At 47.3% G+C, this 555,648-nt stretch overlaps 8 protein-coding genes across 18 annotated transcripts; 5 read left to right on the top strand and 3 right to left on the bottom strand.

Annotated features, from left to right (window-relative positions):
* Positions 1-2,989: 2,989 nt before the first annotated feature.
* Positions 2,990-17,676, bottom strand: SLC22A4 (solute carrier family 22 member 4). Its single transcript, XM_065734868.1, has 10 exons — positions 17,284-17,676; positions 13,027-13,130; positions 12,044-12,198; positions 10,282-10,453; positions 9,278-9,404; positions 7,415-7,515; positions 6,303-6,517; positions 5,482-5,664; positions 4,536-4,671; positions 2,990-3,661 (listed from the first exon to the last, which is right to left on the bottom strand). Exons 1-10 carry the CDS (start codon positions 17,674-17,676, stop codon positions 3,586-3,588), a joined length of 1,662 nt encoding a protein of 553 aa, XP_065590940.1. The 3' UTR covers positions 2,990-3,585.
* Positions 17,677-22,899: 5,223 nt separating this feature from the next.
* PDLIM4 (PDZ and LIM domain 4) lies at positions 22,900-51,214 on the bottom strand. The gene is made up of 7 exons (XM_065734845.1): positions 51,048-51,214; positions 41,134-41,285; positions 35,559-35,643; positions 27,898-28,073; positions 26,023-26,180; positions 23,915-24,035; positions 22,900-23,398 (listed from the first exon to the last, which is right to left on the bottom strand). The coding sequence occupies exons 1-7, from the start codon at positions 51,138-51,140 to the stop codon at positions 23,194-23,196; spliced, it is 990 nt and encodes a 329-aa protein (XP_065590917.1). The 5' UTR covers positions 51,141-51,214; the 3' UTR covers positions 22,900-23,193.
* A 21,895-nt stretch (positions 51,215-73,109) lies between these two features.
* P4HA2 (prolyl 4-hydroxylase subunit alpha 2) lies at positions 73,110-95,634 on the top strand. 2 transcript variants are annotated; one of them, XM_065734871.1, is made up of 17 exons: positions 73,110-73,122; positions 73,611-73,700; positions 77,932-78,028; positions 79,075-79,171; positions 80,690-80,841; positions 81,540-81,677; positions 82,825-83,064; positions 84,713-84,909; positions 85,644-85,820; positions 88,581-88,651; positions 88,890-88,989; positions 89,531-89,584; positions 91,901-91,960; positions 92,029-92,094; positions 94,035-94,103; positions 94,464-94,560; positions 95,392-95,634. In XM_065734871.1, the coding sequence occupies exons 3-17, from the start codon at positions 77,950-77,952 to the stop codon at positions 95,460-95,462; spliced, it is 1,668 nt and encodes a 555-aa protein (XP_065590943.1). In that variant the 5' UTR covers positions 73,110-73,122; positions 73,611-73,700; positions 77,932-77,949; the 3' UTR covers positions 95,463-95,634. The 2 variants fall into 2 exon arrangements, with proteins under 2 accessions (XP_065590943.1, XP_065590941.1); XM_065734869.1 differs by lacking the exons at positions 73,110-73,122; positions 92,029-92,094.
* Positions 95,635-100,540: 4,906 nt separating this feature from the next.
* ACSL6 (acyl-CoA synthetase long chain family member 6) lies at positions 100,541-170,514 on the top strand. Its single transcript, XM_065734843.1, has 22 exons — positions 100,541-100,586; positions 133,413-133,522; positions 151,635-151,855; positions 152,935-153,049; positions 153,834-153,898; positions 154,115-154,216; positions 154,327-154,426; positions 154,787-154,965; positions 155,396-155,428; positions 156,547-156,598; positions 159,446-159,519; positions 161,662-161,739; positions 163,415-163,549; positions 163,814-163,948; positions 165,184-165,279; positions 166,148-166,220; positions 166,370-166,458; positions 167,018-167,134; positions 167,366-167,509; positions 167,811-167,912; positions 168,237-168,308; positions 169,700-170,514. Exons 2-22 carry the CDS (start codon positions 133,426-133,428, stop codon positions 169,838-169,840), a joined length of 2,220 nt encoding a protein of 739 aa, XP_065590915.1. The 5' UTR covers positions 100,541-100,586; positions 133,413-133,425; the 3' UTR covers positions 169,841-170,514.
* Positions 170,515-171,593: 1,079 nt separating this feature from the next.
* MEIKIN (meiotic kinetochore factor) lies at positions 171,594-181,379 on the top strand. Its single transcript, XM_065735023.1, has 13 exons — positions 171,594-171,624; positions 173,638-174,181; positions 174,324-174,464; positions 174,655-174,733; positions 175,030-175,090; positions 175,626-175,772; positions 176,203-176,322; positions 176,548-176,587; positions 177,472-177,530; positions 178,174-178,268; positions 178,576-178,755; positions 180,088-180,211; positions 181,284-181,379. Exons 1-13 carry the CDS (start codon positions 171,594-171,596, stop codon positions 181,328-181,330), a joined length of 1,668 nt encoding a protein of 555 aa, XP_065591095.1. The 3' UTR covers positions 181,331-181,379.
* A 4,226-nt stretch (positions 181,380-185,605) lies between these two features.
* FNIP1 (folliculin interacting protein 1) lies at positions 185,606-240,435 on the top strand. 4 transcript variants are annotated; one of them, XM_065734856.1, is made up of 18 exons: positions 185,606-185,754; positions 209,054-209,180; positions 217,484-217,627; positions 221,177-221,277; positions 221,532-221,606; positions 221,803-221,894; positions 224,181-224,264; positions 225,171-225,242; positions 226,042-226,177; positions 226,682-226,883; positions 227,558-227,643; positions 232,858-233,004; positions 234,431-234,600; positions 235,903-237,316; positions 237,688-237,856; positions 238,866-239,063; positions 239,458-239,573; positions 240,299-240,435. In XM_065734856.1, exons 1-18 carry the CDS (start codon positions 185,666-185,668, stop codon positions 240,375-240,377), a joined length of 3,501 nt encoding a protein of 1,166 aa, XP_065590928.1. In that variant the 5' UTR covers positions 185,606-185,665; the 3' UTR covers positions 240,378-240,435. The 4 variants fall into 4 exon arrangements, with proteins under 4 accessions (XP_065590928.1, XP_065590932.1, XP_065590930.1 ...); XM_065734858.1 differs by lacking the exon at positions 185,606-185,754 and adding an exon at positions 202,523-202,688; XM_065734859.1 differs by lacking the exon at positions 185,606-185,754 and adding an exon at positions 206,394-206,417.
* An 8,772-nt stretch (positions 240,436-249,207) lies between these two features.
* On the top strand, positions 249,208-346,437 carry RAPGEF6 (Rap guanine nucleotide exchange factor 6). 7 transcript variants are annotated; one of them, XM_065734848.1, is made up of 31 exons: positions 249,208-249,291; positions 265,841-265,911; positions 266,496-266,552; positions 267,045-267,128; positions 274,505-274,574; positions 279,127-279,270; positions 304,607-304,738; positions 310,677-310,860; positions 311,698-311,834; positions 312,762-312,920; positions 313,411-313,563; positions 314,029-314,193; positions 315,378-315,485; positions 315,837-316,040; positions 316,769-316,877; positions 318,817-319,060; positions 319,385-319,542; positions 320,604-320,618; positions 322,073-322,313; positions 323,394-323,777; positions 325,769-325,980; positions 326,821-326,944; positions 328,881-328,904; positions 331,245-331,465; positions 333,115-333,300; positions 333,805-333,939; positions 335,314-335,427; positions 338,303-338,522; positions 340,397-340,908; positions 344,530-344,841; positions 346,350-346,437. In XM_065734848.1, the coding sequence occupies exons 1-31, from the start codon at positions 249,223-249,225 to the stop codon at positions 346,373-346,375; spliced, it is 4,974 nt and encodes a 1,657-aa protein (XP_065590920.1). In that variant the 5' UTR covers positions 249,208-249,222; the 3' UTR covers positions 346,376-346,437. The 7 variants fall into 7 exon arrangements, with proteins under 7 accessions (XP_065590920.1, XP_065590921.1, XP_065590922.1 ...); XM_065734849.1 differs by lacking the exon at positions 320,604-320,618; XM_065734850.1 differs by lacking the exon at positions 328,881-328,904.
* Positions 346,438-394,759: 48,322 nt separating this feature from the next.
* On the bottom strand, positions 394,760-554,835 carry FSTL4 (follistatin like 4). Its single transcript, XM_065735022.1, has 14 exons — positions 554,659-554,835; positions 553,911-553,944; positions 509,181-509,429; positions 476,599-476,789; positions 473,204-473,324; positions 427,154-427,320; positions 417,132-417,252; positions 410,562-410,723; positions 409,836-409,970; positions 404,290-404,408; positions 401,965-402,114; positions 401,247-401,354; positions 399,209-399,318; positions 394,760-396,223 (listed from the first exon to the last, which is right to left on the bottom strand). Exons 1-14 carry the CDS (start codon positions 554,833-554,835, stop codon positions 395,524-395,526), a joined length of 2,544 nt encoding a protein of 847 aa, XP_065591094.1. The 3' UTR covers positions 394,760-395,523.
* Between the last annotated feature and the right edge of the window lie 813 nt (positions 554,836-555,648).

Genomic DNA, 555,648 nt, shown 5'->3' with positions numbered 1-555,648 from the left:
AAACAGACTCAGGGTGGGAAAGAATGAATATAATTTATTGCCTACTGCTATCCGAGGAGATCACTGAGAATTAAAAGCGAAATATAGACATCTCTTGCAGCTGCAGGGATGCAGAGTGATACGGAGTTCCTTCTGAGCGCGAAGAACTTTGCTATGAGGATGGCAGAGCCGTGGCACGAGCGGTCCGGAGGGGTGGGAGAGTCTCCTCTGGGTGTACCCAAACATGCCTGGATGTTTTCCTGTGCAACTGCAGCAGGGAACGTGTTTCAGCAGGGAGTTGGGACTGGATGATGTCCAGAAGTCCATTCCAACCCCTGCAGTTCCATGATTCTGGCTCCTGCTCAGCCTAATGCTGGCCAGGGCCTCGGGGCTGTGCTGGCAAGGGATGAAGGAGGAGCCCCTGGGGCACTGGAGGTGGCAGGCAATGGAGGGAAGCCTTGAGCCTCTGGGCAGTGGGCCTGCTTCTTTCCAGGAAGCCAAAGTGATGCCATAGTCGAGGCCAGGTTCATAGTGCAAAACCAAACTGTCACCATAGCCGAGGCCAGGTCTAAGGTGCAAGGCCCAAATGTTGCCACAGTCAAAGCCAGGTGCGTGGTGCAAAGCTGAAATGTTGCCATGGCCAATGTGTGATGATGGTGCAAGGCCAAATTCTTGTCATGGTCAGTGCCTGATGATGGTGCGTGGCTGAAATGCTGCTATGATTGAGTCCAGGTTGCTCACGGGGAGCTGGGAAGAGCAGCATGCTTCTTGGGTGGCAGAGTTTATTTTAGGCTTTTATTTTCATAACACACGCCACGTTCATTTTTAATTATTTCTTTAAACATCTTTGCACGAAGTGTTAAATTTAGGAGACTTTATTCTTCAACTACAATCCACACAGAAAATAGGTTAAACAATGCTAGTGTATGTTTTATTCCAGTCAAGACAGGAGTTACGAGGTGACAATGACTACAGTTATATATGTGCTTGAAGATATCCAATAAGCCACTGTCAGGTCTTACCAACAATAAGAGGTTATACAGAGAGACCTGGGTAAATGTGACAGAGGAGAGTTGAGGCACGGTGCGATCAGTGGGAGCCATCGAGTTGTGCTTCCCTCCCATCTTCAGGTCAGAGCTGCCCATGCACCTCCCAGCTGAGATGAGCACACAGGTCCCACTGAACCCCATCGAGCACCTGACACTGAAAACTCTGAAGACTGCAGTGAAAGGCTTCGGTTGCTCACCAGAAATGCATTTATTTTCTGCCAACAGCTACTAAGCCGATTCTTCAGCGTCACAATTAAAAACATAGTAGCTTGCTGGAAACTGGCACTCCTGCCCTTCGGATTCATCCCTGCCTGATTTGCTCTTTGAGTTTCTCCAGAAATCTCTGTTCTATCCTGGGAAGGATACGGTCAGAGGACAGAAACCCTCCTCGCCAATGCTCCATCAGCTGAAGCAATCTCATTTTCTCATTCTGACTGTGCTCAGGCACACTGAGTCCTCATGACAACATCACATTCTTGTCAACAGTGCATTTCACTCTTGCAGGTTTTGTTTTCTTTTTTAATCTGCCATTAAAAATACCAGAACATGACACTAGCTTTAGGTCTAGGGTAAAATGAGACCAGTTAAAACAAGGTATTTAAAAACCCACAATCCTCTTCCGTATCAAAAAATGAAATCTAGTTTTAAGATACAACAAAGTTCGAGAATATAAAAATATTTACCTTTCAGAAATGCCTAAGCCTACAACCACATAAAATAAGTATGAACTTAATATAAAAATCCTCATAAAAATACAGGCTGTCTATGCTCAACCAAGTCCTCCAACCTGCCCTACACCAATAGAAAGGTTTTGTTCAGAAATCTAAATAGTTATTTGATAGAGGAACCTTGCAATGAGCAAAATAGAGAATTAAATACTGCAGGCATGAAAGAAATTCCAGTTTGAAAAGAGATGAGAACGTGGGGGCCATCAGCCTTATGGCACATTACATCTGTGGCAAAAAGCATGACTGCAGAAAGTTAATATTAAGGGAAGTAATATTTCCACATCCCAAATTGCAGCTTGAGATGATTGCACAAGTTCCTTGCATTTAAATGTTATAAACCTTAATTGTTGTGCTTGAACTTACAGGGAGATCCTCACTGCTGTGCCAAATGCCAGCACAAGATGAATTGCTGCAAACTCTCACATTAACAGATGAGACCGTGTGCTTTTGTTGGCCCTGAGAATGTGAATCACCACTTTTTATAGAAGGTAAAAATCAGCCCACCCAGCCCGAGGGACTTCACGTGGACAAGAAGTCCACACACAACCAATAAATAGAAAAGTAAAAGGCATTGAACTTTTTTTTCTCCCCCAACTATGCAGCATTCATAAAACAGTAGTAGCATGAATCTAAGCTCTGCTACATTTATCTTTTCCTCTCATCTAGCTTTGCTGAAGTTTTAAAAATGCACATACCACCTGTAGGACCTGAAAATAAAATGCTGGCTTTGTTGGCATTTTTTTTTTTGCTTTGGAAAAAATAAAAAATAAAAAGTATGGTCCCAAATTAGCCCTTTTCAGTTCTTGATAGCTACACATGAAAGTCTCCCACACAGAACGTCAGATTTTTGCAAGTATTGAATGACCTTTACATTTGTAAATGGTACAAAGGTTTTAGCAGAGGCTTTCAAAACGGAGGTGTTTTCTCTGAAGGTGTAGCACAATGTAGTGTATATTCAAAGGAGAAATGAAATGCTTTGGAAAAGAACCACAGAAAGATATAGAAGTTGCTTATGTCAGTAGACCACAAGAAGCCCAAAAGCTAAAACTGCAGAGCATGTTTGAACAGGATCACTTATTTGCTAAAGCCTGTTTCTTTTGAAAGGGAACATGGCCCTCAGAAGGAGATCAGCAGGCTGTAATCCTGGCTCAGTCCTTAACCCCAACACTTGGTAAGCCCAGTGGCTTCAGAAGGCTCAGAATTCATGAAGCATCAGCTTTTTTTCCCATCAGAAGTGGATGCCAGGTCCTGGGAAACAAGCAACAAGCCACTCCAACGCCTTGTTTGGAAGACTCTTTCAGCGAAGCCTGCATATGCTTTTTGCTACAACTAAACTTGGAGATCACTTAGTTATCAGGCTTTGGTTATGGAGTTCAGATGAGACTGGGATCTTCCCTTTAGGGATGTGTGAAGTGTTCAAAGGGACACCCAGCTCCCCTTCCTCCACTCAGCACGCACAGTGAGAGAAAACCACCACCATCACCACTGGCACCTTCTTTTTCTCTTAGCAGCTTTCACTGAGTACAAGGCTGAGTGCAGTCACTGCTGTGTTATTACTCAAGTCATGTTTAGCACATACAGACCTCTGTTTCTCGACAGGGACTGGATCTGCTGACACACTCCAGGAATCAGAACACTGAATTACAAACTAAGAGCCCTATGGGAGCAGACAACATCCATTCAGAAAATAGGTACGTGGGTACAGGAGCACAAGGGACAAAAACTGCAGTGCTGCAGCATTGGCTGTTGGGTTTTGTTCGTTTTCCTGTGGCAGAAAATGCATTTTGAGGTCTTGCTCTTCCAGCCCCTCTGAGAATGCACGTCCTTCTTCACAACGGTGTTATAAGAGTTTCAGGACTCTCCTTTGAATTCCTAATGCTGGTGGTTTGCTGCCCATTTCTGAAACTGAAAGCAAGTAAAAGACTGAGAAGGCAGAGAACATTTTACAGAGTGAGAGCAGACACTGACCCCTCCTAACAGCACTGCTAAAATAACCATGTTACACTACTAATATGAACACTGGAAATAAAAGCAGGTCTTCTCTACAGCATGCCCTTCTGGATGGAAGGAACAGTGCAGGAAACAACATTTCAAATATAACTCAGTGCTTGTAATTCAGTTACTTCATTCGTGCAAGAAGCCTGCAAAGGGAATCTGGACATCAACTGCAGAGTTAAAGTGATGTCAGATATATGAGAAGTCCATAGCTGGGAAAAAAGAGCAGTGTGCTCTTACCAGGGAACCTGGCCTGAGGAATCTGCTTACCCTGAAAGTACAATGGCAGCTCCTTTACCAACCAGGCATCAGCTACGGGCAATTCCACGGGTGGTTGTTTTTTGTTTGGTTGGTTTTGCCCTGTAAGGGCAAATTCTGCTCACTCTCTCTCACAAAGCTGACTAGTGTCTATGCAGTTGCACTTTAGCTAATTCAGTTTCCTCCTGCACTAATTTCCCACACACTGTAGTGGCTAGCAAGCACTTTTTCCACTGTGTCAGCACTATGATGTATGATACAGATTTCAGAGGGCATATTTTCTTAGGGCACCCAAAACAGCACCTGGAGGGGGTCAGCTTCTGTTTCTGAGTGCACACCTTCAAGCACATCGGTGCCCAGGTTCAGAGCTGTCTGTAGGATCAACAACAACAGATCTAAAGGGCACTCTGAAAGCTCTGATGTTTTGCAGTGGATTTAATGAAACATCTGCTCACTGGAAAAAGAGACTACATACAAAGAAGTCCTGAATTCTTGTGAAGACTGGGATGAACGAAGGCCGACTTACCATTTCACCTTCAGCATCTGTTCAAAGCTCTCAGGCAGGGTATTGCCATAGCTCTCAGGCAGAAACAGGGTGAGGATCCCTATCAACACAGTCAGGCTTCCCATGATGATATACGGTAGGTATCTGTCGTAGGCACCTGGCAGAACACAGGACAGCAGAACATCAATTACAGGGCCACCTTCAATGAAACCACGAAGTTTACGTTTCAGATATCACTGGAATGCAGAATTGACTTGGAATAATGCAGCGAGTAGGCCAAATTGAGACCAATGGGCCATTAGTGGGGGGAATGCTTACATTATTCCAGCTGGAAGTGGAGGAAGCATCACTGCAGGGAGTGGCTCTGACATCAGTCAGTGCTCAGATCCTGATTTAGGACATGGAAGCAGCGGCCCCTGCCATCAGCCTGCTGCCAGTGCACCAGGGTTGAGACACAGCAGGACTTCCACCACAGTATCACAGAACTTAAGAGGTCTTTCAGTAAAGGGGTTAGCTAGGGATTAAAGCGAGGCAGACCAAGTACCAAACTGGACTTGACAGCTTTATTTTGTAGCTGGGATGTAGCAGCGTGCTTTCTAATGTGAGAAATAAACTAGGATTAAAATGAAGGCCTCTGGGTATTTCACATCCAGAGCCAAAGTTTGTGATTTGATCTCTGTGCTCATGAGCTGGACAAACTGCAAGGGCCTGACTGAGCTGTAGCAGATTTCTGGAGCTCACCAGTTTATCCTAAAACCTCCCAACATTTAGAAAACTATTCTGATGACTGCAACGAGAGTTTTTAAAGACAGCCTATGGGAACCCATGAGAAAGTATAGCAATAAAAGCTTAATCCTGTCTACATTTGTTACTGCTACTTCAGCTGCAACGCAGACTGAAGACCAGAAGCTCAGGTAACATTTCTGGGCAGCGATGCAACTCAAGGCAAGAGTGCAAGATATCTCACCCAGGTAAACAAAGTAGGGAGCAATGATGCTGCCCAGCCTGGAAGCTGTGGACGTAGCTCCGACTGCCATGTTTCTGACCAGCGTTGGGTACAGCTCCACATCGTAGACATAAAGCATTGAAAACGCAGCTGTGATGCCAAATTTTCCAAGCATCACCAGGCAAACAGAGAGGACATTGAGATCTGGAGGAGAAAGATAAAAATCAAGAGGAATAAACAACACTCTTTGCTCGTGGCTTGCACTTGTTTTACCCTCTGTGGACCCTATTGCTGTTTGTTTGTTTGATGTTTCTTTTCCTTTAAGAGTTTTTGTTCTATTTTGCTCCTAATCCTGCAGCCTCTCAGTCCCACTTGGCCACACACTCTGTGCTGAGCACACTGCAGAGGGCACAGGTTATTGTGTACTTCTGTTTTTGCTTTTCAGACGGTGAAAAGGCATTTTGGAAATGAAACAGAATTCCAGTAACGAAGCACAGGTGTAAATCCATCCCTATTTTGCAAAACTCTGTGGAGATTTCCACACAGCGAAGTCTGTGAGGCTCTTGGGATGGTTTCAGCCTCTCTGCACAGCCAAATAAATCACACTACACTTTTGGCTGGTTCCCCTGGCCTATGAAAAGCTCGGAAATCTGACACAATATCTGAGAGCAGTGTGTGACTCAGCATATGTGTACACACTAAACCAAAAAATACCACAACTAACAGTCATCAGCATAAATTGGACCTGAGATCCCAAATTTGGTCCCAGTTTCCAGTAGTTTCACAGAACTGCTAGAAGCATTAAATGTAGTGATGCTTAATTGCTGTATTGGATCTCCTACCTGTAGGAACCAGCTTAATGAAGAGGATGACACCTCCCCCCAAAAACAAGGTGCTGGATATGGAGTAGCGGCGGGGCAGGGAGCGCAGGAGCAGCCAGGCGATGACGTACGCTGGGACTTCGATGACCGCCGAGAGGAAGCAGTTGATGTAGGCATCACCGTGCAAGTTTGGAGTGTTGAGGGAAATGCCAAAGTAACCAACGGAAGTGAAAAACCTGAGAAAAGCAATAACACCAAATGATTCCCGAAGCACCGTGCCCTGAACACCTCCGGCGTTGCCTCAGAGGTTGCTACAAAAATCGGATGTCGCAAAGCGTCACCACGGACATCGTGGCTCAGCCATCCCAGTGGCAGCCCCAACTTTCTAACTCTGCTGTTCCTTCCAGTGACCACACACTCACAGCAGCTTGCAGACCTCGATTACTCTGTCCTTCCTCCGCAGAAGGCACGAGGCTTTGTGGAAGCCACTCACAAAGGCTTTTCCCTGCAGTGGGCTCATGAACAGCACAATGACACAAGACTAGGAAGCCTCCTGTGCCAACACTGTTGGGCTCTCCCACCCTCAGCAGTCTGCACACATCTGACTTTGATCTTCACAACAAAGCTGGACCGTCAGGTTTCAGACCTACCCCCCTGTAGCATACCAACCGTGCAGGCCAGGTACCTCCTGTTAGGAAATAGATACAGAAAGGGGCCACAGTTTGCCTGTAATGCACTACTCGGTCCTCACTCCTTGTGGTTGCCCAGGCAGGGACCAGGACCTCACAGACAGGAACAACACAAGCACTGGCCTTGGTTTTGGTGCTCTTTATACTACTGAGATGCTGCCTCTGCTTTGAGTCGTTTCTCTTCAATGAGAGGCTACAGAGATGGGACCTTCTTAAAAAAGATTACATACACGGGCTGTTACAAAGAGTTTCCTAGCTGTTTTACACTGAGTTGAGGCTACACCTCCACACTTATGTGCTAATGCAGCACAGGTGCAGGGGCCATCGAGGGCCATGTGTGGGCAGGCTCCAAGGCTGAAACTCATTATCTAAACCTGCGACACGTGCCCTCAAATCAGAGACTGTTCTATTGCCTGGGTACTTTAGGAATACACATTTCCTTACCACAAAAGTAATGACATAATAGTAATAGTTGCAATGTTTCGGGTTCGAAATAGGTCCAGAAGGATAGCCTTCTGCTGCTGCTGAGGCTTCGAATCCTGCATCTGAAGGAAAAAGGAGAACAAAACCAAAAAAATTCCCACACACCTCAGAGCACAACAACCTTTGCATACCAATAGCCTGGGCAGTAGGAAGTTAACACTGCACTGGGATAAGGGGTGAGCCCAAGTCCTTAATGGAGCTGGTCTCTGCACCAGCAGCACTCCGTGGTGGCTTTTGAGTTTTTGGGTAAAGAAAGAAAAAAGGGCAGCACTTGGGATAGCTGCACTGTGCACACAGATTAGCTGATCAGAAAGGCTCATTAATGCTTCCTCAAGGATCTAACAGCACAGTCCTTCCAGGAGCAACCTCACGAGTGAAGGCGTTTCTCTGTGCACGCGCACTCAGCTCTCTTCTGCTCATCTTCCAAAAGGATGGGAGACAAATGCACACCACCACCCAGTCCAGCTGCCTGCTGCCAGCAGGGGATGGAGACTGACACTGGGTCTCAGTGCAGAGGCAGGGGTGAGCCATCCAGCACCCTGCTGGGACACGGAGCAGCCCAAGCAGGGGTCAGTGCCAGCAGCCAGGTTTCCTCCCAGCCCCAGAGCAAAGGTGAACCGCCCTGACCCTCCTATGGGGCTCCAAAGATTTTCCTTTCCTAGGAAGGGGTGATGGTTTCTGAGGAGCATCTTCACAGTAGCGTTAGAACAGTACTTCAGTGGGAGGCTCCAAGTGCAGGCAGCATCTTCAGGCTGCTGTGGACGGGCTCTTGGGATGTGAGGTTCCCACAAAGTGAGTACAGCTGAGCTATCCCCAAAATGCACAGTGATGAGCTGCACTCAGAGCCTGAAAGGTCACATCCAGAATGAAGGACAACTGAGAAGTGAGGATAATGCTTCCATGGTGCACACAGCTCCCCACAGATGGAACATGCACCTCAATTTACAGCACCACAGATGTTTGGAAAAGAGCTCTTCAGCAGCTCAGCCAAAATCGAAGCACAACAAATCGGTGCTGCCACCCAGAGGGGCAGTGTGCAGCTTTTCGCTCCGAGTATCACCAGGGATGTGTGATGTTTTGCTCTTGCTGTACCAGGAGATGTCAGGAGACACAATGCAGGTGCTCGTGAGATGCAGAGATTCAGACCCAGCACAGAGCCACGGTCACCATCAGCTTGGCCTGGGTTCTTTCTGAGTCTTCAGGAGCTCCAAAGTGGGACAAAGCTCCTGTAGGGAGGCAGGCACGAAACCCAGCTGTGTCACAGCTGTGAGCAGTCCCTTGGCTTTCTCCTTTTAATCAATAAACATTAAATACAATAAAAAAAAAAAAAAAAAAGAACAACAGGCCTGCAGAAGAGCTTAATGCGATTCAGTGCTTTCACTCTAGTCACATGCTTTAAGTGCAGCTCCAGCACTCTCTGCTCTGTGCAGCTGGAGCATCCCCTGGGCTGCGCCAACCCTGCATACGTGGACCTGGACTTAGTGCTCAGGCACAGCCCAGTGAAGGGCCATAGTTAAAATGCAAACAGCTGACACTGCCCCAAGCTGGAATGGGGTCAAACTTGTCCTCCTCAGGCCTCCTCGGTGCCCCCAGGGTGAAGCAAGCTGGCTCACCCTTGCTGTGAAAACCACAACCAACTTCTGCTGAAAAACAGTTTTACTGTAACATGCAAACCAAGAAGTGAGCCCTGTGGCTGCTCATCTCACATCTGCTGCCCCAAAACTTACCTGAGGCCAGCAGCCCTGCCTGGGTGCTGCAGCTGGAAGCCAGCTCTGCTCTGCCAGCTTACAACAAGCCAAAAGTGACAGGATGCATGACACGTACCTCCGCCGTGTCAAAAAGCACGGCTGGGGCCGGGGTGTTGTTTATTTTTGCAGCCTTTCGGATAATGACTTCTGCTTCTTTATATCTTCCCTGGGAGATCAGCCACCGAGGGGACTCAGGAATGATCCTGCAATGAGGTTCAGAACAAACGACTCAACGCTTTTCACCGAAGGGAGGAGTTATTAAAACCACATGGGTGCTCTGTATGAGCGATGCTCTCATTTACAGTCAGCAGAGAAGCACACAGACAATGCAACCCATCCCACCGGGACCAGGGGAGGACTCGGGCACGTGGGACGTGCGTGTCCTCGTGCTGAAGCAGAAGAGTGGGCACTTCTCCCCGGGGGCTGCTTTCATTCACTGCTGTCCCCCTGCAAGCTGCAGTCACTGCACAGGCAGCACGGTTGAGCAAAATTACTCTCAGGAAACTGCATAGAGTGTGGGAATGCTTTGAACGTGCAGAGGGTGCATTTAAAAGCTCTGTGTCGTAGGAATGCTATGTGCAAAGCCTCACAGCTGCACCACAAATCTGATGCAGGATCAGGTCTCACCTTTCCTTAAGGAAACCCTCTGACCTTTCCACCCCAAGCCGTTCCATGATTCTATAATCCCTTCACCAAGCTCCCCAAGGGGCTAACCCGTGTCCTGGCTTTGGGTGCCACGTGATTTCCACCACCACCACATTTGCACCCATGGCAACCTTCTGCATGCTTTGATGGAGATTCCCACCAAATTGCAAAGCAGGACTCTGAAGCTATCCATGCCTTAGGGACATACTTCGCATGCCTCACAGTGCCAATCCCATAGCAGTGTGGAAGGCTTGCATACGAAACCAAGCACCCCATCAAGCAGCGCTTTGGGACAGAGCGAAATGCAACTGTGGTGCAACTCCGAGATATTTCAAGTTAAATGAGTGCAGTAACCCTCAGAAGTGGACCACATGGCACAGGGTGAGAAAAAGTCCAAGAGAAGAGGAGGAGGTGCCCAGGACACCCTGCACTCACCACCAGAGCGGGACGCAGAGCAGCCCCGGGAGGGTGAGCGCCAGCAGCAGCATCCGCCAATCTCTGATGAAGTAAGCAAACAGGGGCAGCAACATGTAGCCAATTGCAAAAAATATGCAAACTCCTAACGTAGAGAATATAATACGAACTGATTTGCCAAGAATTTCTGTTCCTGTTTAAAACAAGGGAGGTTGGATTAGCATTTTAACTCTTTCTTCTCGATCGTGACTATATACTTTACTGCATTTACAAAGAGATAAGCTGAACAGTGTTAGGAAGTAACAGTTCATCTTATTTGACACTTGAGTGGACACTGCCAGGGAATAACAGCGTGGTTCCTGTGTTACTGCCATCAGTGCTCGCTGATCTAACCAAGGGCTCAGAGCCCCGCGGATCACAAAGCCCTCCTCTACTGCAAATTAACAGAGAAACAGCTGGCAGTGCCTTTTAATGAAGTCTTCCTGTTAACATCTCCCAGAGTTTAAATGAGTTGGGAACAGAAATAAAGGCAGTCACGTGGAAATGAAACGTGAAGGCACTGTGCTTTGCTCCAGGCAGATGGGAACTATGCAGCCCCAGCAGCAGCCAGAGATGCACATGAAAGTGAATGGACTGAGCAGAGAGCACCCAAATTGCCTTTGTTAATCTCATATGTAAAATACAGAGTTCCACAGCCCTGGGCAGGCTGCGGGAGCTAATGCTGGGGGGCTCAGCCCCCTTCCCAGAGCTTTCTCCCCTTGGGTTTGGGGTTTCCCAGCTGGTAGGTTCCCAACCCCCCCCACCTCCCCCCATCTCCATGCCAGTGGGGCCTCCCGCAGCACAATTGGTTTGGGGTTAACAATTCACTTGTAAATTGGTCTGTGGGTGGGGACCTGCGCTGCTTTATCTCCGGGAACAGAAGGCTGCAGCACATTGTGGCTGCAGGGTATGGAATGCAAGGACGGGGCCTCCTGATAGCACTCCTGTCCTGCAGTCAGCATCACCGCTGTGCCAGCAGATGGCAAGAGCTGTGTGCCACAGCCTGGGGCCAGTGCAACCCCTAGCAATGAAAACTGGGGGTGTTGCAAACCTTCCCAAGAGGTGCCCAAGGCCATGGATGGCTCCTGGGCAGTCGGAGCTGGTGGGTAGGGTTGGGGGGAGGGCTGTAAGGTCCCTTCCAACACAACCATTCTGTGATTCTATGATAAACGTTATGTGAAAATAGAGTTTGTAGCGCTACCAAGCCAATATGAGCTGACAAACTTCCAGCTGCAATTCTCTTCCCCCCCTCCTCTGCCCTCATTCTCCTCACCAGGAAATAGCAGCACGCCTTCACAAACTGGCCTTGTTTTACAGCCTGACACCTGAACACGGACATTTTGAACACAGCCTTACAGCTCTGCTGCTCAGCACTGAGGTGTGCGGACCCCTCTGTTACAGGGGCTGGGCAGGGAGGAGCCCAAAATGCTGCCACTGTCAGCCCTGCTCCTGCTGATAGCAGCCCTGAGCCTCCCTCCAACTCTTCCCCTAATCGGGGTGGTTGTGTTGACGTTTGCCTCACCCACCTTTTTCTCTAAGCCTGCAGAAAGTACAGGCTCTAACTAAATACCTGAAGAGATTCCTTAGGGCATTCAGGAATTAAAAAAAAAAAAAACCCTTACTGGCCTAAATTAGGAACTGTACCAACAAGGATTTAGCACAGTCTCTAATTAAGTGCAGATTGAAAAGAAAAAAAAAATAGTACATTAAGCAAGCACTTAATCTAATGCAGATCAATTCCTACCCAGTATGAAGGCCACCACGTAGTTGGAGATCTGTCCCATGCCCACGATGAGGAAGAGCACTGTGAACATCTCCCAGCTGGTGGAGAAGATCTGCAGGAAGCTGAAGCCAGTCTGCACAGCCATTGTCAAGAAGAGGATGCTCTTCCTGCCGAACCTGGGGAAGGGCAAAGACGTGGTTGGAAAAACAGGATCTAGCTGTGGTGCAGGGCTACACAGAAACATGCAGGGGAGCATCCAACCTCAGGTGACACAGCTTAGCTGAAGGTCGGTCATGAATTTGGTTTATTTCCATGAGAACTGAAAGATGCAAAATTTCCAAATAAGAAAATAATTTAAGAGCAGAAACTTCAGGGATCCATTAGACAAGGACTAGGGGGACCAGACCATGGCATGTAAGTGAGAAACACACTAAATTGCAAGCAATGCAGATCAAAGGTAGGAAATGATGGAGCTCAGGATGATGCTGAGATAACTGCACAATGCCAGTTGTATTTTTTTTGTATTTTTTATGCCTACATACATGGATGGCATCATGTCTCTGCTGTTCATTTACAGACTGTCCTCTTAGTTTCCTCTGGGATACACTGACATCATTTCCAACAAACCTTTCCATCCAACCAACCATCCCATCTAACAAATACACAGAGCTTCTGTTCAAACAGTGGAAGAGATCAGCGTGTGACAATGAATGAGATCTTCTCAGCCACCAGAAAGCAATGGACAAAGCAGCAGTGTGGGGAGACAGCAAACACCACCCCATCAACCTGCAAAGCTGCTGCTGAGATCGGCTGTTAGCATCCAGGTGCACCCAAGTTCCAGCAATCTTAGGCAAAAACATACTGAACTTCTTTAGAAGCTAAAGCAGATTTTGACTGAAATGTGGAGAACTGGGGGTTAAGCTCCCTTATGGGCCCTACAGCCCCCAGCTGGGGCCGTTCCTGGACTGTGCCCTGCTCTGAGCAGTGCTGGTGGGTGGCATTACCTGTCTGAGAGCTGCCCCGAGATGAAGGAGCCAATGAGGACGCCCACGAAGAACAGGGAGGTGGTCAGTGGCACTTTCCAGTCGTCATCACACACCAGGTTCCACTGCAAGAGAAGGGCCCACAGCTCAGCCTCTGCCCCACAAGCAGAGGAACCTTTGCTTCCTGGGAATGCACCCATTTCCATATAATTTGGATGAATTTCCCCATCCCCAGTGCTGGGACACTGAGGTCCCTGCTGTCCGTGCCCATGAGGATACCCACCTGCATCCAGATCTGTGTCATAGAACCATGGATTTATTATGCTTGGAAAAGACCTCTAAGATCACCAAGTCCACCCCCAGCCCATCCCCACCGTGCCCTCTAACCACGTCCTGGGTTCGACAGAATATATGCAACAGCATGAACAGAACAATTTTCTCACACAGATGGTTTTGCACGTTCCCTTTCCCCCCCACCCCATAGCCTGCAGGTGCTCATCGCTCACTCTCACAGCTGGGAGGAAGTTTGGGACAGGAGCCAGCATGGAAACTTCCACCCAGCACCCACACAGAGCTTAAAAAATCCCACAAGTGTGCCATGAGTGCAGCAGGGCTCACTGATATCCCAGCCAGCAGCCCCGGTCAGGGCACACCTATGGGGTAAAGGAGAACTTCAAACGGGTCCGGAGCAGATTAGACAAATGTACCATGAAGGTAGGCTGATCAGCCCCAAATCAAAGTACAGCATAATTACAGTAATTAGCAGGGACATTGCCTCTGCCAGGACTTGTCCATCGGAGCAGAACCAGGGTGTGTGCCTCAAACCCTTCAAGCTGATTAGTACCCAGATGAAAGCATCTTGTCTGCTGGAAGAGAGGGGTGGGTAGGCACCAGCCAGGTCTGGGTACTCATCTGTGATTATCTTAATTGTACTTGATAAGATGGAGGGGAAGGGTAGGCCAGCAGGGCTCTGACACTTGCAGGGATCATAGAATCCTGGAATATCCTGAGCTGGAAGGGACCCATAGAGATCATGGGCTCCAACTCCTGAAATGTAGGAGTAGGGATGCTGCTCTTGGGAAGTGTACACTGGGATCTGTGGCACTTGTCAAAGGGAGTGGAGATTTCTGTAAACCTGGTAGAAATCAAGCCCTGTATAAAAAAAACAAACAGGTAAAACAAAACAAAACAAAGTAAAACTCAGCTTCGGGAAACAAGACATTAAAAGTAGGAGATTCTTCAGAAAAGAAAGTGAAATAAAGGCAAAAGAATGACAGCAGGAGGGCTGCCCCTGTGTGCTGTGAGATTGGGCTCCCTGGGTCTCTACCCTGGGCCTCCGTGCTGAGTCCTCCTGTGATCTCCAAGCACCAAAATTTCCAAGAGTTCCTGCAGGATGTTCCTAGAGAAGCCAAGGACATGAAACAAGGGAGAAGGTTTCCAAGTTGCCATGTCCTGACTTGCCTGACTTTGTGCAATCAGCAAATAGCACGGTGCCAGAATGTGCAGCTGACACACAGCATTACTCAGGACATGAAAACATGACACCCAACAAATAAATGGGGTTGGGGCAGCCGTCCCCAGTGACCCTGACCCACTCTGGCTGCAAGCTTGCATTGGATGACAGGGTGCTGCTTTGGGGGCACCAGGAGGCTTCCCAACAGCCCTGCTGGGGGAACCTCACCCCATGGGCTGGAAATGAAGCCCCATGATTAACATTTGTCACTATTTAATCATAGAAACACTCAGTTTGGAAAAGACCTCTCAGATCCCCAAGCCAACCCATCCCACCATGTCCACTGACCAGTTCCCCCAGTGGCACATCCCACATCTCTGAACACCCCCAGGGACAGTGACTCCCCCACTCCCTGGGCAGGCTGTGCTGATGCCTGACAGCTCTTTCAGAGAGGAAGATAACAATTTTTCCCTAATATCCAGCCTGAACCTGCCCTGGTGCAACACGGGGGCATCAACTCTTGTCCTAAAAGGCCAGCATCCCAGTGCCCACTTCTGCACTGCTGGGTGTGAGCTGAGGAGGGGTCAGTGCTTCCAAAATGCCCACACCAAGCTGAAGGCACTGCACTGATCCCATGTCCCCCTGGTGCCTAACATCTCCCAGCAGCTGTCCCATGGCACACTCACTACACAGACAGCAGGGATTAACAATGGGGTCAAAGCCCCTAACATCTGCAGGACAGGGTATGCAGCAGCTGGTGGTGGGCTGGGATTTCTTTCTAAAGGAACTCCCCACATTTGACAACCAGAAAACACACAAACACAACCAAACCCATGGCCCCAGCACAGCTGGGGCTGCTGAGTGGATGGGGTGCCTGCACCCAGCAACCCATAGCTGCCACCCACAGCCATGGTGTCCAAACGGCCTCTGCTGGATTAATCATCCATTAACCAGCAAATAAGTAATACTGTAATGTCCCTGGTCAAGTGCACTGCAGAGCAAAGTTCAGGTAAGCTTCCAAGCTTTTACCACCAGAAATAAGAGCTGGTCATGATCACACCCACATTATCACACTGTCGTGCCAGCCCCGTTATTTCCTTTTACCCCACTGCTCTGAATACATTCACTTCTCTGTCCTCTCTGTTTTCAGACTAACCCCTATGACTGAGCCTGGGATGCTCTGCCCCCAGGGATTTGCACACTGCCAGACAGCCCCAGCACGGAGCTGGCATCCCCCAGCCTGCTCCTTTCCAGCAGCAGTAACAGGATTTGATGCAACTCAGTGAATCGAACACAGCCTCCAGCATTTCATCCTGTGCCATCCAGTTCTGTTCCTCCACTGGGGATGGCTTTGCAGGGAGCCAGCCTCGTGGTGTGCCCAGGCTTGGCTTTGTGAACACGGACAAAACTACTGGGCACAAAACCCAGCATCACAAGTTTAACCAAACTGCTGCTCCTTTTCACGGTTTCATCACTGCTTGCTCTCCTCGTTTCAAAACTGAACCCAAAATCTTTCCCACATGTTCACGCTGTTCTGAACGCAACAAGAATCCTTCTCCATCTGACCTACAGATGGGAACCCAGCACTTGGTTTCCACTGAAACTGAGCGTGCTCTGGCCCCTCGGGTGGGCCCCAGGTCCCCATGGCAAACCCCACAGTGAGCACTGGGGACTGAGCACACCAGGGGCTGCCGTCCCCTCCCCATGTCCTGCTACCACTTTCCCCTCCCACACACATCATTGCCCCCACGCCTCTGTGTGCTCCTGGTACGACCTTTCCCCACCATGCAGTGGCTTTTGGTGGCAGATGGCCCTGCTGAGTCATCTGGGCTGCAGCCGTTGCCAACCACTGCTGCCCACACCCCGAGCACGTGCCATGGGCTGCACAAGTGGGATGTGACCCTGTGGCACCAGCAGGGTTAATGCTGGCACCACTGAGAGCGACCAGGGCAGGATCCAGATCTCCACAGCTGTGAAGAAATACAGCCCGAGCCCAAGACTGCAACAGCCTCAGTCTGTGTGGGATGCTCTGTCCCCTCCCCGGCAGCTTGGAGCCATTCTGGCTGGGGACACTGTGTGTCACTGCCCGTCCTGGGGCACGTGGGGGCACTGGCTGCCAAACGCCAGTGTGGGCTGAGCCCGTTATTGCCTCTGATACAACACCAACGAGCACAGCAGTCCCGCAGCTTCTGGGGCATCGCCCTGTGCTCTGTCACAGCTCATCACCAGCAGAGGCAGAGAGCCCATACAAACCAAAACCCCAGAAGTGCTCCTGTGACTGTCACTGCCCACGTCCCCATGTCCCTGCACAGATGATGCCATTGTGCAGGATTAAAATCGAGTCGGGCAGCGCGGCCACAGGCTCACAGCTCAGAGCCACCTCCCCACCGGGTCAGCGCCCACGGGGCTCCCAGCCACCAAAGCCCCACGCTCCGTGTCCCTTGGCAGAGGTGGCATCCTCGTGCCAGGAAATGAATCAATGGGAATTTGCCAGGACGAGCAGCGTGCCAGCTCGGAGAAAGCAGCAGGAGGAAACAGAAGGAAGAAATCATCATGCTTCTATTTTCAGCCTCCCAACACAGAAAATCCCTCTCCTAACAAACCGAGCCGGCGCTCGAGCTGAAAACACGCAGCGATAACACGGACCGCCGCAGAGCTCCGGCTCACCTCCCCCAGAGCATCACCTCTGCCCTTCCCTCGGGCATCCAACACATTCCCACAGGAATTCGCCCTTCGGGACCCGGTGTGGGGGGGACCGCTCCCTCTGTGCCCCCCACCCCGGGGGCAACGCCGCCCCTCCGGGGGCGCGCACCGCTCCACCTCACCTCGCTGACGATGGTGGAGCGGTACACGTCGCGGCTGTACTCCCAGCCGTCCAGGCACGGCTCCTGCTCCAGCTCCTCCAGCCGCACGTCGGAGCCGGGCCGCAGCCCCAGCGCCGAGAGGTTGGCGAGCACGTCCAGGCGGTAGCGGTGGCAGCGGCTCGGCTCCGCGTGTCCGCCGCGCGGCTCCAGCGGGATGCTGGCGTTCCGCCACTCGTCGCTCAGGTTGGCTCCGGGCGGCACGGCGCAGCGGTGCTCGGGGATACCGGCCAGAAACACGGCCGACATCCCGTTGAAGCCGTTGGGGACGATGCTGGCGCTGAGTAGGAAGAAAACGACGCGCTGGAAGCGGCCCCACTCGCCCAGGAAGGCGGTCACCTCCTCGTAGTCCCGCATGGCGATGCGTGGATTTCCGCGCCTCTGCGCGCCCCATGCGGAGCGGCTCCGCCCCGGTCCGGCCCCGTGGGGCGGTGCGTCCCGCTGCGGGGATCCGCTCCACCGCCTTCCGAAGCGCTGCGGGAGCCCCGAGCAGTGCCCCGGGGCCGGGAGCGGCCGCACCGTAACGCCCCGAGCGCGGTGCGGAGCTTCGGGAGCGGCGATGCGGGGCGGGCAGAGTTCAGCGCAGGAATAAGCAGGTCGCTCTGAAAGTATTGCCGCCTATTTATTCGCGCGGTCCACCTTTCCCTGTTTGGTCTCAGAAACATTCAGCGAGCGTCGATGAATTTCAGCGCGTGGGAAGAATCGGCCCCTTACTGCCGTATCGCCAACATCCACCTCCGATGTTGGGAAGCGACGTAATTAAAGAACGGGAGGCATTACTTTCGGAGCAGGCTCCCCCCCCCCGTGGCCAGCTGGGGGATGACGGAGGCAGATCCGGCGGAGCCGTGGGCAGCGCAGGGCTGGAGGCAGCGGGACCTTGGCCTGGAGCATCCTCATCCCCGCTGAGATGCGGGAGGAGCAGCTCGGTGGGCAGAGCCCTCCTATGCAGCCGCGGTGGGAAAACAGCCGCCGTCAGCCGCAGCTTCGGGCGCTGCATGTGCTCACAGCCCCCGGGAGCTGTCATCCCCTGCAGCACGATGTTCATCTCCCAGCGGTGCTCCCAAAACGCGACACACGAGGTCAGCAGTGTCTGCTCGGAGGGTTCCTGCAGCAGCTCCGGCCCGGGGAGAGCAGCGCTCTGCTCCAGTTCCTATCTGCTGCTGCACAGCACGCGATGCTGCAGCAGGACCTGCAGATAGCTGCGAGGCCGTGCAGGAAATCTGAGCAACGCTGTCATCATCTCCTGAAATAACTCACGGGGCTCTCGGAAACACGGCAGCGTTTGAAATGCGCTCAGCACTCGAAGTGTTTCACAACGCTGCTCTGTGCCTTCCCTGGGTGACACATAAGCATCCATGCACTGTGCCGGGCAGCTCTGAGAGCCCTGGTTGGGGGCGGTCCTCTTATCGCTGCTGGGGGAAAAGCAGGGCTGTGATGTAGGCAGGGGGAAGGCAGCAGGAGGATGCAGCTCCTGGCTGCAGTGCTCTCCCACGGAGCGTGGGCTGCTTGCTGCTCCACGAGTTTCTGGGGGGCTGGGAGCTGCTGCAAGGGGGCAAGAGGGTGGCACAGAAAGTGCTGCAGCAAGCAGCAAGCCCCCCAGCTGGGCATGGCCTGCATCCTGAGAACAACGTGCAGGGTAACGCAGCTCGGTGAGGTGGCATCACAGAAGCAGTGACAACCAGAGGTGGAGGCACCAAAATCAGCAGTGCCTGGGCAGGAGAAGCAGATGGCAGCATTGATCTGGGCCAGGCAGAGAGACCAACCCCCCCCCCTCTCCCCCCCCCCCCGCCGATTAAATCCGGATTAAATCCGCTCCTCCCTTGGCCGGGTTGCTGTCCCCCGCAGTGCGATGCTGTTGTAACCCATGAGCCACACACCCCACCCTCAGTGCTTCAAATTCTCACAGCAAATCTTTTCCCCTGATCCTGTCCGAGCCGGGCGGTATTCTGCTTTCCATCACTAGGTGGTGCGGGAGGGGCACCGCGAGGAGCGGAGCCGCGTTCAGCTCCACGCGAGACGCCCGCCCCACGCACCGTGCCCCCTTCGGTCCTCACTTCCCCCCCGCCGCCGACCTCCCACGCGTGCTCGGGACCGAAGAGCCGGGGATTTTCCCTATAATAATAGAAGCAAGGAGATGTTCCCGTTCAGAACCCCAAGAGCCTGAAGCGCTCCTGAGCACCGCACGGCTCCAGCACCGCCCGGAGCAGCTCTGTCTGTTTTACGGTGCGTGTAGGGAAGATCCGTTTCCTAAGACATTACAATAACCTCTGACACCCGAGAGAGCGAGGAGGGAACGCGTTTTCCAGCACCTCTTCAGCGGAGCATCCCCTCCTCCAGCTCCGGCACTTCCACCCCAGCGCAAATGGAACAGCTGAGGTTTTTTTGTTCCGGTCCCTGGGGCGACGAGGGCGAAGTTAAACAACTCCAAACAAAAGCAGCAGAACAAAAAAGGGGGGAGGGGGGGGAAGGGGGGGGGTGCGGCGGTGGAAACCGCGCCGGCTAAGTAGGAAACTTCGCTGATGATACATGGAAAAAGTTCAACAATTAGAACTTCAACCAGTTTGGCTCCCGCCCCACCTCGCCGGGTTAATAAATGGCACCCTTCGTCCCCTTTGATCTCTGCAGGAGGTGTTTCCAGAGCGAGGAGGAGCCCAGGGAGTGCCCAACCCAGGACATGGGGTGCTGGGGGTACAGTGCTGATGTGGGGGGGGGTGAGGAGATGAGCTGGGGGCACAGTGCTGCTGGGCACAGCCCTACCTGTGGTCTGCACACGCGTTCTGGGGAGGACAGGAAAGCAGGGGCTGCAGGAGTCATAAACACATTCGTTGTTTGAATTTGTGCACTGATGAGACAAGGGTTACGTGCCCAGGCTGCAGAAGGGGGCTGGGAGATTCTGTACCACGCACAGGTCTGCAGAAGCTTTGGCTTTTTGTTTAAATCCTTAAGACACATTCAACCAACCATTTCCATACACGATTACTTTCCGAATAAAACCTTTTTGATGAACTATCTGCGGGGGCACTCCCACCACCTCCCACGTTCCCCCATCCTGAACTGAGCAGTGATGGTGCTGTGGAAATCCAGCGACATAAGCGATCAGCCCTCTGTTATCTGCTTGCAAAAGCCAGCAGACCTCTCTCACCCTCCTGGCATTCACCTGGACGTGGAACAGCCCTGCTGAGCCCTTAATTCCCTAATTACACACGCGTGCAGGAAGCACTAAATGTGCTCATGAGATTTAATCCGTAACCGTTAGACATTCTTGTTCTGTTTCTTGGAAATGACAGCACTCTTTCCCCAACTCCTGGCAACAACAGAACATTTTGGGAACGTCCCTTCCCACGGCTGCTCTCCCTCCTGCCCACACCAAGCCCCGGGCGGGTGGATCTGTCCCAGCACCAAAGGGGCTGACTCCCAAACAAAGAACAAAAAGCAAAGGCAGCACCCCCAGCGAACCTGGGACACGAATGGATGCACAACAGAGAGGCACAGCTCTCACGTTTCCTTAGGGCTCGCAGGGCAGCAATGAACGGATTTGGGGTAAGAAAACCCTCTCTGTGCCACTTTATGTCTCAGGTTTGCATTTAGAGCACGACACGGCAGCAGCACGGCTGGGGACACCCTCGATGGGATCACGTGCAAGAAACCTGAGGGACAGATCGAGGGGAAAGCAATTATGGTGAGGCAGAAAACCAACAAGACTGTTTTATTTCGTATTTCATACAAACCATGTCATCCTGCAAACGTTTTACAGCGTTAAATAGAGGGAGCAGGTGGGGCTGGTGAGGTCAGGCCCTGCAGCAGCCCCGGGCAGCTTTGTCACAGCGCTTTGCTGCGAGGTGGCTCCGTCTTTCTGCTCCTCAGGAGGATCCAAGGTGTTGATGCCACGTAGGAATGAGCATCACCAGAGAACGGTGTGAGAAACATCGCTTCCGAATTAAGGAAAGGTGAAGGGGAAGCCTGGGGCTGCTCTGCCCGCAGCATTGCTTCTGCACTTTGAGCTCGTGGATTTTTACCCTGTGCTGTGGGGTGAGGAGCTGCTCCGGGGAGCACAGCTCCTGCAGTGATGTGGGAGAGCCCTACCAGGCTGTCAGACCCCAGGCTGGGTAAAGCGTGACCTTCCAAACAGAGCAGTAAAGGAAACAGAAGTGTGAGCAGTGCTCACAGTGAAAGCACAGAATGAACACAGCATTTCCCACCCCAGAAGCACTGCTGCCAGCACGGGAACAAGCGAGGTTAACAAGGGAAGTCAGAGCAAATGCTGCTGCTGATTGCAAACTAATGAGCTCCAAGCAGAGGCCCACAAACAAGAGGTGATAACACTTCATACCTGATTAGCCTTAGTCTCCTAATCATTTACAGCTGTCCCAAGTATTCCCATTCAGCTGGCCCAACCTATTGAGCAAGGCTATGCAGATCCAAGCCAACCCGGGCTCAGCTGGCTGATAACACTGCCACGCATTCCCTGTACTTCAACAACAAAAAATGCAGATGGCAGAAGGAGCAGGGACGGACATCCCGGTGTCAGCTCCCTACAGCCACGTGGCAGTGCCCCATCTCCAACCCTGTCTGTGGAAGGGAGCAGACATTTCTCTAACCCCAGCATCCCACTTCTGGTTTTCTGGCCCCCAGAGGTGGTGTTTTCCCCCTACTCCTGTTTCCAGGGCTGTTCCTGCACCAAGGGCTGTCACAGCACTGCTGGATCTCACAGACCCCAGAGGTTGGACAGTGTCCCCCCAGCAGTGCCTGCCCCATGGGGTCATCGCCTGGAAGCTCATCACAGCACGGTCCTGCTGCCCCTTATGTGGGGACACAGTAATGCAGAGGAAATGCACTTTGCTTTTACAGAAGGAACCTTCTTATTTATAAAGCACGGAAAGCAGAAAGGTGTTTCCAGACAGCCCTGGTGGTGCCAACCACGCAGCTTCCATCACTGTGGTGGCATCTGGCAGCGGGGTGTCTGAACTGCACCTCTCTCTTCCAGTCATGAATGTGGAAAACATTTCTCCAACCTAACAGCATCCCAAGAGCCTCAATGATCTCCCCTTTAAGTAAAGCCCACAGAAAGCCCTGCCACAAATCACATCTGCTCGCTTGGGCCTGGGGGCCAAGCAGCTCCCGCGTCCCCTCTTGATCTCAAGGGCAGTTTTGCAACCCCCTCCCCAGCTGGCAGGTCAGGGCAGGGGGCAGCAGCAGCCTGGGGGAGGTCTGCAAAAAACCCAGCAAAAGGTCAAAGCAAGGACAGAAGCAGAGCATCTCGTGGTGGGGAGCAAAGGAGACTGGGGTGCAGGAGGGCAGCTGGGCAGGCTCCCACTGCCTCAGCATCCTTTCGATATGCTACTGGGCAGCCAGGATAGAGCAACCGATTGGGGAAGGCAGGAGCAAGCCTTGCTGGGTGCTTGGTGTGCAAAGGCACAGAGTGGTCACCAGTGGGTGGGAGACTGAAGCTGTGATACAGGAGTCAGCTCTTTGTAGGTAAAGTGCCTTATTTTTTTTTGAGCTTTCCTTCCTTTCTTCCTTTTTTTTTTTTTTTAGATGATAGTTGGGGGAGGGAAGGAATACTGGTTTTACAGGAAAAAAAACCAAACAACTAGGGAATGAATCAATACGTATGCAGATCCTGGATAAGGTTAAGGCACAGACTAATAACCCAGCGCAGCAACCCCCCCCCCCAAAAAAAAAAAAGTGTCAAAGAGAAGGGAAAAACCTGTTCATATGCTTTCAACACCATCCCCTGGAGATCCCAAGTGTAAACGGATTTATCTACAGAAAGGCATTTTAGTTGGGCTGCAGTAATCGGGGTTGATTACAGCCACTCTGCGAAGCCAGCGGCGTGCGTGCGGGTGGGCGAGCGCCGTCTGAGCCCCTCCTCCTCTACACCAGTTCAACTTTAGCGTTCGGATAAACAGCCACCACGTCATAGCCCTCGGGGGGCTTAACCCTCTCCTTGGCGTGTGTCTCGCAGTACAGCTGCTCCTCGATGAAGAAATAGCCCCTCTGCTTCAGGTTGAGGCCGCAGTCGTCGCACATGAAGCACTCGGGGTGGTAGAGCTTGTCGCGGGCTTTGACGATGGTTCCCCTGGGGATGGGGACAGAGTGGGGTCAGTGGGGATGCAGCCAGCAGAAAGGGCCCCACCCTGGATTCTCCCCGTGCTGTGCTAGGAGCTGCAGAGCTGCAGGCATGTGCAGGAAAACTGCGACTTGTCAGCCTGCCTTCAGCAGAATGCAAACTGCAGCACAACGAGGAAAAACGCCAGCGTTCTGCGAAATGTGACTCAGCGTCCGTCTGCCCGAGAGCCATTCCTCAACGTAGGAACAAAAATAACCCACACATCTCATCTGCTCGACCCTGACTGTGCTCCTCCCTCACTGAGGCAGCCACGGAGTGCCAGAGCCCTGATGCTAGAACTGCTCAGTGCACCATCCGCACTTTGCATCAAGATTCCCTTAAAAGGGGCAGTCCCCACTGTCCTCCCCAACTCCAGCTTCAGACACCAACCCCCCCACCAAAAAAACCCCACAACTCAACAGCAAAAAGGGACTCAAGGAGTCTGCCACAGCTTCTAACTCTGCCCCTGGCTGCAGCTGCACTTACACGATCCCATTGCCACATCTCGTGCACTCGGGGAGCATCTGCAGTCCGGACATGGCAGCGCCGAGCTTCGGTCCGGGAGGTTTGATGCTCCGGGGGTTGCTCAATCTGTCAAGTTTTTCACCTGCCAAGAGTTTCAGACAAACACAGATTGAGGACTCACTCTCTTCTTTATTTCTGTTGTTGTGAAGGAGCCGGAGGAGTTATTTTTCCCCTCCTGCCACAACTCGCTGGTAAGGAAGCGAAGAGCCAACACACAGTGAGACCAGCGACCTGCAAAGCCACACGTCTGGGTGTGCAGGTGGGCACAGACAGCACGGACCCTCTGCTCTGCTCATCCTAGCAGCCCCTCCATCCCCACTGGGACAGCACCAACTCAATGTGCAGATGGATTCAGTCATTATTTAGGCCATGCCATCTGGTGAAGCAAGAAAAAGAGAAACGGTAAAAATCTCTGGAAGGAAAGTTCTTCCCCACCAATATTTTGGGTGGTTTGTGTCACCCCTGAGCACTCGGGTTATCTGCTGTTTGTTTAAAATAGAGGAGGGGGGGGGAAGTAAATTTCAGAACAAAACAGGCCCTTTGGAGAGGAATACAGCACGATGGACCCCTTCCTCAACCCCCAGGCACAGCCTTGGTGCCATCACTTTGTGTCTCAGCCCCTGGCTGGAGAGCCCCAGCACAGCAGATCCAAGGCACAGCAGCCTGGCACCAAGTACTGTGTTTCTATGATGTGTTTAGGCTTAAGGAAAAGGGAATGGGCTGGAAGAGGTAAAACAACCCCAGAGCAGCACTGCTGCGGATCTGAACTTTGCTCTGGCATTGCAGAGCTCTGTGCCAGGAGGGATGCTCGTCACTCAGGCACCTGTAACTGCAGGTCCCTTACACAACCATGGGGCTGCTGGTGGGCATACAGCCCCCGTGCATCGGAGGGAAAAAAAAACACTGCTGGCAGAGCACCAAGAGGTGACTTCACACCTCTTTCGCACCTTCTGCGGCGATTTCACCACAGAAAAAACACCCAAAGCTTCAATTTTGTTCCATTTCCCCACACAAGAATGAGAGGAAGAGGAGTAGAGTTATGAGCTGGGATTCTCCCAGTTGCTTCCGATTTGCTTCCTCCTGGCGAGGAGAGGGGGAGAGGTGCCTGCTGAGCTCTGCTCCCCCCTGCCCCCCTGGGCCACCACGTTCACAGCTGCTCCTGCTGCATGCTTTGCAGGTGGTGGTGACATCCCCAACACCCAGAAGTCACCCGCAGCCGTGCTCCTTGTGAAGCACGACGCTGCATCTCCCCGGTCAAAGCACATCCTTCTCTCCTTTCAAACTGAAGCCCGACTTCCTACGACTCCTGCAGCTTCATAATGAGATTTGCAGCAGTTGGTATTTTCCCATAAAACCTAAGTTCCTGGATTCACATGATTAGAGTAAGAGGCTCTTGGAAGGAAACGAGAAGAAGCTTTTAGCCCCAGTGATTGCAAAGAGAAGCCTGAAAGCTTGAACATGAAAGCCTCAAACGACTTAAGGTTGAAAGGCAAATAAAAAGAAGCTGAAATGTATCTTCTGGGGATCTTATTTTTTAACGCACAGAGCTGGCAATGACCCGAGTTAACGAAGCAGACAGGAAGCTGGGATTGAGCCGAGAGTGGGCCAGAAGCTCCTGATCTCTATTCCTGCCCAGGACCATCCACATCCTTATGTAAATGACATTTATTGAAAAAAGCATTTGATCCTCCGTCGGTGATCGTACTCAACTGCTTTCAACCCCTATGTTGTGTCAGCCACGACACATTGGTACCAGCAATCTCAGGAACACAGCTGCCACGAAGACAGATGCTCTCTGCAAATCTGCAGACCACTGTGCACTACCACAGTGGTAGCTGAGCTGCAGGCAGTGTGCAGCAGAGCAGCAGGAGCAGCCCAGCCTGACAGCATGCAGAAACACCCTGCAGCTCCTGCCTGGGCCCTTCACTGCCCCCAGCACCTGAACCTCAGAAGGGAAAAGGAAAGTGGTGAAGCCAGCAACTGCATCCTGGTGGGTGCAGGGCCATGAAGGGGGACACAGAGGGGCAGAAGGGAGGTGACAGCCACGATGCTATTGGCAAACCTCGTACCGTTCTCCCCAGCCTCCAGCATGCCCTGCAGGTAGCGGAAGGACCCCGACTGCTTGGGCTCCGAGGCAGGCCTCTCGTAATCCTGGAGCATCTTGTAGACATCTGACTCCACATCAATCCCGTTTCTGTTCCGTGGGAGGGACTTTAAGGGGTCGGTGCTATGTGAAAAACAAAGACATACTCAGATGAGATATACACAGCAATCGTCAGCTCATCAGGGATGTACCTGGATGGAATCCAGTTTCGCACAGATGCAGCAGAACACCTCTCTTCCCTGTAATCTAGGCCTGAAGGCATGCCCATCCCAACACAGTGCTCTTCCAACTGGGATCAGCTTGTTTCCTGTTTGTTCCCTGTTGTGCAAGGCAGCCAGGGCAGGATCAGCTACCAGATGCCTTCAGGAGAGAGGGCAGCTGCTCACCAACACAGCTCACTTCTCTACTGCACGTGGAATTTATTGGGAGGTGGAGAGGGGAAGAAAAAGGATAAAACAATGCATTTAATTAATTACGTAGGGCTAAGGGAATCCACCCACCCCACAACAGCCTGCAGGGACAGGTCCTTGGTGGCAGGCATGGAAGGGACTGCTGTCCCCACCACAGTCCCTCTGGGTCAGTGCTGTTTGGTGGCTCTGAGTTAGCACGTCCACGTGGGGTATGACAAACAAAGAGCAACGTAAAGCACTAGGGCAGGACGGCTGGGAAGCATCCCTTCAAGAAAAGGATGCTTTGTGTACATGTGTAAGCGTCCTGCTGAGTAGAGATGAGCTCAAGTGTTCTTGTGCTTTGCTGGCGCCTGAGAGTGTACAAAAGCTCTGCGAGAAGAGGCTTTTTCCTTCCTGAGAGCCAAGCACACCAAGGTTGGCACAACCCCCATAAAACAGCGCTGCACCCGGCCCCAAACACAGCCCACTTCACACAGACACTCAGAAAACCCACACACTGTTAATCACAACAGGGTGTGACATGGAGCCATCCAGCCTGAGCACATGCACTTCTGCCCCAGGTCTGCTCAAACACCAGCAGAGCCCAGCTCCAGCCTCGTGGCTCATAAATAACATCAGGTTTTGTTACTGGGATTTTTATGTGTGGTGCTCCCCTTGCTCTCTGTATTTATTACAGACATTACTGTCATGCAGAATGTTTTGCCAGGCTGGGGAGCATAAATCACCACCAGCACAAGGTGTGTGAAAGCACAGCAGCCTGCAGCCCAGCTTGCCTCTGCCTCAGCTCGACCCACCCAGGCTGCTCTTGGTGACATAAAAGCTTTTTCTTCCCTTTATTTATTAGGTTATTTGTTTGGTGTCCTCCCAGACACCTGCACTGAGCACACTGTACGCTTATAAACATCGCATTTCACTGGGTTTTGTTTTCTCTGAGCAATCCCAGTGCCCATTTCAAGGGTTGGCTGCTGAGCTCGTGGAGGTTAAAACCCACTGATCCTGTCTGAATGTGTGCCCTGAAGAACCAGGATTGCAACGTATGCAGTACTCCCTGGCACCAGCTCCAGGCTGGGGGGTACACTGTTGGCAACAGAGGGGTCTTACATGGACCTGGAATAGCAGAGTGCTTGGCCAGCTCAGAGATATGATCAAAATGGTCCTTGTATTCACACAAGGGTTCTGAGGCTCCTGCAAACCCACACCAGTGCTGCTCAGAACCTGGCATCTGCCAAGCCCTGCTTTCCCTCCCACCTCCGCATGATGAATGATGCAGGAACCAAACCCAGCACCCCCAGTGCTGCGAGGAGCTCCGGGAGCACCACTCCAGTCCTCAGCAGGACGCAAGCAGAGAGCTGTCAGTGTCTGCACCGCGGGCAAGAGCTTGCAGCAGGAAACCAAAGTCCCTTTGCAGGCCAACACCCCACGCATCATACCTTTGGGAAGGAGCAATGTGCAGCCCACTGAGCTGCAGGGGCAAGGCTGCATCAGCACTGCTGGCGTGCGTCCGGGTGGGCTGGGTGTGCTGCAGGCTCAGTGCTGTCCTGCTGTCCACCGGGCTCCCACCTGCAGCGTGGGGCATCGGCCACTTGCCCGCTGCAGGGCCGTTGTCCTGCAAGGTGAGAAAAAGCAGAAAAATAGCAGGAGGTTTATCACCCTTGATGTGAATGCAACACTGCCACGCGAAACCGCAGCAGCTGTGCTTTGTGTACACTGCAGGAGTTAGAGGTTTGCACCAGGAGAAGGAAAACAGCCTGAAATTAGATCTTGCTGAAGCTACGCAGCCTTTCCTGGTCTCTAATTGCAAACCTGCCTGTTTCTCCAGACCTGGCCGTGGCTGAGCGTCCTCCATTTACTCTCCTGTGCAAATGCATTTGTTATTTGTGCAGAAGAAGGGCTGTGAGGCTGCTCCAGTCCCCGTGGCTGCTCCTGCAGCACTCAATGCCTTCCTGCTGCTTCCCCCAGCAAAGCACTGCTCCGCAGACACGCGGCGTGACCCGAAGCTGAGGTCTTGGGTTTTTCCTCTTCAATTCCCACACTTTTGCCTACTTGCAGCTATTTCCATCCACACGAGTCAGAAACATGCCCGTGGTGAGGAAAGAAACAGGCGCTTCTGCAGGCAGCCATGCTCTCTTTAATATGTTTCCACTGATCCCAGGGTAGATGTGCAGCGCTGCTGCCCAGCTCCACGAGAGCACTGCCCACATCTGCAGCATGGCAACGTGCAGGCAAAGCCAAGCACAGAGGAAATTACCTGCAAACAACCAGCAAAGCACACGGCACGGGCTGTAACACAAAGCTTACTTCTGACTAAAACCATCCAGTGCACGCTAATGGAAAACAAATGTCTGTCATTGGTGCAGAGGAGAAAATACCGGCACTTCCAAGCGTAGTAAAAATGAACAGTGAACTGAAATAAAAACCAGATCCTGCCAGAAAAACATTTTGCAAATCCAATCCTTCAGCCCTCCTCAGGCAAAACCCCATTGATGAAAACAGGGCTTCTGTAAGAGCTGTGGGACGGGGCCCTCACCTTTCCCTGTGCCCCCAGGTGTGTGACTGCAGCCCCACGTGCCAGCACCATGCAGCACGCGTGCGCACGTGGGAAAACAGTTTTCAATCTGACTGCTCCAAATTAGGTATCAAAAAGGGAATTCCTCCACCAGAAATGACATTTTTAACTGTTCCCTAATTCCTGCTTTAAAAAGTAACACTGCAACCAGGCTGCAGGTTTCCAGTTCCTTGATTTCCATCACTATTTGGAGGGAAAGAAAGAAATATGCTTTCAACTGTGATATGGGGAGGAAAACATGGATTGGAAGGGATTCCCAAACCCCTCATCAGGCCCATCAGGGAGAGGGACCCCTGCTGACCTCCCCCCCAGCTCTGTGCAGATTTGATGAGCCAAACTGGCATGGGGGTGCAGCTGAAGGGAAACACACAGAAAGCATTTTCTATTTCTATTTCTCTATGCGCACACAGGGCTTTGTCTTCATTCTTTCTCTTTGTTTCTCTGCTGCAATCTTTCCTCTTGCATGAAAAACCATTCCCTGGATCCAGTTCAGTCTCCCTTTTTCCATCACAAAGGCTGGTTCAGTTTTCCCATGAGACCAGCACAAGGCTTTACATCATGCACAGCGCTCGTGCCTTCGTTCTCAGAAACCTAGAACCAGATGGATTTCTTTCCAGTTCTCAAAATTCAAGATCACAAAATTTCTTCCCCCTTTGGGACCTAATTTGCTTCTCTCGGCTGGCTTTTTTTTCCTGCTTTTTATGGCCTCTCTTAAATTAAGTAGGGTTTGCAATCCCGTTCAGAGAGCTGGCCTGCTCAGCTTCACCGAGGAGAGCTCCTGCAGCCTGCAGAGCAGAGACGTGCAAGCTGCTTTCTCACGCTTGCCTTTGAGGAGCATCCATCACCAAGTGGGGCTGAGCTGACACACAGCATCTGGGGCTCCTGGAGCTCAGGTTGAGTGGCTCAGAGCTTCACAGCTCCTGCCAAACGCTGCTTAGTCAATTAACAGGCAGCTCCACCCAAACCCCTGCATTGGGTTTGTGTTGGAAACGGGAACAGACCTTCCACTTCCCTAATGAAAGCCGTTTCTTTTGCACAAATTGCTGGCACAAAGGCATGTTCTCAGCCCTGACAGTGGACAGTGACCTGTCCATCCATGCATGGTGGCAGCAGGAAGGCTTTCCCCTCACGCAGGTGATGCTCAGCTCCAGCAGCTCCCTGCAGCAGCACAGGGACCACATGTGAGAAAGACAATATGTACACAAATATTCTGTGGCTTCACTATTTCCAGGCAGACTCTGGGTACAGAGCAGGCTCTGCTTTGCTGGCTCATGAAAGCTGTGCTGCAGACTCCACTAGTGCAGCTGAATTGGGACTTCCACCCCCAGGCTTTAAGTCAAATCCACAACGGCAAGAGAAGATTCAGAAATTAAACACTTCTGTCAAGCTAATCCCAGCTAGAATACGTGTTCCCATAACTAGAAAAAACGTGCAGCCAACCAGGAATTTTGGAAGGGTTTAGAGAATTTGTCTCAGTCTCTCTCCCTCTTTGGAAGAGTTTATATCATGTTTTGTAACCAACTTTTTTAGGGTCAACAAAAAGCATACGTCAAGGCAGCTGAAACAGCACGCTCAGCAGGAATAACACCGAGATCCAGAACTGGAAGACTTTAAATGACAGATTTAAAGCCAAGCCCTTCCCTTGGTGAGCAGAGCTGCCTCCACCGTGCTGTGCAGCACTGCAGCAGGCACTGCCCGCAGCCCTCAGGCATTCACTGCACCAGTGCTGCTTCTGACGTTGGGTGAACTTGCATTTCCGTCCCGATAAAGGCTTCAGGCACAGCACTGCAGAACAAAAGATGCAATAACGTTGTGGCCCAAAGCGTTTAAAGTGCTTTCAGCTAGACTCTCAAAAGCGCAGGAGCACAGACCGAAGGATGAACCTCACCTTACAGGGCCTAAAACCAAAACATCAATGTGAGAGGCACCTCGAGGGACTGGGGCACATCCAGGGCTTACAGCCACGGGACAGCACCAACCATGCCTTGCTCTGTACAATGTTTATTTTCCTAAGGCAAAGTGTGTGTGTGTGTGTGGGGGGGGATGGTTCTGGTGCCCTTATAAACACCCGGCAGCAGACCTAAACAGAGCTGAAGGTCACCGACAGCTCAGCTCAACTGACAGCAGCTCCCTGATGTACTTCAGACTTGCTGCCTTCCTAAAAGCAGGACAGCAGCAGCGTGCTGCCAAAACGCTGAGTTAGCACAGGCACATCACTCACAGAGCACTGCTCAGCACCGGGGTCACCTCGCACAGGTCCCACTGTGTCACTCACATCCCTTCTGCAGCCACAGCTGTGGAGCCAGCTGCTCCCTGAGCTGCCATCGCTGAGCTCAGATGTGCCCCAGGGACACAGACAGCATTCGTCTGCCCTGACCTCTGCTCTACACAGCTAAATGATGGGTACCGTGGGGGAGAAGAGGGCAGAAGTCTCTCTCTGCAGAGCCAGGGTCAGGTTTGTACTGAATTAGGTGCAGAGCTGCAGCTGTGCCCAAAGGTGGTCCAGTGCTGGGGAAAGCCAGCTGCAACCACGGGGATGGTGACACTGCATGGGTGTGCAGTAGCTCACCCCCCAGGACTGAAATTCAGCTGCTGCACAGAACTGCAACACAGACATCACTTCTGCTCTACCCCCAGCTTTCCAATAGCAAGCACAGCACTTTGTATCTGATAAAGTGGTTCAGAAGTCCTGGAAATCTTATTAGCACACCAAGGAGGCACAGAGCGGACAGCACTGCACTCATCTTAATGCAAAGAACAGATGAATGCTATGGCATGCCCCAGGAATGGATCGAGCCTCCTGTTTTGGCCCGTGCCACGCAGCCACTTCTCTCCACGTGGTCCAAGTCATCCCTGTGCGAGCAGTGGGGCAGGAGGGGGCTGCTGGGACATGAGGGCATGGACCCCCCCATGGCACGAACACTTTAATAGCTCCCCTACAGAGATCTGCCACGCTGCTGGCATGGCTGTGTGCTGCTCTGCAAACCAGTGGGGGTCAGCCTCACTGAGCACAGCCGAGCTCAGCTCAGAAGATCGACAGATAAGGACACAGTTTGCTGAAGCTGGATGAACGGAGAATGTGAGTTATTTCATGGGATGGACCTCAGCTATGCTGCCAAGTCTCTACTTCAGTGCAAACCTCAGCTCCCCCCGCCCTGCAGACACCAGCCCAACAGCAAAGCCCTCTGTCTGACCACCCAGGACACATCCCACATCCCTCACAGCTCGGGATGCCGAGGGCAGCACTCTGCAATGACAGCCCCCTCCACGAGGACTCAGTTCTGCCTATTTCTGTACCACGTTCTGAAATCTCTGCTGAACCTCTGCAAGCTATGAGAAAAAACACTGCCATAAAGCACCCACTGCATTTCTTAAAGCTATTGCAGCATGGAGCAGAGCTGAGGAGAGCCCCACCATCTGACACCGGCGTCAGTCTGCAAACACAAAACCTCTCTGTACAGCAGCCTTGATTTGTGCATGAGGAGGAATTACACCAACACCCAAACGAACCCCATCCTCCTCCCTGTGCAGGAGTGGGGGATCAGAAGCAAAAGCAGCAGAGAGGAACAGTGGAACATTTCCTCCCAGCACCAAACAAAGTGGGATTACAGCAGCCCCAACAGCAGCCATGTGATGGGTAATTGCACGGATGGGGAAGTTCCTAAATCATCCACAAGTGATGGCTGGGGATTTCTTAACGTCCAGAATTGTTCAGAGGGGTGGGAGGCACCGAGCCCTTTCTGAAGGAGTGCTCTCAGGAGACAAGCCACTCCGGGATGTAAGATGAGGCATTATTATTATTAATAATTATAATAAAATTTAAAAAGTGCTTTTGGGATAAGTTAGGAAAATATTCCAGCTCTGTGCTTACACATGTTCTGCAGCAGTAGCACACAGCACTCATCTGACCAAGGGATGATCTCTGCCCATGAGCAAAGCACCATGGAGCTGCATGGCTAATGGTGGGGGGGCACAGGGTCCCCACCCCCAGGAGCAAGCACTGCTCTGGAAGCACACAGAGCCCCTCAGCACTTTGTCCCCAAGGGGACCCAGCTCCCCCACGGCCTCTTAGAAACCCACAGCAACGGAAAAAGTTACCCAAGAACGGCAAGAATGATCAAAATGTGTTTCCATTTATCTGGCCTGCTGCAGCACAGAGGGCATGTTTTTAATATCAGCGGTGCGAGGGTGTGTTTGAGCAGCAGACAGAGGAGGGCTTTGTAGGGGCAGAGCTGCTTCGTTAACACTGCCATGGGGAAGCAGGACAGGTGGGGACTGCTCCTCCTGGCTCCAAAATGCTTCCAGGCAAAGCCCTGGGGGCACAGCCCTCCTGTGGAGAAGTCCGAGGGCATTCATTTGCTTTCAAACCACTCAAACCACAGAACAAACCCCACAGGCACACAGCGACTTGCTGGGCAACCCCTTCACCTGGTAAATCAGAACCCCAAACTTCAGTGGTGTGTGAACCCAACACATTCAAAGCACTCTGCCCCTCGGCGTGAGCCTCCTAAAACCATTCCAAGCATAACCCCAAACCTACTGCAAACGATTGCAATTTGAGAGCAGAATTCCAGGGGAAATTATTTACTTTCTAACCCTGCATCTTTGTTCAGATGCTAAGACACACACCTTAAGGTCTCACACTGAAACCAAGCTATTACTTGACACCAAGCCTCTTATTGCCTGCAATCTAGTGAGTGCCGTCGCAGCAGGGATGGATCTGATGTCACATAGGGCCAAAAGCCCACACTCCCATTGGACCATGGCAAGCTCTGCCATGCTCCCAGAGCTTGGCCATCCCCGGCACTCAACAACCCACGGGACTCCTGTGACAATGCCAAGCTCATAATTCCTGCAGAAAAGAGATCCCCAGCATGCAGAGGCCCTGACTCAAGAGACCGTTTGGTGAGAAGAAATGGGAAATGAGCTGCTGCCCACCAGGCTGCACGGAGCCCCTGGGATGAGCATGCCATTGAAGGCAGCAAGAATAGCAGTGCACTCTCTGAACCCTCTCCATCACGTTCCCAGGCCTTTCCTGGTGCCCTGCCACAGATGTGTTTAGGTTAGCCACTGATTGCTCCAGATTTAGACATTGTTTGTGTAGGTTTGGAGTCAAGGAAATCCCTCCCTACCCCCTTCATGACACTTTGTGTTAACTGTCTAATTTTTTAAAAAGATCCATATGTAGCACATATTAATAGTAGGAATCAAACCCAATCTGCATTAAATGTCAGAAATGTTGTATCTGGCAGTGCAACCACTGCACATTTGTTCTTTATTTAACATTATTCATAGGGTTTTTGGGCACATCAAAGTCTATTAAGAAGGCCTGTCAGAAAAGAGATTGCTGTAATGGATTAATGAAGCACGCACGGCCAGAACTCAACGCCAAGGCTCCAGCTGGTCCCCGTGCTGCAGGGGGGACGAGCAGGGTCCCTTCCACAGGGACACGGCCACCACTCCGCAGCTCAAGCAAACACCTTCATCCCCATCTGCTGCCCCTTCTCACCTCGCACAAAAGCAATGTTTTGGCAGATCAGCTGCAACGGCCACTGCATCAACGGCTGTGAATGCGGTGATCTCGGTGGCCACGTGGAGGATCCATCCCCCCCACAGTGAGCTCATCGTTGGGTAACTTCCAGTGCTGTCAGGGCAAGGCAAATGCTACCCCCCACAGCATCACACCACGTTAGCTGCTTCGTTATTCACCCTGGAGCCCACTCAGGATGCTTGGTTGCTAGAGTGAGCAGCAGAGCCAAGCCAGCAGCATCTGCTCCCAGGGTATTTGCGAGCACTGGAGGAGGGCTCCTACAGAACAGCCTCCAACACAAACCACCTTCGGACAGAGAGGAACCATACGAGTGGTATTCAAGAAGTCATCATCAACACGAGAACATGGCTATGGCCACACAGCACGCTCAGCTAGGTGGGATGCCAAGCAGGAACAGCAAAGCAGCCTTCCTTTGCCTCTTAAGGAGAACCAGAGTCACCTGTGAATTTGCTAAGGAGCTGTTGGGCAGGAGATGGGTGCAGGACGAGGTCAGTTCAGCCCATCACCTCCCAGCTGCTGCTGCAGGCAGCTGTGCCATCACCTTGCAGACGCAGGACCAGGATGCACAGGGTGCACAGAAAGATCGAGGGAGAGAGACGAGGATAGGGGGAGAACAGCTGAAAGACAGAAAAGGAGGAGAAAGGAGTGAGACAGGAAGAGAGGAGACCACCAGGCAAACCCCAAAACACTACCCCTTAAGCAGATCACCACCATCACAGGGTTAGGAGGACACGGTGAACTTAGGGAAGAGAAGAGGGAGGCAGGTACAGCAGGAAGCAGTTTGGGAGGGCATCACAAGCTGGGGACCACAAGCTCCATCCCTGAACCCCAGCCTTGTTGCTCCGGGCAGGCACCAGCTACTCTCTTGTCCTGGTTTCTGCCCCATCCCCACACTGCCATTTCAGCCCACAGACCCAGCAGGACACTTTCCCAGACCCAGCACACCCAGGACAGTCGTCCTGCTGCTCCCCTACCTGTGGTTCAGGCTCGATATTGATGCGGTAAGCTTGTGCCTTCCCATCCTCCAGAATGGGTGGTGTCCAGCTCCTCCCTTCAGTTCTGTAACAGGAAATCAGGTAAATTCAGCTTAGACTTAAAATTTGAGACAAAGAGACTTCCAAAAATAGAGACAGACCCAAGAACACATACGTACAACGTGGCAGAAACCGTACACCAGAACACAGCAGGGACAACAGCTGCTTCCCAGTGACAAAGCACACACAGCCCTGCATGAGCCATCTTGTCCCTTTCAGCACAATCTCCATGGAAAGCCCTGAAATGCAGTTTTCATCGACCTGCATCCCTCCAGCACTGCCACACCAGGCAGCACACAGCTTGGCAGCCTGCATCATTCAGGAACCAAATGTGGAGCAGATAACTTTGGTTCCATGAAGACACCACCATACAATGCCCATATACTGTTGTCTGAACAGACAAAGCCTGCTCTGCTGCTTCCCATCCTTGCTGGGGATGAGGAGTGAGATGAGGAGCCCAGTACACAACACAGATTGCTGTGCTTAACCTCACTGCCTGTGTGCACACCACTTAATGCGAGCTCTCTTGCTCCTGCAGGCACCAACCGCTCTCTGCAGCCCAGTGCCCTTCCTTGGACTCCGACCCCGAGTTCAGTTTGGGTTTAATTATCTGCAGGGTCCAAGTGTGGAAAAAGAAGGTGCATAACTTTAACCCACGAATCTGTGATGAGGAGTGCTGGCAGAGAACCCTGAAGCTCAGCCTCACCATCACTGCTTTTTCAACAGGAATGAGCTTGCTCTTTTTTCCCAGTTAGATGTCTTGTTCTGATATGCTCTCTCTACTACAATTACTTGATTTTAAGCTCAGTCCTTTCTGCCTAAATTGGTCTCCCAGACTGCTGTTTGCTGGGACAGAGGAAGCCGACCTTCCTGGGAATGGCAGCGATCCCAGCGATCACCATCATGTGCTGCTGCATGTATTGCTTCCACACTCAGAATCAGAATTCCACATTCAGAATCTCATCTGGAGGCCCAGAACAATGAGAGCTCCTAATTGCATTGGCAGAGACCTCATTACAGTTTCCGTGCTCTCCCCCCACGCTCTGCATCAGCCCAACACTGGCTCGCTCCGCTGCCGAGGAGCGGGCGGTTCTGACTCTCCTGTTTGCACAGCTCTGCAGCCCGCATGCCAAACACGGTTTATATACAAAAAACAATCCCCAAAGACTTTGATTTGCCAGTAAATAAGAAGTGTGATCCACAGAGCTGTTCTGCTTCCAGGAGATAGGAGCGATAAGCAGCAGCACATCCGCTCTGCACCAGCACTGCCAGGATGGGGCCCCCACCCAATGCCCACCCAACTCGGAGTGCAGCTAAAAGCACACTTCCCAAAGCTGTGGGTCTGCATGCTCAGTGACAGAGGTGGTCAGAGTGCAGGCACCCAGGTAGAAACCTGGCCATAGCTGGTGCTCTTAATGATGAAAACTCCAAAGCTTTGGCATCACTCCTCTGGAGCAACCAGAAGCTTCCCACGTACACAAGACACAGCCTCCAGCAATGGCCGGAACAACCCCAGACTGACCTCAGCAGCAGCTTCCAGTTGAGCTGCTTTGAAATTAAATCGATATGGCACAACTCTGGTTCTATCCGACATCTTCAAAGACTTCCTGACAAGCAGAAGGGACTGGGGGAGCAGCCAGCCCTACCCAAGAGAGATCAATGTCTACCGAAGCGTTGGCAGCATTCCTGCTCAGAGATTTCCCCTTCCCCAGGGGAACTGGAGTGAACCCAAAGCAGCATTCCTAGCACCGGGGAGTCCCACTGGGGGCTATGGGGTCAGCAGGGCCACCCCGAGGCACTCACCCTATGCTGCCAACAGCACGGCACTGCACTTGGGCACAGCAAAAGCTGATCACGCTCTGCAACACAATGGCTGAGAGCTCAGACACCTCACTCACGTGTCCCAAGTTGTTTAATTTACAGCTCAAAGATGGGAAAAGCGTTTTCAGATGCGTTGCAGGGGATTAAAGGCAGCTACGTGGAAATCATTACTCCGCATTAACAACGCTCTGCTCTGTTTTGATGGCTGCTAGGACAATCCTAAGGAAAATAACTCAGCTGGGGCCTTCAACACGGGGCTGCGTGGGAAACAGACTCATTAACAAGGCAAACCTAAAAAAAAAAAGAAATAAAGCAAGCTGCAGACACCTCTCATCCCACAGTCTGTTTCCTAAAAGACACCGGGTCATTTTCAAATAATTACTCAAAAAATATTACCGAAATGTTTTTGCACCTGGTAACAATCCCGACTCCTGCTCTCAGTACTGACAGAGCTGCTCCCACACTGCAAGAACCCCCACGTCCCATCAGTGCTCCTTCTGCAGCCCCTTCCACGCTCACGTGCAGTTCTCAGTGGTACAGCCCAGGATGTGCCACCCCCCTCCATGGCTGCATCACTATGATCCACCTCAGTCTGCTCAGTCCCTCCGTGCAGCAGCAGCTTCAGGTTCTGCCCATCTCTCACCGTTAAGGTCTCAGCTGCAGAGGTGACTCCTGCTGCCTGCACGGCCATTGCCCTGCTAGGAGGGAATGCTCACAATGCTGAAGCTCACCGTGGGGCTGCAGGGTGCAGGATCAGCCCCTGCCACACCAGCAGCTCACGGCTGTGGGGCTGCTGCTGCCTTCTCTCCCCCGGCTCCAGCTGCTCCCCTGAGCCAGGCTCTGCAATGCTGCTGGTTTTCCCCTCCGTTTGTCCTCGCACGGCTCCGGAGGGGAAGCTGTGATTCAGTTTTCCAGTTGTTCTCAAGTTTCCAGGAGGGGCACATCACGCACTGGAACACTTCCACCTGCCAGCAGCGTGGCTCAGGCTGACAGAGCATCCAAAAATACGTGTGCAGAGACAGAGGGACTCCAGAAAGTCAGCAATGTACGGGGCCAGGCAGACTCCATTGCTGGGCTTCCTCCCCCAGGGAGTCATCTTCCAGAGAATCCCCATCCTGAGAGGATCGGGACTGAGCAGACCCCATGCTGCAGCCTCACACGGGTTTCAGCAAAGCACAGCTCCAAAAGAGCTCTGTGGCTGCTTTCACTCGAAGCATAACCTCATCTGAAGAAGTCTTCCCTAACAACCGCAGCTGCACCAGAACCACAAGAGATGCTGATGTTTGAAGGAACAGGCGAGGCTTTCTTTAGAAGCAGTAAGAAAGCTACACAGCACTATGTGAAGGAGTCAAGCTGCACTGCTGTGCCAGTTAGCTCAGGGCCAGAGCACACAGCATGCACCAACCCGAGGGCTGACAGCCCTCCAGGAGGAGGAGGAGATGGGTGATGAGGAAAAAAAAATAAATAACTTCAATAAGCACCCCTGAGAATCCAGATGCAACTTTTCAGCTTGCACTTACTCTGTTTTCACAGCTTCTCACTGCTGCTCAGAGGAGACACTGAGCGCCCCAGCACACAGCCACGCTGCTCCCAGCACTGCTTCCCATCACGGTGCCACGAAATTGCAAGCTTGCCTTCGGTCAGAAGCACTCTGGCTTCTTCCAGACTGAATGCAGAGGCAGCCCCTGCCATGCTGCCAGGCAAGAGAGCCAAACCCACTGTAAGGTCTCTAATGACAGACTGTGCTAAGGAAGAGGCCTATGTCCATTTGCAGCTCATCCACACCATCACACCTCACTGGTGCCAGTCCCTATCACAACAGAAAACCCATTTCAGTTGTTCCCTGCCAAGCACAGGGAGCAAACACGGTCTGCACTGCATGGGGAAGCTTTACACCCCAGTGGTTCATCCTGCACACAAACCACCACTCATTCTGGCTCTTTATTTGCTCATCCATCCGCATGGCTGAGAGCCTTTACCAGGTGAGCCCGAGAAATGATAACCCACATCTCTCACTGCATTCAAATGGCTCCATGCACCCAGTGCACCCAGTGCCCAGGTGGGTCTGGTTGCTGCCAGGACACCCAGGTCTGTATGCCTGCCTCACTGGAAGGCCAACAATCCTTCCTGGCTTTTCCCATACAGTTTTCACCCGCTCTGACCTTTCTCCTGCCCCTGTTTTACAGCCACAAAGTTTGGGCAGCGATGCAGCCCGCAGCTTACAGATTAAAAAAAAAAAAGGTTATAAAATCGGATGATTTCACTCCTGCACTTGAGTCACATCTGGCAGAGCCCCGTTCCAGGCACGATGGAGTTTCCAGCTCCAGCATGCACGTCGTGGAGCAATGGGAGCTTTGCTGGGCACGAGGCGTGCGATGGCCACTGGCACAGCCACACACCTGGCTGGGTGGATGGAAAGAAGTCTTCAAGCTGCTGTGATGTCAAAAGTTCCCTTTCACTATTCAGCAAAGTTTTATCTTCTGCATATAAACATGTACATATAAGTACTGAATAACTTCAGCATTACAGGACAACGCTGGACATACTGTCACGTTTGTAGGCAGGGAGTGGAGTTAGATGAGCTTTAAGGTCCCTTCCAATCTAAGCCACTCTGTGTCTCCATGAACAAAGAAAAACCAACTGATGCCAATGGTTAAAAAGGGGCCAAAAAACAGGACTTGGTAGTAGTCCCTGAAAACTTCTCCTGGTGAAAGCAGGACAACCCTTCCTCTGCCAGGAGAAATCCCCCCCTGCATTAAGGGTCCTTTCTTTCATTTTTCTCCCCCTTTTTTTCCTAAAGCAGAGGTCACATAACCTCCACGGCATGGCTGGGCTTGGTGGCCCCTGCAGCCTTCAGGCATGGCAGGTGCCTCTGTCCCAGGACCCCCCAGGAACAAAGCCACGTTTGTGCTTCACAGCAGCACTCCCCACGCACCAAGCAAGGTGGCTGCACCATGCTCTGGGACCCAGCTACCAGCCAGAAGCCACATATTTCCTAAGGGAAGCATAAACACTCAGTGACAGCTCTTCATAGCAGGAAATGCCTTTTTAATCTGAAGTGGATAATTAGGACAAATTTATTTAAATCTATTAAGAGATAGCAGCCGTTTATGAGCCTTATAAGGAACACTCCTTTTGACCAGATCATATATGACTTGCATCAAGAGCCTTTAGCTAAAGGATTATCTTCAAGGGAAAGCAAAGAAACCAAAACAAACCTTCATTTCGATTTGAAATATTAAGAAACAAAAATGCCACACATGGTTGGCAGCACCTCCCAGTGTACATTCATGGAACATTAGGAAAACAGTGGGTAGAGCCAACAAAATGCAGGAGGCTTCTCCCAAATGGGGTTTTGGCTCCAGTGCTGCCCCTGCTCAGGTCTATAGGAGCTGCATGACCCTATAGGAGGTCTGTAGGGTCTGACCCAGCTCATCCTGCAGGAACCTGGCAAGGTGCTGAGTGAGAATCCAGACTCACTCATTTATCAGAGCTTCTTCAAGAACAGCTTCGTCTCAATGTGTCCAAAACCACAGAATGACTGCACTGGGATGAATCCAGAACCAAATCCCATGGCAAGCCTGCTCTGGGGCTTGCTGCAAGCCTTCTGCAGAAGCATCAACCAAACAGGAGCACAAAGAGCAAAGCACCAGTGTGGTAATGCTGCCAAGGACCTGTAATGTGCTGTCCCCACCTGCTCACAGAGAGCAGCAGCTGCTCCATGCATGCCTTGATCTTGTTCTGTGCCTCCAGGTGTGTCATGGCTTCTGTGCTCTCCCCGTTAATGGCCAGAATGATGTCTCCTGGGCACAGGTTGGCCAGGGCTGCTTTACTTCCAGGGTTAATCTAGGCAAGAAGAGAGAAAAGGTGTGTTTAAAAGAATGTTTGATTTAAAGAAATAAACCTTTACTGCAGTAACAGTTTCCTCAACGTGCTGGAGAAGACTCGTGTGTTCTGCTAAGCCAACAGCACTCAGGTCCCAGCTGGGGTTGTGCTGCACAGAGGTACTGTCAGGTCCTGGCTCTCACCCCACAGAGCTCCCATCAGCCCCAGCATGTCCAGGTCCCCTCTAAACACTGCAATGCCCTCCTCCACCAAAGCATCACAGAACATCCTGAGTTGGAAGGCACCCATAAGGACCATCGAGTCTAACTCCTTCAGGCCTTAAAACATGCTTTCAGAATCAGTCCCTAGAAGCACATAAAAACTTCAGAGAAAGATGTAATTTAAGGGTGAGTGCAGTCACCCTAATTGCTTCCTGCTGGGATGCTGCATTTCACATCAGATTTTCCTGACCGTTGTTCCAAGGATCTGCCACGCTGTAGCTCTGCATGGTACATCCCACAGCCCACCCCACCCCACAGCTGATGGGTAGGAATGTTGAAACCTTACACAATGTCCAACTCTTATTTTCAGAGGATAACCCAAACCTGGAGGTGTACAGGGAGCTCTGAACACCCCGTGCAGCTGAGGGGAGCAGACAGAAGTGCTGAACCTTTTGTCACGCTGTCAGAGCAGATCAGCACTCACCCCTTGCTCTTCAATAGTTCCAGCTGCCTCCAAACAAACCTGCCCAGCCACCTCCTGCCTGCCTCTGACTCAACCAGAGCAAACAAAGGGAGGCACTTCTCACCACAGCACATATCAGCTGCAGAGCTATGACATGGGGCGCTTAAACCCCAGGGAGAGAGAGATATACATAATTTTTTCCCTGGAATTAATTTGCCTAGCTGTTTTTCTTTGAACCCACAGAACAAACGATGGCCTTCCCCCAGCATCAGCCTCCTCCTGCAGCCAAGGGGAGCTGCCAGCCCTGCCCCACGCCGGGCAGGAGCCCAGGGAGCACCTCCTGGCACACACCTCTGCACAGTGACATGCTGGCACATGCTTCCCCTGATGCTGGCCACCCAGCCCTGTGCTGACAGCCCAACCCAACACCACTGTGCCTTGCTCTCATCTGTTCTCCATGTCTGATGCATTTCTCCCCTCGAACTGATCTTAACCAGATCGTAGCTTCCTTGGAGAAAAGCAGCTCGTAGATGGGGCTCTTAGCTGTTTCCTATTTTTAGTTCCTGGTTTACTTCAGATTATTTTGGCAGCATCTTCATATTAGCATGTTATGCTATCCATGGGGATGGCTGAGGGCTGGAAATGGAGCTGAGCTCCAAGAACACATTAGTTTGAGATACAGCACCAGGGTCACAGTCTGGGAACCAGCACAGGAACACGTGGCAGGTCCAGAGCTCACATCTGTCAGCAAAGAGTGCTTGAGATGCTCCAAGTTCTCCCAACTGCAGCTGTGTGACACCATCAGCACCAAAGGTGCTGGAGCAAAGCAAACCAGGCAGTGCCACTGTGTTGTTCTGAGGGCAGAGCCAGGCCTTGGCACAGCCCTACCTGCTCCCTGTGGATCCACACAGCCTCCTGCAAGCCAGGAGGACAAGGGCACAGCATCATGTGTAATAAGCTTTGCAGGAACACATGTTTGTAACCTCCAGGTTACCACGTGGAAGTGAGCAAGCGACGGGAAGGAGCAGAGGGATGCAGGTCAGCTCAAACCAGAATGCTCTGAGGACTTCAGAAGCCTCGTTTCCTTCCCATGTCAGCTGCCACCAAACCACCACTGGGAACCCACCTCCACAAACAGGGACAGGGCTTCCCTTCCAGCCATGATCCCCACACTCTGCACTCTGGGGCTACAGCCATACAATCTGTGGGGCACTGGAAACCCATGGCAGAGGCGGGGGATGGGAGCAGCAGGGATCTGCTAACGTGGACACCCATCTGTGCCTCTGTTCAAAGAGGGCTCTGCTCCACTGCAAACAGTGCAAGCGACATGAACGAAGCGTTCACCAATTTCAGAGTAACTGGATACACCATGAAGTCCCAAACACTGCAAAACAGATCTGCTCTGAGTCAGCGGGGCTCTGTGCTCTCAGGAGGGGCCTCCAACCAGAGGAGCTGATTCTGGAGAATGGGAAGTGTTTCTGAAAACCAGCAACAAGGCTTGTTTGTTTGGGAGGTGCCCGGCAGTGCCAAGAACGAGCTGCTGCAGAGTACCCCCCCAACTCCTCCCAGCACACACAGCCCTGCAGCTCCATCCGTGCCCACACCTCAATGCGTGGCATTCCCCGAGCTCCTCCAGAGCCCAGCCCTGACAGGAGACAACAACATTCTGCATTTTAACCCCTCCGCAGGAGTAAGTGATCGGTTCTTTGTTTCCCTCTCAATCAGCAGAAGACACTAGCAGAAACAAAACAAGGGGAGGTGTGCACAGCTAAGTGCACTGTGACGTGGGGTGCAGGAGCACAGCAAGCAGCCCCACGCTCACAGAGCACTGCATTCACCAGGAGAGCCTTGGTACACTTGGCAACCACTGCAGCAAAGAACCACAACCTGCTTTTCAACACCCACCTTCCTTAAAAGCATTTTCTTCCTAATTCCCTCACTTGTGGCACAGCTGTACATCCCACCCCATGCTTCAAACAGCACTGCACATCAGCATTGGTGCCCATCTCCATCCTTCTGTATCATCCCTGCAGGAAAAGCAAACCCCCAGAGCAGCACATGCCCACACATCACCCTCCTCCCCGTGCTCTGCCCCTGCAGGAAACACAGCTGTGTGCTGCCAGGGACACAGGGACTGGGAGGACCAGGAGCACAGCCTACAGCACTGGACCTACACAGAGCAACTTCTGCCAAGCCCCCCACCAGTCAGCCATCCCTGCTGAACCACAACCCAAACATCTGAGGTTCTTTATTTTTTTTTTTAAACAAGCATTTTCCAGTTGTTTTCCCAGCACCTCCTCCAAGAACCCCCCCAGCACTGCTCCCCACTGAGGACATCGGTCCTCCAGGCCATGTTAGGAACAACCCAGCAGCCAAGGGGATGCTCTGGAGCAGGTCTGGGAAAAGTCCCAAACCCTGCAGTGCCTCTCAGCCGACCGCCAGGGCCCCGCTGTGATTTACCAAGTGCTGCATCTGACTTGGGGCCAAGGAAACAGCACACACTGAGGCCAGTGTTCCACTAAGCCAGCTGGTGCTGGGAGCTGTGCTATCTAGCTTGGTAAGCTGTATTATTTGCACTGAGTTGACTCTTGAAACACACATGCCACGATTCCATCAGTCCCTGAGCACAACCCCACACAAGCTGTCAGTGCAGAGCCAACCCCCAGGAGGAAGCACCCCATGGGCAGCCAGGGACCAACCCTGGCACCACAGTCCCACCCAGCAACGGTTCTGCACAGGATTGCTCCAGAACCAGGCCCACACCACTAGCTGGAAGAATGAATCATGGAAACATTAAGGTTGGGAAAGACCATTAAGATCTTCTTAACGCTTAAGCAAAAGCTTTATTGGTCACATTAACAAGGTACGTTAGCAGACTGACACATGAAAAGCTACAGCAACCAAACACAACTCATCCCATCAATTAATGACATTGCTAATGGGTTAAGATGCACAGTCCCACACAAACCTATGCAGACCACACCACTTGCCTGTGACACACTACCTTTGATTTAAGACCAACAAGTCGGGGGAAAATTTCTGCTCTGCAAGCATGATCAAAAGCCCAATTAAAGCTTTGGAGAGCCTGATTAAAGCCTTGGAGTGCCTTTGGTGTGACAAAGTTCTCAGCTTCTACACAAAGCAGACTTGTTGTGCTTGCAGGAGGCACGCTGCATGGCCAGGGCTGCTCGGACAGCAGCATCTGAGCACAGGAAGAAGGGAGGTTTGGCAGCCAGCTAACAGAGAGAGATCCCCACATCCTTCGACCATTCTTTGCAGGGACGCTCCTCAGCATTTCAAAGTGCTGTGCTTTGAGCCAACGCACACGTCTTGTCAATCCAATTGCATTTCTCTATTCGCTTCATAGGAAAGCCCCAGCTTCTCATACCATCTCTGGGAATTCTGAGGGTTCTTTGGAGAATCCCACGGGCACACTGCAGGGGACATCTGAGCTGCCTGCTGCACTGCCCTCAAAGCATGGGTGCCCCCAGCACACCCTCCTGGTGCCATCAGGAGAGCAGCAGCAGTACCATCAAGCAGAAGGCACTCAGCACCAGCAGCTTACACCCAGCTGGAGAGCACACGCCTGAAGTCCCAGCCTGGTGAAAGCAACATGCCATCATCCCCACGCCGCTGCCACACCACTAACTCCCCCCTGCTTTATTTGTGCACGTAGATATTCCACAGGATTTGGCCTCTGTGCTGGAAGCACTACGTGTGCTGAAGGCTTCCAGACACCATCCTGTGCCCTACAGAGGATGACAGCTCCCAGGGTCAGTACTTCTGCAGAAGTACACAGGGTTTAATGGGTGTGAACGTGAGCTCTGAGGTTTTGCTGCTCTGGTTGACAAGAAGGAAGAAGGGGCTCCAAAGGCATCTCCGTGATGTTTGGAAAACTTATAGACAGAAACACCGTCACATCTTGCATCTCTGCCACTGCTCCAAGGACCTGACATGTCCTCCTTGCACTTGGGGTTGTGTGCAAGCACTGAAGTTGAAACCAAACATCTCAGCCCTTATCTGCCAGGCTTACTGCACACACAGTGCTCACAGCTGTGCACAAACCCATCACACTCACAGTGCTCACTGGTGCCCCACCACAGTCCCCACCCACAGCAAATCACAGCACGCACCTCCTGTTAACAAGTTTGCTTTGGCTGTGTTATCAGCCCCACTCGGCTGGAGAGAGCTGCTGCCCTCCTTCACACTCCAGCATCCGTGGTCACAGGGGACTTACAGCACACAGATAACTCCACCAAGTGTTTGGGTGGCCCTTCAGCTCCTACAGGGAAGGGGACAAACTCTCTAACAGATCGTGACAGGACAAAGAGAAGTGGTTACAGAACGAAAAAGGGGAGATGTAGGTTGAGTATAAGGAAGATGTTTGCTACACTAAAGGCAGGGAGGCACAGGCTGCATGGAGAGGCAGTGGTCCCCATCCCTGCAGACAGCACAGGTCAGGCTGGGGGGGCTCTGAGCACTGAGCTGTGGGTGCCTCTGCTCACTGCAGGGAGTGGGACCAGATGGCCTTCAAAGTTCCCTTTCAACCCAACCCAAGTTATGATTCTAAGCTTAACCAACACCTATTGTGCTATAGAGCAACAAAAAGTTTAAGACCAAACCAAACACCCCAGCTATTTCCCCTGCACGCTGCCCACACCAGCAGGAGCACCCCGATACCTCACTTTATTCTACTTCATCCTTGTATCAAGCAGGTTACACCCATGCGCCTCTCACAAGCAGCTCTGCCTGCCTGTCCCAACAGGCAATCTTTCAATCTCTGAAATGAAGGTGATGTCAATTTTCTAACAGCAGAAAAGGAGCCCTTTCTGCTTTGCTCGACCTGGCGGAGGCCCGAAGCATTCTCAGGGTTGTGCTGCATTTGTTTTGCTACACCCGCACCAAGGTCAGCCCGGGTATGAATAGATCTCTGTGAATCATTCTTTCCGCCTGGTTTCCCACTTGGGATTATCAGTGTGCTTGATTAGGGTAATTAGCAGTAGCTTTCCTTCCAACACGTAATACCACTGCTGTCTCCTGCACCAGCACTCGCTCTGCATCCAGGTATTAAATGAAGCCCCCGTGCCCCTTCAGCAGCAAACATCTCTGTAACACTTCTGTGAGCGCTCATCTTCAGTCCACATTCAGTGTTCAGTACTGAACAGCACAGATGCCCCATTGAGCCCTTACAGCCATCACTGTGAAACCGATGATGGCAAAAGAACAAGCAAAAATGAATTCTTTCCATTAAAAACATCGTTCCCATTTGAATCATGTTGGAACAAACAGGAATGTGAAACAAATGGAGACACAGCTCTTTCACAGGGACAGCGAGGCTACAGGCCAGCAGTGTGTCTTGCTTTAGGACCTCTATCAGAGCACCTGAGAGCACACAACAAAGTGGATCATTTCCATTTAACGATCAGATACACACCATTTGTGTATGAAGCTAAGAAACAGCTTTATGGTCTAACAGCTGAGCAAAGGGAAAGCTGCATTTCCTTTGTTGGCTTCCCCAGCTTGGCTTCCCCAGAACATGGGTGCCTGAGGGATGAGCAGCCCTGACCCACTCTGGCACCCTACAGAACACCCCATAAGTCACCAGCTCGGTGTGCAGGAGCACAGCACAGGGGGAGCAAACATAACAGCACTTACAGGAATTCCTCCACAGGCAGGATCCCTCCCCGAGTCCCCCCAGCCTGCAACAGAACTGCTACTTGCTCAAATAGAACAGTTCCTTATGTTGAAAAGCCAACCCAATCTTGCCAAACAATGCCCGGATAATGGATTGCAGACTCATTATTTCTTGTCCTCCTCGTGTTACAGTCCCACACCCGTAGCTGAGAACGCATGTTCAGGCCAACAAGTAACTGATGTTGGGGACAGCAGGTAAAAGATAAAGTGCATCTTTTTTTTAAAATGTCATTAAATAACTCTTTAATGAAAATAAAAAACCTTCCATTTAATAATACTGGATTCGGTCCATTTGTCAATATCTGCTCGGCCAAGCAGTTATGACTAACAGCAGTGCTTGGCATCAGCAGAGCTGGGCAGGAGGTGACGCCAGCTGCTGCAGGAGCTCCACAGGCAAGTTCAGGCCATTAAATACATTCTAGTTACACTAATGACTGATTATCTTCTACTCCCAACAAGGGGCAGACCAGCTGCAATCCCACACAGAGCCACAGCAGTGACTGATGTGGCTAAGGGCACAGCACTGTGTCAGTTGTCCCGTGTCCCAGTGGGGCTCAGGAAGCCTTCAGGTACCCGCACGGAGCTGCAGCAGCCCCTGGCACAGCACATCTCATTGTCAACCTCCCCAGCCAAAAAACAGCAGCTGACAGCTACCAGAAAATTAACCAAGTTCCAAACCCACTTTCCATCAAGTCATTAAGCAGACTCTAAGCAGATGCTCTGGGTCATTTCCCTCTCCCTGTAGAAGGAGGAACCTTTAATTACACAATGCACTACGCCCAGCTCCAGCTTCCTGTAACTGGCACAAAGCAAAGTGGGGCTCCCTCCCTAACACACAACCCAGCTGCAGCCCCCACCCAGCCCCATGCTGCACTGCACCAGCAGCCCCACACCACTTCCCCCTAAGCCCACCTATCACTGCTTGCATTTCCTTATCTCTAAGGCTGAAGAACATCATGCTCCAGCTCAAGATCTGGTGCTCAGCATCAGCTGTTCTGTACGCAATGCCCATTTGTCATTCTCAAAGCACAGAGGGAAGAGAACTGCTTTCAAATAGATCATGGATCAATTTAATGAGCTTATTGGGAACAGCTGCAAGCAATGGGCTCAGCACCACCAGCTGCACCTGTGCACACACAGCCACGGAGGGAGCAAATGGGTAAAGCAAGCCCTGGTAACTCATTCAAACCCCATTCCAAACCAGGGTTGTATGACATCACTGTTTTCTGCCTACGTTTCCTTCATGTTCATCCTCCTCTGCTGGTACTGCCCATGGCTTAGCTCCTGTGCTGCAGCAGAATCCACTCGGAGCATCATTTCCTTATTGCTCCACCTTCTGCCCCCCCCCCCACCAATTTAATACGTCTGCTCTCAGAGCAACTCTCAGGTGGGTTTGGGAAGGGCTCTCCAGGAGGGCAGATGGAGATAAACTGCTTCCCACAACAGTCTAGCAAAGACCAGAGAAGGCAACCCATGAGCAAACAAGATTTCTCAACCCCCCCCCCCCTCACCCCCCTCCCAGGGAATTCATGTTTCACAATGAGTAGGAGTAGGATTAGAAAGGGGCAGACAGCCTCTGGCACCAAGACCTGGCTGTGGGTGGCTTTCTGACATCTCAAACCCCTAAGCAGAGCCCCTGAGCTCCCAGTGTAACCCAGCAGCACGCAGCCAGGCACCCAGCACCCCGCTCCTCCTCCTGCAGGAGGGCTGCAGGCAGACGATGCTCACAGCAAGACGCAGGAGCCCCAGGGTCTGCTCCCTCCTCCCACCGGGATTTCTGCCTTTTACAGTCTCTGTTTGTAATTTAATGACATTTTAATACAAAATAAATAAGAGAGCACTTGGAAGGAGGAGGAAGCCAGCCAAGAGCCTCAACAATGGGCTGCGGTGAGAGGCTCCCTCCCATGCTTTTGTCTGCAGCCCTCCCCTGCCCAGGTGGGGGGGGATCAGGGGGCACAGCCTCAGTTTGAGCCAACAGAGGGACCTAATTGCTGCTTGGGCAATTAGTTTAATTACCTCATGGGTGATTCTGGGAAGGAAGGAGCACGGCAGCACACCTGCTCCATGCACAGCTCCCAGAGCCGCCCCAGCCACTGCTCCCACAGCAGAGGGCACCCAGCAGCTTGCACACACCAGCTCCTCCTTTGCTGCACCCTTTTTGGGCATTATTTCCCACGCCAGCAAGGACTGTTTATGGTGGGAACAGAGCCCAGCACGGGGGCTGCATTATCCCCAGTACCCACCATCATGCCCTCCATCATCCCAGGAGCATCACCTTGCCAGGGGCAGCACCAGGAGCTGGATGGGAGGGAGGAGAGCTTGATACATAACCTCAGCACTGCTCTGAGACACCCTCCTCTGAGCAGAGGGGGACCCGTCCCAACGAACGCTGTCCTCACACCTCCAGAGGTCCCAAATCTCATCCCCACACCGCCTTGCTGTGCAGAAGCAGACTTTGCTTTCTCTTGTTGAACATTAAGCCAAACTTTTTCAAAGCAACAGCAAAGCAGCTCCCTCCTCTGCCTCAAGATGTTCTATATCACAGCAGAAACATTTGCGTGGACACCCAGAGGCGATGGTGCCCCCTGCACAGCCCAGGGGGAAAAGAAGGTATCCCATCACCTCCTTCCCATTCACCCCCTCCCCCTCGAGCTCCCCCACATCCATCCCTCACCCAACGAGGGGCACCAGAACAAAAGCAGTCACTGGGAGCCGTGCAATAGGCACCTCTGAGCTCCAACGCAAACCAACAGATTTTAAGAGGTGCTTTCTTCCCTAATTCGTTCTTTACAGCTCAGGGTAAATGTTTTCCATTTTCTGTCATGGCTTTGGCGGGCGAAGAAAGAGATGGCAAACAGCTTTTATGTGTTAGGACAACAGTTTTACAATCCAGCTGCTCCCAAAGCCTCTCAATGCTCTCAGTGTTTGCCGAGCTGCCCCCAGCCCACGGGTACCCCTAACTCAGAGGGAGAGCTGAGCAGCATCGGGCACCGCTCCCATCGGGGCACGGGCAGGGAGCACCCCCAGCCACCCACGCCCTGCGTGGGGCTCAGCTCACTCTCCCTCCACACGGAGCCCACTGTGGGCTCACCGAGGTGTTTTTAAGAAGCTTCCAGAACGCATCTTTAAGCTGTCACGCAGCACTACGAGGACACTTCGGACTACCAAAGCGCACAGACGCAACAGCCACACATAGGACCCCACCCCGACCCACCAGTGCCCCCCATCCCCCCCCCAGAAGACCCCCCAGACCCACTTCGGGGAACGAGCCCGAGCTCCCTGCCAGCTTCAAACCCAATCTTTAGGGATTAAGGACCACGAAAGGGTCCGAGCAGCATCCGAGCCGAAACCGACGGACGCTGACCCGAGAGGGAAGGATGGAGGCAGCCCCCCCGCCCCGCTCACCCTGGAGATGGTCAGCGGCGTGCTGAAGTCCTTACCGCCCACCAGGCGGAAACCCCACGGCGAGGGACCACGCAGGGCCACCGAGTGCGGCATGGCGAGGCTGGGGCTCCGTGCCCGACGCTCCGCTCCGCTCCCACCCGCCGTCGCCGCATCCACTTAAAGCGGCTCCGAGGCCCCGAGGCCGGCCCTGCCGTGGGGCGGGCCGGGGGGGCGGGCCCGGGCGGAGGAGCGGGGGGGGGGGGGGTGCGGGGCCGGGCGGGGGCCGGCGGGGAGCGGGGCGGCTGCGGAGCGCGTCCCCTCGGGGGGAGGCTGAGCCACATCTCCGCCTTGGGTGGCCCAGCGGGGTCCCTTATCCTGTGCTATAAAGCTGGTGGGACCCCCATAGGGGAGCAAAGCAACTTGTGCCTGCTGGTAAGGGAGCGTGGGGTGGGGGCCCCGTAGCTCTAGGTGGCACTGAGCATCCCTGAAGCCAATTGTGTGGCCGCAGCCAACGCAAATGTCTGCTGCATCCTCAGGGGTGCAAGGCAGGTGATGTGATATTTCAGTGAAATAAGAGGCTTTAGTGGTTGGTCCTCACCACCAGCATCTTGGAGAAGATAGAAACTCCAAACAGAATAATCCACTGGACTCAAGCAGCCTGGGAAACTGTGCCAACCCAGCGTTGCTGTGGCCAGGAAAGGGTCTTGGGCAGCCAGGGCAGCGTTGTGCCCCCACAGCTGTACAGTGGCAACGGGGCTGTCACCCAATGAACTGCATCCCTGAAATTACACTGGGATGCCCGAAGGATGCTTGTACCATAGGGGGTGTTGGGTGGCACAGTGTTGGATAGGACAACAACGGGTGGCATGGCGTTGGGTGGGACACAGTTGGGTGGCCCAGTGTTGGGTGTCAGCCTGAAGGCACAGTGGGCAAAGTTCTAACCTGGGCTGCGGTGGAAGCAGAGGTGTGAGCAGGAACCTGGAAATGCTGGAGCTTGGGAAACACTGCTCTGCCTGGGTAGGGCTGGGCCGGAATCTGTGACTTCCAAACGGGGCTGAACAAAGGAGGCATTGTTGGAAAGGTCCAGTACTGTGAAGTCGCTTCGTGTTGCCCGGTTTCTGTGACTTTGATTTATGTGCTATTCGCTGCAAAATGTTTTTGTGTGCATTCGCTCGTGCCACAGGAGGGTTTGTCTGAGGCTGCCATGCCCGGGCAGAGCAGGATGCTTTGGCCTGGGCTGGGTGGGAGCTGCAGCCTCGTGGTTTGGTGCAGAGCGTGGCTGTTCTGAGCCCAAAACACAGCGAGCTTTGTTCCTCTGGGCAGGAGCAGACCTCCAGCAGGAGAGCAGAGGTGCAGAGCAAGCAGCGGCACTTCACCCATCCTCTGTGTCCCACACCGGCACAGGCTGCAGAGCTCCCTTTTGTCTGTGCAGCAGTGATGAATCATCCCTCATTCCTGGGTGATATCACCGCTCACGCAGCCGCCCGGCCTGAGCTTTCCCCCTTACATTGGAAAACCCTCCCGGCCGGGAGCTGACACCGTGTGCGGGGCTGGAGGAGCGGCTCCTACAGTCCTGCGGGGGAAAACTCCCTTCTGCCGGGCAACAGAGTGTGCTGGGATGCAGGGACAGGGCTTGGGTCCCAGGGTGGCTTCTGAGTGCAGCCCGGCACTGCTGGGTTTTCAGAGTCATTTGTTGGCACGGGAAACAGATGATGAAAACACCAAAATCCCCACTATTAAAGCATTCCTTTCAGAAATCGGGTGGGAAAAGTTGCTGACTTGGGGACGTTTTCTCTTTGAGGCCTTTCATGTGCCCAGCCCAGGCTGCCCCTCACCTAACTTGAATGTTAACCCACGTCAAACACAATGGGAATCTGCCACATCAGTTTAAACTTGTGGGTGTGCTCCTTCCAAATTAAATCACATTCCAAAATGCATTAAACCGAGCTGAAGTAGAGCCAGTTTTACTCTGAATAAAAGGATCTGCAGTTGAATTCCTCCTACTGGAACGTGTCCACGTGTGGACCAGCCCTTGGGTCGCAGCACTGCATCAGGAATTAATTCTGGACCTCTCTATCCCCAGCTTTCCTTCCATGTTTTAGGGAAGGAGGACATCAGCAGCAGAACCCCATCTCCCCACTGCTCCATTCCCCACAGTTTCTCTCACACCTCTTTGCTTTCTCTGAGCAAAGCCAACACAATTCTGCAGCCTGAGGAGGGCCCAATTGCACTCTCATTCTGGTGAAGAGGACTCAGTGACTGCTACAATTATTATTTTATCTCTGATAACTCAGTGACTTCAAGTCATTTCAAAAAATTAGTCGTACTCTGTGTATGGTTAACAGAATGAATAATACCAAATAGCATTGTATCTGGGGTATTTTACAGATGGTGTAGTTAGAAGACAATCGTGATGGAAAAGAGACAATCAAAATAAAGGAAAATGCTCATCCGTGTCCTACACTCACAGTAGGAAACTGCAAAGGAGCAATCTCCAGAAAGAGGTCCTTCCCCAGTGCTAGTCAGCCCTTAAATGGGGTCTGGGCGAAGTGGAGCCGGACTCCACCCCTTCTGGTCACACAGGTGCATTGCCTTCACCTGTGCTCTCACAGCTGACTCAGTGCTCACCTCGGGTGATCAATCAGTGGTTCAGGCCGTGATTCAACAGTTCCCATACATACTCCTGGAATAGAAACCACCAGGATCACCAGGAGGTGGTATGAATCTTGCTGTGGAAGCAAGCCCCGACCCTGAGCTGAGCATGAAACTCTCCAGCAAGCTCTGACAAAGACCACGCATTGCTCAAAGGGCAGCCGTGTTCATGAATTCAATCTCATCTCTCCACTCACCCTACTTTTTTTCTTCCCCGTGTTTGGCACACTGTTTATTTCCAGTACTTTTCCACCCTGGAGCCTTATCACCTCTTTGTTTCTTTTTCAAGCGCTTCATTCGGGCTCTCCTTTGCCACCGGTGTCCCTCTGTTTCCTTCCTTTGTGATCGCAGATCTGCGGATATCCAGCTTTGTGTTCCATGTGCCCCCTCCTGCACCCAGCAGAGGCCCCGTGCTTATCTGGGAGGGCTGATAATGACCCTCCCATAACACCTCTGAACGTCTGCCCACACGAGGGTGATTTTAAAGATGCCCAGAGCCTGACAGTTCAGATTACCTCCTTCTGGGCATGAGCTGTGCTCCTCGGGGTGCTGGCAGGAAGCTGAGGGCTGCCTTGAGCCCTTTCTAGTGGGAGGCTGGGGCTGATGATGGATGCAGACATAAAATCCTCTGATATTTTTGCAATTTGATCTGTGGGTTATGAATGTGTTCTTCTCCCTGGGCCGTGTGCAGCTTAACCTGACAAGATGCTCAGCATTTCTGCTCTGCTCCTGGCAAGCACATCTTGTGTCTGCAGATGGCTTCCTGGCTGCTGCACGGCACTTCTCACGTCCCTAACACAGAATTATTGTCCTGCAGGATCTCCAAACTGTTTTTCCCAGCATGAATGCTGACCCCTGTAGTACCTGTAGCTCCATCTTCTACTTTCTAGCTGCAATACGTTTAATTGCACAGTTAGTTATACAACAAGAGCACATGCATGGATACAAGAAGACCTGTAGCAGGGAGTGTGCTGGGAACTGCACTTGTCCACCAGCCATGCCAGTGTACCCTATGCCAAGGACACCTTTGGGCACATGATTGACACATTAGCAGTGTGTGCAAAGGTGCCAGGGTTGTGTCAGGAGCCTGCAGGGCTCTCCCACACCAGTCGTGCTGTGGTGCATAAATGTGGAGAGTATTGCATCTCTACAGGTGGGGAATGAGCCCGAAGGAGTCCTCCTGTTGTGTGCTGCAAAATGCAGCTCCCCACACTGCTCACTTAACAAGATCTGATGTGATGAAAAGTTCATTTTAATGGGACATTCATCAAGCTCAGAAAAACTTCCTTCAGCTTTATTTGCCTGGAGGTTCCGGATGAATGACTTGTCTCAAAGAGCTTCTGTTGTGCTTCCATCTGATGTAGCCCATGTAAAATTCCAAGCTCCTGTTAATGTTATCACCTGAGAATTGAAATACTTCTACTGTTAAGGTGGGGAAAATATTTTTACAGCCTTTGTGTTTCAGCTCGTGGTGGTAATGCCAGGCATGGGATCTGTAGTTTTCTGTCTGTGCTGGAAATATTTTGAATTAATGGACTCCACGGTCTTTTCCAGCCTTAATGATTCTGTGATTCTATTTACATGTTTCACAGGATGCAATTTTTACTCCTTATAAGCACCTTTAAATGAAGGAGGGACTCTAAAGCAGCTCCTTGGCTGCCGAGTGGAGCAATCAGTTCCATCCCTTCAGATCATTTTAAATCAGTTTAGTGCCAAATTCGGACATTTGATCGCAGCTTTAAGCATCAAACTGTACACTCACTCTTGGGCTGGCTTACAAGCGGGCTTTGCCCTTAAAATCCATGAGTTGGGAGTGCTCATTGGAGGTTCTGACATGGACTGTCCCTCTCTCATTTGGGATTGGAAGTGGTCCCTAAAGCGATGCTGACTGCATACACTCACAGCCCTTGTGGGAGGAGAGCTCTGTTCAAAGCTGCGTGGTGTGTGTGCAGCTGGGCTTGGATTTGCCCTCCCAGCAGTCAGCATTTCTCAGAGTATAACCTTTCATGCATTCATCACTCATACTTGATGGTTTCATCTTTATCTCCCATTCCCCAGCCTAAATTAACACCTTCTGGTGCCTTTCTGACCCTACGGGACCTTCTCCATGTTCATGTACAACAAATTCTGCGGGGTTTCGGTTTATTTCTTTTCTTAATAATTAAAAACATCCAAAATATCCAAAAAAACAACATCCTGTGAAAACATTTAATTTTGAAGCCCATTATTTGGATGAATTCCAGGCAAATCTCAGCCCCATGGCAGATCCGACGGCGGGCTTGAAGAGGATTACTTAATTTATGGGCTTTGCAGAATCTCTCAGATCTGAGCTATTATTTCAGCTTTTGAAAGTTTCTTGGCCAGTGCCCAAGTGTTGGAAGCTGTCACTCGGAATTCTGCTCAATTCTTTTGTTTGTCCAAATCATTTATCTAAAAGTTTATCTCACAGATCGAGGCATCCCATGGAGAAAAACCAAGCTGTGATAGACATCGTCAGAGTGATGGAAGAAATCGAGCTGGGCCGGCAGAATTCCTGTCTGGGAGCTGTGGGCAGGGGGGGGCTGCAGCTTTGTATGGTTACTGCAAAGAGAAGTGCAAGGAGCTGAGCATGGTTGTGCTGTGCTGTGCTGTGCATGGCTACTCGTGGCTACACATGGCTGTTCATGGCTATGCATGGTTGTACACGGATGTATATGGCTGTTCATGGCTGTTCATGTCTTCCCATGGCTGTGCTGTGCAGTGCATGGCTGCTGCCATGGATGCTGCCAGACACCACCACAGCGTGGGCAGATCCACGGTGCAAATCTTTGGCCTTTTCAGATGTGTTCAGAAGATAAAAAGCAGTAGGGCCTGGCAGATGCAAAGTGCACTTTCTTCTTAAGCCACAGCGACTGCTAACAAAAGAACATTTACACGCTGTCCTCGTCCTGGCTCAGCAGACCACCAGTCACCCACTGGAGATTCACGTGGATGGGTCTTTGCATGCAGGACAGATCCCAGCCCAGAAACCTGCAGCTGAAGCAGGAGATGAGGCCCCAAATGGACCCCATCAATGGGAGTGCGATGCTCAGCTGTGTCAGAGCACAGCACGGCCCGTTCCCCACCAAGGGCAGCCCCAGGGACGAGGACAAGGCAGCTTTTCAAGGCTGATGGGAAGCTCACAGTGTTCCATTGTACGTTTTCAAAGCAGGGCACAATCCTTTTTGGATGAAAGGACCTCCAGCCCCAATCTGCCCTGTGACCGAGAGCCGCAGTCGGGAACGCCACGGGAAGCGCAGGCGTAAGGCTGTGGGCAGAAGATGAGATTACAGTGATGTGCTGCTGTGTAGGGCCAGTTGTTCCCCTTACGGGATTAAACTGATTGATTTCCTGTCGGAAGCAGCTCCTGGAAGAACAGAGTCAGAGCCCCACGTGGAACGAGCCAGTTCCTGAGCAAACCCTGCACCTCTCTGCTTCGTCCTCGTGAAATCACCGCAGACGTCGGCTGCCTGGGTGCTCTGCAGACAGACTACACACATCATTGTCATCATCAGTATTTCACAGGGTAGAAAGCAAAGCCATTGCAGCTAGTCAGCAGCGTAGGTTTTAAGCCTTTCTTTGGGATTTTGGCATTCATCATCCTACCCCTGGCCTTTGTTGATAGCAGTGCTTCCTTTTTTGGGTGTCGTGCAGCTACAGAATGCAGGGAACTGGAGGAAAGTAACCTGAAAGTTCCCAATCCATGCAGGTCAAGAAGAGTTTGCCCTTTATCACTCAGAGATAAGTTCAGCAAATGCACTGTTTTTGGAAGGCTGAGTTCCTCACACGCTGACTATAAACCTCAGGAATCACTGAGGTTTCTGTAGGTGGATTTCCCAGAATCTGTACTATTCAATCCAGAATATTCCACAGACTTGACCTGGTCGGGACAGAGGGAAGAGGGGTGTGCTCAGGAGTGGGGTAAAGACATGTGGTCACTGTACCAGGACTGGGGGTGTACACAGGATGCACCCCAACACCAAACACCACACCGAGGCCTTTCCCCTGCACTCAGGCTCTTTTTCATCTCTTACAGAAATAATGTGCAGAGGAATCCTCTATGTCTTGTCTTGTATTTCTCTCTTAATATTCCCTACCTTGGTGTATGTGAGATCACAGGAAAATGTAACAGCCCACATTTGGAGCCCTGAACGCAGGCGGTAGCTTTGCTGAGTGGGCAAAAAATAGAAGTGATCGCCAGTGTTTGGATTCTAGCACATAAGCACAGATTCATAAATGCCTGCAGGAATGTAACACATCAGCCTCCTTCACAGCCGCATCCTGTTCCCTTTGTTCCCATTCTGCTCCTGCAGCGACTGTTGCCACAACACCATCCATCACTGCTGGCCCAGCTGCCAGCAGCCCTGCCTGCTGCCTCCGGCCCGGGTCCCCTCCCTACAAGAGCAGCATTGGGGTGTAGGTGCCCGTCCCTTGCAGCCTTGAGGGTGAAGAGTTTGTCCCCTTTGGTTCATCCCTCCTCATACCTGCTCGGCGGGTTGGCTGCAGCCAGACGAGATGAGTTTGAACAGGTTTGGTCATGGCCATCCTTACCCAGGGCTCTGAGCAGGGCAGACATCCCTGCCTGCTCCCTGCCCCTGGCAGCACTAAGGTCTGCTCACACACAGGGAGCTGATGGGCTGCAGGCTCTGAGCCCTGATCCCTTCTGAGCACACCCCGTGGAGAAACTCATCCTGCATGAATGGTAACCTAATTTCCTCTTTCCCCTCATTCCAAGCATGCAGTTACTAAGACCTGGAAAAGCTGAGCCTGAAACCAGCATTTAAAGTGTGTTGAAGGATTTGTCAGTACTAGGAGAAGTCTGACCAAGGGGCTGCCTCTGCTGGGCCGGGGCTCTGCTCTGCTTGCATCTGGGCACCTCAGTTGGGCCGAGGGTTGCGTGGCATCATTTGGAGTAGAATTTGCCTTCAGAGTTTAAACAAAATGAAGGATAGTTAGGATCCTGTACAAAGCCACTTCTATCAGGATGGAAAGCTCTGATGGACTGGGACGCAGGGATGCCCACAGGAGCTCTCCCAGCAGTGTTAATGACAGCAGGCAAATGTCACAAGCACTCTTTAAGCATTTGTCTGCTTCAAGCACAGTATGACATTATGGTAACAAATGTATAGCTGATCTTTCATTTATTCTTAGGAAAACAAGCCCCATCTGCTTCTCAAGCTAAGGCAGCTAATGGCCTTTAACAAACATTATCTCCAAAATTGTCCTCACCAACACAACAGCAGTGCTCCAAGCAGATGGGTAATGCTGTGGCACCTAATGGTGAATAGCCAGCAGCAAACCAAGCGGGCAGCTGTGCTGGAGACCCCATCCTTCTGCCCCACCTGAACCCTCCTATGGGTTCAGCCAAAGTGGATCTGTCTGAAATCCCACAGGACAGAGGGCTTGTGGCTGCCCCGTGGTTGGCACCAAGACCTGTTTGGATAGAGCCCCAGTGAGCAGGAGCAGCTGAGGTCTCTGCTCAGAGGAGGCTATTTCATCTTTAAAAGGCATCGTACAAAGTAGCATTTGTTTGCCAAAGAATATGGAATTTTTATGGATGTGTAGGAATGCAAGGTGAGGTGTTACAAGATCTAACAAAGCCTGGCAGATCTGGGGGCTCATAAAATGAGAAGGAAGGAGGGATTGTTCAGAACTTTCCATTTGGCCATGGCTCGTTGAAGACTTAATATGTTTTTCTGGTTGGCTGTAAGCCATGGCGGTGCTCTGAAGCTCTCTTATTTTTTTCCCAGCAGCACTGATGTTGACCCATGGCTGAGCCTGCTGTTCCCATGCCATGGGGGCATCACCTGGGCTCTCCTCAGGAGGAGCTCGCAAGGCCTGTGTTGCACCATGTTCCTGAGACCCATAGAAAATCGTTCTGGTTGGAATAGACCTGTAGGATCCCCAAGTCCAACCCGCCCCACTGTACCCACTGACCCCCAGTGCCACATCCCTCCATTCAGGAACACCGTCAGGGTCAGTGGCTCCCCCAGCCCCTGTGCAGCCTGTGCTGGTGCCTGTCTGTTCCTTAAGAGAAGAAATTCTCCCTGATATCCAACCTGAACGTGACCTGGCACAGTGTGAGGCCATCACCTCTCATCCTGCCACTGTCACCTGGATGAGGATACTGACCCCCATCTCACCGAGACCTCCTTCCAGGGATCTGTGGAGAGCCATAAGCTCTGCCCTGAGCCTCCTCTTCCCAAACCCAACAATTCCACTTTTCAAACAGCCGGGGTCACAGCCGAGGGAGCGAGCACACAAATACTTGGCGCAGGTCGATGTTTGCTGTTCTGTTTTCATGGACGCGGAGTCAATCGTGCCGGTTCACAATGCCCCGGGAGAACCACGAATAGTTTAAACATGTGCTGGAGGAAGCTTTCTGCTTTATGGATCCCCCGGTATTTTAATGTGTTGTGCGTTTGCAGAGTTTCTGAAATAGGTGTCATATTGTTCTCTTAAGAGCTTGAAACAATAATTCCGGACAGGAGAATTATTCTTTGCGGGGAAAGTGAAGTGCTGGGTTCGTGCTCAGGGCAGCCCTTGGCTAAAGGATGGAATAAATTGGGGCAGTTTTTGGGTTTCTTGCATGGCATTGGCACAGTGGTTTTGGTTTACAGCGAGGAGGACTCCTGGAATGCCCCATGCAGGGACGAGATCCAGCTCACAACAGGTACCAGGGGAAAATCACCCCGTATTCCTCATCCTGCAAGGGATTTGACAAAGGAAATGGTGGAAGCCACTCGCTGATCTTGGCAAAAAACCATGGACAGTGCTGTCAGGAAAATATTCTTCACCGCACGAGCGAGGCGGCTCGCTGGGCCTTGTCTCTGTTTCTGAGATGGTGAAGACAGAACCCATGAGTAAGAGGCCATTACGGCCGGTGTCCAACGGAATATTTACAGCACTCAGGGAAGCACACTTTGTCTTTCTTTTTGGACAAGCAGTTGTGGTATTTTTAGTCCTGGACAGAGCTTTCTTGTCCTGAATGATGTAAGGTTCCTGTTAGCTCATCAGGTTGGGTCACGCACTGTAAGATGTTAAAGGAGAGAAAACTGCTGGCTCTGTTGGGTCCGAGCAGCATCAGGAAGGGATGTGGGAGCCGAGTGCATGGCAGAGCCTGGCCAGGTTCAGCAGAACTCCTGCTAACTATTTCCATGTAAGGAGCTATTTTATTGCAGACAGAGCTTCACGGCTGCTTCATCTGAGACGACATATGTGATGGCCTAAACAAATACTGAAAGCCACAGATTACACCCGGGTGGCAAGTTTGTTGTTTGAGTTTTTCTGACGGCCTTTTTTTGTGTGTGATCCTCCTAGAGGCGGCTGCTCAGAGAGGCTGCATCCTTGGCTGGGGTCAGTCTGAGCTGGGTTCAAGCCCAATAATCTCTGCTGCCTCGTGCCAGCTAACAGTCTGCCTCATATATTTTCATGTTCTTGTGCTGAGAAAACTCATATAACTTCGGTTGCAGTGCTGATATTCACGGAAAACAGAGGCCTTGACAAAGCTGGAGCGTTGCTGGAAGTGGTAAGGAAATGCTGTAATTGTGCAGGGCTGTGCGTTGCATAACTGCTATGAAGGGTTTTCAAGAGGGGCTTTCCGCCTCCTGTTTTTTCTCCCTTGGGCAGTCCAATCGCTGTCCCCTAAAGCTTTCCATGTCAGAAACTCCGAGCCATTTCCTTTGGATGTCCATTTGTGGCGTGTCCGTTTATGAAGAGCCCTGGTTCCATTCCATCGCCCTTCCCAACCGCTTCCTCCAAATTCCCCAGGATGTGTCCCCAGGAAGCAGCAGGTGATGGCCTCCAGCCCTCCCCACACCTCGGGCTCCCCACACCCCCCCAGCAGGGAGGGTTGCAGCCCCTGTGCACAGATGCCCACCTCCTCCAGGCAGACCTGCAGGGGACAGGTCACACACGTTCATTTGGGGCGGTAGAAAAGGCCGTGTGATGTCCCAGCCGTGGCACAGCGGTGACCCGTGCCCACCGACGGTGATGTGGGCAGGGAGGGAGGAGCCTGGGGCCGATGGATGTCTGCTGGAGGGGCCCTACAGTACTGAGTGTTGGCTCTGACCCAAGGAACATCAGCCCCTTTGTCAGTGTGGCTTTTTGGGTTGGGCCACAAACAGGAATGGATTGCTTGTGAAATTTCCCAGGTATTCACTTTGTAGTCACTGAATTCGGAATCTATCTGGCAGCTAACGGAACAGGGATGTTTCTGAGCACAATGCAGCTCATGCTTTTGTTTTGCTCTCCATAGCCCAGCATTCTGTGACATATAAAACCACCCCATTTGTTTTTCATTGCCTGTGAGTAAATTCCCCTACAAGACCACCGCAGTGCAGATATTACATGCAAGCCAGCCCTGCTCCCAGCCACGTCTCCTGGCCCCAGCGACTTTCATCTCAGATCTTTGGTCCCCAGCTCAGCTCCCTGTGCTGGGAATGAAGTCATCACTCCTCGAAGGGCTCAGCAACACGATGCTGTTAAAGATGTGCCAGCATTTTTCACAAGCCTTCAGTTCCCACCAGTGTTAGTGGAGTGATGCCTTGTGCCTTGCCTAGTCAGGGCCCTAAATGGAGTTCACTTCAGGGTAATGCTGAGGAAACCTGTTGTTTTCTAATTGTGGAAGGAATCATATATTCCACTTGCTGTGACTTCCAAGAGAAAAAGCTGTAAGGTTTTCTAAGCTTTAGGTTTTCTGCTTTTTTGCCCTAGGGCAGGGTGTTCACAAAGAGCTTTGCTGAGAAAAGAGCATGCAGGCCGACTGCCACCACTAATGTGAAACTAGTGTCAGTAAATGTGCGAGCAGAGAAACATGATGGTCCCACTAAGAAAATCTGTTCCCACTCTTAGGGTGAGATGTATCTGCTGGGATTCTTTCATTAAACTCAGATGATCGTGGTTTATTTGAGTTGGACCAATGAAGACACAGTCGTGGCTGAATTCAGGGCAGCAGTGAAGCTCGGCCTCTGATTGTTTCAGATAAATGTTTTATTAAAGTGAACTCCTCTTCTGCTTTGGAGAATCAGCTCTCCCTTCCCACAGTTCTCAAGGAAGCAGAATGCAGAGCCGCTGGAGTCCAACAGATTTGCAATTAGTGCCATGAATGTGTGATGCTTCTGGATGTTCTGCAACCAGTTTTTATGGCCACTCGTTTATAAATCAGCTTGCAGAGCTCAGATCTGTGGCATAGGGTGCCTGGTGAGTACAGGCTGCCCTGTGCTCGGCACCAACCCAGCCCCATTCCCCCATCTTGCTGCTGGGGGAGCCATGCAAGCACAAAAACCTCCCACGGACAGCCTCTTTGTTTTGGAGTCTGGTTCCCAAATAAACCTCAGTATTCTCTGCTGTTAGTTCATTTGGACTCTCCACAAAGACACTGTGTTTTGGAGAAATGTGTTAAAAATATCTCTTTTATTTTTAAAAGTGTCTCCGAGGTTTGTACGCATTTGCTCTTTATTCATTCCTTGAGCCCAAGCTGCAATTTTTTACCCTTTTTCTGTCTGACCGTAGCCAAAAAAGCCATTACAAAGCTTGGCCTGCAGCTCTTCGTGAGTCAGTGTCTGGTTTTACAGCAGAGCACAAGCTGGAGGTAGCAGTGGGGCTGTTTACATCGGATCCCATTAATTAACTGCTGAAGGTATGCTTTGGGTTTACATCACCTCATTGTTATGGGGCTGTGCTCATCCTGGCTAAACACGGTTTATTTCAGCTGCTGCCCTCTCCTTCCTTTCCAGCTGTTCAGCTCCAGGAGCCCACACTGCTGTGCCACAGTGTGAAATTCGGGTGTTTTAGCCAGAAAACCCCAACTGCTGTCCCAGACTTCACACTGGTTGCAGCTGGGAGAGCAATTCCAGGAGGAAGGAGGGAGCAGTGCTGGGCACGCTGCCCGAAAGCTGCATACCAGCACATGGGGCAGCTCCTGTGCCACCCTCTGTGCATCTCAGTGCCCTGCTGGGTTGGCCATGTGGCTGCAGCCCTCTGCAAGCATCGCTCTGCTGCCACAGAACAGCTGAGCTTCCAGCCCCGTGTACTGATGGGCTCACTGCTAATTACTTATTTGGAGAAATCAATGGTGATGCTTCAGTAGGGAATTTATTTGTAACCAGCAAAACCATCACAAGTGTTGGGCTTTCCAAGCGCAGCAGTATTCCTGGTCTCCGAGGAGGACAGCAGATGTGAGCAGGGCCTGGAAGCCCTCCTGATAATTCAGTGTAATAATGGTGTTAGAGAGGGACACATCGCTAATTGGGTTGTGAATGAAACAAATTGCACAGCCACTGCATTACCACGAATGCTTAGAACCAGTGAAAACAGATTGCCCTGGAAGGAAACCAGTCATTGTATCAAAATGACCATAACATCAGCACGTATTTATTGCCAAGTATGTTGGCTTTCGGTTGATTTGACAAAATACAGCCTCAGCTGCTCTCTGCAGCTGGCACAGCGTCAGGAGGCCGTGCAAAACAGGGGCTTCTGTCCCCCTGGGTGTTTGGAAAGGAGGTGAAAAAAAGAAAAGGCAACGTGGGGTATTTTTACAGTCACGTCTTAATTGCACAAGCACGGGCTTTGATGGATTCGGTGTGATTTTTATTTCCTCTCTCCAAAGAGGGAATATTTTCGGGGGGAGGTTGCTCCTAAAGCCTCTCCCCCATCCCTCCCCATGACCTCTGCCTTACCCCGGCTGGGGATGACAGATGTGCTCAGGGGAGGGAGGTGTAAAGGAGAAATGACTCATGCAGCACGGAACCCCCAGGAAAAAAGCACGGTGAATGGAAAGAGGTGTTGGGGCAGCAGCCACGTCTGTGCCACGCGCTGCCTGGGCTGACTTAGAAATCAGTACTGTGGAGGGATGCAGCAGAAGCACTGTGCTTTGGTGCAGGCACTGTTGGCACCTGTGTGGGGGTGACCAGCTGTCCCCATGGCAGTGGGGGCTGGAAATTCCTTCAGGCAGAGGCAGTGCCGAAGTTCAGCTGCGGCTGTAGGATGCCCCTTGGGGGCAGAGGCACGGAGCAAACAACCAATGGTAGCTTTGCTTGGACAATTGCACTTCTTGGCACGCTATGCAAGATCTGAAGTTCAAAATTAGACCTTTCCCCCTTGTGCTTTTGATTAGTCTGTCTCCATTAAGGAGCAGAGGTGGCATTCAAGTGCCATCTTGAGCTCAGGATCTCAGTGTGTACATCAGTTTTCCTGTCTTCATTTTGGGAAGAGAGTCGGGGATGTGCCATGTACTCAAAGGTGTGCCACGGATGTGCCATGTACCAACCCATCCACGAGGGCTCCCTTGGAGCACAGAGCAGCTCGGGCTGCACAGCCCACCCTGTGGGAGCTGTTTGGAGGACCTGGGATGCCATCAACGACCTGGCTGAAAGCAGAGCTGTGAGCAGCATTGCCACCATCCTGTAGCCCCGTTTCACACCCTTTAGCCTCATCGGTTTCTGTGGTATTCCCATCTCTGTGTGCTCTGACATCTGCCAGCTCAGTCTGGGCTGGCTTAGGGCTGTGGCACTAACAGGAGAAACACTGTGAGCTCTGCCCATCTGCCTCAGCGTGGGGTCAGGCCGTTCCCATCACTGCTGGATTTCCCAACAGCCGAAGGTTCCTCTGCTGCTCCGCTCGGCCTGAGCTGTCCTGCACACACGCCAGCATCCCTCAGTGCTCACATGGCCTCTGTTCCCGGGCAGGGAGTAATTGCATGATCCTATGGAAAATACCAATAATGTTGTTGAGTTTGGTTGCCATGGGAACAGGAGCTCGGAGCAGAAGTGCAGCGGCAGACTGTGCTGCGTAGGATGCACGGCCCTATCCTCAAACAATGACATAGCAGAAGAGTGAGGCATGAAAGGCTCAGAGCTGCTGAGGGCTGAGCTTCCTTTCCTTGTGACCTTTAACTATAAACTGTCCCTCTTGTGATCATCTCATAATAAAATCTTACATTCTATGTGGTTTTTCATACACTCATGTTAATAAGTGGGACAAGGCATTCCCTCCTCTCTCTCTTTATGTGACTTCAGCAAGAAATGAAAGACTCTATTCACCTTGAGCTCACATAAATATCTGATGCTAACATGCAAATGCACGAGACCCTCTCTATCCTCTACCCAAATGTTGGAAAGACATTTCCATCTTTCAGTCTTATCATTTGGTCACTGTTCTCCAGAAATGAGTGAGATCCCAAGAGGAAGGAAACACTTCTGTGGGTGGTGAGCACATCTTCAGTTCTCATGGATGTGTGGGAAGGAAGCACAGCCCACATGTGTCCTGCAGGAGCCCTGGGGCAGGTGCTGAGCAGGGACGGCTTCCCAGTGCTTCTGGCAGAGCAGAACCTGCTCCCACCCCAAATTGCTCTGTCCCCAAAGTCCTCCTCACCAGCATCTCTCGGGACCAGCTTGTGCTCAGGTATGGGTAGGTTGGTGTCATTATCCTACAGCCATAGAATCATAAAGTTGGAAAAGAGCACCAAGATTATCAAGTCCAAATGCCAACCCAAGACCACAGTGCTCGCTAAACATGTCCCTAAATTAATCAGAACCAAGCCACGTGCTTTGGCTCTACAGAAAGGCCACGGTATGGAGCCAACTCCAAGCATTTCTTTGTTGGGAGTTCTACTCGTGCAGAAAAAAAAGGCAGGTGGGTGCAAGGCATGGATTCTCCAACTTGGCCACCACCCCATGTCAAGGCACAGAAAATACGTGAGAGGTGGGCCCCTGGAAAGCCCCGTGGTGAGCCACTGCGTATTTGCTCCATGGGAGCCACTGGGGATTTGGTCCTGGGCGGGTGTAGGACATGTACATCTGTGCAGCATCACCTGGCTGAGCAGCCAAGTGTCCCAGCAGGGGGGGGGGGGGGGGATAACAAGCTGTGTTAATGCCAAGAAACTCCTCCTGCAAGGCACAGTGGAGCAGTGATGCTGAGCCTCCTACCCCATGAGGGAGTCCCATGGAGCATCCCAAGCATCCTCACCCATGGGGCCTTCACCAACGTCACAGTGCCTGGCCACTGGCTGCAGCTGCCTCAGAAGTGCTTTAAAACATCTTTATGGGAGGGTGCATTCAACGTGCTGCACTGCTGCAGGAAGCAGAGATCATGTCTGCTCAGGGCTGGCTGAGCTCCTGCTGTGTGCTTAGAGTGCTAATTGCCTCTCTGCTCATTGCAGGGGTGGGGAAAGGGGGGGTTGTCAGAGTTCTGGTTTCACTCTCTCTTTCTGGGAGGGTTTCAGCCCCTGCCAAGTATCTCTAAGACGACACAAAGAAATAGCCATGGTATGTCTCAGCCACTTCTCCACCCGACAGAGCTGGTGATGCAGCTCCTGGCTGGCCAAGAGAAAAGCTGCTGATGCTGAATTGCCACTCACCCCATTTCCCACCCAGAAAGCAGCAATGCCAATTGAAGTAAAATTAACATAGAAGCAGCTTCTCCCAGGCCACACACACTCTGTAGGTCGCTGGGAAGGGCCATTGGGCAGCTCGTGCCCCACTGCTCCTGTTTCCTGGCCTCGCGGGGGACGCGGTGACAAAGGCTGCATTTAGCACCGCACTGTGGTGGCAGCTCGCGAGACCTGGCACTGCTCTGCTCGAGCTGGAGGTTCAGGGGCTGTCACAGCTCCTGCCTTTCAGAGCCAGCATTTGCACAGGCAGCAGGGCAGGGGCAATGGGAGCAGATTTCCTTTCCAGCTGAATCACATCAACCCAAAGTAATTGTGAGGATCAGGAGAGAAACCTGGAATTCCCCATCCCAGGATGAGCCCCCCAGCTCTGTGTCACCACCAGGTGTGTTTGGGTGTGTTTGCTGTCTCCAAGGCTAAGGTCAGGGTCCTCAGGTTTTGCAGAACATAAATCCATTCTTTTGCTTTAAGAGAAAAAAGAGCACATCCTCAATACACAAATCCCCATTGTTTTCCATCTGGGTTGCAATGGAAGCATTAAATCTGCTTTCTGACTTTCGTGCCAGTTGCTTTGTTCATAAACGAAATATGTACAGTACAAGTTGGCATCGTGTTAAAAAATAATAATAATACACGTGATGCACAGTGAAATACATTTCTTGCATGTGGAGCCACAGCATGGTAGGCAAAACATGAATTTATGTTTAATTGTGAGGTGAGGTAACGCGTAGTCGCACATTACCCAGTTCTGTTTCCTTGGCTAACGCAGACTTTTCCCTCGGGCGATAATCATTTCGCCACAGCCACGCTGAGCCAACACGGCTACCGGAGGGAGAAGGGTTTGCTCCGAGCATCCCCGGCACTGCAGCTCGGGCCGGGCTCGGGCTGCTCCCTCCCGGCCGCCGCGAGAACCGCAGCCGCTCTCCCGGCCCTTTCTCCGCTCCTTTTGCAGTGAGATTATCGTAGGATCCCAGCCCCTATTGAGTTGGAAGGGATCTTTAAAGATCGGGTCCGACTCGTCGCAATGAACGGGGACATCCGCAGCTGGGTTTGGTTGGAGCATCCCTCGCTGAGCCGAGCCGGGTGCTGCGGGGCAGGGAATTAGCGGGGAGAGGACCGAGCTCGTGTAACACGCGTTGAGAGAGTCAGAGGACGAGGAAAGAGGGGGGGGGAAAGGAGGGGGTGGGCACAGGGGCGTGCAGGGTCCTGCAGCAGCAGGGATGTGCTTTTGGTAACCACGGCTACGGCGTGAGGACCCAGCTCGGTGTGAGCCTGGCCCTGCCCCTGGGGTGCAGACCGATGCCAGGTCACCGAGGCATACCCAGCGTGGAGCTGACAGAGCAGTTGGAACAGTATTTAATCCTTCACCACAACCCCACCCCTCCCCCCAAAAGATAATAATAAAAAAAAAAATATATATATATATATAAAAGAAAACAAGGGGTGTTTTGCCCCCTTGGGAGGGGGCAAAAAGGATTCTTAAAGGAGAGGTGGAAAATGCAAAGCCTTCCACGCTGGGCACCTGGTGGTATTTGCAGCAGGCACAACAATTTCCCTTCTTAAATAAACTCAGTGTAAACAGTAGCTTTGCCCGGGGTGGTTCCCTTCGTATTTGGCTCCTCAAAATCAGTGTGAGGGCCCACAGTGTCAGCATCCGGCCCCAGCTAATTAAAAATAGCTTTGTCTCTTGGAGCTTTGCTGATTAGAGCAGAGCTGCTCTCCTGAGCTCAGGAGGGTTGCACTGTTTGCACTTGCTGAACATTCCCTGCAGGCCAAAGTTGTTTTCCTGGTGATGTCTTTTCTGTCACATCCACGCATGTAACACAAGCCAAGCTCTGCAGGCTAGAAATTGAAGATTATTTTAATGATATTTTAATATGTTTCATAAATTAGAAGAGACAAAAAAACATTTTCCTTTTCTTTCACTTTTCCATCCAGCTGCAGAGAAAGCAAAAAAGCCAAGGGGCGTTTAAAATTTGCACCCCAGGCATTGTTATTAATGGTTTAATATAAAACTACGGTTTGATTTCACATGTTTTCAAACAGATTCATTTTCTGCATTAACCGCAGAACTTTGAATCTTCATTAGCCATAATGACTCAGTTCACTAATTGCTAAGTAGAGCTGAAATAAGTATATATATGGAGAGAAGCAGACTGGGAAATATAAACATGCAGTTGTACCACCCTGGTTACATCAGGAATTGTGAGATTTCCTGTAAAGAAACCTCCAATCTGCTCAGATGTTCAGGATTAAATTTCTTGCAGTCGCAGCTTGCATCCTTTGCCTGTCCTTTACCTCTTTCTTCCGTTCTTCTTTTAATTGGGGATTTTGTAACATGAAGGAAGAACACACCCCATCCTGATTTAAGATCTTGGGTTTATTCCCTTCAAATGAGGAGCTGAACAGTGCTTCCAGCACACAGTGCACCCTGCAGCCGCTGTGGGAGCAGACCTGGGCTCCTGGAGCTGCAGCATGGGTGTATACAGAAGACATGCTTCCTCCCTCCAGCAGAAGGGAAAGGAGCTCACTGCTTTATTTAGTGCCTCTATGCCAATGTTCACGCCCAGGCATTCATTGTTTACTTATGCTGAGCATACAGTGCACACTCTGTGCTGCTCCTGCTGCCTGGGAAGGAATAAAGATCTACTGTTCCAGCCAGCCAAATATTTTTCAAATCCAGTGACGTGCCAAAAAGGATTTCTGGGGCTCCTGGAGTTACTGCACCACTGCATTTTGCTGGGCAGATGCCACTGCTCTGGGAAGGCCAGCACTGCTGCAGCACAGAACAGGAACTCAGAAGGAGCCGATGAACTGTCTGACCATCTGACTGGTTCAAGATGTTACTGTTTTTTTTATCTTTTCATGGCTAATTAGTGGCTTTTCATCCACTAATTAGTGGCCTCGATAGAATAAAGATTGAGTTTTTCTTTTTTTTTTTTTCCATGGTCTTGAAATGACTTTTCCCCGCATTTCTTAGCTACATCTTTCCCTAAACCTAAAAGGAATGATGTGACCGACTGGCCTTTCCTATTTCTGGATTTGATTTATGCTTCAGTCTGCGAAGGAATGACTCAGAGCCATTCCACATTGGCCTCGTGCGAGGGCTGTGTGCAGGGAGGAAGGTCTGCCTCCTCCCCTGTGCTCCCTCCTGGATTTTATGCTGTGTCAAAACGTCCTTCTCTCGTGCAAAGCCCTCCATTCATCTCTCACAGGTTGCTTTCTGGGCTCTGGCTGCGTGGTTCAGCTGTGTTCCACCAAGGCTTTTTTGATTTCCAGCTGTTAGCAGTGACACTGCTGCCATGCACTGAACATACAGCTCTGACAGGTGATGCTCAGTAGCTGAGCTTCCCAGGATCCAAGTGCATCCCTCCTCGCCCTCACCTCAGGGTACAGTGATGGAGGTGGAAGATGCCTGTCCCAGGCTGAGCCCTGCTGCAGCCATCAGCAGCTCCTTCTGGCTCTGACTGCTGCCAGGACTCTCCCTTGGTGCAGGCAGGGAGCGTGGGGTGATTCACCTTCCTGCTGGGCAGGCATAGCAGAGAGCTTGCTCATCTGGAGGGAGGTGAGCTTTGATTAAGAAGCAGAGAACGTGGATGTGATATAGAAAACGTGTCACCCTGAGTGGTGCTTCCCCTGCATGTGTGTGATGGGGGCTGTGCTCCTGGTGGCTTTGCAGCGCTCTCAGCCTCCTTCAGTGCATGCCAGCAGATTTAGGAGCAGTGTATCCAGGACATCATTTGCAAAGCTGCCTCACTCCCCACCTCACCAATGCTCAGTGAGAGCTTCCGTTTGCATCCCTACATCCCCTAGTACTTCTGGGGGACGGTTTGGAAAATATAATTAAAATATGGGCAGCATCACTTCAAATAACATCAGGAGGATTGGATATGGCTTTTCCCTTCCCTGTAGTCAGACACTTTGAATTCTCTGCGGGTGCACTTTCATACGAGCTGCTCAGGCAACTGCTGGTAATTCCTATGTGTTCAGTAGTTGAAATGACCCTGTAAACGTGCAGCTGGGCACGGCTCAGAGCACTGCCAGACCAGCCCTGACTGCACCATAATTACGTGGAGCAGGAATTCGAGCTGTCGGGTTCCTCCCCGTGCTCCTCATCTCCCCGTGAATCCAGTTTCAGCCTCCCACCTGGCACAGGGACAGCTGGAGCTGCTGCTTGCTATGACAGCCCTTTTCCATTGGAGCGTTTATCTCACATTCGTTCTCATCTGGCTTATCTGCAGCAGAATGAAAGGAACAAAGCCCAACTTTTCACTTCCAGTGGTCGCACGTTGGCATCCCCAAATCAGTGCGATCCTGAATAGCGCTGCGTGCTCAGCACTGAGCAGTGTGAGGGGGAGGAGGATCCTGCTGCAGGTTTGGCTGCTCAAGGAGCAGCAGCTGGGGTGCAGCCAATGTCTCTGTGCTCCACCAGAGGACAATGCCTGAGTGCTGACCTCTCCGTGTTTGGCACACTGTGGGTTTGCTCAAGACGCGTAGTGCAGCACCATACAGAGACATCTGAGCTGCGCTGTGCATCACTTGGAGAGTAAATTGCAGTATTTGTGATATCAGGGTGGTCGTGTCCTGCAGCTCAGCCTTTTTCCTGCGTCTCAGGCTTCTGTTCTTGCTCCTCCAGGATCCAAAGTCATTTATTTATTTTTTTCATTCATAAAAAAAACAACAAGGGAAGTGCAACGGGCACGTAGCTGAATGTAGGAGAAGTGTACAAGGCCTTTTTACATGTGTACTTTTTAAAGTACTGTTTCAGACAGAAATCCGAGCAGCACCGAGGTCAGAAAGAGTTCTGTTACCCAGACACATCCCTGCCTCCTCCGGTCTGACTCAGTGCATTGATTTATGGGAAATACTACACTGCACGATGTAAGTACTCAGAGATAATTTTAATATTTCCTCTGCTAAGGCCTCAGACAGAAAGCCTCGTAACATGAGAGACAAGGGGGCATCCAAAAATACTTGTGTGTGCATTTGGCAGCCAAGCTCTCTGCAGAAGGATTTTTGATTCCAGGCTTAGGAAAAGCAATCAAAGCTCGGGCAAGAAATGCAGTTCTGGTCTTAAATCAGATCTCCATGGCACAGCTCCCCAGGTGCCAGTGCGGCTGTGCTGATGGGAGATCAGCCCGGGCTGCTGCAGATAGACACTAAAAATCACCTGGGGTCCTGTGCTGTCTCCCTCCCTCGGCTGGTGGCAGACCTCAGCCCCGGCCCAGGCACAAAGGAGCTGTTTTTAACCTGACACACGTCCTGCTCCCAGCCGTGGGCACTCTGCGAGCTCAGCATTTTCCTGTGAAAGGATTTCAAAGCAAATACAGCCAAAGCAAAAATGGTACTTTACAGGAATAGCTCAGCACAGGATGTGGAACTGCTCTGGAGTCAAGGCTCTTTGTGCCAATGCTACATCCAGTTGTCTGCGCACACAGTCAGGACTGAGCAGCTGGTTATCCACAAGAGAAAAGCCAGACCCCTGTGCTCCCCCTACAAACACTCTTTCAGTCCTTCACAGACTGCGTCTGCCACTGAGAGCAAATTCAGGGTCCTGGTAGGAGTCACCTCCCCAGACCTCAGCGACGGAGGGGTGAATCCGGGCAGCAAAACGCTGCGCGTCCGCGGCGTCTTTTGAGGTCTGAGTTCCTGATCCTAGATGTCACTCAGAAGGAGCAGCACTGCTAAGGACGGCAGTGGCTCTCCGAGGGCGACCCGCCGGGCCCCGCTGCCCCGGGGCCGAGCGCAGAGCGGCGCCTCCACTCGCGGTATTACGGCGCGGGCGGGGCGGGGGGCGCGGCCCGGAGAGCGGCGGCGGCTCAAGAGCAGCGGGACCGGGGGTGGGGAGGAGGGGGACCGGGGAGCGCCGAGAGGGGGCTGCGGTGAGCCGGGGTGAGGGGGGGTGGGAGCCGGGGTTGTAGGGTGCGGGGTGCCGGTGCCGGGCTGCTCTCGCAGCGCTCCCTCTGCCGCCGGCACGGCACGGCACGGCACGGCACGGCGCATCGCGGCGGGGCTGGAAAGAGCCAGAACGGCTCGCCCGTCCATAGGCGGCTGTCCCTTGTCGCTGCCCGGGGCTGGTTGCGCTGGCCGTGCTCTCGCCGAGGTTGGCCGTGCAGGCTGCTGCTGCTCGGAGCCGCGTCTCTGCGGGGGCTCTTTTCTCTCCTGTTCTGCTCTCGGCTCCTTTCGCTTTTCAGCTGGGGTTTCTTTCCGAGAGGAAATCCCTGCCCGTCGGCCGGCAGGAGCGGGTGTGCGCCGAGCGGTGGCGGAGACCGTCTGATCTCCGTCGGAGTCACTGAGGTTGGAAAGGCCTCTGGGATTCCCACTCTGGCTGCCGGCCTTCCCCTAGGGGCACGTGTTAGGTGTGGGGTGCAGAGAGCTTCTCCATCGCCTGGGGGTGAGAGGCAGCGTGCAGGCCGTGCTGGGGGTCCTCTGGCTCTGTGCTGGCTGCTCTCAGACAGCATCTCCCCCGGGTTGGCGTTCCCAGAAGATAAGCGTGTAGTAAAACCTCCTGTCCTTTGACTTTGCAGTGCTTCGTGAAGCGGCTCTGGGAGATCACGCAGTCATCTTCTCCAGGCGGGTGCTGCAGCTTGCTGGCCTCAAGGACACTGGGAATACAGGTATGTTGTTTATAGCAAAACTAATAACTGCTACTCTGATTTCTCAGGATGCTACCTGGGAACCGTCTATTGCGAGACGAGGATCTTGTTTGTGCTACAACGTATTGAGATACACGCTTCAATGTAGCTCCGTGCAGGAAGTACGAGCCCCGAACGCAGCCGTGCATCCCAGGCTGTAACAGCAGGGGGAGCGAGATTTACTGCTCTATATGAGCTTCTCGTTCTAGGTTTAAATCAAGAATCGAGTCTGTTTATAATATCCATGCTGTGCATACTGGCAAGCTTTCAAAGAAACAAGCTGTAAACATAGAGATCTTTCCTCTGACTGGGCCTGATTTTTGTGTATGGCTCTGTGTGTGTGTGTGTGAGAGAGGAGGAGGAATGCTGGGTGTGTCAGGAGCCATGTTCCAGGGGGATCTGAGATTCTGCCCCACATCTGAGCTTGATTTGGTTGCTGTTATTAGTTGAAAGGAGTACCTTGCTGACCACAGACATGCCATTAAAAAAAATCTTTCTGAATGGGAACATATGGAAAGCAATCTTAAGCATCATGATGTACTAAGATCTTTGAGCTTTGCACATAGCAAACTGCAGTCTGGATTTTAATGCTAAAAAACATATTGCAGTGGGAGAAGTGTGTGCTGTTGTCCTGCTCATATGTTCAGCGACAGCATTGGGTTTGGCTTCAGCTGCATTGCGTACACTGAGGTTGCATCCCCTGCAGAGTAAGGTGCAGGCAGATTTGCTGCACTCTAGGTTGGTGTGAATTGCCTTCTACAATGCTGAAGAAATATTTTTGCTGTACTTTAAAAGTGGAAGCTGATCCAAATACTTAAGGTTCTGGGGGTAGTGCGTGTAAGGGTAACACAAGCCATTTTACACTTGAAAAATACATGCAGTTTTGCATGGGCATACTGTCAGTGCGTGCAGATGAACAGCTTTTCCTCTTTTCCTTTTGGCTTGCTGTGAAAAGTACAAGGAAATCATGTTGTATTATTTGTTAGGCAATTATAATTGTTTTCAGATGCACATTAAGCCCTTTGGCAAGAAAGGTGGTGATGTAGGCATAGGCTGCTTTGAGCAGAAAACTCAGAGTGTGGTGAAGGAGGGAACTGGGAAGCAGTTATTTGGTAATCCTTGAGAGAGAAAAGAACTTGCTTGTGAGGAGTCATGTAACATTGGAAGGAAGCAATGCCTTCTCTCCCCCCCATTGTGACTGGGAGCTATCTGTTTGAGGAAGGTATGGTGTCAGTAATCCTGATGTGAGGTTCAAATTGTGTCTGGGTGGGACCCTGATAAGCACTTGATTTCTTACTTGTGTCAGCGGAGTGGTTGGCTATTGGAGTACCTGACTGCATCTGGATTTTGGCCATGTTTCCTTACTATTTAATCATTTCAATTAGCTTCAGAGCTGCCATCACGTGCCACGGATCTGCTGGCTGTGGGACTTGCTGCCGTGAGCTGGATGCTTTCATGGTGCTTTTCTTACAGCAGTATTAAGAGAAGTTCTTTACAGCAGTCCTGAATGGTTTTACAATTCAGTCCATCCTCCAGCTTTAAGTATTTAAGGAATCCAGCAGGTTTTTGTTTATACTGCTGTGTTTAAATATGATTAGCCTTGTATGTAGCCATCAAGACTAATGGCAAGGTGTTGACCACTTCTGAAGCTACTTCTCTTGTAGAGAGTGACAGGGATGGAGCACTTCTTGCTGTGTGTGCAGGTAACAGAAGCTGGGTGTAAAGCACTGGCATGTGGGGAACGCTGGCTCATCCAGGAGTCCAGCCTCAAATTGCTGTTTGAAGATGCTCTGTTGTTTAGAGCTTGGCATGTGGACCTCAGCTGTACGCTCACCAAGAACCCAAGGTGGCTTTGGAATAGTGACTTGCTTGTTATGCTGCCCCATGATAGGTTAAATTTAGATGCAGTGGGGAAGCTGTATTTGAGCAGTGGTTTTTCAGGTCCCTTTAATGGCAAAGGCAAGCACAGAAAGAAGAATCTGGCTGTGACCCTGATTTGTGGGTGAAAAACTGATAACCCCAGTAGGTGTGCGAAGAACTTCTGTAAGTTGGGTCCCTGTTCTTGTATCTTCTTGAGAATTTTTAGCATGTTTAATAAAGAACTCAGTCTAACTTGTGGAGAAAAATTCCATCCTGGTCTATTTGGTCTAGAAGAACTTTTTCCTGTGGCCAGTGCTCACTCCAGCCTGACAGTACTCTTTCCAGTGGGAGCAATGATTCATTGAGGGCTTACACTCAGAAGTGTTTATACAATATCCACTTGGTTGGCTTTTTGCACTGCTGGCTGGGTACCTTTAAGGGGAGGAAAGGAGCGAAGCACAAAACGTTGCTATATGTGGAGTAGTTCAGCTCTAAGTGTCCCTGGAGTGGCTGCTGGTTGCAGTGTGAGCAGTCCCATAGGATGGGCAGTGGTGCATGTGCTCATCTCCAGGAAGCATAATCCTTTAAAGTATCTGTGCTTCTGACACAGCATGTGCTGCCTGCTCTCAGATCCTGCGTGACCCCTGCGTGGTTTTTTTTTTTTAACTTAGGCTGAACTGAGCCTAGTGAACCTGTATGAGTCCTCTGAAGTTGCAGAGCAAAGTTGCTGCTCTCACTGGAATGAAAGGAAATCCTAAATTCACCTGTCTGGATAATAGACATGCCATGCTGAATATGCTGCTGGAGAAAGCCAGGAGTGCAGGCAGTACTTGTCCTACAGGTCTCTTACCTATAAAGTTCAGGCATTTCTGTGCAGTTGAGTTCTTCCATCCTCTAAGCAAGGCAGACTGGCTTTACTAGTGCCTTGGGTTCTGGTTTTTGAGGTGGGAGGTGCTCGTGCCCCTTCTGGCTCTGTCCCATGTTAGCAGATGGCCTGGCTGTAGTGGGGGGGGAGGCCATGCACGTGTGTGTATGCACATGCACTTGTGCTCTCCAAGACTGTGGTTATGACATCATTCTTAGTCTCCTGTAATTCATGATTTCTTGCTGGTTTTCTGAATAACAGCTGTGAAAAGAATGCATACAAACAGTTTGAAAGTCCTGTGGCCAGGTGTCTGCTGCTTCAAGCAAGGGCTGGTTTGTGTTTACTGAGAGTCTCTGTTTATTGACTCAAGAAAATCTGAGTAGGATGGCAGAGCTGTTAAAGATACGCTGTAAAGACAAGCTGCTAGCTGTAGCAAGTGTTCTTCTTGGCAGATATCCTGAGCCATGAGTGAACATGGTGGGGAGGTGCGGGGAGAAAGCAAAGTTGTGTTGTTTGGACTGGAAAGCTCCCTCGTAATTGTTTTGCCAGGCTTTGTGTAGTGTGTGTCCAAAAAAGCACTCTGTGAGACAAGAACAGACCTTGCAGATGGACAGTTCTGGCTGAAGGTATCCAAACTGATGTACTTCCCAAGTGCTCTCAAGTCACTGTGCTTTCTGCTATATCACTTATAGTGGCTTTTAGTGTTGGCAGACCTCTGCATGGTACTGTTCATTCAGCTTTGCTTGGTTCTCACGTTACCCATGTGCTAGTGCTGAACAAGCTTAGACAAATCGTTTGGGAATACGTGGTTTGCAGGGGGAGTGAGAAACAGCATTGTGAGAAGTCTTCTGCGTTCCCTGTGCTGAGACACTCTTTTCCTGCTTAGTCATGTTCACAAATGGTTGTGGTAAATATTTCTGATGTCTCGTTTTGACTTTTAAGGCAATCAGAAGAATGTAGGAGATCTTGCAATGTAGTAATGCATAGCAGAGTTGTAAGTCATGTTCTCAGTGGTGGTGGTATTGTTGGTGTGCTTGTTTTTTGCATCTGTGCCCAAGGAGCTTGAATTAAGGGCTAGGACTCCTATCATACTACACTGTTGAAAAGTGAAGAAAGGAAAGGCACCATCTACCTGCCCCTCCTATCCTCTTCCCTTTGTTGTGGCGTAGGGATGCTGGTAGAGCTCCTCTGGTGGCTGTTCTGCTCGCTGAGCAGTGGCCTTGGAAGTCCAAAAGTCATAAGGGCTGTGCCCAGAGGCCATAGTGTTGGGATGATGTATTTTGAATGAGCAGAGTTGGAAATTTTCACTTCAAACTTTTCCAGCGTTTGCTGCCACTTTTGCTCTACAGAATGTGTGATTTATTTGGCTTTCTTGCTATTTGTACTTCTTGACTGTTTTATATAACCGTTTCCTAGCATGTCTGTGTGTCTGGCTACTTGATTGAGGCTTTATTGCTGCTGGAAGATGATGCCACTTTTATTTTCCAGGTTTGAGCTTTCTAGAAGATGAAGCCCTGGCTGCGGGTGGTGCTCTTCAGTGTTCTCTTGATCTGGCGTGCAGAGGCAGAGTTCTTCACTTCAATAGGTATGGAAAGAACCAATACACAGTGTTACAATGCAACCAATGTGACTGCCAGAACTGGGACTTGACAAATGACTCCTAGGACTGTCCTTGTACAGCCCTATCAACACCAGCTTCATCAGGGAGAGCAGCTCTTTGACATCCTTGGTGCTGTTTTGCATGCAGGTTTTGCATCACTGGAAGCACTGAATTTATCAGCCAGAACAAAGCAGTGGTGTTTGGAGCACGTATTCACTATGCTCCAAAGCTGACTAAATAGTGTTTACCTACACAGCTGTTATTTGGTTGTCTTTTTCCCTAAGCTGAGCAGCAAAGTTACCACCTTCTCTTTCCATTTGCCCATTTCTGGACCTTTCTTATCTCTAGGAAAAGAACATCCTGCTGCCTCCTTTCTGATTAATTATGCCTCACTTATAATTACTTTGGAACGCTGAAGCTAAAGCTGTTGCTGTGTAAATCTGTTGGGTCTTTCAGTGCTGGCCTTTGAAAAGCAGCGTTTGTCACAATACTTCAGATGGATATGCTAGCAATTCTCTCTAATGCTGAGCAGGGGAGGCTTTGTCAGTCTATAAACATCAGCCTGAAGTTCCTCCTTAATGCTAGGTTGTGTTTCCACAGATACCAGTATTAAAAAGCTGTAATTTTAAATGAATCAAATGGTGGAGTAGTAGCTGACTGGTGTGACCTCATTCCTGGCCACATGCTGAGCAGATGTTAGGGCATCTGGATCTCTTGTTGCTTTCACTCCGTAGCTTCATTAGTGTCAGACTTTTATTTTTGTTGCCTGACATATAATGACAATAATTTGGAGTAATTTGGAGATGGTTAAAAAGTGACAATGAAGCTATGTGAACAATCGAAGTTCAGATTTTAAAAGCCAGAAGCATTTATATGCCAGACCTGTATGTGTAATAGTCTGAAAGCGTACCAGCTCCAAGTGCACACTTTTATTTTGTCTGTTCTTAGAGGGGCTGCAGCATCTGAGCTCTTCTGTGTTGCTGGGGAACTCCTCATAGGCTGCAATTAACACTTGCTCATTCTGTTTTCAGGTCAAATGACAGATCTGATTTATGCAGAGAAGGACTTGGTACAGTCTTTAAAAGAATACATCCGGGCAGAAGAGACCAAGCTGTCTCAGATTAAAAGGTAGGGAAGAGGGGCAACAAAATGCATAACCTGTTGGGCTTGGTTACAGCACGCCTTCCTCTCCTGGTTAGCACTTCCCCAATAAATATGATGAGGGTATAAGTAGTGCTCCCAAGGAGAAGATGCTGATGTCAAACAGGAGCCCTGTCTGTGTGAGTTAAATGCCTGTGGGTGTGCTGCTCTGGGCTGCCTGCTGCAAGCAGTGCACAGCTCATCTTATCCTGGTGCCTCAGCTCAGTCAGAGGCTCCTGCTGACAACACACTTCTTTGGAAGGCTGATAATACTTACCTAGCTAAAGGTAATACCTAACAGGGCATGACACCAGAATGGTCTGAGGTCTGGGTCTGCAGGAGCTGTGTGCCTGTAGCTGGAGCCATGCTTTCCAAGGACTGTCTGAACTCCAGATGGTATCTGGCAGATTGAACTCCCTTTGGGATCGTTGGGTGGGGATAGGGTTATGAAACAGTGAAATGATCCAAATTCCTCGTCACTTCTGTACACACAAATATTTCTTTCTTGAAAAGTTGCCCTTTTGAAGTAAAACCACCCCCTGTTCCAGTATGTTCGAAGAGAATGAGTTTGATCTGTGTAATGTTTTGAAAGCAACCCAAAACATTTGCACATTTGAATGAATCAGGTTTTCGGCTGACTTGTATTTTTCTGTACTGGTAAGCAAGAGTACGTTTCAGCTGTCGTGCCACTTGAGCTCTAGTGCCTGAGGGATGAGCTCTGTAACAGAGATGATGGATTTCATCATTTGAGTAAGGTGGTATTTCTCATGATTGCTTTCTGTGTATAAAGGTGTTTGATTCAAAGTGCTGCTGTGAATAGAAGGTAAAACTTCCTATCACTATTTGGCAAAATAAATACTGTGGATGCAGTGCAAGCTGGGTTTTTTTATTTAAAATTGGTGAATATGAAACGTTTCTTAATGTGTTATTAACCTGATTTCTCTGCAGAGGGTACTCATTTGTTGCAACACTGTGATGCATGGAATAATCCAGGCAGCCTGGCAAAATGTGCCTGTATTAAACTGCCTATGGCCATAGTTCATTCATGGCTCAGTGAGTTTGGGGTTAGACTCAAAGGGGTTTTCTAATGTTTGGTTATTAGCTTATCTCAGCACAGTTTTTCTTCTGAGTACTGGAGGGAGGCTGGCCAAATGCTTGTTGTAAGGGATAGTATGAATTTGTACTTATTTTTTACTGAGATAAATGGTCTTTTTATGGTTTTCTGGAGTGCAATATAATGAAAACTGATGGCTAAGACTCGCTGCAGGAGAGATGAATGCCTGAGATTTAAATTAATAGGCAAGGGAATCTCTTTGAGAAGAGAATATTGTGTTTAAAAATAAATAAATCAACAGACTTTTATCCCTGTGAAGTTGAAAGCCTCACAGCTGGTTATGATAGTGAGAGCAGCAATAAGTTGGTTGTAGCTATGTAATTAGGATGACTTCAGAAGGAAGACGTGCTCAGAAACTGTTCTCAGACTGAAGCATACAATTCTCCTTCCAGCTGGGCTGAAAAAATGGATGTGCTGACGAGCAAATCCACGTCAGATCCGGAGGGGTACCTGGCACACCCTGTGAATGCATATAAGCTGGTGAAGAGGTTGAATACTGATTGGCTCGAGTTGGAAAACCTGGTTCTTCAGGATACAACAAATGGTAAAGAGTTGCAGGGAAGGTGTTGGTGGGAGGTCCCCTTCCAGCACAGTTGCTTCTCCTCATGTTCTGGAAGCTGCAGACTCAGCTGTGGCTTAAATACTATTGCCTGTTTGAAGCCTAAACTAATGACTGGCCTCTTGCTTACTGGTTGCTGAAGTGGGCAAAACTTGCTGCTTAAATGGGGCAGTCAAGACTCAAAGCTGTTGCCATTCATAAGTGCATTACACCTGGTTTGCTTGTGTAGTTTGCAGCAGAGGGGAAAAAAAGGATGTACTGAAGTGGCCAGCAGTTATCGGCTGTTTTGTCTTGTCTTGAGTTATATATTCCCCTGTGTAGCAGCTTGTTCATCTTCTCAATCTGCTTTCTCTGTAAGCAGTCATTATGACCATGCTGATCAGTAGATGAGAATCAAAATGAGATCTGTACTGAACTGGTGAAGGAATTTTTGTCATTGTGTGTCAGTCATTATGTGGTGCAAGTAAATGTATTGATGGTAATTTCTCTTGTCATTTGTCTATTAACTCTGTTTCTTGTAATGGGACAGAAAGCAATGTTTGTATAAATGAAGTGCCTAGTGAGAGGCTTTAAATCTAGTTAATTTAGATCTTAGAGTTTAAAAACAGACATTTCTCCTGCATTAATCTGGAACTGAACTTATTCAAACCATATAAGTAACATCTTCTCCTTTTAATACGAAGGCTTTATCACAAATCTCACAATTCAGCGTCAGTTTTTTCCGACTGAAGAAGATGAGACAGGAGCTGCCAAGGCTCTGATGCGCCTGCAGGACACGTACAAACTGGATCCTGAAACACTCTCTCGAGGGAACTTACCAGGCAAGTGCACTATGGTCTCATCTGCTTTAAAGAGAAGCAAACAGTAATACCTCAAACTCTCCAAAAGTCCCTTTGGAGTGGAAATGAGGAACTGTGGTTCTGAAGTTGTGTGGCTCAAGCAGTAGGGGTTGCATTTGCTTTAACATTTTGAGAATGGCCTTGAGGTTTTTCCCATCCAAGCTGGGGAGCCACGATCTTGAGTGACCAGCTCAAGTAGCAAGGTTTTTATTTCTATTAATTTAAAGGGAAATGTGTTGGGTTTTTTTTTTGTAGTCTCAGTACCAGAACTTCAAAACTGTTCTTGTGCTGTGTAGGCAAATGACATGGTTGTTTCTCTGAGAGCTTATGAGCCGAGTAAAGGAGATGCTCCCTAATTCACTGCTCTGATGGCTTTTTGCAGAGTGTGGCTTTCTTGTGCTCATGTTCTTTATCTGTGGAATGAAGGCTAACAGTATTTGCCACAGTTATTTTCAGGACTAGATTAATATACTGTGATACATCATTGCTCTCTCAGGAGTCCTGATGAGTATTAATAAGAGGTGTGCTAGCAACCATGACCTGCTTCAGTAACAGTGCTTATAAATTACCTTAGACTTTGTTAGAGTGTGGGTAGTTGAGGTTATGAAATAGTGACCTACATTTAACTAAAGCTTACAGTGAACTTAAAGTGAAGTCATATCTGTGCACCTGATCTGCAGCAGCTGGAAATCTGTACACAATGGAACCTAGTTCATCTAAATAACAATCAGCTTCCTTATGCAAAATATGTACCTCAAGAGCAGACGGGACTGCGTGGCATATAGCAGTGATCTGATCATCCAACAGTGCTACCTTAATTTCTGTAAGTCTGCTAAACTTCTAGCCCATTCAGCCTTTGTCTACAGCAGAAGGCAGAACAGCTTAACAATAATTTGTTAAAGCTTTTCTTGGTTTCCAAACAGATGAATGCTACAGTGATGACTGAATGTAGTCTTCAACTCCTGAAGGTGATCAGTTTAGTATGGAACTTAAAACATTATCCATATGTTCTTTAAAAGATGGGTTTTTGATGATGAATTTGTATATTTACTGGTATTTCTCAATGTGCCTCCATATATTTCAGGATGCTTCTGTGCAGATTGCTTAAAGATTTTTTTTTTGTTATTAGGAACAAAATATAGATCGTCTTTGACAGTGAGTGACTGCTTTGGTATGGGCAAGACTGCTTACAACGATGGTGACTATTATCACACAGTACTCTGGATGGAGCAAGCCTTAAAACAGCACGATGAGGGGGAGGATACTACAGTCAGCAAAGTGGAGATCCTAGATTATCTCAGCTATGCTGTCTTCCAGTTTGGGGACTTGCACAGAGCCATGGAGCTTACAAGGCGCCTGATATCTCTTGGTAAGAGCAGAAGACCCACTGTCCTAGTGCTAGGAAGCATTGCCAGCTACAGCCAAGAACAGCTGTGGCCCAACTTATGAGTGAGCTAACTGGATTTCCTGCTGGAGGACTTGTAAATAAATATAGGTTATGGAGAAAAGCCTACTTGTGCATGGAACATCTTCAGCAAGGCATCCTATAGTCCATGCTTTTATTACCTGGATCCTAAGAGTCTATGTGACCACTGTACTTATATCTTCTGTTGTGCTGTGATGTCTGGTGATTGTTAATGCCTGGATTTAAGGATCCCAGTAGAGATTGAGGCTACTGTGGGCTCAGGCAGAGTATTACCTCTTCTGTCAAATTCCACTGACTTTCTAATGCTCCTTTATATTTTTCTGTGCAGATGCTCTCTGATATTAACTTCTTTGCCTGAGATCTTAGTGTACTTTTCTGAATAGTCAGACCACATAGGAATTTCCTGAGACCTGGGTTTATCTGTGGTCTGTTCCTGGGTTTCTTTTGAGTAAGCCAATAGGCATGTCTTTAAATACAGCTCTGCTTGCTGGTTGTGTTGGGAAGGTTTATCCTCTCCAATTAACATCTTCTGACTGAAATATCCAAGTGGTTTTTAAATCAGCTGTGGTTCTTAATCTAGATGCTGGCATCCTGAGGGTGAGTAGAGCTGTCTTACTAGCAGGGAGGAGAGTGGGAAAGATCAGTAGCTTTTGCAGACATTGAAATTCCTAGATTAAAGTTTACAAGATTCCTAGATTAAAGTTTACAAGAATGACTGTACTGAATCTAGGTCCCTCCAATAATGTGTAGCACTGATAGCACAGTTCAAATCCTTATCAGCACCAAGCAGTGGAACAGACTTGGCAGTCCCTTGTGGGAGCAGTAGTGTCCTCTACTCTGGGCTGTTATCTAGACAATATTAGCCTGTGCTCTAAGGGATGGTTACTAACCCAGTGACCATCTGGGTTGGTTAAATAAGAGGCACAATGAGCTTGGGAAGGTCAAAAGCAGAAAAAGTGCTGTATGTTCTAGCATCCAGAAACAGTGGAGAACTGGGACTTGTTCCTTCTATTGTAGTTGCCGTAGCATAACTAAGCTATTTAAAGCTATCCATTGATGGTATTTAATAGTTCATATTAACAGCAGCAGTCACTAGTGATAGTCTAATGCGTTTCAGAATACCTCTGTTATAGGCATGAATGAACTTCTTAAGGATTAACTTCTGAGCTTCCAGGTGTTAGAGTAAGTGCTTGAGACTGGAGTTTGTGGCTGGGGCTCCACTGTGATATTTGTGCTCTGCAGATGACAGGTACGGTGAAGAAGGGTGCTGCAAGTAGACTAGCTTGGTCTCTTGTGGTCTGCTTCTCCTGGGTGGAGCTAGGCAGACAATACTTGAAGTACAGGAGGGCTGTGGTGCCCAAAACATTTTTGCTCACTCAGAATTGCATGTTTTGTGATAGATCCTTTCAGAAACTGCTGCAGAAGAATGCCTAGCTTCCCTTTGCAAAGACAAACAGGAGCCAGCGTGTTTGGTTGCTTGGTGGTGCTCTAAGGAGAGAATTATTGCTGAATCTTGATGTGAAGGCCTCCTTGTATTAATGAATCCTGAGATTGTATAAGTTACTATTTGTTTCCTCTTTCCCCAATGAAGACAGTACTCATGAGAGAGCAGGCAGTAATCTGAGGTACTTTGAGAAGCTGCTGGAGAAGGAGAGAGAGAAGCCATCAAACAAGACAGTGGCAACAACAGAACCAGTGGTGCAAAGTGGTGCCTATGAGAGACCTCTTGACTACTTGCCAGAGCGTGACATCTATGAGGCCCTCTGTAGAGGTGAAGGGGTGAAAATGGTAAGAGAAAGGCAGAGCTTTTCTGCCTGCACTGTCCTTGTGTAAGGATGGTCAAGTTTGCTGATGTTAAGCTGTTCAAGAAAAACTAAGTGGAATTGCCCCATCTGAGACTTGCACTTATGTCTCAGCCTCTGTCTTAACGTGTCAATCTTGTACAGAACAGCTCTCAACTTGTTCTTAAAGGTTGTTGAATCGAGTCTCCTGGCATTTTGTCTCTTCAGTCATTTCAATTGCTGGCTGTATTGATACTGTAGGAGGCTTTTTCCACTGAGAACTAGTTATGCTTGGCCACTATTACAGAATCACCCTTTTGAGCATCTTGATGGGCCCTTCTGGGGTGACCATGCTGCCCTGCCAGGATCTGGTACTTCAAATATTTTTAGTGGAGGAAGAAATCAGTTTAATTTCAACTATGAAGAAAAAAGATAAGAACCAGATGCTTTTTTTTAACAGCTGAATTTTGTATATTTATTGAATCTGTTGAATTTATAGTCTCAATAGGGTTTAACTCTGAGAGATTAGTGTTTCAGATCTTCTTAGTGGCATCTTGAGTAGCATGTGTTTATTCACAGTAAATATCAAGGTCATTGCTGCTTAACTCTGATGCTAGCTGTGGGCTGACAGCTTTTGCTACTGCTTGTGAAATAAGACATGCTTTTTTTTTTCTTGCTTTTTTTTAAGTTTGTGAATAGTGGTTGAGTAAACAACACATTTTACTTGGTGCCTTGTTTCAGACACCTCGGAGGCAGAAAAGGCTGTTCTGCAGATACCACGATGGAAACAGAAACCCCCATCTGCTCATAGCACCCTTTAAAGAAGAAGATGAGTGGGATAGCCCTCATATTGTACGCTACTATGATGTCATGTCTGATGAAGAAATTGAGAAAATTAAACAACTGGCAAAGCCAAGGGTAAGTTTCCCTTCATCTCACTGAATGCTAATTGGATGCTTTAATTTATGAGTGGAGACTAGGCAAATGATTTGAGAGAATCTGATTTCACACGTGGATAATACACAGCAACTGTGAAACTAAGGGGAGCAGTTTCAAAACTGCCTAAGGTCCTAAAAAAGTGATGGAGGGACCCTAAAGCCCAGGCTCCTGAAGGTGTCTGTGCAATGTTGCACTTAACTGTGTGAAATTCCTCAGTAAATAAGGACTGGACCTGGAAAGGTATACAACTTCTTGGCTTACAGTGGTAGATGCTCAGTATACCTTCAGGAGCTTCTTGGTGTGAGACTGAACTGAATTGCAGTACCTTTAAGTTATGATGCGAGTCCACACAATTAAGGAATAACTCTGCAAAGCTAGTGGGTTTTTACCTGACTTCCCAAGTGGTGCAGTTACCAATCTGTTTCCATCCTGGCCATGTGAGATCAGCAGTTGATGTTCCATTTTATGTGATTGTAAGATCTCACAGAAAAGTAAAACTGCACTCTTGTAGCTCCTGCTAACAACTGTGGTGATTTAAAAAAAAATCCAGTCAAGGATTGCCTTTATGCATTTCTAAATGTGAACATAAGTAGGTATTTATGTTTACATGTCTTGAGAAACTGATACTTCTTCAGGCACCCAGAATTATTTGTTATTCTGGACTTCTCAGTATCAGCTAGATGTGAGAGTGCTGGCACAATGCTTCCCTCTCAAAGAGAACTAAGCTCTATAAGCAGACTTCTCCTATTATGTCATACTGTAAAATTTCAGGAGCTTCAGATAGATTTAATGATAAATTCTTTCGAAGTCTCTATTTTGTGAAATCAAGCACCCTCTAAGTGAGGCAGATATTAGTTCTTCGGTTTTACAACTTTAGCTCAAAGCTTTAATAATGGAAAATATTAAGACTTGCTAAGTTTTGCTTATGTTCTTCATATCTTCTGCCTATGCAGCTGTAGGATTAGGATCAGTCTCTGCAACAGGAGGTAAATAGTGTTGTCTTTAGACTTTAAAAGCAACCATTTTCCTGTAACTTATTACTCAAAGATGTCCAACTTTTCTGTAGGAAGAGTAGCTTTGAGTCCCACAGTACTACTGAAATAATGGGAAATGAAAACCCTGTGAAGAGATGGTTATTAATGTAGCTTAATTTCAGTCAGAGAGCTTTAGTTAGTAATTGGGGAAGTTTTCAGACAAACTCTGAAGCACTGTGTTAGTTTTGGGCTCAAAGATTAATATTTCCTTGTATTTGCAAGGAACTTCTACTTCTGGGCCTAATCACTTAATGTTATCTACAGTTTATGCTTGCCAGTATTTCTTTTTTTGTAGAGAAACAACATCTGCATGTGATACTCAAGTTGGTTTTCATTATTGTTTTGCAAAACGCAATTGCTTTGACTCCAGTTCCAAGAAGTAGTTCCAACTTTACAGGCAGTATATCAGAGCTGACTGTCAGCTGTTCAGCCCTGGAGAGGGTCACCAAAACTCTTAACTTTGGTGTGGAGGCCTGAAAAGGCAAAGATATGCCACTAGATCCAAATGCAAAGGGCAGAAATCAAGCAGGCATGCACAAGCTTAAGTAGCAGTGTAATAAAATGCTTGGAAAGCTAAACCAAGTATCCCCCAAAGCTGTTTCCTTTCACAGTGAAGAACAACACTGTCAGCCTGCTTATTCTGATGTGATTTACACCGGAGAAATCTGGAGCAGAATAACTGAGTCAGAATTCTGAGCACACATGCCAAGAACTCTTGTTACAGGGTTATAGATGAGTGTAAAACTGGCTGGAGGCTTATTTGAGGAAAAAAATGGAGGAAATGGCTCCTACTGCGAAGAAAATGCAAATAAAAAGGTCTTCTGGGGTCTATAATTAAGGGGAAGGAAGAAGGCATGATTTTAAGTGTTTGTGGTTTTCAGGAGTTAAATTTAAATGTGGTCTGACTTTGCAGTCAGACAAATGAGTGTCCCAGTTCTTGTTCTCAGCTGCAAGTATGAAACCCAAGCAGTCTGTTCAGCCAGCAGCAGGCCACTGCTTCCCTGCCACAGCGAGTCTGGTCAGGTCTGCAAAGTTCCAGACTCCTCCTATATACTGTTCATAGTGATGTGGCCTAACAGTGATGTTATTATCTGTGCAGAATGCATAGATAAGCTGTTATAAAAGTGTCACTGAGAGCAGATGTTCCAGACGTTTTCCAATTGGGGAAATCTAAGTGTGGTAATGTTGAGTCTTGTTGTTGGGACAAGTGGATTTGCCTGCCCTGTAATTTGTAATTCGTTTTGCAAATGTTTTCATCTCTCTTTTAATATGAGTGAGTTTTTCCTCAGTCCATATGAGGAGAGGGCTGATTAAATTTGTGGAGCATCCAGCAATTCTTTCTGCCAAGAACATCAGCTTCATATGTTCACTTTTGTGGTTGTTCCATCGTGTTAATATGGACTCCAGCTGTGTAAGTCTTTTTTTAAAGGTACTTCAGTAAGCAGTCCTTCTGGATTTAATGAATATAATGACTCTTGCAGTCAGATTACTTTTTCTAGAATCAGCTGCAGGTGATGGATTGCATTTGAAATTATGCATGTTCCAGTTTCAGGCAAAACAGTACAAGCTCTAGGTTGGAGTTCAGCTTTCATCCTATGATATGTTGGAAGTCGATAATGCAGTTGCTGATTTAAGTTAGGGTGAAAGCCTTTTTTTTTTAACCTGTAGCTGATGTTTCTTCCTGTCTGGAATTTTTTTGGCACAGCTGGCACGAGCCACAGTACGTGATCCCAAAACCGGTGTCCTTACAGTGGCTAGCTACAGGGTATCAAAAAGGTAAGTGCAGAGAAGAGTTCAGCCTCGAGTTTTCTGTGCTTAATAGCTCTCATGTGCTACTTCCAGCTGAGAACTAGAAATGCTTTGCATGCAACAAAAGCTTGCACAACAGATGCATGGTAAATGGATCATCTGTGGAGCCTGAGGCAGAAGAAATCCTCTTTTGGGGAGCTGGTGGTTGGGGCTTTGTGTTCTGAAATAATGCTTCAATGTTTCCCACCCCCTTCTCTTGCTCTAGTTCGTGGTTGGAGGAAGATGATGATCCTGTTGTGGCAAAGGTGAATCAACGAATGCAGCAGATCACGGGGCTAACAGTGAAAACAGCAGAGCTGTTGCAGGTTGGTGTGCTTTCCTCTGACTGGGATGAGGTCTGATAGCTATAGCTCTTTAATGGGATGGTATTTATCCAGAAACAAGTATTGGTGTTGCTCCTAACCAGATCCTCCTAGACGCTGTGTTAACTGGGCACATGGGTTCCTGGTGGGGTAAGGTCATGAGCAGTAGCATCTCCTAGATCAGGCACATACTAGAGAAATACCCATGCTCAGATTCTGCCTCTTCAGAGGAGGGAATGGTATAGTAACTGTTGCTGTGGATTCATGTTTATGGGGTTGATGTAGTGATATGTGAAGAGTGCTGCTGTTAAGAAACATCAGTACTGAGAAATTCTCAGTGAAACCCTTAAACTGAAAGGGAAGGAACACTTAGTGCTTATCTTGCTCATTACTGACAATCTGAAGAAAAATGAGTTAGTTCTGATGTAGATAAAAATCTTGCTGCAGAGCACCATCTCTCAAAGGATGTTTTGGCTCTTTGAGAGTTATCTTATGCAGCAGTCATTTGCAATTCACTGTTTTGCTTTGTTCTTCTATTCTGTAGGTTGCTAATTATGGAATGGGAGGACAGTATGAGCCACACTTCGATTTTTCTAGGGTAAGATTACTTTTCCAATTACTCCTTGGGTGTGGAGTGAGGGTTGGAACAGATTATTTTGGGAACTGTTGAAACCCTTATTGAAATATCTTTCCTATTAGAGCATTCCAGTGTATAGCCCATTTGTGTGGAATGGTTTATGACCTCTGGAAAGCTATCACTCCTTTCTCTGGTGCTGGGAGTTCAAGAGACCAATGAACAAAATCAGACAGTCAGATATCTTTGTGCCTTTGGTTCCTTCTGCAGTGTGGAGATATTGTGATGCAGTCATACTGCTCTTATATGTACTCCTTCTGTTACTGTATTAGGAACCTTCTCCCTGGATGGAGATTGAATTGTTCCCTGGGGGTTTATAAACTTAGCAAGGTTGTCAGAGTCCTCTTTTGGTTATTTTAAAGTACTTTGGCTGAGCAGGAGATGTCCATCCAAAAGAGCAGAATTATGGAAGTCTTCATAGCAGAATTGTGTCTTCTGGTAGAACCTTAAAAACTGTGTGACTGCAGCTGTAGGGGGTCAGTAGGGTTTGTCACCTCTCTCCAGGATGCCAGTGATGTGGTGAAAGCAGGGGTATGTACCACTGGCACTTGTTGTATCTATACCAGGCACTAGAGGGCTCTACCTGGCAAGCATCAGCTCAGGTTAGCTGTGAGGGGTAAGACGAACTCTTCATTGCAAATGTAAGGCAGTTTTGGAACAGAAATCATACTGAGAGTTGTGAGGAATAGTTGCTACAAGTACAGAATCCATCTGTGATGCTTTGGTTTCAGTTAGAATCAAATCTTCAGTTGAATCCATCTTAATTCGAACTGTTCAGGTGTTTTTTTTACCTGAAAGGAGTGGACTGCTGCTGCCAGAGGGTAACCCAAGAACTGAGTACAGAATTGAAGGGACCCTATTTGATGCTGTTCATAAATATGAAGTTAAAAAAAACAATCTTAATCCTCAACACCGTGGAAGCTCCTATTTGTTAGCTTTGGCCTGCTGAGAGGATTTTTCTGTGAACTTTAAGACTGCTTTGTTTCCAGACTCAAGTCAGGGCTCTTAAATTTTCTTCAAAGCCTTTGAACTCAAGGACCTCAGATATCAATTTGGTTGTTATGGTCTTTACTTTTTGGATTAAGCAGCTGGGATGGAGCTCCATTTGGAACACAACCTTGGCTGCAGTCATCAGTTAAAGCAAGAAAATGGGGGAGTTTGCTGCGGGCCTGGACTGGTCTGCCAGGCTCTGTGCGTCACAGATTCCAGTACTGGAATCCAGAGACGTTGCTCTCTCACTGATCAGCCTCATGGCTTTTTGTTCCCTAACAGCTCTTAAATTGGGAAGCTTTAGTGCTTAAAAATTTCAGCTTTCAAATTGAATTGGGTACTCAAAAGTTACAGAAGAATTTTATATGCTGAAGTTCAGAAATGTGTGGCTGGACCCGAGTTTGGCAGAGGTGGCGGTAACAGGGGAGCTCCAATCTGTGCTTCCATGCTGGATGTTAAATTGAATTTGCATGTACTGGTACAGGGAGTTGTAGTTAGTATAAATCCATTTCAGGAAAGATGTCTTATTTTGTTTAAATTTTCATTTTACAACATTTTAGAGACAGGAGATGATGAAGAGCAAGGGAAACTAATGCTGGTTTCTGCATTGAGTGCTGAAGATTATTTTTGTATTAATACATCTTAACGTCACTTGGCTGAAACTCGTTGCTGACAATTAGCGATGCAAATAAACCTCTAATTGCATTTTCTGAAGGGCAGAGATGCACTGGGCTTTTGGGTGTCTTCTGCTTCTAAACTGGCACCAAATTGATCTCATACTTCAACAAATGAAACTCTCAACACTCGATCTTGATGTGCTCCTTAATTCTAGATAGATAACTGCTGGACATAATGTACTGTTTTTCTGATTTGTTGCTTCTAGAAATAAATGGATTTTCTTATGATGCTTCTTTCAGAATCGCCATGCATTGAGAATTTGATATCTTATCTAAATGCTGTTCAAGCAGAATTTTTCATAACCTCAGTATTTCAGAACAGTGTCCAGTACATAACAGCCTGCTGATAGCTTTACTTAAATACCACGTGTGTGGGCCCTGAAAGCATTGCTTCTGTTTTAATGTCCTGAGAATTACTTGCGTGCTACTTTTCCTTATAGCACCTGAGTGCAATGTGCATGCATTTATGCACTGCGGCTGCAATTTGTGATGGCTTCAGTGCTGCCTGGTCAATCCCCTTTTAATTCCAGCTCTTTAAGTTGAGCAGGGCCGTGTATGTAACTCTAGTGTGAGCCCGTTCGGAATGTGAGGTTAAAGTTGTTGTCTGTTGCAGCGACCCTTTGACAGCACACTCAAATCGGAAGGAAATAGGCTAGCGACGTTTCTTAACTATGTAAGTACCTTTGTTTGTCTGCTGTCTGTGAGCTTGAAGTTTGCAGTTATTCTCATTTAATTTTATAGAAAGATGAGCCAGATGCTTTCAAGCGGTTAGGGACTGGAAATCGTGTGGCCACTTTTTTAAACTATGTAAGTATGATGATCCTTTATGAATTGAGTGTAACTTAGTGATGTTTTGTTTGCAGTGGGTGCAGTTGTTTGTAGAGGTTTCTTGGTGTTTGGAAGGAGAGCCTTCACAACTCCTGCAGCATCAGGTGCTGTCCTGTTTGAGTTTGGATGTTCTTTAACCCCATTTTTTTCCTTTCTGCCCACTCTGTTATGAAATCTTACTCCGTTTGCTGGGAGAGGAGTTTGGCCTATTTCTTTAAGGTGTGTACATGGGGTACTCCTCATGATGATTGGTTTGAGCACTTAATGTGAGGCAGAAATGTTGTTCCACTGCTCTGACAGCACTTGATGGTGCAGTGTTGGTCTCCGTTGTAACTGCTGGGAGCTGGAATTGCTCTGGAATAACTGTCACTTCAGCAAATGGGAGACATGGTCCACATCCCCAACAACTGGGGAATGGTTATAAAGGCAGAACTGAGGAGATTCATTAGCTTCGTCCTTATGCAGCCTGTAGACCATGTGCACTGAATCTTAATTGGTGATCAACTTAATTGCACAGTAGTAGCCTACTGTTATTGCAGTCTTGTTCTGGCAACACTTGATCAACATATACTTAACTGTATTGGGAATTACAATCACCTAGTCTGCTACGTCTGCCCTGAGTGGTATAACTTCAAATCTCAAAGGTGAGGAAATGGTTATGGCTGAGCTATTGCTGTGTGTGCAAAGCGCATCTCAGAACAGAACCTAAATCTCTCAACTCTGGCAAGAAGTCTGAGACTGCCAGTAGGCTTTAATTCAAAGCACCTCAAGATTTCTTGCTTCTCAGGCTTCTGGACAAACCTTGATTCTTATAGTGAATAATATTAATCTTATTCTCTGCTATATGTTTGTGGTCTAAGGTGATCACTCTTTGTATGTCCCATGTAGAGGATATCAAGTACTTACTGATGTCTCTACTACAGAATGGTTTGCTGTTAAGATGTAGACGTTAACTTGCAAAGTTGCATGCCCAAGCTTTCTAATTGTAAGGGGCAAAACACTGTGCTCCTATGGCATCTTGTGCCCTTTTATTGTAGGTACCAAGCAGGAGGACACCAGAGTGGTAATAACATCTGCTTTACTCAGAAACCTGAGTTGCAATGTGGGGGACATGGGGATTGTATTCACGATTGTTTATGCTCTGTGGGACCTGGATATAACTGATTTGTTTCTTTCTGTTAATACCTGATCAAGAACTTACTGAGATCAGTGATGATATTGCCTAGTTTAATGGAAGTGTTTCCAGGGACTTTGGGTTTTGAGTCACATCTGTAGAGCTCACAGTGAATCCATCATTGCTAATGAATTTGCTAGGGTTAAGTTCATTCCAGTGCAGAATGATAAAGTACAGAGATGTAAACATTTCTTAAGAACCTTAAGCACTGGAAGTAGCATAGAGATATTGGGAAACAGCAAAGAAATTGTGCAGAAAGGTGAGGTTTTCTGATTGTATACCTTTTTTGAAGTGGTTGACCAAGATGCTGAACTACGTGATGAAAATGAGTTCCAGGGACATGGTTTCACTTTGAGGAAATGTGGTTTAACAGACACTTATGATTCAATTAGAGAAAAAAAAAATGAAATTCTTGAGACTACTTACTCTGAAGTCTTCTCCCTTGTTCTGGAGTACTAGCTTACTAATGCTGCAGGTACTCAATTTTTTCATGTATAAATTGATAATGTTTACTTGTAGATCAGCACTTCATCAAGGTTGTACATGAATGAAAGCCTTCAGCTGAAGTAACAGCCTTCTATAACCAGCTTAGCAATTCATGCTGGTTGAAATCAATCTCTTCTTTGTTACTGTGAGTCACAGAGGTGTGAGTTGTGCTAGGACAAGGGGCACTTGAGCTTGTGGGACTGTATGTTCATAAGGTGTTGTAAATGATTGGTATTACTTTCTCACTTTGTTTCATCAGATGAGTGATGTAGAAGCTGGAGGAGCTACAGTTTTCCCAGATTTTGGGGCAGCCATATGGCCCAAGAAGGTAAAGTCATTTTGTGTGTAGCTGCTTCTCCTCTCCTCTATCCTTTTACTGGCTTTTCCTGTTAGCCGTGCTTCTGTTTCAGTCAGTTAATGTGCCCATGCAGCTTACTTGTTTCTTATGGTTTATAATGGGAATGGTCTCAGTGTCGAGTTGTTCTTAAGTAAATCTCGTTTTCTCTGAAAACTGAATTAGATTTGAGAGTAAGCCATCTTTTCCACGTGTTGCTATTTGTGACCTATGCGGAAGTGTTTCATAGCACCTTGCAATTAGGTTCCTGGGCATTATCCCTTTTCCTCTTGACTATAACATAAATACATTGGCTAGGTTCTGGCTAATCCAGATCTGATATCTTTTCTGCAGGGAACAGCAGTGTTTTGGTACAATCTCTTCAGAAGTGGCGAGGGTGACTATAGAACAAGGCATGCAGCTTGTCCAGTGCTAGTAGGGTGTAAATGGGGTAAGTAAAACTCCTTTAGGAACAAAGCCTTTTGTGTATACAAAGATGGTGGTATACTGATGCATTTAATAACCTGAGTATTGCCATTCTAACTACTGGAGTCACTTGGCAATAACAAAAACTTGTGTTATTGATATGTAAGCAGCTGCATTGTTCAGCTGTGTCTTCTCTAGAGAGAGCTTTTGTGGCCATAACATTGCAAAGCATGTAAGAATGGGCTTATGCAGTATGATATCATAGGACACCCATCAAATAGTTGGGCTTGGAAGGAAACTTCAAGATCACCTGGATGTTCTCAGGTTTTTGCCTATACCACCATCCCCTTTCGGTATCCCAAGAACATTTTCCTGATTGTTATCTGATCAGATGGGTGCTGCTGTGCTTCCTGGAGGCAGGCAAACCTAAATTCCATGGCTCATCAGAGAGAAATTCTCCCTTTTGCCTTGAATGTCATTAGTCTGTCAGCAATACACTACTTCCTACTTTAGCTGCCTGGTCACTGGGAAATTATCTGCTGAGAGTAGTTTGTCTCCTGTCATCCATTTCTGAACCCACCTCCCACAGCATCCATGGTGCTCTGCTTATTCTGACTCTATTATTGAATCATCCATGGGGCACAGTGACCTGCAATGACACCAGATCCAAAATATGCTGCCTTGCTGCTGTTGGCCTACTGTGTGATTGGGAATCTTCCTGGCCCTGTGAATCTTTCTGCTTCCCATTGGGTGCGTGGAGAAGTATTAGACTTCAATGGAAACAGGAGTCTGGGTTGCAGTGCTATACACAGTCTGGGTGTGTGGTGGTAACTAATTCCATGTCTTTGTTCCACAGTTTCAAACAAATGGTTTCATGAAAGAGGAAATGAATTCTTAAGACGCTGTGGGCGCACAGAGGTTGACTGAAGTCCGGCCTGCTGCAGACCTTTGTTTCTTTGCCTCCTTTTCTACTGTTTGTTCTTCCAGTTCATTTCTAAGAAATGATCCATCTTTTTTTTCCCCCCCCAAGAGTCCTGGCACTTGTCACTAAAATGACAAATGTTACTCCTGTGAGTGAAAGTAAATGGCTTTGTATACATCTTGGGCCTTGGTTGCTGTTGTCTCCACTTTCCCCCCACCCCTGCCATCATCATTTCACTGGTCTTCCACCCTCCATATTCTCTTTAGTAATGGTGCAGATGATGCTGTGGGTGATCCAGAATGCTCGAGTGCCTGGTCTTTGTGCCTTTTGTACCTCAGAAGTTTTAGGTGTTAAATATTTCTTCAAACCAAAGGTTTTAAGTTTTGTGTACATGTTAATTTTATTGTATTTCTATGGATCATGAGTTTTGAAATAAATGTTCTTTCAAAAATTGTGTCCATGATGGATATCAGCACTGGATTTAGGGAACTGTGGGCCTTTATTTTTCTCATTTTTCTGGGGTTCTGTTGCTTTATCTTTATACCCTTTCTTCTAGTTAATGTCACCCAAAACCATGTGGTGTTTTTTTTAAAGGTTAGAGCATGACACAACTCCTGCAGCTTCTCCTGAAGTTGGGAAGATTAATTTGTGAACTACACTGTCAGGGCAGGCAGACTGCATGCTAGGAGCCAGTGGGTGATGTGATCTTGGTATGCCTGGCTGGTGTTACCTTGTCAGAGGCTTTCAGGAAAACCTGATGCCTTTTCCAAGAAGTCTTGATGATCTTTGATTGTAAGAGTAGCTGTCATTGATGTAACACTGTCTGCATTTTTCCCTGTGGGACTGCTTGGTCTGTCAGCTGTTACTAGTCTGTCTCATGTGTTGGGATATTAAGTGGAAGACACTCCAATTACGCTGAGACTTTCAGTCCTCAAGTCGAACTTAATGAACACTGAGTTCCTGTGCACGACATACAGTGGAAAAAGTACAAAGACTGAATGAGCTTGGAAAGGTAGCACTTAAAGCAGCTCTCAGGAAGGCTCAGAGGCAGTGTACCTGCCTCTCAGCCACCTAGGCCATCCCCTTTACCTCTTTACTCAGTGAAGTCTAGCAACTCCATCTGCAGGGCACAGTTTAGCAGTTGCTGCCTAATCTCACAGCACAGCTTTGCTTGCCATGAATGTTGTGGCTTTTGGCAGGCTGCTCAGAATATTTCATTTCTGACCTCTGCTTTTTCCTAGTAAAATCTCTCAGCGCAGTGTAAACTTGGGAAATGAGGAGCTTTGCTTTATGAAGCATTCAGTGTATGACTGCCTTGCAGATGTGAAGAAGTGATGCTGAGCCAAACCCCCAATTTCTAGTTGGACCACTTTGATTCTGTGGGGAGGAAAAAGAATCTACTTAGGCTTTCTGTCAACGTATCATGTTGACAGATGAAGTTCACATCAGACCTCCAGCCAAAAACCTGTACATCCTCCTGAAATTGTGTTGTTGGCTTGGAAATGCCATTGTTAGCAGAGTTATATCGCATTGAACCTTTAAAGCTGATTTTTGCTTGCTTGTTTTCTCTAGGAAAAAGCCCTTTTTTTTTTTTTCTTTTCAGTTGTCCTCCAGCTTGATTGAGACCATCCCTGAAGTAGAACAGAGTAAGTGTGGATGTGGAGCTGCTTGAATGCTAGAAGTTCTTGTGCTGTACGTAAGATATGCTTACTGCTAATCTGAGCTGAAGCATAATGCTTATTTTAGGGAGAGTAGCACATGACTCATGGGCATTCCATAACGTCCCAGACATGTTTGTGCAGTTTGTCAGATTATATTCCCTGTTCTGTCTTGTATTGTTCTCTAGGCTGAACAGAATATTATAGTAAGACTAAAATTGAGCTCACATGGCGGATTTTAGACTTAGGTTGGTTCCAGCATAAGAATCCTTCCTTCATCCAGGGATGGGCAACTTCTTTAATGCATCACAGTATGACAGCTGCTTAAAAGTTTGGTTTGGAGTGAGATGATGTCTTCTGACGCACTGCTGACTCTGCTTTATTTTGTGGGGTTTAAGTACTCAGCGTGGATATTTATGCTTTGGGATCTTTCAGAGCTCTTCAGGCTCTGTCTGTTACTCACTTATGTGGCCTCTTAGGTACTGATGAAAGCAGATACCACGTGAATTGTCATGGAGAAATGGTCCCTTATCACAGCTTTTGTACTCATAAGAAGAGCAGCCATACCCAGTAAGAACCTGTGGTTTCTTCACCCCTGGGCTCAGCACAGCAGTGTGGATGTACGGTGTGTGGCCGAGCAATGCTGCAGCGCTCCATGTGGGTTAGGAAATCACCTAAAGCATAGGAGTTCAGCTCTGTAGACTCAATGAAGGACATTATCTTCAGTGTTAGAAGCTGCTTCCTTCTGGTTACAGTGGAAAAGCATCTCCTATCTAATCACCTGAGAGGGGAAAACTGACATCTGGCTTCAAGTGTAGAGAGCAGTGTCTGGAGAGAGGGTTTAGCTGTGATGAAGGCCATGCGAGCAAGGCTGCCGACCTCTTCCTCTCAGTGAGAGCACAGTCCTGGTGTTCTGCTGGGGGGAGGATGAGTGTCACACAGGTGGGCTGTGTACCTCAGCAGGGCTGCAGATCCCTAACGGAGGAGGAGGATGGTCTTTGCTCCCCACGATGGCTGGCTGCAGGGGAGCTGCTCCCCACCTCGTGGGGCTGGGCAGGGCCATGGGGCTGCTGCTCTGTGCCTTCCTTTGAGCACAGCAGCCACAGTGCAGGGGCAGAGCCGCTCCTCACAGAGATGTCTCCTGGGCCCTCCCGCCGTGATCAGGTTCCTCACTGCCTGCCTTCACTTTCACCTCAGCTCTTGAATGAGAAGAAATGAACAGAAGACTTCCGACGGGCAATGCGTGAACTCATGTGCCCTGCTAGCACCCGCAGTCAGAGTCTGTCACTTCCTCAGAAGTGTTAATTTTTTACGTTTTCACGCTGCCCAGCATCGCTCTTTCTCCACCTCTAATACACTGCGGGTTCTCAGCAGTACAGCGGCTGTGAGAGGCAGGAGCAGTGCTGTCCCTGGGATCCACATTTGCAGGGCATGCTGCTTGTGGGCTGCCCCTCCTGGGCGGCCTTTTCTGCTCACAGACCCCATCTGCTTCGTGCTCGCTCACTGTGTGCGATGTTTTTCACCTCATCGAGTTTTGCTTTCCATCCCTGGGGCCGGGGAGGGCACAGCAGGAGACTGGGGCTCCTGGAGAGGAGCCTTTGCTCCCTCCTGGCTTCATATATCCCTTCCCAGGGCAACTCTGCAGTGCCTGTTGAGTGGCAGCTGTGAGTGGAGAGCTCTGCGCAGGCCGCACGGCTGCAGCTGGTTTGTGTGCTCTGCTCTATGTGATAACCTGGGTTTTCTTGGTAAGCAGCACGATGTACTCGCAGGAAGTGGGAACCAGTGAGCAGTGTTGGGTTGTGAAGCCTTGAGAGCTTGGGTGCACCTCATCTTAGAGGCAAACAGCAGCGAGGGGCTCTTCTTGCATTATTTAATGTGGTCTCTTCCTTTAGGGCCAGTTCTCTGCAGGCTCTTTCCAGTGTTGTGCTGTGCTATTTCTACTGCACCTGTCTTACATTTGAAGACAGGCACTTGAGTTAATACTGGGCACCAAAAAAAAATGCCACAAATATGCTCTCACCCCAAAAAGAAACAAAGCCAATAGACTCCACACACTGCAGCCAGAAAGTGCACTAAAGCATTGCTTGCTGCAAGCACAGGGGCTGCAGGGATGTGCTCAGTTTGCCACGTGTGAGCCAACACCGCCTGAAAGCAGCAGCATCCAATTTGAAATCCACTGAGAGAAAGTGAAAACAAATTCTTCCTTCCTGAAGCCTTGCACGTGAGTGATTCTCACCCCTTCGGAGCAGTGGTCACTGTGCTGCTGCCCCTTGGGGTGAAGGCGTTGCCACTTGCACAACCCAACATGTTTTGCCATAGGGATCAAGTTACTGTGCTCTGCCTGCGTGGTATGGTAGTGAAAGTTCCTCAGGAAGGGAAAATACAGAATTGAGTTTGTCTCCTTGTCTCGTTATTTGTAGTGGACATTTTACACAGTTTTAGCAGCTTCTATAACTCGTGGGGTAGGGCTGTGCCCAGATGTATGGGAACTGTTGAATCACGGCCTGAACCACTGATTGATCACCTGAGATGAGCACTGTGTCAGCTGTGGGAGCACAGGTGAAAGCAATTCATGATGCATTTAAAAGCTGATTTTTGTTGTTGTAAAAAGATCTACCCTGGCTGCAGAGCAGCACTTGGAGAACCCGTTTGGAGCTGGCTGCAGTGCTTTTCTGAGTGGTGTAACCCTCTAAAGGTGCTCTGGGATAGAGCAGCCATTGGCTCTGCAAGCAGCAGCCACAGGCAGACCTTTCCACGTGATGTGGATTGCTTGTAGGCATGGAAGAATCTGAAATGTGCTATTAAATTGACAGCCAGAACTTGAAGAACTTTGGAAATAAGGAGCAAGTGCTGCTGTGCAAACAGGTAGTGCCTCACGTTGCATTTTAAGGCACTTTACTTGCAATAAGGAAATGCTGTTGTGGTTGGGAAGCTGCAGAAGTGGAAAAGCTGCCACTAAGGACAGTTCTGCAGAACCTGGGCTGAGTAACAGTAGGATGAGGGGTGCCTTGATGAGTCATTTGGGTGCTGCCCAGATTGCAGACAAGTCACCTGCACGTTGGGAAGCTGCACTGTGCTTCCTGTGTGTTGCCAGGGCTGGCTGCTGCAGGATGGGGCTGCTGCAGGTGTGGGGCTCTGTGGGGTGGGGGTGCTGCAGGTGTGGGGCTGTGCTGGAGCTCAGCTTGAGTTCTTTGCATGCCATGGCCCTTTGCTGGGCTGTGCAGGAAGCTGAGGTGCAGTGGTGACCACTGCTTGTGCTCTCGGCTCCTGCTGCTCTTCAACCACAGCTTTATTGCGGGCCGTGGTCTGAGGGAGGGTGCTCCCTGCATCTCACCATTTTGCTTTATTGTTTTAGCTCTCACTGATGAACTCCCAAAAGCTGAAATATGTTGTGAACATCTCCCATCGCAGACTGTGCCTGACAGCAGCTCCGTTCCTGTAGCATCGTGTCTGCAGCAACAAAGCCAGGAGGTAAGTGTCTTTCCATGATGCAACTTGCTGATGCAGTGAGGATCCCCCTGGCCAGTGGGAAGATGGTTAACACTGATGGTGCATTTTTTCCACCACTTAATAAGCAAAAATAAGCAACTCCTCAACAGAAGTATTTAAGCTGCATTACAGCAACTGCTGTTTTGCGATGTTTGACATTGAAGTGGGTTCTGGGAGGGTCATTGCTTTACAAGAACAGTGTTTCTGGTTTCCCAGTGGGGGCACAAGTGTGCCCAGCTGGGTTGATGTCCATTGGGATCCATCACTGAGGGGGGGGCAGTGCAGTGTGCTCCCCGTGCTGCTCCTCCTGCAGCTCTCAGTGCTGGTGCTGCCCACACAGTGGCTCAGACTTTGTCGTAAAAGTGTAGAAGCAGTGCTTAATTGGCAGTAATAAAAGTTAAAATCCTTCTCGTGTAGAGTGTATTGCACATGAAATATGTGTTAAGATGCAAGAGCCCTCTGTTTAATGGAAGTTGTTAGAACTTCCTGTGTCACTGTCAGTGATGGCAGATCCAGATTTCAGTTTTTGCTGATTGCTTTTGAGAACGCTCGGAGTTTTGTGCTGCGAAGTCTGAATGAAGGCTCAAATTGCATAGGAAATTGTATATGGAGAAGTAGGGTGAGCTCAGGACTGTTCCTGAGCAGGGCTGGACTGTGTTTCTGCAGAGCCAACGCCTTTAAGAAATGGCTTCTCTTACCCTTTTCCCATAGGGATGCTGGTGCTGGTGGCTGTAGTTCCAGCCGATGGATTTCTGATGGAACAGTACTGCAAACAAACAATTCAGTACTTGCTGTTTCTTTCCCCAAACTTTTTCTTTTCTTAGTATGGCATTTTCTAATTGTTTTTCCATTCTATGTGATAGTGCTAATATTGTTAGAGAAGGTTCTGGTACCTTTTAATAAGAACAGGCATTTCACTCTTTGCAACTCATGACTCAAGGATGTGGCTAACAGCTCTGACTTTAAAGGGAAAAACAAAGCTCGAAATATCTCTGCTGTGATAAATAGGTACTGTAACCTCAGCACCCATTGTATTTCCTCACTCTTCGATAAAGGCATGGGAAGGGAGAAACCATTTCAGTGCTGAAAGTGCCTGACTGTGCCTTCTTGGGGTTAAATCCTGCAGGGTTGGCATGCTCTCCTTCGTGCTGACTTCAATATTGCTTTCAGATTGCCATGGTGGTAGATGCTATCAGCCATCCCCCCCAAGTGGGCCTCTTTGTTTTTCCATAGAAGTATTGATATTAAGCACAACCTGCACTAGAGTCTGTCGGCATCTCTGCCCAGCTCTGGTTGCATTCTTGTCTAAATCCCATGTTTTCTGATGGCTGCATGGAGGCTTGGTGTGATTCTGCACAGCTCACCACTTGCTCTGCTCTCACTGACCACTGACGTGGTGGTTGTGTGCACCCCTAATGCGGGGTGGGAGGAGCAGGGGGAGAGCTGCCCCGAATGTGTGATCTGCACCACAAGTCTGATTCATCTGGTGGAACAAAACCACAGGTGTTACTTGTTTCCAGTGAAAAACTCCAGGTAGAGATGTGAGAACTCTCTGTAATGCGGTATGAATGCTACCTTCCTTTCTGATTTCAGCTGCTGTGTGAAGTTGGTAGGGATTGGTAATGCAAGGTGGGAGCTGGTACATGCATGTAGGGGTCAGAGCTGTTGGGTGTGTGCACTGAGGCACCCAGGTTAGTGCTGGGGGCTCCTCCCTGCAGCCCCCCTGGCCGTGGGGCTGGGCACCTGGCTCAAGTGGGGCCCAGTGGCCATGGGATCTTGAGCAGTGTGGATTCTGTGCTTGCAGATAATGAGTGCCTTGGGGTGGGCTGGTGCAGGAGGCTACCACCTTCAGCTCCACATGTCCCAGTGCCTGCCAGGCTCAGGGTGAGCAGCAGAACTGCCATCCCAGTGTCAGGAAGCTGTCACACAGGACTTGGAAACCTCTGGAAATCAGGTGGTGATGAAACAGAATGTGAAAGTACCGCACTGGATGAGCCACTTTAAATGTCCTTTGCAATTCTGATTGGAATTCTGTTGGTTTGCAAGTTGAGGTTAAGTTATTGAGTGTTCTGTCCACAAACATTGTGCGATGAATTGGGATTTCACCCTAGGTAGTGTTGTGAAGCTTTTCCTGGGTGATCTATGAGCAAAAGCAGAGTCAGGTTTTCAGCAAGAGATAGCAATTTTCATTGTACAAATCACCTGAGGTCACGGAGGAAGGAGTCTGGATAAGCCAACTCTGAGCACTGTGATCTGGGAGGGGAGGGGTGGCCTGGCCCTTGGGATGGAGGACGTAGATGCTTTGAGAAGTAAATGTTGATATGGAGACAGTGAACTGGAGCTGCGTGTGGGCGCGGTGGGAGTGAGAATAGCTCGGGTTTTACGTCTGTGTGGACTTAAAGCAAATATGAATCATGCTTGGGGTGCTTGGGGCTTTCTGGTAAGGTCAATGGAATATCAGAACACCATCGCTTCTGAAGTAAGGCTCAGAGTCGTCAGCTCATCATGCTCAGAGTGTTAACAGTGAAATTAATGCTGATATTTTGGAGGTAAGGGCAGAATGGGTGCTCGGAGCAAAACCCCAATGTGGTTCAGCAAACTTGGCCTCAAGAAATATGGGATGGCACTTTCCACTACAGCTCCTCAAAATCATGAACTCCTCCAGAGTAAATGCCTCTCATAAAAGCACAGCAACTCTGCCAGCCATCGTGGTCCACATGTTCAGTGATGTATTTGTGTTTCTGTGAGGTTTGTGATTTTTGGAAATAGAGACAGATTCTGCTAGTATGGATCAGCCCTTCGTGTGTTTGGACAGACAGCTCTGGGCACTGTGCAGGTTTGATTCTGCATAGGGTTGGACAGCAGCACTTCTGTTCATATCTAGGCTGTATGAAGCCAAGCCAAGTGCTTTTCAGTTGTTTTCTGTTCTTTAAACAGAAGTATTTCCTGGGATAGCAGTGCTGGGTGGGTGAGGGAGATGCATCTCCTGGAGTAAAGCACTGGAAGTACAGCAAATCTGCAGACAAGCGACATGAAACAGCGACTTCAGGAATGAGAAACATTGGAAGACAGCCACTTTCAAAGTGGTTTGTTTTAAGCCTGCTGCTTTTTGAAGTGTGCTGGAAGGTGAGATGGAGCCAAGTGCGTGAGCAAGTTCAGGTACTGCTCAGAGTCCCTGATGGACGTGCATCACTCCCTATTGGATTTCAGAAGCCACTATGCTGTGGGTCTTTCCCAAGTGGTCATTGTGAGCTGGGCACAGGCAGGTGTAGAGAGCAGAGCTGAGACATGCAGTGTGATCCCAGCAGCTGCTTTGGCACGGAGATGTCTGATGACATAAAGCCTTCTGAGCGTGCTGGAGGAACGCTTATTTTGCACAGTAGCGTGGTAGTTCAGCAGCAATTCTACCCGTGTGACACAAAAGTTGTCAATGCCCCATCCATGGAGGTGTTCAAAGCTGGGTTGGATGGGGCCCTGGGCAGCCTGAGATGGTGGGAACAACCAGCCCATGGCAGGAGTTGGAACTGCAAGATCCTTGAGGTCCCTTCCAACCCAACCATTCTGTGTTCTATGATTCTCATTGCTCTGTAAGATACAAACATCACTTCTGATATCCTGCTGTACACTGGGTGCTGACTGAGGTTTGGTGGATGTGTTTTAGATAAACGTATAGTGAAAAGCTCTGACAAAACTCTCAGCAGAAGCTCTTCCATATGTGGTGAGAAGGCAACAGGCAAAGCCTCCAGGTTTATTCAGTTGGATTCCTGTTGAAGCTTAATGCAAACACAACCACCACACAATGACTGCAGCACAGGGTGGGCTCTGGTGGTCCCTGATGGGACTGAGCTGGATCCCATCGGTGCCCACTGAGTATCTGAGCTCCTGTCCCCATGTGGAGACCCTTCCGGACCCCTCTCATGTGAGCAAGTCAGGGTTGTGATTCCTGATGCTGTGTGCACAAACCCGCAGACCCCGCACCTCTCCCATGTACCACAACCGCATTTCACGTCTGATAACTGCGGACAATACAGACAGTGTAAATGATGACACTTGGCTGTGCTTGGTCAGTCAAGTTTTAATTGACATCTTTGGCTTTCAGTCACTTACTCACATTAGCTCTTAGCACAGATTTTGCTTTGTGGCAGCCCCTCCTTTCCTCCAGTTCCTGGGGAGCCCCACTGCTGCTGCAGGGACTGTTCCTACAGCCGCTCTCTGCAGTGCTTCTGCAGCTGAGAACAGGAGCTTTCACTGCTGCCGTACAGATCTGCCTCATCCCTCACGATGTTCCTGCAGTTGTTCCTCTGGCTGAGCCACCTCAAGAATTCCTCCAGGTTGCTTCTGAATTTAGAGAAATCCGCTCTAATCTCAGTGCAGGAATTTCCATGGGCTGATTTTTTCTAAGGAAAAAGAGTAGAGACTGATGCAGAAGTTACAGAGGCATTCCACCCCGAGGCTCTGTTATTCCTCGGGGCTCTTTAGCTCCCTGGGATGGGGCTCCAGCCCCACACCACTTCCCACCATTCTTGCAGACTCAGCCTTGGCTGTCATAGAATATCCCAGCTTGGAATGGACCCATACGGATCATCAAATCCAGCCCCTATTTGTACATCCAATCTCTCTCTTAATATCCACATCCTGGAGATTCCAGGGGAGCCTGGGATGCTCCGTGTGGTCCCAGCAGCATCCCAGCCCGAGCTGGAGGACAGTTCAGAATCCAAAATTAAAAAGGAGGAACAATTTGTTTCCTTCCAAAGAATGATCAAGGAGCAATGTGACAGGTCAGGTGTTACTGGGCTTCTCACACCAATGCCCTCTGATTCCCTTAGGGAAAGCAGCTCTCAAGGAAGCATGGTGGCTCCTTTCCTGGTATTTCTCATCATATGCATGGTCTTTAATGGAGAATCATGCTTTATCTTCCATCCTCCACGAAAACTGGTGCAACCCAAGTGCTGCAGCATCTTGCCTACCTGGGGAGAGCCCATTTCTCTGTACTCATCAGAGAGAATTAAGGGGAGATTGAGGCAAATTGACAAGCAGATGGAGACCTGCAGGGGAATGCTTGAAACTAACACTGAACAGCAGCAGCTTACCTTCATAATCGAGCAGTTGTCTCTCAGCTTCATCAGATCTTTTGTAACTATCTTCATACACGGAGATTCCAATTTGTTTAACTGGTGGATAAACTCCTCGGTGTTGTTACAGGCACAGTTTGTGCTCTAGAAGGAAGAAAAGGAGAAGTAAATGGCATTCTGGTTTGTAGGAAGAAAGCTGGGATTGTTCCTAAACTACCATGGGTAAATCAGCTATAATTTTTCTCTGGTGATATTTCTTTGTTATGCCACTCCATCAGAGTTCATTAGCACAGTATTCATAACTATTACAGCCATAAATTCTGCAGAGGATGTGCTGCAGTTTCTGTAGATTTGGCAACTCTTGTAGCTGGGTTAAATTCCTTCCAAATGGGAGTGTTTGCTCTTGGCTGTAGGACACCTGCAGATAGCTACTTCAAGCACGTGTCCTTGTTTTGCACCATTTAGCAAACAGACCTTACAAACACTGCGGGAAATCTCTCCTGAACAGCACTGAAAAGAACACAGAGATACTGAGGGAGGAATCGCCTGAGAGTGGTTAGAGAAGAGATGCCAGCCACGTTCAAGCAATGATTTAAACAATATGATGTGATGTGTAGGGAAAGCAAGAGGAGCACTCAGGGCTGCCCCTGAACCGACCTTAGGTCTCCATGGCAGCCCTATACCCCTCCAGGTCTGTGTTCCTGGGTTCAGGTCCCCCCTACCCCGTGGCCCACTGAGCTGTGCCAGAGCCCAGCAAGCCCTTAGCTGGCATTGGACACATTGCCTTCAAACGTCCCTGGAGCTTTCTTCTCAGTTATACCCTAAGTTGGTAAGCTCTGTGTCCTTCTGGAGACTCCACCTGGTGATAACAAATGAGAAACGGCTCCTTACCCTTATGCAGGTCGGCGTGGTGAGCTGCTTCTGGAAAAGACAGAGATGTCCACGTTACAAACTGTAAACCGCCTCAAGCAGCAAATCTGGCGTGGGGCAAGAGGAAAGTGATTTACCTTTGAAGGTGGTTGTTCATTGTCAAGTAAGCAGAGCATTTCATCAATGATCGCTGATTTAGCCTTGTTCTGCAGAAGTGGTATTTCTTTTGGTGGAAGAAAGTGGCCGGATCCCCTCCAGCTGCACAGCAGCAGCAGCAGCATGCACAGATGCATTTGGAAGGTGCTGGACATGAGGCTTGGACTCCAACGTGAAGAGCAGGCTGAATTCAGGCTCCCCTCTTCTGGCAGGTACTGGGCTCGCTTTTATAGAGAAGCACAGTAAGGGCAGGATGTGATTACTGTCTTATCTCATCTACAGATCGATAAAGTAGGAAATAGGCGACAACTTGAGCCTTCGAATTAGCAGCATATCTGATCCGAGAAGTGTTTCTGATTAATGGTCCTGTAAACTTCCTGAAGCCTCTAAGCCCTGTGTGAGCAGGAGCCGTGCGAGGGCACTCATGATGTGTGCGGTGCTGTCAGAGCAGGACTTGTTTGTGCCCAAGGAAATTACTCTACTTGGAGTAACGCCAGGAAGCATATAGCTGCTCATCAGTGGAATCTGCATCCTATATTGCTGCATATTATCCCGCTTCGATGGTTTGGGTGCCCCTGTAGCTGATGTCACCTGAAGATGGAGCCTGCAGGAGCAAAGGGATTGTCTGCAACACGACCTCGGCGGTGACATGGGAGCAGAGCTTTGCACTGATGTGTAGCACTGCCTCACAGAGCGTTTCCTTTGGGAAATATCATCTCTCTGAGCTGTCAGTGAAACAGAAGGCAGTTTGCTCGCTGTAATTAGGAAGAGTGGGGACCAGAGCTTATCCTGACATCGCTGCTTTTTCTGATGCTGCTACGTGAGTCTTCGTTCTCAGCTGTCAACTGCAGCTTGTCATCCTGGGGGAACTGTCTACGGAATGGATTGTTTCGTTCATTGTATGGCCCTTATGCAGCACTTCAAGGGGGCATTGATTCATTAGGTGCTTGATTCCACTTGTGAATATGTGAGAGAGGGGGAAAGAGGCTGGAATGAGGTGGGAAACTGCAGCAGTGCCTGGGGGGGTGGGGTGGGGGGGCAGGGGAGTGGGCTCAGGGCAGGGGAATGCAGGAGAGGATTGCCTCCAGATAATCCAGTGTTGGGAGAGCAGAATCTCCAGGGCAATTGGGGAGCAAGAGCTGAGGGGCTTTGCAATGGTTCATACAAGGAGTGGCATCTGAAAGGGGCTGCAGTGAGAAAACACTCCTAACAATGGGGAAAAGTGAAATTACTGGGGGCCAGCACTGGGGCCACAGGGTGGAACAGTGGGAGACCTCACTGTCTGCCAGTACAGCTCCTGCTGCCCCTCTCCTTGTCTGCTCCATAGCAGCTCTGACTTCAGCAGAGAGCTGTAAGGAGGTGTTTTGCAATGGCAGGAGCGGGCCTGACAAGTGCTGTTGGGGCAGGGGTAGTGCAGAGCCAGGCTCTCAGCTGGAGCACATTGGTGCAGAGCTTTGCAAATATCCATATCAGCCTGTGCCAGCAGAGCATCTGGCCCAAATAGGTCCCACATGTTCCCATTCCTTCTCTAAATCTCTTGGATTTTTGGAGGCAGTATTTCAAATAAAATGCCTGCTGAAATGCAGGAGTGGCAGGTTGGTTTTACTGGATGTGATTAGGGAAATCCTTGCTGTTGGTTCAGCCTGCATTTTACTTTGAAGAGCTCTAAATGTAATATGAAAATCTGAGCCTGGATGGTGTTTTAAGCTCATTGTTCACATATATTTTGGAGTGTCCTTACTAGGAGACACATATTGCACATTCCCTTTGTGCCCATCTCTTGGCTGGTTGCTAACTGCTGATTTGCAGAGTGTGCAGAGCTGTGTGAAGGTTCTCTGACAGCAGCTGTATGGGAGATACCCACCAGCCTTACTGCTGTCCCCCCCACTAAAGAAAGTTCTGAGCCAAACAAAAAAAATCTAACTTCAGTCCCAAACCACTCATGAAATGTCTCTGGGCCCCTCACTTCCCAACCAAGGAGCTCCAGCTCTGCAGGCTCTGGCTGTCCAGCAGCCTTGGGTAGAGGTGATAAAAATGAGTCGTTAAAGTGAATGTTTAAATGTGCTAAGCTGATATGGTGAATGATGCGAAAGTCAGTGAAGGTTTCTCTGCTGTCATAGGTCTCAAGGTCTCCTGGCAATGGCATGGTGTAGGAGCTGAGGGCAAGACCTGTGTCTCCTTTGCCTTTCCCACTTCTTGGGTGGGTGTTTGCTTCAGGGGGAGCTGCTGGCAGCTGCTCACTGCTGCTGTGTTCTGGATGAGGATGTAACAGCCCGACACTGTGCAAGCCAGCCACACTGTTATGCAAATACTGACACCCACTAAACCCTTTTTCTGAAACTTTCACCCCAGATTTGGAAGAATCCTCTCTCATTTGCTTGGAAAGGCCACCTTGGCCACCACCAAAGGGAAATGAAGCTGTTAGAGAGAAGCAGTGAGTTGTTATCAAAACAGCACTGCTGTGGGTCCCCCTTCCACGGGATCCTGTGTCCTGCCCCGTGGGTGCAGCGTGGCTCCACTGCTGGTAGGAATCACCACTGCCCCTTAACCTCCCTGTGGTCCTTGGTCTTTGATAACAGAAGGATGCTCTGAACCAAAGATGTGATGAGAAGAGCTGTTGGCATCTGTAAACACCTGAAAACTTCCCGTGCTTGCCGGTAGGAGCTCTGCGAGGTGAGGGGAAGCGAGCACGCACATCCCTCCAAAGGACAGCAAAACCACGAGCGCCTGAGGTTTGGTGTTTGCACACAGAGGTGACAGCATTCCCGGCAGGTATGGCAGCAGTGCTGCGGGGTCCTCAGCCACACTGTCCCTTCTGCAGCTTTCTCCGCAGCCGCTCTGCTCTCCTCCACCTTTCTGCGGCAGCCGGAGCCTCCGCAGCCCTCCCTCTCCTTCCTCCGGCCCTCGTGTCACACTGCTGTGTGTTTGGAAGGAGAGGAGTGCCGCCTAGAGAGCGGCCCCCGCCAGCAGCAGGCAGACCTCTGGTTTTACTGCTGCTTTTATTTCCTGCGGAGCAGCGCTGCCAAACCTCAGCACGCACCGCCTGCGATGCATCAGCTGCCTCGTGGCGAGCCGCTTGCTCTGGGAGCTCGCAAAGCCCCTCTGGGGGGGCCTGGTTACAGCGGTAGGGATGTCAGTGGTACATGGAGAGTGTTTCAGCGAGCAATAGGGATGTGCTGTCAGGCTGTGGTCCTCCTGGAAGCAACTGGAGCCCTCTGTCACATCTCCCCACGTCGCACTGGATCATGGCCCTTCCCAAAGCACTGCTTCCCTCGCTGGAAGGCTGTAAATATCATTGCTCACAGTGTTGAAAATCGCACCATCTTTTTGCATCTGTGGGTTTTGACTAACACCTTGTTTGGGGTCAGTCCCGATGCCTGTGTTTATTCCTCACCTGGCACTGCTGCGGGCAGAATGAGCAGGGCTGCCCTGGTCCACCAACACACCAGGTTGCTCCTTCCAAGCACTCAGTATTTTTGGTATCATTGGCCTAGTGATTTATTCAGGAATAACCTTTGGGATGCACAGTGATAATGACACTTGGTGGCTTTCCCCCTGTTTGCTGTGTCTGCCCTTCTGCAGCCCTCAAGGATCTCCTCTCCAGCAGCTGTTAAAAACAGCAGAAGAATGCTTGGATGTGTCAGCTCCATCCAGAGCCTCCTGCATTCCCCGGCTCCCTTCTGCAGGCAGTGATTTGCAGGGTATCCCCTAGGCACAGCTGCTGGAGATGCCCTCCCTCCAGGTACGCAGCAGTAGGTGGTGATGATGGGGTTGTGAAATAATGAAATTTCAGCAGGAAAATCCCTTGGAGGGCGGGTATGTGTGCAATGCTCAGCAGGGATGTGGGTGCAGCTGTGGGCTGGGGCTGCTCCCATCCCATCCTGCACCAAAGGAGTAGTTTGCCACGTGTTTTCTTTCTTCTGTGTGGATGAATCTTCCTGAAGTCAGGACAGCCTGGGGAAGGGTGAGGGGCTGCAGTCAGCTATCTACCTCGAAGTGTGCAAAGGAAGAGCCAGATGGGCTGCTTTCATCCCAACTGGAAAAGTAATATGGTAGTACATGATGTCTGGGCATCCCAGGGAGGCCCTACAAAGAAATATCAACCATCTCTAAAGCTGCCCCTGAAATGCCAGAACATCACCACTGGGAGAGGCTGACGTGATCAGTCCAGCATTTTCAGATCAAATATTCCTTAAATCACCATAAATCACCACAAAGGGAACAATGATAGTTGCACATCTGTGCGAGAGATTTATTTTGCATAGATCCCGTTAGAGTTCAGTTACATTCCATAGAGTTCTGCTTGCAAATTTCCCAAATTCTTTACTGCACGAAATGCATATGCAACGTCTTGGCAGCACTCAAGTCTTCGAGAACAGGCAATTTGCACCTCACTTTTTGTATTTTAAAGCAGTTCTTAGAATAGCCTGGGTTGAAAGGGACCTCAAAGATCATCTCGTTTCAACCCCCTCTGTCATGAGCAGGGTCACCAACCGCTAGAGCAGGCTGCCCAGAGCCACATTCAACCTTGCCTTGAGTACCTCCAGGGATGGGGCATCCACAACCCCTCTGGGCAACCCCAGTCACTGCCTCTGTAGCTCAGCAATATTCTTCAGCTCAGAGAGGCACTTTGGCATCATTTATAAAGCAATCATCCCATCCTTGGAGGAGATGGTTCTCCAAAAATTGCCAGTGACTCCTAAAAAGATGCAAAATTGCACGGAGTGCCTCTGGAAACTTCAGGTGCAGGAGCACCGCGCTGAACCCAGTGTGTGTCTGTGGGTGGAGTGGTACAGAACAGTGCATGGTGAAAGGGAACAGCATCCAAAGGCTCTTCCCCACGCACCAATGAAGGGAAGTAAACAATTATTGCATTTCTTCATCAGAAAAATAAATAATGTGGAGTTCCTACCAATAAATAGAATAAATATGAATAATTATAGGAATAAATAACATGTCCCAGGAGCTTTGCTTGCCAGTGAGGATGTGCAAAGGAGGGCAAGCAGAGCTTCGTGGTGTGGTGGGCTGGGCTGGACCATGTGTGTGTCACAGCACTCTGCAGTTATGTTGTTTCCTCTGAGAAGCCATACATGTTCAGGAACTTCAACAATTCCCCAAAATTCTTGAAAAAATCATAGTTTTCCATTGGCTCCCACTTATGTTTCTGGGGGACAGACAAAGGAGAAGAGTCAAACAAACATAATCTGGGCGCATGAGTTGTATTCTGGTTTTTGACTGTAGATTGTTTTGTTTTGTCTTTGTTTAGTAATTAATTTGAAGACCACGGAGGCACCAAACAAGGAAGCAGCTGTGTGCTTTAGCAGTGCACACATTTTGCTGCAGCCTGGACAGGCACTGGGATTTGTACCAATCCAAACCCCATAGAACAGCCAGTAGAAAATCCACTCTGGACCTACCAGCCAGCCGGTGCACGTCTCCCTGGCAGCATAGACACTCCGTAGATTCTGGATAACCTTTTTCTCTAGTGGCTTCTTTCTGCTGCTTTCCAGGGCCTTAATAAATTCTTCCAGATAGACGACTGCATTCTCTTCCCCTTGCTCCATCATGAGAATTATGTGATTCTGCAATAACAAAGCATAGTCATTCCTGTCTTTTCTGTACTGCTTCGTAGAATCGCTGAGGTTGGAAAAGACCTCTCAGATCACTGAGTCCAACCACTGACCCGTCCCCACCATGCCCACTGACCATGTCCCAGTGCCTTCAGAAGGGGCTCTGATGTGCCTCATGGTAAGAACAGGAGCCAGCGCTGGCTGGAAGCAAGCTCTCAGAGCTCTGATCAAGGCAGCACCTGAGCACTGATTTTTCAGGGAAAAGATTTGGCCTTGAGTGAAGCCCATAGGGAAGCAACCATCACAGCCCATCAGTGGCATGGTAGCCAGGGGACACCTCTTCTGAGAGCACAAGAGCTTGCCAAAGGATGGGCTCTACCAGCTGCCAGATCCTCCTTCCATCTCCGAAAGCACATGGCCACGCCACGGGCATGCAGCATTGCAATGTGAGCTGAAACGCAACCTTACCGGAGGCATGGTTTCATTGCTGCCCTGCAAGAGATGGTTAAAAACCACATTAGCAGATGCTCCGCCAGAACAAAAACTCAGGCGTGCAACAAAAAGCAAACAGAACAGGCGAACCTGTAGTCTCAGAACGTCTTGAATGACTTCCTTCAGGAGGGAGCTGCTGGGGCAGCCCTTGGCCAGCGGCACGGGGCTGGGGCAGCTGGGGGCCCAGCAGGACAGCAGCAGGCAGAGCAGCAGCAGCATCGTGGCGAGGCACTGCACTCCTCTCGTGGGCTGGGTACGGCTGCATCCTGGCTTCCTTTTATATGTGCGCCGTGCGAGGAAATGATTAATACCTCACCACAAAGAAGCTCAAGCTGAAGGCGAGAAGTCACCTGTAAAGTGGAAGCTGTTACTTTCTTATCTGACAGGGGAAACTACGTGTGTCTAAAATAAAGACTCCCCCAGAAGTTCAGTAGCTGCTGTGCAATTCAGATGTTTGAGCCCATCTCGCTTTCAGGGTCCGAAGCTATTTTACGGGGCTGGAAGTATTGGTACAAGATAAAGCTGCCTGAACATCACCCAGATCTTCACACTTACACGTACTCTAATGTATTGATTACTCAAAGTAACACTCATCTATTGCCCCTCTGCAGATGGAGAGAGCTCCAGGGAGAGCTGAGGGGCTAAGGGGGCTGAAAGAAAAAAGAGAACAGACTCCTTAGCAGGGTCCATGTGATAAGACAAAGGGAAACTATTTCAGACTGAGAAGAGGGGAACTTCTTTAGATCGGATGCTGGCAGAGGTTGTCCTCTCCCAGGGCAGACTGGTGGGGCTCTGAGCACCTGATGGGGCTGTGGGTGTCTCCATCATAGAGGTGCTGGATGAGATGGCCTTTCAAGGTCTCTTCCAACCTGAACTGTTATAAGATTCTATGCTTCTTCCCTAATTAATAATCCTTAATGCTTCACACCACTCACATTTATAAGTGGGTGGGCTGCATAAGCCCTTCTGGAAGCAGACACGGGGTTGCAGAGCTGCCTGTCCTCCCTGCCCACATGAGTCTGCTGCTGCATGGATTGGATTCCTGCCTTGCTGCAGTCCCCTCACACTTCCACCCCACTTTCCCTGCAGTCAGTGGAGTGGCACTATCCCATAGCTGAGGCTGAGCTGCTGTGTTATTTTGGGGTGAGCAGAGAAAGTCCAGCTTTGCCTCACGCCAGCAAGGGGTTTACATCCATTCAGCCCAATTGCAGGAGAGCTGTGGGAAGCACCCATCCCTATGGTGCTCAGCTGCTTTCTTTAGAGAAAGATCGTAAGGAGTCTGAATGTAAAGAGTCCAGGGAGGCCGTGGATCACCCACAGTGGGAAGCAGAACCACACTTGAGACTCAGCCCTCTCTTCCATTTGCTCTCCTAGAGAAAGATGTCTGTGGCTCTGTGCATGGCCGGTCCTGCTGAGGCTGGTGGGGAGAAAACGTTTGTTTCAAAGGGAATTCACAGGTCTCAGGTGTCACATGGATGAGTGCAGATTCTGTGCCATAGATCATAGCCAGCTTCAAAGGGTGTGGAGGAATCTCTTCCCTTGGAGGAGGCAGTGGGAACTGGTGCTCATCTCGCAGCTGGCTGAAGAAATGAGCCTCTGCAGGAAGGGCAGAAGGGAAAGGAGTGGGCAGCACGGACTTTTACAGCTGGAAAAAACAGAACTGCTTGGTTGGAACCCCACCTTGTTCTCTTTATTCTTTTTATAGCAGCTAATGACATGCAAATACATTCTTAGATTGCAGCCAGGGTGGAAAAAGAAAGATCTGATAGCAGCAGAAAGGAGGATGGAACTTGTGGTGTGCTGGTGTACGCACACCTAGAGTTGGCCTCTAACACGCTGACTCATTTGCAAACATTCAGAACAGAAACCGCTGTGAGCACTCTGCTCATCTCATGGCAGGATCAGCTCTGACCTTTCTTTCCTTTGTGCTGCACGGGGATCGCTTCTGCAGGACAGCGAGGGCACGGGGAGTTCCCAGCAGCTCTGCGGCCAACCCCACCTCCACCTCCACCAAAAAATCCAGGCAGGATTGCGTGAGGGCGACGTGGGCTCCGATCTGATTTCACTGATGTGATTTCACTGATATGATTTCACCGGGCAGAGCCATCTGAATTAGCTGGGTCCTCCCCACACGGAGAATTCAGTTAATGAGCAAAGAGTGACTTGAGCTCACTCAAAGTCAAATAGAGAATTCATGGTGAAACTGGAAAAATATCAACAACAACAAAAAAAGAATGGAAAATGAACAAGTCTGATTTTTGTGTGGTGGTCCTGTGCAGAGCCAGGAGTCAGACTCCACGATCCTGATGTGTCCCTTCCACCTCTGGATGTTCTGTGATTCTATGATTGACTACAGGACCCCTTTTGCCCCTTGACCAACCTCCTCACACTTGCATCAAGGTTCTTTCTATATGTTTTTGTGCAACCTGTAGGTGTTCATGCTTCTCACCGTGCTGATAGCCGACAGCAGCACTCCTGGACATCCGGGCAGATGTGGTGGGCTCCCGGCTCCCTTGTTTGGCCCTCCCACGTGTCTCCATTCACTCTGAATGTAGGAGGCTGAAATGCATCTATAGCGTTTGCAGCGCACTTTGCACGGCAGCATCGATACCTTCCTGTCTCAGCACAGCGAGGAGTTAAAAGCACTGTAACTCTGTGGTCTGCCCCTGCAGAATGAAGGAAGCCGTGCTTCCCCATGCAGCTCAGGGGAGCTCTGATGTTGTTTAGAAACAGCAGAAAGTAAAATCGTCGCCGCCGGTGACTGTGCTCAGCCAACGCATCTGCAGCAGCTGTGCAGCCTGCTGCCGGCCGAGGACATTCCTTCCCCATGCCGTGCTCGGGCTGTGGCTGCCAGTCCCCGTCCGGTGTCTGTGCAGTGGGCTGTGCCTGGAAGCAGTCCCACAAAGGAAGCACAGCACAGCTGGGCAAAGCCACGGGCAGAGCCGTGAGCCTCGGGATAGCCACTGTGCACAGGATGGCTTTTTTGTTATCTGAAAGGTATTCCCCGTGTCCTTTGTGGCTTCCTCTGTGATTACTCCAAAAAATACCTGTGAGTCACAGTGGCATGCCCTTCCCTTACACTGCCAGGAGTGCGTTATGCAGAGGCGTTAGCTCAGAAATTAGTCCAAGGCCAACTCATGTGTTGCATCTCGGTCGCTGGACCCCTGCCTGCGTTGCTTTTGTCTTGAGGGCTGTGCCTGGGCAGCTTCTCTTAGGAGGGATTAGCAGCTCTAGATGCCTTTGGACACAAGAGCTTTTTTGTGTCTCACCAGCTTTGAGGAAAGCGAGGGAAATTTCCCTGCTTGCTCAGAGGTGTTGTTCTGAAGAGCCAAAACTCCTCACCTTTCAGGCACAATTAGAAATCTGGAGTTTTATGCATCTCTAGCTTGGTTTGGATTGGAAGGGACCTTTAAGGCCATCTGGTCCCACTTCCCACAATGAGCAGGGACACCCACAGCTCCACCAGCGCTCAGAACCCCCCCAGCCTGACCTGTGCTGTCTGCAGGGATGGGCACCACCGCCTCTCTGGGCAGCCTGTGCCAGTGTTGAATTTCAGAAGTGGAGATTTCACGGGCATCCCATGTGCCTGCCCAGCCACACAGCTCCAGGCTCAGCTTCATGCTGCCCCAGCTCCCCAGGGAGCCCAGTGCTCCTTGGGAACACCCTCGCCTCCTGCAGTCCCGCTGCTGCTCTCAGACATGTGCAGAGCTTTTGTCTGGAGCGCAGGCGAGCAGCCGGGCAGTGTTTAACAGCAGTGATTCACAGCCAGAGAAGGCACTGTCTGAAACCCTGCAGATGATCCAAACAATTCGTAATGGTGTTTTTGAGCACTCTGTCCCACCCACCGACCACCTCACATTTGGCTCCGAGAGTGGGCTGGCAGGAAGGGACCATTAATTTCTCAGTTGCAAAACCACCACGTACTATTGAGAAAAGGATTGTATCCCAAACACCATTGTGTGAAAGCAGGAAAATATTCTTCAGAAAATGTAAATAGTTTATGAGTTCTGACAAGTGACTAATAAAAGATGAAGTAAAAATAGGAATGAAATAAGAAGAGAGAATGAGTAATCCACCAAATCCTTCAAGAAAGGAAAAAGGGGAAATTCTCTTGAAGAATATGACTCCAGATTTAGCAGCTGACTGCAGCTCGATGGAGCCAAGCTGCCTTCACCTGGCTGTGACAGCACTGTCATCTCCATGGGGAGAGTGATGCCACCCCTGGGGCACTGTCCCAACCTTGGGGCTAGGAGACTTGTCACCTGGAGCAGTGTTGGACAGGAGGAGAGGGAAGGAAGGAGCAGGGGGATGGCTCTACCCCAGGGTCCCTTCAGCAGGGAGCTGGGACAGCGCTGCTCTGCGCGACGGGTCTCTGCTTCCAGGCTGTGATGGGATGTTGCTCTGCAGGAGGGGCACGGGGCTGCGTTGCACAGCCTCGGGGTCGTGATTGGGTCTGGTCCTGCGAGACCAAAGCAGGTGTTATGCGAGGAGCTCCTCGCTTATCAAATGAGCAGCAGCAAACATAGCCCGCAGCCTCCTGCAGTGCCCCTTGCAAGTGACCTGCACTGCTGCGTCGCACAAGTGCCTTTCACCGCGCAGAACAGGAGCTCACCTTTCCTGTTGGGGATGTACGAAACGCAGCTACAGTTTTACAGCACAGCCTTCCTTCCTATGCGAGCAGGTCTGCAGATGCCCTCAGGAGGTGAAGTCACGGCTTAGCCGAGGTCTGATGCGCTTCACTGCGCTTGAGGATGCGAGATTCTTATCAGCACTGTTAGAGCAGTGAGGCATCACTGTGGCATCAGTGCTCCGCGCATCGGCGCGGCTGTGCCGGTGACATGAGTGTGCCGTCTGCCTGGGGCTGGGCAGCCCCTGCACCTCTGTTTGCACATCAGTCTGCCGATGGGATTAGCGATATTTGGGATATTGACGAGCTGGTGTAGGATCGGAGCTGAGGGCAGGGCTCTGGAAATGCCGGCAGAGCTGAGCTGCCCTCGGGGCCGGGGCACATCGGAGCCCCGCGGGGCTGCATCCCAGGAGCATCACGGCCGTGGGGTCCGGGTCCAGCCTGCAGGTGCTGTCTGGTCTGCATCCATCTGGAGTCAGCCTGGTGCTGACTTTGGTTATTAACGCTTCACTTTTCCTTTTTGTGCTTCTCAGAATTTCCTGGACTGCTGTGCTGGGAATGCTGAACTTGAGTAACATTTTCTACTTTAAACACTGCTATTTTTCTCGTTTTCATGTGCCTGTGAACCCACAACTTTCCATTTGTCTGAAGGATGAATTACAGTGTAAAATCTTCAGGCGGGATTTGAAATAACACACGTGAAAAACTCTTCATTGCTAATTCAAACCACTGACACTCAGGAGCAGCAGGAGTCTCTTGGCGGTGACTTTTGCTACTGCTGGGATTTTTGTAGCACCAATGAGAGCATTGAGGACCAGAAACTGTGTTGTTTAAGGCATGGAGTGCAGCCAGGCATTCACTCCCTGTTTCACTCCTTTAGAGAAGAGGTTCACAGCTCAGTGTCAGCCATCCAGCTCCAGTGGGAACGCAGCACGTGCCCCATGCAGGTGGCTGTGGGGCTTTCCTGGGTTGCTGTGAGGGAGCATCTGCTTATCCATCCATCCTTCTTTCTACCCATCCATCTGATTGTCCATCCTTCCATCCATCCATCCATCCATCCGCCTGTCTGTCTGTCCCTGTCCATCACTCTCTGTCAGTCCATCCATCCATCTGCCCGTCCATCCATCGGTCTTTATGTCCATCCGCCTGTCTGTCTCTGTCTGTCTGGGGCCATCACACAAAGCTGCCCACGATGAGCCGACACCTCTCGGGGGTTTTGTGCTCTGTGTTCTGTGTGTGACTGTGCTGTGGTGGCTGTGGTTTGGTGGCTTTGGGGAGCTGCCAGCAGGGTCTGTCCCCTCCGTGCCCCCTGGGCTGCAGGAGGAGCTGCCAGGGGGCGTGGGTGAGCAGCGCAGCATCCGTGCGTCCGTCCCACCTGGTGTTGTGTGCTCCTCCCCGAGTGATGGGGATCACTGAAACCACCCCTTAGAAAGAAGGAGCACTGACAAAGCTGCTGAATTCTGGAAGATTTATTTCTGGGGGAAAAAAAAAATAATCTGTTTGCTTTCATGAAGGGTTACAAGTGCTCAGTAATGGCTGTGTCAATATGTGTGATGCATGGCATACATCCCTACAGCTCAGCCAGGGCAGTTACATTCCTCCGGAACATAATTTTATTAAATATTAACTCGGATGTAGATTTACAAGTGTACACACTTTCCGAGTGCCTCCCATAGCCATGGATACTTAAACAATTTGGAAAACAAGTATTGCCTCACTGCATTCAATAAGTCAGCTCACTTGGGATGTGGGAAACTCCTCCAGTCAGCTGGGACGACCAAGGGAAAGCAACTGGGATGGACGGAGTAGTGTTTGTGTTTGTACTGTTTGGGATTTGGTTACATTCGGGTGACATCATTCTGCTTAGTCAAAAATAAATCTGGCAGAGGTTCAAGTTATTATTCATGAAAGTTATTTAGATCAGAATGCCCGGGTGGGAGCAGGGATGGGGCTCAGGATGGAGCAGGAGCCTTCTGCCCAAAGCTGCTCCTGGGGCTGGGAGGGAGGTGAAGCCATGGGGCTGCCTCTGACAGCAAGGGCCCCAGCAGCACATGTCCCTCTTCCCATCCCCATCCCTGTCCCCACTCCCGACCCTGTCCATGTCCCCATCCCTGTCCTTGTCCCCATCCTGCAGGACAGCTTTGCCCAGCTCTGAACAACACCAAGCCCCACAGATGTGCCTGGGCACTGGTAAGGGAAAGGGGGAGTGAAGTGCATCTCCAGGGCTCCTCCCCTCACACCAACAAACAGCAATTTCCCGAAGAACCGACGTAAGTACAGCATTGTCACAATAAATATTTTATTCCAAAGTATCCATCAAAAATAAATAAATAGAAGTATATATAAATAAATAAATAAATAAATAGGGTTGGGTTTTTTTTTTTTCATTGCAGTCCGGTACAACGTGAGTTAAACTGGTATGAATGCATAAAATACTCAAATCTTATTTATAATATTTCAGTCCTTTAGCTGAGCAGTGCATTGCAGTCGTTAGAGAGAACTGGGCTGCTCTCTCAACATAATTTATATAAATATATAAAACCACACACACTTACACATATATATATGTATACATCTGTCTATAAATATAATCAATATTCCTGAGAATAAGTTAATAGTGGAATCACATTTTTGGTTGCAGTAGTTATGGTTCTGTGTTTCTTTCTGGGTTTGGCACAGTCCTTCTCTTTAGGTCCATTTTAGATTTCCTCATAGAGGTATCTCAAGTAGCTTTTAAGTTCCTGCATGAATATCCACTTCGAGACTTGTGCAGTTTTGCATTCCTTATCAGGAACCTGAAAAACAAACAGAGGGCACAACTTAGCCCCGTGGGTATGGCTGTCACCTTGAGCTGTGTGCTCCCTGGGGCAGCCCTCTGTGCCCACGGGCACTGCCTGCCATTCGTGTCCTGAGATGGATCTCTGCTGCAGCTGCTTTCCAGATCTGATTGGTTTTCACATCGTTCTCTTTCTTGCAATTGAGATTACAGCAATGAAAGTAGCAGCACGTGGAAAAGTGTTCAAGGTAGAAAGCGGGCAGAGCCACACCCACCTTGCTAACTATTGAGTGAGATTCCTAATGCCTACTGATACCCTTATCAGTTATGGCATGAGATGTGGAGTGCCAGCAGTGGGCAGGCCTGTGCCCATCCAGGTGCTGTGTCCCCTCAGAGCTGGTCCTGGGGAGTGCTCACCGGGGTGTGCAGCTGAGCAGCATGACCCCAAGCTTACCTGGGGGGAGCTCACGGTCGAGAAGAGGTGTTCACACTGGTAAATGATGTTCAGCTGAGTGATGGCTTTTGCATTCTTCAGCCGGTTTCCCTCCAAGGACTTCACAAATGTTTTCAGGTTGTTATGCAGACAGGTTTTACTCTGAAAGAACAGCACACAGTTGTTTTTGACAGCTTTGTGAGACATCAGGACCACGTGCACAGTGCTCTGTACCCCGGGAATTTAGGTGCCCATCATAAACAATAACCTATGGGATTCAGAGCTGCACTTCCAAGCACAACCCCTGATATTCTATGCTGCAATTTATGGGCATCAAATTCAGGAAATGGTGATCATAGAATCACAGAATTGCTCAGGTTGCAAAAGACCTTCGAGACTGAGTCCAACCACAGCTGAACCATACTACCGTAACTCTAACAACCCACTGCTAAATCATGTCCCTGAGCAAGTGATAAGATGTGCAGTGTTGGTTTGGAAGTGTGCTAGACACGGGCGGCCCCGCTGCCTTCCTTGGAGCTGCAGGTGCAGCCAGGGCCCTACAGCCTGGAGGGCTCCAATGGGGCACTGCTCCTCGAGGGAAGGAGCAATCCTATATCTGTCCTTCCTGACCTGTCTCTGCTGAAAATACATTGGAATTGTCCTGGTGGAATGCAAGGTACAATTGCTGCCGGTGGGTGCTCGAAGGCCCTCCCCCTGAAGGCAGGGGGCACTGATGCTTTCTGCCTCCTGTTCTCTTCCAACAGGAGATGATCTCCCTCCCAGTTGTGCTGCTCATCTCCATGGAAATGCATTTTTCCAAGGGGCTGCAGGAGAGAACAGCCATGGGTTTGTATGGGGTGTAGCCCCAGTAGTAGTTAGGAGCTAAAACTGCGTTCTGGGGCTATGGACAGGAGTCTGTGCCCAGGTGAGACCTCTGCCTGCACAGAGCCACCCAAGGGATGCCGCAGCAGCAGCAGCTCCGTGAGCTCATGCATTACCTGTGCCTTTCCTCACATTTCTGAAGCAAATGTACTGCTATGTAAGCTGTGGAGCAGAAAAGAAATCTGGGAGCTGAGGCAACCACTGCAAGAAGAAGTGTGGTTTCTTACCTTGGTATCCATGGGTACTGAGGAAGAACCCTGGTCAAGAGAAAATCCAGTTAGCAACCTCAGAACAAACCCTGGGACAGCAGGCAGCCAGGTGCAGGGCACCGAGAGGAACTTACTGTCACGGTCACATGGTTGTTCTTCACATCACTGAGAACTTCACTGATGATGGATTTCACTCTGGAGCAGTGGAGGGGTGTGCTGGTGGGCGCAGAGCTGCAGAGCACCCCGAGGGCCAGCAGAGCGGTGAGCTGGGCCAGCATCATGGAGCTGTGCTTCGGTGTGAGCTGTGTGTGCTCTGCCCCGGGTTCCTCTTATATACACACTGCTGGCAGGAGGAAATGATTAATATCTCACCACAAACATGCTCATGCTGAAGGGGAGGAGGGGAGGATTTACCTGAAGAATGGAATCTGCTGGCTTTTTTCAAATGATTAAGAGTCTACGTATTTTCTACACCAAGAGCAACCTTGTGGATACTGTACCTGAACCACTTTGCACTGCATACTTCCAACCCCATAATGGAGACAAGGTGCAAGAGGAGTAAGTGCAGTGTAGGCATGTGTGAAGTTAGGAGAGGATCTGTTTGTGGATCGTGTAGACATGCACAGAGACAGACGGTAGAGAACTACATGTTGTTCTATGTTAGTTCCTCACAGTTTGAAGGAAGAAAGAAAATGGACAGACTTCCCCAGAGATCTGGGGCAGTGGTCCTCAACACTGTGAGATTTACAATCTTTAACACTTCTCTTAAAACTGCTGCAACTATTCCAACGCAGCTCCTACACGGAATTCTGTGACTGAGGTCTGAATGAATGAATGAATGAATGAATGAATGAATGAATGAATGAATGAATGAATGAATGAATGAATGAATGAAGCCTGGAATACATTTGCAGCGTCTCAGGAGCTCGGGAGCACACGTGCAGCTCGGCTCTGGTCAGGCTGCCCACACCCAGCAGCACTGAGCTCTCCAGGTGGAACAGCAGCAGGAAAAGTGTGCAGAAGGAAAGATGGTTACCTGAGCATCCAGCTCCAGCCCCTCCTGCCGTGTGCTGTCCCATCCGGATCCGTGGTCAGTGCCCCTCCAGCCAGGCAGGCAGCTCGTCCCCAGACTGCAAGGGAGCAGCAGGCAGATCTCTTTTAACGTGGGCAGAGCTGCCGGTGCACTGGACAAGCTAATTAGTAACAGCAGTGGGGGAATTTGATAAACAATGATTCAGAAGCTTGCTGGACTGTGAACACAAAATGTCTTTCGTGGAGCAGCTGTCCCTAGGTGGGCACTCCTGGCAAGGAGCTGCTCCACTCCTGAGCTACACGTGGCTCTGGGCACCAAGCAGCATCATGCCATGTTTTATTTCCATGCTTTATTTCCATGTTTTATTTCCATGTTTTACTTAAGATGCCATCCAAAACTTACTTTTTTTTCCAGGATGTGCTTTACTCTTTTGTCCCTTGCTGTTAATTAAAACCGTGACAAGTTGCAGTGCCAGAGTAGTCCTGCAATAGGGGCTGGGCACAGCTTTGCATGCTGAAGGAGAACTGCTGCAAGTCTGCTCTATCTGAGAAATTAAATAGGTACCAAACGATGCAGTTTTGTTTATTTCCCCATTGTTTGCTTACCAGAGATTGATGTAGTGCTGGGCAAATGTTTCAATAAATATTTTCCCACTAACCCAACTCCAGAGAGCAAACAACTTTCCCCAGATGTTACACTTCACTGTGATCTGCTTCACTCTTGGTTATTGCAACTCTACTCTGATGGACCACAGTGTAAAACTGTGGACCACAGTGTAAAAACTCCCTCAGCCTGCAGGTCCAGGGGACCCAGTGCTCCCTCCCAGCTCAGCTCCTGTGTCACCTGGTGTGCTGGAGCCATATATAAGTTTTGCTCTTTTTCTTTCACCCCTAGGACATGATTTGTTAATTTCATTGAGTATGTTTATCTCTTGAGATGTCAGCCCTTCTGGAGCAGCCTGCTTTCTGCCTGCTGTAGCACAGGAAACGTCGCACAGGGATAAGCATTTTGTGGCTGTGAATTGGCACACTGCTGAAAATGTGAAGTTGGAGTAAAAGGAGAGAGCACATCTCTCAGGTTAACGTATTGTCAATTCAGAGCATCAGTACGCTTTCTTCCATCCACCTCACCACTCCCCCAGATCTGTAGGGTTCCACCTAAGGGGTAGTTTCCAGCCGTGAACAATGGTTTCCTCATCATTCTCTTGATTTGTTATCCTGGCTCAGTAATTCCTTCCATATTTCTGCCCTGAACGGTGACACCTCCTTGGTAATTCCCAAGATTTTTGGTGCAGCTGTCATGGTCATGCATATTTGGGGATGAGATTTCTGGTGTTTTGGACATTCTTTCAGGCGGGGGGCTGGAGGTTGAGCTGGGAGAGGGACAGTGTGGAGCTCAAAGAGTTCTCCAGGGGGAAAACTCATAGGAATATCAAATCTACTCATAAAATACTCAAGATGCAGCAAGTGATGCAGAGCAGCCGGCACAAGGCGGTTACTCACTCTGTCCTACAGTCGAGATGCTGGCCAGAAAAAACATCAGCCAGTGCTGCTCTCGGGGGAGACCCCCTGAGATAAATGCCGGGACTGTGAGGTAGATGATTATTTTGTTGGATTCTGTCTAGATTGTTAGAGTAAGCACATAGCTGGGCTGAGGGAGGGTGTGGAAAAACAGTGTCTGGAGCCAACATCATGGCTGTGAAGGAAGTGCTTCATCAGGGATAGGCTTCACACCACGGGAGGGTTTCCAGGGATGTGCAGGATGGAAGAAGTTGCGTTCAAGGCACACGGCTGTGTGTGTGCACCAGAGGGATGGTGCCTATTTATAACAAAACCCCAACAACAAAAGCTCCACAGACACAAGAAGCACACGCACCAAACCCTACAGGCCCGCACTGCTGGTGCTTGTGATCCTCTGCTGCTGCCTGGCCGCTCTGTGTTGGTTTGTTCTGATGGCTTTGCTCTGTGGGCACTGCACCTGGAGCCCTGTCCCCTCATGTCACCTCGCTGATTTCAGCAACGAGTCCCAGTTTTTCTCTTTTTTTCTAAGATCACATCAAACCCGAGTCTGAGAAGGACCAGGCAGGTTTGTGATGCAAATAGTCCACGATAGATTTATTTTTAATTAAATCTGAGGTCGGGACACCTTCTTGCAAAAGCCAAGCAGTGGATTCCCTCCATTGGGTTAGAAGCTATCCTTTAGGACAGCCAGAGATGTCCCATGCTACCACTGACTTCTGAAGAGAACATTCCCAGGCAGTGCAGACACGTCAGCACTGCCACGAGCCCCCTGCTCCTCTCCTTCATCTGCAAGGGGACTGGGAAGGGCAGAGTGCTGTCACGTCCTGCAGACTCTATGATAAATATCTTATCTAAATATATTTTATGTTTGTTTGTTTTTTCCACAAGACACGGTTCAACTTGGGTGCTTTATTGACCAGATCTCCTGCATACATCCTGGTTTACACAACCCTTTTCAGATCTGTGCAGCAGATGAGTAAGAACAGCTGTGTGGTGGTGTTAAAGGAAGAGCCTCAGAAACATAACCCAGATACAGAGGTCATGGTGCCAGAATACAGACTGCCTTCTACCAACGCCCCTTGTAGGTTGGCCCATGGGATGCATGGCATTGGCAGTTAAAGTCATGTTTTGTGAAACAGTGAGCGTGCGGCTGGTAGGCAAACTTCAGCGGTGCGTGGAAACACAGATTCCTTGCAAAATAGTGTACAAGTCTGCAGGTCTGATCTACAAAAGCTTCAGAATCAATTTGTTGGAAACGGGGAACCTGTGGCAAACCCTTGGTATTGGTGTACATCGGAGAGTGGTGCAGAGGAGGACTTATGTGTGGTCAGTGGTGGCCAAACAGAATTTCATGATAAGGTGAAGCTCATTTATCTGAAATTGACAAATTGAACTAATCTTATGTGACTGGAAAATTGCAGATGTAGAGCAACCCCCCTAATGATTCAACATGCAGCCCGAGCCCCAGCTGAGCCTTCCCCCATCTGTCATCATTGTCCATGACAAGTCACCATGTAGGAAGGTGTTTGCTTTCCTCCGCAGAGATGGGTTACTGGAAACTTGATGGCAATACACAGATGAATCAATGGGCTGCTGTCAGACCGCATGCAGGTGGCACAGATCTTCTGAGAGATTGAGTTCCCCTCACTCAGCTGCCCATTACGCTGAGCTGAAGATGTAATAGATTTTTGGAGTGCTCCCTTTCTGGAGTGAGCTCCTCCAAGAGGGAAGGTATCCTCTGTACACAGTAATTCTGGTTGGATTAATCTTCTTCCAATGGCTTATTTCAAAATGTGCAGGTGTTTACCAACGTGCACTTCCTCCTGGAGCTGCCAAAACTGGCTGTTGGGTGATCTCAATTAAATAATCCCGTTAATTCTGTTTAATCAGCCAAAATCGCACGTGAATAAAAGAGAAACAGAAATATATGTGTCAGAAAACTGATTTACATTACATAGGTCTAGTTTCCAGCCTTCTTTGGAAGGTTTGCAGTTGTGTCGTCATATAAACCACAGGGACAGATAGCAAGTGCTTCTCAGACAGTGCTCTTAGCATTGCCCTCATGAGATCTAATCTACAGATCGCAGCGCTATGATGGCACGGCTGAATTCCCAGCCCTGCTCTTCCCAGTTAGGCTCTTGCTGTGCTCCTTTGGCTGTCACACCTCAGCCACAGCTGTTTGTCTGATGCAATTCAATGCAATCATAGAATCACCAAGGTTGGAGAAGGCCTACAAGATCATCCCGTCCGACCGTCCACCTATCACCAATAGTTCTCTCTAAACCACATCCCACAGTAGGTTGTTCATCCACATTCTGCTGTATTGATGGGTTGGTGAGAGACTCCCAGTGCCCCACAGATGCCCCAGTGCGGTCCCACTTGATCCCAGTCTTGAGTGGAGCCCATGGTGGGCAGGCACTGCTCCTGGGGATCTGCTCCCATGCAGCCCTGAAGTTTGCTGGGGCATTTTGCCATTGGCTCAGCGGTCGCTGGAGGAACTTATTCACTATCTCTGTTTTTCATTTTGGTTATTTTTATGTTTTTCAAACTCATGATCATTTTGTTGTGTGTTGGCGGTGGCTGGATGCAGAAAGTACAGCAGGGTCGTGTGTCTAAGGATACTCCCATGCCATGAGCTTGAGATGGTTGCGCTGGCACTGCAGGAATGTGAGACAATGCCCATAGTACTGGGGAACAAAACAAACCCATCACCATTATGGGCCCACAGGCACAACTCAGTGAAGCTCCATGAGCCAGATCCAGCAGAGAAGATTGATTCATTTGTACAGGAAGTACTTTGGAGAAGGAAAAAAAAAAAAGGATATTTTACATAATAAATGCAAAGTCCAAATTGATGATGAGAGACTGATGGCCATCAGAGCAGTGTCAAAGTTCTTAAAAATCAATCTTTTTTTTTTCTCTTCCTGAGAAGAGACCCTGCTTTGCTCAGGGTCGGCCCTTCTCAGACTGCAGGGCAGCTTGTTCCTATCTAATTTTGAGCTTTTATCAAGCAAAACAAAAATCCTGTGCAGAGCACCTCGCAGAGCCACAGATTGCTGGCACAGGTAGGAGCAGGGTGAGCTGTGCTACGTAAGGCCATGGGGACTTCAAAAAGAAGATAAAAAGTGTATCTATATTTTGTGTGTTTTCAGTCTTACTAAGCAACTTCTTTCCTGAGTTCTATTCTTAGAAATCACTTACTTGTCTGACAGCATGAAGGTAACTACTCAATCAGCATGGAAAATACATGTTGGTAAGTCTTTCAGCAACAGCAAATAACAGGCAGTGTATGAGGCTTGCAGGAAAAAAAGGGGGTAAAGTGCAACTTTTGAAAGTGTGTTACAGGAGATCATCATGTTTGATAAAGCCAGTGGGATTCAGCACCTGAGGCTGTGTGGGGCTTACTGACACATCCCAGGACTCCCAGCTTCTCACTGGTGCATTCCCATTCAGGGAACCCAATTCAGCACCAGCTGCAGGGAAGGGCACGGTCTGGGAGTTTGGTCCTTAGAGGAAATGCTATCTTTGACACGTGTTATTTGGTTTTGTTCTTTTATTGTTATTTTCTTATATACTACAGAGCTAAGATACGGAAGAATTATCACTTTTCAAGCTGGATCACAGATGATGCTTATTCTTTATCCATCTTTTTCACAGAACTATATAGCAAAATCAAAATAACTTTCTCATAGGAAGCCAACTTACCTATGGGTAACTTTCAGAGGAGGACAAAGTTCTGATATGTATTTCCCTGGGTTTATTCAGGTTATGGGAACTCGGGTATCATTTTCAGCTTTGTGAACTGACCATATACAATGAACATTCCTTCTGCTTTAGTATTTCCACTTTTCTTTCTGCTAGGAAATAGACATTACATTGCTCTAATTCAAGTGGCTAATTGAAAAGCATCATGAGTTACACTGGAGAAATCATAGAATCATTCAGTTCCCCAGCCCCAGGGCACCCCACCATGACCACTGACCACATTCCCCAGTGCCATATCCCCACCGTTTTGGAGCACCTCCAGGAAAATGATATCTCCACTCCCTGGGCAGCCTGTGCCAGTGCTGACGGTTCTTTGGAGAAGAAATTATTCCCAATATCCAACCTGAACTTCCCCATGTGCAGCGTGGGGCCATTCCCTCTCATCCTTTTGCTGTTATTCAGGAGCAGAGGCTGATCCCCGCTCACTACCACCTCCTTCCAGGAGTTGTAAGGATTGATGAGGTCTCTCCTGAGCTCTCTCTTCTTCAGCGGACAGAATCACTCCCGTTCCCTCAGCTGCTCCCATACGATGCATGCTCCAGACTCCTCACAGCCCCATTGCCCCTTCTTTGGACAAACTCCAGCACCTCTATGTCTTTCTCTTAGCGTGGGTCCAAATCTCCACATTCTTTTGTTCTGTAGCTGGTCCAAATCAGGGGTGAAACTGAAAACAGAAGACACTGTGGGATAGCAAACACTCCCCCCCCCCCCCCTCAATTGGGGATGCATTTTTCTTTCTCAGCAGGGGCACAACTGCTCTGGGTGCAGGCAGGATGTTCCCAGCAAGATGTTCCACGTGGCCTTCAGTGCCCTGAGGACACAAACACTGAGAGATGGTGGATGGAGAGCCCCAGCTGTGCAGCAAAGTGTTCCACGTTGCACTGTGATTCCCCAGGTGCTGCAAGGCCCTTTCCAGGAGTTTAATCACATCCTTTGGAAGCCTGACCTTTCCGAATCAGCTGAGAGGAACCTCACTGCTTAGAACTGCTGTAATATTTTTAAACAAAAAATGGGCTCATTAATCTGCCGCACATTTCAAACAAGCAGGAATTTTTTTTCTGACTGACTCAGAGTGTTTGTCCCACAGAGCCATGGAGGTGGTCCCACGCAGCCCACATCCATTGCTGAGCACCAGCCAGGCACCACATGGGGCTGTTCCCCCCCTGAAGGTGGGCTGATGGGAATGGCACAGGGCTGAAAATCAGTCAGCCAGGCTCAGATCACTCAAGGACAAAGAAAGGGGAGAGATTTCGGGCTCCTCTATGCCGCCGTCCATCTGTTACTCCCTAGTTAGGGCAGTGAGAAATAGATTCTGCAACTCATGGGGTCATCTCACAAACTAGTTTTTGCAATTTTTTTCTGCCCTTTAGAACAGAGATGTAGGTTCTGGGTGTAATGGTGTCATTTTGCACCAGGTGGTGGCTGTACCACCCTTGGCCAGCAGTGTCACGGGCAGCACAACATCCTTCTTCCCCCACCACTCACTCCCACTCTGCTCTGGGAGCAAAGGGAAACCTCTCCTGGCTTAGGAGAAGGTCCTGCAGGCTCTGATGTGCCTATAGAAAGCATCCAGAAGGTTGCTCATGAATGGAAGCCAAAGCTTTCTAGGTGTTTCTTAGAGCACCTGGCTTTCCAGTGCACCAGTTCCTCTCTCCTTGTACTCAGCACTGCAGTACTTCTCTTACGTCCCGACATACAAAGAGCTGCCTGGCTCAGGCATGTTCCTGCTTGTGGGCACAAAAGCCCAACAGATCAGTTTCTATGGCCACCTCACAGTGCTGTCACATATTTGTGTCGGCAATGGAAAATCGAAACTCTCAGTGCCATCTGGGGAAAGGCCTATGCCCAGGATTTACTGCTGACTGTCTCAGCCAGCCCGATACTGCGTGGCTAATTCCCTTCCTAAGAAAATCACCACTGACGGGTGTGATACACAATGCCCCATGGAATTATTTAGGCAGTATCTGAAGCCCAAGAAACAGGAGCAGATGAGAGCATGACTTCGAGATTCCTCACAGCTCCACAGTCAATTCAGTGACAAGGAATCCTTTCTCTTGCATTTATTTTATTAGACCACAGGGCGTGTTTTGTTCCACTGTGAGATGCGATTTGGATTCCAAGTGGTAATGAAAGATTGATTATTTCTCTGCCATTTTGGAATAGGCTCCCCAGGGAGGTGGTTGAGTCACCGTCCATGGATGCGTTTAAAGACCGTTTGGATGTGGTGCTCAGGGACACGATTTAGTGGGAGGTTGTTAGAGTCAGAGTAGTATGGTTGCGTTGAGGTTGGACTCGGTGATTTTTAAGGTCTTTTCCAACCTGAGTGATTCGATGATGTTTTTGCTGTCACACTGGTGACAGTGATCTGTTCTTTCTATGTGGTTCAAGTGGACTCTGCACTGATGCTCTCATAGCCCCTGTCAAGTCTGGGCTTGGCCTTAATACTCCTATCTCACTTGTCTTTGGTTTTGAACGTCTTCCTGAATCCTTGACCTTGCTCTGACAAAGCTTACACGACCCTTTCCATCTCTTCATTAACCCAGTGTAAACAAGCAGCTGGCACTTGCTCAGGGCACGTGGAGGAACAACACGAGAGCCCCAATAAACAGCTCATTGCCTGCAACGAAAATGCTACGGGCTCCTGTTTAAAAGATGTCCCATTTCAGTTCAACCTGAATACATTAACCCATTAGTGAATGTGCGTGAGAGGTAGCAACGATGTCATACAAACGGCGTTTCTGCTGCACTCTCAGTGCGCCGTTTCTGCCGCTCTTCTGCCTCTTTCCGCGACGTTGGCTCAGTCCCAGCGCTGTGTCTGCTGAGCTCTGACAGCAGATGGCAGCTCACTCAGAAACAGAGGGGCAAAGAGGATTACTGCAGGAGAAAGCAGAGCAGAAAGCTCACCGCCAGGCTGCTGCTGTTGAGGAGGTCACATCACTGATAGATGGCAAAATGCAGCCCTGGGGGCATCTCCATGCTTGCCTAGGCAGGGGAAGTGAAGAGCTTTGTTTCTCTGTGTCATTTTAGAAGCACCAAAGGAACCTGGTCCTTTTTTGAATATTGTGATCTACACTCCATTGAGTCACCAGCATGTATGATCTGTGGCTTCACCGTCACAGCACGACTTTGTTTTTTGCACATGCAATACAGTTGCTAAGTGGTCTGCCCTGGCTCTCTGCTCCCCCTCCCATGATTTGCCCGTGGTCTGATGGAGAAGGGAAAGAGTAGCAGGGAAGTTTAACAGCTAGTATGAAACTGCCATACTCCTGTCAATTCTTCACCCCTAATCTGTTTCAAAAAAATTAGTTTAAGCTATCCTTTGAAACTCCACTTTAATCTGAACTAATGTGTTGTCACAAGGTGGCATTTTCACATATGCTAAGATATTGCTTTGTCATTTCTTTATCCAAGAGTTGTGGCCCATTAGCCACAACCCAAATTGCAATATCTCTATTCTCCATGATTCAAACCCAAGGCAAACTAATGTAATGAAAGCACAAAGGTCATTACAAGGTATGCTTGTATTTGTTTACACAAGGGAGCTGATGCTTTACTCATAGTCTGAGAGGTGTAACATAGTTTGCTTCAACAGAATTACTTGCTGGTCACAGCATTAAGCAAAATCAGCACTTGCTCCCATTCATTGACAGGAGTCTGTTGGGTCCAAGCCTTAAGTGTTTCCCCTAAACCAGAAGAGGTTACAGCAAATATTTCTTGCTTGCCTTATGTGACTACAGCAGAGCATAGGGTTATGAGATTCAACAGCTGTTCTGTCCAACTTTGCATTTCACTTGGTTCTGAGAAAAACAAAATAGAAGCGCTTGTTTTCTCACTTGTTACTGTAACATAGGAAGAATGGGATTAAGATTTATTTGTTCTCAAACAGCTCTTGCATTTTTGGGCTTTTTTTTTTTTTTGGAGCAAAAGCCCTTGGACCGGAGCAGCAGTAGAGCAGAGGTGGCACCCACTCTCATCTTGCATCACCCCGCAAGAAGTAGTTCAGAGAGTTCATGATGGTCATGAATGGACGTAAACAGAAACCAAATCCATAAAGTAGGGCATTACGTCACTTCTAGTATAATACCTTCTGGGGTTTTGAATTCTCAAAATGAAATATTCTATTTTTCCTAGTTTGCATTGGCAGCTCACTGACATTTCCTGTGAATAGTTAAATAGAGGTTTTGTATCCAGTTTTTTTCTTGATTTTTGTCTCTATAGTTATTCACATCAGCTAACAGTCACGTAAGTAAAATACAATGAAATTCAAGAGAGAGATTGAAAATTCACGCTTGGTAAATTGCTTCAGAGTCCAAGAATTACAGTTTGTATATATATTTACCTAATGAAACGTTTATATTTTGAAATTTTGACTGATGAAAGCCAGTAAATTAACAGTTGCAACGTCTGGCCCTCACTTTACCAAATAAGAGTGAGATGTTGAAAGGCAGCCTTTGCTGCAGAAAGCTTGTACCAGCTGGAGCCACACAGACACTAATAGGCTTTGTTGGCTCTGACCAGCTTCAGCTGGGCCTCTGCTCACACCCTGCCCAGGAGCCCATTTAAGCTCAGCCCTTTTCACCTCTTGCTTGTGTTGCAGAAGTGTTGGCCTCTGGCTCTATGCCACTCCTTGGCCATGGATGCTGATGATTTTTGGGACCCGACCTGTCAATTGATTCAGGCTTCATCAAGGTAGAGTTGCTGGTGGACTGGGCATTTGGTTGATTCCCTGGCTGATGTCCCCAGGCCTGCCCTGCCTGCTGTGCTTGGTTGCTGTGGGACTGTATTCTGACGGTGAGGTGCCTGCCTTGTCAGCTGTGTTATGCTTGGCTCCTGGCTCCCTGTCTTTCAGGCAGTAGCTGACTCTTGCTGTGTTCTTACAGTAACTGTGCACTTCCCAGTGAGACTGATGCAGAATGGTAAAAGTCTAGTTTAAAGAAGAGCTGTCAACAAACAGAAAGGATTGCAATCAAAATCAGTAGTACAAAGTATCAGGGTGCCTTAGGTGCCTATGTTCCATATAGAGGAAGCAATTGCTTCTGTTGACTTGGGGGAAGGCTTACATTTCACTTCTCTCTTCATCTGGCCAAAATACCCTTAAGTCAAAGTTACGTGGGGAGGGTAAGTTGACACCATACAGTATGATTATATAGCTTTTGGAAGTACTACGTACTGTTCTCTCTGCTATGGGATGCAGAAGAAGTTTACTGTAAGGTCAGTCCCACCACTTCTTACTGACTGGGGCTGCCAGTTAGTGCTGGTCTGTGTGCTGTGCTTCCTGTATCTGTATCATCTGCTCACTCCAAGCACACGCTTCTTTCTAAATCTCAGTCAGAAGTCCACGTTCCCCTGTGTGGACGACCACTGGTAAATACAGCGCAGACTTAAGTGTATTCTCTTCAACAGGTAGAAAAAAGAAATGGCTGATGAATCTGGCACAGAAGCAGAAGATGTGGAAGGAATGGGCACTCCCATGGTGGTGTTCCCACTGATGCTGCTACCTCTACTTTTGGCAAGTAACACTGAATACAGCGGCGAGCCCTTCGCAAATCCACGGGATGTGATGGGGTTAGAGTGGGTTCTCTAATTAACAAGAGCAGTAATTGCGGGCTGTGCCGGTAATTGGGGCGGCCGCTGTCCGTGGTGCTGGAAGCGCTGCCTCGCTGCTGCCGTCGGCTAAGGTCACGAGGACAGATGTGGCACTGGGGGACGTGGTTAGTGGGCACGGTGGGCATGGGTCAGCACTAGGATCAGAGGAGCCTAGTGATCTTTTCCAACCCTAATGATTCTATGATCTGAGCCCATTTCCTAATTTCTACTTTCTAGAATAGAGGCTGGCAGTCTTACAAAAGAATATGTAACAAATACTTGTGAGAAAGGTAAAGGTACATTTCCAACACACTTAATGAAAGTGAAAATAGCTTCCGTTATACCTGGAATGGCAAACTGAGCCATGGGGGAATAGTTTGTTTTGTGACATTCTGAGCCAGCCAATTTTAACTCCCCGTATCGTTAGATGCCAAAAGTAGGTTAAAGAACTACTTTGTCTTCAAGAAAAGCTTTGATGAGACAGCTCACACCTTTCTAGCTCTGGGATAAGTCAACCACGAGACAGAAAGCCACAGGCTTTCTTGGTTCCACTGTTATCTTCTTTTCAAAATGAGGAGTCAACAAAACCTTCTGACGTTTTGGACATGGCAAATTGGATGACTGCTGTGGAGTCATTGTCTCCTCAGTTTGCTTGAAGATACTGATTAGTATCTTTATATCTTCTCTATGCCTTTAAGCAGTAGTTTGGCTTGTAATAATGAGAACTGGGTGATCAGTTCACCAATGAAAACCAGACAAAGGACCAGACAAGGTGAAAAATCCAGACATCAATGCTAGGTAAATGAAAGAGGAGGAAGAAAGTTCCTGCCCAGGAACAGGAAGCAAGGATATATGAACTGCAAAGAAAGGAGGGGGAGTTTCTGTTTACTCAACATAGCTGGGACGTTTTGGAGCTGGGTATACTGTGGTTTGATGTTAGACTAGCTCACTTGGCAATGGTTAATGTAGCTCCAGAGAAACACTACGAGTTAATGGAAACAGTTCAAACACCTTTCTGAGCAACAGAAAATGAAAGCTAAATAATATCCCAAATAGTTACAATATTTGCTTAACAGACTCTTGCACTGATTTCCTCAAGAGATGCTGAATTATACAAAGAAAGAATGATCTCATAATTCTGCAATGAAACAGAAAAGAGGGCATGATTACCATCATCAGAAACCAGGAAGGCAGACAGCTGATACTGAATGTGGGGGAGTGCTGAGTCACTGCATTGTGCTGCCATGGTAACAATTTACCAGCTGGTTGGGGATGAAGAGAGATTCAAAAACCTGAAATAAAAACTGGACAAGTTGTAGCTTAAATATAGTACTTGTTTTTTAAAAAGAATTAACAAAATGGAATCATTTCTAAGAGAGGTTTTTTGAATTAGTGTCACTTTGAGCAACAATATTAAGAAGAATATTGAATGAACACAGAAGAGAACTGAATTAAAAAAGAAATGGGTATTTCTTCTTTTAGACAAGCCATCTAATGTTGAGAACAAGCAGGAGCAACTTTCATTTTTTAATATTGTTCAGAGGCCTAGTTTAGCACACATTCCCTATAACCCAGACCAGAGTGTGAAGCAACAGAGCAGCAAGATCTGGTAGTAACAGAGTTGGAGATAAACTGGAAAACTTAACATAGCTTAGAGAGGAATATAAGCTCAGATTTCTTGGCTGGTCCTTTCTGATGATTTTTTGGGGTCTGGATATTAGGAATACTGTTGTTGACCTGTCGTTGTGGTCTATATCTGCTGATGGTCAAAGGCATGACCTCTGTAACAGAGCCGGTTCTGTGAAACCACAGCAACTTGGAACATTTATTTGACTCATGAATTCTGAGTAGGATTCTGGGTGGTTTCTTACAGCGGAAAATTTCAGCATAATGACAGGTGTCTCACACTTCATGAAATAAACTCTCCATTGCTATCGTCCTAGGTGACGGACACAGTGAGTGACAGCACTTAAATGAGTGGCGTGAGCAACTTCAGAAAATGACCTCCTCAGCTGGACCTCGTGATGGTCCACTGGGCAGTGTTTGTCTTTGGTTGACACAGAAAGCTACCAAAGGTTTGAAGCAGGAGTCAAGAGTTAGAAAAGGCTTATGAGAACTTCACAGAAAGGCAGGAAATTTGTGGTGAAACACAGGAAGTCACCAGTCTTTTTTTAGTTGACACAGAGGTTGGAGGAGCTGCTGCTGGAGCTGATGAGGTCAGGGAAGTTCTTCCTTGCAGAACATAGGTGGGCACCTCGCAGGTCCCTGGAGCCAGGACAAGGAGGTCCAGGTGGTATTCACTGTGTCAGTGGCCTTCACTCCTGAGTTAGGAAGAAGAAAGGCCTTTTCAGGACTCAGTGTGCAGATCTTTGCTGTAAACGTCAGTGGAGTTCTGGAAGCTGGTGGGCTTCAACCAGTTCCTACTGCTCCCTCAGCTTCCCTAAAGAGGTCTTATTTTAAAAGTCTCTTGAAAGACCAGGAGATCCTGTACAATTTGGACAGCTTAATTTTCCCTATCTTTCAGCTCCAGTGTTGTCATATCTAGTTTTGCAGGAGCCCACAGGCAGGGCTCAGCAAAAAAAACATTGGTGCTTTGGGGGGAGTCCTAGATGCTGTGGGATGCAGATTGCTTGCAGAAAACAAGTGCTAACAGCCTTCAAAAGCACGAAAGATGCTACATGGAGGAAGGTACGAAGTAGGGCAGAAAATGTTCTTCCTTATCAAGAATGAAAGTTTCAGGAACAGAATAGACAAAAGCTTACATGTGAAATAGCCATAAAATAAGACTTGCCAAAATTGTATCTCTGCTGCTAGACAATCTAATTTACTTTTATTTGATCTTTCTGGGCCCAGCTGTAGCTGAAGTCACAGCTGCTGTCGTCTATGGAGGCATTTATCACAAGAAGTGATGTCTGAGAAAACAGATATAGTTGTCTTAAGTCTCCAGTGCAGCACACTTGAGTTTCTTGCTGTTTATTTGTTGTAGGCTTTTATTTATTTATCCATTTATTTATTTTTGCTTTGAGATGAAGGATTTTGGAAACCCGTTTTACCTGAGCAGTTGGATGTAGCAGTTTCCTAACAGCTGTGGGCAGTGGTGACACTAACAGGTGGTACCACTAGTCAGATGTTGGTCTTCTGTATGCAGGAAATGTTAAGTCTTTTTTTTGTAGCGAATCAGAAGGAACCACACTTAAAGCATCTTTGCCCATCAAGTGGAAATTCTTCATTTACATCAGGTTTTTTTCCTCACTCTTCAAAGCAAAAGCCTTTATCTTCAAAGGAAGTGCATGCTCTGGGCCGGACAGCTGTAATCATTGGTAAATGAGAGTTAATTCCCCATGTGCAGGGGATGTTTGGGAGCATCCACGCTCACAAGGAGTTAAGCAGCTGCCTGCCTCGGTGCTGCCTGCCCTGCAGATCTGTCACGCCTGCTGCTCAAGGAAAAGGACGTGGGAGAGTGTTCCACTCCTTGCCACTCCTGACCCATTTTCCTACTGGCTGTGCTTACCGGGGGATGTGACATCTGAGCTCTCTGCTGGCACAGCCGTTGTAAAGCTTTGTTCTGCAAAGCCCTCCTCGTACCACGGAGCTCAGATTAATTTCCTACAACCAGCTTTGTTCAGAGAGAGATGGAATCACTAAGAATATAAATCTGATGGCTCCTCCCACCGCACCCCATGCATTTGCCAGCGTAACCGTTCCATCTCCTCTTGTATGTGGCCGCTTGCTGTATTTGAAGGCTTTGACGTATCTCGCAGCGATGCCGGTCTGCCTCTGATGGAGCTGTTGGTATTTCTGCTGGTCGAGGCTTGCGGGACCACGACCGCGCGGATCGCCATTCGGTGGCAATTTCACGGAACAAAGGCGAAAATACCGATCGCTGCGGGATAAAGTTTCTCCCTTTTCCTCTCCCCCCCATCCTCTGGCGCTCAGCGGGGGAAGGGACCTGCGCACGCCGCTGAGCAGCCTCACCCGATGTAAGACGGAGCCGGAGGGCTGGCCAGGATGGGGAGAGGAGGAGGAGGGATGCTAAAAATACCGCCCTATGCCGGGCAGAGCGCGGTGCCGGTGCGGGCCGGGTGCGCAGTGTGCGCGCCGCAGTGCGCGGCGGGAGCGGCCGCGCCGCAGGGATGCTCGCCCCGCTGCTGGGATCCGCGGGCTCCGGCTGGCTGCTGCTGGGTGAGTGCCCGCCCCGCTGCCCCCCACGGCCCACCCTGACCGTCGAGGGGTGCGGGAGTGGGGCCCGGCCGAGGCGAGCCCCCCCCAGACCCCGGGAACGCGCGGCCCGGCCTCCCAGCACGGGTATTTCTATTGAATTACGTTCCGATTGAAAGGAGGGGGAAACGCGATGGGATGGGAGCCGGTGCGGAGCGGCTCGGGCGGTTTCGGAGGTGAAAATTGGATATTCCGCCGCGTGCATGCGGTTCGAGAGCAGACACAATGAGACGGTGCGGCTGTGAGCGAGGGCTGGAGGCACGGCTGGCTGCGTTACGTAACCCCTCTCAAATCATCCCGAGGGGTTATCGGGTCCGTGCGGCTCCGGCAATGCGTAAGGGCACTTTCTGCTTCTTTGCTGTGGGTGCGTGGAATAGGGCCGCGCGTGGGGCTGCGTGTGTGCTCGCGTGTTGGACCGGGTGGGCGGGGGTGAGCCGGGCTCCCCGTGTTTTGTTGGCACGTAGCGATGGCTCCAGCTGCACTAGAAGATCCGTGCAGGTTTGAAATAGGTGCTTCTGCGTGAGGTGTTTAAGGGTTTGGCCTTAAACTGGGTCCTTTCAATCTGAAGCATCTCTTCTGCAGAAAGGCGAGGCGCGGTGCCTGCGCTGTTTCCCCCTTCATCCAACAGCAGACAGACTTCCAAGGAGAAGTACAAAGGGGAAATGGTTTTTAAAGATGACATCGTTGCATCATTAGGTAAATATTCTGCTGGGAAGAGCCAAGAATGGAAAACATGTTGTAATTATTTATGTGCGTGTCTACTTGATGTTTCTGATTCAGGAAAAGATGAAAAAATAGGGAACTGAATATCACCACTCTGCATTTTGTCTTTGGAAACATCCTGGTGGCTCACACTGAAGTCAGTGTGCTTTGGCTGCTACAATCAGCTGCTCCTGAACTGTAACAAAACTCAGGCAGTGCTGATTTTGCCCAACAGGAATTACATGGGTGAATCAGAGAGCAGGAGCTGGCTCGGGGGCTATAGGCAAGTGTTACAGTGTTCCGGGCCCAGAGCCACAGAGATTGCTCTGAGCTCCATTACTGGACCTGAAAGTTGGCTCATGACAACAGCAGAGCAGAGATGGTGGGGATTGAGTCCCCGGGGCCTCCATGCCTCAGTGCAGGACCTGCCCCATGATGGACTCAGATCCCCAGCTCCAATCCCAGTGCCCACCCTGCCCACTGACCACGTCCCCAAGTGCCCCATCTCCACATTCTGAGTCAACTCCAGGGACAATGACTTCCCCCTTGCAGAGCAGCCTGTTGGTGCCACCCTGCCACATCCACACACCTCTTCCTGCGTGCCCTGCCATCCCCAAGTGTCCATCCATCCCTCCAGGTGTGGCTCTGGCTCATGGCCTCCTGTAATTCCTCACCCACTTTATTTTGGTGTGGATGGTGACTTTAAGCCTGACCTTGCACCCTGGGAATCACGTGCTGCCACTGTCCCTCACAGCCACCAGCCCAGGCCACCCAGGGGAGACAGGTCCATGCTCAGACCCTGTCCAGCCCAGTAACCATGTGCTTGTGGCTGCTGCTCTTCCTGGTGGTCTTGGTCTTCTGGTGGCCCTGATCCGTTGAACACAGTTAACTGCTTTTAAGGGAATGCAGTGGCCATACTGATGTACTAAGCAAGGTGTGTGGTGGCCACTGCATCCCAGTGCAGCACTCTTGGTGGATTTACATGAGTTTCTTGCATCCTTACAATGAGTTTGACCCATTGAGGATGGGTCTGCATTGCTGACCTTGGTGGAATAATGCTGTAGATAAAGATGATTCTTTCCCAGTGTGCAGACAAGCTCTCAGACAAGCCTGAAGTTCAGATATGAGGGTAGGGGACGTCCCCTGCTGTGCTGTGTGTGTGTCACAATGCAGATGCCCAGGGCTGCCTGAGTGGGCTGTGCAGGGTGATATATTTAGTTGCTTTTATTCTCCAGCTCTATTACTTTTCCATTTAGACAATTGTTAGATACCATCAAAAGGGAAGAGTAAATGTATCTGGATTTCTCTGCTTGCCTGTGGGGAAAGGCAGCACATGGTAGTTTTCTCTGCTGCTCTCGACTAATTTAGACATTTATTTGATTTTTTTATTTTTGTCTCCACTCTAATATGAATATTACAAATATTTCCAAGTAATGAAAAGGGGAGAAAAGCTTCGAAGACAACTGGCAAACTGAATTAACTAAATACTCATGGACGTAGGAAAGCTGACTTGGGAGCAAGCCAGGGAGGAAAAAATACCACGTTACACCACTAAGAATATAACTGTTGGCTTTGTGTCACTGAGCACTGCAGAGCATCACTGGGCTTAAACTTTCCTGCTACTGCTGTTTCTGTGGGAAATAAGTGTCAAAATGAAGCATTGCAGAATCGTTCAGATAGGAGGAGACCTCCCAGATCCCCACCCCTCCCCACCATGTCCTCTGACCACATCCTCCAGTGCCACATGCCCACGTTCTGGAGCACCCCCAGGGATGGTGACTCCCCGGTCCCTGTGCAGCCCGTGGCTGTGCCTGACTGCTCTTTGGAGAAGAGATTGTTCCCAATACCCAACCTGATATCACCACGCAGCTGCAGCACCCAGCTGACTCGCAGGGAGCTGGGGCAGATGCTGGAGGATACCAAGGGATGCTCCTTTCCTGTGGCATTTTCTTGGCTTTGTTCTTTCTTAGGAGCAAGGAAGAAGAAAGGAGAGCATCTATTAATACAATTTTTATTTATAAGTGTTCCTTTGGCAATGGATCAACACAGTGAGGTTTTTCCATCATTGCTATTTGTGTGCTTTGTGCTGCTGTGTGAAGCCAAACCCTTCAGGTCCCTGGGTTGGGGTCTGGGCTGTCTCTGCCCATTTCTGCAGCCCGATGCAATGGCTTGAAGTGTGCCAGAGAGCACACAGCTTTCAAATATGGATGAATGCACTCAAATTTTGTCCCTAAAATCCACAGAACCCCACCCTAACAGTGGGATTCCTGCTGTTCCTTCCTGAGCTTTCCTGCAGCTTGCTGTGATCCCAGCCTGGCTCTCACAGCTGTTATTTCCCAATGTGCTGATTCAGGGTCCTGGCAAATCCTTTTTCTGCAGACTCTGAGGCTCTGAGCACTGTTTCCATGCAGTGTGACACAGGTAAATGTTTTGCTGGGCTCACATCGATTGCCATGGCGTGCCATCAGCGCGTGTTGATGACAAGTCACTTGCTGTGTCAAAGCCTCCCTTCTCTGTAAACATTGTCACAGAGCCTTCAAGGTGACCCACGGCTGCTGAGGAGGCAGACGGAGGGGAGAGGAGGGAGGGCTGTGGCTGATTTTGCTTTTCCTTGTGCTCTGTATATGGACAAAATTATTTAACCTTTGGATTGGAAGCTGTGTGATAGAAAATTTGGTGGTTGGTGCTGGTAAAGCTCTGAGCAGAGCCCTTGCTATGCTGCACCTTGCCAGGCAAGCACCTCCCCTGCAACCCAGCAAGCTTTCAGCTTGGGTAGCATGCAGCTTTCAACGATGTGGAAAGAAGAAAAGTCCAACCATCTTGTCCAAGTCCTTTTCCTTTGCGCCACAGGAAGAAAGCAAAAAAAAGAAAAAACCAAAAAAACCCAAAAGGCACCATTCAGTGGAAATCACCTACTTCTTGGGAAACCCCCAACAAAGTGGAGAGAGGTTTGTACGTCTTGTTCTGTGTGCAATGGTGTTGCAAGAATGCAGCTCACATTTCCATTTGCTCAACCATGTGGCCTCTGTGGTGTAGATACAATCTCAGGCAGGCCACACCACTAGGAAACAGTTTTCACTTCATTACATGCAAAATAATGCTGCAGAATCAGTACTGGATGGGTCGGTGTCTGTGAGGTCAAGGGGATGCAAGGGTACCTGGTGTCATCACCTGGCTCTTCTCCCTTGGGGCGAGTTGTGCCATTCAGAATGCTGCAGGAGCACAGTTCCTGCCCTGCAGGGATGCTGCAGGGTGCTGAGTGGTTTGGAAAGGCGCTGAGCTGGGAATGCTCCCTGGTCTGCAGCAGCCAGCAGAGTGCTGCTCGCACAAACCCATCTTCTGGTGCCACATCTGGAGCCAAATCTTCAGGCTGGGACATGGGAGCAGTGCAACGCAGGGTGCCACCTCCCCAGGGGCTTTGCAGGAGTGGGACCTCTCCGCTCTGAGCAGTTTCTCTGCACACACTGCCATTTTGGAAATTTGTCTGAGAAGCTTTTGCTCTGAAATCCGAGCTTCTATCCAGTTTGGTTATGACTAATCCATCGGCTGCCTGTCTGGTGCCAGCACAGCAGCTCAGCACTGCTTGTTTTCCTCAGCGCTTCCTTCCCAACCTCCCTGAGGCTGATGCCCGTGGGGCATCTCTGCCCTCCTGCTGCCTCCTGGGCCCAGGTCCCCTCCTCCAGACAGCTTTCTGGAACTGGTGGCTGATGTGGAGTGTAGATACAGTTGGGCACAGAGGGCACTGTGTCTCTCTGGGATCTGTTGGTGGATGGAAAGCTGTGGGGCTGCCCTTCCCCTGGGCTGGGCGTTGGGTCATAGCTGAGAGGAGGGCCTTTGCTCCCCCAAAACCATCGAGCAGCAGGGGCTGGGATGTCCCCACGCACAAACTGCAGCAGCCCAGGCTGTGCCAGACCTCGTGGGCTGGGGATGGTGCCACGGGGACAGAGAGTGGCATCAGCGCCAGAGAAGATGCTGGGGTCTCACGTGGTAAGAGCTGGAGGTCCCCGTGGGCTGCAGAGCAACAACCAGCTCCTTCCCCCAGCTGCAAAACCTTATTATCACCTCCACGAACAACACGGGCACCGCTTCCTTTAAGTGAGGGGAGAGACCAGGGACCGCGGGGGGCTTGCAGCCCTAACGTGGTTGGGCAAATGCGAAAAAAGCATCAGCTGCGGTGTGGTTTGGGGCCAGAGCCGAGGCGGTGTCGCGTGTGGCTGCTAGGTGGCACCACCGCGACAGAGCCAGCTCCCCACGGAGCCGGGCTGATGTCACCAGCCTCTCCCCCTCCCCTCCCTCCCCCTCCCCTCCGTTCTTCCACTGGAAGCAGTCTAAGCCATGTCTGCATGGAATTAGAACATTGCAGGCTGTTTTTAACGATGGACAAATAAACCAGGTTGCCTTCGGAATGTGTTTCAGCCAGCACGTCCCGTGCAGCTTGGCTTTAGGTAAATCTGTGGTTTGTAACTCTAGAGGGGCAGACACGGAGTTATTTTTGTGCTGCAGGTTGGTCACATCGCTCCTGCCTGCTGCTTGCAAAAGGTTGCCCACGTCACACCAGCAACCTGATGGACCTTAGAACTTTGCAAGGCGATTCCCATCGCTCTACAACCCGTTGGCGTGTGACTCCCCGAGGGTTTATGAAATAATTCTATTTCTGGCTCAGCCGTGCAGACAGGGTCAGAGGCCGGCCGGGGACACCCTTGGGCACCCCGCTGCATCCCCCGCCTCCAGGGCATCGCTGTGCCCGGCTCCTCCTTGGCCCCGCTCCCTGCCAAGCAAATCCCTTCAGCTGAGAGGCTGCCGAGGGTGGTGTGATGCGGTGACCCGGCAGCAACAATTCAGCCCTGTGTTTCCTTTGGGAAAAGGCATTTGCATATCCTCTATTGGCTTTATTTGGTTAAACACATTCGAAAAGGCAAAACCCATTGAGAAGGAGGAACGGGTTGGGGGCCTCCCCCCCCCCCCCCCCCCGCCTTAACTCTTTGGAGGGCTGCTATGGGCTTGCCAGAGGGAGGAGGGTAAGGAACAGAAAAGTCTTAGAGAGATTTCTCAAAATACCCTGAACAGAGGCTCTGAGAGCTGCTGTTGCAACAGGAAAGAGGAAGGCACTGGGGATGGGGAAAAGCCACGAGGATGGAGGCAGCAGAGAGGCACTGCGTGCTCTGAACTGAGAGTTTGTTGATGTGTGGCTGTAGAGATCTGGGAGAGCACAGAACTCAGCAGGGACAGGAATGCTTTCGTGTGGCTTGGAAATACACGTGAAAATATGAGAGCTCAGAGAAAAGTGAGTTGCACTCATGCTGGGAACCAAACATGGGGCACACTGCGGTGTGAAAGTCAGACAGAACTGACAAGAAACAAAACCATGCAGAGCCCAACTGCCACTCGATTTCAAGTCAAAAAAAAACCCCAACAAAACAAAACAAAAAACCCTAAAAACTAAACAAAAATGACACTAAATCAACAGCAGAGACCCCGACACGTAGTCCGAGTGCTTTTATGTCATTCAAACAGCATCACCACCATCAGAAGAAAAGAAACTATCTCAACAAAGCAAGGACATCCCAAATCACAGCCTGGCCACATTGTTCTCAAAACCCTCTGCTGCAGCGATGCCCATGTGCTTGTGTCCCCAGTCCCTGGCAGGGTCTGTGCTGTGCCCAGCTGCAATGCGGGGACGGCACCTCGGGGCTCCCAGGGGTGTGGGGAGACGGCAGCTGGGGGATGCATCCTGAGGGCTGGAGGGGGAGGAGGCAGAAGCACTGCGGGCGGTGGCCTCGTGGTAGCATCCCTAATGACTGAATTAATCCTCTGCTCCTACAGCGCGTTTCCTTCCTGCTGCTCTTCGTTAGCGGTCAGAAAGATGAAGATTGTGTAATTAATGAGCAAAGGTCATAGGAAGGAACGAGCGACTGCTGAACAGCGAGATGCGCGGGGTGAAGTTCTCCCATCCCTTGCATCACTTTTGTTCTTTTAATCAGCTCCTGTTTTCTGCACTTCCATGGGGGAAGCCAGGGGCCTTGCTGGCAGCTGTGTGCTCTGTCCCCGCAGCCGTGGTCTTGGGAACATCTGGCAGACAAAGCACAGCTCTCGTGGAGATATCCTCATGGCATCACAGCGTTGCATGAGGCGGAGGAGCGAGGGCTGCACCCCAACTGTGGTTTCCTGGCGTGCTGCCTGTGTCGGCCACTCCCCTCCCCACGTCCTCCTGGCTGCACACACCACTTTGTTCACATTTCAGCCTTCCCACGTGTTTCTCACCCGTTCTGATAAGGCATAAAAGCACGGAGAGATTCAATTTGTTCCCCACTCCTACAGCACTTGTAATTCACATTGCACTCAGCTGCAGGTTCCTCAAGCACTGTGACTGATCCTGCCCTTTCCCCAGAGCCCTCCATCACTGCACAGCTGTGCACACACACAGCGAGGGCAGGCACTGCTGTGCCCCCACTGAAGGACAGACACCATGGCACTGGTTTACACCACGGGGTCGCTCAGCCTCCTACTCCCTGGTGGTTTTATAAACTGGGACTAATTGCAGAATAGCTGCAGATGGGCCAAATGAGTGATGTTTGATCATAAAATCACTCAGGTTGGAAAAGACCTTGAAGATCATTGAGTCCAACCACAACCTCTCCATAGTACCCTAACTCTAACAAGCCTCGAGCTTGCCTGGAAAGTCATTAAGTGCCTGTGCCCAGGGGTGATGGCTTTGGGGGCTCTCTTTCAGACCTCTGCTGAGAGGCAGTGCTGGTGAATGGTAAAGCTTTTGTTCTGTTGCCATCGCTGTAAATTGACAAACCCTATACCATGCTCAGTTGCTGGATTTATCTGGCTTTGTTTTTAATGTATTTAACAACATAACAAATGTATTTAACACAGCCCCTGGGTAATTGGGCGGAGTAATATCCTCTTACTCTTTTATTGCTTCAGGTGGTTTATGATTATTTTGCTAAGGCTCTGAAGCTCTTAATTTAGCAGCCTGGGGAAAAAAATGTCCACGAAAAGAAAAGAAAAAGGATGCTGCTTTTCGTTTTAAAACGAGCATTGGCAGGAAGGCTTTGAAGCTTTGCCCCGGACGCCTCGCCTGGTTCTGCTGGGAGCTGCTGGCACGGCCGAGGAGCTGCAGTGACCGCACAGCCCCGCGGAGCCCCAAGGGTTACAGCGGGCGGCCCCACGCTAATACAGCCTAAGCTGATATTAGCCAAGCTTAACTTCTTTGGGCAGTTTGCAGATGGGAAGGGGGTGGGACGTCCTGCAGTCAGCAGTTCTCCACGAGCCCGTGAACGCGGGCGCCGGCGGCACAGCCGACCATGAGCTGAGCGCGTGGGGTTGGATGGACGGCTGCGGTGAGTGCTGCGTGTCCGTGGGTGTCGGCGCGGTCCCCACGGCACGGCCGGACGTGGGGCTGCGGGGTGCTGAGCAAAACAAAGCGACAGCCAGGGCTGCAGCACGGCTGGGCGCTGCTGCTGGAGCTCTCAGCCACGCTGCAGCGCAGGGCAGAGCGGCGTGGGCAGGAGGATGGGGATGAGCACAAGCAGCAGAAAGCGTGTGTGGGATTTGCAGTTTTCTGGGTTGTTTTTTTTTTTTCTGTTTTGTTTACTAGTTTTTCCTGATGCCTTTTAAGAGCTCTAAAGGGGGGGTGGGGTGGGGGGGAAAGCTGCAGCCCCGGCTCTGGCTGCAGCCCCGTGCGGGTCTCCCAGCTCTCGGGCGCAGCGCTGCCCACCCAGCGAGGACAAGGGCACGGGGTGCAGAGGCAGAGCTGCTCCCTGGGGCCGTCTGTAGGGCTCAGCAGGGCCACCCCTCTGGGATTCGCTCCCCAAAGCCCCGTGCGGGCGGCACCGCTCCCTCCCCGCCGCGGGAGCTCTGCGGAGAGAAGAGAAATTGCCTCGCTGAGGGCTGCCTGGCTTTGTGTACGTTGGGTTTCACCGCCCTGTGATGGATGTTGCTGTCTGTTCTGCTGCTGGGAGAGGGTGGCTGGGACCTCCCGGGGTGGGTGACAACGTGTGCTCTGCCAGAGCTCTGTAGGGATGTGCGTGGAAAGCGAGCAATGTGTATGTGACCCACGAGCTGAGGTTTCTCACTGTCTTCCAGCACACAAACACGTGTGTCCCATCTGTGTGTTAAAGCCTGCCGATGTGTGGACTGCAGACATTGGTTGGGCCGCATGCGGGGGGTTAAGCACAGAAAGTGGGAACCCCATCCGTGGGCACGGAGCACTGAGCATGAGCACGCGGCGTGGTTCCTTGTTTGCCCTATTGCTTTGCTGTCTGCCTGTTCCACTCCCCCCATCGATGGGGACGGGGTGGAGGTGCGGGGAGGATGCTGTCTGGAGCCCTCTCTTGATTCTGGAGGGTTATAGCATGGTGGACTGGTGCTGCTGCTGGGTGGCATCGGCCCAAACACGCGGCTGCCTGCAGTTTTGCAGTGCAGACCCTAAGGCAGGGGGTGTTTCTGCACGTCAGGTTTCACCGACCTCACCTAAAGCGACGTTCCTTTAATGGCACCGTGAGATCCTCGTGCACAGAAACGGCGTGGAAATAATCTCAAGCTCTGGCTGGTTGCAGGCAGCGTCGTGTCGGTGGTGACCGCGGGCGGCTGGCACGGGGCCTGCTGGGATGCAGCAGACGTGCTGTGCCATGCCACCTTGTGCCACGTTGTGCCATTCCCACTTCTCTTGCCTGCTCCACCCGCGTGGGAGTAAGGAGCCACTTTCCTCCAGGTCTTTTGGCACGTGCCTTGCATCTTCCTTAACCCTTGCTTTCTGGCCCCTTCCTCCATTGCAGAGCTGCCAGATGAGCTCTGGGATGTGCAAAGCTGCCCGCAGCTGCTGGTTTGTTTTGGGATAAGCCTGGGCTGGGTTCCTGCACTCCTGTTGCACGTGCACAGGGCAGGATGAAACCTGCTCGCTGCAGTGCTGCCGTGGAGACCCCTCACTATTCCCCATCTGTGTGGACAGGGTCCTTCAGAAAGCTCTGCAACTTGCAGGGCACTTGATTGGTAATTAACCTGATCTAATTATAGCTGGCTTACTGGGAGGGTTACAACTGTATTTATTATAGCTGGATCATGACACGACTGTTACTTTTTTAAGCTGCCATTTTCAGTGCCATTTCCCAGTGGCAGCCACGACACCATCTTCATGGCCCTGCACTTGGCACAGTCCTCATCCAGCCTCCACGGAGCAATTAAAGATGTGCACTTCATTATAAATGAACAAACCAGGCTGATGAGGTGGGGATTAGTGAGGGCAGGCAGCCCACGGGTGGGGATGGGGGGCTGTGAGGGCCCTTCCAAGCTGAGCCACTCTAATATCTGAACACCATGCAGCACAGGGGACAACCAGCCATCAGTGCCATTGGTGATGGGGACTTAGCAGGGTGCTGAGTTTTAGCATCACTATGTCTTGAGAAACTGATGGACTCTGGAGATGAGAGCAGCGAGCCATTGAGCCTTTCTCTTCTGGTAGGATCCTTAAAATGATTTCAGGGCACCCCTACACTTCCTTCCCCAGAGGAGTGACAGATGGGGACCAGCACTCGGCCTCAGCTCTCCTGCACACCACGTCCTGGTGCTGCAGAGCATCGCTGTGCTGCATAGGGCACTTTTAGGCTGCTTCCATCTGTGAGCTGTAACTGAGTGAGCTGGGGAGGGGGTTTGGCATCGGCAGCAAACAGGTGACGTGGATGTGGGGGAACGAGGCCACGAGCACGGACAGGCACTGCTGGCACAGCCCCCGGGTAATTCATTGAATCATTTCTCTTGGCGCGTGATAAGGTGCAGATATTTTAGATGCTCTAAATACCACTATTTGTGCTGCGATGATTGTGTTCTCTCTGTAAAATCAGACTGCCGGGACATTGAGCTCCCTGTTAGCTTTCCCCCCATCCCTCCCCCGTTTTAGCGGATGCTTGCAAAGAGCTTGTGTCTTGCAAATACGTTTGTTTCTTTGCAAATGCATTTCTCGGCAGCGGGAGGCCGGGGCCGCTCCTCGGCGTTGCCTGGAGATCCACATCCTTTGTCTGTGCCTTCCCCTTGGCACCTCCGCCGTCCCCTGCAGCCGAGGGGATGAGCGGGGGGAGCGGAGCCGCTCTGCACTGAGTATTGCTGAGGGGTCCCACTGGGAGCACGACGTGTATGTATTCGTGTCAGGTTGGATATTAGGAACAATTTCTTCTCCTAAGGGCGGTCAGCACGGGCTGCTCAGGGGATGGGGAGTCACCTTCCCTGGAGGTGCTCCAGAGCTGTGGGGATGATGTGGTCAGTGGGTACGGTGGGGCTGGGGATCTGAGAGGTCTTTTCCAACCTGAACGATTCTGTGTTTCTATACGTTTATCTGTTTGTATATACATGCATGTGTGTATATACGTATACATGATATGCATATATAGACATATACATGCACATGTGCATTTTAAAGTCCCTTGGAAACGCTGTCTCGGAGACAGTTTTTCTGCACCCAGAGCGGCCTGCCCACCTCTCCCCAAAACAACCCACGCCTTGCACTGCTGGCCTGTACCCCCCACTCACTTTCCATCCCCTCCATCTCCCAGCTCTGAGCAGTCACCAAACGGTCACGCTGCCAGCTCCCTCACTCGGGGCTCTGTTTTCCTCCGTGGCAGCTCAGAGCTCTGCCCAGGTGCAGTGAGCCCCTGTGGCACCCAGCACATTCAGGCTAAAGAGGCTTAGTACCAGCGAAACCCTGTTCCTTAATAGTCCTTGTGGCGGGCGGCCAGCTGAGCAGATTGGCTGTGTCTGATTCCCAAAGGGAGAGGAGAAGGACGTGGTTTTTGTTGGGTTTTTTTTTTTGTCAGTAGAATGGCAACCTGCTTCCCTTCCATTCCTTGCTTGCTGGCTGCTGCAGCCTGGCTGGTGCTCAGCCCCTCTCCTGCCCCATCCACCAGCAGTGCGGGGAGATGTCCCAGAGCAAACCTGAGCCCAGCAGCGGTCCCCTCTCCCTCCTTTCTGCTGTCTAAGGCTCATCGTAATAATCTGAAAAAAAAATTGTTTTTTTTTATCTCTTCTGAATTATGACTCACTGAGCTGTAATGCAACCACCGCCAGTGACGAATAATGCTTTTACTTCAATTCTCAAATGAAATCATTGTGATTTGGCCCTGCAAAGGATTAAGTGTAACCTCTGAAGAACACAGCCATTGTGTTTTATGCACTGTGGCACACGGGAGTCAGTTATCTCACTCACAGGTGGTGAAGCAAAGCATGTGCAAGAGTCTGTGACGGGGTTTGGTGAGTAGGGTGCTCAGCTTTGATGGGGATATGCTGTCCTCAGAATCAAAGCAGTGACGCAGCAAAGTGAGTGATCTGTCCGAGGGATGTTGCACGGGGAAATGCTAACAGTGAGGCACAGACCTGCAGGAGAAGTTGAGGGAAGTTTTAAATAGCATTAGCCTTGCACCGGCTGATAATCTTGATAATTAGTTACAGCTGACGGAGCACGGAGAGCCCTATGTGCTTCTCTTGTGCTGCTCCACGGAGTGAAGTGCTCTGCCCCTGGGTGGGATGTGCTGGGAGCTCTGAGTGAGAGACCCAACCCATGGACCAGGCTGGTATTTTTATTTTAATTATTACTATAATTTTTAATTTCTTGGTCTAGAGAAGAAATATAGGAGTAACAATAGAGGAAATGAACCTGCCCTGCAGCGCGGGGTGCCCGGGCAGCACGGCTCATCCCGCTTTGTGGTCCTCTCCCAGCTCTGCCCCTGTTGCACTGTGGGTGAGCAATGCCTGAGAATGCCCCCAGGGACCATCCCAACAGCTCCTGGTGGGACTGGTCCTGATACTGGGGACTGAGCAGGGGTGGTTGTGGGGTGCTGGGCTGCATGTGTAAGCAAAGGGGAGGACTGGGATGTTGTTAGCCCCACGATGGATGAGGTCAGCTGTTTACTGTGTCTTTTTGCTCACAAAAAGTTAAAGGTGTCCCCCAGAGCCAGGAGCAGGGTAGGCCAATTGCAGACTGGCTTGTGCCCTCGGTGCATATATGGGAAAGGGCTGTGAGGGGGTAGTCCTGACCCCCAGTGTGCCCCAGACTCTGTTCCCAGGAGGAAGAAAGCTGTTTTGTGCTCAGGTCAGTGGTGCTATTGTGTGGGGAGCCCTGGCTGGGGGGAAGCCCCTGCATTCATCTCTCCTGGCTCTGCATGCTGGAGCCTGACCAGAGAGCAAAGGGAAGGGACTGCCCGGCTCCTGCTGCAGAAAAACGTTGTCTTTAAGATCTTGCCTGCTTGTAAGATCATAAATAGCGCCGTGGGGCTTAGCAGGAAACCCTAACTGTTTGGAAGCCTCGCTCTGCAGCACCTGCTTGGCTCATCTTCCACAGAGCTGGCAGTTACAGCAGGCTCCCTGGCAGGGTGCTGATACAGGGACCTATCTGTAAATACACATTATTTAAAATGCCTCAGCACCCAAATGCAGTCCCCTGAGCACAGCCTCACCCAGTGCCACGGGAGCAGGGAGCTGGGGTGCCTGCTGCAAAGCCGTGGGGTGCAAAGGGAGGGGGCTGGGATCACCCCATGCTGCTGTGCTGTGCTGTAAGATGTGTCCCTGGGGTATGGGTGTTGTCGGGTGGGCCCCATGGTGCCTGTGCCTGATACCCACAGTGCCTTATCCCCAGCCAGCACTCCCAGGTGGTTGTTCCAGGAAACTTTGAAGTGATGCCCTGAAACTCCCCTTGGTTCGAATCGTCTGTAATTTAGCCTGATATAAACCATAAGGAACTCCAAGTTGAGTCTAAGCTGGCACCAAACAAGGAGAGCGGTGTTGCGGAGCATGTCTGCACAGCGTGCTGATCCATGTGGGCTGGAGGTGGTGCTGCACGGCCTGATCCTGCCATCCCACAGCGATGCTGCAACCTGCTCTGATCATAGCTGGGGCCCAGGGCTCATCTCAGCCTGGAGCAGATAAATCACACCACGAGTTTGGCAGCCACATCGCCGAGCATATGCTTGGATGTCCTTTAGGAGCAAGCTGCCTGCTCCTTCTCACCCTCGTGGGGATGCTGCTGGATACTGTTCTACAATGAAGGATTTCTTGCCCAGCATCCTCACGGGGCTGCAGAGCATCGCGTTCCCGACGGCTGAGGAGTCCTTCCTTTGGCTCTTGCAGAGTTCACCGTGTCGCTGGTGGAGAAGATGCAAGCTCAGGAAATCCTACGGAGCCTGAGGCTCCCCGAGTTCGATGACCTCAGCCAGTTCTTCCGCAACCTGCCCGCCACCGCCCTCGTGGGCATCGGAGCCTTCGCCGCCGTCGTCGCCTATTGGTTTGCCAGCCGGCCCAAGGCCGTGAAGCCGCCCTGTGACCTACGCATGCAGTCAGAGGAGGTCGAGGTGAGACCAGTTTGGCACTGGGGGGGGGTGAGCAGGTACCCAGAATGGGGCTGAAGTCTCCTCTTGGAGGTCACAGAATGGTTGGGTTGGAGGGGGCCTTAAAGATCGTGGGATCATAGGGTGGTAAGGTTGGTTAATTTGATTTTTGCTTTGCCTCAATACCAATAATTGAGTATTACAGCAGCAGCTGTGGGAAATGTTTATGCTGGAAGGCAACCAGCCATCCCCACAGCAGCTCTAAGTCCTCTTGCTCGTGTCGGTTACTGAGTGGTGGCTGCTACAGAAGCCTCAATAAAGAGCAGAAGTGTACCCAAATCCACTTGTAAGGCTGAGGAGTAATTCATGTTCGTGCTCTTAAGAAGTCTTAACGTTTAATGAAGGTGCTCCATTTCAAGGAGGAGAAATATTTCTGAAAATTGTTTCAATTTAAATGAATACCTGAAACACTGAGAATTTGAAGCCTTCTCCTGTGTCCACATAAAATATTACTGTCTCCAATGCCAACAACTTTTTAAAAGGTTGGGAGGAATGTAGGATTTCCACACGTGGATGGGGCTTTACTGAGCCTTCCTGCTGACTGGTGGCACTGTCCCCCACCCCATACCACTGCTGTGGTGCAGCTGTGTCTGTAGGAGCTGACAGCGATGGTGGCATCTCTTTGTCCCTCCTGTCCCACCTCTGGGAGCCATTAGGAGCCGTTCACTATTTTTTCCCTCCTTATCTGACTTGCTGTGATGTCAGCCCCAGTTTTATCTTCCTGCTGTTATCTCCTGATGGGCTGAGACTGGAGCCTGTCCTGCACTTCGGTCAGGACGTGGGGCCCCAGGACACCTTGTCAAGGACGGAGCCTGAAGCTGTCAACCCCCTGGATGTCCCCACTCCATTATCCCCACCAGTGCAATGTCTCGCCCTCACCCAGCGTCATATGAGCCAGCAATTTATTCCCTCCCATGCTATCCGTGGATTTAATACTCGTATCTCTTTGGGAAACATCAGCCCCCTCCTCCAGCATCGAGCAGGGTTGAGCATTCATCTCTGGGCTGTGGATTCCCATTGCCACGTTGCGTTGTGTCACACAGGGCCTGGATGGGGCACGTCGCTCGGTGATTGGGGACAGCCCACAGCTGCTGACGCACTACTACGATGATGCTAGGACCATGTACGAGGTCTTCCGGAGGGGGTTCAGCATCTCTGGTGAGAGCATGGGGATGGGGAGGCCCGATGAGTGGAGAGACCCAAGGAGGTGCCAACATTTTGGTCACCAAAGGATTTTAGAAGTCAAAAACGTGGAAGGCCAAGAAGTCTTTTAAAACCCAAGTGGCGTAGGAGGGTGAATGTTTGTAGGAGGCCAACGGGGTGTGGGTGGCCAAGTGAGAGCAGTGCTGGCCAATGTTGAATGCCAAGGAGTTGGAGCCTACAAGGCTTGGGTGGCTGAAGGGGTGCCCACGGGTCTGGATGCAGTTTTGCTCCTTCTTGCTCAGAATTAATCAGAACAGCTTTAACATCTCTTTTACTGATAACTGAATAAGCGATTTAAAGAAATCACTAGGGAGTTGTAATTAAGGTTCTTATTAGCACTGCGCATTATTTTGCATCTAATACCATTGAATTTCACTGTGAAGTCTCTTGGTACCATGAGGTCTTTTTGCTGTCACGGGCAGACAATTTAAAGCCCTGAATTCTGCAGCATCAGTGACACTCATCATGCATTATTCACATCCAGAACACTTCTGAATATACTAAATGAGCCTGATCCAGATGTAGATCTGCAGGTCCCCATAGAGTTCTCTCTCTCCTGCAGAAACTGGTATTTATTTCTGCCTGTTGCTTTTTCTCTACCAGTTATCCATCCAGCTTACACCATAACTCACAGCAGGGCAGGGGACTGTGGCAGAAGCTCTGGGGGTGCATCCCCGCAGCATCAGGCATCAGCTCCCAGCACTTCCCTAACTCTACTGTCTCTGCTTCTGTCTTCCAGAGAATGGCCCCTGCCTGGGCTTCAGGAAGCCCAAGCAGCCCTACCAGTGGCTGTCATACAAAGAGGTGAGCTGGAGCCAAACCCCATGTGGAGCCCTCCTCCCAGCACTCTCACTCTTCCTCGAGTGAAAGAGCACCCTAAGCTAGAGATAATGTAAAAATGGCTTTTACACAGCTGGTGCAATAATCTGAGACCCCCTTCCTGCATAGCTGAGTCTTCCCTTCGTTTGCTGCTGCTCTTATTCCCCTCTCTGATGTACTTTTTTTCTCTCCCACTTCCAGGTGGCTGAAAGAGCAGAAGCTCTGGGCTCGGGGCTGCTGCAGCAGGGCTGCAAGCCGTCCACGGAGCAGTTCATCGGGGTCTTTGCTCAGAACCGCCCGGAGGTGAGGTTTATTTTAAGATGTCTCACTAATGTACCTGACTTGAGAGAGTTGACTTGAGTTTCCAAGTGCGTTAAAACTGCTCCCACTGTTCCTTTTCACCTCTTTGGTAGTGGATCATTTCTGAGCTGGCTTGCTACACCTACTCCATGGTGGTGGTGCCCCTTTATGACACCCTGGGTCCTGGAGCCATCCGGTACATCGTCAACACAGGTATGCACCGAATTATCACCATCTCACAAAGCAGCCGTGCTGCTTGGAAGGGTTCATCCCCTCCTGCTTCCCAAAGGATGTGTGCTGAAGTCTCTTAAGAGGTTTTGGTGTTCCCTCCCAGACTTATAGCCATGCAGTGTGCAAGTGGAGTATTTTGAAGTGGATCCCAAAACAATTGTTGGTGTCAGCTACTCTTTTAGCCTTGTTAACTGAAATTGCAGTGGTTTTCTAAGAGAACACATTGTACTCTGGTATCTCTGCTGTTAACTGCACTCGTATGGTGTTAGCTAGGAGTGAGCATCCAGACTTGCATCGAAAACTATCTCCCAAAAACAACTTGTTTGTCTGCCTTCCTTCCAGCGGACATTTCCACAGTCATTTGTGACAAACCTGACAAAGCCAGGACGCTGCTGGACCACGTGGAGAGGAGGGAAACACCGGGGCTGAGCTCCATCATCCTGATGGACCCCTTTGAGAAGGAGCTGACAGAGAGGGGAAGGCGCTGCGGGGTCCGCATCCAGACCATGCAGGAGGTGGAGGTGGGGCTGCCCTCCCTTTCCTTCTCATATACTTTGTGCCTAGAAGGTGTAAAAACCACTGTGACTTGTGAACTGCACGGCAGGGTCAGAGTGTGGGGCTCATGGCTCTTCATACTGGTGCATGGCTCAGCACAGTTCCTCGTAGCATTGTCCCTTGTTGGTGGGAGAGCCAATGTTTCACACAATAAGGCATCAGCTGCTATTAAAGCCTCCTCCTATGAAACAGCCCCAGCCCAGGCACTCCTTGAATCTAGGGATGACATCGTAGGTCATCCAGGCAGCTTTGGACACAAAAGATGACTTCAGAGCTAGCCACAAATGGCTCTGCTCCATCTCACAGCTCTCCCTTAGTGGTTCACAACGATAAGCCAGTGGGCAACCCTGCAGGAATTGTAGTGGAAATGATCTTTGTTGCTTGAATCTCTTTCAGGACTGTGGCCGGGAGAGCCGACATGCGCCTGTGGTGAGTGCTGTCATGCTGCCACTCCACTGAGAGCTGCAGGTGGTTGTTTCCCCAGCAGAGGAGCAGCAAGCTGCTCTGGGCTGGGGCAGCACCCTGCAACCCTCCCCGTGAGGGAGCAACGGGGGCTGTCAGTGCTGAGAGCTGGAGATGTGCTTCATTTTCTACCTACCCTCTGCCTGGGGATGCTTAAATGAGATAATTCATCCTTGCTGAACATGTTAATGGGACAGTAATTAAATGTCAGCGCTAAGCCACACTAATTCCACTGCCCAACCCGGGCGGCATCGCTGCTTTTGTGGTGGGGTTTCTTTAATTCTGAAGCAACTTGACACTGGAAAACTGCATGGATACTTTCACCAAAGGTGCTCATGCCTTTGCAGAGCTTTCGAAAGTGCTTTATAATTTCCATGTTGTTAATTTGTCCATTGGGGATCCCAAAGGATGCACCTGGTGGTGCTGAGGACACGGAGACACTGCTGGAAATGGGACCAGCAGCAGCCCGGGGATGTTGGCCCTATTGTGGCTGACAGTGTCTTTCAGTGCTTGTCTGGAAACCAGTGGACTGTCCCATGTCTTCCCAGACACCCAGAGCTATAGACAGCACCTGTATAACTACTGAGCGCAGTGGGGAGACCAGGGCTGGGCGATTGCCAGTGGAATAAGAGCAAGTGAGCGTATCTGGAAATTTCCCAGGTGTTGCAGTATCATCTGCAAAGAGAACACTTTGTTCCTCTGACCTGTGTGGTTGGTGTCCCAAACCCAAAGGAATGCTGTTGCTTCCATCAGGAACGATGCAGCACTTCAGCTTTATAAGGGCAGGGATTGTTTTGCTGTAGGGAATGTTGGCATGTATTCTGAGACAGAAATATTCCATCAAAGCTTTGTTACACCACAGCACAACCTTAATGGGGATGGAGCAACGCATCAGGCAGGGAAAAAGTCTGTGTCAGATGAAGAAATGTGATGAAAGGAGAGTTGTCAACGGCAGTGAAAGCTTTTTATGGCAGAGTTGGAATATAGTGGGTTTGATCTTTGTGTTTATACAATGACAACGTTCTGCCATTGATTCTTCCACGTTTGCTGATGTGATTTTTCTTATTTTCCTCCTGTGTTTCCAGCCTCCCCGGCCGGAAGATCTCTCAATAGTCTGTTTCACCAGTGGCACTACAGGTAAAGGAGCAGGCATCTTATTTGTGAATTATTGGAATAGTTAATGATAATTGATAACACCTCAATATGTGCAAGCACACTGTTACGCTGCCATGAGAATGGTTGTATGTATTTGCAGTTAGGTGTGCAGGTTTCTGTGGAGCTGTGCTTCCCTGGCTCCTGCTTTGGCAGTACAACTTTGCAGTTTTCTGCAGGGCTGCTCGTGTTCCTGGCTCCCTTCCTGCAGTGCAGCACTTGGCTGGTTGCTGCTCACCTTCTGCAGGCATTTAAGGGAGAACTGCCTGTCCGTAGCACTGCACTCTGTCTCCCAAGCACAACGATGTACCCCACACCTCTGCCCTGCAGAGGATGCCCTGACTGGACACAGGGCTTCGTCCTCTTGTAGAGTCTGGTTTGCTTGCAGCCTGCCATCACCTTCCTTCTCTCAAAAGCTCAGCCTCCCTAACCTCCACCAAAAAGTCCCCCACGCAGACAGCGATGGGTAGAGCGTGGCCACGTGAAGAGTGAGTGCTTGGGCAACCTGCAGGGAAGCACCAGGCAGCCCTGGAGAGCTCATCCCACAACCTGGCTGTAACACCTAGCACCCTGAACCACCCCCACCTCCCCATGTGGGCAGGAGCTGTGTGATTCCACGTGATGGGAGCGTGACCGGCTCAGATGGGAGCATCACCCAGCTCCAGGAGAAGACACACTGCAGCCAGGTAAGCAGCTTCCAGTGCTGACATCCCCTTGCTGCTCAGGTGGGATCAGAAGGCTCTGTTTGGCTGTGCTTTTGCATGTCGTTTTTAATTGGGATTTGCAGATGTGTGGGTCATGGAGCACTCAGCATAGCGTGGTGTGAAAGGAGCAGTGTCAGAACTGCTGCACGAGGGGCTGAGCCCAGGCAGGGCTATGCTGGGCAGTGGCACCTCTTCTACTGCTATATTCATTTCTAAGTCAGACTTTATTTTAATTACAAAATGAGTTTATTTGTCTGCAGACATGGTCGTGGGCCAGTTAGCTTTCTCCCACTCTCAGAGATCTCCAGTTCTGCAGAAGGGCTTGCTTTGGGTAGCCCACATTTGGGTATTTCTAATGACCAAACTGATAGTTTTATCCCAGAAAACACATTCCCATGGGCTTTTCCAGTTCTGAAGGTTTCCAGATTTGTTTCTGTGACACGAAACCGATCGTTGCTCTTGAGTTTGTTACATGGAAATTGTAGAGTTAGAAGCCAACGAGCAGAAGTGGATTTGAACACGTGTTTTTCTTTGCCAGGACCAGCTGTGGGCATGTCTCCATGAGGAGAAGGGAGAGCCTGAGACCTTCGAGCTCAAAGGCCAACGTTCGCTGCCTTGCCAAGAAATCAGCAGCACTCACAGATGGACTGAAGCACACAGATGAAATATCACTTTACAGTTGTGCATGCTGGCTGCTCCCAGAGCACAGTCCCAGTGAGGACTCCCCTGTTCCTGGTTGGATCAGAATCCCTTCCCAGAGCTGATCTCCTCACCCAGCAGTGCCCCCTCTCCCAGAGGGCCCTGAGATGCCCGTGGGTCACGTTGCTGCAGCACTGCTGGAGGTGCTGCTGGGAAGAACCACTTTAGCAATGCTGCTTTGTTGTTTATTGCCACATCAGCTTGGCACTGAGATAAGGAGAAGCTCCCACGCCCACTGTTATCAAAATGGGATTGCCATGCTGCCTTCGGGATGGACGAAGTGCTGCTGTACGAGGGAATTCAAAGCAGAGCAGAGTCACTCATGTGGCACGGGGTTTTTAAAGAGAATTAGCTTTGCCTGCTCCTCTACAAGTGGTCATTCTGGGAAAGGGCTCCCAGCACGGAGCACCCCGTCTGCCGGGCGGATGCCTAAAGCAACCAGAGGACCTAAAGGGTGAATGGAGACAGGAACCTCCCAGCCCAGACAGCTTCATCTCTGTGCTGGATTTCTCCCAGTGAAGTCTGAGGTCGCAGAGCACCCGAGGAGCCTCCCAGAGAGCACTCAGAGCACCTGCGGGCACGGAGATGCTTGTGCAATGCTGCGGGAGCACGGCTGCTTGGGCAGACACAGCTACAGCACGAGGAGCTGTGCCAGGGCTGCCTGTGTGTGTTTACAGCTGGCGTGGGTTCGTGGAATTTTCCTGAGAGAAGGATCCAGGTGTGCACCTGGCTGTGAAAACATGAGCCTCAGAGCCAGGCTGCTGTCAGCAGGGGCCAGCACCAAGGAGGGATGTGTGTGAGACCCCAACAGCCTCCTGTGGTTGTCTGTAAGGATTCGGGACCATACTCACATGTGCTTGGAACACCGATGTTCAGGATGTCCTGTTCTAGTGCAATAAACGTGTGCAGTAACTACTATTTTGGCTTGGGCCTTTATTTGCCTATAGGAGACCCTGGTGAGGGCACGGGGCTCAGCACCACCACGAACTGCAGAGGCAGCTGCATCCTCCCCAGCTGCTTCTTTTCTGCAATGAACCCTTTGGGGGCGATGCAAAGTGGCAGTGCTGGGGCAGGATGTGGCAGGGTGCTTTGCACGGAGCTCTGTGCAGCCCGAGCTGTCTGCACTCACTCTGCTGGCTCCGAGGGCCATCCAGAATTCCTGCTGCACTGTTCCTGGTGGAAGCCGCTGCCTGAGGTCTCCCGTCGAGGGGTGCATGTGGTGCTGAGTGTGTGGGGTCATTCTATTACATTTTTAGTATTGTGATTAGCGCCTTTGGCGGATGCTGCTGCGTACTGTGAGATTTAAATGCTTTAAAAATCGTTTAACGGTGTTTGTTTGGATGATTTCCTGTTTCTTTGGTCGGTTTTAAGCTTTTGGAAATGAACTGCTGGCTCATCTTTTAAACTCACCCTCTGTGCTTCCTTTCAGGAAACCCCAAAGGTGCTATGCTGACGCATGGGAACGTGGTGGCCGACTTTTCGGGCTTTTTGAAAGTGACAGAGGTGAATACCCCGATTGGGAAACACTGTGTGCAGAGCACGGGGGTTGGGCTCCAGCAGCAGCTGGAGATCACATCTCTTATCTGCTGATAAGAGCCACATTTATCTTTCCTGAGGGCCAATTGCAGTTCTGTGGGCAGAGGGTGCTGCTGAGGAGCAGTGCTGTCCCCATGGAGTGGTGGGGGGGTGAGGAGAGCAACCAGAACCTGCAGGACTGAGCAGTGCCTGAAATAGCACCACTGCTGGGGATGCTCATGCAGTGTCACTGTCTTTAGATGAAAGCTTTCTACTCATATGTCTGTATCTATAGAGAGAGATAGAGAAAAATGTATGCTTTTTAACGTCAGAACGGTTTATTTCATTTATGTTACAGTATATCTTGGTTTTGGCTATCCTACAGCATTGGCCAAGTCCATGTACAGTATATCTCATGCAACTTTTCTTTAGAAACAATATAGGAAGCACAACATAGTATGAATTGCATGCCAGTTGTACCCATGGAATATAAGGATCTTGCTGTCTGTGGCAAACAGACGGTTCTGTGGGGCTGCAGTGTGCATGTGGGATGCCCCACGTATCACAGCACAGCCCTCATTTGTCCTGGGGTTGGTATGGGGCAGTACCGTGGTCTCAGTTCCCCATCTCTGGAGTTTTCTCCATCTGCTGCCAGGCTTGTGCTGCAGGGCTGGGGCTGCCCCGGGGCACAGGGATGCATGAGTGGCAGCTGATGCCTCGAGGCCTCCATGTCCCAAAGGGCAGGAGAGTTTATTTTGGAAGGGAGCACCTCAGGGGAACGTGGTGTCTCCCGGGGCTGTGGGCTCGGTGCTCACTGGCAGCAGATGCTTGTGTTAATCCCGAAGGTGTCGGGTGGAGGTGTGAGGCTGCTGAGCGTGCCCTGGCACTGTGGGGTGAGCTGTGAGCACAGCACGGATCCAGCACGGGGCCAAGTGCTTGGCATCTGTCAGCAAAACTCAAGCACCTGGAGTGAGGGGCACACAGATCACCGTTTGCATACTGTCATGCCACTTTGGCTTAGTTCAGTCAGTTTCATAAACAGATTTGTTTCTTCTTAAGTGAACTTAGACCTTCGTTGTAAGGTTATTTTCAAATGCTGAGGTGCTGCTTTCATTTAATCTAACTGCACTGGCTGCGATGCTATTAAATGTCAGCACCTTGGTCCCATTTAAAAACAAATCGTTTCTTGTCTGGGCACTTAAAGTAGCACAAAAAAAAAAAAAGTGGCATGGCTGGGAATGGTGATGGCTTCACACCACTGCAAGTGCAGAAACTGAAGCCCATTTGAATTAATGCATGCATACAATTGCAGGCCTGACTAGCTTAGCTCAAGTGTTCACAGCCCCGAGTGGGATGCTGAGAAGGCCCACGTTTGGCCTCACTGGGTGCACCCAGATGAACCTCAGTGAGCCAGCCTGAGAAGCACGCTCCCTCTGCCACAGGGCAGCAGTTCTGGCACAGCTGTGGGATGCACTGGGGGTGTAAGCTGCCAAACCCTGGAGCCAGAGCTGCTGCACTCATTTGGCATTGGTCTCTGGCCTCAGGGCAAGCTGGTGGGTCATCGAGCTGTCCGTTTTCCTAATTCATAGCGTTATGGAGAGCTGTACCCCTGGCCACGCTGGCAGAAAAGCATGAATCAAGTCAGGCTCTTGAGGCAAAGCAATGACGTTGGCCACTTTTATTTTTCACATCATTTTTTGCCTTTCTTTCCCCAGCATGCCTGTCAGTGGGACAGCGATAACACACTTAAAATCCCATTTTAATCAAGAAAACGATGAGGAAATGCTAACAGCAATCATTAATTTCTGTAGCCAAGTGATCCAGCATCCCCTGGCCCAAATCAAAGATTAACTGAAGGAAAAGCCATGAGCACTGGCTGTGATTGTGCTGGTGGTGGGGCTGGGCTCTGTGCTCTGTGTCCATCTCCGTGCTCTGTTCTCCTCCCACTAACGCAGCTCCATCGCCGCTGTGGCCCTAACGCTTCACCTCGTGCTGCTCCCTTCCTCTCTCAGTGATCTTTCCCTTCTTGTTCCTCTTGGTGCCGTTTTTCTTTTTACCATTTTATGACTTTCTTGTTGTCTTCCTGTCAGTGTTTCTTTCCTTTCTGTCTCCCATGCCCTCCACCTGCAGAAAGTGATCTTTCCGAGACAGGACGATGTGCTCATCTCCTTCCTGCCTCTGGCTCACATGTTTGAGAGAGTGATCCAGGTAAGCTCCTGCCCCAACTGACGCGGCCTCGTGGGGCCCCTTCTGCTTTCTTCCAGAGTCAGTGGTCTCCTACTTGTGAGGATGTTCACATTTCCTATTTGCCTTTAGCACACATGTTTGAGCGAATGGTACAGGTAAGGTCCAAGCGGCAGTGGAAATCACCTCTTTGTTTTTTCCACACCGAAAGAAATAAAATGAATAAAATACTAAATACCCATTGCCACCACGTAGCACTATAACACCTGCACTCCTGAAGTGCCGCGCGGTGACACCGGGTCCTGCTCTGGGAATAGTGATGCTGGGAGCAAAGGTAGTGCTGCACCATTATTTTCATCAGCTCAAATCCCAGCAGGGAGCGGAGCCAGCACAGTGCTGGGAGTGATGCTCTGGGCATGGCCCGCGTCCCCTGCAGGTAGCAGCGAGCGTATCCTTGCAGATAGCAGCTCAGAGCAGCCTGCAGAGAGGGCTCCTACATCCCTTCCAGGGAAGCTAGGTGATGATTTGTGATAATCAGCTCTCCCAGCTTGGAAATGTGGGAGCTAAGAAGTGATTCAGTGCATGAGGAGTGGGTCTGGGCTCGGTTGCAGCCCAGTGCCTTCCCAGCAGTGCTGATGCCCACAGAGTCAGACAGGCATCCAGGCACAGGCCAGAAGTAATGCATTCAACTCTGTTAAAGCACTCACAAATTGCAGCTGGAAGCCCATGAAAGGTTTGGAGAGTTACAGCCCAGAGTTTCTTCTCTTGTCAGTGGAATCCTTGAGGGTGTGTTGGTCAGTGTGCCAGCACTGCTCAGGCAAAGCACTTTAATGAGAACTTAATTATTACAAAGTCATCTGCTTGGGCAGAAATATAGGAACTACTGAAATAACCTCATTGCTGCTGCAGTGGCACAGGGCAGCTCCGAAGTGCACGGAGGGAGGGATGCTCAGGTTTAACTCCTGCTGAAAAAGCTCCTTCATGCAATGAATTTTCTAAAGGGCTAAAAATCATCCTCAAAATTATTCTGAGCAACAAATGCTGTATCAGCTTCCCCCAACGGCAGTAGTTCCTGGGAGTTGCAGTTAAAATTGTATAGGTGTGCTCTTTAGAGCTAAGAGTGCTTTAGAAGAGAACTGTCCTGCTGGAAGGGACCCACAGAGATCATCATTCCCAACGAGCCCGTGGTGATGACACAGCGGTGCAGTTCCAGCTCGAGCAAGGTGGCTGCTGGCTGCACGTCAGCTCTTTCCAAGTTTGTTTCTGAGACTTCTGGAGCTGTGGTTTCCATGCAGGCAAAGCCTCTTTGCAGAGGTGTTCCTGGGATAAGGGATCAGGCACTGTATTGCTAACGTAGTCTGTATTGTGCTTAAACAAAACTAAAGTATTAACACCTAAAAACCGTCAGCACGTCCTGCGTCGTGCAGGGAGACCCTGTCCCCAGGCAGCAGCTCCTTGCTCTTCCAGAAAGTGGCAGATTTGGTGGACGCTGAGTTCCCAGTTCTGAAAATGCCAACAGCCATCCACGTGCTTCCAGGCCGTGCAAAATTGTCCCTTTTTTTTGGTAGATCAAAGCACCATTTTTGCCATGCTGGAGAGCGAAAATTCGGGAAGGGCATTTCTGTGCGTTGGAGGGATGCTCTGCCCCACAGGTTAAAAGCACAGAGGTCTGATGTGGTCATTTTCCTCTCGGTTGCAGTCTGTGGTGTATTGCCATGGAGGGCGAATTGGTTTCTTCCAAGGTGACATCCGCCTGCTGTCGGATGACATGAAGGCACTGCGTCCCACCATCTTCCCCGTTGTGCCACGCCTGCTGAACAGGATGTACGACAAGGTGAGCCTCCTTGCTTTTCTTTTTGCCCTAACAAAGCCTGCGCCCCTCTAGTATTTATCCAAAAGATTCCTTTCCCTTTTCTCCCTTTTGCCTCGTTCCCTTCCCACGCTAACAAAGGCATAGCACAGCCTTACTCAGCTGTGCTGCTGCTGTCCCCGTGGCCCAGATGAGCTGCACAGCTGTAGGTGTGCTAAGGGCCGTGGTCGGTGGCAGCAGGCTGTGAGCTCCAGGCTCACCCAGCCCGTGCTGCTCTCCCTGCTGCAGATCTTCAGCCAGGCAGACACCTCCCTGAAGCGCTGGGTGCTGGAGTTCGCTGCCAGGAGAAAAAAAGCCGAGGTTCGAAATGGGATCATCAGAAACGACAGCCTGTGGGACAAGCTCTTCTTTAACAAAATACAGGTATGGGATTTAAGAAGCGAGTCTGAGGTCAGGGAGCTGTTCATCTCTTCCAATAGCAACCGGTGTTCCCCACAGTTGGTGTGGTCTGACCATCAGACCGTGGCCAACCGCTGCTCACCACTGAACGGCGGGCTGAAAAATTGAGTAGGAAAAGGAAACAGAGCACAGTCTGTGGATCTGTCAGCTTCTGCCACTTTTCTGCTTGTGTTTCTGTATCTACGCTCGGTGCACGTATCTGGCCCCATGTGCAGATCAGTGAGCTCAGCAGAGCAGAGGGATTGGGGTGCTGGGTGGGAGTTGTGAGGAGGGAAAGGATAACGGGTGGAAGAGATGTGGCTCCAACACTGCAGATTCTCTACGGGTAATGGCTGTTCTCAGGGTTGGGTTTCACTTAGGTGTACTCAAGGCTGATGTTTTCTGAAGGAAAGCAAGAGTGAGCAGAAGCAAGTAGAGCAAAACGCGAGCGTGAATCTTGATTTAACAAGAGGGAAATAAATCAGTGCCCTGCCATGTGCCACACATCCCCCGAGTAATAAAGCAGATTAAATTGGCTTTACACCAGGCTTTCCAGGCACAATGCTGCCGTAGGAGGCTCTGATTACTTCATTTTTTTTAATTGGATAACTTATCTGCTTCGTTTGTAAGCAGAGGAAGTGCAGCTCCTTCCATCAGGCGGGGCTGCAGGGCTGGGCTGGGCTGCTCTGTGCTCGATCCTTTTTGCTTTCGTTGAAAGAAAAAGGAAATGAAGGGATGTGGGGAGGAAGCTGCACAGGAATGTGGTAGTGCCTCCCAACTGTGTGCAAGATCGTCTGCCCTTGGAAAAGGGTGGCATTGCTTTAGGATGCTTGGGAGCCTGGTAACTAGAAGGTGCCAGTGAGCACAGAAAAAAGCAGTGGGGGAAGAGACTGATTCTTCCCCAGGGTTACCCCCGGGCTCTGCTGCAGGAGCAGCTCTAGCAAGGGATGTGGATTGGATGAGATGGAGCAGAGCTGTGCTTTGGGCATCGTTTCTGCCCATGAGGGACACATTTACGTTACATTGCTTTCAAGGTTTAGCTGGGTTTTGTTCCTAAAGGCAAGGCTCAGGGTCAGTTCACGTTTCCATAGCCAGGCTGACTGCTACAGGGGACGGAGGTGGGGCCATTCGCTGCAAGCTCTGCATAAGAAACACACAGCATTTGTGCTATCTGTAGTGATTCACACTGTTTCTTTTTGTTTCCTGGTGCTGTCCCGCAGGCGAGCCTCGGGGGATGCGTCCGCATGATCGTGACCGGAGCTGCCCCAGCTTCTCCCACCGTCCTGGGCTTCCTGCGGGCAGCCCTGGGCTGCCAGGTGAGCCATGGGCTGGGGACTGGGACTGTGTACGAGGTGGCTCCACCAGCAGCCATGGCTTGTGGGCACCCAGCATCCCTGTGGTGGGGACAAGGCGTGGCCTTGGGCACCAGGAGCATAGAGTCATCCCACCTGTCTCACCCCTTAAAACCGCAGTCATTAGGGTTGGAAAAAGACCTAAAAATATCATCAAGCCCAACCATCAACTCATCTCCACCACGCCCACTCGCGGGATCGTGGAATCATTAAGGTTGGAAAAGAACTCTAAGAACATCAAGTCCAACCCCAGCCCACCCCACCATGCCCACTGACCGCGTCCCCCGGTGCCACATCCCCACAGCTCTGGAGCACCCCCAGGGATGGTGACTCCCCCACTCCCAGGGCAGCTGTGCCACTGCCTGACAGCTCTCTGGAGAAGAAATTGTTCCTAATAGCCAACCTGAACCCGCCCTGGTGCAACTCGAGGCCATTATGTATGTGTTGATTGTTACACGTGGCACTTAAGATCCTCACTCTTACTAAGTTTCTTCTCTCTGACTAGGAAGCCCAGGACAATTACAAGGCTCCCTTTGAGAGCTTATAAATAGGTATAAAAAAAATTGCAAATTTTCAGAATGTCCCCCCAAAATACCACTTTTTCCCACTAGCAACTTCCTCCTGCCAAGTCCTAGACTCAAAAGCTAACTGCTGAGCTTGTCTGCTCGCTCTGCAACAGCATGACTCATAGTAAAGGTAATTCTGCAGGGCCAGGGAAAGTGCCCGTGCCCCATCCTGCTGCACACAGCAGGATCAGCTCACGGGGCCGTCCCTGAACTCCTGCAGCAGCGAGATGCTGTGCACTGATGCAGGGTGCCCGTTCCTTTGGCAGGTGTACGAGGGTTACGGGCAGACAGAGTGCACGGCGGGCTGCACCTTCACCACCCCCGGGGACTGGACCTCAGGTAGTGGTTTTCTTCCTTTTCCAAATCATTTCTGCCCGCAGAATTCCTGCAGGAACTTCAGATGTATCTGAAAGTACGTGACTAATAATAAAATGCCAATTATTGTTTGTAAGAGAGCGGACAAACGAGCTGCCAACTTTGATTGCCAGGTCACGTGGGAGCCCCTTTGCCCTGCAACTTAATCAGACTGAAGGACGTGGAGGAGCTGAATTATTTTGCTTCCAAAGGAGAAGGAGAGGTAGGAACTCAAGGTTTTGTATGAAACTCTTATTAGAGGACGCCGTACTAAGTTATAGTTATTGGAGCATTTTACGTTTTTGAGGTGCACAAGTGCATTTAATATGACTGTCAGGGAAAGAAAGCATCAGTTTACCAACACAGCAGTGAAGCATTTGCTAACGAGGGGCTGTGGCACTGCTGCCAGCCAGTGCCACGCCTGATTACTTCAGAAGCCAAGGCTGAGTTAATTAGCTTGGCTAGAGAGCTGACTTACTGTGATTTCTGCATTGCTGTCATTTTGATATTGCATGGAAATTAAACTTACTGAAATCACTTTTTTTTTTTTTTTTAAACTTCAAGCTGAATGAAAATCAACTTTAAGCAAATCGGTTCTGTCCCCTACTTCCATACATCCATGACAAATCCACGGGTCGCTTTTATAACTCAGCATGTTTTATTTGCACGGGGCACAGTCATGAAATCAACCTTCCAAACACATCAGGGAGTCACTGTTTAGCTCGCTGGTAACCTCAGCAGAATAATGACATGATTAATTAGCAGCCCGTCCTGCCTTGCAGATATGTGTGAAAGGACCGAACGTTTTCAAGGGTTATCTGAAAGATGAGGAGAGGACGAGCGAAGCGCTGGACCAGGAGGGCTGGCTGCACACCGGAGACATTGGGAAGTGGTTACCTGTGCGTATCCAATGAGTGGAGCCCGTGTCAGCTGTGCTATCCCACGGACACGTTCAGGTTTTGAACGTGGCCTTCCAAGAGGGTTTATCTTTACCAATGATTAAGCTTAATTTTGGCAGAATAAACTCAGATGTGTCAGTGAAGGGCTTCCTGGGGATGTGGTGTTCAGAGCTGCGGAGCCAACGTGGCTAATTAACTTCTCTGGGAACTCTCACTTCTCTCTCCTGACAGAATGGGACTCTCAGAATCATTGATCGGAAAAAGCACATATTTAAACTCGCTCAGGGAGAATATATTGCACCGGAGAAGATAGAGAACATCTACATCCGCAGTGACCCCGTGGCCCAGATCTACGTCCACGGAGACAGCCTGCAGGTACAGCACGGCCCTCCAGCCCCGTGGGACAAGCAGCACTCACTCCATCACTGCCCAAGCAGAACGTGAACCCAAGTGAAGGTGTTCAGCTTTTGGCACGTGCAGGAAAGAGTCCCAGAGAAGCAGTTTACGTGAAGTAAAGGCACAGTCACCAGGATGTGCCTCGCTGCAATGTGTTGGCCAATTCCTGACCCCGTTGGGCAAGAAGTGATAAAATCCTATCAAATACGGCCTGACCGTGCATTGACTTCAGCATGGGGCATTAAGCCTCTGCCTGACCCCTCTGCTCCTTTCCCTGCAGGCTTTCCTGGTGGGAATCGTGGTGCCAGATGCCGAAGCCATGCCAGGCTGGGCGAAGAAGAGAGGCTTTGACGGAACGTATGCAGAGCTCTGTAGAAATAAGGTTGGTTGTTGCAGCTGTCTGCACTGCAGTCACTGTGCTGACGTAGCATGATCCCTCTTCAAGGCAGACTCTGCTTGTTGTGCTGTCAGGGCAAGGACCATCTGCTCAGAGTGACTGCACGGGCAGGGCTGAGCCAGCAGCACCCAGCACTGTGCCTCCTCCCCAAAGCCATAACCCCCTTTACTGTTAGTGTTTTTCGCCTTTCCTCATTAGAACGTTTGCTAATTACTGTCGTTAAGGTGCTTGAACGTGTTTGGAATGGTCTGTGGTGATAATTGCTTGTAAGGCTGTTCCTGATATTTCATGGTGAATGTTTTAACCCAGGAACTGCAGAAAGCAATAATGGAGGACATGGTGCGGTTAGGGAAGGAGAGCGGGCTTCACTCCTTCGAGCAGGTAAATGAATCAATTAATTAATTGTGGCCACATTGGCATTGGTCTGCATGCACTGAATGGAGATGTTAGCCCTCGGTGTGATGCTGTGTGTTCTCGTGGTGCAATGCCAGCACATTGTGTTTGCCCCCTTGGAAAATGCACAGGCCACAGCTCTGCCTCCCACTCGTGCTTGACGTTGGAATGAAACTTAGTGGAAGTTTCAGGTGCAGAGGTGAAAATTCAACCAAGGGATGTGAGTGATGTCTCCAATCTGATGCCAGGGTTTGGGATAGGTGCTTTGATAAGTCCTTCCCAGTGGAGGCACTGTAAGGAAGCGGGGCTCAAACCACCATTCCCATAACCAACAGGGCAGACTGCTGTTTGATTTCCAGCCTATGCACTGATCCTTTTCTGTTGCTTGTGTAAATATTTGTACAACAGGGCCACAGACACCTCAGAAGGAAAGATCTGAAATCAGTAATGAACTACAGAGCACTAAAAGCACATTTTAAAAAAAAGCAAAAACATATTTTATAATATAAAGTACTTATTTCTCTTAAAATAATGAACTTCCCAATCATTATGTACAGCTTACAAAGGGCTTTTACTCTCACATTTACTCTCACATACATAGTCTGTGGGTGGTAGCTCTGGTGAATAATTCCCCATATCTGAGTGGAGCAGAAGCAGCATTAAGCATAGACTTATTATTCATTTCCCCATTACGCAGGAAAATGAACCTATATTAAAGAGAATCAAGTTTAGAAACAAAATGCAGTGGTTTGTAGTGCACGTTTATCTGTGGTAATAAGTCTGGTTTGCTCCTGCTACAGTCTTCACAGTAAGAAATATCCTCAAGCCATCAATTCTTTCAACATTTTGCAGGCAATAAAGCGGTGAGGAAAGCCTGGCCATCTTCCCATCAATTCAGGTTTTCTTTGCATTGCAAAACCAAAGGACTTCAAAATCAGATCTCTGTTGCAGTTGGTAATTTTAAGCCCCATCCCTGAGGGGCAGTGTGCCCGTGCATGGCATGCCCTGCCCTGCATACGAGGATGAGATTTCTCACCTCCCTGCCCTCGGTGCCAGCAGTGTGGGGGTGAGATGGCAGCAATCTGCCAGTGCTGATCTGGGGATGAACACCCCTGGGCGAGAAGCAGGACAGTGCTTACAGGGGAAAATGAACCACCTCATCTAAAAAGGATTTAAAACAGCTCCCCAGCTTATGTCCCTGCGAGTCCCAGCCTACCAAAACTCAGGACAGCCTGGTTTGGGGAGCATAGGACTGCATATGCTGGCCCTGCTGCTCTGCCTCACTTCGGTTTCACGCAGAAGAGGTTTATGTGCACATAAAGAAGTCATGCATGGCGAGTGCGACCTCTGCTACAAACGTGTCCCTTTCTTTATTCCAGGTCAAAGCCATTTACATTCACTCCGATATGTTCTCAGTACAGAACGGTTTGTTGACACCGACGTTAAAGGCCAAGAGACCAGAACTGAGAGATTACTTCAAAAAACAGATAGAAGAGCTATATTCCAGCATCTCCATCTGAAACCACGGGAAGAACCTCCCGAGTAATGGACTTTGTAGCAATATTAGGATAATGCTCAAAAGTACAGAGCCAGACTGACACAGCTGAAGCGGATAAGCATCTGAATCTTACGTTTGAGCCTTCTGTTTTAGGATTTCACCACTAACCATAATTGCCCATTTCCTCCTTTTTTTTTTTTCATCAGGTGTGATATCAGTTCTACTCTGTGTACACAGTGGGGTACCATCAAGAATCTACAGAATATACATCAATTTCAATCCATGTCCGAGTGAATTACAGAAACTTATCAATAACTATACACATTTCAAAGCTAAACTAGGGAAAGCTTCAGATTTGTCTGTTGATATTTGATTGTGTATCCCCTAACACGTTAGAGACTGAAATTGTGGATAAATCAGTAATGTGGTCTACCTCAAGCTATCAGCGATGGATGGTGAAAGCCTATGCTCCCTGATCTGTAACTTCAAGCTGGATATCGGTTTATATATTAAGTGATAGTTTTTATATTTTCCAGGACATCAATTCCATCAATTTGATTTAATCACTAACAACCTAACAACCAGAACAGAAATAAGAACAAGTCTCCTGGTATTTGTGCTCAGTGTGACACCTAACAGATGACCACTGCTTGGGATCATGCTGGCGTGCTGCAGGGCAGGAGCCCCCAGCCCCCTCCAGCTCCTGTGTGACTGTTTGCAGGCGGCCCTGTGCTCCAGGGATGCTGCAGCACAGCAACACAAGGTCTGCACGAGAGCCAGTGCAGGTGAGCCTCGAGCCACGTGTGTCTGGTCCCTGGTTATGACTTTAACACTGCTGATGCTGCACGCTCTGGTTGGGCTGGTTCCCTTTTGGAGTAGTGCACGGTGTGAGCGGGGCTGAGCAAAGTGAGTCTGTCTGGAGAACAGCTGGCCTGGGATGCAGCCATGCTGAGGAAGAGGAGGAAACGCTGCTCTGAGCGGCCATGAGGACAGTTCTGGCCCGAAGGTGCTGTGGGGTGAGGCATCGCATGTGGCTGCCAGGAAAACACCTCTACGTGCAGATGTTTGGATCCCGTTATCACCTGCAGCGACCTCTCTGCAATAAGCAGCAAGTTTTGGGAGGAAACCTGGGATCTGTGACCAGCTGCAGCCATCGGAAGGGGCCAGGAATGGAGGCTGGAGCAAACTGCCACGAAAAGCACAGAGCAAAGCAGTGAGAAGCTGTAAGGTCAGGTAGTGTGAGCACCGGGGCTGCAGGATGGGGTCCTACATCATCTGCGTGCATTGCCAGCTGCTGTGTGCTGCACCAGTGCGTGCTACCTTGGAGCTCTGCCTGCTAGGGCAGCAAAGGCACACATTTTCTGTCTTAGAAAGGAAGACACTGTAGACTCTTGAAACAAAAAGATAAATTATTAATCTGAATTCTCTCTCATTTCCCCTCTGAAATCCCACTGCATGCTTTAAAAATTAAATAAATTGAGTTAATGAGTTAGTTTTACACAAAGACTGATTGATGGCAGTAATTTCAGAACAAAGGAAATGGTATCCGTTAATACAATCACTCACGCACAGAACAAGGCGATTTGATCTATCAGACGTGGGAGGGTTGGTCTGAATCCCATCTGTGCCTCATTCTTCATCAGATTCCAACCTAATGATTCATATCTGTCGAAAGCAAGCAAGAGAAATCACTGCTGGGACCTGATGGTATTAAGGATTTCATTTCTCATTGCTATACACAGCAAGAGCAGCCCTGGGGAGTCTGAGCGTGGGGCATGAAGGACCAGAGGCAGTCTGGCTCCTTAGGTCAGGTCGTGCAGGAGTCTCATCTTGGAGGAGCCCAAAATAAATCATCATGTACACACACCCCAACACAGTGAAGGACCTGGCGCCGTTTCCTCTTTCCTTTGTGAACAACAAAAATAATATCTCCCATCTAAGTAAGTACAGAAGAGCTGCTTTCCCCTGAGCTGTTTCTGCCGCATGAATTCAGTTTACTTTTCTCCCGTGGTGACTGCAGTTAATCAGATTTGTTGGGACCACCAAGCTCTGGCTGTGTACAAGCAGAGAAGCTCCAGACGTGAGTTTCCTCATGGCTTGGAAGGCTGTTGTTTTTTTAAGTAGGTGATGCTGCTTTCTTATGGAATAATGTATGTTCTTTTGGTATCTAATGCAAAAGATCGGATGCACAATATGAACAGCCCCCCCCTCCCCCAATAAATAAAAAGGACTATAATAGGATGATGCAAAATTTGGGAGAAATCTGGGGGAAATTCAATTCTAAAGAATTCTGGTGTGAATATTCCCAGAACTTGTGAAAAGCTGTATGAATAAACTGAAAGCTGCCTCTATTATTTTCTTGCGTAATCAGATTTTCCTCTGCAGATGACTCTCCAGAAGCATAACTAACACTACAAGAGCTTAACAGTTGCCTTGAGTACATGAGCAAGGCGTGAGCCAGGCAGAAACACTTCCCTCCAACCAGCAGCAGTGTTTGTTTTGCTTTGAGCTCTTGTGAATCCCAGGGAAAACCCCAGGGCTGTGCAGTAACCGGTTTGTTTCTTTTCTCAAGGTAACCACGACGCTTATTTCTAATAGCTGTCTCACTGAAAGAGTCGGGACTCAAAGCTGTTGCATAAATGGCAGTGCATGCTACGCTTCTCTGTAAACAGTGCTGTTATTGATGGCTTAAAGAGGACTGTATTTAACTGCTCAGTGTCATTAGGGCATTCATTCTGCAGCCAAGAAAGTGTGACAGCAAAAGCCCACTGACATCGGCACAGCTCTGCTGCTGCTGCAGGTGGGACCCGAGCAGAAACTCGCTTGGCGTGAGCAACCAAGTGTGACTACAGCCCCTTTCCCCAAGGCTATGTGTGCTGCAGCCTGATTTATTGTGCTCTCTTATGTATATCAAAAACTGGAGGTTCCCCCTGGGCCTGGTGCTATGCCTGTGAGATCGCTGGAACGCTCCTCCAGTGATCATATATGAAAATCAGAATAAAATACTTCTTCCAGGAAGAGCATACTGCTTCGTTATACGTTCTGTACGTTCGCTGCTCGAGGCATTGCAAAGGCACGTTAAGGTGCGAGCAGAAACCAGGACAGAGTCGTAACCCCACGGTGGCAGGAACCGTGCAGAGCTGCTTTGCACTAAAGGCACATCCCACGGCTCACACAGCCCAGGTGAGAGGAGGTGCACTGCTGATGGATGAAGCTCTGCCATCTGTCATCTCTGTTACTGAGTTTATATCAGCATCAGCAAAGCCCTGTGTCATTTCTGCTGCGGGTACGATAACGGAGCAGTCGGACTTCTCCAACCTCCTGGGACAAAACAAGCAAAGGGATCATTTTATTTGCCACGCGTTAGAAGCACAAACTGGTGATCTGTATGTAAATACATTGCCACAAGATGAATGTAAACCGGGAAAAAAATAAACTATTTTTGCATGGTGGCGGATTACTTAAAGACCTCTCGATGCCTTACGCACACGTTGGAAAAGCAATTTATTTAGAGGCAATGCTATCTGCTAATCCTTGTTTCTTTGTCTCACTTTGGTTTAATCTGTGGGAAAAAAAAAAAACCCATATACCAGAATCAGATCTGTGTTTGTTCTTGGAATTAACTCGCTTCAGCGCTTCGTGTGTTCAGTGGTTCCTACTCCATGTTTTCTCCCATTCAATGGTGAGGCTGAGCCCATTGGTTATGGGGAGGAATCCACATCCGTGGACAACCAGAGGCAAGCAGCTTCAGATGTGTGGGACTGTCCCAAAATAAAATGTTTCGAGGCATCTGGAGTTCCTTTCCGCCCTTCATTTCAGCTCTTGCTGCGTACAGAGCACTGGATCAGGCTGCCCAGAGAGGCCGCCCCGACCCCGCGCCCGGAAGGCGCTACCGCCCGCACACAGCGCAGCGCCGCCTGGCGGCCGGCGGGGACGGGCGCTGCGCATGCGCGGTGGCGGACGGCGGTTGGAGCCGCTCCGGGCTTCTTGAAGGGGCGGCGGGGCGGGCGCCGAGCCCCGCTGAGCTTCCGGCGGCGGAGCGGTTCGCCATGGAGCGGCAGCGCTGGTGGAGCTCGGCGTGCGGCGGGAAGGCCCCGCGGAAGAAGCGGCGCTCGTCCCCGGTGCCCGGCGAGATGCTCCAGCTGGAGCGCCCCCGGCCGGCGCACTGCCGGCGGCGGCTCTTCGGCGGCGCGCGGCTCCGGGACCCCCAGCCCGGCTGTAAGCGGGGCAGCGCCGGCGGGCGCTCGGGTGCTGCCGGCGGGCGCTCGGGTGCTGCCGGCGGGCGCTCGGGTGCTGCCGGCGGGCGCTCGGGTGCTGCCGGCGGGCGCTCGGGTGCTGCCGGCGGTTCGGGGTTGGGGATGCGGTTGGGGCGGCGCTGGTGGTGTTTCAGCTGAGCGGGGCAGAGCCGATTTACAGTGAATATTCTGTTAGCTTTGGCTAAAAAATCCCCCCTTTTTTTTTTCCTTCATTTTCTTTTTTTTCCCCTTCTTTTTTTTTTTTTTTTTTTACCCTAATGTTAAACCTGCAGTTACTGCACCAATTGCTGCTTTTTCCCCAGGCCCAAAGGGAAAATCCCACGTGAAGACGTTACCAAAAATTAAGGAAAACCTCGAAGTCACCCATGGGATCCCTTCCTGCAGCCAAAGGTCTGTTAGAACACTAATTAATCATCTGCATTGCTTTGTTTTGCCTGCCTGTCCCTTAGAATCAGTGTGAGTGCTGGGGGTGCTGGGGATGCTGACGCTTGGCAGGCTCTGCTGACACCTGGTGAGCAGGTGTGTTAGGTTGTATCAGCTCTGTGGGTTGAGCTGAGCTCTGCTCTGTTTTTGGTTGTAGCGCTCAAGTGAATGTTGAAGGAACAGTGTCCTTGGAGCAGAATGAAGAGGATGTGGAAGATGGCACTGTACCGCTGCGGGTGAGAGTGCTGTTTTGTCCTAATGCTGAGGATTTATGAAGGATAAATAAAGTGAATGTGACGTGCTCAATTCTTTCTCTAATCAGGCAGGTTTTCCTGTGGGTTATTGATATGTGGGCACCCTTTTTTGGGTGGAACTTGGGTTTTTTTTTCCTGTGGGATGTTACCGTGATTTGGGCCAGAACAGAAGCTGTTGTTACCAGTGGTGTGTCAGAACATAATTTACCCATAGTGTGGAAAGGCTGTAACAGTGCTGCACTTTTCTTATGTTCTTTATATTGGTCGTTTAATTTTAGGACTCTTCAGTAATCAACTTTGAAAGTAAAGAAAGCCTGAAAAACACTGATGTTACTTCAGGTGCGTATAGCAGTCACGCATCATGTTATTCAGTATGTTTTTGTATCTGTATAAAATGACATGTGAGAATGATTATTGAGCTTTAGTGATTCAGCACGTGCTGGGTTCACATGAACTGACTGTAAGCAGCACAGGAGCTGTTCCAGGCAGGTGTGTGTACCTTATTTATGACAAGCATACCTGTATGTGGTTGAAAAAGTACTGCTCTCAATCTGTATAAGTTATTTGAGTCATCTGTACAAGTCCTTTGAGAACTGCCTAACTTCTTTAGTAGGGAAAAAGGAGAAAATAAAAAGGAGAGAGAGGGGCTGCTAACAGTGCCTGCTGAGGGCATGGCTGCCACCACTGAGGCAGTCTGGAGCCCAGCTTGTTGGAAACCACACGGTAATGATTTTGTTGTTGACAGAACTGCTTTTTGACATGAGTTCTTCAATGTACTCAAACATAAGTTTTTAAAAGCTTTTATTTTTTTTTAAAGCGTGTACAGGATGATAGAGCTTTTTTGGAAGCTGCCTTTTTTTGCCTCCCTCTCCAGGCACAGGGACGACCCTTCCTACAGGTGTTTCAGCTTTTCTCCTGGAGTGTTTAAGTGCAGATTCCACTGAAGATGGTGACGCAGTTGCCACAGACACCACAGAAAGCTTCCCATCCCCTGAAACGTTAAGAGATGAGGAAAGTTCAGGTTAGACTTGTGTTTGGTTTTTGAACTGTTTGATGCTGAAACATTTAGGAGGCTGTCTGAGGTAGGAAGGGCAGTAGCCTGTGCTGGTGTGACTCACTAGGTCAGATCTTTGCTGTGAGCTGCCCTGTGCTTAACATGCAGACTGGGTATCTGGTCCTCCAGTTCAGAGTGATTCCAGACCTGATAAAATTGGAATCATACTTCCAACTTTGAGTAATTGCTGTTGACACAGGTCGTTTGCTGGGGGTGACCAATGAATCTGCTTCCAGATGGATTTCTCCCAGCTGTTTCTGTGTGTTTGAACTAGGACAGTGCTTTTGCTTTGCTCTAAAGTTATTGCCTTGCAAATGAGATTTGTCAGATGATCAAAATTCTAACAGCTCAGTGGATTTTAGTGTGAGAAGCTTGTACTTGCATCTTCTGTGTCCAGAAAGGAATAATCCTGGCTTCGAGGACTTTTTCAAATGCAAGAACTCCACTCTCCTGGACTGCAGCAAAGCAGTGGCTGTGGATAAGATACTACAGCTCTCAAGTCTTTCACCAATATCAGGTAATTATTTCCTACGATACAAAATGATATCATCAACAAATATCACTGTACTGTAAGGAGCTTTGTATAATGTGTAATGCTTACTTTATTTGAGTTGTCTATGTAATGGGGAACAGCTTCTTAAAGTTCTGTTTTTGCTTCTAATGTTTTGCTTTATATTGTGCGTAGAACAAGGTCTGGCTTGCTTAGTTTTTTCTTTCAAAGTTTAGGTTTTGTGTTTTTTAGAACCTGTCGTGGAAGATTGTGGAGACCAGCCTATAAAAAGGTAATCTGCAAAGCAGGCTGATGCACCAGAACGCTCAGGTTTCTCTATTGTAAATTATATTCTGGGCAGTAGGAGTAATCCTGTGATTTTTGCAAACATATCTGGTGAGTTTCAGCTGCCTGTGTCCAAACCAGCTTTGAAACCAATGCACAAAGACAAGCAGGTGTGAGTTTTCTTAATAGACTTCTGCTTCACTATTGGAGCTGCAGGGAAATCAATGTAAGATCCAGGATTTTATGGAGTCAGTATTTACCTACAGTCCATAAAAAGTTGCTTTTACCACTGATACTAATTCTGTCAGATTTTATTCAGTTGCAAACAGCAAGATGTGTATGCCCAGACTGGCTGGGATTGCCTTTGCTGTACAGAGCATGAGGAGCTCCTGTTGTCAGCTCCTCATTGCAGTATGGGCTTGCAAAGGACAAAGCTAGGTTTTGGATATGACTGCCACAGGAAAGGAAAGGTTAGTAGCTAATATAAGACACTTGCAGATGTTACTGAACACAGCCTTTATAAATCTTAGGCCAGGTTATTTTCCTTCTGTTTTTATTATTTTAGTTTTTATTTGGAGTATTTTTTCCTTAACAAGAGCAGTAGGGCATGTGATATGCTGAAACCTTGTTGCCCTCCTGTTGTTAGCATACCAGCTCTTCTGTTGACAGATCATTTGTGTTAAGTACCTTTTTCCTCCAGAGGCTGCCCTCTGTAGCCCTTAAATTGCAAGTATCTCCAGAATTCAAGTGCTGTCCAATAACTGGGATGTGTGTTTAGCAATTAAGACACTCCTTACTCAGACTCTGTTTTGTTCTTTGATTTCCTTGTACATTTTTTTAATGACTGCGAACATCCATTCAGAACAGCTCACTTTTTTTCTCCTCCCCTAGAAAGAGACCCAAACGCAATTACAGTTCTTCAGAATTAAGTGTTTCAACTACTCTGGCAGGTAAAATACCACAGGCTACGTGCAACTGCAGGTGGGAAGGGGAAGTGTGAATTGAAGGTCCTTCCTGCAAACAAGACTTGCCTCCTAACGACTTAGCAACAACAAGAGAAAACTGCATTTTTGCTTTTAATCACCTGTGATGCTTAGTGAAAACGGTGTTTCTCACTTAACTTATTCAGAGCTCTGAGTCATGCTACTCACTTAACTGAATGTCAGCCTTCACAAATGCAGGAGTCTCTTCTGTAACTACGCTGTGACTGATGTAATTCTGGTTGCAGCCCAGGTGCCACACAGTTTTTCTCTGCTTAATTTGGACTGTAATGGAAGCAGAAGCTGCCACGGGCAAAGGCTGTTGTGGTTATGCAATTCCTCTTCTCACATATTATGCATGTCTGACAGTGAATAACCAGGTGAGCATATGATTAGTAAGGAACCTCCTTTCCTCAAGGAAAGGGAAGAGGAAAAAAGCTGCCCTGCTGATGGCAGGAGGCAAGGCAGATGAGGGTTACATTGAAAGGAGGAAGTATATATATGGGTGACTCTGGGACAATCCCTCTTTAAGAAGCATCCTGTAAGGCGTAGGTTGGAGGGTGGCTGTGGGCTTTGGGATGAAGTTAATTTGTTTGTTGGAAATTTATCGCAGGGAAAAAAATCTGTAAAATTACAACTGCAAGAGAGAGAACTCCACGCCTAAAAAGTGGTATGCGCTGTTCTTCACCAGTAGGACCGGAAAGAAAGGTGAACCATCTTTAATGAGTCAGCTAGGTCTCTACCTGGAAGTGTAGATGTACATTGGAGTGTAGTCAGCTCCTTCTAAGAGGTGCCTGCAGTAATGGCAGGGACTGCAGATGTAGCTTGCTTATACCTCTGGATAGCAGTAATAATTGTGGGTGCCCTCTAGGCTCACTTCTTCAGGCTGATTCTGTCTCTGCTACCAGCCCAGATGTATAGAGGTTGAGTTTGACACTGGGACTCTCTTTGTTAGTACTTACTGGACAGTAGAGATTCAGTTTTCAACGTGAAACGTAATTGTTTCATCCTTTAGCCTGACAGTCAGACTGCTGAGCCCAAAAGGCTGAATTGCAGCAGGAAAGAATTGTGTAACCTCTTAGAAGATAATGCATCATCTTCTGGTCAGCTTGAATCTGCCCCAGCAAACATTTCAACCAAATCAGTAAAGGGGACAGCAGAGGTCCTGCCCTCTCAACAGACAGTTGATGTAGTGGTAAGTAATTGCACTTTGCTTTGCTAGTTAACAAAGGCATAAAATTGAAGAGAGACTTGAATTATGATAAACGTAGCAGTTAAATATGAAAAGTGCTATGGAGTGTTTTATCCCTTGGTTTTGAAAGGGACTTCGGAAGTACCTTTCCTGTGCTGCAACCAACTGATGCTTTGTCTTAATTTCACAGAGCATGAGACAAAAATAAGAGAACGTTTGGAGTTCAGTCTTCATGGTGCAATCTAATTGTGGCTGTACTTAACGCTGCAATATAAACTGCGCAACAAACTGAAATTCAACGTGCTGAACAGTTTAAGATGTTTTATAATATCTTCCAACAGAAAAAAAAAAGCAGTGCTTGGTGGCCTTACTTGTGTTTCCTCTTCATTCTAAACAAATTTACTCTTCAGTGCCAGTTTGGGTTTTCTGTCTGTGAAGGCAGTGCCACCGCATCTCTCAGCACTGGAGTGGAAGTGATGTCTCTGCTTTCATGCCATAGCTCTCAACAAGTCTGCAGACTCATTTCTTTGCTGAGCTTTGGTGTTGGTTTTTTTCTATGGTTTTCTAGGAAAAAAAGTCATTTCAGTAGAAAGACTTATACCAGTTAATTTGGAAGGCTTTGAGTTGTGGAATTCAAGATGTTGTTGCAAGCCAGCTTTGATTTATGGGTGCTGGATTAATGGAGAACATCATGGTTTTGTTAGAGGCAGAAAACAGGAATCATTTTGCATTAGTTATCCTAAGTCATATTTTTGAAGCAATTACAACCATCTTTTGCATAGTCCAACAAATGTTGGCCATTCTGACTCTTAACCTGTCACTTAATTGGCCAGTCATTGCTGCATGTTTTGTATTTTGGGTAAATTATAGATCAGCTTGTCACCAGCGTGCTGAATCTCATCAGGGGAAGGCTTTCCTGAATACTGTAGATCCCTGTGGCAGTCCTGAAGAACTTGTTCTCATGTCTTTGAGCTCAGCAAAGTAAATTATTCCTCCAAGTTCAGAAAAAAAGATTATTTTATTTCAGGTTCTGATGTTAATGCACTCTTTAGGTCCAGTCTTGGCACGCAGGTATATACAGTACAACTATTTAAGCCTTACAGTATGGCAAAGAATTAAGATTGTTTAAGCTTTGGAACTTTCTATCTCCCTCTCCAACAGCATGTTAATGGTACACAAGTCAGTCTTAACTGTTTTCTAGTGCCATCCTTTGGATGCCTCCACCCCTGCATGCTTTCTTTGCTAAATGCTTTTTGAATTTCCCTGGTAGAAAGCTAGAAGAATATTTCTTCAGTATGAATAGTTGCATGAGTGAAATGTCTTCCATCTTTTCAGACTCTGTGTTCCAGAAAAGAAATCTGCTCCATTGTCAGAACTTCACCAGGTCAGAGGCCTTCCAGGCGTCGCCGAATTCCAGTTAGGGCAAAACCATTCTGCCTTCCTGAAGGAGTGCCTGAAGGTAATGGAATATAGAGTTGATTCACTGTGTGGATGATAACTAGCTGTGTGTGTTATGTTTGTCTTTCAAATACCTAAAGCTTCTTTGCCACTGCCCAGACAGCAGGATTGTACATATCCTGTGTTGCTAAATACATAAAGCTTTCATGTTTCTGTTTCACTACCATAGGATTGCTTTTAGTTGGCACTGAGAGCCAACTAAAGTTGAGATGCTCAGCAGAAAACTGTCAGCTGTTAAATTCTACCTAAGCAGCTCCCTTTCCTACCTTTTTCCCCTGAAAATTCTTCATGTAATTGGATTTTTGTGTAAAGGTTTCTATTTTTTCTTTCTGAGACCCTCAGAAGCTCCTTTCTTCCCTTCCTAGACTTTAAAGCAGATGAGAACTGTGTACAAAACTGTCTCATTGCTGTTATAGAGCTCAAATCCCTTCCCTCGAAATGATGTCCTGTGAAGTTTCTCAGTGTGCCACTGGATGGCGTATGTCTTCCTCAGTTTAAAATGTTCTTTACAGACAGTGTCTGCAGGTAGAATGCAGATTGCATTCATTCGTCTGTGCTGTGTTAATTTAGTGTTCAGATCCTGTGTGAGCATAACAGATTAAAAAAATGCTGTATGTGCACAAACTTCCAATGGATTTTCAGGTTCCTAGCTCTACAGCTTGAGTCCATGCAGTGCCCAGAATGCAGGAGGTGTTTGTGAGTGTGTGTGAGCTGTGGTAATGCTGATTATGGGTCATACTTGGTGGGCAAATAGATGGTTATCAGAAAAATCAGTTTTCTTTTACTACTTTAGAGGAGCCTGGGAATTAAGCATTACCTCAGACAGTGTGTCTGTGTGCTCTTTGTAAGCTGAGTGTTTCCATCTCTGTTCAGGAAATCTTTGGGGTCATGCCTCTTCCATTGGCAGTATATGTATGCTTAAAACTGTTCTGTCCTCGCTAGCAACGGGCCTATAAAATTTGAGTTACTTGAAATGATGGATTCTCTTGGTCAGCTTATCAGGGTAATAAGGTTCCTTTAATCTTGAGAATATAACATTTCATTGATAATACTTAACTTTTTTTTTTCCCCAGATGTTATTACAAGTTCTAAAACTTGGATCTGCTGTGAACACAGATGAGGCTTCTGATTTTCTGCAGGAGTCAACACAAGTGAAGTTTGCTGTAGCAGGGAGGTGAAACAGAAGTACTAATTAGTGGACAGATTATTTTGGTGCATACACTGTTTGAAACTTCATATAGTGTTTGACAGTAAGCCTGTAAATCCTTTACTTGAAATACTTCAATATTAAATTATTTGTACAAGCAACTAGATCTCCTTCTGGACATTGTTCTTTAGGAGCTCCATAAAGATGCTGCTTGAGTTCATTTGGGTTTTTAAAAATCATGACTTGAAGGCAGCAGACTATATTAAATGATTGAGTTTTGGTTCTTGCTGTGCCAAAACTTCTGGATTTACTTTTTTTGGTGGCATTGGCCTTTACAGCTGTGGCCTCTACTTTGAGTAGGGAACACCTGGCTTTGGAGTGCTTGTGTCAGTAGTAGCTTCTTAAAGCCTCTTGCCTCCTTCTGTCCCTGTCATGCTCCCAGGCTGCTCCTCCCCCTCAGGACAGTGTCCTGTGATGCAGCTCTTTGTCCAAAGCGAAGCCAAAAGCACAGTATTTACAACCTGGAGCTGTGCTTTATGTGAAGTATCAGTCAACTTAATGCTTAATTTTCTAGTACAAATTCAGGGTGTAGGTAGTGATGGGTTTCCACCTGAGACAGTGATGTTGTATCTGTGGAGTTTTATTTATGTGATAGGTGAAGTGATCCTTCCATCACTAAATTTGTGCTGCAATACACTGTAATTTCTTTTGGCAGAGAAGTGGACCTGGTGCCCTGTGGATAAAGGCTTGTGAGGTCTGACACTGAGAGATGAGTGGTCCTTTGTGTCTTCTAGTGACTTCAGGCTTGTGGAGAGCAAGTAGGGGCCTTGTGTGAACGCAGGTGGGAAAAAAACATGTATGGATGTCTGAAGCACTGGATGTTGATGTTGGTTAGGATTTTGCAGTTGTCTGCTGGTTTTGCTTGGCACATAGGTTAGATTCCCAGTGTTTCTAGTCCAGTTTTTGAATTGTTTATCCGTAGATGTCATTTTTCAGTGTGTTGAATCCTTCAGAAAATGCTGGCAAGAGCATCTTTTGGCTTTTCTCCGCTCACATTTACTGCATGCTGAAGTAGTTTGGATCTCTGCAAAGTTCTCACTAGCACTAATCCTTACTCAGGCTCTTTTGTAAAAGTAGGGAAGCTTCTACATGTTTCAGAGTAATAGTCTGGCTCTCCAATCATCTTGTTTCTCAGTATTATCACCCAGGATTTTCATGTGCTGTTTGTTTCCAAAAAGCATGTCAAGAAGATATAAAATTTATGATGTTTAATAAGTTTGATCACATCTGAACAGACTTGTGGAAGTTCAGACTCTGGGCCTTTTCCCATTGCTCTGGGTTAGAAGGAAGTGTGGATGGAGGTACTTGGATTTAGTCTCTATAAACAAATGTTGTCTAAGCGTTGTCGTGTGGCTCAAGGTTAAAAATCATGCCATTACATTATTTTTCCTGTAAGCATTATTAGTGTTCTGCCAGTGTCTTGTTGGAGTACTTCCAGGAATGCTTCTAATTACCAGCATCCTTGTTCTTACAAATCCGAAGCTGTTGGTAATGAAGTGTGCAAGAATCTGGAGCCCCTAGGAGCTGAGGGTGAGGGCCTTGATGTAGCTTTAAGCAGAACTGAGTGAGGTATGCAACAAGTTACGGTTGTGATGGCTGATCATCTTCTACTTGAACCAGAGTGAAAAAGATGCTGTTATAAGGGCATACTAGTAAGGTCCTAGGGGAAAAAAAAACATTCACCTGCCCCCAAAGCATTTTTATTTTCTACTCATAAACAGATCAATACTGACAAATTAATTGGAGAGTACAAGAGCAAAAAGCATTGCTTGTAACTGAGGTGTTGTCTGAAGCAGCCTGGAAACTGCAGTGTTTTATGGTTTTTTTTTTTCTTTCTCTGTGTGATGAGGCTATACAGGAGGATAGAAATATCACAAACCACGATCTCTCTTGTCCTTCCCCTCAGTTACAAAAGTGCTGCTTCATATTTTCATCTTTTGAGATGAAAGTGTAATTAATTACCAGGCTAGCTCCCTGCCCCGGGGAAGGAAATCTTACTCGTTCTGAGGCCACAACAATATCCACTCTTGTTCTGCTTTTCTGAAAGGGTAGGCACTTTCCCATGCTTTGGTTTCCAACTGAAGAATGGCTATATAAAATTTCACTCAGAGTGGAAACTGGTTCTTCCATGTTAGTGGATAAAGGTTATGGGTCACAGGCAGTTAATGGGATAGTACAGAAGAGCTTATTTTTGCAGTGATTGAGGAGAGGAGTCCTCACAGTATCAATGGGGCTGCTTTGTCACAAGCCTAGACATGGCGAAGTCCCCATGGCTTGAAAGGGATCACAGTGAGTCCGTCAGTGCAAGAACATTCTCTCCATGCACTGTGCTCTGTAGATGCATATTTAGTAAATGCATTACAGGGGAGAAAAAAAATGTAAGAGGGTTTTCATTAACAGTTTTCAGTGATTTTTAAGATGAATGGTTCTTCTTGGAGACAATGAGAGCTGGGTTTTTCACTGGAATGCTCCGGGGGTGTGTGTATCAGCTGCTGGAGTGTGAAGCCCTCGTATGCAAATGGTTCTGCTTGTTTGCTCTCTACATCTAATCTCTAAACAAGGCAGGTTTGGAGTCCCGGGCAATGCATACTGAGTGGACAGACAGGTTGAAATCCATGTTTTTCACACAGGTGAGAGGATTTGCCTGTGGGGAGGTTTTTCAGGAAAATGAGTGATGAAACGTGTTTTTTTCTCTTCCTGTCTGTCCTCCCCTCTGCTCTCTTGATGAAGCTGTGTTAACAGAGCTTGCCAGAATCCCTTGCTGTCCATTTGAAGCTTTGGAGCAGACTCTCTTCTGAAGGGACCCTGGCAACTTGGATTTGGATGCACTTGACATTAGCTCAATCTTCAGCACTGTTAATTGTGAAACTGTTGAAAGCTCAGATGTGTTCCCTGGGCAAATTCTGTTGCTTTACAGTATATTCTGTATTTGAAGGTTTTATTTGAAGCTGTGTGTATGTGCCTGCTTTGAAGAGACAGAGATCTCTCATCTGTGAGCCAGGCAGGTGCATTCTCCATACAGAACCAGGGGGGAAGATGCATCTGAACATGAGTCCCTGCTTTCCCTTACAAGCATTGACTTCTAGCAGGTGAAAACCAGGGATCCCACAGACAGCAGCTGTATATGTTACACACAAGATGATCCTTGTTTAAAAGCATTTCTAATGTAATGTTACATCACATGCTATCGTAGTTTAATTCCGTTTTCTGGGGGATGTGGGTGAATCATTTCTGTTGACTCAGTTCTTAATTATTTTCACTTTCTGCTGGTCTTGTATCTTCACAGTGAACAGTGAAGGAGTCTGTAAGCATTTGGTTTAAACCTGTACTAATAAATGCTTAGTTCCTTTGGCTTGTATTTGGTCTGGTTTCACGCACAGGTTACCGTGTCTAAATGCATTTGGCAGGTGGATGTCTTATGGGTACGATGGCTTCCCCTGCACGCAGCACACGTGGCTGCCTTCCTTCCTCCCAGCTTGTCCCAGTGCTATTTCTGTCTGTGCTGGGGAGACCACCTGCATCAAGCAGACCTGGGGGTGAAGAAAGGTGGGAGTGGATGGATTATTTTTGGTCTGAGTTGTGTGTGTATTTGTGTATATATATATTTTTTTCTAACCCAAATTTCTAACCAGTTTTTTTTTTTCTAACCAAATTTCTAACCCCCAAACCTCGAACTATCCAAGGATATCGGACTGAAACCTGCCTCTACTTTCCAACAAAAGTTCCTGAGGTGCTGCAGGTTGGATGTAAGGAACGTTTTATCCTCTGAAGGAGCAGCTTTATTCCAGGCTCGGGCTGCCCGGGGAGCTGCGGGGTGGGGGTGGTCCCCATCCCCGGGGCATTCGGGAACGAGGAGCTGTGGTCAGCGTTCCGGTGGGCTGAGCTTGGGGGTCCGCGAGGTCTTTTCCAGCCGGGGTGGAAGAGGCTTTTCCCCGGCTCTCGTGGCAGCAGCCGGAGCCCCGCCCCGCCCCGCTCTCCTTTCCCCCCCCCACCTCAGCCCCTCTCGCCGTTCCCCACCCGTGGGCCGCAGGCTCCGCTTCTCCCCCCTCTTCTCCCCCCTCTTCTCCCGGCCCACGTGGGGCCGCAGCCACTCAGCGTCCCACGCAGCGCCCGCCGGGCCCGCCCCGCCGGCCCTCCCCTTCTGGCAGCGCCGAGTGACTAATTTTTGTCATATGACTGTGACACCGAATGGAGTCGGGCGGGCGGAACTAACCGCGGCGCGGGGACGGCGGAGCCCGGCGCCCCAAGATGCCGCCCACCCTGTTCCAGAAGCTCTTCAACAAGAAGCACGGCCTCACCTCCCCGGCCAGGGACGCGAGAGACGACTGCGTCTTCAGGTAAAACCGGGCCGGGGCCGCCTTCCTCCTCCTCCTCCTCCCCCCGCCCCGAGCTCCGGCGGTGCCCGTTCCCCGCGTCCGCCATCCGCCGCCGCCGCGCTGCCCCTCTCGGCGGCCCCGATCCCCGCGGGGCTCCGCGCGCTCCCTCAGGGGATGCTCGGGGTCGGGGGTGGGAGGGGGGGGGGAGGATTGGGTTTGAGGGAGGCCGGCGCCATGCCGCTGGAGCGACCTTAAAAACGTGCAGCAAAAGGAGGGGAAAACGCGAAGCCGGAGCCAGGAGAGGTGTAGGGTTACCGGGGAAATTTGTCACGATCTGAACCGCGACGGTGCTGCGGAGGTGGGGGGCGAAGTGGGGCGGTGTGCGGGGCGGACCCGGACCCGGGGGCAGTGCCCCACGCGGGACCCGGTGCCACGCGGGGCCGTGCGTGGCCCTGCGAGGCAGTCTTAAAGTGCCGATGTTTTGCAGCTTGAGCCGGGGAAGTTGTGCGCTCGTTGAGGCGCTGCTGGTGCCCGCTGCTCTGACTGTGCTGCAGGGCTGGGGGCGGGGGGTGCTCGGCCCTGGGAGGGGGACACAGCGTGGTGCTGAGCGCGCGTGGGGACGCGTTTCCTGCAGCCGGTGTGTCGTTTCGTAGTGCTTCTGCTGCAGGATGTCGGTGGGTCCATCCTTGCGTGGTCAGCACGGAGATGCTGCTCCCACACTTAAGCTCTGCTGGCTGTGATGGAGGCTCCTTTAAAATGTATTTTGTAGGAGGCAAAGCTTCTTAATGATGTCCGTATAATGTATTATCGCTGGGATCCAGCCCCTTGCTGGGGAAGGGACACCAGGGCTGTGCCGTTGCCACACTTTCCCACCCTAATGAGACCTCTGGTAACGATGAGTTTGTACAGAGCCTGGCAACAAGCTGCACAGCTGCCATGCAAACCCCGGGCAGAGCATGGGGATCACGTCTGTGCTTTACAAAGCAAAAGCAATCTGCAGGGAGGTGGCTCTTCTCCCTTCTCAACACAGCATGCCGAACTGGATGTGGATTTTGAAGAGGATATGTCACGCTGTCTGCTCTGCCCTCCTCCACTCACATAGTGCTGCTTCACTGTGTCATGGGAAGCATCGAGCAGCTGCTGCTGGATGTGCAGTTGTTCTTCTGGTGCTGATGGCTGAGGTGTAGGACCGGGCTGTACTTGCAAGAGCCATGTGCTGTATTTTGGTGCCCTGTAGGCTCGTTGCCTTAATGGCTTCTTGTGTTTTCCGGTTGGGGATGAGTCTGGAGTTAATCCTGGTTGCATATGGCCCTATCGGTTACTGGTGAAACTTATGGGGAATGCACAAAATAAAGCCTGCTGTTGATGATAGTTGGGTTTTAGAGCCTGGAGAGCAGTGCTCTGGGTTTCTTGTCTGCTTCTGTGTTTTCAGTAGACCTGAGGGCATCAGTCTCATCACGTGCAGTGATACGAGTGTATCTTTATGTATTGGTATGTTACGGTTAGTTTAGATTCTCAATGATGAAACGTTTTCCACATATCCTGCATGCTGTTACTGTTGGTTGCCTTTGCTTTGGTCCTCCTAACTGAGAAGTTGCATAGAAAAAAAAAACTTAAACATTATATAAATTCCGTTGATATATTCAGGGGTTGATAAGGAGAGGGAAAAGCCTGGCTACTCTGGCAGTGACATCCATATAGCAAAACGTTTTATGATGATTATGATGCTTTTTTTTTTTTTTTTTTGGCCTGTGAACATATTCTGCCTTTCACTCAGGCTTACTGTGAGCATTTACCAAGGCCTAAGTTCCACTTATCTAAGCTCACATCGTTTCAAAGATAACAGAAATTACCTTTTTCTTCTGAAAAACTTTTCCTTCTTACTTTTCCTTTTCATGCTCAGAATCCTTTTGTCTCCTGTTGGGATGTGACAGGTTGAGGCTGAGTCCAGCAGCACTTCAGGAGCAGGCGTGGAGAGGCTGTGCCTTCCAGGGGTGCCCAGTAAGTCAGCAGCTGTAAAGTGTTTGCTGATGTCCCAGTTTGTTTCCCCCCTCCCCGTGTATGAGTAGCAGCCTTAGGATCCACTGCGTATCGATATTTTAACCCTTCATCTTACTTGGGGACACTCAGCAGTTGCTCAGACTGGACTCTCCCTGTGCAGCTGAGTGTCCGTACCAAGAGCATAAACATTCTGTGCTTTAGGAGTAAAATATATTTACAAGAAACACCTGCAAGTATTCCCGAGCAGAGATGACCCTTAAGCTCTAAGGTGTCGAGAACCAGCTGTCTGCTGCAAATAATACTCACGTGAGTGGATTTTCCTCTAGGGTAACTCTGCTATAAATAGGATCCTTGACCATGCTGTGCATGTGGTGGTGGCCTGCTGGTGGCAGGAGGCAGGGCGAGCTGAGCCCAGCCCTTGTCAGCCGTGCGCTCCTGCTGTCACCGGGGACGTGGCGTTGCCGGTGTGTGTGGCTTTCTAGAGTTTCAGAATCAGAGCATTCCCGTCGCAAAAACAGGCGAAGTGGCTGCTGCTGAATCGTGAGCTGTGCAAGTGTCTCAAACCTGTATACATTTTAAACAGCCATCCCATGAACCTCGCTACAAAATCTTCTCATCACCTTCTGGAAGCAGTCCCACCAGAGCTCCCTTAAACAGCCACAGGTTCTGCCCAGCATTGCATGCGAACACAAAGTACTCCTCTGCATTTGTGCTGGAAGGCTGCAGTTACAAAGTAGGATTTCCTTTTTGGCTTTTCACGGGCACACTTGAGTGCTTTGGAGAGGAGGGAGCTCCTAAAGCACCACAGCTTTGAGCATTCGAACCATGCTTGGGAGGATGAGCCCAAAGCTCAGTACAGTGCCAGCAGCTCTCAGGCTTTATGACTTTGTTGTTATGTTGCTTCTTAACTTGTTAAATGCGCGCGTGTCTTTCCAGTGGAGGGACTGTAACAGAATTTTTGTGGCGTGAGATTTTGTGCATTGAGATGGCATAACGAGGGCAGCAGCACTGTGCCTTCACACTGAGCTCTGGACTGCAGCTTTGGGTTGGCCGTGGGGAGGAACTGTTTCTTTCCATCTCAGGTATGAAGTTGAAACGCTTGTTCTGTTTTATCTCTAGACATCCCTCCCACTTAGCTAGAGGGATTATTAATTAGAAGTGCTTTTGACACTGAAGCTCAATACAAACTTGCCTTTTTTTTTCTAATCTAGAGAGCTCTGAAGAGCCTTCCCACCCCAAGGGGCATTCCACTGATGTTTGCAAACTGTTTTGCTCTTGATAAAGCACCTGTTGTAGAGGTGCAGCTGTGTGGTGGTTGTTCAAGCCTGAAAGAACCCCTTCCAGTTTCGGGTCTTACTGACAGCACGAAGTATCGTTGGGCACGTTCTTCCTTTAGGGGCTTGCTTTGGTTCTCTGGGTATTTCTGCACAGCTTTCCAAGTGGGAGGACATGGGTAAAAATAAATGTTCTTTTCCTTATACACGGGGAGGGCAATTTCCAGCCATTCCGGACCTGTGCTTTCTGGGGTCTCTCTGTTATGGGTGCTGTCCTCTACTGAGAGTGGTTTGCCAGGTTCCCAAGGTCTCAAGCTGGCTGCGACGTAGTGTTTCCTGAAATACATCCAGTCAGGGATCCCCCGTCAGCCCAAGCTCTTTCTGTTTTTCTGTGTCAGACTTCAAGTGGTGTTTAAGTGGTGTGGAGCTAATTTCTTCAAGCTTGATCTAAACTGAAAGGGATGTGGAGGCATTTAATACCATGTTATGGGGGTTTTCTGAGGGACTTTGGAGTTAAGTCAAGGAGGAACGTGACAGTTGTCTTCACGTTCATTTTCCAGGTGAAGTTTTAACCACAGAACTTTTTGGTAAGTTTTCCCTTTGTTCCTGAAGGTGGCCATCACTGATGACATGAGTGCTGTGGATTCTGTTCTTCCTGTGCTGAGAGCAGGGGTAACCAGCAGAGACTGCTGTGCTGCTTTCCCTTTTTAAGTGTGGCTTTATTGGAGGAATTCAGACCTGTCAGTATCTCAACACTGTGGTATCATCAGACCCAAATTCTCAGAGAGAGCTTGGACAGTCGGGCTGGTGAAGCCTCTGCCAGGCTCACATGACATTAACCTGCTTCAGCACGCAGGATGCCCTGCTCCATCACATCAGAGGCTTCTGTGTATCCATCCACAGCCTGCCTGAGCCCAGGAGATCGCACCTCCCAGCAGCCACATCACCCTGCACAGCAGATTTCTTGCCCTAACAGCACCTCACGAGGCTTTTTTGGGTTGTCCCACAGCAGCCAGCCTGGCCAGTGCCTGTGATTAATGATACGCTGCTTTCTCGTGTTTGTTTGCTTCTGCAAATGTTTTGCCAGTGGTTGTTAGATTGCTGGAATTTTGCCACCTCGAAGTCTTAACACCTTCAAAACCAGCCTTAGCTGGATGTGTGCTGCAGAAGCTCCAGCTTGACTTCATTTCCAGGTATCTGGTGAATTTGAAAAGTTTTTGTCCTGTCAAGTTTAAGACTATTTAAATCCTAAAAAAAAATAAAATAAAATTCTGGTGTTTGTATTTGGCCCTTTTCTGCCCTTTAATGCCCCTTTACATTGTGGGGTTTTTTTTGTTTTGTTTTGTTTTTAATCCACAATTTCTGTAGTATCTCTGGAAGTGTCTTTGGCTTCTTGGTTGTATTAATTTGCTTGAGTACAGCACGCTTTTAATAAATCCTGGTTTCTTGTCAGATTTCTGTCTTGCCATGATGACCCTGGCCTGTATTTTGAAATATAACGCTGTTTTCCAAAGTGCTTCTTCTTGCCAAATTCTGTTCTGCATTTCCTGTCATCTGAGCTTTTGCATACCTTCCAGTGCTGGAAGTGAAGTTCTGTTGTGGAAGCAGAAGCTTGCAGAGAACTCTGTGAGCTGCTCCGGGCACAGCCAAAGCTTTGGTGGTTCTGGGGCTGCAAGCAGTGCCTCACGTGGAGGTGCTGTGGCCCTGGAGGGGACCCGAGGTCAGGACATGACAGTATGCCCATGGCCTCACCTGCCCTGTGCCACTTCCCAGCCCCACAGTGGCCAGAGGTCTGTGGTCTGTGTGCTGCTCTGCTTCCAGGTCTGCTCTGTTCCCCTTCCAGCTTCAGCTCCTTCCTCTAGAGGAGGTTCTGGGGGAGGCTGTGGGGTGCTGTCACTGCTGGGATCGCTGCTGGGCCTCCGTCATCCCAAGGGAGAAAAAAGACCGAGTCACAGTCAGCTCACAACTGAGAATGTGGCCTTGTACCGTGCTCAGGAATCTCTGCAGGACTGGTGGGGATCTCACCAGCTGCTGAGTGAACCCTTTGGTTCTGCTTTGAGCTTTCCTTGGCTCACCAGGTCTGCTGTCCTCCTGGATGGGCCTGATCCAACAGGGAGCAAGCTGTGCCCTGCTGCCTGCCTCAGCTGGAGCCATGGGAGCTGGCCTTCATCTGCATGGTGGGAGCTTCTCATCCTGGTTCCTGTGTGTGGAGGAAGAATAAAAATGCTCCTTTGCATTTGCAGGAGCCTAGCCTTGGCAAATGTTGTCTGAAGGTGTTTCTGCAGACTTACAGGTGCTGTGTTTTCCATCCTCTAGACAAGGCTGCAGGGCCGTGAGGAGTTGTCTGCACCAGTTTGGCCGCTGCAAGACCTTCCTCCTTTCTGAAGCTATCCCCCCAGTTGCCTTCTGGGCACTGACAGTGCTTTTAGCTGACACAAGTTGCAGACCTTGCTCTCTGGGAACCATCAGCTCCTTTGGTTGACCGATGAGTTTCCCTTCGTGTGCTTTCAAAAAGGATTATCCTTTGCTGCATGCCCACCTCAGAGTTAGCATCTGCTGGTAGAGACAGCTTGGACAAGTTCAAGCTTCTGCTCCGTGGTGACCTGCTGCAGTGTGACTTGGAGCCTGCTGTCACTGTGGCTGAATGCAAGAGGTGACCCCTGGAGAGGCGTGCAGTTTGCACGCAGAGGAACGCACACGGCGGTTTCGTGTGCAGGGGCTGTGTTCCATTGCTGCATCTGGAGCAGAACGTCTGCAGGATCACATGTTGGTGAGTAACATTAGGAAAAATGCAGAGCTCAGTTGCACAGCAAATGCACAGGATGACTGCATTTTATTTCTAAAAATACATGCCCCAGTGTGTTGTGCTGGGGGGAAGCGTGACCAATTACTATGTAGTCTTCGTATCAAAAAGAATTTCTTTATTTTTGTGGCACTGTGCTGCTGTTTGGTCCCCAACTGGAGCTTTTCCTTGAGATAATTCTGCACGTTTGCGTAAGAAGTTCAACCTTTTTCTTTTCTGAAACTGATAGCTTCTGTAGATATCATTATTCAGAGTACAATGCTCTACAGAGAAACTTGTTTGAGCATGCAGACTGCAGCACAAAATACTACACGGACTGCATATGGAATATTAACTGTGTGTGTGTGGCATGTCCACGAGTACGGAGTGTTTGTCACCTCAGGGGTAGCTGGAGTGCATGTAAAAGCTCTTTATGTTACAGCCTTACCTGATGCCTTGGTGGAGGCAGCCTGGGTAACCTCAGCAGCGATTCTGACCTGAAATGAGTAAAATCCATCACAGAAGCAGTTGTGTTTCCTTCAGGGTCGGCAGCGTTACGATCCAGCGTGCTGGTTGATGTGCACCCAGCTCGTGTGTTCTGCTGGCGGTGCCGCTCCTTTGGTTCAGCCGTCAGCAAAACACAAAATGTAAACTTTAGTTTGTGCAGTATAGAGCTGGAAAGAAAGAGGAGCCAAGCTGCGGTTGTCTGCCATCTGTTTTAGTTGATAAATGAAGAAACTTGGAGCTCGGTTCAGCCCTGACTGAAGATGCTGGCTCCGTGCCTGCGTGAGCTGGTGCGGTGTCTTTGCCCGAATTCCTGCGTCCTTCTCCGCTTTGGCAGTGAAGTGCTGTGTTTGGGCATGGTGCACAGGAACGGCTTTTGTTGGTTCTATCCAAGCCTTGGAGAACTGGCTTTATGCAGGGGTATCAGAGGAATAGCAAAATCTCCACTCTGCTGTGTTATTGTGCTTGCTAGCTCAAACTAAAATACACACGGACCACTACAAACCCCTATTTCTCAGGCCTGATGGGCATTCCTCCTTAGGAGCAAACAGGCCTCCAAAGGTCACGGGTCTGGCACTTGGCTTGCTGTGATTTGGGTAATGGTGATGTAGAGAGGAGGGTAAGTGAGAAGGAAGCACGTGTGAGCAGTTAGCTAACACGCCAATGAGCAGACAGGAGTGAGATTTTATTTTAGTGTAGCTCATTGGCCGTGGTGCCCCCCATGATGACCTACCTAGAAAACATTCATTCCGTTTGGAGACATCTGCTGAATGGTTTATCGAATCCCGTCCGTGCAATCTGATAGTGGAAATTGGTAGAAAAATGGTGTTAGTTCAGGTGTTAGTGGAAAGCAGATAGAGATGATAAACTGCGTGTGGTTGTGCAGGGAACATCAGCTGCAGATCACGGGGCGAGCGCTCTTTCCTTCCCAGGAGCTCATTCTCATTGAATGACATTATCTGAACATCGAGATCTGTGGGGGAATATTTCTGCCAGAATTTTCTTGTTCCTACAGGAGGAATAATGGCATTTACCCCTTAAAGACAGAGGTAAAGAAATGCATCACAGTGCTGACTGCCTTCCTATGCTAAGGCAGCCTGTGCCCCAACATAAAGCTGAAATAGTCAGACAGAAAAGGGTGGTTGAGGTTTTTTTAGTGTTTTTTTTTTTCTTTTCAGTGCTTAAAGATATTTCAGTTGCTACGAGTTACTGGAAATTACTTTCTTGGTAGGAAAGGAAATTGTTGTACTGACGGCACGGAGGGTTAACTGTGCACGCCTTCTGTCACACGAGGGACACTCATTGTGAACCATGTCCTCTTTTTCTCCAAAGCACGTGTAATTGAAAATGATAATGATAAATTCATGAAAGGCGGTTGTTCTCATCCCATCAGGGACAGAGAGGTCAGAGGTAAAAGTGTGCAGAGAATAGGGAGTTTGTTTGTCAAGAGGCTGTTTCTATTTACGGTTTTTAAAAGGAGAAACAAATGGAGATTAAACACAAAATGACCCATTCCTATAGTGCACTGAGTGCCCTGAGCTTTGCCATGTCTCTGTGAGGTGCAAAGGCTTTTGGTGGCACAGCCTGGGGCTTGGCAGCAGGGAGCTCAGAGCTGGAAGAGGAGATCCTGGAGAGCAAGGAGCTGCCTGTGTGTGTGTAGCTGCTGTGCTTCGGTGCATGCACGTTACGGGGTGATGTTCTCTCTTGCCCTGTTGTTTGGTCTTCTGCTTCAGGACGAGTCTTCGCACGTGCAGAAGAGTAAAAGGGTTAAAGTTCAGCTCTCTTTCTCTTCCATTTTTTTTTTGTTTTTCTTTTGCCCTGTGCTGCTTGAGGCCCTCAGTGCTGCCTGTGCTCCCTGACAGTTCCCCCTGGGTGCTGCCCCATCCCCTATCGCTCTGCCACCAGCAGCAGGGCGCATCCTGTTTGGGTCACTGCTGTCATTCCAAATGACACGCACTAGCATGAGAAGGGAGAAGAGAAAGGGAGAGCCAAGAGAGCAATTGCTGTGCCAACAGCTCCTTTCCAAAAAAAAAAACCAACAAAACCAACCAAACAACAAAGCAACAACCTATTCTGAAACATCCCGGTGGCACTGACAGCTATTGCTGTCCAGCACGTGACCTTCCTTTCCTGTTGATGCAGCAGAATAAATAGCTTCACATGGTGCAGTTACTGGCTTGCAGCAGGGTGCCCGCAGTGCTGCGTTCCTTCTGGTTCCCACATCTTACACATGCTCATCTGGACAGCCTGAATACGGAGAAAAAGGATGAGGCAAGAAAATGCTTGTAAGTGGGAGAGCAAAGTGACTGTGCCATGCCAGAGGAACAAGAGAGAAGAATAGATGGAATTTGTTCATGGTAGGCTGTGGGGTGTGAGCTGCAGAAGATGCAGGTGCTGATGCTGAGTTGGAGCTCATCAAGCTGCAGCTCTTTGGGGGGGGAGAGTCTCCCAAGGAGAGCTGGGGCCCTGCAGCCACATCTGGCCAGCTGTGCTGCCCCACCAGTGTCTGGTGTTCTGCTCTAAGGCACTGCAGCTGCCAGAACAGGGCTTCATGAATGTGCACTCAAGCATACGTCTTGATAAAGTCCAACCTCTCCCTGTGGAACAATGTGGGTTTCATCAGGTGTTTCTGTTGACCCTGAGCTGGCTTGGAGTGTGTGTTCCAGCAGGATCCCGTGATAAGGAAGGTGTGTGTTTGGGCTGGGTTTCAGTGCCAATAGCCAGGAGAGCACGTGGATCTGGACCTGCAATTCCTTTATCACAAACCAAGATTTAAGAGTGAGGAAAGCTAGGTGTATGTGCAGGGGCTGCTTCCTAAAGATGCTCAGAGCTGGCATGGATCTGTCAAGTGGAATTTATAAGGCTTGGCCAGTCCAGCTGTCCTGCAGTGGAAAAGCCCCTCGGATGCACAGTTACGTGCTGAAGGGCTTTAAATACTTCAAAGTTCTTTCCCATAGGAACCTATTAAAGGCATCACTTCAGATGCCCTTCCTCATGAAAGGTATAACTAATAATGAAAGTACTTCTAGCACACGCATAACTGCTAAATAGGACACACACCAAATCATGCTGTCAGATTGATTGCAGACACCTTTAAAAGCAGTTAGTTTGTTTGGAGGTTGGCTGCTCAGCTGACTGATGCCGGATATCAGTCTTGCCTCAGGTGTGCCAGGTTTACTTAGTTTTTAAAGTTCTTGTCACAGGGTAACTTTTCAGGTCCTTTTATTTTTGTTCTTTTTGGTCTTGTAATCTGTTTCAAAGCGGATGAGTTCTTGGAATAGTCTTTCACTGCGGCCTTGTGCGTGGTGTAATTAGGAGTTGAAGGCAGCAGGCACCAACCCAGTGCTGTTACAGCACACTCCTGTTGGGCTCTTCATTGACCCCAACCAACTGCAAGGATCACATGCGAGGGACAAAAGATCCACTGAATGCCTTTCAAAAGTAGATTGGAACAACAGCGTGATTCCTTCAGATATGTTGTGCAAAGCCCATTCTGGCCACGCTCCTCTCTTGCTCTGAGTGTTTGACATTCACGTCTATTTTTGTATAATACTGACCTGTAGAGACTGGATCTGGATTAGCTTTGGATTATGGGTTTGGGATAAATAGCACTGGAATCTCATGTGAATTCTTCTTTTGTGATTTTTACTCTAGAAGAACGTCCTGATAAAAACTTGTCCGCTTGGTCGTGCACATTACACCTTATATCTTTTTTGAATAATGCTGTCTAAAAAAGCGTGAAAGTTGTTTTATGTATGTGATCTATCTTCCCTAAATGCTTCAGACCCTTCATGTGAAGGATTTGTCTTTGTAACTTTCCTTCCAGCTGAACAGAGGATCCCGTATGGGTTGGCATTTCCGTAGCTGCCGTGTTCCTCCTGAGCAGCAGTAACTGACAGCAAGGCAGGTGGTGTACCTGCGCAGCCCGGAGCTGGTCCGTCCTCCTGGTGTGCTAGAGATTGCAATTCCCCTTGCTTTCCTTCTTTTCTTTTTTCTTTAAAAATCACAGGGCAACGACCAGTCCCGTGCCATCTTTTCCATTCCTGGTGTCCTTAAAAACTGATGACTTCGAGCAAGCAGTGAGACCTAAAAAAGAGAAAGTGCACCAGAATAGTGTAGTGCACAGTGTGCACCTGGTCACAGACCCCACAGAGGACCTGGAGCTCGGTGACTGAGCAGCAGCTTCAGAACCAGAGGGAGCATGGCTGGCTGGCAGCAGAGCACACGTGGGAGCACTCTCCTGCCCAGGGAGCCAAACCTTCCTGTCCTCATGCACGTGGGTCAGGAGCCAGGCTGGTCTTCTTCTGGCAGGGCATATTATTTTGCTAACACTAATGAAGTTGTATGCATGGCTTGCTCAAGCATCTGCTTTTTATTTGTCCTCATGTCCTTATGAGTTACATAAAAGCAAAGCCAGGCAGTGCCTTTAGTGCCTGCTCTATATAGATCTACCTGAAATAGTTTCAGGTCACCTTTGCACACTTAATTTGGAAAACAATTGAGCAGCGTGACTCCTGCCTCGGAGAACTGAGCAGTCGAGGCTCCTCAGGCTCCAAGCAGCTGTCTTCGGGCTCCTACCACGTTCACAGGAGCTGGAAGGGGGAAAGCTGGGGCTGTAAGCTGGAGCTGGGGGTGCAGGCAGGCTGCAGGGCATCACATGTGGGTCGTGGTGTGTCCCTTAGGCTGGGTTTCCATCCCTCACCTGTTTGCTTGTTAGGTTTTTTTATCCAGTCGTCCTCCATCTGTGGTTTGCTGCTGATCTCGTGTCACCGAGATGGGGTTTGGGTGAAATGTGAGGGGGCAGTCGGGCTGAGTCAGTGCTCTCCTTCAGCCATGTACTTTCCTCGATGTGTGCAAGTGCTTTCATTGCCCCGACGAAGCCGCTCTCGTGCTCATTGGGCACGTGTTCTACATAAGCTGCTGATCCACAGTCTAAATTTCATTTTCTTTTTTAGCAAGATCTACACAGCTGTGGGTGAGGCACCGAACACAGCATTTGAAATGTGACAGAGGTTTAATGCAGGGTTGTTCAGGTAGAAAGCTTCTGGCATTCGTGCAGTGTAGTGGCAGTAGGTTTAAGGGCGGCCTTTGCTGGGAACATGGTGTAACACAGCGAGCTGGGACGCAGTGCACACAGCGGGCTTTGGGCTGACAGCGGTGCTCGGGCATGACCCTCACATTCAGCTTCAGCTGGACCGAGTACGTATCAATGTCCTCCAGCTTTCCCTATTACAAATATACAGAGCTTGCAAAATGGGATTACCGTGTGCTGAACGTTTCTTGGGTGTATATATATATATTTTAGAGGCTGTTGCTACGGCAACTGGACCCCGTAACAGAAAAGCTCTTCGGGAAGAAGCAATCCTGTTACACCCAGGAATAAAGCTGTAGCAAAACTGCTGGTGTTGTAGTGAAGAAACAAGAAGGCAAAGCAGCAGGCTGGCCTGCAGCAGGGTGCCCGGCCTGCTCCCAGGCAGAACAGATCTGGACGGGACACCTCCAGAGCTGTATTTTCCTTTTTTTGTATGGAAAGGTTGAAGTGGTTTGATGGTTTGGCTCGTGGGCGAGGAAACATGAGTTTTGCTTTTCAGAACTTGATGTCCCCTTTGTACTTTGCTAATACAGAAACTGGCAGAACAGGCATTGCTTTTCCTTTGACGTGAGGGCTTGCAGCCCTGCTTCCTTGTGTCTCATGACTGAGTGAATCAACACCTAATTAAACAGTCACATGAGGGACAGAGTAAAATGCTGCTCATGCACTGATCCTTGTGAATCCGTGGAGAATAACTGCTTACATCTGGCTTCCTCCTTCACCGAGAAACCCTGAGCAGCTGCAGCTTTTTCTCTTTCTTTCTTTTGGGAAAAACAGATCACGTAGACCTCAGACAAAGCAGTGCTGTCTGTGCAGATAAATGAGACCTGGCGTAAGGGAAAGGGAAGGCTTGGAAGTACTGGATGCAGTTTCTGAGAAGTGTGACTGACTGGGGTTTGTGCTGGGGATGACTTAGCCGAGAGCTTGAAGCTGTGGTTCTTGCACATTTGACACTCCTGATAACTTAACCAAAGATGTGAGTCATTGAATGGCCCAGCCTCTGAGCATCCTCCTAGCCTCCCCTGGACCCCCTCCAACACTCTGTGTCCTTCTGGTGCTGGGGTCACACCGTGGCCAAGGCAGTAAGCTGTCCTGTTTTGACCATGAGGATTCTTGAAGTTTTTAGTATTGGCTGTAACTCTTTTGTTTGCAGCACGAAGCAAAGGGTCTGTAACGATTGTCTGTTTGTTTTTCCATATCTGAATGGCAAACACTTACCTGGAGGTTTATTGGGCTCTCAATTATCACTCAGTCACAAGCACAGCCACCTTAATCAATTACACAGCCGTGGAGCACAGCCAAGGAGCGCTCCGGCCCACGCTGCCTGCTCCAGCTGTGTTGCTGTCTCCACCAGGGCCGCATTTTTCCCTTATGAAGCTCACAACACGAGTATTACGGGATGGCAGCCTGCACCCTGACAGCAGCGGGCTCCCACTGGGGCCAGAGGGACCTTATGGCAGCGGTGGCACCGAGCTGTGGGTCCGGTGTCCGCAGTGTGATATTATCAGGATGTTCCATCCACCAGGGGTCATCCTGACCTGCAGGCTCTGGGGGCACAGCATCCTGCAGGGAGGCCCTGGGTGCACGCCATCGACGAGCAGCGGGTTGCACTCTAGCTTTTCAGCCCCTCAGACGTTATTTATTTCTTGATACGTCCATGATTTTAAAGAAAAAGAATCAGTCCCTGTGATGTGTTTATGCTGCTGGTGCAGAAATCACGTGGTGTGTCAGGCGTAGCTGGAGTACTTCAGTAATTTGTTTATGCTCCGTGCTGCTCTTTTTGGGGGTGTAGAGCTGCTGTAGAGCTGTCGACTGCTGGGAAGAGCAGGAAAACAGGAGCCCTGAAGGCTTCAAGCAGAAGATAAACACAGAGAATTCAATGCCTGAATTCTGGGCATCTCAGAGGTCTTTTCCAACCTGAGCGATACTGTGCTTCCCTGCGCAGCCCTCCCCTGCTGGGCTGGGTAATTCTGTGCCATTTCAGGACGTTATTTCCAACAGCTATTTGTGTGTATCAGAAGAAATCCGTATTTCATCTGTTTTCTCCCCAGCTTCTCACTCGGCACACGCACACAACGCCGAACTCTTTACGCTTTAACAGCCACAGCAAAAAGACAGTGCCGCCCCGCGCAGCAGCGGGCACACAATCACAGAGCTGTTCAGCACAGGGAAAATGCCCCGTTGTTCTGCAGTACCAGTTGGTGCTATGGAGGTTTGTTTGGCATCTCATTTAGAGTGGATCTCGACTGGAAGTGCGATACCAAGCAAGCACCCGTGTTCCCGTAGCTTAACCGCGCAGCAGGTTTTGACTTTTGACGGTTGCTTTCGTTGGAAGCATCTTTTGTCACGACTCACAAAATGATGGTGCAATGCCAGGCTGTGTGTGTGTGTGTGTGTGTGTTGTGCCCAGGTACGTGGCTGCGGCCGCACGCTGAGCCCTGTGCCTCCATGCCGGCCGCTCTCCCTCTCCAGCACTGAGGAATTCAGTGGAATATTTTTCCTTGCAGGGACGCAAAAATGCACAGAAAGCACATTTTTGTCAAGTCTAGCTCCGTGGTAATTCCACTCAGGCAAATATTTTGTAGAGAGATGGTATCCAAGAATTTCTAGTCGCATTGCAAATGAAATCCTAATTGGTTTTCTCTCTTGTTGTCTGGTGTGGCTTCCAGCTCCCATCTTTGTGCATTAGTAAGCAATAAACATTGCTGGGCTTAGCTGCTGGCTCTTTGTTGTGTGTTTCTGCAACAAGTGTGAGGGAAGCCTTCCTTAGGAGACGGGCTGAGAGCAGCAGACAACAAAAAGGAATCATTTCATTACTTTTCAGCCTGTGGTCGGAGCAAACTGTTGCCTGCTCAGTGTAAAGTGGAATGATTTATCCCCAGAAGTTGCATCTGTGCCTTTGCTGTAGTGTGAAGGTCTTGGTAATGCCTGTGGATAGAGCAAAGAGAGGAACTCTTTTTTTTTTGGTGCTTTTTTGAAGGTGAGGGCTTATGGTTTGATGAGGAAACACAGCCCCATGTGGCACTGAGCTCTGCTGTGCTGAATCCATCACTGAAGCGGTGCAGGTGGGATGCTGGGACGCCTCCTGGGCTCTCCAAAAGATGATGGGCTAAGAAAGGAGATTCTGATCACCTTTTATTTTGAAAACAAACAAACAAACACCTTGTTAATATTTGCTGTTTTTTGAGAAAAAGAAGAAAAAAAAAAGCATCAGTCAGCTTTGTTACCCAAGTTCTAATTTGCACATTTGAAAAAAAAAAAAAAAGGAAAAGACAGAGCCCTTTTCAAAGAGCAAGTGGGTATCATATGCCCTGCTAAAGTCAAACGCTGCCAGGTGGAGCCCCCAGCCCCACCCTGCATGGGCTGCCCACCCCCAGCTCAGGCTGCCCAGCACCCATCCTTGGCCTCGGGCTCCTCCAGGGATGGGGCAGCACAGCTCCTGGCACTGCTGGCACCTCACCACTCTCTGAGGGGAGGATTTTCTCTTTGCATCTGACCTCAGTTTCCCCTCTCTTAGCTTTAAGCCACCCCCTGTTGTCCCATCTCTCTTTGCCCATGTAAGAAGTCCCTGTCCCCACACCAGAGCTCTGTCACCCTGGTGCTGAGCAGCTGTACCCTCTCCACGCTGTGTGCTGCCTCACTGCGAGTGCCCATGGGAGCAGGAATTCCTTCCAGTAATTTTTCTTAGGCAGTTGTTTGGTGGGGGCTGGGTCTGCTTTCAAAGCACTTGTCTTCTGCGTGCATCAGGTTACCTGGAGGTAAAATGGAAACTTTAGCCTCTACTCCTGTAAATAAATGTTTACATAATGCATCACACTGAACTTCTCCCCATTGCATCCCTAAGGAAAAGGTCACTTTGCCAGCATTGGCCTTTTGGGAGGGATGCCTTTGCCACACAGGTGTGGGGGTTTGGATTTAGGGCTCATTGTTGGGAAGGGAGCAGGGTCAGGTGCTGCTCGTCTGTCCCAGGGCTCCATGTGCAGCTTCAGAGGTGAGGTCTGGTGTAGGGCATGCTTCATTGTTGCTGTGAGTAGCTGCATTGAATTCCCCCATGCTGCTTGCATATGGAAAGCCAAGCCTGGGACGCAGGGCCTTGTGGGGTCGGGCTCATGTCAATGATCCGTGGTCACAGAAGCTCTTTCTGCTGGATTTGGAACCAAGTGAGCATTTGCATCTGAGTTTTACTGCTTTTGTGTCCTAACATTTGCACTAGACTTAAAGCTACCACTTTCATGCACAAGGCAGTGGCAGGAGCTGTGACCATGGGTTCTGGATTTCTCCCTGACTCGATGCAGGGGAACTCAGTGTTCCCTGGGGTCAGCAGCACCCAGAGGTGTCAGAGCTGCTGGGGTTGGAGCTTGGGATGGTGTGTCCCATCTGCTGTGGGACAGAGGGGTTGTGCAGCCTTGAGCTCTGTGCTGTGGGCTGCAGAGCAATGGGAGATGGCAAACGGACCTCCTGCAGCTTTGGAAGCGTTGGTGAAACTTCCAGGGCCTCAGATGCTGGAAGAAAAGGGGAAATGGGAGCTACAGTGCTCCTGCCTTTGTCCATCTGTTGATCTTCGCCCATACCACACGCCCAGTGCGAGCGGTTCCCCCCCGCTTTCGGTTGCGAGAAGAGCTGACGACTTCAATGCGCGTCGCTCTTTTGGATGCCCCGTTCCTTTATCGCATCCCTCCGCGGGCGGGCTGGGACGACACGCACGGAGCAGCGGCAGGCGGGCAGGCAGCCTTCCTTCCCCGCGGGGCAGCGCTGCTCCGGGCGCTTCCCGCAGCCACCAGCTGCTCGCCCTTCCTTCCCGGAGCCGCGCTTCCCTTCTCCCGTCCTTAACGCACGCGTGCCGCCCCAGCGCCGTGCATCCCTCCGGAGCAGCAGCAGCGGCCGCGGGGCTTTGCGCTGCCGCCGGCGGAGCGCGATCGGGGCGGTGCGGCAGCCCGGGGGGGGCGGAAAGGGTGGCTGCTCAGCTCAGCTCTGCTTAGCCCTGCTCGGCTCGGCTCGGCTCGGCTCGGCTCTGCTCTGCCGGCCCCCCCCCCACCCCGTGTCCCCGGCTCCACGCGATGCCCGCCCCAGGCTCCGCCGGGCGCTGCGAGGCGGCCGCGGGGATTAAGCGTGTGCGGCGCGGCGTGGAGAGCCCTTTGTTTGAGTTAAATTCAGCCCTCTCGGTGTGTCACCTGACAGTCTTGTGGCTTCGGATGAATATGGCTCACTGCTATTATTAACCTGAGTTGGCAGCCGGGCGGCAACGGGAGTTTGTAGGGATTTGGGAAAGTGGAGCCGCTCCGGGGACAAAGATGCTTCCCAGGTACGATCGCTGCGCGGTTCTCGAGCTTATTTTAATTGTTTGAGCGTTTAATATCTTCACTGTGATTGATGGCGGTCTGTTCTGGAGAAACGAGGCTGCCGGAGATCCTTTTTTCACGGTCCTACCCGCAGTCACATGCTGAACAGCACCGGGGTGATCCCTTTTCCCCCCGAACTGGTCCCCGTCTGCTGTGATTTTGCCGAGGGGAGCGGGGTTGACTTGAATGAGGTGACTCATAACGCTTAGGGCTGGTGGGTCTAACTGGAAGGAGCTGCTGCTTTTAACAAGAGGCACTCGGGAAGAGCACGGAGCTGCTCTGCCATACATATGGATGTTTGCATGCAGACATGGAAGCAAAACAGGTGCTTTGTGAAATGACATGCGTCAAGGGATCCCAAATCTATTACACGGAGTTCCCACTATTAATTGTTAGTTCTGCAGCCGCGTGAATTGCAGAGTTACTCACCGTGTCACACGGCTCTAACAAAACCTCCTTGTTCAGTGCCACGCTCAGCCTGTGCTCTGTGCTGCCTGTGTGCACGGCACCCAGCCTGTGTGCACGACAGCTCTTTGCTGGTGGGGGAGCATCTGGCTCGTGTATTAGACAAACACAGAGTACAAGCTGGGTGTCCTAACGAGAGCTGGGTGACTTAGGAGAGGGAGAGAAAAAAATGAAAACAAACTGAAGTCAGCTTTGTATACAGTTAAAGAATTGGGCAGAGCCAAGGAGGGCAGAAGCCAATTGCTGTTTAGGTCCAAGTTTATTATACCGAGTGTGAAATATCTGCCAGGCTGGCTGTGCCTGTGCACAGCGTGTGCTGAGCACAAGTGGCAGGAGTTTCCTGGATCTCAAGCAGTGCTGCTATTCATGTTGAGGATTGCAAAGCTGGTAAATAAATGAGACAGATTTATAGATGGAGCACAGAGCTGACCTCTGCAGTGCCTGTAGACCTGAGGGACATCACCCTCCTTCAAGAAATGACAGAGTGGAGGCTTGGAATTAGTTTTTTCCTCCATAGAAGCATTATTTCCTTGTGCTAACCCCTAGAAAAGCCCTTGTTGTGAGCTGCTCCTCCAGACCACCTGGGGACAGATCCTTCTGTGGAGGTGACAGCGACAGAGGGCAGTGTCCCTGCAGCCCCCACCATGGCCCCACACTGTGGCCCTGTCAGGTCACTAACACTGCTGTTCCCTGCACCATCAGCAGGCCACTGCACATTGCAGAGCCCCGTGGTGACCCCAGCTCCCATCAAGACCATCCTCTTGCAAATTTTTTTCTAAGTATAGGCCCCATGGCTTCTCTAGCTTAGGTATCTCCTTCCTGCTCCAGTGTGGGACCTCAACGCTGAATATACCAGCTGTGAACAGTGTGGTCTGGATCATCCTGATCTCTTGAAGCCTGATAATGTACTTTCTATGTCAAGTGTTATTATTAAAAAATTATGATTAAAGTTATTAAAAAGTACCCTGCCCATGCAAGACTGCTAATGGATGGTTTTTCAAAGCTGGAAGCATCGTTGATATACATCACTGTTCATTGGCTCCAATTTAAGTTGTGCTCTTTCAGAAAGATGTACACAACTGGCTGTGCCTGGTGATGGCCAAATGGAAAGTGAATTACTGAACTGCAGCAAGAAGGCATTACATTCTGTAGAATACCCTCTCTGTGTGTCCTATAGACTCAACTTTTGTGGTATCTTTTCAAAGCCTAAAGGAAAAAATCCAGCAATAGGTATTAGAAATGTGCAGAGCAATTTGGACAGGAGAGGGGAGTCCCTTGGGAAAGATAATTCAGGTGAGAGTTGTGTGATCCGGGCTGGACGAGGGCTGTTAGCCCTCCACTTCCATTCACCCTTCCCTGTAGCACAGCAGGTTCCTATGCACAGTCAGGCTGTACAAGTGAGCAAGCTTCTGCTTGAGCGTAAGTCTGTGTGGAGCTCGCAGATAATCTGTGTCTGAAATATCCCAGGGCACGTGTTGGAACAGACTCCTGTCTACAGCGTAAGCTCTTCAAGACAAGGATGCTTATGTAGAAGCTGGCTGGGTCTGAGCACCAGCAGCCACAAGAAACGACGAGTGCAGGTGCTCCAGCTGAGCCCTGGGGATCCCCGTTCCTTTCTTTGGATGCTCACCTGGGAGCAGTGAAAGGAGTTTTTCTCCTGTGTGAGTGCTTTGCTATTGCTGTGGCACTTGGTGCTTCCTTCAGAGGCACACTCGAGGTGGACCTGCTGTGTGCCCCGCACGGCTGTGCTATCGGCATTGTAAAAAGGTGCTAACATGAAGAACATGCAGAACAGATAAGCTAGCATCAACTATAAATATCGTTTGCGTAGATACATTTAAAAATAGTTGGAAGTGATTCATCACCAGGCAGGGTTTATAACTGTGGGTAACATGATGTAGGAAAACAATGGTTTGATGGATAGTTTCAGCCTAGCCCTGTTCTTGTTTGGAGCAGCCTTACTTTTTAGCACACTCTGGTACAGTTCCTGTCTGATTAATGTTTTGGTCGGTTTGCTTCAATTGCTCTCTTCATAGCCTTCTAAAATACCCGTGTAAATTAGTAAGACACTGCTTAAGTTGTGTTAATATGAACTTGTTTTAAAAGTGAAGACTTAGGAGGAAACGTGGTTTTAAACGACAGGCTTAAAGGAGGGAAGAAGTGCCATACATGTTGTAATGGAAACAAGGAGGAAGGAGTGCTTTCCTTTTCCATTACAGGGGAAAACCTTATATTTCTGCTCCTTTTCTTTCATCTATGAGAACTTGCCTGGAGTGCAGTAATATCAGTTTAAAGCCATTCAGTTGCTTCTTGCTGAGAAATGTAATGAATTCCAAGCTCTGGGTGCATAGGAAAGCCCATCCTTGGAGGGAGCTGGGGAGTTCTGGATTGCTGTGCAACTCAGAGATGCTGCAGGGCATTTAATGGATCCGAAGTGCAAGAAGTGCAAGTATTCCTGGTAAAAAGGCAGGAGAGCAAAGTGAGGTAAGAGAGAGATGAGAGCTGAGCAGCAGTGGTAGTAAGTGTGAATGTACTTTAAGATATCCAGCCCGTGCTCCGCCAGTTGCGTGTACCCAGCTGCTCCTGTGCTGGATCTGTGTCCGGAGGGACTGATGCTTGAACTGATGTTCCTTTCCAAATTATTATGATCCATTTTAGCTATGTATATGATTTGATTACAGCAGTTTGCAGCCAGACTCCCTCTGTTGGCTTGCAGCCTTCTGGGAGAGCCGGGGAGCTCGGCTGCGAAGCCCCAGAGTGCAGGCAGCCCCCGCTGCTCCCAGCAGTTCCCTGCCCACCTTCTGAGACCTATCAGTCCTATCAGTGTGTGCAAAAAACAAAGGGAGGGCATGCAGAAAACAGAGCCAGGCCCTTTGCTTGCACCCGGTGCATCTTGTCCTGGGATATCTTGTTCTTAGGAATTAGTATTTGTTTGGTGGAGGGGCTGTAACAGTTTGTTTCTCCCTCCTGCCCTTGCTCCGCACACAAACTCACAGCACTAACTTCGTGGCAAAGGCGTGAACGCTTCCACTGGTGGAAAGAGTGTGATTTATTTAACACAGTCAGTTCCAAAGGATCAGCCCACAGCAGATGGGCCGTGAAGGAAGGGCCCCTTGTAAGAACAACTCTCATCTGCAGAATGGTGCTGGAGGTGGAGGCTCTCCTGACATTAACGTTACTAGAACGCTGGATTCTACATCTCGAGAAAACATCAGCTAAATGTCAAAGTTAGTTTCCATTTATAAACACAACAAATTATATTTGGAAGATCTAGGTCAGTTTTCATCCGGCTGATGAGCAGTGCTGGAGTTTTGCCCCATTCTGTTTGTTTTGAGACGGTGCCCTGCGTATCCCGTGCAGGAATTGGTACGTTTCTGGGGATAATCCATCCAGACACCCAACCTGGTGCTCCTTTCCAGCTGCTAACAGCAAGAGTGAAGCCGTGCAGAGCTCCATCTCCTCCGAAGGAAGCTGCCTGGCTGCGAGCTGGCGGGGCGAGCCGGGGTGCCAGCCCTCCTCTGTTTACTGTCTGTCCAAATGAACTTTCCCCCAGCTCCCTCCGTGCTCCTGCTGCTTTGGGAAGCGGCCCATTATTGCCAGGGAATGTTTCTGTGAGGCTGAACTGTGCTTGAGGACTGTATTACGTAAACAGAGATAGCGCTTATTTGGAATTATCACAAATGGTGATTTAAAATATCAGCTAAATACTTGTCTAGAGAAAGTTAAAATGTCATGTGAAGAAGCTGAGAAGTAAACAAGCTCTTGTTACCTTGATCAAATATGTTTCCGAATACAGCAAGGGTTTTATATTTAGCTTTCTCTCCTCTTAGTGTGTAATCTGCTCTTGGAGCTTTTTATAAGTAGACTTTCCTCAGATCTGGAACAGCTCCTGCCCTTCTTTGCCAGTAATTTCAAAGTCAAATATCAGAAGCACGAGGTAATGGAAGAGGTGCTTTTGTCTGAGCGTGGCGGGCACTGAGACGTGCGGCAGCGGTGGAGCGAGTGATAGTACCTTTATGGCAAGCAGTTCCTTGTTGCTGCCCCAAACTGCTTCTGTACTGAACCCCAGCAGTCCATCTCAGAAAGAGTCTCCAGACCTCCGTTAATGTCACTTCAGTGCAGGGAGATGTCTTCCCTGGGAGGACGGTCCATCTGCAGCTGGATGCAGGCTCACAGGGAGCTGCTCATGTATGCACCAATTTGGGTTTCTTAACGTTTTCTGAAAAGCAAGATAGGGCTCTGGAGAAGGTGCTGAGTGTAAGCTCTGCTCTTGTGTGTCACCGTGCTTGGCTTTTGGTGCAGAATTCACTCAGACCGTGGTCAGCTGTTCGTGTGCTCTGGGTTCCCCAGCACAGAGGCGTTGAGGCTCCTTGCCTCCAGAGCTGGACAGGGGCTATTTCATTTCAAGTTGCTCAAGCTTTTCTCTTGTAACAAGTTGCTTTTGACATTTGTTGCACACCATCTCCTCTGCAGGTTCTGGTTTTTTTTCTTTTTCTCTCTTCTGTTGCTACAGCTGAAGAGGTTAGGAAATGGGTTTCCTCTCTCCAGGAGCTGTGTCATTCTGTGTGTCACATCTCATCACATTGGGATGAGAGATCAGAGCCTCATGTTGCACCAGGGCAGGTTCAGGTTGGATATTGGGGAAAATTTCTCCTCCAGAAGAGCAGTCAGGTGCTGGCACAGCTGCCCAGCCCTTGGGGCAGTCACCGTCCCTGGGGGTGTTCCCAGACCGTGAAGATGTGGCACTTGGGGACATGGTCCGTGGGCATAGTGGGGCGGGCTGGGGTTGAGCTTGGGGATCTCAGAGGTCTTTTCCAACCTGAAGGATTCGGTGATCCTGTAGTTCTGGTAGTCTTGAGAGCTGTTGGGTTTGTATTGGACAGTCTGAAAAACTGATGGTGTAAGGCTTTGCCTGGTGAGCTGGAAGGACAGAGAAGAGTAAAATTTACTGTAGTCTTGGGGCATAGAATTCCAAGACAGCAGTCCGTGTACTCATTAGTGGGAGTCCTTCTGCTGCAGTCCCGCGGTCCTTCTCACAGCCTGGGAGCCAGTATCCTTCACTAGTGGCTGGAAAATTCCAGCTCCTCACCCTCGTGTCTCGGTGTTCCGTGCTGGTGCTGCCTGCTGCGAGCCAAGGAGAGGGATGATAGAATTACGCTTGATCTAGGAAATGGCTCAGAACCAGCAGAGGAGATTCCTGCTGCCTCTGTGGACACGGCTCCTCTGCAGCACGTGGTGCTGGGGAAGCAGGCAGTGGGAGCTGTGGGCTCCTGCTGACTCAGGCAGCAGCGTGGTCACAGCCACACGGCTTAATGGAGATTATCCCTGAGTCTGAAGGTAGCAAAGACCTGTGTGTAGCCAGGTCCACGCTGGCTGTGGTTGCCTGTTCCTCGCATCATGACGTATGTATTAATGCCCATGTGATTTTTCACTACTTGGAGGAGAAGCCAATGTGAATATGTCCATACGCATTTATTTCTTTTGAGTTGTAAATTGCAGTGCTGTGGGACCCTCTTTTGTTTTTAAACACAAAAGCTGAGTTCTTCCATGGCTGATTTCAAGAACCTGGATCTAGAAGGAAGCATGAAATATCACGAGGTAGAGCACAAGAGCCAGAAATGCTGTGCATATCATTGTATAATGGCTATGCTGGACTGCTGTCCTCTGTAATTTAGCTATTTACAAGGAACAAAATTCAGAAAGGCAAAATTCTGGCTACAGGATCAAAGGGCTTGATGAAATGACACTGCATTTGTTGGATTTTCTGTTTTAATAAGGTTGGATATAGAGATAATGCAGAAAGAAGAGTGTATGAAAGAGCTGTGGTAATTGATCCTTCTGGTGTTCTGTGTTTTAATTACAGCTGGCCTTTGCCAGAGTTCGACCCAAGTCAGATCCGACTGATTGTGTACCAGGACTGCGAGAGGAGAGGACGGAATGTCTTGTTTGACTCCAGTGCTAAAAGGAAAATAGAGGATGTTTCTGTGTCGGTGAGTATTGTGCTCATTTACATGGCTATGTTCTGTAGCTTTCAACGTAAGGTTGATAAAGCACAGAAGTTCTGTTTTAGCCACGTGAACATTTAAACTTCGGTGACATGCAGAGCTATTTTTAAATGCCTGTGAAGCTGCAAATTATTCAGGCTTCAGTGACTTCACTCTTAGCAGTCTTAAGTGCCATGGCGATCTTTTTAGTTGTGAGCTCTTCTACTTTCTGCCCTTTCAGAGAGCATGATTTCCCCCCCCAGGGCTGCAGCTGGCAGTGCTGGGAGGCCGAGGCAGGGCACACTGATGTTTATTGACAGCCTTTTATGACACGGATGCTTTCTGCAGCGGGATCTGCTTTCTGAGTCAGAAAGTCCTCCTAGTCCCTGTCCTCTCATGTCCTGGTTGGTTGGCCTTTGCCAGCTGTTGTTTCCACTCTTTGCTGACAGCTCTTTCACACAAAGTTACTTGAAAACTTTTTTTTTTTCTGGCATAGTCTGCATGGTAATCTATTAATTGAAACTGTAATGGATGCAGTCAGATGAGGATGCTTCCTTCTAAGGACTCTGGCCAGAAGATTAATTTCTAGCCACAGCACTATTGTAAGTGGTTGTGTGAAGTTGGACAACTTCACTGCTTTGAACTTCCGTTTCACCATCTCTGCAAACATTTGCCAAGCATTTTAAGTTATGCAAGCAGAAAGCACTGTGTCAACTGAAATTTCTGATCGCAGCTGCTTTTACCCCTAGGACCTACTCAGTTCCACAAGCAGGAGTACACAAAAGAAAGTGTTACCTGCAAGGCCTGGCTTTCATGTTGCGTGTCGGAACACAGCCAGAAGGTTCACCCAGCTTTGTGAACACCCCCAGCCCTTTGCTGAGTGCTGCCAGCCTGATGCTTCCCATCAGCATCCTGAATGCTTCATCCTTCCACGCCTCCTAACCTCTGGGAGCCCCATCTGTGCCATCAGGCGCCAACTTCCAGGCTGCCCATTGCCTCTGCTAGCACACCTGGGGCTGTGAATCAAGATCCCATTTCCTAGTTTGAGAATAGATCAGGTGAAGCAAATTTAACAAATGTTGAATGGAGCACAAGCCCCTTTTTAAATTTTACTTCTTGGAAGAGCTTTATTCACGTGTAAGTTCCTATTCTTCCTGGCAGGAAAACGGCTTTTGAAAAACAAGATCTTTAAAGAGATTTATTGGGATGAATTGCTGGCTTTGCTTATTACTATTTCTTCATTACTGTGAACAACACTTGCATGGTATGAACCCTCTTGCCTTATTTCAATTGATTTCTTGAAAGCCTCTTTCAGATAGATCTCTGCTTTTATAGCAAGATTGCACACTTCATTGTTTTGGTTTATTTCACAAAGACAGTTGACTCTGGCAGCTCAGTAGCAACAGAACAAACAACTGATAATTAAGCCAGTGCTGTTCCAAAGCATTCCATGGGGAGTGGTATGGAACAGTAAAACTGGCACTAACTAACAGTATAACTAATACTGTGCCATTCCACTCTTTATTTTCTTCACGGAGTGAAGGAGGGATGGGAATAAGCTGTATTCACTGTCACTGCAAAATGAAAATGTGTTTTTGAAATGTACTTCACCTATCTGTGGTAAGTTGATGGACTTCTCTGTGTGTGTGTCATTAAAAGCCTTTTAAAGATAATATATTGAAAATATTTGCTTGCCTTGGTGCCTGTCTTCTGCAGCACTCATGCAGTGTCATGTCAGGCAAAACTTTATTCTTGAAACACTGCAGAAGCAGAAACATTACTCAAGTGAGAACGTGCACCAGAGTCCTGGGCTCAGCTTCTTGCATGCTGGGTACAGGCTTGTGCAGTTAGCAGCCTGGCCGTTTTCAAGGGATTGCACTGTTTATTTTTCTTGTTCTTTATCATGATTTTCATTCGCAAAGACACACGCTGCCTATACAGAGCCAGATCTTGGCACTAAGCACATTCCAAGGCACTCTTGCCCTTTTGCAGCAAGACGTGTGTGGGCTGGGTGCTCTCCCTCGTGAAAGGCTATCTGTTAACAGCCTCACAAAGGCCAGCACTTTCTGCATCTTCTCCCCCTGCCCTCAGTTCCTTACGTGGTTTTTACCTCTGCATTTACAAGAGCATCAAGAGGAAGTTCGTGAGGTGCCCAGCAGTAGCCTGGGCTGCTGGTTGTGCATCCAGCCAAGTGCACCCAGCCACGTGCAGAGCCATTTTGCTTGATGGTGCTCTTCAATTCCTGTTTTCTGTTGTTTCCAAGATGCGTAACGATTGTCTGAAAGCCATTTTGGTTTGAGTTGTATGCCTGCAGCATCATCAGGTACACCTGGCTATATTCGGTGTTTTGTGTATCTAAGCTCAGTGCACGTCAGGAGTTGTGTGCAGAGGACCAAGGCTGAACATGGCTCTGTCATGTGAATTTCATAAGGGAAGGTATGGTTATAAAATTCAAGGAGCATTAGAGCAAACTTTCCAGAGACAAAAGTATAAAGGCCTGAAACAGGAGGCTTCAACATTTTGTGGAGTAAAACTGCAGAGCTTGTGCTCATACCAAGCGAGGTTTTGCTCAGTAAAGCATTCTGGGTTCATGTTATCTGTGATGGGCATGTGATTATAACACAGATAAGGACTGGATATGAAATCAGCTTCTTGTCTTCAGTAACACTAAATATCAGGTAAACAGGAATTTTGGGATAACTTTTTGTGCAGAGGTGGACAGAAAGCTGCTGAGACACTTCTAGTATTGCAATAGCAATATTTAATAGTGCTGAAAGGTTGTCATTTTGCTGAATTTTAGTTCTAAACTCTACATATCGTGGATGAAATGTCCTGCTTCCCAGGACTTGAGGACTGGACATTGAATAGTGGATTCAGTGCTTCCCAGCGGGCTCGTTGCCTGCACGTTCCTGTTTTGAGGACACTGACCCACGGGTGCCCGTGCTTTGTGCACTGCAGGGAGTGACGTGTGCCCCAGGTCCTGACAGAGTTAAGCTCTGCGAGGCAGCCTGGGGACTTGGCACCGGGGATGTTGGCCGAGGGCTGTGCACATTGCCACTGCCGGCAGCTGTGGGCACTGGGCGTGTGTGAGGGAGGCTGAGATTCCCCTTTTTGAGCCCTATACCTTTTTTGGTGCTAAGCAGAAGAGGTTCTTCTCTGCCTTTTCAGGGGACGGCTGCAGTGGTGCAGTGCCTCAGCAGCTGTCTCTGCTTCACAGGGTCAGGGTATCCCATTGGCCCTTTGACACTGGATCATGAGTAGGTGTCTCAGGACAGGCCTTCGTGTGGCAGCTGTGCGTGTGGCAGAGGTGGCCATTGCTGACGCCTTTGCTGAACAGCCTCAGCCCACCCGCAGACACGTATGTCCCGTGGAGTTGCTCAGCCCGGTGCGTAGCAGAGCACTGGGTCAGATCCGCTGTGTCCCCTCAGCAATTACTTCAGAGCTCCTTCCTCCTCACAGCCTTGTGTCCGGAGGGACGGCATGTTTTGCTGTGCAGGTGAAGCGCTGTGCCTGTGCTCTGGCAGCTGGTCTCGTTGCTCTGCTCCTTCTGGCAGCACAGGGCTCAGCCGGGCCCACCTGCACGGCGATGTAAGGCAGTGTTCCAGCCCCGGTGTGTGTGAGCACAGGTACTCCCCAAGCTCTGCACGGCAGCCCAAGTGTGACGCGCAGCTCCTGTTTGCTTTCAGGGTGCAGGCCTCGAGCGGCCGAGCCAGCCCTGAGCTCTGAGCCTTCTCTCTGCGTTTCCTGACCTTGCCTCAGTGCTTGGTTTCCCAACCCTGACACCGGTTTGCTCTAACCTTTGTGAAGACTGCTCTTGTGCTGCACCACAGTGCTGCTCTCTGTGCAGTTATGTCATATTCACGGTGCAGAGGCCAGCTGGGCTGCACAGGGATGGTGCTGCAAGGGAGAAGGGGGAGGAAAGGGGAGAAACTGGGAGGGAAGCTTTGCCTCCAACCGAGTGAGTTCAGTTTCTAGCTGTCTGGGTTAACTGCTTGTCTTCCTTTTGTGTTGTCCGTGACAAGGAAGCATTTATTGCTGGGGACTGCAGAAAGGTGTTGGTTGGCTGTAGGAAGCAGAATGATTTCCTCAGTGAAAAGAAGAGCCCAGAGGAAGGTGTGGAGGAGAAGAATGGGAAGAGGGCAGTGTCTTGCTTCCAGCACCCAGAGACAGAAGACAGTTTTCAAGATCTGTGATTTTTTTGGAAGAAATTGAAGAGACAGAGAGGACCAGGGGTACCCAGAGATCTAGAGGTGCAACCTTAAAAAAGAGCATAGGCTTAGAGGTGGGGAGCAAAAAGGTCACCTTTGCCATGTAACCTCGTCGTCTTTATTTTTGGGATAATTTAACTGAAAGGTCATAGGATATTTGATCTCCTACTGTGGCAGTTTCTTTCACTCTGAATGTCATATTTATCCCAAAGTAAAAAAATGGCATGCTGTTTGAAACAAGCTGGGATTAGCCGCGTGCAATATACTACAGTGCTGGATAAATGTTGAGCAGCAAATTGCTCGGAGGGATTAGTAATCGGATAGTGGCCCTTTTGCTTCTAGGTGAGTTGTGTGAAATCGAGACTCTGGTCTCTATCTGGCACGCAGTGGACAGGTTTCCAGTGGGACAGGGCCAGCAGATAAAGGCACCAGCAGAAAGCAGCTCAGACCCAGCCCTCCTTTCCAGCTCTGCCTGTCCTGTGCACTGGCGCAGGGACAGGAGAACACTGGTGAGGTGGCAGTGGCTTGACTTCTTACTTTTTCCACTTTCCTGTGGGTAACAGAGGAACTTGGCTGCTCTGGAAATCAAGTGAGAAAGTAGCTCTTGACATCTGCCTTTAAGAGAGAGAGCTGGATTTTTACAGCAGCGCTGTAAGGGAAGGAGAAGTGCCCACTCCTAGACAGATGTATGTATTAATTACACATTCAGCCCAACGCATACTAAAAAAGCAAAAGAGTTATCCATTTTGGGGTAATTGTTCAGCTTTGTGTTCTACCCTTTGCTTAATAACCTGCTACGGAGCTCCCAAATAATGGCGACATTATTTGAAGGCAGATTTCTCCATATCCACCACCACAGTGATATTTGAGCACCGGCTGCTACAGAGAGGTAGGAGAGTGTAAAACATACGATGACATTTCCTTCTGTCACTCACAGCCCCTAACACACACACGCTGGCAGCCTGGCGTTAGTTCAGTGCACTAGGCTCCTCTTGACTGTCTTGTTATCCCCAAAGCTAAACTTGCACAGTGGAAATTCCTCCCCCTGTGCATAGCACTGTGTGCGTGCTCTTTCCACTTACTGAGGAATTTGTAGACCTGCTGGCAAACAGTTAAAAGTTTTTGCTGATAGAGGTGGAGAAAAGAGATTCCAGGCGCAGAAACCTGCCTTGTGCCCTGTTTTACTACAAAGGCCATCTGCTGTATGTTTCCTTCAGGACTACCTGGGAGGTCTCTGTGTCTTCCAGCAGATTATGACCTCTAATGTACGAACTGTGCCTGTCTGAAAGCCTTCAGAGCTGGGCAGCATCAGCAGAGAGCTGGCAGAGGAGGAACAGAAAGCAGCGTGGCAGTGCCCGCAGCAGCCAGCAGCTCTGTGCCTAAGGAGTGCTTTATTGCAACTGCGCGTGCAAGCCGTGCAATTCAGAAGTAATTTTGTTAGTGTTTTACTTTTGGAATTCCGCCTTGTGTATGCTTGGGATGTTCTGCTGGAATGCAGGCAATCCCACTCCTTTGTTGCACGCTATCCGGAGCTTGGGTGCATCTAAAATTGCACTGACCTTTCGTAGTTAGTAACTGCGGAGGAGAGGGACATTGCAGGTGCTTGATCTCATTGACCAACAGGTTTTTCTTAAGCACATGGGACGTTTTTAACAGTGCAACAACCATGGTTTGTTGATATTCTGCATTTCAGGAGGGATTTGGGGTGCAGGGCTCTGAAAAGCTGGGTATCTGAAGGATCCTGGCCTCCTTTACTGGCTTCTTACAGGAGTCTTGGTTCATTAACTACCACTGTAAAGACCGAATGACCATTTTCCTCCTTCCCTATTTAAATTAGGCAGCTGCTGTCTCAAGATGCCAGGCTCCCTGGTGGATCTGGGGAGAGCTGCTCTGCTGAAAAATTCAGGAGGGGAAAAATGAATTTAAAGTCAGTAATTTGCATACTCAGCCTATTCTTTTCATGCACAGAAAATGTTGCACTCGCAGAAATGCATTTACTGGCTTTACAGTCTGAAGGAAGCTCGGTTGTAATAGTAGATTTTAGAGGGAACTTTCAACATCTGATGAAAAATGCAAGCTGAAATGTGGTTTGCCTGCAAAAGCTGCTGTAACCCTGTGGATTTTATGTGGTTTCATCACATGATGCTTGCCTAGCCTGGGACATTGTTGTTTGTGTCAGAGATAAAATGCAATTCTAGTTCACGAGTTCCTACTGAAGTCATATGATTATCATTCACATGTTCCAGCCATTGTGCACTGTGCTCGAGCTGCAGATATGAGGCATTAGCAAATCCACATATTGCATGAATTCAGTGTACTCACCGCTGTGTTGTAACGAGAGGACACTACTGTGGGAGGGTGTACAAGTCAGAAAAGCACAGGACTCATTCTGGTGCACGCTTCCTTCCCCTCTGCCACGGAATTAGTGATTTGTCTGCACGTTTCTCCTTAAGGCTGTGTGTGGCAGCAGCTCAGTAGTTGGAGTGGCCCTGCAGAGCTCAGTGAGCCCCAACATCTTCATTGCTTTGCCTAAATCTGCCCATGGATTGGCCCAAATAAAAACCACGCAGTGGGAAAAAAACAAAACACCACAACAACCTGCACAGCCCCGGGGTAGAGGCACGGGATCCCCAGTGCCGTCCTTCCAGCAGTGTGGGCAGGCTGCTCGTGTGCAGCTGTGGATGATCACAGAGCAGAAGTGCCCAGTTAGCACCCTCCAGATGTGGGTATTTCACCCCTTTCCCTATTCTGCCTTTTCCTTTTAAGTCGTTTTGTAGCTATTAAAGATTGAACCGTGCTTATGTTCTCACCTGAAGTGGGAGCTCGTGATGTGAGCCTGTGAGTCCGGAGATGAAGCTACGCCATGGAATGGCACTTTGCATTTCCATCTGTTCTTTGAACCTTGCTTCCAGTTCTCTTTGCTCCCAGCTTGCTCTCGCTGCTCTGCTGATTGAGTAGGAAATGTTAATTGTGAGAGTCTTAGGGCAGTTAGTACGTAACGTGAAGCAGTGCAGACTATTTCTGTCTCAGTGCTGCACACCAACAAATGTAAATAATCCCAACCTCGTGTGGGTGTTGTGGAGTTTAATGAGCACACGGAAAGTCCGTTGAGATCTTTCGGTGCAGAGGGTTGTTGCCTCGTACCTGGATGGCATTTATTGACATGTGTGCTGATTCTGCTGAGGTTGCTGGGATTTGAAGGTGAAATCACAAATGTTTTTGAACCGGATGGTGGTGGAGCATCTCCAGTCTAGTACTGGGGATACTGGGTGCGTAGGGTCCCTGCAGAGAGCATCTGAGCCCACCTTTGGTTGCAGCCCTGTTGGAGCCCTCCTAACTCCCTTTCTGCTATGCTTCCTGAACAGCATATCACAGATTGTCCCTTGGATCATTTCCCCATCCTTTTGTGAAATTTCTCTGGCCTTTCTGTAACAGCAGCTGTGGTTTTCAGTCCTGTCTGTGCTCAGCCTCACAGTGCACTCACAGTAAAAGCAAAAGGAACATGTCACCTCTGTGCTGCTGCTCCGAATGCCCGTGGGTACGGCTGGGAGAGCTGCAGAGTAGCTCCTCTTCTCTTTACTTCACCCTGGAACGTGAATCCCTGCTGAAGTCTGGGCTGTTTGGCTTGATCACTCCTGGTTTGTGTGCTTCTGTACACTGTGAGCTGCCCATCACTGCAGTCTGCACAGCACTGTTGTGGTCCAGGCTGTGCATGTCACTGCCGTGCCAGCTCTGTCCCAGTGGGCAGTGGCAGCACAGTGATGGCACAGGGAGCCCCTCGTGTCCTCTGCATCCTTCATGGCCGTCCTTCCTCCTGAGCCTGGGCCTAAAAAAGAGCCTGGTAGAGCTTCCAAGATGAGTGTCTGCTTAGGAGGGTGGAGTTGGAGTGAGCTGCTGGCTCCTGGCTCGTTAGGAGTAAAACAGCTCAGCCTGCTTTCCTCCAGCCAGGCTGCAAGAGATGTAATAAATGTTCTGTTAAACCATTTCCTGGGCCATGAGTCGTTCTGCTGTTAAAGGTCTTACCTGAACAGGTAAGTGGAGTGCTGCTAATTGGTGGTTTCATGGCTGTGGGCCTTACTGTGGTACATATCTGCATTTCAGAAACTCTGCAGCGATGCTCAGGTGCGAGTGTTTGGGAAGTGCTGCCAGCTGAAGCCTGGAGGAGATAGCTCTTCTTCTTTGGATAGTTCAATCAATTCATCCTCCTCGTTCTCCGATGCAAAAGAGCAATGCCCAAAATATCAGGTGAGTCACCCTTCCTTTTTGTGGTGTAACTGTCAAATGCATACAACAGGTGAGGTACAACAGGTGAAACACGTAACGCTGGTGATGGGGAGAAGTTTCCAATCAAAACCAGACTTTGCTTCTGAGTGATTCATGTTAAATTCTGAAGCTTCGAGTTTGAACTAGTTCAAAACCAACCAGCTGGGGCTCTCAGGATGGGTGCTGAGTAGCAGAAGCTTCTCCAAAGCATTTCTTCTGTCTTATGACCTGAAGGTAACACTCGTTCAGTGTGATCACACTTGGCACACGTATCCTCTCTTGATAAAAACATGGTAGTTCATTTTACTTGGTAGCTAAATGCCAGGGAAGCACCACAGAAATACTCTGCCTGTGGGGACAGTCTGTGTAACAACTTTATAACGAGGGATTCAGCACACTTGAGTTACATTTTACATAAGAGATTTTGGCCATGAGAGTAGCTAGAGTCATCTGACACGGATATATTTCTGTCATCTCCCCTTCCATGGATCACAAGTGTTTTATATTAAGCCACCCTAAAATAGAACTAAGCCCTTCCACTCTTTGTAATGAAGTAATTGTGTGTTTGAGGGAAGCTGCTATCTCTGCGCCGTGTTCTGAAGTACAGTACTACTGATGTCTTAATCTACCGTAGATATAAATGAAGAACCTTTCAGTGCTGACTTTCCTCCTGTCACGTTGGCTTGTGCTATATTTGGCGAGCTGCATATTCCTGTTTTCTCTTTCTCATCACACTCTTTTCCACAGCTTCAGTGAGGTGAAGGCTGAACGTCTGCTTTCCATTCCTGCCTTCCTGGAAGGGCATTTTGCTGTGGTTAGCAGCTTCCTTGCAGCACAGAATAACCTCCCTTGGGTATTGTCTGCCCAAGACAAATGATGTCCCCCCCCAGTCCTGAAATTCTCTCTCCTACTGAGCAGCCTCTGTGCAAACAGTGGTCAACGTTATTAAAGGAAATTAGTTTTCATGGTTAGCATGGTGGTATATTTTAAAGTGGTGGATACTTTTCCCTTTGAAGTCCTCGTTTCTTCATGTACATCACCTAGTCAGTGTCTTACCAAAGTGATGTATGCCCATGTCTGGCTCAGGAAGCGTGCAAGAAACTTGCAGCTTGACTTGGTTTTCCACTGAGTCCTTACAGCATTCCCTGTACTCCTTTCACGCTTCCTCAGCAGGTGAGCAGAGCTCCATAAATATCAGAGTTCCTTACTGCCCTATAAAACCTGCATCACCATTTGTTATGTGCTTGAAAGGGTCCTAGCAGGTTTGTGCAGGCATCAGCCAGCCTTGCTGTTTCCTATTTCTCACTGCTCTGCTCTGTGGCCTCGGAAGCTGCTGAATGTGCTCTTCTGTTGCTTTTTTGAAGGTATAAATGGAAGTCCAAACAAGTGCATATCAGACTTTTTCTATAGTTCTTGGTTTGCCCGTTTCAGTACACGTTGAAATTCAGATGGGCATTTTTAATGGTTCTTTGCAAAGCACACTGTTGTTCTGATGTTACCTCTTCTTTGCCCGTCAGTCTGTGTTGTCAGGGCTGAAACTTGATTTGTTGATCGTGACGTCTGATATTTACCTATAGCATCATTAGTGGGTATACGTGCTCAGCTATTGACAGGACATTCTGTACAGGAGATATTAAGAGCTTGAAGTGTTACATTCAGAAATGTCATTTCCAAATAATGAACGTTTTACAGCCTCTCGTATGCTTACGTGCAATAAGAAACACGTGTCAGTATTTTATGACCTTTCATTCAGAGGAATGCTTGTAAATATGTCCTAGGGAATTGGTTTGTGTCCAGGCTGCCGGTGCTGGGGGAGGGGCCCTTTTTGCCAGATGCTCCTTGGCTATTTTTCATTTGAGTTTTTAATATTTAACCCCTTACCTCAGTTGACTGCACTCTACTTTGGTCTCGAGTGACCTTTATTTTGCAGGATTAAAGGCAAAGAGTTGAGCTGCAGCAGCGTTCCTTATGAAATGCATGAAATATCTGCACCTTCTTATGCAAAGTGAAGTTACCATCATGAAGTGCAGGTGAAATGGCAGACTGAAGGTGCCCAGTGCCACGCTGCATGCCTTCAGCACTGCTTGTCCCTGTCCATCAGGGAAAAGGGAAATCCCTGTAATTAGATCTGAAAGCAGCTGATTTTCATTCGCTTTCTCAAATTTGGTTTCTTGTCAAGGAAAATCAATAAGTTATTTTAAAGGGTTTCTTTCCTCCTGTTTAAAATTAGATTTGCACAGTAGCAGGAAGTTGAAACCAAAAGTGACCATCAAGGGCTTGACATTTGTTCAGAAGTTCTTCAGTTGTGGATCTGCAGCGCATTTAAAAGCAGCAGCCGTGATGTATTTGGCAGTGGTAACTGCAGTGTTCTTAGGGTGGGATTTGGTGATGCTGACAGACCACCATCTCCCAGAGGTATTACTGTTGACGTTTCTCCTTCCTTGGAGCTCCTGAGCTGTGACAACTGGTTTTAATGTTTAATTTTCCCATCCTACCTCCAGCTCACCCAGGCTGGTAGGCAGTGTGAGATCTTGGGGAGAAGAGCTGGACGTTTCTGTGCCCTGTCATGTGGACACTAGCAAACATTGCAATTCCATCCTCATTTTTATAGCTGTGATTGCTATTGTAGTTGCCCCCTATCTTTCTTGCACTGATAGCAGATTTCAGAGGTTAATAGTATGGCTGTTAACATACTGCCATCTTAATTGAGAGTGCTTGAGCAGAGCTGGAAGCCCCGAAGTGCTACAAGTGTGCTGCTTTGGCTGATGAGCATTTCCTTGTTCTTGTCCTTGTTCTGAGGGCTGGTGTGAGTAGCAGCATCGAGTGGTCACTTCCATATCACGCCTCGTTCCTGGTGGGAGCCCGAGGTGTGGACACCCTGTCCTTGGTTGTGCTCTGAGCTCGCTGCCTGACGCTGGGCAAAATAGTTTGATGCATCCCAAGTCTATTTAGGAATCAGAGTGAGGATCCTGCGTGTTCAGGGCTCAGATAAGGGATACGGACATACAGCACTGAGTAATTTCCAAACACGAGGTTATCTCCATGCCTGCTTTTAGCATCCTTTCTATGGAAGAATTACTTGGAGGAAGTGTTCTGACTTGCCACACACCTCAGGTTCCTGTGAGCTGTTTGAGCACTGTGAGTGATCGCAATATTTTGAATTACTCAGGGCAAGATAGAAACGGAGAGCCACTCCTCATATGGTGCCAGCCTAGAAAAGAAACAGCCCTGGATAAGGGGTTGGTAATCTCCAACACTGAAACTATGATGACTGTCATCGGAGCAGTCCTGGGCAGCTGATTGCCCCGAGTAATGTTTAATGTTAATGATTTTAGTGGTTTACTGCACAGCCAATTTGAAGATGTCTTTCTTTGCTGGCGTTGCCTTTACTGAACTGTTCAGCTCTGTGTGTTTGACAGTTTGAGATGTTGCGTGTTTATCTTTTAAATAAGGACTATTTTCCTTAGGTGGGCATGGCCTTAAGTAGATGTGTTGCTTCTAAACAAGTGGATTTCTATTTTTTTTTTGCAGGGTTCTCGCTGCTCCTCAGATGCTAACATGCTTGGAGAGATGATGTTTGGCTCTGTGGCCATGAGCTATAAGGGCTCCACACTGAAGATCCACCAGATCCGGTACGATCCTTCTTTTTTACCACCAGACTTGTCAGAAGATGTAATCCTTAGTGCTGATTCAAAATGAATGTCACAAATGTTGGATAAAAGGAATTGCTGAGTTTGCTTTAAAGTTATTCTGGTATCACTTTGGACACAGAGGGCTGTTGCGTTGTGTTTAGAGCTGTAAGTTATAATCTGGAAGGGCATGAAATGGAAATGAAAGGTCAGTGTTGGCACTGCTTCTGGCTGACATCTTCCTTTCTGTCCTCTAGCTCACCTCCTCAGCTCATGCTCAGCAAGGTTTTCACAGCTCGCACTGGAAGCAGCATCTACGGCAGCCTGAATACGTGAGTCCTGTAGAGATGGTTTCTGTTGCATATAGGCAGATCTGGCTTTGAACTGTTCAGCATTTAATTTTGTACGTGTTAATTGCCTGCGTTCTCCTCTTGTCCATTCTATTTGAGCCTTAATATAGTGACACTGTGTTTTACTGAAATACAAATCACTGTTTTTGTTGTGTGTTTTATTTTCTGGGTCTTTTAGGTTGCAGGACAGTCTTGAGTTCATTAATCAAGAGAGCAATACATTAAAGCCCGACCACAGTACAATTATGAACGGACTTCTTGGGAATATAGGTAATTACAAACAGATCTTACTTCTTTAACTGAGTAATCACAGGTTCTACAGTATGAAAGTCAAAGTAGAATCAAGTGCAGGAATAGGAAAGCTGAGATATTAACAGAAAATTAATGTTAATGTGGAAAAGAGGCGAAGAAATTAGAAAGTCCAAAGAATTATCAGTGGTTTAACTATATGCAGCTGTATGTGTGTGCATAAAGCTCCATGGAGAAATATGAAATGTATCTAAATTGAAATAGAGAGAATGTTGGGAAATAACGTGTGGAGCATTGTGAGCACTGTGTCTCAGATCAGGCAGCATTGATTCTGCCTGCCTTAGTTCCCCAGTTTTATTTTTGTTAACCACTTCCATTCCATTCTGAACACACTTGAACACATGTGGCTGCATATTCCACACCAGGTTAACCTTGCACAGTTGCACTTCAGTTTTTGATCAGATTAGACAGCTTGTTTCTTTGATCTTGGAAGCTAAGCAGTCTTGAAGAGCCATCTGGAGTCTGTGACTCTCAGCATTTGTGGAAGTGCTGTGGGTCAGGGCTCTGTGGGCAGTAGGTAACAATTACTGACTTTTGCCAATGTGAAATCTGACAGTAAAGGTACTGTACTTCACTGCTCAGCTGGGAGTGCATCTTGCTTTTCCCTTGGTTTAGATCATTTGCTTTCCAAACAAGATGTCTTTTATGGTAGGTTGAACGAGGGATTTCTTTTTACACTTGCTTTCCAGAATATTGCTGTCTGTAAAATACACTTTTCTGAGGTTGGAAGTATGGAGTGAACTTGATGTCTGTTAGTGGGTTTCTGTCTCTTACCTGGTCCTGATTCCTGTTGGGTGCAAGTGTCTGCTTCCCTCCCCCCCACTGACCTCAAAGCACGGTGTAGTCTTATTGAAGCTGGGCATCACTTAAATGCTCTCCAAGCTGAAGAGCTGCTATACCTCATTAAATCATTCCAATCTTTCATTTATAAGGGAAGCTGCTTCCTGAATTTTCTAAGCTAGGCAAGTTTTTGTAACAAATAATACATTTCTCTTCTTCGAATATTCATCTTCCTGAATATTAAACTTAATTTTTGACCAGTGCTCAAGTGAATGAGGCTCCCCATCCATGAGACAGGGGAACCCCACTCTAAGGTTTTGTTGTGGTTGGTGCTGGCAGGAGTGTTTGCTACGTCTCCTGATCTCTGGAGCTCCCAGGCACAGAGTGAATGCAATGCAGGAGCAGCCCGTGGCACCTGGGCACTGCGTGGGGGGAGGAGGTGCTGCAGGAGGGGGATGCCTGAAGTTGCTTTGCAGTTGAGCTGCACACATTGTCGTTCTGTTCTGTGATGTTTGTTTACAGTTCCTATTTCAGCACATGGGGAACCATGGGTAAAAGCAGGCAAAGAAGTTAATCTGTAACTGCAGCATTTCTAATAGCAGAGACTGCTTGTGAGTCACTGGCCCTTGCCAGCCTGCAGCAGGAGGAGGCTCTGTGTGTTTTGGTTGGGAACTATTTACAAGCTGCTTTTGTAGATGTGCTGGATAAAGAGGAAAACAGAAAGAAAAGCACTGCTCGTGTCCCTCCCTTTACTGAGGAATGAAGACCCGTGAGAATGGAAGGGAGCTTTGTTGAAGTGCAACCTTTGTGTTCTCTGTACTCAGTAAACCCTGAGCCATCAGCAGCTTCCAGGCTGGGAGAGGGGCTAGCAATTACCTTGTCAGAATATTGAGCTGTGTGTGCAGTAAATACGCTCCTTCCTTTGGATGCCTGCAGCCCATGGTGCTCCCAGTGTGGACCACTAAGGAGGCAGCTGACTTTGCAGCACTCAGGGCAGCTCCTTCAGCCTGGCATCTCCTCTTGGCTCCACCGAGAGCAGTGTCTGCCTGCTCCTCTCCTTCCTCAGACACACCACAGTGTGATGTCAAAACAAACATTGTCCTCCGCCATGAATCTCCTGTTTGTGATCAGCTTGGGCTCGGGGCCTGAATTCATGAATCGTTTTCAACTCAAGTGAAAATAAAAATTAAAACCAAAAAAAAGCCCACGGACAGAAGCCCCATCCTCGGTGTGGGAGGTGGTGTAAAGCTGGGCCTGTTATTTCAGTGCCACGAGCAGCGTGTGCTTGGGCTGCACGCCGTGCTCCCTGAGCCAGCACAATCCTTACGCGTAAGAGCTGTTCTCCTGCGAACATTACTCTGCGTTGATGTTGGCTTGTGTCTTCTCCCTGCCCTGGCCCCCTCCCTACGGACTGTTCTGCTTTACTAACCTCATTCTTTCATGTGTATTTTACGTTTTGCCATGTAGGTCTTTCACAGCTTTGCAGCCCCAGGCGGGCATTCTCTGAACAAGGTCCGCTCCGCCTGATCCGGAGCGCCTCTTTCTTTGCAGGTTTGCAGTGTGCTGTGTGCTGTGCTGTGTGCATAGTGTAGCTGCTGGGGCAGCCACGTGTGCGTTGGTAGCACAGCCCTGGAAATAAGACTCATGTATTTTAAATACGAGCAGACAGCAATCTCTGCTCTCGTACCTTTCTGGCTGCAGAGGACAGCAGAGATTCAGACAGCCCTCTGTGGGGCTGCGTGGTTGCGTTTTCTGTTCCGTAAACTCACTGGTTCGTGCAAGATTTCATCTTTTTGGAAATAATCTGTCGAGCTGTTTTCATCTGGATTCGCTTCCAACGAGCTCTAACAAAGCTAACCGACCTGGATGTCTCTTGCTTTTATGAGATGGGTCTTACTTCCATGGCTGAGTAGCTTCTGTTTCACAGGCGTATTTGTAAAATACACCACGTGTAGAGGCTGTTAAGCCTGATGCACTTTTGATCTTCTCTGTATGCAGACTCTGATTCTGGACAGCTTCTGGCTTTGTTGAACAACCAACGCACTGCTCGCAATTCAAAAGTATTTATTTTCTTCCAGACAGCATTGGGAAATCCTTTTAAAATCATATAATAGCTGGGAGAGCTGTTATAGGAATGAAACGTGGATTATTTTTTGTCTCTGCTCTGAGCTGAGTGGTGCACATCCTTTATGGAAAACTGTTGATGTAAAGAAACAGTGAACGTGAGCCTGATGCAGTTTGGACTAAAATAGAAGTATGGGCTTCAGGAAATGACATACGAGCTCTTCAAATCAGTGCTTTGGCTGCTCAGCGAAGCAGCCTTTCTTGGTGATGGCCTTGTGCAGTGCTGTTGATCTGAATTAATGAGCATGTTTTTGTTTCATTAATTACACGGAGATCGGCAAACAAGAAAGGAGCTGTATATTCCCCTGCTAATTGGTATTCCTTGTTTTACAGTTCACAGCAACCCTATGGATATGCCTGGGAGGGAGCAGAATGAGGACAGAGACAGCGGTATAGCAAGATCTGGTAATGTCAGTTCCATTAACCCTCTGAGTTCTGACAGCATTCATTCGTAGTGCTTTGGCGGGGGGGGGGTTGGACTCGACAGTCCCTAGAGGTCCCTTCCAACCCCCGTAACTGTGATAATCACTGGATGTTCATCTGTCTTGCTGCTGAAACATACAGACATCATAAAGTATGTTTTGATGCTGAAACGTGATCCTTTTTTTATTCCATGTGAGCGTTCACGGGTCCGCCGCCTTGGGCACTGAGGGTTTGTTTCATAGGAGCCCCGCGGAGCAGCGCGGTGTATTACAGCACGCTGCAGATAGGAAAGCCAAATTAAATATTGAAATGAGTCGGCGGCAGTTCCAAGCAGTGCTTGTTGTCATCTCCTTACCACACGGAGGAGGATATTAATGTTGAAGCATGAGCTTGCCTCCCCAGTGCCCCCCAGCCACTGCCATCCCCACCCCCAGGGATTGGGCACTTAGGGGTAGGGCTGGAAAGGCTTTCAAAGATGCACTTAGCATCGCTCCTTTCCACAAGGAATCTGTTTCCCAATACTCAGGGTTGATGAGCAAGGTGCAGCCTGCGTGTTGCTTATTATATAAAGCTGCAAGACTGTCCCACCCTTGCAGTGCTTGTAGAGCTCGCTCGTGTTGTTACAGACTGATGATTTTTAGATGAGAAGCATAGATAAGCAAAAGCGAAGGCACTTTGTGAGCAACACCAGCTGATATTCAGGGGCACAGTTGCTGATATGATTGACCAAATATCCTTTCTTCTGGAGAGATTAATACATACACGTATTTAATTCTTGCAGCATCCCTTAGCAGTCTGCTCATCACTCCGTTCCCATCTCCGGGCTCCTCCTTTAACAAAAGCTGTGCCAGCAGTTACCAGCGGCGTTGGCGGCGCAGCCAGACGACCAGCCTGGAGAACGGGGTCTTCCCTCGATGGTGAGCAGGCACTCATAGTGCTGGTTGCTTTCCTGCACTTTCCCACCCTTCCTTCTCAGCTGGTTCTGCCCTTGCGGATGCGTGTCCGTTCTTGCTGTTGCTTTCTGAGGTGTGTTGATAAAGGTGTATGTCAGGCAGGAGTTCAACTCCTGATCTTTGTAGTCTCCGTTTTGCACTATCTGGGAGACCAACATGTAAACCTGTAGGCCGTGCTTCTGAGGATGTGAAGCCCTAAAATCCTACTCAGAATGCAAATTCCTGGCAGAAGAGAGAGAGAGGGTACAAACGCTCTGAGTGTGGCTCCAGGTTCTCTGTCTGCAGGGTGGGCCGATGGCTGCTATTGAGGAATTGCAGTGGTTGTTATCCGTGGGGTTGATTTGACAGCACGTGCAAACAAAAGGCATTTGTTAAGTTAAATGTTCTGGAACTGAACCACGCAGGAAAGCCAAGGTATGACTTGAAGCCGTGGATTGTGTTAACTTTCTATTTTGTCCACGTCTCAAGGTCCATGGATGAAAGCTTTAACTTGTCAGATGACAGCTCTGGTCCCAGCCCAGGAATTGTTAGGAAGAAGAAAATAGCAATTGGAGTTATTTTCTCACTCTCGAGGGACGAAGATGAAAACAACAAATTCAACGAATTCTTCTTCTCACACTTTCCGCTTTTTGAGAGTCACATGAACAAACTGAAGAGTGCAATAGAGCAGGTAAACACAGCCCCTTCTGTTCCTCATGCTGCTCCTGCTCCGTGTTCCCCCTCATTTCATTTCCAACTCCTGTTACTCGTTTACAAAAGCGGGATCAGTTTGCTGCCTAGTACTGAGCCTGCACCAGCAAGGATCTGTGCTCCACGACATCTCTGATGGAGACAGAAATGCTGTGTTCCACTACAGAGTGCTGAAATGGCAGCAGGCCTTAGGCTCCCAGCAAGCCCTGCATCAGCAACGGGAGAGAGCTGCTTTGGAGGCCGCCCTTACCTCCCTGCTTCAGCTGTATCTGAGCACTGGGATAAGAGCTTTTATCTATTTTATCTTAAGCCCCTGATTCTGATACGTAGGAAACTCTCAAATATGTGGTTAGATTTGCTTCAAATCTCTCCTCTAGGAAATACTTTGTGGTTACTTTGCCACTGCAGTAAAAACTTTGACCCCTTTTAATGCCTTTAATGCTGAAAAGCACAGGAGAATGAGGCTGCAAAGGCGTGTGCCTCACCTATCTTCTCTCAGATAGGAAAGCTGGTGCCTGTACCATCATTTTATCACTTAAAGAAATGATTTGCATGACTAGTTGCAGGACAGATAAAGTCAAACACATGACTTTGTTTTCTGTGCTTCTGTAGCTATGTCTGCTGTTCCTTATCTGTTTAATGATTGTTTTCAAGGCTATGAAAATGAGTCGTAGATCAGCTGATGCCAGTCAGCGGAGTTTGGCGTATAACAGAATCGTTGATGCCCTCAATGAATTCAGGTGAGCAGTTTCTCATATCTTTTGTGGCTATTTCTTCAAAAGCTCTGAAGCAGTCTTGAAGGTCCTCTTCCTTAGTGCAGGATTTTCCAGACTTTGGAGCTGTTATCTCAAAAGGAAATGTTTTCTCTTCCAGAGACGTAGCATATAACGTCTGACGCCTCCTTTGGAGCTTCCATAGAGGCCCTGGAGATAGCAGCCATTCTGTTCTGTTTGTGGTTTTTGCTTTTGCCAAGGGTGCATATCCACAGGGGCTCAGTCTGAGCAGAGCAGAAGGGATTTCTGTGCTTTAGGTGATAATTTGCTCCCAGCAACCTCTTGTCTTGAGACCCATGGAGGGGTGAGCATTGGCAGCCCACTTTGGGCTCCTTTGATTGGTATTTCCTTGATGTGTGAGCAAAGCAGGACCTTCACCCCGCTCTGAATTCTGCTCTCTGAATGAGTTTCAGATAACCAGTTACTGGAAGGAGATCTTTCTGCTTCACTCAGAAAATTATGCTTCTGCCCTCTCTTGCTGTCAGTACTGCAGAGAGCCTCTCTCAGCAGTTCATGTACGTAGTAATGCAGCTCAGCACATCCCTGGCATTTAACTGTGTGTCCCTTCCATACTTTGAGGAATGGGGAGGGAAAGAAAATGAAATCCATCTGTTTCAAGTGATTCATCCCCTCTCACTGGGAGTGGCAGGGTGCTTCCTTTCACAGCCAGCAGAGAGCTCCTTTTTAAGGACATGACAGCAGGCAGTGTGCTGATGTTAAAACCAGAGGGCTGTGATGTTGGAGGTATGATACCCAGCAGGAAGGATCCTGAGGGCTCGCTCGTTTCTCTGCAGCTCATACTGGGCTGGGTGCAGTTTCAGGGGAAAGGCGCAGGGTACAGTTTTGATTTGTTTGTACCCTCCCCCAGGGAAGCTCAGGGGATGGGTTGGGCCGGGACAGGAGGAGCGGCAGAGCACGTGGATGGGGTGAGGCGTGCCAAGAGCGGAGCAGAGGGTGCACGAAACCTTTGTGAGCCTCAGATTCTGCCCAGAGGGATGAGACGAGTTCAGCAACTCCAAGCAGCACCGGCTTCCCTCTGCTCTGCTCTGCTCTGCCTGCCCTCCCCCTCCTCTCCCTGAGCAGTTTCTTCGTGTTCCCATTCCCAATAACAGCATCCCCCAGCTGCTTTCCACAAAACTTCCCCCAAAGCGTTTCCCCCCCAGCTTGGTGGACTTTGCACATCCTCAGTTTCCTTCCAAGTTAAACAGTCTCAGAGTGACAGGAGGGGCACATACCCGGAGCTGGGCACGGGAGGGCTGAGCCTGCAGGCCCACCCGGCTGCCCCACGGCTCGTTGCTCGGGCTGGGCAGTGCAGTGGGGCCGTGCCATGGTGCTGGCAGCTCCCCTGGCAGCCTGCAGCCAGGCAGGGCAGGGCAGGGCAGGGCAGTCACGTCCCCTGGGCTGGCACTCCTCGCCCCAGCCATTGTAGGATGATCGTGCACATGACCCGCTGGTTGCGTAAGCCCGTGTGGAACGACCAGTTTGATGCAGAGGTTTCCATGGTGATATAAATATTACTCTTCGATAGCGTAACGAGGTGAATTAAATGCAGTTTAATGTCGGATAACCGAGTTTCCCTGGGCAGCAGGCCTGGGCAGTGTGTTGGCTTTGGGAGCCATCCCAGGCTGTGGGGTCCTCGCAGGGCTGTGCGGGGGCTGCAGCGTGCAGCAGTGCCATGTCTGTGCAATAAGGGGAAAGAAAGGGATCTTTAAGCACCGAGGACAGGATGCAAAGATGTTTTGGCACAGCTTCAGCAAACCCATTTAGGCTGCTGTTATCTCCTTGGGCGCCTGCTTCCCCACTGGAGTCACGGGGCAGTCAGGAGCCCGAGTCCTTCGCTGAACCTCGCGCTGATTTCTCCCCTCTTAAGCAAATTCTGCTGGAGGGAGGAAGGGTGCTGACTTCAGTGGGCTGCCGTTTCTGAAGTGTAATCCTGTGCTGTTTTAACTCATTTGTGGGCGCTTTGTGGTGCCCAGCTCCAGGCTGCCCTTGTGCCCTTACTCATTTTGCAGCAGTTTTTTGTGTTCCGAAGTGGTGATGGATTTGGCTACGGACACTTGACTTAAAGGCTTAAAACTCTCCGTGGATGTCAGATGTGCAGACACATGACTTATGAAATAAGCCACTGTACTTGCATAAACACTTCAGCTCCCTCGGTCCCCGGGGCCGACGCAGCGCTGGTTGTGCAGCTGCTGGGTACCTGCATGGCACACAGCAGTGCTGAGGGAGCAGCGTGTGCAGGCCCAGGGGAACACCTCCTGCCCCTTCCTGGCAGCCCGATTCCATCCTGCTTTATGCCAGCAGTTTTTAAGCAGCTTACAGTGCTGTGAGCAGCAGTGGGTTTTACCCCCTGCATGGGGAAACCCCACTCCTGCACTGTGGGAGGAGGGAACGAGGGCAGGGAGCAAAGCGACGTGGTTTTACAAACCACCGATGTTATTTCTTTTTGGAAGCACTGTGCAGGAAGATGCTGAGCTTTGTCATTACGCTCCCAGCACTGCACCAGGGCCAGCAGTGCCTTGCTGACAGGGAAGGGGTGCTGCAGGGATGCTGCCTCACAGAGGTGCCGAGGTTGGAAAAGACCTCTGGGATCACCGAGAGCATCCCCAGCCCACCCCACCATGCCCACTGACCCCCAGTGCCACATCCCCACCATTCTGAGCACCTCCAGGCTCTTGACTCCCACACTCCCTGGGCACTCTGTGCCAGTGCCCAACCACTAAGTTTCTCCAAATGTCCAACCTGAATCTCTCTTGGCACAACTTGAGGCCACCACCTCTCATCTCAAGGACACCTCCTCCTCCAGCTGCCGGTCCCATAGGTGAGCAGCCCCCCAGCCTCAGAGCACCCAGCCCCTCGCTCCCACCCAGGCTGAGTTTGGCCTCCCTGGAGCATGAGGGGAGCTTATAACCAGGAGGGAGAGTGACTTCTTGTATGTCTGATAGCAATAGGACAATGGGGAAGAGCTTTAAAGTAAAAGAAGGGGGTTAAGGTCAGATGAGCTCCAAGGGCAGCGAGGCACTGGCACCACTGCCCCATCCCTGGAGGGGCCCAAGGCCATGGGTGGGTGCTGGGCAGCCCGAGCTGGGGGGCAGCTGGTGGTGTTGGAGCTGGATGAGCTTTAAGATCCCTTCCAACCCACCCAGTCTATGATTTCCAAATGTCATCCACTTAAAGCACGCTGCAGCCCATCGAGAGCAGGGACTGCAGTGCTGTGTCCCATGCCACCATGAAGGCAGCGCTTTTCTTAAAACATCTCTTCCAGGTCCTTCGTTTGCTTTTGTTTTGGTTTCTCGGCAGACGAAGGAGAGCTCTGCTGCTGCTCGCAGGGCTGGCAGGCAGTGGGTCCTTGCCCTTGCTCCGTGCAGGCTCTGCGTGGAGGTTCCCCGTGCTGCAGTCACATGCCTGCTGGCCGCCGGCCAGCGCGATCTGATCCGTCTCTGAGGAAACACTATCGGCTGCAGATGCAGCCAGGGTTACCAGAATAGTAAATAACGAATCACAAGACCCGGTCTATCTTTTCAACGAAAACAAATATTTTAATATGTTGGGTTTAGTTTAGAAGTCGTTTCTGTTTTTCAGAGAGGCCGAGCTGCTAGCTGCAGGAGGCTCGGCTTGGGTAGTTTGCACGGGAAGGAGAAACGAGCTTTATTTTAGGTTGTCACACTGATGTCCGGTCAGCTGCGTCTGAGGGGTTCTGATTCTTGGTTTGGGCTTTGAAACTCATCCAGCTTTGAAATTCCCAGACTTGGGATCTCCTTTATTTGAGCCACCTTCACCTCTGCTCCGGTCACCGTGCTGTGAGCACAGAGCTGCCTCCCCACGACCCCACTGCCACGCTGTGCCCCTGCACACACGTGTCCCTGCGGAGCAGTGGCAGTGGGAAGGGGCCGGGGGGGCTGTGAGCCAAGCTGCTCTCCTGCTGTAAGCTCCCCTCAAGAGCGGGACGGCCGCAGAAAGGCCGCACTGAGCCTCCCCTTCTCCAGGCCCAGCACCCCCAGTCCCCATGGGATTGCTGCTCCAAGCTCTGGGCCCCCTCGTGGCCTTCCTGTGGGCACGGCTCCGTGTCCTTCTGCTCGGGGCCCAAGCCTGGATGCAGCACTCCAGATGGGGCCTATAAGGCAAACGAAGGCAGAGGAGTCCAGCAGCCTCCCACCCTGACCCCTGCTGCTCCCTCCCTGCTGTAGTCCCGGTGCCAGCTCTGCTGTGCAGTTTCACTTTAAATGTGAAACCACGGAACATTTGGCAGCTGCAGCTCAGTGTGTGCCTGCCTGACGCGCTCGGCCGCTGCCGCAGCCCTGGGACTGCTGTGAGTCTCAGAGCGACGCAGGCCTCTGTTCATCCGAGGCATTTGGGGGCATTGCTGGGGTAACTTAAATCTTTGTCCCGTGAAACAAAGGCACCGCTTCTGGAAAAAGCAGTGCATGAGGTGGGGAGAAACCTGAGCTGATGGCTCGTTTCCTTGCTTGGTTTCATTGCTGAGTGTGATGAGGACAGTTCGCAGTGTAGGCACTGTGTTAAAACAAAACCGTGCGTTGGTTCCGATGTGTTTAAGAACTGCTCTGTGTGGTGCTCAGGGCCGTGATTTAGAGGAGGGCGGTTCCTTAGGGCAGTACGGTTGGGTCGTGGTTGGACTCGATGATCTTTGAGGTCTTTTCCAACCTGAGTGATTCTGTGAGTCTGAGCTCAGCAGCAGTCGGAGGGGTCACGATCTGGTGTGCTACTGCAGTTCTGGGAGCACCTCTGCTGTGTGTAGGGTCAGAAGGACACGGGTGGGTGCGCAAACCTCGGAGCCGTGGGGCGGCTGATGCTCCGACGCTGTACTCAGGTTAAAGCATAACCCGGTCCCTCCTTAGCGAGCACACGGGGACAGCAAAGAGCAGCTCAGGGCACTTCTCTAGATCAGGTACACGTGAATCTGCTCAGGTGACAAACTGACCGTGGAGCGGTTCCGAGTTGTGAATGAATTGCGGCGAAAGCGGGGAAATAACCCCAACAAAATCATTCCCTGCTCTCCATTCAGCTCAGGGCAGCGCTGACTCCTGGCACAGAGCTCGGCCACGCACACCCGGACCCACGGGGCTGCTGCTGGGAGAAAGAGCAGCACAGCTCAGCGATTGGAGTGGGGATCTGTGCCCTCCTTGGCTTTGTTTAACGTTGCCATGTTTGTTTCTTTTCCAGAACAACTATTTGCAACCTGTACACCATGCCGAGGATCGGGGAGCCCGTCTGGCTTACCATGATGTCAGGGACTCCGGAGAAGAACCAGCTGTGCCACCGCTTCATGAAGGAGTTCACCTTCCTGATGGAAAACGCTGCAAAAAATCAGTACGGTGGATTTCAGTTCTTAAACACATACGTGTTTCACACCAGGAATCCATGTTTTTAAGTCTTCACCATAATGAGTGGGAAAGAATCAAAACAGTATTCGTAAATGCCTTGGTTTGAACCAGAAATGGGATGAGACGGCATCTCGTTAAGTGCTGATCCCCTAAATCCTGGTACAGGTGAAATGTTGGAAACACATCCATAGGGAGCACGTGGGGGGGTGTGCGAGGGGTGCTCACAAGTGTGTAAAGCATTGGGCTGTGCTGGAAATCCTGGAGCCCGCCGGGGCTGGAGCTGGGAGCCCAGCACTGAGCAGTGTGCAGGGATGGCACCGCTGCTCCTCGCCGCCCAGCTGTCCTTCTGTCACCTCTCCTGTCCTCCAGCTGGGGAGCTCTGTGCTGTCAGGGTGGAGCCGCAGGGGTTCGTGAGGGGTTCAGATGTGCTCCCCACTGCAGTGGAAGCTTTTTCTTGGGATAATGTCTCTTCCAATCCCTGTCACTCTCGGCCCTGTACTTCTCATTTACATTGGGCTTGTTTGTTTTCTTTTCAGTGTAGTGAGGTTTACGCCGATGGAAGCTGGAGGAGAAGCAAGTCTGTGTCTGTGCAATCTGTTTTTAAGTCTGCTTTCCTCTTTTGGCTCTCCCTGCCCAGGAAATGGGGCTAAATGTAACCCATAGGGATGCTGATGGTTGAAGATACTCAGCCTTATCTGGGGCTCAGGGAGGTTTGCTTGGCTCCCTCCCCAGGCTGCAGAGCCACTGCAGAGCCAGCAGCTCCATCTGTCGGTGCGGGGAGAGCCCGGGCTGAGCTCCTGCACTGCTCCTGGGGGGGGGACTGGGAGAGCCCTGGCAGAAACTGCACTGCATCGCTGCAGGAAATCCCTGAGCACTTCTCAGGAAGCTTTTCTGCCTTACCTGCTTACTCAGCTAGTGAAAGCCACTGTAAGAACACGGCCTTTGTGGCAGAGCAGCCTTCCTCATTGTTGCTATTAAAGAACTTCGTGTCAGAGGCAGTTTTGGAAAGGAGCAGCTGTGTGAAAGAGCACAGCACCTAGCTATGAACAGCTGTGACAGCAGTAACATTGCCTTCCTCCTCATCCATAGCTCCTTGGAGCAGTCGTGTCCCACGGGGTGCACAGGGCTGCCATCTTCTTACAGAGAAGTGAACTGAACCAGGTGGTTTGGAGACGTTTTACGACACAGAGTTGGCCAAATAGGAAGTCTGCTAATTGCCAGACAGAGGAGCTGAGGTGCCACAAGTTCAAAATCCTTCATTTCACTTTAAATGTGTGTTCTAAAAAAGAGCTGTGCACGTGTGGGAGGAGAGGAGCTGAGGGATGAGCTCCGCTGTTTGTCAGCCACCCACGACGCGTGCAGAGCGTGCGAGTGCTGTCTGTCTGACGTGCTGCTGTACACTTTGCTTTCAGGTTTTTACCAGCTCTACTGACAGCAGTGCTGACCAACCACCTGGCCTGGGTCCCCACGGTCATGCCCAATGGCCAGCCACCCATACGCATCTTCCTGGAGAAGCATTCCTCACAGAGTGTGGACATGCTGGCCAAAACTCACCCGTACAACCCCCTGTGGGCACAGCTCGGTACGTGGCCGTCTCTGATCCGTGCCAACGGGCACAGTGGGCACTGCTTACAGATGTGTGTTGCTTCCCCCACTCCAAGCTGGAAGTGTTTTGTCTTTCCTACTCAAAAGCGTGTCTTTCAGGCTCAGAGATATTCACTGTATTTTTTTTCTTATGTGCTATAATTTCTTAAGGCAGTATCAATTGTAAAGTGGCAGCCAAAAAGTCATCTGTGACAGATCTCCTGCCCTGGTGATGATGGAGGATTCTGTTCCTTCTCTTGTCCTGTCTCTAAAGAAACTCCATTTTGATTTATTTGGGATGCTGCTATCGATAAGCTTGATTCTAGAAAAAGCACATTTAAAAAAAAAGCATCTTTTGATGAGAAATGGCCAACGATGAGTGCAGCGGGCAGAGGAGTGACAGTACAGCAAATCGTGGCTTGGCAAAGCCCTGGGTAAGGTCTCACAGCCTAGTTGATTGAGTTGTGTTGTCTTTAATTGCTGAGTAGAGGAGATGATCTTCTTGCTGTCTGGTCAGGCTGTCCTGCTCTGCACACAAACCTCCACGTGGCTGGGGAGGGAAAGTTTTGTGAGGTTACGCTGTTCTAGCACAGGCAGGATGGCCAGGTTCTGATGGCAGAGCTGATGGGACTCGAGGGGTCCACTGTTGTTACAGTGGCCTTCAACACCTCTCAGATCCCACGTCCCCTGTCCCTGCACTCACACAGTGCCCTCATACCTCCAGAGTAATGCAGGTGAGTCTGGAGCCTGGTCTTCTGAACTACCAGAGCGGCCTGTCTGACCCATAGGGGACCTCAAGGGGAGGGAGGAGAAGGTTGGCTTCAGCTGTGCACCTGCCACTGGCGCTTTTTGCCTACATTCTTGGCATAGGTTTGTGTCCCCTTGCAGCTTTCTTTTGGTAGGTAAAAGTTCAGCCCAGTTTCCAGACTATGCAGGGTAATTCAGAGCAGGTGCATCCTCTCTGCTGTGACTATATAAAGGAACCTGGGAGAGCAGCGTCCCGAGCTCGGGGCTGAACTGAGGTGGTGCAGATGCTCCCTAATGTGTGAGATCAGATGTCCCCCTGTCCAGCGTGTCATCTCACTTAGGGTGCCAGCAGCTTCATTAGAAATTTCTGTATTGGAAACAGAATAACAGCTCAGAAATTTCTGTGCTGAAAACAGAACAATCACCTCACTCTTCTCCTTTGGTATTTGTCTGCTGTGGGCTTTGCCTTTGAAAGAGGGCCACAACAGCTGTCTGTTAGAAGGAGTGCTTATTTGAAAGGTGCAAAATAATTGTCTTTTGTTTCCCATCCCAGGTGACCTGTACGGGGCTATTGGATCGCCTGTGAGGTTAGCAAAAACAGTTGTGGTTGGCAAAAGGCACGATCTGGTACAGAGGCTGCTTTATTTCCTCACTTACTTCATCAGATGCTCGGAACTTCAGGAGACACATCTGTTAGAAAATGGGGAAGATGAAGCCATAGTCATGCCTGGAACTGTTATAACTACCACGCTGGAGAAAGGGGAAGTGGAAGAATCAGAGTATGTGCTTGTCACAATGCACAAGAACAGGGGTAACTTGCTACCAAAGGAGTCTGAGGAAATGAGAGCTCCTAACTGTAGCTGTAAAAACTGCAAATGCCCGATTTCTGTTGCACAAAACATCGAAGGTGTTTCACAGCAGGAGAGAGAAGATGCACAAAACACTCCGAAGGCGGAGCTGGAGACTTCTTCAGATGAGAGCAGAACTGTTGTTCCTGATGATGGTCAGGAAGATGCTGCCGATGGCCATCCACCACGAACCTGCCAGGACACCAAACTGGAGAGCACGGGGTCATCTTTGCCAGAAAAACGTGTGTTGGCAGAGTCTGGTTCAGAAGCAACAGCAGACGTGTGGAGGGACGAAGACGTGCTGGAGTCGGGCAGCCAGGCCATCGGTGCAACGAGGACCCCCGGAATTGCTGTGGAGAAGAAGCCTCCAGATAAGCTCTTCCGTGATGCGTTTCCTTGCAGTGCTGCCGAAGCTCAGACAAAGGTGACTTTCCTCATCGGAGACTCCATGTCACCGGATTCAGACATCGAGCTCAGGAGCCAGGCCGTCGTGGAACAAATTGCCAGGCACCACAGCCCGCCGGCGGCGGAGGAAGGAGTGTCTGCTGATCAGAACTGTGAAGCTAAACAAACTGTTGAGGACCAAAATAGAGACTGCGGGACAGCTGAACCCTTTCCTCAAGTTGCTAGTGAGCATCAGAGCTGGAATCCAAACGCGTACAGCGCTGAGAGCATGAGTCTGTTTGATGACAGTTTCACGGATGGCAGCTCAGTTGAGACCCGGACTGTGGGTGATCTCCCAGGGCACGCTGCTGCAGGCCTCGCTCACGACGGCAGTTTTGAGTTTTCTCAAAAGCTGTGTACGAAGACGAGCAAACCACCTAGCGACTTCTGTACATTCGTGGACTCCGTTCGACAGGAGACCTACAAAAACTGCTTTGCTGAGCAGGACCAAAGAGAGAAAATCTCTATTCGTGTCCCCCATGGGGACAGAGAAAACGCAGAGAAAAAGGTGGCCCCGGGAATCGATTGGGACATTCCAAGAAATGAGAGCTCAGACAGCGCCCTGGGTGACAGCGAGAGCGAGGATACGGGGCACGAGCTAACCAGACCAAGCAGTAACTACTACGGAGGAGAGCAGGAAGACTGGGCAGAAGAATATGAGATTCCTTTTCCTGGGTGAGTAGCATTCAGCTGTAAGTGAGCCCAGAAAAGATGCAGCCTCTTCTCGTGTCACGTGTTTGGAGGGATGTAGGCTAACTTGGCATCGGCGGTTGGAAAAGTGTCTCTGGAGCTCACTGGTTGTAAAGGAATATGGAGAGACCAGTGGTCTGGAAAAAAATATTAATTGTGCATTGTGATCTTGGCTCGTATCCTTTTTTTTTCCACAATGGGCTGACTGCAAAAGCTGACTTGAAACTGTTTATTCTTTTAAAGAAAGCACTTGAATGGAAGTAAAGGTAGATCTGATAAATGCGAGGCTGCAGCCTCCTGGTGAGCTGAATTGGGTGTTTTCTGTTGCACATCTCTCTGATATGCCTTTCTTGCAGCTCAAAGCTAGTTGAAGTGAACTCCGTCCAGCCCAGTATTGCCAATTTTGGAAGATCCCTACTCGGAGGCTACTGTTCATCTTACGTCCCCGACTTCGTTTTGCAAGGAATAGGAAGCGACGAAAAGCTGAGGCACTGCTTGGTGTCGGATCTGTCTCATGCTGTGCAGGTAATTAAGCTATGTTTGATAAATGTATTCGTCACAGTGGGGAAAGGTAAATGTTTTCAGACCCACAGATCTGCAGGAAGCGGAAGCTTTTACTGTCACAGCTCTCTTCAGCTTTCACCTGTCTCAGGTCATCATTTTCTTCTCCTCTCTCAATTAAACATGGTTATTTCCCTGCAGATCTGGAGCACAAAAACAGAGGCTCCTGAGAGCTGTGTGGAAGATGGGGCTCTGAGAAGCCAGCCTTGCAGACACTGCAGCCTGCTGCTGCTGCTGCTTGTGTGCCTGCAAGGTGCACTCATAATGCGGAGCCAGACAGAACTCAGGTTGCCGTGCATCTTTTCTGCACAGATTCCCTTACCTGTGCGACCAGGGACGTGGCTGGGGAGTGTGTTGATTCCTATTCCCCCTTCTAGTGGTGCAGAGATGAGTGGGAAAGCAGCTGCCCGTGCGGTGACAGCACGATGCTGCAGCGAGCAGCAGTCCCTGAGAGGATGCCTGGGGCTCCCGCAGCTCCCAGCCTAACGATCCTATTCGGGAGGAGGTGCATCCCTGCAGTTCTGGGCTTCCAGATGCGCTCCTTCAGAAACCTCCGAGGCTGTGGGGTGGAGGTGAGGGCTGCTGAGCCCCGCGCGTGGTGCTCGCTCCCTCTGCTGGCCCTCCCCTGGAAGCACACGGGCAACACGCGGTGTTGAAAAGCCCGTGGGGGTTGTTGGTGCTTCCAGTTTTAAGGGTTTAAAATACACTTCTGAGTGTTCGTTCTGACCTATATTCGTTATCCAGAGCTCTTTATATCAAACATCAAAAGAGAAAGTCGCCAGCTGGTGCCACACTCTAAACGTGGAAGAAAATGTTTAATGATGGCTGTCCTTCCACTTTGGCTCAGCTGGAGAGCAGTGCTGAGCACGTTCCCGTGCCTTGGAGCAGGCAGGGGCTGCGGTGCTCACCCTGCTCTGTGGGAAGGCCGTGCTGTGCTGTGCTCAGAGCTCTGCTGTTGGTTTCCTGTTGGCAGCACCCTGTTCTGGACGAGCCGATCGCTGAAGCCGTCTGCATTATTGCAGACACGGACAAGTGGACGGTGCAGGTGGCCAGCAGCCAGAGGAGGGTGATTGATAACAAGCTGGGAAAAGAAGTGTTGGTCTCCAGTCTCGTCTCTAACCTGCTTCATTCCACTCTTCAGCTTTACAAGCATAATTTATCTCCAAACTTTGTAAGTATGAACGAACGTCGAGGCAGCAGTGATTTTAAAACATCCGTTCACTTCGCAGGTTAAAGATGCCACCAGCTCCTGCCTGGTTCACTTCTCTGTAGTCACAGGTTTGCACAGCAGTGTATCTCCTGATGCAGTTGTTCAAGATGTCTGTTTAAACACCATTCTGCCACCAATACAGCTGTCACATTAATTCTGATTTAAAATGCATCGAAAACTTAAAAGCAGGAGCCTTGCTCTTAAATTGGTGACTGCTGGTATCTTACTGATTACTTGTATAGGCATGACACGAGAGCAGTACAGCTGTGCTGTTCTGCTTTAGACTGGTTTAGTGTGGTTTGGCTGCAGGAGCTCTACTGTCCTGTCCCTCACACGATGTCTCGTTGCTTTCTAGTGTGTCATGCACCTGGAGGATCGGCTGCAGGAGCTCTATTTCAAAAGCAAGATGCTGTCTGAATATCTCAAGGGCCAGATGAGAGTTCACGTCAAGGAGCTGGGCGTTGTGCTGGGGTACGGTCGCAGACTGCGTTGGAGCAGTGGCACAAATCAGCCATGGCTGCAGGCTTCTCCTGGGCTGCTGCTTGTCAGCACTGCACTGCTTCTCCTGCCTTAGTTGGTCCAGCATCACTGTGCAGTGTGGGCACCTGAGCCCTGCGTGCTGACTTTCCCTACGGGCAGCAGATGCCCTCAGTGCCACACAGGGCACATCTCTGTGCGTGGGGCACAGCCGAGCAGCTGTGTATGGGGTGCTTCTAGGAAGGCTGGGAATGTCTTTGTGTGGGGAACGGTGAGCAGGAAGACACACGGGGCATGTGTGGAGCTGGCCCCCCTGGTAGCTGCAGGCATGGCTGAGGCTGGTGCTCTGCTCCCGTGCCTGGCTCCCCAGCTGCTCTCAGAGGTTAGGAGGGGATCTGCTGTTTCCCTACCCCTGTGTGCAGTCCCCAGTTTGCTGCCCCTGTGTGCAGTGCTGTCAGTGCAGAGCTGTCACCGTCAGCCTGAGCAGGCACAGCCGGAGGGGTTGTTAAAAGCGGGCTGGTGGCTGGAGTTTGTAACCCAGCACTGTGTCAGGAGAGAAGCACTGCTGCCTTTCATACCACCTGAGCAGTGCTGTGCCCCTCTGAGCTGTACACGCTTGCAGCCCGAGTGCAAACACTGTGCCTTGAGCAGGCACCGCAGTTGTGAGCGCACATTCAGCCTGGCTCTGCATTCAGGGTGACACTTCTGCTTCCTTTCAGGATTGAATCCAGCGACCTCCCTCTGCTGGCAGCTGTAGCAAGCACTCACTCTCCCTACGTCGCCCAGATACTGCTCTAAAACACCCGAGAGAGCAAAGATGTTTCCTTTTTCCCCCCCTGGAAAACCAAGTGGAAGACAACTTGTTCTGGCTGCTTTCCCTTCAAACCAAGTGCCGCAGCACTCCTGGGGTGGTTGGACTGCGTGGTCTCCGAGGCCCTTTCCAGCCTTGGTGATTCTATGGTGTATGACTGCACGTTATGCAAACCATTGGAGGCTTTTCCTCTCCCACTTGGTTTCTTCTTAAAAAGGAAAAAATAATAATAATAATAATAAAAAAAAAAGGATAAAGAAAGGAAAAACAGAAAAATGAGTAAGCCCAAGTTTTCAGCCACAAAAAAAAAGAAGATTTTGGTGGAAGCTGAAGATGTGCGTTTTGCATCAGTCTCTGCCACGATGGCTCACTGCAATCAGTCCTGGGGAGCCCAAGGAGGAGCTGCTGTGAGACATATTTGATGCATTGCCAGTTGCAGACTGAAGAAGCGAAGGCAGCAGCTGCCCCCATCGGGGCAGTGTCACATCTGCCCTTCACCCACAATGATTTGTAAACAACTGCTACTTCTTCAAGTTATGGTCGGATTCTGGATGCTTCCCTGAGGAAGAACAGGGGGCGGGGGGTGGTTCTGTTTTGTGAAAAGCTCATTGGTGGCACCCGGCTCCAACATTTATTTATGATCTTTCTCCTGGGGAGAGGAAATGGTGGCAGAGTGGGGAATGGGGAGGGGGAGGTAGGAAAGGGCCGCCGGGCACCTGCAGGGCATCCTCTCTTGACTGGATGTTGTAACCAGTATTAAATGTTTATGATGTTTCAGTGTTGCTTTATATTAAGTAATGCTTTTTTTGACAACATAATCAAAATGTTAAAAAAAGAAAGAAAAAAAAACAACCAAAAGAGAGCGTTGGCTGCAGCTTCCCCACAGGGCCCAGAGCTCCACAGCTTTACCTCTGACTTTTGTACGGTCTGTGATGGTCTCTCATGTTCTTGCAGCTCCGATTCTTTCTACAGCAGTCAGTCAGCTCTTGAAATAATGAGCTGGGAGTCCTTTACCAAAGTGCTGGGGAGAAAGCGAACAGACTATTAACCCTTAATTGCTCAGGTAATTAATTGATATATTTTTTAAAACCATTCTACAACAAAAAAGGAACATTGATTCCACCATAGCGTAGAAAAACCAAAATCACTTTTGGACGGAGTGTACCCTCGACGCAGATGGCTCTAATCCCTTTTCTACTCACTTGTGTAATTACCAGCAGGAAATGTTGTTTATTTTATTCTCAGCATTTCTCCTCGACTCAGCCATCGCTGCTTTGTGGTTGTATATACAATAGCTGTAAGAATAGCTGATGGAACCAGTCTGGTGTAAGTAATGTAAATATACAGCGGTGGGTGGATTATGTTTTCAAAGGCTCTACTACCTCAGTTTAACCGGACACTTCATTGTAGGCTTTTCTTTGCTTGTTCGTCCTGGCAGCCAATTAACGTCGCTGATTTCAGGTTCTGTTCTCACTGATGCACTCTGTGTTGGGGTTCGTGGGTTGCTCCCAGGAGGAGGAGGTTTGTGTCCGCTCGCTCCCTGCGCCGCATGAACACTTCTATAAATACGTCGCTCTGTAATCACATTTTCAATAGCATAGCACGCCTTCTATTGTTGTTTGCAGAGTTATTTTAAATACAATCTATTATAAACTCGAGGACAATAGGAGAGATCCTTGCCCCACTGCTGTCAATGACAAAACTCTCCTTCCTTCCTCTGCTGGGCCAGGCTTCACCCAGCGTTGTCTGTCAGTACCATTTAAAGCCTGCAGCTGAAGGCTCTGTTCCAGGGCAGGGCCGCACGGGCATCCTCCAATCTTCCAAGTAGGACTGAGCCTACATGAGCACATAACCCCACCTCGAATCCAGGCAGTGTCATTTGGAAGTCCTTTGTGCTGAGTGCTGCGGGGAAGGAGGCCGTGCTGGTTGTGCGATCCAGGGATGCGTCTCTCCCCTGTCGGGTAGGTGTGCTCTCCTCACCACACAGCTGCATTACATCTGGCTTCTGGATCCAGCACTGAATGTCGGGGCCAGGCTGTGTGAACACATCTGCAGTGAAATCCAGAACGGAGCTCAGGAGCTGAGCTTTGGCTCTTTGCTCCGACCCAGGACAGTTGCGAGCAGCCCCAGCGCAGCGAGGTGGGGGCAGCGAGATGCCAGCACCCATAGGGATGTGCTCATCGAGCCACGGGTGTTCTGCTTTCACCCATCACCAGCTGAGCTGCCGGGGTTGGAGGCTGTGCAGGAGCTGCCAGGTACGAGCACGTGGAGCAGTGCAGGAAGGGAACTGTGCAGGACTGGAGCACTGGAACTTAAAGTCACACCACGGTTCTTTCATGTGAATAGAAAACTGATGTGTTTGGTTTCTTTCTTCCACTACTACCGATCTCCATTAACATGTCTTAATTTTCTGGCTGAAAACAAAGTGTTCGAGGCACACGGATTAGCACATGTATTTGTGTTGGCAAACACAGGGCTGCTAAGAACAAAAAGTATTTAAAAGAAAGGATTTTCCCCCTCGCCTTCCTTTTCTCTGTTAGCTCTTATAGATGTTTTATGACAATTTTTTTGCTTTCTCTAAATTATTTAGATGGTGGTACTTGTAAAATGCTGGGTAAAAAATGTACATACTTGTTATCTCTTCTGTTTTTTGTATATATTTCTCAAGATGTGCACTTGTATTATAATAACCATTCCCAATTTTAGGGGAAATTTGTGCAATAAAAACAGTATGTCAATTTCCTTCTGGGCTGCAGCGTGTTTCTTTGTGCCTGCAGTAAAACCAGAAGCATCCCACGTTTGTTGCCCCCCCTGCAGCCCCTCCTGTGCTGCCCTGTGCTGTGTGGGTCTCTCCGTGAGCACTGTGTGCGGGGTTTGGCACAGGGCTGTGCGAGCAGCGAGCTCAGCATCCACAAAACGCCGGTGTGGATGCCCAGGTGGGGTGTCCTTTTTTGCTGTCCTGCTGGATGGGATGCTGTTCTTGCTGGCCGTGTTTCCCGTGGGTTAGTTCTCCTCTGTGTCCCCGTGCACGCGGCCGGAGCAGCGCCCGTGTTTGTGTCCCGCACATTCCGTTCCAGCTGTCCCTGATTCTCTTCATATGCTGCAGCGACGGCTACAGCCTTTGTGCACCAACCGTATGCTCTCCCTGTCTTGGCTGCCTACAACAAAACCATCTTTGCTGTTTCTGCAGGCGATGCTAAATATATCAGCGCTCGGGAGGCGTTGCTGGAGGAGCTGGAGGAGCTGCATGGCTGCAGGCGATGCTTTTTGGCCTTGACGGAGAACCCCAAGTTCAAATCCTGGTGAGATCCGTGCAGTTCCCCGTAGCAGAACCTCATTCCCAGCTCTGAGCTCGCCCTGAAGCTGAGCCCCCTCCCTGGCGCCAGGAGGAGCAGCAGCACTCGGGCTGCTCGGCTGTGCCGCCGTTCCTGGGGATGTTTCCATGAGAAAGCTTTATTTTAACGCGTGCATTTCCCGCAGGTCTGCCTGCACTGCAGCCCTCGTGGGTCTCCGTTGGTGCTCTGCTCCCTCGCGGTCCCTGCGGGGAGGCATGGTAGCACAGAAGCATGTCGTTCCCCTCTCTTCGTTTATTTTTATTACCAGAAATAGTTGCACAGCAGCCGGAACGGATTTCTCAGGCTCCATGTGTCCCAGCTGTTTGTTCCCAGCGGGGGCTGCAGACATCTGTGTCCCCAGTGGGGCACGGGGAGCTCTGAGCACAGCACGGGAGATGAGCAGATGCGTTTCCTCGCCGTGCTGTGCCCCACCTCCAGCTCTCTGGCTCTCTTTGCTGTCCCTTTCCCTAAGGACCCACGACCCAGCTCCTCTGTTGACATTTCCTGGATGTGTGTCCTCTGCAAAGGGGCTGCAGCCCACCAGAGGTCCCCCGCTTTCAGTACGTGGGTGGTGGGAGGGACAGCTGCCCCTCCCCACCTTGTTCCCGTGACCAAAGGTGCACCTCTGAGCACTGTGATGTGCCACAGAGGTGTGGAGAGGGGTGGCTGTGGGAGGGGGGCACACGGGGGCTGCTGTGTTTCCTGCCAGGGACCCTTCACTTTGGGGAATTGAGGTTGATCTGGAAAGAATACATGCAACAATACTCCCATAATTACTGCAAAATCACAGCCAGGGCCATGACGTTCTCCAGTAGCTCAGCGAGTGTGCTGCATCCGAAGAAATTAAGCACCGAATTTTCAAGGAGTGGATTTATTCATAGCAGCCATAAGTGGAAATCACGACTCATTTTGATCACCACCGAGGGAGCAGAAGGAAGGAGGGCTGCTGTAACAGGAGTTACAAAGCGACCGACACAACTGGAGGGAGATGTTCTCAGCGAACGGGGTAATTACAGCTGCCCTGCTGTAATTAACACTCAGCCCTGTTCTTCCCGTGCAGCTCCAGCAGCTGAAGTGAAGGGCCCTGTGTTGTTCTAACGCTGGTTTGGGCTGCAAAAGCCATCAGCCCGCGGGGAAATTCATTCTTGAAACTGCAGCTTAAATCCGTGAACCGTTTCTAAAATTACAGGTTAGCAAACCCCAGTCCCTTCCACCGGTGACGACGAATCCCTCCAGCTTCAGCTCCAGCGCTCCTTCCACACCTGGTGGAGCCTTGCTGAGTTGTTAAGTTCACGGCTCGGCCCCGTGTGCAGGAGGGGAGGATGGGAGAGCAGCCCCCCGCACCTCCTCACCCCGCCGGGAGTTAAAGGAGCGCTGCTGAGCCCTGCGCTGGGAGGAGAAAGGTGACCGGCAGGGAATGCAGCTCCGTGGGCTCCCCGAACCTCCGGAGCTGCGCACATCTCTGTGCAATCAAATTACAGCTTATGCACAGCCACGAACGCGGCCGCACACCTCCCACGGGACACGGCGCAGCGTTTCCCGCCCTGCACACAGCAGCAGGGACGCGGCTCTGTGCACTGAGTGCTGCCGTGTCCCGCACGGAGTCACGCAGCCCCGGCTCGTGTGCTCCATCATCACAGACGCGCTGCTGTGCCCTCCGTGGGTCAGCACAGGGCGCGGGCACAAACTGACGGCGGCGGTGAGACCACCTCGGAAGTTACGAACGTACAACTTGAAGCAGTACCCGAAATGAACCGAGATGATTTTTCATTGATTGATGGATTAATGAGCGAGGGCTCCTCCTCTCCGGTCTGTGCCGCCCATCCCCTCGCCCACCCCGCCCTTTCCTCGTGGCTTCCCACAGGTGAGGAATACCCCCCAGCTGAGGCTTTAACAGGCTGGTAACAGCGAAGGAAAGGCAGATTGCTTCCTGCAGGGACAGGTTCCCCCCCTCCCAGCCTTTCACTTTTTGCACCCCAGAGCCCGGGCATCTGCAGGCTGTTGCTGGATACCTCCAGTATCCAGACGGGCCCATATGTGCATTCAGCGTGTGCCAGCAGAGCAGCAGGGCTGCAATCAAACGTTTCCAGGTTGTGTGCAGAAAGAGTGAAACGGCAGGAGAAGGACTGAAAGAAAACCAAACCGCCTGTTTCAGACAGAAAAGAGCAGAGCTGCTGCACGGTGCTGTGCGTATGCTTTGGCTCCCAGCACACCCGCTGCCGTGGGTTTAGAAGGTGCTTATAATAATTTTGGATGTTTTTGTCGGTTCTCCTTCTGTTTAACAGACACCTCTGCCAGCACAGGGTGCTGCAGGGCAGGCTGGAGGGTGAGAGCAGGAGGGACACGCAGTGCAAACAGGAAAGTGAGCAGTAAGTGGTAAAGCACTGCGTGCCCCATATTAAAAAGTCCTTGGGCTTCCCACTTGTTTCAGTCTGGTTGATTAAGGCTGGAAAATCTGGGTTTGTGATGGTGGGCTCTGGGACTGGGTGAGTAAATGGCCCTCTGGCCTCACCCTGCAGGGAAAGTGTGTTTGTGAAAAGGAGAGCTGAGGTTTCAGCACTGAAGCTTGCACTTAACAGGGCGAAGTATGAAGTTCTTCTTCCCACGGGGGCATCCCAGAGCATTTGGTTTTCCTGTCCTTCCTTCCTTGTGGTGTGCAGAGCTCAAGCAGAAGTCACTGCCACCGCTGTGAATCAATCTCTGAAGGGCAATATTTGTCGATGCTAAGAAATCAAAACCAAAAGTCATAGTGAGGAAGGAAATAGTGATAGAACTCATGGGAACAAGGAAATTAGAGAATACATAAAAACCACAAAAAGATATAGATTTTGGTCTATAACGACTGTGTATTTTTCCCACTGGGAGAGGTGAGGGAATTGAACTCTCCCTGAAGAATGTGGGGTGTGTGCAGGATGGCGAAAGCTGTGAGACGAAGTCATCCCCAGAAGTGTCCGTGCAGCCAAAGCAGAGCGGACAGAGCAGGGCGGGCTGTGCACCACGAAGTTCAGCTCATCTTTCCCAATGCAGATGTTTGAAGCAGAAACATTTAACCTCCCGAGACTGCAATTTGTCTGTACAATAGCAGCACACCTCCGATTCGAAAATATAAGGCTGCAGATATTCTTATTTTTCCAATAAATAGAAGAGAATACGATCGGTGGCGGGGCTTTATTAGAGAAGAGTGATACAACCCAGACCAAAGGGAAGCAGATTTTCCCTTCCACACAGACAACAGGCATCCTGCTTGACCACATCCTTTAATCCCAGCCCTGGAATTACTCACTCGTGAAAGCTTCTTAATTGTATTTAAATACATAGGCTTTGCCATGTGGAGACGTAAGCTGTAGGGTCAGCAGTTAGGATCATGACACTCATTGCCATTGTTCTCCAGGTATTTGGGAAAAGAAACCTGACAGCTCAAATAGCCTCTGGAATAATTGCAGCTATTACGGCCATTACCTACCCAAATTCAGGTATTTTTGGAGTGGGGAAAGCCTCATTTTGCGGGCCAGTTGAGCCAAGCAATTACACTGAAATAGAAGCTTTAGTTCCTACTTGGTACCTCTATATACTGTACCACACCTCGTGTGTCTGTTGGCTGAGGTACAAAACTGAAAAAATAGAGCACAAAGAGAACGGCACTCTTAGGCCACCCATTTTATTCCCAGGTGCAGTGCCCATTTCGGCATCATTTTGGCTGCAGGAGTGCCAGACAGCACGGGTAAGTGGCAGAATGAGGCGTCCTCAGGAAGGCAGGACTGAGACTGGAAACATCACAAATGCACGAGAACCTTCACAGCATGGATTCCCGTTACACCTTTGGTTCTAGCTTCCACTATGCTTTTTCCCAGTCACCTGCATGTGGGGAATGCTGATGGACCCTTTACGTGATACACAACTAAGCTGATAAACTCCTCCATTTGCTCTTCCATCTCTGATTAAAGAGAGAAAGCAGGAAGTAAAAAAATAAGAAAAAATGAACTCTTAATAAAGAATGCTTCATGTTCCCGTTCTTTGCCAATCACTTCTCCCCCATGTGGGTTTCTGGCAAGGATCTAGGAAGATTCCCACACTACTGGAAGCAATATTTATGTACTGAAGTTGAAACAGGATAATGTGTTCTGCCAGATGGCTTGTACAACCTCCTGACCTTCGGGACAAAAATAGCAATGGTATTTGGGAATGTTAATTTCATTACTGCAGTTCAAAATTAAGTAAAAAACCATTGTCTTGATAGGTATGATGGCCCTGCCCATCCCTACGTGTCATTTCAGAGCATCTTACAGCATCCCTGCTGGGAACGGCGTATTGGCTTTGCCACGTTATCAATCCTGGCTCTGAGGCTCTGGGCCATTCCCTCAGCAGTTGCTCGGCCCAAAAGGTCCACAGTTAAGGAAACAATCACAGAACTGTGGGGGCTGGAAGGGACCTATAGAGACCACTGAGCCCAACCCCCTGCAAAGCAGCTCCCAGCCCAGGCTGCACAGCTCGGCGTCCAGCTGGGCCTGGGACATCTCCAGAGGAGATCCACCACCTCTGTGCGCAGCTCCAGTGCTCCGTCACTGCACTGTGCAGGAGTTCCCACGCACAGCGGCGCAGAACTTCCTACGCTTCAGTTTGTGGCCATTTCCCCTCATCCTATCCCCACACGCTGCTGAGAAGAGTCCGGCCTCGCCCCTCTGCCTCCCGCTCCTGAGGTATTTATGGCCGTGGGTCTCATCCCCTCAGGAGGGACCGAGGGCGGCGGGCACACGGCTCCACAGGGGCGCGCACTCCTCGCCGCCGCGCGCATGCGCAGCGCCGCGCCCAACCCTCGCGAGCCTTCGTCCCGGCGCCGCTCCCGGGCCACAGTCCCAGAAAGGCGGGGCTTCGCTTGGCCCCTCCCCCGCCCGTCCGCCCGCCCCCGGGTCTCCGCTGATTTTCTGGTTAAAGAGCCCGCTCGCGCGTTTTTCCCTCCGGGCTAGATGCGCGGCGAGCGAGCGGCGCAGGGGAACGGGACAGCGGCGGCCTGACGGAGCCGAGCTCGGCGCTCGGAGTGCCGTGCGAGCCTCGCTCTGCCTTCGGGGCTCGTCGGAGAACCCGCCGACGAGGCGACGCCGAAACTCCCCGCCCGCCCGCGTGGCTTTGCGCGCCGCGCGGCCGGCGGGCGGAACCGCTCGGGGCGGAGGGGCGGGCGCTGCGAGTCCCGCTCCGGCCGGTAACTTCCCGCAGCTCGGCACGGCGGAGCCGCGCCGCCGCCTGGGCCCGCGCGATGGGGAGCGGCGGCCGGCGGGAGGCAGCGGCGGCGGGGGGAGCGGGCAGCACCTGCCCCGCGCCGCGCCGCTGAGAAACCGGGATCCGCCCGGAGCGCAGCGCGGCACCGCGCCCGCCTCGGCCTCGGCCCCGCCAGGAGCCTCCGGGGGGCGCCGCCCCGCCGTGCCGGGACTGAGGGGCCGCCGGCGGGGCCGGGCCGCGCGCTCCGTGCTGGGCCCGGGGACGTGCGGGGCACGGCGGGACGATGAGCGCGGCCGTGGAGCCCAGGGTTAAACAGGCGCTGCGGAAAAAGCCGGCGGAGCGGACGCAGGAGGTGAGCGAGACCGTCCCCTTCGGCTCTGAGTTCCCCGATGTTTTAAAACACTAGGAGAAAAAAATATATATATGCATATATGCGTATTTTCCCCTGAATCTGTGCCCGCTGTGGCGGTGCCGGCGCACGTCCCAGCTCCTCTCTCCGCGCGGGGCGGTTCCGGCGCGGTGCCATTGCCCGGCGCTGCCCCGCGTGGTTCCGGGCACGGCGCCGGTTCGGGGCTGCCCGCTCTCAGACAAACTTCTCGGCGTGATTGCTGCGCGCTCGGGGATGTGGGGCTGCGTCCTCCGCGCGTGGGGCGTCGGACATCGGATATGTGTCTGCTTGCGCTCCGTGTCCTCAATTAATGATGAGCGGCCGCTGCGCGCGGCTCCCTTGGCTCTGTTTCCTTTTACCCCCTTGGTTCGGATCTCTTCCCATCTGCTCAGCTCGTTGCTCCATCTGCAGAGCTCCCCCTGTGCCACCGCGGTTTGCAGCTGCTCGCTGAGCTCCATTGAAGCCATGGGTGCTGTAGCCCTGGAGGTGCCCGATGCCATGGATTGGTCGTGGGCAGCCTGAGCTGGGGGGACGAGCTGCCCCCGGCAGGAGTGGCTCTGGGCGGTGAGGGGGGCTGAAAAGTCCCTCCCAACCCCGCCGTGCTGTGATTCACGTTACGCTTCTATGAAGGTATAAGTTTTGTCTGGCTGTATAACACTGACCTGACAGTATCGCGACGCCTGGCTGCTGGGCCCATGCGTGGGGCTCACGTGGGTTTGTGTCCCAGGTTGGATGTCGGGAGGAACTTTTCCAACGAGCAGTAGGGCAGGGGCTGCCCAGGGAGTGGGGGAGAGCTCCCGTCCCGGGGTGCTTACAGTGCTGTAGGAATGCGGCGCTGGGGGATGTGGTCAGTGGGCATGGTGGGCTGGGTTGGGCTCGGGGCTCTCAGAGGACTTTTCCAACCTGAATGATTCTGTTTCATGGCTTCGTGTAGATTTCTGTAGGTTCCCACGGGCTGTGCCATCAGGGCTGCGTGCAGGTTTGATTTTCGCGAAGGTGTCTCAATTCTGGAGAAAGGAGAATAAAAATAATTTGCTAGCCTAACAGACAGCGCCTCTAAAAATGACTTTAAGGAAAAAAAAAAATCTTAATCCCCTTGCTGATCTGGCCCCTTTTTGGCAGGCACTTAGAGGCACCGAGCAGCCCAGCTCCTCGTGATTGAAGTTAAACGCGTCCTTGCAGCTTGGCAGTGCTGGGGCCTCCTTTCTTGCGGGGCGAGTGCTCCCAGCCAAGGCGCTTTGTTTCTTGGATCCTTTCCGTCTGTGTACATTCAGCAGCCGGCCTGATCCGACAGAGGCATTTCCACACTCCGAGAGCCCCGTGCACCTGGGAGCTGGGACAGCAGATGGGGACGGGGCGATAAGGGAACCGCAGGAAGTGATTGCAACAGGGATTTAATTCTGATTTAGTCACGGTGCGGAGCATCCTGGCGCACCCTGTGCCGGGCAGGAAGCGCAGCGCGGTGCCCGGTGTCCCTGGCAGCGTGCCGGTGACTCGGCCGGGAAGCATCCAGCTGTGTGCGGGCAGAGCTGCGGGCTCCCTCCTACTCTCCGAGGGAAGGAGGGCATCGTCGGCTCCTCCCACGTGCATCCATGCAGCTGCCGGGGCCGCTCCTGTGCTTCTGCTGCGTGCAGGAGAAAACCATCCTGATTTTTTTTTTTCCCCCGAAGCTGTGGTTGGGATGTGGTGATGAAGCAGAGCTCCTCGTCTGGGTGGGTTTTGTCCCTGTTGGTCCCTTCCTGCCCCTCTCCCCTCTGATCCTGCAGCTCACCTGGCTGTCCCAAATTACAGGCTGGGGCCATGCTGATTAGTGGCCTGGGCTATGCCTGTATCAGCTCATGGAAAAGTACAGGTAAATAACACCATGTCAGCTTTTGCTTAAGGGTGCCACGATACTTTGTAAGACTTTTAGGACTTCATCTTGACAAAACTAAACAAGGAGATAGTAAAATCTTTTTTTGGAGAGTATCTTGATGGCTTGCTCAAGTGAAGGAGAAAAAAAACCCATCAAAACTTAATTATTGATGCAACAAATATTTTTGTTTGGAAAAATGTCTGTTAGGGCAAGTTTTCAGCATTGTGGTAGCATTCCAGTGTTTGCTAATTGGGAAAGTGCATAACTTATGCATATTAGACATGTACACACTTGATTTTTTTTTTCTTTGGGTGTTGGTGCTCAGATACTTGGTGCATTGAAAGTGCTGAGGGATTATTCTGTTGAACTCTGGGTGTTATAGCAAACTCTCACTGGTACACTTGGATGGCTGTTGTGTTACTCTGTAGGACTTTTGGTTCCCAGATTGGAGTAGTTCCAAGGGGAAGTACTGGGATTGCTGTGGTTCCAGGCAGGGCTGTGCTGTTGTCTTGCACATCCCTGCTCCTGTGCCTGGTGTCCCAGGTGGGGGCATTGGATGAGTGATTTGGGAGTACTTTAATAGGAGGAAATGGCTTGTTCAAAGTGCTGGGAGGGGAGGGCAAATGTTCATGGCACTGTGTGCGCTCTCATTAAAGGCTTCGTTTTTTGAGGCCCGGAATTGCTTATCTGATCCATACAAAGGCTGTGATGTTGGTCTGCTGGGGAGTGGTTTCATACCTACAGCAGATAGGGTAAAACAGCACACTGTTATTAAGCTTCTTTTTCTTCCTTTTTTTCCCCCTTTAGCTGCTATGAGCATGCTGTCCTCCCTCCCATGGACTCCTTTCCCATCTCTCAGTTCTTTGTGATTTCGTTCTAGACAACATTTCCTTTGCATGGTGAAAAAGCTTTGCTTTTATTGGGCTTCAAAGAGTCAGAGTTTATTTTTATACTGTAAGCTCTTGTTTTCCTGACTTTATGTATGTCTTGTCCTGGTATTTATGATTGATGTTAATTCAGCTTGATTTAGCAATACCGTCTCCTCCTCCTCTTCCTGTTCCCTTTTTATTAATACAGTGGAAAGGGGAAAAAAACCCTAATTTACACAACTGTGTCATAACAGAGTCTGCTATTTGGAGTGTGCATGTGATGCTTCTTGACAGCTCATACACAGAGAAATAGATCTGTATGAATCTAAATCATGCGCAAATAGTACACTGATGGGCATTATAAAATGGCTGTAATAAATAAAATACATTATTGCTGACAGCGTAACAAAGGCACTCTTGTACTTAGCACAGCTGAGCCAAACAGAGGAGAACATCTGCTTCTTGTTTCCAGGAATAACTTGTATTTTGAAGTGTTTTTTTTCATCCTTTTTAATAATTTTCTGTAAGCTCTGTTGGGGAAGCAGGGGTTTGGCTTTACTGAAGTTTCTGGTTTCTGCAGCTCGCACTGTGCTTGTAGCAGTGTATGGGGATGACAGTGCTGTTCTTCAGCAGTGAATGTGCTCAGAACTGATGCTCGCTGCACAATCTAGGTTCTTGCCATGATCTAACGTTGGGAGGAGATGTGTATGTGCTGCTTTGCGTTAAATAAGAGTCCCTTACTTGTTGTATGTTGGCTCTTCCAAAACTGGCAGAGAGTGATGATGGAAACCCAACTCCTGCTGTGGTTTCCTACAGCTTAACCTCTGTCTTAGGCCTTCTCTCTCTTTTTTTGTTTTTTGTTTTCCTAAGTGATAAGTTCTTTTTTAGCCACGCTTTCTAAACCTTTGTCAGCAGGTAGCAGTTCTGGAGCTGAGCCTGAACAGCAGCGGTTATGTAGTGTAAAATATGACTTTTTTTCTGTGGTTCTGTGTGTTGGTGCCTTTGTGAGGGGCTCCCAAACAGCTCTCAGGACGGCCCTGCTGGGCCCCAGGCTGGTCTGCATGTGGCAGAACCAGGAGAGGCCTCTCATATGGATGCATTGGTTATCACCGGGTTGAGAAGGAGGTTGCAAACATATCTGTACTTGGTTGCAATTTCCTGCTAATAAATTCCTGGTTGGGTAGTTCTGTGCTGTATGCATTGCCCTTCTGTACTCTTGACAACAATTATTGTTTGCAGTTACAAGAATATAAGCCTTGTGATAGAATTAAGATTGCTTTACACACAGCCTTGTGGAAAAAATAAACCATGCTGGTGGCTGACAGCTCTTGGTGTGTTTGGTTGGGGGAGAGTGATGCTCTCTGATGGACCCTTCTCCATCTTTCATTCCAGCAGAGCCTGGCAGGTAATGCTGACCAGTGCAGGTGGTGTGTAGTGTCTCCTTCCTGGGGCTGGCAGCCACAGATCTCTTCTGGATAATGAAATTATTGTGGCATTGCTAATCTGTTGTGGCTGAGCACAGGACTGATTCATTCCTTTGCGGAGTGAAAAGTCTTGCTTAAAATTACTGTCATTTTTGTTGGTTTTTTTTTTTTTCTTTTTCAGTTGTTTTCCTCACTTGGGGAGTGCAGTCAGTTTGTCTGCTTCTTAGCCCAGCCAGAAGTGCTCCTCAATCTGGCAAGGGATTCAGTGCGCTTCTGGAGACCAAACAGAGGATGTTTGCAGTGGACAGTGCATTGGAGCAGTAGTGACAGTGAGGGATTGCTGGGGCAGGTTTGTGTGAGCACAGCATGCAGGTCTGTTCATCACTGGCAGGAGTGCACAGCTAATGGTGGTGGCAATGTTAAAAAGTGCTTTGTAGCAGAAAACTTGCTGTATGGAAGTGTTGTTATGCTCTTTGTATCTGTTGTACTTTCCAAGGAAATAATTAGGAGGCATTACTTTGGAGCAACCTGCTTTACAGCACTGGAGCTTCTACCAATTTTTAACCAAATGTTCATGTGTAAATACTCCTCTGTAAGAGGCCGAATGCCTCTTAGGGCTTTTTGTTTGGTTTTGACCGAGTTTTGAGCTTGTTTTTGTTGTTCTTGCAGTGTTGCTCATGTTAGTCTTGTGATTATTTATGTCTCAGATGCAAATACCGTTACTCTGAGTCTTGGATGAAGTGCTGTGTTTGCAGAACAGTGTCTGGCATGGATGCTCTGCAGCTGTTGTCTGTCTGCGGTACCTGCGAGGGAGCTTCACTGGTGGTTTGAGGAAATAAGTATTTTTTTTCTATCCTTCTTAACAGTTAAAGCCTGTGGAGTGCAGTCAAATTTAGAATCCAGGCAAATAAGTCAGATTTCAGGGTGCTGTTTTAGGACTGTGTACATACCCTGGCTTTACTGAAGTGTCATTATGGCATTAATGAATAGTTGCTCAGAGGCCTTTCAGCTCTGTCTTAACAAAATGCCCTTGTACAAACTATTTAATATGAAACAAGTGGAGCGAATAATGACTGTTTGCTGGGTGGTGTTTTGGTTTTGTTTTTTTTTTTCTGGGTTTTTAGCATCAGTTTCCATATTAACCTGTCTTGTAGAGGAGGGTGTAGGAGGCGATCCTGAGGGGGACTGCTGGGGCAGGAGTGAAACAGACTCAGGTGGAAATGAGATTGTAAAGTGCCCTGAAGTAGGTGCCTGAGCTCTTGATTAGTTACTGTTCTAGTAATTGTACTCCTTTATGAAGCAGGACTGTGGTGTTGCATTGCTGCTGTGTTCCTTGGTGCGTGGAGCCTGGGTCTCCGTGGGCTGTAACCTCTGCTCCTCTTGGTGCTGCAGTATGGAGCATCTTCACCTCTGGCCTTGTGCAAGTGGAAGGGTACAGAGGGTGCTCCTACAGGTGACACTTTTGGGTTGAATGCACAGAATGTGAAGGGTTGTTCTGTGTAAATTGTCTCCTTGGCCCTTTTCTCCTGCCTGTACCAGCTTGCTCAATGGTCAGCCAGAACCAGTTGAGTTTGCTGCTCGGTGCAGAGTTCCCAACTGCTCTGTGCCATGACTCACACGAATTCCTGCATGTAATGGGAAGTCTGCTATATGGAGCATGTATGTATTAAAGAGGAGATCAAATTACAGCACGCTAATAACTCCATGGGCAATGGCTCGTGTGTTGGCATTGTTTGCAGAAAGTTCAGGGTTTGTGCTTGGTGACTCACCACATGACACACGAAAAGGTGAAAAGCTTCTTCACCATCCTTGAAAACCTCCAGGGATGCTGACTCCACAAAGAGAAGGGAGTATGTGGTGCTGAGGGACATGGAGGGATGGGCAGGGGGTTGGACGTGGGGGCTGATCTTTGAGGGTTTTTTCCAACCTTAATGGTTATACGTAACTACCCATTTGATTGGTGGGAGGAAGAACATGGCTGTGCTTTGGGGTAGCAGTGAGTGGGTCCCTTGAGGCATCTCCATGTGCCTTCAGGAACTGGTGCTGCTCCTCAGCTGATGTCCTCGCTGCTCAGGCTCCCAGCTCCAGCAGTACTGTTGGGCAGGGGCTGGGCTTGTGGCTTCCTGCATGCCTCGAGATGAGGGTGTGGAATCTGAACGTCCTAAGCAAGTGTAGGTAGGGAGAGCACAGTATGTCTCTTGTGTGTCCTTAGGCAAAGACGTGAGCATCTCTTCCCTCCCGTTCATTGGGATTCATCTGAAGGAGGCAGGGCCACAGAACAGAGGCTTGGTGTGACTGCACTGCGTCTCTGCGCATACAGACAGGGATCTCTCTGTTACGTGCCATATGTGTGGTGTTTGGGTATGTTTTCAGGTATATGAATATACAGCAAGCATTTTAAAGCCATTTTCTGAGCCTCTTACAGGTGTGACATGTGGAGCTGGCCTGGTGAGCCCCAGCCTGGGGCAGCTGCCTGGCACCTTGTATTCTGTGTGCCCTGAGTGTGTGCAGGGACAGCTGGGTGTGAAACTGGCTCTGATTTGTTCTTCTTTTCTTTTTTTCAGGCTTCACCTTCTGTTACCATCCCAGAGCAGGGAAATACTTTAGTTCCATTTCATTAGCATTGTGCCTGTTGATTCAGGGCTGGTGGGTTAAAGGAATTTGAGAAACTGGTGTGGGTGTTGGTAAGAATCCCTAATTAAATTTCTCCAGAATACATCAAGCTCTCACTCTTCCTGTGAGACGACTCTGGGAGCACAGAGTCTTCCCTGAGCCTTTCACCCACTGCTGTCCTGATGCACATCCATCCGACTCCATGTATTTATTTTCTGTTCCCAGCAGCTGGCTTTGGAAGAGCCGCTCAGTGGTTCTGGGGTTTTCTGGCCTTGCAGTACCATTGTCAGCAAGGCTTATGTAGCTGGGCTGTTACTATAAAACAGAACCTTGCTGTTTTCACTGTGGGGTTGTCAGAGCATGCTGGAAGCTCACGCAGAGAGTATTTGTGGATCTTTCTCAAGCTGTTGGCCAAAGTGGTGATTTGCATCCCAAACCTCCCAACCGTGAGAAGCAGGGATGACAGCAGCTTGCATCTTGATCATCATCACAGCAAACAGAGGGCTGGGGGCTCAGCAGAAAGGATTTTGCAGCCTAGGTCAATAAAGTATTGCAAGGCCCATTTTCCTAAGCTGTGGCGACGAGTTGGCTGTAGGTTTGGCTTGTAGGAGGTTGAAATGACTCCTGTTCCCTGAATATTGCTGTCAGCAAGGACTTCTAATGCTACAGAGCAGCAGTGGGTGCTGGTGGGTGGGGTGGGCAGGGTCACGGCTGTGGTCCAGGCCAGCATCCAGGTCACTGCTCCCTGCTTTCTCTTCACAAGGTCATACAACTTCCACATTATCCAAACCTCACGCACCCTTAAAGCAGCAAACAGAGCTCTAGTGCATCAGGGTGGCACAGTTTCTCAGTGATTTCCAGGGAGCGTTGGAAGCGGTGTTGCTCTAAGATGACTTTTCCTATCCTTGCTTCCAGTTACTGTTCCTGAAAAACTGGTTTTTCATTGTAATGGCAGCTGTGACAGCTGTAGGAGTGAAACCAGAAATTATCAGGCAGTCCTGGAATTCTTTCTTGAGCTTAATTCCTTTAATGCCTGTCTTTCCTCATGCTGTGCTGCCATGGGCTTAGTTAGGTCTGGGGAGTAATTATTTAAGAAAAAGCTGTTAACGATGAATTAAAATTTGAATATGTAATGTAATGTTAAAACAAAACCAACAACTCACCCTTCTGTTGTCTAATCCGTATTTAAACAATGAGTTTCAGGGACTTTATGTAGTAAGAGTGTGTTCTGAAGAACTTAATCTGAGCTAAAAGACAAGCCCAGCCCCTCGTTACCAGCCTTGCAATAGGAACTCCCTGGAGATGCTGGAACAGAAAGGGAGGGTGAGAAGAGGGTGTGGAGGGAGGTGGGAGAGAACTGCGAGTACTGCTGGCATTTGGAAAAGTTGTCAAATGGAAGAAAAATACATTTTTTGTTCTGCTTTTGTTCTCCAAAACTGTGAAAGGTGGAGGGCAAGCAGTCAACATGTGTAGGTGGTTCAGTTCCTCAGAGATGGCGTTGAGCCCTGAAATACTGCACTAACTAAACATCGTCATCAAAAATGTGATCACTTCTAAAAGAGCATCTCTTCAAGCAGTATGGCAAAACATGCTTCTTGTAGGCTTTACAGGGAGGCTTTGTGGAGTACGTAGACAAAACCAATTCCTGTATTGTCTGTAAGGCTGGCTGTCTGTCTGTGGCATGGGTTAAAGATTATGTGGTAATACTCAGACCTGAAGAAGTTGTGGGAGTGCTGCTGTAGGAAACCGGGAGGAAAAGTGCCTGCTGTGCCCAGGCCTGGTTTCCCAGGGGGGATCCCAACAATAACTTGGGGCAGCCATCTGATTTCTCTAGGTTCCTTAGCTCTGCTGATCATTGGTTGTCTTTTCTCGTGTTAAGAAAGCATCGACTTGTAGCAGAATAGTAAAAATTGTAATAAAAAATAACTGCCTTAAGGAATTCTCTTCATCAGGAACAAGATGACGATAAAACACTGACAAGTAGGAGTGGTCTTTCAGCTTGTTGCAGAGGGAGTTTCTGTTCCTGTTTCCCACTTGAAGTAGGAAGGAAGCTGGCAGGTCCTGTGTTAGGCTAGTGACCTCCTGTCAATAAACTTACTGCTTCCATTTGTCTTGGTAATGCTTCCTTCAGCAAGCCCTACTGTAGATGATGCTGCACGTGACCTGCAGGATGCCTGTAGGAGGGTTCATGTGGCTGCTGAGCTGGTGGGACTGTCTGGCACTTGTGCAGCAGATGGTCCTTCCCCTGTGCTCTGTGGCTGCTTTGGCAGCCCAGCTTTGCTAGGAAGGGAGCTTAAAGATCCTCCTGTCCTGGTGGGTGGGTTTCCTGTCCATTTACTGAAGTAAATCGGGTCATTGACAGTGCTGCTGTACAGGGGATATGAGAAAATGTGACAGAGCGAGCTGAGATGGGATGCAGCATGCCTGTCCTTTAGTGTGACAGTGGCTGCACACAGCTGTTAGCTGTTTTCTGGAACCTGGACTGCATTTCTTTGGCAGTTTCCAGGATCCGTCTCACGAGTGAGAGCTCTGCCCTGCAGTTGAGACTCGGGTATGAGCTCAGAGTCTAAACTGTGAGGTGCAGGGGTCTTAGTAGCAAAGAGAGCTATATGGGAGCATATTTCGAGGTAGGACAACTAAATTCGTATTATAAGTCTGGGGTATCTAATTCGTGGCCAGTAATTATGTCTGTGAGCCGTGGATCAGTAGTTATTATTTTGAAGTCCACTGACTACATCGACACTTTGGAAGAATGCTGTCTTGTCACTGCCTGCTGCTAAAACCTTCTGTGTGAGGTTTCCGTGTGCTGTGCCGTCCTGTGAATTGCATTGTGCCCTGTCTCCCTGAAGAAGCACTTTGATAGAGTTTTTAATTTTTTTTTTCTTTCTAGCCTTAAAACAAATGCGAGAAAGCCCCCATAAGCGTGCAAGGCTTTAAGCTTAGAGAAAGCTCTGTTTTTGTGTCACTGCTCTATCTTCCAACTTAGGACTTCCAAGACAGAAGCAACAGTGTGTGTAACCCTGTCTGCCCTGTAAACCTCACTGGGGGGGCCTGGCTGTTGCTCTGCCCCTTTTTCCCTTTAGACAAGAGACACCGTTATGCTGCAAGTATTGCCCAAGAAAGAGGAGCCTGTGCTCACATTTCTGACTTGTTGCGCTCTGAATTTTCAGAAGCGACATTTAGTTTTTGTTTCAGGACTCTGTGTGTCTGCATGAAAGACACAGTGGTCCTTCTTTCAGCTGGGAAGGAGAAGTGCCCACCCGTGGGTGGTGGTCACTAGTGGTTTTGGTTTTCTCTGTGCACGTTGCCTGGAAGGGGCTGATGGGGAGCAGCAGACCTACAGCGAGCAGTCTGGGCAGTGCTGCTCAGCTGGTGTCAGCACAGCCGTGTTCTTACAAGGAGCTGAAAACTTCCCCACTTTAGATCTCTCAAATCCTGCCAGTCTGGCTATGCAGAATTTGGAGGTGACGGTGTTCAGTGTGGTGCACGTTAGCGATGCTTTGTTTTTCTTTTTTGCCAAGTGTTTGTGTCCTGGGTGCTTGTGCCCTGAAGAAGGGCTGTGGGTGCCAGGCCCCGCACCATCCTGCTCAGGGGGAGTGGGAAGTGCTGCTGGGGGCTGGCTGCCCCTCTGAACACTGCTGCGAGTGCCACTGAGGAAAACGGGTGCCCAAATTTCAGCAGTATTGAGTAAAATGCCTGAGCTGCAATACAGGATCCTTCTGTTCCCCTTGGAGGGGTGTGTGTGTTCTCCATTTCTACTGTCACGTACCCAACTGTCCAGAGATCTGTGTTGTAATGTTGCATTGCAGCATTCTGTTGCTGGCCCCAGCATAGCATTTCCTTGCCCTGTGCCTGTCCTCTTTAACGTGAGCTGAAGAAGCAGAAGTCTGAGTCTTAAGTTAACACACAGCACTGCTTCTGGAAACCTGTTTGAGGCTCAGATTAAGTTAGCATTGGATGTTTTCTCATTTCCAGCGCGTAATGGCAGTTTGGCAAGCAGAAGCCATCCGTTGAACACTGTGCTGAGATACTGATGTGTTTAAAAGTGGGTTTGTTATATCCGTTGAGAGTACTGTTGAATCTCAGTGGGGTGATGGAGGAATCCCTGGGGGTGTTGCATTACAAATTGGTGTTGATTGTGGGTTCACTGGATTGGTGAAGCTGTAATTGTAGCAGTGATAGAATGTAATTAGTGCTGAGGACCCCTCCAGCAGGGTGGAGGGGCAAGCAGCACCAGAAAATGCTCTGCTGGATGAGCATGGCCACACGGTGAGCTCAGGTGCTGGGTGGAAGCAGGCTGTGTGCAGGCATGTGCCGAGCTGTCAGTAATGAACATTTAGTTTTCATCATCTGCTCCCTCTCTCCTTGTCCGTGGGTTTCTGTGCCAAATTTCTTACAAGAACCCACCTCTTCCTTAGCGTGTCAGAGTTCAGACCTTCCCTAGCTGATTCTTTTTTTTCCCTTGTGCTCTCAGAGCTGTAATTAGTTTCTCTGTGAACCAGGCAAGCAGGTGTCTTTGGAGATGGGGAAAAACAGATTTAACCCAAGTACTGTTATTTGGTGGCTGCTTGTCCTCAGGCCGTGGGTATTGACAAGCAGTCAGCTGGGAAAGTGTGGGTTGACCTGGAAGCCTGAAATCACTCCTTTCACTCGTTGGCTTAGTGCTGCTGTTGTGTTCTTTGGTCTCATACTGAAAAACACTAGATAGGGACCCGTGCTCCTTGGGGGGTGCAAGTGCTGTGAGTAATTCTGGTCGTTCCGAGCTTCCCATGAGATTGAACTGGGAGCTCAGCTTGCTTTTGGTTTTCTAAGATTGACATTAAAAATCTGAAAGAGGTATTAAAGCTGAAGGAACGAGGGTCTGGGAGCTTGATGGTGATATTCTCCTTGAAGGTCCCTTTCCATAGCCTCGATAAGAGCTGAGCTGGGCTTCAGGTGCCTGTGGCCCCATAAACCGCTGCCTTGAAGCTGTGCGGTTTGATGTTCCCAGCTCTCAGGCTGAGGCCTCAGGATTTGCTCTGCAAAGCCCTAAGGAAGGTGGTGTTTTTGCTTTCTTCCCTCCTGTGCAAAGTGAGGGCTCCAGAAGTGCTGACTCAGTGTGATGAAACAGCACTAAAAACAATTAGAAAAAGTCAATTCCCTCCCTCATTCTTCAAGTGTTTTTCTTGCTACCAGAGTCTATCAATGCAGTCCAGGGTTGGTGGGTGGAGGCTGTTTATCTGTACTGGGTGGGGAGTTGCTGGGGAGCAGAGACACTTTTTGTTTTATTTTCATGTAAAAGATCTTTGCTTTATTTTTTATTTTTTTAATTTTTTTCTCCTGGAAATGAGTGGTTGCATGGAGGTGCTTCCAGTCTATAAATGAGCTGTAATGGTGGCTCTGGGGGGCCTCTGTTCTTAAAGCAGATCTGACTTTTTCGACTTGTAGTAAGGATACTTGTATTCTTAGGGGGGAAATGTAATTCTGAAGTTTGTGCCTGTGGCCACGCGTGCGTGTTATGGGGAAGTGCTTTTAAGACATAGGAAACTGCACCAGCCCCTTTGAGAGATGTGCTGTGTCTGCAAGGAAGAAAAACCAACCCAGTCCTGCAAATGTTCCTTCTGACAACCTGAAGAACTAAGGCCAGATTTTTAGTTTCCTATTGGTGGCTGTGCTGTTAATTCGTGCTGTCAGCTGTAATTGCTTCCTGGATTTACAGTGGATATGCTATCCCTTGTTTCTGTTCCTGATGGTGAGGGGAGGACAGTGGGTAGGAGCAGTGTGCCCCAGCCGTGCCATGTGGGGGCTGAGTTTGGAGTGGGGGGAGCAGCCCTCGAGATTGTCCTAATGTGGCTGATATCTGGAGCTGTCTGATGGGTGGCTATGTGAGGAGGCTGTCCCTTGGCCATCTGAAGCTCTTCTGCTGCCTGCTGTGATCCTGGGCTATAAAATCATAAACAATTTGGGGGTTTTAGCAAGATCCTGGGAAAGCTCAGCTTTTCTTAAATAAGTGCCTGGGGTGAGCAGACTGCAAACCGAGGCCAGAGAGGTTTCACTTGTTGCTCTCCTTCAGAGAGATTTCTTCGTGAAATGCATTCTCCTTTCTTCCTGCGTAGTGCTGTGTGGCTCCGAAGCAGCTGAACCAGTTCACTTCATCCAGATGTCACTGGGAGCAGCCTGAGCGATACGAGGCTGCTGCTGTGCTTGACAAGAGGCACTTCAGGCTGGGTCTTGGATTTTATGGTATTTCTTACATCAGGTGGTGTGACTTTACTCCTTAGTAGTGCTCCTTTGGCCGTGTTGTCCTGTGCCAAGAGCTGTGCGTTGAAGTCCTGTGGACTTTTTTGTTTGTGTGATTGAGTAATCCATCTTTTCTCCCTAATAACTCCGAAGCTTTGTGTATCCATTTCTTTTAAAGGCCTTTAGCTGAGCAGGAGGATGCTTTAAAGGGAATTGCTGCTCTTGGTGTGCTGCCCAGCTTTAAGTGAAGAGCCCAATGACAGGATTTTACACTGAGGCATTAATAAAGTCAAATGGCCTTGCCACAAAGCAGGGTGCATAGTGGTGGGGGCCGGGGGCAGCTGTGCTCTGTCCCGCTGTGGTCCCCCAGCCAAGAGATGGCTTTGTTCCTGCATGGGGTCGGGGCTGGGTGCGTCCTGGGGTCAGTGCCTCTGCAGCAGTGATCTCTCGAGTATCTGGAACGTGGGTCAGGCAGCTCGAGCATGTTTCTGTGTTTTTATTTCTAGTGTTACACCATCAGGAAAGAATTTGGGAGGGCTATTTTTACAATTGGCCTTAAACAGGGAGTAAAGGAAACGGCGCAGATTCCAGCCCTCGATGGAGTAACAGGAAGGGAAGCAGTGAAAACCATAAACCGTGCTGAGCAACATTTCCTCTCTTCTGCTGCACCCCCTACAGGTGACAAAGTCTGTATTGAGGCTGATGGGATCCCTAATGAAAGATGCATTCAATCTATATAAGGAGCCTGCTGAATCACTGCAGGGTGAGGCAGTGCGGGCTGGAGGAGAGCTGCTGGCAACTCACTGCCTGTTTCCCAAGAACTGCTTTTGTTTGCCTTACTGAAATCTAGGCATTTTAAATGACTACTTTAATTCAGAGATGTGCTCTGGGACAACAGCTGAATGTCAAAGCCCTTATTCTTGTGCCAGTTTGTTGTTCATTGAAGACATCCGAAGCCCAGAGCGCTGAGCTGGGGCTGTGTGGTGCATTAGCTGCATGGGGACTCCTTCCTCAGGCCTTGAATGCCATGTGCTGCACAGTGCAGGGAGGGCTGTGAAGGATTTATGGCTTCCTCAGTTTCCTTGGTACCTCTATGACTGCTGAGGATGGCTCCCGGTGTGATTTATCAGAATGCACAGCAGTGAGGTCATGTTGGAACTGTTCACTGTGTTTTCCTTCGAAATAGACCAGATTTCCTGCTCCATGTTTTAAAATAACCACGTGTTGCTGGAACACCTGGCTGGAGATGCATCGTGCAGCACATCAGCTTTTTTTTTTTGGTGTTTACTTCTGATGCAATAATTTCACCTGCGTTTCAAAGTACCCACCCCTGGCACCACAGGAGGCTTTGGGAACCTTATGACCACGCTACAGCGTGTGAATCTGCTTCTTGCAGAGCACAGTTGTGCTGGCTGAGTTGTTGGTTGGTTTGGAAAACTGTGCAGAGCTCCATAGTTGAGACCCTCTTCCTCTGCCTCTGGATCCTTCATCCCAACCCCTAAAGCTTTTCATGGATTAAAGGGCGAAGGAGAAGGAGGCGATACAGCCTCAGGTCGCTGGGGCACTCCTTACCGAGAGTGGATGTTAAACTGTTAAAAGTTAACTCAAATAAAACTCAAAGGTGGCTGTGAAATCCGTTTGTCCTCAGGACAGGGTGAGCTGTGCTTCAGCAGCTTTGCTGGGTGAGTAACAGTGTGCAGGCAGCACTGCGGCACATTGCTGCTGGGGATGTGCCTGTAGCACAGGGGTTGATGCAGCATCCACATCCCAGCCCCCATGGCTCTCCAGCCCCTCGTGGCAGCATTCACAACCTCTGCTTGCTGCCCTCTGCTCTGTCTGCTCAGTTTCAAGGGGCACAGAAAACATGAGCAGGCCCCTCCGTAAGGGAACCGGGGCAGGTGGTTGTCTGTTGAAGTGTTGGGGTGTGCTCTTTAAGGGTGTTTTAGTTTTAGGGTGGTTAAAAGCTCTGAAAATGCAGATTACAAAATAAAAACTCAAACAACTTTGACCTTGGTCCATGTACGCGTGGTGGGGTTGAGCTGTTAATGACCACATTCATAGATTGGCAGAAGGAGGTTGCATGGGGGGGTCTGTAAGCTCTCCAGGAGTACCCCGAGTTCTGCTCGTGTGCCTTTCACTGTTGCACTTTGGGATCATCATTTTTATGTCACTTTCTGCCCTGGGTGTCTGTGAGAGTGATCTCTGCCCTCTGTGCTGTGGTTACACACCGGTCCAGTGTGTGGCTCACATTGGGTTTTTAAAGTAACTGCTCCTACTCTCATGCTCAGCTTTATGAGGAGCTGCTGCTTTGACTCAGGGGAGGTGTGTGGACCTGTCCTACCCCAGGGGACAGTGCTGCCCTGAGGATGTGGTCACCTCCCAGAGATGCAGCAGCACCAGCTGTGTGTGCATGCAGCTTTCTGCAGCTGTCGGGCTGCAGTGACCCTAGGTGGTGGGAAATCCTGGCTTTGGAGATCTGAATGTTAAGCATTCAGGCCTTCTGTTTCAAGGGTTTGGTAATGACATTTAAGAAAAAAAAAAAAAAGAAGAAAAAAGGGGGAGTTTTATTGGTTTTACATGGCCTGCAATTATATCTGACCTTTCGTTTGGTACAACAGTCTGTATCCGCTGTATTTCTAAACACTGGGTGTTAAGCCAAAGAGCTTTCCTCAAGTAAACCCATTGTAAATTTTCATGCTAGCATTCATACTGATTTCTCTTTTGCAAACACTGTATAAATGCAGTGCTTGAGAACTCAGAGCATGCTTTCTGAGGCCGTGGTGCACAGTGCATTGCTGTGTGTGTTAATGCCAGCAGCCTACCTGCTCAGGACAGAAACTGGGCTGGGGGATGGCCTTGGTGAGCTTCCCGTGGCACGTGGTCTGCACCAGCAGCATGGATGCTCACGTGAATAAGGAGAATCCTGTGCAGAGATAAGCTCAAACTGCTGCTTCTCCTAATTACTGCTTCTGCATGAAGTCCCATTTCATGTGGAACCGTTCGTGTGTTGGAATATTGTTGCTTCTGTCCACAGCTGCTGAGAGGTGGCTCTGATGTTGAGCCCTAACAGCAGGAGGAAAGAAACAAACCCAAACCTGCGTGCTCTGCACCTTCGTACGGGCGTGCTGGAGGAGCTGCTGGTGCTGGGTGAGCTGGAGGCCTAGGGTGCAGCAGGGTTGAAGTGGGGCTCTATCTGGGTCTGAGATGAACACAAAATACCACTTTTACTGCTTCATGAAAAAGGTGCTGTGTCCCTCTGCTGTGGCTGTGCTGTATGGCTTAGGTTTTCTCCCTTTGCTATTAGTAAGGTATTTTTTACAGAATTGCCTGATCTCCTTCCTCTTAAAAAGAGGTTTCAGTGGTCCTATTTCATCGGTTGTCAGAAGTCATCCTGTTTGCTTTATGCCTGTACGTCACTACGATTTGCTGCGAGGCTGTGGAACTGCCTTTGGTACTGGAGGAAGTAATACAGAAGAGATCAGATGCCGTGAATGAAATTACTCATGTTTTTTTTTTTCCTTTTTTCTTTTTAGGACTTAAATACTATTTATTCCTTTCTTCATGGGCTGGACATACTCTCACACTTCAGGGAACATCAGCTGAGGTAAAGTACTGTGGAATTGGCGCTGTCTGGGTGTGCGTTGTGGAGGTGAGCAGGGTTTTTTTGCCTGCACTTAAAGGTGGCAGGGCATGAGCTGAGTCCTTTGCTGAGCTATGTCACTGCAGTGCTGTGGTACAGAGTGCAAGCTAATGAGCTCTGCTGACAGCGAGGGCAGGGCTTACTGCCATTTGTCTGCAAAGGACTGTGTAGGAAGTGCCCTGTGTTATCTCTGGGTTGTTGGTGCCTTTGAGTGCTTCAGACATGCAGATGATCTCAGAACGCACAAAATGGAAGGCCAGCAAAGCACAAAAAGTGCGTTGGAAGTATTTTAGTGCATTCAGTTCTGTTGCTATGGCTGATCCCAATGTGTGGGAGTGATTTAAGCACTTAGAGAACAAGCTGAGTGTTATCTTTTTGGATAATGAAGAACACCGTAATAATTTGAATTTTCTGGTTAAGCACATCCTTTGTTTAGAACAAAAATAGTTGAGTTTGAGGTCTTAAAGCGATTCTGCTGAAATGTGGTGATTAATGGCTTACAGTCTTTGGGGATTAACATTGAAATGAAGTGTTGTCTTCTCCTTCAGAATAATGTCATCCAGCGCTCGCTATGAGAGATACAAGGGCAACCAAGTTCTCTTCTGGTAAGTACACATATCTCTGGTGGGAGTTCTCCAGCAGAAGTGTAAACAAAACCACTGTAATGCATGCTGTAATACATCATTTCCTCTTTTAGCAGTCGTAGATACAAGGCTTACAACACGTGAGCTCGGCCATGCTGGCTGAGAGCACTGCCAGGAGCTGGGCGTAGCAGTGCTGGTGCCTGAGCAGTGCCCACGAGCTGGCAGCACAGCTCCGGTGGGCAGTAGTGCTGTTGGCTGTGTGCACCAAGCAGCCAATGCAAAGAAAAAAAGCAGGCTGGGCTCCTCGGGAGGGGCTGGTGGCAGTGGTGGCACCTCGGGAGGAGCAGGGGCTGGTGGCAGTGGTGGGGATGCTCAGCAGGTGGCACTCTTCCCCTGGCGCTGGCTGCTGCACAGAAGCCATTGCTTTGCTGGGATATAACACTGTGTAACATGTCTTTGAGTTGCTGTAGAGTGGAGGTCGATAGCAGTGATTTCTGGTGCCTTTTCTTACAGTTCAGAAACTATTGCAAGATGCTGGTACATACTGCTTTCCGGATCTGTGCTCATGAAGGACTCCATGTTTTTACCACCTTGCAGGTATGTGAAGTCGTTGTCTGTTCTCTTTTTTCTCCATGGTTAAGTCAGGATCTCATCTGACTGAGTCAGTCAGCAGTACTCCTGAAAATACCCATACGATGTTGATGGTACTGTAACTTTTTTTTTTTACAGTTCTTAAATCGTTTTTTGTTTTCCTGAAGTTGGAAAGTGGACAAAAACATTCTGCTAACTTCATTTAAATCCCCTTCCACTCTTCATTCATGAAACACTGCACCAACCACGAAGTCTTGCCTGGCTGGATTTTTTTTAGTTTGAGAGAATTTGTTAACTCAGGGGCCCTTTGAATAACTCCCACTCTGTGGCTGCTTTCTGTAGAGGTCCTTGTCTCAAAAACACTGCTGTAGATTGTGCAGTTTCTGTCCTTGGTCTGAGGCTGTATTGTAATGGCTTCTGTGATTTCTGTGTGAAGCAAGTGAATAGAGGCCAAAGGTATGGGTTCCCGAGAGCTGCAGCACAGGGAGTGCTGGGATGTGCTTGAACTGAGGCTTGGTATCTTCACTTGAGCTGGAGCTTGCTGTGCTGCGTTGCTCTGCTTGACCTTGTGTGTCATGCAGAATGTTTATGTCACTGTATCTTGAAGCTGCAATTCTAGGGGTAGGCAGGAGTGCTTGGTATCCGATCTAGGTAGCTTTTGATGAGATAAATGCAAGAAGTGCTGCTATCTTTCAGCAGAAAGGCTTTCCCTCCCGTCTGGGGTGGTGTGATGGGCTCCATCTCCTGCCAGCAGCTGCACTGGAGTTCAGCAGTGCCAGAAGTGTGGATGTAGCAAGCTGAGATTTACGTAAAACCTATATGAAGATGCTTGTTTTTCTGAATTTGTGGAATATGTCACATAACTACATCATCAAGTTTATATATATTATGCTAAGGGATTTGATTTAGTACTTGGGTAGGGATAGTGATAGGAGGATGGTTGGACTAGATGATCTTGTAGGTCCTTTCCAACCTTATGAACCTATGAACCTATTTTTTAAAGAAGCAAAACAATTCTGTTGTTGCTGGTTTACAGCGTTACAGCTTTGTAATGGGTGATGAGGAAAAATAGCTGCTAGGTAGGAAAGGGGTCACAGATTTCTGTTGTGTGGACTGCTGGCAGGTTATGGTGTAAATGGTCTAGCTCCTGGGATTTGTTGTCTGCTCTTGCAGTGAGAGCCCTTGGAAGCGAGCACATTCCTCTTCTGAATATCCAACTTGTTCCCCATCTGCATGTTTTCGTTTTAGTGGAGGAGGAAAAATGAAAAGTTGCAGTGTGAACAGAGCTTTGATATGCTGAAAGTTTGGAGCACGAATGCAGACATGTACAATTATATAAACTAAATTGGTAGCTAATTAGTGAGGAGTTGAGGTGGGCAAAAAGATGCTGGAATTTTGAACCTTTGTTTTTCCCCAGTGCTTTTGACTTTGATGCCACCAACACATCAGTCCCCCTTGGTCTTCCTGGGATTCTGGGGTCAGAATCACAGATGGGGAAGTGAAGGTGCTGAATGACCATGGAAACATGAGAGGGAAAAGCACAGCGTGCTTTTTGCTCTGCTAAGTGATGTGCTTGCACTGTCCCACTTCAATTTATAATTAAAAATGGTGCATATTTCGATTTTTATCTATAGCTCCCTGTAGCATGGTAAGGTTTGGTTGCTTTCCTTGGTCTGAGTACTTCATAGAGCACTTCTGTAGCTGAGGGAGTTGCAGTCACCAATGCTTTACAGGCTGTTTTCATATGAAACAGTGCCTTGGATAATTCAGTGCTATTCTTTCCGCATCTATAATTAGCACTGTTTAATTACATTTAAAGTAACACTTAATGTTCTGCATTATTCCTTGTCCCCAGCCAAGTCACTCTGAAAAGAGGCTCAAATATGTGTCTGTTAGAAAACAGAGCACTGCCTTCATTCTCATCCCCTTGGGTATTACGGAGATAATCTTTTTTATAGGACATACACACACAAAAGGAATGATTTTCTTCCTTGTTTATTTCAGTTTTATTCTTTTGCTTAAGCAGTAACGGTGGAAGTGGCCCACCACGTACCATGAGGTGTGAAGAATCTTCTCAAGAGTAGAAAAGCTATTTCCAACTTTCACAGTTGGTAATGTGGTAATGATAATTACCTGAATTGCTGGTGGTGTGTATGTGCTTGGTTTTGTTTTTCCTCCAAAATCTATCAGTGCATTTTAGTATTGCTCCATGCTGCACTTTCTGCCTAATGAGCATGTGATGCTATACCTGCATATCAGTGATATAAACTGTATGGAAGAAAACATTACTCAGAAGTAGCACAGATGCATCAGTATACTAAACCAAAAAGAAAAATAATCATCCTTGAAGCATTCTGTTGTGCTGAAGGGAATGGAGATGTCCTTCCAGCCAGCAGCATTTCTGGAAAGCTTCCTGCTTTGCTTTCAGGCATCAGATAGGAAGCCCAGCTTCACATGGTATAAACATGTCAACACGTGGGCAAAGGTGAGAGAGGTTGGAGACAGGTGGCATCTGCACAAAAGTGATGCAGGATGCTGGTGGCTTTGAGGCATCCCTGGGGAAAATGGCTGAGGACCAAAATAGAATCCTTAATGTGCGGAAGGCTATAAATACCAGGGATGAGAAATTCAGCTTTAAGGAGACCTCTGAGTGCTCTGAAAAGGTCATGAACCAGGCTGGAATAGTTCTTGCTTTGAAAGAGCTGGGTGGACAGAAGCATTTGCTGTAGCAGATAATGGTTAGCAAATGGATTTCAGTTGGAAACTCAATCCTCATGTATGGCTTGTAGTCACTCCCTTTGAATTATCCCCATGTAACACTGATGTGGTAATTCCAGTTGTGTGTTTATCTCTGGATTATTTGACAGACTTCCTGTGGGGAGTTTAAATGTCCATTTGTCTTGTGGTTATTATGTCTTATTTTTAACTAACTGCATAGTAACCTGTGTTTAACAATTACACGTGAAACTGCTGTTAACAGTTATGGAAAGTGAAAGTATCTCACAGATAAGTGGGGCTGGAAGGGGAAGACCTGCTGCTGATTTCCTGGTTCACTCCCACAGCTCTTGTCCTTTCCCTGTCATCTGCCCTGCTGTTTCCCTCAGAGATGGAGGAGGCTCCAGTAGACCACTGCTTAACCTGGCTCAGATGCTTGTTAGGCTCCCCTTTTATTTTCATACCTGTTTCATCCATTACCTACTATTCTGATATTTAGCTCTGGCAAACCTTCCTTTCCTTCTGCAGATCGTTTAAGAGTAAAATGTGTGGATTTGGACCTGAAAGAGGCATAGCTCAGCTGAAGCAGGCAGCTGCCTCTGCATCTCTATAGGCCCTTGAATGTGGAGGGGCAGGTGCTAGGGAAAGGCTTTCTGTGCAAGCTGATTCAGAAACTGGCTTGAAGATTGGAGGATTAAGACTTGTGTGCAGGCAGGATGAAATTTGTTCGTTCATCTGATGACGAAGATGAGAAGAGCCCTGGAAGAATTCTTTTTCTCTTTTAAACAGTAAGAAGCAAATCAATCATTAACACTAGGTACAAAGATGAGCCATTTTTTATTGCCCTATTGCCTGGAGAATGGATTCATCAATACATTTGGTACAATAGGAAAAGAATATGCTTCCTAACATGAAAGTGATGGCCAGAACAAAAGAACAGCTTTGGAGGATTTTGCAGAAGGAAAAATCATGTCAGCAAGTTAAACAGTTTTTCTGTCAACCTTGCTTGTTAATCAAGATAATTCATTTGAGCAGGATATTTGAAGGAGATTACTCACAGCAAGATTAGCCATAGGAAATGTATCAAGGGCCTGGAGGAACTTCTGAAGCCAATTATGTGGATCACAACCTCCTACAGCTGTGAGAATTGAACCTTGAAGGGAAAAATACAAAGTATTGAAACATTCAAGATGTGTCTTATTGAAAACAAACAATTATTTCCCTGACCCTTCCAAGAAATTCAGAAATGGTGGCTCTGAAGTCTCACAAGTGGAGGAAATTGGTATTATTACCCCAAATTCAGGTAGAGCGTTTGTTGCCTAAAAACAAGTGTCTTTTTTTAAGCCCAAATCCAAATGCTTGGATTAAAAAAAGATTGCCATAGTAAAAGAGAAACTCTGCTTTTGCCTTATGAATAGTGGCTTAGGTTGAAATTATTTTAGCTTACTTTTTATGAAGTTAATACTTGTAGATAACAATCTTCTAACATATTCTGCAGCTTGCAGTGGCTGTTAAATGTTTCAGTCTCTTCTGTGTGACAGTTTTCTGTGCTCCTGATGATGTGCTTTTACAGCGTAGGTAGATAGGAGCTGAGGATTGAGGACTTGCTATTTGCACAACTTCCATTTCTTGTTCTTTAGGCATCTCAGCATTTTGATGTATTTGAAAACAAAACATACATACATTTATACCTCGGATGTATCATCTAAAAGCAATCAGTTTTACCCTAAAACCTGTGTGACTGCCTTCTGCAAGCTGTTGGTTTGTGCCTTTCAGTGAATGAGCAGCTCAGAGCTCCTGCATTCCCAGGTTTCAGTGAAGGTGTAGTGGCACCTATCTGCTGCTGACCCTCCTTCAGGCATCCTGCCTTGGCTGTTCCTGCTGTGTCTGAGCTGTGCCCTCTGATGAGGGCTTCTGTCCTGGTCCCAGAGCTGAGTGCTGCTTTCTGCAGGCGCTGCCTCAGGTGAAGGCTGTGATGTGTTGCAGAACAAGATGGGCACTTGGCACATCTCTTGTGGCACAGAATAACCTTCTACAGGAGCCAGAAGAGTGCGTAGGACTCTGTTCAGACCTCTCAGAACCAGTGATCACATAATCTTGTCCACAACTCCCACCCACCCCAGTGATTTCTTTTGCTGACCGTAGTAGGTAAGATGCTGGCTGCCTCAGAGCATCGTCTTATTCTGAGCACAGAGTAATTAATTAGGGCACGGGTCTTGGGGGCACGTAGTGCATTTCACAGCCTTCAGAATCATTCCCAGTTAAAACTTTCAGTGAGCTTGAGAGGGAAGCCTGCAAAATTTTGCTGTTATTGACAGCTAATGCAGAAAGGGTTTATGGTGATCGAGCATTCATGGGGAGTGGTGTTCTGCATTCAGCCCTACTTCTTGTGGTCTCAGGTTTCCTTTAAACCATTTTCTGATGGAATTAAACGTTGTAATATTTTTATAATTAAGTTACTTTGAAATGCTCAGGACTTGCACAGCATATGGTACCTTGGAAACTCTGCACCTACATTTGCCAATTTAAAAAGAATTAAATGCAAATGGGGAAAACCCACATTGGTAGTAACCCTTTGTTGACTTCAGCTCATCTACTGAATGTGAAGCCAGTGAGCAAGCATCTGAGAGCTGGTGGTGCAGATGCAACAGGGGGATGTCAAGCAACAGGAGCACGCAGTGTGGTTATAAGAGCCATGATGTGGCTTTAACAGCTGACACTTTGGGCACTGGGCAGCTAGGGAATAAAGGTGCTTAAATTTAAGCCCCTATTGGTTGAAAATTGGTATTGAAACGTGGTGGTTGTGACTGGGGATGCCATGCCCACACCTCTGCTTGGTGGGAGCTGTGGTGTCATCAGCTGAGTGCGTGCCAGGAAGTAATTAAAGCTGACCTCTTGACTGGTAAACACGAGTAGTTTATTCCTTAGGATCAGAAGGGTGGGTTTTGTCGTTGGAACATCATCTTCTTGTGAGTGCTCAGGTGTTGTAAAGCACTTGATGGACCAGAAGGGACAATGCCCAGAGCCTGACCTTTGATCTAAGCACTGTCTTCCTCCTGTTGTGTTTTGATCACTGCTTAATGAACAAATGTTACAGTGGAAGCAGAAGGAAGCTCGGCAGTACCAGGATTTCATGCTGTGCTTATGTGAAATAAAAACAAGGAGGAAAAAACCCAGTAACTTTCCCTAAATCTCTAGCAATTTGATAAATGACTTCTGTGTGAGAAGAATGCTTTGCTTGTGTGACTTCCAGCAGCAAACTGTAGCTCTTTCTAACTGCAGGGAACTTAGGAAAAAAACCTAATCAGTTTTGTGGTAAAGCTAATAACGATTATTTCTGTTCAGAAAAGATGTAGAAGTTTCCTGGTTGCACATAGCACCCCTAGATTTTGATCTGGTGATCTGTGCTTTTACATTTCTTGTTGTACGGAGTAGAACTAGAACTGCAGCTTATTTTTTTCCGTGATGCAAATGTTCTCTGTTGCAGAAGGTTGGTTCGTTTCGCTTTGTTTCCCTCTTTTGGTTTGTGGAGGGCTGGATCTGATGTAGTGCAGACGATCAGAAGCTCACACTGTGTGACAAAAGCATGAGAGGATGCTTTTCAAGTGACTGAAGTCGTGAGAACTTCAGCTGCTGGTCGCTGGCTATAAATATGTGTGGAAAATACCATTTTCAATGTGAAACTCAAGCTTTTCTGGCCTTCCCTGACACGGGTGAGAAAATTCCAGTTGTTATGTATGACTTCACAGCAGTCATTGAGTAAACTGCTAATAAAATCAAAACTTGACATCTTAATCTGCAGTGCTTCTGCTAATTGCAGCGCTTTATCCTGACTGCACTAGGATTACATTGATAAAATATATGCTGGAATAACCTGAAGCTTCACTTCCTTTCCTGAAACCCACGTGTGCTGGAAGAGTTTTTGCATGTTCATGTACAGCTCATAAGCATAGGTCTTCTCAGCAGTCTGTGTGATGTTCCAGGCAAGGTTTTCTGCTGTGATGACTGCAACTCAACCTGCTTTGGCAGGGGGGTTGGACTCGATGATCTCTTGAGGTCCCTTCCAACCCCTATGATTCTGTGAAATGTCTGAACTTTCAGGTGTGCTTTCCCTGTGTAACTGCAGCAGAAAGCAGCAGAGCACAGCTACTTGTTAGGGTTCATCTCTGCATTTGTCTTAGCCCTGTTTTAACGCAGGCATTAATCTCTACTTGAAGTTAACTGATTGCTGTTGGCAGCCTGAGGTTTGTAACACAGCAGCTACAGTCTTCTAATCCAGTTGGGATGCTGTTAATGAAGGAGGCTTTTTTAATTTGAAGGAAGGCTTTCACTTGAGTCCGGCTGCATGGTGAAGGCTGAGCTGGGGAAGAAAGGTCTGCAGCCAACACTGGAGGCGTTGGGTGGGTTTGGGTATCTGCAAAGAGTAATGATCTTAGGAAAGAGTGTTCTTTGTATGTGAGCTATACATAACAGCCAGCAGTGAGAGGGACTGAATAAATAATATGGTGCTGTTTTGCTGGAATATTTCGTGTAATAATTTAACCCAATTTTATGCTATCTTTTTTTGAAGGGTATAATCATCTGCACTGTAGCCGATTACTTTTATTACTGAAAAGATGAGGTGAGATGTTTGTCTCATTCTTTTCCATTTTTGTTCTGTTCTGCAGTTTTGGCAAGCAGTCTGGAGGGAAACGAGGATGCGAATGTATCATCCTGGAGCCTTCAGAAATGATTGTGGTAAGGCAGATTTTTCAAATGTATTTGATCTGTTGCTGATTTCTGCAAATTCTCTGTCTCATAGCAGAAAGCTTATTGTGAAGTATTTTATAAAATTGCAGCAAAATTGTCTTGATTTCAATTATACCTAGGGCTGCTATCATACCAGCAGTAGTTACGACATTTAATCTAGATGTGTAAATGATAGTGATGATTAGAATGACTGTGTCATTCCTTCTAAGATTATATTTGTTTGAGTTCCCAAAGTTTTACTATTTAGGGCCAACTTGAGCATTCCTGAGTCAAGGAACAATAGACTGCTATCTTGAATATTTTATTTCCACCCTCACCCCCCAGTTCATTGCTTTTTACTGGTCATGCCAGCAGTGCTGGGTCTGCTGGGAAATGGCACTCCTACTCCCTGGTCTGGAGTTCTGCATGGTGTGAAGACTTTTAAGTAAGAGCTGAAGGAACAGAGGATGTTTAGCCAAGCTTGAAGGATAAGGCTTTCAGCTTCACTGCCATCGACCTTTTCTGTGTCCACTGTGCTTCCTGAGAATACTTAAAACACTGCCAAGTTTGTGTGTTCTTACAGATTCAGATCTTCCTAGGTTGGTGTATGCGTGCTGTCGGCAGCAAGGATATTAGATAGGATTTCTTTTCTTTGGTGTACACTGATGCTGAACCCCAGGAGGTCTCCTTCAGCCATGACCCTGGGAGCTGGAGCACAAGTGCTCACTGTACTGAGGAGCCATCTGTCTGTAAAGCAGGCTTAGTTCTTTAGGCTGCTGTTGATTTAGGTCCCTTATCTCTGGATACGGTGATGTTAGAACTGATACTTGATGATGTCACCGTTCAGCTTCTACGAGAAATTCAGTTCTCTCTCAGCATGCTTACAGCCACTGACATTCTGGGGTGACTGATGCCCTGAGGGATGCACAGAGCTGTGCTCTGCTCACTAATGTCCACTATGCCAGGTAAGCTCCTGTACCACAGCATGGCACACGTGAGAGCCTTCGTATCTGCTGGAGCCCCTTCAGGCTGACAGAGCTGACAACGATTCACTGTTTCTGAACAGATGAGCAGTTTAGACTATTTTCACTCACAAGCTGATTGCACAGTCCTGAGCTTACAGACTGCTGCTCCAGGTGCTCATAGAGCTGGTGTGCTGTGTCCTGCAGAAATGCCACGGACTGGTGCAACTGCTGTTCGAAGTGGAAAGTGTATCACTCCTCTTGCTGGTGACTCAGCTGCTGCAAGTGGATTTGCTGCTTACGTTAAATATTTTCCATGGGTGAGATGTATGTTATTGTCAGTGTTGTATCTAAATTAAAAAACCCAACAAACCACAAAACAATACCCAAACAAAAACCTAGGCAACCAAATGGAAAAAAACGAATGTGAAGGTGCACACAAACGAGTATCCTCTCCATAGTGAATGTTGCTGGAAAGAGAAGGACCTCATTAAAATATTTTTATATTTTAGATTTTATATTTTAGACCAGGGAGTTCTTTGTGTGTGTAACCAGTCAGGGTTCCCAGGGGGATGTCACGGTCCTGTGGAAGCCACTTGTGTGCATCAGCATTGCCAGAAGCTGACACTTGTTTCTGGAGAGAATTGCACAGCCTGGACAAGTGTCCTCTCTGCTTTAAAGCTCTTTCTTGAATTTCCTGTAGTTAGGTTCCACTGAGAGTATAGAGGCACCTGAAAGCACCTTCTGTCCACTTAGGAACTTCAGTGTCCTCTTCTGTAGGAAAATCAGCAAACTAGAAGTCCATGGCTCATAACTTATAGGAAAATACAGCTCAAGTACTGTCAGTTTCCAAAGTAGGACTTCCAGTGGGGTGAGGAGAGAGCATCAGTGTGTTGGCATTTGGCTCGCTAGTGGCTGCTCTGATGGAAGGTGTGCTTAGCTTTCATTTCACTTAAATAATTCTTACTACTTTCTCTTAGTTTCTTTTTTTTTTCTCCGAGAGCTTTTCTTTAATATGCAACATACAATTAGATGCGTAATGCCTAATGAATATTTATCTTCAAGCAGAAGCATTCGCTGCTTTAACCTAGTTAAAGAGTGCTGCTGTTCTCTGCTTTTGCAGCTGATTTCCCACTTTTTTTTTCCTCTTTCTTTTTAGAATGTAAATCAGTTTTTTGAAACAGGAATCCTCTGGGAACTGACCCATTTTAAAGGCCATAAAATGTGGTCATCTTAAGTTAATGAGGATAACAGATAGTGTGTGAATAGGCAGTGTAGCTCATATTTTGGTGGCTGAACAACCTATTGAATTAATAATAGGGCCATTTCTCACTTAAGAAAATGGCCCAGAATTGCAGTGTATTTCCGTGCACTGAAGTCACCTTTCTGTTGTTCCTTGGCATCTTCATTTTCTTTAGCTTCATTGTAAGATAGCAGAGGAGCAGCATGGTATTTGGGGTTGCCGTCACCGAGTACAGAATGAAACTGAGGACAATCCCACAACTCTCCTTGGTTTTGATGTTAGTTTTTTTTGTGGTAGCACCTACAGTGGTGCTGCCAGAATCCAAGTGGAGCAGAGCAGCACCCTTCTTGAGAACCTGGCCAGTTAGCACACTAATCCAACTGTAGGCGTTCAGGATACTAGGGAGGAGCATCCTGGGCAGCTGTCCCCATCAGAGCTGGTGCCTGTGCTGTAGCATCTGTAGGTGCAGGAGCCTTCATCCCACGGGGCTGTGAGGAGGCTGGCTGTGCTCTGTGCCAGCAGACTGAGCTGATACCAGGTGTGGGCAGCGCTGAGTGATGCTTGTGCTGGGGGAGCTGGGTGCTCAGAACCAGTGCTAGGCGTGATGATGGCTGCCAGTCTGCTGAACTGGAAGCTGTGCAGTGCAGAGCTCTTTCCTGGCGTTGTGATTTGTGTTTTTGTTTTTTTGGTCGCTTGTGGTGCTAACTGAAGGAAGCAGGTGGTCTCAGTTCTGCCTTCCCAGTGGCAGTTGCTTGTTTTGCCCTTGTGCTAACAAATCGTGCGTTTGCGCTCACCTCTTCGTTTTCAGTGACAACTGTGGAGGAAAAACAGCATCATCTTGCAGTAAGTGCTTATTTTAGCCTTTGTGCTATCTGTTCAGTTGGGGGTTTGATAATGAAGTTCTTCAGAGCTGGGCTGGTGGTTGCCTGCTGCTGCAGACCCACTGCCAGGTCTCTGTGCCAGGCACACGCAGCCCTGCCTTACTTTCTGTGCTCCTGTAAGGCTGAACCCGAAGGAAAAAGGAAACTGCACAGTTTGTGCAGCACATGCACAAAACTCACAACGAAAGCAAGGTGATTTTTAAGGTTACTGATTACAGTAGCTGTAAGAAACCAAGCCTTACTGCTTCAGAAAACCTGTGCAATTTGAGAAATGAAAAATGTGGTTATCAGTTACGAGGGAGCTCTGCTTTTCTGCTTTCTTAGTGGTAGTGCTGCAGTGTGAGGCTGTTCTATTTAACATCTAGCGTATCTTTAAATTGCTTTATCAGTGTATATTTTCCTCTATGGAATTAAAAATAACCCACAAAATAAGCCCAGCTCCTGCACCTTTGACCCATGGGAAAAGCAATGTGGAAGACGAAGGTGATGTTGCTTCTGTGAACGGTTCAGCTGTTTTCAGCTGCTTGCTTGTTACTGCCTGTTAATTCTTTCTCATTTTCATACCTTTTGCATCTGAATTTCAGGATAATTTACCTAAGTGTGTGAAGGGAGGGCTGTGTAATGCTGCGTGGAGCTTCTGCTGTTCTACTGCTGAAGTCTGATGTTTGGGAAAGTCTGTTTAAAAGTCACACAGGGCAGTAGGAACTCGCAGCATAACTGTGTGGCAGAGGAGCTCCTTGCTGGCTGCGGCCCATTTGCAGCACGTCTGCTCTGCTTCCTGCTAGGATACACTTTTCCAAAACATCAGAAGGAAGTGGGAAGGGATGGGACTGCTTTTTATAGAAGAAAAAGGAATTGGAGCTAGTAAAATAAAAAGGATTCCTGTTGGGTTTTACTAACAAGATAAACGTATCTTATTTTCAATGGTTAGTATCATCAAGGTATGAATTGAGTTCCCATCAATTCTTCATAATCTGTTGGAATTGATTAGAAATAAGTAGCGTCATAGGGAGAGTAGGGCTGAGAGGTATCTCCAAAGCAAACAAACAAAAAAAGAAAGGAATATAATACAGAGGCTTCAAGTGGATTTTAAGTATCTACAACAGTACCTTCTGTTGAAGTCTTCTTTGGTATAAGGCACCTATATAACTCATGTGGTGCAACATGTGTGGGTGCAAGTGTTCCTGCTGATGAGTGACATTGTTTAGAGGATATGGGTGCAGCTTTAAAAAAAAAAACAACAGAAAAAACCCTATTTCCTGGAAGGAAACTGCGGCCTCCGGCTCATTGTAATAACGTCGCTCTGAGCCATGCGGCGGCGGTTCCCCAAAGCATCTGCTGTCTTTTCCTTGAGAAAAATTTAACTGTTCTCAACCTATGTTCGTTCCTTCCTCATGAGCTTGCTACGGCTCCATCGGCTCTCGGTGCTATGGAAGAACTGGATGTTTAACCAGGAGCCTGAACGTGTGTTTCAGGTGGAGAACTCCAAAGACAATGAGGAAAGCATCCTGCAGAGAGAAGTCCCGCTCCGGCAGTCCCGTCGCAGGTTTAGGAAGATCAACCAGAGGGGCGAGCGCCAGACCATCACCGACAACGTGGACGCCAGCAGCTACATCTCGGTGAGTCTACCCCGAGGTCCCTGGCCTTGCTCTCCTGGCTTCAGGGGTATAGAGAAAAGCCAGTGAGGTGAAATGAGTTGGCTTTTTTTCCTTGTCGTGGAATGGATGAATGCTTTGCAGTGGAGCGCTTGAGGTTGTAGTGAAGATTCAGGCACCGGCTTGAAAAGGAGTTGTTTGATTCGTGGGCGCTTCACTGAGCGCTGCAGGTAAATCTGGAGAAGTCTGCTGGGGGAGAAGTGGTCATTCTTGGTATTGGCTGGTTTTAGCTGGAGTCCTTTTGGTAAGATGCAGGAATGAGTGACCTTGTTTTTCTGTGGTTTGGTTTGTTTTTTTTCCCCTTGAATTCAGGCCGTGCTTTGGAGTGGAGTCTATCACAAAGGCAGTTCAGTGCAGTAATAGCACTATGTGTTAAGATAGCATAACGGTAGTTCTAGCATCAAAAAGTAATGGCAGCTCAGTTGCTACTTTTAAAATCCTTCACAGACAGTTGTCTGCTCCGTGTGAAGGCACGTACGGCTGTGGTTTTGAGGCCACAATGCTTTTCTGAGGGCTTTTTACCCTTATTTTTCACGTACGAACTTCCTGCTACTAGCAGGATGTGTGTGTGTGATCTAGACAGACGATTACACTGAAAATAATTGTTCCAAATATTTTGATTTTCCTTGAAAACGAACCATTGGCAAACAATACCAACACTGACATACAGGAGCTTTGACTTCTTCACACACGGAAAAGAAAAAAACAAATTCAGTTTCTCCCCCTTTTTCCTGTTTATATCTGAAGTGTGCAGTTAGCTGAAAACTTAAAAGATTTCCTCCCTGCTTCAGAATAAAATGCCCTTTCTCTTTTTTTCCCCTCTTTCCCCACGCTGTTAACCATGGTGCTGCAGGTGGGTGACTTATGGGCTCCCTGCAGCATTTTGGTGAGCAAAAGTGCTGTTGGCAATTGTCTGCAGAGCAGAACAGCTCGTTGCTGTGACAAGAAGAGGACGTGCTACTTGAAATTGAATGTCCCCTTCCGTCTCATTTCAAGAGCTATCGCACGTTGGCTGTTATCATTACTGAGTGATCTGAGTTGGTCACTGATGAATGGAGCTGTTGGCTCGTCGGGCTCTGTGCAGCCTAATAAGGCTTTGTTAGGAATTAAGTTCCAGTCTCTGTATGACAAAATCTTGCTCCTTCACCTGGTGTTCCTGTAACGCCGGAGAAGCACGCAGGGAGTAATTCCTGAGCATCAGTGCTGTAAGGAAGAGGAGCTCGGGAGCTGCTGCTGGTGCCTGCCATGCTGCTGGCCCAGGGGGGTGATGGACTGCTGCTTTTGCTCAGAGCAGTGCCAGGTTAGCACTGCCGTAATTGTTTCAGCCATTGCCGGTTGTTCCTGCGTGGAGTCGATGTGTTGGACCTGCAGGACTGCGATTAATCAACAGATGATGTCCTCGGCAGTGGTTTTCTTCCTGTTGATGTATTTCTTAAGTTGACAGCCACGTGCAGTGCACATCTGTCTTGGTGTGTACGGTTTCTTGTGGCAATGAATATATTTGATTGTGATTCAATAGCTAATGGTATAAACTTCAGAATCGTGAGTAATATCCCTGCATCTGCTTTTATTGTCACTTAAGTAGGGGTATGTGAAAAGATCCCGTTAACGCTGCTAGGTGTTCTCCTGGATGGCTGAGTGCTAAGTGGCAGGAAACCACCTTTCTGGTGCAAGATCTGCAAGCTGTCGGGCTCCGGCAGCGTGAATTGAAATACCAAGCCTAGCTCTGTAGCCTGGAAACTCCTAATTGGAAAGCGTGTGTCACAGCACTTGGTGTAGTGAAAAGTAATTTGTATCTCAACAGATGACAAAGAAATAGGCCCAGCTGCCTGCTTGACAAGTAAACAAAGCAAAGAATGCCTATATTTTTCTATATTCCATCTAAATCTGTTAAAATAATGATTTTTCCTGAGTTATTTTGTTTGTTCTGTGCCTCAGTTTAACTTTTACTTTGAGAAATCTGCCAATACGTGGCCATTGGTTGCCAGTGGTTTTGGAAAGACAGACTGTAATGTAACCCTGTGCTTCACCCCATTGGAGAATGGGCAGGATGAGGAGGAGGGGGTTTGAACAGAACTTTTATTTGCCAAGAACTTAAAACAGTGTTTCTGCTGGAGTGGGGAAACTGTTTACAAACTTGCCAGCACATTTCCTCTCTGGCCCAGTGCTAATGAATAAATGCAGTGTTGTACTTCCCTCTCCAGCTTGATGCTGTGACTTGACAGACCTTTTGTGAGCCCCTCTGGGGCAGGAAGACTTGGTGCTTTGTGCACAGTGTGCCAGGAGTCCACGGCTTCCAGCAGCACGATGCTGCTGAGTGCTCAGCATGCTGGTGGGTAGGTCTGGAAGCACTTCTTGGGCACAAACAGCTTTCTGCCTTCTAAAGAAAACATGGATCCTGTAGGTGTTGATACTTGGTGTTGTTTTATCCCAGCTCAGAACTTTTCCTTTGACAATTAAAAGCAAACACAAGAAATCCTCTATTTAAGGGGAATTAATCTATGCAGTTTCCATGAACTCCTTGAAATGTAAATCTCTGATCATTAAATAGAGTGCGATTAATATTTATGATGAAGGTGAATCCTTGTTTTTATAAAGCATTACCCGTTAGGTGGTGACATGAGCCTGCATCAGCTCTTTGTGCTGAGCTCCCTGCCTGTTCTGCTGGAACGATTTCCATGGAAATCCCTGGGGTTGGCCATGAGATAAACAGTTGTGTGCAGATTCTTTAAGACTTTCAGTTATTATTACCATATTTGAAGCCTTTTTTATGCCTCTTACTTAAGTGAAAGAGCTCTAGTACTGAATGCAACTGTATCACTTCAGGACTGCTCACATTAAAAATTATTATTGCTGCCTTCGTTTTTCCTTCTGCTAGAACGACAGCTCAGTGTTAGAAGTTGGTCATCTGTTTCTGTCTTCAAAGTGCACAGTGATGTGAACGTGTTCCCGCAGTACACGTGCAGGTGATAGCAGAGCTGCTCACAAGCAGGTAAAGCAGTGAGGGCTGCCTTTTGCTCATGGCTTCCAGGAGCTGTGCTGGGGCTCTGCTGGGCCAGCCAGCAGCATCCTGGGAACAGATGGGTGCTTGGGGAGACCTACCCAGTGCTTCTCCCAGAATGTGAAAGAGCAATGCTACCCACAGTGGAGAGAGGAAGGGTGGCTGTGGCAAAGCCCAAGGCCACAGTGATGTGGGATCTCCTTGCTCCTTGCCCTGTTTGCTTTTGTCTCTGGAGGAGCATCAGCTTTGTGCCTGTCACCCGGGTGATGGTCAGGGTGGTGGTGGGGAAGTGATCCCAGAGAAGGCTCTCATCAGGCTTAATGAATTAGAACAAAATGTGCCACTGGTGTAATTATGCCTGTTCTTGCTCCTGCTTCAAATCTGATTTGTTAGTATGGTTGCCTATCTTCGTGGAGATAGGCACTCTTTGTATATGTGTCTCTGTAGTGCAGATAAGAATGCAGACAGGAACCAGGGTCAGGCAGCAGGGGCACTGGCACAGCCACAATGAATATCCAGCCATTTCTGCTTCTTAGTCTGGCTTGCAAGCCAATAAATAATGCAGCTGCATTTTTTATTACAAAAGGAGAAAGGTGAGTCTTATGTCTCTGTTCAGGACTATTGTGAGCGTACAGCAGGTCCGTACAGAGCTGCAGCTGGGCTTTCTTTCAGTTAATGGTGTGGGCAAGAAGTGTTTGATGTTAATTCTGGGGCTGTATGGAAGTGACATTGCTGATTTCATACGTATTCAGAAAGCCGAAGGTTCAAATATTTACCTTTGCAATTACAAACTTGAGATGGAGTGAATATTGCATCTATGTTTCCTGCAGTGAATGAGTCCTAATGGAGCTTAGCAGTTTAACACAAATGTCAGCAGGTCCACCAGGTCTGTACACTTGCGTGGTTTTAAGTTTATTAAGATTGTAAGAACGTATGGTCACACAGATTTTGACAGTTTTTGATGGATGAAGTAAAGAAGGTTTGTGTTTCTAGAAATAGTGCACGTGATGTCATGCAGTTTTCCAGGGAGTTGTTGACAGTGTTTTTAATTGTTTAATGTTTCTTCACTGTAGAGCAGGATAAGGAAATATCAGCAAACTTTTGGTGGTAATCCCCATTCTCAGATGTGCAAATCTACTCTTTTTAAATAATAAAGAAAAAAGCCATCTTGTGAGAGGATGATGAGGTTTAAGAGGTTTATTCCAGTGCCGACTTCTGAGGATGGTACCTTGATACTTGTCTCATGCACAGAGCTTCCAGGATCCTTGTTAGGAGCAGTTATCTGCAGAGCAGTCTGTCACTCCAGGACTGTTTGAGTGGCAAGTTTCTTGTTCTGTGATCATTGCTTAATGTAATCCCGTTGGAGGTTGCAGTTAGCAGGGGGTATCTCACCATTGCAGGGGTTTAAGTCCTGTCTTAATGCTCCGCATCGAACCCATTAGGTCCTTTCCCATCACTGATACTTTCCTTTTGAAATGCTGTAAAATGCTGCGGGTGCTTTGTAATCTATTTAGAAGCTCCAGGTAAATGTGCTGAAGTGGTACCCAGTGCTGACGTGCAGCAGCCTGCCTCCAGATGCCTCTTGCTGAAGCTGGAGCAGCAGCAGCCTGCAGCTGTTGGTTGGGAGTGTCAGCAATCCCAGCGAGGCTGTGGCTGTGCTGCAAGCAGCTGAAATCGCTTCTGGAGCCATTTTGGGTGATGGTTTTCTTTGCATCTTGTTGCTGTGCTTTGATCCCCACGCATCCTCTTTTTTTTTTTTTTTAATGCTTTCCTTCATTTGACAATTCTAGCTTTATTTATCGAAGATTCAGAAGGAAATCCCTCTGAAATCCCTCAGTCTCATCGTGTCCTGAGTGGGAGCAGAAAAACACGCTGTGTGTCACGAGATGCACAGGGATCATGCAAGTTCCCTCTTGTGCTGTTGTTACAACATGAGGATTTCCTCTTTCAGCTTGTCTTTGTGTTTGGGTGGAGCAGGCTGTGGCCCAGCTCGCAGGCTGCAGCGTGTTGGTGTGCCCTAAGGCTCTGCTGCCTTGGAGCCCTTGGCTGCTGGTCCCTCTTCCTCCTGCCATCCAGGAGACACAGTGCTGCTCTGTTCCATGGTGGCATGTCCCTAAGCTAAGCTGGATGGCTGGGCATGTGTTTAGGAAGAGCAGCTTTCTGGAATTGGGAATTGAGGGCCCCTGTCCTGGCTCTCTGAGCTGGTACAGGTGGGGCTCACCCCACCACCGTGACACTTGGGTGCCCTTCTGTCCCTTCCTGTAAGCAGGGGAACTCCCTAAACCACATCAGTTGGGTTCTGTTTTACAGCTCGATTCCCCCCTGCTTTGTATTGTCAGCCCCCTTTGCTATCAAGGTCTCCTGTCGCTGGTGGTGATGGTCACTGCAAAACCCCCATCCTCACATGCTGTGCTTTGAAATGCTTCCTGGTAACTTCCCCAGGCCACTGGTGCTTTCCAGTCTGATGAGCATCTGCAGGTTTCTGAAGAGCAGCTTTGATGCACTACACACAAAATAAGCAGATCTGTGTAAAGAGCACTGCCCTTCTGTCGATATCTCTGCCTTTAGATTATCTTTTTCTTTTTTAAAACATAAAACATGTATACCCCAGTTTCTCAATGATGAGAGGGATTGTAACTATTCCAAAGTTTTATTTGGGAGTTTCTCTGAAGACTTAATCACAGAAATCACCGCAGTTCAGGGATGACACGTGTAGTTGTGAACAGCATTGAAGAGCGCTGCAGAAATGAAACTAGCTCAGGCAGAAACGTTGCAGGGTTTATTTTAGGTGAGCACCTGCATTTCCTTGGCTCTGGCCTGGCTGGGCAGTGCAGTTTGCTGAATGCTGGGCAGAACAGTGGCTCTCCCGTAGGACAGACAGATATCTGCATGGCTGCTGGGCTAGCCACCCTGCTTCATGAGCAAGGTATTGAAAGCTGCAAGGGAAAATAGTCCTGAGTACAGCCCATCCTTGGGGGAGCTTCACCATGCCTCTGTCTGGGGAAGCAGGGAGCTGCTGGGATTGTGCCCTGTGTAGCACTGAGGTTTGCTGCTGTACTCACCTTTGTTCCTTGTGGGTGGGGTTGAAGAGTGCGTGTGGATGGTGCTGGGACGGCTGTACGGTTCCCTAGCTGATTCTCAGCTTGCAAAGGTCAGACAAGCTTATGGCATTGTGTTACCTCGCTCTATTTTCATCATTTATGAGGATAAAAATAAGTTACCATGTCATGGTTTTATGATTTTTGTTACTGGTATTCCACATCATAACATCATGTAGTGCATTTAGAGTTAAAGAGTTAATGCTCCAGCTCCGTGGATCATCAATAGTTCCAGGTATACCTGTCTCAGAAGAGAAGAAGAACTCCATTCCCCAGAGGACTTTGCGATGCTTTGCGTTCTTACGTGTTTACGCTCAGAGGGAAAGATAAAAACTGTCTGCGGTCATGGGACACTCTCTTTCCTTTGGGATCGACTCAGCAGTGGGTGCTCGCTGCCGTCCGCCTTCAGCGTTAGCGTAAGGCCTTCGGTTTATCGGACACTCTCTCTTGCTCATTTTATTTGATTTATTAGCTTTAATTCCAATTATATTGTATTATATTGTGTTATTTTGCTTTCTGATATCTTATTTAGTAAATTAGCTTTCCTCCTCAGATCGTTGCCGCTGTTTTGTTCCTAGGCCCATCTCCCTTTTCCCTTCTCCCTTTCCCCCTTCCCCTTTCCTGGGGCGTGGGTCCGTGGGTCCCCCGCACCAATCGTCACGGAACCGGGCCGAACCTGCCCGTAAACCGTTGACATACCATTACAGAATGCATGAAGAACTTGGCTCAGCAGCTTCACAGCCACTTCCCGGTCATTGACCCATTCCTGTTTGTCTCTCTAGCTCCAGTTATCCCAGTTATCTTTCCTTACTGTTTTCCTTAGGAAGATGATCTCAGTAAGGCAGTAGTTTCCTCAGCTGGTCATGGCAGGGATTCGAAACTGCGTGGTCTGTGAGATCCCTTCCAACCCAAACCCCTCTGAGTCTGTGATTCTGACCTTTTTAAAAAACAAAGAAAAAAATTCCACCTAGATATCTTGTAAATTAGCTTGCACAAGAGATAAAAAGTGAAGACCCATGTGCTTCCCACGTAGTAATCCATGATCTGTTCCTCCATTCACTGCACAGACAAATTTACACCATCGTAGAAATTAACGTAGCTCCTTGGAAAATGCTTTATGTAGCATGTTCAGAGTTAATCTGTGTTCTGATGGACCCCGAGGGGTTGGGTGGCAGTTCCAAGGACATTAATTCTTTATAAGCAGCCTCTTATGCAAAATAGATTGAGCGTGTGCAGGCGTTGCGCCCGCAGCTCCGGGCTGTATGTTTCTGATGGGTGATGGTGGAAAGCGGTGCTATGCACCCAGATAAAGCTCTGTCAGAGTTGTGTAGCACTTAGGAGCTGTTGGTGTATGAGTTGCAGTTCAGTCTGATCCTTTTTCTGTTCCTATTGCTTTATTGCCGCCGTGTTTTGAAGGGACACACATGTAGTTTCTTGGGGGAGCTGCTGGGGTGGCCTGCGTGCAGGTGGATGGGAGCGTGCCCGCTTCTGGCCTTTGTTTCCTGCCCTCCACCTGGGCGCTGGCTGTTCAGTGCTGTAATGAAGTGAGCAGCTTGATGATATCCTTGCTGATGGCCAGCTCAGCCTTCTGTTCATCTGTGGGCTTATTGATACCTTAGAGAGAAGCAGCCTTTGAGAAGTCATCTTGTATTGCACCCTGAAGAGCTGCACTCCGGAGGCTTTGGGCCGTGATACAATTACCTTCAAATCTGTGTTGAAATGTTTTCATATGGAAATGCCCATCAAATGGGCGATGTTCTTCTGATGCCTCTGGGGCCGTGGTGGGCACTGAGGATATCCAGAACAGTCTCCATTTAAAGTCACCATCAGAAGATGTCAGTCCATAGGGCAAGCCCTTGGACTCGAAGTGTTCCTCGAAAAACTTGGCGTGAGGATCACCGTGAGAGGACAGCTAGAGGAATATCTCTGGTTTTGGCATGGCACTGCTTGCTATTTCTAATGACTATTACAACAGCATTGGTGATCTCTGCGTTTGAATGGTAGAAACTTGGTTAATGGGAAAATATTTGACAGATGAAACGCTTCAAGTAGTTGATGAAACCAGGTGGGACTGAAGGGAGCAGTCGGTGCAGCTCAATTCCTTGTGGGTACCTTGTCCTTGCAGGTCAGACCTGCCTGCTGCTGCTAACGGTTCAGCTCTGCTCTCACGCCTGAGTTTCCCTTTGTGGTGGGGTAGCCACAGCAGACACGTATTGTTTTGATGACTTTGAGCTCTGGAGTGTGTCCTAACAGCTGTGATGAAACGTGCCCTTGTTTGTCAGCTCGGTGTGTAGGTGTGTGTCTGTGTGCTGAGCCCGTGTGGCTCCTGAGATCGGTTTCACAGATCCAGTGAGCATAGCTGGGATTCTGCTGCCATCTGAAACCCTTCACGTGGGGAAGGGTCTGTGCAGTGCTCCCCTGCACAGTGGGTTTTGGGATTGTGGGGTGCAGCTTTTGGGTTTTTTTTGCAGGTTTTGGGATTGTGGGTGACTGCAGCCCCAATGATGCTGCACAGGGAGAGGGAGCACCTGGATGGCACTCACATCTCACAACTGCAGGGTGCTGCCCTGTGTGCTGAGAAATGGAAGATGATGGCCTAAACTCAGCCTCGGGTATGCAGACATCTCCACGTTTCTCTGGCTGTGGCAGGAGCAGGCAGGTCTTTCCTGCCCTCTCCCATTTTCAGGCCTTCCACCTGGTGTTCAGCCTCCAGAAAAATGACAGAAAAATATATGGGAAGTGCCATTGTAACGGTTACAAACCTCATCTGTGGGGTTGATGCATTGTTCTCAAGGTCATCTAATCAGAAGGCTTTCTCCTGCGGGAGGGTGCTGGTACCTTGTGTTGCAGGCAGCCTTCACCTGCTGGCACTGACTTCAGATGCGGGAGGAAAAGATGATGTTTTGTGTTTGATTTCATACCAACTTCACTGCAGACAATGTTCAGGGTGAAAACTAATACATGTAAGTCAGTGGGATTTTCAGCTTCCAGCCCTGACGCTGTGGCTGCCCAGTTGGTGGCAGCTGGGGAAATCACATTCAGCTCTGCACTGGTTTGGGGCTCTGAGATCAGGTCTAGGGGATGTTTAAACTGTAAAAGGGCTTGGGGAATTCTCATGCTTCTGGTATCTCTGGGTGGGTTCGGTCCCACAGAGCACCCTGTCGGTGTGGTGTCCACTCATCCTCAACAGGAGGGATCTGTGTGTGTGCCTGCAGCTCTCCTCCCTCTGCTGAAATGAGGTGTCAGAAAGGAAGGGGGTGTGATACGAATCGCCTCTGGTCCGACTGCAGCAGTGAACTTTTAATTTGAGTTGTGGGGAGAGGGTTTCCCCTTCCCTGTGTGCCAGCGTGGTGCCGTGCTGCTCAGGGCTGCAGGAATGGGGGTCTGCAGGGGAGAGCTGTCATTTGTAAGCGTATTTAAGAAAGTATTATGGGACGTATAAATGTGAATTGCTACAAATGGCAGATGACCTTTCCATGCTTAACACAACAGCTGGAAAAGGATGGCTGGGGCAGCACGGCAGCGGTGGAGAAATTGAATCCATGGTGCCTTTTTATTGTTCCTTCTGTATTACTGGCTCTATATTTAGAAGCTTACATCACTTCGGTTACGATGACAGCCTCTCCCCCCCGCTCCCTCCCTCTGCTCTCCCTCCCTCCTCTCCCTCCCCTAGGATGGATCGCGTTTTCATACCACTTACGAATCCTACAGATCTTGCAGCAGGATTTTTCTACAGTGTGCTCCTAAGTGCTGCTGCAGAGAGCGATGTACGGAGGGAAGCAGCTGCAGCACGTAATGTCACCCTGAAGGAGGAACAGAGCTGGCAGCGCTGCTCTCACTGCCTCCATTTGTGTGAAACGGTCGGGAGCAGGGTGGAGAGCTGTGTCCTTTCCTTTTTTATTTCTTCCATTTGAACAGGAATTCCTGAGAAGCCCTACGGAGGGGCAAACGATGGCACGCAGCACGGTGATTTATTTAAGATGCCCAAGTGAAATGGTGGGGAGGAGGAATCAGAGATGTGTGCCAGTGACACTGAGCCGCGGGGCTGCAGCTGGCACTGCGCTGCTCGCCGTCACCTGCTCTGCTCAGGGATTTCAAGTGCTCACATGTATTGGTCAAACCTCCTGATGCAGGTGCTGCTAATGCCTAAAATATATCTGCGTTAAGCTGCTGGGATTGGCAAGCCCTGCTCAGAAAAACCGCAGCAAAATGAATTATTTTAGCCCCAAACATCTTAGAAGTGTGAAGTGAGGGATTGCTTCCCAAGCAGCCGGGCACTTCTGGGGCCATGCAGGCTGGTACACTCACTGCTGTCCTCACGTTGAGAAGAAGGGGAGCATGGGGGTACCTGTGGTGGGGATGAGTGGGAACAGCACCTGGCAGCCTTGCTGGGAGGGCCAAGGGCCAGTGGCCAGCGTGCACAGCCTGGCCTAGCCACAATGGGGCTCAGCTCTGTGCTCACCTGGCATGGCATGGCATGGCACTGGGCTCCATGGTGGAGCAGGAGAAATGCTGCTTGGAGGCCCAGTGCCAGCCCCAGCGCCTCTGGTTTGGTGGAACTTTGGTTTGTGGTGCCTTTGAACGACAGGGGACTTCAGTCGTGTTGGAGTGAGCAGGACATTTAAATTTGGAAGGGTCTTCTGAGAGCATCCTGGTTTTCAGTGACCTGCTCCTGTCAGACAATTGGGACGCACAGATTTATTTAACGGTCGGGAGGATTCACTGTTAGGGAAGGATGAGGGGAATGCGATGCATAGAAACATATGGAGCGAGACTTCAAGCGTGAAAACAAATCAGCATCGAGAAACAAAGGCCTGTTTCAATTCGGAGACGGCACAGCGAAGGTTTCTTTTTTTTTTCCTGAAGGTTCTCTGAGAACTTGGAGCACAGTTACAGCGAGAGGAGCAGCTTGCTGCCGGTGCTCTGCCTGCTCCTCGGCAGCAGTCTGGTTGCAGTCACTGCAGAGCGGGCTGCGTTTCCCCCCCCCCCCAGGGTTGGCGAGGTGTCACTCAGCAGCACAGGTACATGGGCAGCCAGAGCTGCAGTTACACGGGGGGGGTGGGGGGAAGCCCCCAGCCCCCGCCTGGATCTGGGTCAGGCTCTCCCCTCGCAGCAGCGCTGGCGCAGCCCCGGGACGCAGCCGCAGCTCGCCGAGATGATGTCATCCTCACTGAAAGGCAAAACTAGAAGGAAATGGAATTTCGTTCCCATTATTGAGCCGGTGTTTACAGTAGTTGTAAAATATGGCATCCTCGCCAAAATCTGTAGCGGATTGGATTTCATGCACAATGCAGAGGGCTGGAAGCGCGGCCGGGAGATGACTATCTGCCCGCTGGGCCGGGGGGGCCGCGTGCTATCGCTGCGTGTGCAGGCAGGGAGAGGTTTCCTCTGGCTGCTGCTCACTTGTTTCTGGTTGTTTTGTTGGCTTTTTTTTTTTCCCTTGCTAGAAATGGTGCTGGTGGTAACTGTAATGCTCCAGGTAACACAGCGTGAAGGCATTCAGGCGTTGGTTACTGCTGAAAATGTCTGTTTGGTTTTATCTTGGGGGGGTGGGGGGAATGGGAGGCTTTTAAGTAAACGTTGTGAATGATTAGGAGAGATGCTGTGCAGTTGCATGTGAGAGAAGCTGGCATGGGGCTATTGTTTGGTACTGGAGGAGCAGCACAGGAACCAGCTATTATGCAGCTGCTGGAATGCTTTTCAGAAGTCTAAAGGCGTTATCTAGAAATCTTTCAGCTTTTAAAAGCGGATGTTGGCTTTGCGAATTGAGCAAGTTTTGGCTTTTACTCCATGTTTAAATACAGATTAAATGCGGTCATTAGCCTAGATGCATCCATTTCTGTTGCTGTTGTTGGGCAGTGCTGGGTTAAATCCAGGTTTCGGTGCCAGTTTTGTCCCTTAGGGCACTGGGTCTTTCATGGGCAGGGCCCACCTCTGCTCAGGTGCCTGGGGAGTTCAGCACTGGGGTGGGGTGGGTGCCCGTTGGCCTCTGCGGTGTGAGGATCCTCCGTGCATCCCTTCAAATGCCCGATTTGGTGCTTCTGAGCAAGTGAACAGAACCAGAAAAGGGGATTTGGGCCCTTGCTGCCTCCAGGCTGCTCTCTGAAGCTGCTGTTCTGCAGGGAAGGTGCAGCCGTGCTCTGTGCCTGCAGCTCTGAACAATTAACCTCGAGTCTGATGCAAACAGAGAATATAAGAGACAGCGATGAAGATTCTCTCCAAAGAGAAGAAAGCGGAGACAGTGAGTGCCCCTTGTTGCAGATGAAGTAAATGATCCTGAGAAGTCAAGAGTGGCGGTGCTGGAGGCAGCCCCTCCTGCTCCCATCCCCCGAGCCTTCTTCCCTCCCCTCGCTGCCCTTCAGAGGTGGGGGATCCCTCGGGCTGCTGCCCAGGGCCCAGCCAGCATGCCAGGCTTTGGTGGTGAAAAGGAATTGTAAAATGCAATTGACTGCTGCAGAATTCAGGCAGTTCTGGTTATGAACGTAATTGGCCTGATTGGAGGGGAAAAAGCACAGCAACCTGAAACGTGTCAAAACCACTTAAAATTTGAGCATTGTAAATATTAATGTTGAATAAGGAATTCTAGTTCTAAGTAAAAATCTCCTGAGGAATAATAGAGGATAAAAATGCTGGAGTTCTTGTATGGCATCCATGCATCAAAGCAGGAATTATTGCATTGTCTATTTGATGACGGGTAAATCCGTGCATGCAAGCGTGTGTCTGCAGATATTTATTGTACCTTTCCCTCTTTCTAATGTGGATGCAGAGAGGAGAAAAGGATTCACCTTAATGCCATTGAACGGCATGAAGGGGGAAATGAGCTTCAGGTTCTTTAAAATTCTTTAGAAAGAAAAAGACTCAGAGCTGCAGCACCGTTGCTCGGTGTGGTGGTCCGGGGTGCAGAGCAGGGCTGGGTGCTGTGCTGTGTGGGTGCTGAGCCCACCCGTGTGTTTGCATTAGGTCAATAAAGATGCTCTGCCGGCTGCATCTGCAGATACAGTAGCCAATTGATCTAATGCAGTTTCTAAAGGCTTTCTATACAGGTGATGTCATCCTTTTAGCTCGCTTCCCCTCCCACTCTCTTTCCTCCTTATTAGATATTTCATCTTGCTGCGGAGCATCCAATCGATGGGAGCTTCTCCTGAGGGAGCTGCTGAGAAGCAAGCAAAGATAGTAGGAATTGAGGGCTCCAGCAGGCAGCTCGCTGTAGCCATGGACGTACGGTTTGGTTGTGCATTACAGAAATGTTTTAATTGGAAAAGCTAGGCGTGGATTAACCCTGTCTGACCGATGCGTTAGAATACTAAGCAACGCTGCAGAGTTGTAAACTGCATAAAAAAAAAAAGAGGGGTGGGGGGGGATGCAAAAGAGAAAAGGGTTTGTATTACAGAGGCTGCTAATGCATTCCACAGTGCAAACCTGTTAGAGCACATATCCTGGAGCTACAGTCCGGAGACTAATTCGATTTTTGCAGTTATGATGGACGAGAGTATAAAGAAGAAACTTTAATATCCAGAGCGTGGGATTCCTGAATTGCCTGGGATGCTGAAGAACCTGTGCAAAATTTCATCTGCGATAGGAATGTGAAGTTTCCGAAAAGTGGACCTGAAGATAAGCCACTCGTAAATGCATTTTAGTGAAGAGAAAAAAAGGAATTGGAAGAATTCTTATCTCACCTTTTAATGTATTGTTGCTGTAACGTGCCATTCTAATCCATTTCAGAATTAATTCCTTCGTAGCAGCACTTCTCAGGTACATGCCTCTCGCCTGGGGGAACCCTCGGATATTTGTATTGGAAGAGCTAGGAAACATTTTGACTTGAATTTATGTGCTTGTTAAAAGCAGAACGTTTTTATAGGAATTGCTGCTGCTGCTAACTCACTGCAACGCTGCAAACTACTCCGGTTTGGGAGAGCTGTAATCAAATTCGGTGTGAAATTCAAGCCTGAGAAGTTGCATACATCTACATTGGCTGCTTTGGTTTATGACTTTTAACAAGAATCCAGGGAGGATTTTACTCACTATTATTATTATTTTTTTTTTCCTGTGGCTTTTCTTTGAGGAAGGAAACTTTTTTTTTCTCAGCCTGAGAAATGGCTTTTCTTGTTCGCTGCTACGCCAACTGCCTGCAGCCGTGGGCCTCCAAAGTAAGTAGGATTTTGTGTGTGATGCTTTCTGCGGGCTGCATTGCATGGGGCTGGTGGGGTGCTGCTGCTGGAGGGGCTGCAGGCTCCGTGCAGGGGCTCCTCTGCTGGAGTCCTTTCTGAGTGGGAAGGGAGGACCTTGAAATACTGAAATTGCTTTATATACTAACAGCCTGCAAATGGAGAGGAAGCATAAAAATGTCATTTTCTTAGGAAACGTTTAAAGCTTGCTTTTTATCCTGTCAGTATATGGAGCAAGTATAATGGAAGCATAGCATTTTTATGACTGCCTGTATGTACTGTCAAGTTGAACATACAGACGTCCGAGCCCACTGATGCTCTGACAGTGGAGCAGTGTGAGGCTGCACTGCTTGCTTCCTTTGTGCAGCCTTGTGGAACTGGTTAATTATTTAGCTGAACTATGAAATCACAATCGGCTTCAAGGGATGCTGTTCAATCTGTTCGAAGATGCCGTATTTTTGTGAGAGCTGGAGGAAAGGAAGGGTGTTTCTTCTGGAGAAGGTAATGAAATCTCGAACGTTCGAGCAGCCCAACTGACTGAGGGGAAAGCCTGTGAAGAAATCCACAAGATGCACTGTTTGTCAGACTGCAGTTTGGTTTGCTCAGAGATTGCAGGAGTTCCTGGTGTGGTACTGAGCTCCCGGGGCACAAGAATTGCCCCATAAACCCGAGGCTGGGTACACACACCTGGTAATCTCTTACGCTTCTGTATGTGCCTCTGTGAGCTTCTGCAACGTGGGGGTGAGCACTGTGCAAGTCCCCCGTGTGTCACAGAGTGACAGCGGTGGCAGAGGGCAGCGGGTGAAGTCCTGCTGCTCTTGGGGTCAGGAGATGTGACACTGATTTCAGAGCAAGAAATCTTCTCTCTAGTCGGTTCCAAGAAGTTTTTAGGGACCGGGCAACATAGCAGTGTGCAGGTCCACGAGGGAAACCCAGCGGGGTGGGCTTTGATGGGTTTCCTTTTCTATTTTTTTTTATCTGTTTGAGAAGTGATAAACAGAAGGTCACTATCTACAGGGAGTGGTGCTGGGATTTAGGGTTTCCACACATGGTTGCCAGAATTAAGGTGGGAATTGGGTGTGTGTTAATGGCCCAGCTCAGCAGTGCTGCATGCGCTGAGCCTTCCAGTGCCATTGGTGAAAGCCAAGGGAGCAGTGGGCACTCAAACTCATGTGCTGGAGCGTGTGGCTCTGACTCTGGGCCCCCACGGTGTCTCCAGTGTGTGTGCAGATTCCTTTACTTGGTCCTCTCCCTGTCTGCAGACATGCAGTGTGCAGGGTTTGGTTTCCTGGGGCTCGGCTCGCCCGCACCGCCCTTGTAAAGGAGCTCTGAGTGCATGATGCTGCTCAAAAAATGGGAATGCTTAGTCACGTTTGGGCTTCCACTGGGATGGCTCTTTCAGGAGAGTTTGGGCCTAAGCGAGAAACCAAAAAAGCCCTGTGCTCAGACAAGGCTTTGCAGAGGGGAAGAAATAATGGTAAGGACTTCTGGCCCCCTGTGTCAGCACTGAGGATGACACCCAGCGCAGTGCTGCTGTTTATTCACTCATTTGCAATTCATAAATGAAATGCTGTAAAATGTTGGGCAGCTTGATGGTTGGTTTTTTCCTTTCCTTCGTTGTTGTTCTTGTTTTCTTTCTTTCAAACAGTTGCTGCGAGCTGTTATTAGCTGCTTTTGCATACCAGTCCTCAGATAAATGGTTTGTCTTTGAAACCAACCCAGGAAAAGCAGCTGTACCCCCTCCTGCAGAGCTCCTTAAAGTCCCTGCAACCCGCAGGGCTTCAGAAACACATCCATCCCTGGAAAGTGGGACTGACCACAGCAGTTGTCTTCCATCTGATCCCATTCCCTTTGCTTTCCTCTGAACCTGGTACGGTGTTTTCTCTGTGATGGATGTTTTATCACAATACGTGTTACAATAAAATACCTGACCAGGGAATTTTAAATATGCAAATTCATAACTTTAACTTGGAAATGTCAGGAGTTTTATAACCCTGCTCTGTCGCTGGAGCCGCTTCTTGCTGCAGGACACCGAGCAGCTCATCTTCCCTTTGCTTTCTCAGTGACTGATCTCAAAGTTCCACAGACTTCTGTGGATATCTGTCCCAGATTTCTAAATTAGATGCTATTAAAGTGTGATGTGGGACAACAGTCTGAAAATGGACTGTTGACTCAGTTGTAATTAGAGCTGTTCAGAATGTGGTAGAGTAACATTACGTCTATTAAATCAGAGCAAAATGAAGTCACGTTTCTTGTGACTAAGCAGGAAGGTGAGCTGATGTGAGGGCACAATGAGGAGGGTATGGCCACAGGTCGTGGCTGTCTGGTGACACGGGGAGCTGCCCTGGGGAGCACTGGGAGCTGCTGCCTCCAGGAGTGGAGCTGTGGATGCAGAGAGGTGCGTGCCCCTCATCTCCCCACGAGCAGGTCTGTTCCTTTTGGCTTCCCAAAATAAAGGGGATGGAGCGGGCAGCTGTAAAATAATCAGTGCAGTCTGATCCCCTGCATTAAAGGCTGCTAAAAGGGAGGGTGAACTGGGAGAAAACATTGAGGGTGAGTTTCTGCAGTGCACCTGCAGCCTGGTGTGCGAGCTCTGCTGCGTTTGCAAGGGCATCGGGCACACAGCTTACACCAAGTGGGTTTCCTGCCATACACAGTACTTGAATGCAAGCAGAGTAATGATTTCAAATACATCTCAGCAAGACTTGGATTCTCTTTGTAATTCTGACCGTAACTTCTAGTGTCTGCGCTGCGCTTTCTGATATGAGACTCTTAAACACAGATGCATTGCGAAGTCAGAACTCTTTCTGATGCTAATCTTGACAACTGAGATGTGTCAGGTCCTCCAGTGATAGATGCCTAGCATTTCCCAAGCCCAGAATGCATTCACAGCTGCCCATTTGTGCCCAATGGGGAGACAGGGATTGGACAACGTTACCTATAGAGGGTAATTAAAAAGGGATGCTTTTGGAGATAATGTGCTCCTTACAAAAAATAAGGATCTTTTACCTAACATCTCACATTCAAAACTGTTTGAGAGGAAACAGCTTCGTTGAAGATCTCAGGCGCACGTTAAAGTTGTCTCCTGTTGTAAGACAGATGCTTACTTTCTCCTTTTTCCAGGCTTCTGTCCTCTTGTCCCTTTCTGCTGTTCAGATAAAATATATTAATGCTAAGTGCAATGACAAGAGGTACGTTGTTCCATGTAAGTTTGTGATGGGGTTAGAGGAGAAGATTTGGAATCATTTTCCATTCCATTCCCATTTCTGCTGCTGTCTGGCAGGGATGTGATGCAAGCTTTAGTTATCCATAAATAAAAGCAGACGAACATCATCCTCTGATTTCAAAGGGCATCAGTTTGAGATCCTGAGCTGAAACCCTCATGCAATTAAAGATTATTTTTGGCTCATCAGAAGAAAAACAGAGCTTTGATAGTGTGTCCTTGATTTGATTAGATGTCATCCTTGTATTTGCTCATGCACTTGTGTGAAAAGTAGCCCAGGTAGCATGAATTTAAGATGTTGCCAGCGCAAACAGAACGACTAAGTTTTAGCATTCTTTTTGCAGTAGATTTTGGCAGCATCTTTGTCCTCCTCCTGGCCTTGCCTCTCCATTTGAGCTCCTGTGTGCCCAGAGCTTTGCCCAGTGCTGAATTCTGGGGCAGCCACCTGACCTGGATGCTCATCACCTCTCTGCCAGGCTCCTGTGTGTGGACACACACAGCCTGGGGTTGCCCTGTGAGCTCGACTGCTGTTCCTCTGACTTTCCAGTCCCCTGCTTTGTGTGGTTTAGCCCCGTGGTTTCAATTTTTGGAGTTTTGGCTATATCCTCAGAATATTGCTTTTCTGTGTTTTCTCGTCTCTCCCATCTCCATCCCCTCCAACGGGAGGATTGCTTTCTTCCGTGGTATTTCAAGTGGATCTCCTTTTTCATGCACTTTTTGCTTGTTAATTTATGAAGATGAAAAAATCGTAGTATGCAGTTTGGCATTTACTCTAGAAAGCCTGAATTTTCTTATACTCCAGTGTACAATAAGTTGACGTTAATGCAAGCTCACTTCTTACTACTTTCAACAGAAAGCCTTTTCCTGAAGGATTGTTTTTATGGGAAATTGGCTCTTAATATGCAAATAAACATCTAGCTTTTCATTTATTTCCTCCTGGGCTTTGTTTGGTTTAAAGCTGCTTTGTTACAGTTCTGCTTGCAGCCCTGAGCTGGCTCGGGACCACCCTGTTCTGCTCCTCTCGCCTTCACAACCACGTTCCTGGATGAATGCAGACAAGATGCAGATGGAGGAATGATGCTGCTTTGTTCTCCGTAGGGCTGAAGTCCTCGTGCACGAGGCAGCAAGCCCAGAGCTGATCCATCACAGTGCCAGACTGGCACAGCCGTGGGACACTGGTGGCCCTGGTGCTGCCTCCTGGGGCTGCTTGGCACTCACTGTCCCCGTGGGGCGGAGCTGCCATCACCACGATGCTTTACCAATCAGTGGATGTAAGAGCTTATAAATGATGCAGCCAAGATGAAGCTCAATGTAAATCTGGGATTTTGCATGTCTGTGGATGAGGGCTCCCCAGGCAGCAGGCTGCTGCCTCCTGCTCAGCTCCCCTGGCTCTCAGTCGTGGGTTCCTTGATGCTGTCCTCGCTGTTTGTGTGCTGCTCTAGTTGTTTAATCCAGGCTCCTTCTAGTCCTGCAATGCATTAGTTTCTCAGCAATGAGGACAGGTGGCAGCATTTGAACTGGGGCACTAAAAATAAGGCTTCTTGTTATTGTAACATTTTCCTAGTAATAAAACACGGTATTTTAATCTGTTACGTAGGGAATAGAACAGAAAAGAGTTGATCTGTATTAATCAGTGATAGGAAGACAAACAGAAACCAACAGAACATGCAATTTCTGCTCACACGCTGAGTATTCCCAGAATTAAGGAGCCCCAGCAGCACTTGGTTTTCATACCAAAGGATTTCTCAGCCAAAGTCCGCCCTTATCTCCAACGCTGAGACATTTGTGTGTCAGATGCTGAGCATTATCATGAGTTAAAGCATAGTGGTAATCTATAATTTAAACATATGAAAACCAAATTAAAATTGCATTACATATGTGGTTTAAGGCAACACCAGGATTCCATTTGAAATTCTGTCCTCATGTCACCTTGTTGTAACTAAGGAGATGTCATCCTTCTGAGGCTTTTTCCCAGCATGGGATGAGCCGTGGAGACCAAGAACCTCTTTCTTTGCTGCTGGGGGCATGGCACTGGTTTGAGGGGTTTTCCTTTTTTTATTTTTTGCTTTGATTTCCTATTTTCCTTTTTAACCCTGAGGTTGCTTTAGGAAGCTGGAAAGGCAGGTTGCAAGGCACTGTCAGGCTGTTGTGCACTTGATACCTATAGTAAGTACACACTGCAGCTAATGAGCTGAACTAAGTTCTGAAATAAAACTGCCAGCAACAGCCTCCCCTTGCACGTTTCAGAAAGGAGAACTACCTGAGAGGTTTGATGCCGTTTTTTCTTTGCATGACGTTATTGGAGGCTACAGGATTTTAGCTGAACCCATTGGGTAAATATTTGATCCGTCAGGAGGAGAACATCAGCCCTGAGCTGAGCTGTCAGCCAGGCCCTGGAGGAGGGCTGTGTGCTTTGGGCATTCAGTTCAGGGTTGGGCATTGCCTTTGTGGAGTCATAATGATAAATCATCGCTGCTCTTCAAAAATCTGAAGAAATCTTTTGTGCCCTGGGTGGAATATCTGTGGTAAGGAGGAAATGGTTTTGTTTGCATTAAGTCGGCTGGTGACTGATGTCAGCATACGTAATTGAGCTGGGCTCATCTTGCCCTCGGAGGAGCAGCTTTCTCCTCTCCCATTAGCACAGCTCTGTATGTGTTTTATGCTTACATCTCTAATGTGGAGCAGAGCTGCAGCTCGTGTGCAGAAAGCAAATGTAAGCCAGAGTTAATTTGTAATAAATACTTAAGAGAAAAGGGCTACTGAAGTACTGAAAAATAACTTCAGAGGATTCCAGTGGCAAATGAAATACAGAAAACCAGGTTTGCTCAAGCTGAGGCTGAGTGAAGCAGTTATGGTTTGGTTTGTAGGAAAGGTGTCAGAGGTGTACTGCAGCTGCTAGAAAGCTGAAGGCACATCCTTCCTTCTGTCCCAGCCCTCAGACAGCAGCTGCCCAGTGTAGGAGCACTGCTCTGAGTTTCCTTGGCACAGATCTTTCCAGGGGAAAGGAAGGCTGCCCAGCAGGCAGCCGCAGTGATGGGGATCTGCAGGCTGGAATTGCAAATGGGAATGGGAATGCAGAAATGTGGGCAGAGCTCGTTCATTCCAGCAGCTCTGTGGAGGAGCTCAAATCAAGGGCATCAATGAACAGCAGGCATACGGAGGGAACTGCCTTTAACTCACAGGTTGCAACGGGTGAGCTCAAGGCATCAGCCAAGAAAGAAAATCTGCTGCACTGGGCTGTGATGGAGCTCGAGTCGGAGTTTGGGTTTCCCAAATCTCAGGGGTTACCGAGTGCCCTCAGGGTGTGTTAAGGGATTCCAGCTTAAAGCAGTGAAAGCTCCTTAATGGAAAATCCAGAATGATAAGGTGCACAACCATTATTTTGCTTCAAATTTTTTGCAGGGTGGGATGTGGTCGGTGGGCACGAGGGCTGCATGGGCTCCTCTGCTCTGTCCCAGAGATATCAGCCCCGTGTTGTTTCTGGACATTGCTCGTGCTGGCAACGTTTCAGGGAAGTTCAGAAAAAGCAAATAAGGTGTGAAGTTACCGACTGTCTGTAAAAGCAAGGACAGAGCTTGCTTACACAGCCTGTAGAAGGACAGAGTGTTCCTGAGTCTGAGGCTGGTGCTTCTCCTGTGTCCTGCCAACATCGATCCGCGGCGAACATCCCTGCGGGGAGCTCAGAAATCTGGTGGCACGCTCTGCTCCCAAGGAGTAAGAGCAAGGGGAAACTTTTATTTCCTTACTGTTCATTTTTTTGTCTGTTAATTTCCACTTTTGGTGAATGCTGTCCGCCAGGGGCCGTGCACGGGCTGTTCTTTCAGTAGTTCTGTTCCTGGGGGTGAGTCCTTTGGTCCTCGTCCTCGTTGCAGTTTGACTCCGTGTCTGTTCCACAAACTAGGGGCAGCTTTCTTTTACAGGTACTGAAAGTCAGTGCGTGGGTCCTGTGTCCTTCTTTGTGTTAATTGGTGTTGCTAATTTGTGTTGTAAATGCCCTTCCAACCTGTGTTTTAAGGTTATCTATGCTGCTTAAGGAAATGCTGATAGCTGTTTTCAAAACCTGCAGTATCATTGACGTGGCTTCTCAACGGGACAGGTTGCAGCAAATTTGATCACGTAGGAAATCCAGCACGAAGAGCACGGATCCCTGTACCCTAAGAAATATCTCAGTCCTTCCCCTGCAAAGAACAGGGAACGTGGAGACTGAATTCTCACTTTATCCCTCCTGTGTGTTAACTTCTGCCCACTAGTGACTTATGACTTCGGTGGCTGCTTTCTCTCTGTGCCAGTTTTGCAATGACTTTTCCATAGCCTTCATTTTCAGGCAGAGCATTCCCGAGGAGCACATCAAGGGAAGTTTATCCTCAGGGTGAAGCTCATTATAAGCGTGCTTCTCAAGAGTGAATTGGTGATCAGCTTGTAAAAAGATCCCATAATGCTGCACAGGACATGTGCGGTCTTAACAATCTGCCGTACCAAAATTAGCTTTTAATTTAATTCCTCAGCATTCTGTGACTTCTCTGCTGAGAGTTCAGTGCTGCTTACATTCGAAGGGAATGTCACTGCTCTACTTGGTGCTGTAGGAATGGTCTGCTACCTCGTGAAACACGGCGTGTGTCATGGAGGAAGTTGGCAGATCACGTCTCGTATAGCCTGCGTCATCAAGAGGTGTGGATCTATTGATGCAAAACGAAATTAATTAACGTTCGTTTTCTAAATTAGTCTCTATAATTGAGAATTCCTGTTCAGACACAACGTCCCACTAACGTGGTGGGTTTTGCTGTTTTCTCATTGGTGGCTATCACACACCTCGGTCTGGATGTCTGGAAAACATGATGCCTCCAAATGCGATGCTGGGAGGTGCAGCTCAGTACTGCGCCGGGTAGCAGGAAAACGAGGTGGAAGTTTGTATGTGCAAAACTCAGAGGGGTCAAAACCACTGCAAAGTAGTGATGGTTGTGGGGGAAAAGGATTGACCTTTGGTCTTTGGAAATTTGGGTTGGTTATGATGATGAGAGTGTGCAGCTGGTTGGTTCACTCCTCATCCCAATGGACATGGGAAGCTCAGCATTTCTACTAGGGGATTGAGAGCAGCAGGAAGATTGGTGTGGTTTTGGAGGATACTGTGGGATTCAGCCTTTCTGTCAAGAGTCACAGAATCCCAGAACTGTAGTGGTTGGAAAGGACCTCCAGAGATCATCTAATCCAAACCCCTGAGAAGCTTGGACTAGAAAGAGGTAGAGAAGGACTCACGCCCTGGGTGCATGGTGCCAAGCTGCTGCAGCTCTGCAGAACATCTCTGCTTCCTAAAGGATGGTTGTAGACAGAAACAATCTTTACAAAGTAATTCAGGGACTTTTTTCAGTGTGTTTCTACAATGGTTTTAGTGGCTCTTTTCCCTCCCTTGCTGACACATGCTTGCTATGTTAGCATTTTAGCAGAGTGGTACATATGGCTAAATGAATAATTTAATGAAGTCCCATTTCATGCACCTAGTAATGGCACGAAGCATCTAAACCTCTAGATGAGATAGAAATCGGTTGTTTTAATGCTAAGACCAGAAATACCCACTCTCCTGTGATGTCCAGAATGCTTTGTGTCATTGGTTGTGTAGAAAGCTGTTGTGGAGCCAGAGAAAACCATGATGCTCCTCCTGGTGGGTCATCCATCAGTCTGCTGTCCTCTTGTCTTCAGCCAACAGCTGCTAGGTTTGGGGGAGAAGTCGCTGTTTTTGGGTGGAGAAAGGAAGTACTAACTTTTTCCTTTTAGATTCAGTAGAAGTGAATGTAATAGTGCAAACATCTCTTTCTGAAAACTCAACCAGTGAGCTGGGTGCTGCCTGCTGTACAGGAAGGAATACACAGTTTTCTCTGTTTTTTTAGTGTCTGGTTGTGGTGTGTAGGTGTGATTCCATGTTGTGTGAGGTAGGGACTCCATTTCAAGCCACAGCACTTATCTCTGGAAAGGCTGTGCAAGTGTGTTGGCTCCTGGATGGAAACCTCAGCAGTGTCTGGGAGAAATCACATCGCTGCTCAGCTCTTGTCATCCACTGAGTTTGGGGATGTTCATCATTCTATATAAGATCACGATGTCTTGGTTTGCCTGTGTGAAAAATGGATGTACCTCCATTGGGATGGAGTTAAACCGAGCTCAGTAAGGGAAGAGCAGAGCTGCTCCGTGGAGCACCAGCCCAGCAAACCTCTGCGCTCAGCTGCAGCGCGGGGTCGCAGTCAGCGTGCTGCATGCTGTTCTTAATTCTGTTTACAATAAATAAAATAACTGATTGAAATGCAGTGCACATTCTGAGTGGTTAATTAGGAGATGAACCATTTTGGAACAGATTACTGGATATATAAGGTTTTTGTTTTGGTTTGTTTTGTTTTGCACTGTTTCTGAAAGATCCTGGTGTGGACGTAGGTGGATGTTGCTGTTACAGCCTTGTTTCCCTAATGCATAATCTTCCAAGGTTGGTGCATTTGGAACAAGCGTCTTAAGTTTCTCCCGTGTCAAAATCACAGCTGAATTAGGTGAGTGCTTTCCAGCAGTAGCCCAGACAGTTCCAAAACGTTTTCAGCAGCATCATCACCACATCCAGCAAGTCCTCCCCGCTTCGGTGCAAAAGCATCCGCTCCTCGTAGTGCTGCTTAGTGAGTTCTGAAGGGAAGAAAATTGCTTTGGGTAATAAAAATGGCACACAAAAGACAGAGGCTGTGATTTATTTCGGGAGATTGAGTAGAGTGGCAAGCAGCACTTTAAAGGTCACTTGTCTCAAATAAACCTTATATCTTTCTCAGATTTAAAGAGATGCTGCAGTGTTTCCTTACACCTAGCTTGCATTAAATGTCTTTCCCAATAACATATGGCAAAGTCCAGCTGGAGCATCGTGGGTGCCCATGTGCTTTATAGGCGATGGAAATTAATGTGAGTGCTGGCTGGGGGAGCAAGGATCAGTTCTAAGTGATTAATGACTTGATTAGAAGTACTCCTCTGGGAAGGAGTGGTGGTGGTTTGAGTTATTCTTCAGTGTGCATTTGTGAGAAGTACATACAAATGGCACACCTGACTTCCCTTTGTTTGGAGGGCTCCGTTTTGTTCCAGCAATACTTTCCAGTTTCAGCACATAAAGCTGCCTTTGTCACATGCATTTTGCACTGCCAGTTACAGCAGGTGAGCTGGCGTGGCAGCACTGCTGTCTGGGGATCAGCTATGGGGATGCACACCGAGTTGGTTTGCTCCTGGTCCCACTCTTTCCTCTCCTGTGCCCTTTGAGCCGTTCTGAGGGGCTGCAGGCCATTGTGAGTCAGGCAAGCAGAGAGCTGGTCTCCTGTGTGTTTGGACTGAGTTTGCTGTGGTGTCTCTACTACTGGGAGGATCAGTTTGGTTTGCTTTGGTTTTAACGGCAGTTTGTGACAGCTTAACGACCTGCGCTTCAGACCTTAAAAACAAATTTCTCCATTTCTGAATGACATTCTTCGTGCTGGATTGCAGGATAAGGTGCTGTTTAGGATTGTGGCTGGCATCATCCCCTCACCATCTCACGGGCTGTTCGTTCTGCTGGTGTGTGTCAGGGAGATGCAAAGGGCCAGAGCTTAGTTCTGCAGGAGGGCAGTGCATTGTTATGCATCGGTCCTGTAAGATCACACGTGTGACAGGGCAGGCTCCTTTAACTTATTTTCTCAAAGTGCTTCTCAAGTTGCAGGGGAATATTCAAATGCATAGCAAAAATTGTATTAATAACTCCGTATGCAAAGCAGATTTATATGACCTTTTCTTTCTTTTTCCTGCCTTTTCCCCAAATCCCTTTTGTTTACAGCTTCCAGCTGATCTTACCAAGATGCATCTTACAGACAATCCTCACCCTCAGGTGACTCACGTCCCTTCGAGCCAGTCTGGGTGCAGCATTGCCAGCGATTCTGGGAGCAGCAGCCTGTCTGATATCTATCAGGTAGAACTGCATTTGTTTCTTACTTCTTTTCCCACCCCCTCCCCCAAGCTGGAAATTGCATTTTGCCTTTCCTAATTGCTCTGGTAGCATTCTGTGCTGCTGTAATGCTGGCTGTTGATCAGAAAACACGAGGTCAGATGTTCACCACATACGCTTGTTTGTTACCGTTGGCTGCCAGAATTGGAGCAGAAGTCCATGAGGAGCTGATGCACAGACCTGGTGGGGACAGTTCTGCAGTGACATGTGTGTGCTCCTCTGGTGGCACTTCCTCTCGTGTTTCCCTTTGCCACACGTTCCATTAGCAGTGAGTTGGGTGACAGTGACCAGATGAGGGTGATGGTGACAGTATGTGTGCAGGTGAGCACTAGTGTCAGTGCTCGGCTTCACTGCAGTTTTATTAAATACCAGCTAAACATGGTTTATATTGATGAAGAATGAATTATATTAAAAATGAGTGGAGTTGCAGTACAGAGTGCAATAAAATAAATGTAGCAGGTTCTTATACCACGTACTATCAGTCTTGCCTACAGAGGAAACTTGGTTCTGGTATGTTTCTTGCCTTATCATATGAAGGAAAGACTTGGGGTTTGGTTTTGATGTATTTTTTCCCCCAGTCTTGTTAAGATTCAAAACATCTTGTTCCTGTTCAGTTTTCTCTGGAAAAAGAGGAATTGCTCATAGATTGTGTGACACCAAAGCAGCAGCACTTTATCACTGCCTCCCCTTCCTAATGCTTCTGCAGACCCGTGCTGCTTCCCACCTCCATGGCTCCCTCCTTGCTTTCCACCACTCTGTGTGCCAGCACAAGTGCTGTCTCTTTTAAAAGACACATGGGGTGATTTATGTGCCGTATTATGGAGCACATTTCATGAAACCCTTTTGCCTGTTGGGTACCTTCCTTGGTTATTTGCATTTGTTGTTCACAGCAGATGTCCTGTTCTGCAAACAAAAGCATGGTAATAAACATGCTCTCTGCACCCACTGACTGTGCAAATTCCAGTGTTGCTTGTTGGGAATAGAAGTTGAGGATCATTGAAAGATAACTTATTAAGTACGTTATCTGTAAACGAAGAGGAGCTGCTGCCTTGTGCCAGATTGCAGAGCTGGGTTCTGCTGCAGGGATCAGTTCATTTGTCTCAAAAATCACACGACTTTTTCACTTCTGAGTTCAGATCTGCTTATGTGACTCACTAAGTAGAACAATGAGCAATCTGTGGGTGTAACTGGAATGCAGATACCTGCCCCCTTCTGCTGGACACTGGCTGGGTACCAACTGTGTGAAAAAGAGACAGGCATATCTTAGTTATTATTGGAAGTTAACTTTAAAGATAAGACATGTGAAGCATTAACAATCCGTATATTATTGTCCAATTCCATCTATTATTTTACTTCTTTCTGTTGGTTCTCTGCCAGCTAGCTCAGAATTTACTTTGACTGTTGATAGCTCTTTCCAAGCGCACCCTGGCTTCCCAGCAGCAGTGTTGAAAGATGTGGTTCTTCACCTTGTCTTTTCTTTTTCCTTTTTCTCCCTTTGGAATTAATTCTCTTGGCTTGAAAATTAATTAGCCACAGTCACCAGAACGAGAGTGGGTGTTGTCCCTAGCTCACACATTGAGGCTGATGTCACTTTTCCTGGCCATCTTCTGCCTGCCTACCTGAGCTGGTGTGAAGGATGGTACGAAGTGGAAAGCACTTCAAATATATTATTGATGAAGCAAATATCGTTCCAGTAAGGAGAGCATGTGGTTAAATGCGTTCAAACTGCTGCATGCCTGCTCTTAAGAGATGCCAAAAGAGCGTAATCATTGAACAAATAAAAATTACTTAAATGAAAGAAATGAAGGAGTAACATTTTAACCTGCACTGCAACACTCAAATGGTGGTGAAATAAATTCATATCCCTGAAGGAATTACAAATTTCCTCATCTTAAAATAAGCTTTTCTTAAAGCATTTGGGAAACATCGCCGTTGCTTTTGCAGTCGGTCTCGTATCTGTTGCGTGCCAAACTCTCCAGGACTGTCATTAGTGTCAAAGGAGGAGCATTCTGAATAATTTTGATTAATGTAGCCTTGAAATGACCTTTTGAATGAACGATATCATAACATTAATTTTTACAGTGTGTAGCACGACCGTAACTCCAGAGCAGGAAACGGATTAGAATGATAGAAACAAAGAATGAAGCATTATTTTTATTAAGATTTGGAAGGGGTTTTGGTTCATCTGTGCACACTTTATTCATCGACAGCGTTGAAATGAGTTTTCACTTGTTCCAGCTGCTTCTCAGTGCAGGATGTTAAACAGGAAATGAGCCCAGAAGCTGAAGGTGAGATCAGCAGAAACGAGCCCTGCCTGCAGCACGGCTGCGAACGCGTTGCATTGAAACCAGAGCTGCTGAGAATAAATTTATGAAGATATTTTCTCCCTTCACACATGAATTCATATATATTTAAAAGTTAAAAAAAAAAAAAAAGCCAAAACAACACTGTATTTGATTTTCATGTTTGTTTTTCTTCGGCCTCTTTCTGACAGCATGCTTACCTTCAGAACGCTGTTGTTCTGGCACTTAGGTGAAGCTGTGTGGTTATGCATGTAAGTTGGAATGAAGGATTATAACTTCTGCAAACAGCCCCTCTGCCTCATAATAGGTGTCCTCAGGGAAAAGCTATTCTGCAGGTATTACACAGAGCAAACATTTCTGTTTGCTTTCTCGTGGGGTAGGCTGTAAGAAGGCCTGCAAGGGTACTGTAGGTAATCCAGGCTGTATGTCCAGGCCTGGGTGGGCATGGTCTCACATAGAGTGCAGTGGAGTCGTTGCCTTTACCAATGACATGCAGTGCTCTTCTTTTGCCAGCAGACAAATGCTCGTCTATTTTTCCTTACCTGTTTAGTTCTGCCACTGGTCTGCATAGGTTTTTTTTTCCCCTCTCTCTTTTTTTCTTCTTTTTTTTTTCTGTCTCTCATTTGTCACTTTGGCAGTACGTATTATTTGTGGGCAGCAATGTTATTGCCCAGCAATAGTTCCACCTGTGGTTAAGGATTTGATGGTAGAATGGATTATCTATAAAATATGTCTCAGGGAATTGACTTTACTAAGAACTTTTCTACCAATTCTGAAAAGTCTTGAACACTTTTCCCCTGAAATAACTGACATAAAAGAAAGCAGAAAATCCCATGCTCTTAATGGTGGGTTGCACCAGCAGCCACGAGCCCTAAAATTACCTGTCATGCAGAGCTAATACAGGACAGAGAGTCCATGAATACAATTATCACCAAAGTTATGAGGGCTCCATAGTTACAAGGCAGAATGGTTTTCAACTAAGACAGGGAGATTTAGGTCAGAGATTAGGAGGAAGTTTTTCATTCAGAGGGGGTGATCCACTGGAACAGGTTGCCCAGAGAGGTTGAGGATGCTCCATCCCTGGAGGCAATCAAGGCAAGGCTGGATGTGGCTCTGGGCAGCCTGCTCTAGTGGTTGGTGACCCTGCCCATGGCAGAGGGGTTGAAACGAGATGATCTTTGGGGACCTTTTCAACCCAGGCCATTCTACAATTCTGATTCTCCTTTTTGGCTTCCCTAGCCAGTGCCCAGGGCATCTCTCGGGTCAAGCTTTGCCAAACATAGTTTTGTTCTCTCCTTAAAGAAGTTAAGTGGCAAAGTCTGCAGTGATAAATAAAGTGGTGTGATTTTTAAATAGAGTCAAGTGTTTCGACAGTGAGTGCTCAGTGCCCTGTGCTGGGGGCTGCTCCTGCTGAGTTGGCAGTCAGTATTTTTGTTCTGTACATCGAATCCTGAACAACTGTATTTGTGCAAAGTTTGAGGATTGGAGCTTCTGGTTCATCTGTTGTAAGTTAGTACATCATAATTTTTCCTTGAAGAATGTGGCTTGATCAAGTTGTAACTTACTTGTCAGTGAAAGAGATTGGTTAATTGTTCTGTGCAGAGTGTACAGTGCACATTTGAAATGTGTAGAACCCGTATCCTCAGTTTTGTTACCTTAGCTTCATGTTATTGGAGTGGGAATTAGTACTGTACTCGGTCTTACTCTGCTTGGGAAATGGAATATGAATTGTGGCTGTTCAGATGAAGAGATGCTGGAAAGGTCTTAGAATGAAATGTGGCACTGAGCACGTGCTGCCAAGGCTCTCCAAGCACAATTAGCACTGCGGCTTAATTCCAGAACTGTTAATGTGTGAGCTACATAAGCCAGTAAAGTGATGTAATAAAAACAGATTTAACCCTATGTTTTGCCACCCTACTCAGTAGGAAATGTTCTTTAAGTCATGTAAGCCTTTTTTATTAGGTTTGATGGATAATTGTAACAAGGAGGACAAGTCCAAAGATCTCCAGAATATAGCTGACCCAATATTTGTCTGCCTGGTGTAGAGGGCAGAGCTGCTCTGTCTGCCCGAGGTCTGGGTTTGTGTTGGCAGCTCTGCAAGGAGCAGCAGTGCTCTGCTGATCAAATCAATGCTGCCTTTGGTGATGCAACTCAGACTTCAAAACAGCAGTGCTTCGTTCAGCACTTGTGCTACTTATGTCATGTCTGGAGCTTCAAGTGGTAGACAGGAGACGGGATTAGTAACGGTCACTGAGTTATTGATAAATATTTCTCACTTCAGAAGAGGAAAGAGTGTTCCTTCTCCTTCTTCATATCCTGCCATCAAATGTTGGGTTGCACCCAATGGAGCAGGGACGTCTAAGAGCTCTGCTTTGTGGTGTAGTCGTTAGCTCATGGCTTTCTCTCCAGCCGTTCTCATGAAGTGTCTGGAAGTGAAATGCTGTAGGCACGTCAGGGAATTGCTGTTAATGAACAATATTCTAATTGACCGTGGGAGAAGGTTCCACTGGGGCTCTTCCGATGGTTGTAAAAATGAATGACAACAAAGGAGATGGGCAAAGCTGCTCACATTTTTGTCATCTTCTCAAAATGTGTGCCTCTGAAAGCATACCAGAATTGAGTGTATGTGTTCAGAGTACATGGTGTAGCGTTGGCACTTTGAAAAACAGAATCATAGGAATTAGTGCTTAACAATTTGTATCTAGCAACTGGCAGTGGGAGTTGGTTTAGGGTTAGGTGTCCATTGATCATTGTATGCTGCCTTAAATTAAGAAGACGTGATTGAGGAGGTATTCTGTGCAAACTGGAAGTTTTAAACTGCTTCTTTTTTTTTTTTTCTTGCCCTCCATCTGTTTGGAGAGTTATTTTCATTCCATTGCATCATTTAAACTTTACATGAGAAAATATTGCAAACAATTCTTGTGTGATGCCGTTTTTTGGTGCCAGTATTTCTTTATCTTAAAGTGTGGCTTTGTGTGCCTGCTCAATTTGATGTCTGTGTTGCCATCTCTTGATGACAGCAGAAATGTGTTGATAGACATTGGATGACCAGTGTTGTTACTGAGTGATATCACTACTTGGATAATATTAACTCTGAAATTGTGAGAAGCCATTTGTCCCCATGAATTCAAAGAGAAAACTGGCCAGTAGAGACAGGAGTAGCCAAATTCATCTCTTTCTTTCAGAGTTTTGTTCTCCACCTGACATCTCGTTTGTATACCAGGGTTACAAACCATTTTACTGTACCAAAATTAGAAATAAGATCAAATCCCTTTAATTCTATCCAGTCAGCCTGGATTATCATTCCTCGATGTCACACAGTTGATACTGATGGGCTTGTATTGTCTGCAGTTCATTGGAGTGTCATCAGTAAAGAAAGAGAGCAGGTGCCCTGTAAGCTAACTCTGTATTCAGAGCTTGTGATCATAATTGTGTAGCATGGTGTTGCTTTATGCTGCAGGTGTATATTTATACCATCTACTCTGTAATTTAAATTGTTGGTCATATAATTTTTTGTATTATTAACTCTACTAAGATGAGACTGTAATTAATGGAATGGAGTCATTGAACTCTTTGTCTGATGGATGTCTTCTCTGTAGGCTACAGAAAGTGAGATGGGAGATGTTGATTTAACAGGTCTTCCAGAAGCACCTGTAGATTCTGAAGATGAAGAAGAAGAGGAAGATGAAGATATTGATAGAACTTCAGATCCACTTCTAGGGCGAGATGTTGTACGAGAGTGCCTTGAGAAAGAGCCTGCAGACAAAACTGATGATGATATTGGTGAGGAGAAAAAACAGATCTTTGTATAAACCTGTGTCGTATAAGATCAGTCAGAGAGCATGCATGTGAACTGCTAAGTTAATATTAAATGTGTATGATCGTAATTATAAGTGATGCCTTCCAGAGATCACTTTGCTCCAGGGATGCTGTCAATTAAATCATTTTTTTTATTCTCTGGAAGAATATTTGTTGAGAATTGAAATGTTTTGAAAAAACAGGCTTTGAGACTCTTACTATGTGTTAAGTGTTCCAATCATTGTATCTGTTGATAGGAGGGTCACAGTAATTTTGACTGCCTGTGACTGCGGAATTAATTAATTATTGAGCGTTGAAGGGAACATACTAGTGCTGCAGTGTAGATAAGCTTAATTGTAAACTGCAAAGCATTTGAAAAGAAAATAATCTGTTGCAGTGCCTAACTGGAAATTGGCATTACTTTAATGGTAAAATTTTTGTTATTCTGTACTTTTGATTACTTCTCTAAACTCTGGAAAGTGTTTCATGCTCTTGATAGGATTATAATTACTGTACAGTAAGGATATTTTTATTTCTTCTAAATGTTTGAAGCTGAAGTGCTTTTACACTTAACTAGATTGCTGCCATCAGAGTCAATCAGGGCACGATCAGGACTGCAGAGCCAAGTTTTTTTTCCCCAGTTTTTGATGACAAAATGCATAGTGGGCTCATTTAGCTGCGGGCACTAACAAGGATTGTAGCACCACTGAGCAGTTCCTTCTGTGAATTAATCCGAGGTTTAATATACCTGTGGGAGGGCGTGATATCTAAGGAACCCCTGGGCCTTGCAGTCTTCACACTGATGTTTTCTTTGTCTAACAGAGCAATTATTGGAATTTATGCATCAACTCCCTGCCTTCGCAAACATGACGATGTCTGTAAGGAGAGAACTTTGCTCAGTGATGATATTTGAAGTAGTGGAGCAAGCAGGAGCCATCATACTTGAAGATGGCCAGGAAGTAAGTAACAGTATGCAGCACAGTTGAAGCACCATGGACAGAAGGCTGCAAGCAGTGATGGGCTGAGCAATGTTCTCTGCCCCTCTCCTACTCCTGAAAGCTAGAAAATTCCTCATCTCTCACCATGACTCACTTCCCAAATCCCTAAACCTTAGTCCATGTGTTGGTAAGATTCTGCCTATGTGCTCTTGCTTTCCTTGTTCAGGACTTTAGCATGGTTGAATATAGACAAAAAAAAAACAAACATAACAGCATCGTTCAATAGCTTTTGCTGTGGATTGCTGTCAGTTTAAGTACTAAAATCAAAGAGTTTATGTTAGATATTACTTGTACGGAAGAACGCGTGATTTCCATCAGCAAAATAACTCATTTCTTACAATGGAATGGGGATGTATCCTTGAAACAGCAGTGCAGGTAGCATAACCTAAATGCCTAAATTGGAAGCAGTTGCCAGTTAGGCAGTGGTCTGACTCCCAACATCGGTGCTCTGAATCCTTACCTGCAGCCTGTCCCTGTCCTTCATCCAGAGATCTGGGATGGCTGCAGCTGGTCAGTGCTGCCTGGGGGCTGGATGTGCTCGTGTTTCCAGTAGTGACCAACTGGGGGGAAGAGCCCTCATGATCGTTAAACAGTATAAATATACTGTAGCAATTAGCACGCTGATTAAAAAGCAATCTATTCATCAGCATTGCTCCCTGCTGAATTAGTACTGAAATGAATGAAGAATGCTGAAAAGCATTCTTGTTTCAGTCAGCTTTATTGCTTGCTTTACAGCACACATTTCTGGTGAATTACATGTTCCAAAGCTGTGGTGGCAACAAACTGGAGACTGCAAGAATAAGGCTTTCTCAGATAAGAGTGCTGGAACAGCTTATACCATTTTTTGAATGAGCTTCACTTTTTAAATTTGTTCTTCACTCCCTCCAGCTCGATTCTTGGTATGTTATTTTAAATGGCACGGTGGAAATCAGCTATCCTGATGGGAAGAGTGAGAGCCTCTGTATGGGAAATAGTTTTGGGATTACTCCCTCTTTGGACAAACAGTACATGAATGGAGTGGTCAGAACCAAAGTAGACGACTGTCAGGTAAGATCACAATTCGGAACATATTTCTAAGCATCTAATAAAAGACAGCAAACTTCTTGCATCTTAAGGCATGACCTTCATTCCAGGAGCAGAAAAAGGCAGGTTGGTGTGCTTATGCTGGGTTGGTTGTACACTTTGAGAAGCAGAGATCTGTTTTACATTGCTGTAGTATGAGAAACAGGAACTTCTGCTTTCCATTGAAGTAACCTTAGTTCACCTTAGCTGTGACTGACATGCAGTAAGAACAGATAAACCATATCCAACTTCAGCAGTGTTTGTTCTCTGTATGATTATCATCACGTTTTGGAGACATGCTGATCAGTTTTCTTTTCCTCTGTTTATAACTTTCCCATGTATTTGGGCAGAACAGGCTAGGGCTAGTAACATGTACTGTGCTATGGTGGTTGCATCAAAGAAGCCCAGAAATGGGGCATGAAGATACATTCATGTTTTGAGTATTTATTAATTATCACGTGTTGTCTGGGGGCAGTTTGTGTGTATAGCCCAGCAAGACTACTGGAGAATTCTGAACCACGTGGAAAAGAACACTCATAAAGTTGAGGAAGAAGGAGAAATTGTTATGGTAAAGGAACACAGGGAGCTGGATCGCAGTGGAACCAGAAAAGGACACATAGTTATCAAGGTGATTTTCTTCCCATACTTTCTGTTAATCTATTAAGCCTTTAATAATCAAACCTGTACTCATTTTGGTTTAAATCTAAAACTCACGTTCAGTTTTGTCCGTCTCACCTCAAAAAATTAATGATTTAATTCAAAGGAATTTATATTATTCTACAAATCTACCTCCGTATGTTTTTTTAATCAACGTAGACCTTTGGGGTCCTTTTATAGTGGTTTGGGCACTCTGGAGTCTGGAAGAAGGACTTCAACTGTTTGTTATAAAGAAAGTTACGAGATGTTCCAGGTTATCCTGGCCAGTTACAAGCTGTTTGGTCTGGGAAAATCAGGAAGACTTCATTTAAATATATTAGTGTATTTTTTTTTCCTCGAATTTTCCAAAACCGAAGTTTGGAACACGGTTTTATGTTAAAGGGACTCTCTGAGTACTGGAAGGAGATATCAGCTGTATTTGCATTTTGTTTTTAAGGCAACACCGGAGCGGCTCATCATGCACTTGATAGAAGAACATTCTATTGTGGATCCAACTTACATCGAAGATTTCCTTTTAACGTACCGAACGTTTCTAACGAGCCCCTTGGAGGTTGGGAATAAACTCTTAGAGTGGTTCACAGTGGACAGCCTCAGGGATAAGGTGGGTTTCAGCCTCCAGAGTGCCAAATGTGTTCTCTGCCAAGTAGGGGATGTCACTGCTTCTCTTCTGCAGAATGATTTTCTATTTAATTTTAAGACTGAAAAGCCCGTCTCTCTGAAATCCCCCTCCTTTTTTTTTCAAACCAGCAATTCAGGGAAATTTTGTTTGTGATTTCTTGGGTACATCACCTTTGTTCTCACAGCAGCTTTGTGTTCACCTTCCATAATTTTTCTTTGTAGAGCTCTTCAGTGTATTGAGCGTGTTTTATTAGAGCAGCTTATTGTGAAGTCTGTACTCGAAGTAAACTGCTGCTGATAATAACTCTTCTGTGAATAGAACCATGTTCAAGTCTGTGTAACTGTGTGCACATACACATGAAAAATTTACATGGTTTGGAACTTGTATTCATATCCAATTTGTAGAAAATCGTGGCAGTAAAATCTTTGGCCAGCAGTTTTATGTTCTAGATGGAACTGAAGGAAACTATATTCTTGAAGCAGCGTGGATTTTGTGGAGGAAGCTGTCTGGGGTCCTTGCTGTGGTTACTGCTTCCCCCTTTTTTCCATGTACTCCTTCTGGCAACTGCTGTTTTTCTTTAAGAGAATGAATGTCAAGAAGGAAAGTAAAAGTAAGCGATCTCAGCAAGAAGAAGAGGAAGTCATTACTTTTAGAAGACAAACTGAGGTGGATTAGCATTTTTTAATAGTGTAGATGGATGAAATAGTTACCAGACTGACTTTGTCATGAATGGAGGTAATTGTAGTGCATGCAAATGCAACACAAACATTTAACTTCAAAATGCAGGAGAAAGTTTCCTTATTGTTACAGCGTACAACCCAGAAACTTCCTAGGAGAGGAGGTCATTAGGAGGCTTTAAAAAGAGATGTTTTGCAGAAGGCAGAAGGAAGAGAGAACTGGAGGTAGATAATTGGAGGTAGATTGGTGCACCAGTAGGTGCTGGGTGCTGTAATCAGCTACATACAAAGGTGTCTGATTCTTGTTTTTTCATTCATCTCCTCAAGGAAAGGAAATCAGGAGTTGATTTCAAGTGCAAATGGCCTCTGCTTCTTCTAAGGAATGCATTAATCTGTGATGTGTTATTCTGTCACGTCCTTGTATTCTTTTTTGCTTGTAGATTACAGCCTGTAGGAGAAAAAACACTTGTATGTGTACATTTTTTTCAGGTTACCAGAGTGGTCTTGCTGTGGGTGAACAACCATTTCAATGACTTCGAAGGTGATCCAGCGATGACTCGATTTCTGGAAGAGTTTGAGAAGAACTTAGAAAATACGGTAGGACCAAAAAAGGACAACTGTCCCACTTCCTAACATAATGCGTTTCCATTTTCCAGTGTGTTAGCAAGGGTTAACACATTGCAGTCCGTAAGAAAACACTTAATAGGTGGATTTTAACATGGGCATATTTGTTCTTAAATATATAGTTAGGTACTAAGCTCGTATAAAACAGTGCACATGGCACTCATTTATGTGTCTTTGCATCACTGCAGAAGGTTTATTAAGATCTGGATACATAGGATCATCATTTCTCTTTCTGACACTTCTTTTTTCTAAACAACTTTTTTTTTTTCTATTTATAAAAAAGAACAACCCATAGCACTCAGTTTCATGTTTCTTGTGTTACAGAAAATGAAAGGACATCTCAGATTGCTGAATATTGCTTGTGCTGCCAAGGCAAAATGGAGACAGATTACCTTGCAGAAACCTTCTAGGGACTCACCTCTCTTTTTCAGCCTTCTTGGGGGAAGTGACAAAGGTTTTGGAATCTTTGTTGAGACTGTGGAAATTGGCAGTAAAGCTGCAGAAGCTGGACTTAAGCGTGGTGATCAGGTAGGAAGTGTAAAGTTAATTTTAAACATCCGTCTCTTAATTAAAAGATCTGGTTCAGCCAACTGTATTGTTTACAAGAAAAAGATTATGCTGTTGTCTGTTAAATAAGAGTTAAAAAAAAAAAAAACAAGCAAAAAAAACCCCAGTACTTTAGGTTTGTATGCTTAATATGTGTTCCTATTAAGTAGCATTCAAAATATCTAAAATATTTAGGTATTTCAAAAACAAAACGAGGAAGAGAAGCCAAACTGTGGCAAAGTTGTAGCTGCTTTAGGACACCTTATTGGAGGATATGCAAGTTGGTTGAAGCCATCACACTGTTTTGTGGGCTTGATTCTCACTGGGTGTACTGAGTGTCTGGGGCTGGGGGAGCCTCAGGGCCCTGCAGTCGATCTGGCATTTGGTTGTAGTACTGTGTCTGCAGCTGGTGATCCACCATGTGCAGATTCTAAATGTAAGAACGTTGTCCCAGAAGATGAGTTTGGTTAAAGGAGCTGATGGGTAGGGATAGAGTTCCTGGCTTGTTTAAAGGATGGAACTTCAGTGGAGTAATCAAATCAGTTATTTTACTAGGAATGCTTTCCTGCTACAGCTACTGTAAAGATGGTGTGATAACTTCTGGAAAGTACTTAACGTGCTTGTGTCGTCGCATTTATATCTCTAACTGTTGTAAAGTGACTCGTTATAAGCAGCTGTTCTAATAGTTCGATTTGTATTTCTTCTTAAAGATAATGGAAGTAAATGGACAGAACTTTGAGAATATTACATTTGCTAAAGCTCTCGAAATCTTAAGGAACAACACTCATCTCTCCATTACTGTAAAAACAAACATTTTTGGTGAGTAGTCTTCATAGGTGATGTATTTCTGTGTATGTGTGCAAAACCTCCAGTCTCTCTGGCTGTAGAAGTGCAGGAGGGTTTCACCTTTCTTCCAACTTGCTCTGGGAGTGAAAGATCACGCAGGAGTCCCCTGGTTGTGCCTCCATTTGCTCAGAGTGTGCCACGTGCTGCACGTTGGGTGGCACTGAGCCAGCATAGGCAGTGCTGTGCTCCCTGAGAAATCCTCACACGGCTGCTTAAGCAGCTTTAGTGTCCCTTCATGAGATAGAGCTGACGCAGAGCCAAAGGAGCTGGGCCAAAAGATTTTGCCAAGAAACAGCAAAAAATGTCAAGCTGGGTTTTCATAAAACTTTTTTATGATGGCAGTAAGGACAATAGGATAAATTGCCTTTACATCTCAAATCGATAAGGGAATATAAAAAGTGGTATAGTATATAAATGTTAGCTTTTAATTGTCAGTGTGAATATAAACACATAAATACCTCCTTAAAATCTCATTCAAACCATCTGTTCTCTTTCCATAATCCTGTTCAGGAAACAGAATAACCATAGCTACAGAAAAAGCAAGGCTGAACGAAGCAGATAGATCCTTCCTCTGTAGTGGTATCCGAGTGCTAAGTTTCCCACTTGCATTTCCTTCTGCTGGTTACCTGCCCATGTTCCCTATGACTTTTCAGTTACAATTTTCTGTTTATCACCGAGTAGGTAAAAAGTCTTAAGATCTTAATAGTTGTTTTATTACTGTAACTCATGAAAGCATAGAACAACTGTGATCAGTCGACTAGACTAATGAAATGACATAAAATAAAGCCTTGCTGTAGCTGAGGCAGTGATGGTTACATACAAATGAATTCTAACCTCATTTCCTGCAAGCTGATAAAATTTCAAGATGATTTCTCTGATACATTTTAATGAATTCATGTTGTGAAGCTCTTTTGAACTGCAGTACTTGTGATTCTGTCCTTTAATTGAGTGCTAAGTGCCTAGTACTGGCAATGGGCAGTCCCCATTCTTAGATTCAAATTCGGATGGTGAAGGATTGTAGCTGCAAATTGTGTCACATAATAGAAATATGCAGTTGGACTATGAATATGCATAAAGTCCTTCATGCCTTGTTCATAGGAGCCAATAAATCAGCTCTGCACAGTGCAGCATTCTCTCAGTACCATGTTTTCAACAGAAAGTACCACATTTCTGACATGAGTGACCTCAAAAGATTTAAAATACCCCAGAACAAACAGGAAAACCCCTATGTGTTGATAGACCAGTTTGAACAATTTGATTTTACCTTTTGTTTGTGGGACGAAACAGACATAACAAAGACCTTTTATTTTTTCCCTTATATCTTCTGGGACTGTCAGTGATAGACTGCCTTAGTTTGATAAATGCAGTAGGAGATTCGGTGCATTTTATATATTACTGAAGGAAAATGAAGGAAAAAAGAAAATACCAAGCTGTCCTGAAGTTTTCCTTCGTGAAGTGTCTGTACTGTTACCAAAGATGGAGATGACGAAAGTCAATAAATACACAGAGGTGATTGATGTGAATGTAGAGGTTCTCTTTTATTGATCTGATTGCCTTTATGAAGGCTGGAATATCTTTATTAAATTTGCTGAGGTATGTGTTCATTCTGAAAGTAGCTGGGAGAGTCCTGCTGTGCTGAATGGTTATCCTTTTTTCTTAAATGTCTGGGGTTGCACTTGCTGCCAAAGAATTCCACAGTAAAACTTAAATGGGAAAAGTGCTGCCCCCTTAGAATCAAGATTAAAATGTAATGTATAGCTTGGCTTGGCAAGGCATTACGTTTTTGTTTTGGACTCTGCTTCACTTTTTCTGCAGGTATGTGGGAAGCCAAATGTTTGAGGGGAAAGAAGTATGCAGCACGAAGGTTTAGGTGTGCAAAGGTAAATCACAATGGTTGTATTTTCTCTTGCAGTGTTTAAGGAGCTGCTGTGCAGGATAGGGCAAGAGAAGAATGGAATTCCACATATTCCAAAAATTGCAGAGAAGAAAAACAACCGTTACTCCATCCCAGATATGCCTGGAGATGTGGAACAGATGTTCCCCCGTGAAAAAGGAAACAAGAAGTTGAAAGCAAACACTGTCTCTGGTGGGAGAAACAGAATCAGGAAAATTTTAGACAAGACTCGATTCAGCATCTTGCCTCCAAAACTCTTCAGGTGTGTCAGGCCCTCCCGGGTGACCAGTTGATCCTTTACGAAGCTGTTTAGTGTCTTCAGTCACATCCATGCTGCTTTTTTTTTTTATTTTAAATCATTATTTTATTTCTTTTTAAATGCAGTAAATCTGAGCTGCTGAACAAGACCAGAATATTTTCACCGTCCCAGTGAACGCCTTCAAATATACGTTTCCTCGGTCTCTGCTCTTAAAGCTTGTCTGCAGCATTTAATTAAAACATCTTTCTGATATTATTTTTTCCCCAAGATTCACTTGATGAACGTGTGGACTTTGACACACCTGACTGAAACCAATTTGTTTTGCAGTGATGGCAGTGTGAGCCAGTCACAGGACGACAGCATCGTGGGGACGCGGCAGTGCCGGCACAGCCTGGCCATCATGCCCATTCCTGGGACTCTGTCATCCAGCAGCCCCGACCTGCTGCAGCCTACAACTAGCATTCTGGATTTCTCTAATCCTTCAGGTAAACAGGAGCATGAGCTTGATAATTACAAGGCAGCTGGTTTGGGGGGAGGGGGGAAATAACACCTTGTGCCAGCTTCAAACGCACTGAGTGCGGTTACCTCTTGATCTTGTGACCCTCACAGATCCAAACTGGTGATTTGCTGAAAATGCAGACAGGCCAAACCCCTGTTCCCTGCTTTTTTGTAGTGTGAGGCCTAGCTTCTCATAAATAAATACATAAACAAATAAATAAAATGCATTTTTCCACCCGTAAATGCCTTTGATTTCCCAGAGCTCTGGTGGAAGCTGTTTGTCATCCTCTGCACCTGTCTTGTGTTATCATCCCTTCCCAATACCAGTACTCCTATACCTTGACTTCTCCATCCACTGTCTTTTAATATATTTTTTGAATGATATCGTGGATGGAATAAGGCAACTTTGGTACCAACGTAATTACAGTATTTTTTAAATAATATCCTGCAGACTTTTAAGTTCATTCAGTTTTATGTCTGAAAAAGCTGAAAAGTGTTTTGAGATTTTTGGTCTGGGCTTCCCTTGCTGGTCCTGAAGGAGCAGAGTTGATGGGGTGTCTGCAGGAGGTATTTGCTGTTACATGCAGCTGCCTGTAAACATGTCAAGTCAGAATCACGTTTCCCTATTTCACATTTAAGTTCTATATATTACATATTCTGAGAAGTGCCTTCTGGCTTCAGCTTGTGTTTATGTAAACTTGCAGTTTTTCCCTATAAAAGGAACAAATATATCCTATCAAATGCGTAAATATGCATAGCAAATAAGCTCCTTTTTTTTTTTCTGGAGACCCAGTTTCTTACTGTGTACATGAGAGAGGAGAGAGCTACTCACGTGTTCTCTAAGAATAATCTTTCTCTGCTGTACAAGTTACTGCATAATATGAGCAGTGGATTACTGGTCCCTCACAAGTTTGCTATAACAACCATGCAATTATTTTTGAATGCTAGAGAAAACCAAAATATTTTTGACCAACTCTTTAAGTTTTCTAAACATCTAAATCTTGATTTGGTGTTGACACAGTTGTTTCTCTTTTTTTCCTGCCTGCAGCCGTTGGGTTTTACTGTAAGTATCCTGAAGTCCAGCATCCTGAAGGCCTTAATATTGCATGGCTTGCCTGATAACATAACACGTTGCATTGGTGTAGTTTTGCTGTCTGTTCACTGGGCAGTGATGTGCCCTGTAAGCTTCCCTTTAATATAAGTCCATAGGTGCTCCTTCTGAGCACTGTGGCAGAGTGCTGGACTGAAGCAGAGAATACCTCATTTAATTCCCATTTCTGCTACTGATATGCTGAAAGACCACCAGCAAGCTGCTTCACTTCTCTGGGACCTCACCTTAAATGTAATTACTTGCATCCCTTTTATGGAAACTGGATGATAGTGCAGTTTGAGGTTCAGTTTGTTCTGCTTTTGAACTCTGACTAAAATTTGTGCATGCAAACTGGACATGTGTTTTGTTCAGTCAGAACTCGAATCGTGTGTAGGGAAGCACTTTTTACTAATATTCACCTGCTTCAGTAAAGGGTGATAAGATGGACACGTGCTTGTTTCCATCGCCTGCTACTCACACGTTACACCATGTTCTGGTTGCATGGCAATTTCTTTTCTTCTAATCTGGATTTCAATTTGGGCTTTAAACTTGAGTGAGTTCTGATTTTTAGGTATGCTGATTACATGGTATAGGTGTTTTGGCTCTTGTGTTGACGTGTGATGATTTTAATGAGTGCAGACATTTCCCAAATAATTCCCTGGGGCAGGGGATGCCCTGCCTGGCCAGCCTCTGTCTGTGGATGTGGCTCTTACCACTGAGGTTATTAAAGGCTGCTCAAGTAACAGAGAGAGGAGGAAGGACCTCTGCAATAGCCCTGGGTATCTCTGCTGTGGGACTGTTTATTTTATTTGTTTTGCCAGTCAGTGATATTTTGAGAATCTCTATTAACTGTAATTGAGAGAATTATTTCTTTAGATATTTGCTTCTCGCTATAGTTTGCCCCAGATAAAACTGTTCTCTGACACGTTTATAATTCATTAAATATGTTATAAATGGGTGCACTAATAAAAGAGTTAGCTGCTGGCAAAAGCTGTGTTCCTTCAGGTTGAGAGAGCGAGTGTGAAAGTGTGCAGTTAGTTTACAGCCAGGTCTCCCTTCTCCTCATTCTCCTGCCCATGGTGCATGCACCTCCCTGGGAGGAGCACCTTGGCACTCAACTCTGGATCACAGGCAGAAAAGCCAAAAAGGAGCAGTGCTTCCAGAGATCTTGAGGTATGCTCAGAAGGACCATGTACAGGACAGTCATTGGACGCATGGCTGTCTTGTACTTTGTGTTCATGGGATAATATATGTTAGTTCAGTTGTGGAAATGCAGGGATGAGAGAGTCTTCTTTTTTCCGTTCAAATTTTGGGGTAAAGACTGAATGCTTAAATGGATATTGATCAAATGGTGCGGAAAATGACCTCCTGTCCTTTCACAGGAGGAGTAACTTCACACTTTTGAAGCTGTTCTTCTCTTATTTCAGATATTCCAGACCAAGTCATAAGAGTTTTCAAAGCAGACCAGCAGAGCTGTTACATTATCATCAGCAAGGACACCACGGCCAAGGAGGTGGTGAGTCACGCCGTCAACGAGTTCAACCTGACCGGGGCCCCGGAGACCTATTCCCTGTGTGAGGTGTCCGTCAGCCCCGAGGGGGTCATCAAGCAGCGCCGCCTTCCAGATCAGTTCTCAAAACTGGCTGACAGGATTCAGCTCAACGGACGGTAACGCAGCCTTGCCTGGGATGGGGTTGGGATTTGTTTGACTTTGCCTGTTAGGGTTGAAGCTTCTGAAAGAGTGGGAGGGGAGGGATGCCCTAGTGAAAAGTGACGGGTGCCTGTCGGAGGAAATATCAGTTACACTCTTCCTTCCCTTCTTGTTTCACCTTCCTTTTCCTTAAGCAAAAACATCCTCCCTGACTTTACAGCAAACTCCCTGTGAGAGCTAAGTTCAGCAAATCAGCATAACGTGGGGTGGCTTTCACTTAAAGGAAAAACTTGTATTTCATGACGCTTTCCACATGTACTTCGGGATTAAAGCACGCAATCAACTTTTCTCAGTGATGTCATGCTGCAATGAACTGATACTTACCTGAGATAAATTCTTCATGTTTTATTTAAACTGTTACGAATGTTTTCTGACATGGAAAGTGCTTCATCTTTATCTGATGACCTGGTCCATGCCAGAAAAAAGTTTATTAAGTAAAAAATTCTTGAGTCTTCTCCGCTGGGCAACAGAGAGAACTTATGAGGAATAAACTTCTGTGTATCTGAAAGTGAGCTGCTTTAGACCGTGGAAATTAATTTTCCAGATACCTTTTCATTTCCTGAAGATTGCGAGTTTCATGTAAATATTAATATGCTACACTGAATTTATGTAAGAAACCACACTTAATTTGTTTAAGAGATGGAGAAATACATAAATGAGAGATTTCTCGACTAATGGGCATTTAAAGTGTTATTTCACTGCTGAATTTACAAGTGGAAAAGTAACTGACCTCTTTTTGAAGATGAAAGCTGCAGCATGTTGCTGAGTACAGTCCAGAAAATAATAGCAATGAGGGAGACTGAAATAGCTTTGAAATGTTGAAGGCTGAGGTGCAAAATGTACAAAGGTTGTGCTGTCCCTGCCTCTCTCTTTGCCTCTAACTCTCGATTGACACCAGCGAGGTGGGAAGGCTGTCCTCCGAACACCTCTGCAGTGTCAGTAATGTCCACGTTGGTTGGCTGTGGTTCAGGGTCTTTGTGCTCACACACCCTCTGAAGAGCATCTCTGACATTCTGTTGCAACTCGGTTGTTCTTAGGTATTATTTGAAAAACAACATGGAGACGGAGACCTTGTGCTCAGACGAGGATGCTCAAGAGCTGCTGAGAGAGAGCCAAATTTCCCTCCTACAGCTGAGCACCATTGAGGTTGCCACTCAGCTTTCCATGAGAGACTTCGAGTTATTTCGTAACATTGAGCCTACGGAGTACATTGATGACCTTTATAAGCTGGACTCCAAAACAGGAAACGCTCACTTGAAGCAGTTTGAGGATGTCATAAATCAAGAGACTTTCTGGGTTGCCATGGAGATATTAGCAGAGCCCAACCAACTCAAAAGGATGAAGATTATTAAGCATTTTATTAAAATTGCCCTCCACTGTCGAGAGTGCAAGAACTTCAATTCCATGTTTGCGGTTATAAGGTAAAGTGCTTCCCATTTGTCAGGTCTGATTTGTGGTGTCACGGGCAGTTCTGCTCATCTGAACTGAAGAGGTGGTGTATCTTCAGATTGTGGGGTAGTTTTGAGGGAATTACTGAGCTTTTCAAAGTGCCACAGTGGACCAAAAGGTGCACTGTCACTGTGCTCTGTGCCTCCCTTGCCCTCAGGAGCTCAGTGCCCGTGTGTGACTGTCTCCTCTTTAACCATGACATAGCAGGAAAGAGATTTGGACAAAAGCACCATTTGATTGATGAAGTCCAGAAACGTGCCTGAAAGTTGCTGCTTTTTTCTGTGATTCAGGCCCCCAGTTTCCCTTTTTTCAGGCAGTGTTACTTTTTCAGTGTGCCCTGAGTCATATCTGCAATGATGAGATTACTTTCTTTCTTTCTTTCTTTCATTGTAAGGACTTCCTCAAATCAGTCCTGTTTTAGGTAATGTTCCTTCTCGTTCTTTCTGGTCATCTGCTTGTTCCTCTGTATTTTTTTCTCTTCACCATTAGACCTTCTCCTCTGATTTATACTGGGTGCTGCTACTTTGACTTTAGTGGTGCCAGTTCAGCATTTCCTTTATTTGCAATTATGCAAAGCCCTGATTGTATTAAAAAGAACAAATCACTCTGATTCATCAGACAGGGATCTGAATCCGTACTGTATCAGCACCAGTACAGTTTTAGGAAGTGCCATGTGATAATTTTAATTTTATAAGATCTCCTTCCATGTCTCAGCAGTGTATCAAATGCTTCTGGCTTCTGTTTAGCCATGTATTAAAGAGGTAATGAATTCCCTTAAAAGATGCTGTGCAGCCGTCAGGGCTGTGACTGCTCGTTACATGGCGAATACAAATGCAGATGCTGAATGTATTTTTTGTTTCCTGCTTCCTAATCTCCCATGGTTTATTGTAGGTGGAAAAATAACTTCTTATTTCTGAGTTCAGCCTCACAAGACCACAACAGAAGTGGTCTTTGATCAAAAAATAGCAAATAAATTAGCTTTTATTTTGCCCTCATTTCCAGAGGAGCATGTTTCTGTTGGCATATGGAGCAAGGATTCTCTTTCCTGCCTTGCATTTCATGTCAATATGATGCCATGTGTTACATGAAACAGGAAGATACCATCTTAATATAGCACAGAAAAGAGAAGCTGTGTGGGGACATATGTTAGATTTCTCATGAGAGAAGGCTTTGTTGGTGACTTTACAATAGTGTGGGGAGAAGTCTGTGGTGGAAAAAAAAAAGGCAAAATAAGTTTTTGAGGCTTTTAAACTGAGGACACATCTTCTTACAAGAGCAAATTGCACCAGTCCAGGTTTGATGGTGAATGCTGGAGGACGTCACCTTCCAGTGCTGCATGTACAAGGTCTTTGCAGTGACTGCAGTGTTTCTTGAGCAGAGCTGGTGACCAGTTATCATGGGGAGTGAATATAGTTCACTGCTACTTTTTTTTACTGTGTCCAACTAATTCTGGATATATCTTTACTCAGAGTGGGAATGGAGCATAGTGACAAGGTGCAGCTCATCAGTCACTCAGTGCTCCAGGCATTCTCCCAACCTTTGCCATTTTGCCTGGGACGAGCTGGTGCTGCTCTCCCTTTCTTCTACAGCTGTGTGTTTGCCACGTGAATTTTTCACCTTTTTTGTCCTTATTTGCAGTAAACATTTTCACAAGAGAAAAGTGGTTGGCACATTAAATGTTCCTCAGCACTGTGGAGCAGGGAGGCTGTTTTGGCAGGAGAACTCCAAGTCCGTACATCGTGAATAAGGAGCAGTCATTCTGTACAGTGCTCCCTTTTGCTTGCCTACAAGAGCGAGCAGCAGTGGGCTTTGTGTAGGACTTGCAGCCTGGCATTTCCCCAGCTTTCAGTTAGCCTAGTGAAAACTGTGTGTAATCCCCTAAGAAAGCCCCACAACCCTTTGTTTCCGTTCAAAAGGGAACCATTCTGCTAGCAGCTGATAATGGAACGTATCTGCCTTGCAGTGGGTTGAATCTGGCTCCGGTGGCACGTCTCAGAGGCACCTGGGAGAAGTTACCAAGCAAGTATGAGAAGCACCTCAGAGACCTTCAGGATCTTTTTGATCCATCTCGAAACATGGCAAAGTACCGCAACATCCTTAGCAGTCAGAGCATGCAGCCTCCAATTATTCCGCTCTTCCCCGTTGTCAAGAAGGATATCACATTTCTACATGAAGGTAATGTCAAACACAGCAAAATAATAAACCAGGCACTGAATACGTTATAGCCCTTTCTTCAGTGCTCCGTGATTCAGCAGATGTCTGAAAGGAAGCTGCCACCAGTAGGGTGCTTTTGATGCATCCTTTGTGGGAGTACAATGCACTAGAACTGTGAGTGCATAATAGAAGAGACTAATCCCAGACAAAAAATCAAACATTAAATGTGTATTTTGAATATCTTAGAAGCAATGCTTAATGTTCATCAGCTGGCCTGAAGTCCTCAAGTCTGTGCTGCCTGGTGCTGGCACTGCTAAGAGAAATCTATTTCTCTTACGAGAACTTGTTGCTGCAGTGTTTCTAGCTTTCCTTATTCTGTGTTGTGGCTTTCAGACAGCCACGATGGTACAACACCTCCTACTCCTGCTTTCAGCATTTGCAGGGGTTTTTGTTGAAACAGTTCCATTTTTTTCTTCTTACAAAAAGTTCTGTTAAAGCTGAGCATTCCCAGCGGTGCCAAATTCTTGGTTTTGATCTTTCTGAACTATTTGAGCCCGTTTCAGAATGTGAATGCTGCAGATGTCAGTTTATTTGGCATCTGTGCCAATGAATTTGGGCATACTTCTTTTGCCCCTCTTTCCTCTTCCTAACTCATATTACTTTAGAAGTGGATTGATGAGAGCAGTGATAGATGGTTGGAGTGGGTCTGTCTTTTTGCTCGAGTTTTTTGTTTTTGTGCTACATTTTCTAAAGCAGAGTTGTTGATGGAGGGCATGGAGGGAGGAAGGCCAATGTGTGGGGCTAGAAACACGTTCTGTGTAAGTAAATATTTCTTACTCTTTTTGTGTTTCAAACGTGCAGGAAATGATTCCAAAGTGGACGGCCTGGTAAATTTTGAGAAACTCAGGATGATTGCCAAAGAAATCCGCCAAGTGGTGAGGATGACCTCTGCCAACATGGATCCAGCCGTAATGTTCAGACAAAGGTGTGCAAATAGAAAGGCAGTAGGACTGCAGGTGGCTCAGTGGGTAGGGATCTGGGTTTGTGTGTGCATCCCTACGTCAGTATCTCATTGTGTGACTTACCATTGCCATTTACCATCAGAACCAGAATCGTTACCAAGTTTTGGCAATGCGAGCAATGCTCCTGAGAGTTACTTCTAATGGCTGCTAAACCAGTTTGTCTAATATAGCAATGAAGAATGTGCTCAATAAAATAATCAGAATTTTAGGAGATACAGTATTAGGTGAAAACCATTTATGTAAAATAAAACACAGAAATCACCCATCTAGGAATCTGAAATGTTACCTTTAACAAATAAAAACTGATCAAATATTTAAAAATAAAACAACAAAGCAATATTTTTATTCATTCTAAGCACAGCTTGCTACACCTACGTAATGTTTGGTGTCTTCAGGCAGTATGCAGGTGGAGAGTGTCTTCTCACCTTATTTTTCTTCCTTTTTTTCCTCAGTGTGTGATATCATCATGCTTTTTATTAACAAACCACAGAACAAAAGCGCCATGACTTCTAATCTGGTGCTGATGAGCTCCAGGTTGCACTCAGCGGAACTGAGTAATCCCCTGCATCTATTTGCTTCTCCCAGCTGAGATAGCATCCCCAGTGCAGGCCATCCTGCTGGTGGGGTCCTGCTGGTTGTCCTGCCCTGCTCTTGAGCTCAGTGCCCAGCCCACTGGGGAGCTGTGTCTGTGAGTCACTGCACAGATTCTACTTAGAAAAGTGGCAGAATATCCAGTGGTTGGGGTCCATTGACACCAGTGGGTCCTCTTTGGTACTGGCCTTCAGGGCTGGCTGTCAGCAGCTGAGAATATTGGGTTTAAAAAACTGAGGAAAAAATAGTGGATCCCTCATAGAAGTTGTGTAAGGGTGGATTCATTTCAGAGTGGAGGGTCACCTTCATGCTGTTATATTTCAACCACTGAAACTTCCTTTTTAATGCGAAATTGCACAGCAACTTCCAAGTTAGTTGCTTTTCAGAAAACGTGGCATTCACCGATTACATGGACCTGTACATCAGTTTCCCTCATGCCCCTTCCAATTTGAGACCTAATGAAGTCTAATCACTAGCTGAATTAGTAGTAAGTAAATAGTTACCTTTCAGATCTTTGCCAGAACTACACAACACGTCTTAATGACCACAGCTGAAAAAGTGCCTCCTGAGTTAAAATGCTCAGGCATTAATATTAGCAGTGCTGCCAGAGATTAAAAGAAAATGGCTCCTTGTTTTCTGCATTGAGATTCATTTGCATTGCCTCTGGTGTTTGATCTATCAGTTTGTGTTATGAAGCACCAACAAATGTTTCTGAAGAAGATTAAAAACGAACAAGAAAAAGTGTTTGTTAGCAGTAACGTGAGACCTGCTAACGAGTTCATTGCCAATTAATACAGAGCAGTGAGCTTTTCAAGGTGTGTTTGGCAAACGGGTTGTTTTCCAGCAGGCAATCAAGGGAAAACAGCACCATAAACATGAATACTGATGGTTTCTCATACATTTACTGCCATCCTAATGCAAAACATAAATTACCTTAATCGCATTTCCTACAATATGAATAAGTTAAAAAGCTTTTGCTTGCTCCATCAGAATTGAGTTTGAGTTATGGGAATCACTTAACAAGAGAATGTAACGCGAGTTTGGATTTTCAATTCAAAGGTTAAACTTAAAAATAAACAGAAAAACTGATAGATGTTCTTCCACGTTGGAGTGTTTGAGCAAGTCCTGTCCTTGCATTTCATGACGACATTGTGTTATTGTTTGAGAAGAATTTTGCTGTATAGAGATTTTTTTCTTTTCTGTTCTTTCCTGTCTACATCTTTCTTCCTGACTCTCAACTGTTTTATTTTTTTTCCTGTGCTTTTCTGTTCAAATACATGCTTCAATGTATATGGCTCTTGCTTACAGGAAGAAGAGGTGGAGAAGTTTGGGGTAAGTGTAGAGATGAATGCAACTAAGATAAATAAAGATTATGCAACTCCTTAACATACTGCATCCTCCTCGTTAGTGCATGCTCCTGAAGTACAGCATGCATTTGATTAACCCTGCAATACGGATTTTTAGGAATAGGAAATCTTAGGGTCAACTTTGTACAGCAGCTGTAGAGGTGCTGCGTTGCTTCTGTGTGCTAGACAAGTTGTTTGCATTCTTGCTTACTGCGTAGGGGGAAGAACTGCTGTGTGCAGTTACGTCAGGAGGTGAACTATTGGAAATGAATAACTTGGTCTTTACATGAAGCAGAAAGGTTTAAGCCATTCTGCATTTTAAGCTGTGAAGAGACACTGAGTTGTGATAATGGTAGAGGAATTCCCCGCTCTGAGTTTAAGCTTCAAAGTTGTTATTTTTAATATGGATTTAAAATGTGTCTTGCACTATATATGCCAGAATCCTCATTGATTTTTTAGCTGTGCAAGGCTGAAAGACAGAATGACTGTGACAGAAGGTACCAGGTAGGAGGGTACCAGGGTTAGCTGGTGAGCTAGCTGGCAGTGCCATGGGGCACTGAGCTGGAGGTGACCCTATAGCTGTATTTTGTGCATTCTCCCTTGTGTCTTTGCCCCTCAGCTGCTACCTGCATACCTTAGCCTGTGTGCCTTTGCCCTTTGAAGCTCTCCTGTTCACACTACGTGCATCTGTACATCCAGACACTGGGGAGGGACAGCAGCAGGGCAGGCTGGGTCAGCTTTGGGTGCCAATACCCACAGTGAGCTCAGCACCACGCAGATGCTGCTGGTATGGGCAAGCTGGGCCAGCAGCAGGACAGGACATGGCTCAGTGCACAGCTCGTGGTGGGGATAGGACCCAGGTCCCTCTGGAGCAGGAGGCATGCTGTGCTGTAGGTAGTGATTTCCAGCCTTTGGGTTGCTGGGAGCTTGCATAAGGGAAAATGATTTTTAAGGGATATGGAATTAAATTGACTCAAAAAGTGAACTCCAAAATTAGAAGAAGCAGTGTGTACACATGAAACAAATAAATATATATAATTAAAAAGAAATACGACGTATTTTCCTGGTTTGCTATAGTGTAGGCATTAACTTTGCTCCTGCCTGTACAGAGAGCAGTCCCAATGAGTGTCAGCAGTCCGTTGTGCCATCTGCTGCCCTTTGCCTGTAACAGCATTAGCTTTTTGTTTGATTAAGCTGTACATTTCTGCCACAGTTTTTAAGCTTACGTTTTCTCTTGGCTTAATGTATGAATCATCTTCAGAAATATTGCAGGCAGGTGGTTCCCACCATTTCTTTGCTTTTAAACCCAACGTGTTCGATCTTTCCTCGAGCAGCGTGTTTCATTCTGAGGCTGTTAGCTGTGGCAGCTCTTCTGTGCCGGGGTTTGTTTATCCTTCCACTAATGATTCTGGAAACGCACCCAAGATTTTGATAAGTAACTCCACAAAGAATTCAGCCTTTTAAAATCCTCTGACATTTTTCTTTTTCTTTTTTTTTAATATAAAGGCAAAAACCACACCCTGTTTGAGCAGCCTCGCTGCAGCTTCCCCCTGGAGTTTTCTTGTATGTGATGGTCTCCATTTACTAAAACATAAAAGTGGATTAGAGCTGAGGTGGCCATAGGACTTCTGGCAGTTGAACAGATGTGATGTGTGTAATTGACTGTATCTCAGTCAGTTGTTTGGGCACTGATGTCATCACCTTTTGTAGCTGTGAGTCCATACAAGCATATGTATGTTATGGCTGCCATCCTGACCTTTGTTGGGATCCATTTTTAGTCAGCTGCTGTTCTACTTAATTGGAGAAATTAAGTATGCGACACATTGTGCTTTGCATATTTAATGCAGTTCTCATTTTCATTTAAGCACGGTCAGAAGCTCGTGTTTCTAAGCGGTCACTTCTGTGGCCCAGCTGGATGGTGGCAGGTCACTGCTGTAAGCCTGCAGCACACAGTGGGGACCAAATTCCTTAGACGAACGGAGTTAGCAAGTTTACCCTGCAGCAATAGCGTGGGCTGTGCAGAACAGGAGCACCATCCATCAGCAGAACAGACTGGGTGCTTGGCACAGCCCTGTGCCTCGTTCTTGCAAGTCCCACAATTCCACGTGCAGTCCTTTCCTGGGCTCCAATCGCTGCTCTCCTTTTGACCAGGAGATTTTAAGACAACTGATGTTTTAATGCTGTTCATCTTCTTTAACTCATTTGCATCAGCATGCACTAGCCCTAACTGAAGAATACCGGTAATAATCCGCTTTGACGTGTGCTGCTCAGCTCCTCGTTGCTGCTGAGACCCCACACCTGATGGCTGTGCTCTGTTCTTTCGCAGGTCCCTGAGCCAGGGCAGCACCAACTCCAACATGCTGGACGTGCAGGGGGGAGCACACAAGAAGCGTGCACGGCGCAGCTCGCTGCTCAACGCCAAGAAGCTGTACGAGGACGCGCAGATGGCGAGGAAGGTGAAGCAGTACCTCTCCAACCTGAACGTGGAGACGGACGAGGAGAAGATCCAGGTCCTGTCCCTGCAGTGTGAGCCTGCCTACAGCACTCGTAAGTGCAGCAGTCTGTGAGAGTGGCGTTTTTAAGTCTTTAAAAACATTGTTCCTTCCCTGGAAACACCGTCCAGGATCGTTCTGCTCTCCCTCCAGGAAAAGTGGCCCTGGGAAGCAGCTCGTTTGTCAGCTCATATCGTGTCAAACCGATAGAGTTTCAGCAAGCCTGCATTAACATTCTGATCTTGGCTGAGTTGAGAAAACTTCAGCGACATTTTTTATTTTAACCTTTAGTTTTTAAAGCGTCTGTCTTTTTATCAGCCTGGAAGGAAATTCAATAGTACATTAGCTCTGCTCTTGCCCTGCTGTCCTTGTGCAGAATTAGGAAGGATAAAAGTAACGTTTACCATGCGAACAGCAAGAAAATGAAAAGAGACAAAATCAATACAGAAGCTGCAGTGACTTACGGCTCAGAACAAACGAAGATGGCTGAGAAGCAGAAGTCAAGTCAATATTGGCTGATGGGATTGACATGGCTTGACAGTCAAAAATAGAGGACTACAGCAGGGCGGTTTTCATAATTTGAAGTCCTGTGCAGCTGTGTCACTAAACAAATCTCTTACACTGTGCTCAGTACGTTCTTATTTCAAATTGAGAAATGGTAATTGCATTTGATTTTGATCCTTAGAAATGTTCAAATGCTTGAGCAGTAGGGTTGTCTCAAAATAGAAAAGGAGAAACTTTGCTAATCAAAGTGATGTTTCGTGCTTGCTTGATATGCAAATGCAGCATCTTAAGCCTTTTTTTCTCCTCAAATACCATTTTTTCTGTGATGAGGTAATTTAAAAGCGTGAGTAGGAAACCTTGAAGATAAAACTTCAAGTCTTTTCTATTATTCAGTACTAAGAGCACAAATTCCTGTTGTTTCCCGAAATACCTTTCTGAGCATTTTTTTTCCTCAGAAAGAAGTTATGCAGGGAAAAGACCATACCTGACTCCATTTTTAAAATGTCAAATTCAGTGCATTCACATTGGTCTGATGCCTGAGGTTGCTGGAGATCGCAGATAGCTCTGGGTAGGAAAAGGAAAGGCGTGAAGTTTTTGTTCTGATATTCAGAAAAGTCAGAGGTAGAGCTGCCCACCCTTACACCTTCTTCCTTTCTTCCAGCTTTGCTTGCAGGAGCAGTGAGCAGTGGTTATGCTGCAATCCAGACAATTCCAAGGTTACTTAAGGGGAGCTCAGACGGCCTGAACTCCAGAGTTTATTAATTGCTGTGTAATTAAAGCAGAAATTGAATCCGTGCCCTGTGCTGTAAATCAATTGTGCCACCTAGTGAGAGATCTGATGCTGGATGCAGAACAGCCATCCCTTCTCCTTTCTGTGGCATTACGTCATTTTGAAGGAGATGCTGCTCTGCTCCTGTGCCCTTGGTGTGAGCATTTTAAATATGGAACTTGATTGCAGTCGAAATAAAACACACCTTTTTGGTTTTGGATGGCGTGCCTCTATGACACTGAATGGTTTACTTTTTCTAGGTGTCATTTTGTGCACCTTTCTCTTCAGTGCAACAGGGGAGAAATGTTGGGAGTACAGAATGTTCTGCATGTTTTGTCTGCTTCGTTCCATAGTCACCTTTGTCTGGTTGTGCTTGTAATAATCCTACAATTCAAGGTGCCAGATACTGATATCCAGTTTTTCTGTAACAGTGACAAAGAATTTAAGTGAGAGAAGAGGGGCAAAATCCTCAGAAATGTCTCCAGTGCCCATGAGATCGATCGGTCAGACCACTAAGGCCCATCAGCAGAACAGAATGAGCCAAGTTCTTCAGGTTCCATCTGTGAACTTATACCCCAGCAGGAAGAAGGGGCTGACAAAGGATCATGTCACCTTCAGTGAGTATCTCTGTTCTGCCAGCTGGAGCTGGGCGGATTATTTAAGGTCCCTTTATGCAGGCGTCCGAGTTAAATCCTTCTCTTGACTGATTCTAACTAAAGTGAATCTTAATGCCTCTCTTGAACAGGTCAGATGTGAAGTGCTGAGTCTTCTCCTGTGTATTTTTATGTTCTAAAGGGATCTTTCCCTGGCTGAGCTGAACAGCATAGTTGGTTTCTCTTCCTGACAAAATGAATTATAATATATTTTAGTGAAACTGTCGGAACAAATCAAATACATGTAATATTTGAACACTGTCTTAATACTGTTGTAATAACATTATTGTCAAAAGGAGCAGGGCTTATTTGTTGCCCCTACTGAGCATCACTTTGTTTCTAAGTTTGCCAATTGCAAAGCACAATTATAAATATATATATATATATACACATAAATATATATAATGAAAATATTGTCTCTATTTTAACATATTTGCATAGCTTGGAATGTCTCTGTTGTTGTCCTAGGTACAGGCTCACCACAGAAGTCGTTAAGCTTGTCAGAGGAAGTAAGTAGCAAGAAGCAGACGGATGACACGATGTCCATGGCATCTTCTTTGCACTCCAGCCCCCCAGCTTCTCCTCAGGGCTCTCCACGCAAAGGTACGTGTGCTCTGTTGGTGTTCAGCATGTGTCAGCATCTGTCACAGGAGCTCGTGCCTGTGCTGTACAAAACCAGGTGGGCAGTGGCAGGATCGTTGGTTGGTAACTTCATGTAAGAGGGATGGCACTTTAGGTAACTCATGTCAAGTATAGAAATGTGTTTCTATCCGTTAATAATAGACACTGTTTTCCAATGTGTTTTATATGTTTTGGCCTTAAAAGTGAACTGATCTATAAAGACTGGAACAGTTAGTTTCTTTAAAGTAGCTTCAGTGCTTCTGACAGAGTTCCCAGTAGGTGTAAGTGCTGTGACACCCACCAGCAAATCAGCTCGGATTGAGGTGACCCCACAGGTGAACTGGATTCACAGACCTGGGGATTTCCTGAAGACACTGGTGTTGCACACAGACTACAGCTATTGGCATCTTACATTTTTGCCTAAGGTAGCTGGAAAATCAAGGGATTAGAGGGAGCTGGAGATAAAATACTGTCGTAGATCTCTGGAACAGCTGGTTTTGATAGCTACGAAAGTAGTGCATTCATCCAAATCCTGGAGTTGCTATTGATGTTTTCTGTTCTTGTGCACAGGGCTTTGTATATATCCCTGTCTATATTGATGCCCTGAGAATCCCTTTATTTTTGACACCTTCGTAAAAGACCTGCATCACTTCATCATTAGTCAAGCTTGGATGGGAATTCATTTGAAATCTCTATAAACACCACTTTATAGTGAGCCAGTGTGGTCAGTGTTGAACGGTGTAAGGCATTTCTCCATCCCTTCTGCGCTGCTTTTGTCTCACTGGCAGCCCAGAGCCCACAGCACTGGCATGGCATGGCATGGTGACTTGCTGCATCTTCTCACCGGTTTCAGTGGGAGATCTGCTGGCCCATCTGCTTCTGCCTTCACAAGATACTGTTTCCTTTAGGAGAATGACACTTATTTAGACACAGCATATGGATAAAAACCTTAACTACTCAGGTTGCCAAACCCAGTTCCACTGGGATTTCGCTTCTCTTCTGTTTCTCCTGTAAACATGTTAATTTAGTTGACGTTTCTTTGAAAATACTCTGTTTCTTGGGGGATTATTTCATTAATTGAACTTGCTTTTAGCATATTGTTAGCACTGGACTAATTTGATTAAGGTAATTCATACCCTGTTGTGCGTGCACAGCTCATTGGACTTAAATTAGGTGCTTCACAGACAGCTGAAAGACATAATTTTAGGCATGAACACATTTCGCTATATCTTAGATTTCATTTTCTTTTGAGCTATGCCTGAGTGGTGTGCAGATAAGATTGAAGATTTTTTTTTTAATGAGCACATTACTTCTGCTGTTATTTATCAAGACCTGGCTGTGTGTACTTTGTTGTAGTTGGTAACATCCCAAGGTCGGATAACTGCAGTCAGATGAATCTCTCTGGGTCGTCCTCGTCCCTCGCCAGTGAAACCAGCAACAAGAACAGCGGACAGCGCAGCTACGGAATAGGTGGGGCTTACTTACATAAGAGAATTCAGATGATTGTCAAAGCAAGAGGCAGATCTGACATGAGCAAAAAGGGAGAAAGGAAGGATGAGAGTGAAAAGGCAGAAGCTGAGCGTGAGCACAGGAGAGAGAAGGGACACCTGTTCAGAAGACTTAGGGAAAGAAGCTTCTCCAGGGAAAGAACAGCTTTCACTGCAAAAAGGGAAGCAGAGCACGTCCAAGCCTCAGAAAGCAGCAAAACCCAAAAGGACAGAGACAGTGATGCTCTGAGTACAGCGAGTATCTATAGCAACAGCAATCCACTGACATGTGACTGTCTGCAGATGGGGCCTAGGAGGAGAAGGAAGACTCTCTGATGTATTTTTAGAAGACAGACTGATGTCCATTCAGTATCAGATACGCTGATGTAATCTAAGTTATGTTAGCGTTATGCACTTGCATACAGGAGCATTGAGATGTGTTTAAGCTGTTCAATGTACTTTATTGACCTGTCCAGAACTAGAAGATATTTGTGTCAGTGTTACTAACTCGCCACACTTACAGCATAGAAAAGAAATAACACAAGATTTGGAAAATCAAGGAACAGGTACAGTGACAGTTCTCTTAGCATTTGCAGATGCCAACAAAACAGTAACTTCTGTAATGTTCTCTTAATTTGACTCAAAGTAGTCCCTCCTGTGGTGTAAATCAGGTGCTCACTTCCAGCATTGGTGTGTTTGTGTGTGGATTTGTGCTGGCCTTATTCTGCTAAGCCTTTCAGCCAAGCAAAGACTTGCATTTTACTGTTCCTGTGTTTATGTGCCATTGTTCGACGACCCAGCTTTCATCCAGAGCTCACCTCTGTAAGAGAGAGTAATCCTTTTGTTCTCCAGATCTTACAGGTTCTTGAAGGGGCTTAATTTTCAAGAGACTATTAGACTAAATAAAAAATAAGAGATAATAATTGTTGATAAAGGAAAGGGAACTGAAATCCAGTATTAATGCTAGTCTTAAATGTTTTCATTCCTACGTGTATCAGTTCTACAGTTTGATGACGTTGATGATATTTATATTGCTCTTAAAGTCTTACAGCAGTAGTCAAGCTTAAACTGTGAAATCTCTCAAAGTGTGGGCTGTGTGCTATGGCTCCAGGTGCCATCTTACATGATCTTTGTTCAGAGTATTTCTTGTGGACCAAATTGCATTGGCCTTAAACTTGTATGTACTGCTTTGGTTTTTAATTTCCCGATCACTTCTCATTTTCACCTAACTGATGTGAATGTGTGACAGTCCAGCTGAAAGGCGTATGTAGGTAGAAATGAAGTGCAAAATGGATGAATTGGCAGGAAATTGGAGAAAAAAACACTAATCCAAAGACCATGCCAACTGTGTATTGGTATGGTCTCCTGTAAAGCAAGAAGGCAGTGTTTTCATTAATTTACAGGCACCCGTTGGCATATATGTGAAGCAGCTGTTGACCCAGGGTTTTTCACATAGAGGCTCTAACTTTATAATGCTGTGCACGTACTGTAAGGCATATCATATAGTCTCTATGCTCCCAGTGAAGGCAGGATAAGGAAAGGATGTACTTCTTGACCTGCAGTGGATTTGCAGCGGAGAGACTCAGTGTGAACCAAGAAAAATAAATAAATCTAAGCAAACAAACAAAAACAGCAACAAAACAGTCATTGATCCAGGACCTATTGCCCTCCGGCAAATGGGAGCGAGCAACAGCTGTGGAACAGTTACTTGAGAGAAAGTATTTCAAACAAACAACAAACTGAACAGATGTAACAGACACCAGACACCTCCTGAGTTTGTTGCCTGACAGCAGAAACAGAATGAGATGGTGCGTGGACTTATCCTGAGAGATATATGCTACAGAGAGCTTGAAATCTGAGCGTCTTGAATTCAGGCAGTCAGAGGCTGATGAAACAGCACAGTGCAGGACTTCTCTGCAGCTTTCCTGAGCTGGAGGGGGCTGCTACCTATCCCCAGAGGACCCCAGGGCGTGCTTTGCCCTCAGACCAGCACAGGTGAAGTTCGCCAAATTCAGTTCATTGCAGTTCTTCCCTCTCTTCTCTGAGATGCTTGCAATAAATGTTTTAGGCAAGCTGTCGGTACTAAGGGAGTTTCTGACACTGTCTAGGGACTGGTGTCCTGTTCTGAGTCACCTCAGCTGTGGCAGCAGGGCAGTACACAGGATGCATGTAGCCAGCACACATGGGAGGCCCTAAGATGCTCTCTCTGATGTCCACTCCAGGTGCTGTAGCAGGTTTGGATATATGGGGCTAAGCACATCACTTGCATTCGGGTCCTCCAAGCAGGAGTGTGTTGCTCTGCTCTGAACCCATTCCCTCCTGCAGTCCTGGCCCCGCTGTGGTTGTGTTTCCCACTTTTGCTTCTTGATCTGTTAATCCTGGAACAGCTCATAAAGCTGAAACGGCCCATCTGGCTCATCCCCGGTGCTGATGGCTTGCTTTTACCTCACCCAGCAGCTCCTCAGCCGCTGCCAAAATCTTTTAGTGAGTCTCTCCATGACAGTCAGCCAGGGGAAGCTGTGGGAGCACGCTGTGGTCGTACTGGTACTGAATGGTGCAGAACAGGAGAGCTCTGACCCATCCACCCCCTGCGCACAGTGCAGACGTTGCTCCTGTCTGTACCGGTGTAACCATGTGGTGTGGATCTGTGCAGTTGCTGCTCGGTTACTGGGGGCACCTGGCTTGTGTTAATAAATTGCAGGACTAGATGCTGGCATGCTGAAGGCTTTAGTACCAAGAAAACCTCAGTGGGCAGTTTGTAATCAAGTTAGGCTTGACTTTTTTTTTCTTCTTTTTTTTCTCCTGAAGAGCCGCAGTGTTTGTCATGGAACAAGACGTTTTCTCCTTCTCTCCTTTAGGTTATGCCCTCATTCCTTCCACCAAATCCGACAACTTCTCAGACTCCAGTCACAGTGAGATCTCCTCCCGCTCCAGCATCGTCAGCAACTGCTCCGTGGACTCGATGTCGGCCGCGCTGCAGGACGAGCGCAGCTTGTCCCAGTCACTGCTCGTGGTGGACTCTGCGGGGACGGAACGGAAGGAGCATTCCCAGGCAGAGTACGGGCAGCCCTGCCCCGGGTGAGGCACGCTGGGCCTGGCTCTTCTGGTGGAAGAGGGAGGAACAGAGCTGTAGGGAGGCTGGTTCTTGGCCATGACCAGGAGCGTGCCCTGGGGTGCATGGCACAGAGCGTGGCCGGCAGGTGAGGGAGGGTCTCCTCCTCTCTGCTCTGCCCTGTGGGGGCCACATCTGGAGCACTGCACACTGCACGGGGCTCCCCAGCTGCTGGTAGATGGGGAACTGCTGGGGAGAGCCCTGAGGAGGGCTGCAGGGCTGGGGGCTGTTCACCTCGGGGAGAGAGAGCCAAGAGAGGGGATGCGGTCAGCACTGATCAGTATCTGAAGGGCATCAGGAGGGCAGGTCTGGGCTCTTTTTGATGGTGCCCAGTGACAGGACAAGGGGCACCAGGCACAGACTGCAACGTGGGAAGTTGCATGAGAACGTGAGGAAGAGCTTCTGTGCTGTGAGGGTGGCAGAGCCCTGGCACAAGCTGCACAGAGAGGTGGTGGAATCTCCTCCGGAGATATTCAAAACCCATCTGCATGCTGTCCTTAGCGACTGCTGTAGGGAGCCTGCTTTAGCAGTGGGGTTGGACTGGGAGATATCCAGAGGTCCCTTTCAACCCCTATGGTTTTGTGACTCTGTGATGGTGTTAAGCTCTTCCCAGAAGCTGGGGTATTGGCCTTGAGAAGTTTTCCCATGAAACTTTATTACGTGGATAGACAACAGCTTGATTACATCAGTGGGTTCAGCTGGATGTCTTCTGCAGGAGGCTGCAAATGCATTAAAAGCTGGTGTGATGTTTAACAAAGCACTCACCCTGCAGTACCAGGAGAGCAGAACAGGATGCCAGCAGTCACCTCGGCCAGCAGCACCCATCACTTAACATACTCCAAGAAGATTTTTAAGGATTGTTTTGTTACCTTTCTCTTTGTTGCTTAGGCAGAGTGGAAGCTTTCTGCCCCTTGCACAAGAGGTGTTGTTACCTGAGTGCAATGAGAACGTGTCCTGAGGTGCCTCTTAGCAACTGTGACTCTTTGGGCTTGAGTTGAGTCAATGAGAGAGATTCTTCTTACAATTCTAATCATTGTAGGTCGTCTCAAAAGCAGTCTAATCTTTTTGTGCTTGGACACTACGAAGAGCTGTGTGTTCCTATGTAATTGGTTTTAATGTGCTGGTATTCCACGATGTTCTCTCCCGTGTGAAAAAGATTATTAGCATGTGCTTGGCAGCTTTTAAGAAATAGGTTTGATTTATCCCGTTGTGCTGAAATGGGCAGTAAAAGGTGAGCTTTGTAAATGAAAGAAATTCCCTTTTCTCAAAGGCATAGCACATGCTGAGAGTGCAGTCCGAGCAGTCCCTGTGCTGAGCAGAGTGCTTTGCAGGGGTCCCCGGCACCTCTGGTTCTGGATGTTCAAAGCCACCTTCAGTGCCAAAGCACTGTGAGTTGCTGCTTGCTAAACTCACTGCTCTGGTTGCACATCAGAGGCAGATTATCCATGGGCTGTGGCTGCTTTTCTATGCCTTATTTTCATTAGGTTTTGGAGGTAAGCAAACAGTTTTTATGCTAGAATTTGTCAAATAGAAAAGCAGAGGGAAAAGGAGTTTTTTGCGCATATTTGAGAAGTTCCTTGGCCTCCGGAGTGTCGGTAAACTGCAGAAAGACGGTGTTGAGTTTTCATGTTGTGCTTCCTGTGTGTTTGCTCACATAAGCAGGAAGAGTCTACTGGTTGCAACCTCCTGTACTCTGAATTCCTGCAAACCTGGCTGCTTCTGATTGTTTCTTAATTACGTGGTGACGGTGGCTAGAGCTTCCAGCAGCCATTTGTTTAAACGAGAAATTTTATTGTTTTCAAAGCTGCTGAGTGTCTCGTTGCTGTTGTTTCCAACGCAGCTGGTCGGTCACGAGGCCCACTCTGATCAGAGGGATGGCCTTCACCTCGTCCATGAGCAACGAGGAGATCTCCCACGAGCACATCACAGTGGAGGCAGCAGACAGCGGCCGGGGCAGCTGGACCTCGTGCTCAAGTAGCTCTCACGACAACTTCCAGAATATCCCAAACCAGAAGAGCTGGGATCTCCTCAACTCCTACCGCCACACCCAGCTGGACGGACCTATCGCTGAGGTTGAGCCCACAAACTGTTACTCAGAGGAGGCCTATTTATATTCCGAAGCCTTTTCCAAAACTAACAGGCAGTCGAAAGCCAGCACGGAGCTCGATCAGTCTCGGCAGAGCTGGGCCTCCTCGAGCTCCCTGTCAGACACGTACGAGACAAACTATGGGACCATTAAGCGCAGGGGGCTGGAGAACTCGACGTCAGAGCAGACGGAGGTTTTGGACTCTAAACCTGGCACTGATGCAACTTACAAAACTGTTACTTCGAGCACAGAGAAAGGCCTGATAGGTAAGGCAAGCCAACGGCGTATGGGAGCTTCTACATCTGGTCTGCATTTTGGTATTGAGTTGTTAAGAAATGACATCAGCAGATGCGGGGGCTGGATTGCATGTTAAATTCAGCTTTCCATGTGGTTTTAATTAGAGCACTGCTCAGGCAGTGTGTTTTCAAACAGACGAATATTGAAATAACAAAGCAGCACACTTCCCAAACACTTTCTGGATCTGCGGGAGAATTGTCTTCATGAAAATGTCAGGCAGTTCCTCTCTGTAGTGCGACCTTTTGTCTTTTCGGAATTTGAAACCCTCATCAGTGCAGACTCTCATTCTGGCGAGGAGCAGCAAGCATTGGCTCCTCAAAGGGTCCTCACAGTGCAGACTTTCCATGATCCAGAGAGGGAGAGGAATGGGTACTTTCCTCCTGCGGGACTCCTGCCCCTGGGAGCTCGAGGGCAAAGCTTTGAGATTCACACTTGTCACTTATTTGGTTACACAGCTGCAGTTTGGCTGCAAATGAAAGGAGAAAGCCTTATAAAATGTCTTCTCAAAGGTGCGTGGTTTCACCAGGCGAGATGTTCTTCCGCTGTCCTAGTGAGTTCGGTGGCAAAACTTCTCAAACAGAAGGGACTGGGCTATGAGTAAGATAAAACACGGAGTGCAAAGCTTCTGAACTCTTCTAAAGCCATGAGTGCAGCTGAAATGCAATTTAATTACTACCTAGATTGCTAGAGGGCTTATGTTATCAAAGGTAATCGCCTGAGTCAGCATTGCACACAGGGTGGAGGTCTTGGATTGCCAAGTCACAGAGGCAGCATGGGGTCCCTTGCAGCAGACTTGCTCACAGCTCACTCCTGTGCATGCACTCTGCCCATGTCACCTCTCACAGCTGCTGGTGAGCTGTTTTAGGGTATGGCATGTTAGCTGTTCAGGACATGCTATGTTTGCTCACAGCTTCTCCCCTTGTTTTTAATGGCATTTGCACCGTGTAGCTTGCATCCTGTATGCAGTCACAGCATGCTGGTAAGCAGTGCTCTGTGTGTACTTCAGCAGAGCATGCATTTACCTGCTTAAAGAGCTGATATAGGTGGATAGGATTTATGGTTTGCAAATGCTAATCTGTTAGCTGTGCATCATCATGCAACATGCCAAAGATATTTTTGCTTTATTTCTCCATTTGCTTATTCTCTTTGAGCAGCTTGTTACCAGAGTCTGTAATGACTGCATGAATTCAGGATATTGTGAACAAAACGAGAATCTTCAGTTCATTTGCTTAATGAGGACTGGCGTTGAATAGTCCCCACAAGAATTGGCATGAGCTTTCTTACCTGAAACCTTTAAAACAGGGCTGGAAAGCCACTCCCCACACACTAATGGCAGAGTGTGCTCTTGGCAGAAGCAGTGGGTGCGATGACTTCCCAGCTCTGCATTCTGCAGCACCAAACAGTTCTTGCTGCAACCTTTTGCTTTGCAAGCAAGAAAGTGTGGGATGGTGATGGGCCATCGCTGTACATCCAAATGGAAAAGCTTTCTTGTAGCTTTTACCCACAGTACACATCACAGTTTATTTCTGCCTCTTAGTTAGGTTTCCCTTGACCACGGTGTAGGATTTCACCCTGTTTTCTTCATAAAGTGAATGTCCATGTAGGTAATAAGCTGCTCTGCAGGGGATGTGCGATATACTTCATTTTCACCTTGGGTAGGTTTTACTTAAAAGATGAGGAACACAGACCATGACATTGCTGGTCTAATTAAGGTCAGATCTTGATTATTGAACGGCTTTCCTTAGTTCCTAATGCTGTAACAGATTTCCCAAGCTGTGTACCAAGCTTCAGTTGATCCCTCCCGAGTTTCATCTGGTGATAGCACACGTGGAGAAGGAAGGGGTTTAATATTTCTGCGAGTGTATAGGCAGTAAGAGAACATTAAAGTACCTCACCTATGTAGGGGAGAAAGGCCTAGGGATGTGACTTTTAGGTGGAGGGAATATCTTGGTGGCAATAGGAGAGGGTAAAGGACTTGCAAGAAAATGCCCAGCCCTGCAGGACAGCTCATGGGAGGGTTTGTAACCCCGAGGGTATTGAGTGACAAAAAGTGTTGGATATTAAGTGCTGTTTATTTCGATAACATTTGTGAAATACTATGAAAGAAAGCAGAGCCAAACTACCTATTATTCCAGCCTTCATGATGAGATTCATTAGTAGCTGCAGGTAAACTGGAGCTATCTCCTTTATAGGAGAATATACCCACCCTAACCCTACCTCAAACCCAACCAAGTGAAGTTACATGAGAATGGTTTCTGACAACCAGAGCCTCTGCCTCTACCCACGTACATGTGTTAAAGCTCCTACCACATGAATCCAGTGTTCTTTTACTAGAATCCAGGCCTATGTACCGAGGCTGTCCGTTATAAACCAACTTCCATCCCTGCTACTTATGCCCAGAATCACACAAGTCCCCAACACGATCAGAAATGCAGCTTTATTTTTGTTCTTTCGCCTTATTGTGAGAAAAGAAGATATTTCAGCTCTTGGAGTAATTGAATCTGTCGTGAGCATGCACTGTTTTAAATGCGTCCACAAGAAGAAGGCAAATTTACTTTGCTCTAACAGATTTTGGAATTATCCTGGCTTTGAAACTGTCCTGTTGCAATGTCTATATGGAAAAAGCCCAATTTAACATGCATATGAGCCCCTGAGCTGGGATGGGTGGGAGGGGAGGTCGTGTACTGAAGGTTTGGGGTGAGGGCCTGTGTGGTGTGAAGGAGCAGTGGATGGGGAAGGAAGGCAGGGGATGAGCTGTGCAAAGGGCTGCTGCAATGAAATGTTACTGTCAGCAGCCTCTTGGTGAGTGCAGAAGGTGTAGTGGAGCCTTTCCAGAGGCTATTTCTGGTTACTCATCATCTGTAAAGAGAGAATTTAAGATACGGGATAAAAAAGTAATTAAAAGTACGTTTATTCTGAGCCATTATGTACTACTGGGAAGTGCAAAACAGTGAGTGCAGGCTCTGTATATACTTTGCCTCGTAGGAGCAGCTTCGTGTGATACAGTTCTTCAAATTCCCATAGCACAGCTGATGGAGAAGTTAAATCTCTTAGCCCACATCAGTTAATACGGTGCTGTTTTACTAGAGTGAATTTCTGGGAAGCCCCTGAGCACCTTTTGGCTCATGGAGGCAGTGCCACTGGAGTCAGTGAGCAGTCCTTGCTCGTGGGTGCCAGTGCTGTGCCCGAGAAATCCAGGCTGCTGCCTCAAGTGCTGCAGTTTTGGCTTCCTGGGCTGTCCAGATTCACACAGCCCTGGCTGCAGCAGCTCTGCTGGCACCAGCAGCTTTCCACGTCCAGCAGGGGCACGCCGAGCTCTGCCATTGCAGGCTGGCTGTAGGGGATGCTGTGCTTCCAGCTGGGCACCCTGCCCGGTCAGTTCCTGCTTCTGTTGCTGCTCTGACTTCTCGAAATAAGTCCCAAGCATAAACGAAAGCATAAATATCTGCTGCTGTCGTTATAACCAGTGTTTCTGCATTTGCATTTTGTTATCAGTTTCTGTTTTGCCATTGTAACATTTCATGATTTTTTAACGTTTTGTTTCCTTTGTTTTCTTCCTTAACATTTCCATTGCTTATTTCTCGTGCCAGTGTACTGTGTCACCTCACCTAAGAAGGACGATAGGTATAGGGAGCCTCCGCCCACCCCTCCGGGATATATGGGGATTTCTTTAGCGGACATAAAGGAAGGATCGCCCCACCACCCACACCTAAAACCTCCCGACTATAGTGTGGCAGTGCAGAGGTCAAAGATGCTGCACAGTGACCTCTCTAGACTCTCGTCAGCCCCTCTCGGGAGCGACCCGGTGGCCTGTATTGCATCGAAGATGCCTCAGTGGCATAGTCGGCAGCCGTCCGGCCCCCAGCTAGCAGATCTGCCTGGCACAGATAGTGAAGAGGATGGTATGTGGATCACCTGGTTCGGGAGATGTTCATTAACGCCGTGTTAATGGCTCTGTGCAGTGCTTCCTTCACAGGGACGCTCCGGGCTTTCGAAACTGCTCGTCTCTAACTGCGCAGAGATGTGTGTGTGTGTGTGTGTGTGTGTGTGTGTGTGTGCATCTGCCTTCGTGTATACACACACCTGGGAAAAGAACACCTTCCTTGCACAAAAAGCATGTTGACACCAAACAGACTTTTAATGGCTCCGGATGAGCCCTCCCCCATCCAGACGGGACGCTCACGAGCATGGAGGTGCTGGTTTTCCTTTGAAACCTGTGCCCAGTTAGTGGTGATGAGTTAAGGGACACTGTCAGGCTTTAAATTATGTGCGGACGAACTCCAGCCTGCCTGGATTAATTAACTGGCATCCCACTGTTTTGGGGGTGATGACCTAAATTGGTTCCTCTGAATTCTGCCGTGGTCAGGTTTTGTACAGCTCTCCCCTCGTGTCCCGTTGGCACTCTCACGTGCTGTCCCTATAGGAATTTCTGCAGTATGAGCTTAAAAACATTGAAGATAACAGCAGTAACATTTTATTCCTCTGAAAAGTGCATTTAATAGAACCTGAGCTGACCCCTGGCAGTGTCCCTTGCAGTGAAATCCCCCTCACTTTTGTTTGAAGCAACAGCCAACGCTGCGGAGCACAGCGTATATCCTGATACACACGTACCCATGATCAGAATACAAGAGATTCTGCTGGAAAAGAGTGCTCTCACGTGGTGCCAACACCCAGCTAGGGCAGTTACCCCTCGACTGCTTATCTGCTGATTTGCTTTTAATTGTTACGCGCTGTTGTGATCTCTCTGTACCCTTTCTGGTGAGCTGATGATTTTCTGAGGGTGTTGTGGTCGCTTCTCTCGATCTGCCTGGCTTAAAGCAAACATCAGTTGGGATGAAAACAATTCCTGATGCACAGTGGTCCTATCTCGGCCCGTTCTAATGGCACTAAACACGTATATTAGCTCTGCAAATCCAAATTTAGGGCCAAACTCTTAAAATTGCCCAGTGTCCCTTCAGTAGCGATATCAAATCTTTCTGCTGTTAAGGATAAGGAAGCAATTGCTTCAAACATCGTCATCCTGGCGCTTCTGAACCAAATGCAGCCGTGCCCTTGCAGGTGCACCCCTCCCTGTGCTGCAAGTGCCCGGCTGATTTCATTCGGAACGTCTTCACAACCATCACTGCATGCTGGGAGCTGATGGACTGCTTTGCCCTGGGTCCCCGGGTCGGGGGCTGCATGCGAGCCCCCCTGGAGGCGGTGGGATTTCCCAGTGCACAGTGCACAGCTGTGTGCCTCCAGCACTCAGACCACGTGAGGTTGCTCGACGGGGACCCAGCGTGTGGCTGAGACAGGGAAAGCATCGCGGGGCAGCGGTGGAGCGTGAGCAGAACCACGGTTGGTTGGGTTGTGCTCTGTGCTGTGTGCAGCAGGCCGATGGAGTAAGGCGCTGTCTTCTCTTGTTTTGCAGAAGATGAACAAGTGTCAGCGGTGTAACCATCGAGCTGTAAGCCACTTCCAGACACCACAGGCACGGGAAGGAGGACCACAGGATCTGGTTAGCGAACGCTAACGACTTGCTGCTGCTCACCTCGCTCCTCTGTCACGGACTGCTCGGGTCACTGCTGTCCCCTCCCTCTGCTCTGAGCCCCCCCAGGCCGAGCACCGGGAGCGGGGCAGGATGCATTCTCCTGGAGGACACCATCCGACCCTCGGTAGATTTCCCTCCTCGTTATTTTCTACACCACGAATCTAAGAGTGTTATTTTATGAACTCCGAAGAAAAAGAAAAGAAAAAAAAAAGTCAGCAAAAACCGAAGGACGTTGCTGCAATATCTGAAAATAATTTATTAATTTAAATTTCTGTCTTTTTTTTTTTTTGGGGGGGGGGGGGGGGGGCTGGTGGGGGATGGGAATTTCCTTTGTGTCGGGAGCTCTCTGGTTGGTTAACGCCGAACCTTGATGATGATGGCAAACGAGTGCCCCGTGAAGCCTTGTGCTCTCTGAAACCTCGTGTGCAGGATGGTGTGAGCAGCAAGGTGCTGTGCCAGCCTGGGGAGCACTGCCATCTGCTGGCACTGCCTTCCAGCACAGCTGAGCCTCATATTTCTTAGCTGCCCGCTGATGAAGGGCACAGCCCACGTTCTGCTCCCCTGCTTAGCAGCTCTTTGAGACGTGGCAGCTGCTGCTCTCAGCTGCTGGGTGAGTTTGAAGCTTTGGCTGGCCTCTGCATGCAGAGGTGCTGCTGGCAGCCTAGAGCTAACCGTGTGCTGTGGGTTTCCAGCCCTCTTGCCAGAGCTGCGTGGGATTTAGGAGCAAAGGTTAGAAAACAAGTAGGTAGATAAAGAAAGCTGCCTTCTTCTCACATGTTAATTAGTGAAACCGAACGTTAGATGGCTGTGTAGTCACAGCCTGAGCCCATGATTGAGCACCTGGGGAAGGGGCGTAGCCAGCCCAGCTGGAAGCAATCCCAGGGTCCAGCCCTCCCCAACCCCATATGGGGGCTGGCAGGCGCAGGGGAAGGAGCTCTGCTCCGAGATGTCGTCCTCTGAGTGTTGGCGAGCCCTGGTCCTCACAACAGGGTAAGAGATTCCCTCTTTATTGCTGGATTGTGGCTGCTGCCTTTCTTGGGTGATCCCAGACTGGTGTATCTGCTGCCTCCTGTCCTCACGGATGGCATAACACGTAGGTGTGAGTGCAGTGTGTTTTATGGGGGATTAGAACCGGTATCTGTTCGTCTGGAAAATAGAGGTGATCTCAAGAAGTGCTGTCCTAAACCTCGGGTAGGAGCCCTGGAGCTGCTGGCACCCCGAAGGCTGTGCCTTGCACACAGCCCCTGTGTGCACGAGCTTCTGTTTGCTGCTGGTTTGCTTTGGTTTTGTGTTGCCAACCAGAGTGCCCAGGGTTAAAACTGGAAATCCGTGCGTTTTCCTTTCCTTCCAGCACACGACGCCCCGTTCTAGTGTTAAATTGGACATGAATGTGTGAATAATATGTATTTAAACATTTAATTGTAAACCTTCGTTGTGATGTTTACAGCCTAAGCTAGAAAGAAGATGTTTGTCATTTTTACAGTGCCTCTGAAATGATTTCTATATCCATCGTTGTGAAGAGCTTTAAGATTTATTATTTCCTTTTCCTGTATGTGTGTGGGGGGGGTGTGAGGTGTATGTGACACACATCCCAAAGCCAACCCGAAGCCCCTGGTGTGCTGCCCCGTGGTGCTGAGGGAGCACTGCTGGTGCTGTGATGGGGCCGCCTCGTGGTGAGGAGAAAACAGTGATGCTAAAGCTGACACGAGGCGTCGCGTAACGCGTTTTGCTTTTTTGAGGCCTTCCTGAGCTTTGTGAAGCTGCTCAGGCCTTAAGAGTGAATCAGAGGTTAACGTGAGAGTGGTTCCTTCCAGCACAGCAGCGCTGGGGACGGAGCTGATGTGTGGGGATGGGCTCTGAGCCACCCGTGTTGGACAAAGGCTGTGGGTGTCCCGCAGGGATGGTGGGGTGTCCCGCAGGGATGGTGGGGTGTCCCGCAGGGATAGTGGGCTGCGCTGGCTGCTGTGTCCCTGCACTGCTGTGAGTGGCCGCAGGTGGCAGAGCCATGAGAGCCATCACAGTGCGTTCCGCGGTGCTTTTCGGGGCGCTGAGGGGTGTCAGTGAGCGGCAGCCTGCTGCTCCTCGTGTCTCCTTGCTGCCCGATACGGCCGCTGTAAATAAACCCCTCCCGCTCGTCCTTGCTGCGATTTCTTCCGTTTGTGTGTTTTAAAACGAACCGATCACATTGATCGGGGCCGATGGCGGGGTGTGCTGTGTCTGGAGCACCTTCGAAGAGGCATTATCCCTTTTTTTCAGCATCCTTCAGCCCCGGCTCTGCCGAGCACCCAGCTGCCCCCTCTGCTCTTCGCTGGGGGGTGAAAGCTTTAAGCATTCCTCATTTCACCCGGCACAAACCCTCTGGAAGAGCAGCTCTGAGAGCTTTTAGCCGTCCTCTGCAGCAGCAGAGAGGGGACAGGCAGGGAGCCCTGGTGCAGAGCATGGCACGGAGGTGTGTGCTGGCCGTCCCCGTGGCTGAGCCTGTCCCACGTGGGGAGCTGATGCTGGCATGGAAGTTGTTATAAAGCGTTGGGCTTAGAACTGGGATAAGCTTCCCTCTGCCTGTGCAGGAGCAGAGGAAGAAAGGGATACTCTCTCTTTAGAAAAGCTTGACACGTTGTACTTTAGGACGCTTGTATAGAGGGTAATCACCTTGAATTCCCAATCCAGCTTTTGCTTACCTTGTGCTTTTTATTGTTTTATCTTTATTTTTGATATACCTGGAATGCAGTTGAGCTTGGTATTAATTAAATTCTAACTATGTGAGCATATTGGCAAAACTGCACAGATGTAATGATATTCCAATAGCAATTGTACTGCACAAGTCAGTGATTGTAAAGTATTCTGTAACAAGCAATGTTTGTCTCCTATTTTTTGATACCTCTTACACTTATGTCTTTTAGAAAGACAGTGCCTCTGTATGCTTTTTGTATTTTTACTGAGTGATTGTAAATATTTGTTATATTTTTGGTTAAGAGAATGTTTAAAAGTACTGTTTATTATCCAATCTATTAATATGTTGGAATCAATAAACAATCTACATCCAGAAGCTTCTTTGGCCGTGCCCATGGAGGTGGTGGGGATGATCCAGGGGCTCTTCTCCCATCCCCGCTCCTCCCCGTGCTTTGGGACTGAGCCCAGGGCAGTCAGCAAACAGCCACACAGGTGAGAAGGCACTGTGGGGTGGAAGCACACTGCTGAAAATGCCCTTTTTAAAGCAAACAGAGCAGCAGTTTCATTAGGGACCACTCCTCTTTGGTGGGTTGCTCAGCCCCTGCAGTGCTGCAGGGGTGCTCGGGGGTGGGGAAGTGGCTCTCATCCTCCCTTGGTTCAGGAGAAGCACTTAGTGCTTGGGACCCACGATGCTTTTGACAGCTCTTAGGGTTTGTCACGTGGTTTGGGTGCTTTTAACTTTCCTAAGGGTCCTGGAGGTGTGCAACAGTGGGAAGTGCTCTCATTTCTCCCATTCCTGACTGGGGGATCTGATGGTGGAGGGTCCCACGCACCTCCACTCAGCACCCACCAGGGAGGAGCTGTGGCTGTGGGGTGGGGGGGGGAAGTGGTGGTTGCTGAGCTGCAGCCGCAGCTCTGCCTGCATTTGGTGCTTAGGAGCAGTGGTAAAAATGAAGGTCGTAACCATATCTGCAATTCCAAACTTTGCAGCTTGATGTCATACACTCCAAGATCTGCTTTAGGAGCATAGCTGGGAGCGTCAGGTACCGTGGAGTGTTATAAATGCACGCCCATTTCTGAGCAAGCACGAGCTGTGTTGCACAAAGCCGTGGGGCAGTAGTGGGAGCAGCACACATTTCATTTTGGGATGGTGCTGATATTCAGCAGAAGCCTGTGTGCTCTGGGGGAGGTCCAGAGCAAAGTGGTGGAGTCATCCCATCTCTGTGGGGAGAGCTGTGAGGTGGGGGACTGCTGGCTGTGAGCACAGCACCTGCAGCCTGCTGTTCTGGGGTGTGTAGGGGTGTAACCCTACTCTGGATTAATGTAGCTGGGGGGGTCTTAGAGGCTGAGGGTGTGGATGGCACTACAAGAGCTGCCTGGATCGGTCTGCCAGCGTGACCACAGGGATGGATCTGGCTGCGAGCATCCCTCTCTGTGGTGCAATACATCCATCAACATCTGCAGCACCCATAGGGGAAGGGCTGTGCCACCCCTCCTTGCTTTCTCTTTTTGAATTCCTGTACTGATACACAACTGGAGGCGAGGAGGGTCTCGAGCAGAGATTTCAGAGTGGGGCCGTGTCCCAGTGTGGGGTGCTGAGCCCCCCCAGGTCCCTTCCCCTGCACCATGCAGTGCCTCTGCTGTCCACCTCTGCCATCTGCAGAGGTAATCACGTTGGGTAGAAGTCACCCTTGGTTTTACAGCAGCAGCAATTAAACTCAGTTGGAGATGTGACTTCTAAACGAGGCTGTGTGTTCTTCCAACGATGCGTTTGACATCAGGAAGAACAAACACGAGCACGAGAAGCGGGGTGAGGGCTGTGATGCTACAGCACCTGCTCTCCTTGGGTTTGCTCAGCACTGCATGCCTGGTGGTAGTGCTGTGTGGTTTGCTGCCCTGCAGCACCGTGTCATCAGTGCTTTATAGGATGAATGGGAGCTTATGAGGGAGCTCTGTGTCTCTGCATGTCTGTGCAGACATTCCCACTCACTTTTAAGGCTTGAGTAACACCGTAGCTGGTGGCTAAGCCACCCGTAGTGTCCCCAAGGTCAGAGGAAAGTCCCCATCTGAGCTTCTCTGCATAAAAGGGGAAAAGAAGAAAAGGAATGTTTCACAAAGCCACCAAACTGACCCCAGTGCCCAGAGAAACTGCATCATAAAAACCAGTGTGAGAAGAGGAGATTCAGAGAAGGACTGTGGGGCTTTTTCCCTGCGGGCATGAACTGCTCCGTGCAGCCCTACAGAGCTGAGCAGTCACAGTGGCACTGGGAGATGTGCTGAGTTCTGTCCTTAGGCTGTATCTATATGTGTCTGTGTTATGAGACTTTCATTGTTGGTTGGGGCTCTGGAGGCTTTTCAGTCAGTGCCTTTGGATGGAGATCTCCCTCAGTGCTGGCTCTGTGGTTGGCTGCAGCGTGGCGTGGCTTTGTCCCATCCGTGCGGGGGGGGAATGTCTGCAGCTCTGTGGGGTTTTGTTGTTCATGGGGACACTTTGCCATTGTGTTGTGCTTCTGTTCAATGTCAAATCCATATTGCCCACAGCAGCGTTTAATAGGCTTCTGATGTCAATTTCAAGTCAGTAACTCAAGATCTTAATCGCGGGACGTGTCTGGACTCTGGCTCACCTGCCATTATTTCTGTGCCATGCACTGCATGTATGAACTGCTGCAGCTTTGGGGGAAAACAAAAACTCCTGAGAGGGATCGCAGAGCTGAGGCCGTGCTCAGCCCAAGAGATGGCACTGTGCTTCCATTTCACAGCACGACAAACCAGGCTCGGTGACTATCATCAAGCTTCTCTCCAAGATGCTGGGATTATTTTTTCCCAGTAAAATCCGTTATTGTGAAGGCCAAATTGCTGCCAAAAAAAAAAAAAAAAAGCCTTCAGCTAAAAAAGTATATATCTATAAACTAATAACACATCATTGCGATGAAAAATAACACACAGGGAAGGAGTTTTCCTCAATTATTGATGGGCAGTGTTTCTTGTGCTTAGTCCGAGGAGCCTTGATGGACAGAGGCAGCTCTTTGGGTGAATGGCACTTCCATGGGCGTTTTATCTACAAAGATGGGCCCTGGGGTAATGAGCAGCCCCACAAATGGGGAGGAAGGGAAAATGATGGTGATGTGAGCAGGCATGGGGGCAAATTGTGGGGTGCGCCCTGGGGGGAGCATCCCCGTGAGCCCTTAATGCAAAGAGTGCAGAGGTTGGGCAGTTACCCAGCTCATGAGTTACTGAGGATTGGAATGGGATTTAAGCCTTGATCACTGCGACATCACTGCCTGTGGTGGGAAGCCTGGGAGAGCTCGGCTGTGTAACCCAACCACGTGTCTGTACAGGGGGGAGGCCCAGGGAGGAGGTGCCCATTGAAGGCCATTTTAAGCACGAGCTGTGAACTATTTGTTTTTTACGCATTGGTGTGAGACTCGGGTGCAGTTGTTTGGGTTTTGGGGGGGGAAGGCACTGGGATAGATGGTGTCGGGGTTCAGACTGGTGACACGTCTCTGTAAGTGGCTGTGGCAACCCCTTGAAAAAGAAAATTTGGCCAAGAAATGGAAATCTGGCGGAGAGATTGAAACATGGAGACAACAACAGGCCGAGGGATCGGAAGGCATTCCTGCTCCCTGCTGAATTCACTTAGCTGGATTGCTTAATTGGAGGTGATAATGCAGCATTTTCTGATCTGGCATCATCTATGCTGCAGTGTATGAAATTGGCTGAAAAGCTCAGGAGTAGCAGAGCAGCAGATGAAACACCCCAGCAAAGAGGACAGGATGAGAACAAAGTTTATTTCATTAATGAAACGCGAGGATAAAGGAACAGAGCTTTTCAGAGCAACCTCATTAGAAACCCAGGCAAATTAGTGGCATTATGGTTTATTAAATATCATTCTGCCAAGGACAAAGAAACCTCGCAGCAGAAAGCACATAATAGTGACAAAAAAAACCAACCATGAAGAGGAACTGTTTTCTTGCTTGAGTTCCACCCTTCCACATAACTCCTGGTCTGAGCTCTAACCAAGACAAGGCCCTTTATCTAAACCTGAATCCAGAATGGAAGTGATAGGGTTTGGCACCTGACAGGAATGTATCAGCTGATAATCTCGTGTGGTCATATCCTCAGAAAGTGACCAGTGGAAATGTGGTCCCGAGGTCCATTTGGGGGCACCAGGTTCACATGCAGAGTTATTACTTTCAAAGCTACTTCGAGCGGTCCACACCTATTGCTTTTATTAATGAAAATTAAGTGTGTACAAACTTGCCTCCATGGATTCTGCAGGGCAGGGGGGGGAAGGTTGGCCGTACTGAGCTTTGATATGCTTTCCTTCTTCAGGATTCTCTGCACATCCATGCCAGACCGTTGATTGGGATGCAGGGCTCCTCGCTGCCAGGCTCCTGTCTCTGGGCTGTGAGAAGGATAAAACAGAAATAAAGATCTCCCGTCCAGCTGGTTGTAATGCATGTGCAGAGCCATTTGGCACCAGCCTGAGGGTTTGGAACAGAGATGCTTCCACGATTAGAAAAGGGAGCAGGGATTGGGACTGTGGGTGCAGACGTTTCCTAGGAGTGAACCCGAAATTGCAAAGCTCTGTTGGGTGTGTGGAGCAGGAAACAAACCCAGTGTAAAATAAATGAGATGATGCTCTGCCTGTCCCCAGAGTAATGGGGAAGTGCTTTAGGATTGCTACACAGGGGCACGTTTCTTGCTGAAGATTTACTTTTCATGCATCCATGGGCAGGGTGGGATGGGGCCAAAGGTGATGGGGAGCAAAGCCATTGAGCCCCTCCATCCTGACTTGTTAGATGCTATTTGCATACCCATGGGGAAGTGACAGAGTCCCGCTCTTCAGTGAGCAGACAAATGTGCTGTCAGCCCACAGAGCCCAATAACTGTGCACCAGCTGAAGAGGGTCACCCCTGGATGTGCATCATCAAGGGCTTCCACTTCACCATGGCAGTGGCCTGTAGAGATGACAAAGCTCCAGGGCTCCGTTGGATGGGTGTGTGGATCACATTGAGCACACGGAGTCGGCGTAGCCATGCTGCAGGGATGGAGGTGGCAGCAGTGGGTGTTGTGGACACCCAGAGGCCCCAGGCTGCCAGGCTCTCTGCAGGCAAAATCTAAGAGGCTGAAAAAAAAACCAGGTCTCATTTGTTCCAAATCCCCCGAGGGGCCCAGCTGTGCTTTGAGGCCCCCATGTACTCCTGCATTTCTCCCCTTTGGGTTCTGAGTTGGGCACCGATCTGACACTTGGAAGTTTGGACAGCAGATGTTTCCAGCTCTGAGCAGTTTCTGAGGCAGGAACCAGAACTTCTCAGAGCTGTGATGAGTTCAGAACTGCTCACGGCAAAGAGAAAATAATTTCTGGAGGTTTGATGATGATTTATTTTTTACTTTTCTTCTATTGAACGTATTTTCAAGGGCTTTTGTTGCAGTTGTTTTTCCGTTTATGCTAAAGTGAAAGGCAGGAGAAATTTCTATCCGCAGTAACACATGAAGCATATTGGGAGTTGTTTGGGTCAAACATTTTTGCCCTTTTGTAAAACGATGCTTTAGGAATATTAGCACATATATTGGTTATATTAGCAATCTGTTTACCCAGGTAACTGAAGGCGAGTGCAGCCTGCTGGTTTCGCAGGAAGACAAAGACAGAGTGGAGAGCGTTTGTACGATCCTGCATATAAATGACTTATTTATTTTGATAAGATTTTACTGAAATCCAAAGAAGAGATTTGATGTATAACTATAAAATACTTATCAGCATGAAATAATGCCCGCTTTCTGTGCCTGATGTTCTGAGCAGACAGGAACACCTGCCTGGATGGTGGATGGATAACCCATGTTCTTGTACTGATAACTCCAGAGGGAGTTGACCCTCTTCTCCATCACCTCCAACAGAGGCGGCAGCACTTGGGTTTGTCTCCTTGGGCATCAATCCCATGGAAGAGCTGTGGTGCTCTCCACACACCCAGAGAGCAAAACTGAGGGCAAGATGCACTCCTCAAGCAGCACACTGGTGATTTGAGCAAGGTGCAAGATCACCTTTTCTCCCTGTTTCTGCTCCTTGTGTTGCCATCTCCTGCAGGGATTCAGGTACTCCCTTGTTCCTTCTCTTTTGACTCTCTCCGTGGTGGCCAGAGGTAATGGCTCCCTTTTTTGTGGCTGTGACACTTGGCTGTGCCCTCGTGTTGGCTGCAATACTCACCAACAGATTCACAGTATCATAGGAGGGTTTGAGTTGGGGGAGACATTAAGATCATCTGGTTCCAACCCCTGCTATAGGCAGGGACAGCTCCCAGCATGTCAGGTTGCTCTGATTTGCCTCAGAGGAGGACAGAAGGATGGTTACTTGGTTGGCCTTTCAAGGAAGAACCCCAAAAACACAACACAAAATCAACCACAAACCAAACAAACAAAAAAAGAAAATAACACAGTGAAAAAGAAAGGAAGGGAAAGGAAATGGAAAAGGAAAAGGAAGATAATTTCCCTGTCAAACCAGCAGTGCTACAGTACCACTTCTGCAATTACAGCGATCGTGCACGCATGAGTGATGGGACTTTTACATATAAGAGAAATGAGGGAAAGGTCTTTTAAAATACACTTTAGTTTCACTTTATAATTACGTGGATCCAGGCTGATGCATTGTGGAGATATCACTGTGCTGAAGTATGAAATTGTTTGAACATTCATTTTTATCCCGAAGCGGTGCCATGAGCAACAGTTCAGAATATTCTGAATCGGCTGGAATTGTATTAGTGGTATCTTCATAACAAAGACAGTAATTTATTCCATAGATTTAGAAGGTTTTGATTTCCATGTCTGAAGAGCTGAAGGGTCGAAACGTAAATGAAGAGTAGCACACGGCAGCGCTGCACGTCGGCACTACGGAAGTACTAACAGTGCCAACAGTGTTCAGAAATATATTTTATGCAACAGAGAATTTCTACACCTGGAAAACATCGTATGGTGCTGATGGAGGAAGGATGGGTGTCACAGCAATGGTATTAAAGAGGAATGTGGTAGTTTGAGAAATCAACACACATCTGGAGGCTCCTGTGGCTGTTTCAGAAGATTCAACGGTTGCTCGTGCTGGAGGACCTGAAGCCTTTCTAGATAGAGAACCCCTTCCCAGCAGACAGCTCTGAGAACTGGCTCTGAGCACTCCAGATTTCCTCCATTATTCTCACCTCTGCCAGAACGTAGGGGTTGCTTTGGTGCCCGCTCTTCTGCTAATTGCCTCCATGCAGATGAGAGCAGAGCAGCACACATCCGTACTGCCTGTCCTCCTCAGGGCTCCGTGTGAAGACAAGGGCATCTCCACAGCACAAATTGAGTGCTGACAGTATTGGATTGCTTGGTAACCGTTTGCTTAGGGCAATTACCACTAATTATTTAAACGGAATTGGAAATGCGGAAAAATAATCTATAAAGGGTACTAGGGACACATTACTGTGTGATAATGGGATTTTACAAGATAGACAAAAAGTGCCCCTGCTCCAGCAGTGTCAGAGCACATGTACAAGAAGAAATATGCTTTTTCACTACTTGTGAAATTTTGTGGAAAAAAAAAATACAAACAGTGTTGCATCAAACACAAGGTTAGGTTTTGGCTGGTATTTATTTATGGAGTTAGCTCTTCTTGATAATTTAGGAAGTACATAAAGTGCATCTAATTTCATTTCCCCAGCTACATACCCATGGTTCTGCCTAAGCTAAAATTAGCGGTGTTTTTTTGTCTAGACCATCTGTAGATGTAATTCTATCTAGCAGAGTACAAGCACACCCATTCGTAGCATGGAAATGACTTCAGCCTCTGCTCCTCTGAGGAGAGAGGAAGGAGAAATGCTGAAGTCCCCCTTGGGTGTTCTCTCCCCTTGGCCGGGGTTCTTGCTCCTGTCCCTTGTTCCCCCATGTTTACCTTGTTTCCATCCATGGTTGGTTCTGGGCTTTTCTCAGTGTCTGTATTTAATTGAGATGGCAAGTTCATAAGGGACGAGTTGTTGATCACACGACCCTATAGGAACAGAAATGGGTGATGGGCAGGGTGCAGCTGTGATGCGTTGTGGAGGGACCCTGTCCCCTCAGAGCCCATGTCCCATGTTCTCCATGAGGTCACGGAGCTGCTGCAGGGCCGTGCTGTCCCATCCTGCTCCAGAGAGGAGCTGTGACTTCCCACTGCCCATTCCTTATGCCCAGGGCTCGCAGACATCGTTGTGCTCCCCTTGATGCCAAAGCAAAGTCATACTGTGCTACTGCCCTGAGCACTGGCTTTGTGCTGGTGCTCTCATGTGCTGTCCCATGTTGGATTGGTCCAGCTGCTGAGCCACCAACCAAAGGCACCACTGCAGGACTGGCTTTGCTTTCAAGGAACGCCGTATTCCAGCTGTCAGTTTGATGTTAGCACCAAAACTGTGTTTATGCATTTGAATACACAAGCAATTATTTGGATCTCATCTAGACCTGATTAATTCCTACATCTTCTTTTGTGCTTTATCACTTTAATTACTCTAATTGCTGGCATTCAGGAAACAATCCCTGGGCTGCAGCATGGCCTGGGAAGCACTGTGGGAGTTTGTTTACCATAAATGTGCCCTGTTGGATATTCGTGTGTGGGACTGGATCCAGAGAGGGGGATCTAGAATGGATGTACAATAGCAGAAATAATGTACATCAAGATACAATGCCTTCTGCTGAAAGGTAGTCTAATTAGTGGCACAAGTTTGTTAACAAGCACTAATTGCAGCTACTTAGTTGTTGCTTATAATTAGAATTCTCATTCCATCAATATGCATTTGTTGGAGTCTGTTAGGGGAAATTCTGTGGTGCAGTCCTGTTGGTATGGAGTTGAACAGAGCCAGGGGGTTGTAAGTCACAGTGAAACCCATTGTCCATGGGTCTGCTCAGTGTTTGCACCTCTCAGATGAGGGATCTGTGGGCAGTGCTCCCATTCAAAGCAGCTCTGCATGATGCTGGCCAAGCTGTGCCTTCTGAGCATTGCTTTTAATGCAGAGATCTCAGCTGCTGTGCCATCAGTGCTGGAAAAGATATTCCAATTGTGAAGATATCTGATGAGCCCATACGTCTTCCACTCAAATGGAGACTCACTGCATTGATTCCTCATTGTTCAACCTAAGGAGTTGCTCATGGATAACAAGATGTTCTTTAGTTGCATTTAAGTCATAATGTTATCCCTTTAATTGCCCTCACATCCTGCGCTGAGATGGTTTGTGCTGCTGATGGAGGCAGTGGGGTTGCTTCACCGTGTGTCTCTGCAACCCCTAAACATGGGAAATGAGGGGAAAAAGCAATGCACTCAGCAAGTGGCACCTCTTCTCTGGCCATTAGCTGAGTGAGGTCGTTGGTTTGATGAAGAAGTGCTTGATAGAGGGATATAACGGTGCAAATCTGATTTCTTGGTTTTAAAAATCTGTTATTAGAGGTGAAATCCAATCAGCTGATGAAATCAGATATTTGCTAGGTAGCTCTGTTAGATGCTGTTGGGAATGAGTGTGTTGGCACAGTGCTGCCGCTTGCTTCAGAAAGTTAAGTAAAACCACAGTGTGACCAAACCAAGAAAACAAAAGTGTGAACATAATGGGGTTGGACTCTGCTCCTTGAGAATGAGACTCTGCAGTGCTTCTCATAACCCCCTGCTTCTCTATCTTCATACTGACTCACATCATTATGCAAATGCCATAAATTGCAATAAAATCAATTAATGTGCTATCGCATCCCATAAAAATATGCACTCGTTAGTTTACTGCTGAGATCATATTTCTGCTCTACATGCTTATGTCTGTGTTGGAGGAGGGCTGTGCACGGGGGCAGCCAAATGCTCTTCTCCCCATAGAGCAGGAGAGTGATGGCCAATTAGTGCATCCCGTTGGGCACGGAGCACTGGGATGGGATTCTGATGCTTCAGGACCTGATGGAATAGAACAGTAATGTTGTCCAGCCCTGCTCTAAAATCTGAGTTTGCAATCTCATCTTGGTTCACTTGTAGCAAGCATAGGGATTCTTTAAATGAGTGTTTCCTCCTCTGATCCAAAAGCCCCTCTGGCTGCCTGGGAAGGCCAACCCTGTCCTACAAACTGCAAAATCCACATCACAGCAGCACAGAAGGGATGCAGCAAATCTCTGCATCTCTCTGCAGTGCAGAGCTGGATCCATTTTTTGTGCATGTTTGGTTTCCGTGGGATGCAAACTGAGTGCAAAGAGATACCTTGGCTAACTCAGTATTGCCAGGATGGAAAGATGTATCTGGTTTGGAAAATAGACATCCCCTCCCTAGATCATGGTACATTGGAGGTTCCACCCCAAAAGGGAAAAAACAGATTTATGTCAAACCTGTGTCATTCCCTAAGCTGAGAGCTGAGCTCTGTTATTCCCAGGGTGCCAGTTTTGAAGGAATTTTACCCAAACATCTTTAGATGCAGTGCTGGGGTGTCCACATTGTGGGATACGGTCTTGACTTTGGATTTAACAAGGTTTGAATGTATATATCCGAGACCTGACCCATCTGAAGGGTAGTTTGGGAGAAAGTGCAATTGAGCTATAAATAATTCACTTTGGTGCCTGGGCTACCATTCACTGTAGCCCTTTTAATACCCCATAAACTCAAATGTACCATGCTATTTCTCTCCGTTCCAAACTGCTCTCCCAGGGACAGAAAATGGAATAGCACCATCAGACCATATGCTGTGGAGACCAGAGACCAGATGAAATTGCAGCAGTACCGACACGTGCTCGGTTTTTCTGGTTGTAAAGTTCACGTGGTAAAACAGCTCATTCCTTTGTCTCTGTGCAGTATGAATTGAGAAAGCATTAAAGTGCCAAGTCCTGTTTGGGGTGCAATGTCATGTCGTGTTTTCAGAGTGCACATAGGGCTGCAGGAGGGAGCACCATTGAAATGGGCCACGCTTACAGAAACAACAATGCATTTTTTTCTTTAAATACTGTAGTATTTCCTCATCCAGCCTTCATTAGAGGTTGGTGGGGACAAACTGTGATAGCATGACATACATTTGCCCTTAGTGGAACAACACGTGCACGGTTATTTCTGAAGTGCAGAATGATGGGACCGTCATCTGGCTGATGGAAACCTTGAATTTGTTGATTAGAAATCCCAAATGGGTTTTTCCTGAGTTATAAAATGCACAGCACCCTGAAGGTTTCAGACCCAGCCAGCAGAAGACCTGGACTGCACGCTCTGCATTGTACAAGTCCCCATTAAACAGTGCAAAACTGGTCCATTTCTAATTCGTTTTAGGGCCTAAATCTCAGAATGATGTTGAAACGAGTAGAGCTTTCTGGAAGACAGCCAGGACCCGTCCTTCTCCTTTCTTGTGCCTCCGGAAGAAGTGTCTTTTCAGCACAAAAACTCAATTAGGACGGCAGAAGGAAACTGCAGGGCGTCCTCCAGGGCCATGGCCTCGTTCCAGCACTCTGCACCCGGTGCTGGGCACAGGGTCTGCATGGGGGCAAGACTGGAATGATGAATTTGCTTCCAGGTCCCAAATCTTTCCTTGCCTGGTCTAGTATCCCTAGTCTAATTATACAGTGGTGTCTCTTCTCTTAGCGTTTAATTAGTTCCTGTTTTCCCAGTGTCATAAGTCACTAATTATTGCTAAAATGTGGTATGAGAGCTTGGCTCCACACATGTTGCATACTCTGCAAATTCCAGGTTGAGCTGAAGAATATTTTCCCACCTCAAGACGTTTCCAGCCACACTGGTGAAGCAGCGCCTTGGGTTTGGAATAATCCATGTTTAGAGCTTCCCACAGCAGTGTTTCCCTTGGCTGCCTTTCCAAGCAGGGTCTGCACCCGAGCCCTGAAAATCACCTCAAACCCCAAGACCCTCCACTGCTGCATTTAGTGCAGTCCCCTCAGCAATTGATCATTTGCTTTGGTTCTTAATAAAAATCCCTTCTCTCAGCCACCTCCAGTTCCCTTTCCTTCCCTCTGCCGGTAATGGCAACCCAGTGTTGGTAACGCAGCAGTGATGTCTGTGATGTGTGATGTGAGAAAGGTGAGAATACAGCACTACTGAGTGTAACTAAGGGAACTGTTGAAGGAAAGGATGGATGTGGCACTTGGGGACATGGTCAGTGGGCATGGCGGGGATGGGTTGGGGTAGGAGTTGGGGATCTTTGAGGTCTTTTCCAACCTGCATGATTCTGTGATGCTATGGTTCTATGAAAACTCATCTGTTTACAGCCAGACAGGCAATGAACAAGTTGGGATTGTAATAATTCTGCTGTGTCCCAGGTGCTTACAGTAGCTGAGCAAAACTTTAGAGATGACAGAATTTAGGGGAAGCCACAACCCAGGATGACCAACATCTCCACAAGGGACACATGTATTTTACAACACTGTCTTCTGACAACAGCATTGCTTTTTATCCCTTTGCTTGTTTTCCCATCGCTTCCATTTGGATTTTGGTGTCAGACACACCGTGTCCCTGCCTCTGTCTCTGGGTGACATCACCTCCACCCATGGGCTACAGGGGCAGGCTCCATCTGTACATGTGCTGCTGGAGTGGCAGCTCTGGGCTGCTGAAGGAAAGCAGCTTTGTAGCAGCTCAGTGCTCCCTTGGCCGTAAGCTTAACATTATCCACATGCTTAATAAATTTGCTTTTGTGCAGAGGGGCCCAGAGCAGGTGACTGAGCACTGGACTTTTCCAGGCTCTGTGCCTTTACCAGCTTGTTCTGTAGGCATGCAGGAAGTCATTGGAATATCTCCAGTGTATGAGTTTACCCAACTGTAAAATTGGGTATAATAAGGCTTGCTTACTTTACATCTAAGTTTAATTTCATCCCGTTGGCCGTGAAGTGCCATGTCCAGCAAGTGTAACTGGCACTGCTACGCATGCACAGCACAGAGCTCCGTCCATTAGCAAAGACATGGTTATAAGAAAAACTGCAGAAATCAATCAGATAATTACCTGTATTGCTTAGCCCTGCAGGCAATGAGGTGAAGGTGCTCAGAAGGGAGCACAAGGGATCCCTCTCAACAGAGGGATGAGCATCACTGCCAGCCCAGAGTGCACCTTGCTGGCTCCATGTGGGGAAACACCGACTCACAGAGTGGCTGGGGTGGAAGAGACCTTAAGGATGACCCAATTTCAAATCCTGATGTGGGTGCAGAGAGCCTGGGGAAGCCTCGCTCTGCACCAGAACACAGGGGCCCTGAGAAATGCAATGAGAGCAATGCACCTGCGCCAGCTCAGCTGCCCTTGGGCTGCTTTGTTATGCTGAGCAGCCCCAGTGCACACAGCCTGTATTTTGTTTTAAGTGTGCGCATTTATCACCTTCAGTGGTGATTTATAGCATGGAGCAGATTGGAAGGATATGGGACATGATTTGTCCTGCCAGAAAGCTTCTTGTTCCTGCTTCTTTTCTGACTGCTTTCACGTTGTGATGTGAGGCACCGGGGTATCGGTGGGCAGGGATGCCCCAGCAGAAGTTGCCAGCCCTTACTAAGCTCCTCTGTGCTGTGTGTGCAGAGCAGCAAGCTGGGCTCCAGCTTGGCTCCCACGTGGAAGAAGTCCCAGCTTGGAGGTGCTGAGACAAAAATTGGTGGCAATCAGTGGCAAGGGATGGACAGCATGGCATGCACACTGTCATTTGCAGAGTAACCTCTCGTTCCCACTCCAGAAGCAGCAGCTTTCACAAGGTGTTTAACCAGATCATCCCAGCTCCAACCAGGCCAATAATCATTTGTAAGATGGAGATCTCACAGCCAGGAGGGTCCTCCTTACCCCCTGTGCTCCTGCAGCTGTAGGCACTTACTGTCTATTACAGCTCCTATCTTGGGTGTTAACTTTAATGCTTCCCTTGCACAGCTTTTGCTTTCAGAGTTTGCAAAATGCAGTCCACTTCTCAAAAATGAAGATCTTCCATGGCTTTGAATGAAAACTGACTTTTTAAAGAGTCTTTACACTTTGCTTCTCAGCTTCTGTCAGTGGAGAGTTTGGCTGTGTGCTTATTTAACCCTTAAAAACGTCTCCTCCACACATTAATCTTGCCATTACACTCTGAAACCAACTGATGGCTGACAGCCTGGGGAGCAGAGAGCAGTCCTTGGTGCCCAGTTGGGTTCCATCCATGAGATTAAATCTAATAAAGGGTGTGGAGAAACAACAGGTTCCTTCTTTCCTGGCTTGGGGTGACCCTGTATGCACCCTGGTCTTCAGGACCCCCAACTGTTCCCTCTGCTCTCAGCCACTCTGAAATCCTGATTTGCTCTTCTTCTTCTAATCTCTGCATTTGTTTGACCTTCGTGGACCTGTGCCTGCATCTGCTGGGGGGCTCTGTGGGACCTCAGTGCCCATGAACAGGTTGCCAGAGGTGGAACCCAAACTTTGATGCACTCTCAGTAAGCGTTAATGAACCTTGCAGGGAGCTGCTCACCTAAGGATGTCGAGTCCCAGCTGTTCTCCCCAGGAAAGACAACCTGGCCGAAACCACACACTATTTGCTGAAAGAATCCTTATTTTCTGGAGTCAGTGCAGATACACAGGAGATGGGTTAATCCTCGCTTGCAGGGGGATCACTGCCCTTGGGGAACTAGGCTCCAACACAGCTGTTCTCCCTCCAAAATTATTTCTTCTTCCTTTTTTATTACCTCTTGGAAGAAGCTGATGCGCAGGGATGGCATTACTGAAGCAGCAGATGCATTTAGCCCTGCTGGGCATGGATGGCAAATCCCAGGGCATCAGCAAAAGCAGCCAGAAACAGGGGAGAAGCAAAAAAAAGAAACCAAACCAACAAACAAACCTTGAAGTTTATTGCTGCAGTGTTGAGGCTAAGGAAGTTGTGCTGGGAACGACTCTGGCTTGCCCATAGGAATTATTTATAACCTACAAATGGTGTTAAAATCTGCGTTGCTTTTCTGTTGCATAAGTTACCGTGGACATCTTTATTTTGGATTGTGCTATAGGGAAGAGAGAGTGCTATGCTCTTACAATATATTTGTTTCACCCTTCAAGCTAGTAATTCCTTATGGTTCACTGTAGTACTTGAGACAAAAGGAAGCGTTTTAGTTCTCAGAGGACAAAATGTTGTGGCTTCACATAACAAATTTTTGATATTACAAAAGATCAGTTATCATCCCTTATTTATTCATAAATATGAATTGCGTTTTTACATCTCATTGCTATAAAAAGAGGAGATGCAGCATTTCTTTCAGGTGTTGTTTTGCTTTAGTAAATTGAAAGTAGTGATTGAAGCTTCTGATTCAGGTTTATTTCTGTCTCCCAGTGGAGCGATACGATCAACAATACCTAATATTGCTCTCATTTTTAAGAGGGGACGGATGCTCCAGCTCTCTGCACATTGTGTGTGAAATTAAATAAGCTTTTTTTTCTTTTTGTCTCTTTTTTCCTCTTCATTTGGTAACAAACGGATGTCATTTAGCACCAGAACTGAGGAGAAATCCTCCCCGTGGTAAGTCACTACTGTTCATATTCTCAGACAACCCATTAACGAATGTCCTTTAAATGAAGTGAATTCTAACTTTTCCCCCGCGGATGAAGTGCCTTTGGACTGTTTGTAAGGCTCAACAGGGAATCTTTGTCCTGTGAAATCCTGTGCGATAACCGCCTGGTGATCGCTGAATGGGCTCTCGCACATCTTGAACGCGTTTGATTGCCCATATGTTTTACATTTGCTCGTGTAACCATATGCTGAAAACTTCCCCAAATGCTGCTTTGTCTTGGTTTTGTTCCCTGTTTTGAAGTTCTAAGAACATGGCAGTCTGATGGTGCTCCTCCAGACTGTGCCAACCCGCAGCTCGGCTGTGACCGCAGGCAGCAGGAGAGGGAGGGAGCGCTCATAGCAGGGAAGCCTGGCAAGAGAGGGGGGGAGGAGGACAAAGAATGCAGTTTGGGAGGTTTTCCGACTTATTTTTAGGGATTGTTGGTTCTTCTCGTGTTGTCACTGCACCCTTGTGGTTTTTTTGAACCACTCCAGAAAGAATAACCTTCCCTGAGGGCGTTTAGTTTTCCTGCAGGTCAGTGGGGATGGGAAGGTTCTTCCAGTGGGCAGTTCACACTTCCTAGTGCTGATATGGAGGCTGGCTGAAAAGATTGATATGGGGGCTGTAAGAGCTCCTGCCTCAGCCATCTGCTCCTTCAGTGTGCTCATGTGTCTGGATGTAGCAGTGGCTGTGCCACAAGGAAGCTGAGATATTGAGGTGAGACCCTATATCGAAGCCCTCCTACACAGCTGCTAAAGGAGCTGATGCAGAATGACTTCAGTTCCCAGTGCTATCAGCTCTTGGCTACAGAATTGCTCAGTGTCTCAAAGTAGGTGCTTGGGTAGCTCCATTAATGCCCAAAGCTGCTGCTAACACAACTGGAACAGGTTAAAACCTCACATGCTGAACTCAGTTATCTCTGGCATTGGAAGAGGTCCCTTATTCGTCTCTCTGAAGGAGAGAACCCACAGCCTCCCTCTCTTGGCTCACTGAATTTTGGTTTTGTTTCTCCTGGTGCTATCAGAAAATATTTGTGCTGTGGGGATAACATTGTGATGGGTGTTAGGCTGTGTTTGCCAGTGTCTTGTAATGGTTTTGTATCAAAATTAAATTGACTTCAGTAACAGAAAGAAGTGAAATAGGTTATAATCACAGAACCACAGAATTGTAGGGGCTGGAAAGGACCTCATGCTCGAGCGTAGTTCATCCAGCAAAAGTTGTGCATTTCACAGAATGGCAGAATTGTTCAGGTTGGAAAAGACCTTTCAGATCCCCAAGTGCAACCCAACCCACCCCACTGCACCCACTGACCGTGACCCCCAGTGCCACCTCTCCATGTTCAGGAACACCCCAAGGGACGGGGATCCCCCACTCCCTGGGCAGCCTATGCCAGTGCCTAGTTGCTGTTTGGAGAATAAATTGTTCCTAATACCCAACCTGAACTTTCCTTATACCAACAGCTCCATCTCCCAACATTTACTGGTAATAACCCTATAAGATTTTTCACTCAGACAAAAAAAAAAATAATAATCATGTTATAAGGATATTATAATTGATAGCACCCTGTAATCTCTGTAGACAAAGTGCTGCAGATCATCAATGTACAGCCCTCCTTCAGAAGCACACCACTATAATTTTCTTCTTCAGGTCTTGCTCATGCCCTTGCATGTATTAAGTCTCAGCTGGGATGATTAGATTCTGAATGTCTTTTAAGGTTATTCCTTTAGAACCAGGGAGATTTGATGTGAAACATGAATTGTCAGTGATCACTTCCAGAAGCAGCAGTCCCTGCCGAGCCCTGTTGTACCAATGTGGCACAGCCAGGTACATGGGCAGTGCCAGTGGAGGCTGGTAGGAGTGATAGCTCAAGGTGAATGGATTGTGCAAAACAGACAGCATGTGTTTTCCTGCTCAAGTCCCTCATATTTTGGTATCAGCTGGGGAGTACCATTCTCTGATCAATTTGTGTGAGCACCAAGCAACATTCTCTGCAACTGAATGGTGACCAACAGAAAACTGCAGAAAGAAAACCATTTTCTGACCTCCAGTGTACAAGAATATGGAACAGGGTGATACAAAACACCTAATCCCTCTATCAGCACAGAGTCATTAGCCCAAATGCTACGTGGGAATGCCATGGCATGGCATTTAGACTGAGGGCTTGGCCTGTCAAGTGATTAGACATCTGATATGACAAAGAGAAATAACTGGTGCTATTAACAAAAAATTCCTGCAGAGAGATTAAAAGCTCGACTGCTGAATGCCAATCACCATGTGTGTGTCCAGCTCTGGAGCATCCTCATAGAACTGGGGTGGGAAGTGCTGCTCCTGTTCCTGCAAACGGCAGGAGGATTCTCCAGGGGTGCCCCAGATGTCCATTGCTCTGTGCCTCAACAGCTTGCTCTGATGTACATCATGATGGCCTCTCCCAGTCGTGGCTTTTCCAATAAATTGTTGGTAGGTTTGATGCTGCTCTGCTTTTCCCATTGGTGGTGGCTATGGCCCTAATGTAAAGCCCACATCTCACTCCAGCCCTACCTGCACCAAATCAGTGCTGTTCTCCTTCCCAAACCTGGCTCAGCTCACAGCCCCAGCACTGCACTGGGCTGAACACAGCACCAGGTGTAACCTCTGCACTGCTCCAATGAGAGGTGCCATGCAAGTGCTGAGTGTTATAAAGCATTTAATAATAAAGTGTGCCTCTCAGAGGAGAAATCCACAAATAACTCTGCAGTGGAGGGAGCACTCCGTTTTGTATTGCAATCATTGCTCAGTGAATGCCCCGGAGAAATGTTTGAAATGAGTGTGATATCTTCCAGGGAGATCAGTGCACTTCCAGGGGGATTTGACTCACAAACCTCTGAAGCTTATGTTCCTGTAGCTTTGATGGTTTATAGCCTTCTCTATTTCTGTCATAATCCTTCATTAGTTTTTGGCAAACTGTTCCAATTGCTATAGCAACTCTAATGAAATCTTGCTCCCTAAATAGCCACGCCGATTTCATCAGGTCAGAATCTGCCCTTTGCAGCTAATTCCCTACCTTTCCCTGTACCTCCTTTCTTTCCCTCTGAGAGGAGAATCCACTGTGAGGAGGAGCCCAGAATTAGTAATGCAAAGATTTTTTTTCCCCTTTTCACCTCAAATCAAAAGGTTTCCTCTGAAAGGAAGGGCACAGATCCCCCGGGGACCGTCTCTGCAGCCTTCCTCCTGCCCTCCCTTTCTCTGCCACGCTGTGCTGGCTGCCCTGTGCACTCACAGTAAGGTGATGGGAGCCCACTTTGTCACCCATCAGCACGGGCAGGATTCCTTTCAAAGGATGCACGAACCTGCAGAGGAGTGTGTTGTGATAACTCTTCTGCTATCTCATGGCACTGAGGGGCGATCTGGTTGCATTCAGGGCTCTGTCCATTTCCCTTTTCTGATGGAAATCCAGCGCTGCACTCAGCAGTGCCTTTGTCGGCATGCGAGCGCTTTTACAAGTGAATTGTGAATGTCTTTTTTGCAGCTCTCCTCCTTGAATAATACCTTCCGTGCATTTCTTCCATCAGCTGCCGGTGAATAAGCAGCTCTCGAGGCTGGTCAATTTAAAATAATTTGTTTAACTTGGAGTTGGGAGCAATAGGATGGAAATAAAAGACAGTGTGGCACAGTGCCCTGTGCTTCTGCCCGAGCGGACGGCCCCAGCAGAGAGAGCTGGGATTGTGCTCTGTGCTGGACAAAGGGCTCCTGCTGAATGAATGACCCAAGCCAGACCTCTCAACGACAGCACTCTAATCATGAAAACTGCGTATTTCACAAATTTCCAGCCAAAAGTTGGGGGAAGGTTGAGTGGATTCAGGAGCTGAAATAGTCTGCCCAAAATGCATTAAGGTGTTTTGAATGGGTATTGTGGAACTTCCATTATGCCTCCCTGTATTTTACATGAACTGAGGCCTTCCTCTTGCCTCGTTTGTATATATTTCTCCGCAAAATGAAATGAAAAAAGAACCTTTTTCCTTACTATGGGAGAAACGTGGTTATAAAACCCAGAGATAGAGCATATTCCCCCCCGCCCCTTCGAGAATTGCCCAATAACCACAGAGCTAAATTAGCACTTTCCATTCACTTTCAGATCATCACCTGAATTTCACCAGGAAATGGGATATTTAAAGATATGTGAGGAGAGGGAAGGAGGCAGGTTGCTGAGTTTCAGTGCAGCTGCACTGCTCTCTGCTGATTGATGTGCCATGCATGATGGAAAATGCCAGTGGTGCCTGAGGCTCTGGGGACAATGCCATGTTAACAGCAAAAAAAGTGACCAGACCTCTGGTTTCACACAATCTCAGTTAGTGACAATTGGGTTTTTTTACTACTACTTCTACTGAGAAGATGGCATGATATCATCATCGTGCCTTCATCCCTAGAGCCTCACCCTATGCTCCTGCATGGCCACAGCAGAAGGGAGGGAGCAGGAGGAGCACTGCTTTGTAGCTGCAAAGCACAGCCATGAAAAAGGAGAACTCTGGCAGGAGGGATGTCTGTGTGCTGGGCTCAAGAAGCAATGGGACATTGGTAACCTGGTGGAAATGTGGAGCCCTGTGCCTGACCACACGACAGCACACAGACTGATGGCCCTGGTAAAGCTCTGCCTTGGCTCTCACCTACAGCTGTTTGTAATTTCTTGCACTGGCTGATGAGATTTGCAACACCTGCCCACATAGCCACTATTTAAACAGCCATTGTGTCTGGGAGACGAAGGTTTGCATGCCTTCAAATGTGCTCCTCATTAGTTCTGTTTAATTTCGTTGCAAGCAGAGAGTATGGAGGAGGATGCAGGTGAACTGACTTAGAGCACAGGTAAGCTTCTGTAGAAAACTGCTGTTTCACTTTGCACACCAGCAGCAATGAGCTGAGCAGGTGTGCTGCCATCTCTCTGGGGCAGTGGCTGCGGGGTAAAGCCATGGCCCATGGTGAAAGAGGAGTGGTCGTTTCTGAGCAGAGCCCTTCAGAAATGTTGTGAGGCAAAAAAAAAACTTGCTGTCCTGAGTTCTTTTCCTGTACTTGTGTGTTTGGTTATACATCTGCTCAGTAAATGCTCCGTCGTTATCTCACATCACCTCAAAGCCTCAGAGGAATATGGTGGTACTTAAGAACTTCACTTTGCTCTGTTTCAGAGTTCTGATTCCTTTTACGTGTTGCCTGAGCTCGTTATACATTTAACAACCTGCCACAGCTGGCCACGTTGTTTCAAATCTCTGCAGTTGTAAATGCTGCTTTGCTTTAACTTCTGCTAATCACAGCCAACCCACTCACGCTACTTAAGGCACTAATCTCATGAAATATCGTGGTGTCACTCTCTAAAGCAGATGAAAGGGAAAAACAAAACTCATCTGAAATGTAACGTCAATCACAGAGAGCAGTTACACTCTTAAGTGTTTGCTTCAGGGAAAGAGGAAGCCTGGACCACTCTCTTATTTCTTGTTGGCAGTACATCTTTGGCTGGGAGTTGCATACAAGTTAAATTACCATTTACCTGTAGCTCTGCTATTACCCACAGCAATTAGAGCTTCCTCCTCCTGTGCCCATCTCAGTGGAGGGAGGAGTTGAGAGTGCTTTAATCTGTGAGCCAGAGCACTGTAACCCCTTCCTCCCAGAAGTTTTTCTGAGAAAGGTATTGCAGTGGAGTTGAGAAACCTCCCGTATTGAGGATTCCTTCCTAATAGGTGTTTTGCCAGCCAGGAAAGTTCCCTTGCTGTTTTCTTTTTGCCAGATCCTGTTTGCATTTCAGCCTGGCTTATTTACCGAGCAGTCTGCCCACATCTGTTCTGGCAGAGCAGAGGCTCTGCTCTGGAAACTGTTTCTAGAAATCACTTCTGAGCTTGGGAAAATGTCACAAGCCGGGGGGGGGGTACCCCTTGCACACTCTCCTCTCTCTATGACTCCCTGAGAACATGAGAGCATCCACAGCCAAATTCCTCACCTGTGGCATTTCAAGGCTTCTAATTTCTTCTGAAGCAGCAGCAGCTGAGCACGGATACCCAGATCAGTAACAATGATGAACCCAATTAACCCAGATAATGGCACCACAGCCCTTTGTGATGTGACAGATGAGGCGGAGCGGCCGTTCTCCCCTATGGGTGCATTCATGTCACCAGAAAATGAGCGGAGGTGGGGACCACCCGGTGACTGGCTGCTGTACTGCTGCTAATTAAGCTCCTGTAGGAAGTTTGCTGTAAAAATAGAAGTAATCTTCACTCGTTTTGTCAGTTCTGTGCTTGGTGCTGTGTTATCGGATCATGTCTGGTGGTATCTTTAGAAGGAGTTGGGCATGTGACAGAGTCAGAGTGAGATATCTGGGGGATGTGATCCTGCCATGGAGTATTTGCTGGTTGTTTGAGGTGGGCGTCACCAGGGTCATCCATTCCTGCATCCCGCTGACTGCAGGAGGCAATCTTGGGAGCTGGAGGAGCCAGGATCCAGCATCCCTCTGAATGTAAACACGTTGATTTGCAAATGCAGTGCTGAGACCTCTTACTGCAAAACTGGGAACCGTCACTCAGCTTTGCAAACATCTCACAAAGTAGGTGAATGTGAGTAGCTGAGGGTTTTTTGTATAGGTTTTCCTGCAGTCCCTTCTACATTTTCTTATCTTCTTCACAGCAGCACCTCCTGTTTGTCACTGATGGATCCCATGCAAAGGAACCCACTGAAACTCTGCCTCCTCATCCTCCAGCTCCCTTGTGCTGAACTGCTCTCAGTGCAGAGCAGCAGCGCTGGGTGAGTGGTGCAGGGAGCAGTGGAAGCTGTGTTTCAGAGGAGGAAACTGCAGATAATATCCCGGACTGTGTTATCCATTCAGATTAAATTGAGTGTAATCCTACCCCTATCGCTACGCTGCTGAATGCATTTAACAGAAGAGATTTATTTCCCCTCCTGTTATCCTTTCTTTCTCCTCTCTCCCTGCACTCTGTGCTGCTTAAGAGTTCAGGTTTTATCAGGGAAATAAAATACTTTAGCATGAAGCTTCTGCACTTCTCGTCATCTCTGGGAGATTTGGGGAGTAATGCTCATCTATTTCCAGGCTCTCTTTCTCTCCTCTCCTATTACGATTTGGGACTTCAGGGAACCATTCTGTGGGCAGACTTTAAAGGTTACTCCCTTTAATACCTTAATACCTCTTACTCTAAGGGTATTTTGCCATTTTTTCTCACTTAAAAGTCTTCAGTTTTTGTTTTAAGTGACAAATGTCTCTTCTAAGCCCCCTGTTTCGCAGCTTTTCCAGCCCTGTGTCTCAGCACATACTATCTCTGACTGCAAAGAACTTCAGCAGTCCTAAATTCTTCATGCTGCTTTGTAGTTTGCGGGGTGCTGAGTTAACAGGTTGGTCTCATTCTCCACCCCAGGGCTGCAGGACCACCTCCTGCTGAGCTGAGATCTCCGTATCTCCCATCACCATGAGAAGGGCAGAACGTATTACAATTCTTACTTAATTTCATGATTTGTTGCTTAGTTACATATGTCATAGAGGAAAGGCAATAATGCTACAATTTATGTAACTACCTGACAGTCCAAATTCAAAGGTTTGAACAGTGAATATTCATACCGTGTCTATTCAAGCTGTTATCTACAAAGGGGAAATGTCAAGAACAAATCCCACATCTTCTCTTGAACGTTTTTAAGGCAAATAAATGAAACTTGACAAATAAATTACTGGTTAGTCTGAACGCTCGGCTGAGTTGTACGGTTATCTCCCAAGTACGGCTGCACATGGGGTAACTTGTCCCTTTGCACAACACTGCAGTGATGGGCAGCTTCTGCTCTCTGAATTCTGCTGTGATGTGCTGTATAGCTGAGCCAGGCTCTGTACAGACATAAGGGCCATCAGGATGGCAAAGAATTACCTACTGAAGCAGAATGTCTTGCATTGCATTGCAGGGTCAGCACCTTTTTTCTTAAGAAAAAAAAACCCTAATATTTCCTGCATCTCACCAGTGATCTTATCTATTCCATTCTTTGCTATATTGCTTCATTCTCGTTGGGTTTGTAAGGAAGATTCATCTCTTTGCCTCATTGTTCTCTCCGCCGCTCTCCTTGTTCCAGGGCCTGATTACCAGGGACTGAATTTATGTAAGGTATATTTAAATGCTTAAACGTATTTTTAAGCAACTGACTGACTGATACTTTTTTTTCTTCTCATTCTGTGGTTAGCATATAGGCCTGGCTAAGTGATTAATCTGTCTTCTCAAACAGTGCCAAAAGTGTTGCATCAGCATGAGAGGATCTAACCTTTGAAAAATTCCCCCAGGAGCATCGTTCTCTGCTGGGGATTTTGCTGCCAGCCAGAGCAGTTAATAAAAAAGGGAAAGCCAATAACACTGCCAGAAGTTTTTGCCATATAAAAGTCAGAGAATCAGTTAGAGGCTGTCAAATGTTACGTACGACATTATTAATATGAAGAATTTGAGATCCAAACGGGGCAGTTTGTCCCAGTGATCGGGTCATGCAGGAAGGGATGGTGTCTTCAGGTGGAACGTCCAGAGGGACAGCGTCTGGGCAGACTTCACAGAGACATCAATCTTATCATTGCTGGGGGAGGAAATGAAGGGAGGAGAGGTCCCAGCTGGAGGGGGACGCCTGTGGGTCACGTCAGCCTTCTGTCTCTAAGGACTTTGTGGTGTGGGAGGCCTTGGATGCTGGTTGGCACTATCAACAGGAAATCTGAGACTTACCCTGGTGCTTTTCACCTCAGTTGCTGGCTGGTTATGTTGTGTCTTTTCCAAGTGTTAAACACTGAAGTCGTCGTTTCAGTCCATGCTAGAATTGGCAGTGCCTGGGAAGAATTAATTACACAGTTGTCATGTTTTCATAAAACTGCAGACTGTTTGTTTAAATACTCGTTTTGTTCCTTTCGTGTAAATGATCACAACCCTGATTATCTCAGCATGAGGTGCAAACAGAGCTTGCACCCAGAGGGACGTTGTGTTCTGGTATGGCTGGTCGGGAACCAGGCAGCCAGAGAGATCCATGCAGCATCCCAAGTTGAGAAATGGCTTTGGGACTGAGGAGAGCTCTCATCAGCTTCTACAGAGAGAACATTTTGCTTGACAGTCCCCTCCTCCTTATTGTGTGGGAATTAGCCACGAGAAACCTGCTGTTCTGAACTGCTGAGTTTTAAATAATTCTTCAGACCTGCACAGGCTTTCTCACAGATGTTTGATTGCTGCTCCTCAGGAGGGACAGGCTGGGCTTTGGTGTCCCCCATCCCTGATCACACCCCTTGGAAGCAAACTTCTACTCGGTGTATTTGACTCCGTGCATTTCTTAGCATGGATATTCAGTCTAAAATGCTGTTTCTTTGAGCTGATCTGTCAATAAACAATCCTGCTAGAAAACTGCCAGATGATAAATGCTACAAAGATGCAGATGGGGAATTAGTTTAATGTGTGTAATGAGCTCCTTGGAGCTTGGCACCCCCTTGTTCCTTCCTGGGTCCTGAGCAGCAGCACCCTGGGCTTGCTGCTTTGTGAGTTTAATTTGATGAAGTGCCACTGGGTGTGTTGGAAAAGGGTGCATCTATTCACTGTCTGATGTGGTATTACTCGGTGGCCTCTGAGCGTGACATGGCACTGCTGAATTTGGAAGCTGAGAGCCCAATCCTGGTAGCTCAGGCAGGTCTGCAGAAGCACTGGACACCCCAGTGGTGCCCAGCCCAGCTCACCTGCTTGGAGCTGGGGGTCAAGCATCCCATGCATTCTGTGCATCCCAACACCTTTGAGCTGTGAAGTAAGGGAAGGTTTATCTTTGCAAACAGAGATTAACTCTTTCCACTTGGAACCCAGAGAATAGTTTCTTTATTATTTGGTGGTTCATGCAGCTCTGCCAGCAGTGGGAGATTGCTGCTATGCACTGTGTGTACATCTCAACCCATCTCCCTTCCTCTCATTGCAAAGGATCATCTGCGACATCAACAGGAAAATTCCCAGTTCTCTTTTCCCATCAGAAGCCTTCCAAGATCTCTAATTGATGAATGTTTTTCCTCATTACCATCATGAGTTGTTCTCCATCAGCTCCTGTGAAGTGGTGCTGAGCAGTCTTTGAGCCTTGCAGCAGCATGCTCTTCCACCAGGGCAAATCTCTGGATATTTACTTGCTTAGATACTTTCCCTTGTATGTAATCAGAGCACTTTCTCACCAAGGATTTAAACACTCATTGGCATAGTGCTGCCTGCAGCCTGTGGGCACTGACATATTCCTCTAGACTTTTGAGCAGCTTTGGTTTAAAACTCTTTGTTCTACTAATATTTGTCTCATAATGCTGTATTAGAAAAGGGAAAGGGAAGAGTGAAATGCCACAGGGATGGAAAGGCAGTGCCAAAATCCCTACTCTTCTTCGTGGTAACAGGCCATGGGACTAAAATGCAAAGCATCCCATTGCATTAGGTTTCCTTGGGACAGATAAAAAAAACAAACCACTGTAATGCACTCCTTGTGATATCTCCATTTCAACAGCATTACAGCACCTACGTGTTACTGCCTGCTGATAATCTGATAGAAAGCATCCAACTTGCCTCGAGTGAGAACATATTCAGTGCATGAAGCGTTGCTATTTTCAGACAGCCCTGCCACTGATGGGGGCCCCATTTGGTGGCTTTCAGCTGCCTTGCACCTTCTGTCTGCAGGAAGGCTCTGGCAGAACACCTGCTGGGACCAGAAAGCCTCAGAGGAGCAGTAATTAAAGCCAGGAGGGATATGTCACTGTGCTTCCAGGAGTGCTGCACCACGTTAGCTGTGTTTGACAAGAACGCTCTATAGTTCAGGTATTTTGAGGGGAAAAAAAATGAAATTACTGATAACTTTCTGAAGGTTTGATTTTTTTCACGCCTTGCCCTGTGTAAAATCGCACTTCTTGGCTTCAGTTTCAGCTCTTGCTGTGTTGTTTTGCATTCAGATGCACTGAGCTATTCACCTTGGTGTTCCTTCGGTCTCCATTGCATCTGCTGCCTCCAGCCTGCAACCACTCAGAGCTGTGCCAGGAAAAGGGGGCTGACACAGAGACCGCCAACGTGTGAGATGGGTAGCTGTGCTAGGGGCAGGGCTGCAGCAATGGAAGCATCCACAGTGCACCTTTATGTGCAGGAAAGGGTAATGCACGGGGATGCCTTTCCTCAGGGTGCTCTGGAAGTGGGGTGGAGAAGTGCCCTGCAGCAGGATGAGGGGGGGTGCTGGGAAGGTGAACCCCACACTCTGTGCTGGGAGCAGAGCTCTGCCATGGACGCAGCAGTTCATGGCCGCCCTTTGTGCAATCGTGTGAGACAAATTGTGGGAGTTCTTCAAATCCTTACAATATATCAGGGTGTGTGAATGACCTTTATTTATCTCTCTCGGTGTTATAAGCGTTGCTTTTTTGGCACCTTTTGGTTTCAGCTGTCTCTCTTCATTTGAGCAGATAAACATTTCCAGTGTGCAGTAATGCAGAAAGAAACCCGCTGCTTTTCAGGCCTGTGTGGTCCTGGAGGAACTGCTGGGTGTCCCATGGCATCATGTAACATGCAATTCATATATCTCTGAAGTGGTGCCTATTTTAGAAGCAAAAATACGATATGCTGTACAGGTAGCCCTCAGAGAGGGAAATGCAGAATCAGAGGGATTGGAAGGGACCTCAGGAATAGAATCATTCAGTTTGGAGAAGATCTCTCAGATCCCCTGGTCCATTCCCAACCCGTCCTGCCGTGCACACTGACCATGTCCTCCAGTGCCACACCTCCACAGTTCATGGGTACCTGCAGGGATGGTGATTCCCTGGGAGCTCCTCAAGGCATCCCATCACATTTTGGATGGAAAACCTGCACCTGTACCACTGCAGACTCTGTGTGATTCCAGGCCAGAGCGCGTGGCTGTGGGGTGCTGGGAGCTGACATGCTTCAACTCAACCCAGTTTGGAGTGGGGCTCCAGGACAGCTGTGTCAGTGGTCACCTACCTGGTGACAAAGTGGGAGAATCAAAGGAGATTATGCCAGATCAAGAAAAAAACAGACACAAAACTGATCAGGGAAGGAAATTCTCTAGGTTGATTACACTGAGCATAAATTCAGCCTGGTTGGTGGTACTGGAGCCAGATGAGAAGATTGGTATGATAGGAATGTTAAATCCATTTGTTATGGTTTATTTAGCAAGCTCTGAATGGGCTGAAGGGGAGTGACTGTCAAACCTGTTGTGTGTGTTGGAGGTGGTGACAGCTCAGAAGCAAATGGTCTTCTGGGACCAGAGAGGGAAGTAGGTGAAGTGCAGCAGCAGGATTGCTCCTGGTCCAGCAGTGCCCTGAGGGTCGTATGTGGGCATGGAGAACTGGGGAGAGTCACTCTGGGAAAAGGATGTATTGGATGTCGAAACAGATCTGGGGGATTTGGTCGCCAAACTGAAATGTAGCACTTGGTGAACATGCGTGGCTGTGGTTTTGCTATTTCCCAGATGGATTTCATGGATTGCTGCTGTTTGGGGTTTGTTACACTCATTCATACACTGATGCATGCAGAGCCATCAAGCTGGAAACTACTGAACCAAATCAATGTGGAATTTAAACAGTTCCAATTATCATTCGTGTTCCTTTGAGTTACAGCCCATTAGTGGATACCAGAGAAGCAACAATTAAGTGTTCAGAGACTGCAGGCCAGGTTAATTTCAGAAGAATCAGGTTGATTTTCCAGCTGAAGATATCAGCAGAATCTCATTTCTTTCAATTTGGACATTTTTGTTTTGTTAGAGTTACATTTGCTACGGTACGTGTCTTTGATTGCTCCTACAAAAGCAGCATTAGGGGCATTTTGCTATTAACTCAGTAAGGAAAGATGCAATTGGAAATAGGACCAGGAACCTCGCCTTGGAATTTTCTATGGATCTGAAATGCAGATTGAGGGATGCTGGGAAGATTAACTGCAAGAGGTATGGGAAGGGAGAAGGAGGGCCAGTCCAGTTTTGATCTGATGTTTATTTTGGCTCCTTATTCTTGTTGTCTTTGCTGTCACTAATGAGAATACACACAACTACTTGCCGTGCTGAATCAAAAGTGCATTGGTAACTTAGGGAGATAAAAGGCTTTCTAATGCTTGATAAGTTGCTCGAGCTCACTATTCCCATGTCTGTCTTGAGCTTCAAATATTTGCATTAAGATCCAGATTGCAAGTAACGGGTCTCAGAATAGCATATGAAACAGGAATGCTAAATGGAAATGTGGGATGGAAAAGGTTGCATTCTGGAGCTGGGCTTATCTGCAGTCTGTGAAAGCAGCTCCTGCTGCTTGGAAGGACATCGGGCAGGGAGAGCTGGTGGCTTTTCTTCTGACTTGAAAGCGCTGCCTTGCTGCCATCTTCCTCTCATAATGTGTTCTAAACAAGCTGCGGGATGAAGAATTTGTTCTTCCAAGCTTAAGATCTACAATCTCATGCTGGTGCTCGTGTTCCTGGTGCAGGCTTCCCAGCATCTTCTCCTGTATTCTTCTCGAGTGAAAGTGCCTCTGCTCAATGCAAGCTCCAACGTTACAGCTTTCAGCGTTCAGGACTGAGATAATTCCTTGCTTGCATTTTGATTTCTACTAACTCAATAGTGGCAGAATGCTCTCAGCCATGTGCAAAACAAAGCAGACCTGCACCACTGCTCCGTGCTCACCAACCCACTGACCGCTGCCGCCTGTCCCTCCCCCCTTCACTTCATGTTTTGCTCACGGAGCAAACTGTGTGGTGAGAGGTGCTTGCAAGTGTCAGTGCTGAAGCAACTGCTCTGATCCTGCTCCCAGTTTTGGTACTTGGAGGTTTTTTTTCCCCAGTTTGAGCAATTACACTTTTCTGCCTCTGCACAGTTTCTGCTGACGGGACAGAACTGCTGGGAGCAAACACATTATTCATTGTGATTGAGTGCCTAGTAATTACTTTATATATTTTTTCAGTCCTCAAATTAAAACCACTTACTAGTAGGAACAGATGTTAAATTCAGGACTCTTGTTGATTGTTAGTGTGACACACACATGAAATGTTTTAAACGAGGAGGCTGATTGAATTTTAAATATGCTGATCGCACCGGTGGAATCTGAGCGTAATGAAACTGGGAACAACAGAAGTGTTTCCAACAAGACAACAGAGGTGGGGTTTTCCTCTTCAAACCCAGGGCTGCACAAATCCTGCTGAATTCTGTGGACTAAATGCAGCAATGTACGGTGTGCTGCAGTACCAGGTGTGGGAATTGTGTGGTTTCTACCTCGAAATGGGAAGAGAGTTTCAAGTTGAGCATAGACTTGATTTTAAGGTCGATACTTCAGCAATTCTGCAGGAATGATACCGTCGTCGTTTACCTGTTTGTTAGAAGTGCACTTTTCAGGAGATCCAGCACTGTTGGTTGCTGTGGGATGTGCCCATTGAGTTCCAGTGATCCCTGCAGTTCTTTGCCTCTAGAGCCTGGCTCAAACTCCGAGCTGGAGGAGATGATTTCCCTCTGTAAGGGCTCATTGAAAGCATGAGTACGTTACTGCATTGGGTGGACGCAGCCCTAGGGGCGACCTGACTATTGCTGAGGGCATGTCTGGCAGGGCAGGTATTTTTGCCGAAGAAAGAAAAAGCCCATGGATGTATTCAGGAGAAAAAATGTCTATTTTAAGATTTGTACTGTTATGTGTTCTGTCATCCTGCTCAAGGCGTCCCTAATGGACTGGTGGCACCTTGATTTGCTCCCCACGTGTTGACCCCAAGACACGGAGGTCAGCATGAAGGCAGTGGTACCCACTTCCCCCATTGAAAGGGGTTATTTTCCAGCTGTGTGGAGCCATTCAGAGGTGTAATCCCTGTGTGCTGAACTCTTTTCTGTATTTGAGTTAGAGATGATGCATGCCTTGTATGCTGCGATTCCATCTCGATCCATAGGATTTATTGCATACAAGGAATGAAAATTTGAGTTTGGAACATCATATGGCAACAATTATAATTAACCTTCATGACCCCCAGGTGTTATGCTTAAGTCACATTACTTCTAATTAAGGTTAGTGGCCGAGTACTGCTTGTTCTAAAACATTTTGCTGGCACCTCTGCAAGGAAATGCATTCAAGTCTGAAATGTGCCCATTGTCCCTATGTGAACTGATGCCAGAAGGCAACAGCGGAGGGAGAGGAATGTGAAAGTGTGGTTTTTCAGCTTCCATTTGCTGCAGAACACTTTGGTATAGATGTGCTTTCCTCTTAGGTCTGTGATAATGTACAGACTTACAGCACTTGCTGAACTTCTCAAAATGAGGAAACTCCCATGGAGACAGAAGGCTGTTGCACTGAGTGATCCTAGACAACCTGTTGTCACAGTAAGTGCCAAGTCACAGCAGCCTGGCACTGGGGAAAGTCTTATGACACCCATTGTCTTCTGGGGCCATCTTTATGGTGTTCATAATCCATGGAGGAGGGGTTGCTGATAGCAGACATTGACCCACTGGAGGTAATTGCCACGAGAATGTTATTCAGGCTTATTATGTTAATGACAGTAGGAAGAGGCACTTCCTAAGAAGTTAGCATGGCTTCACCAGAGATGCTGTGTTTATTTAACTGATTGATCATTTAAGGGTTTATTAAATGCCTTCTCTGTACAGAAACGCTGCACAGTCACGTTCATAGGAATTAAACAATCCGCAGAACGGTTGTTGTGATCTGATTTTCATGTAAAAGCTCCAGACTTTATGGGCTTATTTACATACCAAGTCATGGTCTGGTCTCCTTGCGGTGTCAGGCTGCCACGGAGCTGGATGCAGCTGTGAATTTTTATGGTTTGGTACAACTGAAATAGAAGAGAACGCTCTGCATATTTTACTGATCTTTACTTCACTGCAAAATTATTTCAGAGCACAGCTTTCTTCCAGCAAAATGCACAAATCTTCCCCAGAACTGTGCTGCTTGTGCTCTTTGCTGGGACGAAGCCACCACTTCGCTCTGCCCAGCGTTCCCATACCATGAATAAATCCATCGTGGAGATGTGGGTCTGAGCAGCTGCCTCAGGGGTTCAATCACATCAATGGAAAGCTGCCCATGGAGCCAGCAGGCAGCTCCAGGTGGGAAGGTGCAGCAGGAGCAGTTGGGTTGCTCCTCAGGATGAGTGCTGTAGCAGGAGGCATCTGGAGGGTCACTGTCAAATTTGGTGATGGTGATCTCTGGGACAAACACTGCTGAGCTGGTGGGTGAATCAGTGAGTGGAAGTTATGAGCCATAGCCAGGAGTGTGGTGCAGCTCAGCTGACAGAGCAGAAGGAGAGGAGGTTAAGGGCAGGGCCCCTGGGCTTGCCGTGTGTTTCCCCAGGCTCAGCCATCAGCCTCTCAGCTCTCCTCATTCTGCAGTGACTTGACTTGCTGTAACTGTCCTTCGAGCGCAATTTAATTTGTGTTGTGTTAAACTCATTGGTTTGCAAGCAGAGAGAGCTCTGGAAGATGGACTGATAGATTTTCAGGTTCAGGAGAGGCCGTTCCCCATTTAACCCATGTATCTGTTGCTGAAGCTTTTAAAACTGTTAATGTGCTGGGAAAATCTCAGGGGAATAAAATAAAAAGGATAAACCATGCGGGTCAGAAAGATTTCTTTTCCCTCTCCTGTCCTCAGGGCTGGGCAGGCAGGGCAGCACTCCTTCATGTTGCTTTGCTGTCTATGACAATTTTTGCATTTGCATCCCTCCACTACAGAGCTCAGAGCACAGATGGAGACTCTGCATCATTTGAGAAGTTTTCAGATCTGTGGGTAAAACTCACGTTCATGTCAACCTGCATTAAATCAATCCTGCACCTTTTTAGCAGTTACAGCTTTGAACTTCTGCATGAAACAGACACACCGACCTTTACAGATAAAATACATAAATAAACCTTTGCTTAAACGTCCTTCAGAGAACATAGTGCTTTATTGCATAAAGTCCCTAGTCAGTCTTCTCTCTTATGTGCCAGAAAAACAGGCAAACCCCCCTGTTGGCAGGTTCAATGGCTGGGAGTGTTTGCTGCCTTATTTTCCACCTTGTTTTTAACTGCATCAGGAATGGAAAAAAACAACAAACAAACCACGAAACAGAAGTTAATGTTTTGACATACCTCTGTTCTCACCACCTTCCCAGCATCTGTGCTACCTAATAAAAAAGCAATCAGGTGGACAGATGAGCTTTCCTGGCTCCCTTTGTTCCACAAAGCGCAGGGGGCAACATCTGCTTCTCCTCATTCTCTTCCTCCTTGAACAGGAAATTAAATACAAATGACTAAATTAAAGCAATGGGAGGAATTAACTTAATTAAAAATAAGAAAGCTGAGACTTGAGTGTCTTCACCTCAGAAGGTCATGCTGTTGGAGGTCCCGTTGGTGGTTGTGCTGATGGCCATCACTCTGCTGGACGCACATCTATGCGCCCAACGTGATGTCCCCTCCCGCTGATCCCTCTGTGGTTGGTGGCCAGTTGGTGCCGATCAACTTTGTTCCAAGTCTTGACAAGTGCCTGGAGGGGGTGAAGGTTCCCTGGTCCATCTGTGCCACGTATGCTCACCTAGCACATCAGCTCTGGGAGAGAAGTTAGCATCCCAGCAGGAGTGTTGGACGTTCAGACAGAGCTTGTATTTCTCACCATCCCGAGGTGAACGTCTGATTATTTTCTCAGTGCACAACTCATCTTTCTGGGTAGAAATTCAATAGCTACGGGTGGTAGATCAAATATTTAACTGTTCCTTCTTGGGTACTTGTGGTTCACCAGGAGAATTAGAAGCAGCTCTAAGCACGGAGAACAATGCTGTTCAAGAAGCGTTTAGATGAGGTGCTAAGGGATTTGATTTAGTAGTTTAGTGGGTAGGGATGGTGATAGCAGGATGGTTGGACTAGATGATCTTGTAGGTCCTTTCCAACCTAATGTATCTGTAAATCTATGAATCTATGAAAACAGCTTGGCTGCAGCAGATGGGCACTGGGGCAGTGGCACAGTGGTCCTCCACTGGGCACTGAATGCCAGAGCTGAGCATTTAGGACATGCTGTGGTTCTCAGTAGGAATGTATTGATCTTTGAGTTTCACCTTGGATTGAAGTGCTTTGAATCGGAGCCTGGCTGAGGTCTCTGACAGTTAACATTTCTAGGTTTGCAATCTGAGCAGCATGAAGGCAAATGAACTCATAACTTCATTATTTAAAAGTCAAATGATCTAAGATTCCTGTCTTCCCATGCTTTCAACACCCCCACCTTCTGTAATATCCACACAACCACTGAATGTTTTCTTTTGTTTCATTAGAAACTGATGTGGCCAAAACAGTTTTGGTTTTACTGCTGGTGCTGATATAACATTTTCTCTTCCTTCATAGTTCATCGCAGTCCCTCGTCCTGAAGGAGTCACTCCGTTGCCATGTAAACTACTCTTCAAACACACTTCTGGACCACAGCAGTGCAGTGATGGTCTGTACAAGGCACTCAAGTAAGGACACCCCAAAAGGCAAGGTGCAACGGACACCGATAAGGTCAACCTTTCATCCGTGACCCAACGGAGCGATGCCTTTTTGTGGGACTTGCAAAGGTAATTTAAAAACACATCCAAGAACAGTTAAAAAAGCAATTCGCACACAACGATCTTATTTCACTCAACCATATGGTCTTTATATGGTTCACATCCTTTTCCCTCCTGAATGGCTGCTTGCCAGGACAGCTGCGCAGGTGCAGAAAAGCCCAAAATCTAAAGCAGAAAGCACGGGGATCTGGTGTTTGCAAATAGATACGGATTTATTGCAGGAGGAGGGGATATCTGCTCTGAGTGCTGCTGGCTTCTCTCAGCTCTGGGAATGACAGGAGGTCAGGGGATGTACGGAGAGGTAATAGGAGGTTGGCGGATTTGCTTTGAGGCTCACATACATCTTATGTACCATATTTCATCAAAGACAGAAAAAGGAACTTGAGCGCGATATACTCTGGAAGTTAATTGAAGCAGACATCCAAGTCTTAAGTAAATCAGCTCTATATCATTTGACACACAACATTACTTCAATTAGTATGACTTTCACCATTATCTAGACAGAGGAAAAGATGTACCATGCTAATCAGAATATTAAAGTGACACCAGCATTTATACATTATGAATATTTACTTAACGAATGAATGCATGATAAATGAGATTGGTTTAGAAATATTTCTCCGTGGAGGAGCTGTGCGTTTCCCCCACCTTGGGAAATTCTTTCTTGTGCCTAACCCAGCTATCACGTTGTCAGTGCACTGTACATTGATATGTCTGCCCCACAGCAGCTCGTGGCACGGCTCACACAGGGATTTCTGCATGCTCTGGAGCTGCAGTTTTCTGAATGGCCCATGAGTGTGAGGCAGCTCCCTTGTGTCTGCATTCATGCCAGTTGACCTAAGTGCAGACAGGAGATCAGAATCTGGAGCGTGAAGCCATGAACTGAGAGCTCAGTGTTGGAGCACTGTGAGCACAGTGTCCCTCGTCTCACATGTGGAGCATCCAAAGCTGTGAGTGTTAAAGGTCCAAAGTGCTTGGGGCTGAGGGCATGCATGTCCCCATCCTTCCTCACCCACGTGTTTGTTCCTGGACAGTTCCCCTGCTTGTTCCTGGACAGTGTTTTCTTGGGAAGGAGCATTTTTTCAGGACCAAGAAGAACAAGCAGATCTGGCCTCTGTTTCCTATAGAATGTATGCCTCCAAATGCTGGCCCAGAGCTCCACATTGGGACAGGCACTGAGATGTGCTTTGTAAGCCCACAAAGTTTTCTTGGAGATGCTGACCACTGAGGGGGTTTGCAAGTGTGACTGACGTGGTAGATTAATTTAAAATAAAAATGCATAAATGCCATCAAGAAATATCTTCAGTGCTATGCCCATCTGCTCGAGGGGATGATGTGGTTTTCTGTTACTGCTCAGGAGCTCAGCAGCATTGCTCGGCTGGTTTGGTTTTGTTTTTAATGCTGTGCTGCTGGCTCAATCAGAGGCACAGACAAGCTGTATCAGTGGCAGTAAAGCATCCAGCCTCCAAACCCAGGAGGCTCTAACATTCAAACAGTGGTCACTTTGAAAACATGGTAATGTTGTGCCTTGGGAACAGGTGGGGTTGGTTTGACATTTTCCCTCAAATCCATTGTTTTGTCCACGTCCCTTTTCTAGCTCTTTAGGGGTCTGGCACACGTGTGCCACATCCATTGCAAGAGTAGGTGTGTGTTTGCTAAGAAGGCTGTGAGATGAAGTCTCTTGATTTTCAGGGGCTTGATGCTGTGACCTTACTGATGCTCCTCTAACACAGCTCCTGCCTTTGCCATGCCCTTGTGTGCATGGGGGGGAAGTTCTGTGTTGCCACGTGTGGAAGTGACCTGGTTTCCACGCTCTGCCTTACATCTTACTGACGTTATCTCACCATGGGACGGGGGGTGAATGCAAGAGGAGCCAAGTGAGAGTTGATTCTCCTGCTATCTTATTGTCTGCAGTACATAAATCTTGAAAAGTGTGCTTTGAATGGGAAAGGACACTAACTTAATGATACATTTAGTCTAACTACTGTGGGGCATGCACAGCATCCTAATGTGTGCTGCAGACTTCCCATTGTAACAGATGTTGCTCTCTGGTTGTAAAGTAAGTTTATTGCATTAGCTGCCTGTAAGCAGTTTACTCTCTAAAAGATTCATAAAGTAAATTAAAATTATCTAATTATCTGTTATCTAATTTAATAGAGAGAGAATCTTGGTCTTCAGATATTACACATATGTTATGATATTACAAGCCAGTGTGCCAGAGGTCCCTTTCTGTTGCATACGGGCACATCCAGAGCGGCTGCAACAGGAGGGCTCAATGGGTTATCATCACTATGTATTGCTATTTTCTGTGGGTGGGACAAGGGGGAATGGTTTTAAACTGAAAGTGGGGAAATATCAGCTAGGTGTTGGGTAGCAATTCATCAGAGGGCGGTGAAGAGCTGGCACTGCTGCCCAGAGCTGTGGTGCCCCATCCCTGGAGGTGCTCAATGCCATGAATGGGCCCTGGGCAGCCTGAGTTTGGGGGGGGACAGCCAGCCCATGGCAGGTGTGGGGCTGGGGGGGCTGTAAGGACCCTTCCAACCCAAATGTTCTATCCAACCCAGCCATTCTGTGGTTCTGGGCATGGCACAGCTCCCTGGCTGGGCTGAAAGAGGCAGAGCCCATCATCTGGAAAAGCACCTCGGGCTGCAGCACGGCCCATTGCCCCATGGTTTATGTTCAGCATGGGAGGGGGTGCTGGCTGGGAGCAGGAAGTCCTTAGGGGAGAATGAATGAGCCCTCCTTTTATTGTAATGCTGACATCTACATTTTATCCTGTAATTTTCTGAGTCATTATAACAAATTGCTGGTGCTGGTGTCACTCATTTCCCCACAGCTCCCTTTACTCCTCAGTCAGCATGCAGCAAGCTGCAAACGGTGCTTCAAAATGAAAAATCACAGGTGTTTCCTGGATGCCATCCAGAGAAAGGAGCAGGGATTTCAGGCAGAAATCGAATCAGACCTCATGGAAAGATCCCCTGAACATCTCAGACAGTCAGCAGATGGTGGTCGTGACACCAAGAGCCTCCTCACCTAGGAAACACACGACATTAAGCAGCGAAAGTGTGCATTTAAATTAAGGCTGCTTTAAAAAGCTGTTAATAAGGAAAGGCCCAAACAGCATTCATGCCATGTCACAGACTTCAGCGCTGCAGGAGGAATAGAGGGACAGTCCTGAGTCCGCGAAATGTAAAGAAAACCCACATCATCTCCAGGGAACCACTAGAATATACCATGTATATATATATATACGTATGGAGCACAACATTATGAGAGCAATCACAGCTGTCTGTCGCCTTTGACCCTTCTGTATGCCTCATGGAAAACTGCTTTCTCTCCAGGGCTCCTCACTGTGTTTCTGCTCCCACTGAAGCCCAGCACAGGTGTGCACAGCCTGTTTTCTTTTTTACCAACAAAATTGCAAAATAGATGTAAAAATGGCAGAAATGTGGAGTTGTAGAATACGAAATATAGGCCAAGGAAGGTTTTTTTTAATTAGAAAGATTGGAGAAAATCAGTTTTAATTCATGGTGCAGGATTCCCCTCGGCTGCTGCTTTTTCTCTGCAGTGACTGCAACGGAGTTGTGCAAAGACTGCTGCAAGGAGCCCCAGCTCTCACATAACCACAAATACAGATCCTGTATCTGTAGGAGAGTGCTGTCTGTTGGGCTTGGCAAAAGTAGCTGCAGGAAAGCTGTGGTTTTAATGTTCTGCGTTGTTAGCGATAACTGCTTAATATTTTACTCATATATTCCTTTGGGTCCTTTTAAACAGCAGCCATCCTAAGCGCAGCAGGAAGAAGTAATGTGATAAATTAAGCTAGGTCAAAGAGGAGAAATTATTTTAAATGAATACAAACACCTAATTTGTCTAGACTTCTAATGAATTGAAATGACAAAGTTGCTAGAGATGACAGCATTGTAAATCCTATTTATCTCTGCTAAAATCTCCTGATTTCTTCCCACTCCTTCTTCCTGCACTCATACATCAAGTCAGCGTGGTGTGACTTGCTCTACCCAGGTGCAATCACCAGTTCCCACTGGACCACCCTTGGGGTCAGCACGGAGCCGTGCCAGCCTGGAGCCCTCCCCAACGAGCAGAGTTTTGGTCAGGTGAGGAGGTGGCAGCTGGAGGGGAACTTGATTTTGCTGCTTGAAGGCTGAAAAAACGTATGAGCTCAGTGAGAAAATGTTGGATAAAACACTGCAGTGGGAAGAGCTGCACTGAGAAGTCGGCTGAGAAGATGTCAGTGATGGCAGGGCAGGGCTGTGCTGCCTACGAGGCTGTAGGAAGGTGGAGACATCAGTGTTAAACATGTACCTGCTTTATTCTGTTACGAAGGATGACAGAGCCCTTTTCTGTTGGTCACTAGAGGCTCATATTTCCACTCATGTCACACATTACTTGGAGCCACAGCAAGTCCTCAGCAGATGCTGTCCCAGGGGAATGCTGCCACATTGCACCGTGTGGATTTGAGGAAAATGGTTCGGATCAATGCTAAGCCAATTACTCCTCAGAAGCCAAGGCTGTCCCTTAGCACAGGTCTGGCCGTGGGCAGGGAACAAGCTGGGCATCCCTGCATTGCAAGTGCTAAATAACAGCTGTGCAAAAAATACCAACTAATGGGAGTCTGGGAGCGGGGTGACATCCATCGCCAGCCAGCTGATATTAGCTGCTCTCAGTGCTGCTGCCCAAAGGATTCTTTCCCTGGTCCCGTGGCCAGTGGTGTCTCCTGGGACTGCTGACCCCCAGGAGAAGGGATGCTGAGCAGCACTCCGTGTGCCACGCAGAGATGATCTAATTCATCCGCAGTGACTCCATCATAACAAATGCTGTTCTGAACAGTGGCCGCATTCTATTTCACAGGAAACAGACAGACCAAGGAGAAATCTGTTCACATTGTGCCACAGAGGGTAAGATGAAGGCTTTTATTTACTTGGAAGCCAGTCAGGACATTAGTTCGGGTAATAAAGGCTGGCTGGGAAAGGGCACCCGTGGGGCTGAGGCCGTGAAGGCACCAGGCTTTTGGTGAATGCATCTTTGCTTTATGAGCCCCCTGCAGCAGGAGAGGGATTTTTTCCCCATATTTTTTTTGGGTGAGGATAAACCTTGATGGGGAAAAACAAATCATGGCTGCCCTGTGTGAGGCAGCAGCCTCCAGAACCCCACCAGAGAGCCTCCCATGCTCCACACCCACTGCCTGGGCAGCGCTGGGAGAAGCCCACCTACAGCAGGCAATGGGCTCCTGGCTCGTAGGAGGGAAAGGAGCCAGGTTTTGCTTTTTGCTTTACTTCTCTTTCAGATATAACTGCAGGCAGGTGCATCTACTAACTGCCTTTTTCCCTGACGTGGTGATGGCACGGAGCAGTGCTGGCTTTGCTCAGGGGAAGTCAATCCTGCAACACAGCTGGGAGCAGCAGAAGAGCAGCAAGAGCTGAGAGACAGCGCACATCCCAACTGCAGAAGTCAGACAGCACCTTCACTGCTGCCCTTGTTCCTCCCACGCTGCACCCCACCATCCCAGTGCCCTCTGGTACCTCTGCAAAGCAAGGTGCCAGCTCTGCTGTGCGAAGACACACTGCCTGCACAACAGCTGATAGTGAACTTCTTCCCGGCCATGCTGCACGCAGATGGAGGAGCTCTGGGATGTTCATTACCACATCCCAGCCCTGTAGCCCCCCAAGGGCCTCTGAGAGGAGAAAACAAATGAAGCTGAGCTCGTTGACCGTAACACAAATTGACTGCTGCTTGTGCTGATGTTTTCAACATAATTCATTTCAGCTCGAGCATGTTGGCTATCTGCATAATTTCTCCTTGAGTAGTTTTACTGCCATATGGGACACTGCAGGCCTGGGGCTGCTGCTCTGCCTGTAACCCCCCTCGCTGAAACGATGCTCAGGGTGTGCAGTCCTGCAGCCTCCAAAGGGCCATGGTGAGGGCTGGGGCTGCTGGCAGGGCCCAGGGGTGCAGGGCTCCGCAGAGCAGCCCCGTGCCGCAGGAATGAGCTTTGAGGGGACAGAGATGAGTTAACCTCTGAAGTTGGATGCTTTCACCAACACTGATCTGAGCTTGGAAGGCAGGAGAGCACACAAGGCAAAGGACCAGCTGAGCCCCGCTGCACAGGAGGGCTTCAGAACCTCTTTGCAGTGCCCATCCTTTCCTGCTCAGCCTTAATGCAAAGCATAACCTCTAGCAGCGTTTGCTGCAGTTAGCATTGCTGACAAGCAGTCTTTCAACGCAGACTTTGTGTCTTAATTAAATGGAATTTGTTTCAGCAAATAATGCTTGTCAGGAGCGCTTCCTTTTGCTGTAGGACTCTTACAAAGATGCCATCAGACATTTCGATAATCAGCCATCTGTGTCTCGGCGTTGTGATGGCTCCACGTGAAGGCAGACTCCTTCTTGCCAGGCCAAATTTGTAATTATGAATGACAGAGGCGCAGCAGAGCTGTTGGAACAGAGCACCGTGCCCCAGCACAGCAGCAGCTCGCCCGTTCCAGCCCTCAGTGCCCCAAACCCACCGCACCCCACAGATCTGAGTGCACCGTGAGAAGACATTGAGTGCAGACTGCAAAAAGGAGGCGGTCTGCAGTCACCAACGACCCCAAAAGGATAAACCAGAAAACGTCAGTGCAAGTTTGTAAAGTTTTACTGTGAGATAGGCAGGAAAAACCCAAACCCTCAGGAAAAACCAACTGTGGGGTTGGCTTTCATCCCGCCCATGCACCAGGTGATGCTGCAAAGTAAATGCAAGTGCACTCCACCTGTGGGGTCCGGTGGGGGTAGGGGTTGTTCCCAGTGGTCTCCACGTTCCCAGTGCTGCCTCCAGACTGCCAGGACACCACGGATAAGGACTCCTCACAACACTAAACTCAGGTATTTGTCTATATTGAAATCCAAATGAATGTCCGAGTGCTGTCCTTCTGCCTTTAGGTCTCGACAAAAGCTTTCCGAGTTAATGAGGAGTGTTGGTAGTGTCTGGTGGCCCTCTTACTGGGGCTCCTACCTGCTTGGGGTGTTCTTTCTGGCCGAGCCGTGGGGAGGGGGCAGTGGGTGCCCTGTGCTCGGGGGTGGGCTTGGTGCCTTCCCAATGGGGAGCTCAGTTCTGGGGATGTGCTGTAGGGATGCGAGAGTGACTTTTCCCATGCACGTGCTCAGGGTTATCGGGACTTTGTGCTTTCTTTAAACTGTGGTTTACTCACTTAACTGTGCTAAAACTGCTTGTTTAGCACAGAAGTTGCTTCTTTTCCTTCTAAACGCAAATAAATGATTAATCCCAGCAGCCTCCCCCACCCCCTTCGCCTGTTTGATATTCTGATAGATGCTGGGTCTCTGATATCAGGCTCTGTGCTGGTTTTGCTGGCCAAGAAATGACAGCGCACGATGTTGGTCTGCGTTTCTTCGATGTCTTGGCAGCTTTCTGCTGGGTTTTCAATGCTGTATTTTAAAGTGATTCTTTTCGAGGCTGTGTAGGAGTAAGACCAGAGCGGGTTGCAGTGCTGCAGATCGGTGCAGCTGGTGTTACAGCAGGCACCCACTCTGGGTGCAGCTGCACTCAGAGGGGTCAGGGTGGAAAGTTGGAAGGAACAGGTGGTTGGTTTTTTTTTAAGTAAAAAATTAGTGGCACCTGCCTTCCTGCACTGCCATCATTTCATTGTAAAAAAAAAAAAAAGAAAAAAAAGAAAAAAAACCAACTATTTTTTTCCTTCTTTTCTTCCTCCTCCCTCTTTTTTAACCTTTTCTTGCTCCTCCCTCTTTTTTCTGTCTCACTCTTTGCTTTCCAGCTACAACCATTTGGAAAATATGACCCATACTCCCCTGTGCTTCCCAGGCTCTGATGTAAGAAAAGAATGATGCGCGCCCTTAGTTTCCCTTTCCATTCTGTGCCACTAGTAAGAGCTTCCATCCCATTTTAAGAAGTTTACTTTTTCTTACAGTGAAGGATGAATAAAATTACTTAAGAGAATGTCTGATGAGGTTCTGCTTTCAGGGTGGTGAGAAACATGCTGTCTATTTTGTTTTTTGAACAAAGCAACCCCTCGTTGGCAGCAGATTGGGAATGGGCTGTGCTTCAGTGTGTGTGTGTGAATGGAGCAGTCTGGAGCAACTGGTCCTTGCTTCCCCAGCTTGCTGGGCCTGGGTGGGAACTCATCCTATGCTCAGCACCTCTTCTTTAGAAGGAGCACAAGAGCTCTCCTGGTCTCCATGCAAAGAGATTTCCCTGTACTTTACTCTGGTCTGCTTCCAAGTGTTTGGGGATGTGTTTAAAAATAAAAATAAATGCAAAGCAGTGATTCAGGCAATAAATGTAATGCCAGGTGTGATCCAGAATGGAAGCCCTGTGCCGGTGCTTGCATTGCAGGATGCTTTGTTCAGGGGCAGATATTAGATATTAGGAGAAATTTCTTCTCCTAAGAGCAGCCAGGCTCTGGCACAGGCTGCCTGGGGAGTGGGGCAGTCACTGTCCCTGGGGGTGCTGCAGAAGAGGGCAGATATTGCACTGAGGGATGTAATTTAGTGCTCTGGTGGTGACTGGTTGTTGGTTGGACTAAAGGAACTCAGTGATCCTTCCAACCTTAACGATTCCAGGATTCTGTGACTTAGCCCACGTTTTCTAAGGGGGGGGAATGATCCAAAGCATGTGGTAGTGATCCCCAGGACCACAGCTGGTTATGGACAAATGGGTCAGTCCCAAGTCCCATGTGTTCAACAAAGAGCAAGAACAGTCATGCAGTTCACCCTGTGGAAGTGAAAGAATGCCCTGAATGGGCAGAGACAAAGAGGGAAAAACATGCAGGATGTCATGCCAGCACTGCAGTGCTGATGAATAGCCACGCTGTGTGCGCTGTGTGCGTGTCTACTCCTAGCTCTCCCCAGCCCCAGGTCCTGCTTCATCTGATATGTTGACCAGCTGTAAGGTCAGGTGGGGAACTAGCTGTTTTCTCCTTACAGAGCAGGGTGCTCGGCCTCTTGATCTGCTTTACACAGTGCCAAGCACGCTGCTGGGCACTGCAGCAATTAAGGAATAATCATGGTATAAATCAAGTAAATAAGTACTTGTCGACAGGTCATCAGGACTGCTGTGCCTCATGTCAGAGTGGTGTTTGTGGGGTCAGCACAGCCCAATGGCCAAATCCCTTCTGCTGCTGGGCTGCATTTCAGCATGGCCAGGGCTCTTTTGGCTGAGCAGCTCAGCACTCAGCAGATCTCCAGTTGGCACTGACCCCGTGGCAATGCCAACCTCTGCCCAGTGGGACCTTTTGGAATTGTGTTATTACGGTGGTGAAGAAAAAAGTTACTGCGTTAAATGATAAGAAGAGGTTGATTACTGTCACAGTGTTCATCGTGGGCAGTTTCAGAATAGCCACTGGGCTGCAGTGTTTGGGAAGTTAAGAAGTAAACACTCTCGTTTAGAAAACTGTATTGAGGGAAATACTAAGGGAGGACAGCATTTGCATTATACTGCTATTAAACCTCAGCACTGATTGGAAAACGCATCTGATCTTGGGACCAGAGTCTTACTGTCACCCAGGGATTATTTCTTTCTGTGATCCTGGTGTCAGAATACCCAACTTTACTTCAATTTCAATTCCTTTCAATTAATCACTGTGATTAATGAGTCAGTTTATTAGGTAGGAGTTGTTAACTGGTGGAGCACGGCGAGAGAGTGGGAAGGGAATGGCAGAGCTGGCAGTGCGGCCTGGTCTGCAAAAACGACTCAAACATTTTCTGAGCGTATATAAAATTTCCGTGGTAACAAAAAATAAAATCCGAGTAACAAATGTGCAGCACTTTAATGTCAGAACTGACCGTCATTGGAACTGTTCACAAGTAGTGTGGACAATCTAAGTTGTAGTTCATTTTCTAAGTATGATATATAACCATTAGGATAATTTAGAAAACACATCACCAGAACTTGGGCTGACGGGGAAGAAAGGGAACATCTTTGGAAGGTCCGAGTGGGAGTTCTCAAGTGAACGCTATTCCAATATTTTGAGACAAACAGGGAGAAGTGAGGTCTGTTACACATCTTTCACAGCCTATATAGAAACCAGCCTCGAGAATATTGACCTGAACAGATATTTACAGGTTGGGTTTGGTTTTTTTTTTTTTTTCTTCTTTTAAATATTCTTAAAAAAGTAATATCTGATCTATGACACAATGAACGTCTCTACGGGGAAACATAGGCATAACAAAATATTCAGGAAGTCATAAAAGAGAGCACGAGAGCAGTGTCTGGCCTTAGCAAAACACATGTAGGATGACTGCAATGTATGGGTACAGCCTTGTTCAAGAAAGGAGTTGTGCATATTTAAGGGTACTTACAAAGCTGGTCTCCTCCTTTTCTTGACATGGGGATGTTTCCTAACCAGATGAGTAGAAAATCATGGACACCATGCATTGCTAAAGGAAGGCTATGCCAATCTCTTATATGCCTGTGCTGCGATGAGGGGATAGTCTCTTCTAACCCCTATGGCTCATCAGTGACAATACTGTAGGCTTAAGCCTGTGGGTGTTAAAGGGCAATTTAAAGGACTCTGTGTTGAATGAATTCATAGGATTCATCTCGTGTTCTTCGTCTGTCTGAACAGATTTGTATAGGTTTTCTATAGAACTGAAATGGTGTAAATTACTTCAGGTCTACAGCCACACTGAAATGCTTCTCTTTTGGTTAAAGTTGAACGCTTGAAGCACAGACTACGTGGTGAGTCTGCATCCTTCTCACTTTAAGTCCCTCTGTGTGCATTGTGAAATGGTGGACTTTAAACACTCGTGTTGGAAAATCATTACTGCGCCTCTAATTATCTCTGGACGTGTGTGTGCAGTGCTTGCTCCACACAAACTCTGGGCAGTAAGGCCGTTCTTGGAAGGAGTTGGGTCTTCCAGGAGGCCGATGCATGGCTCTGATGCAGCAGGTGTCTGCCTTTGGGGAGAGCATGCCCCCAACTCAAGGCCGCATCTCAAAGCAGTGCTGGGATGCAGCTGCTGGCGGCCGTCTGTGCACAGTGGCTGTGGTGCTCCCATGGTTTGCACCATTTGTGAGCCAGAGCCACTCCTGCCCTGATCACATCACAGTTATGAGTATAGAGAAAGTTACAGAAAGCAACCAGAAAAGTTTTTATGTCTCACCGAATGGGTCTATGCTTTTATGGCAAATGAAGTGAAATTTCTTGATGCCAGCTGTTGCATTCTAGGGTAATTCTGCTGGTTTTACATGAACTTCTTTGCTCATAACTAAAAGATAATTGACTATAAACGAGTGTACTGGAAACAGAGAGGAAAAAAACAAAGAATGGTTTCCCAGAACGTCTGAAAAGAAACAGGCAAGTGAAGGCTACAACAGGAAAATGAGTTTTCAGCTTAAAACGCCCTAGCATCTCATTGTGGTTATTTTATGAAGAGCCTAGCGACTTCAGCACTGCTAAATATTTGATGAGAGCAACCAACAACTTCCAGAACTGTTGCTGCCTCCTATGGGAATGACTGTGATTCATTCTCTGCCTGCTGAAGAGCAGATTTTGCATCCTGTGCTCAAGCTGACCGCACTCATGAGATGCTGAAGGACTAACATCCCCATTCTCAAATTTCTTTTTTGTTTTGTTGGTATTTTTACAATATCTGATGCCCCCTCCCCCCCCCAGTCCTTTCTGGCTTTTACCCACTTTAATGGCCTGGATATTTCATGCTGAATTTCTCCTATGCAATCATACACATACGCATTAGAAGAGGCAGGACTCATAACATTGCTTTCAGTAGTACCAGGAGCAAAATTAAGCACCAAAGACAGCGAGCTGACAGTTACTATTTCTGTGATGCCTCTTTCTGAAACCACATCCGTGAATCCTCCCAAAGCCAACCTGCAGAGAAAACGGATCACTTTTCATTAAGTCTCTCTGCCAAGTCTCTGTGGTTTGAAAACTGCTCGCTGATGCTTACTTTCCCTCGTCACTGTGGATTTTAGCTGCAGCCATTGGGCTGGGCAGCTGGTATGGCAAGTGGGAAGAGAATGGGTGGTGTGACTTATAACAAAAAGCCCTTCAATAATGGGAACTCAAAATCGGTTTTGTTCTACAGAATCGCTAGGTTTTACGGCGTACGTGTTACCTCAGTGGAGATATTTGCTTCCCAGCCTTGTTCTCATAACCACAAATCATACCCCCAAATAAAAAAATATCCCTCCAAAACCACTTCCTATTAGCAGAGCATACCTTGTATTATAAAACTTGCAAGTAGACCAGTGTTGTACCATGAAGCCTGTACAGGGTTGGTTTGTTTTTTTCTTTTTTTTGTTTTTTTGTTCCCCCCAGTGTAAAAATATACAATGCTACTGCTCACTTGTTGCAGCATAAAGGTCCAACTGGTACTGTCTGCTGAAGGCTTCGCTGCTGCCGCCCCTTCATACCTCCCCAACCCAGACCACTGTGTTACCCCTCCTTATACCTGAAACCTCACAGCGTAACGTGTTTTGCCTCCCGTTTATAACAAACAATGACTCTTTAGCTGGTGTAATGAGATACTGTCCAAACAACCCACTGTCTTTCATAATTCTGTTGTAGCTGCTCCAGGGCCAGTCTTTGGATGTGATAGGGTCCTTTAAATTCTTCAGTACATCCATTTTCCCCGTTGACAGCTCTACAAAAAGCACATCTGTTTGCAGATGTGAAGTCGCATATATATAGTACTGATTGCCTTCGGTGAAAGAGGGTTGAAATGTCAGATCAGATACGGGTATGTTCGTTTGTAAGTCGTAAATCAACTTGATTTCCCCCTGGACAGTCACGGTCTGGACCTGGATCCTGCCGCTGTCCCCATCCGCGCTGACCAAGAAGCGTCCATCTGGTGAGGTGTGTGGTGTGCCCAGCACGGCGCCGTTGGTGCCGATGACGGCGTCGGTGACGCTGTCGATGAGGATCTGTGGGGCAGCAGCCCCACGCCGGTCCCTGCACTGCACCAGGTAGTACCCCCCCAGGTGGGTGTAGGCCATGCTCTGCGGCAAGCAGCTGTAGTTCCTGAAGCTGATGGTCTTGATGTGGGTCACTGTTTCCAGGTCGATCTTGTGGACGGTGGGTTTTGATTTGTTATAAATGAAGCCGAACCTGAAAGAGAAAAACGTGATGCTGAAGGCATCTCCCGAGACTCAGGGAAGAGGAAAGTCAGCAGAATTGGGAAATTCTGTCCCCTTCATTTTGCGTGCAATGATGCTGTCTGGTTTCAGCGAGAAACCTCTCCCATTTCAGTGCTTCTGAGTGTGCTACAAGGAGGAAGGAGTTTCACTTACTTAAAACTAGCAACCTGATGCTGGAAGCTTGAGTGTCTGCTTGGATATCATCCTCCAGATTCCACATCTTCCATCAGGAAGATAAATTTACAGTAGTGACAACATCATTCGAGCTTGGGGGAGGGGGTATTCTGTAGGCAGGCACTAACAAGCTACGCATTCACTCTGTTTCACTTACTTTCCGAAGGCAGTAATTCATTTAGGTGCTCAAGACCTTCAATCTTGAAATACGAAACTGCTCAACACACAGCATCACTCTGTCAGGTTGGGGAAGAGAGCAACTCTGACCTACGCTTGTAACTACTGAGTGACCCAACATTCCCAACCCTGCATCCTAAAATGGAGCATCAGAGGGCGGAGCAGATTGTGCCTGGCCCCGTCCCACCAGCCCAGGAGGTGGGGAATGGTCTCAGGGAGCAGAACGAGCAAAGGTGGGCTGAAGAATAAGAAAATAAGAAAAGTGCCTTTGTTTTTTTTTTTACTCCAGACAGAGAGGGCTGACAACAGTGAGCGGAGAATAAATGTTCTCTAAAAGATATATGTTGCAGCACAGCTGACCTTTGCTGAAGACAAAAAAAGAAACAAGTCAAGAAGAGACAGAAAAGGTTTCTGCTTAATTTGAGTGGAGTCCACAGAAGCAGCCTGTTTGTGCTCCCCCGGATTCACAGGTCACTGGTACTGACTTAAAAAACCTAATTTTACTTTGAATCCCTTTCCATCCATTCAGTGAGGAGGGAAGGAATGAAGCGAGTGCTTAGTTTTGCATCTTTTCCCTGAAAGATGTAAAATTGCTTTTTGGAACATGGAAGACTGTGCTTGGGTGCACATCATAGATATTTTGCTTAAAACACTGCGTTCATTTATTTATTTTTATTCTTAATCCATCTTTCAATGAGACGCTCAGCAAAGATTTCACATCTATAAAACAAGCCAACGCAGTGTGTGATCCCACGGAAATCACTGGGCTAAGCCTTTCATTTTCCCATTATCCCCACATCCATTAGAGACTTCACAGAATACCCACAGTAGAGCTTTGCAGTGCACTGTGTGGGGAAATTGGATATGACACTTCTGCTTCCCCTGGATGAATGCATTTTAAGTACACTTTAAAGATGTTTCTCCTTACAGTGGGGTTGTTTTTTAGTGCCTTCATACTTGGCCAAACGCCTGAAGAAGTTAAAAAAAAATAAAATTGCTCTTCTCATAAACTTTGATTTAGAAAAGTGGGTCAGAATGTACCTCGTGTGTGTACAGATGCAGAAGAGGCTCAGTGCTCACGTGAGATCTGCAATGCAAAATCTCAATGAGATCCTTGCATTCAGTTTTTAATAGACAGCTCTCTACCCCGGGAACTAATACAAATGGATAAGCTTCCAGATATCCATCTGAAATAACAGGCAGACAAAATACAGGTGCAGGAACATTTGCATACAAATATTTTTGGGCTCTCGGAAGAGGCTGCTTAAATATTCACCTTCCTGGGCGATGCTGGTATTGCCATTTACTGTTTCTGAGTGGAGAATTTAGCACATGATCCCAGTAAGTCTCATTAGACTGTGAGCAATTATTTTTTGTGCTGAAGGTGAGAGAGAACTGAGAAAGATCTGGCCCTGAACAAATGAAATAGGAAATTAGACACAGCGTTCTCTGCTTTGCACAGGGAAACCTATATGCAATTGACTACATTTAATATTTCTCATGGAAGATCATCTGTTTGCAGCTGATCAATAGTACTGAAGAGAAAAAAAAAACCCAAAAAAACCCAACACATAAAAGGAGCAAAGGAAATTCAATTATTCCACCTTCCTGTATTTGAACCCAGACTGCACCTCCTCATCCCCATACAACGCTCACTCATAACAATGGTTTAAAACCAAACTGGAAAGAAGAGGAAGGGGAAAATGAAGAGTGACAGCTGTGAAATACGTTATACTTTATGTTTCACTGAGCAAAGTTATTTATTTTGTTATCACATTCAACCCCAAATCATTTAAGTGTGACCCTCTGTCCTCAGTGATCATTGCAGGGCTTAATGCAAGGAGCTGATTATGATTTCTGGAGAGTTTAACTAACTTATTTAAACTGTACTGGTGACAGGAGGTGATTAAGCAGTTGTTGTAACGTGGTAAGAACAGCATAAATTGCTGTGGAGTTATCATCCATTTTGATAACTTTAATGGGAAGCTTCCTGTTCCTGCTGGGAAGCAGTCAGTATTACTCTAAGTTATTAGTATGTTAGTTATAAAATCTCATTAACCACTACATCACATTAACATTCAAAACTGATGGTTCAGAGAAGTGATTTTTTTTCCTTCTCTTTAATATGCATTTTTTTCTGCTCAAACCCTGATCCTCCCATTCAGAGCCAATATTTGAACAAGCAGTTGGGAACGTGGAAGAGCCATGCTTTATGCCACAAGCAGAACAAACGTTTACCACTTCTGGCAATAAATCTGTGATCCAAATAGTGGCTCTGAGGCAGGGAAGCCAACTTTCCAACCACTGTGTTTTTAGCCCCAACACACCAGGGCAATGCAGCACAGTTCAAGCCAAGGTTTGAACCCCTATGCCAAGGCCAAGGGAAGCTGAAATCTGTACCTTGTTTCATTGATTATCTGAAAAAACAAACCAACTCGCTCAATCATTGCTCCTTTTTGTGTGTGAAAATGACTACAAGAGTATTTAGCTCAATCACAACGTTCATTCATCACCATTTGTAAAAGTGCTGTAAGGTTTTTAGATGGATCCCCACTGGCAGTGAGCAGCATGGCCACCGTGGCTATTCATGAAGACAATCTCTTACCTAACGTGATTAATAATAAGATTGGTAGGTGGTATAAAAAAGTCATCCACTCCTTTGAACGGCGTGCGGATAACGCGCTGCTCCTCCCCTGCGCTCGCCTCCGGTATCACCTGCAGGAAGTGCACACAGCAAAGCAGTGACTAAGGCAGAAAGGTAAATACACATTACATGGTCAAACACGGTACCTTGGCTTTTCCCAAGGATGTAGTAGACTCAAGTTGATTAACGACTTCAAAATGCTGTTTGGTGTAGCTGCCTTGAAAAAGTGGGCTAATAAATAGTATTTGAGGCTTGACATTTGTAAGGTGAGTACACAACTCTGCTTTCATAAGACGTTTATATTGCAAGAAAGAGCAGTCATGCGGGAGCTGAAATAGCATGACAACACCAAGACCACAATAATTTATTCCTCACTGTCTAAAATAAACATTTAGTTCACGGTCATATTTATTAATCTCACTTAGGTGCAGAGTGATAATTCACCAGCCTGAAGGCTCAGCTGCTAACTCACAGCACTTAATTATCGCTTTGAAGGAGAGGACCTGTCCATCCATCTGCCACACCACACAGGACTTGTGGGGTGTGACAAAGTCCCTTCTTCTGTTCCTCCCATGCTGTCCCCCAGTGTAGAGACCCTTCCACTGCCACGGAGACTCCTCACCAGATATAGAGAGGCAGTTTTCAATACTTAAAATGATGCATTCTCAAACCGTTGGCTTGGTTTGAGATGACTTCAGTGCATTCATTAGGGTACTCGGCTCGTGCAGTGTGCAACAGCAGTTGCTTTGAATTTATGGCCACATAATTCACTGAGGAAATGCTAAAGCCTTTCAAGGTTTAGTTCAGACAGCCGTTCTGGCCGTACCACTTAGATTTCTTCCAATTAAACTGCTCGAGAAAGATGCCTGTTCTTGCACAGTGCTTTCTTGGGGCTACAGCCAGCACTGCACATTTGCTTCCCACACAGCCATCATGGCCAAACAACAGCATCCCCTCCATCAGCATCATGGGCCGTGTGACAAACCTCCGACTTCCAAGAACGGGAGGAAATTTAGGTCAGCTTCCATGGTAGCATTTTTCTGTTAAAAAAATACCATGTTTCTACTGGTCTTACGAATGAACTTCAGCAAATGAGTGGCTGGTCAGCTTCTGGGAAAGAGAGTGGGGAAAAAAAATACAAGGAGGATCTGCTGGTGTGGACGCTAATCTCGCTCACCACATGTGCAACTGCACTTTATAATGATAACAGAAAGCACTATCTGAGCTGGAGCCTCATAACAAGTTTCCAGCTGTGCAGATGGTGTGTTCTTCTCAATAATCACATGCTTGAGACACCTCTCCTTTAATTACAGAAACCTCTCGCAGCTGGATGGAGGAAATTAAGTCAGAGAGAGTAAAGAGAGCCATTTTGTCTCCTTACACCCTGCACACCAAACTTCCAGTCCCCAAGTAAGCACTGCCTCAGAACCTGTTTTCCATTTGCCTCCATTCTGTTTCTGGGAATGCCCACAGTGCACCCTCTGCATGTGCTATTTTCAGGTCAGAAAGCACAGACCCCTTCCCCACGCTGTCGGGGAATGCTTTCATACAGCCCTAGAAGCCAATTCTCTGGTACAGGGAATATTCACTCTTCTTCTGTGGGTCTGGGAAGGCAGGAAATTAACTGCAGAAGGGAAGGTCTGGATGGATCATATCAGGGCTGGTGTTAATTTGTCATATGACATACAGCAGCAAGACGCCCAATTAGATGCCTACACTTAGTACTTCTGTGCCATGGACACAAGACAAGCAAATCCCATAGGGCCATGCAAAACAGGAAGCTAATTGGGATGTCCAAACCCACGTGCACCACCGTGCCCTGAGAGCCCACAATGCTGCTGGGCAGCAAACAGCAGAGTCACAGACACAGAACGTGTCCCTCAGGTCCTGTGTTGCTCTTTATGCCTTTTTCATGCCCCTGAGAGTTATTTTTTTCTTCTTTTTTTTTCCCTTCTTTTATTTTTCAGGGGGGAGAGGATGTGGAGTGGGATTTACTCACCTGCAGTGTTGGGGACGAGTGCTGCATGTTGCCCCAGCTCAGCACCCACACCTGGTCATGAGATTTGTCATAATGCAGTTTGGTTGGCAATGGGTCCATGTCTATGGACTTAAAAAAAGAGAGAGAGAGAGAGATGATACATATTGACATATTGACACCAATGTCACTCACTAGGCACATGGCAATGGTATTAGTTCACTGCTGACAGTGCTGTGCACCACTGCTACACTCATTTGTGAGCTTCACCTTCAAATCAGTCTGGGGATCAGCAGCAGCTCCAGCAACAGGAGAGCTGACTGCTGGGCTCTGTTCTCTGGCTGCACATCCTGCTCTGTTTCTTACAGCCAGCAGCTGAGGGGCCAACTTCTGCCCAGCCACATCTGCATCAGCTCATTCTTCCTGACCTGCTCAGAGCCGAGGTGAGGGAGCAGTTCATTAAGGGTACAAGATCAGTTGTAGCACCATTTTACCAGAGTAGCTCCAAGCCCAACCACAGACACAGCCCTGAGATGATGATAAGCAGCACATAAGGGATTCTTTTCCTGGCAGTGTGGTTTCAGAACAGCAAATAACAACACAGTGTGACCCCATGGGTGGAAATAACACAGGTGCAGCATCACACAGAGTGACAGCAGATCCACTGGGCAAAAACCTACACTTGTTTTCCCGGAGCAAAGTCTTTGGCCATCAGTGAGTAAACAGTTCCCCTCGTAGGTACCTGCACGGCTTTCTGTGTCGGGATGTCGATGATCATTACTCTGTTCTGCTTAGGCTGTGTCACATAGATGTACTTGTCTCGGACATTGACTGCTGAGGCCCAGAGGCAGGACTGAGTGCCTTCTCCTTCCACTCTGGGACAGATCTCTTCCTGTGAAAAAAAACCCACAACAAAACAAAGAAGAAAAGGGGCTTAAAATTACTGCAAGTTCAGAGTCTGGGGCAGTATAAAGTTTGGCTTTAAAACCACAGAAAACAATTCCTTGGGGTTTTGAGATGGTTTTATTATTATTATTATTTTATTTCCTTTCTTGGTGTGGCACTGTGCTGCAGCCTGGCTCTGCCCCAGGACATCATGCAGACAGATCTCCTGCACACTCACACTGCATTTAAATAACAACACTGTCCATGGATCTGTGTTTTGAAGGACACCCTGGCTTATCGAGACTAGCAGTGCTGTCAGCATTTATATTAACTAAATCACAGCTTTATATTTTTTCATACTTCTTCATTTTCAGCTCAGGAGAGCCTGCTCTGTGATGGCTGTGAACAAAGACATGGCAGCAAAGCAGGCACGGTCCCATCTGCTGGGGCTCCACCATGGAAACTTCCCTTGTTCCAAAGGAACCGAATCCCAGTGCCTTGGACCAGACTCTGATCTCAGCTGCCTTGTGCCCTACTTTGTTGCAGATCTTTCTCTCTCTGAGCCCTGTGGAAAACCTGTACTTGCTTCAGTGGGAGCTTGCCAGGACCCCAAGTAGGAAAAGTCATGTTATCTCACCAGAGAGTCTTTTTCTTTCTCCTGACTTGCCCTTCTGCTGAGATGCCTTATGGAAGTGAGCACTTGCATTGGACCTGGCCGTGGTTTGGAAAGGATAAACCAAAGGGAACATGTACAACAGCTCAACTGTTGGGTTTAAATCCTGTCAGCACAGCAGCTGGGTCGCTTTAAAAGATGGCACTGCCCCGAGGGAGGAAGCAAATGGAGCAGCGGAGCTTGTTTGGAGCAAGAGGATGCAGAAACAAAAGCGATACCAGCCCTGAGTCTGTGTCAGAGCAAAACTGGGGACGCAGGCATTGCACCTGCAAGCAGCACAGCCCTGTCAAGAACTCTCTGGAGGCCACATGCAAGGGATGAAGTGATACTAAGCATGGTGCAACATGCTGCAAAGGCACTAAACAGGCTCTGGACTGCCCTCTTCATCCTCAGTGTTGCAGGGAGCTCCTCAGCTACAGCACCCACCCCCATCTTTCTGCTACACTGCTTTGCTGCACCTCTGACAGCAAACTAAGATACTTCTGGTGTAGGAACCCCCCTAAAAACGCAGGATGATATCACTATCCACACAGCAAACACTCACGATGCTGAAAGGGAAAAAAAAAAGAAGCCAAACCTCCCTTCAGCATGGCAAAGGGCCCTATGATATCCGCAGGAAACGCTGAGAGGTCTCTCTGTAAGGCAGCCAAATAATGGTGATAAAAATCCCTTTCATGCCCACCACTGTGCTGACATTCTCTCTCTAAGTGCCCTCTCTCTGCTGTGCTCTGCACACTGTTTCTCCAGAACCACCCCTTCGATATTTACAGCTCTTTGTAAAGGAAACACAAGGCGTGTCTGCCTTCACTAACAGCTGAAGCGTGCGATAATGTTATTAAGTCCACGCTAAGGGCCAATCCTGGGTGAGCATCAGTGGGTTTTCAGTCAGGTCTATAGATATGCCAGTGGAAAAGAAACAACCCACCCGAATCTACAAAACACTGTCAACCACAGAAGTATGAGACCTAAGAACACTGAACGCGGACTCACAGAAGATGGTGACCTATGGCAGCCCTGCCTGACCCAGCCCGCAGGGCTCATGACCACGGTCTGCCCTGTTATTCCTCCCAGAACTGAAAGCAAGGCTGAGCCCTTTTTCTCAGAAGGGAACCAAGATGCTCAGCTCCCTCTGTGAATTGGTCCTTCCCATACAGCTAAGCAGAAGAGTGATTAAGAAAGCATCTCTGGGTGTATCTCATCACCTGTCCCTTCAGGAGGTGGAACAGCTCACAGTGTGTGTTTCTCTGCAGTACACACACAGGTCACTGGGAGCAGTGGCCTCCTGGAGGCCATCCTGTCTGCATCCCTCCTCGCCTCCCTGCTGTGATTTGATCTGGGAAATCGATCCCAGACTTCTCCCACGTGGAGCTCCCTTACTTTTCCAGAGGAGATGAGACGCACCGGGGATGCGGTGCGAAGCCCACCAAGCTCCAACCTCTGAGGCAACCACGACCTTTGAAGAGATTAAGAACCATTTCCCAGCTGCTGTCTGCCACGTGCAGGACTTACATAACTGGAGAAGATCCTCTCCTCGGGCCTGATGTGCCTCCGGATTTCACACTCGTTTGGCTGAAGGACTGTGATCCCATCATCGGAAAAGACGTAGAACATATTCCCGACACTCAGGCCTTGAAGGGAAATAAAGCAAAAGGAGCAGAATTTTTTCTGTATGTATCCACAGCCGTTAGGACTTCAAGGACTCATTCCCTCCCCCACCCTTCCCCCAACAAAGTCTGCCTTACATAAAAGTCGGTCATTTGGATGCAGTCGGTGCATTCACAAAATCAAATTTCATGTCACAACGAGGGCTTCAAGGAGTGAAGAGGTACAGACACGTTCAAAAATGCATTGCCTTGGTGGCAGCAGCCGTGCACGAGTGTCACTGCTCAGCTCCTGTGTGGATGCACACAGCAGGACGTGCTTCAAACGGACCCCTGCACGACACTGGGACCAACTCAGATGATGGCTTTTTTCCCCATGAGTTCATTCAATGGAGTTTGCTAATAATTTGAGCACTGAGAGAGAAGCTTTAGCTGAAATTCATCTGAGAGTTGTCCTATTACAGTCGACTTCTCGTAACTGATGCACAGTGCACGTGCTCAAAGGCTGTTCACAAATAAGAACATACCCTCTACTTCTTAAACTCAACCGTAGCCACCAAAACAAATACATTTTTGAAATCTTGCAAACTCTTAATTCACAAATGTGGAGTACTTCAGCATTGCAATAGCACTCATTTATCCACAATGGGGGCATTCCGGGGGGGCTGGGAGCTGTCTGTCACTGCTTTGCTGTTAGGCCACGCTTCCTCATTTCTGTCATGCAGAAATGTTGTGGAACACTGATAATTTAGTTCTTCAGCCACATGCAGCTGTGGGAATGTGCATCTGTAAGAAATGTTCAGGATCTTTCCCAACACTCTAGTTGGAAAGATCCGAGTGTCATTTCTTTGTTGTTTTTATTTTTGGTATCACCACCAATAAATGTTTGCAATGACCTCTGTCACCCCCAGTAATACTGATAGTGTACTTATCTGCCAACAGTACGGTGATAATTTGTAATCTTTTATTAATTAGTAAGTATTCATTAATTAAGCATGGAGAAGAAGTTCCCGGTTCTACGGCTCTGAATGACATCTCAGTGCCTTCAGCTGGTCCTGTGGTGGCAGCTGCCTACAGAGGTTCTCACTTCTCTTAGAGGTGGATTGCAAGATTGAGGCAAATCAACATAGCAAAGCTTCGCGGTGTAAACAGACATATAATTTGGATCAATGTCTTTTTTTTGGAGAATTTCACTGAGTATAGAGTTTGGTAAGGCTAGGAAGGTTTTTTTGAGTTAAAAAACCCTCTAGCTGGGTCGAATAAGTGGTTTGAGAGTACAGCTTCTCAGCATCAGGTGCTTGCTGTTCAGACTGAGTCTCTCTACAACACACCGTGGAAATACCCCGGTTTGGGCACTGGGATCCTCGATGTGATGCCACGAGAGGGATCATACACAGAGAAGAAAGGCACTGAACTCCCACTGATAACTAAGTGACCTTATTGGCTGAGGGCTCATTTATGAGTACAGTGTAAAGCATCTCCCTGGGGCATTCTGGACCAAAATCTGCGCTCGCAGCATGCACACAGCTCCCACCTGCTTCAGTGGGATGTGAGTGAACACATCAGAGGGCAGAGCTTGGCCCCATCTGGAATGAGTGCACATACTTTCATGAGGAAAAGGTTTTAATCCTAACAAGTGGAAACAGGCAGGCAACAAACTATGACCGTTGTGAAGATGCTCATCATTATTTTCATGCACGAGAGCAGTGTGATTATCTGATGCTCTGAATACGAGAGTGTAGTTCAGAATTAAGGCCTTAATTTGTCACAAAAATACTTTTCTAATGATTTCACCTCAGTAGGCTTTGACTGGGCAAGTCCCACCACTTGATTTGGAGTAAAACGAGTGCAAGTTTCACTGGTGACTGGACACAGTTTCCTAATGGCACTGAGGTACACTGAGGGCACACCCTTGTCAGAGTTGATGGAATGAAATCAACATACTTTTGCGGTCATTAATCATCTTCACACTGATTTTAAAACAAAGCCAGCTTCTTGCTAGGCAAACTAAGCATTCTGCTGTGACTTGAAAGGTATCTGCCAGGTTTTGGTTGGGGTACAAACGTGAACAAACCCATGGGAACCAGCAGAACATGTCCTCTCTGGGTGTTTCTTCAAATCCACCTGGAGGATTTTGCCCAGCTGAATAACTGACAGCAGGAAGGGAGGTGATGTGGTTTTTTAAGCTTTTTTCCTCCTTTTTAACTGGGTGATTCAGGATGGATGACACAGGAAGTCTACAATCTAAAGGTTTTACAAAAGGGAGCATGCCTCATTTGGCATGAACAGAAAACTAGTACAGCAGAAAGTTCAACAAGTGGAGAGGGCCTCCTATATGTCACAGCTCTTATTTGAGCCCTTCCAGATGATGCTGGCTCTAACATCTTCACTTCTTACTTTTTCACCAGCAGAAGGAGGAAGGCACCGACACTTGCTGGCTCAAGATGTGCCGATGACAACAAGAGCTTGCTTTATTTGAGGAACACAGTTCCATCTGAGATGGACCAGTCTGTCACTAGGGAATACTCTCCTCTGATCCAATATGCGAATAATTTTTCTCAGTTTAATCTAAATGCTTGGAAGTATTTTAGAACTTACATTAGATAACTAAAAGGCTTTCAGCTTTTGAAGGGCATGCCTCTATATAAGTGATGACTGCCTGCTGGTGTGATATGCTCCTGTCATCCAGGAATAAAGAAAGCAACACTCACTGCAAAATTAAAAGCTGGCACAAAAACAAACCTCCCTTTTACATTTGGGCTCCTCATGGCTTTTTCTGTACAAAACCTAAGAACTTGCACAGTGAATATATGTCACGTGAGCTTCCAGTCTCGTGATTAACTGGCAGCTTCTGCTACGTGCACTCACTTCTGGAGCTTTCCTTGCACGTGGTCTGTGAAAGGTGTTGGGGACAGACTGACAGACCAACTTAAAGTGACCTCAGGTGTGCACTTTTGCTCACTGAGGACTGGCACTTTCCTTCTGCTCCCAAAACTATTTGAGCAAATCAGAGAGCTCCAAGCCAATGCACGGAGCACAGCTCTCCTTGGGTAGATGTTGACACTCCTTATGAAATGGTCTCCAAAGGCCCTTCACCTCCATGGAAGGGTGTTAGCAGAGGGCAACTCTGACAGGCCTCCGTGGGGTTGGAAGGTCTGCAAGGTCCTGGCTTCCCCATATGCACATATGTGTGACCTAAGAAGCAGCTTATGCCTGCACTCCTTGGGCAACACAAGAGCCTTCTCCCAGTGGGATGCTCACTGTGGGCTTCTCACTGTGTGTTTTGGAAGCAGTCACAGCACTAGTGCATACAAAATCAAATCAGTTCTGACTTCAGGTGCCTCCACAGTATATTTGAGTCAATTAGCTGCTTAGGATGCTTTGCTTCTCATTTGGCTTCCAAGATAACACAGATGTTGACCTTGTGCAGGGCACACTAAATTTCATCAAACTAAAGATCTTGACTGCCAATTAAAACAAGGAGAAACGGGGCAACCTTTAGCCTGCATCGATTTAAAGGACAGAGGGAAGTAAAACTTGAGGGTCTTTTTTCTGCTTAACAGACAAGAATACAATTTTGTTGCTCACCTGGTAAACATCAATACATGCTACTGAGGAGAAAGAGCTTGAGTTGTTTGCTTACAAATGCAGTGTATTGAATTTATGCCTTACTTGTTCAATTATGGTAATTTGGGAGCGCTTCTGACACTTGTGTAACTGTTAACGTAGCTTGAGAGTCTCAGGCTACTTGCTTTGGTGGCAAAGTTTATATAAAATCCACATTTTTCTGCATTTTATCTTTATCTATTATTTCACGGTGGGAAAAATGTAAGGAGTTATCAACAGGACTGATACTGCTGGAGCAATACCTCTCATTTGAACACTTTAGCTTTTAAACTTCTGCTCTGTACGTAATCTGGTAACTGCAAACGTTGGCAGAGTTAGTGGCAGGTCAGTGGAGAATGGCCCATCATGGAATTACTAAAGCAGACAAGCACATTATCACTACAACAAAAGAACTTTACTGCAGTACCTTCCTCTCGCCACAGTATGTTTGCAACTGCAGCATCAGAAAATTGGGGAAGCCAGAAAATAATCAAGAAAAAGAAAAGAAAAAAAAAAACAAAACAAAAACAACAAAGCAATGTCAAAATTTTCATTGTAGCAAGTAACTGGATTAACATTCACGTTTAAATGAACTGTTTAACTTGTGAAAACTCCACAACATTCATCCCAATACGGCAAACCACCAGGACAGGTGCATAGTTCAAAACACATCTGCTCTGCTTAGAGCCAGTTTGGAAGCTACGACGTGGGGAAAATCCTCACTAATAGGAAGGCAAATTGAGTCTGTGCCAAGATCAAAGCCTGACAAAACTGAAGATGCCGCCTTCAAGCGTCACTGGAGCTGTGGCACGGGCTGTGACTCTGCATACGGTTTCAGTGAGCAAACATGACATCTTTCAGAAGCTGGAGATGGGCAGTTATGGCAGCTACATGCTTTGCAGCATTTCTTCTCGGAATTTCATGTGAGAACTGCATTTTCATTTAGGATTCAGACATTACAGCTATAGTTGAGCTTCTATTTAGGATGCATCCAATTATTTCTCAACATACTGTAATTTTCCTCGCTCAAGTATTCATGATATTAACAAGAGTACATAAATCTGTTTAATGAGGAAAGGAACATATTTTCCAAAGAATTGCCAGGAGAATGTGTATTTATGGCCAACTTTGGTATTAACAGCCAGAAAATAGCAAAAATCACATTTGCACCTAGACTTTTAGTATCACCAGGAACCCAGGCAATCTCCCAGGTAGTTAAGGCAGCAGAATTAGGAAGGCTCAGGCTCTGTGAGCTTTTCCATAGGGGCAACTAATCACCTCCTTCACTAATTGTGTTCTGGGGACAGTACAGACAAGGTAACAGTGCCACACTCCAATGGGAGTTACGCAGCTAGGAGTTGCTGCGAGAACATTTATCTCTGAAGTGGAAAATAATTTCGTGCCAAGGGAAACCAATTTCGCTAGTTAGTGATGTAAATAAAGATAAAATAAATAATCCAATCAGAACATCTTTCAAGCATCTAAATGTTTGAGAAATTCAACTCGTAGCTGGCTTTAACAAAATAGTCGTGTACAGAAAAATGTAAAATGTGTTTCTGAAACCGTATCTTGTTCTGCAAAATATTCCACTTCGGATTCTTTGATATCTAAGTTCATTAGTTCAGTAAAGTCATTAAAAACCAGTACAATTCTGGCACATGAAAGGCATCACTGTCCTGCACAAGTGGTTTTACCTTCCCCACACGATTCCTTCTCAAAACCACATCCAATCTTTAAGAGTCAGAGTCACACGTAATGCATGCAATGGACTGAATTATTAAATTGCACGTGTGCCATCTCACTTCAAATACACTTTAAAGAAACAAATATGTGGTAAATGAAGCTTACGGGTCTTTCTTGCAGAATCTTCTATGAAAAGTGAAGATATGTCCTCATCCACTCCCACTTCATTTTTAGCAATGCAGGTATAGGCACCGGTGTCTTCGTACCGAACGCTACTGATGTGGAGCTCACTCCCATTTGCTGCAAGAGAGACACCCATGAGCAGAGAGCCTGCCTGCTGCCCTCCAGCCCCATAACAGCACAGTGTTCCCACTACATCAGAGGGGGAATCATCAGAGGGGGGATCACGAGAGCTGATGTGTTGCTTCTTTCCATCAGCGCGTACCAACATTGTGCCGGATTGTCTTTCACTGCATCTGTTACATCCTCATTTGCAACATGAGGACTAACAGAAGGTGCTGTGAGAAGACATGCTGAGAACTGCACCCTGTGCAGTCCTTATACCTGAACAAACCACGTAATGCCTCAGAGCTGAGCCAACGATTTAATGCATTGCTCCTCTGACGTGCGCAGATGTATGCAGGAGGAGAGGCAGCGGAAAACCAGGAGCGGTGTCTTTTAACAGAGCACTGTTACCACTTATATCAATCAATACTGTAATTCCCAAGAAATTCACCAGAGAAAAAAGATAAAAAGGAAGAACAGTGGCTTTGTAACACCGTTTTCAACAACTGCAGCTTAGTGAAAGTACAAGAACTTCCAGTTTAAAGTGCAAAACCATCCTCCTTAATCCCCGTCTACAATACTTTAATTAAAAAGTTCTGTTCTTACCTAGGAGCGTGAGCTGTTTGGACAGTTTTGGCATGATATCAATGCCGTTCTTCAGCCAGGTAATGTGGGGGTTAGGGATGCCTTCGGCGTGGCACTTGAGGCTGGCCGACACGCCGGGCTCCTGCGCCTGCGTCTCGGGGTACACGCGGATCACCGGCGGCACTGCGGGGACACGGAACAGAGATGCTGAGCTCAGCCTCCAGCTCCTGGCTCCCAGCTCAAAGCTGCTCCTACAGCCCCAACTTGGAGCAGGACACGGGAAATAACGGAAGAGAGCAAATTAATAAAGCAGCGCCAGGGAACAGCCTGGATATTGGATGTGGCATTTAGACCGTTCTGCCTCGCCGTCGTTAAGCGACCGATTGAGCTTCAGCAAAGATGGATTAACACCTAAGGAAGATACACACTGAAAGATTGAAGTTCTGCTGTATCCTAGTAAGGGAGGAATTAGGTCCCTGCCCATCGTTTGCCTATTAGATACACCACGATTCAGCATTTTAAACAAATATGCATAAGAAAATAGCCTACATATTTACCACCTGTTACTCAAAACAACTCAAGTGCTCAGAATTTATTTTTCTGAGAGGCTTTCAGACTGTGACTTACCTTGTTTCAGGAAGCTGCCTCTGAACCATTTAATACACTAAATTGGCAGAACAACCAATTATATTACCATTTCAGACAAGTCCCATTGATTTTCAATCATGCTGCTTTATTGCTTAAACCGACCAGACATAATACTTCCCATTAACTATTTCTTAACAATATTCTCACTTTCTCTGTGCAGTGCTCTTCCAGGTACTCCTGAAACAAACTGAAAAACATTGGTTTAAGGTACCTAACTCCCTACTGTGCTTCTACATAGTCCATCATTAGGCTCCAGGACTGACAAAATAAAATGCACTCAATGGCTGCTTTAGAACAAAATGAAATCTGTGTTTGCAGCATGCTATATATCTATGTATCTTTGTGGGGATAGTTTGAATAATTACACTCACTAGCACAGACTTTACATCTTTCTATTTCTGTTTTTTTTTTTTTTTTATGAGCCTTACCAGAGAGAGACATATTTTACTCCTGTCTAACCTACCAGCTGCTTAAAAAAGCACTGAGTCATCAGCTCTGGTTAATACTTGGAACGAAATCAGCCATGACAGAAAGCCCTCAAGTCTACTTGTTTTTATAGCTTTAAAAGAGAGAGATTGTTCGAGTGTAATCTGAGAGGAAATGCCTAGAGGCAACTGGGAAGCAAAAAAATGAGGGCATTTAGCAAAGGCATGCCTTTAAATCCCACTTCTGCACTGGCCATGCGGACTTATTTCCTTTGCTTCCACTTCCTTGAGTTACAAAGAAAAGGAAATGTGCTGTAAGGAACACAGCAGTTGGTGAAACACCACTTAAGAGCTTTTTAATCAGGAAGACATCAAAAAGCCAAGACTTTTTTTTTTTTTTTCTTTAAAATTGGGTATGCAGTTTCTAAATAAAAGCACTCACTGGTTTTCTACCTTCTCTTTCTGCCATTACTGCCAGGGCTGATGCTCCTCCTGGCTTCAGGAGGTGCCCAGTGGAGGCAGAAGAGCAGAGAAAGCTCTGCAGCCAAGCAGCCAGCAGCTGCTGGAGCTGCTCTGTGTGCTGATATGAGATACAGCATCCACGTGGTTTGGGTGATTAAGGCTGAGTCGGGAGCTTCTGAGTCCTGCTGTACCTTGGAAAGTTAATTTCAGTTTCTGTGAGCAAATATCTCCAGGTACAGTAAGAAATTCATTTTCATCCACTTTGACCAAGGTCCTGCAGCCAATGCCTGTTTCACGTGAAATCTGTTTGCTACTAAGAGCATTCTTAGAACTAAATTTGGGACCGAGGTCCACTGAAAACTGATGCAACTTATTCAGATTCAGAGATGAATCACAGAATCACCGAGGCTGGAAAAGACCTCCAAGATTATCCAGTCCAGCCATCCACTTACCACCAGTATTCCCCTGTTAAACCATGCCTCACAGTACAATAACAAGTAGGCACTTTGTTTTCTAGAAAAAAAAACCTCACAGAAAAAGAATCTCACAAGACTCAAGCTGGTGAGATTCCCAAACCCTGGTGAAGACAACTGGTGCTCTGATGGAGCACTGCTGCTCCAGTGCACCCCAATGGTGAAAGGCACCACGGCAGTTCTGCTCTGCACCTAGCACTGCTTCCCACCCAGCAGTTCATCATGCAGATACAGCCCTTCCCAGGCATCTGAATGCTCCAGAAACAGGGCCCTCCTTCACAGCGCAGTTATTTCCACCTCTCAGTCCTTCTGTCTGCCATCATGCTAGCCCGCATCTGAGAAACCCACATATTTTACCTGCAGAGTGGAAACCACAACAGGCTCACGCTGCACGATGTAGCTCAGGGGTCCCAGACACTGCATCTGTGTTCTGAGTGAAAACTGGCTGAACTTGAAACTACAGCAAGGTGTACATCTTTTCAGTAGTGATTAGTAAGGAAACTGCTTTTTTTCACCTTGTAAAAAAGGCGTTGCATTTGTGTTTTTGCCTTCTTATCATTCTGCTGCTCCTTTCATTTTAAAACTTTTTATTTCTTCTCACTTGTCTTGCATAATTCATTGCACAGGTAAATTATTGCATGCAACTGCCTTGCGATAACAGGAAACTGCAGAATGCATTTTTATCATCCTTGTTACAAATTAATACATTCCAAGTAAGCACATTTACTTTAAACTTGCAAAGATTTCAGCTCCAGACTTTGGAATGTATGGATTCCCCTTTGCTATTTCCCTTGGTGAATATATATCATTACTAACCATTACTGTGCCTGCAGCCAAAGGCAATATAAAAAGGCTATTATCTTAAGCAAAGTTGGAAAAAAAAAAAAAAAAAGAGACACTCAAACAAGCAGGAGATTAGGTAGGTTGCCTACTACTGCATACTGAGTAGTCCCTTTCTGGTGAGTAGACCAGCTCCTTACAGTAAAACAGCTCAGGTGATAACTCACACGATGGGTACAGATAGCACTATCAAGCCCTGAAGGCATACACTGCAGCAGCAGCACCTTTATACCACTGTGGTTATTTAAATTAATACATTAATCATTGACTTCAGATGGCTTAATCTTCCCATTTATGATTTGAAAAGACTTTGCAGCCTTATATGCTTTCCCTTAAAATGCCACATTAACAAAACCTGTGCTCTACACATCTCTGTTATTTGAAAACTTGTCCTGTTGGACACTGGGCTGAAGACTGAATTGCTTTTTTTAAAAACAGGTTTCAAGGAATACAATATTCTGATTTATGCCAATGTTTTCTGGAGCGCAAGGACCAAGGAAAATGATGTCCCACACTCAGCAGTCTCTTGATTTGCAAACTATCAGTTTTAATAGTTGATTGCAATTTCATGAGATTCTTTATTCTCAGCAACTCTTTTTCCTCTTGAAAGTGATAAATGGCCTTTCCTCCCTACAGTCAGTGCATGCTGAACAAATTTCCCAGCTGTATCCACACACAGGAGAGAACATCATTTTCCCACCGTGATTCTGCATGCTTAGGTTTGGATACGAAGGAAAGCATTGCATGGCGTTCAGCAGTTGTGCAAAACAATTTTTTTTCCTCCCTTCAGGTAAAAAAACAACAAAACAAGAATGCAAAGAGGGTACACGTGGCCAGGATTGGATTATTCTAAGGAGGAAAAGGCAATAAAAGGAAAAGACCTGTAAGCCGAAGTGATGAGCCTCAGCAATGAGCCAGACAGTGCAAAAAAGGATCAGAGGAAACCAAGAGATGGACTGCAGCTCCCAAAGGCACTGAATTAACTGAAACCTGCCCAAAGCAGAGACCTGCCCATACAGACACAGCTTGGCAAGGACTGGGGACAAACCCACTGCTTCCACCTGGTTCTTCTTTCCCTACTTAATCCCCGTAGAGAAACTTGGAGTCTTCTCTATTTAAAATGAAAGAAAAAAATTGGATTGTTTTTTGTAGAATAAAACAGAACAAAACCCAAACTAAATCCAAACAGTCTTTTTTGATGTTAGAAGTGTATTATCCCCTCCCTGGGGGAGGCAGGCGAGCAGATACATCCCAATTCTGGCTGACTTACTGCTGTCACATCCCCTTACAGCTTTAGTCTAATACAGAACAACAGCAGCAAAAAGTCCGCACTGAAGATGGAGTTTTTAGTCTGATACAGACAGACAGAGACAGTCCCCAGTGCTGAACAGAGACAATGAACTATACTTAGATTCTCTACATCTTCACTCAGTTCAGCTCAGCTCAGCTTCTCCTCTCTTCTCCTGTCAGGAGAAATTCCTCAATTTGTCCTTTATGGTTCGAAAAAGCAAGAAGCATTTCTGAGATGTGCTCTGCCTCGGGATGTGTCTGAGGGCAAGCAGTGCTGTGCCACCATCAGTGGCTCAGAAGCAGTAGCACAAGCAGGACAGGAGGGAACTTAGGGATGTGGGCAGCCACACTGACTGCAAAATCCTGGTTCTGCAGAGCCTCATTGCTCATCTGGGAGTACTCAAAAACAAAGATTTCTATGTCCTACAGCGTTTTCATAGAATCATTCAGGTTAGAAGAGACTTCTGAGGTCACCAAGTCCAACCCCAGCCATCCCACTGACTGCATCCCAAGAGTCACAACCCCACAGGTCTGGAATACACTACCATCTCCTTTCAGTAGCTGCAGCTTTCTAGAGAGCCTGGGCTGACAGCAGAATGCATGGCATTTTTTTTTTTTTGCAGTCTTTAATGACTATGGAGCAACACTGAAAACACAACATGGAATAATTATATTATTATTATATTTATATACTTTTTGTATCATTGAGTTCTTGTACTAATAAGAAAACCCACGTGCAGTTGCACCATGAGACTTGCACTTAAAAAGCAAATACGATCCTTGCCAGGAGTTGAACCCAGGCAGCAGGCACAAGCTCTGGAACACCAGCACAGCCCTCCCTGCACTCCCCTCAGCTTTCCTCTCATTCTGGCTTTAGTTTCAAAGCGTTTGGGCCTTAAATTCTCAGTGATGATAAAGACTACATTGTCGCCTGCCAACTAAACTCCATTCAGGCCCCATAATATATCACATAATGTAACGGGATTAAGTTGTTAGCATGCTTTCCTTTCAACTGCCATTCATCAAACAAATAGCACTTTGAGGAAGGAAACCTATTTTCCCAGCTGCAGCACACACAATCTAGTTATCCGTATTGCCAAGACTTTGCAGTTTACTCTCTCAAAAGATGACAAATTATTATGTGGAAACATTAAGTCAGTTTTCATTCAAATCAAGCGGATGCTTCGTGCCCGTCCCCAGGCACTCACTGTGGGTGGAGATGTAGGCATGGCTGAAGACCTGAGCTGTAGCCAAACCCACACCCGACACCTGAGCACTCCCTTAAGTGCATAGATGTCTCTTTCTGCTGTTGCCCTCTGTATCAGCCTCCATGAACTGGATGCAGTTATCTGCTCTCATCTGTTGATAAGCTCTCTTTGTCTGTGCACATCTATAGAAAGAACTAAACAGTAACTTTCCCTATGAAGTACCTACTGTAACAAAGCTGCTGATTTGATATATCCACAGCAGAATGCAGGAAAATCTCAAGTAAAGACAAGATTGGATTTATGTCAGCAAGGTGGACAGTGATTCTGCCGGTCCCTCGAGCTCTCATCCTCACCCAACAAAGATGGGTCAGTGACATCTGTGTCCAGTTTGCACAGGAAAAGGAAACAAAAAGGGAACATCAATCATACCCAGAGCGCTGGATTAGCTGCAGCATTATAGGACGTGGGGAGCAGCACACAGGAACCCCCCAGGCAGGGGCTGGGAAGTGTCCCATGCTCTGTGCATGGGGAAGGATGAGCTGAGTGCCCCATGAAACACCAGCACGAGTCAATGTAATTCTGAACTCAGCCCAAGTGAGCCTGAGCCCAGAAGAAAGATGGCAAATGCCAGAATGAAAGCCCCACGAGGCTCAAACGTGGCCCAGGGAGGCAGCTCAATGTGATGCTGGAATTCAGCCCGCACAGATCTCCCACTCAGAGAAATGTTTGCCCTCATTTTGCAGCCCAGTGGGCTGTGCCTTCAGCTGATGTGAAGGGCCCTCTGCTGAACCAAGCTGGCTACAGCCAGGCAATGCCTGCTACACAGCTGCGAGGTGGATCGCTAGTTTTGGAAACACTGCGCTGTATTTATTTAAATATCCTGGGCTATTTCATGCAACAGAAATTATTCTCTGGAAGACGGAATTACTGAAGCAACACAAGTAGTCGTTAGTCCAAGAGAGGCTCTGAAACTCTGCTTAGAACTCTCTGGAAATGTTATACAAGTGGTAAAACAAGCTGTCAGCACGGGCTGCAGCCCAGCTAATTGCACACATGTCCCCCTGTGCTCCCTTTCTTTCCCACTGCCCGTGCGATAGCACGGGTGAGCCAAGTTTTGTGCCCCTGCTCTGCCACACAAAGGCAATCTGTCGCGTGGCTCTTGGCGTCTTTGTGTGAAGGAGATTAACCCACAGCTTTGCTTACAGGAACGTTTTCAGTGGATTGTCATACATGCCATTTACTAACCATTCACCTGAAGGATGTGGGTCTGATACAGCTCTTCGTAGCCGTAGGCATGACAGGTGTAATTGCCCATGTGAATAGTTGTTACCTTGGTGATGTAGAGGGAATCGTCTTCTCCAAAATCCTGCAGCAACAAAAGACAGGAAAGGCACCTTATTATTTAGTAAAAGTGTGTTACACACCGCGGGAAGGGAGGTGACCTGCTCAGCAGTTTGGAGAGCAGCACAGCTTGGGAACACAGCCTGAATTCCGAACAGCAAATTTCAGAGTTCATAAATCAACGCGAAGAAGGAAATGAGCAGCAATTTCAGAGTAAGGCAAAGTAACTCATCTGAGAATATGAACTTTTGTGCCTGTTGTTAACAAGGTGCTTTCTGCGCATAAAAAAAGATAGCAATCTCCAGCTGTTTAATTTATAGAGAAATTTAACATCTACCCGTTAACCTCGGGTGCACAGCACACAACTTCGGGGCTGAGGCTTCCTTTATCTGCGCTGGTTTCAGAAAACACACAGTAACCTTGAGACTTGATGAGGAAGAGCTGAAGCTGTTTGTCAGCTCTCAGACAACATCCTGGGCAGGAGACAGGGAAAAAGACAAAGGCTTTCTTTCAGAGAGCCTTACTTCAAGTCAGCCTGCCTTGATGTGTAACTGGCTGACAAGCGTCCTTCTTTCTTCCCCTTCCTTTTCCCACAGCTGCTCTCACACTGCAGTGTTTGGTTGTCAGCAGGGAGCAGATGCATTATTAGGGAGGTCTGGGCACTGAGCATTTTGCACAGCCACTCCGTTTGGGAATACACCTCAAATTGCAGTTAACACAATGGTAGTGCTGATGGGTGCACTGTGCAGCTTCTTTTGTTACTCCATTAGCAGTCAGACTTCTGCAGCCCTCAGAGGTTCATACCTTCACACAAACCCAGAAGGATATATTTAAAGAACAGTTAATGGTTTTAAAGAATGATTTTCCTTTAATCAACTCCATGCGTGCTAAATTCAAGCACAGCACCAGCGTGAGCACAGACCCGAACGAGAACAAATCCAAAGGTGTGCCTGAAATTCCTTATCTGCAATCAAAAGCGTCTCAGATATGAGCACTGCTTTGGGTGTCAGGCAGATTGGGCATCTAGAATGAGCAGGTGAAGCTCCCCAATACATCACAGATATCTACTGACGATTTCCCATTTCCAGCATTGTCTGCTTCGTGGCCAGCGAGGTCTTTCCTGCTGAAAAGCAAAAGTGCATGAATAATGGCAAATAGAAGAGCTATCACCCCTGCTCAGATGATATCTGCACGAGATGGAGATGACGTTTGCAGCGGAGGGGACTCAATAACAGTTTTTCAAGTTAAGCTCAAAGCAACTCAGAGTTCAGGTCAGTAAAAGCAGGACGAGCACTTTCATGGGATGATTTATATGGAGTGCTGGAAACGCAGCACAGTGAGATCTGTTCAGTTCTGAGCATGCTGATTCCTTTAAGGTATCTCAGCCAACATGGTGAGTACTTGCTTTGTGCTCTGTCTTGTCTTTTCATGGACAATCTGTTTTTCATCACCACGTGCAAATGTATGAATGAAGTACATTAAATATCGTAACCCTTACAAAAGCAAACTGATGCCGGATTACAGTATTATTCTCATCCTCTCCAAACACATTCTTCTTGTAAAGAGAAGCTCTTGGTAAAAGCATGGTTTATGACTTTTAAGAGCTATTTTCTGCCTTCCAGCACTTAAAAAAGGTTATCAGCCATGATTAAGGCAACGCTGTATTCTTCATGTCAGGCTCTGAAGGAAAACATTTTGCACTGTATTAAGAGCTTGGACACCTATGGTAAAATCCCATGAGACCACAGCATTACAGACAATCCCCAGGGTTAGGGTGGGAAGGAAAACCTCACTTCCAAATTTAGGTTCAATACTGAAACTTCTGTTGCTACAAAAAAAAAAACTGAGTTCTCTAACAAGTCAGTGATTCTTCCTGTGTGCTTATTTATCGCAGCTCACGGTTCCTCCTCGTGTTTCCCCATGGATATAATTAGTGCATGAAGATTTCACAGTTACATGTGATATATATGCATGCATTCTTATGCACACTTTCTGTTTATACTCAGTTATATAAGGCTACAGCTTTTCAAATAAAAGTCCTCAAAAACCTTTTACCATAAAATATTTCTAGAGTCAAGTCCTGAGCTTGTTCTGCCATCTACCCCTCCTTCCATACAAACACATTCATGTGAAGTTTCCTGGGGAGGATGGGAGGGAAGAGGTTGAAACGGGCAAAGAGAATGGGGAGAATTCATGCTTGAAAAAGGCAGAGGAAACATTTCTGTGTTGACTTTTTCATATGGCTTTGGCTTGCAAAGCCAAGTTCCCAAGTCAATACAAGCCTGAAAGCAGTCAGAAGGAACCATAAGCATCTATAAAAGTGATGTAACACAATTCTTCCCCCCTAAAGCTATCGCACTTTTCAAGTAGAGCATCTCACGGCTGCCTGAAGTCACAGTGCTGTGCAACCCTGGGAGCTGGGTCTGCCCTACAGCTCCTCCACAATGCACAGTGGTGAACTACACAGACATCTTTATGCACAGCCCCACGCCAAAGGACAGGCAAGCAGGAGAAAGGGAAGAAAGTCACTTCTGGGGCATAGTTTTCCTCTATTACTGCTGAAGCTGGATTTTCTTGTGAAGGGGAAGAAACAGAAGCGATGAAAACGTATGAACAAAAGGCAGAAACCCTTCTAAGAGCCACCGATTGATGAGCCTTGCAGGAAAGTGGTCAGATAAGGACAAGGTGCTCCCTACCTTTACCTTATGAATTTCATTATAGAATAACGTTACACGTTCTGGTAAAAAAAATATATATATATATATAAGGAAATGAGCAAGCTGTGCTTATAATTTCTCATAATTGATAAGGTCATCTAACGATAGCTGACAAATGGCCTTCCCCAGCAGTTTATCTCGTCTTCTTTCTCCCTTTTTGGAATGAAAGCTCTCTGCCCTTCATGAGCTTCTTTTACACCTTACAGCTGCCCTTCTCATAGAGGACTGATTAAGTGATCTCGGGATACATTTGAACTTTTCAAGATTAAAAGAAAACCACCACCCTGCATTTAAATGGCTAACAGCTCAGTCACCTTAGGAAAAAGAAAACAAAAAACAACCGAAGTTGGCACTGCATACGCTCCATTTCAAAAAATAACAAAGCAGATCCAGGAAAACAGATATGCACTTTTTTTTGTACTGAATTTCCCTTCCATCACTGATTACCCAAAGCATCAGTCTTTCCAAAGAGAAGCTTTTTCATATTAATTTATCCCATTCCTTCTCATGCATTCCCTGGTCATGCAATCTGCTGCTGCTCGGAGACACTGCACTTAGAAATGAGTAAAGCATTGCCTATTGCTTGTGAATCTAGCTCCTGTCCTGTCTCAGGTGCAATGCATTACGCAGCTGGAATGCCACACATCTCCAGCTCTGACACCTGGGGATGCTGGGGCTGCCCACTGCCACTGCCAGCGGTGGCACGCACACCCTGGGCCTTTTCAGACCTTTTTCACAAAGCTTTCCAATAGGACTTCGGGTTGTTCCAACACAGAGAGGAGAACAAAAATAAAACACTCAGAAATTTTGACAAAAAGGAACTGTTTTCCATGTAGTCCTCTAAAGAGGACTCAAGAGAACTCAAAGAAGAATTAGCATAGGGCAGGTTCGGGTTTCCTGAGCAAAATCAGATGAGTCCAAGGAAGCTGGGAGCCCTCCCCATGCAGCTCTGTTACCTACTCCAGTCAAAGACAGCACCCAGCACTGGGGCTTGCTGGTGTCACTGGTTTTCCACTAGAGGGAAATCAACGCCGTCACAGTTTCATAATAACCAACACAGAGATGAAAATTCAACTGTTCACTTTAAAAAGCTTGCCTGATCCTCAGAGCCCTGGAAATCTCTCTCTGATAATGTTTACAGGATTTTAAAACAAAATGTACCCAAGCATTTAATGAGATTATTATTATGCAAAATCTCCAACAATGGCTATCACTTGGAAAGTGATTTCTCCATGCTAATCAAATGTCTCTGATCTTTTTTTACAATAGACTCACGAGTGATTCATATAAAAATAATAAAAACTAAATTAGTCATGGCCTCTTAAATCACTTTCTTTGGTGCTCTTAATAATTCATTTCCAGAGACAAGCTGAGAACTTATGCTTCATTAATATTATTTGTTCTTGGTTTTACACATGCTATCTTACACTTTAGTACTCTACATGGAGAAAAATTCAGCCTTAAGCAAATGCCAGAAAACTGTTGCAAACACAGCCCGGTGGGATGTTAATTTATTTGTTCCTGTTTTTCTGCTCAAAGAGTTTAGCACAACAGAAGACTTTGCTGGCGAGCCAAAAAACCTTTTGTTTCTTGAGTTATATGGATATGGTCTTTTAAAATAATTGCACAATTATAGCATTGATAAAAAATGGATGACTCGATATCCTGAGAAACCCAGAGAGAGGATACGAGGAGGAAAATCCACGGTGGGCCTTCCTGCTGGATCTGCTGATGGAAGGGAGGGATGACTCAGTGAAGTGTTTCTATTAATCAGATCTACCACCCATTCCAGAGAAAAGCAACAAGTCTGATCCAACAGGGATGTACCAACCCTGGGAGAAAATGGTTTACGTTAACTCCAGCTTTCCACCCATGGCACAGAGGCAGGGACTCGTGGCCTTCCTCACCCAACTCTCAGCTGCACCACTCAAGAGCTGGAGGGCACATCTGATTCCAAAGAGCCCTAATCCATCTCACCCTCAGAGCTCTTCTGATGGGTCTTATAAGCATGCCACCCTAGTTACCTCAGTACTTCGCAGTAGATGATTCTAATTGGCTCGCTCCTTTCTTCCTTCTCATTTTTAGAAGTTTCACACTGTATTTATAGTTCCCCTCTGTTATAAAACCCAGACCAAGCGTATGGAATTCATCTCTAGGAGAGTTGCGCCTCACATCTCATGTTTCTGAAAAAATTTCACAAGATCTGTGCCCATCTGCAAGAAGTGCAAACCAAATCACCCGGGCTGCAGGGAGAATGTCTTCATCCACCAAAACGTGAAGTTTAGGGAGGTGAGCCCTTATAATTTATGGGCGGTTAGGACCAGGTGAGTGACTGCACTGTCCCTGTGGAAGTATTCCTGCATCTGCTCTAACCACCTGCAAACTTTGGGCCACGATGCAAAATTAAACCCTTCCACTGAAGGCACCAAGTGCGTACAACTTCTGTTGGTCCTCACTACAGAAAAGTGAGAGATGATATATCCAGAAAATACTGTAAGCATTCATTTTCCACTTGACCTCTATTCTAGAGCCTCCAAAGAACTGAGATTCTCCAAGTGCTGTTTAAATACCTTAAATTCTGATTTCAAAAAGAAAAAACCTGGCTGTAAATACGCACGTTCCTGTAAGGCACTCACATCGTGGTATTACTGCAGCACTCAGGATGACATGGGGTTTGATCATTTTAATGGCCTCATTCCTACTAGTGGGGGTATTCACACCTGATCTTTCTGTTATTTAACAATGGCATGACGTTAAAACATCAACAGGAATGTATGTACTTCATGAGGCCTGTTCTAAAGATGGCTCAACCTGGTCCAGGTGACTTCTACTTTTAAGGATGGCCATTTACTTTGGTCTCCTGCACGAAGTTGGCACAGGGCTCCTTTGGAGAGGAGCACTCTCCTGGATGGATGGTTACTGTATGGACGCCCCTCACTGTACTTTCTACAAGATAAGAAAATCAATATGCACAAGTGACAATAGCGAACAAGTGATAAACTGCACGTTGTTAGCCCCTGGGAGCATGCTCTGTAGGGCCATTATTGACTTCTCATCAAACTAAGAAAAAGCCTTTATTCCCTGAGTGCTTCCCCCAAGGGTAATTTTTTGGAGAGAAAGGACATGCAACCCCCACTCAGCATCTGCAGAAATGAAGAAACCCATGTTTTAATCTTGAGTAATGAAAAGTGCACTTCTGCACCCCCGATCTAATGTAGATTTGGGTTAAACTGTACAGATGGACATGAAAAGAATAATGAGAAATATTCATGAATTTGTTCAAACTATTTCATTGCACTTGGTAATCCACGCAGCTCTTATCTACCCGTGTTCTGTTACACTTGTTTCCTTAAGATAATATGCTCTTCTCTGTTGTGTGCATATGTTTTCATCATGCTGTTGTAGATAAGCTTTTGTTTACAAGTTTTGTCTATAAATTTATGTCTTTTTTTCTCTAGATGATGTCAAATCACATGAAACAATGCCCTATAAATACTGTATAAATACATTTGACTCCACGAGGAGTTTTTTATGTTTTCAAACTGAGGAATGCTTTCATAACCACAGATTTAGGAAAGCATATTGCTTTTTCCTGGGAGGCAGAAGTATATTATTTTGAAAGATAACACAGTTTAACCAGTTTGCTATTTGCAGTCAAACCTCAATTTACAGCTATCACAATCTCACTGGTTTCAGCTACGCTGTAGTCACTGTCTTCATCAGAAGAGTTGATGTGACTTCTTCTAGTATAGCTGCAAAAGCATTTATAATGGATAAATAACCTGGATGGGAAATGTATGGATAAATGATATTTCCATGCAAAAAGCAATCCTAAATGTTTGCAAGAAAAATCATTTAATTACACGTGCCATTAAGATGGCTCTTTTGTAATAGCTATGCGACAACTCATTAACAGAGTTCTTCACTGACAAGACAAATTATTAACGTTGCTTATGAAAGCTTCTGATTAAGAGAGGAATGGAAAGTTATTAATACTTCGTTGCCACTCGAGATATCTCATAAAAATGATTTAAGTAAAGTACATAAACAACCAGGCATTACAGTAATCTTCAGCCTCTCATTTCTGCATAAACTTTGGATTACTTTGGTTCCTGTCAAACCTGTCAACCTTCTCATATCGCATTTATCAATAATCTTAAGGGAATAAAGCCACAAAGGACTTCACAGTGGTTCCTCCCCTCTGCTGCACTTACACCATCTTAGAAGAGTCCTGCTTTCCCTGACTTGGACTAATATTTTCATCTGATATCCTCAATTAGCATTTAGAATAGAAAGAGTTTAATTGAAATATAATACAAGGATTTTTCCAAGCGCGTGAATATCCTGTAGGTTTCTATGTGATTACCACTGTGCCAGGAGCAGGGAGGATTTTCTTGAACTTAAAAAGGTACAATTAATCTCCTGTTGCACTTCCAATTAGCCAAATTGCTAACCTTATTGTGAAAAGCAGAAATGCAATTGAGTTTCTGCTCGAGGCGTTCTAAAAGAAAACTGAAGTAATTTCGTTAACTGACTTCAAGTGTATTAAGAAGCACTGCCTTCACTTTCCCATTGTCAATGCCTTTAAGGGGATGATTGTTTAATGGCCCTCTCTGCACCCAGAAGGGGCTGCCCCCCATCCAGACATGCATCCACACTGCAGCCTCAAAGTAAATGCTGCAGCTCCATCCCTGGTGCCTACAGGCATCAACTTAACCCTGAGTACAGGTGCACTCAACGCTTCCAAAGGGCCATCTCCATTTGAGCTCCCAAGAAGCACACCCAGCACACAGGTGCCCACCCAGGCAGCCACAAACACTGCCCAGAAGGGGGGGAAACAAAAGGGTCATTGAGCATAAATTCTGTTCTGCTTCCTTGTAAGAGTCCCGAGTGCTTTGTTTATATGGTTTCTCAGTGACATTAGTTCAAACACATCAAAAATGGTTATTTTTTTCTCCTGCTGCTGCATGGGACTGTGCAAGGTGTGTGTAATCATTCAGGATCCAGATTATGTTCAAGGACCTCAGTCTTCTCCTTAACAGTTAATAACAAAAGCTAAAGCTAATTACTCTTAAGTAAACCAGAAGTCCACGTGGGCCAGCACTAAATTACAAAGGAACTGGCATTTGAGCTTGAAAACTTACTGCTCCCAATCCTAATTAAAATAGTTGGGTTGCAAAAGAAGCCTTAGGACCACGTGCTGTCCTTCAGGGATGCCTCTGTGCTCCGTTTCCAGGATTGTCATCCTGTACCCAGTTCACACACCAACTTCAAATAGTCTTTTAAGATCAATGCAATCATAACCAAAATTTCATAAAGACAATGGAAATGCCTGGAATTCTCATTATTTTGGGCCAAAAGGTTCTATCACTACTCTTGAGCTTCCAGAGGATGAGGAAATAGGATTGCACAGGTTTGCATAGGTGGATAGTGATAGGATAAGGTTTTTAAACTAAGACAGAAGATTTAGGTTGGATGTTAGGAGGAAGTTTTTCACTCAGAGGGTGGTGATGCACTGGAACAGGTTGCCCAGAGAGGCTGAGGATGCTCCCTGGAGATATTCAGGGCAACGCTGGATGTGGCTCTGGGCAGCCTGCTCTAGTGGTTGGCGACCCTCCCCATGGCAGGGGGCTTAAAACTCCTTGATCTGTGAGGTCCTTTTCAACCCAGGCCATTCTCTGATTACAGAACAGCCGACTCTCAACTTCAACTCAGCTGGACCCAGCAGCAAATCTGAGCTTCAAAATACATCATCTCAGATCAACCCAGCAAACATCATTGCCCATAGAAAGGCTCCTTCTACATCCTGATCACACAAAGCTGTTGAGTTTGCTTGCTATGGATTAAACTAAGCATGCTGGCAGCTAGTGTAATCTTTACTCAGCTTAATCTGCATCGAGGAATAGATCTGTTCTGAAGAATGTTTGGCCAGAACCATAAGCCGTCAAGTCAGCCATCTGCACCTCCCTGTGTCACTCTCCCACTCCAGCAGGCAATGCCACATTTTGAACATGGCATCTTGGTGCTGTTCCATGTACTTCTAGTGCAGTGACACAACGGCCATTATCCCAATCACAGCACTGATGGACAGCTGGAAGAAATCTGGTGAGGTCTGCAAGCCTCGGGTTGGCTGCGCAATCCTAAGCATCCCTGGCACTGCCCCTCACAGAGTAGCGGGATGTTTGCTGGTTTCATGTTGTATGTCAATCCCATGCTCCAAATGGCAACCAGAACTGCATTTGGAAATGGTAACTCTTGCTTGGATTCAAAGAAATTTGAGATGGCTGTAATTACTGAATTTGTGTGAACGGTGTGCACTATGTTCCTACTGAGGCAGTCAACAAATAACATGTTACGCTGCAGTGCAGAGCACAACAAAGACTTTTCACATTTCTGCAACTCCAGACACACAACAATTTAGGGAGTTACAGCACTGGCAGTAACAACTCTGAACTGAGTGGTTATCAAATTAACGAGAGCTGAACAAAAATATAAATCAACTCTTTCTGTAGTGTAATTAAAATAAAAACTGATTTACCGTGTACTGTAATGCAAAGAGAAATTAAATACAGACCATATTTTTTTACACGACTTTCCAGTCTCTCCATAATTAAATGTTATTAAATAAATGAGTAAGTTTACACCATCACTCAGGTGTTGTAGCTATGACTCACACATCAGACCAACACTGTGAATTCAAAGAGATTCATCTCCCTTCCTGCCAAGGTATCACCACACTCTGCTGAATTACCCATATTTTAAACTGCTCATCAAAAATCCTGAGGAATGAGAGATGGGAGCAGGTTGAAAGGAGAGGGAAAGAGGAGAGAAGGAGATTTATTTGATTTAGATAGAGATTTCGCTGCCAGCCGTAAATGTGTTGTTTCATGCTCTTGATGAACCTCTGTCTTTGTACTGGGAATGAGAAAGCTGAGAGGTTGAAGGTGTGGAGAGTTTCTTTCCCTGCTTTCCAGGGCTGCTCTGGTTGCACTGAGCTGAACGGGGGATGAAGTATCACAGCTAAGCAAACTGCAGTAACCTGAGCATCCCAGGAACACATGCTGTTGATGAAGACATTCCCATACAAACAAAACATCACGCCAGCTTTGTTTTCCATGACAACAACGAGACAAAACTTGCTCACCTCAAACTATCAGCTGCTAAATGAAACCATATTCAGTACTCAAGGAGGAGTAACTCAGGACTTACATTGATGTCCTCCAGGTCGAGGAAGTTGAGGATGACGCCGTTGCGCTTCCAGATAATGGGTGGCCGCAGTGCCCCGTGGATGCTGCACGTCAGGATGGTGCTGAGCCCCACTGTGATGGTGGTGATGCTGACCCTCTGCTCCTCGGGCAGGCTGAGCTGGATTACCTCTGCGAAGGAATAACACCAAATAGCACCAAGGTTCACTTTCTTCCCCATTCCAGGTGTAACTTTGAAGGATTTTGACAGCTGGGTGTAAAAAAATCTTTAAACAACAAAGTCAAGAGGGAAACCTTCCTATATTTCATTTCAATTAAAAAAAAAAAAGACATTATTTTAACTTACTCATACACACAAAATCCACCTGATACAGTAAGCCCTAGCAATTAATGAAACCACACCAATGCTGTGTTGCTTCTTCTGGCCAACGCTACCCAAGACGTGCCTGCATGCCTTGCCATGTGCTCCTGTGCAGACAGGTGAGATGTTTGATGCCACTCACTGCAGGTGCACAGTCATTGCAAAGCTTATGAAGCTCAGCAGCAGCAAGCCAGCACCAGGCCTGCCTGGTCACACTGCCAGTGCTGCTGTGTCCACAGTTTGACCATTTGCATGATGCTTTCTTCTCACTCTCATCGACAGGTGCTGCAATAAGAAGACCTTGAAGCTTCTCTGAGTGTAAGTTGAGAAAACCAAGGTCACAGCCCACTGAGAGGAGTGGGGAATGCTCACAGCCCACTGGTGCTGTGCTGCTTCATCCAAAACAGAAACATGGCCTGGGGAACGAGCTCCCCCACACCCCAAAGATGTCATACTGCCTTAAGAGTTAACAGCTTTGGTGGTAAAATCCTCTTCACGTGGTCCCCTCCACAGAAACGCACTGAATAAAACCCAGCACCTGCTTTTTCAAGGAACATTTGCCATCCCTTCATACACCCTACATGAAAAACTGCTTTAAAAACTCTTGAGTAACAATTCTGGGAAATCTGTTGACTAAAACAATCGATGCCTTTCACAACCTTGGGCAGCCAACAGGACTCACTCTGCCCCTCGTGCAGAATCCACTCGTGCAGCACTACTAAGCAGCTCCTCGCTTGGGTGAGGAAGGAATGCGAAGTCAATTCAGTGTGCCACAAACCATATTCACTACCAAAGGTCTGAGGCTGATTTAGGGCTACAAAAATCACTACATGGCACGCTGTGTCTGTCAGCCATGAGCTGCTCTCCCATTTTATATTCCCAGCACTGCTCAGAAACACCGTGAGTTAAAATAAACAGCTGTAGTGGCGATCAGTAGCAGATCAAAAATTAGGTTAAGTCTGACCAACATCGTGCTATTGTTTGGGTTGCAGTCGCTCCTATAGGGACAGCACAAGAAGAGTTGGACCATCAAACTTTTCTGCCTCTGATATCTTAAAACCCAAATGGAAGGACAGAGGAGGAGTGGGAAGAGGAGAACACTGCCCACCCATGGTCAGGTCAGGAGCAAAGCTGGGAATGAACACCTCATTACGCACCGCCTCATTAGAGCACAGCTCATTAGGCATTGATCATACCAGCTGGAGGAGGAGACCCCACACCATGCTCAGGGAGCCATGCAATGCCCCAGCCCTCCGTCCTCACCTGCCTGCCCAAAGCATGTAAGCCCCACAGAGGGGCTGATAACACAGACATTTTCTGTGTAGAAAAAAAACCTTTTTTATTAATAAAATATTTGGAGCACACTTGACAGGATAAAGAATCGATAATTATAATAATTTGTAGCACGGAGTAGGGCTAATGAGGACCATCTTTTCTTGAGGTGAAATGAAATAAAGGGTCATTCATTTATGAGACCACTTTTTTTTTTCCTCTGACTGCTGTTTTCCTTAACTCCCTGTGTTATTTCTCACACTTCATGTCCCCGGCTGGCAATGGGCTCCAGTGGTCTTTTAAGAAGACACCTCAGGTGGATGCCACTCTTAAAGGAACTGGATCAGGGCAAGATGAGACTCGTTAGGCTACAGCATATATGTAATTTAGATCACTTAAACAACAACATAATTCCCTGGAATATTTCTGTGGGATATACTTGAAGGTGCCCTATCATGATGGCACTGACTTTCAAAAGTATTCCTATTAGTAGAGGATTATGTTGGGTGATTTTAGTCACAGCTTTATTGCCTGCCAGGAAAAAAATGCACTTACATATCCAGGTGTCTTGGGATGGAAACAGAGATGCCCTGAGAGGAGACGAAGGTTGTATTCTTTGGTTTAAGAACACAAATCTTCTTAGAAAATCAGAATCTTGTGCTTAAGCTGCAGACCCCACACACTCTGATTCTGGTTGGATTGCATGCAGAAATTACTCAAGTCACCGTAATGATTTCGGGTAGAATCCTCTAGATTAAGTATTGAGCTGCTCATTTTATTTTTAAACAGCTTTATGAGATAAAAGGATTTTTACCACACACATAAAAACTGAACAGAATGAATGGGTAATATTCAAAACACGCTCGCTTGGGGAACACAGGCTGCAACAGAACCAGGTCGTAAAATGGGGCAATTTCAAGTTTGTTTGGAAATTCTGCACACTGACCTAAGCACAACAGCTCTGCATGCAAGTGTCACCCCTAGCTTATCATACTTATCAAGCCATGTCAAGCCTGCTGTTTTTCATCAATATTTCATCCTAAGCAAATTCTCAGCCTATTGCAGAGGGAAGAAAAAGCTGTTCTTGTAACCCATCTGCCACCAATAGGAGAATGGGATCCCAACTCACGTGATTCAACTCTTAGTAGTTCAAGACAGGGGTACCACCTCGGTAACAACCAGCTTTATGAACAGATGCAATCACGTTTATATAAAACATTTTGCAAAAATCCAAATGGAATCGCAGTCACTAAAAGGAGGTCAGGGCAGGAGGACAATTTGGGGCAGTCCAGCTCCACACAGTGCACTCTGCTGCTGTAACCCACCCCAGAGAGGCTGTGAAGCAGCACAGACCTTTGGGCCAACCATGCAACCACGGCACCATTTAAAGTTCTTGCAACACCAGGTCCAACGCTGACACGTTTGAGGTTGTGAAAGCTTACTAATTCCTTTTCTTGTTAAAAATGTCAAGATACTGTCAAACATTTTCCTCCACCCCTCCTCCTCTCCAATTTTATTTCTTAAGGCGCTAAAGCAGGAATTACACAGCACCTCTGCAAGCTCTGCATACTAATGCACGCAGGTATTACTTGTTGTGCTGTTTTATCATGGAAATCTTTCCTCTGCTGTCATTTGCAGCCCGCCAAAGGCAATCATAATTACACAATGAAGACATGTATAATTGAGGTCATTATAGGCAGCAACCTGGAATGAGCATCTATGGAGGAAAACTCATTGATTTAGCATGGTGTAGAGATAATTTACATAGCAAATGTCGTCTGCCTGTGTGCCTTTGCTCATGCTACACTATGCAGAATAAGATCATGTTTTTTAAAGTGCTTCATATCATTAATTAGATCTTTTCACTTAAACCTAAAGAAAATATATTTTTAATACGTTGTCACCACCTTTCATCATTGTTACATTTGTTCATGGGTATCTTGTCCTGCTAAAACAGGATATGAAGCAGCAGACTTTATTGCCTAAATTACGCTGAAGGGAAAAGGAAATAATTTTTTAATCTTATAACCAGCTCCTGGATAGCACACAGTGGGTTGCTGGAAGCATCGGATGGAAAAACTCACTGGTACAGAAAGTCTCATGCACAGATCCTCACCTCCAAATTAACTTTCCCCCAAATTAACTTTCACAGACCTTTAGCTTGGAAACTGGAGCATGGGTAATGCAGCCCCAAGCATGTCATACTTCCCCAGCAGTGGCACAAGCTGGTACTGGTCTAATGGGATACAAACTTCTGCCTCCACTCAGTTCCCCAAGTCCTGGGACCACATTCAGGCACTGCACTGAGTCAGTACCTCTGTTTACTGCCTTGTGGTCCAATACTGCAGCATGAAGGTCAAGGGTGATATTAGCATCTGTTTCGATGGGTAAAAGTCTTCTCTGTCTGAACGCATCTGCAGGTGAGGAGCTAACTGCATCAAGAAAGCCCAAGCAATTAGTGGATAAGAGGATAAAATAAGATATTCCTTTTTGAATTACTTTTTTCTCCATATTCTTGATGAAAAGTGTCTGGCTTCATACAGAGAGGAGACATCAATTTTAGACCCCCCCCTTAAACCTTAAAAATTGCAGCTAATGGATTTTAAAATGACTGTGCTGTAGGTGGGGTACATGAGACCATGAGATCAGGCCAGACAAAGAATGACTCCAACACACAGTGATACTGTCTGGGATGGGATGCAGTCACTGCAGATATTTAAGGGCAGCTCATAGTGGGCCTGAATGTGTAAAACACAGCCTAACACAGTTATGAATGACTCAGATCAGCATTAGCATATTTTCCAACCACCCCGTGATTTAGTTTCTACCCTATTCCATAGACCAAACAAATGAATTAATAAAACCTTCACCACACAAATCACCACAGGTCAGTGTGCTCATGCAAAGCTGTCACAGCAGCTGCCTCCAGGACCAGCTCCAGAAGAAATGTTGCCATGTTAACACTGCTTGCGGGAGATTAAGGTTCGATGAGCCCATCCTCTCCAGCGGTATTTACATCCTCTCACCTGTCCTCCAGCAGTGAAGGATTACCCACCATCAACCTGAGATGAAAACTCCATTTTCCAAACACCAACCTTGAATTACAGTAAAGCCAATCATGGTACTAAGAATGTTTGCGTTATTAATTAACCACATTAGAGCTGTTAATGAACTTGATTCACGTTGTGCACGATTAATGAATCCAGAGAATTCCAACAGCTCCCACCTGGGTTCAGAGCAGGTGATGGGATCAAGCTTCTGGCTTCACAACCTGAAAAGAGCATCACCAGGAGCCCACTGCTCTTCGTGGGATGCTCAGGGAGTTTGGTTTCCCAGGAAAAGAGCGACCACAATGCAGCCTTCCTCTAAGGCTTAGAGGCTTAATTAATGTGAATAATAAAATGATTTCTAATGCTAAGTAGAAATGCTCGTACCTCAGCTATATTTTGCAGCTGTAATAATTCAAGTTCTTAATGTAATTTATAAATCCTCAGGACCCTGGGCATGCTACTTCAGGAAGTATCTTATTGTAAATTCTCCGCTAAATTAGTAATGCTGTTTTCTAAGTCATAAAAAGGCATAATTATATTTCCAGCAGTATGAGAGAATTCAGCACTTCGAGCCCTCTTTCGTCATTACTCACAAAGGCCACAGGTGAGGGCTCCCCAGGCAGGTCCCAGCCTGGCATGGGAAGTCTACAGCCTGTCTTGTTGCAGAATTCAGCTTAAACGCATGCAAACCATCAGTGATATCCAGCCCTGTGCTGCAGGACAAGACTCGGTCTCACATTCCTGTCAAGTCTGGACACCCTTCTAACCTGTGTGACTGGGAACCCAAGGTCCAACACAAACAGATAAAGAAAATATTGCAGTGCCTTTCCCTAATCTCCAGCCCAGCTTTGCCACATGAAGTCGTGTTAAGAGCGCTCACATTGCTAACAAGCTTGCTAAAACCGTTTATATTGACTTTTAATCAAACACAGTTTCTTGATGTACTGTATTCTAAAGATCAATTTATTTTCTTTCTTAAGAAAACAAGCAGCACCCTTTCCATTGTAAAAAAAATCCCATCCCTGCCCTCCTGTTATTAATGAGAGAACATTCACTTTGTGCAGAAAGGGATAATTCATTCATTCTTGAAAGTACATGAATAAATATAAGTTGCTCAGTGCTTAATTATCTAATCTCCTGAGGGTGATAAGTGATGGATTCATTATGTAAATAGGCACAAGTAGTCTATTTTAGAGAAGAGTTTACATAAATGCATTTGTTTTTATTTTAAATTCCTATTCCCCACATATTGAGAGCAGCGTTGCTATGATTAATTTTTGATAAAATATTCCCATGTTGTGTCAACAGTGTCCTGCCTAGACTGTAACAGCCATGCATTTTCCCCGACAATTTATTAATTTGAAAGGTAGAATTGCTAACGGCCTGATAACGGTCTCATCATTACTGCTGGAAGTCACGACCCCTGCAATACCTTACTCCAAAGATCTGTCTCATTTATTAAGAGGAGTTAGAGGTGCACTCCCATGTCCTGCTCTGCCTCTCTCCTAGGAACCAAAGGAGAGAAGTACTGAAGTTTCCCACTGAACTCGCAGGAAAAAGAACACAATGGTTGGGGACAGGAGAGAAGCGTCCCCTGTTCGCTGTAGTTCTGCACTCTACTACATCCTACTGCAACTGAAGGATCTCCATCAACAGCAGCTCATCACACCAAGAGCAGTAGCTGCCTTGTGCAAGAGGCTTTATTTCAAGGCCCAGCATTACTGGGAGTACAGAAGTTTCCACCATTCCATTAGCAGCTCCTTAGCCTCAAAATGGGAACTCTTCAACGGTTCTTCCAAAGGAATGGAACTTTAAATAGATATAGTGGCTGCTCTTGAAAGCATGGAATTTCACAGGACCAAAAAAACATGAAACTAAACTTTTTTTTTTTTAAACTTCAGTAAGCTACAGTAGCTGCACTGATTTATACCTGATTTCAGGCAGAAAAAGATAGCTTCTGGTACGGGACACGGCATGCCAAGTCTCTCCCTGGAGTGAATTTTTATGGCTGCTCTAAAAACCCCTAGGGTTTATCATAGAAATGCTGTCAGATCATTAGGTACAGCATGACTTGTGGGAACCGCTGTAATGTGGACGTAAATTACTCTGCAAATAGAGCAGAGTCAGGCCGCAGGGCGCGTGGGGTCCAGGAAGCATTCCCATGCAGTTTACCATCACCAAGACCCCGAAATGGCCACGCTGAATGGCTGCAATCTTGTCCTCCCCATCCATTTCACTTCAGGGTGTGGGCCAGCAATATGCAATGAATGTGATAAACTAGAAAAATGCATAAACTGGGAAACAAGAAGCTGAGGAAAAAGGGCTCATACTGCTTTCAAAGCCCAGATTATGGGTTTCTTAAAAAAAAAACCACCAAGCATTTAAAATAGGATCTATTTATTTCCTTCATACTCTCACATTACTACGTTCATAAACCATCAAATCAGTGATACCACACTCTCAAGTTGTAAATAAGCATTCGTAATAATATTCACAGAGCTTTCATTGCTCTTTGTACGGATGACTGCAGATTTAGCTGTGGTGATTATATGGATTTGGCATCTTTTTTGACTGCAGCCACGCTCGGGACACTTAAAAAACCCCACAAAGACTCAGCTTTTCCAGGTTCATGCCATCCAACTGGAGCTATTTCATCCCTCTTCTTCAGCTTCCAGCCATTGCCTGCTTGGGTTTTGCCTCATTCAAGTCAGAGTTCAGTCTCTCCCCAGGGCATTTCTGGTGATTTTCCTTACCAACAGCTTTCCCACTCCCAAGCCAGCAGAATTAAACCAGAGCATGGTTCATTTGTAAATTATGGTTATGTAAGTGGGGGGGAAAAGCCAACAACTCAAAGGCATATACAGCTGTTTCTGCCACACGCTCCGGGTTTGCACTGTGGTGTATGGAAATGCCTCTTCCAGGCTGCAGAATGGGATGGCTGATGGGAGGACTCGGCTGCCCTGGGCCGAGCTCAATGTGCCCAGAGGAAGCATTTATCCATGTGCTGCCTTAGGAGGGGAGGCCACAGCAATTAACAGCTCTGGAGATGAAGACAGTGCAGATTTGCCTGGGAGAACTGTATATACGCTCACAGAATCACAGCACGGTTGGGTGGGAAGGTAGCCTTCCCCAGGTCCTCCCTGTCATGGGCTGGCTGCCCCAGGCCCATCCATGGCCTTGAACACCTCCAGGGATGGGGCAAAGCCATCCACTCTTGCCAAGGCAATGGCACAGTGAGGCTGTGCTGCAGCAGCACCCCAGATAGCATCTCCTGTTCTAAAAAAAACCAAAACGCATTGATAAAAACCTTTTGCATCAGAACTCTCAAGCACACCCTTCCCCCCTACAAACACAAAGCGGAGGGGAAAGTCAGAAATGTGAAGACAGCACAGAAGTAATTTGGCAAGAAGTGCATAATTAAAAATAACATTCCCTTCTGGTGATGAGGGTGAATGAAACTGAAGCACAAAGAGCAGCCCCTGGAGAAAATCCCCTGCTTCGTGCTCGCAGGGCATCTTTTGTCCCAGTTAGATCTTCCCCATCCCAATTCCCTGCTGTTCCCATGCTTTTAAGGACCTGCAGAAGGGTCTGGGCCATGCCCAGCACTGATGCCTGGCCCAGCAGGCAGTGTGGACCTGCTGCACAATACTGAAGCAGCACTTCAAAGCCCCACATTACTGTAGGTTTTGTCTCTGCAGGGAATTGCAGGATGGACAACAAAGGGCTGGGAAGCAGTTCTGCAGAGAGGATGGGAGCTGGGAATGAGAGCAGAACATCAGATTTAAGGCTGTACCCACACAGCCTCAGTTTCTCTGAAGAACAGCCCTAGGAAGAACCAACTCATCTGAAAACACTTCTCAGCAGCCAAAGCAATAGGGGTCATCCAAATAGCCACAGGCATGTTATGTCTGTGGATTTCTTATTAAAATCCCTCAGAGGTTCACAGATAAAATCCACATATGAAACTAAAATTTAATTATACCACAGTACTTCGAAGCAGAGATTTGCAGCAACTGTTGCAACTTAAATTCCAGTTATACAAGAATGATAAATGCTGCGTTGCTAGAAGTACCAGGGAAAACAAATCATCTGTGCTATCATATGAAAAGACACATTGAAAAGCAAGATACAGCAGTGCAGCCAGTACTCTTTGTGTATCAACCAATATCATCAGCTTCTTGAAACTTTGAAATCTTCAGAGCAAAGTGATCTATAGAAGCAGTTTTCTTATAAAAGCCACGGCACGTAAGCCCAGGCACCAGGGGAACAGCTGCAGGACACAGGCAGCACAGGGCAGAGGTCCCTTTTCCATCCTGCAACACAGAGCAGGCAGCACTTATTTACAGAGCAGCTATGCAATACTTTGGTTTTCTTATATCCTTGACCTTATTTTTGACTCCTCACACTTGTCTCTGACAGCTGAAACGATGCATTTCCCCTTGTTCTTATTTCCCCTAACATACTTTGCTGTTAAATCCCCTTCAGAAGTGCTCAGGGGCTGTGCAGCCTCACAGCAGGATCACAGCAGCAACACCTCTCAGCCCAGCTCAACCCCAGCTCCCACCATCCCAATCCTCCTGCTGGCACCCAGCTTCCTTCACCCCACCCTGGTCTCCCCTTCTCCACTGCTTCAATCCTTGAAGCTCATTTGAACTCAGGCTGCTCTTCCCTGGTACCCCCATCCCCATCTCACCACACCAACATGGCTTCAGCCACCTGTCCCAACCCAATACTACGGGAATAATGGGCATACTCCATAGGAGAATGGCTGAGTTGGAAGGAAGCTCACATTCCACCTGGTTCCAAGTCCTGCCATGGGCAGAGCTGCCACCCACCACATCAGGCTGCCCAGAGCCTCATCCATTTCCATTGCTCATTCCAAATTATCACAGAATCCTCAGTGCTGGAGGGGACAGTTAAAGGTCACCAAGTCCAGCTCCCTACAGTGAGCAGGGACATCCACAGCTGCCCAGGGTTTGAAAGTCCTCAGGGATTGGGGTGTCAAATCATTCCCTTCTCAGATCCTACCAACTGCATCTCATGAGCCCTGTGCTACCAACCAGCTCCTCCCTCTGCAGGTGGGACCACCACACTGACACCGCTGTTAAATACTGACTTTTTAGGGCACTCCCAATAAGGTGCACACCTTGCTGAAATTTAACAACCACAAATTGGAATCGGCTCAACAAACAAAACATTTGAGGATTGCACACTGCATTATATATGGTGAATTATTCCTGGTTAAGTCTGTAACATAAATACAAGTACAGGCTTTAAACAAATATTTAATTTACAGCAGCCCAGAAGAAACTGAGTGGACCAAATGAAAGCTTGTTTAATGCTAAATTATTTGCCAGCAACATGACCATATGCTAAGTGCCACAAACAACAACATCCATCACATCAAGAGTCTGGGGATGGTTTCTTTTTAAGATCTTTAGCACAGCACTCATCACAAATATTACCAAACAGATGCTCTGTTTTTCCAAGAAGCAATGCACTCCTAACACGAAGGAAAAGTGCAAACACTCTGAGGGTGCACCACCCCTGAAAGACGCAGTGAGAACATGCTGGGCTCAGCCAGGGGGTGCGTGATGGGGAAGGGAAAGCTGGGTGGGACTCACCCCTCCTAACACACCTGACTTGAATCATCAATGCAGAGCTACCTGCTGACTTGGGATGGTTTGTTTGCACCTGGGCTCATTGTAGTGCTCTGATTGCAAACCCACGCGCTGGCATTTACAAAACATCTTTTCCATTACATTGTGCACACAAGCACTCGCAGACCTCGACCTCCAGGTACTGCCACTGGGCTGCTATATTACAGCCTTAAAGTAACCTACAGAAAGCACTCATAAGGAACGAGATGTTGGTCTGGGAGTGAGGCAACAGCACTGCAGGAGTGGTTAAAGCAGCGTCCCTCCCCATAGCTGGCTTCTACCTGAGCAGCCCTCCTCACCTGCTGCAGCAGAGTTTCTTTCTCCTGTTTCATATAGCTGTGCAGAGCCACAGAAACAGCACATAACACATTCATTCACTCAAAGGTCAGATACAAATTAGTGCACCGTAAGAAGCCACTATCTCAAGCACCGCTGGCGCGATTGCTTTTGCTAACATCTTATCTAAATAACAGCTCCGTGATAGGAAAACCCCAGAACACAGTATTAAAGCACAGCTACTGCACATGATGATAAAGCAAAAATTAAACATTTCCAACATAAAACCTGCAGCCAACGTGAGCATTAACAAGATCAGTGCCTGGTTTGTGTTTTGCCAGCGAGCGTAATCCATTGTGTAAATCACAGCTTTGATAATGGAATGATTTGCACAAATGTAACATGACATTCAGCCACTGAGATATAACACATACCTGCAGGGCATTTGGTGAGCAGCGTTCTGCTGCACTTTAATTGACGTATAGTCCTCTGTGGCTTGTATCCCTTCAAAGCCATCTCACATCTGACAGTAGACACGATGCCTGACAAGGTCTGGTGAGACAACATGCCAAAAAGGCCCAACCATGACCAGGGATGCCTGGTGCAAAGCTCTGCTCAAACATACAGAATCATTTGCACTGGAAGGGAGCTCTGAAGATCATCCAGTCCAACAATGCTATAGCCAGGGACTGCAGTTGCTCACCCCTTCTCACTAAGTCACTGAAGCACAGCAGCATGGTCCCAGGGCACACACCAAGGACTGCTCTGCACAGGCACCTCCACTCTTGGCCCCAAACCAAAATGCTGCTATCCCCATAATTTCCACCACACCTTCAGAACCATGGTGATTTCATGAATCTTCATGCACTTCAAACCGTCAGTGCTCAAGACGAATCAAGAACAACGCTCATATAAAGAACTGCCAAGGATGAAGTACTAAAGTCAGGGACACATTGTGAAAAAAGGCTCTTAATGATTCAGAGTAATAGATGTTTGAGCAAACAAAGCATTCATAAACCAGTGCAGAACTGCTCCTTTCAAACTGAGCAGATCTTTTATTCCCACACTACAGATAACAGTGACTGAAAAGAGGAGAAAAGCCAAGGACACCAAGCCAGGTAAATCACTGCTCCCCTATACTGTCAAGAAAAGGCAGCATAGAAATACCACCTCTAATACATTGTACTGACTGCTGCTCTGTGGAAAGTTGCTTAAACTACTTTTTTTTTTTCCTTTTCCCCTAGACTTTTCACTTAGCAATAGCTGAAGCTACGAAGCACTCCTCCAAATTCAGGATGTGCAGTTAAAGAAGGCACACTTATCTACCAAGGTTGGAAGGCAGAACACCAGGACACTGCTCATACAATGGCATGAGGGCTCTGCCCAGAGGCAGTGCATGCCCTTGTCCTTCTCTGCCCAAGAACTGCCCTGGGCTGCCACCTCTGCCAGAGCACCAGGGGGAAATGACAGTGGGATGGTCCCTTGTGAACAGTCCTGAGAAGACTTCACATCTGAGGCTCCAGGAGGACCACAGCACTGAGGGGGAGCTTGCTGCAGCTTGCAGTGAGAGATCCAGACTTGCATCTGCTCTTAAAGCATGAAATGCAGCAAACATCCAAGAACTCAAAAGGGTATTTACAGGAGTGGAGAGGATGCAGCAGTTTATGTAGGGTGACTAATACAGAGTGGGAGACGCTGGCATTTGTCCAGATGTCAAGGTTGACAACAACTCTCCTGCTGCAAAGCGTTATGGGTGAATCTTAAATGACTACAGATGGTCAGGTGTTGATTTTCTATGTCCTCTGAAAGACAGTGCTGTCAGCAAAACAGTGCCTTCTAACCAAATTTTGAAGTTCAATCCTCCGTCAGCAGGAAGAGCATTGGCTCTCTAACTGACTCATCAAAACAATGTACTTTTAGTTTCCTCTGGTGACTTTCCATTCAAGTATTGCTTCGCTGCTAGTTCTCCAGGACAAGAATGGCTGCACAATTCATAATTTCCTTTTTGCCTTTTTTTTCTCCCCTCCCAGCAGTACTCTTTTATGGAAAGGATGTAAAAATCCTTGCTTTACAGATGGCAAGCTGAAGCAAAGACAGACGTTATTTAGCTGCAGTTACACAGCATCTCTGAACCAGAACCAGACACATGCCTTATTTCCCAAGGTTACTCTTCCAGCCTCACCGAGATTACTTTATAATCCCATTATGGGTGGAATTGCTATGTACACACAGCTGCCTTCTTGGAGAGCTCTTAAAACACGAGCAGGGTCTGAGCTTCCAGTGACTGCCATGCTCTGCTTTGACCTTGGCTCATGCAAAAGTTTGCAGAAGGGCAAAGAAGAGACAGTTACCATCACATCTGGAAGAACAGCCTCAGAGACAACTGATGGCTGAGATAAAATCCACAACCACTGAACTAACAGCCAAGCACCAGAAAAAGCATTATCAAAAGGCTTCCTGCATTCTCCTGCCATTATACTGCACTGTAAGTCATCTGAGTCTGCACTCCTGCAGTCTTTGGATCCTTGCTTGGCCTACACAACTACAAGTTCCACAATGTGTGCTGCTTTGTGACAATGGTGCTGTAACTTTAAAACATGATGGAAAGTACAGCAGTAACAGTGGGGTGCACCAGCAAAGCTCTAGGCTGCAGCAAGCAAAGACAAACCCAAGTGCAACAACCAAGGACAAAGGGAAAAACAACCAAAAACAAAGGGAAAAAGAAATTTGCTTACCTTTGAAACACCTCCGGTACAGCAAGATCTCTCACAAAACTCCACTGCCTACCCTTAAATGAGGTCTGGGAAGGGGTGGATTCTGGCTCCAGCCCCTCTAGGCACTCAGCTGCACTGCATGCACCTGAGCATCCCTGGGTTGGCCCTGCCCTCCCACCAGGTGCTCCATCACTGCTTCAAGCTGTGACTTAGCATTTCTGCTACAGGTGCTTGTGGGAAAAGGGCAACAATTCCCTCCCTCAGCTCTGCTGGCTCCTTTCTGGCCTCTTTTCCATTTCACAAAAGCTTCTCCTCATCCCCTAGTTGTGATGGAGAAGATGGCAATGAGTCATAGGCAGGACACTCCCAGCTCTGCTCTGCCTGAGCATCATCAGCCCAACACTGCTGTCACATCTATCAGCAGGGATGTATGCAAACAGAAAACACAATGGACCAACTCATTTATTTCCACTTGTTATTGATGACCTTTCATGACTTTCATAACTCCACCTCGCTCCACCACTCGTGAGTTATGAGGTCATCCGTAACTCAGGGAAATAAATGAAGTTTCCCATCAGTCTATTGTATATCCCATTTATTACCTTTTTATTACCAACCTTTAAAGTTTTATCCCCTAGTATCTTGTTTTACAGTGGCATAACATTCAGATGCAGGGATGTATATGAATCAGGCCAAAGCGGTTCCCTTCAGTTGGGTTTCACTGCAGGAGGAGTTATGCTGATGCACACACACAAGCACCATCATTTTTATGACCCATCAGACCTGTCCAAGCCCCCACCACAAAACTGTGCCCACAGTCAGGATCATCTGCTTGTGCTAACCGAGGAACAACGCTCTCTTCTGACTAATTTGTGCTAAGGTCATTTGTAGAGTGAGGTTTGCCATAGAAATGACAAGACGTCACACAAATCATTGGCTCAAAGTTCTGGAGAAGGTTTTTGAAGGTTAGCTGCAGGAGGACAGCATGGCTGCACAGCACTGCATGCAACAGATTCAGTAACGATCCCTTAAAGGATTTCTGTAGCATTTCTGTGCACGTGCACGGATCACTTTGACCTGTCAGTAAAATGCCAGAAGAATAAATCAGATGGTACAGTTATCCTCAAGGTAATATTCAGATTCTGCTTCATGAAACAGAAAACCAGAGGACAAGAGGCTTCCCCAGGCTCGGAAGTAAAGCAAACCATGAGGAACAGCTAGAGCTGTCTTCCAGAAGTTCTGTGTGACACAAGAAACCACAACTGCAGAAATCAGCTGCTGGTCAGCACAGACAAACATGAAATAATTATCCTACATGCACAGAAATCTACAGAGGGAGCAGCTGCTAATTGCTGCAGTCATGTATGACACTTAATGGGACGTGAGCATCGATTTATTAATTTATTCATGCTGACCACAAACTTTTCAGACCATCATTTTCAGCAAGAAAATCAAACCAAAGCTAACGTGGCAGGAGGAAACAGGCAAAACATTGTGCCTTCTCTTCTTGCTCACTGTACCTGGGTGGCTTTGGTGAGGAGCAGAGTGTCACTGCCTCAAGAGACCACTGCCACAGCCCCAGCACCAGCCCAAGACTGAGGCTCAGACACATGAGAGGATGGCACCAGGATTACCCATGGAAGCTTTCAAGATGTTAAAGGATTGGAGACTGGATAATGCTGATATATTGCCACACTTAGGAAGAGTAAGAGAGCGCTATAATAAGGAAATATGAGCAGAGTGGAGAAGTCAGAACAACTTCATAAAATAAAACAAGCAGATCTTACAAAATTTTTTTTTCCATGCAATTAAGTGAAGTTGAGAATGTGGACAGAGCACTGTCTGGTTTCTGAAGGGAAAGCTAGAAAAGAAATCAAAACTACAAGGAAATTATTTTCTCTATAGGATTCTGGGCTAAATTCCATAGCTCATGGCACCACTTCCATTGACACTGCTCTAAAAATACAAAGGAAAATGTCCTTCTAAGGAAGCAAATGGAAGTTCCCCTCCCCAGGTGGCAGTCTGTGCTGATGGGATCACTGCATGCATCTCTGGAGCAGGGCAGGGGACTGGTGGGTCCAGGCACATGAAGTACATTCAGAATATAAAACCAGAGGATTTTGTGCTAAACAAACCACTGCTGCACATCCATATCCAGGTTATGTTTCACCAACTCATTTGTAATAAATGATAACTTCACGCCTGTGATGCATCTCAAAGAATGCTGTGTGCTATCTGTTAAGGCTCCACATGGTTTGTTTTCTGTTGAACAGATCAGATAAATGAAGACAAACGTAGCATTCGTGCCAACCCTGACCCAAGTCCAGGAGCTGATCCTAGGAAAAGGACAGCAGAACTCAGCTCTCCTTCCTGGGAGGATGCTCAACGCCCCATAGATCTGTCCTAGAGAAGGGATACTGTGTTCTTAGAAACCCAACTGCTCTTGGGAAATGAGGAATATGACCCTCTGCTCTTCACATAACAGCTCCCCATTGAAGATCAGGTCTGTTTTATTTGTAATGGGAACTAGTATCCTTTCTTTCCATAATTTCTCCTTATTTTGTGAATCAGTTTTGTGAACCTTCTCTAGCAGTACTTCCCTGGGAGCCCCAGGAAGAAGCTGAGTGTGGAGCAGCAGAGCTGCAGAGCATGCAGCCTGCAGAAGGTGGTACTGGCAGTAGAGCAGAAGCCTTTTACAGTCCTTTACAGGTGAACAGGGAAAACTCAATAATGTTCACCATCATTATTGAGTATAGTTATTAGCTTCGAACGCTTCCTAAAACAAGCCTGTCATTAAGACAAACTTCTTGTTAATGGCAGGAATTTCCCAGCTGAAGCATTAAAAAAATCTGCAGTGCCCTGCATCATTAGCTGCCTCAGAAAGCTTCTCTGCTATTCCAGCCCCACATCACAGTGCCAGGGCCAAGTTCTGCTCCGTGCTGTGCTGCACCCAGCAGCTCCTCCCCATGTGCTTCCTGCTCTCTGTCACAGCTCTGCCACGCGCTGGGCCCTTCTTCCTGTGCTGCAAAGAGAATGGTAACGATGCTCTGGAAGCTCTCTGTTCCCATGGCTCAGGTTGTTCTGCCTTCATATAATGTTATTTACAAACCAAAATGGCGCAGTCCAACGGAAGAGAGCAGCTGGCTCCTGACAGATGTGATCTGCAAGCCTGAACCTTGAAACTGGAGAGTCGCACCGCAATTAAGGGACAGCTCCTTCTTAAAGAACAGAGAGAAGGTCAGGGATGCCTACCTGTAGCTGGTGAGTGAATGCAGTGAAAGCCAAAAGTAACTGAGCATGAAGTTAACGAGAAGACCTGGATGGGATGGGATGAAGAACGGGTGCCTTGGGAGGGCTGGGTGCCCACTGTGACACACCTACACCACCTTTCTGAAAATAAAAGCCACGTTTCCCATTACAAAATGCAATAAAAGCAGATAAATATTTTATGAGCCTGAGGGAACCTGACAGATTTTTTCTCTCCTTAGCAGGGTGAAGGCAGCATCGGCTCTCTGTTTCAGTACAACAGAAGTTAATACTTTCAGTATTTCGCACTCTCCATAAATCCAATTTCATACCGTCTCCCAGCACCACGTGCGCTGTGGGAACAGTCAATTTTAGGGACAGACCACAACGACTCGCTTAAATATTTACCACTTTATGTTTGTAACTCCCGATTCCTGCCTTCCAAGATCTGATTTTTAACTTTACTTTGGTAATAAAGATTGTAATCACGACAGAGGTGTCTCTGAGACTCCGCACTGCGCGTAACATCTGACGCCGGCAAAAACCATCCTGCACTTGAACTGACCTTGGCAAAGGGACTCCTATTGACATAACTGAGTTTCCAAGGTTCTGCTCAAAATAATAGAAATACATCTTCCGTAATGCAATTTCAGAACTGGCTGCTGGGCTGAGGGCAGTTTTGATTTTATTGATATTAGTTTAGTGAACACCGCATATTGTAAAACTGATAGAGTGGGAAAATGACTTCAGTAGATATCAAATTTGATGGAGCTGGTAGCTGACTGCAAACCTAAGTATGGGAACCATCACCTAAAGAGGTACTCAGTATCTCACTGGGGATATTTTAATGTTTCGTATTCAGAATAACCTCAAACAGTGGCCCTGAAAACAATAAAATATGCTTGTGTAAAACTGCCGTTTATGTGCAGTTACACTTCATTATCCCTGTAATCTAACATGGTGGCTCAAAGAGGAGAACATGAACATTTTCTGAGTGATTTAGCAGGATGCTTTAATGATGTATTGAAAATGAACATTGACCCTATGTAATAGGTGCTAAACTGACACTCTTAAAGCACTCCATCCGTTTCACTCAGACTGACTATCCTTCCTAAATCATCAGCGTGTCATTTTTATGATGCAGATCCATCTATTGAGACCACGGGACTGTGAAATGTCATAAAAGAGGCAATAAGAAAAAAAATAAAATTAAGTTGCAGGTGGCAAGTATTAGCATTTCAAAAATGTTCCGTTGCATTACACTATTATTCCATCTCTGTCAAGGGGCAACAAGATTCAATTCTCACCTTAAAAAGCCTGTGCTGTCGAATGCATTAGCTCAGCGTGCGAGGGACGCCGGTGCCAGCTGAAGGGCATTGCACAGCAATGGCAAAACATATTTAGGACTCAATTTGATAGGACACAAGGGTCAGCCTCCTCCTCAGATGACAAAGCCATGATTGCTTCTTTTCTTCTCCGCTGCGTTCCTTGGCTCCCAGGCTCGCCACAAATTATAGCGTTGAGGAGTTTTAGCCCACCAGAGAGGCTGAAATTAAACTGGCGGTGGCAAGGGAGTTAATTGTAACCCTGAAAGGTCGGGGTCTCTGCTCCTCCACTTGGCAGGGTTTGTCTGAGTGTTCATGCGATGCGGACCGAGGGCACTTCGTTATGGAAAACAGCACAACAGCGGTTCCCTTCAGCTGAGTTCCAACCCTGGAGCTTTAGACTGAATGGAGATTACAAACTGAGTTAAATCCCCTGAAATGGCCACAAGGTAGAAAAACTTCCCATGCACGATGTCAAGGAGTTTTAGTACTGTTTAAGGACCTACACGAGGCTCTGAGTGGAGCTGTAATTAAAAAGAGTAATAATTCGTAACAACTCCTAGAGAGGAGCAGGCTGGCACTTGGACGGTATGATGCCATCAGATGTTCCCTCTGTTCGAGGCTCAAGGACTCATCCTGGCTCCCACTGAAACCTGCCACCACCAGTGGATCCCTGGACCAAAAAACACCTTGGGAGAGCAAAGTTACTGGCTCAAATATGCAGTGAGATAACTTAGTGAATCTATTCTATCTAGCAGCACCTAGAAAATTCCTTGTAGTGCAGTAAGTGAGCACCTTGAGAATGGCAGCAGCTATTCCTCAGACCCTGAGAAGAAGGGGGAGGGGAACATGCTGCAGAGCCATGGGGTCAGCAGGCATGGTGGGGTGGGCTGGGTTGGCTCAGGGATCTTGAAAGTCTTTTCCAACCTGAATGATTCTGTGATTCTGCTTGTGTGGCTCTGCCCAGGAGCAGAATTTCCCCCACTGTGCCCCAAAGCACAACTAAACCCCTATATTCTCAGCTCCTTGAGAAAAACGAAAACCAAACCTTTCAAACCCACTGCAGGTGATGCAGAAATAGACTCCGTGCAGTTTTAAGTCCCAGCATTCCTGGCTCCAGGTGCTGCCCAACTGCCAGCTTTAAATCCAACACTGCAAAGCACACTTCAGTAGGTGCACTTCTACAGGCAGCCCCCAAACCCATTTAACTTCCGAACAGAAACGCACAGGAAATGCTTTTTCTTTGACAAGCCTGATATTGGTGCAGTGAGTGAATTGGGAGTGACTCACCCCTACAGTAAGGAATTTGCAAAACATATTCCAACTGTTTACTATATCAAACAGTTTAAATTATGGCTGCACTTTATCTTCCCGTTCACAGAAGGCTGGCTTTTTCTTTATAGGCATTCATCTAATGGGATTCTGTCTGTACAAGTTTCCCCCGTGACTGGGAGCCAGCACCTTCAGTCAGCAGTTTCCTTCCTCGAATGGGTTTTTATTTCAATGGGTTCCGGAGTGTGTGCTCCTCAGTAATAAATAAGCACTAACCAAGCTGGGTTGATTAAAGATCAATTAAAGCATAATAAATTTTAGAACAGATTGTGGCAATAGAAGATTGTTGTGCCTCTCTGCCTGGGACTGCACTGGCAAAGCTGAGGCTGATCTTTGCAGATACAGGGCGGAGGGAAAAGGGAGGAAGGGAGATGGAGAACTGTAGAATAACAGAATCATTCGGGCTGGAATGCTACCAAGTGAAGCACAGAGCTCACTAACGCCAAGCAGCACTCAGGAGGGTCTCCTGCTCCTTCTACCCCCAGCCCTCACACAATTACCTGCCACTCATTAACGTGACAGGTGATGGAGATGCGTGAGACAGACGGTTGCCCCCGGTACTGCTGCTGTTGTGAAGGAACATTTAGAACTGACAACAAACAGACTTCAAGCACACATCAGAGAGGAACTTTATGACACCACAGAGCCAAACCCCATCAAATTACCTGCCTGGTTTTGAGAATCAGCAAAACACGTACACATCATCTGTCTCTTACCCAGCGCTGGCTCTTAGCATTTCTGTTGGCTGAAGTTTTAAATATCTTTTAATCATCCTAATATTCTTATTATTGTAATATATTACTGGGATATTAGATTGTGATTCAATTACAAAATGTCATCTGCAGGTAATTTATTCCCTGCTCGTTATTAATAGAATACTGTAGCCTCGTTGGCTTTTTCAGGCAGTAATGCAACACACTGTGCTACTTCAGAAAAAATCAAATCCTATTTTACCCCTTCTCAGCCAGTGGAAGAACTGCTTTTGCAAAGGTCTTGCTTGGCATTTTCTCCACCCTGGCTGTAAGCACTGCTCCGTTCTGTAGGTGTGGCTGTGCCGGGTGATGTTCCTGTTGGCCACATCAGTGCAGAGAAGCAGCGGTTTGCAGCTGAGCCCTCCTCAGTCCCCTTGTGTCCATAAAGACTGGCAGCATGTGTAGGTGTTAATAAGGATATGAGGATGATTAAAAGGTATTTAAGTATTAAATGCTCACAGTCTTCAGCAAGCTATTTAAGATTTCCAAAAGCGTTCTGGGTGTGCACAGGGCTCAGACGGAGTCCGACCTGCGGGCTGGCTCCTGACACTCCAGCCCCACACAGACTCCAAGTGTCATTTATGGGGAAGGAAACAAGCTTTGCTGTACAGCCTACAGAACCTGCACTGAAATACCTGTCCCAGCAAAGCAGTGATGTGCCAACCCACCACAGCTGCAGCAGGGGTACTGCAGGGGTTCACTTCACCCCCGGCCCCAGCTTGTGTTGTTCTGCTGACTCTTTGCCCTGCTCTCCTCAAGCAGCAAATGGGACCAAGAGGAGCACCCACCTGGCTCAGCTCCTGCCCCACTGAGCCCTTCGCTGCAGCTCACGTTCAATTTGTTCCAGGGCAGTCATGGGTGCTTGGTTTATCTGGTGGTTATTCAGACTGAAATCAATCAATGAACAAATCTAACCCCGCTCCATAAATCTCTGGAAATCTTTAAAACCACACGTGCTCCTGGGACTGCTTGCCTCAGGAGTGCTGCTCGGTGCTCTGCTCCCTCGTGCTGCTGCACGGATTGATCGCAAAGCACTGTTTCTGCTGGGGGGGTCCGGATGGGAGGTTAAAGGATCCCCCCCCAAGGGGGGACTGCGAGCTCATTCATTCCTCTGCTCTTTCCTAATTAGAGGCAGATAATCACCATGACAGTGATAAATCTTACTGCGCACAGCACGTTTAATATTACAAATATCAGTGTGCTTCTTACTGCTGTGTCAAAACCCTTCAAAGTGAAATCCAGACCGAGATTACCAAGGAAGGTTTTAAAGAATTTCTTTGTAGAAAGCTACACACACCCCAGACAAGGTTACTTCAAGGCCTGGAGATCTCATTAGCAGACTGCTGCTCCAGCAAAGCACTTGTCTAACTTTCTGGTTATGGCTCTTGCAGAGTGTTTAAATCCCAGCAATATATGGAAGCAGCAATTGAGCATGAATGCCCCGCTGGATGCGACCGCTTTGTTTTCATTCAATTTGCATGAGTGCAGGGAAACCCCAAATCCAGGAATGATTCTTCCTGCATTTCTTAGCAGGTAAATGAAATATTCTGGAGCTTTTTCTAATCATACAGCCTTAAACAAAATGGTTTCTAGAACAGAAATGGATCCGTAATCCCACAGCATTTAAGAGTAATACTGAATTATTAAAGGAAAGGGTTGCCTCTAACTCTGGGCAATGCCACTCTTGCAGGAGCCCAACACCTCTCACTGCTGAGAGGTCAGACCCCCACATTTCATTGTCCTAAATGCCCACTTTTCTGGCAAAGTCATTAAATCAACACTGAGTACTAAGGGAGCATTTTACCTCCTTCCCTGCAATCCACTGCCTTGCATCAGAGCATTGGGAGCAGAGGGAAGTTTGCTCAGAATCTCCTCAGCCTCTGCCAATGCTGAACGCAATTTTGCTTCCCCAGACCTCGAGATCTCATTTCCCGTGCCCACGACGTCCCCCTGTGTCAGCAGCAGACTCTTGAGAAGCTCTAATGAAGGATCAATAGAAAAATCACCTAACAGCTTAATGCTAATTTCCTTTCTCACTGTAGTTCCGTCCTTGGTGTCACACTTCTTGGAAAGGACCACGCACACGACTCGAACGGACAAGCAATAACGTAATGAAATTAAATTAACAGCTCTGCGTGTAATAGATTGCAACAGCCTAATTTTAAGTTATGATCTTTTAATCTAGAAGACAACCAAGCAAGCAAACATAGCATTTTATAGGCACTGCTTCATCTTTATCTACTGGACGTGTACCACAGAGAACTGCTGCCTGCATGCTACGTGTACACTGAAGCAACAATACAAACTGGAACTTGGCCCCCCCAAATCCCACAGCACTCAGTGTGAGCCGAGCAACACAGCGGCTCCAGGGGAAGGCAGCACCTCACCAGGGCACACACAGTCACAGTGTGCATGTAAGGGTCTCACCAACTTCCCACCTGAACCATGCACGTGTAAAGCCAAACAAAAAGCAGCATGTGACTTTGGGAATGGAAGACAGCAGCGCAAAACAAACCTGCACATCTCTAACCGAGGAACACATTTGCGGGGTAATTATGTAGCGGGAGCTCTAATGTAATTAAAAATAATGCAATACAAATTGTTGGGGAAATTTAATATTTTAGGCATGCCTAATGCCTTACTCCACTGAAAGTAGAGTTATTTTGGTTCAGATCCAGGTGGCGGGAGGTTTGCAAATAAGCCAAATCACTCAGTGCAGGTATTTCATCAACTAGCACGGTACAGAAAGACCGTTTTGGGACGCATTCGCGTTGGTATCCCATTAAAAATTTTCTGGATTGCATCGACAACTTCAAGGTTGTCTGTGGGTGTCTCTCTGTTGTTATCTCCAGCTCTGCCACAAGGCAGACAGCACACGTGGCATCGATGCTGAGCACTGACACACGCTGCAGAGGTCGTTGAGGACTGAGCTGCCCCACGAAGCAGCAGGAGGGCACAGGGGCAGCAGTTATTTCTTATGCAGTCCCCTAACCTGGCAGAAGCTCTCTCACGTTTATCCTGTCTGTTCTGGTGTAAAGATGATTGATACTGCTCCGGCTTGCTTCGTCTCAAACCTCACTAACTCGCATCAGTATGCTTCTTCTATCCCAGTGCAACTACATCACTCACTTCAAACATGCCCAGATACAGAAAGCAGCAACACCTCCCAGCACACACAAACGAGGTGCAAAGTGCGTGAGTTCCGTCTGCATGCAGAATTTGCAATCTTCTTTATTTTCTATCTGTTCAGAAGCGTGAAACTCAAACCCTTTGTGCAAACCCCAAGCCAGTGACCTGTCGGAGAAGGACACCTGCCTCCCTGAGAAGCACTGCTGGAGCGTGCAGCACTGAGCACAGGAGGGCACTCTGCTCTCTAGCTCATGCAGACATTCCCCTTCTTTGCAGGAGCAGCCGTGCAGGGACGGCTCCTTCAGCCCCACGTCACCCTGCCCATCCTTGAAATGCTTTTCCTACATTCTTCAGGCACCTCTGTCCCTCCCAGCCTGCTCCTCTTGTCCTTCCTCCTGCACTAGGCACTTGGCTATGTGCACCTCCAAGAAAACATTCCCAAGACAGTGGCCAGCGTGCCTACATTCAAACTGCACAACCAAGTGCAAGCAGTGAATGCTATGCAACCATCCTGCTTTGCATAGCTGTACTTTCCACTGGCCCCACTCTCCTGCAATTAATGGCACGTAGCTGGGGAAGCTCCAGGTGCAGTTCCCCTCCTGCTGTTTTCGTATGCTTTAAAAATAAATCTCCATGGATGCAGTCAGCTTTGGTGAAACGACAACGAGGAAATGTGCTGAGCTCTCCATCAAAAATAGGCTTCCAAAATCAATAATTTCAAAGTTATTAAAGCAATTGTTTAGACATTTTTCCCTGCGTTTCATAATGCATGTCTTAACTGCTATCCTTCTCTCTTGTTTGTGTATGTGCCTATGATAGAGCGAGTTCACTGACCTGTGAAAAGTTCTAGTTTGAAGGGTGGTCACTGTGCCCCAAGAGTTTCTTCCGTTTGCTATGTTGGAGGTGTCTCCAACACCTCCCATCCCACCTCACAGAACACAGGAGAGCTTTCCCAATCACTGCATTACAGATTAATGACCAATTTCAGCAAGTGTCTTCCGTTCTGTTACACTGCTGCTGAATTTCACACTTATGCCCTAAATGCCACTGCTACTGAGAAGGAATATCAGTGAAGGACCTGTTCAGCTGCTACCAGCCTGGCTTTACCCAGTGACACAAGGAGGGGGTCGGAAGAGCTTTTCTGAACTTCATAAAGCGATCTCAACGGGCTGCAATGGGTTAACGGGAACTCCATGGAGTTCAACAGAGAGAAATGCCCCAGGTGGGCAGAAAGACGCTCATTCCTGCAGGATGGAAAGGTCCAGCTCCCGCAGCCATGCAGAGCATTGCCTCTAGACGGCCTGAAGAAGGTATGACATAGCTAGAGAAAGAGGTATCTGTGCCCAGCCCTGGATCCCTGTGCCCCTGCCCCAGGCACCCTGCCCAAGCCACCGCTCTGTCACAAGGAACCAAGCTTTGTGTGAACCTCCAGCAAGCTGATCTGGCAAAAACCGAGAGGACGTACATCTGAATGTTGGCTCGCGTTTCACATGTGCATTAAATTTCCCATCAGTGACTCTATCCATCTTTCACTTGCCATGGAGCAGTGCAGATTGTTTACAGATAAACGAGAATGAAATGTAAACTCCCTTCAGATGAGTAAGATATACAGGCCGTGTCACCGGGGCTCCGCAGCACACATTTATATAAAACAATGGCCTGCGTATGCATGGAAGAGCAGCTATTTCTATTTGGCGGTGACACTTATCCCTGCCTGATATAGAAGTATCATTACAGCAAGCCCCAGCTGGAATTGTTCATAAAGTGCAGGATTTTATTTCAAGTGCACCAGTCTAATTTCAGAGATGTACACACGAGTATATGAATTTCTGCAGAGATATAATGTTAGCCCGATGATAGTGTATTTTATTAAAGAGAGGCTCTAAAATAGCAATTTCATTATTTCCATTTCTGCAGGAACGGTAACAAATTTTATCTACTTGGCTGGAATCAGTCGGTTGATTTCAGGCTTTCTGTCAGCTGAAGAATTGGGTGAAAAAAAAAAATGAGAACGTGGCTCCTGGGCCCACGCGCTGGGTATGACGCCCTGCTGCTCCATGCTCTTTTGTTAAAACAACTGTTTGGACAATAGGGATGAGTGGCACAAGGGGGGCCTTGCCAGCACGTTTTCTCTGGTTGCAGAATAACCAGTTACATTAACCATGGGGCACAGCTTTACGGGCTCACTCCGTCTGCCATGCACTGCTCTCTTCTTGCAGCCAAAGCTTCTGCAGTTCCAGCTGTCCCCATGCTTTGCCAGACCTGATGCTCCTTTCAGATAAGAGGGTTTTTAAGTTCTCCAGTCAAGGTTGGTACACCTGAGCACACCTTCAGCAATCAGCAGCTGTGTTCAGCTCACAACTTCAGCATGGTAGGCAGGGCACTAAATAACCTGGCTGCCAACTTTCCACTCTCGCTGTTGCAAACTGCGAGCTTTCCAAAGACAGCCCCATTATTAATGTTGTAAATCTGCTATACGTGTTATTCAAACATGCAGACAGGGATCCACGACCCTTGTGACAGGCGATTTACTGAAGGGACTTACAGGAGAAACCTTGTAAATCAGTTTGCCGTGTTTTAAAAGATAAAATTCTTGTCTTGAGATGAAATAAATTATCTTTCTTTCCTTACATGGGAGACTGGGGAAGAACCACGGGTTTAAGAGTTTATTAGGACCCGAACCACTGGGACAGTTGGCTGCTGGTTCTCACTCGACTGCTTCCAATGCTTTGTGAAAGAGCTATCTGAAATAATTCATCGCCTGTAACACTCCCACCAAGCATTTGTTTTCACTCATCTTTTTCATGCACAAATGAAAAACAAAGATGTGAATGCATTTTTCTGACACAGACATTTTTCCTTTGTGATCACCGAACAAAGAGCTCTAATTTCTCTTTTCACTCTGCAGAACAAACCCTCCAAACACTCAGGCTCTGCATTTAGAGGCAGTGCTGCTTCTCACTGTGTGCTGGCACTGCTGCAGTCCATCTCCAGGTTCACCCTCCCCAGATCTGTGTTGGACTTGCAAATTCAGGCACTGAAAGGCACTCGTGCACCCACACCTGTGGGTCTGTCTGCAACTGGCACGCAGCAGCAGATGGGTGAATGATGCCACGGAGCCTCTACCTGCACAGAGATGTGCAGTTCTGCTGGCACAACATGCTCCTGTGCTTCCATTCAGAATTTTAAACCAGCACGGACCAATGTTTCTGCTGTTGTAGATTTGGTTATTCATTCTTTCATGCAGATTTCTAAGGATTTGGACTAACACTTCCCATGAATTTCAGGGACTGCCAGGCAATGCCCAGCACATCAGCACGGTGTGGGGATATATGGTCATGGAAAATCTGCTCTTGTCCTTCTGACCTCCCCCCTCATATCCCTCTGCTTTTGAGAGATTGAAATGCAGGTGACAGCATCACCTGGTGTTCTCCTGTACCACTCCCTGGAGCAAAGATGGAATCAGCAAGATATTTTGTTTTTCCAAACTGTGTGTGTAATTAATTCAGTAAATGCACTAAAGAGCAGCTTGGCAGGCAGAACCATGCAGCTACAATTAAAAATGGACATCCAACTGAGATCTTGAGGAGGAAACGGCAAGAAGAGAGACCCCCAAATCAAACCCAGACATCCTGGAAAATAAGGACGGAGGATGAAGCAGGTTAGGAACAGCACAACAGGTGCAAAGTCACCCAGGCTGCAATCACTCTCAGTAACCCTCCTTAATCCTTTTCTTGAACTGAACTGCACAGCACAAGCAGCACTGAGCCCAATTCAAGGAGAGAGGCAGCAATATAGGCTAATCAGCAAAACGCTTATTTTTAATGCCACAGCTCTAACATATGTATTACAATATAAACTGTAGGAGTCTACAAACTGTCTCAGGCTTCACAGAGCTCCGTATGCTCCATCGGTAATTATTTCAGTGCTAAGATATTTATTAGGTCAGACTCTCATGCTGGCTGCACAGCAGTGAGCAGCACAAACCAGCTCTGTGGGTCCCCCCTGACCCCACAGTGGGGCAGCAACACCGTGCCAAGCACACCCACAGTCACTGCCTCAGGTCAGTACAACACGAGCTAGACTAAGACATTGTGGACCTGTTTTTTTTTTTCCTGGGGCACTGGTTCCTAGCCAGAGAAATGCAAGACATCTCATGGTGAACAACTTCCATTTCATTAATTAATTTCTGAGTGCTTAAATTCAAAAGACAGAAGCGAACCCTCTTCCAGCTCAGTGCAGGCCAGCTCACAACTCTGCTCTCCGCAGTGTCATTTCACATTCATGAAATAAATGAAATACGTAATTGGAAAACTTGAAATGAATTTCAAGCCCATTAGAAACAGAATAATATTTACTCCAAATGGCAACATTTCTCATGAGATAAGAAAAATACACAGAGTCCTACAGCAGTTCTACTGGTCTAGAATGAATTAGGAGTGAGAAAATAGCCATGGGTTATGTCGTAGGACTTCACCATCAGAGCTCGTAGTCCATATCAGGCACGTAATTCTCAGCAGATAAAACAAGTTTGGCTACAATTCTCCAGCACTGAATGCTGGAGATGATAACACCTCCAAACAGCCACGGGGTCGCTCAGAGCAGCGCTTTCTCTTGCACAGCTCTTGTTTCTACGGCACCACACGGTTTTAACCAACTCCGTATCGCAGGGAGAGATGCAAAATAAACATATCCACACTTGTGCAGAAGGTTTCAAGAGAACATCTCGAAATCACATGGGAGATCACTGTGTTAGTGTGATGAATGTTTTAAAAAGGCGTATATATACACACGGACATGTCCATGTATGAGGCTCAGACCATTCTGCTGCAGCTGGCTATGGAGAGTCCTAAGAGTTAATTCCAGCCCCTGGGAACCCATCACTTTCCACTTCTGTTGCTGAGCTCTCATCGCAGCGCACTCAATCTGTTTGCTGATTCAATGGAAAAGAGCTTTAAACCCTTTTTTTTTTTTCTTCTTCTTTCATCACCAGAACTATTTTTGGTGTCCAAAGCAGGTCAGGAAGAAAAACAAGGCTGGGACACAGCAAAAGAAATCTCAGAACAGCTGAGATCTCGCTAGTCCCCTCAGAGTGGGAATGTCTTCATTAGCCCAGTGCCACTGGTGCTGGTTATAACACTAGCAATTACCCACCTGCTGATAAACTTCCCACTGACTCCCACCAGCAGAAAGCTCCAAGTACTCCAAAAGCAACCGAAGTGCCTCCATACCAATATCCTCATTTCCCAACAAAGAAATGTTCTGCAGATGCACAGCAGAGTGCTACCTGGCTCTCTTTGCAGGCCCCACCAACACACGCAGGCAGACTGCTGAGTCCTTTAATCGATGTGCAGAGCTTTCCCCTTTGCTCCTTCCCCTCATTCTTGTAAATCCCTCTTCAATTTGTGAAGAATATGCCCCCGCTGGGACCTCCACTAACCACCTTCTCCTATTCTTACAAAGTTTCTTGTGCTATGGAAGCTACTGCCATGACATTTACTTTCCACAATCATTAAAGTGTAAGAAAGGATTTTGTCATGTTGAATGAGCTTGGATTTGAATCTTTATCTGATTTTCAGGCCTGATAGATGAATCCTTCTAAGGTTCCTTTTCTGTAGCTCCACAGTTATATTCTTTCATATAAAATATTTGCTAAAGAACCCACATGCTGCTCGCGAAATACTATCTTCCACTGAATCAAGGCATTATAATAAGCCAAGCAGTGTGTATTGTGCAGTGTATGTGATCACTCAACTCTGAAATAGTTTCCATTGATGCCGTGCACAGCGAGAACTAACAATCCCGCAGCAAATCAGGTAATTTGTTTTGAAATATTACCAGCTAAGTACTTCAGTGCTTTCTTTGATGGTCTGGAGTCTGACTTGAGCTGGGACAGTCTTTGCACTCACTGGGAAAACCAGCAACAGCCAATCTGTGCTGGGAATAAAGCAGGGCATGCTGTGAGCATCGGCTGCTGACAGCATACTGTGCTCACACAGTGAAGGGAACGGTCCTTATGCGAGCTTCCAAAGATGATGTGCAAGAGAGAGTCAGATACAGCACATTCAGATTAATGGAAGGTTGCTTGCTTGGGGTACAAATGAGGGCATGTGAATTGTAAGTCTAGACTAAGAGAGATGGGCATCAAGAGATGCAAAGGTCAATGCAAGGCATTCGTAAATATGAAACGCTCCTTCTCATTAAAAACGTATCTTCAGCTTCTAAATTGAGTCTGCGTTTTATGGGTGATGGGCAGTGATGCACACTCACTACATTTTCTACAAGAACAGGAAAAGGCATGGATGTGCTGTAGGGCTGCATATGGATTTCCAAGATTTGAGACTGACTTACACGATTAGAGCGATCAGCGCTTTCCTGGAGGGACAGAAACGTTCTGGTAAACTACAGCTGACACATATAATGAACAATTCAATTTCTTGAAGATTCAATAAGCGATAATCTGAAGGGTAAAGTTCCCTGCTGCTGACAGCTGCCAGGTGAGAAAGGGGATTTGGTTTTATTAAAGACAGAGCAAGAACCAAAAGCTTTGTGTTCACAGGGATCTAAGCAAATACACGCTGACAAGTTCAACATTTTGGGTGGTTCTGGATAACATTCGAGCCTAACTTTTTATTTTCTGCAAGGTTATAAAACATCTCTGCTGTTGACAGCAATGAGTTGCTGTGCACAACAGACCTCGTGACTTTGGTGTGGGGTAGGACACAGACCTGTCATACCAACTGCTGAATGATGGAATGAAATGCTGTGACGTTGGGCAGCTCTGAGTTAGATGATGGTGGGATGAAAGTACATAGGAGACAAACCTATTAGCTCTGTAAGATCCACACGAGGCTTGCCATCCCACCCTGTAACAGCACACCGTGGCCCAACTACCCTGTGTGCTCATTTACTCTGCTGTATAAATGATCTGGCTTCTTTCAGTGTGATGTCCACAACTAGAAGGACTGATGGCTGCATTACAGAACATGTTACCTTCTTCCTGTTCAGTAACTACTAAAAATCAAATGTTTATAAAATTATTCCCTAAAAACACAACAGTTCTCTGGCAAAAATTGCTTTTGCACCCATTATAGAGGAAAGAAACCAAAGAAAGACAAAACCACTGTTCTGAAGCTAATAATGCAGTGTTCAGGCACCAGAGCTTTCCTCTTTCACTGCAAACACCGCCGGACACCTGGAAGTTATTAGATACCATAATCATTTCTACTTTGCCTCCAGTCTACATTTTTCCTCTGGGTCGCTCATGAGAGATTTTTAATCCTATAAAAAAAGAAATCTAATTCACGAAGTATTGATTCCAGATATCTTTTTATCATCCTGACTCCAGGCTCTCCTGGCTGCGGCACCGCCTCAGCCTACACGTGGACTCGCAGCATGAGCTCACGCACACCACATCTCACCACCACCTTCATCCTTTTACAACTGGAAAAAAGAAACCAAACGTGGATGGAACATCACAAAAGTACAGGTGCTGTTTCACAGACAGAGCAGCACTCAGTCAAGAAGCCCTCGGTCGGCTCTCACATGTTAATAAAGAGCACAGATGATGATGCTGACCTTGCGTTGGCCATGGTTTCTCTCAGAGGTATTGATTCAGGTTTTTCCCACTGAGTTCCCTTTTTACTGAGTGGTGACGACGTTCTCAGTTCATCTGATGGAATGAAAATGGAGGTAATATATTGTCTTCCGGACGAATGGAAAACTCAGGCAGCTCTCAACTGACTGCAAACATTAAAAGTCTCATATATCTCCTAGCAGTCCAGGTATAAACTATGACTACATGGCCTAATTCCAGCTTAGTTAATTACAAACTTACATAAAATAATATCCTGTCTAATTTAATTGGGGTATGACATAACAGGGGATTTATACTAATCAGAAAATTCCTGAATAACAATTCACTTAAGAAGCAATTTCATTATGGATTTCTATGTATTAGTGGAAGTTTTCATTAGAAATGTAAGCTGTAACCATCACCTTATTACATTTTTGCAGTCATCCGTCCTAAGGTTTAGTATGATTGGCACCACTGCAGTATCTGAATATCTTCTATGTGAAATCAATAGCAATATCAAAGCCCCGTGACTTCATAATGAAGTTTCCAAAAGGAGAATAGAGCTTAGATCCTTTCTCTTGCACCTCTATCCTCTTATGTTGCCATTTTAATTTCAGAGTTTTGCTTGTGTGTAGGTTTTGGTGTGGGTTTATTTTTCTTTCTTATGTGGTTGGCTTTTACAGCCACGCGACCCTCGTAGGACAACTTGTGCAATTTGACATCAGAGCTGAAACTTAGAATAAGCCAGGGCTTTTGCCCACGCAGCTTCTTCACAAGTGGACCAAATCCTTCAACAGCATCCAAACCACTGCTGAAAGCTCCAAGACTGAGAGTGGAGGCTGATGGCAAAATGGAGTTTAAAGGAAGGAGGAGAACAAATATTGATGAAACAACACTGGAAGTCAGTCAGGGCAGCAAAAACGAAATCCCACAGGGGGCTACACGGCCTCATTGCCTGTCACAGCTGTCTGGTGGCTGTGCTTGGTTTCCCATCTGTTTGTAAGGATGAGCACAGCAGTCCAGGGCCCTGCCACAGCCCAGACCCCAACTTCCAGCATGCTGCTGGGCAACGTTTAACCCGTTTCATGCACCTAACACACCAAACCAAGGTGTAATCTTAACACACATGGAGGTGTTACAATTAAGGACCTCACACTAGGGGGCATTTCTGCTCCTCACCAGGCTTGGCACTGCCCATGAGCCCTAATAAAACTCTAGGATTTGTGTGGCTCATATAAAAGGCAACCCAGAAGGAGCTGCTGCCCCAGACAGCAAACTGCCATGAGGTGTTTACAGCTGGAACAAAAGCTGTGTGACAGCAGGGAGCAGCACACTGCGCGCTGGGAGCGGCACATCTCCCACCCTGCACACACATCCTCCCTTTTTATTTAACGCTGGGAAAATAAATTTCGTGGTAACAAGAAGCTTGGATAATTTCCTCACTGAGGTTAGGTGCTCCTCTGACTACACCAAGTGCTACTTCCAGCAATAATGCCTTAAATCTCCCTGGGCAGGGTTTGATGGCGCAGTAATAAAAACATCCGTGCCCTGTTCCTACCCCAGCTCCTACTCCTGCAGCAGAGGTGATGAGCAGTGCATCGCTCTCTGAGCACAGACGCACCCTGGCTGCCATCCCTGCTGGCTCTCGGCTGCTCGCCTCCTGTTTATTACTTTCTTTCATTGGAAAATCAGATCTGGGTACAGCAGTGTCTTCCAGAGGGTCTGCACACCAGCTCCCGCTGAGCGACACCGGCTTGTCTCCACCACAGAAGCAGTGGCTGATGATGACTGTTTAGAGTTCAGCCACACCAGCTCCACTGGGAACAGACCTTGCTGCAGCGTGGCCAACCCACTCACGACAGCAACTCCCACTGTTTGGCTTTGGCTTTTCTTGCCCCTTGAAACAGATCGATTTTGGCACCAGCTCAACATTACATCATAAAGAAGTATTTTTACCATTGCATGTGCAATGGATATGCTTGGCCTTTTAAGAGGGACACTGCTGTTTTGAAGAGAACATTGTAGTGATGTGAACTTTTTATTTTATTTTGTCTTTGCAGTTCATTCGAGCGTCAATAATCCTGGAAAAGCCAGAAATTAGGGGTTCAAACTGATGTGGGTACCTCAGTGCCAGACTGGCAGATGCTGAGGAAGATGAGGAAGGATGCTGTCACGCTGTGGGATGGTTCACCATTCCAATGCAACTCTTTCTCAAAAGGTCAAAGCCACTGGAAAACTAATTCGACTGGCATGGAACATTTGCTCTTGCAATTAATGCAGAAGCAGAGATCAGGGACACACTGCCACCAAGGACCTGGGACTAGTAACTGAACCTCATCATGCAGGCAGCACTGTGAAACAGCAAAGTGACCCCAGGCTGGTCAAGGATGAGACCTCACATCCTAGCTCTGCTCTCGGACCACCCCAGCAGGAGAAGCATCACAGAACAGAGTCAGAAGAGCACAGGACCAAGCAAGGGATGCCCTGCAGGCACTGAACCTCGGATGATCCCACTGCAGGAGCTCTGGGGCTGTGTGAAGAAGTCCATGAAGCAGGCAGGGCGTCCCCAGGGAGTCACTGAGCAGCCCATGCACTCCTAAGGGCATCCCATGGCTCCCCAGCAAAGAGTCCTGAACATCATTTCTCCATCTTGGTTACACAGCTCAGCTGCACACCTCATTTACGAGAAGTGAGATAAGGGGAGCCTGGCCCACAGGGAGCACAGAGCCTGAAATTCATTTCATATAGCTCACAGGCACGAGACTTCTTTTTCTGGGGAATTATTACTAGATAGCATTAAGATGTATGGCCTGCCAAATATGTTTAAATGACTTTTTGGTCCCCATCATCACCATGAGAAAGCTAACAACATCTGTCCAATCTATCTAAATAGAGATGGGAGGGGGCTGGGAGGAGATGGCAGGACTTAATGAAGCTGTGAAGAACTGAGCTTTTTAAAAGAGCTGATAGACACAAAATAAGTAAATATAAAACAGTAACAATGGCACAATTGCCTCAACAGATCTTCAGAGTGCTCCTGTTAGAACAGCTGGGTGTGTTTATTCTCCCTGCTCTCTGGGCAGATCTCCAGTGGAGCTGCTCTCTAACAGAAGCACCAGCAAAAACTAAAAAAAACTAAAATTCCCAAAGAAAACTGCAGATTTACGTGCTTCTTACTTAATAATAAGTAGCACAGAATAACAACAGGAAAGTGACTACATTCTGAAAGGGATAATGGGCAAAGGCAAGCACACAAGAGAGGAAACATACATTTAAAATCTACTACTGTTGGATATTCCTGTAACACAATTAAGGAATACAGCAAACGCTTTCCCATTTCAGTGCTGGACAGAGCTTCCTGCACCTGATGTGCTCAATGAGTGCATCTTTTACCCAGATGTTGGCAAAGAACAACACAACATGAGGTGAGCATCGTGGAGGGGAAGCCCCTGCTGGGCTATGGGATGTGCCAGTTCAGCACAGCTCTGCTTGTTTTGGTAACTGTACCACTGTCCCTGAGGAGAGTTAAAACATGGAAAACCTCTCCGAAGAAAGAAACCGGTCTGAACTGTATTTTTATGCAAATAAAGTCAAGATAAATTCTGTGTCCTCTCTTAATATATTTCCACTTGTCCACAGACGCAATAAAAAAGAAGCCAATTGAAAGCTTTTCATCCCTCCAAGAAAAAAAGTCTACAAGAAAAATGAGTACTCCACACAAAGCTGAGCAGTCAATTTGTTAAGCATCCATGCAAGTTCCTTCTGCTCAGAGCAACAGAGCAATCCCAGCCAGGGCTGCATCCTGCCACGTGAGCTGCACCAGGATTAATTAGCTTGCATGATGATGTCTGGAAGTAAGGAGGGCAAACAAATGAAGCAGTATTTTCTTCGGGTTTGGTCAGGAGGAAGCTGAGGAGGCTTTTGGCTTCTGTAAGGGAACACTCAGCTTAAAGGCAGATCAATCCAGCTGCTCATCTCCTGCATTCAGTCACTGCTGTTATTGCTGTTGCAAAAGGAACATCAGGAAGCAACTTAACAAGGAACATCTGAGCATCTCCATCAGCACTGGGGTAACACTGTTTTGTCAGTATGAGTGCTGGGAGAGTCAGCGTTGGTGCCCAAGGAGATGAGAGCTCCCAGGGATGCTCTGTGCTGTGGGAAGCACGGCCACGCTGAGACGTGGGCTCCTCCCTGCCCTCCTGCAGGAACACTTGCTCACAAAAACAACTTTCTGCTGTTCTTATTTACCGTTTCCATCCAGGTAATACGACAGGAAAAGAGCCATTCCTTTTCCTCCCGTGACAAGGTTAGTGATTTAAAGGACCACTGCTGCTTTCTAAAAAATCCCCTCCAAGGGAACTGACAGGAGGTTCACTCCAATGGATTCAGGTTCACTGATTTCAGGACACAGCCCCAGAGCACAGGCAGTGCTGCATATCCTTGCTTATTGTTTCCTAGGAAGTATGTCCTGGGAGGCAGGCCAGGCCCCCATGTGCTGCAGGGCCCATGGGCTGAATGCCACCTCAGAAACTGCTTTTTTGAAGAACCTTCTCCATCTGATTTCTCCATCTTCTCCTGCTGCCATTAGCTCCAGAAGAGCCTAATGCAGCTTCTTCCTGTAGCACTGAGATGCCATGTTCTTTTGGCAAGCCCTTCTCTTGTGGTGCAGGGTAAAAGCCTCTAACTTTTAGGACCACACTTAGGTTACGTTTACATACATAGGTTCATAGGTTCATAAGGTTGGAAAGGACCTACAAGATCATCTAGTCCAACCATCAATCATCATACTGCAGTAAAACCTCAGCATTTAAATCAGAGCAAAACTTGGCACCTTGGTCCTACGGTTTCCTGGTGGCCAAAGGCGGGTTGAAAACTTCACAGCACTTTCCTTCATCCTCTGTGTAAGTCACTCTCGCTTTTACAGACACTTCAACTTTCAGGATCTGTCACTGCAGGAGGAGCACCCAGACACGGCTGCAGAGCTGATGGGAGAGCCCTGCGGTGCTGGCTGCAGGAGGATGACACTGCAGATCTTAAAGCCCAATGCAAATGCTGTGAGTGGTTTCTCTCAGCGTAACTGCCAAGAGCCAAGCACCTCTGGAAGGTGGAAAAAGCAAAAAAAGAGTTAAAGAATATTAAAAAAAAAGAAACATTTTTTTCTGGAAAATGACAGCCTATGCATGGCACAGAATCCTTTCCTTCAGACTGCAGATGCCTTGCTGCCCTGCAGCTCAAAGCAGGACCAGGACAAGAGCAGAGGAAGAACTCTGTGCTCTGTCTGTGCTCCAGAACCCACCAATTTTCTTCTGCTTCATGAACCACATCTGTTCTGTATTTCTTGTTCATACGAACAGAAGGAAGAGGATCAACAGATTTCTAGAGCAGTGCAAGAAGACTCACAGTAATAATTTGCAGGCAATTTCAGGAATTAGTAAGAAGAAATGGCAGGAAAGTTACTTTGGGCTTATTATTTCCAGCAGTTCTTCAGACTCAATTTGTTGTGTTTGCTCTACAAACTCAGGCTGAAGCCAATTTCTTCAGATGATGGGTGAAATCCGAGGATTCCTGTCACTTCCATTTAACAAAAACCCTGCAATGTGACCAGATTGTGATGCTGACACTGAAACTTTGGTTGAGCATATGAAACGGTGAATATTTTTCCTCCATTAGGGATGATTCTTCCCATTGCCTCGTTCTCTGCCAAGAAACGCCTCTCCCACAGTACAGCCAACCCAAATTAGCACGCTGTAACAAAGACACAACACTTGGCACCTCCAGCCAGGGCCAGACATACCACAATTCACTACCAAGATGCAAAAAAGCAGTTATAGAGAATTACATGATGTGAACTCTGCGTGCAATTCTCGATTTCCTGCCCACCGTAATGAGAGAACTCCTGAAGTGTTATTTCCATATCTCCACCTGCTGTGACACAAGGAGCTAATGCTGATAAGGAACCGCCTGGGAAGAGCTTGCAGCACAAGAATCTCACTGCCTTTCTTATTTAAGCACATTCCTTTCTGCTCTGGACAGGGAAGGGGACAGTTGTAGACTGCCCACAACCAGAGGGGCCACAAGACCTGCAGCAGGTTTGATTATGGGGGATTTCAGTGGTGAAGCAATTTCATTCTCACTCTGATTAGGAAGAGATCTGTGAAACAAGAGACAAAAATTACCCCAGAACGCTGTCATTAGTTTATTTATTCACTACAAAGTAGTTATAGGCATGTGCCAGTGGAATTAAGACAGCCAGGGGTCTTACCAGCTTAAACCTGGGATAGACAAAACAGATTGCAGTGTGCAGAATTTGCATTTTGTATATACACGTGGTTCAAGTGACAGATTCACAAAAACCAGAACCAAATCTGTTATTTCAAGTGACTTAAAATGGTTATCATCTGACATCTTGTGAAGCCAACATGAAATTGGTTGGGTGTCTCCATCCAGCTCCTATGGGGCACCGTCCACAAAAACCAGTAACTACAACAATCATTACAATAACCACAGCAAACCAGAATCCCCCACAGGAAGCATAACTACTTCACTAGATATTTTAGCCTCTTCTACAAGCAGCTTGTACCTAGTCCTCGAAGTAAATTACCCAGAACACTGAGAGAGAAACAATGAAATTACTTTGCTACAGGCCCTGATGTTTATTCCAAGGTTTCTTTTACCACAGTAAATCGTGGATCAATTAGCACTTATTGATGCAGTTTTCATTTTGTGGGCAGAAGAATGCTTGCAAAGCATTAGGATGAGAGATAACAGCCTTAAGTAGCACCAGGGGAAGGTCAAGTGGAACAGTCAGAAAAAATTGTTCTCCAAAAGAGCAGTGATGCACTGGCATGAGCTGCCCAGGGAGTAGGTCAGTCATCATCATCATCACTGGGGGTGTCCCAGAACATGGAGATGTGGCACAGGGGGACAGGGGCATTGGGTGCAGTGGGGTGGGTTGGGGTTAGATTTGGGGATCCTGGAGGTCTTTTCCAACTGGAGTGATTCTCTGAAATCCTGATGGAAGATTTGCAGCTCAGCTGCCACGCAGGAGCATTGCTGCAAAGCTCCCATGTTCAGTACAACGAGGCACCAAGCCCCTAAGTTTTCCCCTGAAAGGAAATTGCACCTGTCAAGTCCTCCCTCGCCTCCCATTTAACGAAGGAAAAACTAATCAGTGAGTGGTTGGAGCTGCTGGTCTTCTCCCATGAGCCAAAAGAAGGAAGCCAGCCTGCCACTCTTCTTTATTTTTTAAAGCTCTTGTACGCATGATGCCGCTTGCAGGGAAAATCTTTTATTCCCCAGCGTCCCCTGTTAAAGAGCTTTTGCAGAAAAGGAATCCAGCAGTTCATTACTTCTATCTGCTCAACATACTTTTGACATAATTGTATTAGTACTCAGTTGCAGGACTTGAAAAGGGAAATCTGAAAAGCGTCTTCTTGCCGTTGGTTTATTTATTAGTGGGAGTCCTGTTTGTGTACTAGAATACAAACCATGTTATTTGCAGTTCATATAATTTGTTTAATGCACTGTGTTCAAGGGGCCACCCATGCTAATGCATCAAAGGAGTAAGCGGGTTACTCTCTCACTGCATTTCAGAAAGGAAAAAACCCACTTTCTGAGCCAAATCCCTCCAGTCAATGCACTCAGCTCCCACCAAATTCAAGTCAGCAAAGGAGCGGAGGATGGGAATTGAGGAAGGGGAGAGGCTGGGGGCTGCAAGGGGCACACAGGGAGGAAGGTAACCAGCAGCACCCACGGTGCTTACCTGGATGCCCACAGCCCACCACGTTTTCTCATTTCCGAAGTGCCTGTCTTCATCCTGTAACACTGAAGGGAAGTGCTGCTTGCTGGAAGAGGTGGTACATTAGCAGCCTGCTCCAGCCACAGCCACAGACCCGTGTGTCTGACAAAGAAAATGCATCTCCATTCTCTCCGAAAGCTATTTGACTCGGTAGGTGTCCGTGCATCACCACAAGACGAATGAGTGTTATGGCCATTATAAGTTGCTTTCATCTTCCATTCAGCTATAGAAGTTGGATGTCAATGCATTAATTAACAATCCACAATGCCTGTTCATCACATTATGCTGAAGTATTCAATAAACAGCAATTAACATACTGGAGGCTTTCCACGAGCATATCTTGCCTGACTCGGAGCGAATGGATTCATAAAGACACATCTTAAACCAAATAAGGAGGAAAATGGCAGTTCTGCAACAAATTTAGACATGTACACGCTATATTTTAGCAGATGATTGGTTAGTAAATTGCATTTAAAGATAAACAAGTCTATTAGCCCTGCCAGAAGATGCACTACGTTTCCCAACAGGCTCCAAACCACTCCACCTGAGAGAAAGACACGCATGTTTGGTAGTTCATAATACACTTACACAGGCTAACGGTGAAACAAAGCCAACAGTAATCAGTGTCAAAACAAGTGGAGATGTGCTCTCAAACAGTCAGTACTCATGCCCATTTTACACCTTCCGAAGCCCATTAACTGCCATCTGGGCTTGCCTCTGGGGCTGGGGACAGGCAGTGCAGATTTCTGCTACAGCAGACTCTGGCACGGAGCTCTTTTTCTTATTGTAATAAAGTGCAACAGCTTATGGTAGCAGTGATGTCCAAATGCAACCAGGTACTATCACTGCTCCTGAAAATACTTTGATTTTTTTCATTCCAGAGGAGTGCAAACTCAATTTAGTGACGCATATGTGTCTGCTACCAACAGGGAGGTCCATGCATCCCCCAGCCGAGGTGCCCTCAGCATGCAGCCACAGCCATCCTGTGCAGGACTGGCAGGTTGAAGTAAACCACGCCAGCCTTCTCTAGGACACTACAGAAAGGGGATGCCTAAGAAACGAGATTGGCACTTCTGATGCAGCAGGACTTCCTGATAGGAGGAGATGAAGAGGTGGCAATCAGGCCCCATGGGATGGCTCATTTATAATTTAATTGTTACAGACACCAGGAAATGATGATTTTACACATGGGCTTATACCCACAGATGAGAAGATCATCCTCATGAGAAGCCCTCCCCTGAGGTTTTTGGGAAGCTGCTTTCTAGCAGGCGATGCAGCATGGCATTCATCCATCATACAAGCACTAGCAAAAGTTTTCCTTTCAGCCCTCGATTTTATTAAGAGTATTCAAGAGGTCGGCGCTAATGGAGATAGATTAGACAACCAGAACAGCATTAAGCCTGGACAGGCAGCAGTAGCACTGTGTTTTCTCTCATCAGAGCGCTACAGGCTCAGAATACAGCTCCTGAAATTTCCTGGCAGAAATGATTTGTTTCTCCCCAGGCAAAGGGCTCCTTAGATCAATAGCCTTAGGGAGGTGAGTGGAATATAAAAGGGAGACGTTTGTGCAGCAAAATTTTTAGGATTCTACCTGGAGAGCTATCAAACAGCAGCCGTGTGACTGTATATTCAACATATGCATATGACACCTTTTGTTGTAAAGAGAAGCAGGGGGCTGGTGGTGGCACTGCCTGAACCCAGCTGATCCACACCACGACTGGAAACAGATCCCGAGCCTTCACAGGCCAGGGACAAACTAACGTGCTCCCCCCCCATTCCCACCCCACCTTTTTTTCTTTTTTTTTTCTTTCCTTTTTTCTGTTTTCTTTTCGTAAATCTCAGCCACAGATCCCTTCTGCAGGCAGCAAGCTCCTGACAGCACTGCTGGGATGTCCTACCAAAGACGTACGGTCTGAGTGTGGTGTAAAGCACACACCAGCAGGGCTGAGCATACTGATCTGCAGAATGAGCAACCAAACTTCTGCAGATGTATCACACGTACTGCAGCAGGAACAGCCCGAGTGAGCCCTGACCATCCACAATCCTGAGAATGAGCTTTTTGGGATGGTGCTGAAGATGCACACTGGCAGCAGCTGAGCATCCCAACTGCTTCCCATCCTGATGTTGCTGCAGCACTTCTGAGGCTTTTACTTTTCCTGATAAGTTAGCACTTTCTGATTTACTGAAGTATTAAAACAGAACCATTCTTTCAGTTCAGCCTATTCAATTTCCTACTGCTATTTTTTTTCAGCTCCTTTCAGGACGTTCTGGATTTGTCAAGGAGATTTTCTCCTGTGAAGAACATGAAATAAAAACATCTCAGCTGTGGCTCTACATAAATCGTATCATTGCACTGGGGATACGTACTGTACTCAGTAATTTTCTGATGGCTGCTCTGGCATTTTGATTATAAAATTAGCACTGCAGCCCTGCAGTGCTATGCAGTATCAATGAAGCGTGTGCTAAATGAACCAGGAACTGGCTGATGGACAGACCTCAGGGAGCAGCTCCCACTGGGGACCACTCTAAGAGGGTTGTTTCACAGTGGCATCACATGGAGTTGAACCTAAAAGCCACTGTCAACTCCTGAAAACAAACACAAGGCAAACTGAGGAGCGGTAGTGTTGAGGCAGATGAGGTATGCTTCTATCACAGAATCAAAGAGTTGTAGGGGTTGGAAGGAATCTCTAGAGATCATCGAGCCCACCCCCCCTGCCAAAGCAGCTCCCTAGACCAGGTTGCACAGGTATAGGTCCAGGCAGGTCATGAGCATCTCCAGAGAAGGAGACTCCACAGCCTCTCTTTTGGTACATCAGGGGACAGTTTGGGCCTTAAAACTGATGGATCTGCTGTAGCAGTTGAGGAAAAAAATAGGAAACCAGCTTTGCTTTTGCGAGAATAAAACAAAGCCATAGGAAAGACTGCAATTCCACATCCCCAGCTAATGGAAAATGCCAATTGCCACACGCAGATCTCTACCCGTGTGATCAGGTGTGGGTGCCACGCTGAAGGGCTGTCAGTCATCTCATGATCTCACCAACACATGTACGTGCTGCTCGCTGACGTAATTTTGTGTCCACAAGCGACTGAGAATAGTGTTATTTGTGTGTATGAGATTGCCTCAGTGAACATTGCTGGTACGGATCAAATCATTTTTTGAGAAATGGCATTTGCTGGGTTTTATGCGCCAGTGAGTCACGCATAAGTGCTCATAAATATTTAGATATTCTGCTCCTGCAAGAGTGTGCGTAGACATCCGATATGGTTTGCACTACATCACCTCCGAAGCACTACTCCACGCTGCAAATTCTTGCATTTCAAACCGAGATTAACAAATCAATGCGCCCCGAGGAGCAGCTTAAAATCACCAGGACGTTGGATTCTAGCGGGTTTTCTTTGCCATTCGTAGAGAATGGATTTCCAATAACAACTTGTAATTAGCTCATCTTCTCTTATTCAGTCATTATATATTAATCCCGGTGACATTTTCCAGATGGTATCTTTTGAAATGAGAGGTATTTGAAAAACTACTGGAGACTGGCAATTCCCACCGAGCACACAAGCAGGAGTGGATGCTCTCTGCCTTAACTGGGCAGCAGTCCCTGACCAAAAAAACCACAGAATCATTTCAGCCACAGCTACACTCACCAAAAAATTTCACTTTGGATGCTGAGTTGCGGGAATCTAGTTAAATGGTTTCAAAACTCTGCTTTGTGCTCCATGTTGAGCTACTAGCTTGGTTTTTTTTGCTGTAAGAATGCCCTGCTACATTCATTATTATAAAAATCCCCCCCCCCCAGAATTGCCTTTACCCTCAGCAACGTGGCTGCGTGGGATCCCTCAATGTAGGCTGCAGCCACTCACATTGGCCAATGAAGGAAAGCTCATTTTGCTCCCAAGCAGTCTGCAACACCCTGAACACTGCTGCCAACCCAAAGCACCGCCGTGCTGCTCTGCTTGCTGAGGCGTGTTTGAAGTCTGGATATCACATAGCTCACAGGAGAAACAAATCAATGTTGGTAAGCTAATGAATTATTTCCAACTCCGTAGCAATATCTGCAGCAACATGGAAGAAAAATCACATACCAAGGAGATTACAGCTGGAGAGGCCGAGCACGGCGCACAAATTGTCAATATTTTAGGACTATGATTTGATCCTGTAGATAACTGATGCTACAACATTGCTAAAGAGAACACCTCAAGCTAAACATTTTATCTCACAATACAGTTGTCCAATATAATTAACCAGGCTTGACCAATCTGGCTGGGAGACAGCAGCAACACATGTCCAACCCTATGTGCCACACAGATGAGGAGGACAGGGCTGCACCACACAGACCTGGAATGGAAATCACAACTGCAATTCCTGTTGAACACCTGGGCTGCCACAGAGACGTGGAATACATTGACTGCAGACATATTTCCAAATGCATGGGTTTGTTTTCCTCAAGCACAAGTTACTTCCATCTTTCCTTACAATACAAACTGAGATAAGCTCCCCCGATGGACCCACTGCTGTTCCTCTGTGCCAGCATGGAATATCCAACAGCCATGCCCAGCCTTGGCTCCTCATTCCTTCATGTGCTCAAATTCACCCACAGTATGTTGTTTTTTTAAACAAGGGAAATCTGCATCAAAGCAGAATCAGAGAAGAGCACAAGCTTCTTACAAAGAGCGTGACAGCACTGTCACAGCCAACACGAGCAAGTTTAGGAGTGAAAAGAGCACACGGACCCTGCAGCCCCTTCTGCACTCATTCCTGCACTAAATGTGCTCCGTACAAACTGTGTTTGTGCCCTTTAGGCAACAGCACACCTTGAAGCCAGCAGCACTCCCCTGCTGTCAGAACAACAGCCATGGGGCAGGATGGATGCTCATATAAACATGCTTCCTGAGGTCAAGTGAACTGCACAGGCAAGCTGTCAGAAGGGCACGCTGCTTAGGAGAGTGCTCTAGCTGGCAGAGAGCTAGAATGTCAGGGGATTTTAGCATAGGGTTAATAGCTTCTTATTAGCTAAACAATGTTGACAAGATAAAGCCGTTTTGATGGAATGCATGTTTTCCCTCTCTCGGACATATTTGTGTTACAAATGGACCTGTCCACATTGATGCTAATAGAGATCCAGAAGATTACACTGATTTTCTCAGCTGGGCTCTCACATCTGCCAACCTGCAACTTGCCCATTAGGGAAGACAACGGGAAAGCCAAAAGTGACATGTCTAATTCTAATGACCTCCAGTCAGATACCGTTCCAGAAGTCATATCCAAAAATCACTCATTTGAGTGTATTTAAAGCTCGACTCAGCTGGGTGACATGCTTGCCAATTTCCTAGCCCATCTCCATGCTGATTAATTAGGTGCATGCTCTGTGTTAGTTCTGATATAAACTAAGCTTCTTATTTATTACTCATCTATTGAGTCTTTTTTGAGAATATCAAGGAGAAAACAGACAAGAATACTTAATAGTACACTTTCTATTTTTGGAATGGGAAAATCTTTGTGTCCATCATCTTAAGAATGAATTTCTTTTCATTATGGCCCTAATCCTGCTTATCTAATAAAATTTACTAACGATAAATTAGAGAACACCTAAAATTTGTTCTTTCCAGAGCTGCCTGGAGAACATTTCAACTGTCTCAGATGTTACTCATCGTGTATGTATGATGAGGATGATCTGAAAAGTGATACTTTAATCCTCTGCTAATAGATGTTTCCATTCATCCTCGTACACAAAGGCAAATTTCTAAAAATTGTGTTCTTGGTATTCAGGGATAAAAGAACTTTCAGGAAAAAAAAAAGAATTGAGATGATACATTAGAGAGGGTTATTAGGAGGGCTGCTATTTCTATCCACAGTGTGATCTCACGCACTGAGATGTGTGTATAATTGATTAGCGTGATTAGAAATGATTATTAAAAATAGCACCTATTATATGTGGGAGATGTAATGGTGAGAGCAGGTTTCAAAAAGCCAAGGCACTGCATTTTTTCTCACCCGGTTTTCATTCATTCACAGCTGACCAATGGGGCACAGAACCAAAGATGCCTTTTGGACCTCTGTGGGCCCCAAAGGGAGAAGATGGCCAAGAGGAGGAAAGAATGAGCTGTGGAGTGAGGAGGTACAATTGTGTGGCTCCGTAAGCTGCAGAAAGGCCGTGAGAGTTGATAAAATGAATTGCTACCTCCGAAGTATGGCAAGAATGACAAACTGGAAAGCTCTATACTTTGTCAAGGTCATCTTCAAACCTTTCCAAACTGCAACGCTGTACCGGAGCACTGAGACAAACGTAATGGGAGTTTTTGAGAGGATAAATCAGATTGAGAGGTCCTGATGTCACTGAATTCTGAAAGTGAGGTTCCTCAATTTGCAGAGCAGCCATCCCTGCTGCTGTTATGCAGAAATAAGTGACTTGGCTGAATTTTAAGCACCAAAATGTGAAAAATGTGCCTGATGCTGTACTACAAAACTCCTGTTACAGGCCAAGTCTGCCTCATCATGAAGCACAAAGCTCATAAACATATTTTTGAGAAGTTGTTCCCAGACAGTGTAATAAAGTAAAAGAACATATATTTTAACCAGGCACCAAAGTTCACTCACAGAGTTTCTACAGTGGCAAGTAACGTGCTAAATTAAATTAAAAACCAATGACCAATAAATGCTCTCGATAAAAGCAGGGATTCTGGGAAACTGGAGATAGAGAAATCTGAACTTGAAGTTTCTTTTAATATTCAAAATCCCTCTGATAAATACTCATCATGCTGTGCTTTGTGTGACAATACTTTCAGCAGTTTATCGATTACTTCCTCTGCTCTTCGGCCAATATTTTGTACCTGTCATATTTTCATTGCCTGCTTAAAATTCACTGAACCAAGAACTCATACAGATGACTTGTGGAATTTAGCTTCAAGTTCCTGTGACTTTGAGAATGCCCTGATCCAAATACACTCCCAAATAACCACATGTCAAGCCTTTATAGCTGGGGTAACTCACTTCATCACCTTCTTAACGGATGAAGTTTTACGTTTTACTGTAGATCTGCTGCTTTCAGTGTGCTGTGTTGAGTTAAATGTATATGTGGTTCAAATAGGTGCAAGGTGATAACTGGGGTTAGTTTTAAAGCACATTTAAATGTTACTATCCAAAGTTGTTTTTTTCTTAATGAAAGTCGAGAAAACAGAAAACCTTCTCTTTAGAAAAGAGGACGTTTGGTAGTAACAGAGTTCGTACATACTGTTTCCTCAGAGCTCCTCAGGATACACTCACAGATACAGACCTGGCCACCTCCCCAACATCTCTCCACAGCCACTGACACGATGCCATCAGCCATAAACACGAGGAAACCCACAAGAACCCCGAGTTCGACACAGCTTTACCAACCTCCTAGTTCTTGCCCATCCCTTAGAGCACAGCAATCTTTGGAAAGAAGCCTTTCATGATAATTTGCATGACACTGAATACAAAAAGGGATCATCTTTGCTGACCGTATCTGGGCAGACAGCACTGCCATCTCAGATATTCACATGCTCTCACCCCCGAGGACGGACAGAAGCGTCAGGACTTACGGAAGGCCGTGTAGAGCTCTTGCAGCGTTAAGCGCCCATCGTTGTTATAATCATCAAACCGGAGGAGGTCTTCCAGTGTACAATCCAATAAATCATCTTCCAGATCCTCTTTCTTCATCACCTGCAGCAAAGAAAACACACGATCTCGATGTAAAGCTACAGATGGCAGCTGTGACTCATCCAGCACATCTGACATTAAAGGGCCCTTGGGTACGTACCCCCATCCACCTCTGCAGAGGGGCACAGAGGATGGTAACAATTTGATCTCCAGAACCATGAAACCCTCCAAGCTGGAGCTCTGACTTGGCACAACCTTGGCTCTGGGTGCCAGCTGCTGGCACTGGCACACGAGAATTCTCTGAACGCCTCTGAGCAGCAGAGGCTTTGGAGACCAGCCACTTTCATAAGTCAGAGGATTTGGACCAGGTTTATAGGGCAGAGATGAAAAAAAATAACACTCCACACATGTTTTCGCCCTCCCCTCTGGTACTAGAACAGCAAGATATGATGGTATATTCAAAATGAATGTGGTTTTCCAGTTCTCGACAGTTTGTTTCTTTTGTGTTCTAAGCATTTCACACATTCCACACAAAAAATGAAGAGAGCTTTGAACGTCATCCATCCACGTTAGCAAAGAGCCAAACTCAGACCTAAGCATAATGAAAACTATGGCTTCTCTGAATTTATTGTGGAACACGAAGAAAACTCCTGAAATATTGCATCTCCCAGGCAGGAAGGCTTTTGCTGCAGTCCAGAGACTCTCTTATTTACTCTTCTAGTCTTGGCCCATTATATTGAAGCAATTTAAAGTAATAACGCTAAAAAAATGACCCTTCACCTAGCCAGTAAAAATGTTCAATAAAAGGGAGATCAACCATAACATTCAAGATCAATCTTCTAAGGATGGAAATTTCCCTTTGTCTATCTCTGTATTGAAAATTGATCAGCTTTTCATCAGGCTACAAGTTTTTTGCTAGTCCTTTTGATTTAATGTCAGGAGACAAAAAAAAAAAAACCCAACAACACAGACACTCCAGCTGCAACCGTGTTCGGTAGATTTATGAATCTGAACAGAAAACACGTTCAGGTTTTAAATGGAAATAACATTCCAATTACCACCTTTGTTAATAGCTCTGTATAGCCACGGCTGCAGGACTACATGGGTGCTTCACACTGCATGGTCCAGAGGGAAGCAGTTCCATGGGGTCTGCTGGCAGCAAGGAGGCAAAGAGAGCTCAACATAGAAGGGATGGATCATCTGCTGTCACTCCTTTGCTCAAAGCAATTATGTAATGGAAAATCAATAAGCAAAACCCTCACTGTGTCCTGATGCTGGAGGCTGCCCTGGTGCTGGACTGTCCTTGCCTCAGGGACTCTGCTTCCAGGTTCTCCTTTGGAACAAATCCCTCTTCACTGAGCCTCCTTCAGACCCCTTCCAGACTTTAAAAATGAGTCTGTTTTGTTTCTTGTTTCTTGTTTTTTTTTTCCTGCAGCAGTGTGTGTTACCTGCCTTGGGTTGTTTCTTGCAGACAAGGTTATGGCACTCAAGAGACTATTTTTCTTTTAAATAAAACAAAGAAAATGCACAGCAACAGCTCATCCAGCGGCCAGAGAGAATGAGATCACATGCCTCCCTCCGCACCACGCTCATTTTATCTGCCTCTACCCATGGGCAATAAAACTCCCATCTTCGGAGCAACTTTAAAGTTGCAGTGAGCTTCAGATTAAAAGAGCCAACACAAATCAGTCACAGATCTGCCTCTCAAGGCGAGAAACTTTCTTTTAAGACTATAACGTCGGAAATTAAAAATTGCTCATTGCCTAAAAAAATCCCTTGGAAACAGAGTGAATAAACCAGACAGGTAAAAGCAGATGGAAGTCAGCCTGGCTTGGAGCTAACAAGGAAAAATACAGACGGTGTGAGAGCCCCAGGGATCAGGCGGTCCTCAGCACACCCTGACCTGCTCACGCTGCCTCAGCAGGGCCCAGAGCACTGCAGCTCAGCTCAGGATCAGAGGCATCCCCAGCCCCTGTGCACTCAGCATTACCTGGTGTTTGGACTTTTGAGAGGAGGTGACACTGACTAAGCCTTTGTGTGAGCACAGGGGATGCGTGGCTGAGCGGGCTCCAGCTGAGGGCTGGACTTGTGTCAGCTCAGTCCACTGCAGAAAGCTACAGAGGTGCAAACACATTTACTGATTTTGATGACACAGTTAGAGGAGAAGAATTAAAAAAATAAAATAGTATTGCTATGCTTGCTGCTGTGCCTGAAGCCCTGCTCTCTCTTGCATCAGCAGATGAAGCCCACAATTACTCTGCTGCAGACCTTGAAGCACTGAATTTGGGTCTTCTAAAATGCAGGTCATTCCTTCTCCCTAATAGTAACAGCTGCAGGATCCCAAACCTTTATTTCCATGCAAGCTGAGTTTAATACTCTGACAAAATAAATTTCTTGTAAAAAGGGGGGAAAAAAATGGAGAGTAGAACAGACACTAACAGAAACTTAGATGTAACTGTGCAAAAGCTGGCTCTGAATTCAGAGAGAAGTGTTTTCTTATCCATACCATGCCTTGATAAGAAATCACTGAATTCAGATGAAGTATTGTATATATTCATAGCTCAGATCTAAGGGAATTTACACTGACACGTTGTACTGTGCAGGCAGGACTGTGCATCATGTCAACAGCACTGGGATTAAAACTCAGTGCAAATCCATTGCAAGTGGTACTGCTTGGGGGGCAGTGAGCTTGCTCTGTCTTGTTTGCTCACAGAACATACAGAACCGCAATGCCAACATGGGGACACTTCCCCACACCTGGTGTAGCGCTGCTGCTCGTATGTATAAGGCTGCTCTGTCAAATTTTCACACTCAGATAGCAAGTTCAGGACACAAAGTAATCAGGGAAAGTGCCTATGCTGGTTCAATTTACCAATTAGATGAATTCCTACAGCACGGCAGGCCTGTAATTAGAAATAACAGTTTCTTCAAGCTCTCACCTTTTCAGATGTTATTAGGATCAGCTCACCAACACTTCAGTACCTGCCTCAGCACCCTGGCAGAATAAACCTCTTAAAAGCATCCTGACTTTAAGAGTCACCGTATGGACCAGAAAAGAGGAGGAAGAAGGAAGGGATTTCTTCCTAACTTACACAGAACCAAAAGCTACCTGGAAACATTCGAGCTGTCTGCTAGCAGTGAGGATTATCAGTTATCCTCAGGAGCAAGGATGAGGCCGAAAAACTGCCACCTTGCTGTGGTGGAGGATCCCCGAGTGCCTGACACCACAGCAGAGACGCAGCAGGCCCCGCTGCACAGCTGTGCACAGCCTACCTCCCCTCTTCAGTGAGAAACACAACTGCTCCATCACTCCGTCTGCACCCAGCACGACACCCACCTGCGCCAGCTCCGAGCTGCTGACGTGCCCGTCCCCGTTGGCATCCAGGCGCTGGAAGAGCTCCTCCACCAAAGCCCGTTTCTGGGCGGCCCTGTCGGCGGGCGGGCGGCGCGGCGGGGCCCGGTGCTGTGCCTGCAGCTCCAGCACGACACCCTTCAGCCGCCTGTAGCTGGCCATGGTGCACGTGTTGCCTGGAAGAGAGGGAGGGAGGGCTGTGTTATTGCGTGGTGATCCTTTAAGGGACACCTGAAGCAATGGTAAATAAGGCGCAGCAGCTGAAGGCGGGCTGTCTGCACGCGTGGCACCACGTGGGACTGTGCTCTGCAGCGGTCATGCCTTGTAGGAGCTCACAGTTTGGCTGAGCCCCGCTGTCAGGGCCGTCTCCAGCATGCTGCCTTGCAGATTATGGGGCTTTGCTTACCGACTTGGCTTTGTAATCCCCACCCGTATTAAATTTACTCTACGTTTGCCTAAAGACCAAATTAATTCATCTGTCCAGTGATCACAAAGTGAAAAATGCATCATGGGAGGCTGATCTGAGACAGCTCTGTGAACATCCGAGTGCAACCCATGGGACTAAAACTCTTTTGGGATAAATGAGGTACGAAGCCCATAGGGACAGCAAATACGTCTCAATCTTGAGGCCGTAGAGGAAGAGAAAGCCTCGGACACAGCACAAGGCACTAAGCTGGTAGGGGAGGATGGCGAGGAGCAGCCTGCCACCTGCAGTGACACAGCACACGCTGCCACAGTCACCTCCCTCAGCCCCTGACCGGGAAAAATGTCACGATCAGCGAGAAGCCCTCAGGTCGCTCACTCTGAAGTGACAGCAGCCTGGCAGGAGCAGTGAGACAGAGCCTTCGTGACCCTGAAAGCTCCCACTGTGCTCACGGCTGCCAGCAATCCTCTGAGCAGTGCCCCGCTCTGATTTAAAGGCGTCCTCTTAGAGAAGAAGCTGACCCACATGCCCGGAGCAGTAAAAGCATTATTGCCCTCTTCTGCTCTACTGCTGCCTGGCAAAGCCTAGTGGAATGAAGTGTGGACACCTTCCCAGCAGAGCAAATCTGTTTGCTTTAGTGCAAAGCACAGCAGCCGCTGCCCACCAGCGGCACCTGCACAGCTCCCACTTTTCTCTGCGCCCTTATTCTCTGCGTTGGTGGTTTGGAAACAACTCTATCTCAGCTCCCTTCACTGACCCCGCTGGACTCAATCTGAGGGGTCTGTCCACACAATAACGTTCTTGCAGAACAGTTCCCCAAAGGTTTCAAACGTTATTCCTCTGAAAAATAACGGGAGGTTGTCACACTGACCACCGGCCTTCCTGTCCTTTTATGCTGAGCTGCATCATTTTTGGACCTCTTGTCCCACTCCAACTGAAACCCAATTAAAATTCCAGGTGGGAGGCATTTCTGATAGCAAATTCACGTACTGGCAAGATTTTTTCCCCTTTCCTATTAAATGCTCATGACTTTGGAAACCTCGTGACTCCCTGTTCGGGTCAGCGCCGTGCTGCTGTGCCAGCAATAACCACGCAGCCAGGCTCACTGCCCATCCCGAACTCAGACCCTTCAGAGGAGCACTCCTCACTGCCCAGCGATACTGAGCAGCACCTTTCCTTCTCTCTCAAACAACTACCAAGGAGCTCTCGGTCCTAAGAATGGGGATCAGTCTCATGGGATAACGAGGCTCCTCTGCAACTCAGCTGCTATCAGTCTTGTTTATTTGTTTTGCCCTCCCTCCCACATTTGATAGCTATTCTGAATGCGGCAAGACAAAATGTCTTCCTTACAATCATGTGCTTATTTAAAAGAAAACTTGATTGCCTTCTCCAGTGCAATCACACAATTTTGCAGTCTTGTCATAAATACAGATTTAGCTACTTCAATAATTGCTTTTCTCCGAGATGAAGTTTTCCTTTCCTTCCAGGCAAATCTTTATCCTAGAGATGCATCTCAGGCTAATGAAGTCATGGACAACTATTTAATTTGCTTCCCACCCTGCTCCTGCGTGGTGCTTCCCATGTGCCAGATGTACCATGAGCCCACGGCCTCTCAGCTGCATCACCAAGAGGGGGGAGACAGAGATCTCCTTCACCTCCTTACAACCCCTCATGCTCGATCCTCACTCTGACAACAAAGACACCCCAGAAGTGCCCTTCCCCACAATGCTCAAGCTCAGCCAGCTGCAGGACAGCCCATGGTGCCAACGTGGGGACTTCCAGGGGGATCCCTGACACCCGTGACACCTGAGTCTGGCTGTGACACAACAGCAGTTGCTTCAGGACGAGGTGCGTATTGGCACTCAGCGGCACAGCGGGTGCAAAATAAAGAGAAAAAGCAATAAAGCTCTGTCCTAAAGGTGAGAGATTCAAAATTTGTGCTTGTTTGGTGGATGAAAGATTGATGAGAAAATGCACTAAGGCTTATGTGTATAAGTGCATATAAATATTTAAATAATTTATATATTAAATCTCATTGTAGGAAAAAAAAAAAACAACCCACAAAACAGGGGAAAAACACTCAGAGTGAAAGGATGCATTCTGTCTGACCCAGTTTCACAGTACTCCTGGCCAAGGCACATGTTTCATAGCCATCCTCACTTGGGATGTCTGTTGCACAACCTGGACCTGATGCTCCTCCAAAAGCAAAGGGAAGACACTGCAGAAGCCTCTGCCCTCCACCAAGGGCACATTTTGACAACTTGGATCAAATGGCAAGCCAATGCCACGGATAACCAGGCTCTCTCATTGTAGACAACCTTCCCCTTCCTTACTAGACATTGCTGTTTTATTCTTAACCCATCTGTCTTCCCCACAGTCACCTTACAGTCCTTCGGGGCTGTTGTACAGGCCACACAAAGCACAGCTCTGTGCTTTCTCTCTTTCCCGTTCCCATCTCCTGCTGTCAGTGACACTTGTAATCTTCTTACACCGTGCCCAGGATCCACCAGTTTTATCTGCTAAATACTCTCTTCAGGTTTCTGGCAGCACTGCTGTCTCTTCTATGTTTGCTGTTCTTTCAGGTATTATAACCACAGCTGTTACTTGAAAAATCAGAAAAACCATCTTCATGCCCTCTCTCTTATTCCCATTCTTGTCCATGCTTTGCTAAGTGCCTCCAGCAGTTTCCTTTGCAACACGAGCTCAGCACTAGCCACAGACTGCTCTCCCTGCTCGGTGTCTCTCGGTGGGGTTTCCTTGTTAGCAAACCCTAGGCATTTGGGCTCTGTTTGCATTTACTACCCCGCAGACCCCAGAGCTGCCTTGCTTGGAGCCCAGACTCCCAGCCTGCACACCAAGAGCTGCCTCCACTGCTTTCTGAGAGGAGTTTTGAGGCAATTCTTCCCTGCTCTACTTCTGAGCAATGGAGATGTCTCCGTGTGCAGCCCAAGTGCTCACTGCTGCCCTGTCCAGGTGGGGGAACCTGCCAACTGCACAGCCCTGGGATGAGCTGAAAACTGCTTCTCTGCTCCCACGCCATAAACTGGGTCTCCACACACTTGATCATCTTTTTCCACTGCTTTATATAAGGATTGGTTAGGGAAAAAAAAAAGTCACTCAAGCTGTTTTTCCGTCTGTAAGCACGATCCCAATAGGATTTATTCTGCTGACTGCTGAAGAAGGGAGCTCCAGGCACACTGTAGACATTTGATATCAAAACTAAGATGCTGATCTGCTAGCACAGTGTGGGCATCTTTAATGTTAAACCCATTAACAACGTGTAAAACCATGTCTTTGGATCCCAGCTTTGCAGTTTATCTTAAATTGAAAGGGAAAAAATATAAATGAAGATACTGCTTTCTTCATTCCAAGAAACTGCATCGCTGCTTTTGATGGCTCATCCACTTTCTGAACAAGGACCAAATTTGACAGCAACACTTTCTACAACAAACATAAGCCTTCCCTGGGAAGAGCCGCATGCTTTTTGTCCAGCCACAGGATGCCCTGGGCACACTGCCTTTGTTCCCAGCACTCTGCTGGAGGTCAGCCCAGATCCCTTCTGTGAGCCTGACATCCTCCTTTGTAGCCCTAAAAAGAAAACACTGGTGACTTTCAAACCTCGCACAAGTTGCAGCTCCCTCCTGAGCTCGTGGGATAAAACTTCAATATACTTGCCAAGCTCAAAAGACAAGGATTTCTGACCATTTTTTCCTCTTTTTTTAATAGAGATGCACCATGAAACACATCCTCCTGAAGCAGCCCACACTGCCATCCCCACGCCTGACCCAAGGAGAGCTGGCAGCACGGCACTGCCCCTGGGCAGGGAGCTCAGTGGGTCCCCAGATGTGCCTTGAGACCTCTGCAGAAACAATCCCTTTCTAAGTGTTTACAGCACTTCCAGAACCAGTGAAGCCTGGCACTGCTCTGTATTGAAAAAGAAAAGAATGACAGGCAAAGAAAAACAGTGGGACAGGAGAAAAGAAAAGAAAAATCCAGCATATTAGGGTCTGATTGCCAAAGTGTGGCCAATAACTGTCACATTTACATGCTCCGCTCACTCTGAGCAATTCTGTTTCTTGCTCTGTTTTGCTGCAGCTACGTAATTCATCCTGTTTAGCACTTCTGTATGCTTTGGCAGATAAAATATTGATCAGCCTGACAAGAAACACAGAGTGCCATTCTGTTTTCATGTCAGAACTCTGTAATGAACTGCATTTATCAAGACCATCCTCTCTGTGAAAGGTCAGTGGTGAATGTGGCTAAACTGTGATGACAGATCATTAATCCAGTTCCCTCAATAATTGCCCTCTTTAAGAATTTTACTGCTGGTTTCTGTGGATTGCAGTGGGATTTACAGGAGGATCCCTGCCCAACCTGAGCCAGGGCAGATAACAGAAGCAGCAAGGCTGGGGATTAGCTGCCCTTCACAGGAATGTGGTTACAATTGAATAGAAACAAAGATCAGGTGATGAAATGCAGAACTTTGTTTGATGGGCAAACCTCTCTTGCTGTAAATCATGATTTTGTAAGGTGCTTTGCAAGGCGATGATTGCTGGAAATTGCAGTATTTCCTTAAATGAAAGTAAAAAATGATATGCATATAGAGCAGTCCCTGGCACTGAGTGAACCTACAGCGCTGCCATCCTCCAAGGAGTCCCACAGGAGCTGCACTGGAGCACAACCACATCTGCAGCTCTCCACAGAACCTGGCACAAGAGAGGAGAGGCTGTTCAGATCCAGGCTAAGCACCAAGCAGGCAAGCAGCCACGCATGCAGCTCTGACAAACCTCTTCTCACCCACCCAACCCAAAGAGGTGGGGGGGAAGGGTCCTCTCCAGATCTCCAGCACCACTCAGGACCACCTCCCACTGAAGTTTGTTAGCACTGGGAAGAAATTCAGTGTGGGATATGGGGGCACAGAGCTTCACCATCATGTGTTTCCATGGGACAAAAAGAGGTGGTTACCAGAAGTACCATTCCTAAGCAAAATTAATGAAATTATTCTCCCCCAGACAGCCCATCCTTCTGTTTGCTTTATTCAGGCTTTGTGTGGCATTGTTAAAAGCATCAGAAAAGGACTAAACTAAAATGCTATGGGATACAAATTTATTTATGAGCATAGCTCCTTAATTCTTGTGCTGTTTACAGCTAAATTGCCTATCAGCAATGGCCCGTTTTCTTGCATACCAAATGAAAGCATCTGCATGCCTAAGCTGAGAAAACATGGTCCCCAAACATCAGACTGCTGAATCTGAGTGTAGAACTCCTGGCACCCGTGGCCCCTCTGACCTGGCAGAGCAGATGGATACAGGGACAGGAAAACTAAAGGTGACTTTAGTTCTTCTAAATCCTTGTTCCTCCTGGCAAATTTCCTGTCTGCATCTTCCTCTCCCTTTAACTGCTGTTTTTGCACATGCATGGAGATATCAGATGGACTTTCCTCCTGCTTTTCCTGAATAGTTGGAAGGAAGGAAAATCCTTCCCTCTTCCCATGAAGGTACACAGACAGATCTCCTTCTGAGCTCTCTGCTGGCTAATGAGCATACAGAAAAGCATACTGAAAAAGCTGGGTGACGTGGTGATTGCCTGCAACATAGAGACATCTATGATTCCTGAGCCCCCCCCCCCCAACACACACACACCCTGATTTTCCTGGTCTGGAAGCACTGGGTTTGAGTGGAGCCATTTCAGGTGAATAAAAATTAACCCCATTTTAGTCCAAGCAGTCACATCAGCCATTTGACTTTTGCTTGCTCAGAGGATGCTCTGTATAAAACAGCAAGTGTGGCTGTGCAGCAATCACACTGCAGGTAGCCACCCTGCAACATCCCTCTAATGTCTGATAAGGACACAGCAGCATCCTGCTGCCTCTGAAGAGTACCATGGCCGTGATCTCCATCAGCACCGAGCTGAGAGTGAGCTGAAAGCTGCACGTGAGACCTGCAGGCAGAGCTGGCTCATGGCACTGTGCTCCCACCGCCGTGCTACCTGCCCATCTGCTCTGCTCACGGCTGCACCCTCCTGCACCTCTTTTATTCCTGATGTGAATTTACAAGTTAAGTGAAACTCCGCTGAAGTTCCCACCAGGAGGAGCAGATGTTTAACATCATGCAAATTCATGAACGTTAGCAATCCTTCGGCTGCTACCGCTGGAAAAAAAAAAATCAATTAACAATAAAAGCCAAAACTTACTGCTTATCTTAGGGATATGCTTCAGTTAATAAGATGTACATTTATCAGATACCCGTACATAATTTAATAGCAACTGGGAGCTCACGGAATATAATCACAGAAACGGGTTGGGATATACTACCAAGTGATAGCATTAAGAATTAGGCATTTATGACCTGGGAGAGCTAAAACTTGCCTCAGCATATATTTATTTCAGCATCTCATTTTACAACAAGGAAAAGCACCTATCTATTGCTCTGTGAGCTTTTAAAACATATTCAGAACTTACAGTATCTGAATGCGAATTGCCTGCTCTATAAGCAAGAACAATTCCAACCCCACCCCACTCCCTCCCAAACAGCAGAGCCCTCATGAACACAAAACCTGCCCCCAAACACACAGCAGTGATCTCAGCAGCCCAAGAGCCAGGGCTCACCTCCCAGCCCTACAGCACCCTCTGGACCCTTCCTGTTTCCTCTGCAGCACACATCCTAGGAAGGCATCCAGCACTGATTTAAGCATATAAGAGTAATCGTTTTCAAACGACCCTTCAGTCTCAGTGGGCAAATGTTTTAATTTGATTAGCCTCCATTTCTGCCTATTGAATTCTGCTGCAGGTCAAACCAGAAGTCTCAGTCCCGCACGCCTTTCTGCACTGGCTCAGCTCCCACCTTCCCCATCCACGTTCTCTTCTTCTCCAGGAACTCTCTCTCTGGGGTCACGGAGATGAGCCTGGGCAGGTTCTCACATCCCCCTGCAGTGAGCAGCATTTCCTGCACCCCATGCCCCCACCTGAGCTCCATAGCACTGCAGGTCCTGCTCACCCACAGCCAGCCCATGCATGCTCCCAAGCCACGGAGTCTGAGACATTACAGCAGGGATGTGCTCACGGTCCTCCAGGACATCACTCCCAAAGAAGCACCATGAATGCAGAAGCCAAATTTTCTTGATCAGTTAAAAACATAACACTAATGAATAAGAACTGTAAAAACATAATAATTCTCTGCAGCCATCTGAAGCACCTGGAGGCCAAATCTACGGCACATCCACCTGTGCCACCGAGTTAGGGCAGGTCAGCTCCCTACAGCAACAACTGGGGCAGTCACACGAGGCAGCTCAGTGCCTCGGCCACCAGCAGCCCTCAATTCCCATATGGAAAATCCCAGATATCCCAAAATTCAAAAGAACCAAATGGGCTTTTGTTAAATAAATGGCCACTTCAGCTGCTGATGCTCTGCAACTTGCTGCTTGACATTTTACAGTCCTCTACCTTATTCCTATTAGAGAAAGCAAAATTGGACGGATTCCTCTGGGATGAAACCAACACTCACTTTTTTTATGGCTGACTGGCACACCTATCAAATGTTTCCAGATAGCAAATGTATTATTTTGAAGCTCCAATAAACCTTTAAAACCCTCTGGCACTTATGTAAATTTAACTGATGCTGTTGTGCTCTGAAACATTTATCTTTCTAACCAACTTGCTCACTGGCTTCTCCTCTCAGAACTCCCCCAGCACTCCACATTAGGGACCCACACATCTGTCCATTACGGACGTGGGAGGAGTGGCCGGGGGCCAGGGTGACTTCAGGCTGTCCCTGGTGAGGTGGGGAGTCTGTAACTTGGGAAGATCCACAACTTCTACTTTTTGTGTCATGAGGTTTTTGTTAAGCAGCTTTCCCCACACCCTTGCAGGGGACATTCCTGCCCCATAGCCATCAGCATCGGAGGGATGGCAGCAGAACAGCTGCTGATGGGATACACTTCCCCACCCTGCACTTGAACCCTGAAGTCCCCAAGTTCCTCTTGCTAAGTAATGAAGGACAACACCGAGTATTTATTATTGTTAAGGATGTGTGTAATGGTCTGATAATGATGCGCTGTGGCTGTTGTTCAGCTTGTCATTAGGAGACCTCTAAGGCAACTCATTAGTAGATCATAATGTACACCCTCCTAAAGGGCACTATGGCAATTATAAAATTCCAATTTCTAAAAAGGAAAATGTACACAAGAGAAAGGACTTCTAGTCTAAAAATACAAAAATAAAGGGGAGCAAGAAGTTTCACATAAAGCTCTTAAATGATCCCAGCAACGATGGATTAAAGGCGAACATTTCCAGCACGTGTATGAATGCTCAAGAGCCCACTCCTTCGGTTATATGAGGTCAAAACGACTCCGCTGCAGGAGTCACAAGGGTTTCCAAAATTAAAGTTAGATTTCTGATGGCACTATCACACACCACTCCAGGAATCAGGAACTCAGCAGAGCCCCCTGCGACGGACAGTCACGGTTCACTGCTTAGTTATAGGAGCTCCTGTCTCAGTCAAGTATTAAATCGGATCCTTTCCATGTGGTGCACAGTGCAAGGGAGGACTCGGACTGCTTGTACACCAACTCAGCCCAGTGACTACAGCACTCAACCAGCTTTGCACAGGCACACCACGACCTGTCCGCACCAAAGCAGCTGCAGTGCTGCATTACGACCTGAGAGCTGCAAAGAGAAGAATACAAATCTATGCACTGAGTTACAATTTCCAACACAACCCCGTGCTGCTCCTCCTGTCCTCTCCCATCAGTGCCCGGACAACAGGAACAAAGAGATTTTTACTTCCACTTAAAACTCAGGCACGAGGAGTAAGTAAAACAGATCAAGAAACAGAATGAATAAATAACAGCTCACAAATACAGCAGGCTGAATTTCGGGGATGAACGCTCCTGTTTCTATGTGGGACTTTTTCTTTTTCCTCTCCTAAGTGCTGCAATGATGGATGATGAATGGGACAGCACCTGAGCACTGGAAGTGCTTTGCTGATGACAACACAAATAACCCTTCTGCGATCCAGGGTACCAATTGTGGAGTAGATCTGCTGGAGGCCTGTCAAGATAACAACATCCCCGCTCCGAACCGTCGGCAGCGGGATTTTTCATTATATATGTCACTAAAGAACAGAGGGAAGCTTCTTACTGTAAAAATAAGAGGATGAAAACATGTTTTTCCTGAAGATTTTCAAGAGTAAGAGTGACAGATGTTCAGGGGTAAAGCGCGAATGACAAATGGCCGCGTTGTGATCTGCAAAGCACTGCACTGAGCTGGGAGGGAACGAGCACAGCTTTAGGGCCGGGACACTGGCACTGACACCTGCCAGGTGCCTACGGTTTGGGGCCAGCATTTCTGTCCTCGTCCCACAGAGCCTCAGCTTGAGCTCTGCTCTAAGGCCCACCACATTTCCCTTCAGAATGTGGATGAGGATTTCCTCTCCCACGGTGAACCCACACTGCCTGCTGCAGAGGATGTGAGCACCCCAACGACACATTGCATCTCAGGGCAAGAAAAAAAAGGGAGCAGAAAGAAAGCATGATGTCACAAGGAAGAGCTGAACCAAGTTACGGAAAACTATTCCAAATGCAATTGCTTCCAAATGTAACTGCTGTCGTAATACCTTCCTGCCCAAGTGGCACTACAGCAAACAGACCTGACTACAGTCATAAGATTGTCCCATACACCATGAAAACTTTAAATTCAATCTCTGTTCCGTACTCCTAACGCTCAGAATTTATTTGAGGCACACGAAATGCAGCACAAGTGACCAATACAGGAGATGTATCTGTTAAGATATTAAGACACACTGATAACGTGTCCACTTCCCCCAGGGAAAACTGTTCCTAAGAGTCCCAGCATTCTGCTAAGCTCACCTGCAAGTGTGCAAAGCTGCACAATGATGGAAGACTCAAAGCACTTTATGTAAAGTCTTGCACCAATATTTCTCCCCTCACTTTTAGCAGTGCATGAGATCCAGCAGCTACGGAGAACGGGTGAAGGTTTCTGCTCCAGCAGGTAGGCCAAGGAACGCAGCATCATTTAGCAGCAGCAGGGCCAGGCCCTCAGCCGCGTCAGGTCGCTCTCACACGCCGTGTGGTTTCATGATGCTCAAACCCAGATGTATCATTATAGATTTCAGTTAAACCATTTGCACAATGAGGAGGAATAAAAAGGGGATTCAGTGTTCAAACTCTAATTAAGGGTTTAGCCAAACCACACCGCGGGCAGCGGGCACAAGTTACGCTGCCAGCCCTGATCCTCCCACAGCTCCTGCCTGTCTGAGAAGCATCTCCAAACCACAGCCAGGCACGTTAACACTGCACAAAGTTTGCAGTCCGTTGCACCTTTATTGCTTCACTTTTAAAGCAAATTAAAGGCAACTCTATTAATGCTGTGATTTCAGAGCGATGGCATTTTTTCTCACACGAAAATCAAAAAGCAGAGGATTCATCCCATTCTTGGAGAGCTTTGCCTGCATCCGCTTCAGCTTCACAAAAATGAACTAACCTCTCCCATGCTGGGTGCTGCTGTCCCTAACAAGCAGCAGGCAGGCAGCGATGGTAGTGAGCTCCCAGCTGCAGCTTCTCCAAGAGGTACAATCTCCTCTTGGGTTTTGATTTTTTATTCTATTTTAAATGTAACAGCAGCCGAACATTCGAAAACTTTCAGAACTAATGCTCTAAATTTGTGTGCTTCAGATGCTGGGATATTACATACCACAGAATGTTTTGATTTGCGGTCAGTCAAGCAGAAAATGCATCTATGAGTGTCAGATAAATCTATTTTGAGCTGTGAAAAGGCATTATATTGCTATCTAATGTAAGGTAGCATCCTGTCATCCTGATGACACCAGCCCAGAACCCATCGGCCCAGCTCTTATTTCTGAGATACTGCAAGCGACCTGCATAGAAAATGGGACGGTGGCATTCCTCAGCAGATTTGTAGCCACAGTGTAACACTGCCACGCTTAAAATAATAATAATTATTAAGTGTAGAAAGATTGCAGACCCAAAGCTCTGTTAAAGGGAACAGAAGGTCAGCAGCCACTCAGCCTGTGCAGTCTGAAACGTCTGTATTGCGCAGGCACATGGAGGGCCTACAGAAACCCATTTTCACAGTCAGTTCTTTGCAAATCACTGTGCCCAGCATTTCTGATCTCCTCTATCTTCCCGGAGAAAACAACCAACATATGTCAAGGCCCTGCACAAACCAGCAAACATCAGCAGGGCAACGTTTTTTATGATGCTCGTTAAATTTTGATCATCCTTTCCTGCTGCACACAAAGGCTGCTCTTTGGCTAACTTCCCCACTCCCTAGGTCATCGTCTTAAAATCTGTTATTTACTGCCTTTGGCTTCCAGTTCACTCACTGTAACTTATCTGCTCGTAATCACGATTAGATTACTGCCCAACAGTTCAAGGTCATCCACACATGACCACATTTAATAGCGGCCATTTACATAAAGAGGAAGAACGATCCATCCCACTGAGGAGTAAAATTCTGCAGTCTGTACCTAACAGGTCAAGTAACACAACTGTGGATGGCCACTTCAGCCTGGCAAACACTGCATTATGAACGCATCATACGACAGAAGGGTACAACTGGTCCCTGAGCTCTTTGTGCCAGGGATGCCCTGATGCTCCTTCCTTTGGTCCCAGGGAGAGATGAGGTGTCCCAGACAGCAGGATGGATGGCATAAGCCCACAGGGAACAGAGGAAGCCTAGGCAACTGGCATGGAAGTCTTTAAACACCTCTCACTAGGCGAAATGAATCCTAGTCTTTAGATCCCAGATCAGCTCTGTGCCTTGCTCCTGTGTTGCTGAGGAAGCGTTAAGCAATAAAGGTCCCCACGGCCAATTTGTGTGGTGTTAATGGCCTTGTGGATACAGCTCCATGGGAACCACATCCTTTCCCCTGCCTCCCTCCGAGCTGACTCTCTTCCCATCCTGCCCGTACGCTCCATTTGTAGGAAGATTGTAATTCCTGAGAATTGAACTCCGCAGGAAGCGTGCCCAGAAGGTTTATGGGATGTTCCCTCACCCAAGAAAGCTGCATGCAGTCTGATCCTGCGGGGGTACAGCTTCACTCTGCCATACAATTTCTTTTGTGTCTTGTGAGCTTTGTGGCATACTGTCATAACTGCCTTTCTAGAGGTATTCAAACGTCAAAACAGTTCCCCTGCATCAATTCATTACGTTTAGAAAAAATTACACGTCCATGTCAGGTAGAAGATCTCCTCAGCTTTCTTAAAATGTATTTTAACTCAGAAAGTAAAGGCTGAAATTTACAAAAAACAGTGTTGAAGGCCATGGAGATCCTGAAATCAGATTATTTGCCCAGGTTTAATTTATTAACACCTCAAAGAACCTTTATAAAAGCCTTATCAGACATGAATATGCTTCAAGAGCATGTGCTTTCCATGAAGGGGTGTGAAGAAAGGAGAACAATAGTAAAAGGACTTTTGGCTAATGCCATATTCCCAGGTACTTCACTTCCCACATGCTCATCCTCTGTGCAGCTGCCAGGAAAGGATGCAACGAAGACCAGAGAAGAACCTGAGACAGGACTTGAACACTGCAGCTGTAAGTGATGGTAACAGCATATTTAAAACGGCACCTGGAAGAAGTATTTGCAAATGGGGAACCTTCAGGCCACAAAAGGAATGACTGCAGCTACAGTATTTCCTTCAATGAGTTGCAGAAGCCTTGAAGAGAAGAATGCTGACAGATTACAGCGATTGCTACGAAGGGATGCCACCAGCAGCCTCCTCCATCATCCCACCACGATGGCTCTGCTGTAGTAGAGCCTCAAAGATTACAGAGGCTGCACTGGTAAATACACAACAGGAACCACTCACAGCATCAAGGCAAACTCCCTAACACTGCTGTCCTCTTTGTGGTGGTGGTAACAATATCATCAGATGCTATTAACAAAGCTAAACTAAGAGAGCAAGTTCAGCAGCCACTGCGTATCTCCACCCCAACCTAACAGTCATCCAGTAGAGATGAGCTTGAAAATATCTGAAACTCATACCGAGAGCTTTTGGGAGGCAGAGAGGGGAGGAGGGGTTGGGGCCAACTTTTAATTGCACATTTTACAAGCTGCTGCTAAAACTCTTCCTAATGACACAATCACGGCCATGAATGGTACACAACTGCTCAAAAGCCCCACCAGCTGCATCTGTAGGAAAGTCACTCTTCCCCTGGGGAGCAGACATTACCAGCACGTCCTCATCTGCATATAAAATCCTCTCAGCCCACCTCGAATGACACAGATTGGAAAACACCGCAAGAACCGCCTTTATGAGATGTTAGTTAAAGGTTTTGATGACTACTAAACTTAGGAAAATTAAACAAACAGCTGCATCTGCTGCAAACCTGGAAAACACCCTGATCTGCATCAGTTTCCAACTTCAGACGTGGAGCTGAGTTACGAGGCCCTCAAAACACAACTCAGACATGGACATCCGACAGCAGAACTCCTCCTGCCCATTAAGGGGAGCAGCAACTTACGACCCACAGACTCAGAGCCTGAACTCTGCTGGGGCAGCTCAGTGCTCGGCAGGGCACACACCGTGCTGACAGCTTTTAACTGCACTCACACTGAAACGGAGCAGCAACAACGTGGGTCTGAGCTGCCAGGGCACAGAGGAGCTGTTTGCTGCCTGGCTCAGCGCTGGCATCCTTGCTGCTATAGATCACACCCCACGCTGCAGGAGCTGGCTGCTGTGTCCCTCACAGGTGTGAAGCTTCAGACAGACACCTGCTTCTGCAGCGAACATCCTCTGTACGTGGAAGCTTAAACTCAGAAAAATCAATATTAAATTAAAACAAATCTTAGGAATGGGGTGGCACTGCAAGTTTGTCCTCTCTGAATGTGTTGGGTTGGGAGGGACCTTACAAGACCACCTAGCTCCAAGGGAACCAGGATAGGAAAAATCAGTATTTGCTGTGGCAAAAAAACCAAACATCTCCGGAGTCCAAGTCAGGAGTTTTGGACTTAGTTGCTTGATTTCATTTTTTTCCTTTTCTTTGCAATCTACGTACAGTGTTCTTCCGTGGGAGTCCATCTCTTCTCAGCTCAGTGAGGCAGAGCTGGTCATGCTGTCACCTTTCCAGCCTTCAAGCCATCATCATACCACAAATGCCAGCAGTACCAGCCATGACTGCACCTTGGCAGAAAGACTGATAACGTTCAACCCCCATTATGTCAACACAGAACAGAAAAAAAAACCTCTTTCATTAAAATAAGTCATTAGGAGCTCCTTTTAAACACTAGAAAAATAAAGAAATAAATAAATCACATTTTGGAATCAGAGGTTTAGCTTCTTTGACTCGGATCAAAAAGTCTCTCCTTTGGCAACTTCCCAGCGCACTCATACATCAGCTGTTAAAAATGCATTGTTAAACACAAAATGAAATGAATCGCATCTAGAACCAGTTTGGACAGGTTTCTGTGTTCTAAACAGCATTAAATGCAAATCTGGGTCTTGAAAAGATAATATCAGCACATTAAATTTGATAGAAAAATGAGAAGTGGCCTTACTCATATCATGCTTACTGGCTGCACATCCTTACCAAAATAGCTGTGATTAGAACCTTTCAATAACTTAATGGAGCTAAATCTGTGATTTGGATCACAGTTTTTAACCTAAATTATAAGTAAATATAAAGGCACAGTGCTTCAGTGAATAACACCCAGCAGCCAGACAGCAATGCCAGTGAGAGGAGCATTTCACACCCAGCCCAGGGACGGCTGCTGGGACCAGATGGGCAAAGTACTGCTCTCCTGGAAAATCTATTGGTTATTGATTCCTGTTTAGTGCAATTATTCAGACATAAAACATGCTGGCTTGTCATATCTACCCAATGCAAACAGTTCATCAACTGTATTTGTGATTGCAGGCTATGCTCTATTTCTCCCATCCTCAAGCTTCACAGGTGCATAAACTGCCAGTTATCGGATCCTGAGGGCAGCACAGAGGTCCAGCCCAGTAGGGTGAGCCCTGTCAGCATTACCACTCCCCTTTCTGATACCCAGGTATACAACAGGCCAGCTCTCCCTTCCCATCCTCCCCAGCATCACAGAGCAGGCTCGATGCTGAGGATGGGATCAGTACCACAGCGTGGTGCTGGGACCTATCACCCTGCTTGTGTAATGAGCAAGCAGGCACTTCTTTAGCAATGCCACCCTGCTCCTTTTGTGATTTCCCAATGGGACTGCAACTCTGTGCACCCCTCTGAGCACTCTCTTCGGAGCTGAGACTACAGCAAGAAGTACCAGAGAAGCAGCTGATATCGTCAGCAGCAGAAGAGTTTTTACTTAAATCAGGAGCATTTAATCCACCTGTGATGAAATCTTTAGGAAAGTCCACTGTTCTTCCACCATTATCTCAAAATCAACAGCATTCCTTTTATCTGGGCAATGAATAAGGAGGAATGCAACAATTCACAGCTGCCCTTTCTGACCTCCAAAGCAAAGCAGCCATTAGAGGAAATGAGATGCTTTCTTCCCACACGGTGGCTGGCAGCTGGGGGCTGAGCTACCAGAGGGCAAACAGCCCTGAGCTGACAGCTCTGAACCAACCTGTCCCTCTGGCAGGAGGCTGATGACACAGGCAGAAACAAGGACTGTCACAGCAGAGCGCAAGGAGGAAGAAGCAATACAAATAACTACAATAGGATGAAACGTATCATACGTGAATGAAGTAGATGATACCCTGCTTACAGACAGGCAATTTCTTCATTAAAACAAGCAAAGATGACAGCTTCACTGTCAGAGACAGTGACACGTGCCCTTGCAGCACAGAAAGCCAACTGTACCCTGGGCTGCACCGACAGAAGCATGGGCAGCAGGGCAGGGGAGGTGGTCCTGCCCCTCTACCCCAACATGCCCAACCCAACTGAGCAAATTTGGAGGCAACAGAGGCAACAGGACCTGGGGACAGCACGTCCTGGACGTTGTCCTCCTCTGGGAACATCAAATTGATGCTGAGCCCCTCCATCTCTGCCCTCCTTGAGCCCTGACGTGTGGCTTCTTGTACAGTCATACAGACAAGAAATTATTCCCGTGGCACTGGGATGTATTGAGCTCATTTACAAATATTTTCACACATAACGGCTCCCTCTGGTATCAGTTCTTCAGTGCCTCTCACCAAGCAGCCTTGGTCTCCTGGGAACCTGCTACAAGTTCCTGGATTTCATGCAGAAAACTCTCCCCACGGCCTCTGCCTCCATGTAAATTTGGCTGAAATTACTCAGATGGATCCAAATGTGCTACCGAGGACAGGCAATTACCAATACCACTCTACAAAGGCACCCAGTTTTTGCAAATCGTGTTTAAATTATCCACAGCATCAGGAAAATGTTTAGGACTACTCTATCTCTCAGCATTGAGAAACTCTACTTCGAGGCCTCAGCACTCTGAGTCCCACCTGAGCCAGCACAGATTATTGCCCCAAAGCTGCTGCTTGAGCTGCTCTCACCCTGGCAAAGCATGAAGACGAGGAGCCTGAAGGATATGCCTGTGTTTAGTTTCCATATCAGTGTGTCGTTACCCCACGTGCACAAGGAGCCAGCTATTGCTTTGTTTTTCGTTTAATCCAGAGCTGCCATCAATAGCCAGATCTATCTGCAGCACCAGAAGGCAGCTCAGGGTCGGCCGGGGCCAGCACTGCACCTCTGCCATTGATTAATCTACTCATGGGATTTGAAAGGGAAAGTCATGCAGATGGAAAAGAAAAAGCATGTCTGCAGTTTGTTTGGAAGCTGCTATTTTGTAAGTGGCTACAACACCAAGAGGGAAGAGCAAACCTTACTCCATCAAAGAGCCAAAAGCAGTGCTACCGCGGCCATTTGAGATCTGAAACACACAACTATTTACTCATGACAGCTTATCATTTCTGCATGGATTACACAGGTAGGCTTTAAGCTTGCAAAATTTGGGATACTCGGGAGGCGTCTTTCTTAAAAATAAATCAGACTGAAGATCTTTCCAGAGCTTCACATTCACTAAATGCAGCCACAGGTCAGCACTGCTTTGCTCAGGGAACCCTCACTTTGCTATGAATGAAGATGTTGGCACTGCTGGGTTGGGAGGCATGCTGGGCATGTGCTGACAGTACAGTGCTGCAAAGACAAATTAGGGTGCTCTACCTGGCACCGCTGTATCTTCCTCCACAAAGAGCACCTGAAAAGCTCTGATTGTACTCAACTTCAGCACTTGCATTCCAAGAGTCCAGGTTTAATCAAACTAGCTTGGTGCAAAATGGGTGATATTTACTTGAGGGGTATTTTCCCCTTTTCTGAATGCTAATTTTGTGCTCGCTGGTTTAAACATCTAAGGCAGCACAAGGCTAGAGATAATGAACCATTCAGAGCGCACTCTGAATTTTCAACTTAACACTGTAATTAAAATATGAATAGCAGTTCTGTTCAGAGCTTTTAAAAACGAAACGATAGCTGCTTATTAACAAGGTTATTACAAATAAAAATATCATCGGTCTTCTGCCATTATGTATGAATTTCATCAAATAAAATCGTGTCTGAAAGGAAAAAAAAAGTCAAATTCTGCAGCTGACTGTCACAAAACTTCTCACAAAGTCAAGGCCACATCAAGTGCTCTAAAATAAAACCTTCTTGAAACATTGTTCTGCAAATAAAGGCAACACTGAAATCGTACCCTTCATGGGTCAATAAGAAGAGGCAAAGCTCTACAAGGCAAGATTCTCCTTTCTTCTTAAAAACCATTCAAAGGCGCTTCTGAGACACCTCTCCATTCCGATTCCCACAACAAACCACAGCAAGCCAACCTTCCCCAAGCATGGGTCCAGCACGAAGAGGCACAGATAGTTCTGGGCTCCACGACTCTTTGACCCACAGCATATTAAGAATTGCATTATAACAGAATTATTTTTGGAGCTGCGAACAACAGCCATGCCTTGAATCTGGCTCAAGAAAATCAAGAAAGTCAAAGGAGCATTAGCAGTTGGGATGCCTTTAAAAAGACCACAATGGAGACATATGGCACAGACAGTCCGTGCAGAAGCCCACACATCGCTGCCAACATCCCTGCCCGCCGGGGCTGCTTTGCTTGCCAGTGCTGAGAGCTACCTTGCTAATCCTGCCACTCTGGGGTTATTACACTTCAAAGACAAGATGACAAAACTCGAATAAAACAGCCTGCACACACTGCCTACCAACATAAATGCGTTTAACTTAAAGACATAGTTTGTATTGATCCCGCAGCAGCTTTCCCTCTGACATTAGCAGCAGCTCTACACTCGTCTCGCAGGGACCAGAGCATCATCTGTGCCCTTTTCATTTGGATAGGCCTTTATTCAATTAGACCCACGAGCCAGGGAACAACCTTTTTCATTTTGTAATATGCTGAAACCAGAACATTTGATCTGATGCAGTTTGAATGTTCTTCTAAGCAGAGCAGCAGGTAGGAATTACGTCTTAATTGCAGTATCTCTCCTAGACACACGGCAAGACAAATCCTTGTTACCAAAAGGTTTATTTTTGTTGGCTGTCCTGAGACAGCTCATTATAAGCGATCACCAGATGTCACCAATTCCTCATAAGCATACCAAAGAAAGAACGTTTTTCCTGCAAAAATCCCCTACAACTGCCAGCTGAAGTGCAACAAGAGATTCAAATGCATCATTCCTGGGTACTCTCAGCTGCAGAGACAATAATAGTGCATTCTGTCTACAGTAACAAGCCCTTGTGAGTAGAAGCCACCTCCAAGAGGACTGAGAGATGCCCAGCCCAGGGCTGGCACTCAGCACAGCACTGCCCAACCCTGCAGCCCTCATACTGCCACATTTCAAGTCAGCAAAGCAGAATGGCAACTGGAATGGGACTATGCACCTCCATCTCTCTTTAAATGAAATGCCTTAAAGTAGGGTCAAAAACCAACGACAAACAAGCTTGCCACCAAGAGCTGTGCATTTCGCCAGGGCACTTCCCTAGGATGGCAGCATCCAGCTAAGGGCTCTGCCCTGCACACCTCCTGTGTGTGCTGAGCTCTGCAGCCCCAACGAAACCCGCAGCTCACCCATCACCAGAGGCTGAACTGCTCTCTGCCAGGTGACCAGGGGGTACTTTCAACTCCTAATTTCCACAGGCAAATTCAATCAAGGCGACTTCCTAAAGTAAATGATGCACTAAAGGTGCCATAATGCTTTCCCCATTTTCGGCAGAATCTATCTCAAATCAAATTAGGTCACTTTGTTCTCATTATCAACACAGCAAAACGTTTGAATGACTGTCATCCAAAATATATTAGGCCAGATCTCTCCCATCCTTCACATGCAGGTATGCAACCCGGTGCTCTCAGCATCTAATCTACTTTTTAACCTCTGGGTTGCTTGGAAAGAAAAATATTCTATGCACAACCTGTGTATTGCTACTTCCAGATCTGTCAGTTATATTTATTTTACAAGCAGTTTAAGGCACGATGAGAGCTGAATTGATGGAAAGATTTTACTACAAGCTTCCAGTGTTGTGAAGCATGCAGCATCGATGCACGCCGCATCCCCACTGACTCCTGCTCCCAGTGCCCATACCGTGAGCAGCCATGGCTCCAGCTGGGATCCTCAGCTGCCTTCCTATACATGGCCCTTGCCTTGCTTCTCAGGCATGCCTAGAGCATGCATGCAAGGCTAACAGATGCACCAGTTTGAGCTGAGAAAGTATTAACGCATCTGCAAAACCAGAGAATCGCTATTAGGACCATGAGTGCTCCTTTGATCAAACTCCCCTGAGATGTCTGGGCTCCTGCCAAATAATTCCTATTTCTACAGAGGCTGATTTGGGATAAGCCCCCATCATCAACTAGCGAAGCTTCGTTGTCATGCTGAGGCTTACAGAGGAATTATCACCACCTGCCTGAGCTCACAGTGTGGGTACATCGATCCCACTGCACATCCATGGAGTCTCCTCTGCAGCCCAAGCACAAAGCACGCTTGGTCTGGCTACAGCTCTGCTGCCAACCTCAGCACCTGTACTCCCACCCCAAATACAGAGAAAACACTCAGAAAATTGCTTTAGCTTAGGCTATGACCCATGGACGCTATTTTACTGTAACAACTGGATCTGAAAAGAATGAGAAAAACTGCTTTCAGCTGCAGGATGCGAGCAATTAAACCAGAATCCATTAAAATGACAAGGCATTAGAAAGAGTGCATGACCCCGTAAAGTTACTTTGTGGTAGAAATATATTTGGCTATTTCCACATGCCAACCTGGTCTGAAGAGAAAAGATTTATCTATTTAATATTAAGGGATTTCTGCAGCCATAACAGTTAAAAGCAGCTACTTAAAAATGTAAATTTGAGTACAAGATCCAAGCACGTTTTACACAAATGCACATATTTGCATTTCGTTCTACAAGTTGTGTTTACATCCGCTTTTTCGTGTATTTATTGCAGTGCCATTTGTGAAAGCACTGACAATTAAGGCTTAATCCAGCCGTAATAAAATGCAAAAAGCATTTATATAAAAAGCAAAAAATTAAATCTTGACTTCAACCGAAGTTATAATAGGCTCTAAAAGCCCAAGCACCACGAAAATCCCTCAGTGTTACAGTACATAAAAACATATTCATTCACATTGCTTTGCTCCTCACTTACTCCACGGTACACTTAAACTTCACAATAAGTAAGCAGCACCTGCAAAATCTACAAAGCTATCTAAAACCCAGTTTTTGCATGCAGTGATTAGCATTATGTCACAGACTCATTAAGGCTGGAAAAGACCTCTAAGGTCACCAAGCACAACCACCAACTCACCCCCACTGTGCCCACTCACAGAACTGTGGGATGTCTGTTGCACTTCTTTGCACACACCGCCTATGTTACCATCATTTCCTACCTGAAAAGTTTGCAGAGAGCAGGTGCGAGGTGGTAGTGCTCATGGATGTCCCCAACACACAGCAGAAATGTGGGAATACTGCCAGTGTTTTCAGAATCTGGAGAGCAACGCTCTGGAAAACAGCTATTAGCATCCTCACTTGTAACTGCTGCATACAGAAATTACACACAGGGCACATGAAGGTGCAACACACAGTGTATGGGAACTGCTGTGTCAGCCTGAACCACTGAATGAGCACCTGAAGGAAAGATCTGGCCAGCCCTGGGAACACAGCTGAAGGCAATTCGCCTGCGTGACCAGAAGGAGTGGAGCCAGGCTGCTGACCCCCTTAGGTCTCATTTAAAGGCTGAGTGCCACTGAGGAAGGATCTCTTGTTGGAGATCTCTCCTTTTTGGAGTTCCTTCCCTGCGAGCTCTGATCTTCGGAGACAAGTGAGCATTCATTTTCCTTCTGTAACACCTTGTTTGTGTTGGCCTCTTTGCTTCTACAACCCTTACAGCAGGCAAGCAATCTTTTTAAGTCAAGAAGGAAAACAACTAAGACAATAAATAAGACATATGTTGAGCAGTAATTTTTGCAGGGCTAATTTGCTGTGAGCGTTTCTGTTCGCATTGGTACAAAAGAAGCCTGCCCTTCTCTGTGCCTTCCTGCCCCAATAAAGAAGAAAATCTTCAGCCCTGAAAACAGCATTAATACCATGGTTGGCCCAGAGCTGACAGCCAAAGACTGTGCTGTAGGAAACAGCAGCAGCAAGGCAGTAGGGAGAGGTGGAGGTGAGGAGGAGCGGGCACTGGGGGCACCAAGAGAGCACCCACAGCACCCAGCTGCCAGCCAGGCTGCTGAGCACGTGCCTCCTGTCTGCTTACATCGAGCTTCTTCAGGCTTCTCACAGCTTGAGAACCAGGGGATAACATCCAACTCTAAATCAGTGCTTCACACTGATGTGCCATATGCCGCGCTGCACCTTGACACTCACCAAAAGCATTAGCTGCAATTATTTAAAAATTATTATGGTTTATTCGTGCTGAGAATCCCTTCTTGCATCACAGCTCAAAGCCCTTCAAGCTAAGAATTTTTTTGGAACATATATAGACAGCATTTTTCCCCCAAATTCTCAATTCCGTTTAATGCTCTTTAAACATTTTATTTTGTTTTAAAATGACAGAGTCGATTACTGAGGTATTAATTTACAGTGATGTTCAGAGGGGAAATTACTTCATAAAAATTAAATTAGAAGACATGAGTTACTTTCCTTCATAAAGTTTTCCATTTTCTATAGCTTAAGAGGGATTTAATACTTTATTGAAATTCTGAGTGTCAATACTTCACCTGAATAGTTTCCCAGCTGTAAATTTCCAGTAAACGTTTCCTGTGTAGTTAAGGATTAAAAACTTTTCTCACAGTAATAAGTAAAGACAGCGTGCTGATGAAGACCCTACATCAGTTCTGATCGATCGGTGCCAGGATACTTTAATAATTTGTATGCTAATGTCCAGAATTCAAAGTTTGGTATTTTCATTAAACAGTTACTAGAAGTGAGGAGGGCAATCCAGAAGGACAGACTGAGCCACTCCAAACAAACCCTACGTTTGAACGTTCCCTGTTTTTTAAAGCCTTTAAATGTCAAAGATTGAGGCAGGTGCTAGCATGCATCCTGGAAACAGGCACAGCACAGAGAGGCAGGACTGTGTTTTATGCTAGAGAGCATAAAACCACTGCGTGATAAATCAAATCTTACCTACTTTCTCAGTATTTGAAATCTCTCAACAGGGACAAAACTCACTTAGGTTCTGCTTTAAACGATATCTGCTTACTCACAACATAACATTCCAACCCAGACTCAGGCTGAGTTATTTCTATGACAGCTTGAAGTATTTTCTTCCACATGGTAAGCCTGCAGCTTTTTCCCCACTGATCAGAGCGAGAATGTTCAGATATTCATCTCCTCCACTCAGAAGCACTGCAGGACGCTGACCCACGTGATGCTCAGGGTGCACCCCTGCACTGTGGGCCTCCTTCTTATCCCAGCTTATATCTGCAGCTTCTTGGCTTTCCCAAAGGAAACTTTTGGGTGACCAAGAGTAGGAGAAAATGGGAAGTTTAAATAAGTGGGAAAAGAACACGTCCATTTTAAATAGGAAGAGATTGCATTCTCCCAGATTGAAACATCTCTTGAGCATTCTGGCAGCCACAGCTTTTGGCTGCTTTCTGATCCAGTGAACAACATGAGATGACGTTAACAAAATATCAGTAAATAGGTTAAAGATACATTCAGAGATGTGGTAATTCCACCTGATGGCTTTGAAATGTCAGAGTTCCCCCAGCTCCCTGTAGAGGACAATGGCTTTTCCTGGAGCCTGAGGAGCAAGGAGACAAGGCTCAGGGATTCCAGGCAGCTTCGTGTCTGCTGGATGTGCTTTGGGTAACTGGTGGTATTTTACATGTGCTATTGTCAGGAAAAATAAGTTGTCTTGCTCCATTTGCAGAGCTTAAACTACCAGAGATAAGGCAGGACCAGATGCCGTTACAAATGAGAACCACTAACAGTAGCCAGCAGGGTAAGAAGCAGTTCATAAGTATTTCTCCAATTCTTTCTCTGTTTTGAAGCTGCCAAAACAAAGGTGAATGCAATGAAGTGGAAAGGAGACACATGTGACCTCTGCTGACTCAGAGCAGGTGCTCTGCAAAGGTAAAAACACAAGCCATATGTCCATGTAACACAGAGAAAGAAACCAAAAAAGAAAAAGAAAAAGAAAAAAGTGCTCCCAAAACTACATTCAGTAATTTCTATACAATAAGACAACGCTGTCAGTCTAAGAAATTGACCAAACCTCCCTTGAAACAGAGGCCCAGCTGGAAGAGCTGGCAGAAATGAGCTGTTCAGGTGCAAAAGAGCCCGAGGAACTGGCAGGAACTGATGAGCCCAGAACTGCAACCTGTCCACATTCCTAAAGTGACCCCAAAGTAACTGTGCTCCAATCTGCACCGACTCATTATGTAAAATAAAACGGAGCTGAATGCCAGTGTGGGGCCACAAAATGCCTTCATTACCTGTCGGTTCTGTTCCAGCAACAGTGAGGCCAAAACCTCGTGGGCCCAGCGGGGCTGGGGTTTCTGTCCTAACAGCCTTTTACACCTCCTTGACTCCATACAGCTTCAGCAAGATTTTCTGCTGCTCCGTTTGGCTCTAACAAGTAATTTTACCAATAAAACAAATCATGTCCAGGAGAATTAAACACGTTCCATGAAGCCTTGTGTTACTGCGGTGCCCAATTGTGAGTGCAAAGCAGATTGGTCTGCCAGGTGTGCCTATACCTTACGTGTGCAGGATGTGGGGCTCCAGCCTGGCGCTACCTGTGCTGTCCCAGATCCCAGCGTTACTGCTCCTTATCGATCACATTCTCCAGAGAACAGCCACACCTCCATCCTGCCCACAGCAGGCATGAAACAAGTGGGGAAGTCAGAGGATGGAGATGTGCATAGCTGTGACCCCCCCCTTGCCCCCAGCAGTGCTCATCCCAAGGCAGCACTGGGCAGTTTTCTTTCAGACTGCCTTACACCTTGGGCCAGAAGAGAAGAGCAGAAGACTGAGCCCAGCAAAACCCATCACACGTCAAGGGATACCCAAAACCAAGATCTCTTCTTACTTCTAAATCCTTCCCTCGTTACAGCCTGATTGCAGCTCCGACCCAAAACAAAGGCAAAATATCAGAGGTTCCTGAGGGCCCAGAAGCACTTTGCTATGGCAGTTTACCCAAAGGCACCCAGCTGCTGTGCTGGGGGACCACTTCATGCAGCTGGTCCTGCCACCCCGCAGCCTTTGACAGGGTTTGAGAACCACATTTCCTAATGAGACTTGCTCTAATTGGCCAAGCAGCTCTTCCCAGAGGAGCCAAGATAGAGCTCCTGCAGCAAACACAAAGCTAAACCCCGTTTTCCACAAATAGCCAGGAACATTTGCTCACTGGCAACGCGCCTGTTAGTAAACCAATTTGCTAAAATATTCATGAATAGCAAACTAAAGGGCCACAGATTCAGCCAAAGTGACTATAGACAAAATTAAAATAAAATATTCACCGCAAGTGTTTTTGCAGCATTTCCTCCAGATTTACTGAGACAGGGAAAAAAAAGGAGAAAGAAAAAAAAAAAAACAAGTCAAGAAAATCATAGTAATGCTGAAAATCTCAGGAGGGAGAGCAGGGATGGAGGAAGCTGTGCCATGGGAGCAGGGCATCACCGTGTCCCTAACCCTGCAGGAGGAACCAGGGCTGGGGCTGCTGGGCCAGGACAGCAGGGAGATGACAATGGGCAAGTGCTGCCTGAGCTCTAACTGCAAGGCAAAAGCTCTGCGTGTATTTTGGATGCAACCAATTTCTGTCCCTTGAGGCTTTTCTACACTCGATAACAGGATAAATAGATCAAGTCCCACTAACACTTCAGTTATTCCCCTGACACTGGTTCGAAAGTCAAATTCCTCGTGGTATTCCTGAACAACAGGCATATTTGCTAGATGCTCTTCAACTACACTGCCCCTGTGGCAGAGGCGAAGCAAGCAAGTAGGAAAGAGGACATCCCAGAGACAGACCCTGAAAGGAGACCATAGTCATTATGAGAAGAAAGAAAACAGCAAAGGTTTGACAGGGAGGCCCTCTGCGGGTGAACCTGTGCTTGCCCATCAGGCTGTCTTCAGTGAAAAGACCCCCACTCGAAAGGAAAAGCAAGCACCTTCCTTTTGTTTGGACTCCTCAAGCCTTTTTCACAATGCACGTTACATTTAAGCCTGTTGCTTGCTCCACGCTGTGCAGTTCTTCCCACCTCTGATTTTTTTGTCAGTAACCACTGCTCACTGTAACCCTTCCTCCAGACCAACAGCCTTCCATACAGTGATGGCATCATTGTTTTCTAGGAAAAGCACTGGAATGCAGAAGCCAACAGAAGTCATCCTATGCCTCTTCCAGTGAAGCAGGACAAGCAGCAGCTGGGTTTGGGAGGCTGTCAGGCTGTTCTGGCAGCAGCAGGAAGCTCTACGTGGTGTCGTCACTATCATTAATGTACTCGTTTCAGTACCAAGAAACAATTAACATTCTCCTTCCACTGAAAATTAATAGGTGCATGCAACCACAATAGATACAAGAGGAAATCTCAGCAAGCTGTTTAGCATCAGAAACACCGGATTTACAGGGAAAGGAAGCATCTTTTATTCAATTAATGTTCGAGATAAAAAGCAGGTGAAACTTTGCGTGTACTACAATGGATGGGAAATAATCTTACAAATCTCAGACACACTCCTACAAGATCCCTATTACCACAGCCAGGAGCAAACTGCCTTGTGTTTGCATCCTCACATAAATCAATGGAACTTCCACAGCTTATCCCAAAGACAGATGCAGTCAGTTTATAAAGGAATTAAGTTGCCAATCACATTTTAAAGGAATCAGCCTGACAGTCCAGGTAAAATTGATCATTCCTCAAAAGTCTCAATGGAAAAAGCTGATAAAACAGCATGGGAATAACAAGAAATACTTTGGATATTCAGAATGCTGAAGTATCTACTGTATTAAGAACTGCACAAGGTCTAGTGAAACTGACACCTCTACTGTATAAAATGCTCATCTCTCTTTCTAACATCTGAAAGCTCTTGTATGCTTACACTGGACAGCAAAAAGATCACTAAAGGCCAATCCTGAACGCTGGAGACCCCACTCTCCTCCCCAGAGGCACTCATTACACACATCCCAACTCTCCAAGCCCATCTCACCGCCACCAGCCTGGGAGCAGTGCTGCAGGTTCAAACTGGTAAATATTAATTGGGTTCTGGAAGACGTGCCATTAGCTCACATTCTGATTTTTCCACCTGGAAAGTTGCAGTGCTAAAAATGGAGCAGATTTCTCTGCAGTTTGCAATCCAGCTGACCAAACAGGTCTGCCCGTTTTGCCACCACTAAATAAGAAAAATAGCCAATACATTATCCAAGATGTCTTGAAATGCTCTTTTCTAAAAGAGATCTCTTCTGCAAGTAACAAAACTAACACAGAGACAATAAATAAAGTAGCGAGGAAACAAACCACCACCACCTGAGGCTGGATTCATAACTACTGAACATTGCTGCAGTGGTACTTTGCATGAGTTATCAGTCTGGGTTGTTTTTTTTCCTGCACCCAGTTTGTAATTCTTCTTACCATTTGAGCATTGAAAGTTTTCTGTCAACGTGCAGAAGATTCTAATTCTTCCATAACATAAGAACAAACAAAAGCCAACTTTTTGGGAATAGGAGGAAGGATATAAGAGAAGTCAAAAATGAAGACTATGGATGACACAAGGCTGGAAGAGCACTGAGACCTCCAGTGCCATCTCCTGCTCTGAGCAAGATGCTCGGGGCTGATCCCAGCTGGATTTGGGGTGGCACAGCCTCAGGCATCAGCTATAGGCAATGCCCACACTGGGAGGCTGCACAGAGGGCTTGAGGTATGAAATGTCCTCTGAGCAGCACTGCAAAGCTCAAACTCAGCCGCGGGACTGCATGCAGAATGTTGAGAAGGCAGGCTGGTGCTTTCCTACACTGATTTCTTTCCATTTTCCATCCCGGATCAGTCTACAAGTAGGATTTATTACAGGGCAAAAATTGTCCTTGGGTGAGAAGGAAAATCAGAAGTACTCCCCTAACAGAAAAAAAAAAAATCTTAACTAATAACAGCAAATGATTGAAAAAAATTACTACTGACATTTTGGGAGGGGGTAGAGAAAGAAAAAGAACAGGACTGGAATACCAAAGCACAAATAGGCTTTTACATGCCATTTTTCTACATAAACTCTGTCAGATCTCATAAAATTAAACATTTGGCAGAAGTTGGGCTGAATTAAAAGAATTAAAGAATAAGGCAATGAGATCAAGTACAGTGCATTTACAAAATGTAAAGTTCAAGAACGTGGTCAGCTGTGCTACACTGAATCCATGGGACAGCCCCACCTGAATCTGACCAGCAGTGGTACAAAGCCACTACGCATCCCAGCAAGAAGAGCTGAGCTGCTCACTAAAGATACTAACAGTGCATCTGGATAAACAGTATGCCAGAACCAGAGAAAATAAGGACAGAGTGTGGGCAACAACACAGCTGCCCTTCCTCTAACAGGGGCTGAGCTGATGCTGGGCACTTTAGGATTGCTGACCTCACAGAAATCAGGGAGAGGAGAACAATATTACTAAATCCTGAAAATGGAAAACCGTGGCACTAAACAGAAGAGCTGTTCTGCTTTTTTTTTTTCCTAGTGGATGTTCACTGCTAGAGAAGTAAATTGTTCCAGTGTTTGAGGAGAAAGGGAAGAGGTAAGAGAAGAAAATCTGTATTGAGTGGTGTATGTGCAGCTTTTGCTGGACAAAAATAACGAGAGGAAAAAAAAATAAGTGAAGAGGCTGAGTGGGTGTTAGGAACTCAAAAGGAAAGAAAAATGAATAGAGTGGAAATAAAGGAACTGCTGCTATGGAAGAGCAAAGTGTAGTCCAAATCACTGAGCTAAAATGATGTAGCTGCATTATATGTGAGGCATTTATGCAGATAGGAACATTCCGAGGGCAACTGCTCATTTTGGGCATCTGTAGGTCAATTGCCATCACGAGCACAGATATCCTTCTGGCTTTCAGTTACTGGAGTGCTTTCAGGGAAGAGAAACTTCTTTTCTTTGTCAAGGAGCAAAAGCGCTTTTTCCTTATGCACACTGTTACAGAGTCAAAACCTCCAAGCAATTCCATGACAACAGAAAACAAAAAAGCAGTAGAAGTACGTTTAAAAAACAAATCATAAACCACGAAGTCAAGAAGTCTCAAACAGAGCCTTGCTCTATGAGAGAACCAAGCTGTTTCATACTGGTTTCATACTGGTGAAATCCTTCCCTCAGGGAGGGGTTTAGCGGCTCTGTGTAGGATGGACATTTCCCCAGAGATCTCTGGATGGAGGATTTCTGCTTTGTGGCACTGCCCTTTGGGTTTCAACTCTTAAGGATGGTTTCCTACATATTTATGGGATGCTTTGTCAACTGACCAAAAGGGGAATGTTGGTATTTTTCTGCCTCCTTCAACTCCCGGATCTCACCAGCCTCTCCCAGCAGGGCCAGCTCCCAGTCTGGGTACTGGTGCCCTCAGGGAAATCTTACAAAACCACAACACTGTGATACAATCCACCTCTGTGTACTGACAAATAAACAGTGCCTCCAGTCACACCATGAAGAATATGCTGAAGGACCTCCACTGTTTCCCAAAATAACCGATGCACGAAAGAAACAGAGCTCTCTCCTGTTGGCTCTGTGATCAGCCTACTGCAGGCAAACCAAGGTCAGTCCTGAAAAGGGAATGGAGATGATTTTTCTGTGTAGTGCCTGACAGCCTTCCAGTTTGTCACTGCCAATGGGGCAAACCAGCAGAGCACACAGATGCTATTCAAATCCTAATTGAAGAAGACAACTGGGACCAAAAACACGATGAAGCCCACTCAGCAGCCTAATTAGACTCAACTAAGCAAAGTGTTTACTTGAGAGAAAACAAATAGAAAGCACATGCCCACGATATACACCTATACAGCTGAAACAGTATATCCTGCATCTTTCAGATAACTCTCCAGTCACAACACTTACGTTATGCATCTGTAGATTAACAGCTTATTATCAATTTATAGATACAAAGAAGTCGTACTTTAGTCTCCTGTTTATAAATCAAGAACATCAAAGAAATGAAAGGACACACAGACGGTTAGCGAGGAGCCACATATCAGAAACAAGAGCTGAAACCAAATGTTCCTCAGTCCTACTCTGCCTGTTTATTCTCCCTTAAGGTAAACTCTTTTTTCCTACATTTTATCTCTGCAGACAGTCATGAAAAGCACTTTTTTTTTTTTTTTTTGCTACTCATGAAGGATGAGAGTTTGTTTCTTTCTTTCCTTCCACAGAGCTTTTATTTCGCTGGAGAGCAGATCTAAGTAGTGCCCCATCACAGGAGTTGAAGGGTTACTTTAAACAGGGACACAAAACTCCTACCTTCTGACATCATTTCATGGCCTGTTCAGGAAAGCATTCAAGCATGACACTGTATCATTAGGTATAATGCAGCCATCCCAGAGCCACTGATTACTGCAATGAGAACTCATCTTCTTTAACAGTATATGCGATAAGGAATGAATAAAAACCCAGGCCAGAAACATCACTGTAAAAAGGCAGGCTACGTACAAGAATGGAAAAAGCATCTGTAGGCATCTTCTGGGGAGCTGGAAAAGGAAAACCTGCAGCACTGAGTGGGATCTGGGGGATGCTGAGCACCCTGGAAATGAAGACCTGCATTTCCCCCATCCAGACCCAATTCTTGGGGTTTAAGGTTCCTTCCAACCATAACCACTGCGTGACTCTATGACCCGGAATCAGGCCCTCAGAGTAAATGAGACTTTGCAACACTGAGCCAAGCAGAGGCCAGAGAAAGTCTTGAATTTTGGGGCTGGTGTCTAAGGACTTCCTCCAAAGCACAAGAACTGACGTGTTCCTATAAAAAGCTTCTTCAAATGGGCCCCTCCATCTTAAGTAGGCTCTTCTACCATCACGCACTTACAAGGGTTAGTAAATGAGTGCTTCTGATGGATAGCTGTGCACACAGTCAAACTCCTCAGGGCCTCAAGTGCCCACTGAGCTGAAGATAAAAGAATTATTTTCATATTTGATCACATAAATGTCACTGGAGATATTTGCAACAGCCCACTTTAATCTTGCTGTAGGTAGATGGAGGCACATTTGACAATGAGTTCTCAAGATATACTCCAGTGAGGCCTTTATATGAACTCTCATTACAAATAAGATAATTTATGACTTCTTCCACTCCCTAGCATCACATCACACTCCTCCCACGACTGCAGCCTCACTTGATTTGTGACAGGAGGTACACAGTCTACAAGTTATTATGGAAAAAGACACAGGACCAACAGTACTTCAGTGCAGTGACAATAATGCTATTGTACCCCTCCAACGGCAGAAGATGATTCCGTCCTACTGGTAAACCAGAACTGCCTTTAACATCATCACAGCTGAACTGCTATCACACCCAAATACTCACTGAACTCAGGTCTCGTGGCACAAGGGGAGCAGCAATGCAGGAGCATGAGACTCCTCTGCCCCATGAAGTTCCCGTACCTCTGCCTGCACATGGTCTCTACACACTTTCTTAACAACCTCACTGCTTTCTGAGATCAGAATACCAGATCCACCAAGTCCAAAGCAAGGTTTCAAGTCTTTAGATAGAAATTTCAAGTTCATTGTTTGCAGGAGCCCATATTGCCATGAGCTAAACCTCAGCAGTAAGCAAATGAATTTGGCATAGGCAACATCTATTTTTTCCCCTCTACGTTAAGTACATATTTATTTGGCGTTAAAGTTGATCCAAAGATCAACTAGATCAAAACTCTGGAAAAAAAAATATCATAAAATAGCAGACATTATGGAACAGCAGTGTATAATCCTTGCTTCAGAGCCCTTTTCTTTCTGTGCACACACACAGCCTCAGAGAAGCATTTTACACGCTTCACTTTTAGGCACAGACATTTTTGCAACCAACTGACCCCACCACGTTTTTCTGCAGGTTCTGATGTGATGTTTCCTGGTTTTCTCACTTCATCTCAGCAGCTTTTCTCCTTAGCCTGTGTCATGTGGCCAAGTGGGCTGAAACACAGCTCCATGCTCTTGGGGAAACACTGACTCCACAAGGAGACAGTGGATCCCTACCTGTTCCCAGTAGGACCACACTACAAAATGCGTCCAACCCTCATCACCAGGGCTTGGAGAGTAGTCAGTGAAGCATACTGCTCAGCTGGTAGAGATTCAGCTTCTACATTCAGTATTGAAGGTATTCCTTTTCCCTCACTTGTGTAACAGTTTTTTTTGTTAACACTGTATGCTTTTTTCCATAATATCATAGTCTTTGTCAAAGCCTTACCCCATGATTCAGCTTGTAGAAGGTTATTATACTTGAAACTAAGTACTGAAGAGTACAACTACAGCACACACAGAGTGTGCGCCGACGTTAATTATTTATTAGACCACAGTTTGATTACATTTTGGGTGACGATACCCAGGGGGCTCAGATAACTGCATAAAACATTGCACTATGGTCTATAGAGTCCCAGAATAAATCATCCTTTATAAATCCATCTTTTAGAAATAAAGCATATTATTCAGTCATTTATCAGGATTACAGTAAGATGAGTGATGGAAGTTATACAGAAGTATTCATTTTTAATGACGTCCTACCTTTGAAGAAACAGTCCTTGCTGTGGATAATGTAGATTTTCTTCCTCTGAAGACAAGAGGCTCGATGTAACTGACAGTGATTTTCATAAAATTTGCCATCAGATCCACACACTGGCATGTAGCTGGACTTGCAATCTTCTACACACCTGCACTCGGGCTGGTTGGTGTCCTTGTTCACCACACACCTACTCCCCCGGCCACAGTACTTCTTCTCACATGATGCATGAAGGCCATCCTGACCATAAAGTACTGGACAGAGAGAAAAAATATTATATATATCAGTACTAGCAATATTTACCTAACAGACCATCCTCTGCTGCACAGCAGTGCACAACAATTACAAGTGCAGAAGCTAAAAGGTTTCCAAGGCTAAAAGCACACTCCTCTGAGCAGCAGCACAATGGCAATCTGCAGAGCATCTCCACTTCTGTGCCCCCAGACCTCCAGCTCTGAGTCATCAAAATCTCAGGTCCGTGCTGAAAGTGCTCCCCTGAGAGGTGATGGACACGGGGCCACTCATTCTTTTAGGCATCTGAAAAGATCAGACCCTAGAATAAAGACTGGTGACGGTGCCCAAAATCTGGGCATGACCTGGATTCAGAAAGCCACTCTGAAAGCCTACCCTCTGGCAGACTCACAGGATGTAATGTTCTGAATGCTACTGTAACTGTCTGCTGTTTGATACCATTAACAGGCAAATGGAGCTGCCCCAGTGCTGCAACATTTTCTGCTTCTGAAGTCAGAAGGCTCACAACAGAACATCATTATAATTCACACAGGACAGGATACTCCCAAACAAGCCACTACTCAGAGCAATGATTAGCGTTATACTCAGCAAAGAGAGTTGCAGGAAATTAGATTATTCTATGCTAATTGGAGCACACAAAGCAGCAAATTGTAAAGGGATGCTGCAAAAGGCAGGATCAAAGGAGGAAAAAACATTTAGCAGTGCACAGCCTGCTGCCTGCTCTGCACAGCCTTCCAGCAGCAGCCGTCCCTGTGCCATGGCTCGGTCTGAACTGGCACAGCAGGTCCACAGTCACCGTGTGCAGGATCAGCTCCTGGTGAGTTTTTGGTGTGCTCCAACCTCTCACCTCAAAGCCTCCCTGTCACACATAATGGAGATGTGATGAGCATCACCAGTAGCCACTTCAATTTACATGTCTTTTTCAGTTTTTGTTTTTTAATGCTGAATTCCTTGCTAAGGACCACACAGGCCCTGCCTGCCCAACCACTTCATGCCACATGAAACGTCTCAGCACTGAGCCCACTTTTCATCTACAAGCAACAGTGGCTTAAAGCACGTCCATAAGGATGAGCAAAAGTTTCCACAAACCCCATTTGGTTTGGTCCCTGTTAAATCTTTGTTTTATCTGAAAGGGGGGGGGGGGGGGGGGGGGGGGGGGGAATTGCTGCTGCTGGAGGATTAACTATTTGACTCAATAACTCATTAAAATTCTTCCAACCTCGGCAAGCTAAGAAATATTGACTTTTCCTGACTCATAATAAACTAGAAGGTCAGAGTGTCTCTGAGCAGTGCAAAAAGTGCAGTCCCTGGAAAGCGTATCTGAATATTCTTTATTTATTTACCAGTTGTCCCAGAGTTTCTCAAAAACGTCCTCAAGAATGCACCTTTTGTGATCTGCAGGTGAGCTCACTGCCAAGGGCACCTGCGCTCTGGTTCAGCATCCTAGACTCACTGAATCATTAAGGCTGGAAGAGACCTCTGAGATCATCTAGTTCAACTGCCCACCTACCACCAACACCGCCCACCAAACCACGTGCCTTAGTACCACAAAGTATTCCTCCCTTCCCCTTCCTCTCGGTGCTGGGACCTGCACAGCACAGGCACTGGGCTCATCCATCATCACAGGCCTCACCAAGACATGCTCTGGGCACAGTGACCACCACAATACTTAAAACCAAGATTCAGGTGTTACTGCCTAGATTAGTAGATTAATAACTCAGATACAGCACAGCCCTTCCCGTGGCGATCACTGCAATTCTCCACAGGCCCAGCACCAGCTCAGGACCACACCATGCACCTCATCAAAGGTTATTCCTCCTCCAGCTGGCTACATCCTGCCCCAACGGCCATCACACACAGCAGCAGCACAAAGTCCTCTTGGAGCCTCAAGTATTGTGAATTTTAATATAAACTTTGAAAACAAGAGGTATTCCTATGGCAGTAGCAGGTTTTGTGTTTATTTATTTTCAACTCCTTTTTTGTTTTTAAACAACACAGCCAAGATTTGTTTACCACCAGCTTGTACAGCAAAGTACTCTGGCTTTTCTATCACCACCTGGTTACTATGGAGAAGCCTCATAAAGCCTGTATGCTTTCATCCCTCACTCCCTTTATTCAGTTGGGTTTATTCTGTGCTCGCAGATGGAGAACTCCTGTTTGAACACTCGAAAGGGAGATGGGCTGCCAGAGAAAGAAAGGTTTCAGACTGTAAAAGCACTGCTGCCCTTACCCAGGTAAGCAATCAACCCCCAGCAGCACCGTGCACTGCACTCTGGGACCCAGCACCAAATGGGCAGGACAGCAGCAAACCAACATCGTTAGCTCTGCTGTGTTATTAGAGGTGACTGCATTCCTCTCTCTTACAAGAATTATTAAAAACAGAAATGGGAAAGGGTAATCAAGTGAAACCAGCAAGTAAGGACATGTGGCATTTATGAGCGTCACTGCACAAGAAAAATATAATTTAATTTATTAGTTGCAAAGAAAGCCACACAGTTAGGTTAAAAATTGGTCATCTTGCAAAACAAGGCACTTTTCAATGCTACTTAAGCATACCTAAAATGGCTAGTGACTGAATTGTGGTGTTATACTCAAGTCAGCTTGCTGGAGAGAGGAAGCCTGTCTGTGTACATCCACTAAATCCCTTCACTTCCTCGAATCAGCTTCTGGCTGCCCATGAAAAGTTTGGGATTCCAGTGAAAACCCAACAAAGCCAGGGCACAGGCAGAACAAGAACTGAGTTCAGGAGTTCTGGAAGGGTGTTAACAGCTGCGTCCATCTCAATCATGATGTAAGGAAATGAAGATGCTACTGCTCTGCTTAGACACTGGAGGATGTGCATCCTTCAGCTGCTCATTAATTTACGACTGACACCACGTCTGCTGCTATGCGTCACTAAATATCTTCAGCTATCAGATAATTCACTGTTTTTAACTTCCAAATCCAACCCTATCCCTTATCTCAGCAAAGCTCCCAGAATTGCTCAAGGAAAGGCTGAGATGGTGACAAGCAATGGCTTCAATTAAGACCAAACAGACAAACCCATCACACACAGAGCAAAGCCAAAAACCAAACAGCTCTATCACGTTGCTGCTCATAAAAAGTTGCTTACATGCTGCAGAAATGTAGATTACTACATTTACATTTAAGAAGCTGGTTTGCTTTCAAGGAACAGCGTGCTGCTGCAGGCAGCTGGACACTCGATTTCATCACCAAAGGAAACTGCCGAGGCTTTACATCAGGACCAGAGCCAGAGCTGGAAGCTTTAATTACGAGGAACTGGAGATGGGTATAGCTAGAACTTGAAGCCCCCTGCTCCAGCTGCTTCCAAGGCAGTGCTGCACTTTGCAGATGTTACAAAACAATAAAATAAAAGTTTCTGTAATGTTGTAAAAACGTTCAGTCTCCAAACTTCATTTCTTGCTTCCAAGAAGGAACGCAGCGAGCTCACAACTCAGCAGCTACTTCTCCCACATCTTGACACCGAGCTCCAACATTTTCCTTTGCTACGTTAAATAACCTGCTAGGGTCTAAAGCATTGCACCTGGAAGTGCTTTCCACTGCTACGAAGTACACGCTGCTGGCACACACAAACATCCATAGGTCAACTGAATACACAGCCACGTGGGCCTGAGCATTCCTCTGCTGTCCATTGACAAACAGACCTGCCAGAGTGACCTGACACAACGTCACTCTTTGCTGGCAACACAGCATCTGATGCAGCAGCACGGGGCCTTCAAGATTCCCCTCCATCACATCTGTAACACACACCTTAAAGTAATGAAAGTTCAGGTGCGTGACTGCAGCACCTGGCTGTTGTTAGCAAACACCAAGCGCTGCACACTTGGGTACAACAGCAGTAAAGAAAGCATGGAAACAAGGCAACAAAACCAGAATAAGCTGCTCTATTTCTCAGTTTTCCACTGTGTGTGTGTTACGGAAATGGCAATGCTGAGGAGGTGCAGTGAAACTCCTGGTGTGGGGCACAGACATTTATTCTGTTACGAACCCTTGGTGCCATCATTTATTTTCACACAGCAAAACCAGCAACTTGTCCTGGAGGAAAGTACAGAAAATGAGATGTCTTCAAGTACATGTTTTTCTAAGGATGCAAACTGCTTTCAAGACTCAGGAGATAACTGGGGACATCTCTGAGCAGGAGGGGAGGGGAGGGATGCATCAGCCTCTGCTAGTGAGCACATCAGTCTCACTTACACTAATTTGGATGTTCTACAGGGAACACAACATGGGATGACATACAAACCCTCCTGGCTAACAAAAATCAGCAAAACTTCCCAAACAGTCCCATTACTTCAGCTTTCCTACTGAAAATTCTAGCTGAGTCTGAAAAAAAAAGAAAAACACCTAAAGGAGAGGGAAACTGAGCAGGAGTGCCACGTGCAGTAGTGACAGTGCTGACACCAACACATCTGTGTCTGCCATTTAATACCAAAGACACTGCAACTGCTCCAGGTTCAGCAACGACGTGCAGTTATCCTGCAAATAACATGGTGAAGCACTCAGAGGAAGTTGCTCTATGATTCTATCGATACTTAGATCTGAAACTAGGGATTAGTGTGATTTCCTATGGCCTACGAAGCCCATTAGAGACCATAATATGAAAATGCATCTGAAAACTTCAAGCAACCATGCTAATCCTAGTGTAAATAGACTTAATTTTTGCCCAATTTCAAATCCATTTAACCACGATGAGACCAAGAGCTTGATTAAGCTACATTTTTGGATGGTATCGTGGTTTATGAGGGTACTGACATGAAAGACAGCCAATGAAAATACCAAAAGATTTGAAATGTGAAGTATTTGCAGAGGGTACTTAGGAAGAGACATTGACCAATGCGAGACCAAACATACTTAGGTCCTTGCCATGAGACTCTACCACGCACAATTTGTCTGATTGCTTTGCTCTTGAAAGAGCCACTGAAAAGGCAATTCATAAAAGTGCTCTTTATTTAATGTTTGTCTGAAGTTATCTGTGATAAGTGCCTCGTATTGAAGGCTATTTTATCCCATCGTTGGCACGCAGCGAGTCAAGATCCGTGCCCAAACCTGCACTGCTGTGCACACATTACATACGTGTCCATGCAGATGCTGCCTGCGTTCATCAGAAGGATGGACTTTAGTGTTTCCTTCAGCACCCACATCCAGTGTGTTGTGAACAACGTGTTGAACAGTATGAACAAACACAGATCTACTTCACTTGATCATGCATTTAATTTTCTCGTTGCTGCACAGCATGAATAATCCAGAAACTTTTCCTGGTGTCAGATCTTGAGGGAACAGATCATATTAATACTTCGTTTTCTTTAACAAAACTGTGTCAGAAGAATACGCTCTTCTGAAGAAAGGCAATGAAATTCCCACAGGTGACTGCTCAAAACCAGCCCTGTTGCCTTTAATCTCTCTCATCAGTCTCCTGCCTGCCTCAGCCCCTCACTCCCCCTCTCAGGACCTGCCTTGCTCTCCTTGCTTGCAGTTCCCTTCCATCCTCTGACCAGCACAGTGAGCCCCAGCGCTCCACAGGCCGCTATAAAAGCTATGAGAAATCAATAACAGTGTCATGCATCTTTCTGCTATCCCTTCAGTGAAGTTCTTGTGGCAGAGACTGTGAAGAGGGTCACATTAAAAAATGGAATAACTACAGGTGACGTGCATGTTTTCCTGGGGATTTCCCCAACTATATTACCAACAGAGCTGCCAGAGATGAGCTGAACAAACAAGATGCTTCCAGATGGCCGTGTTATTAAGGCTGAAATCCAGCCCTGCACATTGCCTTTGGTTCTCTCCTGGTTTGCCCCAGACACACGGCTGCAGTGGAAGGGGGACACACTAACATGAAAGTTAACAGACCCCTCATAATATCAGCAGTGGTTCAAGAACAAAAGATCCCATGTTTCCCTCTAAGGGGCACTCTAAAGCCTCACATAAATCTATTTCCCATTTTTTTGACTCATTACCTTGCAATAATACCATTTACTGGAAAAGTATTATTTTGTTTATTGTATATTTATTTTTCCCTTACACATGCACAAGTCAAACGTTATTTCACACTGCAGAGAATTACTTTTTTTTCCCCTCTCCAGTTTCCTGACTATTTGTTTTCTCATTCAGTGCATCAATTTCTCAGGCACACTCAGAAAAAAGAAAAGAACAGCTCATTGCATTTGCTCCAGAAAACAACATTTTTCTAGTAATTTATTTTTGGTTGAAAGATGAACAAAGAAAGAACTTTTATAGTTAGTACTCACTGAGCTCCCTTATCACATTATCCTTGAGCTCTGCTCTTAGTGAACACCACCAGGCTTTCATCTGTCTGTCCAACTGCCACTGCTCGAGGTTTCAGGGTGACTGATGACAGACATCGTAGCAATACTGATGTCAGCACTCCCCTTAATGTACCCTTTCCTTAGGAGGCTCACGTAGCACATCTGAATCTCAGAAATTAAGTCTCATTCATGAGAAACATTTCTTGAGCACATCTCAAAAACGTAAGACAGATAGACCAAAGACTTTCACAGCTATGAAAGGATAGAGAGCAGTACTGGCTACAACCTACACATGATGACCAGGTCTGCCAATAACTTCCATATTCCACCCTATTATTAGTGTTACTTGGAAGATTGGGCTTCATGCTCCACTACAAGTGGCATTTACCTGTGCAAACACTGCAGGACAAATACTCTCAACATGGATCCACAGCACAGCCACCAGTCCTGCAACAGCCAGAAATGATCTTTTCAAATCAGGCACCTTCCTGTGCCAAGGAAAGCTCTTACTCTCCAAAGGAAACAAGTGAGAGCCTGCGAATCCACCCCAGGGACACTCAAGCTTTGTTAAGGCAATGCTCTCACGGGCTCCTTTCTTACACCCCCACCCCCTGCTCTCTCAACCCATGCTGATCTTCATGGACAGAGGTCTCCAGAGGGAGCCCATCACTCCTACACCATTTGGTACAAAGCATGCAGGAAGGTGGACAACTGAAGGAAAATTAGGGGCTGGATAAACCCTTTGATAAGAGTCTTTTTCTGAGCACCAACATTTTACTGTAAAACTTGATCTCTGCTGAACATAAACTGACAGAAAAGGAAAAAAAAGGGTTATAGCTATTTAGTTGTAATGGAGTTTGTGTTAGTGCAGGTGTTTTTGTTGTTTGGTTTTTTTACTTCTTGGTGAAGCATAATGCATGTTTGACTCATGACTACTTCATCTGATTGAAGAGACAGCCCCGGCAATGGGATGAGCAGCATTCCTGCATCACATCTAAATCAGCATCAGCTTCCTGCTGGAAACCGCTGAGATTGCACTGTGTCTTGTCACATTTTTTTCCCCAAGACATTTCATTTATGTTTTCCTGACTCGATGCCTTCGAGCCTCATACATTACAAGTGCAAGAGCTTGCTGGTACAGCAGAAGCACAAGGCAGGAGCCAAACGTGGCCATTACGGGGAGAAATACAGCCACAGAGCAGCCCAATGGGCACGCATTACACCTGCGTTGGGATGCAGGAGGACATGCTTATAGATCAGTTTTGAGCCACTCCTCAGATGGAGAAATACCTGTTGGAAGGACCACTTAGCTGCTCCACGTGAGGAGAGTGGTTGTTGGTCTGCACATACTGTTTTCATCCTTAATGAACCATGTAATCTCGGTCAGTGAGAGCACTGCAGTGTGCAGGTGGGTTCAGGAGAAAGCCATGGGAAGAACCTGCAGCCATGGGTCATACACATCTCAGCTGCCACACTCCAACTCTTTTTTTTCTCCACTGCTCCTTCAGCTTTGCAAGAAAAAACAGCACAGGGCAAAGGGAAGCCTTGAAGACCACCAGTTGGAGGACCAGTATGGCTCAAGAGAAGTATTTCCCAGCTCCAACTTGCCTCCACCAGCTCTGGCTTGCGCAGAGCCAAAATCATTTCTTCAGCTGCTCTAACACCAAGCAAAAGCTTGAGCTTCAAAGAGCACCACCCTCACTTACACATCCTCCGAGCAAGATCTTCCCTCCCAACCCTACCTGCTGCCAAACACCACACTGACAGAAATTAAACTGGCTGCAGAAACAGGAGCCACAAGAGCACTGCCCCACACCAAAGAGGGATGCAGAGAAGATGTGGGCACGGCAGCGGGCAGGGCACACTGCCATCAGGGCAGGCAGGGCACAGAGGACACCCAGGACAGGCTGTTGGTACAGGAGCCAGCGTGTCACACAGCCAGCAGCACTGCAGCCTGAGCCAAGTGCCTGGTGGCTCAGAACCCTGCCAGCCTGCCGAGCCCAGAGGGGAGCTCTTGGAGTGAGCCAGTTGTCAGAAGGAGCAGAACTGAAAGCACAGGGCTGTCCCTCCTGTTAGAATAAGATGTCTTATACACGTGTTTTTTAATGAATTACTGATATTTCTCAGATAAAACTTTAAAAAAAGCTACCAAGAATAAAACACATTCAATTCCACATAATAGAAAATAAAAAAAAAAGCCAAAATCCGTCAGCAGGACAGTCCCAAGTGTACACATTTACATATACATTTCATTGAGACTGCAGCTACATCTTAGGCAAACATGTCACTGCTCAGTGATGGCAATGGGCTCAGCAACTCACAGCTGAGCCAAGTTGGGCTGGCTCTGGGTTGAGGATGTTCTCAGAGGGAATGCTGTATTCAGATGTGTGCACTGCCAGGCAGACGAGCCAGTTTTAATTAGGATGTCACCAAAACAGCCTAAAAAAAACCCAACCAATTACTTCCACCAAAATCCCTAACTATAGATACTTCTCCAGCAACAACCTGTCCCCAAGTGCAGGACACAGCCGTGCCCATAAGCCTTTATTCAGTGCTGGTCACCTTGAGTGAGCACTAAGGGCTCCCTGAGCCTGGAGCCAGCCTGAAACACACTGCCACAGCACCACACAAATTCCACTTTCATCCCTCAACTCTCTCATCCCTCTTCTCTACAAACTCAAGGTGATAATTTAAAGTTTCTGGAAGATTTTCTCAGAACTCCTTGTCATGTTCCAGCACTCTCTATATATTCATTTGCCAATCATTTGTCCATAATTTCTGCCTTGTGCTGACAGATATTAAATGTTTTAAAAATATACTGCACCAAGCGGTTATAAGCATATGCATCAACATCTTATGCTCCTAAATTAAACAAGAGACATCCATTTTATCCCCATTTACCCTCCAGCAGTTATTTCTCTCTATACTTCTTATACAAAGAAGGACAGCAGAATTAAAGCCATTCCTAATGCATCACAAACCTTTTATTCCCCCCACACTTGGTTCTTGCTGAGGAAGCAATGTGAAATGCATTCACCTGATGGAAGAGCTACAGCCTACCAAACAGCACAATAAAAACCTGCTAAAAAGTTTGCTTGAAAGTGGAAAGACTTTAAATTTCACATACTGTTAAAAATGACTCAGAGGGTATCAATGCAGAAATTGAACACTAACACTGAAAACACTGACATTAACTACTTTGTTTTTATTCCGAGGAGCAGGAAAATCACCAGCTTCCCTGCATGTGAGTCACAACAGAAAACAATCCAGAAGAGGTGAAAAATAGATAAAAAATATCTGTCACAAATTAAGGGTTTCTGTGGTGAGCGTTACTTGCTTCAAATATCACGATCTGAATTTTGTTAATTTGCACAGCTGGGGATTTGGACTGATAGATGTTAAAGCCAGGGAAGGGATGGGCTCAGCCACGTGATACGTGCCCATCTTTGTACACCTCCATTCCTGCTGCTATTAGCACATGGCATTTGTGCAAACACCACCTAGAAGAGAGGCTTGCAGCTGTGGGTCCCTGCAGGGCACCCGTCCCAGCAGGGCAGAGCACATCCCTGCAGCCAGCCTCCCTGATCTGCATCCCCAGGGCTCTCCTGGGCCATGCTGTACCCAGGGATGAAGGCAGCAGCCTGTACCCATGATGCAGGAGCAATAATCATTCATTCATGTCAGGTAAGCATGTGGAGAGCTGAATCTGAAAAGGTATGTATAAAATAATAGCATGTGTATTCACTACTTTCCCTTTGAAAGTGTTCCGTACAAGGAATAAAAACAACCACAATTGGTAGAAATCAACACAGCATTGTTTCTCTTGGAATACAAAGGCCCCCAATGGAAACAAAAGGTTCACGTTTAATAGCAGAAGAGGGAAAGCTTGGGATAAAAGGCAGAAGTAAGCCACAATCATCAGTCATCAACATCAGAGCATTGGGCTGAAGCAGCATTACAAGGCTTTTTATTCTTTCAAAATAGGTAATGAAATAAAATGTATTTCAGTGCACATCTCTGCCCTTAACCCTAATTTATCTCTGCCCTTACGCTGATCCACACCAATATGATACAGGCCTGATCCTACGAGTGGAGAAGGAGTGCAGGCACCTACAAGGTCTACAGTTACATCTGACCACAGGCTGGCTGTAGGAAGAATCTGACCAGCTTACAGCTGAGCCACCAGGTGAGGATGCCCAGGGCACAGCCCAGAAGGACAGGTGCTATGTTTCAGGCTGGAGGCTGGGATTAGGCTTTATCCATCACTTTATAATTCAAATTCATTCCCTGGTGCCTTAGAGAAGAGTGTAAAATACTCCTTTCTTTTCAAACTGAGGAACTAGGGAAGAAACTCCCTGGTCTGCCTTCACTATCACTGCCCCTGGCACAGGCACACACAGCTCTCAGGCAGCTTTGGGGAATAGGATCAAAGGAAAGGCAAATCTGCCAGTCCGCTGAGAATACCGACCAGAAAGGAGAAAAAGAAATGTGAGACACTGTAGTGGACTCCACAGTGAGAACAAGTGCACAGAAACAACAGCTTTTACCTGTCTACCTCCCCCATCCCTCACACTAACCTCCTGGTTACATCAACAGAAAAGCAGCCTTACTATTCCATCCCTGAGAGAAAAAGAGCTTGAGAAGCTACAAACTTAAAACATTTCTTTTTTGAAAGGACTAGTTATTAATTACACTTCAGCACAGCTGACAGCTTCCAAAAGAAATGCATGAAGCAGCAAGAGGATGGCTGCAAAGGTCTGGGGACTAGTTCACTAAACAACATTTGCATTAGAGAAGAATCCTGCTCCTTCCCCACCAGCACAGCCTGCCCCATTGCGCCCATCACTTACGGCTGCAGCTCTCCACCTGTACCCACACACTGCTCCATGAGGAGAGATGTTGCTTCAACCCATCAGTAATGGGTGAATGTGTCCAGAAGGCACCATCCAGCAGCCACGTGCAGCCAGGGTAAATAGGGTTATTGGCAGCAGTGAAAACTTAAGTCCTCTGCCCAACAACACACTGGGGATAGCAGCTGCTTTCCAGTCTTGGACTGCAAATACCATCTTGCCAAAGCTTTCTGTGCTAATGGGGCCTATTTTCTCTATAGGGAAGAAAAAGGCAGGGAGAGAATTCAATTTTTATGCTTCCGAGTCTCCTACCGATGCGCATGTATTTGACTGCTCCTGTTCCCATTAACACCCAGCATGGGCAGATTTAAACAACTTCAGAGCTGCTGCAAGCTGGGATCATCCAAGAGATAGAGCAAATGTTTAGAAAACACACAAAAACAAACAACAAAAGTTGTATTTAATTTAAAGATTTTTCTGCACTAAATAATACTGTATAGCTTAAAAAATAAAAAATAAAAATCATTTCTCAACAGAAATATTCTTTGGCAGCCACAGCACAGAGTGCTGCCTGCCTCTGTTCACACAACCCTCACCAACACCTACAGGAGCTGTGCTTGCAGAGCAGGCTCCCGCGGGGGTCCTGGGGGCAATGCACTGACTCCAGCACGACAGGGACTCCACGGCTGCCTCCAGCTCAGTCAGGTGGAAGAACACATGCAATGCTCGCTCAGGAGGAGGAAAAAAAAGATCTGAAATGGTCAATGAAAGAAATCCCTCCTGGTTCCAGCATGAAATGGAGTGAGCGAGCAGCTGAAGGAAGGAGAAAGGCTCACAGAGAAAGGGAGAAAAGCACAGTGATCTCAGAGTGCTATGACAGGAGTCATCCTGTACCAAAACTAAGTTTCCCTCAAGTTCCCATTTCAAGTTGTACTTGTCTCAACAGTAGCCACTTAAGTGCATAAAGCATGGACAAAATTACAGAAAACAAGCTCTATTCATGTGTAGGTGCCCCTCTATCAGGAGCAGGGCTAGGTTTTCCAGGAACACAGTTTGCTGGGGAAGAAATAAGACCACAGCTTCTTGGTTTGCCCCATGAAAACCCAACACACACTCCAGTGAGGATACAGTACTGCAGTGGGGAGCCACCACTGCGGGATATCTCCTCCCACTGCAGCCAGGGTGCTCATTTGCCCTGGCAATTTCAATCTGTTTGATACTGAAATGGCACTGCAGGATTAGAATGGCCTGGGTTGAAAAGGATCTCAGAGATTGAGTTTCAACCTCTCTAGTTTCAACCACTAGAGTTGGCTGCCCAGAGCCACATCCAGCCTTGCCTTGAATGCCTCTACGGATGGGCCATCCACAACCATTAGATGGCATCACAAGAGATATAGGTGCATGTAACACAACCAGTAGCAAATTCATAGCTATTAAACAGGACGACAGGAGAGCGAAAGATTTCTCACGTTCAGTATTTGCACTTAGAGCAAATGACCTGCTTTGAAAGAGCAAGAAAGGGTCTGGTTTCTTCCCTTCTCGTGTCTCCTTCCCAGCACAACTGCTTCATGAGCTCACACCAAATAATGAACGCCTGACTGTCTCTGCAGACATGAACTGGGAAACAGCAAAGAAAGCTGCTAACACCGAGCTCTGTACTGCATGGTCCAAAGGGAGTCCACGGCGGGGACAAGGCAGAATGCATTAAACCTCAATCAGATCACAGTACACAACAAAGCACAGAACATTATCATCATATTTGCTCACCCAAGGATTAAGTGGTTTCCTTCGGAGAGGGCTGAGCTTGCAAAGCACCTTGGGGACGGGGTGGCTCTTTGTGGTGGGGAGCAGTCACCGTGCTGCATTCTTTTAATGACTTGCACCCACCAAATGCATCTCCTAACACAGCACTGTACATGTTCCTGTGTGACAGACTGCAGGCTGTGAAGTGATTTAGCTCAGCATTTTGGAAGAGCTTTCTGAGTATTTTTAGCCCGTGTATCACATTGGTGCTTGTCTAGATATGCCAGGAAAAAAAAGTCAGAAATAGCAACGTAGGAACAAAACAAAAGTAAAAAAAAAAAACAAAACAGAAAAATACCAAAGAATATAAAGCTTTGGTGGCATACTTCAGTTGCTGTAACAATGTACTGGTTTAGCCATTTTAAAGTACAATGATTTAGGCAATGTTGTGGCACTAAGGGACACTACTTAGTGACGGGATGCAGTAGGTCACATTCACAGACAGATCTGATGATCCTGAATGCTCAGTATCCACGAGCCCTCAAAGTGACATGATCAAACAGTTGATTCCCATCATCAGGTACACAGCCAGGCAGCAGCCCCCAAGCTCTGGGCTCCTAGGCCCCATCCCTACACAAGGTCCAGCATCAGGATTCACCCAGCCCCATGGAAGAGCTTCCACCCCATCCACACCTCCTCAGACACAAAGGTTCGTTTTTGCCCAGCTTCACAGCCCTGGGTTGGGTTCTGAACCTTAGCAATTCTTGCCCCAGTACTCAACCTTCCCAATTTCTTCCCTCCAGTCACCTCCGCAGCTCTAACCTCATCTGCCTCCACTCCAGCCACAAGGTTTAACTAAAAATCTTCCAACACTGGACAGCTGAGATGCCATCAGCACTGACAGACCCCACCCAACCAGCCCACTGGGAACTGTTTGCACTTCATTCCCAAAGAACTGCTAATGAAGTGCAAAACTTCTGTGGTGTGTGATTAAAGCCAGTGAACTTGATACGGTCAACGTGGAGCTGGCCTCGTCTAATGAACCTTAAAGCCCCATGGCTGCCCCAAGAAACCTTCCTGCACAAACCCTGGGTGCTGCACAGCTCAGGTGTGAGCATGCTAACTCCCCATAGCTGTTGCTATGAAAAAAACAGTCCTATTTTACAGAGAATTAAAAGGCAACAGGAGCAAAGACACTTCCACTGTGAGTTTGCATCTGGTTCATGTAATTCACAAACAATACACCTTAAAACACACATTATTCAATAATGAAATTATGTGGAATTAAAGTAGAAATTATCTTAAAAGTGGCAGGGCTTCGACTTGAACCTGTAGCAACACTGTGATATCTGCACGCTGCATTAACATCCCTCCGAAGGCTTTACTCTCCCTCCAAGCATCAGTATGAGCAGCTAAGGTCACAGCAGGGCCAGCAGCTTCAGCAGAGGCCCCATTAGCTGTTGAGGGCACCACGCACTGAAGCCAGGGTTTGTGAAGTAGTTATATAACCTGCTTCAGCTCAGTGTGTTGGTAACGGGGCTGCCAGTTATTAAAACTGAATTGAATAGAGGGTCACCAGTCCTGGAGTCCCCACAGGAGCCCCTCCATCCTCTGTGCCTGGTATTGAGCATTCAGGGATGACCCCATTGCCACTTTAAGGGAAACTGAGCTCATATCAACGAGACTTTTGGAAACACAACACCACTACACAACCAGACCCATCACCTACCAACACAGCAATGTGCTCAGCCAACTGACGCACGGCTTGTTCAACACACTCCACCACCACACATACTTCCACGAAAGCCCACTGTGACATTTTCTCTACCAACCTGAGCTATTATTTTGCCCTAGCATAAAGATCAAATGAATTCCACAACGGAGGGCTCTCCTGAAAAGGACATCACGCTGCCTTTCAGAAATGCAACTGGAACAAGTAGTGCACATCTACACGCCCTGAGGTTTTCTGCCCAGACATGGAAACAAAGCATTCCCCTGCCCCCAAGGAAACAAACACCCTGCCCAAAAATAGCTCGAGATCCCCCATTTCAAAACTCCCTTAATGGTTGGGATTCAAGCTATATGGTCACAGCACAAATTGTATTACGCATCCCCTGACTGCACACAGTGAGATTATGACTGCTCAGTGCACTCAGCATACAGATGCTCACAAGGGAGCACTAAAAGCAAATTCTGGCCCTGTCTATCATCCATAATTCAAGAGAAATCAGGGTTAAAAAAAGTGCATGAGCAATTGACATAATTTATATGCTGCGAGAGGGAGAGTTGGCAGTCTCTTGCATCATAAAGTTTAAATAACAGTAGTTTAACACCAGATGTACCCGCAGCTGTCCTGAGCATCACGCCATTAGCTCCATTACGGCACCATCCCTTTCCTTGCTCAGCATCCGGCCCTGCCCTACCAAGCAATGGCTGTGGGCAGGATTTCCCCAGCAACAACCCATCAAACATGCACCACAGCACAAAAAAAGTACCAAAAAACCCACCCTGAAAGGTTTTGTGATGCCATCGATTGTGAAAGGTGCTACCTTTGGAATGGAAGGAGGAGAGAAAGGAAGGAGGGTTGGCATCTCTTCTGACAACGCATCCAGTCCTCCAGCGATAGCACCGAGTTGTGGAGATGCTGCTCTGAGCTTTGATCAATGCAGTGACATTTACCTTCAGGAGATATACTTTCTTCCCATTGCAAACTAACAAAAAAATATTCTTCTTCCCACTCTTGCCTATACACAAGGGAATATCAAATTAATTCAGTGTGCGTGCACTGAGGGGTATTAATTGATTGTTCAATCTAAGCCAGCTTTTAGTCAATACGTCCTCACTGAAGCTTCACTGAAACAAGAGAAACCCGGGACAGTGGCCACGTGCTCCCACCATCCTCAGGTTCATCCTCACTGTATATTTTCAGGAGAAAATCCAAACTTCCCAGAGATGAAGCATTACACCAACACAGCGTTGGGATGAGGTGCAGGGAACGGGGCCACCAGAACTCACAGCTGCACACTTGCTTCTTCAACTGATTTGTTCTCCACCTCCTCACTCCCACTGCAATTTGTCATGGAACGACTGAAGAGGCAGAATATAACTGATACCATCCACAATTACAAAGTTGAAATTGACGAGTGCCAAACCCAGAAAGCTCAAATCAAAAGCCTACAGGCTGCCACATCTCCTGCTACAGTCTTTTTTGCAGGAGGACGTGGATTTGAAGAAACAACAAGGCAAACATGAAGACAGAGCTTCCTAAAGAGAAAAGAGTTGATGAAAATAGCCATCCTCCTCCTGGTTCTGCAGTACCCTGCACATATCAGGATGCCATCACTGCGTTATCAGTCCAAGCATCACCTTTCTGCAGTTAATGCTGTAATGTCAGATTGACAGATACTTTGCTTCCCTCATCTGTGCCCAGCTGGGAAGTTCAGCTAAGCTGTGTTTGAAACAAGAGGTCACCAACAGCATAGAGCATGAACACTTGGTCAAGAAGTCCCTTTTCTACTTCTCAAGAGCACAGGCAGCAAATAGACAACATAAAGATGATGAGGCACTTCCCAACCTCTTCACGAAACACTAAACTTGGTGAGCATATAGCAACAAGAAATGGGGAGGGGGGGATCTGGGTCATATCCACCATCTGATTTCGATAACTTCCAAGTAGCAAAGCAGGACCAGAACAAGTATGATAGCAAGTGTCTGTAACACAGACCTAAGTCTTCCCCTCATTCAGACTCAATCTCTCTTTTCCCCCTGCTGCTATGAACAGCACCTCCACTCCTCAGTGTCACTGCTTCCAGGGCCATGGATCTCCCTCCCACCTCTGCTGAGCCACGTCCCACTCCACCTGAAGGAAAAGGCCCCCAGCCATCTCGTGGGCTTTTTCCCACTCTTTTCTATCCTCTAGGTCACGATCCGATCCTCTTATCAGAGCATGCAGAGCACATTGCCTAGACAAACTGCTCTTGCAGCAGCACCCAGGAGCACGGTTGCACATGGAAAATAAAAGGCACACGTCTGAAATATGGCAGCAAGCATCCCTTTTAACACCACCACGTGAACTGCCAGCATAAAGTGCTTCACGTGGGATTTACAGCACCCATCTCCCTACCCAGGAGGTGGGGAGACAAATCTGCAAAGCACGCAGAACATAACTTAAGTTTATGATTTATATTCTTTCTTCCAGTAGCCAGAGAAGAATTTAAATTAGGCATTTCCAGCACTTACTTGAACATCCAAATCTCCACATATATCCACGAAACTCAATGAAACCTCAGGATTATGCTATTCCTCGACTCACAAAACACAATATATGGCATCCCTGCTGCCACTTCATACTGACTTAGTGTTACAATTACTGGCACATCTGGAGCTAGCAAACATTTTGAGCAAATTAATAAGATGAGCAACTTAGTAAAATCTTTCCCTCTGAGCTGGATGCCCTACAGCTTTCTGAATAATGAAATCATGGAGAAAAAACCCAAGCCTCTCTCTCACTCCAACCTAACAACCAAACAACGGACCTCTGCACCAAATGACACACCTTCACAAAGTCTTTAATACATTCTTTAACTTGTTCCCTGCCGAAGATTTTTACCTGGCTCCCCCAGAACCCACAGTCCCCAAAAGAGGAAACAGGACGAAAGAAGTCCCAGGCCCTGATGGACATCACACCATACAAACCACTGGCAAGCAGTGTGATGCTGCTCCTGGCTGCTCACCTGGGTCACCCACCTCTGCCTGGTGTACTGCTTCCCACTGCTTCTTCCCAGTCTTCTTCCATACTGACTCCACACAGAGAAGGAAGAACAAGGCAGTAAATGGAGGGAGCCTGGATTTATCAGCAGGACAGAAGGGGCTCCCAGGCTCAAATGAACACCAGCAGCTGTGATGCATTAACAAGATGACCTTGCTCCACCTGCTCTCACCCACATCTGAGTCCCACCATGTTCACTCAACAGACCAACCTCCCCAGGTGTAAACAGGTACCACATTACATCAGAGCTACAGATTTCCCACCTCATTTGAAGCATAAACCCTACAAAATAGAAAACTTTGGAAGTCTGTAGCTTTTAAATTTAAACCACTAAGTACAAAAAGACTCTACCCATCACTTGCTGTCTGTGTGGCCTCCCAGTGAAGCCTGCCCTTCCCAATCCTTGCAGTGACTTCTGCATTTAAAACTCCTCCAGCTGCTGAGCACAGAGCTTCAGGGCTGCCCCACGTGTGCCCAACAGCCCCTGCCCTGGGACACAGGGATGCAGCAGCAGAAAGCAGCAGAGCTCACAAAAGCAAGTTCTGCAGTACTACAAAGTGCAGGAGAATCATCCAGATCCAGCCAGAGGGAACGTCACACCCGGGAACTGCAGCTCTGATTACTTAGGATCACATTTAATACCACTGCTCATCTATAGCAGCATTCTGCCCCATGCACAACGTCACTAAATTTAACGAGTGCAAAGTGATGCTTTGTGCGAGCATGGGTGGGAAGTGCCACATTCAGCAGCAATGAAAGAAACTAAAAATCTTTTTTCCAGAAGCATGATCAAGGTCCCATCCTGAACCCCCTGAGTGTGGTGGGAGCTTTCTCATTCACGTCTGTGAGAACAAGAACTCCTACCTGGACTTATTCCCTCCGGCCCACCAAGCCATATTTAAATCCCTTTCCTCAATAGGAAGGAACTTAACCAACCTGGAAAATAACAAATCAATGCTCCCTGCATTGTTTTTCATGTCTGACTACACCATTAATGCTGTGTCAGACACCATCAGCATCAAAGGAGGCATCAGCCTTGCCAGAACTGTAGTATTTTCTGAATGAGTAAGGGATGAGAAAACTTCTTAAATTCCCAAGACACTTTTTTTTGCTGAATTTGCCCACTGCCAACAGTGAGATGCCCACTATACCCCTGCCTTCCTGGCCTGTTCGTACCGTGCTGTGGGTTCTTGCCCCAAAAACAAGAACTGTGCCAACCTGCCCATGGAGAATAGAGGCTGCCTTACAGCACAGCTGGTAAAAGGGAAATTGGTTTCCCCATCAGTGGAGATGACCCTGAAGGTCCAGCTGGGAGGCTGCTTCCCCTGAAGGAGTAGGGAGTTTGTAAGTGATAACATCACGCCAGAACTGAGCACTGTGCTGTCAGATAACATTCTGATCATTACAAGTGCAGCAGCCACCCTCCCACAGCCTGCAGCACCCTGACCACTGCCATATGTCTGCTGCTCCTTAACCAGGTGTGGTTAACAGGTGAGGCTGATTTGCAACAGGACTGAGAAACAAACTCCAAGAACACATGGGTTTTTATGCAGATCTTTGTTTTCCTTATGCATTTAGTTGCTTTTTAAACTGTTCATGCCAGGTGCCATACAGTTGTACACTGCTTGCTGCAGGGCTCCCCAGGAACTCCACAAGCCAAAGGCACAGGGCAGTGTCACAGCCAAGAACAGCCTGCAACCACAGAGCTGAGTGAGCAGAAAGGTTTAAGTCAAACTGGATATAGAACAGAAAATATATAAAGCTATATGCAAAGGGAGTGACGTATGGAAGAACCCCCAAACGAGTGATTTTGTCTGGCAAACATTATCCCGCTGGAATTCAGAAAGGTCTTTTCATGATCTCACATGCAGACACAACTATCCCTATCATTTGAGAGGGGTAATCTTGTCAGGCTAACCCTGTAATCCCTCCTCGTAATACTGCTTGAAAACAAAAATCAGTGTTTGGTGACACAATGGGGACAAGCACTCCCCAGCGCCCTGCTGTTCTGGGAGCTCACCCTGCCACACTGCACCTCTTCAGATTGAGGAGCATTATCCCTAATACCATGTTGGTGAAACAGGCACTCCCACAATGATATTTTCTGTGACATCCCTGATGCTGTCTCTGTTAGTCACACCAATGCACCCACAGCCTGCTGCTGTTTCCTACTGGAGGATGCTATTAAACTTAGGGACCGGTACTTATCAGATATCAGAGATGTGACATAAAACATTATTTCCTATCTTCTCCCCCCAGAATTTGAAGGACTGTGGTGAGATGAGGATTCTTTTCCCTCTCATTCTGTTTTTTCAAGAGGGAACTTATATTTCACTCTGCAAAGCTGGCACAGCCATGAACACCTCGCAAACATCACACTCTGTTCATAAAGAGTACTTCACATCACGGTAAGACAATAAAAAGGCAGTAGAGATTTGCAGACCATTGCAGACCAAGGCTGCCTGTCACACTTAGATTAAAATACAAACCCACGTAATGTATTCTCCCCGTTAGCTCTCCTTAAAGCACTAACTGCAATCGACTTTGGAGAGAGAAAGGGCCACGTCTCTTAATATAAAAGAAATGCATTTGCTCAAGGACAGGAGAGCTCACGGCTCCTCACTGCACATCGTGGGTCCTAAAGAAGCAGCTATTTAACAAGCCTCAAGAATGCAATACACTCCTTAAAAAAGACCTAAGAACCCAGAAATAAATAAAAAGTCCCCATGACTTGATTCACCGCCCTCCACCAGAGCAGTCCCCACTCACTGCTCCGGGCGCCCAGCAGCACAGCCTTGTCCTCGTGGGACGGTGCCAAGCTGACCACCAGGGCCCTGCTCCCACCCAGACACCCCACAGATCCCCAGCAGGTGCAGCTGAAGCACCCAGCCGTGTGCCTTCCCCCACTTCCCATACGGAGATGCACACTGTTTGACTTGGACCGCAGCCGTGCTGGCAGCAACATCTGCATCAACACAGCCTCACCCGCTGCCAGTGCCCCGCTATGCCAGGCAGCCAGGAACACGGCTCAGACCTGGTAATGTTTCAATCAATTCCTCCTGCAAAGCTCTGCAGCGCAGTCACATTACGGTCAGTTTCCAGAATATCAAAGCTCTGCCTCTGAGCTGGATTACTGCGGACTGAGAGCAGCCATTTTAGCAATCAACTTATTTTTGGCAGCATTGTTTACTCCTACAAATTGGAGCGACGCTGTTTCTCCCATCAGATATGTTCTTTTTAGCCAGGAAAAAAAAAATAGCTTGAGTGCATTAAAGCAATTTTTCATCTCTGTTTCTCCACACGCAGTACTGAACTTTGAAATATTCAAAGTTTAACCAATTGATTTTGCTTCTGGCAAGTCTCAGTTGCAGGCAGCTCTGCTGAGAGCACAGCCTCGCACTCTGAAATAACTACTCCTTACCTAACCTGATCTATTTACAGAAGAAGAACAAACACCCGTTAATATATAGTCAAGAAGACAGATAGCAGTCGGCACAGAGAAGGGGATTGAGAGTACAGAGTGAGAAACTTTTGTGATGGAGACTTCTAACGTCCGCTGCCTTTGCTGAGCAATACAGCAGGAACAAGAAGGACAGGGGGCAGCAGGGCTGAGGATGCAAGGTGCAGATGCCCACCCTCTTTCTCTTACCTGTGGCATTTCTTGTTTGTTCAAGGATTTCGTATCAGGTTCATCTTCGGAAAATCATAAAGGAATTTATCACTGTACTACTTCAAAATGCCATGTAAATATTATCTGCCCTTACAAGCTTAGTCACCGTGCAGTAGGCATTATGAATGTCATTCTTTATGGAGGGAGTTTCCAGAAGCAGCCCAAGTGAGCAGATCCCCCTAAACCCTCCACTTTTCCCCACCACAGCCCCAAAGCTGCTGTATTGGGATGGTGTTGTATAAAAGTGGAAGGGAAAGAAGCTGGTGCAGCAAGAAGAGCTGATGCTTTGAGACCATGGCCTTAAACCCGGGCTTTGTGCACAAACTCCTTACCAAAATGCAGTGCTTAACAGCACACAGTGATGAGGTTGGAAACTGAGACCAGAAGCACTACAGGCAGATTGCTTCTCCCCATCCCAAACTGCTGTAACTTCATACACTTCTTCCACACTGGAGCAAGAAAAACAACACTGACCCTATAATAAACTAAAACAGCATGCTCACCAGCAGAGAGAGAGATCCTGATCCCCATGGGCCATTTTCTATTAATTCTGTAAGACTTGGCTGACTCTGAAAACAGGTTCTCCTGCTTTGCAATTCCTCTCTGCTCAGCGAGGGCAGCTGGAAGGTGTCACAGTGTGACTGCTGGATGCTGGCACTGCAAGGCAGCCACACCATTCCTCACCCAGGGCAGGCACAGCTCCCTGCTGCCACTGCCTGGGCACCCTCCTGTCTGCTGTACACAGCACCAGCCAGAGCCATGGTAGCAGCCCAGGGCAAAGCCAGGGCCCTGACTGTGTTACTGAGCATGGAAGCTCAGAATAGATAGAACAGCAAGAAATGAACCAACAGATTCAGCACTTTTAGTGAGGACTTTAGAAGTAAAAGTGGCAATTTTGCTTTTTCTTTCACTTAACAATAGAGTTTTAGGAACGTGAAAGACAGACATACTCTTATTTACGATGCCTGAAACAGACCCTACAGGTTTCCTGCCTATCTATCTATTACAGCTTCACATTAACTCAGCTGCTCACACGAGAATGACAGTCACATCAGTATAAGCTTAGATGCCTTTTCAAGATACAGCATCACACTGCAGAAATACCATCCACATCAAGTGAAACTACAACAAAACCACACCACCATGAGAAGTGGAGACATCCAGAACTTATCAAAACACTTGCATGCTTTTCAAAACATCTTGGTGCTCTTCTCTGAATGTCAAAACCCATTCAGGGAGACCCCGGAGGCCCAGCAAGCTTCTGCTCCCACCAGGCACATCCAGGACTGGCCAGGACTCACTTCTAGGCAGTGCTTCCTGCAGTGTGCATTCACACATGATTCTGCAAGCACTGCAGAGCACTCTATCATATCGTGACTCAGGTCTTGAATCTCTGACTCTGACTTTATTAATGAGCAAGGAAAATCCCCCAGGTCAGCTTCTCTATTTGGAGAGCTGCTGCTGTCTCTGAAGAGGGAAAACACTGTGCCTTACCAGAACAAACAACAGACTTTCAGGAGATGACACCATCCCATTTCAGCTTTTTGAATGCATTTCAAACCTCATACATCTGCAAATTTAATTGCAAATTCTTCTGTGGTTTTCAGCTTTAAGATTGTATTTAGATCCTCTGGGCCTAAGCAGAGCGACGCTGTGTGTTTACCCACCAAGAACACTGGAATTCATGTACTAATGTTGCTTCATTAGTCTACTTTACACTTTCCAAGTGATGAAAGCAGGTCTTAATTTTTCATGAAAAGGAAAATTGCACCTTTTTGCATGGTAAAACAACTGGGTTAATTGTCCGCATTAATGTTGCATCTGTTTCCCAAGAAGACACCAAGTCTTTCAATCAGAACATCACAGATACAAGTCAAGGCACAGACACTTTAGAAACCACAGAAGGAGACATTACTCCCTTCAAGCATGCCAGGCCAGTGGCTTCAATCTGGTATTTAAGCTTTCTACTTTGTGATGAACCTACAACCAACACATCCTTTTCTGCATGAATTGGGAAGTCTTACAATACTGCAGACATGAGAGTTTTAATTAGTAAGATCTGTTCATCCGAAGTTCCACATTCAGAGTGAGCATTGTATGTCTTAGGGGAAAAAAAAACAACACAGGTCTTCCTTACAGCTACGAATACAGAATATTTAGAATACTTTTGAAGACCTTCATGAAGCCTGAATATCTTCCTGAAAGTTTCAGAGGCATATGGGTCATCACATTCAGTTCCAGATTAGAAAAGACACTTCAGGAATCACTGGGATCCAGAAAAGAAAAAAAGAAAGAAAATCATCCTCTAACACTACAAATATTTATGAATTCATAAACTAAGCTTCTCTTTTGTGTATTTGAAAAAATACCAGATGCAAATTCAGTAGCTGATGAAGAACAGGTTCCTTGACACTGTCTGAAGGTTATCCATCCCAAAGCCATCCAGCACAACACACAGCACTTTCATTCAGGGTGTCAGTAAGGAAGAGCGACTGGCTCGATGGACTGACCCCTTGGCTACCCCGAGCCACAGACAGGAGGGGCAGAAAACCCAGATAAGTGCTGTGGTTCAATGAAACCACTGTTACAAGCTCAGCTGGTGGGTATCAGCCAAAGCAAAGAGTTCTTAACCTGCAGGATTTAAATCTGGATCTGAATCAACCCCAGCAGTGAGAGAATAGATAAGATGCCAACAGCACCCACTTCTTTAGGAATCTACACCTTCAAGAAATAACACAACCACCCCACTATCCCAGAGCCCTTTCTCCCTTGAACTTGAAGTGACAAACTGCATCTAAAAGAACATCAGTGACAGACGTGAACTTCCAATGAAGGCAGTATTGATAAAATGTCAAGCACAGGGGCTCTGCTCCCAGCTCATTTCATTACACAAGGAGGCTCCATTTGCCTGCTGCCCAAGCAAGAGATGTGGCCCTCAATCCCAGTTCTGGGGCAGCAGCAAGAAGGGAGAGCAGAAACAGAAACTGCCAGGCACAAATCTGTGCCATGGAGCACAAAAGCTGCACAGGACTATTCCATGCACCCACTCCAGTACACTGCAGTGCTACCATCTCCCTGGCAGGGCTGCCTGCCTGGCAGGGTGCTGCATGTTTCACATCTGAAAAATAGGAAGAACAGAGAGGATGAGACTTGTTCCCACAGAACATGAAACAGGAACAGTAGAAAAAGCATGACAAAACCATGGGAACCCATCAATGCTGCACTGTGTTATTCAAAGCTCCACTTATGTCATCACACACGGGGACCTGCAGTGAAGGATTTTCATGTACTTTCATCACAAAGCACACTTCAATAGATAGGGCTCTTAATGGCCCCTGGTTTCATCTGTCTGTGCAGCATACTTGGTGTTCTAACCTGCACTCCTCTCCACCTCACTTTGTGCAGCACGTCCTCCAGAAGCACAAAGCCAGTACTTACCAACTCAGTAAGTTCACGTTTCCAATGAATGCTAACCCCTCCTATCTCTTCTGTATGCAATAAGAAATGCTGATTATCGATGGTGTCAGTGCAGATCTGTTGCCTGCACACAAGCTCCCTCTGAATTAGGCACTCACCTCCTTTGGAAAGCAGCAAAGAAACAAAAATGCTGCTGTTGTTCACACTGTGAAAAGCAGATGCATTCCAGAGTCAGACTTACTATTGTACCCCAAGCAGCTCTGCCACAATGACACTACAAGCGACAAGATAAAAACAGTTTGCCTGTTGGAAAACTGAAATCTGAACAGGATTGACTTGATTGCCCTTCAAAAATAGTATTTAACAAAAGAGAATCTAAATGGAGGCAACCAAACGGCAATTTTGTGTGGTGGGGGGGAGACAAATCTTCACTGCAGCTCTGGGATGTATTTTATTGGCTACTCAAAGCCTTGTCTCCAGCAGGCATTGCATCCTAGACAAGGTTTTGTCCCCACAACGAAGGCTGAATCATCCCCATTTCCAGGATCTAGCATTTTCAACATAAAACAGGAGAAAGGAGCAGAACAATAGCGGATCAATTAAAATGTGTTTTGACATTTTTACTGAAAATAACAAAAGGAAAAGAAACAATCCACAGGAAAAGATTTAGCACTACCAAGATCAGAATAGTTTGACATCTGTGACAATACACTCATCAAACCCCCAAATGCAAATTGCATTCTCGTTTTTATAGAGCCGTGGGTATTAGCCGGTTTCCTCTTTATGGAAGACACTCCTGCAATGTTTTGACTGAAAAAATAAGGACAACAGCCTTGACTGAGAAGCTGGACAAGATATTATGGCACTTGGATGTCCTTGAATCAATCTGAAAGCATTCACAGAGCTACTGAAACATTTATCAAAAGGACGTCGCCACCGATGCATTTTAGAGTCTTATCTGTTTAGTTTGCCAGCATGTTAATTTTCTGTTTTCGTTGGCAATGTTGTGATGTTTACAACACCCCTTCATTCAGTTTTAATTAAATGTCTCCTTTCATATTTACTCCAATCACACCTTATTATAAATAGTTGAGTTTTGTTATTTACGACGATGCTTAGTTTTACTATGGCCTCATCACAGGATGTATTTTACAGCCTTCCATCTTACAAATGCTTGGACATTACTGCTGCAATATTAGAGATCAAGTAAAATTATTATCCTCTTTTATTTCTCATCATTTTTTTAAATCAATCATGTTTTAAAGTTCTAATCAAGACACCATACAAGTGCAAAACAACCTAACTTTAATCACTTGTTTTGTGCTTCAGGAAAAAAAAGCTTATCTTTATCAAGAGAAGCATCTAAGAGAGAAGTCCATTTGTATGCACAGCTATGAACAGGTAGAGCAACTATGACAATATAAATCTACTTCCAACCTGAATGCATTTGGCTCCATGTGAATGAGGAGGGAAGAGCTGCCTCTGGGCAGCACGAGGACAATGGCCCTCAAGAACCCTGGCTAACAAAGATGAAAAAAGCATGGAAAACACTTCATGGAGCACTGCAGTGCTCTGCTCCCTTTCCTTCCCTTGTTCTCTGCTGACCTTTACCCCGTGAAGCATCACTACAGGCATCCTTGCAAGGTGTGTTTTAAAGCCTGTTTGTCCTCTGATGGAGCACAGAGACTGCACTGACTGGCTGATGTGCTCATTTCATGTTGCTATTGGTTTCCAAAGTCATTATTTGAATTTTCAGCAATGTTCTCACTCCTTCTATGAGACATTCAGCTGCACAGGAGAGTTTAAGTCAATGATTTCAAATACTCTTGATAGAAATGCTTAAAAGCAAAGAGAGGCATGAGCAGGAGTTCCTCTGCTTCAAGAAGTGATTCCATGTTTTAACGCTTCACACACTGAACACACTCCTAGATTTCTAACTTCGAAATGATTTGAAAGGGTTTCTGGATAAGTGACTGGGCTCTGTGCAAGGAGCAGCCCCAAGAGGCTCTGCCAGGCAAGGTGGCATAGGGATGCTGGGGCCACCAATGGCTCAGGGCTGGATGCTCAACTCAGATGGGATACAGATAGATGTCCCCTGAGGATGGGATCACATGAGCAACGGTGCTGGCACATTATAAAAACAAAGTGGGACTTGGGAATTTCCAACTAGAAGTGGAGACTTGGCATCTGGAATCACTGGGCTGTAGGTCACTTCCCACAAAAGAAACCCACAGCTTCTCCGAGACTGAACAAAGGGATGCCTTAGAAGACTGAAAAATATTATTATTAGCTGTTGAACATTTGAGGAAAGAATGTGTTAGCCAGTTCAGCTGAAGTGCCAATTAATTCTATTAGTTAAGCATACTCTTATAAAATAATCAAGCTTTACAAGCCCAAAGAAAAGGCTCTATTTTGCCCTTATGTTGTTGTGGGAGGATCATTAAAACTTTAGATACCAAAATCACACGTTGGTTGAGATCTTGCAAATTCAGCAAGCCTTCAATGCGAGCAAAAAAAAAAACTGTCACATGCTCACATTGCTCCAACTATGTGCTAGTTTCTCTCTATCAATACCTCAGCTTGCAGTGCTGTAGCATTTCTTCCCAAGAAGAACAAAAATTTCAAATGAAAATCCCCCTTAGCGTGGTCCTTTCAGAGGCTGAGACAGACTTGTAGCTGCTTTCCAAGATGCCCGCACCAGTGAAAATGTTCTGCAATCTTGTTACAAAGCCCTTTGACTCCTAACACTGTACAGAGTGGCACATGGGTTTCCATACACCCTCAGCTTCTCTGATTGCTGGTGAGCTGCATTTCTGCCCTTAGCAGGCAGCTGCAATCCATCTTCCCACCCCAGCAACAACAAGGAGAAGCTTCCCATTTAACTTCTGTCTTTTAAGACTCTCTGGAGTATCCTCATTCCTGAGCAAACCTGCTCTGCCTGCTCCTCCATCAGCAGTTCCTATCTTAGCCTCTGGAAACTAGAAAGCAATATCACAGGAAAAAAAAAAGCCTGTAATACTCTAAAAATATCCTATAAAAGATTGTGATTTAAGTGCCTTATGCACAGATCTAATTTAAACACACTTGGCTGGCCAGAAATGCATCATTTTTTGGCACAAAATAGTACATCTACCATGATCCTTCCTCAATAGGTGCCTGAGCATTTTTCAGCACACATTACTCCCAGCACTTGCCTGCTCCCACTCCCAGGCAGTTGCCTTTCAGCTATGGCCACATCAGCTCCCTACCCCATCTCCAGCCCAGCCCAACCCATGACCTGCACCCCTCCTGGATACCAAATGAAACCATGAAACAGGAGGAGGAATGGGAAAGCTCCCCTACCCAGAGCATCCAGATTTAATGGGGAATTCCCAACAGTGCCCTCTCCAACTACATGGGTTAAATCCCACCTGCAACAGAAGCCTTTTTCCTTGAGTTGCTCTCCTTCCCAAGCCTGTCCTCCTCACTGCTGCCCCTCTGCTTCCTGCTAACAGCCTGTCCTGACTCACCAGTTCTTCCAGCTGCTACACTGCCAATGTTCTTTAATGCTGTCAACGATCACGTCAATAGCTCCTTACTTTGAATGAGCTGTTCTTAACAGATAAAAACACACTGACAGTGATCTTTGACCATACTATCTACCTTAAATTCCTACTGTGAAAGCTCTTCCTTCAAAAGCAAAGTATCTTCATCTGCAGCATCACAGGGACCTCTTCTTACACCTATGAGAGTGGTCAGAGCCACAGACCCAATGAGAGGAGCACTTCCACAACGTGGACGAAAACAGATCAGTATGTTTACAACTGCATTTCACATTGAAAATATCACTCATGCAAATCATTTTCTCAAGTGATTTTCTCAGTCACCTTGGTTATTCCCGAACTGACCATGCTAGCAAATGCTCTGCTGAATTAGTAAACCCCTGCACACGTTGTCAGAGCATTTCTCAAAGCAATCATGAGAAAAGCCTGTTCCTGTTTCCCTTGCTGTTGGAAAGGGACCGTCCCAGCACAGCACCAGAGAAGACAACACAACATCCTCTCCAAAGGATGCAGAATAAATTAGAGGCGTGCATAGTTACACAGACATTTGCAGGAATACACAACAGCAAACAGCAGCAACTAATCCCATAAAATCCCCTGAGAGTACAGGAAGATTTTTCACTCTTTGAAACGTGATAATGAAGAAACAATTCCCAGATGCTCCACCAGATGAAATCATCTTGTTTGGAAGTTATATAATTATATATGTTAAATACATCGGTCCACTTTCAAGATTAGTAATAATAATCGTACATTTTGAATAAAGCCTTTCATCCCTGGGGATGCAACATGAGTTTATGCAGGCACTCCAGGACCATGGCAGCTGCCTCTGGCTCGAGATGTGGCAGCTGTTTGATATAGCTGCACATGCTGTAAACAAGGCACCACGGCATGGAATAAATGGAGGACGTTTGTCAGAAAGGAGGAGGGCACAGAAAGAGCTCTCACAGCCCTCAACGTTTCCATAGCGGAGCTCCAGGACAGAAAATGATGGGATGGGTGTGCAGTTCCTCAGCACAAAGGAATCCCTGCATTTCCCCACAGCCTGTTGGCTCAGAGCTGTACTGGGACCAGTCTACGTGCAGCCCTGTAAATGCAAGCTGGTTCCTTTGCCCACAGGCACAACCTGGGTCACAAGACAGCTCACCAAAACCAGAGTCATTCTGGCATCAGATCTGTTACAAGCTAGTCACGCCACTTTGGCAGGAACAGAAACACTCTTCAAACTGCCCTTGGACTATAATTTCCAAACAAGACCTTCATTTCCTACTTCCAAGCACAGCCCTTGAGCCTTTCTGCAGGAGGAGAAGGTATTTAACCTCTTGGTTATGAGGACAGAGTTCTCAAGGCTTTTAAAAATCAAACCGTCAGCAGAACAGAACGCAGCAGAGGAAGGCTCACAAGTCATTACTGGAGATGTTGTACGAAATGAGTACAAGCGAAAGAGGAAACCTCCTTACGGCTTTAATGGGTTTGGAATTAAGCTCTTCAGAGCAGAGAGCAGCCCGGCAGGGCTGGATCCCACCACTACAGACGTTACAACTGATCACAAATAACCTCTGCAGCAAAAACCATCTCAGTGCTGCGACTGAGGTATGAAAGTAGAAGGAGGTACTGCGACTGCTACTGCTGCACCCTTTATCTTCTTCCTTCCTGTACAGACAAGCTCAAGTTACAGAAACAGTGGAGGGGCTTTGACCTTCCTTAAGCACCAGGAAGACTCAATGCATTTTCCAAAGAACTACTCCAAGAAAACCATGGTTTCACTTGCTGTTAACACTATGGTGTTAAGGTTTCACACAGACCCTCTTCTTCATCACAGTGTGAGGCCAAACTAATCCATAACAAGTTGTTAATGCCAATGAATTCTCACCAGTAGTTTGCTTATAAAATGAAAAGTTACTGAAACAGAACTAAATATTGCCTAAATCAAATTAGCCGCATTTGCAATAAGTAATCAAAGCAATAAAGTAGTTCATAAATAGGGAACAATTTAATTAATTTTACCACCAGGTACAGAAATGTCAATACTACAGCAAGAGATGGGGCGTACGGGGAGGCAGGGAGGTGAGGCACTCCTGTATCTGCAGACACACAGCCAGCACAATAGCAAAGTGACTGTGTATATACAAAAAAAAAGAAAAATCAAATCCAAGCAGTAATAGAGTGCTCTGAAAGAGTAAGTAGCTGTTGAGAGCCAAATAACTGGCTCAAGCAGAGAGACACTGCCCACACAGAATACTTTTTGTGAAGAGGGAATGAGAGGAAGGACAGAGGAGGATGGATTATTTGAGGTAGAATCTTCACAAGCTTTAGATAAGCTTTAGATAAGCAGCTGTATTTGTGATCTGTTCCTGCCCATGCCTCCACGTGCCCCTTCCAGTGCTCACCATGAGCACAGACATCTGCCAAGGCTCCACTTCCCTCTACCTCCTGCAGGTGGGCAACCAGGAGCACGTGCACACAGCTGCTGCTTTTAACACTCAGTATCACACGTATGCACATTTCTCCCCTCAGCCCAAACCAAAACCTTTAGGGATGAGTAAGATCAGCTGAAATAATGAAATACAAAAGTGAGGTGATTGATAGTGCAATCTGTCAGCTGTAGAGTATTGCCCCAGTACTACAGCATTAACAAAACCTCCCTGTATTTAAGAAAGGCACTACAAAATATCAGCATTAACGGTTACCTTGGGCTGTTAAAATGCTTTTTTACTCCTTTTAAAGGAAGGTAAGTGCAGACCTTGCAATTTCATCTCTCGCTGTAAAGCACAGCCTTCCCCAGAGAGGCCTGTACGAAGCTATTTTGCAGTTGTGTATCACAACAAGGTGCAGAGGAAAGTCACCCGAGGCCAGCCATGTCACCGAAACATCTCTCAAAAATAATTCAGCACAGCTAACAGAAGTCAGACTGACTTTGACACTCTCCTCTAACGACACTCCACCTCGAGCACGCTTGGTGCAATTCACTCCACGTGGGAAGTGCTGCTGGAAGGGTGCAAAGCGATGGGATGCAGACACAAGGGTGCTGCTCCTGGAGGCAGGGCTGAGACACTGAATTTCATGCATTTCTTTGCACGTGCCCTTGCTCTAACAGAAGCTCTATAACATGTCCACCACAAAGGCTGCCTCTCTAACTTGGCTCAAGCAACACTACGAACCAGGCACTTAATAATCATTCATTGCGTGCCGCCACGTCCTTTTGTATGTTCTGCATGATCTCTCTAGCCATCAGTGAGACAGGAGACCAAGCAGCTAAAGGCCAAATTTGCAAACACAGCCAGGTGCACAGCTCCCAGCAGAAGCAGAGCAGGGTGAGCCTGGCAGCAAGCAGAACACAGGGAGCAAAGGCTCCATGAGCAGGTCTGGCCCAAAGCAATGCAGCAGCAACAGGCAGGAGGCCTCACTTCATGGGGCATTTAGGGGCAGGCCAGTGTGTCCATGCAGAAGTGAGGATTCAGTGCCCTGAAGACCAGATCACAGTGCAGTCCTTCAGTGTTAAAGGGACACCAACAACTGCTGTAGCACACTGGTGCTAAAATGCCCTGGGCATCCCTTTAGATTTGCACTGATGAGCGCACCTAAGGATGACAAATTTCATTCCTCTGCAGTATTCAGAGTTCTTCAACAGGAAAGCCACCTGCTCTGAAAACACACATAGGAGAAATAGTAGAAAGCACCAATAAGAACTAGCAGCAGCCCAGTAAATAACTTCCCCAGCAAGCAATTCCATCTCTTCCGCTCCAGGTCTCCTGTAGTCCCTGCCTCACCTTCATGAATGACTAATCTGATCAAGATTTAGATCAGCAAGGCAGACCAGACCCAGGGCTTTCTTCTTTCAAAGCGCTAGGGTCTTTGTTTTTCTTCAAAACAATCCTCTTGCTCACCCATTCTAATTGCCACAGGACAGAAATCGCCTCTTCCTGACCCTCCTGTGCCTCCTGTTGGGTTTTCCTTCCCAGCATCAAGCAGGCTCTCAGGCAGCCTTTCCATTCTGCTGCTTCTCTTTCAAAGAGCATCTGATTTAACTTGCCCTTAGCCAAAAATTTATTTCCAGATAAGAGAGTCTGAAAGCTCTTTCTACAAAGTTTTGAAGAATTGTTTTCTCTGCCTGCCCACACGTGAAAACATCGCGGTGCAAGCCTGACAGGAACCAGCACTTCTGAAGGGCTGAGATTTGCAGGAAACCAAGCACAGCCAAGGGCAGACAGCTCTGCTCTGCAGACCATCAGCCTGGGTCACACCCAACCTCCTCCAGCATCACTGCAGCATCCATGCAACCAGAAATAAACTGCCTCCTTCTTAATTTTCACTGCGTTCCCAAAAACCACACAACCACAGAACTGCAGGGGCTGGAAGAGACCTCTAGAGATCATCTAGTCCAACCTCCCTGCCAAACCTAATAACTTCAAACAGCTTTACATGGAATATCAGACAACATCAGCCACGTTTCAGTGTACAAGAGGTGGAACCACACTGTGGAGAGGGGCTCTGCTGGAAGAAGGACAGGAGCTCAGCAAACCACTGCCCCTGCCCAGTCCCTGAGCCCCGGTCTCCAACCTGTGTGTATTTTTAGCAGCTTACAGTGGCTGACTCGGTGTCATCTCCTGAACCCAGACCGAGCACTGTCACCTGCCACTGCAGAGCGTATTGCTGGCACATGTGCACAGTTTCACTAACAGCTTTATTTTAAGGATACCAAAATACTTTCACCACCCCACGCAACATTTCTAAGTTTATTTGGTGTTATCCTCACTTTGTACGTGAGGAAAGAGAAAGGTTACTTGCTGTAATTGAGATAATACCAAGGCTTTTAGGATAAAAAGGCCATATTTGAAATGAAGTCAATACAAAACTGAAATCCATTCAAGACCATGCATGCAGCCAGCAGAGATACATAAAATTCCTATTAATTCCTGCTAGAAGTCGAAATACTTCTGAAGCACAGAGACTCAGCTAGAGGTATTGGGTTCTGAGCACTCCAGATGCACCTCAGGGTCTCCAACACAATAAAGACTGAGGGACAGGAGTTAGCTATAACATAAACCCAGCACACCCATATATTCAGCACAAGTACTGCTGATACAGGACGGAGTGCCAGAGCACCAGTACCTCCTTCTGCTGTCTCCTGTTTTTTTTCCTCTTACAACTTGTATCAGATCAATAGATATTACTTTCCCTTTAAACTTGCCTCGCTGAAATCACGACAAAGGCACAAAACAGCAACCGAATGAGGTTTGCACACAGAAAGCAAAGCGTACCAAATCACTCAGACTAATATAGCTCCAAGAATCAATAGGAGTATTTTTAACCACTCTCATAAATCTCTGCTCCGCTTCTGCTACTGGAAGTACCAGAATAGATGGAGTCTCTCAGGCATCAACAGAGTCAGATCTGCAGTACTGTGACTCCGACAGACACTGTGTGCCAGGGGCAGGGGCACAGCTCACAGCTTCAGTGCACCAGCCACTCTTCTGGGCTCTCCATTTTAAAAGCAACATTTAAAAAAGAGGCCAACCACAGAGAAAAATACTAAAAGCCACACCGCAGTTTTGAAGGATAATCTGCAACTTAAGCGTCTTGCCTTTTTTCCCCCCTCTTTAACATATGCGCACGGTTATTTGAAGCTTATCAGAGCTGTTGGGATGGGATCAGCAAGGAGCACAGAGTGCCCCAGCAGGCAGCCACGAGCTGCAACGTATTAAGGCTGAACATAGCCAGGACCTGAAGGATTTGCTACTGCCCTGCAAGGGAGAGGCACATCACAGCTATGAGATTACACAGGACTGACATTTTGCTAGCGATATGAAGCTAAATATTATAATTACTTTTAAGTAGATTTTTATCTTGAAAATCACATCAGCTTTAGTGATGTTCACATCCCATTAAGCCACGCTGTCATGTACCCCACCACCACAGAACAACCCTAAAGCCTTGGCTGCCAGGTCAGACTATTTTTATTTATAAATATATATTTTTAACTACTACAGATAGCTGGCATCACATTAAATATTTTGTCAAAACTTTTTTTTTTAACCCCCAAAAAAGAAAGATTAAAAATAACACAAAGGAGATAAGGAAGAGAAAGCTGAAGGTCATTTTTACCACAATAGCTGGCAAACACAATTAGATTTTGATATCGAGTAAAGAAAGCAGAATACGTTTACAGTAACTTTAAATCAGCAAATTCTGTTCAAGAATAAAGAGCTGGAATCCAATATCTGACAACTGCCATTAATGCTCTAGACCTGACAGACTACTCCTGTACTCAAATCTCCCTGGTTTCCTTCTATCTCAGATGACCTAATAAAAGATATTGCTTTCTCCCTTCCAAACCCTAGTGCCTGACAAATAACTGGCACAGAGAAAATGTCTTCAGCAAGCACTAACCAAATCCTACCAAAAGAAACCCAATCCTTTGGCTGCATAGAACATTCCCAGTAGCTCTAAGGTATGCTCACAGAAACCTCAGGTCTTTCTGCCATAGGGAATGCCTCAAGGGAGATGGATGGTGCCATTGGTGGTATCAGGAATCTTTCCAGCAGTTGGAAAATACTGCCACAGGTGATACTTGTGGACAATGACTCATTTATCTTCATAGCAGCATTTATGGCAACAATTATTGAGGAACTTTCCTCACTACAAATGTCCCTGCTTTTCCCTGTGTTCTTATGTTAAATGAATGCAATGAATTGTGTCCCTTTTATGTCATCCATTCTATTAATTGTGATACCTGCAGACGAATATAATGCTTCAGGCTTTCCCAAATAAACGGGGAAAAAAAAAGAGACCATGGTAGAAGTCCACGTTGGGGCACACATTCAGAGAGAAAAGCAAGCAGAGCTGCTTTCACAGCAAGACCAAGCTCTTCCCCTCCGGTGAGCAAACATCTTGTGAAATAATCACAGAGCTCCTGCCTGCTGGAAGGGAGAGGGGTGAGAGAGAAGGCAGGGGACTTTAATTATTGCTTCTGTTTTAAAATGCTACAGGTGCTCAGTTCAAGATGTGTGAAAAGATGACAGGGTCATCTAAGCAGGTGCGATACAGCTCCGCTCTGATAAACATGCCCTGATGAGCACACTTCCTTTGAAGAATGAATTGCAGCCCCCAATATTCACACCAGCAAGGATTTGTTCTGCTGATGCTACTTTTATTAGGTGAACATTAAAAAAACGTGGTAAGCAGTCACTTTTTGCAGTATTGCATTCTAACAGAACGCTTCCCAAAGCTCACAGTGATCCTGTGATTCACACAGAGCTGGTTTAGCTCCCCAGCACTTCCATGCTCTCCAGAGATGCTTTAGGATGTTCCAGTGGCAAATGCATGCTCAGCCTTAACAAAATGCTCACTTAGCAAAGCCTCTAACATAGGCAACCTGTTTTGAATACATATGAAGATGCTGTCCAAATACATCCAAGTTTTGTGGGAAGCATTTATTCTGTTTCCAAAAACAAAGTCGAGGACTTTCTGCTTTCCACATTCCTGCTGTACCACCACACTCATAATGAGATCTCCCTCAAAGATGGTGCTTAGTACTGAGAGCAGTCAGGGCTTCAGGGACAGTTCAAGGTACCTGCACGGGCTTTGATTAGGCCCCATGCTGGGACTAGCACCAAGGAATGGCTCTCAGTGGTTTTGAGACTAAGAGACCACTACAAACTGTCCACTGAACATTTTGCAGCCCACGATGGGCAGCTTACCCTGTCACAGCAGCAGAAGCAGCTGTAGAGATATAAAGCATTTTTGTACAGTTATACAGTAAGGATAACGTAGTCCATTTATTAGTGCTTTCGGTGTGTCATACAGTCATTTTACTGCTGAATACTTCCCTGGTAGTTGAGACACTGCTCAAATCCCCACTCCTGCATGCTGGGTACATCCCATCAGCATCTTCCCCAGCTCACATGCCTGGCAGTACAGCTGAGCTAATTGCAACAATCCTGTCCTGTATGAACTGCTGTTTCTCTGTACAAATGTCACTGGCAATGGATCATCCCTCACTGACACGGGTGTCAGCAGAGTCAGACATGCTGATAACAGCTGCACAGGGCTGCCTCCAATTTCTGGCTTCATTGACTCTATTCCCAGAGAATAAAGTTTGCCATATTGCTGATTCTGCTAAATGTGGCTGATGAACTTATGGATTTAATGGGGTATAAGGAAGGGTTAAAACCTAAATAGGATTATGATATAATTTAAGAAAAACTAATGATTTCAGACAAAATAAGTAGGTGAAAAGAAATAATAGCAAGGAAAAGAAAAACTTTGAAAGGATAAGAAAAGATCCAGCTTCAGTAACTCTGGGAGAAAGTGAGTTAAAATGATTCAAATATGTAAAGTAAATTCCTAGCACAGGCAGTTCACACCACAGACTTTCAGTGGCAGAAGCCCAACAAATAGATGAAGGGTCACTGTGCACTATTGCCACTTGCTTTGTAGCTGTAGTGAGAAACTAAATTGAAAACTTGTAAGAAGTGACATCTGGAAAAACTGCCAATTCTGCAGATAGAGAACAGGGCACTTCTTTCTTCATGTACTTTTTATTCTCCAAGCAAGAGCATAACTCCATGCTATTATCTGCTGGCTGCACAAGGTGCATTTCAGCTGTTGTCCTTCCACCAACTATTTCATCCAATGAACTACAGGAACAGACACTGATAACCCAGCTGAGCTGAACCTATACACTGAATAAAATTAGAAGTCAGGCTCCAGCTTATCCCTTTTGAAGGAACAGGCTCTGAAATCTATAGGTCCTATAGGTCCTGAATCACTTTTTGCACACTAATTTCACCCTGGTAGAATATGTAGCTGGATTTCCTAAGTGTCCAATAGTTTTCTATGTAACCAGAAGTGCAGCTGGGCTGGGATTCAACCCTACTGAGTATCACATCCGAGGAGTGGATGGAAGTCAGAAGTTCAGCAGAAGGAAGGCACATTTTTAACGTCACCAAAACAGAGCTTAAAAGGAGTAACCATAAGACATAGCACTCTCCTGGGAGAATAGGGAGGAGAAGGGGCTGGGATGTGAGGAAGTCAAGCTACTTTCTCAACAGCATGATACCTGCCCCTCCTACCTCCATCCCACAAGGAAAACTGTTAGCAGTGGTTATGATGCCTTACAGTTGAATGCAAAACAACAAACCACTCTCATATTCTCCTACAGATCTCATCAAACAGCAAACAAGCAGTATGGCATAGATAAATAACTACTGCCTTGTGACAAACAAGGAAATATTTATGGAAGGCTATTAAGCCTTGATTACTTGTCTCAGAGACTGGAGCAGACTCAGAATCACCAATCAGCTCTGCTGGCAAAACCCATATTTACAAATGCTTAAACTTGCAGAGTTTACCCAATGGACCAAAATGGCTTATTCATTCTATTCTAGCTCTATTTTGGTCTACCAAATACACTAAATGTGCTGTTAGGTGCATAATGAAAACCCTCTTAGAAAAGTAATTGCATCACCTTACACACATGAGATTTTTCTTCTCTGAACACCAAGAACAACTGGAATGTTTTATAGACTCATAATTTCCTATTAAAATTATACTGAAATACTAATCACCCAGCTGAAATCTGGCTTGGAAACAAAAAATCTGAAAGAAACACTCATGAACACAACACAGCCCCCTGATAAACCTCTCATTTAAGCAGAGTATCTCCTACAGCACCACAGCCCAGCCCAGTTCATTCTCTGCATCCTGTGGGGTTCAGTGAGAATTCAGTGCAGCAGAAAACATCAACAGACCCGTAGGGATGGACTGCAAAAGCCAATGCTCACCTTGCAGCTATCACCCTGACAGAGTCCAGCAGCACCAGGAGGAGATGGGAGGGCAGCACTGGCAGTCCCTGCTGTACCACCCCACTGCTTCAGCTGGGCTGACCAGGGCAGTGCTTGGCACACACTGCTGCCACCATAGGTAAAGGCCACAGACACCTGGTTACAGCTGCCTGTATTGAGGGAGCACAGAGAGGGCAATTTGTCTTCGTTTATCTCATCTTTGGGCAGTGAGTTGAAGCCCTGGAATATTAACTTAATTGCCCTGCCTTGTGATAAAAGCTCAGTTTAGGAAGAAATGGCATGCTGAAACCCAGCAAGTCTAACTGAAAATATACCACACTCTTGCACATTAAGTGGCCCAGCAGCATATTTCAAACCATGACTTAAATTCATTGAGACCAGAAGTGATCCTGGATGTCAGGCTTTCTGACTGGAAGTCTGCAATCTGCTATTTCACAGGTTTGAGACACGTACCATCCTCTGCTGCCCTTACAAGAAACATCTGCTCATTTTTCTTTAACCCTCACAAAACAGTTTATTGTACCATGGTCTGGCAGCTCAGGGTTTCCAGCAAATATGCACCTTTCAACACTGCATGCAAGCAAGCCCTCTCAATAGGAGAGAGGCTTCCACATCATGCACTGTGCTGCCTAACAACAGTATTTGACTTCAGTAATTTACCAGCAGCCCTGACTAACAGTGTAGGGCTGGGAATGGAGATTAGGGAATGCAACTGCAATCCACAAAAAGGGCAGGAAGGAGGATCTGCGGAATTACAGGCTGTCAGTCCAACCTCAGTACCAGGGAAGATTATGCAACAGATCATTTCAGTTGTCCTCTCAGCTGTATGGGATGACAACTGAGGGATCAGCTGCAGCCAGCACTGGGTTATGAAAGGCAAGCCCTGCCTGACTCACCTGGTCTTCTTCTATGACAAGATTATCCCCATAGTAGATGAAGGAGAAGCTGGAGATGCTGTTTATCCAGTTTTTAGTAAAGTATTCAATGCTCTTTCTGCAGCACTCCCCCAAAGAAAGCGTCCACCCATGGCCTGGACAGGTACATAGGTTGCTGGGTGAAACAGCATGCCAAGGCTTAGAGGCAAAAATAGAGGGTTTCTTAAACATGCATAGAAAAGGGTGACAACATCAGCAAAGGAACTAGAAAACAGGAGTTAGAAAGGAGTGACTGCTGAAATTGGGCTTCCCAAAGCCAGGTCACAGCAAGGAAGCTGCAGTCTCTTTCAGGTGACAAGCAATAGGACAAGGAAACAGTTTTAAGTAGCAACAGGGGAAGTTCAGATTGGATATGTGGCACAGAACCAACAGCTATGATAAGGTTGTATGGGAGCACTCAAATTACTGATTAATTAACTACTATATCTAACACCAGCAAATGAGTCAACTGTTTTGGGTCCTTCTCTCTCCACATGGTTTTATTCCCTGTTAACTCACATCACCTAAAACCACAACATGTAACATCATAATTAAACACTGACGTCAGTGAATGTGGGAGTGAACAACTTCATCCAACCTCCACTCCCAACTTCAATTAGTCTGCCTCTATAGAAACGTGCCAACTCCTTACGTATAGAGCACACACAGAGGTGTATATACATTTGTGTAGCACCTTTAATCAAGATGTCATCTGAACAGCCTAACAGCCAAGATCTTCAGGAGCACAGCTGTTATTTTCAGGAGGTTTGACCAGGCCATGAGGAATGAAGACAGATTTCTTGGACTCCAGCAGTAGGAAGAGAAGAATGGAATAGGAAATTAAGACATGATTTACTACAAGAGAAATTACAGCCAATCACTCCACTGCATTCCTAAAGGGTCTGAGGAGAGAAACTTGCCACTCCTGCCAAGTTTTGAGTCTTTCATCTCCCGCAGGTAGGTGGAAATTTGAAATGTGCAAAAGGAAAGGATGAAGTCAATAGAATTTCTAAAGGGCATTACTGTTTTATAACCATGACTCAGTTTTTCATCTAGGGCATAAATGGCAAGTAATGAAATATCTCTTAAGCTTTTGGCAGGATCTTCCACCACTACTAACTGATGCACACCCAGAAACTTCCAATAAAACTACTGCAACTTCAGTGTTTTCCATTCTACAGTCCTTCACAGTGACTACAGCAATGAGGATTCTGTGCCATTAAATACATCAAAGCACAAATAAGACTTCCACAAAACAGAGCTTCTGAATGCTTCGAAGAAAAAGCTTCATCCTTTTAATGCTGAACAGATAGCTGAAGTTTGTATCTCTATGGCGGTTTGATGCTGGTTGTTTGAATAAGCCTGGAGTTGCATCTCATTTCAGATTATATGGACAAGCAGAGTGGAAGCAATCTGCTTGAACATTTCTTGGCTGAACGGTCTAAAAAGCATCTTTTGACACTAATTTGTTGAATGAATGATTGTGAGCAACATAAAAACAAATTAAAAGTGTTAAGTGTTTGGACTAGATCCTCAGCTAGTAAAAAGCATGAGCAGTTAATTCAGCACAGCTTTGCTCATTCATGTCTACAGACAATCTAGTTCTCTACTTACTGCGACTATCCACACGTAGCCATACAGTTCTAGCCTGCCTACAACTTACTCTAGATACTGAGCACCTTTAGCCCTGCACTGCCAATAGCAACAGGAGCATTTGTCAGCTCCAGAAGTTAGAATTAGACCTTATCTGCTTCATTAGTCAGGAAAACCACCAGATGTCCATTCTACTGCATGCATGGAATTAGATATGTGAAAGTCATGCATGTTCACAAGACTTCTTTAACAGGAACTGATGGGTATCATACATTTGTATCTACTCACTACACTGCAATCTTTGAAGGTCCCACCATTGTGAAGCCAAACGCTCACAGGTATACTCTTTGGAGCCTGCTTTAGCACTTCTGCTTGCTATAATTTTTTTTAGCCCCCAGTTCCTTGCTGAGTGTTTTTCTCACTCCTTTTCACTAATACAAACATCATCCACTGGTCAGCACTAACTGCAGCTTCCCCTTCAACTCCTGTTCCACTGTGCCCCATGCATCTTTTCAATATCCTCAGCAATAGATCTAAAAATATAGGCTATCAACATTCTTACACAATTTCCCTTTCTTGAATGCTACAGGGAACCAATAATAATGCTAATACATGAAATCAGGGACATCCACACCTGGACACAAGGACAAGAACAAACCCCACTCATCTCCCCAAGTGCAAGGAGCTCATGTGCCCAACATACACTCAGAGTGCCTGCAGGTGCTGAGATGAGAATAATCCAGAAAGTAATAATTTTAAGAGGTAATACTGCATCTGCACTGCAAGAACTGCATAGGGGTGTGGTTGTATAAATACATGGAGTAAACAAGTATTTAGACAGAAGCATGAAGAACAGATAGTTTGGAAAGAAAATCCACCTGCTCCACCATGCTCCCCAATTTGAGTTTATAAGAGCAAGAAAATGGTATTCAAATCCTATGCTTATTAACCACATGCTGGGTTTTGTTTTTCTTTTTAAAGAATGTATCACAAATCCAGCATTTCATGTCATGTTTTTTTTCCCATTACATGAGTATAATGCAGATGCAAACTGCAGTGGGTTATGTCTGAGAGCAAAATTTCAACTTGATGGGATTAAACAGGAAGTACAAAAATATTGTTGCAGCTTCTAATCAGCTACCAGAATGAGTTTTTTCAGTTCACAGAGCATTTTTAGTCTAAAAGGTTAATAGCCAAACACCAGCTCGACATCCCAGGAACAAAACAGATCTGCTGTCACTGCCCCTTGAATTCAGAAAGAAATCAGTCTTCATACATCACAGAGGAAGGTGGCTGCCAGCTACAGCCAGGGAGGCATCTCCCCTCCGTTCCACAGCAATTAAAAGTTCATGTAATTATATTTGATCCAGTGCCCACAGAAGCCAAAGGAAACCATCCATCGATTGTAATGGGCTTTGGAGCTGCTTCAGAATTTCTCCAGCACTGCACAGTCCTGACTCCAGAAACCAAAAGCATCCCAGTTTAAACACGCTTACCCACAGCTAAAAAAGAAGCACTCATCTTTCTTCTAATACATACAACGTCCAGGCAGAACTGACCAGCAAGCACCTATTGAAGGGACTATTTGTAGAAAGAAATAAGCACAGTGAGTTAGTGTTTAAGCAAAGACCATTTGACAACAATCAAGGCTTCGTTTCCTTTGAAAGAAGGAAATTCCTTCAATCTAAGGAAATCAAACCTTTCACCCAAAAGAGATAGAAATCTGACAAGCATAAGCCAGGATTGCCCCTCACTTCAGCAAAACCTTTAAAACTGCCCTTGCACATCCACAAGCCCAACATAATGAAAGCAATATAATAAAATATTCTTACTACAACTTTCATTTGTGGTGATTTCTGTTAAGTATTCTGAGTTTCATTTTTCAGCTTTCAACCACAAAGCCAAATATTCCACCAGGGATAGGGAACAGCATCCATCTTCTCCAAACAGAAACACTCAAACCTCTTGCAATCCTCTCTAGTTTCCTCAGGTGAAAAAAAATCATTATTTAAAAAGATCACATAACAAAATTTAGACTAAATTCTTGTGTGCATACATATATTTACATTCCTGTTATTTTTTTTCTAGGCCTAAGTATACCTGCTCTGCAAACATTAAATGCTCATCGGGCTCCTGAAGGAGACTTGTTGGATTACTTTACAGGAACTACTGAGGACTGACTCCAGAGATGACGATCCTTAATCTGTGCTGAGAAACCCCCTGGCAGCTTAGCAAATCCACAGGCTTTATTGACCAACATGTACTTACCATGTTAGCATTTTCTTCCTGAATTCCAATGAGTCCCTCAGACACCTGATTTTTGAGTCTGCATTGAAGAGCAGAATCTTCCCTTCTTGGCTACCATACCCTTCCTCTGCACTCCCCTGCACACTCCCCTGTATCTAAGCCTCCTGACAGATAAGTCCTTTGGCAGAAATACACAATATAATAACACTTTTGTTTCACCCTCAGAAAGTGTTTTCTATTCAGAAATCACTACTTTACATTCTCCAGACAGAAGTCAAGCCTTACCCACACTGTGGAGACAAAGAAATCCAGCTAAGTGAGCCTGGAAATTCAGTGCTTAGAGCCACCGAACTCAAAATCCAATCACTGCTCTCAAGGAACATTTCCAAAGCACCTGCACAATCCATGAATTCAGTATTACTTTCAAAAATTGCTATTTGAGTTCTTCAGTGCTCTGAATACTTTCAATGGTAAATAGACTTTGGCAACCCAAATCACATCTGAACTCATGGTACTTCCACAAAATTTTGTTCACTGAATCCATTTTCACCAGCCCAAGACTGGACTCAGCTTCTACATCAGTAATGAACTGCACCACACATACAGTTAGAACAATGTCTACACGTCCTGGAAGCAGAAATGTTTCTTTGCATCTTCGATCCACTTTAACAGCTCAAGAGCCCTCCTCAGGGCTGATCGAGGCCTGATAAACAGGATATCATGATTAGAAAAATGATAGAAATTCAGTTCGCAGAAATTTGGCCAAATGTACGCATGCCAAAAACCTAAGCAAACCAAATTTCTTCTACAGCAACAGCTATTATTTAAATGGTTCAAGTCCCCTTGCTGTCTCAGCCTCACCTGGCTGCAGAACCTTTGCCTGGAAAACCATGACCACTGTGAAAAGCACACAGGAAATCCAATCATTGCCCAGATGACAAGTTACACTTGTACCTGACCTTTTCATTTATATGATAGAACAGTGCTAGTTACCACTTCTTTCTGATATACAAGATGCCTGAAGCAATTAAAGTAGTTACTGAATAAAAACAGGGTCCATTTGTTCGTTCAACAGGAGAGTGCCACCCACTCCACATTATACCGACACAGATGAGGAAAACAGCTGCATAATCCAAAAAACTTTGGAACAAAATCAAAAACGAGTAACCAGGATGAGCTCTTTGACAGCCAACTCTCACACAGCTGCTTGCAGCAGCAAGCAACCATTTACTAACACCAGTGCAAGAGAGTTTGCCAGAGCAGGACCTGAACTCAGGGCACCATCAAGCTAACGTTCAACATTACTGCACCTTGGGATGGATTTGAAGCTCACTAATACACTGAAAACCTTTTTTGAGCCTTCCTCCAAACCCTCAAGAACTCTGCTCCCACGGTCAGAGTTCAGATCCTCTGCCAGCACTTCAACTTTGTCTAGTATCCCCAAGACTGTCATGCAATTCTGTGCAGAAAGAACAACTTTGCATTTAAAAAAAGAAAATCTACAAGTCACTACTGTAAAAACCTGTCAGGCAAGTGCTAGGAGGCAGCCTTTGAAATCCAGCAGCAAATGTGTAAACTCATGTTTGTTTTAAGAAGTCACTGCAAGAATACTCAACACCAACAAGCAAATTGAAAGGAAACTTCCCTACCTTTTCTTCTGGTGACTTCAAACCTTCCGGATACCTAAAAGGAGAAAGAGAATTGTTAGTGTTTTTTTGAGAAGTACAAGAATTGTTCAAAGGCAGCATGAACAGACCCCCCTAAAAACATTAGTCACTGTCACACAGAGGCATCTATAAAGCTCTACACAATAACTGAGTAATTATAAATAAACATTCCCATTTGTTCACAAATATTTTCGTAGATTAATACATCACCTGAAGCTATTCATCATTCTGCAGCAGGTCACGTGACAGAGCACAACATCTTACCTAGAACTGATTTTTTTTCCAGTTGTTAAAAGGTTTTATTATTATAGTAAGAATTTGGGATCGAGGGGGGAAGGAAGATTCAGAAACTTTTAGCAGGGCTTGTCTCAAATACCTGAATGATTTCAGAATCGGGCTACTCGTGCTCACTTCAATATTTGCATACCTACATCTGCTCTGTTTCTTGCAAAGCATCACTACCATCTCTCTCCACGGATCTTTTAAAGCCACACATTGCTTAAAGTCTCAATGGGTATGCACTCCCAGACAATGCTAGCTACTTATACTAACAACGAGACTCCAGAGGAATAAATATTTAATTCCAAGTGGGAAAGTTATTTACAGATTTATTACAAATGCTTATAACTTCCATCACTCAAGTTACTTATTGTATCCAGTACTGAAAATAGCAGGATCAGAAGACTCCAGAAGGGCATCCCTCCCACTACCTGCTCTGCATCACATTAACCTGGACATTGCCTGCTGATAAAGGATCAACCCCACTGGGCACAAACCTGGAGCTGGGAAATCCTGAAGATGCCCAAGTGGGCAGCAGCACAGCTTCCACCAAAGGAGCTGGGGGCCCACCAGACAGCAGCACTGGTTGCAGCAGCTGCTTCCCACCCAGCCCCATGCTGGGACCCATGGCTGCCCTTGCTGCATTAGATGAACCTCACTAACAGCTCAGATCTTGATAATCTGCTCCTGGATTTTAAAAGCTGCTGCTTTCCCCATCTGTGTCCCCTACAGCACAGACACAGGAAGAGCAGTAAGCTCTCTGGCCTTGCACCAAACACTCATTAAGGACTCTTCTCATCTGGTGGATACGCCTTATCGAACTTCATTTCACCCCCTTAGTGTTCACTGCTCTCAGATGTTTATCTGAGAATGAAATAAAACAGTATTTTCTTCCATCTTTTTGATAGGAAAATAACACACACAGCCTTCCCAGCCACCTGAGCCTTGTGACCCACCTGATGCTTATTATGGTTTTATTTGTGCTTTGTTTGCACTTACAGGTAACTCCCTGCAGACCACACTTAGACAAAGGGAAGTAGAACAGTGCAGCGTGTCATGAAATTTATCTGCTCACACAGTGCCTGCCATGGGGTAACTGAAATCAGGAAGCTGCCACTGGAGCACACCGTGAGAAGAAAAACAAAAGATTCTTGAAGTGACAGAAGGCAGAAATCAGCAAAAGCAAAACAAGCTCATGGAGTAACAGCAGCACCTGCCCTGCTCGCTCCTGCAGGCCTTGCCTTCCCAAACCTGGAGGCACCAGGCAGGATCGTGTCAGCATGACGTGCTTTGATCCGGGACACACCATTTCAGACACAGCACACACTACATGGCTGCAGCCGGCCCAGCACTGAGGTCGGGGTTCCCAGCCAGGCCTGGCCCAGCCCTCACTGCAGGCTGAGGACGAAGCCCACCATGTGCCTGGGCTGCTCCATCCCAT

Source organism: Cyrtonyx montezumae, unplaced genomic scaffold (genome assembly GCF_038088225.1).
Source record: "Cyrtonyx montezumae isolate F1298 unplaced genomic scaffold, pur_monq_1.0 scaffold_18, whole genome shotgun sequence".
In the NCBI taxonomy this organism is placed as follows: domain Eukaryota; kingdom Metazoa; phylum Chordata; class Aves; order Galliformes; family Odontophoridae; genus Cyrtonyx; species Cyrtonyx montezumae.
Note: the sequence above shows the minus strand (reverse complement) of the source record. Positions and strands in the feature narration are given on the sequence as shown.

Coding starts and splice junctions, on each gene's coding strand:
- SLC22A4 (XM_065734868.1), bottom strand. CDS start 17,676: ATGCGGGACTACGAGGAGGTGACCGCCTTCCTGGGCGAGTGGGGCCGC. Junction 13,131..17,283: donor GCTCCACCATCGTCAGCGAG/GTGAGGTGGAGC, acceptor CTTCTCTTGCAG/TGGAACCTGGTGTGTGATGA. Junction 3,662..4,535: donor CAGATGCTGAAGGTGAAATG/GTAAGTCGGCCT, acceptor ACTTGCTTTCAG/TTTCAGAAATGGGCAGCAAA.
- RAPGEF6 (XM_065734848.1), top strand. CDS start 249,223: ATGAGCGCGGCCGTGGAGCCCAGGGTTAAACAGGCGCTGCGGAAAAAG. Junction 315,486..315,836: donor AGAAGAACTTAGAAAATACG/GTAGGACCAAAA, acceptor CTTGTGTTACAG/AAAATGAAAGGACATCTCAG. Junction 323,778..325,768: donor TCCATGTTTGCGGTTATAAG/GTAAAGTGCTTC, acceptor TCTGCCTTGCAG/TGGGTTGAATCTGGCTCCGG.
- ACSL6 (XM_065734843.1), top strand. CDS start 133,426: ATGGCTGATGAATCTGGCACAGAAGCAGAAGATGTGGAAGGAATGGGC. Junction 165,280..166,147: donor GGGCAGCCCTGGGCTGCCAG/GTGAGCCATGGG, acceptor TTCCTTTGGCAG/GTGTACGAGGGTTACGGGCA. Junction 167,913..168,236: donor CAGAGCTCTGTAGAAATAAG/GTTGGTTGTTGC, acceptor GTTTTAACCCAG/GAACTGCAGAAAGCAATAAT.
- FNIP1 (XM_065734856.1), top strand. CDS start 185,666: ATGCCGCCCACCCTGTTCCAGAAGCTCTTCAACAAGAAGCACGGCCTC. Junction 237,857..238,865: donor ATCTGTCTCATGCTGTGCAG/GTAATTAAGCTA, acceptor TCCTGTTGGCAG/CACCCTGTTCTGGACGAGCC. Junction 239,064..239,457: donor ATAATTTATCTCCAAACTTT/GTAAGTATGAAC, acceptor GTTGCTTTCTAG/TGTGTCATGCACCTGGAGGA.
- P4HA2 (XM_065734871.1), top strand. CDS start 77,950: ATGAAGCCCTGGCTGCGGGTGGTGCTCTTCAGTGTTCTCTTGATCTGG. Junction 78,029..79,074: donor AGAGTTCTTCACTTCAATAG/GTATGGAAAGAA, acceptor TTCTGTTTTCAG/GTCAAATGACAGATCTGATT. Junction 81,678..82,824: donor CTCTCGAGGGAACTTACCAG/GCAAGTGCACTA, acceptor TTTTGTTATTAG/GAACAAAATATAGATCGTCT.
- FSTL4 (XM_065735022.1), bottom strand. CDS start 554,835: ATGGGTCCCAGCATGGGGCTGGGTGGGAAGCAGCTGCTGCAACCAGTG. Junction 553,945..554,658: donor TATCAGCAGGCAATGTCCAG/GTTAATGTGATG, acceptor TTCTCCTTTTAG/GTATCCGGAAGGTTTGAAGT. Junction 473,325..476,598: donor GCAGCTCGGAGCTGGCGCAG/GTGGGTGTCGTG, acceptor TCTTTGCTGCAG/GTGATGAAGAAAGAGGATCT.
- MEIKIN (XM_065735023.1), top strand. CDS start 171,594: ATGAAGGACCAGAGGCAGTCTGGCTCCTTAG. Junction 174,734..175,029: donor ATGGCACTGTACCGCTGCGG/GTGAGAGTGCTG, acceptor GTTTAATTTTAG/GACTCTTCAGTAATCAACTT. Junction 178,269..178,575: donor CAGTAGGACCGGAAAGAAAG/GTGAACCATCTT, acceptor TTCATCCTTTAG/CCTGACAGTCAGACTGCTGA.
- PDLIM4 (XM_065734845.1), bottom strand. CDS start 51,140: ATGCCGCACTCGGTGGCCCTGCGTGGTCCCTCGCCGTGGGGTTTCCGC. Junction 35,644..41,133: donor CTGCTGCTCTCTGTGAGCAG/GTGGGGACAGCA, acceptor TTCCTGTTACAG/AACTGAAGGGAGGAGCTGGA. Junction 26,181..27,897: donor CACATTGCTCCTTCCCAAAG/GTATGATGCGTG, acceptor TTTTTCACATAG/CACCGACCCCTTAAAGTCCC.